Below are 518454 nucleotides of genomic sequence, written 5' to 3' on the forward strand. Positions count from 1 at the left end.
TCTTATAATAGCCTGCAGAGAACCCATCAGGCCCCAGAGTTTTCCCAGTTTTTGCTTCTTTAATAGCATTTTGGACTTCATAGATTGTTATTGGTGCTTCCAACATTTCCTTCTGATCTTTGAGGATTTTGGGGAGACAATGTTTTTCCAAATATTTTTGGTGGCACAGATTTAAATGAAGCTTTGATTCAAATAGCATCCCAATGTTGTGGTTGAAGTCTAGTTTGAATATCTTGTTCCCAAGATGATTTAAAATCCTCATATGTACCTGCTTTTCCTCTGCTAATATATTATAAAATATAGACAGTAGTCCTTTACAGTTATGACCTGTTGTTCTTACTGTATTAGGTTCTCAATATTAGTGGGTGGTTTAGTAGCTTGTGAAATTACTTCTGACATCATAATAAAGTCATATTCTAAATTAACCAGGCACCAAGAACATTTTGCACCCGGCTATTGGCAACTTGCGACCAAGTGAAGATGCCTGGGCGCCAGGATGGCACCTGACATCTCCATCATCTGGAGATGCTTGTCTGGAGATCATTGGATCTGTACTGTTCTCACACACTAATAGTCCATCCTGTAGAATTCTATCAGTTACATTTTATCTGCACAATCAGAATTAATTTCAGGAATCAAAATGCTTTTTCTGTGCAACCTGAGAAGGAGCAGTGAATAACATTATAGTTAATCATTGTAGCTTCTCTTCGCTTACCCCACCTCACTGCCCTCACAGTTGGGAAAAATATCCCTATGTCATGAATGGTCCATGTCACCATTAAGAAAAAGAGATAGCAATAGGCCAATATACTGTATTGGTCCGAATATAAGCTGCACCTGAATATAAGCTGCACCTTTAAAATTGGAGGGGGGGGGATACCTGAATATAAGCCACTCCCTCGCTGCTCCTGGCTGGATACTGGGAGGGCGGGGGAGCCGCGCTGCGTTGCCAGCAGCCTTTTCCCTTCCTTGCTCTCTCCCTTCCCAGCCTTGACGGAGGGGATGGAGGATTATGCGCGGGGCGGGCGCTGCTTTGCTGTGCTCCTGGCACTGTTTGCCCCTCGCTCCTGGCTGCAAACTGTATGGTTGCGAATATAAGCCGCACTTTAACTTTTCATGGTTGGAATTTGGGGGGGGGGGGAGTGAGGCTTACAAGTTCTTAAAGGTAAAGGAAAAGGTACCCCTGACCGTTGGTCCGGTTGTGGATGACTCTGGGGTTGAGGCGCTCATCTCGCTCTATAGGCTGAGGGAGCCAGCGTTTCTCCGCAAACAGCTTCCGGGTCATGACTCATGTGGCCAGCATGACTAAGCCACCAGAGCAGTGCACGGAATAAAGCAGAACCAGAGCAGTGCACGGAAACACTGTTTACCTTCCCGCCGCCGGAGCAGTACCTATTTATCTACTTGCACTTGACGTGCTTTCGAACTGCTAGGTGGGCAGGAGCTGGGACCAAACCACGGGAGCTCACCCCGTCACAGGGATTCAAACCGCCAACCTTCTGATCGGCAAGCCCTAGGCTCTGTGGTTTAACCCACAGCGCCACCCACGTCCCATTATAAGTTCTTCTTAGCCTAGTTCAAAGTTGTCATCTGAAGTAGCCAGAAGTTCACAGTTCACATAATCAATCACAGTCAGCCCATCATTTGAAAAGTAAGACAGAGCTCAGGTGGTGTGCCCCCCCCCCAGGTACCGGCAGCGGTTGCTACGCAGGTGGCCATTTGGGCTATGTGGCCTCAGACTTCTTCCCAATGGTTTGTTGATAATAGAACCACTTATCACTTTGGATAAGGGTGCTGAAGGATTCAGATTAAAAGAAGACAAAGAAGACCTATGATCTTGCTTTAAATCATAAATTAATAGAGGACATTTTCAAGAAGGGGTAAATTATTTAAGGGGCAACTAGAGAGAATCAGTCAGAATGCAAGAAATGTTTTGGACTATGATTAGTTGTTCTTGCATTGGTGAGAAGATAACTTTTATGGAGAGACACTTAAGGAAAGGAATTATTTGCTTCCAAGTACTTTTTCACACACTCTCTGACACTCAATGTTTCCCTGTTTGTTGGAAGTTCTGATGTTGACCAATGTCGTCTTTGATTTTCCATCCAAGATCTTCACGCTTTTCTTAATTTTGCAGCTTTTCTGTTTTCATGGCCAAGAATCTGTCACAAACTACTTCCTTCAAATGACCATTTTCACAGATCTTGCCCCAAACTCTGACTAGACTCATGGATGTAGCCAAAGTTGGGAGACACAGATCCGAGCTATCTGTGACCCAGTTGGTCAGTTAGATATGTGTTTTTATTTATTTACTTGATTTAAGGGTGGCAGTGCCAAAGTTGTTGAACTTGGGGATGGGGCACCAAAAACATGCGCCACATCCGGCTACCTTAAAAAGCACCAAAAACATGTGCCGTGCCAACTCCCATCCAGGGTCTGCCAGTGTGTTCTGGCTGGGGAAAAAAGCCCTGGAAAAAACCCATGACTAGACTTCTATTACTTATATCCTTTCTAATTTAAAATTTTCTTTTGCCCCTTGGTAATACTAATTTTACTTATAGACTTTTGTTTGAAAGTGTTGGACTTTTTGTTTCTTATCTGGAATTCTACTTGAGAATTCTGGACTTTCCACTGTAGATATAATATATTTTATGCTGGGAATTAAATGTAGCTAATAACTAACTGAATTGCTTTCTCTGGAATAATTCATTTAATTCTTTATAGTCTATTAATACATTTTCACTGCTTTTGCTTTTAACGTTAGCTGAGCAGAAGTAAAGCTGCACTGATTGCTCTCATATTAGGATCTCTTAATATACCGGTACCTGTATTAGTTAATACAACTACGGTAGCTTTATATTTCATTAACTCTTTTATCATGTACTTGTAACCATATTGTAGGTGCTTCAGTTATTATACTTTAATACAACAGTAACAAAATTTATTAAATGGTCACAGACTTGGTCTTTAATGCAACATGTCTTTGTTTGTCAATTATTAAATTGATTTTGTCTGGTGTGGTTCTGACTCTTCAGACACCATCTCCTGTTCTCATTCAAGCAAATTAATATAGAGGGAATAAAGATCCAATTTTTCACACTCAACACTAGCTTCCTAGGTACTCTTGTTGTTGGCATTTGTCTTTCTCAAGAGACAATGGAGTGTGCTCTGAGGGTGAAGTCAAACTGCTGTGTTAGCAGCATTGAAGTGACCTCCCCAGGACAGAAGCCTGGGCAGTGTGCATGGATGTCCAGGGCTGTCCAGATGACAAGACCCACCTCTTGGCCTTGCAGAAATAAAGAGAGAATAATTTCCAAAATAAAGAGAGTGGACTGTATTTGAAGAGTTCCCAAATAGATTGTGTTCTAGTGTGCCCCCCTTCTCACCTTCCCATCCAGCCCTATAATCTCCTCTGTCCATCTCTTCACCAGAGTTTTCCAGATAGATGCCAGCACCAAAACTTTGCTATCCTCATCTTTGCTGGATTTCTGAGTAACTCCTTTTGTCCCACCCCCTTCACATGTCAAGTTAGCAAGCTTCCCCATCTGGACAACATTGTGTAGTCAGAGCGAGAGGGAGAAGGAGTGATTAAAAGCTTTTCCTCTCTCATCCTTCTCCAGTGCTGGGCTGGATTTCCACAAGAAACAAGTTATCTGAGCTGGGCCAAACTAGCAGTACCCTCTTACCTGGACAAGTGAACAAGCGGGAAAACCAAATGAGCAGCAAAGCCAATCACACTACACAGTTGTTGCTACACTGTTTGGCATTCTCTTTCTTCCTGCCAGAGCTCCGTCCAATTCCACAGGCCGTGGGAAGTAGTGTGAAAGCCTCATTTTCAATGGAGGAGACAGTCAAGGTGGTAACATTGGAAGAGGAGCTGTCTGGGTCTTGGTGGAGCTCAACAGCCTGCCAGTTTGAAAAGATGCCCTTCTATTGGGTGACTAACAGAGTAACTTTACACGGAATAACAAAATATGTTTTATTTTCCTATAATTCACATCAAATGCTCTAATACATATACTGAATTGGAAACTTGCCAAAATACTGAAAAACCAAATGAGTGTGGCGCTTCCCATGAGTAACAGAACTGGAAATGCTGCAAATCCAGAGCTTGGGACAGAGAAATCACTGCTCATAAAAGCACTGCATTTTTTTCAATAAACATATCAAACTGGATGGTAGGCAATCAGTGGCAGTACATCTTCATAAACGTGAGTAGTACTGCTTTGCAGAAGGTCTCATGCCTCGGCAAATGAACAAGCAGGGCAGGCACAGGCACTGTCAGAGCAGAAGAAAAGACAGCCAGTGCTTAAAGATTTGTTTAGCCTACCCCAGACCCAGACCCAGATCCACCACTCCCCGCTCCAAAAAGACCAATGTTATCTTTGTATTCATCAAACAACTTATGGACTCTTCCACGTAAAGATACTAAAATACTGGAAATCAGGACAATGATCGAAAGGAACAATAAGAGACCCAGAATTATTGCAACGGCATTCAGAATCTTGGCTTTCTTGCCATATCTAGTTGCATCTTCAGCATTTCCAGCGACTTTACAATCCCTTGCCTGTAGCGGAGAGAATATTTTCAAACAAACAAACAAGAATTAATATTGGAAACATTTGGACATGCTTACAACACCTAACGCTCAAATGGACTTTCCATGGCTGTTGTGTAATTATAATCAAATCTAGAGTTTCCTGATCAGTGCTATTAGCGACCAAAGGATTGTGCAAAATGAAAGTTCCTGCTTCCCAAAAGGTTGCGCCCTATTCTAGCCTCAGCTTCATTCATATTCTTTTAATGAGAGCCCACCAACCCTTCTAGGCCCAAGGAAGTATCTGGAATGTTGAGACTGTAGTAAGAACCAACTCCTGTTTTCTTCTTCTCTCCCAATACAGACAGAAGCACATGTGCCCACCTGCACATTCACTTTACTTTTCCATGAGCAAAAATCTTGGAAAGCGGACAGGGATGAACTTTGAGAGTTTAACACATTTCAGTTAGGGGTTTATACCTGTGTAACTGGCAGAAATCCAACAGGTGATGCTTTTCCCACCACAAAGGGAACCAGGGAGCCACAGCTGTTGGATTTCTACTTTCCCAGAGTTGCTGAGAAAAGTACAAAGGCTGCTTGGAAAGGGCAACGCTAGGATCTGAGTCAAGGGTGGAGGAAAGCGAGGGGGTTGTCCTAGAAAGGGCAGGAAACGAAGCAAGAACCGGGGTGTACAATATATTCTGGCCCAGGCAAAAATATTGCCCAGCCATTTTGAGGGGGGGGGGCGTCGGCGGAAACTAAAGTGAGGGGTGAGGAGGGCCCACGGCCGGAGGATTTACTGGCGGAGCTTTCCCGCCTTTTCTTGGCGCCTTCACCTTGATGGAGTAGTATAGGGCCGCGAAGCCGAGGCAGCAGGCGTTCATGAAGGACAAGTTGAACAGCGAAAAGAGCACGTAGTCCTTGGGCTGCTCGACAACGAACGGGTAAGGGCAGATCGTGATGGTGTCGGCGCCGATCATCTCGACGCTGTAGGGCCTCAGGTTGACGTCTATGGCACTTTCCACCTGCATGGTGGCCGAGAGCTGCTAGTGCTGGCGGGAGGCTGCTGAGGAAGAGGAGGAGGAGGAGGGAGGAGGAGGAGAGGATCCCGCCACCCGTGAGGGTGAGGGAGGGTCTCCTCGGCCTCTGATTAGTCAGGAGCGGCCTCTGGCGCACGAAGCTGGGGCCTTGAAAACGGGAGAGGAGCAGGGCGAACAGGGCAATGGATATACTGTATATCCCTGGAGGGCGCGGGAGGGAAGGCGGGTTTGTTCCCGGAGCCGCAGGGGAAGCTCAGCGGCCGTCCTGGGGCCACGCGGCCTGGGGAGGCGAGTTCTTATCCCCCCCCCCGCTGTCTAGCAGCAGCCTAAAGAAAAGGAACCACCACAGTGTATCTCACACACTGGTAATTCGCCAGCAAGCTTTTAGCGTAGTTTTTTTTTAAAAAAAAAAAAGGGGGGGGGTTTTGAGAACTACCGTCAAAAAGTAAAGGGGGAATTACGTATATTCCTATTAGACAGGCAATGCCGGATTTACGTATAAGCGAAACAATCTATAGCTTAGGGTCCCACTCTCTTGGGGTCTCCCAAAAAAATTAAGGGGAAAAAACCTGGATGTACATTTCCAAAATATAAGATAAAAAACAAATAAAATAAAACCTACATGCAGCAACAGTGGTTTGTGTTGTGTTGTAGGCTAATGGGCCCCGCCTGCTAGCCTGCTCCCTAAAATTACCATATAGCATACTGTATATTCAACACAAAAAACAGCAATTTGTTGTTGACAATGGACAACTGGACATTTAAAGGGCCCCATTACCCTCAGTAGATTAGGAACTCATCAAACCTACAGTATATTCCTGCGTATAAGACTACTTTTTAACCCAGGAAAATCTTCTCAAAAGTCAGGGGTCGTCTTATACGCTGGGTCGTATTTCTTATACAGTGAGTATATCTCAAACTCTATATTTTAACTGGAAAAATTGGGGGTCGTCTTATACACCCAGTCGCCTTATATACGGTAAATCTGGTCCTGGAGACAGGCCTTTCACTGCATTGTTTTATTTCAACCCTTGTACCCTGCTTCTACTTTCAAAAAGAGGGGCTAAAGGGTCTGACATATGGGTGTACTCCGGGGGGGGGGTCTAAATTAAGTAAGTAAATAAAAATACTTAACTAACTGGCCAATTGCCTTGCAAATAACTTGGTTCTGCCCCCCCCCCCCAAAGCCTGCCCCGCTCAAATCCTGGGTATGCCCATGGTCTGACAAATGAACAAGTATGTGAGAAAGGCAGCTTGTCTAACTTCTTAAAAAACAAAACACTAAAATAATCTGTCAACAAAATTTTTGTTCACTACCAAAAGTGGACTGGAGAACAGTTCATTTAGTAAAGAGTTGTATTCAGCTAACTTTTACTCCTAGTATACCCTTTGAAATGGCCATGACCAACTTAGGTCTATTCATTTCCACGAATCTCCTCTGAGTAAAAGTTAACAGAAGTATTTGTATACTTTGGCACACATAGTCTTACTTATGTTCCTCTAGGTCTAGAAAATATATTGTGTATTTTCCCTGCCTGATACATAGCAACCCAAAAACCTGACCTGTTGAACTCCAGCTTCTTACAGAGATGCAGTTGCCTGGTCCAGGTAACAGGTTGTATGCAGTGCTTTTTTCTGGGGGACACAGGGGTACACATACCCCTAAACATTTTGTGAATCTAAGTTTGGCCTCATTGAGGGGCAGTATTACAATATGAGTAGGAAAATGAGAGTACCCCTAAACATTTTTTTTAAAGCACTGGTTGTATGACACTTTCCCTGCTTTGTCCAGCTCTAATTATCTAGTTAAAAGTCCCTTTCTCTTGCCCTATTGATTTATCTATATCCACTTGGCGGTTGACAAACTTTTGCCAATAATAATAATAATAATTTATTTATACCCCAGATATTCTGGACAGCTCCCAACAGAATTAAAAGCACAATAAAACGTCAAACATTAAAAACTTCCTTAAATAGATGTCTTCTAAAAGTCAGATGTCTTCTAAAAGTCAGAAAGTTATACTGATAATTTCGTCTTGTTGTAACATGTGCATGGGGTACTCAGATTTCAGATCTAATTTGGAACGTCTTGACATTTGTCACAATTAAACATATTTCCTTTTTCCTGCTTCTTTGTCCTGGGCTAAAGCAGGCTCATATTTTATAGAGGTTACTTGACTCCCAGTGTTGAGAACTCTGTTAGAAAATAAACACCTAGAAACTAGCTATCCAAGCCTGCATAGGCTTGCTCCTTTCTACAATCTGAGTACACATGAAAATGTTTTTTAGCCTGATTCAAGAAAGAACATTTAATTGGCTCGGAGTTCAGTTCTTTACTTCCTTAGGTAATCATGTTGTTGTTTAGTCGTTTAGTCGTGTCCGACTCTTCGTGACCCCATGGACCATAGCACGCCAGGCACTCCTGTCTTCCACTGCCTCCCGCAGTTTGGTCAAACTCATGTTGGTAGCTTCGAGAACACTGTCCAACCATCTTGTCCTCTGACGTCCCCTTCTCCTAGTGCCCTCAATCTTTCCCAACATCAGGGTCTTTTCCAATGATTCTTCTCTTCTCATGAGGTGGCCAAAGTATTGGAGCCTCAGCTTCACGATCTGTCCTTCCAGGGAGCACTCAGGGCTGATTTCCTTAAGAATGGATAGGTTTGATCTTCTTGCAGTCCATGGGACTCTCAAGAGTCTCCTCCAGCACCATAATTCAAAAGCATCAATTCTTCGGCGATCAGCCTTCTTTATGGTCCAGCTCTCACTTCCATACATCACTACTGGGAAAACCATAGCTTTAACTATACGGACCTTTGTCGGCAAGGTGATGTCTCTGCTTTTTAAGATGCTGTCTAGGTTTGTCATTGCTTTTCTCCCAAGAAGCAGGCGTCTTTTAATTTCGTGACTGCTGTCACCATCTGCAGTGATCAAGGAGCCCAAGAAGGTAAAATCTCTCGCTGCCTCCATTTCTTCCCCTTCTATTTGCCAGGAGGTGATGGGACCAGTGGCCATGATCTTGGTTTTTTTGATGTTGAGCTTCAGACCATAATTTGCGCTCTCCTCTTTCACCCTCATTAAAAGGTTCTTTAATTTAGGTAATCATATAAACTGATAAATGTTTATAAAGCAGAATGTTTCCCAACAGCAGCTGAAAAGCTACAAAGCAAAACACCAGGGCAGGACTAAGTGAAGAATTCTCCTGATGACCAAACCACACAAGACATGGTAGATTCATGATCATGAACTCAACTGATGTGAGGATGTGATCTTAAGACTATTATTGAGGTGTGTGGGACTGATTTTCCTCAAAGCACCATATTTAGAGAAGACCCATCTGAATCACCCTGAAGAAAGTGCTATTAGTTTTGCAGTAGAAGAAATTAGGGTATCCCACTGCAAAAGAAACAGGGTGTCTGTACCTTTAATAGTTGTATAAAAGAGAGTGTTTCAACTGACATTACAAACTGAGATTCCCTCTTCTGCACAACAGTAAAAAGTGTGTGTGTGTCTTACTGTCTTTTTGCACCACCACCCCACAAGAATGTCAGATACACATATTGTGCCTGTGCTTTTCCCCACCCCACCCCACTTCCACTGCAGTTATAAAACAAGTTTGGGGAAATTGCATGGGAGAAAAGAGACTACATCTCCTACAACGGCTGTGGTCAGCCCAGTACTGTACTAGTCTTGCAGGAAAAGTACAATGGGAGCAAAAGAAAGCTGTTTCCTGAGATTATAATAGTGGGAAGATTAATAATGTCTTGAGAGACTCCTGCAGAGGTGAAGTCAAACTATTGCATTGGCAGAAGAACACCCTTGGTTTTTGTAGTTTTTTCTATTCCTGGAATAATTATATATGACACATTGAGTCCTAAACTAAATAATGTGCGTGTTTGTGATTACAGATGATCTGAAAAACATAATAAATGCTGCTTTCAAATAGACTCTGAATCTTAGCAGGATGTAGTCAGTTAGCAAATATGTGGGCATGAATGTGAAATGAAGGGGTAATGTGTTAGTATAAGCGAGCTCCACCCCCATCCCATCCCATTTGCTTTCACTTCTGGTGGAAGTTCCAACACTTCCTACAGCTCCTCAACCAGCAGATCCTGAGTACAGGATTGCACCCTTATTCTAGGAGACTAAGTAGAAACTAATGAAACATAATCTTTCAAAAGCCCAGGCAAAAAGCAGAGCTACGGTATTTAGGTTGAACTTTGGCTACTATAATAAATGTGTTGCAGTCTGTGAAACTGACAGAATTTCTGCCATCAAAGCTGTTCTTGTTTTGTGAGCTATGGGGAAAGAAGAGAAACCCAGAGATTTCATTTTTGAGAAAGCAGATAGACTGATCTTTTCCATCTGAACTTATGACAACACTCTGTGGTATGCTTTTTTCAGTTTCAAGGGGCTGGACAGTGAAGTCCTTTGTTCATCTGTTAAATTCAGCTCCACACTGGCAGCAGCTGTGGTTGTTGTTTAGTCGTTTAGTCGTGCCCGACTCTTCGTGACCCCATGGACCAGAGCACGCCAGGCACTCCTGTCTTCCACTGCCTCCCGCAGTTTGGTCAAACTCATGTTCGTAGCTTCGAGAACACTGTCCAACCATCTTGTCCTCTGTCGTCCCCTTCTCCTAGTGCCCTCAATCTTTCCCAACATCACGGTCTTTTCCAAGGATTCTTCTCTTCTCATGAGGTGGCCAAAGTATTGGAGCCTCAGCTTCACGATCTGTCCTTCCAGTGAGCACTCAGGGCTGATTTCCTTAAGAATTGATAGGTTTGATCTTCTTGCAGTCCATGGGACTCTCAAGAGTCTCCTCCAGCACCATAATTCAAAAGCATCAATTCTTCGGCGATCAGCCTTCTTTATGGTCCAGCTCTCACTTCCATACATCACTACTGGGAAAACCATAGCTTTAACTATACGGACCTTTGTAGGCAAGGTGATGTCTCTGCTTTTTAAGATGCTGTCTAGGTTTGTCATTGCTTTTCTCCCAAGAAGCAGGCGTCTTTCAATTTCATGACTGCTGTCACCATCTGCAGTGATCAAGGAGCCCAAGAAAGTAAAATCTCTCACTGCCTCCATTTCTCCCCCTTCTATTTGCCAGGAGGTGATGGGACCAGTGGCCATGATCTTGGTTTTTTTGATGTTGAGCTTCAGACCATATTTTGTGCTCTCCTGTGGTAGCTTCTTCAAAACTTCCTGTCATTGTTTGGTACTCTGGTTTCATGATAAATATCTAAAAGGAATATAAATGGGAGAGAGTAATTGCCATTTGATAGATCTTAAAAGCTGAAACCAACAAAGTTTCTAATATATCATTTATTCCAGTTTTATGGTATCAAGCAGGAAGGGAATATCAAACATGGTTTATGTGGGCTTTATCCTATAAGAAAATGTGGAAGTGGACTGCTTTAGAGAATCTGGATTAATTGTGATGTTCTTTTGCACTGTTCAGATGGTGTTCTGTTTCATTGTGGGTAATCTAGTCCTGAGGGCCATCTAGTTCAACCCCATGCAATGCAGAAATCTCAACTAAATCGTACATGACAGATGGCCATCCAACCTCTGCTTAAAAACCAGCAAAGTATTCCATGCTCCCTTAGAACCCCAGACCCTGATCAAGCATACCTATTTCTCCTCCCACTGCCAAATACATCCCCCCCCCGACCCCACTTCCACTCTCCAGAGAGGAGCCACCAATATTTCTAATATGTAGGAAATAATTTTGGAACACAGAGGAACTTTTCCTGACAAATCACACGAAGTTCTCAATGTTACAATAAAGACTGAGACACCAGAAATAGCCCATATGACATTCTTAATGCAGACCTTAATGGGCCAAAGAAGCTACATGAAACATTTGTGCCTAAGAGTTATCATCACAGCATTTCAATTTGAGCTTCAAAAAGAGAGAAACCTATCTTGATTAATCCTGTGTTAGCCATGTATTCACCTCAAAGAGGCACTTTGAAACTATGAGTTCTCAACTCTACAGAGATTCCACTCTAGAGGAAAACAAGCTTTCATTGCCAGTTGAAGGTCTGCTAAGTCCCAGACTGGCCTTCACCCACCCACAGTTATTTCTCTTTTAAAAAGAAAGAAAGAAAGCTTTTAGAAATCCAAACCAATCTTCTTTAACAAAACAGCATTCTGTTCAACATAAACTCAACAGCTTTGTTTTAACACTCAATGCATACAGAGTATATATTAACAGACCCCTCTGTAAAACTTCTTTTTGCCATGAGGTGATGGGATCAGTGGTCATGATCTTAGTTGGGGTTTTTTTATATTGAGCTTCAGACCATATTTTGCGCTCTCCTCTTTCACCCTCATTAAAAGGTTCTTTAATTCCTCCTCACTTTCTGCCATCAAGGTTGTGTCATCAGCATATCTGAGGTTGTTGATGTTTCTTCCGGCAGTCTTAATTCCGGTTTGGGATTCATCCAGTTCAGCCTTTTACATGATGAATTCTGCATATAAGTTAAATAAGCAGGGAGACAATATACAGCCTTGTTGTACTCCTTTCCCAATTTTGAACCAATCGGTTATTCCATATCCAGTTCTAACTGTAGCTTCTTGTCCCACATAGAGATTTCTCAGGAGACAGATGAGGTGATCAGGCACTCCCATTCTTGAAAAAACAGAGACATCACCTTGCCTACAAAGGTCCGTATAGTTAAAGCTATGGTTTTCCCAGTAGTAATGTATGGAAGTGAGAGTTGGACCATAAAGAAGGCTGATCGCCGAAGAATTGATGCTTTTGAATTATGGTGCTGGAGGAGACTCTTGAGAATCCCATGGACTGCAAGAAGATCAAACCTATCCATTCTTAAGGAAATCAGCCCTGAGTGCTCACTGGAAGGACAGATCGTGAAGCTGAGGCTCCAATACTTTGGCTACCTCATGAGAAGAGAAGACTCCCTGGAAGAGACTGTGATGTTGGGAAAGATGGAGGGCACAAGGAGAAGGGGACGACAGAGGACAAGATGGTTGGACAGTGTTCTCGAAGCGACTAACATAAGTTTGACCAAACTGCGGGAGGCAGTGGAAGACAGGAGTGCCTGGCGTGCTATGGTCCATGGGGTCACGAAGAGTTGGACACGACTAAATGACTAAACAACAAATAAAACTTCTCGTTTTAAAGTGGGCATCTCTTTGTTGATAAATTCCACTTCTGTTTAGACAAATCTTAATTGGAAGACTCCTTTGAAATGTGCTTCTTTGGCAGCAAGCATTTACCAAGGAGAGAGAAAACAGTAAGAGAGGAAGATTTGAAAACTCTGCAGCAGACTAGGTGGCAGGAGTCTGAATAAACAAACTTAAGAGATGAGCAGAGTCCTGACCTTAAAAGGGGGTGGGCTCTCCAAGTAGCTCTGAAGATACTCCCCCTTTGGGAGAACTCTTAGCGGGACAGTCCCCTGGCAAGGCACTTTTCCCATGCTCTGTGGCCTGTCGCCTGGTGTGTTCCCTCTCTCATGCTAAAGCTGGGGGACAACCAATGAAATAGAATGTTGGAAGAGTCAGCAGAGAGAAGAAAACTTATTTCACGCAGTGCATGGTTAAACTATGGAAGTCAACTCCTACAGGAGCTAGTGATGGCCATCAACTTGGATAGCTGTAAAAGAGGATTAGAGACAGCTTTGTAAAGGATAAGGTTATCAATGGCTACTAGCCACATTGGTTATGCTCTGCCACCACTGTGGAGGTGGCATGTCCCTGGATGCCAATTGCTGGGAGCTGCAGGTGGGAAGAGTGCTGCTGCCTATGGGAAGCAGGACCTGCGTGCATCTGGTAGGCCACTGTGAGAACAGGATGCTGGACTAGATGGGCCACTGGGCTGATCAGCAAGGCTTTTTATAGTCTCATGACCATGAGAAGTTGCTCATGCGGATCCTGTCTGCAGTTTGAGGGGCCCTGGTGCTATTGTATCTAATTCAGTGGATTTCTGCCTGCCACCCCTGATCTGGTCTGGCTCCTTAGTTGGTGAAACTGTGGCCTCACAGTCAGCATCCTGGTCGGTGCTGGACTTGAGGGTCAAGAGAAGCAGAAAGCGCTCAGCAGGTGGTAATGAATTCCTTACATAATGCATTCAAACTTCCATGAACAGCCTATTGAATAGAACAAGGAAGGGAGGTGAAACAGTTCAGCCTGACTCACTCAGGTAACTTCCTGGTCTCTATGTCAGGGGTGTGGGTGTGTGGAGGGGGGGAGGAATAGCCTCTGGACTCTAGCCAGGTTTAATTAGGCCTTGGGCGGGAGGGTCCTCCCAGCTAAATTAGTGAAAAGAAGGCTAGAGTGAAACACCTAGAAGAAGAAGGAATCTTTTACTGTAGTTCATTTTAAAGCCTTTTAGGTTGATCTTTCCTGGTGAAGAGGTGATTGCCACACCTCATAAAATCAATTCAGGTATCCAGAATTTTAGTGCAGCTGTGATTAGAGAATAGTATATCAACTCGGAAGCAACAGGTAGCAGCAAAAGCAGCAGTTCAATTTCTTTCTAACTCTGGCCTTAAACCCCTGAATTTGTAAACATTTTAGAAATTCCTCCGCTAATGCAGACGCTAATGCAGATAAAAGACCACCATGGTATCCATATTGGAGGAGGCAGAGCTGTGGCTGAGTGGGATATGCCACCCCTGCAGAGAAACCCAATATTGTTATACCCATTTTGTTGGGGGTGGGAGAAGTAAGTTAGAGTAGTGTAAGACAGCTCTGCATGTAATCCAGTGTTGGTATCCTGGTGTGTTGGGGGTTTCCCCCAGGAAATGTGTGGGTGATTATGAGATTGAGTGTAGCTGCAATTAAGAGTTGCAGGAGGTGAAGGGGACCCAGGAAAAACGGAGGGTCTCAGCAGTGAATGGGAGGTGTTGTCTGGATGAAAAACAGGAGGGCTATAGCTGGATGGAGTACAAGTTTTTCAGAGGCTGGGTGTTCCCATGCCTCTCCCCTGGTCAGGAATTAATTATGTTTATTTTTGTTTGAAACATTACTTTGCTTTCTTCTGGAAAAAAAATCCTATGGATCCCCATGATGATAGTTACGGTAAGTTAGACAGTTTGCCAGAATCCCAAGCTTCAGGTACCAGGTAGCCAAAAGAAAATATTTCTGCAAATATAAACATGAATTTAAACATATGTTGACCTGCTTCCTTCCTTCCCTTCAGGGTGGATTTGATTTAAATCTAGCTGATTTTAATCACGATTTAAATCACTAGTCAGTAAGGCTTGATTTAAATCATAGTTTTCTACATAAAGACTAATTCTTGCTGGTATTACTTTAATATGCTAGTAGATGAAGATTTTTAGAATAAAAACTTTTCATATTAGTTTTTTTATCCCCAGTTTAATAGGTTAATCATTCATATTTGGACAACTTTTCTGTTGTACTTAGGAAGGAGAAAAATAATCATTACCTTAATAATAACAATTTAAATAGATTTATTCAACTGAAACAATAACATTACAGCATATGTTATTTGCTTAAACAAACATTCATGTTTGTTAACTAATTTGGCTAAACAAAAACAATATATATATATTTTAAGAAACTTAGACTGTCAGCCCAGCCTACACATGAAAAACTTAAATACTGTCCACTCCAAACAATCAGAAAAATATTGTTTCTATTCTGTTCACTGAACTTCTTGAAACTTAGCACTGAAGGGGTTGATTCTGTATTCACAGGTTTGTAGAACCATAGGATTAAGGTCTTTTTCTCAACTCTGTTCATGTTATAACATTTTTGCTGTGAAGAAGAGGCATGTGATCTCTGCTGAGTCAAATTCAATTTTGAGAACTGGAAAAGTAAACCAAGCATCTGTGATAATATCTTGTAGGCAGAGAAACTGCCCAATAATCTTACAAAAGCCTTTGGAAGAGCATGACATTGTGAATGGATTAATGGAATTTATTTACATACACACACACATATATATATATATATATATATATATATATATATATATATATACACACACACACACACACACACACACACAACCTTATTCTACATAATTAAAAAACTAATATTTATTTCATGATGGAATAACCTTTTGATGGTAATATATTTTCCTCAAAAAGCATTTTATTTTTTAAAAATCCGATTTTTTAAAATAAATAAATAAAAAAACATTGATTTTTATCCACCCTGCTTCCCTTATTTGGGAGGGGAGGTCAGGAGCAGTTGGAACCAAGGCTAACATGTGGTGAATTGCAGTGTTGCTCAGTAAATAAGAATTACCGGTAATAGTTTCCAAGAATTGCCAGTTTATCTGCAGAGGCAGTCACAGGGTATGCTTTGCCCAACTGCAGTGGATTATGGTGCTGAGAATTCTCATGCAATCCATTCTGAATATGCACAGGGACAATGCCTAAGCCTTTGTGACACACTCCAAGACCTGGAGCAGACAAGGAGGTTGGCAATATTGCAGCCCACAATAGTAGAAAGGGGAAGCCCCAACAGTCTTCCAGCGTGTTTTTGGCTTCTCACTTGGTCCAAGGTTTCCAGTGTGTTTACAGGTGTAAAGATACTGGCATCCTCTCATTGCACCAGAAACCTCACAGCAGAAAGGAGGAGGACTAGTAAACTTGGGTCTGTTCCAGGTTCTCTTCTTCTGCTTCGAGTTCTCCTTTCTATGGACTCAAGTAGAGACTAGCATGAAATGGGTAGACATTTCCTAGGAACACCATGACAGGGAAGCTGTTCTGCCCCAACTGTGAATCCATAGCAATTGAAGATTGGGGAGTCAAAGTGCAGCTGAGCTATCTACACAGGGTCCTTGTGTATCATTGCAGTGTGTGTGTGTGTGTGTTTGTGTGTTTTCATGTTCCCCACTGCCCTGCATTTAAATGGCAGCAACAGGAGAGGCAGATGAAACCCTGCTCACAAAGCAAATGGAGAGCAATGGGGATAGGGACCTGAAAAGACCAGGGCATTAGGCTTCTTAGAAGAGGGGGGGGGCAGTTCGTCAGTCATGAATGAGAACTCCTCTCATCTCCAACCAGGAACAAGCCATATATAATCCTAACAATCCCGTGTCTTTTCTTGGGATGTCAACGTTTTGGTTAGGCAATGTATTGTTACACGCTACTCAATTCTCAAGCAGTGTGAGATTCCAGGGGTACCAAGAAGGTCATTCCATATCAAGTGGTCCAATTTTCTTTAAATTTTGTACATTTGTTGAATGATCAGAACTAAGTTTAAATCTGAAAATGTATTTTTTTATTGTATTTTGTTTTTGAGTTATGAGGGTTTGAATTTTTTTGAAAAATAGACAATTTTGGCCTTGACAGACTGCACTAAAACCTTAAAAGCTCAGCCCAGAATTGAGATATTTCAAAACTAAAAATACCAAACTCTTCAGAACTTCATGAGCTTTCACATGATATGGCACGTGATGGATTTGCTTTAAATTTAATTTGCATAATTTAAAGTTTTAAAGTGAATAAAAATTAACATGATTAAAATTTTCCCCAAAAATGTATTGATTATTTCATATTTCTAAGAGCTTCCTGCAAAATTTAATCTTGGGATCTCAAAGGGATCACATTCTAAAAAAATATTTTCTATACTGTATACATGTTGGTCTTATTGGGTTCTATTTAGGATAAATGAGTCTTCCTGGAGTAAAATATAACAGAATATACAAGACTCCACTTTGGAACACATTTCTAAAAGGAAAGCCTAGCTTTTCAGATACCTTTTAATTGGATAATTTTTAAAGAAATGCCTGAAGTTACTAGTGTTATGGTTTGAAGTCCAAGCAAACATTCATACTTTCTTCATACACCATGCAGCATTGTCACTTTGGCCATCATCACTTCACTTAACCAGATGAGGGCATAGGTGGCAAATACCCAAATCTTACAGATAGCTAGGGTTGCCCTATTTCAAACAGAGCAGAGAAAATCCAGACAGAAAAGTTGTTGATCAAAAATTTGGCCGTCTGATGACTCCTGCAACTCAAAAGCTCAAAAGTAAAGGAACCAGCCATGACTATACACATAAGGATTTAATTAACTCCAGCTTTTCTCTGAAAAATTGGCTGTTCACCCAGCCTCTCCCTCTCCCTCAGTTATTCATTTGTTCAGTGGTTACTGCAAATAAGTTTAACCCATGCCTGTACAAGTTATGGTGCACCAAGCAAACAAAGTCAGATTGTGGCGTGCCAGGTGTTCAACACCCAACAACAACAACAGTTTATTATTTATACCCTGCTCATCTGGCTGGGTTTCCCCAGCCACTCTGGGCGGCTTCCAACAGAACATTAAAATCAAATAATCTATTAAACATTAAAAGCTTCCCTAAACAGGGCTGCCTTCAGATGTCTCCTAAAAGTCTGGTAGTTGTTTTTCTCTTTGAAATCTGGTGAGAAGGCGTTCCACAGGGCAGGTGCCACTACCGAGAAGTCCCTCTGCCTGGTTCCCTGTAACTTCGCTTCTTGCTGCGAGGGAACCGCCAGAAGGCCCTCAGTACTGGACCTCAGTGTCCAGGCAGAATGATGGAGATGAAGACACTCCTTCAGGTATACTGGACCGAGGCCGTTTAGGGTTTTAAAGGTCAGCACCAACACTTTGAATTGTGCTCGAAAACATACTGGGAGACAATGTAGGTCTTTCAAGACCGGTGTTACTTGGTCTCGGCGGCCACTTCCAGTCACCAGTCTAGCTGCCACATTCTGGATTAGTTGTAGTTTACAGGTCACCTTCAAAGGTAGCCCCACATAGAGCGCATTGCAGTAGTCCAAGTGATAGATAACTAGAGCATGCATCACTCTGGCGAGGCAGTCTGCAGGCAGGTAAGGTCTCAGCCTACGTACCAGATGGAGCTGATAGACAATTGTCCTGGACACAGAATTGACCTGCGCCTCCATGGACAGCTGTGAGTCCAAAATGACTCCCAGGCTGTGCACCTGGTCCTTCAGGGGCACAGTTACCCCGTTCACGACCAGGGAGTCCTCCACACCTGCCCGCCTCCTGTCTCCCAAAAACAGTACTTCTGTCTTGTCGAGATTCAACCTCAATCTGTTAGCCGCCATCCATCCCCCAACCGCCTCCAGACACACAGGACCTTCACTGCCTTTGATTTGAAAGAGAGGTAGAGCTGGGTATCATCCGCATACTGATGAACACCCAGCCCAAACCCCCTGATGATCTCTCCCAGCGGCTGCATGTAGATGTTGAAAAGCATGGGGGAGGACAGAACCCCGAGGCACCCCACAAGTGAGAGCCCAGGGGTCTGAACACTCATCCCCCCCCCACCACTTTCTGAACACGGTCCAGGAGGAAGGAGTGGAACCACTGTATAACAGTGCCCCCAGCTCCCAACCCCTCTAGACGTCCAGAAGGATGTTATGGTCGATGGTGTGAAAAGCCGCTGAGAGATCCAGCAGGACTAGGATACAGCTCTCACCTTTGTCCCTAGCCCGCCGGAGATCGGCCAGTGCGACCAAGGCAGTTTCAGTCCCATGATGAGGCCTGAATCCCGACTGGAAGGGATCCAAATGGTCCGCTTCTTCCAGGCGTGCCTGGAGTTGTTCAGCAACCACTCGCTCAATCACCTTGCCCAAGAATGGAAGATTTGAGACTGGGAGATAGTTGGCCATATTGGCCGCATCTAAAAATGTTTTTTAAAGAAGCGGTTTAATAACCGCCTCTTTCAATGGGTCTGGGAAGGCTCTCACAGAGAGAAGCATTCATCACCCCACAAAGCCCATAGTCCAGCCCTTCCCAGCTAGCTTTTATAAGCCAGGATGGGCAAGGATCAAAGAGACAGGTGGTTGGTTTCACTCATCCAAGCAGCCTGTCCACATCCTCGGAGATAAGAGATTGGAATTGATCCCACGCAACTTGACTAGATAGGACTCTAGCACTCCCCTGCTCCCACGGCGGAGTCTACCTTTTCCCGAATCTGAGCGATTTTATCTGCAGAAGCAAGGTCCCACACCCCGTCCCACACTGCAAAGGCCATCCATCAGTACACAAAATAAAAAAATTCTTTCCAGTAGCACCTTAGAGACCAACTAAGTTTGTCATTGGTATGAGCTTTTGTGTGCATGCACACTTCTTCATGCACACGAAAGCTCATACCAATGACAAACTTAGTTGGTCTCCAAGGTGCTACTCAAAGGAATTTTTTTTATTTTGTTTCGCCTGAGGTGATGTGTATTTTCTTTTCTCTTATCTGCAATGACTTATTCACAGACCCAACTGACTACTTCATGCTGCAGTCATCAGGTAATGAGCAGCATGTAGGAACCATGTAGGGTGTCGCAGTATGTCCTCCCAACCCCTATTTAGGTGCCAAAATCTCTTGCACTGTCAGATCAAGTCCCTTGCCTGATGCAGGGAATGCAGAGCTAGATCTCCTCCCCCTCCCAACAGTCTGTCCAGCCTCTATCTGGAAGACTTCCAGTGAGAGACCCTCCCCAGTAATTGGTTTCATATACTGGTAGTATCATGAAACCTACAACACATCACTGAATCTCCTTTACGTCTTTACTCAGTCCAGTCTCCCACTCTCTTACAAGGACTCTAGATGCTGTGCTTTTTCCAAGTGAAGAATACTTCCATTTTTTAAATTGTGCAAGCCACAAATGGGCATCTATTGCCACATGGATGAGAAGAGGGCTAGTCCTGCCTCTCAGTGATAGCTAAAGTTTGTTTTTAATGGTAATTAGAAGCAGGTAGCCAAGCACCGGTAAGATGAATACAGCCTTTGTGTTTGGGGGTGAAAATGGCACAGATAACTGCAGCAAGAATTGTACCTCTGCTTGCACTGATGTCACAGGCACCATTTAATTGTTTTGCCATAACATAACACCAGCACAGCCATAGTCACCATGGCAAAAGAACATTAGTTGGATGGCTTTGGAGTGTAAACACATCCTAGGAAACTATTGTCCTTACAACTGGAACTCATTTCGTAACCCCTCTGGGGTGTGCATAGCTTCTTTTGTTAATACGGTAAATATGTACAAGAAGAAAAACTTCACAAAGCTTGTTTTTAAAAATATTTTTAAACAAATGTATTACAGTGATAACGTTGCAAAAACCAAACTCTGCAAGCATCTCTTATTACAAAGAAGTGGGGGGAGGGGGAGAGAGAGAATGTAAGAACTGGATAATTTGTCTTCCTTGCATCAGGAGCAGGAGATGAATCTTCATGTCACTTGGTCCCCATGTGCACCAGCAAGAGAGAAAACTGGATGCTTATACTCCATAGGAAAATAACTTGAGAGCAGAAGAGGCACTAGAGCCATGTGGATTTTTTTTTTTGGGGGGGGGGGAGATCCCTCTAATGCACAATTCACAGCATGACAACTCTTGAAATGGATGCTTATCCAGCTCCATCTTGGCAAGCTCTAGAGAGACATCAACTGGAAGTACCATACTCTCAATATTAGGGCTGCTCTTTGACAAACTACAGACCCGTGTCATTGGAAAGCAAATCATCACCATTACCCACAAACAAAGTGACTTGAGTGGAAACCTTGGCAGCAAGGGAAAAGGCAGTGAGTGGTTTTACAAGGGAAATCCATCTGTGACATGGTTCTCCATAGGCTTCCTAATATCTATTAGGAGTGAAAACCCCTGTTGCTAGCAGGATGATGACAATGACAATGGGCACAATGCACATGATCACGGCTGTGATGTTGAGGCACTTGGCAGTAGAACCATAGCTGCGAGCTCCACTGTGGTCACCAACCACTTTGCGATCTCTTGCCTGTTCAGAGAGAAGAAACAAACAAAAGTCAGCTATTGAAAACAAACTAGAAGATAAGCTGCTTGTGCATCAGTAGCAGAGCTGCTCCCACACTTCTGGGTTCGCGCTAGACCACCAAAAATTCATCTACACCAAAAGACAGACAGACAGACAAAAAAAACAAAAAAACAAGGGAGAATGTAGTGTGCAAGAATCCTATGCTCATATCCCTGTGCAGACTCTGCAGGAAATTTGTATGACTCTGCAGATGCATATATTTTCCCTACACATTAAACAACTGGTTTCAAAAAATATAAAAATGTCAACACCTCTACATACCAGTTCGTGCATTTCATCAGCAGTTTTGTATGGATTTTAATCAAGCTGCATATTTGTTGGCTTCTTAAAAATCCTTTAATGCTAGAAAAAGTGGCAATATTGTTGGAGAGGTGCTGTAAGTTCATACGTTAAAGAAAGTGCAAAGATGGATCTGATCTTTTCTCCAAGCTTCTATTTTGATACTGATCTGTTTTAAGAAGAGCTCTACAGGGCAATCCAAAGCAGGTTTACTCTTTGTAAGTGTGTATTGGGCTGCAACCTTAAGGCACAGCCTGCACAACTTCAGAACTGACCTTCCTCTGCCAAAATAATAATAATAACTGGGGTGCCTCTTTTTGGGTTATTTATAGCAGTCTAAGATAATGAGGGGGAACCAAAGGGTGCTATTATAGCACCCTTTGGTTCCCCCTCATTATCTTAGACACACATGCACTCCTTGTTTAAAGTTAATAGATAATAGAACTTACTCCCACAGGAGGCAGTGATGGCCACCAGCTTGGATAGCTTTAAGAGATGGGACAAAACCATAGAGAAGGCTATGATCTGCCTCCATTGTCAAGGGGATTATGCCTCAGAATACCTTTTGCCATAGCTGCCAAGTTTTCCCTTTTCTCGCGAGGAAGCCTATTCAGCATAAGGGAAAATCCCTTTAAAAAGGGATAACTTGGCAGCTATGCCTTTTGCTGGGAATTGCAGGTGGGCAGAATGATGTTGTATTCATGTCCAGTTTATGGGTTTCGCAAAAGCCATTGTGAGAACAGGATGCTGGACTACATGGGGCATTGGCCTGATCCAGCAGTTTAAGTTAAGTTATTTTAAGTTCTTAAAATTGGTCTGCTGTTGCCCTTGCAGATCAATATTTTTGCATATTAAAGTTAAGATGAGAGGGGGGAAATCCCAGATGTTGCAATCACACCACGGAGTCTAAAAGAAAAATCAGTGTTGTAGATGATAAATGGACTTGTTTTTTGGTCATTGACTCTTCTGTGTTAAGCTACATGCACATCAACGAAGAAGTTTTCTACTATTGAAGTGTAGAAAACACCTATCTCAGGGGGTTAGATAGTCTTAGATACTTGTTTTTCAGTGCTAAGCTTTGGAGAAAGAGGCTGTCCAAACAATCAGAGCAAGTGACCAGCAAATTTAAAAATTGAATTCCAAGTTTCCTAGAGACCAGCTAGCTTTTGCCCTGCCCTAACAACTTTCCTCCACATTTCATAGAATCACAGAATTTACCTGAGGGTCATCTAGTCCAATAACTTAACTTTTGCCCAACAATGGGCTTGAATTTGTCACCCTGAGATTAAGAGTCTCATGCTCTACTGAGAGAAGTCACACGGTGCTCTACTGACTGAGGCTTCCTACCACTAGTGGAAGGCAAGAGCACAGACACTGAGTGTTAAGGTTGCCCACTTTTTTATATCCATGATGAAGCCAGATGGATGGGTGTCCCCCTCCCCCCACTTGTTGCACATGCAGACACACACAAGATGATGCAGAGGAGGGGGGGGATGCTGTTTTTCCTCACTGTGCTCCCTTGTTTTAAAACCTTTCCTCCCAGGCAATTTCAATGCTGGAAGTGAGCCAACTGGGGGAAAGGTTTCCCTCCCCTCCCATGCCCCTTTCCTTGCAGGAAATAAGACACGGCCCCCAGCTTTATACTGTACATCGACACATGGCTGACAAGTGGACGTGTCACAGCCTATTTTGATCTGCCAGACTTTGCAGCCAGGGCTGAGTTTTGGTTCAAAGGCATAAGTGTGCCCAGATTAAAGCTATACTTTACCCCATGGGTTAAATCTAAACCCAAAACTCGGCTCTGAAACTTGGGAAAGAAGAAACAATGCCGTCATTCCCCTGCCTCTTGCCAGTGAGAGGCCATGGTGATTAATGGCCTCCCCTCCTCCTAGCAAGCGAAGCGAAGCAACGACCCTACAGATACTGTACTGTACTTTTAAAAGTTCAATCGAAGTCAACGGGGATCATTTCCGAGTAAATACGGATAGGAGGGCTCCTAGAATGGCTGGAGTGACTTCTGAGTAACCCAAACTTTTTTTTAAAAAAAAAAGTCCTGATCACGTCCCGTCCCCCACCCACGAGGGGGCAAATGGAGCGTGGAGCCGGAAGGGGTGGGAGCGTCCCATGGACGGCGGAGCTCTCGTCCATCCTGCCCTTCTCACCTTAACCGAGAAGACCAGGGCCATGAACCCGAGGCAGCAGATGTTGCAGTACAGCATGGTGCAGATCGACCACAAGATGTGGTCGCGGGGAGGCGCCACGCAGACTTGGTGCTGGTTGTGCATATGGATCACGGTGGAGCCAGGCGACGCGCCCGCGGGGTCGAGGATGGCCATGTCGTGCTCGTCCTTCAGCTCCTCGTAGCGCGGCAGCCCGCCGCTGACCTGGCCGGGCAAAGGGAAGTGGGCGCCGCTTGCGCTTGCCATCTTCGCGCCTGCAACCGGGTCTCTCAAGAAGAACTGCTTCGTGGGGCAACGATCCGGCGAGTGAAAGGCAGGCGGGAGAGGAGGCGGAGCTGCCCGGCTTCTGTCCCGGGGAGGCGTGGATGCGCTCCCTGTTTCCTAGCATGGAATGGTGGGCAAACTGAAGGAATCGAAACTGAAGGCAGGCACCTCCAAATTTGGGAAACTTGCTCAGGCGGATGTGTGAACTGCTTGCCCTCTATGTGCCCCAGCATGCCCCGCTGTTTAGTTGAGGAGTGGTCCTCCCATCCCCGCCCCCGCGTTATGCGCGAGCTCTCCTTTTTGCAAGTGTTTACTTTAAAATATGTCAGCATTGCATAAAAAAGTTATTAATACAGTATGGCTGTTGTAGCTTAATGACCATATACACATACAAACATAATGCACTGGTGTTCTGATACATCTCTAATTTATCGAAGTTGCAACCCAGCTATTTTTTTAAAATTGCAAATTATACAATTGTTCACTCATATATGTTATTTATTTTAAAAATGTATAGCCACCCTCCAGCAGAGCTTCTAGGACAGTTTAAGAAAACAATACCAGATAGATAGATAGATAGATACTTTATTGTCATTGTACTTTAAATAGTAGAACGAAATTGAATGCCCTTCCTTAAAAACAAAACAAAAACACAATTACAGTCAGGGCCGTCTTGAGCAGATCGCGCGCCCTGGTGCTGAGGGGCGGAGATCGCTCCGCCACCCACCCCGCCCTTGCAGGGCGCAATTGGTTTCCACGCGGCTTTGCGGCCCCGCGCCATGGTGCACTGCGCCACCGGGGGTCTACGACGAGCTGGGCCTGATTACAGTCATACACATACATACACACACCCCTATTCTGTTACACTGTCTTTGTTTAAAGTTGTGGCTTCCACACAATAGAGCCAAAGTGCGGCGGTGTGGGGGCGTTTTGCCGCCTGCCTTCCCCAAGCCAAGGGGAAGGCAGGCGGCAAAAAGCCCTAGCAATTTCTTGCTACACGGCAGACTTTGCAGTTGGAGGTTCATTTTTCTATGGCCACGCTTCGCAAGATGAAGCAGTAGCCATAGAAAACCTCCTCGTCTTACGAGGCAACCTCCGATCGCAAAATCCATTCGTCTAGCGAGAAATCCGTCTTACAGGGCATTCGTTAAGCGAGGCACCACTGTAATTCAGAGGAAACCAAAACTGAAACTTTTACCTACTTTGTGACTTTTTAATGCAAGGGAGTGGGAGGGTGTCCTCTGGCTTCTGAAGGTCTAGTTATCCATGTAATTATTGTTGTAGACTTAGGATAAACATAGAAATGAATAAATTCTAGGATTCTGATTATTTGGGGTGGGAAGGGAGAAATGTAAGCTGCAAAGGAATTCTTGGGTAGCCCGGTCAAGCTAGGGCTATTAAGGGAACAACAGGGAGCCATTGAGGGCCCACTGAGGGCTGTTAATAAGGCAAAGGCCCTAGGTATGACCAGAGACTGGGAATTTGGAAGGTTGTCAGGGTAACTGTTCAGTGGGAGGGCAAGGGGTTTCTGGGAAGAAGATGAAGGAAGTAAGGCTGAGAGCCATCTTGGAGGAAGAGATGAAAGTTTCCCTGCACTGCTGTGAGCCATGCTGTAAGATCTGGACAGCCTCCACGCAGACTGAAGGTGCAAATAGGCAAATAAACCCTATTTCTGAAAGGCACAACAGTCCTTGCCGTGTCTTCTATTCTCCAAAGGGACACAGACCCAGTGTGTGTGCCCCGTGACCCCATGCTCTGGCCACTGTTTGGAGGACAGAGGAACAGGCACCGGGCTTTTGTAACAAAAATCTTCTTGATTAATTGTTACCTCTTCTCCTTCCATCAGCCCGTTCCCTCCTCTCATTTTTTTTATTCCTCCTTTGATTATCCCTACCTCTTCCATTTACAAAGTGACAGCCAGGTAATACATGTGTTATATGAAAAAACTGTTCCCTTTCCCTTATGGGGTATTCTAGAGCCTGTATAGGATCCTTCAGTGGGTTCCCTATCGGTAGAAGAAAAATAACAGAGGCTAACCAGAGTATATAGAGAAGCAAAGCAGCTACCGTAGTAAGCCGGATCTTTAATCAAAGAAATAAACTGTTGAAACAGGGTCTCCACTCAACACACGCAGGAAGGAGGAGAACCCTAAACAATGGTGCACAAGCCTTAAAAGACTTTTGAAATTGCCCGCCCTGTAGCCCAAGACCACCATCCAAAAACATCATACATATATCACAGAAGGAGACAGTCTACAGCAGAAATTTGAGAGTGTTGCTTCTCTCTTGTCTGCCAGGATACCTGATAATGCCTTAAGGTAAAGGGTAAAGGGACCCCTGACCATTAGGTCCAGTTGCGGACGACTCTGGGGTTGCGGCGCTCATCTCACTTTACAGCTTCCAGGTAATGTGGCCAGCATGACAAAGCCGCTTCTGGCGAACCAGAGCAGCACACGGAAACGCCATTTACCTTCCCGCTGTAGTGGTACCTATTTAGTATCTACTTGCACTTTCATAGTTCTAGTTACAGGTAGGTAGCCGTGTTGGTCTGAGTCGAAGCAAAATTAAAAAATTCCTTCAGTAGCACCTTAAAGACCAACTAAGTTTATATTTTGGTATGAGCTTTTTTTTTTTTAAAACATAATTTTTATTGATTTTTACAAATTACAAAAGATGGTACATACATAAACACCTTTTCCACCTTCTTCCCACCCCCCTCCATGGGTCCTCCCCTGCCACAGAAGTATCCCACGCAGGTGATCAGTCAGAAGTGGTCCATTTTATGATTGGGTTTCTGTCCTCCTCCCCCTCCCCTGCCCCCCAAGCCCCCCCCTGCCACCAGGGAGCTCCAGTGAACCAGGGCAGTACGCAGGAGTTCATCCATCCAACCATCTATTGTCATACCAAAAAAAAAGAAAATACAAAAAGAGAAAAAGAGAAAAAAGAGAAGAAGAAAAAAAAAAGACAAAAAGGAAAAAAGACAAAAAAAAAATTCATCATAATTGTTAAATTCATAATTGTTAAACCATATTTTGTGGGCTTCCCCACCCTCCCACCCTTCCCCGGTTTTCCTCCCTTATTTATCATCTTCAACAGTTTCATAGTTCATATTTTATAACATACACCTTTATATCTTGTACCACTTTTAAACTAACTATTATCATTTTCGCCTATTGTCCAATCACTGAGAAATCAAACTCCCATTTTTTCTTCCCGTGCCTAATTTTTACCCCTCTATAGGCCTCCATATTTTCACCTTTTTCCAGAATCAATTCACTTTTTAAACCTATAACTATTCCCAAACTAACCTTACACCCCCCAAGTACCGGCTCCACCCCACCAATCCAGCAAGTTCCATAGTCAGCAGTCCAGTTATAGTCCTATTAACCCATCCTTACAATCACCACTTCACTTTCCCTTCACCCCACCCCCTGTTTGCAGTCTTTTGCCATCCAGGCCTCCATATCAGACCCCTGAGCTTCTTCTCTTCTCTGCTTAATTTTTCCTTCTTCCCTGTGGTCATTCTGGAGTTCCAGTAAGTCCAGTCGTGCCCCCCTCGAAGGGGAGGCACTCCATCCAACTTTTTGTAGAGTAAAATCATCATTTTTTTCGTGATGGGCTTCATTTTGTGTTAAATCATCACAGTCCTCATCATTGTCATTCTCACATTCATCTTCTTCAGTTTCAAAAGCTTCATTTTCTAGGAAATCATATTCTGTCATCACAATCTGGAATTGTTGCTGTAACACTTGCCGTTGTGTCTCCTCTTGACATAGTTCTATTCTTGCTTCCCACATTAAGGTCAAAACAGTCCGCTGAAACTCAGGCGGGTACCTTTTTGTTGACATAGTTCAGTCCTGTCAAGGTCAAAACTTGTCACATGGGGTGGAATATGATCGCAGTCTATTTTCTCGACTCCATTTTAACAAGCTGGCTGCATTCTTAAAAATAAAGTTCGAACTCACATTTCAAAAGCATATAAACCAAAAAAGAATTTCCAAAAAGTCCAAAGATAAAGATAGAAATAAAATTTAACTATAAATCCTGGTCAGCTCACTGGGTTTTCTGGGCTGCCGGCTCCCGAGAAAAAGAAAGGTCTTTCTTAGTCTTAACTTCATTCTGCAGGGCAATCACAACCACAGTCTCTCTCCCCTTTTACCCTGCATTTAGGGGAGATTCTCTTTGATGCCTTTGAGGAATCCTTTTAAGTTAAAATCTTCTGTTTACGGCTTCGGGTTTCTGTTTACTGTCTCTTATGTTACCGTGGGGGGGGGTGGCTTCCTCTTTTCCCCTCTCTCCCAGGTCCAAATTGTTGCCTTAATTTACATTCCAAAGAATCCAAATTACTCACAGTCTATTCATTTGCTGAATGTTCTTTGAAGAATTGGCCACCTCCACTTCCCAGACTCGCAGCTTCGCACTCTCAGAGCAGCAATGTCAGCCTGTCCGCCGCGGTTCACCTCCTCGCTCTCGGGGGCTTAAACAAAGCCGATCCGGGGAGGAGAGAGCCCGCTTTTGGCGCCGCCAGGCAAAATCTGTCCCCAAAAAGCTCGATTTGGGGCTTTTAAGGAGGTTTCGTTTCGCTGGAACGATTCCCTCCACCTCTGAAGCGCCGAGGTCCGCTCCGCTGTGCGGACCCCCATCTGAGCAAGATGGCGTGGTCAACCGGAAGCCCCTATATTTTGGTATGAGCTTTCGTGTGCATGCACACTTCTTCAGATACCTGAAGAAGTGTGCATGCACACGAAAGCTCATACCAAAATATAAACTTAGTTGGTCTTTAAGGTGCTACTGAAGGAATTTTTTTTATTTTACTTGCACTTTGACATGCTTTCAATAATGCCTTACTTGATTGCATTTTCTGGGTAGCCTGGCCATTCTTTTGAGATGGTAAATACTTAGTTCCTGACTCTCTTACGCATATTGATAGTGTGCTCAGTTTAACAGATACTTGCCAGAGTGCATTTGAAAAGGGAGGTGTAAGCCCCTACAGTCCAAAGACAATTAGAAATATTTGCAGAGAAATATTTAAGTCAATTTGGGAGTAAGAATGGCTTCAGAATTGTTCTCCTGTACTATTTCAGACACGTGGTTTTTATACTTATGTATGTTTTTGCCTTGTACATTTATGAACATTAATTTTATATTTGAGACCTTAGAATTCATATTACCAACAGCTTTGTTTCTTCTGGAGGGCCAAAGATCCCCATTCCTTATTTAGAGCAAAGGTCCATAATGTGTACCTGGGGGTATATTTAGAAATTTCAGAAACTGTCATGGGCATTACAAAATACCTGTTTCACTTAAGAAAAAATTGGCAATGCTCAAAAATCCTATCCTAGAAAAACAGGCAAAACTCCCACACAAGTAAAACACTGATAAAAGAAGTAGCAGCCAATACTCCCCCCAAAATATGGTAGCAGTACTATATCATCGAATGTAACCGCAGCATTTACTGTGCACTTAATGCCGGGTTTTGAAATCCCTGTTTCACAAACTTATCCAAAATGTACATGTATCCTTTACTTTGTTTAAAAATGCTGCTCATCTTGCATTATTGGCCGAGGGAGCCTGCATACAGCTTCCAGGTCATGTGGCCAGCATGACAAAGCCAATTCTGGCGAACCAGAACAGCGCACGGAAACGCCGCTTACCTTCTCGCTGTAGCAGTTCCTATTTATCTACTTGCACTTTGATGTGCCTTCGAACTGCTAGGTTGGCAGGAGCTGGGACCGAGCAACGGGAGCGCAACCCGTCGCAGGGATTCAAACTACTGACCTTCTGATCGGCAAGCCCTAGCAAACATTTACTTCCGGGTTTTTGGCATTCAGGAGCCAAACTATTCCAAAACGGAGGCATTCGGGATCTGAGGTTTGACAGTAACTGACACAAATGGCACAAAACCAGCATACCACTTTGGCACTAGTTTGAAGTCAAATAGGACGAGGTTGAGTTTTTTGGCCCTTGTGACCCCGGTTTGAGTGTCGGTTGCTCATTTTAGGGGGTGACAGAAAATGTGTGGTTTGCAGCACAAAACTAGCACAACACGTTGGCCCCTGTTTGGAGTCAATCAGACAAGATTGTATGTTTTTTTGGCAGTAACGTGTGTCCCTGATTTGCTTTGACAATTACTCAGTTTGGGGGCAGCACAAAATGCAGGATTTGCAGCACAAAACAGCAGAAAAGTAGCAGAAAACTTTGGCCTCAGTTTGGGGGAGTCTGGAATTTCAGGGTCACGTGTTAATGAAGCTCTGACTCTCCCTTTGGCAAAAGAATCATTCTCTCCCTGGGTGAATCATGGGCCCTTGTTCCAGGAGGTCTTTGTGTGTTCCCTGCAGGCATCCTGTGGGTGTTTTCCTTCCTTTATTTGTGTGTATTAGATGAAATTTAAGGATTAGGCTGTCTCATTCCAAGAAAATTAGATACTGAGTTGGGGATGGGACGGGACTAAGACACAATTTTTTTTTTCTTCCAAAAAATAGTCACTGGGATTTTTTTTTTCTGCTTAAATGGGTATACGTATAGCTCAAGATCTGAGGGCCTTGCAATATTCTGTAGGGTTTACAATATGCAGAGATTTTGCACAGCTATCTCTGATTTAAAAAAAAAAAAGATTTCTCTAGAATCTGCTTCTATTGTGAAACAACTGCTCGTAATCACCCTTTGAACCCAGTAAACCATGCTGGAAGGACAGATCGTGAAGCTGAGGCTCCAATACTTTGGCCACCTCATGAGAAGAGAAGAATCCTTGGAAAAGACCCTGATGTTGGGAAAGATTGAGGGCACTAGGAGAAGGGGACGTCAGAGGACGAGATGGTTGGACAGTGTTCTCGAAGCTACGAACATGAGTTTGACCAAACTGCGGGAGGCAGTGGAAGACAGGAGTGCCTGGCGTGCTCTGGTTCATGGGGTCATGAAGAGTCGGACACGACTAAACGACTAAACAACAACAAACCATGCTAGTTGTGACTCATCCTCCAGTAACCACAATCAGTAAGTGTAGTTATGTTTTGAGTCTCTATTGAGGTCATTTTCATATTTTGTGTCACTAAAATCACTGAAAGGCAGGGACAGATTCCTCCTCCCCGTTTGCCATACTGTGCTTTCTTGAATGTTCCACTGTCTAACTTTGTTTCGCCTGTTTGTTTTCCAGAAGCTGTGTATTTATTTCCTCCAGCACTTGAGTACAACTTTTTTAAAAGGATAATGATTTTTTAAAAATGGTTTTTTATGTAATAGGGCGACAATCTTTTCTTATACATGAATAGAACAACTGACTCCTGTAGTTTCTCTTTAAGCTGCAGTTTGATCTATAGAAATGAACAGGTGATGCAAGTTTAGCTCCATATTGTTATAGCTCACATGCTAATTCCTGCAGATAAACCTTACTACCATTGCCTTTTAGCAGCCTTGTGCCCCAGTGTTGCTCAGGAATTATAAGAAACCCAAAAAAATCAGTGCAGCTTCGAAATCAATGGTTCAAATTGGTGCCGTTCCTTTCCACTTCTGAAACAAAGGGTTTAACAGGAAGCAGTGATAGCCACCTACTTGAATGGTTTGAAAAGAGGATTAAACAAATTCATAGAGGACCAGCTGGCCCGGCCACGTGTTGCTGTGACCCCACCCTGTCCCAATCCTTGGCGTATCCCGCCCCTCCTCCCTCCAACCCCCTGGCTCATCCCTGTGTTTCGGTAGGATACCCTTCCCTCTGTTTTCCCCGGGGAGTGTTGGCCCCTCCCCCTGTATCTCCATACATTGGCCCCTGCACACGCATCGCGAACATTTATATATATATTTAGATTAAATTTTTTTGAAATAAGAACATGAGAAGCAGAAGTTATTATTGTTTAATTTTATTTTGGGGGTTGTCATTTATTTTGGTGGGTATTGTATGATTTGGGCGTTGTTGCGTGTTTTGGGGTGTTTGTGTGTGTGTGTTTTGTTATTTGGATTCTCTAATTTTGGAGTAGGTGACCCAGAGAACTACTTTAATAATCCCGACCGGGGGGGGGGGGGTGTCAAATAAAGAAGACCCACAGCCCCGTAGCAACAGAAGGCGTTTACTCAGACATGAGTAAACGACTAAACAACTACAAACATGGATAGGATTGGATGATAAATGTGCCTTTTGGCAACCAACCTCTCCAATTGATCTAATGGTTTGTGTTTATACAGGTCTCAACCACAAAAGTAAGAAATTGTTTATTTAAGCAGATCTTCATTTTCAACTCCCTTATGTTTGCAAAGATACATCCGTCTGGGAGGGCACACACTGCAAGTGAAAGGGCACACCTTCCACTCAGTTGTTCCAGGAATCCTCACCCACCCTCCTCCACTTCTACTCAGCAGCTCAAGAGGCCCAGGACCGCAATACACATTGCCCAGGCTTGTGTCTTGGGAGGGTCACTTTGGTGCTGCTACCTCAGTGATTTGACTTCACCCCTGGAGGTGCACTCCATTGTCTCTTGAGATAGATGGATGCCAATAACTATGTTTGCTGAATGAGTAACTGGATGTGTTTCCAGGTGCTGTGCTTGTGGGCCCCCTCCCAATACAACAGTTGGACTGTCAGGCAGCATACAGCCCTTAAAATGGTGGGTGGGGAAGCTGCTCTTTGACCAAGGGAGGCAGATTTAGCCCCGCCCTTTGCCTGTTTTCTATTCCCTGCCAAATTGCTGATCAGGGAGGTTTTATTTTATTTTTAATTTAAAGGGATACGAGCTGCTTGAGTGTTCTCTCTTGTATAGGGACACAAACCTGTGGAATCTGTTTCCAATGGAGACAACCATCCACACACATTTTGCATAGATCGTTTCCCCCTCCCACAGCTCAGGTTGTATTTCACTGCTTTCACAAAGGAGAGCTCCTTTTCTCTTTTGTGCATTTCATTGGATGCAGCAGATGGAACACAATTGGCTACAATGCATTAATGAAGCTGAAACTCATTCATGATATTATGGCTCCACCTAGTGTTGCTAAGCTTGCATTATGCATATAAAGCTCCACAACTGACATTACTGTACTGTATTTGGTTTTATCCACACCTTGAGCTCCTTCATTTTTTTCTCAACCACCATGTTTCTAGTGACTGGGTGATATTGAAGGAGAAAACTGCAAATAAAGGAGAAAACTCAATTTTCTTGTTTCATTTGAATCTATTTTGCAGCTTAGCAATTGTGCTGTACTTTAATTAGTTATTCAGCAGGAGAATGCTCATATAGAAGGCGGCAGTATACAACAAGAATGGAATGCAAGGAATCAGTAAGGTAGAATGACCTCATTCAATCATAAGTCTATTTAGAAGAATGGAATCAACCATGGAGAACCACTATACTTAATCATTAGTTAATGATTAAGGATATTAGAGAACAGCTAATGAATAGGACGCTTGATCAAAAATTAATAAAGAAGGATGTTGTTGAATTGCTATTTTTAATCATAAGGAATTAATGAGAAAGTTGGGGAGGGCTGTGCAGAGGAGTTACGATATTCCTAATTGGCTTAGATTTAAGGCGCTGGGTTGTGATTGCTTTAGAATGTTTTGTTGCAACCATAGGATTGGCTAATGGTAATCACATCTGTGGCACAGAACTGCATAAGAATGCTGTTCCATCATGCCACGTTGCAGTCTGTCTCTGACTCTTCAAAGAGACTGTCGCTGCGTACGCTTGTACCAATAAAGGTCTAGTTTTCACGTAAAGCCCTTGTCTGTTTGGTGTTTCTTTGGGGACCCCTGGCCAATAGATCCCTTAAAAATTTCTCCATCAATAAATCAGCCTATCTGAAGATAAAGCCCACTTTTCTACGAACCGATTGTGATGTGAAAAGGTTTTCAAAACGGGTTGCATAGCACTTTTGCAGGTTGATATTCAGCCACTTATGCCAACTTTTTGGATCATCCCATTCCCCCCTATCTCTTAACTCTTCCTTTGTGCCACTGCCCACACTCCACTGCCACACTCTGCTGTGCCTGCCACCTCCGCACCACCTGGTGCCATCTCCACACGGCCCACCTCCACCCACCACCACGAGATCTTGCCAGAAATCAGTGCTGATGCAAGTGTCGCTTCTCCACCCGGGGGGGGGGGGGAGAGGCAGGGTGCTTGTGGGGGCAACTCCCTTCTTATGGCCATTCTGTGTTTTCTGTTGAAGCTTTGGCTATTAAATTCTAGTTCCACACACGTGTCGATAACTGATTTATTTACAAGATTCTAGGCTGCTCTCAGCCATAGCTGCCAAATTATCCCTTTTTAAAGGGATTTTCCCTTATGCTGAATAGGCTTCCTCGCAAGAAAAGGGAAAACTTGGCAGCTATGCTCTCAGCACATGGCATCCTCAGGTAGTTGCTATAACCCCAACCAAGCCTTCAGTCCCCCACCGGACTTCCTTTTTTTTTTTTGCAGGGGTGGCTTGGAGTGGTGCAGAGCACCCTGAAATAGCATTGCTCCGGAGCCACCATTTACATTTCCCACAATGCCCTGGAGTAATGCAGGAGTAATATGAGAGTGGTGCTCTGGGGCATTGTGGGAAATGAAATTATGACTCCAGGCTAGTTTCCTGGGAGAGCTGCCCACTACCAAAGTAAGGCTCATTTGTGGCCCCTGATGTAAGAAGTCCCACCAGAAGGCCTTATGCCCAAGTCCCAACTGACCTGGAGCTAACCGTGAGAAGGTTATCTACAACTCCTTAATAGAGCTCCTATCACAAGCCTGCAGTGGATCGTCTTGATTGAGGTAGTCTGGGTTAACCTTAATGGGACAGTAAATAGCTTCCCCTTTCCACTCCCTTCACTATTTGGCTCCCTAAGCTTGTACTACTAAATTCTGTTAATTATAAGTATCATATTTACTCGAATCTAATGCTTACCTTTTTTTTTTTACCAAATTACTTTGCGGAAATTAAGGTGCACATTAGATTCGATGGGACATTTACATTCACCAGCAAATACTTTTTTTGGCTTCAAAGTTCTGAAAATTGAGGTGCTCGTTAGATTCGGTGGCACATTGTTGTTGTTTAGTCGTTTAGTCGTGTCCGACTCTTCGTGACCCCATGGACCATAGCACGCCAGGCACTACTGTCTTCCACTGCCTCCCGCAGTTTGGTCAGACTCATGTTGGTAGCTTTGAGAACACTGTCCAACCATCTCGTCCTCTGTCATCCCCTTCTCCTTGTGCCCTCAATCTTTCCCAACATCAGGGTCTTTTCCAGGGAGTCCTCTCTTCTCAAGAGGTAGCCTCAGTATTGGAGCCTCAGCTTCAGGATCTGTCCTTCCAGTGAGCACTCAGGGCTGATTTTCTTCAGAATGGATAGGTTTGATCTTCTTGCAGTCCATCGGACTCTCAAGAGTCTCCTTCAGCACCATAATTCAATTCGGTGGCACATTAGACTTCAGTAAATATGGTAATTTTAGCAGTAGTTAAGAGGAAAAAAGCTATGGCTATTCAATACAGAACTCAAAATATGACTGTGTTTGAGAGAATATCAGAGAGGTGAGGGCAGATTTGTTACTATTTTAGTTTTGTGCAATGTTGTAGTTGTACCAACCTTTACATCTGACAAAACCACAAAAGGTTAATGGGTGAAGACTTTCATGAAATGGGCTGAATGTTCAAAGCACGTGCAAAATACTCCTAATGTCCAGCAGATGGCACTATTGCTCTGTAACTGAGTAGCAGGAGCAGTCCCCCAGTCCCCTGCAAAAAAACACACACAAAAACTCATAGAGGAGATCTCAGGTAGCTTTACCCCAACTAAAACTGAGAGAAGAGTCAAAAGGTGACTCCAGACTGTCAGTATTTTGTGGTAGAGATTCATGTTCCTACTATAACTGCACAGTCAAAGAGGATTAATGTTGCACATTGAATAAACTTCTAGAAAATGCTGGACTTTTTCAGCTTGGAAAATGTTAGGTAATGCACTGAAAAGTGAGGAATGGACAGACGATTAATATGAAAATGTGTAAACAGCCTGCAAGCAAATCGACATGAATGCACAATGAATGTTCCTTGCCTTATAACTGCCCTGTAAACATATTGGGCTTGTAAGTGCTCTCAGCTTTTCCATCTAATCAGGAAGCCTGCAACAAAAAAATCATACCCAAGATGAAGAGTCACCCACATTGCAAGGGAGGGTTAGGGTGCTATTCTGTTCATGAATAACTGTGGGGCACATATGGTCTTGGCTTTGAAATGGGTGTGGCCCCAGGAGTGCCAAGAATGCCACATTTCCATCTTCTAAACACACTGCAGCATTTTAACCCATATCACCTGTGCTTTTAAAACAAACAAACAAACAAACTTTCCTATAGCATTTTAAACCAGCTATCTGCGAATCCCTGTACAATAAAAATCTGACTTAGTAGAAATGTAACATAAAGGTAAAGGTAAAGGGACCCCTGACCATTAGGTCCAATCGTGACTGACTCTGGGGTTGCGGCACTCATCTCGCATTATTGGCTGAGGGAGCCTGCGTACAGCTTCCAGGTCATGTGGCCAGCATGACAAAGCCGCTTCTGGCAAACCAGAGCTCAGCAAAACATAGGCAAACAAACCATTTCTTTGTTTTGTTTGATTTTGCATTTGTGTGTATCTCACTCTAATTGCATTGCTTCTATTTTTGGAGCTGAATAAAGCAATGAGCTAAAGTCTCAGCAATTACCCCTAACCACAGATTATCTGTGAGAGCAATGGAGTTCCTTTGACAGAAGTGGGAAACACCCTGCTTCATCACAATAGCTGGCATAGCCAATCATTGTGAGATCAAAGACAAGACAAAAAAAGGGGGGGATCTCCTTCACATTGGAACCTTTCTCATTTGAATGGCAAGAAGAGGGCCTGAATTTAAAGGTGACAGCAAAAGTAAAATGAATCTGGCAAAGCTCCACTCTGCAAAGCCATCACCATCGCAATCTCCATCTCCTTTCATTCTAAGGCTGATCTTCTCTCCTCCTGCTCATCTTAGCTGGTGGGGAGGTGTCTTTTTTGTGGTTTGCCTCAGGTGCCAAAATGTCTTGGGCTGGATCCTGGTGGCAGTAGAACTTACTTGCCACAGCTGAGGCTTGCCTTGTGTCTCTTTCCTGTGGGGTTCCTTGGTGGCCTTTTCACTGCTTTCTACAGCAGAGACAGCACAAAGATGCTATAAGCAGTCTTCACCCACACTGATGTTAAAAGAGCCCCTTGGTTCAGGAGGAGGCCAACAATCTTAATATTTAATGTAATATTAAAAGTTATTCACTCGCAGCCCACTTAAAAAAAAAAACAACCCAAACAAGTCATAGTACTGAGATTCCCTTCCTCCCATTTAATTCAGAGAGGGTGTAAGTGCAAGTCAGGACAGAAGGCGTGTGGGGGGTGGGGGTGGTGGAGGGAACCCTACAACAGGATTTTATGGAAGAGGAAAAAATACACTCAGGCTGCTGGCTGCTTGCCAGCTCCTGATTCTACCCTTGAAATCAATAGAAAGGCTGTTAAAAAGAGAGAAATCCCCCACTTCCCCAGCAAAATCTCCAGAATGACTGAAAGCAAAAGACGAATTGCTCTTCTAGATTGACTGATAAGCAGTCTCAGCATTCCATCCTTCTGCCTTGCTCTGGTCAGTGGCATTCTAGATGTCCCAGCTGCCTCATTGATTTTGTTCAGACATCAATACAAAATAAGCTGAAACATGCCCTGGGCCAAAAGAAGGGTTGGAGAGAAAAGGTCTTGCATTAAGCAGTAAGAAGGCTTTGCTGTGATTAGCCTCAGCCTAGTGGGAAGGTGGCTGGCTGGGGCAGAAACAGTTATAGCAGACAGTCTTCCTCACCTTGCAAGAGAGGTCATGAAACAGGTGGGGAGCCTCTTCAAACTTTCTCTACTGCTGTTGTAACTAAGATGATGTTTGTGCAAAGGATGCCCCAGGAATTAATCAGGCTCCACTTTTCCACTTACAACCCCCACCCCCTCGCATTGTGGTTTCAAAGACAAATGGCCTACAAACATAATATCCCTTTGGCTGAACTTCAGCTTCCCTCACATCATCAAATGCTGCTTCTGTAGCAGCAAAAGCCATTTATGACCAAGGAAGAATTTATCTTGCACAGCCTGCTAGCTGTTGGCAACAATGGTCCCAATCTGGCTGAGGTTAGTAATAACTAAGGCAGCGATCTTGAATGCATTTGCTAAGGTGTAAGTGCCACTGATCATAATGGAAGTCATTTCTGAGGAGACATGCTTACAGTTGCAGTGTAATTTTGCTATCCTAAAATTTAAGGTGCTAAGCCTCATTGAACACAACAGGGCTGGCTTCTCTGAGGGTGTGTTCACCTTACCCCCTTAGAGCGCAGTGTAGTTTGTTCTATTTTCCAGTACGGTTAACAGCTTCCCTACCCCAGCTGTTCACATCAACATAGTGTCAGATTTGTTTCTGTTTGTGTACACATCAGGAGGTGATGACGGGCAGGGATGTCTTTACCTTCACGCATTGGCTGGAGACCAATTACCGGTAGGAAGGCTTGAGGATTCCAACTGGTGTGAAGCTGGTTTGAGAAACAACACATCAGATAGTAATATTTCACTACAAAGTACAGGATACATAAGCATTTGGGATGAGGTGTTGTGAACATGGATGAAAAATCCAGCACTGGAAACATAGTGAGTGTGCTTTAGATGCAAATAAGTTTATGTTTAGTCCCATCAAAATCAACAGAACAATGGAATTAGGGCTATACACTTACCTGGGAGTATGTTCCATTGAATACAACAGGGCTTATTTCTAAGCAGGTGTGAAATTTTATGCATGCTTATCCTTAAATACAAAAGGCTTTACTCCTGAGTAAATATAGATGACTCAGTCACAACTAAACTGTGGTTGGTACTGGCTCTTATCCAACCAAAGTTTAGTTGTGACTAACTGCACTCCTTAAGCATTTTTACTCAAAAGTAAATTACTCTGTGTTCAATGATAAGCCTACTCCTATGCATGTATAATTGGGGGCAAGTCCTATCATTTTGAGTGATTCAGTGTACATAGTGTTATACTGGTGACTGCACACCCCAGCTGCATGTTAGGCTTTGCAAAATAAAGTTCACATTCAAATTATAGTTGCTAAGGATGGAGAGATGGATATTCTTGTGATGTGTACCTGTCGACAATCAGGGTGCAGGGCAGGTTAGAGCTACGGTATAACACTGGTCCTACCGTTAGGCAGAGTGAAGATGCCACCTCAGGCAGTGGGTGCTGGGGGGTACTGGTGAGCAATGGGAAGGTACTGGAAGGCAGAGCTGTGTGTGGCACATGGCCCCTAAGCTACACCTCTTGCCCACAGGTGTAGTGGAGGACATTGTCCCATCACCATTGTAGAAGTCAGACTCATCTCCCAGTCGGGTTGGTTTCATCTCAAGCAGCAGAATGTGTTGGGTTGGTTGTGGGGAAGAGAGTTGATCTCATCCCACAATGGCACAAGGCAATGACCAACAGATGTTTGTGATCATTATCACATTCCACATAGCAGCAGATATGCAGCCTGGAAGAATTCCCCCCCCCCCATGAACAAATTTGTTGTTGTTTAGTCGTTTAGTCGTGTCCGACTCTTCGTGACCCCATGGACCATAGCACGCCAGGCACTCCTGTCTTGCACTGCCTCCCGCAGTTTGGTCAAACTCATGTTCGTAGCTTCGAGAACACTGTCCAACCATCTCGTCCTCTGTCGTCCCCTTCTCCTAGTGCCCTCAATCTTTCCCAACATCAGGGTCTTTTCCAAGGATTCTTCTCTTCTCATGAGGTGGCCAAAGTATTGGAGCCTCAGCTTCACGATCTGTCCTTCCAGGGAGCACTCAGGGCTGATTTCCTGAAGAATGGATAGGTTTGATCTTCTTGCAGTCCACGGGACTCTCAAGAGTCTCCTCCAGCACCATAATTCAAAAGCATCAATTCTTCGGCGATCAGCCTTCTTTATGGTCCAGCTCTCACTTCCATACATCACTACTGGGAAAACCATAGCTTTAACTATACGGACCTTTGTCGGCAAGGTGATGTCTCTGCTTTTTAAGATGCTGTCTAGGTTTGTCATTGCTTTTCTCCCAAGAAGCAGGCGTCTTTTAATTTTGTGACTGCTGTCACCATCTGCAGTGATCAAGGAGCCCAAGAAGGTGAAATCTCTCACTGCCTCCATTTCTTCCCCAACTATAATGAACAAATTATAGTTGCACAATTCAAAAGAAAGGCATCCATGCTGTGTGCACAGCACAGAGGCGGCAACTGAGAATGGTGCATTTATTGCTTTTTGTATGCAGGGTTGCTATTTGAGATTTCAGCAGAAGTAATCAGCAAAGAAAGGACGGTTATGGGGGCATCCTCTTCACCAGCTACTAGTATTGTGAAAACTTTAGCATACTATTTTGGGACAGGAGGAAGGATATAAAGCAATGTTGTCTGCATACTCACACTGGCTTCTGAAAACATCCCACATATTTCCTCTGCTGACGGGGGAGTGATGCTGCACACCTGAACTCAGCAAGATCTATCTCCCTTTGTAACAGCTGCGGTGAAGGGAAGCGATCCTACTTAGCACTGAGTCCCTGCTTTGTGCAGTGATTCAAAGGCTCCTGACACATTGGCTGCTATGGAATTACTCTATATTTCTTTTGATCCTTCAGATTTCCACAAAAACCAGAAAACTTGCACAAGCAAATCACGTTTAAAATGGTGTGGTAAGAATTTACAGTTGTCTGTGTGCTTTTACGCATTTCCTGGACAGTAAATTTTAAAAAACAAAACAAGGTGCACATGCAGCTAATTAACTGGCATAACAGAATCAACAAATTAGACAAATACAAAAGGGACCACCTACTGGTATGAATGTATTAACAGCTAATTAATGCTCAAATGTTAACAAAGTCTGCAACTCCATCAGCTCCAGCCTGCATGGCCACTGGGAGTTGCAAGCTCTGGAGAGCCACACATTACCCACGCCTGACTTTACAGTATGGTAAAAATCAAATAAAGCCAAGGAAAATGTTTTGTGATCATCTCCACATACGGGGCTTTCCCCCCAGATCGAATTCTCTGGAACTCAGTTCCGGCACCTCTCGGGTGGGTGCCATTGCCGTTCTAAGAGAACAAGGGAGGTGTTCATGGTGAGTTCTGACACCTCTTTTTAAAAAAAGCACTGCCCACATATGTTTTGGGTTAATATATCACAACATCTTGAACATCCATGAGGCCCAGTTTTTACGGAGCCTTAATCCACAGTGGTTATCCTGCAGTCACCACCTTCCCTCTCTCATGAGGGGCCTCTCTGGGAGCCTGTTACAGGGAGGCTACGAGGTAAGAGGACCTGCCAATGATACAGGGTGGGGCAACAGGGAGCCTCCTTTGCACTGACACTTGAGAAGCAACTTATCTAGCCACCATGAGCCACCAGTGCCACAAAGTAAGCCCACTCATTCGTATGCACAAGGGGGAGCCTAATGATCGCAGAGGCACTAGTGTTGGGGAGCCCAAGTGGCAGCAGGGGCTGCTGGTGTGTGTATGTGTGTGTCAAGCAAGGCCTAAGCCCAGTGGACCAGTGAGAGTACATGGGTTTTGGCAAACGCCTCCATCAGCTGGGTGCTGATGCTGGACCTGCATCCAACCAACAATCTGTCCATCCATCTCAATCAGAAAGGTAGCAGACAGTGGTACAATGTCCCCCAGATTTCTGAATAGTTCACCATGTGTTCAGATCTTGAAGGAGTTTGAGAAAACATTTTAAAACTCCCACCTGCTCCCCAAACCACTTAGAAACACTTATCTACTGCAGAATGACTTGTGGGCAGGTGGGAGGTATGTGTGGTTGGGGGGGGGTCACCTCACAGTGGAAACAAAAATATCAGATTTGACTATTTGAATCTGTCCAAAGTAATGGCAATCCATGGTGCTATTCTAGGTTAGATCCCATACATTTGCTTCAAGCACTCTCAGAGTCAAGGAAAGGTCACAGAAACCTGCATCCCTTTTGCTGTTCATGGCTGCAAGGCAGAGAGGCAGACATACACACAATACACACACACACACACACACAGAGAGAGAGAGAGAGAGAGAGAGAGAGAGAGAGAGAGAGAGAGAGAGAGAGAGAGATGGAATCAAGGCCAAGCAGTTTATACATGGAACAGACTCTAGAGAAATGGCTGTTCGATCAATTAAGCAGCTTAAAATGTCAACAGAAAAGAAAAGCAACTGAAAAAGGAGGCAGAAAACAGTTCTCAGCATCTATACAGCACATTGATTTCTAGAGGCAGAGGAATGCCAATTGAGAGTTGTTCCACCTGACCAGGGAGACCAGTTTTCTCTTGGGTTAAAGGAGATCTCTGCAGGCAATGACTGGGATGCTGCAAAAGAGGCAGTTGGTTGATGGCAGGAATAGGTAGAGGCCCAATTTGAGGACGTGTGGCGCTGTCCATGCACAGTATGGTAGGTTAAGGGAGGTATCATCATTTGCGCTGAGGGAATAGCTTGCTAGCACAGCCCCTGCTTTTGCACACAGGAAGCCCCAGGCTCTATTCTTGCCTAGGAAGGTACCATGGAGAGCTGCAGCAAGCCAGTGTCTACACTACTGAGCTAGACTGGCTAGCTGTTTGGCTCAGCATAAGGCAGCTTCCTGTGTTGTTATTCTACCATATCTGCATGAACATCACCTCCAACATGATGTTGGTGTTCTTTACCAAAAACAGGCTCAGCCATGCAAGCTGCTGAGCTCACCCACTCCTTCAATCTGCACCAGTCAAAAGCTAGTAACAAGCTCAGGCCACTCAGGATCCTGCTATTGAGAAGTCATCTGATGATTTAAGAGTAAACGTTCATTATCCATATCCTGATCATATAGGATATGTTCTCTCTTTAATATTTTTGGCAAAGTTTTGTACGGGGCCTTTCCCCTCACACACCTGATAATGAAATGTTCATGTAGGTAGCAAAACTGGGGAGGAGTGAGGAGGTCCTATCTTGTTAAAAATAACTCCTGGTTTAATAGCTCCCTTCACAGAAAACACAAGAAATGATAATCTACAACAGAACAAGCCTTTACTATATTGTCACAGCCTTTGCTTTTAATAGAATATTTTGCACTGTTTTAATAGGGGACGCCTATTATGTAAATGCCTTGAGGTCAAGAGATAATGCAAAGTTATTTTTACTTGTCATTTGTGCTTTTTACGTTCCTCCATTCAGAGAGCTGTCCATTTATTCCTACTTTCTGCTTCTTGCTACCCATCCAGCTTCTGATCCTGTTCTCATACAGATCCCGTAAATATGGTTTCATACTGAGCATATCCTTTCAGGTGGCATTAAAGGGAAGCCTCTGTAAAGCAAATCCCCGACCCCATCCAGGTCTTTCAGTGTGAGCAAGCTAGTGTGGCATAGTGGTTAGAGTGGTCAACTAGAACCTGGAAGGGCAGGGTTCACATCCTGACCCAGTCCTGAAGTTTACTAGGTGACTTGGGGCCAGTCACATGCACTCAGCCTAACAGGGTTGTTGCCAGGATAAAATGGGGAAGAAATGTGTGTGTCACCTTGTACTCCTTGAAGAAAAAGTAGGAGATAAATGCAATAAATATAAATAAGAAAAGGGGCAGAACACACTAAGTGCTACCTATTGCCTCCATATTGCCTACAAAAACCTGAGTGGTTTTCTCTAGCCACCTGAGATCTTGGAAGAGATGAGAGTCAACCCAGAGGCCCCTTTGGTCCACAGTTCAGTCTCTTTGGACAATGAAGGAGAGCAGATCTAGTGTAATGGCTAAGAAACAGTCCTGCTCCTATTCATATCCTGCCCAACATTTGCCAAACTAATACATAGCCTAAAAATCCAGCCAAGCTGCTTATCATGAACCAAAAGTCAAAAGTTAACATGTAAGCTACTTAGTATTTGACAACAATTCTGCTGTTTGGTCCCAGAGATGATGTTGGGTTACTGTCTGGTTTTTGTTTGTGGATTTTCTTACTGAAATGTCACAAAATAGTGATCTTGAAATATTGCACACTATTTTTGAACATTTTGATTGTCTTAATAAAGATACTGTCCTACTATACTTAATAAAGATACTGTCCTAACTTCACTGTATCTGAAGAAGTGTGCATGCACACGAAAGCTCATACCAAAATAAAAACTTAGTTGGTCTTTAAGGTGCTACTGAAGGAATTTTTTTATTTTACTTCGATCCAGACCAACACGGCTACCTACCTGTAACCTGTCCTACTATGGATATTGGAGTTTTCCCTCTACTTTTTCTTTCTATGTTATCAAGTTCTGGGAGGAACCTTTCCCAGGCCTAATCAAGATAATACAATGATGGCTTGAAAGGAAAGGACTCATAATTCTTGGTATTTGTATGCTGTAATCTTGATAAACTAAACTGCACTTTAAAATGCTTGTAGATAACCCATCAATCATGAGTCCATCAGATTGAAAGGCAGAGTAAAACATGCCATGTGCTATATCTGGAATACAGTGCTATTGTTAATTTAAACATAGTGTTTTCATTCTCATCTTTGCATCAGTTTATTATAGTGCAGGCATGTCCAACATGTCAATTGCGACCTACTGGTCGATCATGGGATGTTCCTGGTCAATCCTGGTCGTTCTTATGACCCCTTGTGATCTCCACTCTAAAAAAAGCTCATCAACTTTGGCTCTGTAAAAGCTCAACAGCTCTGGGTAGATCACTGCCAGTTTTTTAATACTGTGAGTAGATCACAGTCTCTTGGAGGTTGGACATGCCTGTTATAGTGTAATGAATGATGTAACTTTTCCTTTCTTAAGCCCATTGTCAGCTGATTCCAGCATGTCTGTCTACCATGTTTTCTTAGCCTAGCCGCATCCTGCTTGCATTGCTTTTTGGTAGGATATACTATGATATTCCAGAGAGCAGGATTAGGTAGATAGGAGAAAAGCTTAAGATATAGACAGAACTTAGCTATTGAAAAGAGCAAGCTGAGAATGTGCCCTACAGACTAAGACAATGCATATTCATTCATTCAGGAACAAGTTTACAGAAGATTGTTCATGCGCATAGCCTCTAGTCCAGTCCAAGTGCAAAATTTTATGTTTGCCCAAATGAAGTGGATTAAAGGGCTCTGCTACCCTAGTTCAGTTCATAAGTTTACTGTTTTAGCCAAAGTCCACGACAAACCTGTATTAAACAATAGCATTAATAAAATAATACAAAACATACATCCATAATATAAAAAGCTGCACAGTCTTTGTCAAGTTCTTAAGTATTCAAACAGTTTCCTTTGTGCAACTCTGACAGCTCAAATTTCTAAAATCCACAACATCCATGTTGTAAGAGAGAGGTTATCAGAGACACTAACAAACCCAAATCCATCTTGATTTCAGATTAAACCTCCAAATCCCCACAACAATTTATAGTGATTTTGCCTTCCTTTTCTGTTTCCATTCTCCCCCCTCCCAGCTAGGGCATACAGGACCATTCTTTGTGCTGTGTCACTCAAAAGAAATGGGGTGGTTACTCTAGTCTAGTGCAACAAATTCACTTGAAAATAAAAAATAAATAAACCAACATTTAGAAGTTAGGAAAGTGATCGGGAAACGCACTGAAGATTGTGGGATTAATGAATGACTAAGGAGAAGATCAAGAGAGGTGCTCAGTAAAGACAGGATATAACTTAACCTGGTAAAATACCCCCAAATAGCATGCAAATGTTTGAGTTCTCCCAAGCTCTTATCGTCTGTCTTTGTGAACTGTCAGAGGCAAAGAAAACAGGCTTTAAGTTGTAATATTGTTATATTGTGAGCAATATAAAAGGAAAGCCTTGCAACAGTGAGCATATTTGGACACATCTTCAGTATCTGAACATCATAACACTATAAGAACACCTAGAGGAAACTGAATTAAACAAACAAACAAACCCAGAAGTGCAAAGTTTGAGAACCTGCCCCCACTCCTGATTTGCAGATGGGGCAACAATGTTGAATTGCTAGTTTGGCTGAGTAGACATTGGGTTTTTTAGGCAAGGGTTGGATGGCCATCTGTCATGGATGCTTAAGTTGAGATTCCCGCATTGCAGTGGGTTGGACTAGGTCAAGCTTCCTCAACCTCAGCCCTCCAGATGTTTTTGGCCTACAATTCCCATGATCCCTAGCCAGCAGGACCAGTCTTCAGGGATGATGGGGATTGTAGTCTCAAAACATGTGGATGGCCGAGGTTGAGGAAGCCCGGACTAGATGACTCCTGGGGATGCCTTCCAACTCTACAATTCCATGATTCTATGACAGCCTTCTCCAAGGTGTTTTGGAGGGGCAAGGTGTTTGGTGACCTCGGGTGTTTTGGAGGGGCAAGATAGCCAATGCACAGGGACAATAGGGTTTGGACACACACAAAAACAAGATGGAGGGCACCACGTTGGGGAAGGTTGTCAGTGTGTGCTCTCTGGTCATTTACAGCAAGCAATAATAAACGTTTGAGACAAAAGCAAAGATGTTCACATATAAGGTGCACAGCGTTTGGATTTGTTGCTGTTTGTGCACACGCGAGAATAAAACGCCTGCATCCTTCCACAAGTGCACACGGTTTTGCACTTCTCTACCTGTGGCTGCCTCTGACTACGCCGGCATCCCTCCTCAGCCTTGGAGCATCCTTTGCTGCCTCCTCATTAGAGTATCGGCTTGCATCTGTTGGGAAGGTACCAACCCTCGCCAAGGGGAGGCCGCAATACCATTGCAATTCGCCTTGCAACAAAACGAGCCCCAACACGCAGGAAACGGGAGATTTTCCTTCCTGAAGCTAGAACAGCCACAGTTCTCTTCCATAAGCTGCACTCAAAGCCTACGATGTTTGCAGGAGGTGAAAGGACATTTGCCTTCCTTTTTCGCTTCCCCCCTCCGCCTCGCCGCTGCATCCACCGGATCCGCGCCCCAGGTGGATGTTTGCACGTTGGCGTGGAGATGAACGCCGCTCACAGCCGAGCCTCGCCTTTGCCGCCGCCCCTTGAAGCTGAGGATTGGACGAAAGGAGAAGTGCTGGGCTCCGATTGGGCCCGGCGGGTCTGTCTGTCTGGCTGCCCCGTTTCAGCCTCGGTTGCATCACAGCGTGGGGATGCTGCTCTCTTCGAGCCGAGCCAGAGCAGCGGCAGTGGCGGAGAGGCAATGGTGGTGCCGCCAGAGCATCGCTGCAAGCCGCGCGCGCAGGACGGGCGTAGTAATAGTAGCAGCAGCAGCCGCTGCTTTGCAGCCGTGAGGAGGACAATGTAAAGCGCGGGCCGAGGAGCCAGTGCAATGCAATAGCAGCCCCGGAGCCAGGAGGCGGCGGGGAGAAGGAGACGGAGGGGGAGAAACTCCGCGCTGCTGCTGCTGCTCCCTCCCTCCCTCCCTCCATTCATTGCCTGCCGTGGACGGATTATCACATTGGGGAGAGGATTCTGGGCAGCTGGGCATCCCGGCGGGAAGGAGGGAGGTCTCGGCGAGCGAGCGAGCGACCCGCCAGCCCCGCGGCTCAGGGCGACGTCGACTCGCCGCCTCCCCTCACGGTCGCCGGGAGCCTCCCCGATGCCACCCCGCCGCTGCCTGGATGCCTTTGTCCCTCGCCGCCGGGACCTGGCGGGAGGCGGCTGGGATCCGCTCCGGGGAGAGCGCTAGGAGCCTACTCCCCGCATCTCCACCGGGCTCCTCTCAGCGCCGTCGCTTCGCGCGCCGTGCACGGTCAGCGTCACAGCGAAGTTTTCGCGCCAGCTGCGAGGCGCCGAAGTTGCTGCCGCCGCCGCTGCTGCAGGTGAGGGGCGGGCGCCCCACGGGGAGCGGGCGTAGCTCTGAGGGGAGCGGCGCTGGGGGCGAAATGAGCGGCGAGGGGCCGAGCCGGCGGCCGGGTTAGGCGCGCACTCCTCGCGCCCGCCCGGCAACACCCCCTGCGCCGCCGCCGCCGCTTTCCCTTCGCGGACAGGGCGGCCCGGGCGCCCCTCGCTCACCCCCCGGGGGCAGGCAGCCCCCCCCGGGAATGCTGCCTGGAGGATGCTGTGGTTCCCGGTGAAGAAGATCCGGAAGCAGTTCAAGCTGCTGCTGCTCCTGGTGCTCCTTACCTTCGCCGTGTGGTTCACCTACCTGCACATCAGCCTGGTGCGCCAAGGCAAGGCGCTGCGCCTGCACTTCGCCTACGGCAGAGGTAAGCAAGCGGCGGGCCCCCATTTTTTGCCCCTTACCTACCCCGGAATGAGGGCCTTCCCCACCTCTAAGGGGAATCGTCTTTAGCCTTCGTTCAGTTACTCACAAATCAATCGTTGCATTTCCTTTCCTTCTCTCCCCTCCCCATACTTAGTTTTGAATCAAAGCAAAGTATAATAACCTCACCCGTGCAGTCCTCCGGAGACAGCAACTCTTGTGCCCTGGAATACTTTATCTGGAATAGTTACCACCACGACCCACTTTAAATACTGACACTTGCTGGTAAGTTAGGATTCCTGCTCCACTGGTCTGGAGAGGAGGAAAGACTGTGATATAGGACTGGGTTTTAAGTGATTTTTGATATGTACTCTTTGCTCATTAGGAGCAAGGCCATTGTCTAATTTTTGCACTTTGTGCAAGTAGAGTGCCAACTCTCAAAAGTCCTTTCATATATTTGCTATATATTTCGCCTTCCAGTGTCTTCTCCAACCCTGGTGCTGGTCATAACTTTTAAAGGAGTGCATGTGAACACACTAGTGTTTGTAATAAATAAAAATCTGTGGCTATTTGAATTGATCCCCGTTCAAGGAGGACAGCCAAGCTATTGCCTTTGCCAAACCCTTGATCTCTTAAGGTGCTTACATTCTCCCAGTTTGCAGAATACTCCCTCTTTGGCTGGAGAATTGGTATTGGAAACTCTGTAGTTCTATGCATGTTTACTCTGAAATAAGCCCCACTGTGTCCAAGGAGACTTACTTCTAAGTAAATGTACCAAGGATTGCCAAGACAAAGGCAATCTTGATTCAGAGAGGCATACAGAAGAGCCTCTGTGTGGTTAGCTGGGTTTCAAAACTCAGGTCAGGCACTTGGCTATAATTGCCAACAAACTGTCCAAACCCTCCAGGTCTTTAGTCTTTGTGGCAGAGTGTTTGTAGCAGCAACTCAATATTTCTTTAGAGCAAGACTCTGTGATCATTTCTGAATCCAGAGCACAGAGCTCCACTGTATATGTTGTGGGGGAAAGAATTCCAAAGCACATGGAAAATCCAGCTCTCTAACCAGGTCAGTTGCTGAGTTTTGTGCAGGCTTGTTAAAAGAGAGCCCTCTACCAACCTAGCAACAGCTTTATCTTTATGCCACTGGTGTGTTGTGAATGACCAAGGGGGCTGTGCTCTTGTAGGTATTGGAGAGGGAGGAGGGTAGAGCCCCTCCTGCAGTGATGGTTGTTCACTAGCACATGTGTTTAAGATGAAAATTAAGGGAATGGGTTGGAGGGACTCCCCAGATTCAATTTTTAAAAGTTATTATTTAAATGTAGCTTTTGGTTCTTGACTGGGCCAGGACCCTCAGACTTGTGTATTTCCAGCTACAGGTATGAGCATAATATGCACATATCTTGCACAAACAGGAAATGATGCGGAGCCACAGCTGGCAGATATGAAGTTTCTAAAGTCTGGAATTGATAAAAACAAGAAATTGACAGCTTTCCACTGTCCTTTGATTTGGTTAGATATTTAGAACCATTCTTTGGAAATATGCCTTAAAAATATAAGTTTTTTTTTACTGTGAAATGGCATTTTTAAGCTAAGATATGAAACCAAGAGGACCAGAAATATGCATTAATTTCTATAGTGAAAGCTAAGATAGTGATTTTTGTAGAGTCCCAGAGATGTAATCAAAAACTTTGTGTTGCCTTACTGCATACCTTTGTGTGCTGATTTCAGTAGCAGAACATGTTAAAAATCTTAACTGGCATTTAGTTGGTTTTGCAATGGGAAAATTTGTGTACTGTAATCATGAAACCTGCTTCCAAAACAGAGGCTACAAAAGGGTTGGGTGTGGGCTATTGTCTGGATTCCAAGAGCAAAATAATTGCCACAGAAGAGAGTGGAACTAAATTTCAGCATATTTAAGGGAATCTGGTTCTAGTTTACAATTCCATTCAGTTCTATATTTAATTTTAAAAGCCAACTTTATACAAGAATGTGGGGTGTCTTCAAACTATGAATTTTGTTTTATTTTATTTCACAAAGGGGAAATGTGACTTAATAGTACAGTATTGAATTTGGTTATCCTTCCCGTTTCATTAGTGATCGCTTCTGATTTTGGTAGTTACTTCATATTTACACCTCTGTGATAAAAAATGTGAATTAGGCATCAGTATCTGATCTTCCTGTTTCTAAAGGATCTTTTCAAGAACTACTAAAGGGCACTAATCTCTATCCCTAAAAAGGGTCACTACTGGTACAATTACAAGCATCATAAATGTGTTTGAAACAATCAAGGGATAATTCCTTGTATAAAGCTGTGTTAGTAATAAGTCAAACTTGTTATTTTCTCAGTCCTAATATGAAGTGAGGATGTGTGAATATTTCACAAAATTGCTTTACTTTTAGATGTTTGAGAATGATTATACAGCAAAACTCCACATATATGATTGATGGGATGGTGCTTACTAACATCTGAATCAATGGAAAGGAGGATGTTGGCTACACAGGCCCACATTCAAAGGAGCAAAAATATGGTATAACAAAAAAAAGGCTAAACATCCCATGGAGGTGATAAACCTGTGTCTGGGTCAATATCACAGGTGGAGGGCTTGTGAATCTGAATGTACCTTTCCACAATACCATATCACTCTTGGCTTTCTCCATAGAAGAAATTGTTTGCATAGGAAAACATTAGATCATCTGAGCCAGTGGTGCCACTACAACCCAACTAGCAAGCAGAGCTCCGAGGCCCTGGACCACCCCGGGGTTCCTTCATGACCCCCCCACCACCACCAAAGACTCCCTGTTCATTGGCAGCAAGTGGCTCCAACCTTGATTTTCAAAATTTCTGATCCTGGGGATGAAAGAAGCAGATAGCAGCAGATAGCTATGTCAATCAGATGCTAGCTTTGAGATTGCAGGGTCAATGAGAGTACTGAGGGTGCTTGGCCCAACCCCATGCTATTCCAGTACTCTCACTGATCCTGCAACCATGAAGGTGGTGTCTGATTGGTAGAGCTCACTGCCATTCTCACTATGGCATCAGCAACTTTTAAAAGTAATGTGTAAGGCAGCCAGAGCCTTGGAGAAGTCAACTGATGCAGCATTCCACAGCACATGCTGGCCAGCAGCCTTACCTTCAACTACCTATGCTCAATACTATACTAGCCACTATGGATGTGGGAAATCTGTATACCAACATCCCACACAACGATGGTTTACATGCCATAAGGAACACTATTTCAGATAAAATCACAGTGGACTTTGTTATCGAACTCTGCCATTTTGTCCTTACCCACAACCACTTCAAATTTAGTGATGACCTGTTCCTCCAGATCAGCGGCACAGCAATGGCACCCGCATGACCCCACAGTATGCCAACATCTTCATGGCAGATTTAGAATGTTTCCTAAACTCCTACCCACTCAAACCTCTCTTGTACCTGCGATACATTGACAATATTTTTATTATCTGGACACATGGTCAACAGACCCCAGAAACCTTCCACCAGACATTCAATGACTTTCACCCCACCATCAACCTAACAATGAACCAATCTATGCAAGAAATACATTTTTTGGATACTACTATAAAAATACAGGGACCCAGGTGGCGCTGTGGTTAAACCACTGAGCCTAGGGCTTGCCGATCAGAAGGTCGGCAGTTCGAATCCCTGTGATGGGGTGAGCTCCCGTTGCTTGGTCCCAGCTCCTGCCAACCTAGCAGTTCGAAAGCACGTCAAAATGCAAGTAGATAAATAGGAACCGCTACAGCGGGAAGGTAAACGGTGTTTCCATGTGCTGCTCTGGTTTGCCAGAAGCAGCTTTGTCATGCTGGCCACATGACCTGGAAGCTATACGCCGGCTCCCTCGGCCAATAATGCGAGATGAGCGCGCAACCCCAGAGTCGGTCACGACTGGACATAATGGTCAGGGGTCCCTTTACCTTTACCTATAAAAATACAGGATGGGCGTATAGACACCACCTTATACCATAAACCAACTGACATATTCTAGCTACCATCCCAAACATACCAAACAATCCATTGTATATAGCCAGGCCCTATGTTACAACCGCATCTGTTCCAACTCTCACCTAAGAGATCTACAGCAAACCTTTTTAGAACTAAAATATCCACCCGATGAAGTTAAACAACAGATCAACAGAGAGAACTTGCTGCAAGACAGACCCAAAAAAGAAAATAACGGAACACCACTAGTAATCACATACAGCTCCCAAGTTAATTGCTCATCTTCTAACGTGTATGCCATCAAATGCCAATAGTGCCCTTTAGCTCCCTATATTGCACAAACAGGCCAAACCCTACGCCAAAGGATAAATGGACTTAAATCTGACATCAGGAATAACAAGACAGAGAAACCAGGAGAACACTTCAATCTCTCAGGACATTCTATACAAGATTTCAAAGTAGCTGTCTTATTACAAAAGAATTTCAGAAATAGACTGGAAAGAGAAGTTGCTGAACTGCAACTTATCACCAAGCTTAAAACAATGGAGAGACCTGGTCTGAATAAAGACATTGGATTCTTATCTCATTATACATGATAAAGCCATCTCACCCCCTGCTTTTTCCTGCAAGACCAATTGCAGTCGTTAACAGCTATCTGTCAGTCAATCACCCTTTCCCACCACCCTTCTGAGTAACACCCCTCCTCACCCTCCCATTATATAAGCGTCTGGTGACTTCTGTCTCAGTGTATCTGAAGAAATGTGCATGCACACGAAAGCTCATACTTATGACAAACTTAGTTGGTCTCTAAGGTGCTGCTGGAAGGAATTTTTTAATTTTGTTTCAACTACCTTGCCTGTGAACTAGTTCTCAGTGGCATCTGCAGCAAGCAAAGTTATCTCCTGGATACCATAACGAGAAGGCATGGGAAGACAGTAAATGTCAGCTTCTGTATCTTCCACTGGTGAAACATGTGCATTCAGAAACTTGCATCATTATTCACTCAAAATCATTTGTTAAAAGGGTGGGGGAGAAGAGAAAAATGTGAGCCTCTTAGCAACTGACAATCTCCTCTGTAGGCTTTGAGAATCATGGCTTAGACAAGAACCTGCAGTACTCCAGATATTGTTGGACTACAACTCCCATCATCCACAACCACTGGCTATGCCAGTCGAATCCAATTGGAGTTGGAGTCCCAACAATGTCTGGAAGACCACAGATTCCTCACTCCTGGTTTAGACCAACCTGGTGCCCTCCAGCCACAGCCAGCATGGCCAATGATCAGGGATGATGGGATTTGTAGTCCAACAACATCTCGAGGGCACCAAGCTGCAGATGCCTAGTTTAAACCCCTATTTATATTTTGCTAATCTGAAGGCTATAAAGCACACATATAAGGTTACTAGCTCCAACAATCAGACTTTGACTCCAGGCAGGGTTGCACTGGTCTATCATTTACACTTGATCCAGAAGTTGAGAAGAGAGTTATCCTACAACAGTGAAAAAATGTGCCCTTAATCTTTATTGGCTCAGAGCAGAGACAGTGACATAAGATTTAGAGTTACTTACTAGTGGCCGGCGAAAGTATTGCCTTTGGCTGAGTGATGGCCCTTTAACATGTGTGGAAGAGACTCAAATGCTGTTAGAGAATCATAGAGGTGGGAGGGTCATTGGCTGTGGCAATTTAAATGTATCAGTACCACTTATGGAGACTTGCCTGTGCAATGAAGTGGTGTGTCTATTGGAAGTAATTGGGAGACATATGTGATTTGAGCCATTGACACCAATGGATCTGAATTCAGCTGCTGTTGTGGTTTTCTTGCTGACTAGATATGCTGATACAGAGGAGGATGTGGATAATTAAACACTCGCTATAGACACACTCCCATCACATCCTGCTCTCATGCGTGCAAGCATTTAGAGAAAACCACTGACGGTGTTTCTCATCATGAACCTTATGAGGGGTATCTCCCCAATCTGGCAGCTGATGTGCTCTTTTACTCAAAGTGGCATGTACAGTGGTAAGGAAACACCTCCTCCTGCAGCCTGATTCAGCTTGCTAACAGTGCAACTGGATGAGCAATAATTTCCTACAGATGAACGCTGCTGTAAACTCTGTTATTAGAAAAGCAAATGTGCACACCATGAATCTGTGCCCAGTGATCTAATATAGGGAGGCTTTCTTTGAAGCTGAATTTGTGACATATGAAATCAATAAAGGTGCAGGGTGGGGTGACCAAAGGCTAAGTTCATTCCTATTTTACCAGACCTGTTTGCCATCTGACTAATCTGATGACTGCCTTCTATGGTGATTGCTCATGGGCCAATTGTTATTTTTAAAAACATTCATATCGAACTGATCTGATGGCCCGTCTCACCATAACCCTTGAAAGTGTGCAAAGGATGGTGGCATCTCAGTCTGTAGGCAGAGTTGTGACTTGGTAGCCAGTGGGTTGTGTATCCCCTGCAGAGTTTGTAAGGTGCAGAAGGGAGAAAGTGGGGAATGATGATGTAGGATGTTTCATTGCTATTTCTCTATAGTGGGCTTCTCTGAAGGCCCGGTGCAAATTATAGATCCTATTAAAAAAGAAACTAGCAAATTATTTGATGAGGAAGTGAGGACTTTCTTACTCCAACAGACTTTTGGGAACTGATTGCTTTTAATGAAACGGCTTGTACTGTGCTGTTTATATTGTACTTAGGTGTAGGCTTTTGATAGATTTTATAGTTTTTAATTCTATCAATGTTTAATTGCTTTTTATGATTTAAAAAAATGTTTTAGCTGTTTTTTATCTGTAAGCCATCTTGAATCCTTGTCAAGGATAAAGGCGAGACATAAATACCGTAAATAGATGATGATGATATTTATTTAAGATAAAGCTCTGATAAAAAGACACTGTTCCTATTTTCATGTTATTGAGAGAACACCGATGATGTACCAACAAAGTTCCGAGAGCTGGTTCATATGCTACCTATAAGCTTGGCGGGGGCACTTCCTTTTCTTTTTTCCTTGTTAAATAGATGAAGGACTGAAGGTGAAATCCAGGAGTCCTGCTTTGCATGTTACACCAGAACTAGTTGAAGAATATGTAGGCATTGTTTTTGCTTCTTTCCTACATCTCTTAAAAGCAAGCAGAGTTGGGATGATGAACTGGACAGAGGCAATAGAGACTTTCATCTTCCATAAAAATGGAATTCAGGAATTGAAGGGTAGTACAGGGAAATTGTTTGATTGAGACCCACCCCCTAAAAGAACGCCCCCAAAACGACTGAATTGAGGAGGTTTGCAGCGCCTCTTCCACTGCTACACAAGAGTTGAATGAGCCTCTCTGCAAGAGTCTTTTTCTTCAGCTTTGCAGACTAACAGAAATTCAAAGATCCTTGATGGAGGGAGGGATAAGTATGGGGAGGGGACAAAGAGCTTTAGATAAAATGCACTTTAAGGTAGGGGGTGGAAAGTATGAAACTGCAGCAGAGACAAAGTTGTAAACTGAAGGGGCCCCTTGGGATTCTGATTTATGCAAGTATAAATACTTTGCTGCAGTGATGGCTGTCATGTGGATTCTATAGGCAGGTCAGAGTGGCATCTATTGAAGCTCCCTTGGGGGGGTATTGCTGTTGAAATTGCTTGTGCTTTCCTTTCCATCCAGATGACAGAGGCTTAAGCTGGAATTAAATGAGCTGTTAAAATTAAAAATTGGAGGGAAATCTTAACCTGTAACTGATGTAATGTGCTACTGAACCAAGTTTGAAACCTGCTTCTGTTTGGAGCCAAAATCTGACTCAATTCCAGTTTGAAGAAGCTAAATCCAATTTGCAACAGCCTAGAGACACCTGTATGGCTGTTAACATCTCCTTAGCTGAGAGACAGCTGCTTGCATGCCTACCCTTTGCCTGGGGCAAGTAGCAGTTGGCCAAGAATAGCAGTCTAGTAAGCAACTGCCCCTCCTCACCCTCCCAGCAAGCAAGCAGAAGAGTTTATTTATTGCATAATCCCACCTTGTTCTCTAAAGAGTACATGGTTCACCCCTCCTCCTCAGTTAATCCCTACATAACCCTGCAAGGTAGGTTAGGAGGCTGCAACTGACTCCAAGGTCACCCAGTGAGTTTCAAGACTGAGTGGAGATTTGAACCCTGGTTTCCCAGGTCCTAGTCCAACACTCTTAACCATTCAGTGATTAGCTTATATGTCTGAGTTTCTAACACTGACTGAGCATGAAGCAGTGGTGGCGAGCAAGAGGCTGCTGGAGGGGTTGCAGCTGGCAGGTGGACCCAGAGATGGCCTTCTCCTACATGCTTGCAAGTCTGTTTAAATATGGGAACTGGTCTTCTTTCCAAACTGAGATTTCCTGTCTTGTGAGCAGCCTGGAACCTTGCTGTATTTGGAATGCTGCGTGCTCAGGTGGGAGTGCAGTTCCTGGGCTGCTCTCTTGGTTTGCTTTATAGCTGACCTTGTGCCAATACCAGATGCTGAAAGGCTAACCTTCCTCTGACCTCCATTTCTGGAGGAAGATGCTGATGACCATCTGGTGCACCAACTGGGTAGCTTAGTTGTACAATTGTGGCTGGCAGAGAGATCAGCTGTCAGCTGACTGGAGCAGCACGGGGGAAGATCTTTAGATCTGACATCCATTTAATTTAGCACTAATAGACTGGAACAAGGAGGTGATCTCAAGAGGAGAGAGCCAGTGGGTTAAAAAGCTGTTCACAGCTTGTCTTCTGTAGACATTGCAATGAAGGTACTCAGGCCAGATAGTCACTGTTTGACTCCTATTTACATTGTCTCTCCAGCAGCCTCTTGCCTCCCATCATGTACATTTAGGTTGCTGTCAATGCATATTTCTAATCAGGGTGCCAACTTGAATAAAATATTGGGGGGGGGCAGATAAGCCCTGCCCTGCATAATCGATCAAAAGACATGGCACACACCCCCATTTGAATAGCAATGCCCATCAACTATGGGGGCCCTGGCCTCCTCAAATATTTTATTGAGGGGGCTGAAGGGACCTTGGTCCCTAGGAGTTGGCTCCCATGTTTCGAATGCTTAAAAATTAGGTTGATTGGGTGCCCATAAGCCTGGTTTTTTAAATATATCCCTCCAGCAGTTCCTTGATCAAAAATCTGTGTGGTTGGCAACACTTACCTGATCTTTCCTATTTGCAATTTCCCTTTTTGTTCAGGGATTTATGGTAGAGAGAGAGGATACTTGGTGTAGGATATGGCAAGGAATAGGGAGCAGAAATGTGGATAGAAAACACAAGTGGCACCAGAAGCATAGCAACGTCTGTCTCACCAGTTCTTAACTTCCACTCAACGCGAACACCTGATGATAATCAAATGCCTCCTGAGCCACAAGCAAAACATTTATGGGATACCCTAACCTTGGGGCGGTGCACGTGCCCTGCACCTGCGGGCAGGGCGAGCCAGGGCAGGGTGCACTGCACAAAGCCTCTCTGCTGCCTCCCCCTCAGCTGTAGGGCGGCTGAGGGAGAGGCGGTGGGCAGTCTCAAGCACCACACTGCCGTTTCAGGCAGTGTGGAGCCTGCAGGCGCCCAAGCCACAACGTCGTTGCGTTTGTTGACTGAACTAAAAAGTTTCGTGAGCCCAATTTTTTTATTTTAAAAACTCATATTTTTGCCATTTTGTCACCCCCCCCCAGTGATGACACCTGGCGCAAACCGCACCCACCACACCCCTCTTCCTTTGGCACTGCCTCAGGTGCAGGGTGTTTTTAAATGTCATACAAGCAAGGGGAATATGGGTTCTCCAAGAAGTGCTGGATTTTTTTTGAGAGCCATTGATACTCTTTCAAGGTTCCTCCAGCAGCTTTTGAGGGGATGCAGGAGAGAGGAAGTCCGCTGTGTGAGTGGAAGCCTTTTCTGCTTACGCACAGACAGCATTGGCTACATTCTACAGTATCATTGTTAAATGGCTGGAGCATCGTTTTGTTGTTTTTGCTAGAACCTGCTTGATTCCTCTTTGCCATGTACCACTTTTTAAAGGAATTGGGGGGAGAAATCTGGGATTTTATACTCAAGACAGGGTATAAGCAGTTTACCACAGCTGTCCTCTGCTGCTACTGCAAGAGGGAGAAGGAGCTGCCTAAATGTAGAATGGCCCCCAGAGGTCTACACCCCTTACCCAGATCCCTGTGGGGACCACATGTCCCTAATTAAGGATCACTGGTCTGTCAGCCTCAAAAAGGAATTAAAAGGCTAATGCAGTTCATGCCTTGCTTTATTTTAAGATCCTCAAACCACTCCTTGCAAGTAAGACCCTGCAAGGGTTACCAGAGAACACCGCTTTCCTAGCCCGCTTACTCCATATATAGCCTGCATTAGCCATTTGTGCCCTGTAAGAATAAGGAATCCATTTTGTGTAAAGCATTTATGCCTGCTTGCCTGGGGAGGATTCTTACTTGAGTCAAGTGAGTGGCTGCTTGCAAGTCTGTTTTAAACCATTGTTTGGATTAAGGGAGTTGATGACAGTGTCACTCTGGCAGCCCCCCTCCCAAATTTGCTGCTATGGTGGTTTATCCAAGCAATAGTGAGAAGTTGCTTTAACTGCCTGGCCCAGTGCTCCTCTCATCACTGGGCTTCTGCAAGAAAGACAGAAGCCATGATAGATGCAATCCTGACCCCAGGCCTTAATAAGCTTCTGACGGGAGCCCAGGTGAGTGTGCTCTTCTTCTTTTCCTTATATATCCCTGCAGTGTATCCCAGAGGCATGGTGGGGGAGGGGAGGAAGATGGCAGCCACTGGCATTTGCCTAGCCCACTGCTTCCCCTTTTCAGCACGGGGCACTTAAAATATATTTAATTATGCTGTTGTCAGTTGTGTTGGGCCCTCCTGTTACAACTGACAAGTGGGTGCTGACAGATTGTTGGACTCCAGGAAGGGTGCCAGAGAACGGGCACTGGTTTTTGGCAAGCGATGGACACTGCCTCTGGGGAGTGTGATGTGCACACTTGCATGTACCTTACAGGACTGATGGGCTTCTGCCACGGTGAGGCACAGTCCAATTTGTTCTCTGGTTATGGCCCACTTTGCTGATTCTCAGATCAGCCAAGGGGAGGATGTGCAGAAAGGTTAATTGCTTGTTAAATTAGCCAGTTCTAAGCAGATGCACTTTGCATAGGCTGAGGGCTGGGTGTGTGTAGTAGTATCTCCTGCTGTCTACTGAATTGTTTCTGCAGTGTCGACATGCAAAAGGTTATGATAACTGGCAAATAAGCTGCTGCCTTCAGGGCTGGGCTGGGGAAAGGTGCCGTGGAGTTTTGGCATTTCTTGATTTTTAAGCTCATAGCTTATGTTCTCTGCAGGGCTGCTTGTGCATCAAGGTGGCTACCGGTAGTTGTTTGCATTTCGCTACACACTACTCACAGGGGAAATGCTGGTCTCCCACCTGTATTCAGCATTGTACAATTTGGAGAGTTGGATCCCGACCAGAATAGCATTATGTCGCTGATAAAATAAACCTCTTTCTTATCTCCTACAAGTAGATAATTACCCTTCTCTGCCTAATTTAACACAGAGATTCCTCAGCTGAAATAATGAGGCCATTACGGTACTCTCCAGGCTGCAAAGCACACCAAGTCAATGGGGTGGAAACTGTAGCACACACCAGGTAAAAAATACAATTAAAATAAAATAAAATGACTCTTAATGGGGTTGCCAGCACTTCAGTAGCTGGAGATTTCCCTGGCAGGCGTTTCGCTGAAGGGAGTGATTTAGCACTTTAGGTTATTGCAGGAGTCAAACAGGAGACGGGTTTTATTTGTGAGGAGCTGTAAACAGCAGCTTTAATAGGTTCCCTTCCAGAATACTGATGTCCTGGCTGTCAGCAGTGGGGTGAAGGGGCATGGATTTAGGGAGGGGAGACCTGCCAATGTATGAATGAGAGGTTTTAGAGAGGTACTTGTTGGAATGCAGGGAAGCACAATGAGAGTTTGGTCTGTCAACTACAGATGAGGCAGCAGTCTGCCTACAGATGCATTCTGGGTTGGTAGAAAACTGAGGAGCAATCGGATATGCTCAGAGCTGCACTTTTCCCATGCAATTTGTGGTTTGTTTTCACACAAGGAGGGGACAGGGTCCGCAGTGAATCCAATGAACGTATTGCTATCAGTACACCATTTCCTGGCACTTTCTCTCTCTCTCTCTCTCTCTCTCTCTCTCTCTCTCTCTCTCTCTCTCTGTGTGTGTGTGTGTGTGTGTGTGTGTTTCATCACTTGTGAACATATGAAGATGCCTAATGCATAGTCCAGACTGTTGGTACTTTTTAGTCCATTCATAAATGCTCTCTGGCAGCAGCAGACACAGGTCTTTCTGAAACCTGCTATCCAACATCCTTTAGCTCATGGTGACTAATCTGCTGACTATATATGGCTCTCCAAGTATTTTTTTTTCTAGCTCCCTGCCACAAAACTCACAGAAATTTAGCAAAGGTGAATTTCAAATATATATATATTTACAAATCAATAACATCATTCTCCGGTCATGTTCTTCTTGCTCCTCTTGCTCCCCCCCCCCCAAGTTTTGGAAACTTCATTGGCAGTACCAGTAGCTGCAATACCACCCTTGGTCTGTAGCCTGCTCTTTCCTCATTTGTACAGCACTTCCCCTAGTATTCTTGTTTGCCCTGCTTCTTGGAAGGCTTCTGTGCTCTTCAGAGGACAATGAAACTCATCTATTTGCTTCCATTGTTTCAGCAAACCCGCCCACTGCTGCTGCTGCTGCTTATGATAAAAACTGCTGTAAGGAAAGGTGAGGAGGGAAGGAGACCGTAAACTTTAGCCAAATATGCCATGGAACAAGGCTGCATTCAGAGCATGTGCTCTGCCACTGGACTGTGGCTGTTCTGCTGAGCTAATCTGCCTTGTTAAAGAGGCACAGATACATTTGCAAAACTAGTGTAGACTGAATCTAACGTTGTGGCTCTTCCTAGCCATTGCTACCGTATGTGTTTCATTTCCCTTGTTGTGGGTTGTTCAGAGGCAGTGGGGCTGCCCATAAAGATGTGTTCATGTGGCCTGGTTTCTGTTGTTTTTCTAGACTTCATCTCCCTCCTCAACCTTAATGAAATGGCTCTAGTGAGAATCATGCGCTGGAAGTTGTTCCTACTTATCTTTTGTATTTTCCATTTATTTCTCCTCGTGGAGACCATTGGCTAAACTTGAACAATGATACAAAAGCGTAATTGTCTGCATTTCTCTAGATATGAAGGGGTAAGTATATGGGGTAAGATTGCTTGCTCCTCCCCAGAGTCCTTTGTGTGTATGCTTACTTCATAACTGCCAACAGTGTCTGCCTCAACTAATGCTAGATGCCTCCTTCAGTAAGAAATTGGCATTATTTTTGACAGTTTCTCTACTGCCCACTGGGCATTGAATAGCAGCTGAGTGCTGACTGTCAATCTTGTTAATGTGTCTCTTTGCTCTTGCTGGGCAAAAATATGAGCTGTATCGACCGTTGCTGTTGCCTGCCCAGTTGCTTGTGCTGCAGAAGAGTGTTGCTATGTTGGGGGGCCCTGCTTTCATTGTATCTTAAGTTTGGGGTGGGCCGAGGGGTGCTTTGACACCACATTTTTAAAGGGCTTTATGATTTGTCTCCCCGAGCTTGTGGGGGAAGGGGAAAACTGATGGCTGATCCTCTCATTGTAAAACATAGCAATCAAATACTGTACGTTACTGGTTTCCCGTGGTGAATAGATCCTTTGGCCTCTGAGAAGAAGTCTCGTCCATTAGCTCTCAAAGTACAAGTGTAAATAGGTAAATTGTGATCAGGGCCTGTGATACACAGGCTGTACAAGCAGCGTACTCTGCTGACTGTTACTTTGTGGAATGACTAAGGCACCTTTCCCAGAAGAAAACCCTCCTTGTGCCATCATAAATCTCCATAAGATAAAGTGCTTCATCTTTTGGATCGGTTCCCTGCCTGCTCAGGGTTTTGCATAATTCAGAATCCATTGTATCTTGTTAAAAGAGTAGGATGAATTAAGTTTGCTTGCATGTGTATAGGGAAGGACAAAAAGGATAGTGATGACTACTGCAGTACTGCATTCCTTGCTTACTTCTCATGGAAGACTTGCCTCTGAAATGTATTGAAGCCCCTACTTGCAGAGCATCAGTCCCATCCTATTCCCTGTAAATAACCTGATGCTTTAGTGGCTGTTTATCTTAACCTAGGGAATTCCTGTACTACAAAGAGTAAAATTGCATGGCTATTTCTCCCTCCTTAGCCCACTTATCATACCACATAAGTGGAAGAACTTATTGTAATGCTTTTTAGCCCCAAAGTCTGACCGTTTCACCTTATGGCAATTAAACACCTAAAGCTAACTTGCCCTTCTGTGGCTTTACTTAATCTCTTTAAAGTGAGAAAAGCATTATTGAAACACCTGGGCTATTTACCAGTGAGAAGCTTGCTGATGGGGTTCCTTCTGTTCTGATATAGGATACCAGCAATTTGCTGATCTTCACCATACATGCAATTTTTTGGGGGTGGGGATGGACAACTTTTATTTAAGCTGCTTGGGGTCCCCCGTGTCATTTCAGTGCATGTTGCTATCAGGGTTTGTCATACCACAGAATCAAGCAGCAATACCAACTTCAGTTGCGCCACGCTCCCAGCCCTACTCCTGCCTGCTCTCCGCCCCAGGTGCCGGAGAATGAAGTTACGCCAGTGCGCATGCACGCAGTTATAAATTCTCTTTTTGGGTCTTCATAAACTGTCTGCAAAATCTTCAGCCTGCCTGGCAACCATACAGTTAGGAGCTTATATAAAAACATTTGAGCAGGTTAAGACAGGGACTTAACACGGGGTGGAAAACCTGTGGCTTAAGAGCTTCATAGAAACGTGAAGAGGATAGCACACCCACTTTTGGCTCTGGCCCTACCCATCAGTGGCCACAACCTCATCCACTCCCAGGGAAGTCATCTATCTGTCTGTTTTGTCTATTCTACATTATTCTCAACCTCATGCCAAAAGAAGTATACTGTACAATATACCTGCATGCTCAGGAATCTGTACATCCTAAAGTTATGGGTGAGGCTGCAGATCCACAAACATATATTGTAATAACTCTGGTAGTAGAATGGCATTTCTGACAGCACTGAGAGCTCTGAAGCAGAGCAAATTATCCCGGCAGTTGGCAGGCTTTCTGGCATGTTGGAGAGTTGGTGGACTGCCTGAAGCTATCCCTTGCTTCCAGATGCCGGTTGTATTTTGTGAACTCACAACCCTTTTCTCTGCCAGTCAAGGATACCTGCACAATCACTCCACATGACTTCTCTCTCAGCTCTTTACCACTTCTTCACTGCTGTGACCCACTTAGTTCCTGCCTCATTGGCTGGTTTCTACTTTTCTGCTGATACCTAAGTCTTTAGCTTGGGTTTTTCAGGTGAGCTGCTCCTGAATTGGCCCCCTGTAACAAGCCCTAGGCTATATATCTTGACATTAAAGATGGAGGAAATGCAGCAGATTAGGAAAGGCCAGGGGAGGAGAGCACCATTCCTTTGATGAAAGCGCAAGGAGGTTAAAGAGAACTCCCACCTGTGCTTGTAACATGGGGACTTCAATAGTTTGTGTCAGTCAGCAGGTGGGATGGGAGCAGTTAAATTTCAGGAAGCAGTATTGTATTTGCATTGTCTGTCTCCTTCTAGTCTCCAGCATTTGCTCCACATATGAGGCCCATGCAATATATGCAATATATGAGACCCATGCAATATATGCTTGTGTATTTAAAAAACCTAAAAGGATGCATTCACTTCATTCAGATTTTATAAAATCAGACATTACCAAACCCTACCACTCTTCCAATTTAGAATACTTCAAAGGGCACCCATCTCAGTAACAAATCCTTCCCAGTGTGGATTCCTTTTGCTAATTTGCCCATTTCCGCAACAGACAGTGCAAATCCGCACTACAGAAAGGATAACTAGATTTTCCAACTCTATGTCATTATAATCTTTTAACTACAACCATCAGGTTTTTTTTTAAAAAAGTAACAATATTACTAGTTAAAGGTAACAATATTACTAACACTTGGACTTAATACCAGTTAGCAAAAGAAAATTTAATACCCCCAGTCTTTAACATGGGGACCCTATCACCACATCTGCAAAAAAATTAGTGCCATATGTTGTATCTAACACTGGAACTACATTATTTTATGAATGACATTATTTAACTGACTAGGTTTCTAGTGCTGAGGTATCATCTGTATAGAACTATATTTCTCTCAAATTTTAAGGACTGGGAGAACAATCTGATAGATTCATGTATTGAGTTGATTCATTTATTGAGTTCTAATGCTTTTCTATTATTGGAATGTCTATAACTAGAACTCATTTATTTTTATACCTGTCTTCCTTTAAGCTAGATCTCAGAGGCTGCTTATAAATCTTAGATAGCAACCCCCCACTTGAAATGTTATTTTCAATAATCTGATCCATTTATTGGGTTGGAGTTTGGAAACTGCTTAAAAGAGGGCTTGTGAATCAAATGAAACTGTTGTGGAAATGTTAACTAAATTCACCGTGAAGAGCTCCTTAACTGTATCCCCATTCCTCCACATGCAGCTGCTGGGTGACCTTGGGCTAGTCACACTTCTCTGAAGTCTCTCAGCCTCACTCACCTTACAGAGTGTTTGTTGTGGGGGAGGAAGGGAAAGGAGATTGTTAGCCGCTTTGAGACTCCTTAGGGTAGTGATAAAATGGGATATCAAATCCAAACTCCTCCTCCTCCTCCTCCTCCTCCTCCTCCTCCTCCTCCTCCTCCTCCTCCTCCTCCTCCTCCTCCTCTTCTATCAGGGAGTGATGGCTATCTGTTCTAGGAAAGCAGTCTGAGAGAGGAAGTTAGCCTGATAAGATCAATATTATCTCTGGCCCTAAACAAACCCTCCTGGGAGAAATTGTCCTGACAATGTTTTTTTTTTTTAAAAAAAAATAATTAATAGCAATTTTCCTGTACATTTCCCAAAGGGTTAGACTTGAGTCAGGTGATTCCATCCCCACCCCCTTTTCTTCAACTTCAGGAAGAGTTGAAAAGGGGCTTCTGTTGGAAGCCACTCAGAGTGGCTTGGGCAACCCAATCAGATGGGCGGGGTACAAAAAATGAATTATCAAAAATTATATGATTGTGTACAATCATCCCACTTTCACTTCTGGTAACCTAACCTCTCTGGCCATAGGTGACAGTGAGAGAAAAATGTGTGTGTGCAGGTATGCATCGGGGTAACTGGTGCTCTCCAGATGTTGTTGGACCAGCTCCTGCCAGGATGGCTGATGGACATGGATGGTGGAAGTTTTAGTCCCTACATCTTCTGGAGAGCAGCATTTTGGATACCCCTAGGCATACATCTTGTGAAATCAGGCCTCTGCAAAAGCCCTTGCAACTTTTCTTTCTCCAGCCTTGAAAATAGATCAGGTGTTTGCTCTTGTACCACAGACAATAAATAATTTTTCTTTTTCAAGGTTTTTGAATGTTAGCAAATAGTTTTCATTGATCTCTAGTAAGGCCATCATAAACATGTTGTCAGTTGCACAGAATTGTAGGCTGTAGTCCTGCACTCATTTAATGTTTACTTTGTTCCATTGACATCAGTGGATGCAAGTGTTTGTAATGGGATATAGGATGGCAGCTGTGGAATGAAAAATGAACTAATTGGTCTTTTGCTCCGAGGTTCTCTAGAGGTGTCCTAATTAGAACACGTACTATAAGTAGTGGTATTCATTGAATGTGTGCTTATTATAGGAGCATACTAACTTTTCTTGGAACCACATCTAATAAATTCTTGGAACCACATCTAATAAATTGGATAGCATTATCAGAAGTGTAGTATAGTATTTAATTGCTGCATATGTGTAGCAGATAGGTAGATGTCACAACACACATGTATGGCAACGGAAAAATGTGTTTCTGGGTGATAAAGTGATAAAGAGGGGAGCATTTTTAAGATTTCTGGAATTCTTTGATATGTGCAATACCAGATTCCATAAAAGTGAATTGTACATGGAAAGCATATTGTATGCTGTTTCTTCAGCTGCTCTTAGGTAGGTTTTAATTGTATTTGTTAATTTAGATCAGGCTTCCTCAAACTCAGCCTTCCAGATGTTTTTGGCCTACAACTCCCATGATCCCTAGCTAGCAGGATCAGTGGTCAGGGATGATGGGAATTGTAGTCCCGAATCATCTGGAAGGCCGAGTTTGAGGAAGCCTGATTTAGATGCTTTGATTGTATTTGGGTGTTCCATTGGGCAAACCATTTGGGATTTATTTATTTTTAAATGAAGAGCAGTCTTATCAAATAAAAACATATTCATAAACAATGCATCTTGCTTGCTTTCCTCAACCATTATGAGGCACTGAGGTCTCATGCAAACGAACAGGGAGAGTACGCTTTCAAGAGCCACCACAATGTTGGTCTGGCAGCAATGACAAATTTCTAGCTTTTGTCATATTATGCACATATGGCATGAGCTTGAGGATACTCTACAATATTATGGTTCTGTGACTTCCCTGAGACATATTTTGGCTCTTTAGCATATTTGCAGTGTATACTCAAGATGAGAAAGGTTTGGGTTAAAGTAGCTACCTTGCTGTTGATCAGGCATAGGCAAACTTGGCCCTCCAGATGTTTTTTGGCCTACAACTCCTATCATCCCTAGGTAACAGGACCAGTGGTCAGGGATGATGGGAGTTGTAGTCCCAAAACATCTGGAGGGCCGAGTTTGCCTATGCCTGCTATTGATAAACAGGTACCAATAAGACAGGGGAAATGTGACCTAGCTACTCAGTTGATCTTTGGTATGGGAGAAGGTTCCTCCCAAGTTTTGGGTTTTATAAACAAACATCATAATTTTGAATGTGGCCTGGTGGTAAACAGTGACCAATGCTACTCCATTAGGACTGGTGTTATATGGACCCTAACAGCTGATCTGTCACATTTTGCAGAAGCTTCAGCTTCCATATGTCCTCGCACAAAAAGTGCATTACAGTAGTCTATCTGGGAGATTTACCAACACATGGATTGCTGGGAGGAGGCTGTCTGGGAATGGCCTAAGCTGGTAAAAGGTGCTCCTAGCCATCAAAGCTGAATCCAGGAGTCTGTGAAGCTGCTCCTTCAAGAGGAATGCAACCCCGTCCAAAACAGGTCTTCTTCCTAATTCCTATTCACCAACTGTTGGAAGTTGGAAAATGAAGATGCAGGAAAAATTGAAATACAGTAAAGAGCTGTCTTCTATAGAGTGCTTCATAGGAACTTAGGAAGCTGCCTTATACAGAGTCAGATCATTAGTCCACCTAGCTCAGTACTGTCTACACTGACTGGCAGCGGATCTCCGGGCTTTCAGTCAGGGAGTCTCTACCTGGAGACGCAAGGGATTGAACCTGGGACCTTCTGCATGCAAAGCAGATGTTGTACCACTGAGCCATTGCCCCATCTATGTGTGTATTGCCTGTCAGCAGCTCTTAAACCTAGCTTTCAGGCATCTCTGCCATATATCAAAGCACGTACAGGTATGCACCCACCCACCACTAACATGCCAGCCTTATTGTGCAGCTCTGTCTCATGGGTTACTTGCTCCCCCTTCCTATGGCTTCTCATCATTCTGTCCAAGTGGGGAAGCTTTTCACAAGCACAAGTGAAGACATTTTTATATAATCCAAATAAATTGTTGTGCTCTGCAGTGATAGCATGCTGTGCAACAATGGTAGCAATTTTGAAAATAGCAGATACAATTGCAAAGGGAAAAAAATCTTTTTTGTTAAGTTGTTTCCTTGTCCCTACTTTCCCACTTCCAATGCAATTAAGATTAAAAATCACACACTAGGGAGGTGTTGTGAAGCTCTGCTCATGGACTCTCTTCTGCCCTAAGGTGCCAAATCCTTGGCTCTAGCAACAGGAAGTTTGTGCCATACAAGATGTGCATGCGAAGGCAGTGCAGGCGAAATCTTGACATGAATAAATGTCCCCTCTCTTCTGATGTCTTTGTAACTGCCTTTAATTTGATATCTTTTTTTAGACATGCTTCTACATACATGCTGAAGGTGAGAATGTGTTTATTGCCTTCTAACACTTTTCTTGTTGCGCATGTACCTAATTGTGTGTGCGTGCGCGCACATACATAAACTAAGAATGTTTAAAATCAGAAACGGAAAAGCAATGATAATAATTCACACACACACAGATGCACAATAGTGGGTGGTGCAAACATCCATATGGCACTTTGGATATTGCAGTAAGTAGGCAATGTATAAATCCAGATGTCTGTGCAAAGTAGCATTTTCCAATTTCTGAATGTAATACATTTTGGTCTGAATATAGACCACACTCCCCCCCTTTAAATCTGGCCTGTATAAAACCCAATCATGGACTGTAATTGCACTATTAAAGGAGGAGAAGCTATGATTTAAGGCAGGCATCCCCAAACTTCGGCCCTCCAGATGTTTTGGACTACAATTCCCATCTTCCCTGACCATTGGTCCTGCTAGCTAGGGATCATGGGAGTTGTAGGCCAAAACATCTGGAGGGCCGCAGTTTGGGGATGCCTGATTTAAGGTATTTCATTTTAGGGGTGTGGCCTATATTCTGGGTTGGCTTGTATTCAGATCAATAGGATATTTAAAGCTTTCCCATAATTACTGCCTTACATCTGAACTACCGGTAGTAGTTTTCTGCTCTGTATTTGGAGAGCACCATCCACATCCTGGGGTGGAATTCAGTATGCAGCTGTTACAATCGTTCCATCAACATAAGCTTTACTTCTAGCCCAGTGGAACAATCTCCCCTCTGCTCCCCCAGCACACTGTTCTGGGGGTTCTGCTGACCCTCTACAGTGGATTTGGGGGAGGTGTGGGAGGGCTCTGTTGCACCAGGGGAGTCCTTGTGCTGGCTTCCACTAGCAGAATCTGGTACTGTGGTTGAATCTGGACCTATTGGGTTGCCCACTACTTGTCCAATAGCAATTCCCCCCTTTACACAAGTGATACATGCATAGAAGGAAGGGGTGATTTCCTAATATGCAAAGCATGCATTCAAAGCTATGATGTTATAAGGACTGGTAATAAGACAAGCATAAGGCACTTTAATGGCAGGCACAGCCCTCAGATTTGCCTCAGGCAGTCAATCCTGGATTGTCTTGGGGTCTCTGGGTGATTTCTCTGCTTAATTTATCTCTGTGCAAGCTGCTATTTGGGAATCTATCTTAGATGTGCCTCCTTGTCAGCCTCTTTATGTCAGTCACTAAACTTGAGAAATCTGGGTGGGACCTGGAAAGTAAAAAATCTGTGTGTCAGCTTTGCAATGGGTTGACACCCTTCTGACTTTGGAATGGCTGACCTACATTAGCTGTCTAGCAAATGCTGCAAAGCAAGATTAGAAGAGAATAGAAGAGTTCGCAGGTTTGAACGAAAAAGGACCTTGGCTGCTGTAGCACAAACGATGTGTGTGTAAAGTGTGTGTGTGTGTGTGTGTGTGTGTGTGTGTGTGTGTGTATGAAAATCCACTTTCCGCTCCTATCATATCATATATCCATTTGTTGCAAATAAGGTTGTTGGAGCAGCTGGAGGGATTGTGTGCAAGAGAAACAATCAGCAGATATTCTCTGTGTTTGAAAATTAGATTGAGATACAATAGTCAGTTTGTGCATCCTGCTAAGCTAAACCATAACTTAATGCAAATGAGCAAATATGTAGGTATACAAACTGGACTCCTGGTTAAAGTTGCTGCAATCTCCTCTTAGTGAGCTCACACACCTGCTTATTTACTATGGGGGCCGAATACAGCCCTCCACACCTCACTGTCTGACTGCTGGAACTGTCCCCAGACTGCTCCATGCCCTCCTCAATTACTTCTGCTTGCCTGGCATGTGTCCTCAAACTGTGACAATGCTTCTTCCTTTGCCTATATAGAGAAACCTCTTGTCTTTTGCATGGCTGGAATGTACAAGGGCCAGAGTGGCACAATTTCCCTGTCCACTACTAGTACGTGGCCCCTGGAAGGTATTCCATGAGGGAATGTGGTCCTCACCACTGAATAAAGTTGCCCAGGTGGCTCTTTTGCCACTTCCCACTCTACCTTTTCCACATCTCAAGCAAGACCCACCCCCACCCAAAAAGAATTGAAAAAGGTTCCCTACTAATCCATGTTTTGGTTTAGCGTTATATGAGAAGGAGGGTGATCTCTTGTTGCAGAAGTGTAGCTAGTAGGCATGTTAATCCATAGCATGGCCTTCTAACTCACCGTATCCCTTAGAATACTCCCTTGAGGGGGGCCAGGCATTAAAGCATGCAGATTAGGGCAGAAAGTATTAATAATAATTGCAGAATAATAATGAATAAATGTGTCAGTCCCATGTGAGAAGGTGCTCAGTTCAAATGCCATTTCCCCAACAGTCTGTATGCACCCCAAGAAATGTATTTAAGTTAACTTTGCATACAACATATGGATTTTTAGTTATTTCTTGATTAATATATATAGTTATCTTGATGGTGTATTCTCAGAATATTACTTGTATTAAGCTGGCATAATATTTATTTTAATTGGTTGATTTAGCTGGCTAAGTGCTAATCAATTGGCTAAAAACACTTCATCAGTTACTATGGCTGCTTTTTAGTGCAGGGTAAACAGATAGGCATGCAAGCCTTTACTTCCACAAACACACATTCCAGCTGGGACTGACCAAACCATATTCCAGAGCAGATTTACTGGTGCTCATTTTAGTTAAACCAGCAAAATGATGGGCCTGCAAAAATAAAAATAGAAATGGTTCCGGTTCCATGTTATTAATCGAACTAAGGAAACTTGTTTTAGATACATAAATTCATGAAAATTAACTAATTTGCTGTGGTTGACAAGGGTCTGTCTTATGGCTGTACTTTCTAGTTCCTACCTGGAAGTAGGAAATAATGGGAAATCTCCTTTGAATGAAGCATATCTCATAAGGTACCTGCACAATTAAACAAGCCTCAGCAACCAAGGAAGCTTCATTGCACCACGAGCCTAGATCAGGAATTGGGTGATTCTTCCTGGCCCTTTAAGAGCTTCATAATTCACCTTGCGTACAGGTTTCAGCAACAGAGAGACAGGCTCTGCCTTAGCTTTGGCTGTATAGGCGTTAGGTCTGGTGCGTTGGTCATTCTTTTCACCTCTTGCTTTTTACAATGGGATATTGGTATATTAATATTCCTCTCTTGTTTCCCTATTGGATGGGTTTAGTCTGCAGTCTCTCTTGGTTAGAGAGCAATGGATTACCAGCTTCTACCCCAGTTACTCTTTAATGGAGTGGAACCTATAGGCTCATTGTCCCGTCTCTCATCTTAATGCAGTACTTTGGGGGCAAACTGTATAGCTTTTCTCTGTTCTCTGTTTAGTGCATTTATATTTGAATCTCCTGCATAGTAAATGTGCCCATCACATCAGATGGACAGCTTGAGTAAACAATAGAAATTAAAACACAAATTAATATTCTGTACTGGAACACTTTCCACCTTTTCTCTTATTTTCTTCCCGAAATGCACCTGAATGACCAGCAAAAAGAATACCGGTAATCATTGTCATCATCCAAGCTAGTGGTTACTCCATCTTGTGTCACTGAATTCTGAGAGAGCACTTACCCCTTCTCACCGAGAGAGCACTTACCCCTTCTCCAGATACCTAGCATGAGTGGAGACCCCTCTCTCCCCAAGTTCTCCACATATTGCAAAGAACTTGGAGGGTTCCTGTCCGTTCATGCTTTGGTGTGAGGCAACCTCCTCCTACCCTGTTCAGAGTCCTCTAGCATGCTTTGAAGCAGTGAAATAGATTCACACGGCTTTTGCCTTTCTCAAAAGCCTGGGACAGAGTGAGTGCCAAGCCCTTCTCCTGAGACCTTGATGAATGCCTGAATATTCAGCGTTGGTCTTCTTTCAGATGCCCCATACTTCTATAAGCAGGAGTTGATTATGGTTAGCTACCAAAATTTCTGGACCACTGGTTTATACACAGAGAAATAACTTCAGGTTGTTTATCCTACATATGGATTCAGATAATACATAGGCAAGAGAAATTTTGAGTGCCTTAGTATTAAAGGAATGTTTATATTGTCTGCTTATGTAAATCAGCAAGGAGGTTTCATCCAAAACATGGACTGATTGGGCATTAAAACTTGAGGGGGGGGGGTCACTGTCAATAGACAGAACATTCAGCTTGGATGATCATGCTGTCTAACCCCGCATGACAGTTCTTAAGATGCCTTGAGCCTTGTTGGGCTCTGAGCTTTTAAGCTTCATCCCATATGTTAGTGGGTCTGTAAGTTCTGTTTTCTGTTTTTGTGCCATTTGTCCCACAGCATCTCCGTTTTCCTTCTCTTTCCCACTCCTCCCTTTTTGTAGGAGAACTGTCTTCAAGAACTTCTCTTGTGACTTATGGAATCTTTAAAAGGGAATTCCCCCCCTTCCCTATGCTAACAGTTGTCATCCATATTGCTTTCCCCTTCCTTTGTAGCCAGGAAGCTCTGCTAATTGCAGGCCTGAAGTTGCACTATGTGGTGTTCAGGTAGTAGCTTATGCTGTTTAATGTTATACACAGGGGAAGGGTAACCACAAGTAGGTGAACTCATAAGCAGCAGCAGCCCTGTGGTCTGACCTCTCTTGTAATAAAAGAAACATGGGGATACATGTTGAGACAAAGGTTGGCTGTGATCTTTCAGCATGTGAAATTAATATTAATTGAAATGCACTTGTTTATCCTTTGGACTCATTAATTCTCTGGAACTCTTTCCGAATGCTTTTAAAGGCAAAATTTTGCTTGCAAGGTTGAGAAGTGCTGTCTGGCTTGTAGGCAGGCAAACGAAAGCTCTGATCAGTTAACCCTCTAAGTGCTTGAAATTTTGCATTTGTTCTAGTGGTACTGGCAGCCTAATCATAAGCATCTGTGCTGGTAAAACTGAGTGATGCCACCGTAATGTCATGTGTTGAGAACACTGAAGTGGCAGAGCTTTAAGGTCAGGGATGGGGAGCCTGTGGACTCCAGCTCCTGTCAGCCCAGGCCAGTATATCTAATGGTCAAGGTTGGTGGATACTGTAGTCCAAAAACAGCCAGAGGGCCACATGTTTGTTATCCTAGCATCTGGGTGCACCTCTTTGGAACTACTTGATAGTTTAGCAGGTTAACTTCAAACAGTTGACTACAATTGATATGTGAGGAGAGTGGTAAATTGAGGAAAGGAGATGTACTTGGAAAGTCTCCATGCCTCAGCCATGGTGGGGGAAAACTGTGTCTCTGTTCTGATGCTTTTTTCTTATGTGATGTAATAGAAGAAGGGGATAGACTTAGGCATAAGCTGGGAAGGAGGAATGTTGTTTTCATTAGCTTAATGTTGCACTTCTAAGGCATATAGACCCCATACATCTGGAAGTACTTGAGGAAGGGGCAAACACTTTCCAGAACACAAAGTATACAGTGTTCTGCATTCCAGCACTCTCTGAGTCTTTGCATTAAAGCTCAGAGTTAGGTCATGGCAGAGGAGGAGAAATTCATATGCATGATTAAAGTTGCTGCTCTTAGAAAGTACATTGTTTACGTTTGTTTTTCTCAGTACTAAACAGATACACTGTGGGCCAACAGATCATGTTGAAACCAGGATTAAATTTATTCTCAGGTGCACACTGACTTGTAACCACAGAGTATGACATTGGTCATGTTTAGAATCATAGAATTATAGAGTTGGAAGAGACTACAAGGGCCATCCAGTCCAACCCCCTGCCAAGCAGGAAACACCATCAAAGCATTCCTGACATATGGTCGTCAAGCCTCCGCTTAAAGACCTCCAAAGAAGGAGACTCCACCACACTCATTGGTAGCAAATTCCACTGCCAAACAGCTCTTACTGTCAGGAAGTTCTTCCTAATGTTTAGGTGGAATCTTCTTTCTTGTAGTTTGAATCCATTGCTCCGTGTCCGCTTCTCTGGAGCAGCAGAAAACAACCTTTCTCCCTCATCTATATGACATCCTTTTATATATTTGAACATGGCTATCATATCACCCCTTAACCTTCTCTTCTCCAGGCTAAACATACCCAGCTCCCTAAGCCGTTCCTCATAAGGTATCGTTTCCAGGCCTCTGACCATTTTGGTTGCCCTCCTCTGGACACGTTCCAGCTTGTCAGTATCCTTCTTGAACTGTGGTGCCCAGAACTAGACACAGTACTCCAGGTGAGGTCTGACCAGAGCCAAATACAGTGGTACTATTACTTCCCTTGATCTAGATGCTATACTCCTATTGATGCAGCCCACAATTGCATTGGCTTTTTTAGCTGCTGCATCACACTGTTGACTCATGTCAAGTTTGTGGTCTACCAAGACTCCTAGATCCTTTTCACATGTACTGCTCTCAAGCCAGGTGTCACCCATCCTGTATTTGTGCCTTTCATTCCCCCCCCCCAAGTGTAGTACTTTACATTTCTCCCTGTTAAAATTCATCTTGTTTGCTTTGGCCCAGTTGTCTAATCTGTTAAGGTCATTTTGAAGTGTGATCCTGTCCTCTGTGGGATTAGCCACCCCTTCCAATTTGGTGTTTTCTGCAAACTTGATCAGGATGCCCTCAAGCCCATCATCCAAGTCATTGATAAAGATGTTGAATAAGACTGGGCCCAAGACAGAACTCTGTGGCACCCCACTAGTCCCTTCTCTCCAGGATGAAGAGGAGCCATTGATGAGCACCCTTTGGGTTCGGTCAGCCAGCCAGTTACAAATCCACTGAATGGTAGCATTGTCTAGCCCGCACTTTACCAGCTTCTTTACTAGAATATCATGGGGCACCTTATCAAAGCCTTGCTGAAATCAAGATAGGCTACATCCACAGCATTCCCTTCATCTACCAGGCATGTAATTCTGCCAAAAAATGAGATCATATTAGTCTGGCATGACCTATTTTTCAGAAACCCATGCTGACTTTTAGTGATCACAGCATTCCTTTCTAGGTGCTCACAGACCGTTTCTTAATGATTTGCTCTATAATCTTTCCTGGTGTTGATGTTAGGCTGACTGGGCAGTAATTGTTTGGGTCCTCTCTTTCCCCCTTTTTGAAAATAGGGACAACATTTGCACTCCTCCAGTCTGCTGGGACTTCGCCTGTTCTCCAGGAATTCTCAAAGAGTACGCCCAGTGGTTCTGAAATCACCTCTGCCAGTTCTTTTAATACTCTTGGATGTAGTTCATCTGGCCCTGGAGACTTGAATGCATCTAAACTAGCCAAGTATTCTTGTACTACCTCCTTACTTGTTCTGGGCTGTGTTTCCCCTGCTGAATCATTGCTCCATATTCTGCAGGTCGGGCATTGTTTTCTTTTTTGAAGAAGACTGAGGCAAAGAAGGTATTGAGGAGTTCTGCCCTTTCTCTGTCCCCTGTTCGCATTTCACCATCTTCTCCTCTAAGTGACCCCACTGTTTCCTTGTTCTTCCTTTTGCTATGGACATACCCATAAAAGCCCTTTTTGTTGTTTAGACAATGATCCAAAGATTCATAAACCATGGTTTATAAACTTCACAAAGACATAAGCTATGGTTTATAAAGATATGAAGGTGCATCATGGCTGCACTCATCTTCCTTGTTTTTTCTACCATCCTATCAAGTTTGCGCAAACAACAACAACAGGTTTGTATTAATCCACTGGTCCTCATTATATATGATGGGGAATTCAGATTTAACAAACCAGGAAAATAAATATACTGGGAACTCCAGCTATATGCAGGTCAGAATCTTTATGCTGAATCCATCATGTGATGTTGGGAGAGAAGAACACATGGCCACATAGTTTATTCATGACTTCATAAATCATGGTTTACAAAGGTTTGGGTGATCACCTGAATGTGACCAGCATTTTCTCTCTCTGTAAAATAGAATGCAACCTAATTTACAGAATTGTTGACTGGGTGAAAAGCATTTACATACTTCAAAGTACAATATTAATGCCCAGTGATTATAACAATACTAATGTATGCCAGAATTCATCCCATCTGATCAAAACAGTCTGTCTCTCGAAGATCTTTGCATGCAACAGCTTGGATCGCCTGCTTCTGTCCTCCACCGTGCTTGCTTTATGTGTAAAAATGACTTTGACAGGCTGTGTGGTGGAGAGTGAAAGAAGGGTATGGATTGTTGGCAGATGGACATTTTCATGCATGTTATACCACAGATGTCTACGCTGAAAAAGTTCAGGGTTCTGTACAATTCCTTAGGATGAAATGTCCCCCCCTTTTTTTTCTTTTTACATTCCTTCTGAAGGAAAGGTGCTGGATTGAATTCTGGTCCCATTTTTTATAGGGATTTCCTTATAGAGAAGAGGATCTCACAATTTCTACCCCTGGGGTCCATTTGAGATGGCTTAAAATTACTGAGTCCTGCCTAAATGGAGGCAGAATTTGACAATGTCAGCTGGGTGTTACTGACATCATTTTCTGCTAATACCTAAATTACTATATATATATTGCTATATATATTGCTATACACACACACACACACACACACACACACACATATATATATATATATATATATATATATATATATATATATATATATATATATTGCAGCAGTGTTTTCCTTATGGCTATCAGTTCCAAAGTTCAGCTTTCTTAAAGTTAAGTATAGATATTTGCTTTGGAAGTATTGTGACAGCCTCCCCACTTCAGGAAGAGATTCCTGATCCAAAAGCTCTACATGGAGAAGAAAAAATTAACCCCTTCCCCTCCAGGTGTGGGCAGATTTTCCCCTCCCCCAATTCCCCCCTTCCTTACCCTCACATGCCTTGCAAAAATATTTTCCCCAGCTCCTGTAATTGTTTTTCCTACTTTTCTTTCACACTCAACTTGTAGCTTATTTGTATCTCTGTCTCACCCACCCACACTCCCACATACCAGTTTTTTGGGGCCTCGACCCTCTTTTTACATTCATTTCTTCCACTCATACGTTTTTTTCTTTCCTAGTTTATTTTGCTATTGATAATGATGGTGATGATCATACTATAATACCTTTAATTCACTTTCTAACTTCTTTCAACACCTGCTCTGACCCTTTCCCCTCCTCCGCTTCCTCCCACCAGGAACTTTCGTGACTCCTGGGCATATTTAATCAGCATGCAAGATGCTGATGGAGCTGGCATCAGTCCTACCAAAAGGCTATGGCATGGCTGGGATTTGGGGCAAGCAAGTGAGGAATCACTGGGCAGGATGTGGCAGTGAGACCCACTGTTTGAGAAACAATAATCTGGACCAAAAAAACCCCCAACACCTGCAGTCCTTTTGACACTTACTACTTTTGAGTAAGAAAACACCTTCTGAGTGAGTAAGCATTCTTATTTGAGCTGCGGTCTCAGATGGAAAGCAAGCTTCATTGAAAATAATGGGATTTAAGGTAGGTATGGTCAGTGGGCTTTATTTAATCTGGACTGATTTTAGTTGAATCAGGGTCTGTAATGATTAAATATCAAACATATTTATTTCTTCCTCCTTCTGATTTATAAATGCCCATTTCAGATTCTTAAGTGTGAAGCTCAGGCAGGAAAAGTGGTTTAAGCCATTTTAAAAGCTGCTTGGAAAACGCAGGTGGCTTGACATGCCTTGCTCTTGAGATGTTATGCTAAACTAAATCCTGTATCTCTTCAGGGGTCTGGAGCCCTTTTCAGCCAGAAGGCCACATTCTGTCATGGGCAACCTGCCAGGAGTCTCAAAGAGGTGGTGGATGGAGGGCAGAGGCAAAAAGTGGGTGAGGCAATGGTTGTGACTCTATTCATACAGTAGGGTATGTTCCAGCCACCCAAGAGCAGTGCAGAGCAGGACCAGCATAGGAGCCGACTCCTAGGGGCCGAGGCACCTTTGACACCCCAATAAAATATTTCAGGTGTTTGCCACGCCCGGCTGATGGGCATTGCCATTCAAATGGTATGCATGCACCATGTCATGCGATCAGTTATGTGGGCTGGGGCTTACCTGCCCCACCCCCAATATTTTATTCAAGTTGGCACCCCTGAGGACCATCAAGGGATATGGTCTGGAGAGAATCTCAAGAGTCAGACAGGGCAGACTAGAAGGTCTCATTCAGCTCCTGCCTTGGGCTTCATGCTCTCAACCCCTGCTGTACTTAAATAGGCTTCCAGTTTTACATTTAAGCTCAAAAAGGGGGTTATGTAACCTCAATGTTGTGTATGTGGTCTAATACATAAAGCAGATAAATCTCATCTGTTTTTTTATTCTTCAAAGACTTCATTTTGAGAACTCTATAACTTTTGAAATAAAAATCAATAAATTCCTATAACTAAATACCAATAGCAAACAGAGACATGGGAGAGAAGACTCAATAAATAAATGAATAAATAAATAAATATATTTTAGAGGATGTGTCTCTAAGATACCTTAAGTTGTATTTGGTGTTGCTTCTGTGGACATGCTAATGCCAAATAAAGTGGGCTTCATTTAAAACACATGCTTTTAATGGAATTTGCTTCTGGGTAAATGTCTTTAGTATCAGGGTACTGATTATGAACTCCCTATCTTTTAACTGCAGGCACAGGAAAAGGTTAAATGCCATCTGAGATGGTTCAGAGACCAGGGATATTGAGTTTGTACATGGGAAATTGAGTTTTTAAATCCTACGTCAGCCATGAAATTGCCACAGAGTGGCTCCGAGCAACTCACGATCTCGGTTTTACCCACTTCTGCAAAGTTATATCATGAGAACTAATAAGATGGGAACAGAAAAAAAAATCTGTTCAACACTGAATAGTATTTTTGTCCAAGAAACCTGGGAGAGTGCTATTGTGCTCAGGTCCTGCTTTTGGTTTTTCCCAGGGTGAGAACAGGATGTTGGGCTACATGAGTCATTGGCCTGATCCAGTATGCCCTCCTTGGGTGCCCAGCTTAAAAAGAGTTCCTGGTTTGCTGATCCAGAGGTTACTATGACATCTGAACCAAGGCGTTACGTTTTAAGCGCTGGCAATGAACCAGGGCCAAACCTTTGTTTGCCATTCTGATTTGTAGACAGGGCTCAAATCATAGTTTGGACATCATGGGAAACTGATTGAACCGTGCCCTTTCAAGACCGGCATATTAGAGGAGAGGGAGGAGGACGAACACTTAAGCCAATTCTCTACCCCAACTCTAACAAACAATGCTTTGTGAAGCAACAATGTTATGCCTGAACTGGAACACTGAATTAGTCTTATGTTCCCCCTACAACATTTAATTCATTTTCAAAGTTAAATTCAGTTATACAAGGAGATGTTGAAATAAAGACCAGACTTTATCTTATTGCTATCAAATTGAAAGGCCTCTGCTCTGTCTCATTGTCCCCTCTCCATGCAGAGCAGAAGCAGCAGAGTAATGCCAGTTTTTTCACTCATCTCTGACACGAATTGGGGGTGGGGGCGGACCACATTACATGCAGGCTGGTGTTAAAGAGAGGACTTTACAGGAGTCAGTTCTTCCCATACATAAACACCTGAAGATGCTGTAACCAGAGTGAGCACTCAAATTGAATGGGGAAGAGAGTCTGCAGGCCCTTCATATAATGGGAAGAAAAAGAAACACAGGAAACTTACCCTGCAAAGTAGAGACTGGTAGTATGCAAGGAGATTCCCAAGGGAAATCTTCCCAGTGGGAATTTTCCTCCTACGCCTCAAAAGGCAAGTCTGCAATACTAGGTTGTACAGTTTTCTAGATTTTACTGTTTTATCTTTCGTAAACCACATTGAGCTTTTTTTTAAAAAAACAAAAGTCAAGCGGCGTGCAAATTTGATGAGAAATAAATAATAAAATGAATATTGCACACAGCAATCCACTATTGATTTTGGATGAGACTGCAGGTGTTGTGACTTGAAGCTCAGGTTGGGAATCAAAGGAAGGGCAACTTCAGCAGCCACTAAGCCCCGTTCAGTGTTTTAACCCTGACGTACAAAGCACTAAGTGGTTAGGTACCCAGGTAACTGAAAAGACCAGCTCTTTCAGTGCCATCCTGTCTGGGACCTTAGGTTGGTCAGAGAGGCTCCATTGCTTGCTCCATCATTGAGGGAGATCCAAGTTGCTGCAACTTGGAACAGGTCTTTCTTGGTGGTGGTGCCCTGGCTCTGGAAGGCTCAGGCATCCCTTCTATGTTATATGAGTTTTGACAACTGTTGAAAACATTGTTATTTTGTCAAGCCTTTGGGTAGTGGCAGATGAAGAAATGTGTTGTTGGGATTAAGATATGCATAGTGTGTATTTCATACTGTGTTATGAGCTGCTCTTATTTCCTTTGATGTGACCTACCGATAAATCCCAATAACAAATAAGTAAAGTTAGTTTGCCCTGGAGCACTTGATTAAAAACAACAATGAATAGCTGGCGCAGGGCCCCCTGAACTGGACCAGGAACATGGCATGACCAGCTGGGGAACTTTAACTCTCCTCCACCACCACTACAATCTCAGTTGGAATCACACTCCCTGTTGGATTGTCAGGCATGGAGGGGGCCAATTCCACCCAGGATTGCAGCGAGGGTAAAGTACTCAAGTCATGCCTAGGTAAAGGTAAAGGGACCCCTGACCATTAGGTCCAGTCGTTGACTGACTCTGGGGTTGCGACGCTCATCTCGCCTTATTGGCCGAGGGAGCCGGCGTAAAACTTCCAGGTCATGTGGCCAGCATGACAAAGCCGCTTTTGGCGAACCAGAGCAGCACACCTACCCTGATGCTATTGTCCCTGTTGGTCTGAGCAAGCTACCTGACAAATGTCATGTATAGTTTGTTCTTCAGTAAGATGCTTGTTTGCTTGCTCCTTCATTTGTCCCTTTATTTGTTTGTTTGTTCGCTCCTCCCCCCTGCTCAGCCTGGACTAAAGCTGCACTGAAGATTTTATGCTGCGGTGCAGTGGTTATGCAGAGCCCCACCCCCTCTTGCACCTTGGGATGTCACCTGGTTACGGTGTGTCATCTGCAAAGGACTACCAGGAGCAGGTGGTGAAAGGGCAGCCGCTGAGCCTGGTCACTTCTGTTGTCTCTCTTTGAGGGTTTCCCCCCCTCGCGTAGTCTTTCCTCTTATGTTAGCTTATTTTATTGGAAGGCTTCCTATGGTGCGTGTCACTAGTTATCTGCTGCGCTTGGCTGTCACTCTTTGAGACAGCTGGAATAAGAGCGGCTGGAAACGCCTCATTGACATGTTTGCGTGAGAGTCGCTTGTCAGAGGCGTCACTGCTCTAGAAAGAGCCTCCCAGCACATCCCAGGCGGGGCAGCCGCCGAGTCTCCTTAAGGGAGAAACACTTTGTGGTTTTCAGCAGGCACTGCATTTCTTGATGTTTCAAAGCTGTTTGGCTGTCACTCTGCTCTTTCCCCGGCTTGCTCATTAGAGGGAGTTCCAAATTCACACTCCTGTGGGCCAGCAGAGGCAGGAGCCTGTGGGGCTATGAGGAATGAATGACTGGGAGGGGACTTCTTAACACCCTTTCATTTTGCTCTGCATTTTTGATGGTATAGAATTACCATAATCTATTGTGAAAGCAAATTTCTGGCTGGGCACTGCTCTAGTTTGAGCTCTGATCTGTAAAGTGCCACTGATTTTTCCCTCCTTTTTATCATAGGCCTTGGAAATCTGAGGCCCAGGAGCCAAATGTGGCTCTCCAGGCCTCTCTACCTGGCCCCTAGAATTCTCCCCAGGCCACACTCCTCACTGGTGCTGCTTTGCACCCTGGGTATTTTTGCTTGCTTGGAATCTGATAAGGGCTCTTACTTGATTGGATGGAGACAGAGAAAGGTGTTTGTCTGTGTGTGTGTGTGCAGAAACTAACCTACTGAACAAAGGTAAAATTCACTTTTGTTTCTCTGCCCACTTTTGACTCTGGCGCCACACATGCCCCACAAAAGGATGACTGGAAGGGAATGCAGCCCTTAGGCTGGAAAATATTCCCCTCTCCTGGCTTACCACTTTTCCTATTGCCTGTAGAGGTCAGTCCTCTTTGTTCACTTTTGTCACAGTTGCCTGTTCCACAAATCCTGTCCCAAACCATTGCATTTTCTTGCTGCTCAACCGTAGCTCATCACTGCTAAAATATCCTCTTGTATTCTCTCACTCAGTCTTACACCACTTTACCTTGGTAAATTGGTGTGGAACACGGTTATTTTTATGTTCTGCATAGCACCTACCACAGAGATGGTGCTAATTTGTTTTTAACATCTCTCATCACATGGAAGGTAGTAGCAGCCCAACGCTGCTGATGTTGCTACGTGTCGGGCACTGATGGGACTGGCATCCTGGTCTTCAAGGCTTCAGAGTACAGCCCTCACACCCCTGCACCATGAAATATTAATAAATGTTGTTGTGTTTGTTTCGAATTAGTTGGGTGTTTCTGTTTTGATGTTTGGTAAAGAATTATTGAAAAGGGCAGAAACCTAAGCTGAAATTCTGATTAGTCACCAAGAAACATCAGTTTAATTGCTTTTGGTGGGATCTGTAAATAGCATCTCACAGCAGACTCAACATCTATGCTTGTGCTAAAAAAACCCACGGGGCTAGTTTACACTGTATCATCACATGATCGTGAATGCAGCTGTATGGGAAAAGGTTAGGCTGCTTCCACACTAGGTTTTTAATGTGGAATTGCCACACTACTAACCCACATTTTATGGGGCAACCACATAACAGCACCTTCTTCTACTATTTCTTCTTCACCCCTTATTTTCCCTGTGACTTTTCTGTCTGACTGCAAAACATCCATCTTTTTCTTCAGATGAGTGGAGAAGTAGCACCATCTACACAGGTGTAGGTGCCAATAGTGTTACCTTCTCTGACCACAATCTCTGGTCTGGCTCAGTGGCAGACTTGGAGGCGGTGGGGAGAGGAGATATCTTGCCTGGGGAACCATTGCCCATACTATTCAAGCTGGAGGTATCACAAAAAAATGCCGTTGTGGTATTATAGCACTATACCACTCTTTCATAATATATATAAAAAAATTCCTTCAGTAGCACCTTAAAGACCAACTAAGTTTATATTTTGGTATGAGCTTTCGTGTGCATGCACACTTCTTCAGATACACTAGAAACAGAAGTGTCAGACCCTATATATATACAGAGGGTGGTGGGGGTGGGTGGGAATGGGAGATGGGCTGATGGGAGTGGTAAACCTGTAGATGGGTGTTAATGGCTGCTGATGGCTGCAATTAGTCCTGGGCTGAGGTGCTAAAGAAAGCTTGATCATGCATAATGAGATAAGAATCCGATATCTCTATTCATCCCAGGTGCTTCCATGGTTTTAAGCTTGGTAATGATTTCCAATTCAGCAACTTCCCTTTGGAAGTTGCTGAATATCGGATTCTTATCTCAGTATGCATGATATCGGATTCTTATCTCATTATGCATGATATCGGATTCTTATCTCATTATGCATGATCAAGCTTTCTTTAGCACCTCAGCCCAGGACTAATTGCAGCCATCAGCAGCCATTAACACCCATCTACAGGTTTACCACTCCCATCAGCCCATCTCCCATTCCCACCCACCACCCTCTGTATATATATATAGGGTCTGACACTTCTGTTTCTAGTGTATCTGAAGAAGTGTGCATGCACACGAAAGCTCATACCAAAATATAAACTTAGTTGGTCTTTAAGGTGCTACTGAAGGAATTTTTTTTTTTTTTGCTTCGACTCAGACCAACACGGCTACCTACCTGTAACTAGAATAATATATATAGTCAGAGAAGCATTTTAGCATGAATTAGAAGATCAATGGAAGAACTTAAGCTGGGTCATAAAACAGTGCCCACTGCAAGGGTTGTAGTGAATGCATGCAGAGCTTTAAATGACCCCACTTATAGCAGCTATATCATGCCCACTGGTGTAGATGGGACATAGCATGATGTATACATACCGGTAGAAGGTTCGTAGCTTACAATGGAAAAGTAATGATTAGGTGACATTGGAGATGCTGGTAGGGAAGCAGCCTTAGTGTGAATTGGATTGTACACCCAGTGAGCCATCATTGCAGTTGTTGGCTCACTGTCTGAACAGCCTGTCTTATATTGACATTTTCCTCTATGTGATTGTATCCCTGGAAGCTTGATGGCAGATGGAACTGAGCTCTGTGAGCTGAAGTGCAGCATTGATTATTTATTTATTTATTTACCGACCAACCACCCTGAGATTCCAGGGCAGAAATATGTAAAGGAGCTCCCACTCTGATTTATTTTTTTACCTCATGTCTACTCATGCTGCTTTACTCAGGATGATGCCAGCAGAAGCAGGTGGTGGTGGTTGGTAGACACTCTATTTCAGGGGTAGGCAACCTAAGGCCCATGGGCCACAAATAGCCCACGGGGGTCGTTTAACCAGCTCCCGAGCCGCTCCTGAACCAAGCTGCCCGTTTGGCGAGTCCCTGCACACTGCGCTAAACTGGCGCAGCGCAGCGTGGGGACTTGCTTCCGCGGCGCCAGAAATAATGTCGACGCAGACACCGGAAATCGCATCTGCCGGATGTGACGCATCTGCTGCCGACGCAGACACCAGAAATCACGGGCACGCGCATGTGTGCAATCCGGCCCATAGAATCCACCTCTGCTGGAGTGAACCGGCCCAGGCGAGGTAAACCTTGCTGACCCCTGCAGTCTATTCCATGGTCCCTATGCCTCTTTCTATTATTAACCAACCACTGGAAGGGTAGATTTAGATTTGCTGCAGCAATTCAAACTATCATAATTGATCAGGTTAAGTCTTATTAATGTAAACAATATAACTGTAAGTTCATGGACTGAATTAATATATAGCCTATGCTGTATTAACTCTAGAGTGTGGGAGCCTCTGGCCCTCCCACCATTCCAGCTTATTGGCCATTCTTGCTGGGGCTGATGGGAGTTGTAGTTCACCAACATCTGGAGGGTCAAAGTTTTCCCACACCTACTCTTGTATAATATGGATAATGGGAAGGAATCAGCTTAATTCTTGCAGGTGTGCTTGTGCAATGGGACTCTTCTGCCTCCTCCCTGCTCCCCAGCCTCCTAAATCTGCTTTGGGGGGTTGATTGTATCCCTGGGGTTGAGGGGTTAGGTTTAGGGAGCATGTGGGGGGGAGGGTGGGGGTCTTGTTGCATGAGCAGACCTCGTTACTTGCATGTATACCTTGCTTAGCACTACGTTGAATTCCACCCAATAGTCTCTGCAGTCTGTTAAGTGCAGAGAATTCCGGGAACTCCAGTAAGTCTTTTTTCCCCTGTCCATAGCTGCCAAGTTATCCCCTTTTTTAAGGGATTTTCCCTTATGCTGAATAGGCTTCCTCGTGAGAAAAGGGAAAACTTGGCAGCTATGCCCCTGTCACTGCTTCACATTTATGAATTGTCTTTTTCTGCTGTGATCCCTGTGTTGCTTTATGTGGCTGAAGATGTTCTATTCACTCCAGTTTGGCAGGTGAAGGGCTTCTCTGTAGCAAGAAGTTACAGCTGACCCAACATACTTCAGGGTAAAGGATCAGGGGACCTATCTAGTTCTGCTCTGTGGAGTTTTGTCAGAGAGCAGAATGAAGGCATTTGGCTTTTCAGTAACTCTACAGTGCATCTTGGAAAGTGGAATGGCTGCTGCAATTCAGGCCCCCCCCCCCAATCTTTTGCTGTACGGACTTTGAGAGCTCTTAAGATGGGAGGTGATGTTCTAACTAAATACTCTTTCCTCTTATCTTGATGGCCCTGCTGCACAACAGCCAAAAGGGTGCTTTGCTGTCTTTACCAGACCCTCTTCTGGCACCTTTACAGACAAATACATTTATTGTGGCTCCACTAAAATAAGAGGGGGGACTATATAAATAAAACCTCATTGCACTCCAAGGTTAAAAGCAGGGGGTCCTACTACACCACACAAACCAGGTTTACTTGAAGGGCAGTCCAAAATGTGTGTGTGTGTGTGTGTGTGTGTGTGTTGTAGATTCTTTCCCCTTTGAATGGAACTTGCATACATTTCCTTAGAAGAAAGATTGCTGGAAGTAAGTTCCAGTGGGGTATTCAAAAAATGTGTTCAGGATCAAATTCTTGAATAGTCAGCTGAGCCTGTGGTGTTGTAGATATCCTTACGGTTAAGGTAATGGTAACTGGAAACAATAAATCCTTAAAAAATTAACTATTATTTCAGTTTCTGTTAAACCCTTCTGACAGAGATACAATAGAACAAGTGGCTTCTCTTGCTTTTGAGGTAGCAAGCAAGGCAGTGCCAAAATTATTTTGTCACTAGGATGATTAAAACTCTTATTTTTACATTTCATTCTGTAGTTATAGCTGACTTTCATGTTTCTGGTGGTCTGTATCTCTTGACCAAAATGGTCCAATATTTATGTATTTATATTTAATTGCCTTTTAGCCAAAATGTGACATGTTTTACACAAACTCTTTAACACTTCTGCAAATGGATAACTAGAAGTGCGAGAATCTTCAGGTTTGGATTATAGTTCCTTCTCTTACCACTGATAACCTTAGAGAGGTCACCTGCATTTCTGACCTTGGATGATACTCTTGATATTCCATTGTGATGCTTCCTTTGGCTGTGAGGATAAAATGAGGTCTGGATATATTGTAATCTGTCCTTGGAATAGGTTGTGAAAGGAATCACTTTTTCTTTCTCTCTGTGACGCTATTCCCAGCTGTGCAAACCTGCAGAGAGGCTGAATATTCTGTAAACGTGACAGGCACTGGAGATCTTCAGTGACTAAGGCAGAGATCATAATAGCTGCCTGCTGTTGTATTTGCATAATATGTGGAAACACAAAGGCTAGAGCTGTAATGAACAGTGGTGCAAAGGAGGCAGCGAGTCCTGGAGCCACGTGTGCAATTAAGCAGACGTGCTTTGTGCTGTCAACTATGCACTTAGGATATTGTGACCCCCCCCGCCTGTGTTTAAATTTTAAATTATGCCTGTACCTTAAATTATGCCTCTGCATGCTAATCTCGCCCCCTGGGCCTTCAGTGTAATGGTGACTGAGGCACCCCAAGGTGTCCCAATCTGGGGTAAGGTTGCCCAGAACCTACACTGTCTTTTAAGTGTGGCACAAAACTTTAATCTAGTATGCTTTTTCCTACCACAGAAACACTGTGTCACCAGAAGCTGGCATCTTCCTTTCTGGGAATCTCTTAAAGGTACAGGACTGGGAATGGTCAGCTCTTGGGATCAGGAGAAGGAGAAATAATTGTCTGTCTGGAACAATACACAGCTGCCACTCACAGGCAGATGATGGCCTAGCTGTCTTGCCATACACACAGCTGGCAGGTGGAAGCACTTCAGCTCCATCCTATGGGTATTTAAGTGGATAGCAAGCAGCTATACCAACCTGACAACAGTGCTAGAGGCATCTGACAGTGATGTTATCTAGTTCCATGACGCAGCACTGAGCTGGAGACCCAAAAGTGATTTAGCTGTTAGAAGGTGTGGGCATTCCTCTGTAGAGAGAAGTTGCTGGGACTTGAAACTGCTGGTAAAGAGAGAAGCTGGATCTCTTGCTTGAGAGAGAGGTCCAGCTACAGTATTAGGGGAAATAGCTCTCATGGACCTTTCCATAGGGCAGGAAGATGAATGAAGATGAAAGACACAGAAGTATTGATGAGGGTTTTTTGTCTGGGATGGTGAAGTGTAGACTGCCTAACCCCAACCCCTCTGGGCGTCATGTATGATCTAGTTGAGATTCCTGCATTGCAGGGGGTTGGACTCAATCCCTTCCAGCTCTCCATTTCTATGAGGATCAGTCTCCAGGACTGGGGGCCCCTGCGTCTGCTGCTTGGATTTCTGGCTGGCTCTCAGATCTTTCCCCGCTCCACAATTTTCCCCAGGGAGTGGAGAGGACAGTGAGCTAGGAACTTCAGAGCTGTCACCCAAGTGCCTGGCTAGCTGCATATGGGGCTACTGAGGAGGAGAGGGAAGCACCTGCTCCAATCAGGAGCACCAGGAAAGGGTGCTCCTAGTTCCTATGTAAGATCCCAGCCTGAGCTGCTTCATTGCTGATGCACTGGCTCTCATCCAAACTCTCGCCTTCCTGACCTGGGGAAATGGACAAGCTTCTGTGCTGTTGAGAAAATATAAGAACCTGCTCCTAGAAACATCTTTATTAGTCTTGTTATGCTGACAGAAATGGGCTCCCTTCCTGCTAAGGGGTGGCGAAAGTGAAGTGCACTCTGGCCCCAGAACGCAAGTGCCAGACTTTTGACACTCACTTTATCATGCCTTCGTGGATGAAGCTGCTGAGGCTCTGGGGCTATCTAGTAAGGACTCGGATTAATTGGCGTCTCTGCTAAATGTCTAGAAAAGTATTTGATGTCTGCCAGCCAGCGAGATGCAGAGGTAATTATCCCTCCAACCCCCATGGCCTGCATTAGCCATACATCACTGTGCTGTCACAATACTCTCAGGACTGTTTTTCATACATTGAAAGTGTGAGCCAAGAGGACAAAAGCTTAGGATTTTTTTTTTCAATAAGCAAAATTGGTAGGGGGAGGGGGATATGGTTCTGAGCTTCTCAGAACATATGTAATCCTGCCCCTGCCGGCCTTTCGAGGATCCTTGCTTTGGCTGGGGAGCTGGAAAATTTGAGATGCTTTCTTTGTATGGTGTATAAGGAAATTGATGCTGTGTGTAAAAGTCGATCTGCACAACTGTTACTGTGCTGGTAAAAGATAAAGCGCTGGATTTGGACCTGGGTTAAGATGAATTGCAGAGCCATGAAGTTTCTTGTGCATTTTGGAAGGAAATCTTGCTCTCCCATTAGTTGGCATGATAGGGGGGTGGAAGGGTAGCTGTGCGAATTGATGAGACAAAATGCAAACTATTCTATATGCTCAGAAAGCGCTGGGGAAACAGCTGTCCCATACTGAGCGCCCTCCACCCCCAATCTGTGTAGTTACAGAAATGTGTGAGCTGATGTCATCACATCATGTAAGTTCTCCCCCCACAAAGAAAAAAGCATGGTGCATTTTGTTTGGGGATATGCACAAAGTGTGGCTCTCACACACACCACACATTTCCATATCTACAGTATGTGGAAAAGGGAGAAATCAGAAGCAGGGCTGCTGTTTTAAGCTGTAAACCTAAGTTTGTCATTACACCTATCCTTCTCTTAACAGTGCTGTGTAAACGGGAAACATACATTGTAAATATTTTAGTTCCTAGTATGTGCTGTACAATTACACAAGATCAAATAATGTCAGTAAAAATCCCTTATGCAGCTAAAAGTTCCCACTAGGGAACAGCCCAATAGGTTGGAAGCAAGATTGTCTCAACATGTGATTTTGAATCCTACAAACCTGACAAAAAGAAACTTAATTTAAACTCAAAAAGATTAAAGCTATAGACTTGTACATAGTTACCTGGTAGTAAGCTGCATTTCACACCATTGGGCTTACTTCTAATATGCGAAAGATTGCTTTATGTTGCTAATTGAAAACATATGGGAAAATCATAACTGTGCCAGAAGCTACAAAGCAAAGGTTTAATAATTGGGGGGGGGAGTGTTCCATAGCGTTGGCACCACAACTGAAGTCTTTTCATGGAACTCTTGAAAATTTGATCTTCCATGGATTAGGAATTCAATTTATGGGAATGTGTTTTGATTCTTGAACACATAAACCTGTGTCATGTTTGGTGATAAGAGGCCAGGATGGAGCTTGGCCACAAATTCGGAATTATCTTTGGGCTAAACTAGATGAGCTGATGAAGAATCTATTTGGATTTCACATCTCTCTCTTTAATTTCTCTTAATAGCAAAAGAGGTTGCCATGAATTGTATTGGAGCTAAAGCACAAGGGGGTGGTTTTTAAAATTCCGTCACTTCCTCCATTAGGGAGAACATACACATACCCCACGTTTATCCCAAAGGTCATATAGTAATGTGGGTGGATTTAGATCAGGAAAGCAGTGCTGCTTAAGTCCTCCTTCCCCAGTGCTACAGCCCTCATTTAATTCAGGATTGTTTTGCATCTGCTTTCAAAATAAAGTAAAAGAAAGGAGGTTCTGTGCACAATCTCCAGTGTCTTATTTGCCATGGTGAGCAAATAAGAATGTAGCAAGGCTGTTTTAGGCAAGAAGACCATTCATAATCTCTGCTGGATGAGACAAGGGGCTTTGGATGTCTGTTACTGAGCAGGGTGGTCCTCAGGCACACCAATGGACTGTAACCAGCCCTCAGTTTCCAGGGGAACCTTTGTCCAGGATCTAAAACTGTTTCCATATGTGTGCTTACTGATTACCTGAAGTGTGAATACCCCTATTGCATCAGGGAATCTGGGGAGCATTTTATGAAGAACCACCCACGCCATGTTCTTTAGAATAATTGCTGGTGGCCACCTTCATAGAATCGTAGAGTTGGAAGGGACCTGGTATGTGGTTCAATGATGATCCACGATGGGCAGGTATTTTAATGTTTCGTCCATGGGAGCCTCTTTTCTGCTTCTGTTTAGAATTTTTAATGGCACATTTAATGTAGAAAGTCTCCTACAGTCTTAATTACATGGTGTGCCTTGAACTGCTCTGTGAGGTGGCCATTGCCAGTGGCTCTTTTGGCAGAGAGGGTCCATGGACCCCAGGCTGTTCATTACACTCTAGACGGTGGGCTATGATGGCTTTTCACACTGGCTCATTCAGTGAGAAAGAACTGGCCAAAATTTCCCAGTCATAACCAAGACATAGCATAGGTGGCTGAGGGGCTGAGTCTAGTCACCCACACAGGAGAAACAAGCACAGCTGCCAAGTTATCCCTTTTTTTAAGGGATTTTCCCTTATGCTGAATAGGCTTCCTCGCGAGAAAAGGGAAAAGTTGGCAGCTATGGAAACAAGCCTCCTCCTTCCTCATGGCTCTCTCCCTCTCATATATTTTCCCTCAGAGACTCATAAGGATGTCCCATAAGGAAGGAGGCGGCTTATGTCTCCTGAGTGGATGAAAGAGAAAAAAACACAACCTCCTGAAAAAAATTCAATCCGTTTTTCCGAACAGTGAACAAATATTTTGCGGATGGGCGTGGGAGGATTGGAGCTCAATTAGCTGGTGCACTAGGAGTGGGGTGACAGAGTTGCGCTGGCAGGCCCACCTTTGAGATTTGGGGGGCCTAATTAGGCCCATGGACCAGATGTTGCCCACCCCTGGGCTCGGAAATAGTGAGCACGTTGTACTTGCCGCTTCTTAAAACAACCAAAATACACCCCTCTCCCCCTTCTCTTCAGAAACACCTGCTTCAGTGTTTCAGAGCGTGAGCTATTCTCATATTCACTATCTATCATTTTTACTGCCCATCACATTAGAGGGCGGGGAATAAATGGACGCACTTTCTTTTTCTTTTTACAGCAAAGGAGGAATGGGAGATTAAATGGTGAGAGTTTGTATTTCCTTCCCTATGAGCCAGGCTGAGTCTCAGGTGAGGTTTCGTCATTGGAGTCCATGAATATTTAGCAGGCCTGTGAAGACCTCTTTTTCTCACCCGAACGTACTGAGAGCCTGACAGTGCAGCAAAAATAGCACACTAGCCTTCAGTCGTGGTTATTAGCTGCTGCTTCCCTTCTGTGATGGAGACATTTTGCTGAGAACCCCCAGAGACCTGCTGCCTCTTAGTCTTGTTGGTATGAGGAGGCAAACACGCATAAAATACAGTTTATGTGGTGTAAAAATGTTTTATTAAGCCTGCTCTTTCCATTGCCATCACCACCAATGCAGTGTATCAAATGAGTTTGCCAGGGGTGTTAACCTTCATTTATTTACTTTCCCGCTATGGTAGATGAGAGAGCCTGTTCACTGGGCCATACATAATTGGCCTGAGTTGTATGAGAGAAGTTATTGGGTATAAGACGTTTGCCTCCTTTTGGACCCTGGTGCATAGCTAGTCGAGTGCTGATGATAGGATTGGTTCAGGTGCGGCTCTGATATTTCACAGTGCACCTCAGGCCAGACTTAATGTCCAGAGTTAAATGTCAGGAGATCCATCCCTTCAGTCAAGTGAAGCTATCCCAGACCTCAGGCAAGCTGTAGAAAATGTGGAGCATTTGATTTCCGAGCCTATGGGGAGTCACAAGTTCCAAATCTGTACGTACTGCATGGGTGAGCCCATGTTGTCATCTTATTTAGTTGGTATCTGATATCAAGTTGCAACACTATTGTCATTTTTGTTTTGTCCTTTAGTCAGTCATACTTTTTGTGTTAAGTTCTCTGCCATCACAAAAAATGCAAACAAACTGGGCTTTTGCATTTGCCTTATTTCAATCTTTTGCAACTTTTAAGGCTTTCTGCTGTTAACTGTTTTGGTTTCTTTGTTGTTTTTAGCTCCTTACTAGCCCAGTTTTTATTTTTTCATTTAAAAATATTTAAGAATGCTAACTGGGAAATTCTTGCACTCTACTGTTTTCTAATGGCCTGCATCTCTTAAAACACTACCTCCAAAAATCCAGATACATATGCAGGTTGAGTTCTGAGGTAAGCAAGTTTTTCAGCATATCCTTGCACAGCACGAACAGGTGTGAGTCTTTACAGATACTGGAAAGTTTGAGAGGTATGCTGTATTACCTATGAATTACTTTTAAAGAAATTTCTCTCATGTGTAGAAACTGTCTCTTTTTATCCACACCTGTTTCTTGGTACAAATTACACTAACTGTCTTACTGCTTGTGTTACAATGTTCTTATTTGCTTTCAATCAGTTGTTTTATTTGTATTTGTGTTTTCCAAAGATAAAACCATGGTCAAGATGGTTTACAACATTAAAAAAAAATTACATAACTGCAAACAAAGCAAAGGTGCTCACAAACAATAAACAAAACGTGAAAAAGTATACAACCAAATTACCCTGCCAGGGAGTATTTTGTGTTCCTTTTTTTGAACTTAGAGATACAGTACCTCTGAGGTATCTCTAGTTGGTAGGCATGTGTGGGTGTTTGTGTGTTGCATGTGTGTTTAGGGAAGTTTTTAATGTTTGATGTTTTATTGTGCTTTTAATTATGTTGGAAGCCACCCAGAGTGGCTGGGGAAACCCTGTCAGATGGGCGGGTATAAATAATAAATTATTATTATTATTATTATTATTATTATTATTATTATAAGCGACAGGCTTGGCAAAGTGCTCTTCCTTTTCAAGTTCATCCACGACATGAGTGTCATTCTGCTCTAATCTCCTGTGCAGGCATAGGTGGTGATGGAGTAGAATTAGCAGTGAATGAAGGCCGTCTTTATATGGGGAATTATTACTGGAACATGCTTGCTAACCAGAATTTGCCCAGCTCTACTATTAATTACTGCTGCACATAATGCAGACACAGCTAGCTTAATTTTAAGTCCTCTGACACTTTTGGGGAGAGGCTGAGTTTTTCCCCTTCTCTTGCAAGGAGGCTACACAGAAGAAAGTTCCAGAGTTCTCTGCTGCTTGTCCCCTCTTGCTTGGGGCTAGCCCACAACATTAGATGAGATGGAGGCAGGGAATCCTTCTTTCTCTCTCCTTGCATTTCTCTTTGCTTGGTATCTCAAGGCAAACACGACTGAAAATTTGACAGCACGTCTCTTTGTTTGCTGCCACAAGCTTGCTCTGTTACCTCTTGCTCTGCTTGTAATGCTCAGTCCTGACATAAACTTTGAAGGTGTACAACTTTAATTTCCTTCTCCCAGTTTAAGCTGTCACATGTAGAAAAGGGAGAAAGCAAGCTCTCCCAGTAAAGGAATTCAAAGAGCAAAATACAGGAAAGTTACAGAAGAAATCACCTCCTTTGTACACACCTCACAGTCATGCCCACTGCCCTAGACATTGGCGCACGCTCCATCAATATGGCAAGTCAGTCACAAGCTGTGCAGCCTTGTCTTGAGAAGGCAAAGCAACACTGACCCACCGCCCACAAACCACAAGTGTGGAAGGCTATATGTACAGGAATTACACATAGGTGAGCACTGGGATAATAAGAGACTAGCTGAAAGGAAGCAGGCAGACATATCCTTGGGCTTTTAGTTGCCGTGCTGTGCCGCCACCACTCTGGAGCTGCACAGCCCTAGGCTTGTTACTGAACAAAGCGGCAGCACCTCTCCTTTGTACCCTTCTTCAGACTGAGTACTTCTGATGGCTGCTTCTTTTAGCCATGTCTGAGGGTGCTCTGGAAAAGGAGAGCCCTTTGGAGGTTAGAGGTAAGGATCAGACACGGCACTGAGACTGGTACATGCTCTATTCTATCAAAAGCACACATGAGCGAGGGACTGGAGGGTTCGATGAGAGGGTGACATTGTACAAGCTGTTCAGTTCCTGTCTTGGAACTCAAGTGAACTAAGCTGAAACGGATTCTTGCATCTGATTTTTAAATTCAGAAGTGTGGAGGCTGAGTCTTGTTGCCTTTGGAGCAGGGAGTTCCAGGTCCATGAAGGCTTTCAGTGGTGCCTCTAGGCAGGAGCATCAGACTCCCAGTTTTTATTTCTTTTTCAATAATAAAGCATTTTTTAATCGCTTCTAGAAAGTTATGTGGTAAAATGTGCAGTTACCTTTGAAGTGATTTCCTTGAAATGTGCGTGTTGTGGCTACCTTGTATATTTTTTTCTGTCCTGAGGAATGCTTGCTATTGGACAGCATCAGTGTGTGATCTCCATAATCAAGGCATAGTGATGGCAAGCATAAAGTTGTGGGGAGTGGTTGTGTCTCTCAAACTTGTGCTATACTATGCTACCCTTGGCAGCCATTTTCTGTTATGTCACATCCCACGGCAGCCATTTTGTGACGGATTCCCTCAGCACTTTCTTAAAATGTGAAGTGTATCCACTAGTCAAAAACAGTTGGCAACCCCCTAGTTTATGTATTTATTCCCCACCACCACCAAGCTGGATTCCCTATACTGTATCCTCTGTTCCCTGTTAGCTACAAGTTAGAATTTGCATTTATATTGCATTATTGGCTATTGAACATCACACATTAGATCAAGTGCTGTGCAGTTTTATGGCCAACAGCCTACAAGAATAAACAGATTAGTCCCAAAGGTGTCATGCCAGCTTTTGCCTTTGTACTGCTGCTGCAGACTAATAAGATTGCTGTTCTGGGATGACTCTTCATAGAAAAGGAGGCCCTTGGTAGTGGAATGATTCAGAGTTAAGAAGGGTTTGCGTCAACAAAGGGTGCTGATTTTGAAGACAGCAGCCCATAAAACACCTGTGTTTGGAGCTTAAAGCAAAAAGAAAGCCAGTGCTTTCTGTCCATTGTTTTCTGGTTACCCCCCCCCCCCCACTTCCTGCTCTCAAGAAACTAAAAGCTTGGTACCTGTCTGCCAATAATGTTTTCCTATTAAAAGCTTAGCAGCCTGGCAAGATAGGTTATCGGGCAAAAGTATATGGGCATTTTGCCAGTATTGAGTGGGGCTGAATTTGGTCCCTTTAGTGCAGAGCACATTGGAAGTGCTGGCTTCTCTATGAGACAGCCCCCTTCCTCCCAAAAAAGTCAGTACTTGCTGACATTGGAAGTAATTGCGTCTTTGTAAACAACCCATTGCTGCTTTGGCTCATTTGCTCCCACCTTTTCTTCATGCCTTAGCAAGGGAGCCTCTCTGCCCAGCCAATCATTCCAGCATCTTTCCTGCTATTATTCATCTGGACAGTGACTTGGTACCTAACATCTCTGAATTTTTACAGGGTCTATTGTGAAAGCTGACTTTTGTTCCCAGGGCCAGGGCAATTTTGGGGGTCACTCTTCTGATGCCTGCGCTTGCCCTGAAGTTTTGTGTGGGTTTGCAGTTGCAATTTGCCATGTTCTCCAGCGGAGAATGCCATAATACGAGGCACTCAAAGATCACTAATGAGTTTAATTTTATGGCCCTTCATCGGCCTGTTGCTCACTGTTTGATTGCCCTGTTTTATTGCTCTAATTATATTGTTAATCGAGTTTATTACTTGTTTTCCCCTCTCTCTCCTTTTTTGATTAAATGTAGATTTATGTCCTTCTCGCCATCCACCATACGGTGTTCTCACTCTTTCCATAGTCTGACCATGAAACTAGGACTCTGGATACTTCCAGAGTGTCACTGTTTTTGGGTGGGATAATTCAGGCTGTGCAATTAAAACTGACTTGGAGCTCTTGCGCAACAAACCCGCTTCCCCAAAAGGTCAGACTTTTTATGATAAGGAAAGTGATGGGGAAATGTGGGATTAACCCTTGCTTGATGTAACACTGTTTAAATCTCCCTACAAACAAATCAGGATAAATGTTTATTAAATAGGCAACAACCTCTTAATATTGCCACCAAACAAATTGGGTTGAATGCTCATTAAATGGTAAATTATTGGTTCCCAAATGAACTTTTTGGAAAATAAGGTTATCTTTGGAGATATCCAGTAGGTTTTGTGCTATTAGTAGAAAAGATAAGAATAGGCAAAGATTCCAAGGCAATTGATTGTTTGCGTAGAAGTGGGGCGGGGGAAGGAAAGTCGATTCAAATTGTATTTTCAAATATGGATATCAATATATTTGTTGCAAAATTGAAAAATGATTTTTTTTTAAAAAAAGATTCTTTGCATCTTAGGTTAGGCATAACCAGCTGAATGTGTGAGTTCCTAGTTTCAACAACAGTTTTCAAAAGCTTCCTCTAGGTCCTTGTTTTCCTCTCTGCTTACAGTCAAGAGTCTTACAACAGAAAAAAAATAACAACCCTGCATTATGACCAGTCTAACATGTTGGCCTATATTCACTAAATTTGAAAATAGGGATTGTCAGTGTGTGAAATTCCAATACTGTTGAGATCTTCAGGAAGGGGGGGAAATCTTCCACATCCTCATTGTCTGTTAATGACAGTAGTTCTTGACTATGCTAGTTATTTACTGTATATCCATATATTTGTAATGCCCATCTGCACTAGTTATATCTGGTATTTGGTGTTGAAAATGTTCTGATTCTGGGGAGGTTCAAATTTGCCTGCTTCAGCTTGGCACCTAGCAAAAATGAACGTGGGGCACATACTTCATGAATGAGTAATGGTGACTAGCACAACTAACTCTGGCTACCATGGCCGGCCCCAACGTGAGACAAGGTGAGGCAACTGCCTTGGGCAACAGGATCCACAGGGGCATTAGATCCTGATGCAGATCTTATTTGGCCCCTTGCTCCTGATATAGATCTTCACTCACCCCTTCTTCTGTACTGAGGAGGGAGACATCATTTTGTGGTTTGCTTCAAATACCAAAATGTATTGGGCTGGCCCTGCCAGCCACTTGTGAATTTCATTGCCCTTTGTGTGCCTGTGTAATTGCCCTGCTCCAATCTCACTTTCAACTCTTTTTGAAAGGCCAGTAGATAGTTGCACTTGCTATTCTTGCAATTCCACAGATTTATTTTGGATTGGATGTGCACGAATATACAATATGTTCATGAAATCAATATTGCAAATGGGTGCAACTGCAGTTTTAGTGTCTTGCACAGAAGTTAGACTTCTGACTATCCCTATTGCTGCAGCAGTTACTAGGAGAAGCTGCTAAATATTTTCTTTTCCTTACCTGCTGAAGATATGGAAATTCCATGTTGTGTTGTATCTAGCAATAGAAACAACTGAGAAGGGGGGGAAGGTAATTTTTTTTTGCATAAATGTGTTATCAGATGTGTGTGTGTGTGTGTGTGTGTGTGTGTGTGTGTGTTTTAGATTACATTGAGAAAGGCATCAGGACACACATTAACCTCTCCCTTTTGCACAGGACTGGCCTTCACAAACCCCAATGAGCAGCTACAAACCCCAGTTTGTATATAGTCTTGTAATGACTCCCATTTCCTACTTGCTGAGCGGAGGCATTTGCTAGTTTTGTCACACAACTGTAACATTTCGTTCCCTCTACCTTCTTGGACCAAGCAGGGCTCAGGGTTCTCCACCTCCCCTTCCTCAGAGCTTTGTCCTGCATGGTTCAGGGAGAATGAGTTTTATTTCCCAGTGGGGTCAGTGGGATGTCAAGATGCATCCAAGAGGTCACTTTGGTCCCTGTGTCTTTGCACCTCTCTCTCTTTCTCTCATATGTCTTTACGCAGGTGGTCAGCTGGCTCCTTGTGTTGGCTTCATTCTCCCCAGTGATCTGGTGCTTAAAATAGCACCAAACCTCAAGCCATTCTCCTCCTTGGGGGTTCCCACCTGGCTTTGCCTTTGGGTAGAGCTGTCTTTAGACTGGTCGGTCTTTTCCCTTCCGGTCTGATGAGAACGAGACTGGCACTCCCTTTAGAGAGGATTGGAGGATTGGAGTGTGTAGGCAGCTGCAGGAACTTGGCAAATTCCCCCCCAAAAAACAACCTTTCACAAAAGTATACAAATCTTATTTGACCACTAAAAAAAATGTTTGTCACAAGAAACTTTCTTAAAGTTTCTCTTCAGGGGGGCAATCCCCCCCCTGCTTTAAAGAAGCAGCTAGGAAAGCAGGAACTCGCAGTCTGAGCTTAATAATTGTTTCTATCCACTGCACTTCAGAGAGATGCCAGTCTCTGAAGGATCCAGCCTAGCGCAGGCTCTACTTCGCATCTTGGTTGAGTGTTCTGTTTTGTTTTTCCTGGCTGAAATGTGTCCTTCATTATGCCTTTTGTTTGCCTCGATGGAGAACAGAGAAGTGTGTGTATGTGATGCCACCGCATGGAGTTTAAAATGCTTTGCGATCTTCCCGCTTTTCCATCCAGCCTAGCTTTTATCCTATTCGCTTTCCAAGTCCCAGAATTGGGAATCTTGTTCTTAGCAGTAATGGACAAAACTGCAGTCCGTGCCTTGGGAAAAGAGAGCAGCAGCAACAACAACAACAACAACAACAACAGCTGGTGTGCTGTGATTGACAGGATGATAAGGTGACTGACTGGGCAGGCTGAAAGAGGATGGGAATAATTCTTGGCAATTCATTTTCTTCCAAGAGGAAGAAGGTGTGACTTGAGAGCAGTATACAGTAGCAGCTGGAAAGTGACCATGTGCCTAAATGTCCTGAAGGGAAAAGGGGCTTATAATGGGAGAAGACAGGTGCAACACCATATTGAAAGTGGCCTCACCACACTGAGGCCACACCTGTCCCATACATTTAAAGCACTATTGTACCACTTTAACAGTTACAGCTTCCTGCAAAAAATCCTGGGAACTGTAGTTTGTTAAGGATGCTAAGAGTTGTTAGGAAACCCCCTTGCAGAGCTGCAGTTCCCAGAGTTCTCTGGGCAAAGGGATTGATTGCTAAACCACTGTGGGCATTGTAGCTCTGAGGGGAAGGGCATCTCTTAATGACATTCCGATTCTGGAAAGTGAAAACCTTACCTGTATCACCCCTGTTCAACTCATAATTTGCGAAACAGACAAAGCTGATGCCCTTCCTTAATAGACATAGAATCCTACAGAATAATACAAATATTCCGCTTCTTCTGATTATCGTCTTTCTGTCCTTAGCATTATTCAGAAAACTTTCAAGGCCATACAGTAAGTAATAGGTCCTAGCTGGGAAACTTATATGTACCTTTTGAATCTCTTGCAGCAGGTATATCCATGGCTTTTTGAACATAGTCTTCCTTCACTTTAGTTGTGTAGGTAACCCAAACTTCTAGGGTAAAGATCTCTTATACAGTGGTACCTCTGGTTAAGAACTTAATTCATTCTGGAGGTCCACTTTAGCTAATGAGGGCTCCTGCTGCCGCTGCACCGTTAGAGCACGATTTCTGTTCTCATCCTGAAGCAAAGTTCTTAACCTGAGGTACTATTTCTGGGTTAGTGGAGTTTGTAACCTGAAGCGTTTGTAACCTGAAGCGTTTGTAACCTGAGGTACCACTGTAGTTAGATGCTATTGCTGACATTTGTCATAAGAAAAAGAGTGCCTTATTCGTATAAAATAGTTTCTGTTCGCTTCAAAATTAAAATTTCTGGAGCCCAACTGTGGGAAGGCAGAATAGGGCAGGGAATAGCATTACAGGGTTGAAGTGTTTGTACTTGCCTCATAATGTGTAATTCTGCCTTATTGCAAAGCTTTCAGAAAGAAGGGCTATACCTTTGTCTTCAGGATAATGTCTTGCTCCTTAATATCAAGGCCATGGGATATGAGTGTATGTGAAGAAAACAAAGGATTTGTATCTGAATCATGTGGTTGAAATTGCTTGGTTTCATTTCTTCAAGCATTAAGGAATATGATAAATGATGTTATTTGAACGTGTGTAATAACCTATTAATGAATGGAATTTCATTTAGAGCTATCAAAATGGGAAACCCCATAATCATGTGGTTTCAGTGAGGGAAAAACACCAAATTGTCAGTTCTGAAAATACTCTATGGGGAATCCAGCTCAAAAAAAAAAATCCAATCAAAGGAAGAGGTTGTTATGAAGTGAGAGTGCTGCATCATTAGCAAGCAAAAAAGAAAAGCCAGGGTCAGAAGTAGGTAGAAAATTTTCTGTGGAGAGAGGAGAAACCGTTTTCTCTGCATTTTGCAAGGGAGTGTGTGTGTGTGTATATATATATATATATATATATATATATATATATATATATATATATGATGCTGGATTGCTTTGATGTATTACCCTCCTCATGGGGGTGATCATGGCAATGGAAAATAACTCATTGCAATGTTAGCATGTGTATTTCTTGCAGCCTTGTCTATGGAAACATGGGCATGTTCATTAAAACCAGAAGTTTAGGGGCAAGATTCTGTCTGTGATATCACGCTGAGCTTCAAAAATATTACAGTGCATTTCTTAAGGCCCCCCCCATAACTGTAGGAGCAAAGTCCCCATCCTTGTCCTCCACCTTTGAGTTAGTTGTACGTATGTGCAAGGGTGTGATCTTTTGAACATTCTGCTGTTTTTCAAGCCTATCCATATCTCAGTGTGAGCAGGAGAGATTCCTGCTCCCCCCCCTCCTGCTTGACTTGGAATAAAGGCAGTTGGTCTTCCCAAACCTTGTCTAGAGCATTGAAAGGGTGGAATGAGCAAGGTTTCACACTCATTCGCAGTCCTCTCCACAGCACAAGGGTGTGTGCGTGTGTGTGTGTGTGTGGTCAGAGAGAGAGAAAATGCAGTTGCCGGTTGCAACCTGTTGAATGCATTTGTGGACCTGTAATTAAAAGGAAACAGTTGCAGTCCTTTTAAAGTTGTCTCAATTCACCCTCTTCACTTCTACCTTCACTTGCTGGGAAACAAAAGGCAGAAAAAAGTAGAGATGAAAATATTCTCATTATCATTATTATTCCATTGTTAATTGGAATTCTGAAAAATGCCCAACACTTGCAACAGTATGCTGAACTACTGAGAAGCAGCCAGTTGCAAAAAGTGCTTATTTTATTCATTATTAATGCAAATGTTGCATTGTCATGTGAACAAACAATACAAAATATATTCCAGTGCTGATACTCAAAGTGCGAGGCATGTTTTCTCTGCAGGATGCCTGGATGATTGCCAGAAACTAACCTCCTTCCAAATGTTTTCCTTTATTGGACTGAGAAATAAAAAGACAACCAAACCTATTTAGTTCTGGCCAGTGTGCTATGAATGGCTGTGTGCTCTTAACTTGGCTGTCCGTGCTGAATGCCACTGAGGCAACCCTGCATCTTAGACGGGCAGGGAGAGGGGAGGAAGGGTGGATTCCATATACAGTACAGTCATACCTCGTGTTACGTTTGCTTCATGTTGCTGATTTTCAGGTTATGAACGGGGCAAACCCGGAAATGTTTACTTTCGGGCTTGCCACGCGCGCAAAAGTGATCTGTGCACTTCACGCATGTGCAGAAGTGCTCTATCGTGCTTCACGCACGTGCAGTAGTGGCGCTTTACTTACAGACTTTTCGGGGTGCGAACGGCACCCCGAAACAGATCACGTTCATAAGTAGAGTTACCACTGTAGTTAATCACACAGAGTCTTAAATAATTCTGTACTGTTGTGTGTGCTGCAGATGGGGAACCTCTGTACTTTCATAAGTTGTTGGACTGCAACTTCCATCTTCTCTGGCTGCTGGCCATGCTGGTTAGGGCTGATGGGAGCTGGAGTCCAACAACATCTGGATGGGCACAGATCTTCCATCCCTGAGGTATGCTCTCCCACCTTCTTCTGGTGATGATCTACTCTTCTGCAGAATGAACATTGCGAGACAAACTGCCACCTTAGCTACTCTTGGGAATGCTGCTGCTACTGTTGTTACTGACTATGGCATAGATTGAGAAGCCTGAGTTAGCGAGACCTTCTGTAAACTTACCACATCTTCTTTGCACTGGCAGCTATAGCACTCCTGTAGTTCACATGGGAAACAAAAGGCATAAGAAAGAAGGACCTAATAATTTTATAGTTGGGAGCTTTAAATACACCTGTACTTTTTCCCTAAAAAAGTGTTTAGGGATACTCTTATTTTCCTACTCATATTGAAACACTGCCCCTCAATGAGGTCAAACTTAGATTCACAAAATTTTTAGGGTATGCATACCCCTGCGTACCCCCAGAAAAAGCACTGCCTCTACCTAGTTCTGGTTACAGGTAGGTAGCCGTGTTGGTCTGGATCGAAGTAAAATAAAAAAAATTCCTTCAGTAGCACCTTAAAGACCAACTAAGTTTTTATTTTGGTATGAGCTTTCGTGTGCATGCACACTTCTTCAGATACAGTGAAATGGAAGTTTCCAGGCACTTATGTAGAGAAGGGGTGGGGAGGGGTGGGGATGGGGAGGGGGGATCACTCAGAAGGGTGGTGGAAATGGGTGATTGACTGACTGATAGCTGTTGATGACCGCAAACGACTGCAAATGGTTTTGCATGAAAAAGCAAGGGTTGAGATGGCTGAAGATCGCTTCTGAGTGATCCCCCCTCCCCATCCCCACCCCTCCCCACCCCTTCTCTACATAAGTGCCTGGAAACTTCCATTTCACTGTATCTGAAGAAGTGTGCATGCACACGAAAGCTCATACCAAAATAAAAACTTAGTTGGTCTTTAAGGTGCTACTGAAGGAATTTTTTTTATTTTGCCTCTACCTAATTTCTGTTCTCGCATTTCTTTTTTTTAAGAAGTAACTTCTGCATTGTGTATCCTTAGTTATTTTTTTGCTGGTATGACAGCTGAATTATTTGAAACTCTCATTGGCAAGTCATGATATTTGCATTTAATGTAAGCAACAGGCTTATCTGATATATATTTTTGGAAATTTCTCAATTGCCTGATTTATTTGAACTTGCTGTAGTTTCTCTGATGGGTTACCCTTTTGGTTTCCATTGTATCCAGCTAGTTCTACATTGTGAGAAATCACAAACTAAGAAGCTATAGATCAGGTGTTGGCAGCCTAAGGCCCATGGGCACCCGCCGCCCACTCGGTCAGCTCCCGTGCACCGCGCTAAACCAGCGCAGAGCAGAGCGGGGACCACCTTCCGGAACACTGGCCAGCTTCCCATTGGCTGCAGGAAGCTGCACACGCCTCCTCCGCGCCTGAAGGAGCGCCGGAAATAGTGCTTGCGCATGCGTGCATGCTCGTGCACACACTCTGGCCCACTGAGGCGTCCACAGGACTGTGAACTGGCCCAAGCCACAAAAACTTTGCCGACCCTGCTATGGATAGATATAGATTTTTTTTTTTAAAAAAACAAAACCCACATTTTCCTGTTGGTATGCTCAAAGTCATTTACAACCCAAAACAAAATGATATAATGGGCGTGACAAAAAAAAGGAAAAGCAGGCAAAAATAAAATAAGCAGAAGCAGGTACCAGTTGTACAAACTGTTCTACAGTGGTACCTCCGGTTACGAAGAGTTTGCAGATCTTCTCCATAAGCAGATGCTCATGCTTATGTGACATTGTCACCTAAATTACCCATATAAAAATTGTTAGAGCTCGGTGAACAGTGTTCATTGATCTCGGTCAAGAAAACTTAACTTCCTTTGTCATGCGTAGGCTTAACCACAGCTGGTTTCCCATCCCCTGTATCTGTAGTTGTGTCTCAGTTTTCAGACAGGTTCGAAATGACTCATGGATTTCCACAAAGCAGCCATCGTCACCATCTCAACCTGGATTGCATTGCACTTCTATTTACTCTTCACTTCAGATGCAGGTTGACTGTGTTTTATGTGGTTAGGGTATCCTGGGTTGAGGCATTGGGGAGGACATTTAAAGGGAGTGGGCTATAGTTCTGAGTCAACTGAAACTGGATGGGTTGGGGAAGGAAAGGGTGAAATTCATCATGGACCTAATGGTTTTGAATACAGATTCTTTTACTGCACAGTTCAAAATGCAAAATAAGCAACTGTGGTTTAAAAAATAATAATAATGAAAGACGTCTGATCAAAGGCAAAGTATCAGTTACACAGTCATCAACTCCTTTAACGCCATGTTCAGACTTTCCACTGAGATCACATGACTTCAGAATCTCTGCAGACTAAGTAGTCCAGACCTTTCAGATTCCATACAATTTTGTAAGAACAGAGCTTCCAGATAGGAAGAGACTATTGGATCATGCTTCTGGCCCTGCCCACAAGGCCTCATAGCTTCCCCACCTTATGCTCCAACATACAAGTTGAGTGTAAGCCCCTCAGGAGGGGAGATCTGTGCATGGAGACCTCTCCCTGTTGGATGGGGCTGATGGAAATTGTAGTTCGAAACATAAAACCATAGTTCTAAGCAGAGAGCAAATGTTGGGCCTTACCCACCCCTCCTCCCTCCCAGTTTCAGTGCTCCAATCCTGGGCTCTTTAGACCACTGTTGTTCGTTAGCAGGCAACTCTGCCCCTCTAGATTTTACTGGACTACAACTCCCATCCATCCCAGCCAGCATGGGCAGTGGCCAGGGATGATGGAAGTTGTAGTTCAGCAACATCTGGTGGTCACCACGTTAGCTATGTATCAACAAGGATATTAAAATTGGGATCAAAGTGTGGTTTGAGATGGAAAAGGGGAAGTGTGATTTAAAGACATCTAGCTCACAGTGTAACAGTTGGATTGATCTCTTGGAGCCATTCTGTGCCCTCAGTTCCTTGCCAGCCCTCACTCTCTCTCATAAAGGGCCAAGAGGGCTGCAATTCTGCCTGACAAGGAGCTGCTAATTAAGATCCTGGGTCACATTTTTTTTATTTTGCCCCTTCTCAGTTCATTTGCCAGAGCTTGACAGCTAAATAGTTTCCTTCCTGGGGCCCCTCCTGTCTGAGCTTCATAATTACTGCCTAATGAGGGCACAGATTGCATCTGTGATGGGGAAGAAACATGACCGGAGGTAAATAGATTTATCTCCCCGCCCCTGCAATGGACAATTTAGGGGGCAGACATCAGGCTATTTGGTGAAATGTTCAGCAATGAAGAAACATATGGCCAGGAGCCTGCTGTGCATAAACTGTAATTAGTGTTTAGTTTCCCATTCTCTGCTTATCACGACAGTTTATGGACATAGATTAGGACTGAATGCATATAATAAAAATATTTCTGTTAAGAGCATATAGTTATATTAGTGGGGCTTCTCAGATTGGATATAGATACGCAGTTCTCAGAGAGAACATAGTTATGCCATTCTCAGGAGGGAGGTCTCTTTCCTGCAATACAGTATTGAAGTGGGTCAGCTAGTTCCTGTCTGAAACGTAAGGCTACATTTTTTGTCACTTGTGGTAACGAAGAGGCAGAGGCTGTTCCCACACCAGAGTGTAGATGTGTACATAGCTCACTGTTTTCATATGTGCATTTGTATGCCTCGGTCCACACATGAGCACTTTCAGCTTGATGCATCTGAAATCTGTCTTGAGGTTTTCCCATCCAGACTAGTGGGTGGTGCTTGAGGGTTGTACTGCCACTGTTTGTTGTTGCCTCGTCTGCTCAGTTAGTGCTTCCTTACCCACCAGAAACATGAAGTCATTTGGGAGTAAGACTGCAGGTATTTAACTGTGTGTTTGTGTGTGCAAGCACCTTTTTCTTTTTTAAGGATTTTTTTTTAAAAAAATATAAGTTTCATGACATACCAGATTTGTGCAAAATAACAGTCATTTTTAAAAATTACAATAGTAATCATGCATGTGTCGCTCCAACTCAGGAAAGGACTTGAAGTTGCTTGAATGAAAGGCTGCTTCTTCCTTTCTTCCCCCTTTCCTTTCCTATCTACTGTAACTGCAAGGGTGTTTTTTTCTCTTTGTAATAGAGATACTTTGTGTAAGAGCAGTTCTGCACAAAAGAGCTTTTTTAACAATGAAAATACAGTATGTGAATGTCCCTTCATCAATGACTGGTGGAAAAGGGCAGGCTACATCCTTTCCTTTGGGCCTATAGAGACAAAATGGAAGTAGGGAGTGCGGCAATAGATGACACCCAACGAAATTTCACCACACATGTAAAATAATCCCCCTCACACTCTTGCCATGTGTCTACAGTTAGGTAACATGTGGTTTCGTATTGGATTTTCTTCCCTTATTGGATTATAAATGGATCAGGAAAATTCAAATTTAGTGCAGGGGCGGGGATGTGGGCTTCTACCCTACTGATTAGCAGCCAGACCTATATGAATGTTAAAAGGCTTCTTAGGATCTAGTGGGAGTCTGGTATTTGATGGTTGATATTGTGCCTTTCCAATGCAAATCCCTAGTCCTGTCTGTTTCTGGAAGCTATCTCTTAGATGTCCCCGGGGCAACTGTTGATAAATCTGAAGCCTTTGTTGTGAATTTTGGTTTCCTGTCTGTGGCACTTTCATGTTAGAATTAATATTTGCTCAGGCATCTCCTTAGTGGAATATGTTCAGAGAGCCAGGAAAGCTGGATTAGTCCCCCACTGTGTAACCAATCCTTTCTCCCACCCTTCCACACCAACTGAGTTAGCTCATTACCATTTCTCACAACCTTTCATGGCAAAAATGATCAGTTTGAGAGAGTCTTGGTGGGGTGGCAGGTGGGGGAGAGCACATGGTTCCAGGTCCCTAGAAATGGGGAAGCCAGGTTCTAGAGTGAGAGCATAATTTTGTGGATTAGAGGACTGTTGTCGTAACACAAGGCAGAACATTTGTTTTTCAACTTTACTTAATTTGCTAGAAGTAATGAATATATTTCCTCTTTCAGATAGCAACCACCCTCTTTAAGAGACCCCTAACTACTTGGTTTTAAATGAGTTTCAGGCTCACCAGTGCAGGTTTTTTTTGGGGGGGGGGCTAGAGAGCTCTAGGCTAGAAAAGATGTTGGAATGTCTGTAGATTCAGATACATTCTGCCAGCTGTGTAGAGAGTATCCAGATTCACCTGGTTGCTTCAGTCGGGTGACAGCATAACCGGCAGATTGACGCTTCCTACAGGAGGCATGAGCATGGCTCCTGTGAGGTATGGCAACTGCTTTGTAAAAAGAGTGCTGGGAATTGCGCATGAGTCACAATTAGGCACCTCAGGCACTTTTTGTTTTGTTTTGTTTTGAAGACAGAAAGTTAGTTGGGGGAAGGGTCCCAGGTTTAATCCTCAGCATCTCCAGGTAGAGCTGGGAGAGACTCTCATCTGAAGATCAGAGAGACCCTCTGCCAGTCAGTGCTTCTAGTCCTAAGCTAAACGGACCTGTGCTTTGACCTTGGTATAATGCAGCTTCCTATGTTCTTCTGTCTGCTCTTCATGGGGAAAGAAATAACTAAGTCCTACTGTTTCAGTCTGTGACCTCTTCTACTCTTAATGGATGGAGAAGTGTTTTTATGCCACACTGGATGCCAACTTAATGCGATCAGTGTCACGGGCTTTGGCAGTTACTTAAACATCACTGCTTGTGCGCCTTAATTGAGATACAAAACTGTGCAATTAACTCTGTCCTAATAGCTTTGCAAAATTTCCCTAGCCTGTTATGGTGTGCAGGATACCAGGGCACAGCAGGTGTCCTATAGCCCAGTTAGTCAAAGTGGGGTGTCAAATCACCTGAACTTCCTGGTAGGTTATCTCCCTTGAAGAGGAAGTGTCATTGGGGTCCATGTCCATCACTGCTAATCTCCTACCGTTTGTAGCTAAAGGGCAGCATTCAACATCAGTCATGACCTGCTTCAGCATTGCCACTTCTGTAGCTTGACAGCTGTCCTGCTGGGTTAACAACAGTTTCATTAGTGCCCTGCCAGCCTGCAGAATGACGTGGCCTCATGCCCTTTCAGATTGTTCCCTTCTTCGCCTGTCCCCCTCCATTATTGCAGCCTTGCAAATAACTGCTCAGGATATGGTGGCCCACCCGCTGGAGCGATCACCCGTGCCACTTCTTCTCCCCTTTTACCATGTGCTGCTGCCAAAACCAGTTACCTCCTTTTGTGAGGCTGTCACAGTTGCTTGTGGGGCCCAGGACTGGCACTAGGGATAGTTTAACAGAAGACAGCATCTTGGATGTTCCATGTTCATTTATTCTTCTTCTCTCTCTTAGTTTAGTGACAAGTAGTTTTAAGATTGGAAGGGAGACTGAAATCATAATGCATGCAGTCGCCATAGTGTAGCCTTGTGTTAAACAGGGCAGCGCTATGGAGGCCATGCATCATTTGCCCCTTCCCTTCTAACTTTAATGAGGAGGTAGATTGTGAAGGCCTGAAAAGAGAACTGCACATGCAGGTGTCACAGTGCTACCAGACAGCACTGTGGTGGCAGCATGTGTGTCCCACTCTCCATGGCAGGTAGTGGGCATTTCTTAGGCGTAACCAAGGGGCTCTGAACCCCTGTCCGTACAATGCTGGGCACTGTATCTCCTGTCCTTCCCTCCCTGGGATATGTCTCATTGCTAGGAATAGATTGTTGCTACTCTCTACGGGTAACCAGGCAAGAGTTAAAATTATATGACTGGCTCAATAGCTGCAATAGAAGTGCATGGTTTTTTCTTGTTGCTTTTTGATAGATAAGAACTTAGTGTGTCGTTGCTTGTCGTTTAGTCGTGTCTGACTCTTCGTGACCCCATGGACCAGAGCACGCCAGAGCATGCCAGAACTTAGTATGGCAGTGACAAGCTTTTTAATTTGCTGTTCCAAACCAGAAGCTTTTGCCTCTATCCTTCTGTTGCTTAGGGGTGTGAGTAACTTAAACCCACCACCCAGTCCTGTTAGCTATGTGGAAGTGTGTGTGTGTGTTTGAGGAGGAAGTGGTAATGTATTCCTCCTTGTAATTAATTATTTGAGTTGGTTCACACATTAGTTCGCTTGTTCACAAGGCTTGTCAGGTACACAACTTCTCACATGCTTCCCTTGCCTTCCAGAAGGAGGCCAACCCAGGGAACCAATGCTTGATAGCAGTGCTTTCAGATCTTCCTTTGCCCACACTTAGAGAGCTGCTGCAGCGCCATGGTCTGCTGCAACTTCTAGGCAGGTTGAACCCAAATGAAGCATTACAGAGCTGAGCTCATGGGATCACTTCATCATCAGAGTGGCTTCGGGCAATTCTAGTACTGTTAGGCTACCAGGGACTCCGGAATGCATGAATATTGGAGGTGTTTGATGCAATCAAGAAATCCAACTGGATATCATCATGTTTTAAAAAACAAAAGCATCAAGATCTTGCCCATTTTTTACTGGGATGAAAGTGCAACATATTACAGTCGTACCTTGGTTCTCAAATGGAATCCGTTCAAAAACCAAGGCGCAGCTTCCGAGTGGCTGCAGGAGCTTCCTGCGCTCAATTGGAAGCTGTGGAAGCAGCGTCGGATGATGGGTTCCAAAGAATGTTTGCAAACTGGAACAGTCACTTCCGGGTTTGCGGCGTTCAGGAGCCAAAACATTCGAATCACAAGGCATTCCACAACTAAGGTATGACTGTGTATAAAAATTGGTGTCCCAGAGCTTGCATGTAGCTTATATGATGGTGTGGTGATGTGTCCTATTCTCCTCCTCATGCTGGTCCAGGCTTTTCTAAAGAATTCCTGCACAGCACCCCAAATATTGTGACTTATCACACTCCACTCCTACCCGCTCCATCATGCCATACAGTGGTGCCTTCAGCATGACATCTTAATTACTTAGAGTTGTTTCTGACATAATGTTTGGAGCTTACAGAGAGACTTGCAAAAGGAATCATGGGAGTGCCTCTTCAGGGAGATGTTATATAGCGGCTGTGTTTCCCAGATGTATGCATGAAAACGATTTTGCAGCTCTGGAAAAGTTGCATGGATGACTAATCCCCACAAAATAGGGAAGTGATTGTTTTTCTAAAGTTCTGCAAGCATCTTACAGGCTAACATATTTAGGGCTGCATAAACTTTTGTTGATGCATGATGTGCTGTCCTCATTTGGGCAGGTGTACACATACACACAGAGAGAGGGGGGGCAGGCACTGGGGAGGGGGAACAGCAGCAGAATAAACCCTGAGGCCAATAAACCATGAAATGCAAGAGGTTCAACCTGAGACATTTCTAGGCAAAGCTGTCTGTATAAAAAAAGAGACCATCCGCAGCAGTGGTAATTGGTGATCACACATTTCCCCTAGCTTTGCTGTTTAACATTTTTGATGGGAGAGAGGCCTTTGCATTTGAGTCCCTCTTGAATAGAATCAAACTTTCTGATAACATCTGGTTCAGCAATTTCACAGTAGAGCTTCCTTAGAAGAATGTTTTCCCCTGAATGGTGACTTCTAGCAGATTGCCCTTGGGCAGTGAAATGTTCTCCCACTGGTTTCTAAACACGCAAGTGCACACACAGTTGAGGATGCTGCTTCATGCATTGGTTGAAGTGGTCCATGGATCCTTATGCCACAATAAATTAGTTTAGTCTTCTAATGTAGCAAGATTTTTTGTGTTTTGCTATCACACACCAACACAGCTGCTCCTCTGGAATTCTTAAGTATATCCATGAGTTCTGGGCATGTTGCTGGAAACTATCTTTGGGCTGGTATGGGAGTGATTGGAGCTGCTGAGCACTGCCCGCTGCAAACCACTGGGTGCATATATTGTTGGCAAGGAGTTAAATTCTGCTAGATAAATCTTAATCTAAACTGAATTGCTAAATGAGTGGCTAGAAAGAAAACAGCAGATGTGATGCATTAGGGTGCTTGAGCACACACAGGATGGTGCGTCTCACTGAACAATGCAATTCCATTAATCTTGATAGCAACGCTTATGATGCAGGCTAGGAATGGAATGACAGACATAAAAGAGGGCAAGTGGAATCGGCAGGGCTTGTGTGCCTTGTGCTCATAATGTGAAGTTCTTCTGCAAGGAGACACAGGTTCTGTGCCTAGAATGAATTACGCATATCTGTCTGCTTTCAAGACTAGAATGGTCAAACTTGTAAATGACATGGGTCAGGGCTCCATCCCTGATAACTTTGAGGTAGGCAGCAAAAAAACCACCAGTTTTTTCCATTTGTCTTTTAATGGTTTTTAATTTGAGATTGACAATTTAATTGTCCTTTGTTTACTTCTGTCACTATTTAATCTAGTTTGTGGTTTTTCTTGTAAACTTATTAGAGCTGGAAAGCACCCTAAAAATGTTTTTTTTAAAAAATAAAATAAAGGATAAGATAGGGACAAATGTAATGTTCTGCACACTTAGGTAAGGAATGACCAGCTGCACAAATATAATGTGGGGGACACATGGCTTGCCAGCAGTACATCTGTAAATGATCCAGGGGCCTTAGTATGATTAACATGAGTCAACAGTGTGATGCAGCCGCAACAAAAGCTAATGCTATACTAGGCTGCATCCACAGGAGTACAGTGTCCAGATCAAGGGGAGTAATAGTATTTCTCTATTCGGCCTTGGTCAGACCACTGGGAGTATTGTGTCCAGTTCTGGGTGCCACAATTTAAGAAGCGTTTTGACAAGCTGGAATATGCGCAGAGGAGGTGACCAAGATGATCAAGGGTCTGGAAACTGAGCCTTATGAGGAACAGTTGAGGGAGCTGGGTATGTTTAGCCTGGAAAAGAGGAGACTGAGAAAAGACATGATAGCCATCTTCAGATATCTAAAGGGCTGTCATATGGAATATGCAGCAAGCTTGTTTTCTCCTGCTCTGAATGGTAGGACTTGAACCAATTGATCAGTTTACAGGAAAGGAGATTCTGGTGAAACATCAGGAAGAACTTTCTGATGGTAAGAGTTGTTCCACAGTGGAATGAACTCCTTCAGGTGGTTGTGGATACTCCTTCATTGGAGGTTTTTAAGCAGAGGTTGGATGGCCATCTGTCATTGATACTTCAGTTGAGATTCCTACATTGCAGGGGATTGGACTAGATGGCCCTCAAGGTCCCTTCCACCTCTACAATTCTTTGATTCTATAAAGGTTGGAGTTAGGAAGCCAACAGAGGACAGGAATAGTAACTATGGTAAAAGATAGTTACTATGGTAAAAGATAGTTACTGTGTATCTGAAGAAGTGTGCATGCACACGAAAGCTCATACCAAAATATAAACTTAGTTGGTCTTTAAGGTGCTACTGAAGGAATTTTTTTATTTTGCTTCGACTCAGACCAACACGGCTACCTACCTGTAACTATGGTAAAAGATGGTATGGAGGTAGTGGTGGCTGCAGAATTTAGTGGTGCTACAGGGCTACTCAACATATGTTATATATAATATAGGGTGGCTGGATAGTTTAGTACCTGGAGTGGGGATGGGGCATTGTTCTCTAGGCTTGTTCTCTGTTACTCCAGAGGGCAGAAGTAGGTGGAAATTTCAAAGAAGTGGATTTCAGCATACCTTGGGAGCTTATGAACTTTCCTGTGCTGGAGGTATTAAGACAGAGGCTGGACACTCATCTGTCAGAGAAGCTGTTCATGCAAGATTCCTTCATTGTACAGTGACTTCAGTTGGGGTGGTGTTGGGGGATTTGGCTCCTGTGCCTAATTTATAGCAGGTCAGCAGGCAAAGTACTTCCAATCACTGCATCTCCATGCTGGGTGAAACGTCGCCTATTGGATTAATATCTATCATGCAGCTACTAGAAGGGACTGTAGGTATGCCAGGAAAAGCCACAAGGAAAATAAATATAGGTAAAGGCTCTGCACCTTGACTACTGAAGCATTGTTGGGGCATAGCTGGCAGATTTCTAAATGTAAACTCCACAATAATTAGGACTAAGGTAAAGGGACCCCGACCATTAAATCCAGTCGCGGACGACTCTGGGGTTGCGGCGCTCATCTCGCTTTAGTGGCTGAGGGAGCCAGCGTTTGTCTGCAGACAGGTTCCAGGTCATGTGACCAGCATGACAAAGCCGCTTCTGGTGAACCAGAGCAGCGCACGGAAACGCCGTTTACCTTCCAGAGTGGTACCTATTTATCTACTTGCACTTTGACATGCTTTCGAACTGCTAGGTTGGCAGGAAATGAAGACTAGATGCTTGCTTTTTCAAGGGCACATACTCGAGAATCTGTTGTGAATCTGTTGTGAGGAACAAATTACGGGCAAAGCTGCATGCATGCAAATTCACAGCCAGCAAATCATCCAGATTATAACTCCCAGGAGATTTTGGACCCCGTAATGTACAATAATGCAAGCAGCTGAACTGGTTTTGCTCTGCTTTGTGCTGCAGTAACTTCCTACCCCCCCCCCCCCGAGGAAGGCAGCACAAGATAGAGCTAATCGGCTGCCTTCGAGGCACTTAGGTTATACTTGACATTTTGAGCAGTGGATGAGCTGCAAAATCCTGCAGGAATGGTGGGTCGAAGACAAATTTGCTTCTTCATCAGGCATGCTCTGTCTGCTTCATTACTGATTGGCAAAGCGCAACCTGGGAGAAAGAGCCAACAAAGCAGTCAATCACTGACACCGTGGTGGCAGGGCTGTCGTGTGTGCATAAATCCAAGCGAGCCCGGCATGCAAGACAATCACTGCCTCTGATCCGCAGGAGTAAAATGTCAGGTGGCCCCAGTGGGAACTAGTTTCATTTTCCTTATAAACCAGGCAGTGCTGCTGATGGAGGAGGGGCACTCTCTGCCTTTTGTGCTGAACTGAATACTGTAGTTGTGGAGAGAATACTACACATGCTGAAAAACTGAGATCTGGTACTTGCAATTCCAAGGAAAAGGTGTGGAGTGGGGGTAGTTTCTCCTGGGAGCTGGGAACCAACCTCATGTGTACCTTAATGATTTTGTGTGAGATTTGTTTTTTTGGGGGGCGGGCAGGGGAGGTTGTTCTAAAATGAAAACTTAACATGATGACTGTGAATTATCAAGCAAAATATAAAGCTCCTCCTGTAGGGAGGGAAATATGATCCTGTGTGGGTTGTCACTGCCCATCTCACCACTGGCAGGATCGAACTAGTAAGACAATTGACGCTCTTGGGCTTGATGCACTCTTTTGTTCAGTGTTCCCAGTGAAATGTCTAAAATGTATTCTTGTTGTTTGGTTCAGTTGTATTTTGTTTTCGTTTGTATTTGTATACCTAAAAATCAATGAAAATAAAAAGGGGAAATAAATAAATAAATAGGATTTATGGCCTACTTGAAATGAGGCTGCACTTTAAATTTTAATACTGTATTTTAATCTGTATTTTAATTAATTGTTTTTATGTTTTATTGTGGTTCTGTTGGTGTCAGCCGCCCTGAGCCCGGTTTTTGACTGGGGAGGGCGGGGTATAAATAAAAATTTATTATTATTATTATTATTTCAAAATGTTATTATCAGAAGTAGGTAATAGAGGCTTTGTCAGAGAATTTGGATTAATCTTGCTTTTCCACAGTATACCGTATGTACCCCTAGAAAGACGTCTTGACACTTCTGCATTTGTGTAAATACTATAACTGATTTATGTGTGCTTTGCAGTCTTTATTTCATTCATTTTCATCACATCTGAGGTAGCTACTCTTTTAACAGATGTGAGAAATGTGAAGCTGAGAAAATGGCATGTCTAATGCCTCCCAGGGAGTTCATGGATGAATTGAGATTTTAACCCACATCTCCCAGGTCCAACACCTATTCATTGAACCTGGCTGGCTTGCAACACTCTGAGAAAGTAGTACATTTTTGCCTACAGTAAGGTAAAGGGACCCCTAACCATTAGGTCCAGTCATGACCGATTCTGAGTCACAGCTTCCGGGTCATGTGGCCAGCATGACAAAGCCGCTTCTGGCGAACCAGAGCAGCACGCGGAAACGCCGTTTACCTTCCCGCTATAGCGGTACCTTTTTATCGACAGGAGCTGGGACCGAGCAACGGGAGCTCACCCTGTTGCGGGGATTCGAACCACTGACCTTCTGATCTGCAAGCCCTAGGCTCTGTGGTTTAACCCACAGCACCACCCGCGTCCCACTTTGCCTACAGTAGTGAAGATCAAATGGGTATTGAACTGGATTAGTCTGTTGTGACTGGCAAGCCCTGAAGTCCAGCCTTTGATGTTTAAGGGGTGCGGGGGGGGGGCACAGCAGTCTGGGATGGATTGCTTATCACATACTTCCAGGCTGGGGGAAAGGAAGTTCCTCTTGTCTGTCATGTTAATGTAAAAACTATTGGTGGCACTGGTGCAATTTTTTAAAAAAATCCTCTTAAAAGATATGTGGATTTAAGAGCTCCCCTGGCAATGCTAGGGATTGCTGGTTGTCTTGTGTCTGCCTTTGAGTGGGAGGCTGAAGTATCTTGAACTTGTGCTTTTAAAAACAGCATAAATCAGAACATGCACATCTAGATACAGCTTCGTGCTTCCCTTGCCTTTAGACCAAATCACTGTCTATCCCCGGAGATTTACACTTCACTTGGGTGAACTGCAGCAGCTGCTGTGCTACTAGAGACTACAGCTTTGCTTTGTGTGTTTGTTTGTTTTTAGTGTGTGGTATTAAAGGCTCTTTCTGACAAAATGTTGCTCATGTTTACTGTGTGATACATTTCTAGGTTTGGGTTCCATAGTGACATGAAGTGACCATAGATGAAATCTTGGAGGGTAGAAATGTTGGTGGCTGAAGCATTGGGCACTTTCTAAGCCAAAGAGTGAGTTTATGCAGGGCAGCAGGTAGGTCCAAGACTGGCAGCCTGGAAGAATGTGCATATCCTGGAATATACTATGGAATATTTTCCAGTGTGCTGGGATTCCTTGACATGTGCAAGGAGATTCTTAAGATGACTTTTGAGAAGTTTGAAACCCATTATGGTAGGGTTAAACTCTGGATTTTTCCACTTAATCTTTGGCAAATAAAATGGAGCTAAACTTACAGCTACTGTACATAGAGCTAAATATATCAGCTACCTCTTGGTAGAACGGACGTGGCTGAGGAATGTCGTGTTTATACACTACATCAGATCTGACAGAATGCAGAATACTCGCATTATATCCTTGTCCTATTGCTCAATTCCTTGTGAGCTTCTGGTTCTGGCTGTGGTCCAAGAATGTACCTTGGATAAGACAGGGCGTTAACTATGATCAAAGAAAAATGCCTCTGCTGTTCATACATGGAAGTCCATCTCTTAAGTGTCCCTGCTCAAGAGTGATGGGGTGAACTAAGGATAGCAGGCATTGGTGTAAGGTAGATAGTTGCTTCAGCCTCTGAGTTCCCCAGAGATGCATTGGATGCCGTGTTATACTTCCCAGACCTGCTTCACAGGGGCTGAGTTGCATTATTAATTAATAACTCTAATGCAGAATAACCACAGTGACTCAGGCAAAGCAGGGATCTAATAGTAGGCAACCCACCTTCTTGCTTCCCAGTGGTGGGTGTAAGAAGGAAATAAGTGCTTCAGCATTAATCTGGTCAGCCTTTCTCCTAACAACACACTACCATCTCTTGTCTAGGGAAGGGATGGAGATTATTATGGCACCAACTAAAATAGTATTTATGTTTGCTTGCTTGCTTAATTCTAGAGAAATTCTGAAGCGCCCGATTGCCTTGACACGTAAGAAATACAGAGCTGTGATAAAGTACTCAAAGCAAGAAATTTTTTTATAGTCTCCTCCTTGGATATCTGAAAGCCATTTCCTAGGCTGCACATGTTTGTCACACCTAGCATGACCAAGAAACTGAGTGGAGCCTATGCAGATTGATTTGGGCTTGGTTTCCAATGAGTTTTGTAGATTAGGATCAGACTAGTTGTTTTGTCCTCCAGACCCTATGACTTCCCGTAATATGCATGCTGACACATGGAATCCTTTGTTTTTGTTTAGTCATTTAGTCATGTCCGACTCTTCGTGACCCCATGGACCAGAGCACGCCAGGCACTCCTGTCTTCCACTGCCTCCTGCAGTTTGGTCAGACTCATGTTTGTAGCTTCGAGAACACTGTCCAACCATCTTGTCCTCTGTCGTCCCCTTCTCCTTGTGCCCTCCATCTTTCCCAGCATCAGGGTCTTTTCCAGGGAGTCTTCTCTTCTCATGAGGTGGCCAAAGTATTGGAGCCTCAGCTTCACGATCTGTCCTTCCATTGAGCATTCAGGGCTGATTTCCTTAAGAATCCTATTTGTTTTCTCCTGTAATATTTGAGGGCTCTCATTGACTGACACTGGACATTGCCTCACCCCACCCCAGGTGCTGAAATACCCTGGGGGCAATATTAATCATGCCCCCCCTTTCTCTTGTGAAACTGGCTGACTTCCATGCACTGGAACTGTAGCTGTCATTCACTCCTTGGCATAGCTGTCAATTTTCAAGCATAGCTGTTGGAAATTCCCTTATTCCATCACCGTTTCCTGCTGCTATCCTGGATTGTTAGATATACCGTACGTAGACCAGGCATAGGCAACCTTGGCTCTCCGGATGTTTTGGAACTACAACTCCCATGATCCCTAGCTAACAGGGCCTGTGGTCAGGGATCATGGAAGTTGCAGTTCCAAAACATCTGGAGAGCCAAGGTTGCCTATGCCTGCTGTAGACTGCTGATCCCTTATTTTCGAATCCAAAAGTTGACAGCTATGCTCCTGAGGGGGGCAAAGAGAAGTGCACTTGGAAACATTACGGTGGTGGAAGCGAAGCCTTTGACCTTGGGTTGCCCTGTCTCTCTTGTCAGGTGGCATAGGGTGGGATCAGGTCCACAGCTTATGCATATGTATGATTATATATAATCTCAAGGTCAAAGCATGGCTGTGTGTGAAAGATAGATTTATATAATTGGTCTTTGAGGTTACTCAGAATGTTCCCCCCTCCCCAACCAGAACAATCCCTCCACTCCATTCTAGAATTAAGAAGATTTATGGGTCAGTAATTTGACTTTTCAGCAAACTGGAGAGCCACATCCCTCTTTTTAGAAACTTAAGCACTGCTGGCCTTCCTCATACAAGCTAAGTAAGCATTGCAGAAACATATGGATATTTGCACTGGGCTTGTATTAGTGAGCCCCCTGGCCACTCTTTCTGTTCCCCTCACTGCCAAAGCTTTATCCCAAGCGGGTAATCGCTTTTCAAGTGGGTGTGAGAAGGAAATAAGTGCTTAAAACTACTTTTGCCTTGTGGTTATCAATAATCACTGTTAAGGGAATGAAGAATGAGAGGGCGGGGAGAGAAATAGAAGAGAAGGGCAGAAGGGTTGTTGGTCCCAGTATAGGCAAGTGAATCCTCTAGATTTGCTGTGTTTGGAGACCTTCCTGCTTACTTTGCTGGATGGTGTCCTGGATTTCTGTCCCAAACAACTTGCACCACCGCCAATGAGTACAGTAGATGGTTTACTGCCTTTTACTTGTTTCATTTTAATTGTGGAAGCCACTGGTGGATCTCTCTCTCTCTCTCTCTCTCTCTCTCTCTCTCTCTCTCTCTCTCTCTCTCTCTCTCTCTGTGTGTGTGTGTGTTTTACTTCCTGTTACAAGGCAACCGTTTGCAGTGAAATCCAAGAACAAATCAGGGCCATAATTGCCTTGCCCTCTCCTTTTTAACCACAGTGCACCAGTCACCTTTTAAAGCCCTGTAACTTTCTGTACCCACCCTACCTCTAGCAGATTCATAGCATATTTTTAAAGGAGAGGGATGAGATAAGTTAGTGGGGAATTGAGCGGTATAGACAGTTGCCAAAAAGCGGGAGAAGAAATCGGATTGTCAAGGCTCGGTAATGGTTAGGAACAGGATAAAGGGAATTTTAAGACTTAATTTCCTGTTCCTGTTATGCAGGTCTTGGGTGGATGATAGTTCTGCTCCTGTCTCCTAGGAGATGGGGCTGGGGGTTGGGGAAAAGGGGGAGGCAGTGGGTTGCTTCTAGAATACTAATGGCATCAACGCCATGGAGGCAGGCATGTACAGAGAACAAAGTGGGGCTGGGGCTTCCGTAATGAGGATCATTCGCCTCTCTTAAAATTTGTGCAGAGGGGAGATTAGTCTCACCAAGTCCCAGGAACTGAAGCAAGTTCTGGATGTCTCTCTCCCCTTGCAGTTACTCAACCTGGAGCAGTTGCTCCTAGTTAAACCAACCACAAACTTAAATGGGGACCCACTCCAGATGAGGATGGTGTTGTTGTTGTTGTTGTCGTCAATTAATTAATTAATTAATTAATTATCTACCTGATTAATAACCATGCCTTTCACCAATTAGTCCCAGGGTTAGTTACACACAAGAACAACAACATTAGCAAGTACAGTTGTACCTCGGGTTGCGAACACCTCGGGTTACGAACAACCCGGGTTACGAACTTCGCAAACCCGGAAGTATTCTCGGCGTGCGCAGAAGCACCGCGCGCCTTTGTGCATGCGCAAAACGGCGGTTCGGGCCCTTTTCGGGTTACGAACTTTTCGGGTTACGAACTGCGACCCGGAACGGATCGCGTTCGTAACCCGAGGTACCACTGTATAAACAGTACCTTGCGTACAAAAACAAGTGTTAAATACAGGGTATAAAAACAGCAGCTAACACTTAACAAAAGACAAACAGTTCGAATCCCTGCGATGGGGTGAGCTCCCATTGCTCGGTCCCAGCTCCTGCCAACCTAGCAGTTCGAAAGGTAAACGGCATTTCCGTGTGCTGCTCTGGTTCGCCAGAAGCGGCTTTGTCATGCTGGCCACATGACCTGGAAGCTGTATGCCGGCTCCCTCAGCCAATAATGCGAGACGAACGCTGCAACCCCAGAGTCGGTCACGACTGGACCTAATGGTCAGGGGTCCCTTTACCTTTACCTTTACAGTCTTTTGAGGGAAATGGCTAAAGCATTCTTAATCATAGATGTGTAGTGTTGATAGATGGACTATGGATAGATGCCTAAAAGGTAGTTAGGCAGGAAGTTCCCTGTGCAGAGAGAGGAAAGAAAATCAGAAGGAGAGACAGGAGCGAATCTCTTGGGATGAATCTTGGCAGAAGATTGGCTTCCTGAATGTCTCCTGGGAAGCTTTATTGCTTCCTATGGGAAATAGACCTGCCTGACACTTACAAAATATAACACTAGGCCAACATATACTGTCTTCTACTTTCTCCCTCTGTCAGGAGGAATCACTGTTAACATAAATCCATCTGTCCTGCATAGCCTCCCTGCCCCCAATTCTGGAAGAGATGTTTTTGCAGCTGTTTGCCAAATAAGAGGAAAACAAATGGAAGGAAATTGCCCCCCCCCCAGCTTGAGAAGTACCAGAGAAATGCAATAGAGGGGAGAAGTTCTTTGTTTGAAAAGTATGCATGTTGGGGCATGAGAAATACCAGACATTTGGGCACCTGAAGAAATTTTATGCTCACTTCCAGCCCACCACAGGACTGATGCCTGAACACGTAGTGCTGGCACTTAGGAATATGAAACACTTTTCAGTTGGGTAGATGGATATTTTAGCATCATAAAAAATGAATAAATAATAACCGAACATAGTGGGCTGTAAAAAGAAGAAGAAGTGAGCGAGCCTTATGCACTTGCAAAAGCAGATAAAATGGGGGGTGGGGAGGTCCTTCTTCCTGTTTTTACCAAGTAGCGTTTTCTTCCAAGTACCATCAATCTTGGATGGTTAATTTTCACTTCCCAGCAGAAGTCTTGTTTAGCACACTTACTGCACTTATTTTTTTCTGTATAAAGTGATCTTGTTTAGTACATTCACAAAAGTGCCTGGCTCAATTTTACATTGGCAATTGTAAATTTTAAGCTATGCTTTCTCTTCGCACAGTGTCCAAATGGTCAGTCATGCTCTTGATGTCTGCTCCTCTTTTCACAGAGTGAAACATAGCTTCATTGTTCCATCTTTTCTCTTCTGATCAGCTGAAAATAGGGAGGGCGTTTGATGAATGGGAGCTGAATTCCTTGCCCTTCTCCCAAAGCTTCTCTCATAGCCTTACTGCTCATTTGAATGGATTTTTAGTGTGACTTTCATAAAGAAGCAGCTAATACATCTTAAAAGCCCTGTCGGTATTGTTTAGGGGGAGAAGATAATTTTTAATACTGCAAGTACTCTTTTTATATATAAACCTCCCTTGCTTTAGCAGAGTAGAAGGATCAGTGTAGGCTTTGGGAGAAATACTTGGATCAGGAATTACTGTTATGGTAAATTCTAATTAGAGTAGCCTCAGGACCCCACTGTTAGAACAGCAAGTAGATACCTGGAATTAGGCTTGTTAACAACCACTAATGATTTTGCACCTTCTTTTCTTTTTTACATCAATTTTCATTCTTTAACTGATGTTAGCCTGAACTCATGAGGGATGAGCTAGCTTCATTGGAAGTTAAAAAGAAGCTGCAAATATCTCTGGGTCAGATAATAACATCCATGATTTCTAACAAGGAGATTCAGAGATGTGCATAATGGGTCACTGCAGAATCTATTTATTCAATTCTTTATTGTGGTCCAAAGACCCAACAGGCACAATCTAGTAGTCCTTAGTTCATAACATGAGGGCAAAGTCTAAAATAAAATAACTTTTATGTTTAATAAAATATTTTTTCTGTATTTAAACAAAAGTACCGTATGTCGCTAACTGCAAGAGGAGTTACTGATAAGCTTTAAAAATGGGGAAGGCAGCTTAGAGGTGATGACGTAGCTCCTGGATCTTCTGGGTTCCACAGATTATCTTGATCCATATTAGTCTGAATTCTGGCCTGCTTTTGGAATTTACACTGCCTTGATTGTCCTGGTGGGTGAAGTGTGGGAGGGGATTGAGGGAGTGTGACGCTCTTAATTCTCTGGGCACTTCAGCATCTTTTGATACCATCAACCATGCTTTACTTCTGCATCACCTGAATAGATTAGGAGCTGGAGTCACTAATGGCCAGAGATGGAAAAGGACAGAGTTTCTACATCTCCAGCCACTGAAATTCCCATTTCTGCACAAGTGTTAATGGTGCAGAACCCCAGTCCTCTTCTCCTTTTGGCCACCTTAATTACTAAATTCTGGTGGCTCCATTCCTGTGTGTCAGGTTGACCTGAGGAAGTAGTGTTTGGGAATTGCTGTTGTGTCTCATGGGGTTTAACCTATAAGGTTCTGTCTTGCATCCTGTGCTCTTTAATATTTACATATTACATCCCAACTGCTGGGATAAGTTGTTCAGACATTTTGGGGTGAGGCGTCATCAGTGCGCTCATCTCTCCTTTTCACCAAAAACTGTGAAGAAAGAAAATGCCTTAAATAGGTGACTGGGATCAGTAATGGACTGGATGAGAGTGGATGAACTGAAGGTGGGAATCCTGCCAAATCACAGGTGCTGATGGCGGTGGGTCCAGCTGATCAGGGAGTTAGAACATCCTTTTTTGAATGAGGTCACACTCTCTATGAAGGATTTTGAGAACATAAGAAGAGACTTACTGGATCAGGCCAGTGGCCCATCTAGTCCAGCATCCTTTTTCTGACAGTGGCCAAGCAGAGGCCTATGAGAAGACTACAAGTAGGACCTGAGCACAACAGCACTCAGCTCTTCTGTGGGTTTTAGCAATTGGTATGCAGAAGCATACTGTTTCCAACCAAGGGATACCACAGTTTGGTATTTCTGGGCCAGGAGTGCCCCTAGAACCTCAGGCACTGTCAGGTAGCAGCTGTGGCTAGAGTACAGTGGTACCTCGGTTTAAGTACACAATTGGTCCGCGGAGTACTTAAACTGAAACATACTTAACCCAAAGTATGAGTGTAATTGGTTCTGGAATTCCGTACTTAACCTGAAGCGAACTTTCCCATTGAAAGTAATGGAAAGTGGATTAATCCATTCCAGACGGGTCCGTGGAGTACTTAAACTGAAGTGTACTTAACCTGAAGCGAACTTTCCCATTGAAATAATGGAAAGTGAATTAATCCGTTCCAGACGGTCCGTGGAGTACTTAAACTGAAGCGTACTTAACCTGAAGCGAACTTTCCCATTGAAAGTAATGGAAAGTGCATTAATCTGTCCGCGGAGTACTCAACCTGAAGCGTACTTAACCCGAGATATGAGTGTAATTGGTTCTGGAAGTCCGTACTTAACCTGAAGCGTACTTAACCTGAAGCGAACTTTCCCATTGAAAGTAATGGAAAGTGGATTAATCCATTCCAGACGGTCCGCGGAGTACTTAAACTGAAACATACTTAACCCAAAGTATGAGTGTAATTGGTTCTGGAATTCCGTACTTAACCTGAAGCGAACTTTCCCATTGAAAGTAATGGAAAGTGGATTAATCCATTCCAGACGGGTCCGTGGAGTACTTAAACTGAAGTGTACTTAACCTGAAGCGAACTTTCCCATTGAAATAATGGAAAGTGAATTAATCCGTTCCAGACGGTCCGTGGAGTACTTAAACTGAAGCGTACTTAACCTGAAGCGAACTTTCCCATTGAAAGTAATGGAAAGTGCATTAATCTGTCCGCGGAGTACTCAACCTGAAGCGTACTTAACCCGAGATATGAGTGTAATTGGTTCTGGAAGTCCGTACTTAACCTGAAGCGTACTTAACCTGAAGCGAACTTTCCCATTGAAAGTAATGGAAAGTGGATTAATCCATTCCAGATGGGTCCGCGGAGTACTTAAACTGAAGCATAGTACTTAAACTGAGGTATGACTGTACTATTTTTTAGCTGGTTGGTTCACCAATTACAGCCACTCCTTTAAATGGTGATTTGGCTATCTATCATGAGGCATACTCTGGTACCTGGATTTTAGACTACTGGGGTAGCCTTTGAAGACTGTTTGGAAACTTTAATTAGCCAAAATGCAGCAGTGGGTTTTTAGGAGCATGTAATAACAGTGCTAAGATATCTTTGGCTTTTTCTTGGTTTCTGGGCAAAATTCAAAATACTGAATTTAATATTTTGCCCTAAATTGCCTTTGCCTAGCTTGCATTATACAACATCATCTCCTACACAGACCCTGGTACACTGAGGTCATCTCAAGAGGCCTTGCTCTGTGTTCCATCTATGTCAGAGTTTTCATTACTGACAACTAGGAGCAGGGCCTTTTCAGTAGTGGCATCTTCATTGCAAAACGTCTTCCCCAAAGAAGCACACTAAGCTAGCTCTATTTTCACTCTTAAAGGTTTGTATGAACTTTCCCCCTTCCCGGCAGGTCTCTTTGGGTGAAGCCTGGTTGGTTGTATGAGCTATCATTGCTGTTTGTCTCGGTTCTGCCAGCTTGTGTGTCGTTTTTACATTTATACAGTATGTGTAATTTATATGTTGCTTGGTTAAGTTTAATCTCTTTTTTGATACATTGTTGCTCTGAGGGTTTTCAGTAGCCATGTTCTATGGGTAACTGATGTGAAATCAAACAATTAAGAATCCATAATGGAGCTGCAGTCCAGTAGAACTTGGACCCTCTTTCTTAGGTCTGAAAAATATGAACGCCTTGTGTACATCCTTGATAAAACCTGATACAGATTTCAGAACCAGTTGTATATCTTTTGTGACTGAAAGAGAGTGACTCGGATGCTTGGGTGTGTATCTGTCTGGGGTGTACCTGCCACCCAAGACTTTCCTGGATCAGCAGTACCAGGCTGTAGGCCCCCAGTTGTGTTCAGTCCCTTCAACGCCAGAGGTGTCTTGTCTGTGCCAAATCGTAGGCAGAGATCAATACATGGAGTGGATAGGCCTTTTCAATCCACTTAGTGTGAGTGAGGGCTCTGTTTGCAGTGTCTTCCTCCCAGAAGCAATTTATTGAGTCCTTCCCGCCCTTCAAGTGTGGTAAATGTGAGTTTGAGCGATGGGAGCTCTCTGGTGAAGAGATTCGTATTACACAGGAGAGCAGTCTCCTGCCAATATACAATTAGGATCCGTCTGTGATGCCTGTAGCCCAGCCAAGTCCAGGTGTCCTAAGAAACCTCCTGGCTGCGTCCATCTGAGTCTAATCTGCTGCTGTGATTCGTCCTACCCTTTTGGGGAAACTCCTTAACATGAGTGTGCTCACAGTGCAATTTCTAAAAAAAAGTTTCATGGCTACATGGACACAGAGTTGACCTTGCCTTCGGCAAAGGTTAGGGGTGAGCAAGGGTCGTGCACTTATATCCATCATCCAAATTGTGCAGTGGATGTGTCAAGGGCATTCTACAGAGCACGCTGAAATGGATTCTGAATTCTACCTCTGATATTGACCTAGGAAAAATCCACCACAGGGAAAATATGTGTTTGAGCTTTGCAGGAGAATCTGCTGGGTTCATCCATATCTGGAGCTGGAGTCTCTGTGTCCAGGCAGCCGTTTTCTACACCGTTCCACACTGTGTGACTCAGCAGTAAGACAAAAATAGAACACAGAAAAAAGGTGTAAATCTGCAAGCTGTTGGGCATGACAGTCACTCTCTGCAGAGCTGTTCATTTGGGCAGAGAGTGCCATGCTGGTCCATGTCTGGGTTCTTTGGACAGATTGGGAGAGTCTGCTGAGGCTCTGCTATAATTCTCAGAGCCTGCAGTTACTGCATACTCTGAACTGAACACACAAACTTCAGGAAGACCTTTGGGGAAAACATCTTTTCAGTATGATCCTAAGCACGTTTACTCAGAAGCAATTCCCACTGAGCTCAATGGTATTTCCTAATACAGTGCTGATAATTGCAGCCTTGGAGGTCAGATCATTTTTTACATCCCTCTTTGTCTCCTCAGTTTATAGGAGTAAACCTGGTTTCTGAAGTTCAAGCTTTAACTGTCTTGGAATGAGCCATGGGATGATGTTCGTTTGGACAATAGTTGTTTTCCCTGTCTTTCTTCAGTTCCTATAATTTAATGACGTTCACTTTGCACCCTTGGCAATTCCCTTCTGTGGCTCTTCTTGAAACCTGAAACTTTATAGGATCGAGGACAGTGGTGGTGCCTGTGGCACAAGGAGAAAAATAATAACCTAACCAAGTTGCGAATATGCTACCTGTTATGTTTCAGGGCCCATGGATACAATATTTGTGCTCTTGTATTCGTTTAAAACTTCAAATCATATGCATTGGAAAATACCTTTAGTGGTCATCTACACACATATACCCTGCTCAGTGCTGCAATCTTGAAAATACAACACCCCAGTTTCTGCTAAAATATCTCCCATGAAGGTGAGGCCATATCTATAAACAGCTCTTACATTTCTCCAAATCTTCCTCTGAAATGAGCTTCATTGTGGTTTCCACCCACCCACTAGTTGTACTGCCCTCTGGAGCTATAGAAAAAGCCCATCTTCTACATGACACCACTTCATATACTTGTAGGCAGCTGTTACATCTCCCTGAAATCTTGTCTTCTTCAGGATAAAGGTAAAGGTAAAGGTACCCCTGACCGTTAGGTCCAGGCATGGACAACTCTGGGGTTGCACACTCATCTTGCTCTATTGCCGAGGGAGCCAGCGTTTGTCCGCAGACAGCTTCAGAGAGCCAGTGTGGTGTAGTGGTTAAGAGCGGTAGACTCGTAATCTGGGGAACCAGTCTCGTGTCTCCGCTCCTCCACATGCAGCTGCTGGGTGACCTTGGGCTAGTTATACTTCTTTGAAGTCTCTCAGCCCCACTCACCTCACAGAGTGTTTGTTGTGGAGGAGAAAGGGAAAGGAGAATGTTAGTGGCTTTGAGACTCCTTTGGGTAGTGATAAAGCGGGATATCAAATCCAAAATCTTCTTCTTCTTCCGGGTCATGTGGCCGGCATGACAAAGCCGCTTCTGGCGAACCAGAGCAACGCATGGAAGCGCCGTTTACCTTCCCCAAATGGGTTTTAAAGCTAATGACAGTCCCAGTTGTGATCTGTTGCATCGTGCTTTATAACTCAATGGAAATAATTTTCCTTCATCTATAAAAATGTGGGAGCGATAGGCATTGCAAAAGCATCCCGAAGTAATTGGGAGTTTTGCGTTTAAGAAACTCTTTATGGCCATGTGCCCTGAGAACATTGTGACTGAATCCCATTCCAGAAAAGCACATTGCTCCAGTGCTATATTAAGTGTAAACAATTAAGAAAAACCCTCTCCTAATAAGTGGTAATGCCCCTTCCTGCCTCAGCTGCCTTTGGTAGGAATAATTCAGACTAGGAACCAGTCTCTTTCAAAACTAAATTCCCATTTTGTTGGGCCCAAATTAACAAGTGTCATTAAGCTTTGAGTCCCATGCTTGATTAGCTGAGGTGCCCAAAGGAAAAAAAATCACCCACCAAAGTGTCATTTTGAGATATACAGGCTTTTTTGTGTTTATCTCAGATCACCCATCCAGAAAAAGGCTGCCCATCAATTTGATAATGAGTTGATATTATGCTGCCTTTTATCCCAGCATTTAAGTCTTTAATGCTGAGCTATAGTACAGAAGTTGACATTGTTTTGATTTATTTTCTGAATTGACCATTTGCTAACCCCGCCCCCCCTCTCACCTATGAAATAACATTCTTTGGTCAAATGTTCTATAGTCTGGTGCAACTGAAGAAGAGTTGATACTGATTTGAGGAAGAAAAGACCACACAGTGTCCCTATGAAAAAGATCTGTATCTTGGTAGAAGAAATAGGTGTTTGGGGTTTTTGTGATATGTATGTCTATTCCTGTGCATAGGCCCTTGCCAAACACACACACACACACACACACCACAGACACCACTTTCAGAGAAACTATAAGATTCTGTATTAAAGACGTACTCAACCTACCTGGGGTGAGTAGGGGACATATGCATCTCACATCAAGCTTTATTTGAGTACAATGCCCCCCCCCGGAATACAATTGTCTAGTATAATTGACATCAGTTTATCATTGTGTAAACAAAGACAACAAAACTCTAAACGCTCCCTCACTCTTCTGAAGCTTTGATCTCACGACTCCACCTAATATTTCAGCCCTTTTTTAATTGCACCCCAATCTGTGCCATGAAGGCCTAAGAAAGACACGTTACTCCTAAGAGACAGGTCATGTACAAGAGACTACTGTATATTGTGGAGCATCAGCCAAAGGAAAGGTAAAGGGCTGCTAGAGGATGTGAGGCTCTGCCAGTGTTGCACGGTGTTCGTGCTCTCTCTGTCACTGAGCACATGGCCATGTGTTGGAAAGGAGTTTGTAGCAGTCTGTGCTCTGGCTGGAGTTTATCCTTGCTCTTATGTAACAGTTGCTTTAGATATAATTAAACATGACACTGATGAGCCAAGCAAGCTGCTTAGCATAATGTAATGAAGGAGCCTTTTGCAAAAACAGTGCCTCCCCGCCCCCCGCCCCCCGAGTCAGGGCAAGTTCGCCTAACTGCAAGCTATCTGCTTCTGAGATCTGGTGCCAGGGCAACCCCTTCCTGCGGACTTGCACCCAACCTCTGAACGAGACATTCCCCTCTTCTCCATGCACCTTGAATCTCAGACAACTTGTAGTGCTGGGCCTCCGATTCAAAATGGCTCCTTGCAAAAAGGGGCACAGAGGTGGGCAGCAGCATCTTCCATTCAAATGGGCACCAGGGAATCCTGACTAAACTTGCCAGGATGAGGGTGGGGGTGAGGAGTACTACACCAGAGGGGTAATATAGATAGTGCACGAGGGACTTGGTGGGGTGGTGGGGTCGCTGCAGAATGAAGCTTTCGTTCCTTTGTGCTCTTCAGCCTCTTGTTCTGCTAGAATTGTAGTGGAAGGTAGGAGTGATTATCCACTGTCTGCATTATGATTGGGCAAACAAATGATATCAGCTAGGAAGTGTTTTGGTAGTTTTAATTGGTCAGTAAATGCCTATAAGCGCTGTTCCTCTTTCATGTCCCATTACTCTGGCGCCAGTCTCTTTGTAAAGAAAGCCTGGTGCGATGAATGAGATCTCCTAATTTGTACAGGTGTTTTTACTGATCTGTTCTGGCATTTCACAAATGCCCGTGGGGAGCAGGGAGCTGGTTTCCGCCCGGAAGGGGCTGCTTGTGTAGCTAGCACATAGCAGCTTAGGCACATATGTTGTTGCACCGACATAGTCTGGTATGGAAGATTGGAATACCACTACTCAGTGCACTAAGCAGCAGATGTTTACATGAAGTTGATGATGGTATCATGATTTCTCATTAATAATTGCAGTGTCTGTAATCCCTCCAGATGGGCTCGTTTAGCTGCTAGGATTCAGGGCTTCATATCCCTGTACCTAGGAATGCAAGAAAGCTTATGAGAAAATGAAGCCAGGAATGTTAATTGGGGCAATATACTAATGAAAATGTTACAACAAGGGTTTGATGCTTGCTACCCTGTTTCTCATATTTTAAGACATACCCATAAAATAAGCCATAGCAGGATTTTTTAGCATTCAAGGAATATAAGCCATACCCCGAAAATAAGACATAGTGATAGGCGCAGCAGCAATGCCGGCCGCGGCAGGAGGAGGAGGAAAAAAAATAAGACATCCCTTGAAAATAAGCCATAGTGTGTTTTTTTGAGGGAAAAATAAATATAAGACATGTCTTATAATATGAGAAACACGGTATCTGAGTGAATAGCACTTTATTTCGTATGATAGGAAAACTTTCTCCCTATTTTCTGCTGCTAGTGGCCTTCCAAAGCTGTCACTGGGGCTTTCCCAGTCTTATTACTGTACTCACACAATATTCCAGCTGCCCCCCAGTTGGAGACTGGGAAGCTTTGCTGCAGGGAATCTGGGCTCACTATGCATCTCTCTCAATCTTTCCCTGCCCTTTTGTAATCAGGAGAGATGTGCCCTCCTGCGCTGGAAATGCACAACCTTCAGATAATTTTTTTAAAAACCCTCAAAATAAAATTTAAGTAGATTAATGCAGTGGTGGTGCATTGTTGAGTAAGAAAAATAAGCATGTTTATAACCTGCTTTCTAAAAAAACAGTATATTATGGGGAACACTGAACCACTGAACAACTGGCTTCATGCTCCGGCACTGGGGGCGGGGCTGGCGCACGTTCTGGGGGCGGGGTGGGCAGCGACCATGGCGCCCTCAGGATCGCGCTGCCTGGGGCGGAGCGCCCCCATCACCCCTCCCTTCCTACGCCCCTGCACTGAACCTTTCAGAAATTTGGGGAGAAACAAACAACCATATGAGAGAGAGAGTGTATGCGTTAAAGGTCACAAGATTGTGTAAGCTTTGAGGGTGAGGGTCACTAATGAAGTTTATAGGCAGTAGGCAAAATAAGGAGCCATGGCATTTGTTCAAGAGCACTGTACACAGACCTTGGAATAACCTTCTCTACCTGAGGAGAAATAATAATAATAAAAAAACAGTTTCCCAGTGAGAAACTGGTATAGTTGGAGTACTGAAGAAAATGTGAAATCCCCATAACAAAGGTTCTGCTTTGAGGAAGAAGATACCAAAACTCAAAATACCAAATGGTGGCACTTTACTGCAATATAAATTGACCACCTGGAAAGGTATTGAGATAGCCGAAGGTGATTAGTGACCCAAGTACTGGAGGCATTTTCAAGAATTGTCAGGTTTAAAACAAAAGAACCCCAACAACTCCAAAACCTGTTTAGTCCTGTATCTGTTTATGTCAGAAACAGAGGGCATAAATGTGGGCTGCTAGATCATGACCTGGTTACTTTCAGAATCCTCCCTTGAGCATAGCTGCCAAGTTATCCCTTATTTTAAGGGATTTTCCCTTATGCTGAATAGGCTTCCTCGCGAGAAAAGGGAAAACTTGGCAGCTATGTCCCTTGAGACATGAGGCACACGAGCTCTTCTAACTTCTGAACCTGAAGTATAGAGCTGCTGCCTTTTGATGGCTGTGGGGTATGGGTTGGTAGGGGCCATGGCTTCTCTGCTGTCCTCTCATGCCCTACGGTGCATCGGCTTTTTCTTTTGCAGATGGTGAGCGACTGGGCGAGGTGACAGACCCTGGCAGGCATGCGGCGGGGGCCCATGCATCCTCTCCTCAGAGGAAGGCTGAGGACTCCAGCGAGAGCCAGGAGGACGAGCAGATGGTAATCTCACTTGTGCCGGGCTTCTTGCTTTCTGTGTTTTGTGTGCTAATTAGAAAATAAGTTTCCTAACAGTTTTTGTTTGGGAGATGGAGATATCTCTGCCACATCACTGTGATTACTCTGCATACTAGAAGGGCAGTGGAGGAAATGCAGTGGTTCCTAATCCTAGGTACTTAGAGCATATTATGTCACACAACCAATAGGTGAGCAGGGCAGTCTTGAGCAGGTCGTGCGCCCTGGTGCTGAGGGGCGGAGGTCACTCGCAGGGCGCAGCATGGTTTCCACGTGGTTTTGCCGCGCAGCGCCCTGCCTACTGGCCCGGCGCCCTGGCGCACCGCGCCACCAGATGTCTACCTATAGCCGGCCCTGCAGGTGAGGGTGGTTTGCACAGAGGCCTGGTGGACCTAATTAGGCCTTTGAGCTGGAGGTCTACCACCACTGCAGTAGAGGAAGGGGCAAGGTGTTGTCTCTGATGTCATGCTGAGTTTCTCTGAAGTTCTGTGTCACTGTGTGGATGAGACCCCCACCTGTCCTCTCCTCTTCTGAGCTTGGCGGTAGTGGGGGCTTCTCTTTCATGGTATTGGGAGCAACTTCATAGATGAGGTCTCTCACACACACACCCCGCCAAGCTTTAAGCTGTAAGGACCTCACAGGCATGCCTAGGACAAGGTCAGTGAGAGACTCCTTGTTTTTCTCTGGAGCCTGAAGGGGCTCTCCCTGACCTCATATTGTCCTTGAAGATGGTAGAAAGTCTTTGAGGTATTTATCTACTTCCTAAGCATCTCCAAAGCCCATGCAACAGGGAGGAACAGCCCGCCCACCCTGGCACACCTCTAGTCTCGGGAAAAGGCCACAGGTTGTTACTAGGTTAAAACATGCACTTACCATTGGTGAGCTGCCACACACACTTGCAGGCACTTGTCAGTTTCTTACCTGGGGATTATAGACTAGATGCAAACATACCTTTGGATGTGAGGCACTGATCTGTTCTTTGAAGGCCTGGGACAGGGTGTTTGCTCTATTGATTAGACTGTTATTCTAACCCAAAGGCAGGGGGTGGCTTAGATATATTTTTCAGTCTGTTACATATAATTCAATACACCCGGACATTAAACATTAAACATTAAAATTAAAACATTAAAAATCTCTCTAGGAAACCACCTTAACGTTATCGTTTTTTCCAGCGTGCTATGTCACACCCCATTTTCACCGTTTCCCATATTGTTCCCTTGCCTTTCTCCCATGGAATTTCCTCCATTGCTGCAACCCATATTTTCTCCTGGCTTGGGGATCTAGGGGCAGGAACAAAAACCTATTGAAGACGGATCAATGGGGCAGGGGTCTGCTGTCACTGACAGTTAACATAAGGTAGGGTCAAGATAAATAGTGACACTAGCTATACATATATATATATATAAAGCAGTCCCTGCTGCGTAGGGCCTCGGTGATGCTCAGTATTGTGGCCACAGAATGTGTCCTTTGGTAAATATCACTGTGAATGTAAAGGGCCTAGATTGCCACACATAGAGCATTGTTATGAGTCTCTTTTTGCTTGAGCGTGATTGCCCTTTGAGCAGTGATTCATTGGAGCTGGCATTTCTTCGTAGGGTAAAAGGGAGATATTGGCAGAGCTGCTATGTTAGCTCCCCTGTAATGTTGGTTATTATGCATTCATTGTCCCTTTAGGGCAATATATTGCTTTATGATTCAGACATTGGCTGTTCCCAGCATTGGGCCAGTTTCCCCAGGCAGGTTGTGTACGACAAGAGGTTCATGTATGTGGAAGGGAAACGGCATGTGTCACCACCTGCCCTTTGTGCTCCCCTCATTTCGGTAGTGGTGAATATGGGAGGTCTTAGCACCTTCAGAACAGAGGAGGAAATAACGACAACACTGGACTCAAAATAATGCAGAACAATTAGCGTAAGCTGAGGAGATTGCGTTATGTTACACACCCACGTACATGACACAAATGCTAATTGAGTCCTGTGCAGAGGCAATAAATCATAACATTTAACAATATGTTGATTATATAGAGACTGGGGAAGAGTAGGACTTAAAGAGAATATATGTGTTCATGCAGAGGCAAACACATTTTACTGTTGCAGCCTAATTTTCTGGAGATCGGTATGAGGCACTTCAGGCAAAGGCAGAGTCTTCTCTCTTGCTAGAAACACAACCATTTTTGTTGACCCTATTTGTGGCCCCCACACTTTGGTAGAAGTCTTGAAGAACAAGGCTTTAAAATATGAATCTGCTTAGGTATTCCAACATATGTATACCTTATATATTGGCTTTTCATAACACCTGGAATTTTATTTTCATTCTGGGTGGTGGTATTTTTTTTTAAAAAAAGAACTGGGATAGTGGTGAAATCAATGCTTTCCAGGTTTTCCTCCCCATTGTTCCTCTGTTTTATTTTTTCTATTTCTATATGCATTTTTATTTGTTACACTTATCACTTTTACTGTATTTTCTATGTGTTCATGTTAATAAAAATAAATAAGAAAGAAAGAAATCAATGAGGGGGTGGATGATAGGAAGAGAGCACAGTAAGTGTGTTTCCAGAATTCATAACCATAAAGGGTAAATTCATTTACTTATACAAATTTTCCTCTCTAACAATAGTCCCAACCCTTTAACCACCCACCCTGAAAACCCTCCCATTCATCTAATTAAAAGCCTGATGGAACAAAAACTCCTGATTCTTGTTTCACATTTTTACAGTGGCGACTTCCCATATCATGCCTGTAGACCAAATGCAGTCATGCAAAGCATGAGAAGTGAACTACACATCCAGAAGTTTCACACTGCACAGCCCTCCTTGGACTGTACTAATTCAAGTTGCAGATGGAGTGATTGCATGTTCAAGTGCTTTTCCATGTAAAAACAGCAACAAGAACAACAAACTGACAACCAAAATGAAATAAACAAAACACTTCCTCCATGAAGAAAACCTGTATGTCGGAGAAGGATGGTTTGGCATAGCCTCACTTCTTCATCAAATGCTCGTTTTCTATGTGCCAGAGAGAGCTTTTATGTGGGTAGCATTCCAATATGCAGTACCCTCCCTCTCTGCATTCTGAATTTGTGCAAATTTAAGGAAGTCATATTTCAGGATATTTCTGAACATGTTGGCTGAGAGGTTCTCTTAATACTTCACGCTTGTTTAGATGTATACAAAAACCATTTTTATTTTCCAATTACATTGCATTTTGCTACACAAGGGAGAGTAATTGTTAGAGAGAATAGCAGCCATATGGATCGTTTGAGGCCCATTTTAAAGCCATTGTGCTGAACAAAATTCAAGGAGATAATTCAATGTTAATTTGTTTTCGTCCCTTCTTCCTGGGTGTAAGTAACACATTGTGCTACAGGACACCCTTCTGTTGTAATTTGGCTTGTCTGCCCTTCCTTACAGCCCTTGTTCATTACAAAACACAAGCTTTGCAATGTTTATGCTCCTCTGTGGGTTCTGGGAGAACAGTGGGGAGGGGAGTTGGTCACAGCAGGAGGGGGAGACTCCTTGGCTTCTTCAGCAGCCTGCCTAATCTCGGCCTCTCAGCTTCCCTCCTCTCCAGCCTCTGCTTCTGTGTCTGTTTCTGGAGTGCTCTCTGCCATAGATCTTCCTGCTCACTAAACCCTGTTGCCTCTTCAGCTTCTGATACCTCCTTGGGGTTCGCTAGCTGGTGCCTCCCGCCACTCCTCTGCATCCAGCTAGCCCATGACATTTCCTTGGCGAAAGATTGCTCTAGAGCTGCAAACCAAGGGGAAGCTTGCTGGACTCCAGTTCCCTAAGCATGGCTGCTTCACCCAAAGATCATAAAAGGAAAATGAAGGACAATACATTTGTTTTTTCGCTAAAAGGTTAGGAACTGGCCTGTTGAAAGTATAGCAAGTAGCTAATAAGTGAAAGAGAAATAATCCACGAATTGTTCTCTTCATTGTTTAGTAACAATTATTTATGCTTTCAGTGTCTCACATTCCTCTGTGCTCAGGAGCTAAGAGTCTCTTATCCAGCACTGCTAACTGGAACATTTTCAAAACTACTGTCACATTAATAAAATAAATAATTTTTTACCGGCACCAGTGCTTCTGTAGCATACAAAGCAAATGAGAAATAAGGTTGCTAAATGCTGGATAGGCCCTTGTGAAACCCTTCGCTGCCTGCTTGGGTTTTTGCCACCCCAAATACTACTTTGGTGATGTTCCCAGACTTAGCTGCTTTATTGCTGACTCCAGATCATGTAGGTTAGATAGCACTGGTCTGCAATACAGATCTCAGTATTTCACTCCATTGCAGGAATTATTTATATCACCACTTACATAGCTGCACTCATACTGTGGGTGAGGGATTGCTCCAAAATTACTGTGCCTATCTTTCACCCACAGGTAGAATGAACTGCATGCAGCCATTTACACAGCCCTGATGCCTGGCTACAGAGGGCTAGTTTTTTTGTTTAGAAGTTTGAGGTAATGAATATATCTGAATCCCAACGAGAGTAAGAAAAGCTGTTCCAAGGCAGCCAGATAGAGAAATGAGGCTGGGGAGAACCAAGGCAGTGGCTGATAATAAATGCTGTAAACAAAAGGGAGCCCATTAGGATGCACAGTGTTAAAGAAATAATTAGCCAACTTTGTCGAAGTGAGCTAATTAAAGCCCCAGAGGAAAGGAACACAATGCCCTCTGAAGGCATTATTAGGGAGACAACATAATAGCGCTGTGATTGTTTTAAAAAGGAAGAATTTCTTCCGCTGCTGCTTTGGCATCTTAGCTGTTAACTATGTACAAAGTTTGTCTCAAGAAGCTGCTGAGTTTGAAGATGTGGGGGGGGGGACTTGCCACTGGGAGCCACATTTGTGCTTCTTGAAAGGAGGGGTGTCTTGTTTCCCTCTTCCAGACATGGCATATTTTAACAGCTCCTCCCACTAGCATTGTGGGGAGGGGGGAGATGGCTGCACACATGCATGGCTTTCTGTGGTACCAATCCCACAGGGCCAATCCTGACTCCTCACCAAGGGACCAGAGCAGCAACCTCAGGCTAGCAGTTTAAAAACCCTTTTTTCTCACAATCTTCTTGGTACGCAGTTTGCAGCTGGGTCTCAAAATGTGAAGGACAGCACAGATTTGATAGAAGCTGAATAAATCAACTTTTTCACACACACACACACACCCTTTTCTTAGTGTGCCTGAAGCAGTGGCAGATTAAAGGGCCTCTGTGTTCTTCAGCAGAAAAGACCAAAAGGTTCTTCTCTTACAGCTGCAAAGAGAAATTTGGGGGTTGGGGGTGGGAGAAAGAGAGCACTCTGTTGAAGGAGCTATGGCCAGTCCAGGCAGTTTCTCCGTGCCACAGCTATTATAAATGTGTTTCTCACAAAGGCCCCCGCAAATTAATGCTTCACAGAATTTTGTAATGGTAGGGTAAAAGTTTCCATCTCTCTCTCTCTGATGTTGTATTTGTTTTGGACCCATGGAAAAAATTTCAAGGTTTGCTTCTTGAAGCAGAGTGCACTTTCCCCACTTCCTGAATATATAGAGGAAGCTATTCAGAGCTAGGCTACTCTGATCCAAGTAAATTCTCAGGTTTTGTGGGAATCCAGCTTTGTTTGTTTAAGAGGGAGGGGCAAAGGCAAGGGGAGCAGCTGCCGTTTGCTCTTGAAGGCTGAGGTTTTCTGTTTTGGAACATAGTGTAGCTTTCCCTGACCTGGTGCCCTCTAGAGGTTTGGAACTACAATTCCCAGCAGTCTTACCTAGCTCAACACTGCTGGCTGGACTGATGAAGCCATAGCCCCAACCATTTGGAGGACATCAGGTTGGCATTAACAGGTTTGCTTGGCCCAGCTCAGTCTTCTCTTGTAGAGCTTGTCAATTCTGGCCTCGACTTTCCAGATATTGAGTGATAAATACACAGTTGTTATTCATTTGTTGCCAGAGATCCAAAGTTTCCCCCCTTCCTTCTCAGCTTGTCCATCTGTTATGTGGATGCTGCAGTATTTTGTCCTTAAAACAGTACAAGGCGCTCTCTCTCTCTCTCTCTCTCTTCTCTATCTCCAGCTAGTATTTCCATACCTTATGGGTTCAGCTAGCGCATAGCATGTGTCATCTGTACAGTGATTATGCAAATACTATGGGCACCTATTTGCAGATCTGATGAGTCACACGCACACCGCCACAACTTTGAAGGTGTGTGTGTGTGTGTGTGTGTGTGTGTGTGTGTGTGTGTTTTTATTCTTACAAGGATTCCCAATCAGAAGAGAAAACCAAGCGAACATCAGCAGAACCACATCCCTGCAATGCATTCCCATTTTTAAAAGACAATATCAGCTTATCCTGTTTAAACACACACACACACACACACACACACACACACACACACACATTCCTGGTGGTCTTCTTTGCACGAAGGCAACCCCCCCCCCCCCGCTTTGTTTCATGGAAACAGGATACCTAGTTACGCCAGTGCTGAATCCATGATGGCACTATTCCCCCACCCCCACCCTATTGTCTCTTGTGCCAATAGCAAATGGGTTTCACAGGCATACTATAAGGCAGGAAAAGAGAAGGGATGCACAGATAGTTCGATTACTGGAACTTCTCTGGCCTCCGGGAAGTGCCAGACAATTCACCCAGGCTTCACACTTTGTTCTTTGCCTGTGTGGTCTATAATTAAATGTGCTCCATAGGCCAATGGCTCAAGTCCCTGTCCCCACCGCAGACTATGAGGTGGACTGGAGAGAGCTGCTGTTGCTTTCAAACATTTCCTCCAGTTGGCCTTCTTCATAGCTCTAAAAGCCACCCTTGCAGCAACCAGTGTAAACAGTTGATGGTCCTACAGCCCACACCCAGTGAGCAAGGGCATGAAGTCAGTTGTTCTTATTAACTGAATAACCTGCAGCTGTAGGCTTGGTATGTGTGTTAAAGGGATGGCATGAGTGGTTCCAGCACAGTTCTCTCTCTCTCTCTCTCTCTCTCTCTCTCTCTCTCTCTGTTAATTTGCTCCATGGCAGAATTGTAGCCCACTTTCCACTGGAACAACAGGGGCAGTAAGGGCTTCCTTGACACAACTGGATTAGTTAATGGTACAAATGGCATCCTGGCAGTGTCTGCTGAAAGCCGATGTAGGAGTTCATAAAGCTTTTTTGCTTAGAGGTAGCCGTGTGTGGGAATCTACAATTGTGCTCCTTCCACTCCAGAGCATTTCTAAAGTCATCTAATGTACAGAGTGTCTCTGAAATAAAAATCAATAGAAACTTTTGCATCCAAAAATGGGGTTACTTTGTTCCCTGGAGGGTTTATTTCTACACACTGCTCAAAAATGACAGGGCCTTCAACAAAAGAACCATTTCTGCTTCTCTTAACATTTCTGCTTATCGAACGACATGCTTTTAAGCTGGACCTACTTCTGCCTTGATATAATATCAAAGACACCTTCTATCTAGGCCTCTGTGTTTCTTCTGCCAGCAGGCCACTGAAATCAGGGGCACCGAAAGCTCACGAGGAGCAGAGGTCAAAGACAAGGTGTCAGTGCAAAGGACCCAGCCTGCGACCTTAACCACCAGTGGCTTCTTGCTGAGAGTTCAAAAGGTTTCAACATTAAGGGCAGGCCCATGGCTAATTTCAGTCACAAAGCATTTCTCTTAGCAGGAAGAGCTCATTGGTATTCACCTGTGGTGTAAGGAATAAGGATGGGCCATTGCTAGAAACTTGCTAGAACATACACCCTGAGGATACGGCCCGCAACTGAGAGACACAGTCAGGATTAGAACAGCTCCTTGCAACATGAATGATGCATTGATTCGGAATGCCTTGCCTGGCAACCCCTTTATGCTGACTGTGAGTTCCTTGGCAGGAGAATAGAATACAGCTTTAAGAAATAGAACTGTTGATATTAGCATGAAAATTACCTGATCTGTGTCATGTTGAGTTTGGTCTCAGTAATGTCTCAGAAAACTAAATTCTGTAGACTTCCAGGTCTATTTTTATCTTATTTTGAAAAGATACCAAGTTAACCAGGGTTTTCCATATAGTCCTTTTGTGATTTTTGTACTACCGGTACAGTTAATTCTAAACCAGGCATCCCCAAACTTCGGCCCTCCAGATGTTTTGGACTACAATTCCCATCTTCCCCGACCATTGGTCCTGTTAGCCAGGGATCATGGGAGTTGTAGGCCAAAACATCTGGAGGGCCGCAGTTTGGGGATGCCTGTAATCTAAACCGACCTTCCCCAACATGGTAATGTTTTGGACTACAGCTCCCATCAGTCATAGCCAGCATGGCCATGGTACTTTGGGCTGATGGGCATTGTAGTCAAAAACTTCTGGAAAGTGGTAGATATGGGTAAATATGGTTGACAAGGTCAAATGAGATATGCTCTAGTTGCAGAGAAATGAACTGCAAACATTTGAATTGGGCTGAATCTAACCACCAGAGGGCAGTAGTTTGCTCATGCTAGACTAAAAAAAGCAATCATTTTGTTTGTTTTTTAATTTTTTTTAATAAGAAAAACACCATTTAATTTTAAAAAGAAAATTCTTTCCAGCCAGTTTTATCAATGAGATGAGATTTGTAAAGAACCTGACACATTAAGGCTGCCGTTCTAAACATACTTTTTAGGGAGCCAGACCTTACTGAGCACAGTGGCACTTGCTCTGAGTAAGATTGCCCTGCAAGTATTAAAAAATACATACTAATTCCAGTCCCACCTCGTTTGAATACCAGATGCCCTGCGTACCACATGGTGCATACTTGTTGAGGAAGGGAAAGGTGCTCAATGTATAGTGTAGGAGCAGCCAGAGAGATACTGAGCTGTATTCACAATAGCACTAAAGAGAGCATTCTATCAGTGCAAGGATTTCTCCTTGTATGACCAAACATTTTCCGCTCCCCCCCCTCGTTTGCCCCCTAAACCTGTGGGCATTTCCCCAACCTTCTGGAGCAGATCTGGAGATGGCACAGGGCACACACAGTGGGGGGAGAAGAAAGGGAGACACCCTATTGTGCTAGTGCTCATCCTTGTACTAATGCAACTGTTTAGCTTCATCCTGCCAAAATCCCACCCACATGAGCAGTGCCAGTTGCCATAAGAGCTGTTACCTGCTGAAGCAAATGGCAAGGGGGTATATCTTCCACCAAGCTTTTTAATGTGTACACACATCAGTGTTTGGGTATATGAGCTTCCCTCCTATCTCAAAGTGACACAGAAAGCCACAGTCTTTTTGGTGAGTGGCAATGCTTGCTTTGCGTTTGCAGGTGCTCCACAGTGTGTGTTTCCTTGACTATTTTCCTAGCAACTTTTGCATGCATCTGGGACAGGTCTGCTAAAAGCTTCACTGCCTCCGTCGTAGGTGAAACATCCACTTGTCTGACCTCATTGATAGCCTTGCACAGAATAGTTTTATTGAGAGAAAAAGCTACCTGCAAGGCTTCCTTTCTGCTGAGGGGAAATCTGGTTAGTTTTATAATCTGTTGGAGAAAGGGCCTGCAACTGCTTGGAGGCTGAACCGTCTCTTTAAGCCCTTCTGAGGAAACAGGACTGGTTTTGCCACAAGAAGCCCCACAGACCCCGCATACTAATCTTGGCTGTTAATAAGCTTTTACTGTTTCATTTTTATTATTTCCCAGAGAGAGGCTTAGGAATTACTTCAGCCTACTCCACAAGCAGCACAGTGAAATAATGTGTGTATTTCCCTCTTTCCTTATTTATTACATAAAGGTGAGCTGCAGACTAATCCATCTCTATTGTGAGAGACAAACCCAGAATTGGATTAATATAGAATCCTTTAAAAAAAAGAAGGGAGACCCAGGAGGGCATTTTGCCTCCCTGCATGTGCCAATCTCTTTTAGTAAGCGGAGGTTGGGGGGGGAGGGGAATTGCCCAAGGAGTTTGTAGAGTAGGTGGGGCTCGGGAGGCAGCAAGCGCTTACTGTGTCCATTCAATGAAGGGAGCTCACTTTTGATCACATTCCGCTATCTTTTTGCTACCAGATGATTAATGTTATTACAGCTTCATTTCTTCGTCCTCGCTAGAGCTGATTGCTGGATTCGTGAGGAAATGTCACATTCTTACTTCACCTTAACTCCTGTGAACTGCGGTTGTGTTGAATTCCCCTTGTTGAATTTCTTAATAATAATAATAAATTTTTTATTATTATTTATACCCCGCCTATCTGGCTGGGTTTCCCCAGCTACTCTGGGTGGCTCCCAACAGAACGCTAAAAACAGAATAAAACTTCAAACATTAAAAACTCCCCTAAACAGGGCTGCCTTCAGATGTCTTCTAAAAGTCAGATAGTTGTTGATGGGAGGGCATTCCATGTTAATAGCCATCACCAACCACATTCTGTCTATACTGTGGCATTGTAGGCCTCATGACTGCAAATTGCATGAATTTGTGTTGGCCAAAATTTCCAGTTTCGGTTTCAGCAACGAACAAGTTGCTCAGCCTGCAAAATAGGAAGCCTTTTTATTTTAGAAATCTATGTCCATTTTTTTTGTTTGTAAACCCCCCCAGTGGCTCACAATAAAACATATTAATAGCAGGCATTCGGTGTGTGACCTTGCAGTGAATCTCGGTGTGCAAGCCATGTTTCTCCTCATTCATAAAGTAGGGTTATCAATATTTACTTGACGTATAAGTTTTATAACAAACTGCTTAGAATTCTATTGGCACAGAAAAATCCATAGAATGAAGACTCTGAAAATTGAGCCCCCTGTGCCCAGAGTGAATGATGCATCTCTTGAGTACCCACCCACTCAAGAAAGCAGCGATGCTGCTAGTGACACAACAAAGTGGAATTCCACAAAGGACGTTTATGTGATTAGACAACTGCTGTGTGAGTGGGTAGAGGAAGCGCTGAATGGAAGGGAAGTGTTACCAGGGCCCTTTACAAGCTGCTATCAATTATCACCCAGCCAATCAATAAGCCACTCTTCAGAGCCCAATGGTTACTGAGCAAATCTGTTTTAAATGCAAAGCTGAAAGGGGGAGATGGTGAAAGTGAACAAAGTATCGAACACTATCCTGCTCTCCGGTTTGTTTTTTTAAAGCTAGAATGAATGTCTGTAACACAGTTGGCTTCATTATGGCAGATCTCCAGGTGTCACAATCAGACGGCAGTGTTCTTGCTAATTCTAAGCAGGGTATATCCACCCACCTTTTATTCTCTTCCTACTTGTGTGGAGTCAAGGTGGGCTGCAACTTGCTCTACATTTTTACGTTATCTCAGCTGCGCGGCAGGAACTGCAATAGCCTTGCTCTCCTCCTTGTGCCACTGAGGTTGTGTGAGAAGTCCTGGATTATGCTGGAGGAGCCAAGTAGCTAGTGCCAGCTCTGGGTTTGAGTGTACCCTGGACACACTCTTATATTGATGAGCTGTTGCATAAAAGAGCAGCAAACCTAACTCTTTAAAAATTACTTATTTTTGTGTTGTGTGTGTGGGAGGGGTGCTTATGTGATTCTTTGCCTCAGGTACCAGAATAACTTGTCAAAAGAACCTTGGTTTGTGTGTGGGAGGGGGCACTTAACTGCACCACCTCGGGCAGAATAATGGATCGGACCATCCTTGCAAATAGACCCAGGTAAGTTGGACCAGCATGAGTTGTGAAGGGCTTTGCTGTGTGTATTATGAAGTAATGGGCCTGCTCAGCATTGCTAAGTGAAGATCTATGACTAACTGGAGCCTCAAGTGTCTGACTGGCACTTTTGTGTATAATAAAAACATTAGGCACTAATTCTCCTCAGCATTTCCTCTGAGCTTCTGGGGAGAAGCTGTGGCAAGAGATCTCAGTAATCACGAATTCTGATATTGTTTTGAGCCATTGAGACCAAGATCTATATTACTTTGGGGGATCCCAGTGACTATGTCGTCTTGATGGGCTCCTGCGCAAGGGTCCATGAGCTACAGTGTTCCAACTGCAGCTGTGTGTGAATGGGCATTTGTGTCACAGTCAGCCACAGCCTCAGCACTCGAGAGGGGCAACTTGAGGTGCCCATTTCCTCATAGCCCGTCTTTCATACCAGGTCACTTTTCCTTCCTGCCCTTTTTCATTTCCCCCAAATGTATAAATATTCAGGAGCATTTGTGTAACTGCCATGCATGTATTGTCCTCAGACCTGTGGTGGTATTCAGAATGCCGTTTTATTAAAGGCAAAGGGTTTTGTTGCCCTGGAACCAGGCCTGTCTCAGTGCCAAAGTGGAAATTGCAAAATGGGGCATTTCCATATTAATCCCCATCCCTACCCAAGACCTTTTGTCATATCTGTTCCCAGGCAGCATGTATTTGGCCTGCACATAAGAGGCAGGCAGTCCCTTGCTTGCTTCTGAAGAGATGTCTGAACTAAGTGGAAGTCGGCTCAGAAATAATAGTATTAGATGTGGCTGCCATCAAAGGCTTTTTGTTCCTTGTCCTCGCTGGATGATGCTATAATAATCTCTGCTGCCTGCGTGTGTGAAGATTTCTCTCTTAGAGGTTTGATCACACACTTGAGACAGAGAGGGAGGACACAGAGCAATATTTGGGAGAAGGCTCACGGCGTGTAGCCAAGAGCCATGCTGAGAAGCAGAGACTATAGGAGCCATTTTGCTACCAGATAACTGCAGGGATGTGTTGTGTATCAAGAGACCTTGAGCTTGTGACAAAGGGCATGGCAATAGTACCACTACTCCACCAGCATATGGCAACTGTCTCAGGGTGAGCTCATCATCTTCACTAAACGGGGAGTGGGGCATTGTCCCTGTTCTTCAGATGTCAAGTCTAGGGGAAACTGAGTAAGATGCTTGATCAACATCGTGCCACATGTTGGCATAAATTGGGTGGCAGCCACTGAGAATCTTGGTTCTGGCAGGCCCTTGATCAGTCCAGTCTCTGGCTCTTCCTAAGTCAATAACATTCTTGTGCAGTTTATCCTCAGAAACAGCTCCTTTTATGTGGAATGCAGAAAAGTGCCCTACACTAGGTCAGACCATTGGTCCATCTGGTTCTCCAGGGTTTCAAACAGGAGTCTTTCCCAGATTTACCTAGAAATGTCAGAGATTGAACCCATGGCCTACTGTATGCAGTATATATGCTTCCACCTTGGAGCTAGCACTCCTCACCTCAGAGTTCTTCCACGTTTTTTGTGAGCAGCAGACCGCCACCCTGCACACCCCATCTTCCCATGTTAGTAATACAGATCACCAGCTCTTTTACAATATGTGCTCAAGGCTAAGAGGAAGGTAGGAAGGTTTTGACAGAGATCTATTCCAGGCTTAGTGGGTAAGTATGGTCCAACAGCTGCCAGATGGTTGTAACTGCAGGTCTACCAGGAAACATTGCTGACTTTGGGACGTGCTCAACTTTTCTGGGAAAGTGAGAGAAGGCTCTTCTTTGTAATCCTTCAATGGAGGGACAGAAGAAATTGCATCTTTGCACGGGCTCACCACCCAAGCCCACAAAGCTCAAAATGCAGACTTGGGGTGAAATCAAGTAGCCACTACTATGTGCTGGCTATGTCGAAACTTCCTGTGCTACCGTTCTGTTCGTGTGGATATCCTGCTACCTTTAGCCTCTGACTGCATGATAAGCCGAACATCTCTACGTACACTCACACCCAGATTTTTTTAGTAGTTTAGGGACCATTCTCATGTTTGGGATGGAGATGAATGGCTGGCTAGTCAGAGCCAGTTGTAAAGTGCCCGGAATACAGATAAGTATTAATGTGCTTCCATTCTTAAGCTGGTGTGGGCTGCCCACAGGGAGGGTCTGGGGAAGAGGTGAGAAATACCCTGCTGATCTCAAGCCCCAGATGTGGTTTATGCTTCCTCTACTCTTCACTAGTTGCAGCTGGCCAAGAATTAATTCTGCCAGACTAGGAGTTTGACAAGGAGTCATTTATCACAGGCTAAGGCTTTTGTTTCCTCCTTTGAGTACCCTAATCGGCTGAGTAATTCGTCTCTTTATAATGAGGACTGGATGGCACAAACTGACTGGGGCAGGCCTGAGTCGTTTCCTTTCTGCCTCCGCATGCAAATAGGGCCCAAAGAGTCAGAGGGCACCCCATAATATCTCCTATTCTCTTGCACACTTTCCACATACATTCTCCAAGTCTTTCTTCCTGAATTTTCATTATTTTTTTTAATGGTGTCTTTTATGTATCAGTGCTACATGTGTGCACCTGTATGTTGTCTCTTGTCTTCAGAATGGATATTGTTACTTTTTCCATGGCGAATCACATTCTGCCGTGTTATATTCTCTTTGCTCTTGTCCTGAAGCCACCCTGGGCAGGGCAGTCTTGAGCAGGTCGCGCGCCCTGGCGCTGAGGGGCGGAGATTGCTCCGGCGCCCCCGCCCTCGCAGGGCGCAGCATGGCTTCCACGTGGCTTTGCCGCGCAGTGCCCTGCCTACCGGCCCGGCGCCCTGACGCCCCGCACCACCAGGACTCTACCTAGAGCCGGCCCTGACCCTGGGATCTCTTCACGTTTTGAAGCACCTCTGCTCTGTTTTTCCCTGAAGTTCAGAAACTAGACTTTAGATGCTTTGTGAGATAGGATCGGGTATGAGCTGTGTCCTGGTGAGAAAGTGGAGACATTCTTGGAAGACAGGAAGCGGCGCCAGTCAGTTAACACCATCCTGCTTGTAACACATCACTTGGGAGTGTTATTGCATGCACTCAGTAAAGCGGAAGAGATCTGGGTTTTTTTAATCAAGGGTATATCCTAGCCAGCAATAGTCTACTCACTGGAAATGTAAGAACTGCATAAGAAATAGCTTTAAAATCCAACTATAAACATTTGGAAGTAAATTCTGTTCCATTGTTTCAAGGAGAAATTTACTTCCAAATAATTAAACTTGGGATCACAGATTTTGCATGTTCATTCAAAAGCAAGTCCCATTGATTTTATGGAAATACTCTGTGTTGACTCTAAACATACCTTGCTTCTCCATGTTATTATAATAATAGTAATAGTAGTAGTAGTAGTAATAATAACAATTATTATACAGAGATGAAAAAGAAAACAATGCCCGACCTGAAGAATATGGAGCAGATGATTCAGCAGGGAAAACATAGCCCAGAACAAGTAAGGAGGTTGTTGTTGTTTAGTCGTTTAGTCGTGTCCGACTCTTCGTGACCCCATGGACCATAGCACGCCAGGCACTCCTGTCTTGCACCGCCTCCCGCAGTTTGGTCAAACTCATGCTCGTAGCTTCGAGAACACTGTCCAACCATCTTGTCCTCTGTCGTCCCCTTCTCCTAGTGCCCTCAATCTTTCCCAACATCAGGGTCTTTTCCAATGATTCTTCTCTTCTCATGAGGTGGCCAAAGTATTGGAGCCTCAGCTTCACGATCTGTCCTTCCAGGGAGCACTCAGGGCTGATTTCCTTAAGAATTGATAGGTTTGATCTTCTAGCAGTCCATGGGACTCTCAAGAGTCTCCTCCAGCACCATAATTCAAAAGCATCAATTCTTCGGCGATCAGCCTTCTTTATGGTCCAGCTCTCACTTCCATACATCACTACTGGGAAAACCATAGCTTTAACTATACGGACCTTTGTCGGCAAGGTGATGTCTCTGCTTTTTAAGATGCTGTCTAGGTTTGTCATTGCTTTTCTCCCAAGAAGCATGCGTCTTTTAATTTCGTGACTGCTGTCACCATCTGCAGTGATCAAGGAGCCCAAGAAAGTAAAATCTCTCACTGCCTCCATTTCTTCCCCTTCTATTTGCCAGGAGGTGATGGGACCAGTGGCCATGATCTTGGTTTTTTTGATGTTGAGCTTCAGACCATATTTTGCGCTCTCCTCTTTCACCCTCATTAAAAGGTTCTTTAATTCCTCCTCGCTTTCTGCCATCAAGGTTGTGTCATCTGCATATCTGAGGTTGTTGATATTTCTTCCGGCAATCTTAATTCCGGCTTGGGATTCATCTAGTCCAGCCTTTCGCATGATGAATTCTGCATATAAGTTAAATAAGCAGGGAGACAATATACAACCTTGTCGTACTCCTTTCCCAATTTTGAACCACTCAGTTGTTCCATATCCAGTTCTAACTGTAGCTTCTTGTCCCACATAGAGATTTCTCAGGAGACAGATGAGGTGATCAGGCACTCCCATTTCTTTAAGAACTTGCCATAGTTTGCTGTGGTCGACACAGTCAAAGGCTTTTGCATAGTCAATGAAGCAGAAGTAGACGTTTTTCTGGAACTCTCTAGCTTTCTCCATAATCCAGCGCATGTTTGCTATTTGGTCTCTGGTTCCTCTGCCCTTTCGAAATCCAGCTTGCACTTCTGGGAGTTCTCGGTCCACATACTGCCTAAGCCTGCCTTGTAGAATTTTAAGCATAACCTTGCTAGCGTGTGAAATGAGCGCAATTGTGCGGTAGTTGGAGCATTCTTTGGCACTGCCCTTCTTTGGAATTGGGATGTAGACTGATCTTCTCCAATCCTCTGGCCATTGCTGAGTTTTCCAAACTTGCTGGCATATTGGGTGTAGCACCTTAACAGCATCATCTTTTAAAATTTTAAATAGTTCAGCTGGAATATCATCACTTCCACTGGCCTTGTTATTAGCAGTGCTTTCTAAGGCCCATTTGACTTCACTCTCCAAGATGTCTGGCTCAAGGTCAGCAACCACACTACCTGGGGTGTACGAGACCTCCATATCTTTCTGGTATAATTCCTCTGTGTATTCTTGCCACCTCTTCTTGATGCCTTCTGCTTCTGTTAGGTCCTTACCACTTTTGTCCTTGATTATGGTAATCTTTGTACGAAATGTTCCTTTCATATCTCCAATTTTCTTGAACAGATCTCTGGTTTTCCCCATTCTATTGTTTTCCTCTATTTCTTTGCATTGCTCATTTAAGAAGACCCTCTTGTCTCTCCTTGCTGTTTTTTGGAAATCTGCATTTAGTTTCCTGTATCTTTCCCTATCTCCCTTGCATTTTGCTTGCCTCCTCTCCTCTGCTATTTGTAAGGCCTCGTTGGACAGCCATTTTGCTTTCTTGCATTTCCTTTTCCTTGGGATGGTTTTCGTTGCTGCCTCCTGTATAATGTTACGAGCCTCCATCCATAGTTCTTCAGGCACTCTGTCCACCAAATCTAAATAGTACAAGAATATTTGGCTAGTTTAGATGTATTCAAGTCTCCAGGGCCAGATGAACTACATCCAAGAGTATTAAAAGAACTGGCAGAAGTGATTTCAGAACCACTGGCAGTTATCTTTGAGAATTCCTGGAGAACAGGCCAAGTCCCAGCAGACTGGAGGAGGGCAAATGTCCCTATATTCAAAAGGGGGAAAAGGGAGGACCCAAACAATTACCGCCCAGTCAGCCTGACATCAATACCAGGAAAGATTCTAGAGCAGACCATTAAGCAAACGGTCTGTGAGTACCTAGAAAGAAACGCTTTGATCACTAAAAGTCAGCATGGGTCATGTCAGACTAATCTGATCTCATTTTTTGACAGAGTCCAAAGCCTGGTAGACGAAGGGAATGCTGTGGGTGTAGCATATATTGTTTTAAGCAAGGCCTTTGACAAGGTGCCCCATGATATTCTTGTAAAGAAGCTGGTAAAATGTGGGCTAGACAATGCTACCATTCAGTGGATTTGTAACTGGCTGACTGACCGAACAAACAAACCCAAAGGGTGCTCATCAATGGCTCCTCTTCATCCTGGAGAGAAGTGACTAGTGGGGTGCCACAGGGTTCTGTCTTAGGCCCAGTCTTATTCAACATCTTTATCAATAACTTGGATGATGGGCTTGAGGGCATCCTGATCAAGTTTGCAGATGACACCAAATTGGGAGGGGTGGCTAATACCCCAGAGGACAGGATCACACTTCAAAATGACCATAACAGATTAGAGAACTGGGCCAAAGCAAACAAGATGAATTTTAACAGGGAGAAATGTAAAGTACTACACTTGGGCAAAAAAAAAAATGAAAGGCACAAATACGGATGGGTGACACCTGGCTTGAGAGCAGTACATGTGAAAAGGATCTAGAAGTCTTCGTAGACCACAAACTTGACATGAGTCAACAGTGTGATGTAGCAGCTAAAATAGCCAATGCAATTCTGGGCTGCATCTAGATCAAGGGAAGTAATAGTACCACTGTATTCTGCTCTGGTCAGACCTCACCTGGAGTACCGGTACTGTTTCCAGTTCTGGGCACCACAGTTCAAGAAGGATACTGACAAGCTGGAACGTGTCCAGAGGAGGGCAACCAAAATGGTCAAAGGCCTGGAAACAATGCCTTATGAGGAACGGCTTAGGGAGCTGGGCATGTTTAGCCTGGAGAAGACAATTTTAAGGGGTGATATGATAGCCATGTTCAAATATATTAAAGGATGCCATATAGAGGAGGAAGAAAGGTTGTTTTCTGCTGCTCCAGAGAAGCGGACACGGAGCAATGGATTCAAACTACAAGAAAGAAGATTCCACCTAAACATTAGGAAGAACCTCCTGACAGTAAGAGCTGTTTGGCAGTGGAATTTGCTGCCAAGGAGTGTGGTGGAGTCTCCTTCTTTGGAGGTCTTTAAGCAGAGGCTTGACAGCCATCTGTCAGGAATGCTTTGATGGTGTTTCCTGCTTGGCAGGGGGTTGGACTGGATGGCCCTTGTGGTCTCTTCCAACTCTATGATTCTATTCTTACTCTTATTCTTATTATGTTATACCGTGCCCATCTGGCTGGGTTTCCCCTGCCACTTTGGGCAGCCTCCAACAAAATATTAAAAATACAATCAAACATCAAACATCAAAAACTTCCCTAAACAGGGCTGTTGAATTTGGAGTGGGGAGGTGAGGTCAGTTTAATGTCACAGGCATAAAAAAGAAACTGCAAATACTGCTTATCCCTTTGACTAGTGTGCAGTTCCATTTGTTGTATCTCACTCATCCTCCCAAGAAATTCCTTTGATGCAGAATCTGTGGGTGGTCCTGATAGGGTTCTAACCAAATGCACATTAGGTACTACTAACCTGGGTGGGCTACTAGCCACAATGGCTATGCTCCACCTCTACTGCTAGAGGCAGTATGCCTCTTAAATACCACTTGCTGGGAATTATAGGGGGCAGAGTGCTGCTTGGGTACTTCCCACAGGCAGCTTTGTTGACCTCTGTGAGATCAGGTTGCTGGACTAGATGGATGTCTTCCTATATGTTCTTACGGTAAATGTGTTCAAAATGATTTTTTTCCTCCTCTTCCTCTTTGTTTCTGGATATAATTACCCACCCACCCCGCAGCTTCCCTGTCCCTACACTGTGGACTGAGGTGGTTTCAATTAATTGCAAGATTCTAGTTTGGAGGAGAATGATGTATTCCGTATGACATTAATGCATGAACTCCTACACCGGGTGCTGAGGTGACTTCCATGAAGCCAAACAATTTAGTGCTGCAGATAATTGATCCTGTCAAGCAGAGAGCATGTTGCGCTGGCAATAGCTAATAATAGAAATGACATTAGTACTTTCTGTTTTGTTCTCTCACCTTGGCCCTTTATGGGATTCATTCCACTTGGTGCTGAATTTGCTGTTGTTGCTTCTCCTCCTCCTCCTCCCTTCTTAACAGACTGAAGAGCAAGGCATTGATGGTTGGTTTTCAAAAAGACGTGGCCTTGACAGAGCTGGAAGACCCCCAAAGCCAAACGTAACCAGACATGTTCTGCCCTGGAGTGAGCAGGTAAGCTGGACAAAACACATTTTCAAGGAAGGGAGGCAATCTGGAGGGACAGGGTGGTTTGCAGAGGGGAAGTTTGGAAAATGATACTAATTGTGCAGTTATCAGCTGTGTGCAAAGGTGAAATCATTGGGCACAATTCTGATTAATAACCTTAATTAAGTCCCAGTGAAATGAATAACTGTGTAAGATCAGTACTGACCCTCTTTCCCAATTCCTGTTCATAAAGCTTGAGATACCAGCAGCAATTCCCCTCTTACAGTATTTGAACCCTTCTTGAACTGCACACTAATAACAACTGGATGCAGTTTTTAGATATTGATGCAGAGAAAATTACAGACACACATAATTAGACCAGGCGTCCAAGGCAGATCAGAGGCCAGTGTGCAATCGCTCCATCCTGCTCCATCACATTTGGTCCAGCCCATTTCACACTGATCTCCCAGCACTGTTTTACTTTTATCAGTTCAGGGTAAAGCCCAGCCTAGATTGACTGACACCTGCGCCTGGGCATCTGCCTGCTTAATGCACTCATGCATTATTCAGCCAGCATTCTGCCTGCCACCATGAAAAGCATCAGGAAGGTCCCGAAGAACTGTGGCAGGAAAGCTGTTGTTAGTGGGATGCATTGAGATACCCGAGAGGGTAGGTGCTGAGTGATACTTATGGGAAGAGGGTGCAGTTTGATCACAGAGCCAGACCTGGGAGTTGAATCGCAAATGAGCAAATCCCACAGATCAGTAAGCACCATCAGCAGCCAGGCAAAAGAAGTCTGGGACATGCTGTGGCACATAATGGGCTTTGTTCGTTGATTTGTCAAGTGGTTAGGTCTCATTATCTGCGAGGTTTCACGGGAGGCTGGTCAGCATCCTCAGTAGCTTTGTGCAAAATGGCAACCTTGATATACATGACACCTATTGAGTAGTCAATCTTAAAACGTTTAGCCTCTCTTTCCAGAGAAGGTTCCCTGATGGCTGTGGGGAAGATCGTTTACTACAGACTGGTGGTGCAATGCATACCAGTTGGGGGGCTCCATGGTGCTTTCTTCAGCTGCCCCATTGGAAGGGAAATCCCTCCCCCTCTCATGATATCCTTCCCAGCAGCTTCTGTTTTCCTCAGCTCCTATGAATTAGTTAAGCACCATCGACTTCACTAAAGCGGCACATCTGCACCAGCTGATGATCCAGCCCTCCATTTGAAGTGCACAACAATGCCTAGAGGGAGCAGCAGCTGAGATGTGCCAGATTTTGATCCACAGACTTGAATCCAGGAAGCGGGGATGGTCATTAATCACTGTTTGAATGAGGACTCTGTTGTGATTATGGAGAGGAAGATTAAGAGTGTATTGCTATTAAGAGAGGAGCGGGCCCTTGTTAGCATCTCAGAAGGCTGTAGGCTCAAAAGTTACCATAGAGAAGTTTGCACATTATCCTCATAATGCTGAACTGTTTACTGTAGCCCTCCTTGTACCTCTCTGGTGTTGACAGTGCATGAGATGCCAGAATTTTTGGAGTCCAGTGTTAGCAGTCCCATGCTGTATAGGGAAAGTTTGTGGTTGCCACAGAATTTCTTTGCCAGGAGTATAGAACAAGGTTGGAAAAGGGCTCTCCGGCCATAGCTAGCTCTGTATACTGATTGGGCTTAGAATACCCGAGAAACTCCTGTCCCGTATGATGTTCCACGTTCACCACAGTCATGTAAAGAGACCACACTTTTGTTACCTTTGATTGCTACAAGAAGCAGGGCTTTCTCTACGTTGACACCAAACCTCTGAAACTTCTTCATTTACAGACCATAAGTAATACTAGGATATTTTTTTTTAGTTCAACCCCAGGCTTCCCCATCCAGGTGCCCTCCAGATGCTGTTGGACTACATTCTTGACCATTGGATGTGCTGGCTGGGGCTGATGGGCATTGTAGTCTTAACAACATCTAGAGAGCACCAGGTTGGGGAAGGCTGATCAAGACATTTGTACTCCACCAGGCACATACTTGAGGAAACTGATTCATTTAAGTTGACTTGATTTGATTGTATTGTTCCATAAGTTAGAAATTTAAATGTTTTAGTTGTTGTGGGGTTATGTATGCTTTATTGTTGTTGATTTCCATGGAAGGTTATTATGGGATAGGATAGAAACCTACAACTTTATAATGGTAGAACTATAGGCCTGTTATAGGAACTGAAGAGTTTTGGCTCACATGGTCCCCTCCTTAAGAGGCTGGTGTATGACCTTGCTCTGTATCTCTCAGGTGGATATCTGTAAATGGATGCCTAAACCAGGCATCCCCAAACTTCGGCCCTCCAGATGTTTTGGACTACAATTCCCATCTTCCCCGACCACTGGTCCTGTTAGCTAGGGATCATGGGAGTTGTAGGCCAAAACATCTGGAGGGCTGCAGATTGGGGATGCCTGGCCTAAACAGTTACTGCTGTGTTACTGATACCTGCAGATGGTGCTGTGAAGTAGCCCATACCAAAACTGTGGCTTGTCTGTGCCACCACAATTGTGCTAGATGGTTTGAAACATAGTCCACATAGCAAGGAGCCATTCCTGATCTCAGCATTTGCTATTCATGTCAGGCTTGAAACATCAAATGACACATACATATGTGACTGCCTAGTCCTACTGGTAGAAAGGACTGTACCACCTCAGAAGGCACACAAGAGATCATTTATTTGACAATGCCCCCATATTAAATTCTCCTTGTGTTTGTAAAAACAGAGAAGGTTTCTAGCATTAGCCTTCCCCCTGACATATTATTTATTATTTATTATTATATTTATTGAATTTATATATTGCCCTATACCTAGAGGTCTCAGGACAGTTCACAGAACAAAATCAAAATATAAAACCACAAAATAGATAATCAAAATAAAAACAACCCAATACTACGCCTCCGTTGAATGCACACAAACATGTGTACCAACCTTGCATTTCCACAGGTAAATTAGTTTGCCCACAATTACCGTACACTTTACTCATAAGGGCTCCAGCCTACAGTTTCAAGCAGCAGGATGGCACAGCTACTCAGTAGTAGACCTGTTCATGAATAAAGGCCCCAACTTGCCTTTTACCCTTCTTTGTATCGTGTGTTCCCCTAATTATTCCTGCATTGTACTTTGCACATGAGTATTGTAAATGTGCATGGAATGTGCACAGAATATTTTGCTTGACCAGAGGCAAAGGAAAGTTTGGAGGAAGGGCCACAGCTCAATGGAAGAACAACTGTTTTGAGTGCAGAAGGTCTTAGGTTCCATTTCTGGCATCTCCAGGTAGAGCTGGGAACTGTCTGAAACCCAGGAAGAGCACCTGCCTGTTGGTGTAAACACTCCTGAGCTAGATGGACCAATGTTCTGACTCTGTATAAGATAGCTTCCACTCAGAGCAGTCTAGAAAGCCTGGCATCCAAGAGAGAATCTTTTCATTAAGAAATGGCTGCATTGCAAGTGTATTTCTATATATTCATTACACTACCATATTCTGTGAACCAGTCCCATATTATGCTTTGTCCTGCTGAAAGGGTAGCCAATAGTAATAATGGGGGGGGGAGTATATTGAGCATATGAAGTCAATTAATTAGATGATTGTGCTTAACCACTAAAATAAGCCTCAGAGGGCTGGAAAAAAATAATGAGAAAGAAATTAAGAAATAATGAGAGAGAGAAATGGGCAAAAGAAGAGCAGCCTGCCAGAACTGGGGCATCTCTTCATTACAAAATCAAACCAATTAAAATGCCACAGATCTCCACCCCCAAGAAATCCTGGGAATCATAGATCTGTGGGTGGGTGGGTGGGGCTAAGAGTCTAACAGTAAATTCTCAACATTCTAACAAAGCTACGGTTCTCACAAGTCTTTGAGAATGCCATAAGAAAGAACTTTAAAACCAGCTTATGTTTATACTGGCCTCCTTCACCCATGACACATGAGCCTTCTGAGGTGGCACAGCCCTTTGTAGCACTCCCATAAATGCATGCATCATGTGTGGGTGCACATAATATAATAATGTCCCCCCCCCCGCCACAGAGTGAAAATGGCAGTTGCTTTGCTACAGCACTACCCAGAGCAAAGCCATGGTTTGGGTTAGCATTAGGTACAGACCTAGGTTCATAGTTTGTCTCGCTCCAAACAAACCATGAGCTGTAGCCAATGTTTGTCCTTAACTTACGGTTTCAGGGCCGTCTTAAGCACATCCAGCGCCGTGGCACAAAGGTCCCTCCGGCGCCCCCTCCCTTTCCCAAAATTTAGCCTGGGGTGGAGGGCGCTGTTGGGGCTGCCTAACTACAGCCCACTGTCCAGCGGCCCAAGGAGCAGGAGGCAGTTGTCACGCCACTGCCTGAGGGAAAGCATCCCGCGCGTCCCTTGGGAAGAGCTCCGCCGCCTCAGTGTGCACGTTTCAACCAAATCCGCATTCCGCACCAAGCCTTCCAGCCCCACTGGTAGGAGCAGGTGCAGCCGTGGCTGCCTTAGCAAGGGAATTGGAGCAACGGCAAGCAGGCAGGCAGCTTGCGCCGAGGGTCCATGGTGTCACGCGCATCTCCCCCCACACTCCTTACCTTGGTCATCTGCATCGTGGGGGCCGGGACCCTCAGCCCGGCCAGGCGTGCAAGGTCATCCACATCCCAGACGGTGGCCGCGTGGACTGGATGGACCTCAGCTGCTCTTTGGGGACATCCTGGTAAGGGAGGGAGGGATCTGTGCCTCCGTCAGCGGCGGGGGGAGAGGAACGACTGACGAGAAAGCTCACTGCTGCCGGCGCCCTCCCACCCCCCCATGGCGGCAGTAGCGCGCGGCCATGCAAGGCGGCAAAAGCTTCCTCTTCTTGCAGAACCAGCGAGACTACTGCCTAGAGTGGCAGCAGACGCATGGTGCCACTCTAGGCAAGGAGTCTTGCTGGTTCTGCAAGAAGAGGAGGAGAGCTCCATGCGAGGCGGCAAATGCTTCCTCTCCTCCTCTTCTTGCAGAATCAGAACCATGCACCTGCTGCCACTCTAGGCAGGAGTCTCGCTGGTTCTGCAAGAGGAGGAGGAGAGGAAGCTTTTGCCGCCTCGCATGGAGCTCCTGGCTGCCACGCTCAGCTGGACACCAGCCGTTCAGCGCCCCTTCGGTGCCTCTGGTGGCCAAGTGCCCTGGCACATTGCGCCACCCAGCCCATGCCTAGAGCCGGCCCTGTATGGTTTATTGGGTAGAGACAGACCACAAGCCTGGGTTTGCCCATGGCTTGGCTGCAGGTAGCAAAGCAGCCAAAGAACTTGAAGAGAAGTGGCTGTGGTTTTCACTCTGCACACATGTAGCTTGCTCGTTCATACTTAGCCATGTTCTGGCTAGCGTTGCATGCAAAATGAGCCAGTGTGATATGGCAATATGTGGTGCATGCTGTTTTAAGTACAGAGGCTTGGGGTGGGGGCCATTGGGGGATGGGCATCATCCCTGGAACAGTTATGTGAGCTGGATACTGTATAGCTAAATCTGGGAAAGCGTTTTCATAATAAGGGGATATGGACTAATTAGCAATCATCGTTAAAAGAGCCGCAGCTGATACATTTGATATGACATGGTCATAAAGTAAGTTTTAGTACCTGTATTGTATTCCTAACACATATATGGACAAGGCAAGGCTACTGTCAGAGTGTGGATGTTGTTTGTAGAAGGAAGCAGTTATTGTTCCAAATTCTGGCTGGTACCTTGCCTGTGAGGAATTAATAACCTGAGTGGTTCGAAACAGGAGAGAAGTAATTATGGAAAGGAGTTTTAACCTTCTGAAATTTCATCCCGATTATGCCTACCCAGGAAACGCCTCCCTAGCTTTTTAATTCAGTTAAGGTCCTCTGCATTGATCAGTGTGACCATCATTGACCTGGCTTCTGTTGTGCTGATTATGCCACAAGTATATGTACACAACACAGGATGTTTAAGGAGTAATCAGTAACATCACTCCATGCTTGAATGGGAGTAGAGTCCTTGATGCCCTTAATTGCACTGGGCCAGATCTCCATACTGGCCCTAAATAAACAGCTGGTTCAATAGATGCTGCATATACTGCTCTACCAAACAGGAGGCTCTGCATCCAGTTCCAGCTTGTTTGAGTTGCCTAGTCTGAGCCCAAAATGATAGCTGTAATTGAAGAGCTTGGGCTCATACTGCATGCGTAGGGCCTCTGGTTTTTCTTGAGGGTGGGGGTGGGCGTAGGTGGGATGGCAATTAAAGTTGCTACTGAGGTATGTGACGTAAATCAGTATCAGAACCCGCCATACACCACCTCCAGCTATGTTAAAAAGGGATGTGTTAACTGCAGTGGGACAGCTCTGTACAAAAATTGGAAGGCAACAACCAAACCCAAGGAAAGTAATGACTCAGAAAAGTAATGGAATTTGCTAAGCTAGCCAGTACATTAACTGCATAACAGGATTCTCTTGCGTCTTACATTTCAGTGCTTGAAGAATAGAGATCTGTTGCTCATTATGTGTCAAATGTCTTCTCTGTTGCTAAAGCAGATCACAAGTATCTGAATGTCTTTTGAAAATGTTTTATTTTTATTTTTGATTACATGTTAGTGTTGTTAGCCCATATTATTTTACTTTAAATTTTCTGATAGCTATGTTTTGCTATATACATGTTATATATATTTTTAATGCTGGAGAGCTACAAATAGGGAAGAAGAAGAGAATCGAGTAGCTTGAGCTCAGAGTTTATGATTTTGGGGTGAAGCAAAGATAACTTTATATTTTCACAAAGGCTTTGTGTATTCTTCCTATTCCTCTTGTTTAAGACATGAGGTTAAAATATTTTTGCTCCTGGCACATCGCTTATGACGCTGGTGTTCACTGCAGTAAACACATACCGTGTGGATGATATATCCACATCTTTAGACAAGTTTGCATCATGGACCTGTTAGGGTTCCCAAGCTCTTGTACACAAATGTTGAAAGATGAAGATACATCTTTGCTGTGAGGAACACTGGTGTGCCTGCAGCAGTCAGCAGAGAAAGGACCAAAAGTCAGTGGCAGAGCAGGAGGTCCCATGCAAGAAGTCCCAGATTCAATCCCTGGCATCTCTAGGTAGGATTGGAAAGACTTCTGGCCTAGGGGTGCCATCTAGGGGGCTGAGGACCCCCCTAAAAATTTCAAAGAGGGGGTTGGTCCCCTTCAATATTCCACAGGCTCAGCTGGCCTACCCATGTCTGCAGCAGGCCTTAGGTGTACACCTGGCACCACCAGGAGAAGGAGGTATTGCAATACTGTGATAGTCTTTTAGGGCTCCTGTCACCGTTCAGGATTGTGTTGCACTATGTAATTTTTATATTCTCTCTCTGTCACACATGTACACACACACACAGACATACATACACCCACTCACACAGAATTGCCTCAAAGAGCTTGTATATAGCCTAAATGTTGTTCTTCTGCAGTACAAAGGGAAAGCAAACCTTCATGTATTTGAAGACTGGTGTGGAGGAGCTGTTGGGCACCTAAGGAAGAACCTGCATTTCCCCCTCTATCCGCATGTAAGTACAAGTGATTCTGCAAGATGAAGAGGCCAGTTCCCGCATAACTTCCAGGAGGGAGGTTTCTGTTAATCTCTTTGTGTGCAGTAAATATCCATAGCCACTGTTGCAGTAAATTTTCATTCTGCTAGTAACTAGGGCATTTAACTTGATCTAAATGCTAATGAAATCCACAAGTGTAGTTCTTTTGATTTCAGCAGGCCAGTATCAGGATAAGGTTTATCCAATGAGGTGTGTTCCTTATGTTGCTGGACTGCAACTCCCATCATCCCTGACCATTGGCCATGCTGGGTGGGCTGATGGGAATTGGAGTCCCAGCAAGATTTGGAGGGCACCACATTGACTGCTTCTGGGCTATGGTATCCCATTCCCATGTTCACATCCTTGTGCCTGTCCCAGCTTTAAGACAAACAAAATCAAGGAGGCTGACTTACTTCCATGCAAGACACTGGCAATGTATTACTCTTACGATGATACATCTGCTAAGGGCTCATGCTACACATGGAACTTCTGAATGAATCTCCCTAAAAGACACTTGAGTGGAAGGAGGAATTTGAAGAGGAGGCTTGGCGAATATAAATCATTCTCTGTTTTCCAGTGTGTAAGCATGTTCCCAAGATATCTTCTGAGCAAGGCTTTTGCAGGGAGCTGAGTAAATGCTGACTAGTGATGGGTATACCAGCTTGTTATTGTATTGCTGTTTGATATATTTTAGCCGACGCTTTAGTTATTTAAACTTTTATTGTAGACAAGAAGAATCCACTGACAGCATACAAATCAATATGGCTAACTTGACCCAACAATCCCCCCTTTCACACATGAAAAACAAATCTCACTGTAGCCACTAAAGATAACCAACCATGCCCTAGCCCCCCCCACCTCCCTCTCTTTCCCCCTTCTTCCCTAACCTTATACTGTATACAACAATAATGTCCCACAAGAAATGTAATTGATCTATAGGAAAAAAACAACCTGAAAAAAGAGACAATGCCTGTACTTTTGTAAATCATGAAAACCTTCAATAAAAATTATTTTTTATATTAGAAAACCCGTCTTTTATTGTATGGTTTGGTAGTGTGTTGAGGTGTAACCTGCACTGGGAGCAATAGAACTGATGAAGGGTATGATAAATATTGAACAAATTAATATAATATACATTTACTCAAGGCCTGTGTTGTGTAATATTACATTCAAACACTCTCTTCCTCTTTTCTTCTTGTTCTTAGACCCGCACAACAGTGAAAAAGTTGGCTGTGTCACCCAAGTGGAAGAATTATGGCCTCCGTATATTTGGATACATCCATCCCTTCAAAGATGGTGAGCTGAATTAACAACCCTTAACTCTGTCTGCAAAGCTGCGCTTCATTGCTGAGATCTCACCTTCTTCCCACTCAAAGATACCTTTGCCTTAAAGAAAATCATATGCAAATTGTTGCCCCTGCTCCTCATCTCTCACAGTGGGACCCGCTCCTTTCTAGGTCAAGAGGCTTCATGCCATCAGGACACTTCCAAATGTATCCCAGACTAGAGAAGTTAAGAAACTACCATCTCTCTGTCCCCCTTCTCCCACCCACTCACCAGTGACCAAGCATCATTCCAGGGGCTCTTGAGTCCCAGACCATGGCATTCAGTAGACATTTGACACATTGACTTGAAAAGGCTTGTCTCTGTCAGCCGCAACATACCCAGCCCACCAGCATATGAAATCTTTATTGCTCAAGCCTCCTGCTCTCACCTTCTCCTGTAGTCCACCCTGCAGCTCAGATTTTCTTCTTTGCCTTGTAGGGGACTTCCAGTTTTCTGTAGCTTCGGATGACAACTCTGAATTTTGGCTCAGCCCTGATGAGACTCCAGCCAATGCCCGTCTGGTGGCATTTGTGGGCAAGGTGGGAATCCATTTTTCACTTTCTCTTAGCTTCTCACATTGTAATAGGAAGGCCGATAGATACACGTTAGTGGCATTGTAGCATCTTTCCATGGATAGATGTGCTTCTTGCTGTCTTCTTACAAGCAATGCCATCTGGCGTCATCTCCCTGGTTCCTTGCTGGGATAGTTAAATGTAAATGTAGCCAGTAGTATTGCCACTGGGAGCCATATAAACCTCGAGCCAACTCAGCTGTGATTCTTACATCTGGAAGCCGCATAATTAAAACCTGGACCTATTATAACACAAAACACAAATATGTGTGTATATGAGTCTGTTCTAAATGCCGTTGTGTTTCGACAGTAATGTTTTTCTGCAGCTGTGGCTCACAACCTGAGCCTTACACCTGGTTTGCTCAGTAACACTGATTTCAAGGTTAAGCCTGTGCACAGATGGGGCAGATATTTCTCTGCTTTGTTCTGACTGGGAAGGTAAAGCTCTTATTTCCATGGTGGCTACAGAGAGAGCCTGTTTCACAGCCACGTTAGCAAATAGAGAAATTATGGAAATAAGGAGTCCTTTTCTCTATGTAAGGGGTGAGAAATGCACTTTGCCATTTCATAGCTGGCAAAATGGTTTGGATTTAAAACATTAAACTTGGCTCATACCGTGAAAGCTTTGCTATGTTGGGAAGAAACAAGCTAAGGAGCACAGCTAGGAACTAATGAAAGTATTGTCAGGTGGAGAGATCGGCAGTATTTCAAATTTCTATTTAAGTCTTCTGTCTGGTGCAATGCCTTAAAAATGCTCAAAAGCAACTTAGCAAGTGTTTCTTTGTCCATGTTGCCAGCATTTCCCTCTGGTTTTGCTCCAGAGCTTGAGATTTCCTGAGCCCAGGGAGAGACTGAATCCCTGTGCCATATATAAGCAGAGAAATAGAGACCATGGGTACAGAGATGATGCAGATACTCAGGCCAGTCCCATTTCTAAGGCCATTCAGCAAAATCAATTTCTTTGACAGAGATAGCAAAGTATGATTGTGGCCTCAGGGCATCACTTGCTTAGTGTTCCTGTTGCCCTTGTGTTCAATGCTAACAGCATGCAGGAGGTGATAAGGAATTAGCGCAGGTTTCAGATTTGCAGGGTTAGACCTTTGACTAGGGTGGTTGCGGTTGTATATATTGTATATGTCTCTGTGTGCCATGCAAGCAACGAATCCGATAGTAATGAATCTGTCCATTCTGCTAGTTTCCCAGACTCTGCCCCTAGTTTCACTCCATCACAAACAGGATTGTTTTCATCACTGAAGTGTTGGAGGATATCATTTTAGGGGTTTATAGCTAATAACTACTGGAAGAATTGTGTTCCATATTGTGTTTTAAAGGTATATCACCACTCCAACAGGTCTGTCAGTGTTTTGAACCCAAGACATCTCATACACAACTTGAAAATTGTGGTCCCATGACCTATAGGTCTTAGGCCCAACCAGTGCGCTGTGGGTTAAACCACAGAGTCTAGGGCTTGCTGATCAGAAGGTCGGCAGTTCGAATCCCCGCAATAGGGTGAGCTCCCATTGTTCGGTCCCAGTTCCTGCCCACCTAGCAGTTCAAAAGCACGTCAAGTGCAAGTAGATAAATAGGTACCACAGCCCATAGAGCGAGATGAGCGCTGCAATCCCAGAGTCATCCGCAACTGGACCTAATGGTCAGGGGTACCTTTACCTTTACCTAATGCATGACAGTGGCAGACCTGTGTCTGCTCTGAAGCCTAGGGGTGGAATGCTAATTAAGTCTCAAAGTGGATATCTGTGCTAAATGCTGTTCTCACAACTGCCACTTTCCCCTCTTTTCAACAAGTGTTTATATCCTAGCCAAGTTCATTTCCAGCATCAGAACACGGCTGGGGGCAGGGAGGAGAAAATCCTGTCAGATGAACTGTAAGAATGAAGTGAGGAGAGAAGGAACCAATACCTTCCACTCCTACGTGCCCCTTTGGGAGTTTAAATCTCTCTTCCCCCTGCTCTCTCTCTCACACACACACTCACACATTTGAAGGCATGGGCCTGCTGCCCTGATCTGTCAACTGACCCATATGACTCCTTACTTTCATCACTGCCCCACTGCTATTGCCACTTTCCCCTTCCCCCTTAAAAATGCTTTTCTTCATATAAGTTAAACAACGCATATGCAACAAAAGAAAACCTCCTCCATAGAAATTATGATGCAGCACAGAATATAGTCATGTTACATACCACTTCAAAGAGAAGAAAAAAATCCAGATTATCCAATGCAATAAAATAAAAAATAGCACAGTATCAGAAATCAAACCAGCCAAAAGATTTTATTTGTTGTGTCTTCAAGATTATGAGTGTCTAACCTTCCATTTGAAATTCTACAAGTTTCACAACTGCTCCCCTTTTCTCCGAACATTTCAGCAGTGCCTTTCCCAGTATACTTCAAAGGCTGCCTGGGTATTTCTGAAAGGTTTGGCACTGTCAGGCTATTCTAAATAGATCTATAGTCCGCAGTGAGTCTCTCAAGCCACTGGTGGGTAAAGCTATTGCCAAGCAAAGACTGGAAATTTGTTTCACCATTTGATTGTTCTGCTAACAAATAAATGTAAACAAAATTAAATCTTCAGCATGCACAGTCAAGAAATTCAATGCTGCAGGTCCCAGGACAGCTGTAGCTCACTCCCTTTCGTGCATTTTAAATGAAAGCTTAAAGGCCAATGCTGAATCTTGTACATTTGCAATAGAAATGTACAAGCCCTGCAGGATTGTGGCAACGCCTTTTAACCTACCCATTACGGAGCTGTCTAGTCATGCAGACCACACTGTGAGACAAAGCTTGATTTTTCTTATATCAATTAACTCAGAGGTGACCTGATGGAAGGGATTATCATTTGATCTAGTGGCTTGGGTTTTGTGTGGCTGATATTAATTGCCAATAAGACAGTTTAGAAAAACCTTAGAGATTTGATTTTTTATAAGCGCTTTGTAGCACTAGGTATATAAAGCAGACCAGATCAGACACAAACTAGAAGATTGGAAATAAGATATCACAGTAACAGGAAGAAAAGTCTACCAGTTGAATTATGACAGCATTATATGAAGGGCTTTCCCCATATTCCTCTTAGTATAATTTATTTGCTTAGGAAATTAGGCATAGTTGCTGTGAATCAGCTTCAAGCTATTCCCCTGAAAGGTACTCAAAAACCATGTGGATTGTGATGTTCTAATCAACTTTGGCCAGTGCCATTCCTAATTTTCTTCTAGTTTTTTGGTATTGGTTTTGGCCTTTGATCAAAGATTGAATTTGGCCCCATATTCACATTCTTTCTCCTCTTCTTCTTTAGCTGGGCTCTGAGTGGACTGCCCCAGGAGAGTTCACAAAATTCAGCTCACAAGTTTCCAAGCCAATCCGGTAGGTGTTGCTACCCTGTCCTCCTTCTCATTCTAGACAGCTAAGGCTGTGCACACACATGAAGGTACTTTGAATGTGCTTAAAAGGTATAGTGTGTACACAACCCACACATGTCTACACCCTGTCCAGATTTTGTTGTAGGCCTGTGTGTGTGTGTGTGTGTGTGTGTGTGTGTGTGTCCCATCCGTCTGACCAGCCACTCTGGGCTGTGAGCATGTGAGATGTAATGCTAGCAAACACTTGCCCATATCCCCCAGCATCTGATGTTAAATGTGGTGTGAGAATGCTCCCTCCAGAGCCATCCACCATATACAGCTGAAGCCATAGGTCACACACAACTCACATACGGAACTCACAGCCACAAGATGGGATGGTGGCCGCTAGCTTAGATCACTTTTTTAAAAAAAATAATTTGACAAATTCATAGAGGATAGATCTCTCAGTGGTTTTTAGCTATGAAATTCCATGTTCACAAATAGTATACCAGCTTCTGGGGAGGCCTGTTGCCAGTTTGCTCCCAGAAGCATCTGGCTAACCCATGCTGGAAACAGAATGCTGAACCATATCTAGTAGGTATGATTATATATTTAAACAAAGAGGCGTTACTAATATTTTTATAAAATTGAAAGTGTATCTTATGAAATTGTGCATGTCTTTAGAAAGCCCCCCCCCCCCATTTTAGCAAGTGAGCATATGTTACTTAGATCTCAACATCTTGTATATGCTTCATTGTTGGAGAGATATAAAAGAAGGGAAGCTTATGTTCTGCTGGTGAAGCATGCAGGGTTACCTTACTACACAGGGCGCTTTGTCAAAACCTTGGTACAATTAACGCCAATTGAAACTGTATATTTTGTGTCTCATTCACTACAATGGTGCAGAAGCAAGACATCCAGATAGTATTGAAGGGCATGGAACAGCCAAGTCAGAAACCACCATTCTTCTTTTCTTTATCCTTTATATCGGGGTGGCTAACCTTCTGTGGCTCAAGGGTCCCTTTGAGCGTTTTCCACTCCCTCAAGATCTGCATGCCCACCAAGCCCATTTCACACACATGCATACACTCAGTGTTTATGTTCTCTAGGGCAGTGCCTGCCCTGGGATAATCTTTTGCCCTTGGGAGGAGGAACAAAGCCCCTTCTCTCTGTGGTATGGCACTATTGGTAGAAGGTCCTTAGACAGGAAACTGGAAAGAATGCTTCTTCCTGTTTCTTTTGCCTCTCTAAAGCCTTCCAACAATGGCACCGACTTTGTAAGAATGGTGCAGTACTGGACGTAGAAAGGGCCCTCTTGTAAAGGTAAAAAGAGGTACCGGTAACACCTCCCATCCTTGCATATCAGCAGAGACCTCTCCCAATAGTGCCACCTGCTGCCCCAAAACATTAAGTTTAAAATAGTGGAGGCAAATTATTGGTGTGTGTGTGCGTGCTTTGCAGGCCACCAGAAATCACAGGTTAGCTACTCCTGCTTCATATAGCGCTTGTTTCTGATCTCTTTGCATCTTTCTTTTCCCATTGCAACACTCCTATCCATTCCTCCTCCTCTTTGTCCTATTTCCAGGCTTCTTGGTCTGAAGGTACTTCCTGTCTAGATTTGGTGCCTGTCAGCTCCCCCTTCCCGTTTCTTTGCCTCTTTCTTTTTGACACAGCCCTGGATGGAGCTGGCAGCTCTCGTCTGGGCCTCTCTTTGTCTGTGCTATCAGTCTGCTGCTGAGCAGGAACTTCCTTGGCATTCTGCAGCCTTTCCTTGTCCACTCTGCATACCTCTTACATGTTCTTACGAATGGCTGCAGAGGCAGAGATCCTTTTGCCCTACACTGGGAAACGGGCTTTATTCAGCAGGCAGCTCCAGTGTTGTGAGCAGAGCTTGCGATGGTGGTGCTGAAAGAGGCCGCTGGGAAAGGCTGCTCAAGGTTATGAACTGCTCCCTTGCCAGTGGTGGCCCAAGGGCTGTCGTCATGTGCCCTGTATAAATATATTTGCAAACATTTTGGCATCGCCTCTTGTTTCTCTGCGATGTATCCTGTGTGCCATGCCCTCAGATTGGCAGAAGGACAAATGTGAAGAGCAGGGCATGCAGAGTTTTCTTGCTAGGGTCAGGACATGAAGAGCTGTGGAATAATAGTGGAGATGTGTGCTGAATGCTTATTGCTTCCCCCAGCTGCTGGAAGAAAGAAATGAGGGAAGCTGTCCAAATGCAAAATAGGGGGTGGGAGGAATATGAATGGACAAGCACCTGCTCTCTGAGAACAGAGGGGCCCAAACCAAGCCTCAGTACTGGGCACATTGGCAGATTTTTCCAGCTTAAGTCCCATGTCTGCCTCTCAGCAGAACTAATCAATGTGATCTCTGTCACTACCGATCATTGTGATAGTACTGCTTCGTGGGAGAAATTCAGTATAGCGCTAAGGAGATCACTCCATCAATGCAAGCATTTTGATTGCACCGATGCAACAATCTCCCCTTCCCTCCCCCCCATGTGCTGTTCTAGGGATTCTCCCCACCCCCACCACCGGCCACAAGCCAATTCCAGGGGCACAGGAGAAGGTGGGAAGGAAGCATCATTGATTTAGCAGAATCCTTGCATGGGATTCTGCCAACAGGACCAGTTAGTTGAAGCCTGCCCAGTATTAGGGTCCAGTGAATGATGGGAAATGTGTCTTCTTAACCAGACATAAATAAATAAAACCAGGGATCTCTTGTGTCTTGTACCTCTGTGGGAGACACATGATGAATCTGCAGGTAGTTTCCCCATTTCAGCTTTAAAAGGCATTGGACTGAACTATTTTCCTCACTGATCTCTTTGAAATAGTCAGTATATGGTGCAGTGGATTTGCCATAAGAAAATACTCCCAATAGCAGCCCAGTAACATCTGGAGGACCACAGGTTCCCTGTTACTGCTCTTAACAATCAAGATGGGGAGAGCCCAAGTTTCCATGTAACCGCTGTCATAGATGGTTGCCTGCAAGGGTTGTGGTTGGCTCATGAATAAGACATGAATAGGCCTTGCGAGATTTCTGGCACCCCTGTGGGGCTACCATTTAAAAGCACTCAGTGTGGGGTGTGAATATACTTCAGATTCCCTTGCAGATGATTAGCTGGGAACAATTCAGTGCTGTAATCTAATTAGGGAGCCGATGAAAGGAAGTAGGAGGGAAGGGCGGGGACTGTTGGTGGCGGCAAGAATAGTTTGGGCACATTTGCCACACACAGTTCCTTGAAGCGGCTGGTTGGAGTTTGGCCAGCTTGGAGAGCAAGAGGCTGCCTGGTGTATGTCCTGGAGTTCCCAAGGGAAATTTTGAGATATTTTATTCTCCTCTCCTCCTCTTCCTTCTCCTCCAATTGAACCACAGTTGTGGTGAGCTGGGCTTGGTGTTCTTGGTTTACACACCCTGGTTACACAGAGCAGTGCTCTAACGCACATGGCAAAAGAGACTGATTTTATTCTCTTTGCATTACCTGATGGATGATGGGACATAATAGGATATGAAAGGGGTGACACAGACAGGATTGATTGATTGATTTTTAAAAGCGTTCCACAGCACGACGGCATCTGTCACACCTCATTCCTGTCCTGCAGCATATTTGCTGTTTTGGTATCAAGTCTTCACACAGCTCTGCTACTGCACTCAGCAGGCCAAAGAAAAGACTTCTCCTGCAGTCCAAACAATCATTTGGGTGATTTCATCTCATATTGTAAATCCAAAGCCTAGGCATCCTGATGAAAAAAGGATGAATGCATTTCTCATTATTTCACTTGAGCAAACTCTGTGATCTGAAATCCAAACAACAGCAAGACCTGCTCACATCGGGCTAGGAAGGAGTTTAATCACCCCCACACCTCCCCATTGCCAGATCCAAACTGAGCAATATTGTCTCTGCATACGCAGAACTGAACCCTGTTTTTGGCTGAAGAGTTGGGCATGGCTTGTGGGTTTTGTTGTAATCGTCATTCTAGACCAGGCTTCCTCAACCTTGGCCCTCCAAATGTTTTGAGACTACAATTCCCATCATCCCTGACCACTGGTCCTGCTAGCTAGACAGAACTAGCCTGCTCATGAACTAGCCTGGACTGAAGCAGCTGCTTTGAGCTGTGGAATCCCTCAGGGTGGCACTCTTCCCACTACCAGTGCCAGGGTTGCATGGTGGTGATGGCTTCTGGTGAGATTTTTTCCAGAAGCCACCATGCGACAGGTAAGCAAGCCAGGGGAGCCACCTTCCCATTCATGTCAGGTGGCAAAATGGGACTGGCCACCCCTGGAAGAAGAGTGAAGAAACTAAACCTGATGATAACAAGAGATCCCAAAGCAAGTTGGCAGCAAATACAAAGGGGACAGGTAATTCAGAACAGTAACACTAGAAGTAAGAAGTGAGAGTTGAAGAAGAAACACAATCAAACTGCGACATAACACAAAGACTCTAAATGGCAGCAATATTACCAGAAATTAGTGGTTTACGATGGGGGAGAGATAGTAACCAAGACGAGCGAATTCAAACCTGGAAATGTTCAGAAAGCAAAACTATGAAGAAAACCATCACAGTCAATTTTATGCTTTCTACCCTTCAGTGCCTTCCCAAACATGGGCACCCTGCTTTCAGAAGCAATAGAAGTGTTTAGTTTTTCTAGGAAACTCGCTTCAGGCGCCATGCCTAATAATCTTCGGTGTGTCTGGAAGCACGTGCCTCTCCATTTGAAGCCAGTGGCTGAATTCCAGAGGTAGTGTGAAGCGACTGTCTCTTGTTTCTGTTCTTACTTACAGTTCCTGAAGACATGTGAGGCTACTGCCTGGAGAACATAGGAAACAGTCCATCCAGCCCAGTACTGTACTCTGGAACATGCTCTTCCAGTCCACTCTAGTCTAGTCCCTCCCACTCTCCAGCACATGCTCTTCCAGTCCACTCTAGTCCCTCCCATTTTGGTGGCTGCTTGATATTAGGGCAGTCCCTCTCCTTGCTATTTGTGTTTGAGGTGTACTGTACGAGCCCATGTTCCCAGGAAGATTCCACCTGGCCCATTGCCTTTGCCACCAGCTCTATGGATCAGCTATTCTCTCCGCCAGGCTTCTGAAACACCATATCTCTGCTGAACCACGGCTGCAGCTGAGTTAGCAGGCACCAGCTGAAGTTGGCAGCCACCACCCCTTCATTCTCCCTGTGGGGTTGGCCTGCATTTTCTTCACAGCACTTGACAATCCCTTGCATGAAAAGTACCAAAGGTCTGTCAGCCCAGGGTGTTTGTGTGTGCTGCGAAATGAAGCTAGCATCCCAAGTATCTGGTGTCTTGGGCAGCTTAAGGCAGAGAAGAGAGTCCTGTCTCCTGGTTACCATGGCAGCAGTGGCATGCAGCACACCAAGCCAGCGAGAGCCTGTGTGAGAAGGATTTTAGGAGCCCTCTGCTCTCACTGATCAGGACTGACAGGCAGCAGTGATTGAACAGCGGGATCTCAGCTGCAACTGCTCCTGCAATGCCTTTCCTCTGTCAACTGGGTGTGGGCATCTATCGCCTCCAGAACTGCTGACAGCATTCTCTTCCTATCTGTTCTTTAGTTCTATTCCTAAACCTTTTGCTCCACTCCTTTTCAATGTAGATGGTTGTTTCCTGAATGCTTCCTGAATTCTTCCTAGTTTGCTTTGTTCCTGTGCTGAGGCTCTGTGTTTGTATCACATATGCAATCTTGCTGCATGGTTTGGAATTTGGCTCACATCTGAAGGTATCCAGATTTCAGTTGGGAGGAAGAAGGAATGCCTTGAGTCTAGCCTAGTTGTACAGAAAAGAACCGAACTTAAATGGGCCAAAAAACTGAACCTATGTGGACAATGCGTGATGCAGATTGTATTGCCAAATGAGACTGCAGGTGGGGCTTCCAGTAATCAGAAAGCAGAATTTATTTGTGCTACACATGCCTGTGTCCCATTCTCTCTCTGTCTGGTACCTCTTCTCTGTCCCCATATCTATCTCTCTTCCCCATCCTGACTCTGCTGTCTGTAATGATAACACTATTATGGGTGAGGAGAGCTGTAACTTCTCAATAATCCATTGCATCAGGCACTTTTCTTTTATCCCAGTTCACTCCTAGTATCAGAGTTGATGTTGAAAGCAGATTTTCCCCAACCCTATGCTTTATACATAAACAGGACAGGCAAGTGATTTAAAGACCATGGCTTTGACTCTTAGCATTCAGTGATCCTTACAACCATGCTGCAAAACAGATTGTTGTTGTTGCCCTTATATTTCAGAAGGAAAGCAGGGAGAGAGGGGAGGTTGAGGGACCAAGGGGAGGTAGGGCTGGAATGTTTGTGGCTGAGATGATGTTTGAACCACTGACTTTTCAGATTACAGCTCAAGCGCTTGGCCACTGCAACACCATCTTCTTCCTCTTTCCCTCACACCAGCCACTGCTAAATTGTTCCTAATTATGTGAAAATGTGATTGATGCCATGATAAATACATTGTGGAACATTGAGTGATTTTGCACACTCCTGTGCAATTCTTTCCTGTGTTTGGAGCATTGATATGTGGAGGGTGAGCACACTTCTGTACCAGATTCAGCTAAGTTATTGGGCTATAAGGAGCTAGCATAAAAAGTCCTGCAATGGGACTTTCTCCCCTCCCTCTGTGTCTTCCCCAGATCTGCTCAGGTGGGTTGGGAGAACCCCTAGGACATCCCATGGGGAAAGGAGAGGGGAGATCATTCCATCAGGCAAACAGAAATGCTTGTGGAGACAGAACAATCACCCTAGTGTGATGTTGAATTCCACTCTGGTATGGAGTGCATTTTCCAGCCAGATCATGGTGTTTGAGAGATCCTGGAAAGAGGAGGAAATTGGCTAAGGAAATGGCAACTGAACAGTAAATAGAACCACAACCCTACCTTCCCCTTCCCTTATCTCGGGGCACACACAATATTTATTGCCGAAGAGTCAGTGTGGAAGAGTGTGGGTGGAAACTGGCTTCATTCCCCAGCTTCATTCACCTAAGATTTCTGTTCCCTGGCCCTCCAGCATCTGCTGTAGCTGAGAGTTCCTCAGGGACAAGAGCATGGTAGTCCTAGAATTCATGTAACCTTGGAAGTACGCTTGCTGTTTTCTAATGATCTCCTTTGCTTCCCACACAGTGTCCTTTCCTCCAGGCGCTATTACTTCGAGCTCCTCCACAAGCAGGATGACCGTGGCTCAGACCATGTGGAAGTTGGTGTGAGTAAATAAATCCCTCTCAAGCCTCCCCCCCCCACTTTAAGGTACAGAGCACCTGGTAGGAATATTAAACTTGTTTTGAAAAACAGAAACAGACCTACACTTGATCTTAGCAAAAAAAAAAGGCCAAGAAGCCTTCTGTTTCGTGCTCTCTTGACTAAAAATCTTGACAGTAAATAAACCTTCCATCCCCATCAAAGAAGCCTTTATAGTCAAAAAGACATCTTTAGCACAGCTTTCACTGGTCAATTTTGAAACAGCTCTTATTAACTCAGGACTAGTTTGCAGATTACCAGTTGAGGAAAAAGCCTCTGGCCATGAGGCACCCAAAGGTCCATATTTGCCCCCAAAAGCAAACAGAATGAAACATGTTTTCCACCATTTAAACTTCCTGAATCTGCTTTACAGTAAAGCAGAGGGTGGGAGGAAGATTATTCCTTAGACCATTTTTCTCATTTTCCTCAGAGCTTGAGGAGAAAAGTCTTTTCTCCTTAAAATTAATTGTGTCCTTCTCTGGGGAAAGAGCCAGAAGGGAGTATTAGAGGGACTTCCTAGCTGGTAATTTCTTAAACTCTTTTATTCTCAAGATAAAATGTCGCCCATCTCCTAGAAACTTTAAAATAGCCTCATTTTCATGCCTCTCAGAGGAGCTGTGTTCCCTTTACAGAAGCCTTTGCTGCACAGCAGGCTGCTGGAGGTGAAATATTAGTCTTTTTTAAAGAGGCTCCATTCATCCCACATCTAAATTAAAAGGAAGAAGAGCCACTCAGTGCAAATGCTCTTCCTTCCCAATGGCTGCCTCTCTCTGCTGTGAAGTCTCTGCCAAAAGGATTCTAGGTCACCCTGGCAGGTGTAACACCCAGAGTGCAGGGAATATGAAAAAAATTACCAGATGGGGTTTATCTTTGCTTTAAAATAATATGCACCAATCGTCTGGTTGCTTTGATGGATAAGAAGCACATACGCATGCAAGGTTGTTCTTCCTGCTCATCAGCTATTTAGCATGTCTACGTAAGTACTAAATGTGCAGAATAAACAGCATATGGGCCTGTCTAAAAGCAAGTGTGTAAACTAGACAGATGAACATTGACACATTGCCGCTTTTGCCATTTTACACAATGTTGGAAAGCTTGTCAGTCATTACAGAGGCCTTCCAGGCACCCCGATTAACAATAATAAATCTCCAGCCTGCTGCAGGAGAAAAGGAAGTAGCCTTTATTAAAACTACTTCGTGTTTCGACATTACAAACTGTTACATAGCAAAACAGTATGTCTGCTCAGCTACAGAAATATTAGCAGTGAGCCCAGATAGCAGCTGTTTGACTCTCCTCTGCTAAAATCCTGGGCTGTGTTCCTTATAATGATGGTACAGAAGCACTCCCTCTCTCTCAGGGACATGCAAAATTTGAATGGTGAGCCTGCTACGGAAGCATGCACACACTCTTTGGATTTGTTAAAAAAATAACATCTTCCCTCCCAGTCCTCTGTGTGTTCACAGTAGAAGCTGGGTATGCACAGTTCTGATTGGCTGGTGCCAGTGACATTACGAAACTACTTGGCTTACCCAGAACAGCTTTCCAGCTTTTTAAAATTAAAATTGTGTTTTGCTTTTAAAATAACCAAATGCACATGGGCAAGTGGGGGAAGGGCAGTTCAGTCAACTGAATCCGTATTTGGTTCACTGATCCCATTGCTCCTACTCTGAATGAGAGAAGAGCTGGGTTCAGCCTATTGGTGGAGTTGCCCTCCAACGTCTTTTCTTTTCTTTCTTTTTTACTACTTGTGTGGGTACCCTTTGCTTACCCTTTTAATAGAAAGCCACAGCATGTTACAGTTCCTCACTCAAAAGAATGAACAAGGGTTCAGCTGAATGTCAGAGAGCTCAGAAGCATCTCCCGAACAGTTTGTAATTGTGCTTCATTGCTGGAGAGGGGAAGTATACCTCCCTGTGATGCTAAGACGAAGGGCAGTATAGAAATAAAATAAATAAGCATATGGCCTGCAAATAATTTTTTAACACACAAACATGCTTGTGGAGGAGGTTCATTTTGTGGTGAGGCTAAGAGGGTCCTTTTGTGTTGATGTTTTAAATGGCTGCATGTGTATCCTGCATGAGGACTGCTGGTTTTTTTAAAATAATTGTTTTAAGGAAGAGTTAAAATATAATAGAACTTATTGAAAAAGTTCACCAAATGGCACATATTGGGCAGTGGAGGAGGCACCCATCATATTGATGACCCAGGCACTATCCAGACACTGTGACACTTGGGCAACTTCATTCCACACAGCACTCATTTCTCACTTTCCCAGCAAAAAGAAAAAGAAAAGAAAGAAGTTGGCTGAGTGCTCAGAAAATACAATGTTCCTGTAAAAAGAAAAAGTGCTAATTTGTTTTAAGATCACCGTGTTACTGGCAGTTGTTGAGTAACATCTGCCCAACTTGTCTGCAGGTTAGAGAACAACCAAAAATAACACTGGGTGTTATTCAACCAAGTTTAACTAACTTAGTCATTTTCAGTCACTTCATTGGGCCTGTTCCAAGTAAAATATAGTTGACTGTTGCCCATTATCCAGAAAAGGATCAGAACGATTCAGCAGAATTGCATGTTCTTGACCCAATTGCAGGGTGTGGCCAGGCCAGACTAGCTAGTAACACTAAAACGCTGTTATTGGATCAGTGCAGTGACTCAGTTTGTTACCTCTGTAGTTGATTCACACCTGTGTTCTGAAGGCCAGAAGCTGCACCAGATGAACTACAGCCAGGGAATAGCCTGCATCTTTCTTCCTTTTTTACTCCCAAACACAGAGCAAACTTTCCTAGTTAAGCTACTGGCTATGGTGGGTAGTGCCACCTGATTCTTGGGCTCAGCCCCAAAGTGCCTACATGCCCAAGGAACAGCAGGCTGCTGGCTGGGCATGGAGCACACACTGCCTCCCTGCAACATGTTCTCCCAAGGAGTTGTGCTGGAGAGCAGATGAAGAGCCACATGGGGCAGAAACAGTCGCCAGCCAGTGTGAAATAGGCATTGAATGGGAACTTTAGCAGCCAGCTCTCCTGAATTCCTCCCCATTCACATTCCTACCAGCTGGCCTTCTGCAAACTTCCTTTCCCCCACATGCAGGAGCACACAAAATGCATGCATATATAGATTGACCTTTCTTTACCACTATCTTGTCTCTTTCAGTGGCGTGTTTTTCTGCCCAGCTTCAAGTTTGAGGTCATCGATTCACCCTACATTTCACTCTATACAGGTAAAGTGCCCCTCCCCCCTGAGACTTTGTAGCCTTACCTTTGATACAGGATTCCTCCTGCAACCTGCAATGTGTGTAGTTGGTGCACGCATAAAGAAAGGAGCATGCCAACACAATCCTGTAGAGTTCAGTGGTTGTCCATGTATTGAGACCTCCCATTGTCATGCCAAAAAACACCATTGTACTATGAGGGGCCCACCTTTCTAACAGCCCCTGTCTCCAGGCCACACTTTGCAAAAGGTAGAGTCCCGGTGGCACGCTGCGCGGTGAAGCCGCACGGAAACCATGCTGCGCCCTGCGAGGGCGGGGGCACAAGAGCGATCTCCGCCCCTCAGTGCCAGGGCACCCAACCTGCTCGAGACTGCCCTGGTCCTGGCTTTGCACTTCAAGTGTTTTTGCTTGGCTGGAATGTGTCATTGAACTCTGCTAAGGCTCCTTGCTTCTTGGTATGGAGGATAGAGAATTAGTGTGCACACCTTCCTGGGAATAAATCCCATTGAATTGAGCTTTGGGTGTACTTTTGAGTAAAAGTCTATATGATTGCACTGTAGGGCAGAAAACCTCAGCATGCTCACTTGGGAGTAGGTCCATCTAAACGCGGGGGATTTTTTTCTGAGTAGATACATCAGAGGTCTAAATGTGTGAGTTTTTTCTTCCCAAAAAAAGAGGGCAGAAATTGTAATGTGCAGGGCTGAAAATTCTCTTTGAAGTCATTTAGTCCAATGCCCTTTCACTAGACCTGTGGTTCTCAAAGGGTGTGGTGTGCCACATTGCTGTGGCAGGAGAGAATGGCAAGTGTAGCAAGAAAATTCAAGGACAATCAAAGAAGCATTTGAACATTTAAGTATAGTATAGTATAGTATAGTATAAAAATATTATATATACATACATGCAACCAGAAACAATATGCATGCCTCTCTTCAAGAGCATTGGCTATTCTTCTGCAGTTCTCCACGACATATTGTTGTGAATAGAGATTTTCATATGAAAAGATCAGAAAAGGGAAAGGCTTCTTTGTATTGATGAGTAGATGAGAGTGTGTTTGTCTCAAATTGGACCTAATATAAATGAGATTACCTGGCATAAGCAAGCTCACATCTCATTGAGTTTGTATACAGATTTAAGGTACAGTGGGACCTCGACTTACGAATTTAATCCGTTCCAAATGCACACTCGTAGGTCGAAAACTTCTTAAGTTGAATAGCTCGTAAGTCGAGGTCCCACTGTACATACGTAAGAGGTTCATTTATAATTATATTTTGGGAATAAATAATGTTCTTATATAGCTGCATTGTTTTATACTTTCTGGATGTCCCACGATCATATTATAGAGTAGTTGTGGTTTATGTTATAAATCAAGCACTGCTAGGAGTTGCTTCTTTTTGTTTTCTGATGTATTTCTTATCGGTGAAAAAAATCTGAAAATGTGGCTCAGAGAAAAAGAGTTTGAGAACCAGTCCACTAGACCTTTGGTATATGACCACCTGCAACTGCTTAGCTCTCAGTATTCACTTTTTTTTTAGTGCACAAGCCAAGAGCTGGCCCATTGCTCCATGTCTGTGGGGTGATAAATACACTTAGAGAAATAGTCCCAGATGAATCAAGCAACTGAGCCAGGAAAGAACTGTAATCATGTCATGTATGTGTGTGTGTATGTATGTGTGTTGCAGGAAGGAAAAGCTAAAAAGATAGCAGGCAGCTGTGATCCTTCATGAAAAGGCAAAGGGGGCTTGGGAGTGTGTATAGACTTTACTGGGCATGTGCATGCTGGGCATATGTATTGTTGGCAGTCTATATAAGCAGTTGTCCCCTTGCTCTTCTTTTCCCAGGGCTCTTGCTGCCCTTTCCCCCTTGTGTCTTGCTCCATCTCAGAGTGAAAAGCAAGAGGCCAGCAGAAGAGCACCCTTGGCAAATACCCGTCAGCTGGTGCTTCCAGAGCTGAATTATGAGCACCTGTCTAGTAAGCAGGGATGGATAGTACCGAGTTTAATTAAATCCATAGATCTTCTGCTTCCCTCCTCATAACCTGGCCCGGCAGCAGGAGGCGCTTGATGAATAGATCCCTGCCTGGCACTCAATACACAAGGCGCCTGTAATTAAGTATCCCGTGGAAGGTGGAGATAAGGTGGAGGGGTTGGGCAAGTCAGCCTCCTTTGGTACAGAAGCACGAGGGCTCGATTGGCACGAGAGGAATAGTGGCAATTGGGCTATTGACAGAAGTGCCTGCAAGATGGATGTGCTGTGGGGGGGATATTTCCTTCCAGATACATCAGTCACTGTGAGTTTTCTCCTCTACCCTCTGATCTGCAGCTTTGTGCCCCATGAGGAGTGATTTTCTTGTTTTCTCGCTCTCTGGCTGCAAACTCCTTCCTTGGCTGCAGGACAGTTATTAAGAAGAAGTGATTGCACGTGGAGTTGGAAGAGACGGTGTCATCTTTTGGGGGAAAGGCTAAAATGTGATCTCTTCGTAGTGTATTTTTAGCCGCTGAAATAGTCAACAATAATCTCTGCATATTCTTAGATGTCAGAAGGGGCTCCTAAGACGTGCCCATAAATGCACATAGCAGTTTCATTTTGGTGCATGCAGCTGACCCAGAGTGCCGTGTAGATGTCCTTGGACTCCCAAATCCCATCAGTCCCAGCCTGCATGGCCAATGGTCAGAGATGATGATGGGAGCTGCAACCCAGCAACTACATTGGAGGGCACTACATTGGCTAGACCCAAGCTAAGTCATAGTGATAGTACAGTCTAATCTGGAAGTCACCATGGCATGAATGGCAGAGGCTAAATCTTACCATGTGATTATGCTGCATCTTTCAGACTAGCAGACGGTGACACTGCTGGTGCTACAATAGTCATAGGTACTATACAGCTTCAGGATGCTGTCTGCATGGGTTTGTAGGAGTAACTAAAATCTCTTCCACTGATGGAAGTGATCCATCCCCAGCCCTGGCCAGAGCTATCCAGCCTCTCCTACTTTTCCTTACCCCAACTTTACCTTTCTATACTCTGTGTGAAGAGACTCTGAACAGCTGGCCTACACTCACTCACCTAACAGTCTGCCATTTCTGTGTATAGTATACTTTTCCCAAAAGGGATGTTTGAAAGCTGTGGTGAAGAATTTTTGACTGAGACAGGCCTTTAATGGTGGATGCAAAGAGCTCTCCTGGATCCAAATGGCTTGTGTATTTGACAAAAGAGGTGCCCATCCAGTCTCCCCCCACAAAGAGTGAATGGCCTGCCCCATTTCTTTGTTAATATCAAAAATGTATTGTGTTTTCTTTTAAGAATATGCACACATGCAGGCAGCATAAAACATCATGATCATCAGCAATGATCAGAAGAGTATATTACAACATTAGTTTCATTCATGTATTTATACTCTATATAATTAAATGTATCCACAGTTCTCCCGAGTCAAATTAATTCACTTAGCATACATATATCATGCCCTTTTCTTTATCTTATATATTGTTGTTATTTCTTGCCTGATATTTCCCTAGTCTTACCCTGTTCTAAGATCTAGTAAAGGACTGTCATTCTTCTAGTAATGAGCTGGTTCTGCAAACACTACCTTCTGATACCCATTGAAAATAAGTTACTTTATGGCTTTTTCACACTTACCTTTTGGCCTGCTCTTTAGCTAAGCAGCTGGGTTTTTTGTTTGCCCCAAACTTTCTCCACAAAAGCCCACTCTTTAAAGCTGAATCAGAGCAAACATCAACTTGGGTTTTCCACAGATTGATGCTTGGTCCAATTGAGCTTTAAAGAGCAGGTTTTCACAAGGAAAGCTCTGGAGCAAAAAGCAAAAAAGGACATGAAAATTTAAATGGTGGAACATGCCTGCAAAGTGCAGAGGAAAGGTAAGTATGGCTAAGCCCTTATTCAATAATGCTTGCCAAGTCCTTTGCCTGTCCCCTGTTCTGACATGTTCTCTCAGGCAACGTCAAATAATTTCATCTTGAATTTCCACCGGCTTGGGTCCATTTTCTACCTTGTGTCATGTTGGGAAATGCCTCCAGAGTCTGGATTTGAGCATTGACCAATTGAGTAAGTTCTTGTTTTTCTGCTGCTTCTTACATTCCTGCAGCTGTATCAGCTCCAGTCAGGTGGCATGAGTGGAAATCCTGCCCTGTCAGTGAGCTAAACAGATGTGACTTGAAAATCCAGGAGGCATATTTTTTTGTAAATAAGAGTGAGGCGACTTTTATAATAGCCTTTTGAGTGCTTCAGAGCATGAAGGCTTGGTTGGCTCTTGTGTTACAGCACGAAAGTTCTTATATCATGCTTCTTATTTTTGTGTCATTAAGTGCTTGTGTGCTACTGTCTAGTAAATTTTAGGGCAAATGCTCAAAAGGGGGAAATCAAAATAAGTATGTTTTATATTCGTGTCTTATTTATTCTCGGCTGCCTGGGAAAAGGAATGGAAGCTGGAAATATATATTAAGCATTGTTGAAAGCATCAATTTTAGCATTCAACCTGGGGGATTAGAGACTGAGGTTGCTTTCATTGTGTCAAAAGCATCTTTTCTCTCACCATAGGCAGGAAAACTTTAATCACAGCATAGGTCGAAAGCTTTCAGAATTGTTGCTCTGGATTATTAGGTTGCTTATTTTATTTTTTGTTTTTTGCTACCAAGGCTTGCCTTGAAGGAGTCTTGTTATTAGCATTATAGGAACAATACTGAGGGAGGAAACATTTGCCAAATCAAGCAGAGATGGTTTATCCAGATAATTTGGGTTTATACAAGGACTTGCTTGAAGTTGCTCATTTGTTAGCTCTTGTGTCTCTGACATCCACTATTAGTAACCAAGCCTTCCATATTTCCTGTCTGTGTCACTTAATGAATGTATCCACCCAGATGTTTGTTCTGGCCCTGTTTCTGTATTAAACTCTCTCTCTCTGTGTGTGTGTGTGTGTGTGTGTGTGTGTGTGTGTGTGTGTGAGAGAGAGAGAGAGAGAGAGAGAGAGAGAGAGAGAGAGAGAGAGAGAGAGATGGAAGAAAATTCACATTTAAATATGCATTTTAAACATATTTTCCCCTCAAAATATTCTAAGCATATTTTGTATCAAAATATGCATTTTATATGTGTTTTGGTTTGAGCCAAAAACTGCACCAGACCATTCAGAAAGTGCAAAAGCTGTTGGCTAGCTTAACTTCCACCCTGTACATTAGCCTGGGAGGAGTGGATCAAGCCAGTTCATATTGGGCTTTGCAAATATTGAATTCCTCAAGTTTCAGCTCATCATTTTGGAATATCTGGTCAACATCATAAGCTAGTTTCACATGAGCAGAATCCTTTTGTCTGCAGTTAACCTAGGCAACAGGCAACTTTCCAGGCTTTTGTCAGCTGAGGGTCGCATTGAAATTCCTCACTCTACCCTCTTCTGCTGTTCATCCGGTTGGGAGGAGGTGTTCTTTACTTTTTCTCTAGTCTCAGTGGGACCACAGGATACAAAAACACGCCAGTATAGCAACCCCCACAAGTGCCTGGAGTGGTGGTGGGGTGTGTGCGCGTACGTGCGCCATGCCATGGGACGGGGCATCCCAAGTGGGCGGGGCAAGCAGCACAGAGCATGCCGCCCAAGCAAATGTATCCCTCCCAGGAGGGACACAGCTGGCATGTGCCAGGCCAGCGCTGCCTGAAAAAATGTGGAGCGCGCCGCTGGGAGGGCACCTGGGAGGGAAACCCGAGAGGACCATTGTGAGCACTATGTAGAAAGCACAGCTCAGTCTCTGAATGTAGTGTACCTGCCTTGAGAGCACTAGGTAGGTAAATTATGTACAAAAAGGGAATGGCCACAATAATAAAATCATTAATGTTTGTTTCCCATTCTTCAGGGGACAATCAGAAATGTCTGATGTAGTCCTGATTTTACCCTACCCAGTTCCCAAGCACAAGTTACCTTGGCAGCAAAAAAATTGCAAGCAAGTGAGAACCACCTGTCCTTAGTGATGGGTACATCTGCCTTTCTTCCAGCAGACCATGCACAGACTGTGCTGACACAAGAAAGGAGAGTTAATGTTGCCATTCCTCTCCCTTGTCCCAGGCAACCGGGCTGTGTGAGCAAGCCATTGCTCTTTTCAATAGAATGATACACAGTGCAATTAACTTCTCCAGTATGTGCTACATAGTTCTTCCCTTTTATATTTTCCTCCCCTTCCCTTTCTGTTTTAAAAGAGGCCTGTCTTATTGATTGATTGAACAAACGACTCAAAGAGTTGAGTGCGAATGTCTGCTGCTTTGGTGTTGCAGTGTGAAGCCACAATTTGAGCCTGCCCCGCCCTCCCTCCCCCCACAGTTGAACCCTCCAGTCTTCGCCACGTGAAGAGAGTCAACCTGATTGCTAAGCTGACTTTTTGCTGTGCTAAGCACTTTGGCTGAAACCTGCACCCCTTGCTTAAAAGGATAAAGGGACCCCTGACACATTAGGTCCAGTCATGACCGACTCTGGGGTTGCGGAGCTCATCTCGCGTTATATTGGCTGAGGGAGCTGGCGTACAGCTTCCAGGTCATGTGGCCAGCATGACAAAGGCGTTTCTGGCGAACCAGAGCAGCACACGGAAACGCCATTTACCTTCCCACTGTAGAGGTACCTATTTATCCACTTGCACTTTGGCGTGCTTTCGAAATGCTAGGTGGGCAGGAGTTGGGACCAAGCAGCGGGAGCTCACCCCGTCGTGGGGATTCGAACCGCCGACCTGATTGGCAAGCCCTAGGCCAGGGGTCCCCAGACTACGGCCCGGGGGCCACATACGGCCCCCAAGGCTCTTTTATGCGGCCCCTGGGGACCCCCGCTGCCGCCGCCCGCTCTTACCGGCGCGGTGCAGCGCGGCTGCTGACTTCTGACCCAGAAAAGTGACGGAAATAGCTTGTGCACATGCGCAAGCGTCATTTCCGGTGTACTTCCGGATCGGAGGAGGCTTCTGCACATGTGCACAAACTATTTCCAGCACTTTCCAGGTCGGGAGTGTGCCAGAAATAGTGTTTGCATATGGGCGCGCGCTCCCCCACCCTCCGGCCCACTATGCAATCGGCGTGGTGGGCATCTGGCCCAAAGCTGGGTAAGTTTGGGGACCCCTGCCCTAGGCTCTGTGGTTTAACCCACAGCGCCACCCGTGTCCCATACCCAGGGGCGCAGCTTGATGCTCCGCCACCAGGGGGCAGAGAGCAGGCGCGCTGCCCCCAGGGGCGTGACACACATTTTGGGGCGGGGCGGGTAGCCACGGCGCCCCTGGAATTGCGCTGCCCAGGGCGCCCCGCCCCCACCGCCCCTATCTTCCTACACCCCTGCCCATACCCCTTGCTTAGGAGGAATCAAAATGGCATTAGGTGCTGCCAGTTGCTATCAGGGCAGGCAGTTTTCTGCTTGATCGCCTTTAGAGCAGCACACAAGGAAATGGTGTTGTCTGCTGTGACTTCACGTTCTAATAGTGTTTAGCACTCTGCTTCTGAGGGTTGTTGTTTTTTCACACCGAAGGTTATGCCTCATTCAAAAGGCACAAACTGGTCTTGACAGAAACCCCCTTGCTAAGGAGAGGGAAGGGAAGTTCTGTCGCACAAGCAGAAGCCCTTGTGTGAACAGGATGACTTCGCTGGATACAATCCTAAAGCCTTTGATCCTCCTCAGATAAATGATCAAGGAACTTAATGGAAGGGAAAGTGCCCATCCCTTTTTCTCTCTGTTGTTTTCTCTGTGCCTCCTCAAAAAGCTTCTCTGGGAGGTTGGGAGGCCCTGCTGAACAATTTGGGATGGGGCTGCTGGAGGAGAGAGGAATTGCCGCACAAGTTAACTTAAGGGAGGCAACTTTACCATCTCTAGCCTCTCTCCACCAGAGTCCCCACTCCCACCCCTGCCATCCCATCCCATCCCATCCCATCCCACATGGATCAGGAGGCTTTGCAGAGGGGTAAGGGGAGAAGAGAGGCAGGAAACTCCTTCCATGAACTTGCTTAACTTAGGATCTACATCAAAGTCTCTCTTTTTTTCCTTTTTCCTTTCCTTTTAAAATTAATTGGTGCTATTTTATGCAGTCTTCACAGGTTCGTTTCTACTAATGTCTTCTGCTTAAGGCTAATAGCAGAAACTAGCCCTGGCTGTTGGACAATCCCAGCTGATGGTGTGTGTCCCTGCCCCCATCGTTTTTTCCAAGCTGCATTGCGAGTGAAGTGTGTCTGGGCGCAGTGGCGCAATTCAGAGTTTATTACGTAAAAAGAGCATGCCATTGCAGAAGAGAGCACAGTGCTAGAATACTGGAGGTGGTGGCAGAGTTAAATAAAAGGAATTGCCATAAAATTTTATCAAAAGAGCCGCCCTTTGGAAATTAATTCCTTGATAATTAGCCTAATAGCCCTCTTAGGAAAATTCTGCGTGATTTTTGTTTTTGTGAGCACAGCATGCATTCTGGCCTTATTCACCAGCCCAGTTTAACAGATTATTTAGTCTGTCAGTCGATGTGTGAGTTCTGAGGTGCCTTTAGCTCTCTTGGTTTACAAGTTCTGAAAGTTTATCCAGGAAGGCTTTGGCTAGAACTGAGAACAACCACCCCGTGTTACAGCTGTGAACCATAGAGCCACAAAATGTAACCGCAGCACTGATGTTTTCCCCATGAGTGCCATGAGTGTCATAGCTAGGCTTGTGGAGTCTTTGGCCAGCTCTGTTTTTCTGTACTGTGACTCTGCCATATCAGGTGACTGTGTTTTCCCCTCTGCTTACTAGGATTGAGTGGGAAGACAGATGAAGAGATAGCGGCGGAGGGCAGCCCTTCTAATTTCTTGCACTTCTGTGCTCGCCTTGCTTCAGTTACCTAGTACGGATATGTGCAAACAGACAGCCTCATCTAATAAACATGACATTAGAGGCAGCCAGCACTTAATTGATATGGCATTTCGTTCCTCCCAGACACCGATGATGTCATTCCTGGCAGTCTTGTCGTTTCTTGCAGGAGGCGGGGCTGCGCTTTGCCTTTCTGAGCCCTTGTATCCCTGGAGAAATTATTCCTTGCTTTGCTTTCTGTTTGTTCAGAGGCTCAAATATTTTCAAATTAACCCTGGTGGCGTATTTAGAAGTGAGTAAATGAGAGGCATCAGGAGATTTGTGAGCTGCCAGGCCTGGGATGGCATGAGCTGCTTTTGACCTTTGCTCGGTTGAGATTAGGTGGTTGTCTAAGTGACACAGTTGGCACAGGGTTCTCTTTAAGGAAACGGAGGGTGCTAACTCCCTATGGAGCAGAGGCAAGATTGGGAGGCTAGATAGAGATTTTATGCTGCTTCCGACAGTTGGCGCCTATGATGGAAGGTCTCTGTGTGGAGCATATAATGGCCTTGATGTGGCCGCTACACATTAGATGTAGCTTTCCATCTCAGAAGCCTTATAACTGTTCTGCTCCAGACTTGGCTCTCGAGAGAAGCCATATCGGTACCTAATCCAAAACACAGTCATGAATGATCATGCTCCAAAAAAGCCATGCATTCCTCTTGAAGAATTGAGATATTTAAAGCAGCGTTCTTCCTTCTTCCTTCCTTCTTCCTTCTCAGGTTTAATAGCATAGCAAGGCCTGCAGGGGTTTTGGGCATACATATATCTTGCACCCAGAAACACAACCAACTACACACACACCCTAATTCACCCAAGATGTGCTTGCTTCCTTCCTTGATAGCTACACCTGACATTTGTGGGAAATTCTGGAGACAACAACCCAGTGCTGCTGCTATAGCTATAGACGTGAGTTTGCCCTTCACGAGTCACCCACCCTCTCTTACCCCTCTCTTCCTCCTCCTCTCCTCCCCTCCAGATGAATCCAGCCTGAAAATGAATGAGGTGGCGCATGTGCCTCAGTCCCTCGCCAGCCACTCTGGCAGCTACCTCTGGGGTGCGCAGAGAGATGAGCATGGAGCAGATATGCTGAAGCCTGACCCTCGGGACACTTTCTTCCTCAGTAAGTGAGAAAGGGTCTTCCAGTGAAGTCTGTTTGCTTGCCATTGCAGTAGAGGAAGAGGAATAGAGGTGGGCAGGGAGGGAAGAATGAAGGGGCACTTGAGGCGTGGCCTGTATTAGCAGGGGCGTGGGTGTTTTTGCTTAGGCATGCATAAGTGGTCTCAGTTTGGACAAGAGCTTTGGCGTTGGGTCAGGATGCCTCCTTCTAGCTTTTGCTAACGTTTCCCTCCCCTCCCACACTCGATGACAACATGGTGCCCTCCAGATGTTGTTGGACTACAATGCCCCCCCCCCAGCCTAAGCCAAAAGGGCCAGTGATCATTCATTCATTCATTCATTCATTCATTTGATTTGTCTGCCGCTTTCCCACTCAAAGCAGGTTGCAACAAAGAAACAGGGATGCATTTCAAAGAAATGCTACAAAAACCATGTTATAATATTGTTGCAAAGCAATTACTTAGTAACAATTTCATAATAACATAGGAAAGCCAAAATATAACAACATACTGTACCAGAAAAATCACATTTCTATAAACAGAAAAAAATTACTTAAACAACCTGCAGCACCAACCAGTAGCAGAAATAACAAGGGAGCTTCACAGTTTCACCTTACTCCTAGAAACACCTCTGCCATGATGTTGCTCACAATCCTTCTCCTGCAACAGCATCTTATAAAGCTTCCAAGAACAAAGGGTGGAGTAGCTGGAAAAGCCATGACGTTAGGGAACATGTTGAGGAGTTGTAGTCCAACAACATCTTCAGCATATTGTCATAGAATCATAGAACTGTAGAGTTGCAAGGGACCCCAAGAGTCATCTAGTCCAACCCCCTGTGTTGGCTCCCTTCGCTGTAAAGAGAGGGAATTGGTGGAGCTCAAGAAAGAGCATATTTGTTTGGAAGCAACCTACCCATGAAAGAAACACGTTTGGGAGCATTGTATCCCTCTTACTGTGTTTTGATGCAGGATAGAAAGAGCAGGCATTCAGTGGAGAGCTAGCTAAATATCAGTGTCTGCAGCAATAGGATGAAGGAGGCATTCAAACAGGATATTTATTGATCTGAAACTATGAGACGAGATGATCACCTTTGCATTTGCCAAAAGTGAGACTTTTGTGATGGGGAAGGGAGTCGATTTTTCCAGCAAGACTGGATTAATCCTGGTCTCAAAAGAAGGTATGTTGACAGAAGATGGTTCTCAGTCTCCAGGAATGTTGAGTGACACTATAATGACCTCTTGGGGAGATGGGGGTTTACAGTTTAGATCAGGCATCCCCAAACTGCAGCACTCCAGATGTTTTGGCCTACAACTCCCATGATCCCTAGCTAACAGGACCAGTGGTCAGGGATGATGGGAATTGTAGTCCAAAACATCTGGCGGGCCGAAGTTTGGGGTTGCCTGGTTTAGATCAAAAGCAGAAGACCTCCTAGATATAACCATAGCTGCCAAGTTATCCCTTTTTTACAGGGATTTTCCCTTATGCTGAATAGGCTTCCTCGTGAGAAAAGGGAAAACTTGGCAGCTATGGATATAACAGTCAATGTGGATTAATTCTACAGTGGGTCTATCTACAGTTTCTGTGCCTAACAACATAAAATTCTGTGCTTGTGCCGAGAGTGAATACTTTAACAAGTATAAAATTAGCATTTAAAAAAATCATGCAAATTATCTTATTTTTACTACTTAACATTAATTCTGATTTTCTAGCAGTGATGAGAATTGAGCTATGCAGGACACTGAACCTCCTCACACTCACACACACTCCTAGCAGAAATCTTAGGCCTATCTGCCTCATCCTTAAGCTTGTTCTGGACTCTTCCACTAAAAAACAAAAACCAGGAGATCACATGAATGAGTGCTACAAAAAACAACAACAAAAACAAAACAAAACAAACCCTCCTCATGGAATACTAGATGCCAGGGAGAAGAATGTCTGCTATTTATCCATGGTGTGTAGCAGTCAAGTGAGCAACAGTCTAGGCAGGTGGACTCAGGAACCTTTGGGTTTGATCCTGTGGCTTCTTCCTCTTGCTTAACTGCCTTTATCTCAGCTCCCCAGATCGAGCCGTCCCACGTGGAGAATGTGCTGGTGCCCTGTGCTTACAGCCCCACGTACGTGGTGAAGGATTTCCCTATTGCCCGCTATCAGGGCCTGCAGTTTGTAAGTGTCCCCATTTGGGCTTTATAGCCTAGCTTTCTCTCTGTCCATGGAGAAGTATCTCCACTATTTTTGCCATCGCTCATTCCTATGCACCTGTACCACAGCACATTGCCCTACAGTGGGGGGTGGGGGGCAGGCTATGCCTGCACTGCTCTGGGAACCAAATTCAAAAGACATTATTGCTGGGTCATTTTGGCCAGCAGCATTAGCAGATTTTTTTAAAAAAATAACAGGGACTGAACTGAAGCTAGTGCACCAGAAAAGATGGGGAGTTGGGGGCAGGATAGAAGGATCGGGCAGGGACAAAGAAGGGAAGGGGTAAATAACTGTACTGGCTGCCACCTGAGCACTTGTAACCCGACCCAAAGCTTATTTGATTCCTATCAGGCACAGAATGCAGTGGTGGGAGCTTGATTCTGAATAAATAAAAAACCACAAAGGCAGATTTCAGAATCTGCGTCACAATGTACAGGCGTGTGCAATTCTCACTGCTCCTGGGTCCAGCTGGTAGTGTTTGCGCCCACGGCCTGCTGCCATGTGTTCTCTGGGATGGGCCCCAGGAGCAGCTTCTCCTTCCTGCCCAGTATAATTCACCCCTTTCCTCCTCCACCTGTAGGAAGTGGAAACATACCTACTTTGCTGTGACTCTTCTCACCAGGTTGCCCCTCCCACAGGTCTACCTCTCATTTGTTTACCCCAATGATTTCACCCGGCTTACGCACATGGAGACAGAGAACAAATGCTTCTACAGGGAGTCTCCGCTCTACTTGGAAAAGTAAGTGTGAACCAGGAAGGGCAGTAAGGAAGCTGACTGCCAAGAGCTATCAGAAACCCATCAGATGTACTTTGTTGGGGGTGGAGAGATTGCAAGTGTAAAATGTGAAATCTAAGGTGCAGCAAACATGAATGTGGACCATAGGACCATAGAAGGGTTGGTGGTGAACCTGATCCTCTCTGATTTGGTCACTGTTGTTTGCCATTGGGGCTGAGAAATTTTACAGGAACTACAAAGTAATCAACCTAGGGAAGGAATTTTCCATTGCGGCTCGATTGGAATTGGCAAGAGGGGAAGAGAACTTGGTTCACATTCACTGGCCCTCTTTCCCTGACATCCATAACTGCTCTGAGTCATAATGGCAGAATCCATTGATCTTGATGCTGTTCGGGATATTTCAAAGTCAAGTCTCTGGCTTTAGTGTTACCTCCCACCTTCCATTTTGTAATCTGTTTCAACTACATGCAACTCTGTGGCAAACACAACCAATTTATGGTCTCTTCTACAAAGGGGCTCTGAAGCTCAACTTCAAGAAGAGACTCTTGCCATCAATATTATGTATGTCTGCCTCTGTCTACCTCCATAAGAGACTACTTCACGCATCCAACAGGGCCCCCAAAAGCTTATACTACAATGCATTGGTAGTCTTCAAGGTTCCACCAGACTCTGTTGTTTTTACCACAACTATGTCCCTCTGGAATCTGCCTCTGTGAAAAAGTAGGCTGGGTGCCTATTACAAGGATTCCCTGCTAAGCAAAAGCCCTCAGGCTTATCCTTGAGCAACACAGGTGTGTGTGTTTGTGTGTGTGTGTGTGTGTGTGTGTGTGTGTGTGTGTGTGTTATCTGAGACTTTTTGCTTGGCCCTCCAGATTTGGCTTTTACAAATACATGAAGATGGACGAAGAGGAAGAGGAGGAGGAGGAGGATCCACACCAGAGAGCCTTTCTCTTCCTGAATCCTGAGAGTAAGTAGTATTTGGGAAATACAGCTTCCTCCAATCAGGCAGGAACCACACTCTGATCTCTGTCCATTTTATGAGCAGCTTCTGAAGTGTGTGTGTATTTATGTAAACAGAGGCTGGAATCCATCAGGGATTCTCTAGCTATGATTCCTGCATTGCAGGGGGTTAGACTAGATGACCCCTGGGGTCCCTTGCAACTCTACAATTCTGTGATTCTGTGTGTTTCTCTGGTGTTAGAACAAGCAAGTCTGTTGTGCCATCCGCTTGCAGGGATTGCATTCCCATGCAGGTTGTGTCACAGCAACAGATTGCCTGGTGAGGGTGGGAGAATAACTGCAGGCAGCAATTCACCAGCCTGGCTCCTGAATGCATTTACAGTGATTCTTTATTTTTTGTCGCTTTGATTTCCCTTCTGGCTCCCACGCAAGAAAGCTGCCATGAGATATACCGTATTTTTCATGTAAAAGACTATATTCCCCCCCCTATTTTTTCAAGTTTAAAATTGGGGGTCATCTTATACACGGATAGTGCATATGGGGGATTTCTTTATTTGGAGTCCCCAAAAATAGGGGTCATGTTATACACAGAAAAATACGGTACCTATTGCCAAAGACTGGAATTCTTTGGGTTTATGCCGACTACCTCCATTAAAGGGGGCATGGACAAAGTCACTGCCACCACTGAACACCTGGGACGAAGAGTATCTGGTTCTTGCCATGTTCTGTGGGGAGTTTTCTGGTATCTTCAGCAGCTTCCTATTCTCGGCTGACAAAATGCCCCTCTCCCACCTCGACCTCTGCAATCCACCTCTGCAATCCAGAGGCCCATCTGTGCTGAGACCAAGCTTGTGAATACCTTGAAATGCAATCAGTACTCCCCCCCCACTCCAAATCTTGTTTGTAGCAAGAATATTAGACTTTCGCCATCCCTTTGATATGCAGCCTTGACTCTCCTCAGTTAATTTATGTGATTTTTACTACTTAGTATGGAGGAAATTCTCTCTCGATTCATCTGGTTGAAATGTACAAAGGAAGAGGGCAAGGCTATGCCATCCAAATGCCTTGTTAAGTCCCAAAGAGACCAAAATTATGCGTTTAAATTAATTATTCAAATCCGCACAGTGTGTACACATTTTCCCATTTTGCATGAAGTCATTTAGTTAATTTTGATCCTACAGACTGTGCTGACCAGCACCAGGGGTAGGGAAAGAAAGGTCATTAGGGATGTGTAGGTCAGAGAACATAACAGGAGGCCCTGAGGAAAGGGCAGCTAGACATGGAGGAACCATGCATGCTCAGACAAAGCATCGCTCCCTCAGTACTAGAGACATTCACAGACACAGCCTGCACTTTTTCAAAAATTTTCAGGGTCTGACCTCATGCCATGGTGGTACACAGAGACTTTGCTTACCAGTACAGTACCCAATACTCACCCTTCCCCTGCTTTCTGTTCCAGGCCTTCCCCCAACCCCTTCCTTCCTCAGCTGCCTCTTGCCTTAGAGTCCTCCAAACCCCTCTTGCCTTCAAGTTTCCCTTGCACTTGGGCATGTTACCCCTGAGACATTATCTGCTCTGCTGCTGGTTATTTTATAGATTTTCTTGAAGAGGAGGAAGAAGGAGCTGACAGTCCTGAGCCCACCGACCCACCCCCTGAGGACAAGGACAAGAGCCCGGGCGTTCTGGATCCAAATGTGTTCACAGGGCTTCAGAGGAAAGAGAGGCCCCTTGTCACAAAGGATTATGGGAATGATGTGGACTACTATACCTTCAACCAGAAGCAAAAGAGGTTTAATGAAGAGGGGACCCTGACCGGGCAGCCTGTTTCCACAGGTGCAAACACTGGACTGAGCCAGAGTCCTGTGACTCCGTCAAAGGCATCCCAGGCCTACGAGAAGGCAGCCCCTCTCGGGGAGCAGGGGGTTCTCTATGGCCGGTCCCTCAGCTGGGCGCAGAATGAGGAGGACAAAGAGGCTGGAAGGAAGGAGGGCGAGTTGGGGCTGCTGTTGCCACCTAAGCGAGGCAGCTCCCTCGGCCTCCAGCCTCGCCTCTCTGTGCCTTTCTTTGCTGGGAAGGCCAAACAGCAGAGCCCGAAGGAGGAGGGGCAGCCCAAGAAAGACACCAAGAAACCCCCAGACAAGGTGTATGTGACGCGGCTGCAGCCCAGCAAGAAGAAGGCCCCGTCCCAAAAGGAGGCTTTCCCCGGAGTCTTCCTCTACCCCAAACTGCCCAGGAAGGTGCACTTGAACTCCAGGCTCCCTCAGCGGCGGCCTGCTCCCTCCAGCAAGCTGCACACCATCCCTGGCCATAGGACCCCTTGGCTCACCGGCAATGCCTCCAAAGAAACAGACCCTTCTAAAAGGAAAAGCCAGCGGGCCAGCAGGAAATGGGAGCAGCTGTATGACCGAGAGGCCCCCAAGGCCCGAAGGAAGCAGAGGGTGCGGCCCAGTGCCTTGAGCCTGCCTGCAGAAGGGCTCTTCAGCCAAGAAACCTTTGAGGTCACCACTGTGGCAAGGACCACCCTGGATTACAATTCCTCCGAGGTGGTGCTGCCTGAAGGTGTGCGAGTGACGTCCTTCCTGCGGATGTCTGAGATGACGGAGTCCCAGCAGGAGGAGGGCCCAGAGAAGGCCCTGGGGGAGGAAGCCGAGGAGGAGCTGTCCGATTACAGCTACGAGAACTCTGAGCTGCAGCAGAGCTGGCTGGAGGACTCCATCAACTGGCAGAGGACATTCAGTGTCAGCCCTGTGGATTTCGAGCTGCTGCGCTCGGACTGGAACGACCTCCGGTGCAACGTCTCGGGAAACCTGCAGCTGAGCGAGAGCGAGGTGGTGGACGTGGTGGCTCAATATATGGAGAAGCTCAACGAGAAGAATGGCGGGTAGGAAGGGAGAACTGGGGTGTGGAGGGATAGTGTTCTATACAATAGGCAGGGGCTGAAATGAGGAGCCCACGCCCACCCCTTCCACTCAGGAGACAGACAGACAGTAAAAGAGCTTACCCTTTGGGAAGATGTTGTGTTCACTTAGGACAGCTGGAAGCTCTCCTCTGATCAGTGGGCAAGGGGGTAAATCAGCAGATATAACTGAATTGAATCTGCCACGGTAACTGAGGCCTACCACTACCCCTGGGAAATGGAGGGGCAGATGAACTCTTGGGGTAACTGTGGCAAAACAGATGTTTGCACAGAAGGACTCTGAGAAATCAGGCTTCTACTTAAGTCTTTCTGCTTGCTGTAAAGCAGAAATCGGCCTCTAGTTTGATCCAGCCAGAACTACGACTTCTGAACTACCAGCAGATTCCCACTTCTCACAAACCTATGCCCTTGTTCCTCCTACCTCTGTTAAGTTGTGAGGCACACAAACATCCTGCTGCTTTATTGCAGGCCTCCCCATTTATGGAAATGCCTAAAGAATCCCACTGTGTGAGAGCTGTGGAACTCCTGCTTTCATAGACCCTGTTTCTGCTGATTAGGCCTGTTTGGAGCAGGGCTAGCCTACGCAAAAAGATTATTGTCCCTAATATTCCCTATAGCTGCTAGGGGACCATTCTGTGTGCATCAGGGTCTCTCCTAATCTGCCCCTACAGATCCTAAAACAAGGAGAGGCATTTCTGGAGTGGGGAAGGGCCCCAGTGAGAGCACATACAGTATCTCAGGTTCGATCCCTTGTGTCTCCCATTCAAAGTGGCAGTTCAGGGAGCAGGTGATGGGAAAAGACCCTTCCCTGCCTGAAGCCCTAGATAGCCACAGCCAGTCAAGACTAGACAGTTGGCGTGCACATAACCTGACCAGGCTCATATCACCACATTCAAACCACATGGCTTCCCCCCAAAGAATCCTGGGAACTGTAGTTTGCTAAGGGTAGCTCTGTGAGGCCCAGAGTGGCTGGGGAAACCCAGGCAGATGGGTGGAGTATAAATAATGAAATTATTATTGTGGCATGGGGGATCCCCATGTACTTTAAATGTACGGTCTGAATGTGATCCTGGTGCAAGATAGCTTCTTACGATGATTTGGTCTAGGCCGGGACTGCATCAGCTTTCCATTCCCCCACTCACAGCATCTACACCCTCTTGAGGATCATCAATGTGGAGAAGAGGCGAGACACGGCCCGGGGCAACCGTTACCTGATGGAGCTGGAGCTGATGGAGAGAGGCCAAAGGACTGTGCGGCTCTCAGAGTACATCTATGTCCTGCTGCACCAGGGAAAATCAGAGGACAGCACTGAAGTGAACCCCGAGGGGCCTGCGACGGTGTCCACTGAATCTCAGCCATCACCTAGTGCCTGGAGCCTGCTCTATGGGAAGCCCATCCTGTGCCGACCTCTGCGGCTTAGCTGGAGGCACAATGTTATGGTGCATTTTGTGGTCCCAGGTAAGGGACTGTCCACTTCATCCAATAAAGGAATGGCTGCTTTTTTAGGGACTAGTGGAATGAAGGGCGGGGGGAGGGAACCAAAACTGGCAACCACCAACAGTGGCTTTTTTTTAAAAAAGTGTGCTGAAAGTGGTTTGAGAGATGCCTTCCTTTCCCCTGCTGTATACATATATTTCTTTTGTTTTACTGTCACCCCTGCTCAGACATGTTTTGCAATCTCTTTATAACAATGCAGCTGCATGCAAAACTTGTTTTACCAGAGGGGAAATTGGGTTGAGTCTGCATATCGCAGGCAGCGATCCTTCATTCATTCTGCCTTCATTTCTCAGGGCAAGGGGTAAGGGCATGTCTGTAGAGCAAGAAAGGTTTGCTTGGGACCTTGGCCCAATTCATGGGTTACTCAAGGGACAGCGTTGCTGCCTCTCCACTGTTGTTCCTTGGGGCACTCTGGTGATAGAGGAAATGAGAAGGGGTGTGTGTGTGTGTGTGTTTACAATATATCTGAGCTTCTGAGCTGCCATTCATCCTGTTGATTCTGTGTATCATACACATTTCTATAAAAATCATACAAAATATAACAAAAACAACTTCCTTTATGACAGCAGACAAATGGACAGGCTATAAGACTATAGAAACTAAAAGCAGGGTGAGGCAATGTAACCCTTTAGAATCCCTTGACAAATAAAAACATCTTAACCTGAAACCACAAAGACAGTATTATCAGCACCAGGTGTACCTCTTTGGGAAAATCACATGGGAAATATCTTTCTCCACACCCCATTTGGGAAGCTAGTGCATGAACTGAAGAACTTCCCATAAGATCCCTCCCTCCCACAATATTTCCTCATTTTGTAAATTATAGGACTACTACAGAATACAGATGTGAGGAAATCTGGCTTTCCCCCATGAAAAGGCAGTGAGGAGGCCATGGTGTCTCTTACTTATAGTCAGACAGCTCTGTGTAACATGTCGTCGCCCCCCCCCCCAAAAGCAACAAGCCAAGTCCTGTACCCCTGGGGAAAAGATAAAACCTGTGGCAAATTAATTAAAACTTTTGTCTGTTTACACATACAAAAACCATATTCTGTGATGAGAATGTGGATGTGCCAAATATATGCCATGATCTGGAGTTAAAGGTGAGCAGCGAGGTGGCTAAGTTTGGGGGTAATACCCAATGTTTCAGGATGCTAAAGACAAAAAGGAATTGCAAAGAGCTCCTAGAGATGCTCTCCAAACTAGGGGGGTGGCAAATTCTGTTCAGTGTAAGTGTTGGGAGGCTATCATGATGGATATATACAGTACTACATCCGAGTCCGGGATCAGAGACAGCATGTCTCCGAGAACCAGTTGCTGGGGAACAGCTGTGGGAGAATGCTCATGTACTCTGGTCCTGCTTGTGGACTTTGCAGAGGCATCTGGTTAGCCCCTGTGGGAAACAGCAGGTTGCTGGACTGGCTGGGCCTTTGGTCTGACCCAGCAGGGCTGCTCTTAACTCTATATTTGTATTCACTCAGTCTGTAATTATTCCCTTCTTCTGCTCGCCGAATGCTGAATTGCCACAGGCTGAATGCCACTGAAGTCTTGGCTATGCTTGAAACACATGCTGAGAGTGTTATTCTCTTGCCACTGTTGATATGTGTCCACATAGATCATACGAGCCTTTTGTCATGAAGATGCTCCCCCATCAACATTGACGTGAGTGTGCTTACAAATGCTAACAGCCTGTTTTCATAACTTGCAGTTAAAAACCAAGCACGCTGGGTACAGCAGTTCATCTCAGACATGTCTAACCTATACTTGAACACCAAGGATGCCAACTTCAACGTTATCCTGGTAGACTTTGATAGTGACGACATGGATGTGGAGAAGGCACTTCAGGAAGCTCACCTGCCCAGGTAATGCAAGGAACATTGGAAGCTCTGGAGCCTGTCTCATTAGGTTTCTGTGCCTGCACAATGCAAGTCTTGAAGCCACCGCTGCTTGATTTCTGAGCTGGACCAATAATGATATCCAAGTGCATTACTTTGGATTATACAGTGGGTACAGCTAGGTAGATAAATAAATAAATAAAGCCATTTAAATTATCTACAGCTTTATTTCTTCTCCAGACTTTTCAGTATTGTGCATGACTAGCCTGCTATTTAGCTGTCTGTAAACATGAGGCTTGAATAGCAAATAGCAATAGCAGAAATGCCCTAGATCATGTGTGTATGGAAAGAGAGGGCAACACTAGGACCATGCCTGCTGAAATCAGACGCCTTATTAAGCATGCTGTGTCTATGTGCACAGTGCCCTTGCTACATCCATTTCTCCATTCAGTCCTTGCTTTATGAGTTGTGACCAAATACCAACCTGATGACTTAATCTGCAAATAATATCCTTATGGCTTCAAATTTCAATCAGTTTAATTGGTACATTAAGACTGCAACTCTTAGCACACTAGAGAGTGCACCCCACTGAAAAGAATGGCATTACTTCTGAATTGGCATACATAGATTTGTACTGTAATGGACTTTAAACTTTGCAACAAGATCCTTTGCATGTTTGCTTGTAAGTAATCCCTCTGAATTTCATGGTACTTCTTCCCAATTAGGTGTGCAACCATAGTTGATTAATCAGTGACAGACCACTTTAACTAGTGGGTCTCAAAGTTAAAGGACAGCTATTCATTTGCTGAGTCTCTTTTCATTCAAGCATGTTACTAATAAAGAACAAGAAAACATTCATGTTCCCTTCTAAAAAGAAGTTCCCCCCATTAAATTGCAAAGTATTGCAACCCTTTCAACAGCTCTAAAAAGTATCCATGTTGAGGCTAGGGTAGCATGCAAATTTATTTAAAAATACTTAATTCAGTTGAGTTAAAGGTATATCATTTAATCAACTAAAAAATATGTAACCGTCTCTAGCCTGCCTTGATTGTAGTTTGGTGTTTTCCTTCAGCTGGTGGTACTCATATCTTTTTCCACCTTCCTGGTATTTGGAAGTCCCTGGTGGTTAGAACCAGGTTACAAAATATGCAAAAACAACCCCACAACTTCTGGTCTCCACTAGGCATTACACACACAAAGAGAGAGACAGAGAGACACACAGAGAGAGAATCTCTGCACCCTTTTTCACTGGTGTGCATCTTCTTTACAGATACCAATACTTGAAGCGCACAGGAAACTTTGAGCGCTCAGCAGGACTGCAGGCCGGGGTAGATGCCATAGAGGTGAGGACCGAGGGCAAAGGGGATACCGTGTTTCCCACATTTTAAGACACCGTCTTATATTTATTTTACCCAAGAAAACAAGCCTATGGCTTATTTTCGGGGGGTGTCTTTTTTTAAAAAAAAAAAATACTGTACACGTTGCTGCTGCTGGGTCCCACGGACTCAGGGCTCAGGACGTGCAGCAAGCCTCCTTCTCCTTCTGCCACGTTGCTGCTGCTGGAGGCGGCGTGCCGGGTTGGCGCCCAGCTGCGCTGGCACTGGGCATGGGAGAGAGCAGGAGACTGATCAGCCACTGCGGCATTGCACTGCCAGAGACTTGCAGCCACTGAGGAGCTTGCGGCACTGGGGCTTGAGGGCGGCTCTCGCCTTGCCGCCCTTTCTCCCGCTCCAGGGGGAGACACGGCTTCCATCCCCCGTTGCCAAGGAAATGGCCCAGGGGAGAGATGCCAGAGCGGAGGGGCCGCCCGGCTGTTGCCACCGCCGAAAACGGCAATGCTTAGGGCCGCCTCCTCCTCGCGCGAGATGAAGTAAGGCCCCTCGAGCGGTCCAGGGCTCGCTTCCGAATGCGCAGGGATAGGGCTGCGCCATTAAACTGCTTGCAAACTCCTTGGAAAAAAGAAGGCCTGCCGGGTCGGCGCCCAGAAGCACCGCCCAGAGCACCGGATCGAGGAGCCGGTCTGCAGGGTCGGTGCCCAGCAGCTCCGCACGAAGCACCGCCTCCCCAATCCAGCGCCGCGCTGCTGGGCGCCGACTCTGCAGACCGGCTCCTCAATCCGGCGCTCTGCGCGGTGCTGAGCGGTGACAACCCCGCAGGCCACCTCCTTGATCTGGCGCTCTGCAGGACACGTTTCTTTTTTCCAAGGAGTTTGCAAGCAGTTTAATGGCGCAGCCCTATCCCTGCGCATTTGGAAGCGAGCCCTGGACCGCTCGAGGGGCCTTACTTCATCTCGCGCGAGGAGGAGGCGGCCCTAAGCATTGCCGTTTTCGGCGGTGGCAACAGCCAGGCGGCCCCTCCGCTCTGGCGTCTCTCCCCTGGGCCATTTCCTTGGCAACGGGGGATGGAAGCCGCGTCTCCCCCGGGAGCGGGAGAAAGGGCGGCAAGGCGAGAGCCACCCTCAAGCCCCAGTGCTGCGAGCTCCTCAGTGGCTGCGAGTCTCTGGCAGCGCGATGCCGCAGTGGCTGATCAGTCTCCTGCTCTCTCCCATGCCCAGCGCTGGCAGGCGGCGGCATGGCTTATTTTCGGGGTATGGCTTAAATTTTACAAAAGCTTTCAAATCCTGCCATGGCTTATATTATGACTACGTCTTAAAAAGGGGGAAACACGGTAGCTGTTCCCAAGACTGCTTTGCACCTGATTGTCATGGCTTGTCTGTGCCACTCTTTGATCCCTCAGGATAGCAGCAGTATTGTGTTCCTGTGTGACCTGCACATCCACTTCCCCCTCAACATTCTCGACAGCATCCGGAAGCACTGCGTGGAGGGAAAGCTGGCTTATGCGCCCATTGTCATGCGGCTGAGCTGCGGGAGCTCTCCGCGAGAGCCCAATGGTAAGTGAAACACGTCTGGCTGCTGAGGAAGTGGAGGAGGCTGGACTGAATGACTGTCTGAATGAGGCTGCTTGCATGAGAATGAGGCAGCATGGCTACATTCCTCACACAGCCAGCTTAGTGTTGGGCAGCAAAAGTTAGTTAAATAGCCAAGCTGCTGGCACAATAATTGTGCCCTTGTTCACATCTAGCCCTCTTACAGGTAGCCTACAGACACAACAGTGATCACTGAGATCACCTGCATGAGTGCTGTTAATTGTCCCCCAATTGGCCTCAACTAGACGTTGGTCATTTAGTGTCGCCCGTCCAATGCTGTGGAGCCCTCTTCCAGCACAGATTTGGCAAGCCACCCTCACTTTTAATTTTCTTGGAAGTCTCCCGAAGAACTGTTATGCCAACAGGCCTATGCAGCTGCTTAAAACTTTCTTGTGTAGCCAGTTGTTTTAATGATTGTTCTGTACCGCTTTCGGTGTTTTTTTAAAAAATATTTTAAAACATGTTTTTATATTGCTGTGCACCACCCTGTGTGAGAGCGGGATGTACGTTTCATAAATAAATAGTAATAAATAAAAACCTCTTATCTGAAACCGTCCTTAAAACTTCACTCTCGTTGCTCTTAAGCAAGAGCAGAAATAACATGCAGCTTGACAGCTGCTCTGTAGGCTTCAACTCAAACTTCTTGTGGCTCCATCAGGGAAGTTTTGTATCCCCTTTGGAACCCAGCAGAGAAAGGCCAGACCATTTGCCTGAGGGGTGTACCACAAATTCAGAAAAGAATCCAGGAGCCTTGGGCTCTGACTCTCCTGCTGGGAAACCTGACTTGGCTGCTCTTCTCTAAATGGTTTTGACAAGAAAAGCCCTGAATAGTAACATTGCCAAAAGAGACTGTGGAGAGAGATTCAGCATGTGTGTGGATGTTTCAGCAGTAGAAAACAGCAGGGGTGTGTGTGTGTGAGAGAGAGCGTGCGCATACAACAAAGTTATGATTTTCAATACCTGGTGTTATTAAATTATTTATTATTGTGTCAATGGGTCCATATGTTTTATCTGAAATCTTCAGGCTATCTGGACTTCGTGTAGTAGGCGTTCCCTTATTTGCCAAGTACTTGTCACTTGAAATCTGTTTCATATTTTTGACCACTGTGTTGAAAATCTGGGGCAGAAGAACCCTGGAAAAGATTGGGCAGCAGAGTGAATACACTTGACTTCTCCCAGGGCTGTGACTTTGCTAAGCACTGCTGCCAGTCAGCACGGACAAGGTTGTCTGGGTCAAGTGAAGATGGGCAGGTACTGGAACAATGTGTGGAGGCACTAATGGGTCGGATGAGGGACAGTAAATGGAAGCTAAACCATGGTGAGATCGAGCTGCTATGGATTGGAAATAGGAAGGCCTACAGGGTTGCACTGCATCACAGGGACAGGTGCATAGTCTGTGGTGGGGAGACGGGACTCCTGGATTTTACTTTACCTGGACAGGAATAATCCAGCTGCAGCAATCCTGGTACTGTACTAGTAAAGTCCTGCAAGCAGCTCTATGTGAAACTGCCCTTGCGGATGGTCTGGAAACTGCATTTGGGGCAAAATAACAATAGTCAGAGTGTTAATGGACATGCCTGCACAAGGCCATATAACACTGGTTCTCAAAGATCTGCACTGGCTGACTGTATGTCACTGGGCCCTGTTTAAAGTTTTAGATGTAAGTCCTAAATGGTTCAGGACCTGGAGATCTGAAGGAACTCTTGGGTTTGGCTGTGGAAGGTTCTTCTGCAGTCCCCTCGTTGACTGCAATCAGGCAATCTGGGACTTGCCAGAGGGCCTTCTTGGCAATTCGCACCCCAGTGGTGGAATCATCTCCCCACTGAACATGTTGTTCATGGGGGCAACATGGCCCTGTTGTTTGTAACAATAGATAGATCAATGATTTTTTTCCACTGTATTTTCCTTTTTTGTTTTAATTGGTGCTTGTATTTTAAATTGTTGTACCTTGCCCTGAAATCACTACTGAAGGGAGGGACACAATATAATTTCTATAAAAAATGAATAAAGAAGACTAGAAACAAGTCCTGGTTTTGCAGAAGTTCGTTTTGAATCCACATGAGATAATATTTGCTGCCAGCAGAGGACAGAGTGGCTTCTTTGGGTAGCAAAATGAATGGGAGACCAGAACTCTCTAGGCTCTTAAGCATAGCCTTGCTTCCATATCAAGATCCTGGCAACATTCTCGGTTCATTTTTCTCAGGCTACTGGGAGGTGAATGGCTTTGGCCTCTTTGGGATCTACAAATCTGACTTTGACCGTATTGGTGGGATGAACACAGAAGAGTTCCGGGACCGCTGGGGTGGAGAGGACTGGGAGCTGTTGGACAGGTGAGATTTCTGGGATGGCCCAGAGCCCCAAAATCCTCCAGTGCTGGGTAAAGACCTGGTGCAGGACAAGGCAGGCTTATTGACTCTGGGTAGATAGCTGGCAACATTTGGTGTAGAGATGAGGATCTTGAGGTCTACTGCACTTTGCAGAGGCAATGATGTCATATGTGCAGGCCTCAACATATGTAGCATGGTTCAAGATCCCTGTTGCCATCCCTCAGCAGGGTGGGCATAATCAGCACCATGAAGACAAATTTAATGCCCTAAAATACTATTACGTTTATGTCAAGGGAGAAGGTGGTATTCTCCAGCATTCTAGCCTCTCCCCCCACTTTTGTTCCTTCCTCTCTCTTTTTTGAAGGACAACAAAATTAACCCTTTCTTTTCCCAACAGCAATGTTCTACCCTTTTTTAATGAAATTCTTTGGAGGGTGTGTTTTCTGCTGCTGCACACACACCTACCTACATTTTTAATTGAGAAGGGGCAAACTGCAGCACAGCCTCTCTCCCACCTCTCAACGCAAACCTGTACCACCCCTCCATCTATTGAATGTTGTTCAATTTGACTTTGAAAAGGGCCTGGGGCTTTCATGCCAAATCTGAAATGTGATTGGAGCCTCTGCTGTGACTTTGCAGAAATGCCCCGAGGCTGTTGGTCTACTTGAAGATTTTTTTTCATTTCAAGATGTGTCACCAATTCCCAGTTCCTTGTTGCAGTGTTCAGAAGGCCAGGATGCTGCATTCACCCTTGATTTTAACCTCTGCTTAGTAAAGGGGAAGCCATTCACCCCAAGGTTTGCACTGGAGACCTGCAAGGTCTCCCTGTCCCTGACGTACACGGGGAAAAGTGAAACCCTTTCCCCTTAGTTGTTAGATGAGTGATCCTGCCATATATACTTCCTTCAGAATAATGAACCAAAACTGAGATTTCCTCATACTTATCATTTATTACTTACATTTATAGGCTTCCTTTCAATCAATCTGGTAGAGCTACCAAATTATCAAAATGTCTTTAGAAACTTAACTATGCAGATTAAATTGATTTTAAAACTTGCATGCCAACATTGCAGAGTCACATAACTCAACCGAGGGCCCTTCGATTGCTGCAGTCTTAGAACAACAACCTCCAATTTTTTGGGGGGGGGGGGCGCTGCTAGCACACAACAGAGGAAGGGGCCTTTGCTCCCACCAGTGAATTTTGGCCCCTTCTGCTCTGCCACCCAGAGAGTCCTAAAAGAAAAAGCATTGTTGTCAGTTCCCCCCACCCCTTCTCCTTCTGCTCTCGTTTACTGCGTTGTCTATCTGTCCTGCAGAACTGGCCCCAGGAAACTGTTTACTTGTCCTGTGGTAGTCTCCCCCTAGCACAAGGGAGTGATAGAAAAGCATAAAAGCAACACTTTCAAGGCTTGTCTGTATGACCATGTCCTTCATGAGTGGCTCAGCCTGGAAACATGGTGAGAAATGTACCACCATGCCATAGTTGCAGTTTTGGATTTGGCCACCCACAGCAATCTTGTTTCTCGATAGCCTCTTGATTAATACGGACCAGCACAGTAACTTTCATGTCACTGTGAGATCTGTCACTGTGAGGTTACTTTTGAGATCTGGTGCAGACGGCACTGCAAGTGGCTGGCTCCCCACAAACTTACCATTCACATGAGTGGTCTGCTCATGTAATCATGATGCCAGAAGAGATCACCTTTTTTCCTTCTGTGACCAGAAAAAACTGCAGGGTCCCAATTCACAAAAGAGCCATGATATTGTATGTTTGTTCTTCTAACATTATGCTGCTTGTGGATATGGAGCACTTACTTGGCATTTACTTTCAAGGAGTAACAAGCAGCAATACCAGTTTTATCCTCTCTTATGTCAGTCAGCATGTTTGACACCCAAAAAGGTCGCCATCTGGAAGCAGTCAGATCCTAGCAATGAAGGATGAAGAAGACAAGAATTACTTGTCAATCTGAGGCTTTTATTTTTGCAGTCGGTGGACAAAGCAATTTATATATACTCACAATAATAAACAGAATATAAATAAAATATGCAACTAACAACAAATCCCTGCAAGCATATCCTTAGGGACTAAGTGTTTGCCCACATCAAAAGATCTTACTTTACCCTTTGGAAGTTCAAGCTTTGGCAAAGCTTAAGAGAGAAATTTCAGAAATCTGGATTAGCTGATGATAATCTCTCCCTAAATGCCATGCAGCCCAGCAGGTTTGTTCAGGTTTGCTGTATGGGTTTACTCAGGAGTAAGTCACAGGGAGATGGATAAGGGTGTTACAGCTTTGGTTTGCAAATTACACACTGAACATGCTCTCAAATGAGTATGCTAAAGAGGTGTGAAGGGGGAATAGTTTAGGAGGCAGTCTCTAAAAGGTGTTTTTACACATGACATTTAAAAGTAGTTTGTTCTTCAGTTACCACACAATGATAACTTTAAAATCTCAATTGGCAAAATGTACATTCCGTTTCTTTCCCACATTATACCCTGTGTTAGCAAGGGTGAGGGAGTCTCAGCATGCGTTTTAGTGGCATAGTATTTTTCTTTTTATTAAAGATTTTCTTGATTTACAAAAATATGTGCAATGTCTCTCGTAACACGGGGACAAATAGAAGAAGATGGCTTCACCCCGGTATGGCTCCCCTTTATCACATACACAGCCCAACAAGACAATGACAAAAATCCACCAACAGCATACAAATCAATATGGCTAACCTGATCCAAAACACCCACTCACACATGAAACAAAGACCACCACAGCCAACCACAAATGAACAATCATACCCTAGGCCAGGCATGTCAAACCTGCGGCCCTCCAGATGTTTTGGCCTACAACTCCCATGATCCCTAGCTAGCAGGACCAGTGGTTGGGGAAGATGGGAATTGTAGTCCAAAACATCTGGAGGGCCGCAGGTTTGACATGCCTGCCCTAGGCCAACTCCAACATCTCTCACCACCAAAGGAACACAAGCAAACAGCAGAGAACCTGCACAAGCGATGCTGACAAAAAACCCCACATATATTAAGTAAAATAGAAACATCATCACCCGACCCCACCCATCTTTCCCCCATCTACCTCTTTTCCCCCTTTCTTCCCAATGTCTCAACAAATGAAACTGATTTGTAAAAATGTTACGAGAGACAGGTGTTTAGTTGGAGGACTAAATGACCTTTCTTTCTCTTGATTTCCTTCTGTTTGGCTTGCTCACACCCATTGCTCCAGGGTGCTTCAGAGCGGGCTGGAGGTGGAACGTTTGCGACTCAGGAACTTTTACCATTACTACCATTCCAAACGTGGCATGTGGAATTCACGCAGCAAGAAGACACCCAAAGACTAAACACCAGCCCTGCCCTCAGCTGATCCTCACTCCTGGTCCTCTTCGGGAGGCAAAGAGGAAGCAGCAGCTGCCATCTTGGCTTTGCTACCTGTGACTCGGCACACTTTCCACACGGCAGCAGGTGCCCTTCTGGATGCAGCATCAGTCACAGGCCCTGCGCAAGGGCTCTCGGGAGTCGAGGGTTTCTACTGAACTATTTAAAGCAAACCATGTTTACTTTGGGATTTTTTTGTGACTTTTCTTAAAGGATCTAATTTCTTAGTCAGAAATTGCATTTATTAACTCAGTAGTACTGAAAGGTCAGGATTCCTGCTGAAAGGGAGAATGGGATGTGCCTTCCAGTATTACTACAGCCAGGAAGGAAGGTGCTGGGACCGCTGCACAAAGCTCATGCAGCTGCCAGGGGAGGATCACGGTTGTTACTTGGCTCATAGTTTTGGCACCTGAAAGCAAAGGAAGAATCTTCATTGTGACAAGTGCTGTTCACTCCTGAGGTGACTGGGCCTCAGCACTATATCATGGTCAAAGTGGGCCCTCAGGAGAGCTCAATGTCCTAAGAGGATTTTTGAGGGAGAGGCTCATGTCAGGTTTGGGAGCGGGGAAGGGTTCCAGTCTTTCTAATTGAATTTTGGATTTCTGGCCCATCTGCATATTTTCTGGATCTGTCTTAGGTAGAGGCAGCCCCAAATCTAGCCCCCTGTGATCTTCCTACACGTACCTGCTGCTTCTGTGACTGATGAAGATCATGCTAGGATGGAGATTAGGGGAAAGAGTTTCAAGAGAAGAGAGGGCACGATCATGAGAGTGCCATTCACTACTCTCTCAGAGCCACTTCAGATGCAATAATCTTGCTAAGGGGACCTTGTGCTTCCTGTTCTTCCACATCTCAGTCTTATCAGAAAGAGAACTTTCACATCTCCCCTGCGCTGGAGTTGCAGAGACTCCCAATGTGAGGACATACTCCAGATAGGAACAGTACAGTTCTCTTTCACACTTCAATGAAATGGCAAAGGGACAGAAAAGTATTGAGGCTCTTCCACTTTCTTTCCCCATCACAACACATTCACATCAGAATTGGCTTGCACCCTTCTCATTCTTCCCTTTCATCCTTCCATCTATTGTTTGAATGTACAAGGAAAGTATTGAGTAGCTCTCTGTGCCATTTGAAGTGGCCACGGAGAGAGTAGGTGAGTTTCTGTATAACCATCATCACTGGAGCAGCCAGGAATTAAGGAGAAACCCTGGGAACCTCTGAGTGCTGTGTTGCTCAGTGAGCCTAAGCTTCCTGTTACTGCCCACTCTTCTCCAGTCACCCAACCAAGCTAATGAGAGAAAGCTGGGTACAAACGTCAAGCTATGAGGTGTGAACACCCACCACCATAAAAGCCCTCATTTGGGGGAGGGGATTGGCTTGCTAGGATGGGCTGAAAGAGTGGACTGGAGGCCCATGCTTTCCTCTAGTCATCATTACTTCCAGAGGAACCCCCCTCCTTTGCCACAAATAGTTGGAGAAGGTTTCACTATCCTCAGGTTCATCTTCACAGGCTGCTGTGGCTGGGTAACAGAAAGGGACTGTGCAGGAATCAAAGGAGGGGAGGGCACAACAATATTTCCAAGCTAATTTCTGTGAAATTATGAGGTAGAAAGCTGTTTTCAGAAAGTTATGTCTGGTTTTGTTTTATTTTTTATTTTTATTGATATTGTTATTAAAAATAAAGTAAATGTCTTGGTTCTGATTATCTCCCAGGTTTCAGTTTTGGTGCTTTGCAAATGCCATCTGGAAAAGGGTTGATTTCCACTGCAAAGATCCTTCCCCTCCCAGCCACGCAATAGTATAGGAAGAGTATTGTGTTGTGACACTACTGGTGCACTCAACCTTTACCTCACCTAGACTATCCCCAGGACGGTCTGACCCTGCAATTGGTGCTGTGCTGAAAACTTCTCCCACTTTGCCCCAAGCATTTTCTATCAGAAATGAAAAAAGAAATTGCATTATGAAATTATCAAAGTCATCTCCCTGGTGTTCTGCATTCTGCAGCCCTTCCAAGTCTGAAAAGCCTGTGACATCCCAGGCTGGGCTTTTCTGTAAGCACAGGAAGATGGGAGGGTTGTCTACCATGCTCCCAGCTTTTAAGTTATTTTTACTTTTAAAGAATTCAGTACATTTTAAAAAATGTATTAGAAACAATGTATTAGAAAAAATGTATTAGAAACAAAGGGAAGAGCGCTTAAATCTAGGAGCTAGGTTGCCAGTCACCCCAGCTTCACGTAACTCCAGGAGAAGAGACCATGGGGAAAATTCATCCCATGGGCCTTTTCAGATCAGGAAGGCTGCAGAGTGTTAGGGAAATACTTAATAGAAAGAAAAACACACCATATTCTTTTCTTCTTTGCAAAGTTATAAATGCATTTTAAAGCACAGTGTGAATGAGGCAGAAAAACAGAAGTCTCTTTTTACAAGGGAAGAAATCTAAAGAAACTGGAGGACATGTTTGAGCAAGCACTACCCAAAACACCTTTACGCTTCAGCCTGGATTTGCCAGCATGGTCACAATGGCATCCATGAGAACTTCTGCTGGCGCCCTCTCCCTTTGCCACGCTGTGTGTGGCATAGCTGCCAAGTTTTCCCTTTTCTCGCGAGGAAGCCTATTCAGCATAATGGAATTTCCCTTTAAAAAGGGATAACTTGGCAGCTATGGTGGGTGGTGAACTGCCCCCACCCCACCTGTGGAAAGTGCAGTGGGGAAAAAGAACGCCACTCATGCGGAGCGTCTGGTTGCGTTAAATGGGGGCAAGAGAAAGGCACATTGTATTCATTCAGTATCTGTAAGAGAAAAACAACTTTCTGAATTTTAGAAAAGGCACTAAGGATGAGAAAGAAATGCCTGAATGCCAAACTGACACTCGCATCCAGATTTCATCAATGCTGCTCTGCCCTGCCACACAGGTTTCACCCTGGTCGGCCACAGCTTGGTGTGGTCACACTGACATGCTTTGGGGCTATATTTAGCTCTAAAGAGAAGGGGGGGGAAGAGGGAAGGCGAGCAGTGCCACTGAGAAAAGGACACGAGAGGCAGGAGGAACTCTGCAGGTACTAGGAAATTTGTTCATTAAGAAAATGTGGCTAAATGCATTTTGGGTTTCTGAACAAAACACACTTGGGGGGTAGGGGGCAACACTATTAGTTTGATTCTGCCATGAGAGAATGTTCCTTTTTGCTAGCTCTAGAGATTCAGCTAAGGCTGTTTGCAATGCAGGCTCTTTCAAGCGTCAAATACATGGATACAGAGCTGATGGCAACTAACTACAGCCTGCTAATCCCTGCAAAGGCATAAGCAGAAGAACAAACTCATGAAAGATGGCACCTCATCTTCTCTGAATAATCATGTCCCTGATTAGTGCTCCCTTTGCATTTTGTTCCAGGAAAGCCAGGCTCTCATTATAGAGGAGCTGACTTCCCTGCATTAATCTTTTCCCATTCTGGCTGGACCTCATAAGGAACGCTGTCTCTGCCACAATAGCCTCACTTAAGGCAAGCCATGAACAAGCAAACCTGCTGGTGCACAGAACTGATTAAGCACAAAGTGCAAGTAGATAAATAGACACTGCTCCGGCGGGAAGGTAAACAGCGTTTCCGTGCACTGCTCTGGTTCGCCGGAAGCAGCTTAGTCATGCTGGCCACATGACTCGGAAGCTGTACGCTGGCTCCCTCGGCTGGTAAAGCGAGATGAGCACCACAACCCCAGAGTCGTCCGCAACTGGAACTAATGGTCAGGGGTCCCTTTACCTTTATGTATGTATTAAAAAGGGGGGGAATCACAGCACTTTTGCTCCTTACTCACAGGTAAGTCATCTTTTTCAGAAGCTGGGTCTCAACCTCATCACCCCTTGGAGAGGATCTGGTCCAGTTTATACACAAGTTAGCAGGCCTCAAGACTTCCCTCTTGTAATTCATTAGGTCTACAACTATAACAGGAAGAAACTTCCACCTTTCACATATCACTCAAGGCACCACATTTATGCAGTCTCCATGAATCCATTCTTAGTCTCTGGGCAAGGAGGAGTCATAGAGCCCATGCAGTAAATATCATCTTGATAACTCTTCAGTATGTACCTAGCCCTGCAAGGTTAGAGCCACATCTAGAGGCCCATTACACACTGACCCATGCAATTGCATAATACCGATGGCCAGCTGTGCATCAGACAAACTGGAGTGGGTGCTTATGGTGCTGGTTCCAGATTTTGCATAGTATTGGGATCAGGCTGTTTCACCCGATACTATTCCTGACTGCAGTGGTACAATTAAGTATCTCAAACCTTCCATATCCACTCCATTGGACTGATAGGTGCCCACAGCTGAGTTGGGCTAAGCTGAAAAGCCCATGAAACCTGATGGTTTTTGTTCTGTCATTAAAGCTCCATGGGTATGGGCCCAGGGTAGTGGAAGCATGTCTCGTCTCATATGTTCCTCTGAAGACTCTTAAATAATCAGAAGAAGGCATGATATGAGAACCCCACCCTCCTAGGCTAGACAAAGGCATCAATGAACAAGGGCTTCTTGACAGGAGCATCTTCCCTGTGGAAATTCCTTACCTAAAGAGGTCCATCAGACCCACTCACTTGTTATTTTTCATAGGCTGGCATTTTAAAGCTGTCACTTTTACTCCTGGTTTTATCTTGGCTGTTTGAATACAGGGATAGTTGCTTATATTGTTTTAATATAACTATATATTAATTTCTATTTTTGTTGTAAACCTTGGCATGGCTACTAAGTGTGGTCTATATTTTTTTACACAAAAAACAACAACAGGAGTAGTCTGTCACCTGGACTTCTCTAGCTGAGCACCTTCCACTGCAGCACAAAAACAGCTCACCACCACCTTGCTTTGCTTACAAAACACAACAGGTGGATGACCCAGAAGGAAATGAGGAGAGATGCAAAGAAGATATCAGCACTGCCAATATGTGTTGTCATATACAGTACAAAACATTTTCCCATGCAATCAAGATCAGAGGTGGGGCAGAAGATAGATGGGCATCCACCCCTTGATATTTGGGACACCAAGGATTTCTCATTCCCAACTGTTCAACAATAGCAACACCAACAACAAAAGCTTTCCCTACCTCCTCCTAAATCAGGCTGCTGAGATAGCTTGGGAGCTGGGGACAATCAGTTCTGATAGGTAAATGAAATTAGGAATGATTTAATCAACTGCTACGGTACCTACAAATTCCTGGGTTGAAGCAATCCCTAAAGGTAAGGGAGCAGCTAAGCGAGAGCTACGTATGGAGTTTCTTTCCCACCTATCAACTCCACAAGCTGGAGGCATCAGCATAACAGAAGGTGAACTTTTTTCTTTTTTAAAAAAAGTATTTGGCTCTCATTGGTTGTGCTTATTTTCCAAATAAAAATATTAAGCTTCCAATGTCAGTTAGCAAGTCACTGCTAGCTTGCACAGCCTCAACAGGCAGATGATAATAATAATAATAATAATAATAATAATAATAATAATAATAATAATAGAACCAGGTGGCGCTGTGGTTAAACCACTGAGCCTAGGGCTTGCTGATCAGAAGGTCGGCGGTTCGAATCCTTGTGACGGGGTGAGCTCCCGTTGCTTGGTCCAAGCTCCTGCCAACCTAGCAGTTCGAAAGCACGTCAAAATGCAAGTAGATAAATAGGAACCGCTACAGCAGGAAGGTAAACGGCGTTTCCATGTGCTGCTCTGGTTTGCCAGAAGCGGTTTTGTCATGCTGGCCACATGACCTGGAAGCTATACGCCGGCTCCCTCGGCCAATAATGTGAGATGAACGCACAACCCCAGAGTCGGTCATGACTGGACCTAATGGTCAGGGGTCCCTTTACCTTTACCTTAATAATAATAATAATAATAATAATAATAAAAATTTTATGTATACCCCGCCCTTCCCAGTTCAGAAACCGGGCTTAGGGCAGCTAACAACAAATTTAAAACACTTAATTATGATACAACATAAAAACGGCATAAAATACAGTATGCATGAATAACAATAAATTCAAAGTTCAAAAATCAATTGGGGGGGGGGGAACCCATCTAATAAACATTAAATGGTAACCAGGGCTAGCTGGCTAAATTAGTCCTACTTGGGCCAGCAAGGAGGCCAGGGGAGAGTTAGTTGTGGGGTCCCAGAGCAGGTAATCTTCATAAAAAGGGGAGGGGGAGGGAAGAGAAGGGGAATAAAAGATCAGGCTAAATTTAAATTGAAGGCCAGGTGGAATAACTCTGTCTTACAGGCCCTGCGGAAGGAGGTTAAATCCTGTAGGGCCCTAGTCTCAGGGGAAAGAGCATTCCACCAGGTCGGAGCCATAACTGAAAAGGCCCTGGTGGAGGATAGTCTGACTTCCTTAGGGCCCGGGACCTCTAAACTATGGTTATTCATGGACCTCCTTAAGGTCCTCTGCTGGGGATACCAGGAGAGGCAGACCCGTAAATAGGAGGGCCCTAAGCCACAAAGGGCTTTAAAGGTCAAAACCAGCACCTTAAACCTGACCCTATACTCCACTGGGAGCCAGTGCAACTGATAAAGCACTGGGTGAATATGCTCCCATGGCAGGGACCCTGTGAGGAGCCGAGCTGCAGCATTCTGCACCTGCTGGAGTTTCTGGGACAGCTTCGAGGGCAGCCCCGCATAGAGCGAATTACAGTAGTCAAGCCTGGAGGTGACCGTTGCATGGATCACTGGGACCAGATCGGGATGGGAAAGGTAAGGGATCAACTGCTTGATGCGGCGAAGGTGGAAAAATGTTGCCTTGGCTGTTGCTGTAACCTGCGCCTCCATGGAAAGGGAGGTGTCAAGGATTACACCCAAACTCTTAACGGAAGGCACTAGCACTAATTGGGCCCCCAGAAGAGAACAGAGTTGGTCCCTCATCCCCATGCCATCCTGACCCAGACAGAGGACCTCTGTCTTCGAAGGATTTGGTTTCAATCGGCTCCCACAAAACCATCCAGCCACAGCTTCCAAGCAACTGGTCAGTGTGTCCAGAGCCAAGTCAGTGTGGCCATCCATCAGCAGATAGAGCTGAGTGCCATCAGCATATTGGTGACAACCCAGCCCAAAGCTCCTGGGCAAGGGGTCGCATAAAGTTGTTAAAAAGCATTGGGGAGAGGATTGCGCCCTGCGGCACTCCACACACCAAGGAGAGGCGCGACCACATCTCCCTCCCTAGCACCACCCTCTGTCCCCGACCAGAGATAAAAGAGCACAGCCATTGTTGGGCTATGCCCTGTATCCCTATGTTGGCGAGGCGGTGGTCCAGAAGATCATGATCGACCATGTCAAAGGCTGCTGACAAATCTAAGAAAATTAGCAGTCCTGACCTGCCTCGATCCAGTTGTCTATGGAGATCATCCATTAGGCGACCAGAGCCGTCTCGGACCCGAAACCAGGATGGAAACCGGACTGAAATGGATCTAAAGCCAATGTTTCCTCCAGAAACCTGCCAAGCTGTTCAGCAACCGCTCTCTCAATTACCTTGCCCAGATACGGAAAATTCAAAACTGGATTCATTTTCTTCCCCTTTCATTGCACAAACACTTCTTCTATGTTCTGCCTCACCCACCAACCCATCACTGCCATAGGTGACTTAGAAAATGATCCCAAAGTCAAAGCATTTCTTTGTTCAAAAACCAACCTAGTACAGAAATTCACCCAAACCTACCCAGTCACACAAACCTTTTCCGTAAAACCTTGGACCCTGCACATTTTCCTGATAATTGAGTTCTCCCTCAAAAAGGTGCTCTGCAGTCACATAGCAGGACATGCGGACAACATGAGCAACATAGCTTGCACATCACGGTAAGTCAAACCACGGCTGATGAGGACCACACAAATATGCTGGTTCCCTTTGAGCTCATGGAAGCTAAAGCAAGCCTAGACTTGCTACAAAACTAGACTATTTAAATTACAGAGTTACAAAATTATTTCAAACAGGCAAGCCCAAAATAAACAGAACTGGTAGTATCTCCACAGTAAAGCATTTGCTTTGAATGCAGAAGGTCCCTTGTTCAGCCCCGGGGCTGCCAGCTTGGTGCTGACCCATGGCATTGTTTCAGCTCCTGCCATTGGGACGGAGATATAGAACTATGCAGGCAAGAACGAGCCGTCTCAGGAATAGTTTCTTATCTAGAGCGATTTTGGCCTTAAATGGAAAGCCTGGACTTTGAAGTCATCTTATTTTACTTGTTATTTGTATTATATTTACTGTTTTTAATTAGGTTTTGTAATTTTGGATTATGCGGAAAGCTTTATCTGAGTGGATGTAGCAACTGAGTAATTTCGTTGTTCCCGCAAGGGGACAATGACAATAAAGATATCTTATCTATATCTTATCTTATCTTGTTCATAGGTGCTTCTCCAGCTGTGGAATGCCCTCGCTAGCGAGGTGCACCTGTCGCCACCATTAATAACTTCTAGGAGGAATTTGAAAATGTTCCTGTTTACCTAGGCATTTGGTGGTTGAAGAATATTGTTCCTGGCAAGCGCAAGAACACTGGCTGGAACAGTGCTTTGAACTGTACCTGCTTTTAGAATGCTTTTAACTGTACAGTAATTGCTTCCAGAATGGTTTAACTGTTTTGGGTGTGTGGTGTGTGTGTTTGTGTTTTAAGAAATGTGGACCTCTTTGCTGCGCTAGGCTCTATCAGGAGGTAGGGCAGGATATAAATTCAATAAATAGCAATAAAATCCCTGATATCTCTAGGTAGGGCAGAGAAGACTCCCGTCCGAAATCCTGGAGAGCTGCTGCCAGAAAGTGAACAAATGATCTGATTCAATATAAGGCACCGTTTCCTATGCTAAAAAGCAAAAATTAGATATTTGGAGGCCATGGACAACTATACCTTCTCTTTAATTTGGTCTTTGGTTTCCCCACCTCTGTTAAAAATAGTAATACGTAGGGTGTTGCTGAGTTACAGCTTTAATTTTTGGGGGTACTACTGTTCTTTTCATCTTTTGTTGTTTTTAACTGCTGTTTTGGAAGGGCATTTGCCTAAGAATTTTTAAAAAATCATTTTCTTTCTGGGGAAGCCAGAGTGAAACACCCCCCTCAAATATACACATACATATTTGCCTGCTGATGAACAAGCACAGGCCCTAGCTTGACTAAGAGAATCTGAGCATCCCCCTGGGGCCATGAACACCACCCAGTCAGCCACACCCAGCCAGCACACTCTTTCTGGCACACCCAGCCAGCAGTTTCACCATCAAGAACACCTTTCTGAGGTTGTCCAACTCACCACCAGCACATTTAGTTAGGATCCAGTTCTGATAAAGAACCTGGAATCAGAGCCAGTCCTGAGCGATGGGGCAGGATCCACAGCCTGAGAGTAAGCATCCTATGCATGTCTGCTTTGAAGTTAAATCCCACTGAGTTCTCCTTACCCCCAGGTAAGTATCCATTACAGCTTTAGATCCCTAACTGAGAGGGGTGGTCTGCAGTAGATTTTTAGTTTGGGTCAGGAGCTTTCCATTCCCTAATACTATACTGTACTTGTTCACTCTCCACTCACTCTAAGATGTGTTCCCCATCTTTTCAGTCAGGTATTTAAGGTAGCTTGCCTTAACAATAACGATACAGTAAATTCACATAGTTTAAAATCAGAAAACCCATGAACATAGGTAACAGTAAAGCAGCAAACAAGAGAAACAACAGCCAGCACCAACCCTAACACCAATTAAACACAGCTGTTTTTAATTGCTGTTTTGGAGGACCATGTTAGTATGTTTCATGCATTTCCTCTGTGTGTGTGTGTGTGTGTGTGTGTGTGTGTGTGTGTTTAATTCATCTTTTATGGTTAACCTCTTTAGGAACTTGGATCCAAATGACAAGCCGTACAGGAAGAAAACTAAATGAATAATTGGTGAAACATAAAGGGTTTTAATGCCCAAGAGGGATTTTACCTTTTGTGTGGAGGACACAGGAAGCAGTGCTACATTACATAACCTCAGAGGACAGAGAAGCTCACATGCTGAAAGGTGTTTCTTCAAGACAGGCTGCTAGATTATGCACCTAGTTGCTAAGAGCAGTCCCATGTAAAATAAATTTCAGTAATCTAGCCAAAAGTTTACCAAGGCATGAATAATGGATGCAACATTCCTCCTGCGGTGAGCCTATATTTGAGGTATCAGATGTAAGTGGTACAAATCTGTCATAGATCTGGTCCAGTGATATCTGGACTTTATTTGAGCCAGTGTGTTCACCAACAGAGAAGCTGCTTTAAAAGCCAGGGTTCGTCCTAGAATGGGGGGGGGGAGGGGAGAACCTTGGAGCACTTTTAATTAACTCTTTTATCAGTTAATGTATCACCACTGGAGTCTGATAAAGTATGCTTTGCCCTCAACATCAACTTCATTGGACTGGTCATGTTGTGCGGGTGCCTGATTATCGTCTTCCAAAGCAACTACTCTATTCCGAACTTAAAAACGGAAAGCGTAATGCTGGTGGTCAACAAGAGAGGTTTAAAGACTGTCTCAAGGCAAATCTAAAAAAAATTGTAGTATAAACACCGACAACTGGGAAACACTGGCCTGCGAGCGCTCCAGTTGGAGAACAGCCTTTACCAAAGGTGTCATGGACTTTGAAGACACTCGAACTCAGAATGCAAGGGAGAAACGTGCTAAAGGGAAGGTGCGCTTGGCAAATCCACACCGTGATCAACTCCCGCACGGGACCAATGTCCCCACTGTGGAAGGACATGTGGATTCAGAATTGGCCTCCACAGTCACTTACGGACACATTGTTAAAACCGTGTTTATGGAAGACAATCTTTCTTGGCTACGAGTGATTGAAGAAGAAGGAAGTTAAATAAAACATTAAATGCTCGGTTCCTAAATTAAAATGTACCAGGGCTCAAGCCTACCAATGAATCACAGTATCTGTTTTGGCAGATCTCCCCACTAAACCCAAATGTGTGAGAACTATGTCATAATCCAATGGGAAAAGAAAAGCACTCTGTACATGGTCAGAGGCAGTACTCCCTCCCAAGTGCCAAGTCTGGGTTGTAGAAAACAAACAAGCCTTGTGGTTAAATTCTATTTCTCTGGGCAGAAACGAGAGTACTGACAGATATAATGACTTGCCTAAAACTGCTGTATGGGGGAAATGGGATGTGGAGAATCAAATTCATGACTCCTAAATCCATATACTTCCCATTCTCTTTTGCTGCCACACGGCAGGTTTATTCTTGCTTTCAATCCTGCGCTTTGCATTACAGCTAGGCTAATCTCATCTCTACAAATTGCTGTAAACCTGATTTATGGCAAGCTGACCTGCAATCCGCTCCTGCCCCCTTCTGCACATACAACTGATTCCATGTTCTTCTACTTGGCCTTTTCCACCTCTTTGTAACACAGAGCCAAGGGAGACACTGGAGTCCTCCCATTAGACAATGAACAAACATTTCCGAAGGAGCACTCCTGACCTCCATCTCTCTTTCATGCCAGGACATCAATAAAGTATTAGAAGACACACACACACCCCAGGATTGGCCCTATTGAGTATTTTTCAAGACAACAGCACACACTCACACTACAAAGAACTCATAAGTCACCTACTCTCAGCAGCCAGAAGCATCGTAACTAGAGACTGGAGGGACCTGTCAGGAGTGAACATGGACCACGGGTACCAAACCATATGGAAAACAGCTCTGCTAGAAAAACTTACCAACAAATTGAAATTAGCACAGAGACAAACAAAAGAGGACGTCTTCATCCCGGTGTGTCTCCCCTCTCCCCTTCATTACATACACAGTCCATAACATTAGTGTCTCACATCAAATATAACTGATCTGTAGAAAGGATTCTATTAAAGGATTCTATGGAAAACAGAGATGTTGTATGTACTTTCATAAGCAAATACTTTTTTATATAAAAGCAATTAAAAAAAAAGGTTGCAGTGCTTTAGCCAGGCCACTGGGTGCCAATGGACAAGTGAGGTGACGATTGTAGCTGGAAAAAATAATAACGAACTCCCTCAGGCTCTCTGTGAGAGTATGAAACAAGACTCAATGTGAGCTTGTTTCCTAGCCCACTTGAGATACAGGCAGGGAGCCTGGGGAAAGATTTGATTAGCCGTCTTCTCCAGAGTCTTCACAGCCATTTCCTAAAGCCAACTTTTAGCCTTTGGAAATGCTGTGGATCCATGGGGCCAACTTTTCAGTGCTATCATTGCTGACCAGGGGTCCCACGAGATTGGCTGCTTTTCTGTGAGTGCATTCTGTAACATGTCATTTATGCAGTAATAGAGCATTAGTAGAGGATTTATACTGGACCGCCACAGTTCTTTTGTTTGTGATACTACCTCGATGTTACTGCATTATTGCCCTTCCGAAAGGCAACTCTTGCAAAATCACTGTGCAACAACCCTTAACAGCGGTCAGAAATTCATGTTAGTAGTATGCAAGAGGTTCAAAGGCAATTTCAGCTCTACTTATGAAAAGGCTTTCCCCAAACCCCTTGCTAATCATGCAATAAGAACTGTGAGGGGAGAGACTCCATCAGGCAAGGCCTCTTTCCACCTGCCTTGCCCCATCCCCTCCAGCCCTGGGACTCCTCATAAGGAAGCTGTGCCTGGAGGAAGAACTGTGAGGGGAGAGACTCCATCAGGCAAGGCCTCTTTCCACCTGCCTTGCCCCATCCCCTCCAGCCCTGGGACTCCTCATAAGGAAGCTGTGCCTGGAGGAAGAACTGTGAGGGGAGAGACTCCATCAGGCAAGGCCTCTTTCCACCTGCCTTGCCTTGCCCCCTCCAGCCCTGGGACTCCTCATAAGGAAGCTGTGCCTGGAGGAAGAACTGTGAGGGGAGAGACTCCATCAGGCAAGGCCTCTTTCCACCTGCCTTGCCCCATCCCCTCCAGCCCTGGGACTCCTCATAAGGAAGCTGTGCCTGGAGGAAGAACTGTGAGGGGAGAGACTCCATCAGGCAAGGCCTCCTTCCACCTGCCTTGCCTCACCCTCCAGTCTCTATTTTTCAATTTGTATTGTTTTGTTTTATGCACTGTGGCTTGCTATTGTTTTATTGATTATTGTTTTGAAATTATTGTAAATTTTAAGAGTGGGTTTCTGTTTAATTTTCATATGCTGATATTATTCTATACTATTGTAATGATTGTTGAACGTTACATTATTTGATTGCTTATTTTAAAGCTATGTTTTATTATCATATTTTTGTATTGCATTAGATAGTTATAAGGTTGTTTTGTATTTCATGAGATTCTGTTTCTTCAGCTTGTAAACCGCTTTGAGTATTGTATGATAGAAAGGCGGTATACAAATTAAAAGTGATGGTGATGATAATAATAACAGGGCTAAACAGCAAGCCTCCACACTCAAGGTCCTCCTTGTGTTAGAATTAGCCAAGAGCGTCTCTGTCTGGAGAAGGTATTTGTCCTTCTTCCAGCATGTGGAGTGGGGCTATTTCTGCATCTCCAAGCACAGTACCACTCTGTCAACGTCGGAGGAGCAAGCAGAGGAAGGATTAGAATATCAAGCACTAGACTTGGCCTGGAAGCTTGAAGTTGGTCAGGGAGTTATGACCTAAACAACAGTATAATCACAATGAAAGGCGAGGGCCAAACTAGGGGTGTTTGGAGAGAAAGAGGTTTAGGATGGATTGATTCCCCTCCCTCCCAGCTACAAGATAGGATCCTGAGGTGCTTTAAGTTGAAGTTGGATGTCAGTTGTAGAAGGCTGGGAGAGAAGAATGATCTTAATTTACAGAAAGCTACACACACACAGCACCAAGAATCCCCAATTTGCTGTTATTATGACAGATCTTGTACAATTCTATTAAACCATAAAACTAGCAAAAGAAAGAAAGAACAACTGAACTACAATTTAATCCTGTAAATTAACAGGGTGTGTGTATGCACACAGAGGAGTGATTGGGGGACAAAAACAAACAAACTACCTACACCAAATATATTTTCTGCCAAGCTTATGTCATGAGGTGGACAACAAGCAGCAGAATAGTCATTCATATGGTGAGTGAAAAAATGGGAGTGTGTTAAAAATAAAAAGACATTTTAAAAAAACGGCCATGTGTTGACCCTCATGTGCCAACTGAGTACACGGGGGGGGGGGGATCTGATCTTAACAACCCATTTGTGAGATAATGCCCCTGTCTGGACATAGCCTAGACAATATATTGGTGTTCTTTGATCAAATCTCCTGTCTAATTAAATTTCATTAAAAATCAGGCATGGGATGAGGATGGCAAAATGAGTTGGGACTCCAGAGAGGTCTATCACTTCCACCCCATGCCACTGGGAAGGGGGGAGCAGTTGTCACCCAAAGAGCCGGGTTAGGTTAGGTAGACTGCGCATCAGACTAATGGCAATTGGAGAGGGGGGAAACAAGCATAGCTCTATCTGTATGGAATATGTGTTACCATCTGTTATAGTAACCATATCTATAGTGTACTCCTCCCACAGCAGAGAATTCCTGTTTCTGTGTACATTTGTTTATTTTAGTTTTGGATTTATATCCCACCATTCGCCTCCAAAGGGCCCTAAGAGAAGCTGCCAACATATTGTAACTTATCAGCCCATAAGGCAACCATAAAAGCATAATAAAATTAATCATCCTAAAATACAACAGTTAAAGCAAAATCCTAAAATATCTTCCAAACTTATGAACAGCAGCCATTGCAACAGTTAAAATGAGTCACTACCCACAAAACGCTTGCTGAAATTTAAACAAAAATTTTACAGTTTTTCTGGACATCCGTGGTAAGGAGTTTCTTGGGGAGTTTTATATTGTAAGGTGACACTGTTGAGAAGACCCCGTTCCTCAGGTCCATGCTTCAAACTCCAGACAACGTAATTTGAAGCAAGGGCTGTGGGTTAAACCACAGAGCCTAGGGCTTGCCGATCTGAAGGTCAGCGGTTTGAATCCCCGCGACGGGGTGAGCTCCCGTTGCTTTTTCCCTGCTCCTACCAACCTAGCAGTTCGAAAGCACGCCATAGTGCAAGTAGATAAATAGGTACCGCTCTGGCGGGAAGGTAAACAGCATTTCCGCACGCTGCTCTGGTTCGCTTGCGCGAAGTCCATTGCACTGTTACTACAGGCTAGAAATCGGATCGGTAGGAGCACTTGAGATGTGGTCTGAAGGGAAAGAGAAATAAAAAATACCAGCCGCCAGGAAAACCAGTTATACTATGAGCAAGAGAGTGGAAGTAACTAACCCATTAACCAGAGGCCTTGGAAAAAGTGAGAAAGTGGTGATGGAGAGTAGAATGGTCCTGACCTAACAACCAGAGGCCTTGGAAAAAGTGAGAAAGTGGTGCAACCTCAAGTTATGGACGTGATACTAGGGAGAGGGGCCTTACAGACAGGGGTTGATGATTCTCACGTGAGAAGCCAGATCAATAAATAACCAGGTATAAAATACACTTCCGTGTTGAAGAGAAATATTTCAGGTAATGTCTGAATGTAAGATAAAGAAGGGTAGTGATTAATGGATATCCATGAGGTTATACATATATGCACAATATATAATAAACGTTCTAGAATCAAATAAATAGGGTTAAAGTACTTAAATAATACTCGTATGGTGAATAATAATATGTACAGAAAGCAATTATGACCCGGAAGCTGTATGCCGGCTCCCTTGACCAGTAAAGCAAGATGAGCACTGCAAACCCAGAGTCGTCTGTGACTGGACCTAACGGTCAGGGGTCCCTTTACCTTTACTACAGTATCACCTTCTTTTGCCTCTTGTGCATGTATCAAAACCTCTACATCTGCCCTGTGTTTAGCTCAGAATTCACCAGATTAAACTTAACCAACCATGCACCATCATAATTGTTAATACCGACTTCTGCCACCTAATACCATGGATAATACCAGTGATAAAACACAGACAGCATGTACCCAACCATGTAACACCAGTGGTGGTGTTATTTGACCTTGCACAGCTTTGAAGGATGCTGGTTTTGTCACAGCCAAGTCATCAGCAGAACAATACATTTGCAGGCAGACAGTATGATGGATACAGTAACAGGAGAATGAGGATCATTCAACACAAAGGCAACTTCCTTCAAGTATAGCAGGCCTTCCAAACTCTTGGTACTCTCCCTGCATCACATTCATCAACAGCTTTGCTCTGCATCCTCCTTAGGGCTTTTGCCTGGCTATAATCTGAGTTCCGATATGTTTTTTGCTTGTCTGTACAGAGGGTAGAAAGGAGTGTGTGTGTGTGTAGATACTAGCCTACACTACCAAGATAAAATTCACACTTGCTGCTATACCCACTTGTCTCTGGCCCTACCCACCACTGGTATTTGACGTTCAGAAGGTTGCCCAGAAAAGAATGCAACCCTCAGGCTAAAAAGGGGGTTCCCTATCCCAACCCTAAGGAAATTAATGGAAAAGGAGTAACAAAGGAGGAATTGCAGAAAATGCATATTAAGGGAATTCTCATCAGACACTCCATTGTTCCCAAAAAGAGTAACTATTACTAAATTAAAGTCTGGTTTGTAACCTAGAACCGTCCCAAACCTTCAACCAAGGACTTGGTTCCCTGGGTAGGCAGAGAGCAGAAGTAAAAAAAGAAACATGGCAGTCTTTCATTTAGCAAAGCCAGGGATTAATTAAGGATGGTGCCTTAGGTAAAGAGGGTTAATTGTATCGTATTACAGTCATACCTCGGGTTACAGGTGCTTCAGGTTGCGTCCCGCTCCTAACCTGGAAGTACTCAAATGGGTTACTTCTGAGTTTTGGCACTCGTGCATGCGCAGAAGCGCTAAATCGTGCTTTGCGCATGCACAGAAGCGCCAAATCGTGCAGCGCTGCAGGTTGCGAATGCTGCAGGTTGCAAACGTGCCTCCCGCACGGATCACGTTCGCAACCCGAGCGTCCACTGTACTTAGTTGCTGGAGGGGAATGTAACCCTTAAAATGCAAAGCCAATCTTCAGGTAATGGAAAATCATCATTCCCTGGTTGTAGATTCCACCAGCCTTTGGGTTTCAAATGCTTGAATACCACCAAATCTTGCCATTCAAGACAGATGTGAACTGAACCAAATTTCTCCTACATCCCTATTAGAGCAACTTTAATTATCCCTGGTCACTCCACTCAGTACAGGATGCAAAGTGCCTTTTCCACTGAATATCAAGTCTATGGAACTCCCAGCCAGTGTGTTTGTAGACATTTGTTAAGTTTTTGAGAGGGGACAGGGTTGTTGTTCCACTTTGCTTCGAGACTGGTTTTAAATGTGTTGGTTACAGGTAGGTAGCCGTGTTGGTCTGGGTCGAAAGAAAAAAATTCCTTCAGTAGCACCTTAAAGACCAACAATACCAAAATAAAAACTTAGTTGGTCTTTAAGGTGCTACTGAAGGAATTTTTTTATTTTAAATGTGTTGTCTTTGAACTCTTATCACTCTGCTTATATTGGTCCGCTTTTACTGCCCGATTTGTATTTTTGTTTTATTGCCTCATGAAGAAATTAAAGAAAACCAAACCAAACTAAAACTGACTCAGATAAAGCCCTGGTGCCAGTGTCCCATCTCTACAAAGGCTTATTTCTTAATCCCCACTTCAGAGTTGCCAGATTATCAGTTTGCAGTGGTTATCTCAGAATCTCAACATTATAAGGTTTAGCTCAGACTTCTTGCAGCAAGGTGAGGATAGACAAGGCCTACCTTATTCTCCTTGAATACCATTGCCTGTCTTTCACTCCCAGCAGCACCATCCAGCTTCTGAGGAAATTATGCAGTCCCTATTGCTCCTAATGGCCTCTTCCCCAAACTTGAAACTGTTTCTCCCAATTCATTCACATAGCCTGCAGCTGCTGAAGCTTTCTGGGCCTCACTCTTAAAGAGACAATACAAAAGGTGAGAGGTGACCAGAACTTCCCCTTTACACAGCGTATCATCCCTGGTTCCAGCAGCAAGGCACTGAAAAATCCACTCTTTTTCCATCCAGCACTTTCTCCCACTTCCATGTTCTTGCTTGAGGCCACAAGAGAAGCTTCTATGTACTAATTAAACTGAAGATTGTGCATCACAAGTAGCCCTTGAATTCTTGGACATGTGGCAACTGTACATGCAATGCTGGGGCCAGTGCAACATCACTCCTAGAAATGTCTGTGGTTCAACCACAGTGCAGGCTTCTAAATTACTGAAACTGTGAAGAAACAGATAGACTTCTCTCAGGGTGGAATTAAAGTATGTCTTAGTTCAAAAAGGAAGCCTTGGGGTCTACAAGCCAAGATGGGGATCCTCAAAGTATCCAGTTCTTCATTAGTATATCCAGTGGCAGCTGGTGAAGTGGTGAACTTGGAAGTCATGGTGGCTGTGCAGCATGTCTTTGAATAACAGTTGCTCTGAGGAGCATTAGCAGGAGAAAGGTTGTTGCACTCCTGTAGGCTTCCCACAGGCATCTGGTCAGTGACTAAAAGGGCATTTGTCTGATCCAGCAGAGCTATTCTCAGTGCTTTTTTCCCCTGGGGGGATGCAGGGGGGTGCATACCCCTTAATATTTTGTGAGTCTTTGTACTTGTGTCCATTTATTGTATTCCCTCCCCCATTTGAACTATTAAACACTGATTTTCTTGAGTCAAAATGAGAGTACCCCTAAACATTTTTTTAAAGAAAAAAAGCACTGGCTATTCTCATATTCTTATTGGTGGCCACTGCTGGGCCACCATACTCAGCACCATTACCAGTGGGTTTGAGAGGTGATGATGACAGAGGCCAGATCAATCCTGCGCAGCCACACTGGCATCATGGAGACTGCAAGTCAGCCAGCAGCAGCTAAGAACCCACACAGTGTGACTCTAACAGTTTCCATGTGTTTGCCTTGTCAAGTCCTCTGGCAAGATTACAGGGTTTCCTCCTCCCTCAGTTGCTGCACAGTGGCAGCACAGCACAACACCTCACCCTGCTGAATAGGCTATAAACCTTTTGTGCATTTAACTCATTGCTGGCCCTTTTCCAGAGGTGCTTCAGCATATAGTGATAGGTTATTTACAAAGAAAACAGAAATGTTTCACCTGTACCTGTGCCTTTCTTTCTTTTTCTCATTAAACCAACATGAGCAGCAGGTGCCAGGTTGACAGCCCTGAGGCAGAAGTCTTCTTATTTCAGTTGCAAAACAAAGAGAAAAAACTACCAGCCCTCTCACCTACCCAGAATGCTGTGCTAACGGACCTCCACCAGCAGGACTTGGGAGGCTCTGCCTGGGAAAAATGAGTTCAAGCACATGCTTAGCCTAGTGAAGGGTTTTTGTGCTGCAAACCCCCCAGCTGAAGAGATCGGCACTCTGATTTCACAAAAGCATGTGTTGGAGTTTGGTGAATACGCTGCAGCAGAGTGCAGAAACAAAGAGCCTGGCAAGACTGATGGTTGAAAGGATAAAGAAAGATTAAGGATTATTATTCCTGGCAAAGAATGCCATTCTAAGTGTAGGTTATGCGTGGACAATATGCAGCCAATAAGTTAACACTATCACATGCTTTAAATGGAGGCAGTGAGAGATTTTACTTTCTTGGGCTCCTTGATCACTGCAGATGGTGACAGCAGTCATGAAATTAAAAGATGCCTGCTTCTTGGGAGAAAAGCAATGACAAACCTAGACAGCATCTTAAAAAGCAGAGACATCACCTTGCTGACAAAGGTCCGTATAGTTAAAGCTATGGTTTTCCCAGTAGTGATGTATGGAAGTGAGAGCTGGACCATAAAGAAGGCTGATCGCCGAAGAATTGATGCTTTTGAATTATGGTGCTGGAGGAGACTCTTGAGAGTCCCATGGACTGCAAGAAGATCAAACCTATCCATTCTTAAGGAAATCAGCCCTGTGTGCTCACTGGAAGGACAGATCGTGAAGCTGAGGTTCCAATACTTTGGCCACCTCATGAGAAGAGAAGACTCCCTGGAAAAGAGCCTGATGCTGGGAAAGATTGAGGGCACTAGGAGAAGGGGATGAGATGGTTGGACAGTGTTCTCGAAGCTACGAACATGAGTTTGACCAAACTGCGGGAGGCAGTGCAAGACAGGAGTGCCTGGCGTGCTATGGTCCATGGGGTCACGAAGAGTCAGACACGACTAAACGACTAAACAACAACAACAGGTTGCCCGTATGATTTTTTTTTCTACAGCAGCTCCCAAACAACAACAATCACATGCTTTTAAACATTCTTCCTTTGCTGAGCACCCTGCAAAGAGCAGCACTGGAGAGACCCCACCCCAACCCCAGTGATATATTTTGTTTGAATAAATGCTTGAATGTGAATGTCAACTGCTCTTTTACTGCTCATTTACTCCAGTTCTTTAACTCGGCAGCCAATGGAGGGTAACACCATGCCTTCACATTCTCTAGCTTTTACTTAAAATTACCAAGAAAGTTTGAACCCAGCCTTGGATTCAGGAGGAAGTAAGGCATGTGTAGGCAAGCTAAGGCCCCAAGGCCGGATCCAGCCCAATCACCTTCTAAATCCAGCCTACAGATGGTCAAGGAATCAGCATGTTTTTACATGAGTAGAATGTGTCCTTTTATCTAAAATGCATCTCTGGGCTATTTGTGGGGCATAGAAATTTTTTCATTATTTTTTTCAAAATATAGTCTGGCCGCCCACAAGGTCTGAGGGACAGTGGACCGGCTCCCTGCTGAAAAAGTTTGCTGACCCCTGAATTAGGGTGATAGCAATAGCCTAGGGTAGGCTGTCTATCCAGATGTTGTTGGACTACAACTCCCATCACCACTAACCATTGGCCATGCTAGCTGGGGGTTGATGGCAGTTGGGAGTCCAACAACATCGGGAGAGCACCACATTGGCTACCCCGCCATATCTTGTATTATATGGAGTGTCAGGTTTTGTGACGACCTTCCATGTTTCAGAAGTTATGGGAGGAAATAGTAGTGTCAGAGAAAAGGGTTTTCTGTATCAATGACCCTCTCTCTTAGGCTACTTCAGGAATACCTATTCCTGATCCTTTAATAGTTCAGTGGCAGGAAGGAATTCAGCCCCCTCACCTATCCTATAGCTAAAGCCATTTCCCTCATTCTTGCTGAACCTCAACCTGACATCCAGCTGATTAAAGGCGCCCTTCAAAGCCATGAGATGGCAAGCCCAGATGAAGGAGACAACTATTGTCTCATGAGGCAATTTTTGTGTGCCTGGATGGTAAACGTTATAAATAGCAACACAGAACGAAAGGTGGGCCTCCAGCTGGTACCCATAAGATGATTTATTTCTGAAGTATAGAAGATATAAAAAGCCCAAAGTGTTTTGATAAGAATCTTCCTTAGGGGCAAAAGAAGAAGAATGTATCAGATGTAATTTTTCTTATAAAGGGAAGTCTTACAAAGAGAGACAACATTCTAGAAAAAAGATAAATGAATTGATTTTGTTTGTTTCTTCTACCGTTCAGGAACATACCTCCTAATGTGGTATTAGCTTGATGAGGCCTGCTACTCTGTTTCACTTTTTTTGCCTCTGGGTACCTCACAACACTCCCACCCTTCACTTACCGGTAGGTTATTTTTAATAAGGTATTTTTAAGCTGCCACCCACAATGTTACCAACCCCTGGTCTCAGAGCACATTCCTGTGTCTACATCCTTCCTCATGCCAAGGGCAAATGGATAGTATGAGCTATGGCAAACAAGGCTTTCCCTTCAGTTTAATGATCCTGGCTTGTGTCAATTAATCTCATATTCTCTGATTTCAAACTGTGGCTACAATCACACCATACATTAAAGCACTATAATACATTTTAAACATCCACGGCTTTCCCAGAGTGGCTAGTTTACTCCTCCTCACCTTGGGAGAAAGGTAATCAAGGCCTTTGTTCACCTTCAGTCTACCTGAGAAGCTCAACGTGTGAGGTCTGAGCTGGTTGCTGTAGCTCAGACCACATGGCTTTTACAAGGCATTCTTGTATCCCTATACCAACAATTTAGAAACTTTCACTGAAGTAATTAAGCCAAGATGTATTGCCTGTGTTTTATGACTAATTTATGGAAATGCACATAAATCTGACCTTTGGAGAGTTTGTAAGTAAAACATTTTTTAACTTGTCAAACCATGGTCTTTTCCTGTGCTGTGGAAAGAGGAGACTATTTTGGAAGAAACTTAGACGAGCATATTGTAAAGGTCTAACAGCATATATTTCAACACTTAACTTCGCTGCATTTTTTTAAAAAATAAATCTCACCAAAGAGTAGTTGCCCCTAATTTGGATCTTGGCATCCAGGAATTCTCATTTTATATATCTATTTTTTCCTGGCCACCAAATAATGTATGGTGTGAATGTGGTCTGTTTCTGCCCTAAAAGAACACATACTTCCCTCAGCTAAAAAGTCAACAGCAACAACAAAACGTCAATAGAAAGCAACACAACAGCAATAACACAATATATGGGAACCAAGGAACATTATGTGGTGTTGGTAAAAGATAAGATGGGAAGCCATCACCAATTGCACTGTAGGGTGCAACACAGCTGCAAGCATAGGCCATGGTTATACCATATAAGAGAAATAGTTCTGAAGCAAAACAACACCTGAAGCATTGAGCATGGCATCTAAGTGCTCGACTCTTGAAGTCAGACAGAAAGAGTACAGCTGCTGAACTGGTGTTGACCCGGTTACTAACACCTAAATAGTCAGCCATAGGTAATTATTCAGATAAAGAGCAGATCTCAGTGGTGTGCCACTTTAGCATTTGATTATCCTCCCTAAACACAGCTCTCCTCTCCATCATAGGGCCTTTACACCTGCCAGTGTATGACAAATAGCTCCAGAGTAATACACATGCCTTAATTTTTCCTGACCTATGTTTCACTCCAATTCACAGAAAATAGCATTTTGTAAAACAGAACACTGGAGAGTATTTCCTCATAGTGCAGAGGTAATTCACAAATATGCTATAGGAGAGAGAAGTCGGAGAGGCTTCCAAAGAGAAGGGTGGGGGAAGAATTCTTTCCAATGTCCTTTTGTCTATATTAATTAATGCAAATGTATGCAAATAGAATCGGTCCATTGGCTAACGGTGATGCTAAACTTGCATTAAAAACAGAAACTGGCTGAGAGCATGAATATTTGTGAAGAGAGAGAGACAAACTGAAAATGGCAGAATTTACATGCTAAGTAAAAGTCAAGGAATATAGAGGAGGTCACTTGTGGCGAACTACCAGACAAGGCAGCATTGTAACAAAGGTTGTGAAGGGGCTATGTTGGCACTGAAATAAGAAAGCTGGATAGGGTCTAAAAGACTCCTTCTGCAGTGCCACACACACACACCACCACCCATGGATGTGTCAGGTGTCATACATGTGACTTGCACACCAATGTATAACTATTAAGAGAAAAAGAACACTGAATTCTATGCTCAAATAACCTTCACCAGAGCAGCAGCATTCACATCACCTGCTAGGGGGCCAGGATAATTGGTGGACCCTCCTTACCCTAGCACAGAGCTGGGGAACCTTTGGGCCCTTCAGGCATTGCTGGACTACAATTCCCATCATCTCTAATCATTGACCACCACTTTGCCCCCATGACTGAGCGGGCTCAGGAGCCACATGACAACAGTGCACCATGCACACATGCCCCATGGCATGCTGATGTCGCACACACATGCCTCAGGGTGTAAGCACACTGCTGCTACAGAAGTTGGGGGGGGGGCAGCTCTCTGATTTAGAATTTTGTATGGGACCCCCCATACTTGGCGTCCTGATTGACCATGCTCTCTGGAGCTTATGGGAGTTGAGGTCCAACAGCATCTGGAGGGCCAAAGGTCCCCCCACTCCTGCTCTAGCAAGTCAACGAGGTGGTAACAAGTTCTTTCTTTCTTTCTTTCTTTCTTTCTTTCTTTCTTTCTTTCTTTCTTTCTTTACTATAGGATGTTAATTTAAACTTCAAATTCCACTTAGATTTCCGCTTAAAGGTAAAGGTAAAGGGACCCCTGACCATTAGGTCCAGTCGTGACCGACTCTGGGGTTGCGCGCTCATCTCGCATTATTGGCCGAGGGAGCCGGCGTATAGCTTCCAGGTCATGTGGCCAGCATGACAAAGCCGCTTCTGGCAAACCAGAGCAGCACATGGAAACGCCGTTTACCTTCCCGCTGTAGCGGTTCCTATTTATCTACTTGCATTTTGACGTGCTTTCGAACTGCTAGGTTGGCAGGAGCTGGGACCAAGCAACGGGAGCTCACCCCGTCACAGGGATTCGAACCGCCGACCTTCTGATCAGCAAGCCCTAGGCTCAGTGGTTTAACCACAGCGCCACCTCTAGCAAGTCAACGAGGTGGTAACAAGTTCTTTCTTTCTTTCTTTCTTTCTTTCTTTCTTTCTTTCATTACTATAGGATGTTAATTTAAACTTCAAATTCCACTTAGATTTCCGCTTAGCCAAGATCAAATAATATTACTGTATATTCCTGCGTATAAGACTACTTTCTAACCCAGGAAAATCTTCTCAAAAGTTGGGGGTCGTCTTATACACCGGGTTGTATTTCTTATACGGCAAGTATATCCCAAACTCTTTATTTTAACTGGAAAAGTTGGGGGTCGTCTTATACACCTAGTCGTCTTATGCGCCAGAATATACGGTACATAAAATAAAATAACATAACATATATCAAAGTAAAATAAAATGGACTTCCCATCATTTCCTGATATAGTTGATATTTATGATTTTGAATGTACTTATAATTATTACCTTTTTTTAAACGTACTTTCTAATACTTTCTTACAACATATCGTACTGATTTTTCTTTGTTTCTTAATATTTTGCTTACACAAGGGTCATTCAACCACTGCTATAGATAGTATGTCACTGTTATTTTTTTTGTAGGCATCTCTTAAACATTTCCCACTTTTGAGAAAATGATTTCTTTGTTACATCTTAACCTATTTGTTAACTGAGCCAATTCCACATAGTTTAATAATTTATTTTGCCATTCTGTTAACGTTGGTATCTTTTCCCCTTTCCAATTAGATGCTATTAATAGACCGTTGCATAAAGAAAGATTTCTCTTAAAATTTCCGGATAATCTCTGCCCAAGATTCCCAACAGAAAAGCTTCTGGTTTCTTTAGGAATGTTACTTTACTTTAAAGTTTTTTTATCTCATCATAAATAATATTCCCAAACTCCTTGATTTTACTGCATGTCCACCACATGTGATAAAAATCTCCTACTTTTTCTCCACACTTCCCAAACTTATTCAAATTGCTTTTTTGCATTTTGGAGAGTTTGATGGTGTAAAGTACCACCAAAACTGCATATTCACCATCTTTTCTTTAATGGTGTAACATGCAGTAAAGTTCATGTTTTTCAATGTGCTTTGCAAACTGAATTTCCACTTTAGACATCTATTCTAGCTGGGTGTTGCTGCCATTTGGGATTGTGCTGCGCATATACCCAGCTCTCATTGCTGCCGTACTTCTTACATTGCACCATTTTCAGGGACAGCTGAATGTGTGAAGACAACGGAATCCCCAAGGCTCCAGTAACATTCAGTGGAGGCAATAGCATGAGATGCAGATACTTGGTGGAACAAGGTCAATGTGTAGGATAGAGAGGAAGAAGAGGAAGAAGAAGAAGAGTTTGGATTTGATATCCTGCTTTATCACTACCCTAAGGAGTCTCAAAGCGGCTAACATTCTCCTTTCCCTTCCTCCCCCACAACAAACACTCTGTGAGGTGAGTGGGGCTGAGAGACTTCAAAGAAGTGTGACTAGCCCAAGGTCACCCAGCAGCTGCATGTGGAGGAGCGGAGACGCGAACCCAGTTCCCCAGATTACGAGTCTCCGGCTCTTAACCACTACACCACACTGGCTCACTGCATAGAGACAGGTTTTCCTATGACTATTTACTTGTTTATTTTCAATATTTATTCCTTTATTTTAAGGGCAACATCCTCACACAAGGTAGCTTCTAGCAATAAATAGAGATAATGCAAACAAAAAGAATAAATGAAATTTAAACCAACCACCAAGTATTAGTGCCCAGGGTGCAGGCGGGTAGAATTTTGCTTTCAAAACTGTCATCATGTGTCTCTGGAAAATCAGGCTTTAGTCAGGAGTTGTCACCACAGTTATCTGCAATATTAATAATGAACCTTTATTGTCACTACACCACCTGTGTGCAGTGAAATTAAACAAGCCCCCCCCCCACACACATACACTCAGTCTTGTTTGTACTCTGTGTACTTGTTGGAAATCAATTGCACCACTATTTTTTTCCATTCAGCAGCCCAACAGCCCACGGATAAAAACTGTTATTTAACCTGTTGGTGCAGCTGCCTATACTTCTGTATCTCCTGCCCGAAGGTAGGAGATTAATGAGGTGCTGGCCAGGGCGTGTGAGTAGTCCCAGAGAATTTTCTTCGCTCTTCTGAGGCACTGGTCTCCTGCGAAGTCATCTAGTGAACTCAGGGGAGAGCCCATGATATCATGTGCTGTATTCACCACCCTCTGTAGGGACTGCCTGTCTGTGGCTGTCAAACCAGCGTACCACACTGTAATACAGTATGAAAGGACACTTTCTATTGTGGACCGGTAGGAGGAGATCATCAATTTTTGTTTGACATTGTTCTTACGCAAGGCCCTAAGGAAATGGAGTCTCTGTTGGACCTTCCTAACCACCTGGGTTGTATTGATTTTCCAAGTGATATTGCCTGCTTTCCATTTTCCTCCAAAAATTAAATGCAAGTTACACATTCACTTTCTCGCTATCGTTTCAGCCTTTTTGTGTTGCTTTAGAAGTGCTTTCTTGTATATCACCTAAGTATATTTTCACATAATATATGAGTGCTGTTTCCCAGACAGACATCAGATTGCATGTTTTTTCAACAATGGTTGGACAGTACATACACTGTGATTCTGCAGAAGCACGAAAAATGCATGCATTATTCTCCTAGGTGAAGAATTCAGCTTCCTCATAATCTCAGTGTTAATGTTTAAAAAGAAAAAGTTTCTGGAGCCTATAGCTTGAATACTTGAAGGACGATAACTATATAAGGTTTAGAGATTGGGGCTGGTCTTCTCAGTACCTTGTGTAATCCTTTCCCTTCCCATGACCAGCAAAACCAGAATAAATCATGCAAAGTACTAAACACTGCAGAAACAATACTGGAAAATATTGGGAGTTGTGTTCAATTTGCATAATCTATACAGATTGCAGAATTCATCTTTTATTGGTTCAAGATATGAATATCTTGAGAAAATTAGATTTGCTTGTTGTTATGGTGAGCAAGACACTCAGCAAGACAGCTGGGAGTGGACACACGGACAAATGTCCTCTATTACAAATATCCAGACTTCTCTACACACAATTACAGTCAGGCCTAGGTTACACTCATAACTTGTATAGTGGCTATCAGTCTCCGCAGGCAGACCAATAAATGGCTTGGTTTTCAAAACAACATCATACCTTATTAGAGAATCATTCTGCAAGAGTAACTTTTGAAAGGCGAGCAATTGCCCTAAAGCACTTTTGGAAATCTTGCCTCACTGGTTTGATGCAAGTTTTAATACGCCTGTTGCTTAAAGCCCCGCCCTCATCACAAGCAACAAGAAGCAATGACTCCCCAGCTCCTACTTCCCAAGGCACCTATGAGGAATCTCGCCCAGCAGAACATACTCTCACTTTGTCACACGTTGTGAAGCTGTGTCATCTTTTTCTGACCCTGTGTGACAGCAGCGATAAGCCTAAGAGCTATCATAGAGAGATGAAAGAAGTGTCATCACATCAAGTGTGGTGGCTGGAGCGTTTGGGTTTCGATGTTGGGGAAAACCCAGGCTCTAATCCCCACTTCAGACACAAAGCTAGTGCTGCTGATGAAAAGTTAAATATATTCATCCCCAGCCCATATGCAAACCTCACTTCAGCCTCTCCCCATCAACAGACTGCACTCTCAGGGAGCCCCACCTGGTAATAGATTGCGTCTGGGCTCGCTCCACCTATCCACCAGGATAGCTTATGATAACAAGGGCCCATCTACATGGCACCAACACCAGCTGGTTTGCCCAGGGCCTCAGGCTGCTTCGTCTCCTGCTTCTTCCTTGAGTTCCCTCCTCTCTTGGGCAGCTCAGGAGATTTTGTATCGGAAGTCCTTATGCATCTGGGAGTCCTGCATGTCTCAAGGCCATTCATTCCTAAGCCCTGCCGTTTGGCCGCATTGCCCAGTGTGAGCCATGTAAAGGTTCTGATAGCAGCAATCCACAATGGAGCCTTGAGGGAAGCTAAAGGAGAAAGTTCCTCCACTCTCAATATGCAAGAGAAAGTGGCATAAATTCAGTGAGTAATTCACTTTTACTTGGCCTATATTTATTTACAGTGGTACCTCTGGTTAAGAACTTAATTCGTTCCGGAGATCCGTTCATAACCTGAAACTGTTCTTAACCTGAGGTAGCACTTTAGCTAATGGGGCCTCCTGCTGCCGCCGCACGATTTCTGTTCTCATCCTGAAGCAAAGTTCTTAACCCAAGGTACTATTCCTGGGTTAGCGGAGCTTGTAACCTGAAGCGTTTGTAACCTGAAGCATTTGTAACCCGAGGTACCACTGTATTTATTTGAAAATCTTCCTATGCCATCTTTCATAAGGAAAATCACAAAGGCAATTTGTAATAATAGAGAAAATTAAAATTACAACCAACAAATATTATTTATTTATAAAAATATTTCTATATCCGCTGTTTCTTTAAAATATATCACAGTGGTTTACAATGATATAAAAACATAAAACCAAACAATAAAATAAAAACAAGTCAAAAGAAAGTTAAGGTGAAAAGAAATTAAAAACAAACATCAATATATAGAATAACTCTTGCAAAACACATATAAAACTAACACAATAATAAGCATAACAGGTATCAGCGACTGCCACCATAAGACCAAACCTGACCATGATAACAGAGTTGTCTTAATCTCGCTTGTCTCCAGACTAGCCCTCTCATATCCTAAGGCAAGGATGAAATTGAGGGATGTGTGCTGCTCTGTGCACTGAGCAGATGACATACTGAGACATCCCCATGGTTTTCATGGAGGTCATGAAGACCCACTGAGGGCAGCTTCAGAATTTTGAAGTTCATCAGCATCACATTTGAGATTGCCAGAGAGGCTGCTAAACAGCAGGTGGGCAGCAAACTAGCAGTATCTCTAGTTTGTTTGGCCCAAAGTCAGGCACAGACAGTGTTCCAGGGCAGAAATGTCTCTGAAAAGAAATATGGCATTATTCTGGACCATAGCAAACCACCTCCAAACCCTCAAGTCTATGTTGGTGCTGCTGTGCTGCAAGACAGACATAGCTGGGTCAGACTAACCCCAACCAGTCTCAATTATACATGCTAGTCTGGCTCCCAGCAGACAAAACTCCTTAGCAGAGCATCCAGAATAGGAAATGGCCCTGTAAATATCCACAGTCACCTGCCTGCTCCATTGCATCATATCTCCCCTTGCCCATAATAATTATGCTGAGGTTCCCCTATCATCTCACCCTTTGCCAAATTCATCCAGATACACACTGAATCAAATGTAGCCTAATTATTAACATGCACCATACAAAAATGCAAACATAGACAACCGGGTAGCAGCATAAACTAGTAAAATGCTTACAATTGCGCAACACTATTTAAAGCACTGATATATTGCAGCTACTGCTACTATGCAGATGCTTCCAGCTAGTGTTGTGTTGGGCTTCTGAGATGAAGAAAAGGCAGAGGGAGACAGCTAGGCAGTGTGAAGGAGTTCCACATGTCAAAACTCCATTTGTTAATAGTGTCATGAGACACCATTTGAGAAATACATGAGCTCAATGCTTCTGCCTAGGCAAGCCCATTGGCACTCTGCCACACCTCATCCCAGGTAAACCAGGAGAGGCACATTGTCCTTTAACAAAAAGTGCAGCTTGTCTTATACCAGGTCAAGCTGTTGGTCTGCTCTGTGTTGTCTACTCTGACTGGCAGCTGCTGTCCAGGGTCTCTAGCAGAGAAAGGTCTTTCCCATCACTTGCTACCTGATTCTTTAAGCTGGGCTGCAATCCACACCAAGGCCCCTTTTTATTGTGAGGCACTACTTTATGATATTTCGGGCAAACACATTTGCTGCTCGTTTGGGGCGCACTGTGAAGAATACAATGCCACTTCTCTCTCTAGTTTTTAACATCCTGTGCTATAGGCTGCTGTGAAAAACTTTAAAAAGAGGGTGTGTCAAGTCATTTGCGCTGCATCCTTGTTCTTCATCTTACAATGTGGGTGTTGCCTAAAAGGTGACCTATTTTTTAAGAAACCTCAAGTACATGCACAGACTGTATCTGCAACCGTGCAAACAGTTAATACAAGCTACACAGCTGAGAGGGAGAAAGAATGTCGCCACCCTCAGCAAGGATTCTGGTGACCTTTCTTCTCCCTCATCCCCCCCCCCCCCGGCTGCCTTTTCTGGACATTCGCACTCTTCTTTCCACCCATGCAATTTATTGCAGGTATTGCTCTCATAATTAACTTGTACAAGTAGAATTTGTACAACTGGAGGTTGGGTAAGCTGCTCCCACAAACACATTTAAAAGGACATAGGTTGCTCATATGATTTTTTTTTTCTACAGCAGCTCTCAAATCTTTCAGAAGCTGAGTCCCTAGCTCACTGGAAAAGCAGTGAGATACAAAGGAAATGTAGTATCTCACCCTAGTTGCAGTGTTTTACAAGATGTCAATAAAAAATTACTAACCAAATGCAATTAAGTGTTAATTGTATGGCTGAGTGAGAATCAAACAGATTGCTGTTGTCAACTCCCTCCCTTCCCTGTCAGTTTGACCATGTGTTTCATCAATGACTCGCACCTCTTTGCCCACATATCAGGCATTTAATACTGGCTCCTGTGATCCCCGAGAGCATCTATCTGATGCTACCTCAGCCCTTATCCCCTTCCACATCATTTTTACTCAGAGTAGATATATTGAATTAATGAGCCTTACTTAGTTGTGTTGATTAATCTCAAGGATCTACTCTGAGTAAAACTTTGTCGAATACCACTTCATCTTTTTTTTACACCTGGTGTCTGCCCAGTGGTGGGGTTGATATTTGGTGCCATTTCCACACATTGTTGACTCATGTTAAGCTTGTGGTCCATTTAGACTCCAAGATCCTTTTCACATGTACTACTGGCAATCCAGGTGTCCCCCATCTGGTTCTTCCTGCCTAAGTACGGAACCTTACATTTGTCCCTATTGAAATCCATTTTGCTAGTTTGGGTCCAGTTCTCCAATCTGTTAAGGTCATCTTGAATCCCGGTTCTGTCGTCTGCAGAATTGGCTACCCATCCCAGTTTGGTGTCTTCTGCTAATTTGATGAGCATCACTTCAATTGCTTCAACCAAGTCATTTTTAAAGAAGTTGAACAACAATGGGCCCAGTATAGAACCCTGTGGCACCCCACTTGCCACTTTTTCCAGGATAATGAGGAACCATCAGTGAGCACTCTTTGGGTTGGGTCCGTCAATCAGCTACAAATCCACCTAATAGTAGTCTCATCCAGCCCACATTTTACCATTTCTCTGCAAGAATATTATGGGGGATATTGTAACTCTCTCTTCAACTCTCTCTCTCTCTCTCTCTCTCTGTGTGTGTGTGTGTGTGTGTGTGTGTGTGTGTGAGAGAGAGAGAGAGAGAGAGAGAGAGAGAGAGTTTATAAAGAAATGAGATTCATTTGGCATGGCTTGCTTTTGAGAAACCCATGCTAGGCCTAAGTAACCACAGCATCCTTTTTTAAGTGCTCAAGACCAACTGTTTAATTATCTGTTCTAGGACCTTTGCTGGTATTGACATCAAGCTGACAGGTCCTCTCCCCTCCAACATTTTGAAGATGGGGACAATATTTGCATGCCTCTAGTTTGCAGGGATCTCACCTGTTCTCCAATAATTTTTCAAGATTATAGACAGAGGCTCTGAGATAACATCTGCAAGCTCCCCTGCAACTGTTGGTTATTTGTGTATACTCCTCCTTTGCTGTTTCCCCGGTCTTCCATTTCTTATACATGGCCTTCTTAAATCTCAGCTCATCTGTAAGCTCCTTATGCAGCCACACTGATTTCCTTAGATACATCCCACTCTTCTTTCTTCAATATTTCACCTTTAAGAAACTCCCAGGGACTTTGGACTCCTGTCTCTTTGAGTATTTCTGACCATGATATCTTATCCAGTAGTTCCTTAAGCTTTGTCAAATCAGCCTTCTTAAAGTTCAACTACATGTAGCTTTCCTTTGTCTCTGAATAATGAAATCCAAGAGGACACGATCACTTCCTCCCAAGGTTCCCAGTAAAGAAAGAAGGGGCACAGACCCAGAGGAAGCTTTCATACAACCTGTTTGTTGCGGATTCATACTCATTTGTTTGCAAGGAAATTAGATGACCTTGTGTCAAAGCCAGTATTATCTTGCACTTTCCAGTCACTTTCCTTATCGTGAAAAGGCTGGGTTTTTGGGAAAGCAGATTTGTTGCAAAAGAACTCCCAATCAGTTTGAATTGTGCAACCTGGATGTGTTTGTGTGTGACAGAAGCCCACCTGAATATAGCAACTGGAAGCGTCCTCAAAGGTATGGGAAGAAGGCCAGGCAGGCACCCAGCCCAGCAAGGGGAATGAATGGGAAAAGTAGAAAGGAACAAAAGCAAGGTTCTGATGATGTGGTAATGATTCATCTCCTTTTTAATCCAGTACTGTATGGTGTTTGTTTATCTGAACCTCAGCCCTGCCCTGCCCAAGTGCCAAGAGATTACTGAAACTTGAGCTGTAGGTCAAGGTAGCTTTAAATGAAAGGCTGGGATAGGTTGAAGAGGGCTTCTGATTCTTCCTTCTGCCAGGAGCTCTGACCATAGCAGTCTCACCCAACAGCCAGCTGTTGTTGCTGATCTGCAAGATGAGCACCACTGCCACAGAGAGAACAAACTTGTCTTAGGGCATTTTAAACGTGTGTGTGTGTGTGTGCTTAAAGCAGCAACAAAAGAAAATTAACTGGTTGGGCAACATCAGTGGGTGGGACTAATTTTTTTGCTTTCAGCCTGACACTGCACTGATGGTTACGGTTAAAGAGTGAGAGTTTAATTTACCCAAGTGTTTGCAGAAGGAAGTATCTGCCCAGTCGGCAGCCTCTGGGACCTCAAAAGCCCTGGGCCAAGAAGGCACGTGGGGAAATTGTCTCCATCGTCACTGAGAGGATGCTGCAGCAGGGGAACAAACTGCCTAGGATGCCAAACACTGTAGGTCTCCAGCTTTCTCTTTCTGATTTCATGCTTTCATTCGGTCTACACAGGTAGAGAGGTGGATGAGCAGAACTCGGAGAAGATAGTGTTGGGATATTGTGCAAGCAAGTGCTGGGCTGCTGGGTGTAAAATCTCAGACTCTGGCACAGTGTGTAGTAGGATGTTGGTGGGTCATGCAAAAATATGGTGAAATGGCACCAGAGCTGCAATCCAGCTTCACTGGGACCAAACCACCTTGAACTTAGTGGTATTTGCATTCGTGTAAAATTGCCTAGGACTGAGCTGCACAGGACTCTGTCATGAGCAAGTCATCCTTTGGATCCTGAAATGGCTTACATCCTGCAAACCAGAGAGAGAGAGGGACTTGTGATCTGTCATTGTGATTTTCTCTACAGATAGACAGAATAGGCACAATGAGAGGGTCATCCCACTAGAAAGGATAGCATTTCCATGTCCTCTGGGATCCTTCTGGATGATATTGTTTAGAGGCTCTGTGATCTGTCGATTTTTAAAATCCCACATCAGCTATAAATGTAATGAGTGGTTGCATGTGAATCTCCACTTCCAAGCCCCAATTCCTCTCCTGTCAAAAAGGGGGGTGCCTCTTCTTCAAACAATGGCTAATTAACTTATTATGGAATTCAGCATCATGAAATGTGTTGAAGGCCTTAAAAAAGATTAGCCAACTTAATGGAAGAGAGGACTATCAATGGCTATTAGCTGTGAGAGCTAAATGGAACCTATATAACCAGAAGCCACACACCTCTAAGCGCTGAGAGCAAATAAGAGAGAATGCCATCACCACCTCTTACATGCTCTGCTTGTGAGTTAACCAGAGGTGGATATTAGAATTTGGGACTAGAAGGGCCTGTGATTTGATCCAGCATGCCAATTCTTACACTCTTAACAGTAAGCCTCATATGGGATGTTGAGTGACTGTTTGAAATGGGAATAACAATGTATTTTGTACATCTAGAAATGTTGAGTAAGTGAATAATAGCTTCTGCCACAGAGCTATAGTGGAACATAAAGGGTCATGCTTATAGATTTTAGCAAAACCATTTCACTTGATCTTAAAGGATGTTACTGTAAACCCCTTACTTGGTCAAGTAAGCCATTTCTACAAAATACATGTCATGCTTAAATTTGTAAATTGATGCAGGGCATGAAAAAGTCGGTATCTCCAGCAGATAACCTGTGTAGATAAAAATGCTTTAAAACTTGGCTCAGGAGGTTAGAATTTTATTTAAAAAAAGAAAAAGTAGAGTAGGAGCATACACCTAACTTGTCTGATCTAAGAAGACAGACATGGGCTTGTCTCACTCCTTGACTTCAAACCTTCTCAGCAGCCCGTGTGGTCTCAGTTCCCCACCTATAAAATGGGAATGTTAGCAAAATATTTCACAAGTCTGTTGTGAGGATGAATAAAAAAATTACCATAAAATCAAACGAAGAGGAGCAAGAAGGAAGAGAGAGCAGAGGTGTAGCATGTGGGAGTTTCATGAACATGGTTGCCAACATGTCTATTCAATAGCTATGCAAGAAGGACAACTTTATTAGGAGCAGTTGATCCAAGATCACACATCACATTCACTCTCAATGAGCAAGGGTGGAGGAAAAATGATCCAAGAAGAAAGGGAACTCCTGCCTGCAAAATGAGTGATAATGCCAGGCACAGCTTATACTCAGCTACAGACTGAATATTCATTAGGGAGAAACTATTTCATTACAAGTTGGTGCTCATCAATTTGGTTTGCTGTTGCATATTCTGCAACTTACATGTGCCAGAGGCAGTGGTGGTGGGTGTGGGACTGAAGGAATTGCTCACTCTGTGCATTCCTTCCACACCCTGGCAGCATAGCCCTCCTCTGGGGAAGAGCAGATTTAGTGGAATCAGGAGAGGGTGGGATGAAATGCAGGTCTTGATGTAGCAGAGAGATGGCAATTTATGCAAGCTGAAGATGTTTATCAACCCTACTTGAGAGCCTGTCCAAGAGACTCAGAATCTTCTCTTAGGAATTCTTCTGTTCATGCTAAAACATGTGTGTAGGCATCTGCGAGGACCACCCCTCCCTATAATTTTGCAAATACATGTCCAGCATCCTTTGTATTGGCTTCTGTTTGCAGGCAACCCCCACTTGTACCCTGGGATCCTGAAGGTGCAGGCCATGTGGCAGAGTTTACACTGTTCAGGAATCTGGGTAGGATCCAGAATCCATTTTTTTCTGCCTGGTGCTCTGGTACTTCATCAATTGATTCAGATTGTAAATCTTTCATTAAAAAAAGAAGAGGTGTGTGTCTAATCCTCATCATAGCAGTAGTAGTACAGAAAGAAAACAGGAATGTGTACAAAAAAAATGTGCAACTCGGTGAAACGTAATGCTCTGCTCACACGCTGTTGTTGTTCTGGCCTCTGAACAGGGAATGCCTCTGGCCAAAGGAAGTGGTGAAGAAGCAAGAATGCCTCTTGGTTGTGTCACAACCTCCAAATGTCAGATACCCCACAAATGAGGCATGCTAATTTAGTTAATCTCATTTGCATATTCATAATTTGCACAACTATCTCCAGATCGCTTTCCCTTAGTGTTGCCTTTTATTCTGAACATCCCCCAGTTGTAACTCTGTTAGTTAATTTCCAACATTTGTAGACTGCTTTTTCTCCATAAATGGCCTCAAAGCGGTTTATAGAACAGTCAATAAGACATCCATCAAATAATATCCCGATTGAAACAATAAAAAGGTCAAAACATGAAATAGGTCTAATGGAACTTATTGAAGATGCCTGCTGGAATAGAAAGGTATTTGTAAAGTGCTTGAAGTTCAGCAGGAAAGGGGCCTATCTGATCTCAAGTCGCACGGCTCTTGGTGAACATCTGAGCCATGGGGGACCACTAACAGAGACAGTATTTTTCAAAGGAAATATTGCTCCCAGAAGAAAAGAATAACAAGAAAGTTTAAAGCAGAGGTGGTCATGTAAATGTTGTTGGACTCCAACTCCTGTCAGCTCCAGCCAGCATGGCCACTGGTCAGGGACGATGGGAGTTGTAGTCCAACAACATCTGATTCACCACAGGTTTAAAAGGTCCAAGGCAGGGGCCTAACCAAATCCCTCTTGGCCTCTGATCTGCTGTCCAGTACTGTGGAACATGGCTAGTTCAAACAGTATGAAAGGCTGGAATTCTGCAGTGAAATTGTGGTTCTGGAACCGCTCTAGAATGGTCTTGAGCACATATCAGAACCTGTTGGATCCTGCCAAGGTTTTGGGGAGACTACTGGATGAAGACGATCAACCATTTGCGAGGTGGCAACTTACAACACTGCACATAGAACTACCGGTACTTGGTAAACTGGTAATCTGTTGCCCTGCCAAGTAGTATGGAAACTCTTGCCACTCTCTGCGCCTCTTCAGAAATCCAGGGAAGCAGGGGGAGGCTGATAAAATTCTACTCAATACAATACAGATGACCTGTTTACCAGATCTGTAGTCACCCAAAGTCAAATCTCCAGGCCTGTGTTGTCCATTCAAAGTAAACTACTACATTCAGGACCCACACAGGAAATAGTAACCTAACAGGTTTATTAAGAGGCTTATGTATAACTGCAGAATTTCTTCTCCATATTTGGCTCAACAGGTTGTTGGGACCTAGCCATGCCTACCTCCTTTACACCTGAAGGGGGGTAAAAACATGGCCAGGCCAATGGGGGTTTTATGGTTTGTACAATGGTACGTTGGTTTAATAACAGCCCTGTTTACGAACTATTCAGTATACGAACTCCGCAAAACCGAAAGTAGTGTTCCGGTTAGCGAACTTTACCTCAGTCTACCATCGGAAGCCGAACGGCGGAAGGGCACCGGCGGTGGGAGGCCTCATTAGGGAAAGTGCGCCTCGGTTTAAGAATGGCTTTGGTTTCAGAATGGACTTCCAGAATGGATTCAGTTTGTAAACCGAGGTACCACTGTACTGGCAAAAATGTTATGAAGTCAGATGGGTGGGTAGCTAACTCATAAAACTACCATGCCCAGAGTTCCTTGGTAAGGTAAGGTAATCCAGTTCATTTTTGTGGAATAGCAAGCACTGGAGTATATTACTTAGTAAGTGATTGCTTGAATTGATGAGGTAATAATTTGTAACAGCAGTTGCACCTATACAAAATTATCATGAGATAGCTGCAGTGATTGCATGGGAAATCTACCTTGTAAACCTCACCCTGAGGTGCATTGTCAGAGGAGCAGCGCTGAGTGGAATAACTGAAGATCGTCTTGCTCTGGAAACAAAACTAACCCAACAGTAGGCTTGACCAAGTAATCTGCATTCCTCTCCACACACCTCTTTGCCAGGGCACACAAGCAGTAGCTTTTATGAGCTCTATACATCTTCTGCAAATTTAAACTGTAACATAAAAATGTCTCTAATTGGCCTTTTACCCTCATGTGGTAACAGTTCTAGTGCTCTCCCATTGCCTCCATTGTGACACATGCATTTTCCCCTCACCCCTGGGCTCGGTTGCCTCTGGACATTCTAAATGTGATTTCATAACCTCAAATTATGCATACATCAAACTGCCCTTCAATGACTGCCCTTGCCCTTCAAACATTAAAAACGATATATGGGAAGGTTGTATTGATCCCCTATTTGCATTTTGACTACTACTACTAGAATACTTCACGATGTTGCTGTTTCAATGGACAGGGTTGTTGTTTTTAACCAACTAACCTTTCATTGGGTTTTACAAGCAGGGATCATAGGAATAACAAATTATACAAATAATCAGACCAAGCCTTCTCATGCCACATCACAAAAATAGCACAATAAATTTGCAGTGATATATACAACATATGGTTCATTATTAGTGGTCAATGTACAAGTTCTAGGTTCATAGAGTGGTTTAAATAGAAACAAAAATGAAAAAGCGGAAGCAGGATAGAACAGAGCTAACATTCATTGCATAACTAAAACGCTTAATCAGGAGCTCTGGGGGTTGTGCTTAGATTAAGTATGAGTAATACTCATTTCTCCTCTTATGTTACCAGTGAAACAATATAAAGTGTTGGTATATTGATGAAAGTGGTAGGTGGGGGTTCAAAGTGAAGATGATAATTTATGTTTAAATTTAAATTTAGATCAACCAGATTGAGCCAAATGCTGATGGTGGGAATTGTTCATTTTCTGGAATACTGGCATATGTTATGAAATTAAACCATACCGGGGTAAAAACCATCTTTCTTGATCTGTCCACATGCCAACCAATACTTTGTTAATCTCTCAAGGAGAGCTGCTTCCCAAACTGTTCGGTATCCATTGTCTATTGTTGTGCTGGAAAGGTACAGTGTCTGGTTATGTTGTGCCTCTCCACTTGTGATAAATTGCTTATTAATTCTTTCTCTATTTTCTAAATCCAGTTATGTTTATGAGCCCACCATTGTTTTGGAGGGAGAGGCTGCACTTTATATTGGTTGGAAAACACTTAGGCTATTGTGCAATTGTGTGTGTGTGTGTGTGTGTGTGTGTGTGTGTTTATTAAGTTTTCAATTTTACATCTCAAAATAATCATCTTTCATTATACCATACATTCAATGACTTCCCTCCTTCCCCCTCCATGGTTCATTTAGTTTATCCACCATTCCTGCATATTTTGCTATAACCATCTAATTCAGTCCTCCTAACTTACACCACTCTAATATTTATTATAATGTTGAATTTACCTTAATGTTGCCAGCATTTTCAGCTGTGCACAACTGTTTTTCATATACTCAGCTAATTTTTTCCACTCCTCTTTAAATACCTGTTCTTCTTGCTCTCATTCTTAGACCAGCTAGTTCCACACATTCTATCATCTTAAATTGTCAATCCTCCTTACTGGGGACTACTTTCACTTTCCATTTTGGGGCTAACAAAATCCAAGCCACCATTGTTGCACATATAAATAAGTTTTTCTGGCAACTGGAGACCTCTGAACAATTCCTAGCAGAAATGCCTCTGGTCTTTTTGGGAAGGTTGTTTTAAACATTTTTTTCATCTCATAAATCATTTCCCAATATTCTTTAAACTTTTTACATGCCCACCATGCAATAAATTCTAATGTGTAATGTTTCATTTGAGGCTTCCTTAGCTCTTAAATAATTTACATCTTCTCCCTTTATTCCTTCCTTCCCGTCCCTCTTTTCCCTTCCTAGTGAGGCCTCAGAGGGAGCTCAGTCAAAGAGAGAGAATAAGATGAGTTAGTTAGACCTATGGAAATCTTATCATGGGAACTTCGAGTTTGTCACTATTTGGGGTGTGATTCAATCATATACTGTACTGGCAAATTCAGGTTGTGCAATTACAGCTTATTGGGAGCTTCTGTGCAACAAACCCACTTCCTTTTTTAAAAAAGAGGACTTTTCTGATGAGGAAAGTGATGGGGCAATGCGGGAGAATGTGTGAGATAACACTTGCTTTGATACAATGAATGCTCATTCAACAATCAAAGTAATCTAATCCCCCTGCAAACAAATCAGGATGAAGGCTCTATAAACATTGCCATTTGACATGGTTGGCGCTTTTTGCTCAATGCGTCCTCTAGGAGGCAACTGCGCTTCCTGTTTCCCTCTCTGTAGTTTATAAAAATGATTGTCACTTGCCTTATAAAATGATGTTGTTAGGCAGTACAGTCAATCCCCCTCAAAACCCCCATGATATGCTACTTCTAGCTTTGTGTAGATGATCCTGTTTAGAACTGTGCAGAAATGCACCTACCCCACATACACTATATCAATATACAATAATGTGATATTTTACATTTCTGAGCATGCAAGCAGTATGCATGGGCAGTTGATGAACATATTTGTTGTTTACAAGAGGCCATTTTCCAAACTCTGATTTAGTGCATACACCAAACAGGGCATTTTACACATGAAGCTTAAAGCGGCTTTTGCCTTAGTTAGCTTTGTAATTGAATTGAATCACAAAAGCTTCTATTCTCATGAGCAATAACCAGCCATTAACAGAACTAGCACAAGAGAGGCTCAAAGGCAATTTAAGTCGCATGTGCTGCTAACATCATTAGCATTTATTTCTATATAGCACATTTAAATTCTTCCCAGTAGTTTTTACAACAGCCTTGTTGTTTTTGCAAGTCTAACACAACTATCCATCTGGAAAGGTACACACACTTTACACAGTAGAAGAGGACATCTCCCTGTTCTGTGTGGCTTACAATCTAAAATTCGTCACAGTGGAAACAACACACGAAAGGGAGGAACATAGAGGCTGGATCAACATACTGTAGAAGCAGTATGCAATTGCATGCACCTAGGCAAAGGCTGACCTACAGCAGGGCATGAGAACTGGGAGATGGAACCAAAGGTGCCAAAGAAAGGGATTTGAAGGAATCAAGAGAAGTGGCATCCTGCAGCAGTTCTGGGAGGTAATTTCAAGCATGTGGGGCAGAGAGAGAGAGAAAGGGTGGAGTTTTTTCAGGGAACAGAACTTCACACGGCACAGGACAGAGGGGGGGGGCGGAGATCACAAATGGACAGGGCATACGTGAGAGATAGGGGACGGAGGGTTTCAAAAGTAAGGGTAATAATTTGTGCTGAACTGATAGCACTGGAAGCTGCCTTATACCGAATCAGATAATTGGTCCATCTAGATTATTATTGTTATTATTAGTAAAAGTACCCCACCCTTCCTCACAAAGGAGCCCAGTATTATGCACACTGACTGGCAGAAGCTCTCCAAGGTTTCTCACAGGGTCCCTCCCAGTTGTACCTGGAGATTTTCAGGACTGAATCTGGAACCATGCAAAACAGATGCTCAACCACTGAGCTATGGGTTTTTTTCCCTAGGATGGGAAGTCAAAGGAGGGATTTAGGGAGGCATTTCATGTGATCAGAATGATTAAAAGGTGTATTATTTTGGCAGAAGAATGCCAGGTAGATGCAAGGGGATTATGGGGAAGCAATGGAAGAACAGGGAGAATAAGAATGTAGCTGCCTAGCAAGAGATGATCAGGGCATGGATCAGAAACTTTGCTCAGAGGACAAAGAGGACGGGCCACATTTTTATAATGATATAAAGGGAGAAGTGGCATGACTTGACCACAGACTGGATATGGGGAATAAGGGAGAGAGAGAAGTCCATAATAAAGCTACATGACTGATCAATGGAGGGTGGGGTGATTACATTGCCAATGGATAAGGAAAGCTTAAGTGGAAAGGAGGGATTGGAAGGATGAGGTGGTCAGTCTTGGACATAATGAGTTTGAGATGTTGGCAAGCAGAGATATTGGAGAGGAAGTTGGAGATGTGGAACTAAATTACAGGGGAGGCAGAGATGGGTGTCATCTGAGTGCAAGTGGTGCTAAAAACAATGGCTATGATGAGGTCACCCAGGGATAGTGTGTATGAGAAAGAAGATCAGGGGGCTGAGGATAGATGGTACTGAGGAGCTGGTATAGATCAAGGCAGAACTACCTGGTCTGGTGCTAACAGTGGTAGGAGATTTAAATCAGAAGCAGCTTCTGCCAGAATCTTTCCTGTACTGGAAAAAAAGAGGAGGAGCTGCTGCAGACACAGCATTAAAGAAATAGGAATGACAAGGAAAAGGGGAGTCAACCGCCCTAGTTGTGGAATAAGCACTGCGAAAGGTACTTGGATATGGCAGGTGTGCTGTATGTATTCATAAGGTTCAGTGGTAGAGTGAAAGTACCGCAATAAGCTATAAACTTTGAACATTCAACTTTTATTTACTGGATGTGTTGTGAATGTTGATGTAATCTTCTATCAGAGATGGGCCGGGAGCAGGAAGAATGAAAGCAGCAGAGTGCATATCCCCTTTGGTGATGGAAGCAGACCTCTCTCACACTCTTGCACACACCATAGCTCTGTGGGGGCATGACAGACCCATTTTTAGATCTCCTGTGGACAGAATCTTCCTCTGCACTCACATCCTGAGTGTGCTGCTACTGCTGCTCCTGCTCCTGCACAATTTAATACTTGGTCCTGGAGCTCATAAGTTTGGATGTTGTGTTAGTGACACAGGGTTTATAATAAGGGTTTTATTACATTTTTATGTTTTATATTGCACACAGCTTTGAGATTTATTATCATGGTAATTAGTTTATAAGTGTTCCTCAATAAAATAAATGAAATAGTTGCTATCATTACCACATTGACCTCTCCCATCCCCTATGGGGAAATTTGGTCAATGGTACAATGAGCACAATTTTCTCTGTAGTCTGGGCAAAGTATGGGATTGTTTTCTTTCTGGAGTTCTTCATAGAACAGTACTAGTGTCAAGTGCCCAACATTGCTCATGAAATCTAAGAAATGAAACCAAAGAAAACCCCAGTGAAGTTTTGAAATTGGTGGTTGAAAGGTTTAGTGTAATTTTGAAAGGCATCTATTTTTTCCAAACAGACAAAAACCTGCTTCTTGATTTCAAGAACCATAATGCAAAATTTGGTTACAATATCTTAAGAGGTATCCAAGTGCATAGAGAACAGACAAACCATTTTCCAAAATATATACCGTAGTAGTTCTATATTAATGTTAAAGGTGAGGCACAAATAAACTCAGAAAGGAGAGCTCTAAATGGACGTGGTTAATGGAGGTTGGACAAGGCTACAAGCCTAACAGTAGTAGAAAGAGAATTATACTCTTACCACTGGTTGTGAACATGATCAGTGTGGGAGGCACGTTCGCAACCCGCAGCGTTCGCAGCCTGAAGTGCCACATCTGCGCACGCGCGTTATGCGATTTGGTGCTTCTGCGCATGCGTGTGACGTCATTTTGTGTTTCTGCGCATGCACGAGCGCCAAAACCCAGAAGTAACCCATTCCAGTACTTCCAGGTTCGGCACGGTCCACAACCCAAAAATGAGCAACCTGCAGCGTTCGTAACCCGAGGTACTCACACCACGAAGAAAACTGGTCAGTGTTTCCTAGGCAGCCACGTGCTGCTTTTCAGCTATGAGTTTTCTTAGGCTGTGTACACATTATTGACTAGAAAAGCATCTAAGTTGTTCTTTTTCTCAATTCAGTTTGAAGCTTGGGGGGGGGGGGGGAGAGAATGCATCAGAACATAGAATTGGCCAAGAAACAACAGGACAGATATGGATTGTGGAGAACATTGTATGTACAGTACACCCAAACCAGCAGTGGGAGCACACTGAATGCAGAGCAATTAGGAGTTTATACACAGATATTGGGATGGTTAGAGGGGGGTTCCCAGGCCTGTGGTGGGGTGTGGTCAACCACAGGCTTTGTACGCAAGACCTAACTTGTACATGGAAAGGTAGCATACTTTAGTAATTGCCGAAGTTGGCTGCATTTCACATTGGAGGGCACGTTCCCGGAGCAGAGCTGGCATTTTAATTCAGTCCTACCTGTTTTATTAGTCAATCTGCTGCTGCCTCCAAGCCACACTGGAGAAGAATGGTTTAGGGAATCATTGCACTTGACATACACGCTGTGTGTCTCCTGCAAAGAAAAACATGGGCAGGTAGTGCTGGAAGAGATCCCTGAGCAGCGGGGAGCCAGTGATCCAAATCAGGGCCAAGCTCAGATGCAGGGTGTTTGCTAAATACGTGCTTTTCTTTTTGGCTATAAAGTGAAAGTGGAGGCTCTGCCTTTACAGTATCACTAAACTGAGCTCGCAGCAGGAGGGAAACCGCCCTCTCCTCTATCTTCCTTCCCTGTGCTTTGTTGCTTTAATTCCACCCCTAGCCTGGCTGCAATACCAAGGAAATTACTGGGGTATTATTGGGGTAGGACGGGGGTGATCTTCCAGCTGGTGAATGTAGGACACCAAAGCTGGGGAGGAGGCAGTTTTTGCTTCCATTTCCCCCCATGGTCCATTTAATAATAAAAGTAGATTCCTCCCTGCTCTATAGCCAAACCAGCAAGTGCGCATTTCAAAACATACACATCTGGTTCGGCCCTTGCTTTTTTCACCTGAGGAGGAATCCAGTTGATTACCAAACAGTCAAGGCAGCTGGGATAGTAATGTCTGTTTCCAGCAGCAGCAGCAGCAAGCAATACCGGGCAAGTACTGACTTGTGCTGTGACGGTTTTCCTCTGCCAGGCCAACTCACGTCACCACCCTCTCCTGAGGGGGAGGCTGAGACTAGAGTTACACACACACACACACCATCACAAGCCTTGTAAGAGCTAGGCCAGGATACGAGACACTTATGTGTTGCCTGCTTTCTACTAAAACTGGCAAACTCATCCTTTATTTGGCAAGCGGCCGCTTTTCCCTCAGCACAAGCTTTTTTTTTTTGTTCACCTGGAGCACAGAACTGTGTGTGAAAGGGTGAGTCTTTCAAACAAAGTGAGAACTAGAAAAGATGTACAGAACACAGAGCTCCTCCTTTCCTTACAACCTCACTACTGCTTTATTCCACCATCTCTCCCTGAAAAAAAGCCAGATTCCTTTCATTCCTCTCTCTCTCTCTCTCTCTCTCTCTCTCTCTCTCTCTCTCTCTCTCTCTCTCTCTCTCTCTCACACACACACACACACACACACACACACACAAGAGTTTGTGTGACTTGCCTAGGTATGGAGAATAGGTGATGGGCTTGGCCCATAGTTGTCAAGTTCTCCCTTTTTTAAAGGGAAATTCCCTTATGCTGAATAGGCTTCCTCGCGATAAAAGGGAAAACTTGACAGCTATGGCTTGGCCCTACCTACTGCTGACCCTTCTGGCTTTGTCCTTCTAACTATCCCTGAGTTGAGGGAGTGGAACCACCCATTTGCCATCTCACACAGAGCCCCTTTCATTTGTTTCCCATAATAGCCCATCACCCAGGCTATCACCTCAACACAGAAAGCTAGCCTAATATTTTAACACTAGAAGAATCTTACATACAACCTACTTCCTCCCCTCCAAACTCATAACAATGTTTCTACATGCCAGAAGAAGATGACTTTTAATTTGTAAGTTATGCAATGACTTCAAAATGGCTGCCGTCATATGAGAAAATATGGTAGACCTCAAAAAAGAAGCAAACCAGAATGGTGGCTCTCAGTTTAGCATTTCAAGAAGTGTTTCAGTAGGAGGCATAGCTGCCAAGTTATCCCTTTTTTAAAGGGATTTTCCCTTATGCTGAATAGGCTTCCTCGCGAGAAAAGGGAAAACTTGGCAGCTATGGTAGGAGGAGCTCTGGGATATCCCAGAGGCAGCCTTGTCAATTATTTTCCTTGAGGATTAACCACCTGCTCAAGGATGTGTGCAGCTGTTGGCATTTATTTAGGGATTAATCTGAAGAATAAAAGCACATTTTTGTCCAAGGATTTTTGTGGAGTAAACATATACTGCACAATTTGAACAGAGGCATGTAACTTCCTGTGTGAGGCTTTCTATCCTGCAGAGGAAGGCATTTGACCATAGGGCCTCCTTTATTCCCTCACTATCAAAATTTCTGAGTGGTTCCATGATAGCAATGGAGGAAAAATAAATAAATGCTTTACTTATTTCATTTGTTTTGTAACCTATGACAACAACTATTGCTGGTCAGTTAAGACAGTTTTAGTTGCTACCATCTAACCCAGTGGTTCTCAAACTTTTTTTCTCTGGGCCAAACTTTCAGAATAAAAATTTGCTTGCACCATACTGAATTTGTTATTGATGAGAAATACATTGGGGGGAGGTGAGAAACAACTCATAGCAGTGCTTGATTTATTACACAGAAACACTACTACTTTATAATATGATCATGAGACATTCGAAAAGTATAAAACAATGCAGCTACATAAGTCCACGAATCATTCCCAAAATATAAACGAGCCTCTTATATATATAGTATGTATACAAACTCAGTAAAAGGTATGGGCTTACTTTTGTCAGGTAATCTAATTTATATTAGGTCTAATTTGAGACAGACAAACTCATATTCTCATCAACACAAAAAAGCGTTTCTCTTTTCTGGTCTTTCACATTTGGCAGAGTTGAAGATTCCTGTTCCATATACCGGTACATATCTATCCGTAAAAATATTATATTGATACCCTACGCTACACTACTCAACTGTACTACATTGAAATATTTAAATGTTTCTTTGATTGTTCTTGAATCTTCCCAGCACACTTGTCATCCTCTCCTCTCCACTGTGGCATGCCACACTGTTTGAGAGCAACTGATCTAACCAATAAAACTGAGAGCTTTTGGGGGGATTAGTTCCTTAAGACTTGAGTGTACCTGAAGATCCAGGTAAACACCCCATAAGGTTACTCATACATCTACTCTCTAACAAAGTAATGCGTAATCTGATGAGGTGCTGGAGTTTTGTTGCACAAATTTGCTGGGAAACTGATGCACAATATATACTTCCCTACAAAATGATAGGTTGTATCTTATGTGGTAAGAGTAAAAATCTTCCGTGTCTTTTAAAAATAATGTTGGAAGCAGGCCTATATCATTTCAAGTATCTACTAAACCATCTGTTCAGGCAAAATTAAGAAATGGAAGGAACTTTTCAAAGTAAAGAGCATATGATTACATGACATGTTCTAGTGTTTTATAAAGTTGTTGTCTATATTTCCCCCCACAAGTCTAAATACAGGAGTAACTGCAAAAGATTTGCTGCTAAGGACAACTTACTTGTGATGCTGCCTGATGATCACATAAAGAAATCTGGGGGTGGGGAGGACGAGCAGTAGTTCCTGAAATGTGAAGAAAGCATTATGTGCAAAGCTGCTGTATTCTGGAACAAAACATAAAGGAGATCTGCTTATCATAGCTGCCAAGTTATCCCTTTTTTTAAGGGATTTTCCCTTATGCTGAATAGGCTTCCTCGCAAGAAAAGGGAAAACTTGGCAGCTATGCTGCTTATTATAAGCAACATTGCATTCACCTGGCAACCAGGATGATATGAAAATACTATTTGGGCTTGCAGAACTCATTTTCCGCCCCTGATTTCTCTGGGCATGAGTGGCGATTTATGAAGTAAGGGGAGATGTTGTGCTCCTGGGACACAGTACAGAGATCTACATTCACTACCTGATGGGTATAAGCCCTGGGAACACCTCAGTAGCTGCAGTTCCTCCACCTCTAGGAGGCTACCTATAAACCTCAGGCAATCATCACTGAATCAAGTTACAATTTTTGGGGGTTGTTTTTTGTTTTTTTTTCTAGTTATCACTGTCCCTGCAGCTTGACGCCATCATATAACCCTGGGAAGCATGGGTCTCAGAACAGTACACCTTTGTCTCATATCCATGCCTTAAGCCAGTCGCAAGGATAAATTCAGTCAAAAGCATCTTCTTAATGGCATATTGGGTAGATGTCAATAGCATAGTATGCACTTGATTAACTGTGCAAGGTCGTTAAGATTCATGCTCCAAAGAGCTTATGACAGAAGAAATCAATGTGTAAGGAAGGTTTGATTAAAATTCTTCTCTGGAAGGATTTGAAGTGGTTGGGTAGTCAGCATACATTGTTTATGGGGAAATGAAGCAGTGATAATCAGAGTGATGGATGAATGGAATAGAGTCAGACAGCAGAGTTAGGCTAGAAGCTGAGGTGGAGTAAAGTGCACAGAGCAGGATAGGGAGAAATAACAAAACTAATAACTCTCTCCCTGTATCTGGCAACTTTCATCTGCAGGTCTCAAAGCAGTTTGCAGAGGTGGGTCAACACCATTCCTTTAATTTACACATGTGATTGAGAGATTAGGGCTTGCTTATTACAGCTGCATATTAGATAGTTGATGGGATGGGGCTACATTAACTTGCCAGGCAGCTTGATCCTACAGACATCATACCTCTGGCAGTAAAGCAATTGGCTCACGCTGCTTCAGCTATTACATCATCCTGCACTTAATGAGCGAAGAAGAACCTTTGGAGGTTCCACTGGTCTTCCAGCAAGTGTTGGAGCTCTTAGTATGCCACAGAGAATGGGCCCATCACCTCAAATTCAGCATTGCTGAGGTAGGGGGTGAGTGGTAGTATGTGGCTACTGGTTTTGTAGGTAGCAAATAATTGTGCGGACCCTGTAGACTGCCCTTACAGCTCACCCCATCATTATGATGTGAATCTTTATTTGAAAGGACATGCATTGGCACTACATGGAGCTATGCACATCTTTTTGATGTTGTAGCCCAAGCTGCAGATGTTGCTGGACTACAACACCTATCATCCCTGACCACTGACCATTCTGGTCGGGGCTGGTGGGAGTTGTGACCTTCCAGATCCTGGCCAGCATGGCGATGAGAGTTGAGTTGAACAGTTTCTTCAGGGTCAAAGGTTCTCTGTCCCTCATCTATGTTCTCTCCTTCCACTCCTTCTCTGGTTTCCTCTCTATTCCCAACCTATCTCATCTTCTTTTTCTTCCAAATTTTCCTCTCTCCTTCTCTTTATCTCATGTTATAACTTACGCTGCTGAATTATGCTCATCCTGCTAGGTTGTCTTATTATAATAATTTTTCATATATTCTATATATAACACCAATCCTTTTAAAGTTCTTTTTCATCTCTGATTCTTATTCTATTAGCCATACCCACTAGTTCCACGTATTCCAGCAGTTTATGATGCCACTCCTCTTTTGGTGGAACTGCGTCTGTTCTCCACTTTCGTGCAAGTAAAATCCGCACAGCCGTGGTCGCATACATCAATAGACTCACTTGTTTTTTGAAAAGCTTCGGGGTTTTTAGAAAAGGATCTTTTATACCTAGATGCATTTTAAGCTGGTAATGTGTACACAGTCAAAGCATCTCATTCATTATTTACTTTCCTAATTCCTTGTGAACATGATCTAGCTAAAACTTACAACATACTTTATATGTTGTAAGTGCTATAAAAACATTTAACAACCAGTCCTCAACATGCATAATATTTGTTCAAAACGTCTTCCACCTGCAGCTTCAGTTACCTTCTGGTAATTTTTATTTTTTGGCGCTTATGCATTAAGCCTTCTCTGTTGCTGATGGTTCACAGCTTTTCATTGGAAGCAGCTCTCATACTTCCCCTCCTTCTCTTTCCCTTTCATGACAAGGCTGATTTGGTCCTTAGGTGGGGACAAAAGTTTATTGATTGCTCTGCAAGAGTAGATTTCAATGCTTTTGTGACTGACTGTGGGAGAGAAATTTGAGTCAAGAGGGAACTTAAACCACAGCAGCTGGAAAGGCTGGCAGGTGGGTTTCAAGAAGTTGCCATTGACTTATGGTGGCATGGGCACTTTTATGTGGAGGGTCTGGCTGCTTGTCTCAATGTTTCCAGTTTAACCAGTTGTCTGGGGCTGCCCTGCTCTGTATAAGACTGACAAGTGAGACAATAACCTTAGCAAAGTTCTCTTTCATCAGCTAAGAGCAAGATACAGGTTGATTTATTTTGCATGTACCTTTGCTACACAGATGTCAGTGTTGTATGGTATGTTTGATGCTATCTGCGCATGGACATATTGAAAGAGGTCATTTCTGGGCCATCCCACTGAAAAGCAGAGAGCAGTGCATTTTGGGGAGCGCAATGTATATAAAAATATGGAATTCTCCATGACAACAGCTTGTGCAAATCCATCATCAACATACTGGGCAGCAGAGATGCAATTTCTACAGTAAGCTAGCTTCCACACACACACACACACACACACACACACACACACACACTCCTCCATCCAACAGTAATTACCACAAGTCACATTCAGATGACCTGTATATTGAACATTCATCTAATTAGTTTGCAGGAAGTATGCAGGGAGGTCAGCTTTCCTTATTGCAAAATGTCTGGGTTTTGTTGCGGGGGCGGGGAAGTTTGTTGCACAAGAGCTTTGATCCACTTTAATTGTGAAACCTGAATTTGTTGAAATGTGATGGAATGCTGCCTGAAATTAATGACCTTCCAGCCAGGCAGAAACACTCAAGGAGGGTATTAAGCAAGGCTGGTGAGAGCTGTGACCTAGGGAGAAGGTATATGGCTGGCGAGTGGGTGTGGTTGAAGGGCGAGATGGGCTGGAGGGCGACATTTGGCCGCTTGGCCTGATGCTCTGGCATTTCTGCTCCAGAACACACAAGATCCCATAGCAGATATGCAGAAAAGTCAATGTGGAAATGGTTTCTTGCAGGCAGAAACTAGGATGGTACAATTAATTATCTGAGAATACCCATGCCCGGCTCTTTAAATTCACAGCTCAAACTGTGGGAACAGTTTCCAATTATATGAGAACTTTGCCATCTTCTCTTATTGTAGAGATATGTAAAATATTGGTGGCCTCCCTTGTGCATGGGCTAACGGTCATGCAATCTCTGTCCGATACCAAAGTCAGGTAAGGGATTATTCGGCTAGGAATGGAGCACCTTCTCTGTGAATGGGCCAGTTCACATGAGAGTTTTACTTTGGGTGAGTGAATGCAAAGGACAACAGGTGAAGTGGACTCCTCTCCCTTTATGGTTGCACAGGAGAGGGAATATTGGCAATCTTTCAGTCATAGGTGAAAAATAATCAAAACCAAAACCTATCAGAATTAATTCCCCTGCAAAACTGCCCAAGGAACAGGAGCCCTGCCCTCCTATCATGTGGTTACCCATGTCTCACCCCAATGCAGCTGTGGTTTTCAGTGAACCAGCACTGTCAGTCAGCTACATCAGTGCTGTAGAGGGGGTTCTGTGTGTACTGTGAGTTCAGTAAGTTGAACTCACACCTGGCACCATTGCAGGTGTAGTTTTCAAACATTTTCAGTGTGTGGGTGGGTGTGGTATATTCTCTTGAGATTGCAGGATTTTCTAAAATAATGCTGTGTTGTGCAATACAATACAACATGTGAAGCTTCCGAGAAAACAGATTTTTGCTGTGCTGTGCAAAATATTTAAAAAATGGAAGGGGGGAGAGAACTTGTGACGAGACTATTCAACAGCCATGGTAGCACACAAAGTCAGAAATTACATTTTCCAGAAGAAATTAGTGAGGTAGATAGACGGGCTAGACCAAATCAGTATATGAGTGAGGGGTGGGGTGGAGCAGTAACCAGGAAGATGGACATTGTGAAGCACTTGCGCAGATTAATTGTGGGAAAGGTGTCTTTCGCTTACTAAGGGCACTCTCAGATCAAGTGCTTCATGAGTTTCAGGTGCAATGATTCCAGGACTGATGGTGATCCCTGTGCTGATTGTTGCTAACCCAAATGGACTAGCAGGATCAGTGCCAGTGGCACAAACCAAATTAGTGCTTATACCACTATGCCCTCACACTAATTAGCACAGACTCTAATTAGTTTGGCTGAGCTACATTTCCCAGGATTTCTGGTAGGTTTGGCATTACAACCAGGAAGAGGAAAAACAACAACACCTCCTCATGTTATTTTCAATGATAGATCACACAAAATGGCCTTGCACACAGTGTCTTAATTCATGCGTCTGATAAAGTGAACTGACTCCTTGAAAGCTTATGCCATAGTGTTAGTCTTTAAGGTGCTGCAAGATTTTTTTGTTTCAACCTTCTCCAGCTTGATGCCCTTCAGAAGTGTTGGGCTACAGCTCCCATTATCCCTGAGCAATGGCTATCCTGACTGGGGCAGATGGGAGTTGTAGTCCAGTAATATCTGGAGAGGACACCAAGTTGAGGAAGACTGTCTGGTTTTATACTTCATTTAAAGGCTGGCAGACTCACATTTCCTAATGTCAAGAGCCTCAGTAGATAAAGGAAAGTTCATACTGAAGTATTCACACAATGGGAACCAGGGAGATGATAGATAGATAGATAGATAGATAGATAGATAGATGATAGATGATAGATGATAGATGATAGATGATAGATGATAGATGATAGACAGACAGACAATACAATGCCATTCTTGTATTTCCTTTGTGCCCAAAATCACATCCAGAAGTATCTTTAGTCTTGTAGCCAGCTGATATGGGAAGGATAAGTCCAGGCCCATCTTTATCCTGATGACCCACCCTTGACCCCCACACCTCCTGCTTCCTGATGCTATCTTGGAGATTTCACCAGAGAAGGAAAAGAGCAAAGGCCACAATATAGATGGCAGAAGGGGAAAGGATTTTATGCCACTTTACTAAAATCCACTGCTTCAGGTTGGGCCCATTCTGCTCTGTCTCCCCATCACCTCTAAAGGAAATAAAAGGTGTTGGAAAAATGTCCTCAAAGCACCTTCCCTGGTGGCTTGTTCAGTGCTACAGTGTTAAGTCAGAAGTGTGGACAAAGGTGGCCCAATACATGTTGGACTGTGATGCCTCCACTGATCCAGTGAGACCCTGGTCCACCAATTGATCACGGGAAAACCATCACAAGGATGATCACAATCTTTGTGTAGCTTGGATTTGTAAGGTACCCTGAATCGGGACATGACGACACCCCAAATGGGTTTTGTTTGGAAACAGCCTGACATGAGTCGCAGATGAAATTTATACTCTGAGATGAATGCTTGATATATGCAAGGGTAAGCAACCTGCAGCCCTTCAGATGTTACTGGAGTCCAACTCCCATCAGTCTCAGTCAGTGGTCAGTGATGATGGGAATTGTAGATCAGCAGTATCTGGAGGGCCACAGGTTGCCCACTCAGGCAAGTTCATGCAGTGGTCCCCATAGGATGACCTTCTATGAGAAACGACTTCTCCCTATGTCAATTTTTTGTGACTGGTCAAAAGCAAATTACTTCACAGGATTCCTTTACTCCAGGTCAGTGAGGCAGGTACACTGTTTGCCCTCAGGCTGTTAAAGAGCATTGTATCACTAGTTCCCCCAAAATCTGACAACTGCCAGGAATTTTGAATTTCTAGCATGAATAATCTTATTGACCAAACATCATAAGAAATAATAAAAAGACACACTCCTGCCCCTCCCCCAGATTCCTCTACCTGGGGCATTGTTGTTGCTGAACATCAATGGGGATATCAGTGGCAATTAATGTTCCCGTGAAAGTGCATAAGAGGGGAAATGCCCAATTAGCCTTTAGCACAGTCCTGGGAACTGCTGAGTATTAATCCTTGCTCCACTTCCGACTGATGAATTGCTCCACGTTGCGTGCCTCAGTTTCCCACTAGTTAACAGAGGGACACTTCTTCTTAATGAGGTCTCCTTAATTTGGGAGTGCTTTTTTAACTCAGAGGATTATTCATACTTTAGTCACAGAGCATTTATTAGCTGGAAACTGAGCACCGCCTGTGCTGGGCTGTGCAGAATTTTAAAAGCTAAGCTGGGCTGGGCTGGGCTATTAGAATGATTAACGCTACACACGTCCAGAGAGTCTTTCATCTGGACATCTGACAGAGCTTCACAAATGCTAGTTAATTATTATTTGGTGAGAGACCACCTAAGGGAAAACCATCATATGGAACACTGTGTGTCTTGATTATTGTCCCCTGCAAGCCTCAAGGCAGGCATACTTACAAGAGGAATATGCTGCTTCCCCGAGAGATAAATAAGCCAGTTGAGGACTGTGCAAGAGGAGAGTGAATGGTTTGTTTCTATTAACTGGTAGTCAGATAGTATTGTTAGCATTTGGGCCATCCTCATGTCAGAATGTCTCACTGCACTTGCTGTCATTCATATGCAAAATAAAGGCAGTCTCTTGAATTCCTGGTGCATCTGGCCCATTAAAAGGCTGTAATAATAAGCCAAAAGTCTTTTTCAAGTCTACCAAGCCTATTTGGATCCCCTTCATGGATCAATGCCTTGTCGTGGCGAAGGGGCTTGAATAACTCAGAGAAGCTATGAGCTATGCCATGCAGGGCCACCCAAGATGGACAGGTCATAGTGGAGAGTTTTGACTAAACGTGATCCACCTGGAGAAGGAACTGGCAAGCCACTCCAGTATCCCTGCCAAGAAAACTCCATGGACAAAGACAACAGGCATATAAAAGTTATGACGCTGGAAGATGAGCCCCTCAGGTCAGAAGGCGTCCAACATGCTACTGAGGAAGAGCGGAGGACAAGTACAAGTAGATTCAGAGCTGATGAAGCGGCTGGGCCAAAGCCGAAAGGACACTCAGTTGCGGATATGCCTGGAAGCGAAAGGAAAGTCCGATGCTGTAAAGAAAAATATTGCATAGGAACCTGGAATGTAAGAACCATGAGTGGAGGTAAGCTGGATGTGGTCAAAAATGAGATGACAAGAATAAATATCGACATCCTGGGCATCAGTGAACTAAAATGGAAGGGAATGGGCGAATTCAGTTCGGGTGACTATCATATCTACTACTGTGGGCAAGAATCCTGTAGCAGAAATGGAGTGGCCCTCATAGTCAACAAAAGAGTGGCAAAAGCTGTAATGGGATGCAATCTCAAAAATGACAGAATGATCTCGATACGAATCCAAGGCAGACCTTTTAACATCACAGTAATCCAAGTTTATGCACCAACTACCGGTGCTGAAGAAAATGAAATTAACCAATTCTATGAAGACCTACAACACCTTCTAGAAATGACACCAAAGAAGGATGTTCTTCTCATTACAGGGGACTGGAATGCTAAAGTAGGGAATCGAGATAAAAGGAACAACTGGCAAGTTTGGCCTTGGAATTCAAAATGAAGCAGGGCAAAGGCTAATAGAGTTCTGTCAAGAGAACAAGCTGGTCATCACAAACACTCTATTCCAACAACACAAGAGACGACTCTACACATGGATATCACCAAATGGACAGCATCGAAATCAGATTGATTATATTCTCTGCAGCCAAAGATGGAGAAGCTCTATGCAGTCAGCAAAAACAAGACCTGGAGCTGACTGTAACTCAGATCATCAGCTTCTTATAGCAAAATTCCAGCTTAAACTGAAGAAAGTAGGAAAAACCACTGGGCCAGTAAGATACAATCTGAATCAAATCCCTTATGAATACACAGTGGAAGTGAGGAACAGGTTTAAGGATTTAGATTTGGTGGACAGAGTGCCTGAAGAACTATGGATGGAGGCTCGTAACATTATACAGGAGGCAGCAATGAAAACCATCCCAAGGAAAAGGAAATGCAAGAAAGCAAAATGGCTGTCCAACGAGGCCTTACAAATAGCGGAGGAGAGGAGGCAAGCAAAATGCAAGGGAGATAGGGAAAGATACAGGAAACTGAATGCAGATTTCCAAAAAACAGCAAGGAGAGACAAGAGGGTCTTCTTAAATGAGCAATGCAAAGAAATAGAGGAAAACAATAGAATGGGGAAAACCAGAGATCTGTTCAAGAAAATTAGAGATATGAAAGGAACATTTCGTACAAAGATTACCATAATCAAGGACAAAAGTGGTAAGGACCTAACAGAAGCAGAAGACATCAAGAAGAGGTGGCAAGAATACACAGAGGAATTATACCAGAAAGATATGGAGGTCTCGTACACCTCAGGTAGTGTGGTTGCTGGCCTTGAGCCAGACATCTTGGAGAGTGAAGTCAAATGGGCCTTAGAAAGCATTGCTAATAACAAGGCCAGTTGAAGTGATGATATTCCAGCTGAACTGTTTAAAATTTTAAAAGATGATGCTGTTAAGGTGCTACACCCAATATGCCAGCAAGTTTGGAAAACTCAGCAATGGCCAGAGGATTGGAGAAGATCAGTCTACATCCCGATTCCAAAGAAGGGCAGTGCCAAAGAATGCTCCAACTACCGCACAATTGCGCTCATTTCACACGCTAGCAAGGTTATGCTTAAAATTCTACAAGGCAGGCTTAGGCAGTATGTGGACCGAGAACTCCCAGAAGTGCAAGCTGGATTTCGAAGGGGCAGAGGAACCAGAGACCAAATAGCAAACATGCGCTGGATTATGGAGAAAGCTAGAGAGTTCCAGAAAAACGTCTACTTCTGCTTCATTGACTATGCAAAAGCCTTTGACTGTGTCGACCACAGCAAACTATGGCAAGTTCTTAAAGAAATGGGAGTGCCTGATCACCTCATCTGTCTCCTGAGAAATCTCTATGTGGGACAAGAAGCTACAGTTAGAACTGGATATGGAACAACTGATTGGTTCAAAATTGGGAAAGGAGTACGACAAGGTTGTATATTGTCTCCCTGCTTATTTAACTTATATGCAGAATTCATCATGCGAAAGGCTGGACTAGATGAATCCCAAGCCGGAATTAAGATTGCTGGAAGAAATATCAACAACCTCAGATATGCAGATGACACAACCTTGATGGCAGAAAGCGAGGAGGAATTAAAGAACCTTTTAATGAGGGTGAAAGAGGAGAGCGCAAAATATGGTCTGAAGCTCAACATCAAAAAAACCAAGATCATGGCCACTGGTCCCATCACCTCCTGGCAAATAGAAGGGGAAGAAATGGAGGCAGTGAGAGATTTTACTTTCTTGGGCTCCTTGATCACTGCAGATGGTGACAGCAGTCACGAAATTAAAAGACGCCTGCTTCTTGGGAGAAAAGCAATGACAAACCTAGACAGCATCTTAAAAAGCAGAGACATCACCTTGCCGACAAAGGTCCGTATAGTTAAAGCTATGGTTTTCCCAGTAGTGATGTATGGAAGTGAGAGTTGGACCATAAAGAAGGCTGATCGCCGAAGAATTGATGCTTTTGAATTATGGTGCTGGAGAAGACTCTTGAGAGTCCCATGGACTGCAAGAAGATCAAACCTATCCATTCTTAAGGAAATCAGCCCTGAGTGCTCCCTGGAAGGACAGATCGTGAAGCTGAGGCTCCAATACTTTGGCCACCTCATGAGAAGAGAAGAATCCTTGGAAAAGGCCCTGATGTTGGGAAAGATTGAGGGCACTAGGAGAAGGGGACGACAGAGGACAAGATGGTTGGACAGTGTTCTCGAAGCTACGAACATGAGTTTGACCAAACTGCGGGAGGCAGTGCGAGACAGGAGTGCCTGGCGTGCTATGGTCCATGGGGTCACGAAGAGTCGGACACGACTAAACGACTAAACAACAACAACCAAGCCTATAGCAGTGCTGATGCTACCGGTAGCAATGACTGATTACCTTGATTGATTGGCATATGCAGAGAGGAAATGTATGGGCTATACTTAGGCCCATTTGCTCTCACATGGCCCATTTGCTCTCACATGGTATATTCTATGTACTGTTAAGGTCTATAGCAGGCATCCCCAACCTGCAGCCCTCCATATGTTTCGGCCTACAACTCCTATGATCCCTAGCTAACAGGACCAGTGGTCAGGGATGATGGGAATTGTAGTCCAAAACATCTGGAGGGCCAAAGGTTGGGGGTGCCTGGTCTATAGAGTATTCATTTTTAAAGAGTTTGGCATCTTTTTTCTTAAGGGTTTAACAGTTTTGAGGAATGGACAAGACTTTCCCTTGTGAGCATGGTCACAGTCTGCATCTATTTTACTTGCCATCCCGTTAAAGTAGAAGGGAACAGACATAATACTATACAGATGGTAGACAGGGGAGAACAGGTCCAGTAACAGTCAAAGAATCCCCCCAACAGTAGTATAGGGGTAAGCAAAGAGTCTAGTGGGCTTGGAGTTGTAGAGCAAGAAGTAGTAACCTAATGGTGGGATGAACAGGAATCAATAACCCATTATGGGGTGGTTATGGAAAGGTACATAGATCTGTATGAAGGACATACTGGGATTTGGCAGATGGCAAGGCCACAATGGAACGGTGATGAGAGCAGCGTGTGTGCAGTTTTAGGATTCTGCCCAGTGTAGAAGACCATTTCTATTACAATGGCATTGTTTCTCTCTACACTTGCTTCCACCCAAAGTCTTCCAACACTGAGCAAGTGCTGTATACCCTCCTAAGAAGCAAGGAAATGGCTCTTCCCCCTTCATTAGTATTGCAGTCTACAAGGCTAGCCCAAATGTATTTTGCAGCAAATGGTGTCTCCCCCCCCAAAGGTACACAGCATCCAAGGCTGACTACATTGTTTTGCACCTGAGACATAAAATCACCAAATGCCTCTCCCTGAGAGTAAAAATATTATACTAGTAATAATTTAAGGAACTGGCGATTTGCTGCCTTTTGACAACACCTAAAATTAGCTGCCTGAAGCAGGTGCCACACCCTGCCTAATGGTAGGGCAAGAAGCCCTGGAACTGTATGATTCAGAAGTGATCTATGACCCTGAGTTGTAATGGGGAACCCCTGTCACATTCCTTCCAGCCCAGCCACCACCTCCGTCAGTCAGCAATGTCTGTTGCTTCTAACATCCAGGAGATAATTGGGGAAGGATCGAAAGCTCAGTAGTACATCATCTGCCTTACACAAAGAAGGTCCTAGTTTTGATCTCCAGTCAGATAGGACTGGGAAGACTTGCCCCAAACCCTGGAGAGCTGCTGCCAGTCAGTGTAGACAATACTGAGCTAGATGGTCCAGTGGTCTGACTCTGTATAAGGCAGCTACCTATATACTCTGGTAGAATAAAATGACGGGGGAGGAAAGGCCACAGCTGACATGACTCATTCACCCACCATCTCTCCCTGGCTGCAGCCATGGCACAGAACGTGCCTGTGTAGCTGAGCCTCACACTCTGGATGCTCTGAGGTGCCTCCTGGGACTCTGGGTGAGGAGGAGGAGGAGCCTGGATTGAGCTCCTGGACTTTGGCCTGCCTCTGTCCCTTCTCCCGCTCAGCTCCCAAGGCTCAGTGTTTGGAATGTACAGGCTATTAAGTTATTTCACAAGCTGGGAGGGAACAAAGCTGGGTGCGTTCGAATCGAGGCGTGTTCGCTCCTTGTTTTGCTGCACTTTTGTTGACACGGGGCTCCTCTGCCAGAACCAGGGGAGCTTTGTTTCGCGGAATGGAGAAGGTGTAACAAAAAGAGAGGAGCGCGGAATGGCACCACGGCCTACAGCCCTCTATCTCTAGGCACACAAAAGGTACACCCTTCAAGAACCCTGGAGGCACCGCACCCATAACCGCTTTTGCCAGTTTACACAGCTGAGGGCGAGGTGTGGGGCAGGGCAGGGCCAAGGCCAGGCCAGTTCTTGCATCTTTGGAATTCCACCTTAAAGGCACCGCTTTGCCCAGCGCCTCACCTGCTTAAGGTGGAAGCGGCCGACCTGCTGCTCTGCCTCCCGGCTGATGTCAGTTGCTAGGGAGAGAGAGGGGTGGAAACACGTAGGTGTGTCACCACCAGCGCAGAGAAGGAAAGTCCCAGGAAACCAAACGACGCTTGAAAGAAGACCGGGGGTGGCGTGGAGGAGGAGGGTGTATTTGTGTGCGTGGGCGCGCGCGCGCTCCCTGAATGAAGAAACTTTTTTTTGGTAGACTAACTAAGGAAGTCAGAGGGGGGGCCGGACAGACTCACCTGTGAATAAGCGCGCAACTTACCTGGCGTGTCAACGCGCCGCTTGGGCGCAGAGAAGAGGAAGGGCTGCCCCAAGCCCTCGCGAGGAACTTCCCCTCGGCCCACACAGAGTTCCTGGCAGGCGCGGGGAAGGGGCGGGTTGACCCGGGGAAAGAGCCGGGCTGTTTTTCACGTGCGCGCCTGGCCCACCAGCCAGCATGCAGGAGAATAACTTCTTCTTGTCGGCTCTGCAGCCAGAGGATGGCGTGTGCTCCTTGGCGCTGCCCTCGGACAAGCAGCTGGACAGGAAGAGCGAGGCTCCCGACGCCGCCGAGGGGTTCAAGAGCGCCCGGGTGCAAGAGCAGGTCCGCATGAGGATGCTGCAGAAGAGCCACTCGGCCCCCAGGACCAACGGAGCAATGCAGGACTACGCCGAGCTGAAAGGTAGGCGAGGGGAGAAATGAAACTGGGCACAGGTTGTTCGTTGCAGAGGGGCGTCAGGTGGTAGAAAGAAACCTTTGGGTCGATCGTGTGAGAATTGTGAAGAGTCGGTATTGAACTACGTTTGACTCAGAGTAGACCCACAGAAATGAATGCACGTGACTCAGGCCCATTGATTCCAGTCGTCTGCCTTGAGTAAAAGTTAGTTTCCCATTATCTAGGAAATTGTTGCAATGTTCTGGCGAGGTAAGTCAGCGTTGCTACTCCCATTAGGCTGAGAAAACAGTTGGTTGGTGGAGGCCACCCCTGGGGAGTTCAAGGGTGAGGTGAGATGGGAACTTCAGGGCCTCCCAGCTCAAAGCTCGCCACTCCTAACCCTCTCTCCTGTTTGTTGTGCGAACTCTCTCCTGTTTGTTGTGCGAACTCTTCTAACTCTCGGCTATGCGGTGCAGCTGCATTAATCAAACCTTGTGATAAAATGGCACCCGGCAAAAAAGTGCAGTGGAGGAGTTAGCCCAGCTGTGTTGTTGATTCAGATGCTTCAACCAGGAAATATGCCCTTGTTGGGGTGGTTGCAGGCTTAGTCAACCAGCCAGTGTCATAGGTTTATATGCCAACTGTCGCAGACAGAAGGAGAAACTGTCGTCAATAGTTTTTATGATAATAATAGGGCTGTGTTACCAAGACAGCTTCCTCTCTGGGAAGGTGGCGTGGACCTTCTCAAAGGTTTAATCTGGGTCACACTCAAGATACGCAGGCCAGACAAAGGTTAGTCAGAACTGAGAATGACTAAGTGAGATAGCAGAAGAATTCTCCTCTCCAGCAATTTGCCTTGCCCCATAGATTTAATCAAACATGAGATTCAGTCAAATATCCCCCATACCTCACACTTAAACTGCTCTCAGTTTCTCCAGCTATGCAAGTAATTTCTACTACTGTAGTTCTTTGCCTCCTTCTTCTGTCTGCAAAACAATCATTCTTCCTGGAGCCACTGTGCCTATGGTAACATTATGCTAACCTTACCAACCTAGTTTGGACTACTATTTCGCAGCTTTTATGTTATTTGTTTATTTTACATTTATATTCCAGCCAAGGATCTCAAGGTGGATGGTGTGGTCCTCACCTTCCCTATTTTACCTCGCAACAACCCTGTGGGGTAGGTTAGGCTGAGAGATAGTGACTGGCTTATGGTTACACAGTGAGCTTCATGGCTGAGTGGGGATTTGAACTCTGGCCTCCCAGGTCCTCGTCCAACACTCTAACCACTGCACCACACGGGGAAGCAACCTTGGTTCTGTGGACAATTGTCTCGCCCTCACCTCTCCCAAGCTGCCCCTTAGGGCTTAATACTATAGTATTAGTAGTGTGCACTTTCTTAATTCTCCCATCCACACAATTTATGTACAGCAGGGCTAGGGAATCTGTGGCCCAGCAGACTCCCAACTCCCATCTGCCCCAGTAAGCATGACCAATGATCAGGTATGATGACAGTTGGAGTCCAGCAGCATCTAGGGCAGGCATCCCCAAACTTCGGCCCTCCAGATGTTTTGGACTACAATTCCCATCTTCCCCGACCACTGGTCCTGTTACCTAGGGATCATGGGAGTTGCAGGCCAAAACATCTGGAGGGCCGCAGTTTGGGGGTGCCTGATCTAGGGGGCCACAGGTTTCTCAGCCCTGATCAAAACCTAGCACTATGTTGAGGAAGCAGTAGGGATTGCTTAAATGTCAACACTGTCAGTTTTATTTGCCACTCTACCCTAGCTACTCAGTTATTATGGGACAAAATGAAGTTGTGGACGAGTCCTCAGTGTCATGGGAGGCATCCCAGGTGCATAGGAGTAGCTCACTGGCAGCCCCAGTGGGCTTGATGGCTGAGCAGGATATGGATTTGAACTTGAGCTTTCCATGCTCTACTGATAACTATCCATTTCCCCACATTGAGTTAGAGGAGAGATGGAGCAAGCGTCCTTCAACAGTAGGGTTCACACTCTGCACTTCCTGAGTCATCCTGAGAAAGGTGCTGCGCCTATAACAGCTGTGTGACAGGCAAAAATTCATCTGATGGCATTTTCACCACCCACAGTACCACTAAACTGAAGACGCTTTCACTGCTGGAATGCCTGCCAGTCAAGCAGCTAACAGAAGGCCTCTGTTGGAGATGGGGAGATGTCACCTCTCTTCAGTAGAATTATAGTCTTGAAATCCTTCCAGTTTCCTTGATGGCACCAGTGACAATTATGCTGCATTTAATTACTAGGCTCTCCTCTGCCACACCCACAAAAGTGTTTTGGAAGGAACCAAGTGGGTCTCTTTACATGGAAGTTGGACATATTTTAGTGCTGCTCCCACTGCTTGTTTTTCACCTCTGCATTTGGAGACCTAGATTGCAATCCAGAGATTAGGAGAGGTCTCTTGTAATTTATGACCCCCTATCAGGTTGATGTATTCCATTCATGTAAACGCCCTGCCACAAACGCCAGGGCAGGATTCCAGTACGGTACAAAGTTTCCTTTGCTTGCAGAGTCAGACTGTTTCCTCTTTCAGGTGCTGGCTAAACAATAGAGGTAGAAAGTTTCTCACAAGAACCTGAGACTAGTTTGGGATTTTCTTCCTTACGTTTCTTGTGATTCTGCCTCAACGGCCTCGGTGTATTTTACCAGTTGGAAATAATTCTCAGTTCATTACCTATATCAGGCATCCCCCAACTTCGGCCCTCCAGATGTTTTGGACTACAATTCCCATCATCCCTGACCACTGGTCCTCTTAGCTAGGGATCATGAAAATTGCAGGCCAAAACATCTGGAGGGCCACAGTTTTGGGATGCCTGGCCTATATCAAAACACAGCTAAATGCAACTGGGAGGCCAGAGTTTAAACCTCCACTCAGTCATAAAGCTCACTGGGCGGCTTAAGGCCAATCACTGTCTCTTAGCCTAATCTAACTCATAGGGATGCTGTGAGGATTAAATTGTGCAGAGTAGAACCATGTACACCAACAGTAATAATTTAACTTCTCAGTATATAGTGCATCTATGCATTGTATACACCTGGAGAACCTGTGGCCTTCCAGGTGTTGCTGGACTACAACTCCCATCACCCCTGACCATTGACCATGTTGATGGGGTTAGAGTCCAACAATGCCTGGAGGGTCACAGGTTAGGGTGTGATGGTGGATCCCGTATGTAAAGTCAAAGGCACTGTTTACTGTTCTCCAACCTTGGCAGTGCTGCAGTGAAGAGCGGGATGAAAGTGTTCAGTTAAGTGTTCAGTTACAATTGGTGATGGTCTCAATGGTTTCTCCCTCATGAGCTAGTTTCAGTCTCTTATTTGTCATTGTTTGCCAACCTGTGAAATGGGAACAAGAACGTTCCTGGAATCAAAGGCGCAATTAGCAGCTAACCTGCTTAACTCTATCTCTGCAATACTCGGAGATTACTATCTCTGCAATATGAGATTGCTGTATAGTGGCAGATCCACAACACTGGATTGTGTTACCATATACAGCTTTTGAACTACACTGGGATTAATGATAGAACACCAGAGGGTAGGAAGCTCTTGGACACACCTGGAGCTCACTTTCTTGATGACTGCACCCACCCTTTGATCTGTCACTCTAGTTCTAATTGTGGAGTCTAGTCCCACACCCTGCACTGGTATGTCTATCGTGTCCTATGCAATGCTGTCCTTTGGGCTGACAGGGGAAGGATGGGCCTACCTGAAAGGAGATCCCAGTTCCTGCCTGTATTCCCACAATCCTACATGTCTCAGTGCAAACCATTGATCCTAAACAGGTTTGAAACCTTGTTAATTCAAAGAAGGTATGAGACACTTTTATTTTGAGTTTGGGGATTGTACTGCTAAAGTCCTCCATTCCACCCTCCCTATGTTAGGATTCTGTTGGACCTAAAATAGAGATTCAAGGTGGCAGACACTGGTTCCTGCATCCAGACAAGGCCTGATCTTCATCATGTGCTTTTAGTCACTACCCTGAGCCTGACAGAGCGGTGTCTTTAAGAGCTACAGAACAGGCAGAAATCCAATAGGCGCGGCTTTATTTTGTGTGGTGGGGAGTTAATTTAGGTCAACAATGTAACTTCCTAATGGTTGGAATATTGTGCTGAGGCTTCTGAAAACTTGCTTTTCACTGCTTGAATGACACACTTGCTTTATCGTGTGATGTGGTCTTATATCCAAGAGAAGGAAAGCCGCCATTCAGAGCTTACACACCTGCAGGTGAATCCCATTCAAATCATTGGGACTTCCTTCTGAGTAAACCTGGTTAAACTTGTGCTGTAAGGGTGTGTTCACATTAAAAGGTGCTCACACCTTGGCTAGAGACAAATTAGGGACAGCTTAAGGACCCCAATCAGTGTGGAGCAGGTTTGAGAAACAACAGCATGAAACGGAAGTACCTTAAAACAAGGTACAGGGTGCATATGCATTTCTTGTGGTCACTGTAAACTGAAGTGATCTTAGACATCTGTAAGGGGAAGAGAATATAGGGATCCTCTTCCCCTCATCAGAAGCAGCCCCTCCCCAAGCAGCGATAACAGCGAGGACACCCAGGAGTCCAGTCAGGAAGTGGAGAGAGAGGGCCAAGGCTCTCTCAGCACGGGAGAGCCCCCGCGACACAGGAGGGAGGAAGAGGGGGGGAAAGGGGGGAGAAGGAAAACATGGAGCGCAGACCCTTTCCTCCGGTTCCGGAATTACGCAGGAGAAGGAGGGGAAAGAGATTTGCTGTCCCCAGGCTCTTATGCTGGAGGAGGCCCAGGGGCGGTCCAGTACCGGATTCTGCGTCAGACTGAGTAGACATGTTGTACATACCCAGCTCACTGTAAATAGCCTGCACAAAATAAAGACTGCTGAAAGACAAGCATGCGGAGCGTCGTTACTCCGCAACAATCCCCTGACAACATCCAATCTGGGTATGGTGAAATTTGTAGTGTCTCATCCAGATCTATAGGATCTATGTAACTTGAGTGCACATGTGCACTCAGTTACACCAATCCTACAGGTCTGAATGAGCTATTGCAAATTTCACCATACCCAGAATGGAAAGTCGAAGTCCTGCAAAACATCCTATTTCCTCCTCTCATCAGTGATGGAGTTGAGGTGCCCTGATTCTTGTGCAGAAGATGAGGGGTAACACGGGGGGGGAGGTTCTCTCCCCTCCCCTCCCCTCCTCTGCTCTTTCCCAGTCTAGGGTTGCCAGACTCAATAGAGGACAGGACTTCTGTGCCTTTAATTGCCCTGCTCTCTTTTGAGTTTGGAAACCTTAAAGAGAAACCAGCATACCCTTTGCTTGGAAATTAAACAAATGGTCTGCTGGTTTCTCTTTAAGGTTTCCAGACTCAAAAGAGAGCAGGGCAATTAAAGGCACAGAAGTCCTGTCCTCTATTTAGAGTCTGGCAACCCTAATCTCTTCCCCTCCTTCAGATAGAAGGTGGCACTGGCATTCTCTAGAGCTGATCCAATCTATTTAGGGAGATGCACAGTCTAACCATGGTGTGCCTTCCCTAGGGAAGTGAGAGCAGATGTTGTATGCATCTGTAGAAACCTTGAAGCCTGGCGGTGGTGGCAACAGTGATAGAGACAGGAGAAGGGGTTAAGAAAAGTGGGGTAGAAGCTGCTGCAGGGGAGATGATGAGAGGTGCAGTAGAAGAAGCATGGCTGTAATCAGAGCTGGAGCATCCTGGCAGCACTCCCAACCATGCCCATCAAATTTCACAGGCAAGAAGCTACTTGTCTCATCCTAGGACAGCCAGTGCCAATCTGCCACCCTCCAGATTTTGTCAGACTCCAACTCCCAGCTGTGCCGGCTGGAGCTGATGGGAGTTGTGGTCCCAACATTATATGAAGGACACCAGGTTGGCAAAAAGCTACCCTAGGGGGCTCATATGGGCAAAGTGAAGTGAATTCTCCTGGTCTTCTCCCTTTGTTCAAAGATGACACCTTGTTATTCATGGTGGCATTTTTCTTCTTCAGCACATATGCCCTGGTTACTTCATAATCTAGCACAATTTTAGAGATGTGGAATATATAAAAGTTAATAATAGGCACTTACATTTTTACCACATAAGTCTTTCCTCAGCAATCTTCAGATCTTTGCAATGGCAAAATAAAATTGGCAGTCTCTTTTTAAAAAATTGCTTTTAGGACAGATTATGATCGTCACTCCTGCTGTGACTCTTTTCATTGTGTGCTGTCTCATGTGCGTGCTGCCGCCTCTCCTCCTGCAACAGCGGGGCCTCGCCCTGGTCATAGCGATCATTATTCTGAGTCTGCTACTTCTTTTTTCCAGTGTCTGCCTCTTGGGCTGATTGGCTTTGTTGCCGTCTTCCCTTAGCCTTTATAGACTGAATGCTCCCTTGCTTTGCAATGACTGTACAAAGGCACACCTCTAGTCAGTTTTTTTTATAAAAAAACCCCAGATAATAAGTGGCAAACAGCTCATTGTTTTCACATCAAAGCCATGCCCTTTTATATGAAGCTTTTGCTTTATTATTGAGTTTTTAAAAATGTTTGGAAGCTCTGCAGATGAACACATAGCCAAACCTCTGGGTTTTTTTAAACTGAGAAATATAACCAATTTGGTGCGCATAACATCCAGAAATTCATTTCTATCTGTAGTATTAACACATGTAGGTTGATAATTGACTTACCAATGCTAGCATGTTTGTATATCATTAACACTACTTCTTGAATTGTCACTGTTGTTATTTTAGATTCATTTAAAACAGGCCTAGGCAAACTCAGCCCTCCAGATGTTTTGAGACTACAATTCCCATCATCCCTGACCACTGGTCCTGTTAGCTAGGGATGATGGGAGTTGTAGTCCCAAAACAGCTGGAGGGCCGAGTTTGCCTATGCCTGATTTAAAACTTTAATGCAGTTCTCACAGTCTGTATATATTGCATTTCATTTTCACGTGATCTCATTTTCCTCCCTCTTTTCAGTGTAACAAAACAATGTATTTCCAACTCTTTGTTTCTTTCCTGAGGCATTTGTTACTTTCCAGGAGGATTTAGTGGGCATCATTAAATGGCCAAAAAATGTTTTGGACCTGGAACAAAATGTTGCAGTATGGAGTGTTCCTCCTTCAGTGCTCTAGGCAGCCAGCCATGCTCTTTGAAATACTTGACTTAATTCCCCACCCACGGGCTTTCCCATCCTGTCCCCCAGCGCCATCCAACAGCATTCCATGCCCAATGAAAAACAATCAGAGAGTCTTGTGGTTGTGGCAGAGGCTTCCACTGACCCAAGGCCACTTCATTAAATGCATCTGATGATGCAAGCTTAAGTCTACGAAAGCCATTATAAATGTTACTCATCTTTAAGGTGCCTCAAGATTTTTTGATTGTTTTCAGTGCAAGAGACTTAAACCTTTGACTTTTATATAATAAGAAAAACAATATCCCATTGGTGCCAATTCTTTTTCCAATGCAAATAGCCTGAGCAAGAAGTGGCACCTTCGCCTCTCTTTCCCCATGGCAACAACCACCTTTGTGAGTGGAGGTTCCATTGGTGGCTCTTGGGACGGGTTATTATACAATTCACTGAATGTTACAAATTTAAACTTGGGAAGAAAACTTTGGGTTTTTTTTTTTTCTGTGCTGGTGGCCTGCAACGGTGTCGTAAACTGTAGGCAAGTGACAGAGAGGCCCCTACCTCTTACTTTTGCGTACCTCTCTCCACCCATGTGCAACATTCCAAAGCTCCCTTTTCATGCATTCAGGAGTTCAAATGTAGCCCTGCCAGTGTGCAGTTGCTGGATTGCAGTGGTGGTTAAGGCATTGGAGGCTATAAGAGGGTATGTCAGGTGAAGGTCCAAGCGCTGTTTGCTTGGAAAGTCAACCACTCAAGCTTGTTGAGAACTGCTTCAGCCTGTTTTTGAGCTGGAGAAACTAGGAGGGGCAATGGTGGGATGCATTCCAGACAGAGGAAGAGTGACAGCTGTACATAATTCATACTTCCTTTTTAGTCAGACACCATACATGATAAAGAAAGCAGTGGAATAGGAAAGGGAGGGAGAGAACTGCATACAGATAGGCGTCATTACGGTTGCTGGAATGCTCATAAAAATGTCTGCTGTAGCCAGAGGCAGGTATAACACAGATTTGTATTTCTCCTATGTACATCTCAGCCTCTCTGACTTACAACATGCATGTTCTGTTAGCTCTAGGCTTCCCCCTGCCAACACATTTGACAATGCATCTGAGTACCGTCTTGGCCAAACTTCCATGTAAGTGTCCAATTGACTGGGAGAATGGGGACCACAATGTACAAGGCTGAACTGAAACTGGTTGTGGAGACATCAGCACCCAAGTTCCTGATTTGCAGGACTGTGTGTACACACAGATATGAGAGCTGGGGTAGCATAGCAGACTGAGGAAGTCTACATTGTAGACTCTCCAGTTACCGGTAAATCTAATCTTTGCCTCAACCTCATTAGGTGACCTTGGACAAGCCACTGCTCTTAGCCTGAGCACCCTCATCCCAAACATCTACAATTTATGATTGGAGGCCTCTTCTTCATTACTTCTTAACACCTGACATTTTATTTTTCAAAGTGATAGCATGCATGGTGGCATAGTAGCTACTACAAGGAGGGGGGCAGTAGTGGCATCTGAATGTTTACACCTGCTTTATTTAACAGCTGAGATCAGAAGAAGTCTAGTTTTGTGCTGCCTCGGGTCTCCCTTGAAACAATGAGGAGAACCCTAGCAGGAGATTCATCCAGGCTTAATTATCTGAGTCTACCAATGACTCCTCCCCGAGGGGAAAAGGGGCTTGGCAAACTAGCACAGCTTTTGCTAGTGCTGCTATTGTTTGTTAGCCTTACAAATGTATAAATTATGTAATGCTTCTACATCCTGATCCAACGCATCATTCAAAAACTAAGCTGCGTTGATTTCAGTACAGTTTACCGCTTAAGAGACATAGCTTGGCTTTCGAAGTGCATAATAAATAAATAAAACATCTGGGGGTGGTTACATGTGTAAGAACCCTTGGCTCCTGTCCTTGTACTCCCAACACAGAAGAACTCTTTTTGCATTAAAGCACAAGTAGCTCTAGAAGTCTAAAAAGGAATATGAAAGAGAGGGATGTACAGCAAAGCAACCACTTTTCACTGGAAGCCATTATAATCTGTGCCAATTTTAGCTCTGCTGTTTCTTTGCCCTCACAACGGTCCTAAAGGGTAGGTTCTTATTGTGGCCTTTTTGCAGATGGGGGAACTGAAGCTTGAAAAACAGTGATTTGCTCAAGTATATGCTGAGCAGAGATTTTTGGCTGTGTAAATACCTCCTTTTGCTCTGCATTCAGTGTGCTCCCAACGCTGGTTTGAGAAACAGTGGACACACAATATTAGCCACAATCCAGATCTCTCCTTTATCTCTCTTATGAAATATTCCATGTATTCCCCCCCCCCCGCGCGCCCCCTGGAACTAGCTTCAATCTTAATTGAGGGAAAAGAACACCCTAGCTGTGTTTTAAGCCTGTAATATGTGCACAGTCTTAGATTCAATTCCAAATTAAGAATTCTATCCATAGTTAGCAATAAGTGGTGAGAGAGTTCAAACCTGGCAGATGAAAAACTTGCAAGCTCCACACACACACACGAATAAGTGCTCTCTGGGTGGCGCTGTGAGTTAAATCACAGAGTCTAGGGCTTGCTGATCAGAAGGTCGGCGGTTCGAATCCCTGCAACGGGGTGAGCTCCTGTTGCTCGGTCCCAGCTCCTGCCCACCTAGCAGTTCGAAAGCACATCAAAGTGCAAGTAGATAAATAGGGACCGCTCTGGCGGGAAGGTAAACGGCGTTTCCGTGCGCTGCTCTGGTTCGCCAGAAGCAGCTTTGTCATGCTGGCCACATGACCCGGAAGCTGTCTGCGGACAAACGCCGGCTCCCTCGGCCTATAGAGCGAGATGAGCGCCGCAACCCCAGAGTCGGACACGACTGGACCTGATGGTCAGGGGCCCCTTTACCTTTACCTCTCCTCTGCAACAGATTAAGTCTGCAGATCAAAGGCAGACACTTCAAGAACAATTTACCTCTGTTATCTGAATCTTTGGCTGGCTGAGAGAAGGGGGGGAATGAACATAAGACAATATCCAAATGTGTCCAATTGCTTAACATGTGGGTCAGTTTAAAACTCATATAGCTGCAACTCCTGGGGGATTTGGAGCTAGGGCTGTATATTCTTAAGGTATATTAAATAAAGCAGCTTATTTAATTGTTCAATAACTACGTCATAGTCATTCATTCTGGAACGGCTGTCCAGTCTGTGAAAGCAATGCAGCAGGCTCTCACTTCAGTTGGAGTGGGGTACTTTACCCAGTAAAGCTGATTTTTACGCCACTGTTACAGGGCAAAGGAAGTGCAGGGCATCATATATAGACTCCAGGGTAACTTAAAGGCTGACACAGAAGTGGAAGGTGGGTGCTTTATTAAAACAGGTTTCACAGCAGATCACATGGGCAGGTTCCTCTGCCAAAGGACGAGTCCATTGCCTCCTGGCTTTGTTACTGAAATGGCTGGTGGGTAAACTTACAACATCAAGTGCTGTCTTAGTTGTCAGTTTTGTCCCTTCCCTCCTCTGTGTGTCATCTGGACTCTCCCCCTTTTTCTAATTTTCAAAGCATCATAAATGTATGTCTATGCATTAATCTTTGATGTATTCATTAAAAGAAGAAAGGAAAAATTAAAAGAAGAAGCTTAATGCTGCTCTGGGGACTGGGTTTTGTTTTGCTTTCGGTGTTGTCATGGGTGCTGTCCACTGAACACTGACTGCCTCGCTTCTGCTGCAAACTGGCAGAACTGCATTTTTTAAAAAATAGCTTGACCTTGGAAAGGAGAGAGATGGGGCTGAGTACAGTGAAGGCATTTCCAAACTAACCCAACCGCTCTAAAAATGTTTCTCCTATTTCCACTCCTAGTTAATTTAGCATGTGTGTGCTTTGTGTGAGGCATTAAGGATGAGGCAATGCCTAGGCTTTGTTGTGCGGTGCTAAAATTAAAATCTCTGGGGACTTGGACTCAGCAGATGGAAGGATAGAGTTTATTTACTTATTTAAAAAATATTAATATACCCACCCACACATATAAAATGTCAAGGCGGCATGCAACATTATATGCAAATACAGTGAAACATATGATAAATAAAGACAATTCAAAATAATAATAAATTACTGGCTCGTTTATCACATTGCCACAGAATTCCTTGCATCCTGCCAAATTCTACTAACAACAATACTGGTCATGTGCTGGTGATGTGGTACATTTTGGGGTGATGATAATTTTAAGTGCATGACACAAGTATTTGTTGGCAGCTAGAGCTATTCTTTGCCTGAGGGTTGGCAGAGGAATATTTGTGTTTTTGTCTTGACACTGGTAAAGGTACCCCTGACCATTAGGGGGGTTGCAGCACTCATCTCGCTGTATAGGCCAAGGGAGCCGGCGTTTGTGGCCAGCATGACTAAGCCGCTTCTGGTGAACCAGAGCAGCACACGGAAACGCCATTTACCTTCCCGCCAGAGCGGTACCTATTTATCTACTTACACTTTGATGTACTTTCGAACTGCTAGGTGTGCAGAAGGTGGGACCGAAAAACGGGAGCTCACCCTGTCACGGGGATTCGAACCTCCGACCTTCTGATCGGCAAGCCCTAGGCTCTGTGGTTTAGACCACAGCGCCACCCGTGTAATTGACCATAATAAAATGACTTGTACTTGGTGAAGTAAACAAAGAATTGCAAAGGCACTCAGAATTCTGCACCACCCCACGACTATACCTCCGCTGCAAGGCAGTCACAAACCAGCCTTGCTCTCCATTCATGCTTAGTGAAAGGCATGGAAAAGTTGCAGGTGATGGGTGCTATCATCCAACAAATGCTATAAACTCACAAGGGGCTTTTCAGTGGCTGTGGAATGACTTGTTTGGATGGATTCAACCTTCCACATCCTTTACTTCATGGCAGCTGATTTAATTTCAAGGTCACTTGTCTGAGCAATAAAAATGACCACGAGAGCTGGGGGAAATAACGTACATGAATGGCCTCTAAGGGAAATGCAGCTTCTGTGTCGGGATTTGCTCTCTTGGTCTCTTCAGGCAGCTGGACACACCAAATAGCACTAGCAAGAGTGGACTGAAACTCAAACTCTCCCTCTGAGGGCTGTGTAAATTATACTTTGCCCCTGATGTTATCATTTGTGTGACAGTGTGTACTTACTGTTGATAAGTGGGAATTCCACCTGTTTGGGCCTGAATGAATTATCTCCTCACCTCTCCACATTAACCTTTCATTAGGAAGTCACTTACAACAAGGGTGACAGGATTGTAAAAGATTCCTGAGTGCCTGGGACACAGTGTTGCTAAATACTTGTTGTCATTGTTATTTTTATGAGTATGCTACGGAAGTAAATAAATGTATAAAAACAAAATCTGTGAAAGCAGCTGCCCCACTGTCCTGTACAGGATTTCAGAATGCAAATTTGTAGCACATCCCCCACCTGCCACCAGCTCAAATAATTCTGTGCACTGTAGTTTTTTAAGGGCTGCTTGGAATTGTCATTCTGTGATTTTGTGATGGGTAGACTACAGTGCCCAGAATTGTTTGAAAGAATGTGCTTTAAAGGTATCATGTATGTTCCAGAATAATAGGTAATACTTTTACTGGAAACTGAGTCAAATACATCTGCCGGATTGTTTTTTCAGCCACCCTGCTTGTGGGACCCACAAACACACCATGCAGTGAAGCCATAATATGATACACACAACATCTGCCCTTCTTCCCACCTCCCACAAGGACCCCGCAAGCTAGGAGACTCTCTTCCATATAGTAGTTTCTGACCTGTCATCCCATGCTGCTTCTCCTTTGTCAGCCGAAAATTTCACAACATGTTGAATCCTGCTTGGGCCTGCAAGTGTACCTGATTCCACCCCCCTGTTGTACTAAATTCCCTTTAGTTTATGGTAGCACAAATTGTTGGCTTATCCAAATGGCGCTCAGCCTGCTCTAATCGATCATATAGTGAGTTCTACACTGACTTGTAGGTGAAATATTGGCTTACATAATTAGTTTGCCCTCCCCACTGCCAAGCTTACATAGGCTCACAAGGGCTCTTTTGTCTGTTTGTTTGTTTATTAACTTTCCCCCTATCTATTCCCTACCTTTATATAAGTTATACAGAGTGGTTTATAAACAAAAATATTGTGTTGAAACAAATCCTTTAAAAATCATAACATAAAAAATAGTAAACATACTCCATGATTTCTTACAGATTTCTAAAAATAAAAAATCAGATTTGCGGGGAAACACTAGCCAGCATTGTGCCATTTCAGTTCTAGGCTCCTTCATAACTTTGTAAATCTGCCCCCGTGTTGATCCATAGCACTCTCTACTACCTCCATCTCTGCTGTATCTGTATCTTGTATATTAGGCATAAGACAACTTCTTCAGTACAGAAGGTTGCTTTGGAAATGATGTTCAATGGGAAGAAGAAAAGCTGTTAACACCAGTCAGAACCAGTGTGGTGTAGTGTGGCTAGTTCCATCTCTAGGCTTGGAACCAGCTATCATGATCTCCCCATTTTTAAAATGGGGGCGCAGGAACTAGGGGTGTAGGTGGGGAAGGCTGCCTATTTCTTTGGAGCAGTACATGAGATGTGTATGTTTTATATGTCCCTCCTTGCACTGTTTTCCTGATCAAAATCTTTCACACAGCTGCATTTGCCCTGCATGGGGAAAAATATAGGCACTTTCCCTCTTGCTTGGGGAGATAATTTCAGGAAAACAATGCAGGAGGAAAGTCGTATGCATATACTCTGCTTCAAATAAATTGACAGCCCTCCCCCAGCTACATTTTGTCTTTTAAATAACCAGTGATCCAATAGCAGATTATGCACATAATATGTAGCTGACCTTTGTGACTGGGGAGATCTGGGTTCACATCGCTGCTTAGCCATTATCCATGGACTTAACCTTCCTCACAGTGGTGATGCAAGGATAAACTAGACAACCTCCCAAGTATACTTCCTTGAGCAGCTTGGAGGAAGAATGAGACGCAGACATAACAAATAAAAATATTCATGTAAAACAAGAAAGATATGGTCGTTACTGAGGAACATGCCATTCCATTTTCCTGCAACTGGAAAACTACATTTCTGATTGGCATATTGGGCAGAATTTATTGGTCTCTTATTGGATGGGGAAAGTGGACTGATGAGGAGGGAGGGATTTAATGAATCAAATCTGATCCATTGAGGAATAGGCTGGCTGGGGCATAAATAGGTCTATTTTACTACTGTTGAAGCAGACAAACAATGAGGGGTGAAGAACAGGGGGCAAAGATGTGGAGAGGGGAGAGAGAGAGGAGTTGAAGCAGGTGGAAGACAGGCTAGAGGCTATCCAAGCTGGGAACACAGTCTGCTCCCAAAGAGCTGGATCACTGAATAAGCTGAAGATCGGCAATGAGCCCATATAAGGGCATTAAGGAATGAGGGGAATTCAGCAAGAAGCTTCTGGAGCTGTCCAGAGTGAGAACTGCCTGCAAGCCTGTCTCAAAGGACTTGGTAGTGAGATTGACTGGGAAGACAGACTAAGCGGCATTAAGTTAAATAGGGTTAGGAACTAAGTTTTACCAGTCAGCCTTATGTAAACCTTTATAACTGTCATTTAAAGATACAGGAACCTTATTAGAGCAAATATAAGTATGTATTAAAGCAATAGTAACAAACTGAAGTATATAACTCACCTTATCATACCTCTATATTTATAATAGGTAAAGGTAAAGGGACCCCTGACCATTAGGTCCAGTCGTGACCGACTCTGGGGTTGCGCGCTCATCTCGCATTATTGGCCGAGGGAGCCGGTGTATAGCTTCCAGGTCATGTGGCCAGCATGACAAAGCCGCTTCTGGCAAACCAGAGCAGCACATGGAAACACCGTTTACCTTCCCGCTGTAGCGGTCCCTATTTATCTACTTGCATTTTGACGTGCTTTCGAACTGCTAGGTTGGCAGGAGCTGGGACCAAGCAACGGGAGCTCACCCCATCACAGGGATTTGAACCGCCGACCTTCTGATCAGCAAGCCCTAGGCTCAGTGATTTAAATATTATTTAATTATAAAAGAGTGTCTAGATGGTTTCGTACCACATCTATAATGCCATAGTTTCTGGGCTATAGTTATTAGCATTAGTAAACTATAGTTCTGATATTTGGTGGTTAGAAAGTGAATAAGTGAGAAATAAAATCTGGTCCTCCACATATAAAGTATACAGTGGGGTGTCTTGCTACACAGTCAAACAATATCTGGAGGGCCACAGGTTTCCCATCCTGCTCTAAGACAGCCCCATGAGCTAAAAAGTACTGTAGCTGCAAAACAAAGAATGCCACAGAGAAGGAAGGAGATACAGGTGTACCTTGGAGATATTATGGATTTGGTTCTAGACCAGCACAATAAAGCACATATTGCATTAAAGCAAGTCGCATTTCGTGAAAAGTTAAGTTTTGTCTATGCTGTAGGCTACTAAGCCAGTCCCCTCACCCTGTCACCAGGGGCATGAGGGGGAAAGCCCAGCTCCAGCACTAGCCAGCCCCACTCCTGTAGCCAGAAGAAGGATGGTGGCAGGGCACTTCCTTCCCTTGGATGTGGCTGGGCTCCCTGCAGCTGCACCTGCATCCTTGTAAGGAGCAATATCTGTGAAGCACAATAAAGCAAAGCACAATAAATGAGGTGTGCCTGCATTAATGAGAAATACTCAGATTTTATCTGCGGTTTTGAGCCTGGTCTGTGTCTCCTCCACTGCTGGAAAATCAGCCTCATCTGTCATTGGATTTATTTGGCAAACAGCTCCTAAATGATTATTCTTTTAACTTAGGGTCATGTTTGATAACTACACATGCAGCTGTTCAGTAAAATGGGAGGAATTTTCACTTCCTCTATAAAGCTTATCTTGTTTAGCTTAATAAGTTGAAAGCCTCTGCAGAAACAGACCTAGTTTCCTAATCTTCTGGTATGAAGAGAGATTCCCCCACTTTACTTACATTTTACGGTAAGAGGGCAATTTCTTTCAGAGGAGGAAAAACTGAGGGTGTCTTTATTGTGGTGCAACACTTGGGAAGGTTCACACATTCTTTAAGTGCTGACCTTATGTGTTTCTAAGTAATGAATTAATTGGCATAACATGGAGACATGCAAGGTTAGTTTGCACAACCCTTTTTTTCACTCCCATAGCAACTCCTTTGGTTTGGTTTCGTCTTTGCACATAATAATTAGTTTTGATTTGTATAAGCATTGCTCTAAATAGATTTGTTATCACATGCCATGGAAGGCTTAGAGGGCATCCCAGTCAGGCAGCTAGATAAGAACATCATTGTCTCCAACAAGAACAGAACCAGCAAAGCAAACTCTTGAAGCCGTTTAGATTTAACTAAGTCCAATGCCATCTATTGACCAAACCAGAGAATGGCACTATCCACACAACATCCCTTCCTTATTTAAATAAACAACCAGTAAATCAATGCTGTTGAACTACTTGATAGTTCAAGTCTTCAAGTTCACAGCTTGCAAATAGCTCTGAGTAAGTAGTAGTCTTGACAGTAACATTGCTTCTTAGTCCTGCTATGCAAGCCCCAGAGTTTGCCTTTGGTGATTGCACCTTCTCAGTGATAGGAAGAAGATATCATCAGTTTCTGTTAAGTATTCCATGTTCACTCTCAGCAGAATATAATCAAGCTCTTGTGGGACTTTGTGACAAGGTGTCTGCTATGATCAATTGTTTTCTTGTAATATATTCTGCTACATGTTTTTTTCTTTAATCAAGGTCACAAAGGGATTATGGTCTGCAAATCTGAAAGAAGACAAGTTGCATAGGTATCTGTAAAAGTTTTTGCATGCCAAACACTAGCAAAAATTTCTCAATTTTTTCATAATAGTTTTTCTGCTCTGGTTAGAGTTCTAGAGTAGAATGTGACTGGCATCCATTGTGAACCATGCAATTGTAATAGCACTCCTTCTAAGTCTGTAGTTTATTGCATCAGTGCTACCCATTGTAGGCTTGTGGCATCCTAAAACTAAGATTGGAGATCATCTCATTTATATTTTTAAAGGCAGCCCACAGAACTGATCCACAAAACCAGGAAGTAGTGGATTTCAATAATTGGTGTAGTGGTTGTTTCTCTTTTCAAGTGTTGTACAAATAGCATCCTAGAAAGATAGTTCAGCATTCCCAGAAATTGTCTCAGTTCTGTAGCCTTCAGTGCTTCCAGTTCTTTGATGGCATTTACCATCTCTAGGCATGGCTTTGTCCCATGTGTGATTAGTTGTCCAAATAATTCAACTTCACCTTGATGAAAAATGCATTTCTCCTTGTTTATATTGAGTCCAGATTAATAGATCTTATTCCTGACAGTGACCAGTGTTTTGTCATGGTGTTTCTTCCACTGATGTACTCTGTATTAGAATGTCATTTAGGAAGACAATTACTCCTTTTATCTCTCTCAGGACTTCTGTCATCTTTGTTTAAAAAATCTAGGAGGCACTCACAATTCCAAATGGTAAGCGCTGAAAACAAAATCTCCCAAAGGGTGTGATAAATCTAGTCACTTTAGCAGTCTAGTTTGTCAAAGGTATTTGCTAGAAACTGAAGTATCCTATTTGGAAAATACTTTGGTTCCTGTCTCTTTCAGGAGAAGGTCATCTAGTGTTGCAGGTACATATTTTTCTCTCACTACAGCTTCATTAAGCTTTTACAAAATCTACACCTTTAATCATTGGTGCAATACACAAGATAGGTGTGGTAGTTTCCTTAATTATGCAGTGTTTCTTTATCTTTTCCAGCTCCATTTTCCCTTTGTAGCGTAAATAAATGGTGATTCTTTGTGGTGTTTTTTATGCTATATGATTTACACCAGGCTTTAAAACATTATCCACACCATTTTAATGGACCTGAATTCTAAACACCCCTTTTGTTTCTCCCACTGGTTTTAGGAGTCCCATTCTAGCAGCTGTTCCTTGATTGAGGAAATTGTGCATATTATGATCTCATATCACATACACTAAACTTAAACATAATCGTGTGTGTGTGTGTGTGTGTGTGTGTGTGTCAGAGTTGGAGAACACACAGAGAGGGAAAGGAAAGAGTAATAAGGGATTAATGTATGAAAATGGTATTCTTTAAAAAGAACAAAGGGTTTAAGGCTGTGGGTGCCAATCACAAAATGGCTGCCATGGGGGTGTGACAGAACATAAAATGGCTCCTGTGGGAGAATATAGGACAAACCAAGCTGGTGCAAACAGGAAGTGATCAATAAGAGCAAATAGTCCAGACACCCCCAAATTGCGGCCCTCCAGATGTTTCGGCCTACAACTCCCATGATCCCTAGCTAACAGGACCAGTGGTCGGGGAAGATGGGAATTTTAGTCTGAAACATCTGGAGGGCGGAAGTTTGGGGGTGCCTGAAATAGTCCCTCATACATTGTGGGTTTTTGAGGGGATATTTACTGATACCTTTCGAGGGTGTCATAGAAGGAACTGGTGGGCACATTGGTTCTCATGGGCATTGTGTTTGTGACCCCTGAGTTAAGTGACAGGCTTCACATAAATGGTGTTTCTTGTTTTTCCTCCCTCTTCTGGAGCTCTGCATTGTGACCATTTGTATAGGTTTTCTTTTGATGTTTTGAACTACCATAGATCTTTTAAACCAGTCCATGGTGCTGTTTTTAAGCATTAAATGATACTACTTCTCTAAGCTTGTGCACTACGGTAGCATATTTGCTGTGTCAGTATAACTTGATGTTGCAATAGTATAGTTAGCTAGTTAGCATGTTCTGTGCCAAGCAGTTAAGAGTACAGCATGTCCTAGGAGCAAAAACTGTTCCCCAGCTTTAAAACACACACACACACACACACACACACACACACACCAATAGTGTGCTGTCTCTGGGGAATACACAATATTTCCAGTCTTAGGGGTGCATCTCATATGGTATCATCCAAAAAACTGCTAGTGTAAACTTGCCCATAGGGGTTAAGACTTGTGTCTTGGTCTGGTTCAAACATCAGTCAAAATAAGGTTTTGTTCATTCAAGTTTAGTGGTAAACCATGTTTTACACTTCTTCTGAGTTAAGTTGTTATCTTCTACAGATTCTTGTAAAATGGATATGGGATAGGCTTACTGCTGTGTGTATCTCCTCCCTCACAGCCACAAAAGCAGTCAGATGGTTCTGAGAAAAAACATTGGCTCAGAACAAAAACTGAGCCCACCAAAAACATTCTACTTGCTGGATTTTGGCTCAGGTCTCTCCCGATGACTCTGCAGCTTCTGAAATACAATCACTCAGTAGCATTATGGCTGCGCTGATAGCTGGTCAACTCCCTTCAGCTATCCAGGAACTGTGCCAGGTTACAGCTTTCTAAAAAGGGCCTTTGTTAAGCAACCATTTAAAAAGTGTTTTAATATTTATACAAAATGAAAGAATGCCTGGGAAAGAAGGAGTGGAGAAAGTTAATGGAGAGGGAACACAAGGAGCTGAAGCCTATTAGCAAGCCCCTCTGTGGGATTGTCTTGCATTTCTGTTTGTCGGAAAGGAGAACCAGTGCAGCCAAGTAAGAAGAAAACCAAGCATTTTGCAGATAAGAAAGTGAGAGGACAGCTCCAAAGCCATTTCCCACACCGTTCTTTGGCACCTGACTTGTAAACTACGACTATAGGGTCCTTTTTGTGAAGGGCACAGGAAGCAAGTGCCTTTGCTTTGGAGGTTTCCTCTACTAAAACTGCAGGTGCAAGCTTGTTCAGTGCAGATAGCGGTGCTAATGTCCTGGTCTTTCCTTCTCTCTCACCCACAATATGACCTATGATCAAGGATTGTGTGTGACACAGCTGGGAGAACATCCAGCACTGTGCCGTGATTTCGCTTAGTGTTGTGTCCAAACCTGGGCTCATGGTTTATCTTGCTCCATACAAACTGTGAGCTGTAGCCAAAGTTTGTTCTATGGTTTGCCTTGCTCAGCTCACAGCAACATGGCAGCAGCAGGACCAAAGAAGAAGCAAAATGGCCAGTCTTCTCTCTGGGAACATGCACGTTTGCTTATTCACTCTAAGCCATGGTTTGGCTTAGTGTTATGTCCCAACTGGGCCTCTGACAAGTGCAAAGCCAGTACAATTCCCTGCCATTTTCATTTTTGCCTTCTACCTTGCAGTTGCCCTAGGAGGCATGCACCTCTGAACAAAGGCACCTTTAATAATCATCACACTAATGATTTTAAATCATAATGGATGAATAGACCATCTTTCCAAAATGTGTAGCCATTTCCACTTTCTTCCCAAAAAGTGAGTGGAGGTGTCATTATCCAGAAGGCACTGTGCCAGATCCCAGTACAGTGTGTTCTGGGATATTATCCAGGAATTCATGCGTAGGTGAAATGTGAACCACCATGCTATTACAATCTGATTAAAGGTGCATCAGAAAACCACCACAAATAAATGGATGACAGGAAAGGGAAGAGCCAAATGCAGTAAGATGGAGGATAACTCATATCTCAGCAAAGACAAAACAACCTGACATAAGAGAGATAATTGGGGAAGTGAAGATTCCTATAAAAATGAAATAAGAGTTTACTTGGCTTAGAAAATAGACAACTCAGAGGGCACAAGCTAAAGTTTATACAATCATGAATGATGTGAAGTGAACGGAGAGAGAGAAATTGTCCATCTTCTCCCATAAGAACAGAACACAAAGTTGCTCCAAGAAGTATTTGATCTAGGATGAAGAAAAAGTACTTATTCATAGTGTGGTTCATTAACTAATGGCATGACACCACAAGTATGGTGATGAGTTCAAGCTTAGCTTACTTTTGATAGCTGTTACCCATGATAGCAAAACACATTCCCATGTTTTGAGGCTACATCCCTAGTTTAAGTGAATACCAGCTGTTTGAAAACGAACTGAAGGGTATGACTGTTGCCATTTTTTGTCTAGTGAGTTTGTCAGAGACACCTGGCTGCCCACATTCTGAGGCAGAATGATGGACTGGCTAGGTAGACCTTTGATCTGAACCAGCAAGGTACTTATTATGCCCTTGTGTTCTTTGTGAAAAGCTTTGAGCCTTTGTAGAGGATGAAGGTGTCTTTGGAAGAGTTGACAAGCTCAAAGAGTGGGAGCTAGACAGTTGTCTTGTGGAAAACAAGGAGGTTCTGAAATAAAGGACATGTTTGTAACAGTAATTTACGCTCCAGAAAGTGTGGGACACCTCGATGTGTTTGCGAGCTTTTTGCTATGGTTTTGGCAGGCGCTACAATGGCCTCTCCGAGCTATATAAGGCTTAGCTGCAGGCAAATCCAAATGACTAGGAACATATGGTGGACAACAGGGACATTGCAAGGGCAATGAGGGATAGCTTTGAAAATTAGGTTCAGGTCAGAGACCCTTGACAAGATATTGGATAATTGGCTATGCAGTCATGATGCCAACAAGCATTTAAGGGTGATAATAGATAACCAACTGAGTCAACAGTTTTATGCAGTGGAGTGAAATGGAGGCCAGTGTAATTTTAGACTGAATTAACAGAAGCTTTCATATCCAGGAATCTATCAAGCAGTAAATAGCCCTGTGCTACTCAGCATTTATTAATGCTCAAGTTAGTGCTAGGACTTAATTTCCTCCAGGGTTCATTCCTAGGATCTGTTTCCAATGACAGGGTTCATCCCTGAGATATACAAAGTTAGGTTGGGCCAAAGTTCCTCTGTGTAACTGCAGAGAACATCTTCCACACTTCTGAGTAACTGTAGTGTCCCCGTAAATGAGTTATCAGAAGGAATGAAATATAGATTATAGTGAGAGCAAGGCACTTAAAGGACAGTGGTTAGATAAACCAAGGATGCCATCCCCAAAAGCACCCAGAAAACAACAATTTGGTACATAGGCTATAACGTCACTTGGCAAAGGCCTGGGTAGGTGAGAAAAAAAGATAAGGTAACCCAGACACATAAGCAACTGTTTCCCAACCAGAATGCCTAGGACTAAAGAGGTGACATTGCTTAAGAAGTTAGTACAGGGTTCTGAAGGTACCTGTAAATCCCGAGTAAGGCCAGTTCCCGTGTGGTGGAGGATTCATAAGGTCGAAGGTCTGGTGGCTTCCACTTCTCTGAATTCCCTGGGCTGCCATAAGGTATAGAACTGTGTCATAGACAGCCACTATGGTCTTTCATCACATAGGCTGCTTGGTCTAAGATATATATTGCAGGAAGCCATGACGGTGAAATTGAATCTCCCAAGTATAGATGGAGGATAGTGGTTTCTGGTGGACAAATAGCATAGACATCATGCTACGGCTTACAAGTTTCCAGCTAGAAAAAAGAATGCTGGATTAGGTGGATTCTTTTTGATGTACCTCTGTCTTTGTCCTCTTCTGGTCCCATGGAGGAGCCCATGTAGCAAGAAAAGCTCTTAGTTGAGGAGCTTGCTCAAACCAGAGCTGGAATTGAAATTTTGAGCCTCTGCCTTCAGTCACCTCTTCTAGGCTCCTCCTGCTAGAGTCTCTTGCTCCTCCTGCTAGAGTCTCCTGCACTCTATAGCTTCCTACCTAGCACACACTCTTTGCCATTAGACTGGCAAGCTAGTATGGGAGACACTCAGTTCCATGGGCCCTGGGGAAGATTCCATTTGTGGCTCCATCTCATGTTGTATGAGATGGACTTCAGTGGTTCCCTGATCACCAGCATTGGAGACAGAGTCAGGAACCTGATGTGGCTCCTAGGCCGGTGATGCTATAGTCTCTGTTTTGGTGTCCTGGTCACTCTGGAATCATGACACTTAGGGTCAGCTTGTGGCATCTCCAGTTAACAGGATCTCTCATTGCAGGGCTGAGAAGGACCTGTGCCTGGGACCCTGGAGAACTGTTTCCAGTCTGAGGGGACAATATTAGGCTAGAACAACCAACCGTGTAACAGTATAAACTAGTTCCCAGGATTAACTGGGAAACATAACATGGGAGTAATTGAAGCCAAGACACTTGTTTTGATTAACATAGAAACTGAGGTCAGCCATGGACCCAGAATCCAGACCTCTAGAATTTGAAGGATAAAGTCTGATATTTTCATGCATATTGTATTTCTCCTTCCAAGTTTAGTCACTTCCAGCCTGTTGCTGTCCTCCTGCCCCAACTGTTGGACTGTTTGCCAAACAAAGCAATACTGTCCTTGCTAAGTGAGCTCAATGTATTCTTGTCCTGCAGGCGGAAACTCCACCAATGGCCAATGCAGCACTCTGCAGCAGCACTACAGCTCCAGATCCCAGACAAATGGCACAGCCCCCAAAAGCTCTGTAAGTTCAAAAACCTAGCTCTTTCTACTGCCTATTGATTGCTAATGAACTGCGATTGTGGGTGATGATGACTGTCGGGATGATTACCACCAGCGTTAAAGGAATCTAATTCCCACTTTTGCTCTCCCTGCTTTTGTAAAACTGGTCCCCATGGTACTATGCAATCTTGCAGTGATTGTTTCAGTAAATATCCCAGTGATGGTGTCAGAGCCAGCTCTGCCAGCTTTTAAGATTCTGTGCAGAGCAGCATGGCTGTTAACTAAGAGCAGAATGTGGCCTGCCAGTTCACTAAGGATGGTGCCCATCAAGGGCAAATAAATGGGTGGTATGGAAAGATCCCACTTGACCTTGCAGCTGGGGTGTGGCATTTGCAGGACAAACCAAATACTGTACAGTATTTCATTTGATAGAAGAGTCTATCTCCTTTTGAAAATAAACATTGCACTCCCTTCTTTCCTGCCATTGTAGCTGTACCAACCACCAGCTGGAAAGAAAGGTTACAGCACCGTGAAAACTACTAGCTGGTCCTCGCGCTCAGCGGTGGACCTCAGTCCCAACAAGAGAATGGCCTCCATCAGCAATGGCGTTGGGCCAAAGGGCCTGGCTTATAGCCCAAATTACACGCTGTCTCAGTCTGCCAGCACTGCCCCCCGCCCCAGGTCTTTTCATGAGCGGAACTACCGGGGGCATCAGAACTATGACACCATGTCCCTGCGCTCCCTGCGCCTGGCGGATGGGCCAGGCAGTCCTGGGGGTGTAGATGACCACTACAGCATTGTGTCTGAGCAGCTGGATCCACTGGCCCAGGCAGCTCTCTACAAAAACCGGGCAGGTGGCGGCTTCAGCAGATCCTACACCTTTGAAAGGCAGATGAGCGCCGGCTCCAACGCCGGCATGAAGGGGCCCATCGATTGGATGGATGGTGTGGAGGCACCGCAGAACAGGCCCGTCATCCGTGCACCGGCCATGCGCACCTTGCAGCGCTTCCAGAGCAACAACCGCTCCCGCCTTAGCACGGGCACCTACGGTGCGGTCCAGGCTTCTCAGGTCGGGAGCTCCTATGCAGGAATGATGGAACGCAGTTCCCGTGCCCCCTCTGTGCGCAGCTTGGCTGACTCCAACCACCATTTGCAAGACCTGCGTGCCATTGACATGTACGATGGTCACAACACACTGATGTCCCAGCAGTCCTTCTCTGGAGGGTGAGTGTCCTGCGGTTTACTTGCAGGGTGTGGGGCACTCTGTTCCCAGCGTAGGTGGTCTAAAGAAAGAGGAACAATCAGGGACACAGAGCATCGTGTTCTTCCTGCCTTGGTGATATTTTTTCCTTGAAGTAGTTGATCATCACTTGTTTGATGCTGCTCAGTGAGTCATGTGAATGTTGTCCCTCTCTGGAAATATGCCTTTACTCTAGCAGCAAAGTACAACTGATGGTGCTTCAAGCAAGATGATAGGGCTTCTACTCTTCTTTCCCCCATAATTCCCAAACTTCATGTTAGAGTGCTTTGAATGTAACATCCTGAAGCCAAAGCCAAGGCAATGTGGCAGCCTCTGTCCATCCACTTGTTTATGGCTAGTAGGGTGTTGACTTATGAGTTAATAAGTATACTTCCCTATAAATAATATTCCTTTTTCATTCTGTAATTCCCTTGGTGGGGTGGGGTGGAATACTATGCTTTGCTTTCTGTTTTCAGCATATCCATTGTGGAAGCACAGAATCTGGAATCCATTTTGGTAGCTTTCATTCTGAGACTCTCCAGTCTCATAATTTTGAAGAACAAAGCATGCTTCTACTGTAGCCATTGCAGTTAGGGAAGAAAGGCACAGAACTACAAGAACCAAATAGTAAGGGTTCAGAAAACAGAGTAAGCCTGACCAAAGGTTTGCAGCTGTTACTCAGTGTGCTTTTCTGCTGTGCTGGACCTTCCTGCCCTTTCAGTCTTCTCCTTTGCCATCTAATTCTCAATTCCAAACCCCTCTATCCCCCCCCTTTTTACAAAATACTTTTGGTTTTGCAAAAAAAAGAAAAGAAAGAAAAACCCTTTGTATACCTTCGATCTGCAAACATGATAAAATAAAGATATTAATATTTGCTCTACACACACACACACACACACACACACAGAGAGAGAGAGAGAGAGAGAGAGAGAGAGAGAGAGAGAGAGAGAGAGAGAGAGAGAGAGAGAGAGAGAGAGCATTCAGGGGACATTTATTAAAGCTCTGTGTGAATGAGGTGAAGATGGGAAAATGCACACTATCCCCTCTAACTAGGCCTTGATTTTCAGGTTTGATGACATTGATCTCCCTTCTGCGGTGAAATACCTGATGGCCAGTGACCCCAACTTACAGGTTCTTGGAGCTGCCTACATCCAGCACAAATGCTATAGCGACAATGATGCCAAGAAACAGGTGAGGCAGCAGAGGCATATCCCAAGGCGATACTGGGAATGGGCCTGAGCCCCCAGGGGGGACCAATGTGGATTGCAGGTTTAGTCACTGATACGTCTCATTGAAAAGCCTGCAACAGCACTCATTCTAATGCATTGGGCTCTTGCCTGTGGGGGTGGGTAAGTTATCTGAGAACAGAGCAGGCAGCCTTAGGTGGCATGGCATACTGAAAAGTTCAATGCAGAGACCTGCTTCCTTGTTTCTCTCTGACAAGTGTACTGCTCTTTCTGTCTCTGTCTCTCTGCCTCAACAGGCTCGCAGCCTCCAAGCCGTGCCCAAACTAGTGAAGCTCTTCAACAACTCCAACCATGAGGTGCAGCGCCATGCCACTGGAGCCATGCGTAACCTCATCTATGACAATGCTGAAAACAAGCTGGCCCTGGTGGAAGAAAATGGGATCTATGAGCTGATGCGCACTTTATGCGAGCAAGATGATGAGTTGCGCAAGAATGTCACAGGTGAGAGAACTTTGCATCAGGCAAGTTATGATGAGGCAAGCTCTCTAGTGTTTAGAGCTGAACATTATATTTGCCACAGAGCTGCGGCCCCAAATAGTCTTCCCATGAGTAGCCCCCTGCCCTACTGTCACTCCTAGGAGTTCTTGCTGCAACTTGGATTCTGCCTGCCTGCACTTCATGGGTTTGGCCCAAGTAAAATACAAATGACAATGAAATCAATGCAGTACTGCAAAGCCGCAATAAAGCCAGTAAGTAAAGCCAAATATCTCTCTCTAACTCCTAGAGTCATAGACCACTTGTTCATCAAACTCAGTTTTATCCACACTGACATGGAGTAGCTCTCTGGGGTTTCGGGCAAGTGAGTTATTGGGTTGTTGTTGTTTTTATTTTGATTATGTATTGTGTGGTTTTATATTCCGATTTTATCCTGTGAACCGCCCTGAGACCTGTGGGTATAGGGCAGTATATAAATTCAATAAATAAAAATAATAATTTCCCAGCTCTTCTGGAGGTGCCAGGGATTGAACCTGGGACCTTCTGCATGCAAAGTAAGGGCTTGCCTACATTTGAGCAGTATTTTGCTGTTAATAAATCCCCACCCCGCCTTCAAATAAGACTAGAGTAGCCCACACCTGCATGTATTTGAATTTGTATATGAAGACCAACTTTGGTCTTTTCTCATGCACCTTAATTGTGTTTGGTCCATGAATCACCTTGCATGCACCTGCATCATCTTTTCCACTGCACATGATACATTTGCATCTAGAGCTTTTTTTCTCTATGCTGCTCCCCTCCTTTTTGTCCCAGGTCCCCTTCAGAACTAGCCGCTCTCCTACCCCCCACCCAGCCCCAGCCCCTGACCCTGACCCCCTACACCTCAGCACAAATTTTCCAGGTGTCTCATTTCTCAATTCACAAAAAGCTTGGAAGGCACACTAACCTGTGAACAGAATAAATCAGTAGGATACTAGCAACTCCCAGTTTATTGAAACACTCTCTGAGCTCAGATTGGCACCCCTGCCCATTCACAAAGAGAATGGGATAAGCACCAGCAAATCCTCATAGAGGAAAACACAAAACCTGGCAGAATCTGGAGAGCTACGTAGGCTGGGGGAGGGAGTTCCAAATCCTCAGATTACGCACTCTGGTTGCTCTGTGTGTCATGGTGTGCAAAGGAAGGTGATAAATATAGGTGGTAGGGAGGGCCAGGGTGTGGGTTGGGACCTGACTCCAGCCTGTCTGCAACTGTATTTTCCACTGGGAGAGAGCAAGGGCACTGAATATAGAGGTCCAGCCAACAGAAGAGATTACATTTGCTTCTGTTACAAAAGGACCTTCCTAATCCTGCCCAACAGGCTCTGATTGTCTAATCTAATACCAGGCTAATGGGAAAGTTAGGTCCAGAAGCTATGATGCAATGAGCTTTAATGCTTATTACAAGCATGGTGGAGTCTGTGAAAGTGGCTTTAGCTGAATACAATCGGAGGATGGAAAGAGTAATCCCCAGATATCACAGCCCAGGGCATACCTCGTTCTGTGCATGAGATTAGCCTTTTGCTGCTGGTATATATGGATTGGAGGTGGGGAAGAGACAAGACAACTGCATTCTTGTCTGGCTATAGCTGTGTGTGTGTGTGTGTGTGTGTGTGTGTGTGTGTGCGCGCACACACACACACACACACACACACTGATCTCCCACTTTTTGCCAACCACATGACAAAATTAATAATACGTTTTGTGGGCATGTTTCCTTACCTCTCCTGTATACAGGGAAGCCTACTGAGACATATCGTAGTAGGCAAATCAGTAATCTGAAAACATCTAAAGCAAACATTGCACTGATGCATTTAGTGATTTGTTGTTCCGCTTCTCCCAGTCGGACAGGGTGAATTGCTGTGCTGTGCAAGGCTCACTTTCTAAATCAGACAAACTTGCCCACTTTGCTAGCTTTCATGTAGTAGTTCCCTTCCCTATAATCCAAATCCTTCATCATCACCAGTGCGCAATCTCAGTCTGGATATATCCCATCCAAATCTGCACCATCCCTTTAGTTTTCTCCTGAAGCAGGTTAAAACTCACTCCCTTTATCATGCCTGCCACTCACTCTTTTATGGGAATTTCCTCTCACACGTCTTCTTTATCTTCTCTTGCCCAATTACTTGCCTACCCCTTTCATACTTAAATCTCTGTGTATAACTACAGATTCCTTCCTCCAGAACTCAACATCTTTCCCCCTAGTTCATGTCTTAGTGCTCCCAATCCAATCCCAACATGAGGTGTATACTGTTTCATGTATGAACGAATATTGGCTCTTGGAAGCACTCTTGTGGGCTGAACTCTCATTCCTGCTCTGCTTTCACAGTAACTCGAACTCTGTGAGAACCAAGCACTCACTTTTCCTGATTTATCTCATTTCTCCATTAAATAGAGCTTCCCCAGTAAAATTTTGATTTCTCCCCATAGCCTATTGTGTTACTCTGTTTCTCTCAATGAGTATGCATTTTTTCTCTTGGGCATATTTTAATAGGTGTGTGTGTGTGTTTCCTGCTTTCTTGAAAATTGTATCCAGAATATCTGTTGATCCTGTCAACATAGTGGAACCGGGGGTCCATGCACCCCAGCACTGACACTTTTCTTGCCCTGCCCCTTACCTCAGCAGCACCTTAATGGGCTGGGAGCCTGGTGGCTGCTCTGATTCCAGCCCTTTACAGCCCTCCTCCCAGTGCTGGCATAGATTAACCCGACTCACCTGTGAATTCAAGGGGGGAGCTCATGGTTGCATTTGCCAGTCAGCTTACCCAATCAGAGGAGTGCCTGGTGAGCCCATGTCAGAGCTAGGGGGAGAGGGAGCTCAGTGGTTGCAGCCCAGGGAACTAAGTGGTGGTGGGTATTGGGAGGCTGGTTTGTGCTGGGGGGCACTTAGGGCAGATGGCCCAGCACTCCCCTCCAAAAGATGGTGCTGGGCCTGGCTGAGGATCTGGTCTGTTTGTTGATGTAGAGCAGGCATGTCAAACCTGTGGCCCTCCAGATGTTTTGGCCTACAACTCCCATGATCCCTAGCTAGCAGGACCAGTGGTTGGGGAAGATGGGAATTGTAGTCCAAAACATCTGGAGGGCCGCAGGTTTGACATGCCTGATGTAGAGCATCCCAGTAGAGGTAAAGAAAGAAGAGCAAGCTGGTCTGGACAAAGCTGAGCAAGTCAGACATTATCCTGTCAGTACTGCAGGAAAGATCTCAGGTTTGAGGAACTGCAACAGGGAAGAGGTTAGATGAGTTCCTGGAAGAACAAGGTTGACACATGGCAGAGCCTGCAGGGCTGTCTTGCTCCAACAAGTTCATGTGACTCAACCATTCTTGTCTTTGTAGTAAAGCATCCCAGTAATGCTGACAGTCTTACAGGGCTTGGATCCGTACAAGTTTCTACATGGCGTCTGCCTGCATCTTTCTCTTGTTGTCATTTCTTGGAGGAGTTGCTGGGGCTGCTGTTTGGTCTCATTCTGTCACTCAGGCTGATTTGGGTGGTTAACAGATAACAGCTCAAAATTCTAATATTTTCATCTATGGAGGCCCCACTGAAATTAGCAGTTCTCTCTCTCCCCCCACCCCTCTCTCAACACACACACACATGTTGATATTTGTCCTGGGATGGAACCTTCAAATGATCCATTTGCCACAAGGAATCAACACTTCAAGCACCCATTCCAAAATACCCTTGGAAACCATATGAATAGAATGAAGTGCTGCCACAATGAGATCACAATATGTCCCCCTTTTTGAACGGTGCATTTTTGTTCATTTTGAAATTCTGTAGTTGTGGATTTGAGGTTTGAAACAAATAGATCTATTCTCTTAAAAAAAACCAACTCACACAACATTTTATATATTTAAGCAACCACAGCATCATGTGGTACATCACTTTTGCAATACTAATGTAGATAGAAAACAATCTTAGTTTCATCTGATAAATAGGAAAGTAATGTCTTCTTACTTATCCCAGGGTATCAGTCCAAAGAGTTTCGTGTTTGTATATTGGAATCCTAAGGCCACCTTGCCCATTGAACAAAAGCATACAACTGAGTGGCAAATACAGTATAGCTATTCTTTTGAGATTGCTTCTTGCAAAATTTGCAGAGCAGATACTTGGATTTTCAGTGCTTTGTTATTTTATCCCTTTGGAACTGGTTAATTGCTTTGCAGGGTTTATAAGAAGGTTTTGAACATGGTTGATTGATATTTGCTTTTTTACATTGATTTTCCAATTCACTTCAACTGTACTTTAAATAGCATTGTGTGGGATGCTGCTTGCTAGCTACTCTTAATGTTTAAAGGGATGGCTGTCTGGAGATGTCATGAGCAACTTCAAGGAAACACCCTATACATAGAACCCCAAATCAAACGAAGTACGATGAGTTCCATTAAAACCATTAAGCAAATAGCAAGCCATGTGCTATTCAGAGATTCATAGGAAAGGAATATATAGCAAGCTGCTTTATACAAAGTCAGAACACTGGTCTGTATAGCTCAGTGTTGTCTTCACTGACTGGCAGCAGCTCCCAAGGGTTTCATATGGGGGAGATTTCCAGCCCTACCTGGAGATGCTGGGAATTGAACCCGGGGACCTTTCTGCATGCAAAGCAGATGCTCTGCCACTGAGCTACAGTTCTTCCTTTTATGATCCAGTGAAGAAAATAAGGGCCTGGGTGTGAGGAAATCTTCCTGTAAACTGGGCCTCAGTTGCCTATCTGTGAAGCTAAAGTATGAGTGGCCTAACTTGCAGGCTTATTCTGGCGACAAGTGAGTAAAGATTGTGAAGCATTTTGCACAGTGATGATGATTTAATAAGACATGGGAGCCACCCAGGCATGAAAAAAACACACTACTTACTGCTTACAGTTCCTCAGGAAGCTGTGAGTTTCCCCATCTTGTGGGGAAACAGTGGTTTCTGTAGTGAAGTTTCCTTACACATCCTTGTCTCATTGCTCTGCAGGCATCCTCTGGAATCTGTCTTCCAGCGATAACCTCAAGGACCGCCTGGCACGTGACACGCTGGAGAAGCTCACAGACCTGGTCTTGATTCCCCTGTCTGGGACAGGCAATGCTGCTCTTATCCAGCAAAATGCCTCAGAAGCAGAAATCTTCTACAATGCTACTGGCTTCCTCAGGTATTTCTCCTTACTAAAGGAAATACATATTCCATGGCTATTGGATCCTTATAAGACCAACTCGGGAAAGCTATGCATGATGTGGCAATATTTCAATATCCTCGGTGAAGCAATATTAAAGAAACAGAGGCAGCGCTACTTTTACACTGTAAAAGCTTCCATGGCAGGGCAAAGTGGTCCATAGTGTAAGCTGGCACCAATGTTGTCATTCGCACTCTGCCCTTCTCTTAGTACATTGCTACTAAGACGGCATGAACAATCAGTTGGTGCACCTTCCAGGACAGAATCAAGGGGTTGGGAGGGGACTGTTAAACAATGTCACTTCGGTTTAATCAAAGTCCACAATGAATTGGCACTTTTGATTTTTAAAGCCAAGAATGTCACACTTATTCGCGGTGTCTACGAATAGCTTCTGGGGCTCTGTCGTGGATTGTAAAATGGACCAGTTTGACTGACAATGCAGCCCTGCCCATTTCTCTTTGCATGGGTCTCATTTGGCTGCCCATGACAGTGAGACTCACAGTGCAGTCCTAACTATGTTTACTCAGAGATAATTTCTATTGAATTCAACAGGCCTTGCTCTCAGGTAAATAGGGTTAGGTCTGCAGCCTACTTTTGGGGTTCCATTGTCAAGATCATGTTCGTTCTCTGCCTTATACATATGCAGCTGCCAGGTCAAGCAGAAGAATTTACCCGAGAGATACTGCTTCCCTCGGATATGTACCTGGCAGAATCTCCTGCTTTCTCTATTTAGTATATTAATTAGTTTGACCTTTTAAGATGTGATGGCAGGTCTCAGGTGACAGGAATATTATTCCTTGTGATGACATGCTTTTGTGTTTCCCTCCTAGGAATCTTAGCTCTGCCAGCCAGCAAACTCGTCAGAAGATGCGTGAATGCCATGGGCTGGTAGACTCCATGGTCAATTACATTAACAGTTCACTAGAAGTAGGGAAGTCAGAGGACAAGGTGAGTCCTTCCCTTGTTAGCTGGTTGCCTTGTAATGTGCTGTGGCTGTGGCTGAACCATTATCTACACAAGGCCAATAGATCTTTATTCCAAGGCCAAGTTCTCTGTGGTTGTTCTTGTACATGGAAACAATTGTGATGTGGAATGATTTCTCCCTAAATCATTGAGGGCCATCTTCTTAGGCCAGGGTTGTAGTTTCATTCTTCTGTACCAAGCCAGACGATGCTTTTATTCCTTACAGCCACCAGATCTGTTCTTGTCAGGTGGTGGCAGAGAACCAGCAGACTTCTAGATCCCGGCTCATGTTCTAATCAAGAGTAATTATGTTTTGGAAATTACTCTGTTTTTAAAGAGATCATGCAGAAGGCACCTGTTTCTTAAGCCATCTTAATCATAATACAGGAAGGGCAAAACATGCATCAACTAGCTGGCCCTGCCACGCATTGCTGTGGTATTGTGTGTGAAATTAGTAAGAAAGGAGTAAGATAGTTGATATTAGAAAGTCTGTTCTGTCTTTATGTATTTTGTGGAGGAATCATGGCGTTCACACCAACACCCAGAGGTGTGGGCATTGCGGTTTGGGTTTTCTCTTGGGGTGTGTGCGGCGGTAGTGTGGAGCGGTCTCTATTGGACGTCATTGGTAAAGGTTTTGTCATGGGTGAAGTGTCTCTGAAGTAGTCATTGGATGGTGTTGTGGACAGTTTTGTCGTGGGTGAAGTGTCTCTGGGCGTGGTTTTTTTTCGTGGGGGTTTGGGGTTACTGGGGTATTGCGGAATGGCGTCAAGTTATAGAGGGTGGTTGGTGTTGTATAGTAAGTGTAAAATGGAGGTGGTTAGGGGTCCTAAGGTGGCAGTTATTGGTGTGCGGGTGGGGTTTGGAGGTTAGTGGGGCGAGGTGGGGGAGATGTGGGATGGCGTAAAGTTTTAGAGGGTGGGTGTGGAATGTAGGTAGTCATGGGTCCCTAGGTGGGTTTTTGGGGTGTGGGGGGGTAGTGGTGATGTAGGCGGGGTCCGAGATGTCATCTCTTACCTTTATAGTCCTGTGTGGAGTGGAAGAGGTATAGTTGTCCGAGGAAGGTTGAGGTCTGTGGGGTCCTATTGTTTATTGGGTCCTTGGGTGTATTGATGGTAGCATCTCCCGGGGAGGATTGTGTCCCAGGGAGGTTGAAAGGGTTCCCGGAGTGGACTGGGTCCCTTGGAGATTCAACATCTTTATTTAACATCTTTATCAATGACTTGGATGATGGGCTTGAGGGCATCCTGAGCAAGTTTGCAGATTTCACCAAATTGGGAGGGGTGGCTAATACCCCAGAGGACAGGATCACACTTCAAAATGACCTTAACAGATTAGACAACTGGGCCAAAGCAAACAATATGAATTTTAACAAGGAGAAATGTAAAGTACTACACTTGGGCAAAAAAAATGAAAGGCACAAACACAGGATGGGAGACACCTGGCTTGAGAGCAGTACATGTGAAAAGGATCTAGGAGTCTTGGTAGACCACAAACTTGACATGAGTCAACAGTGTGATGCAGCAGCTAAAAAAGCCAATGCAATTCTGGGCTGCATCAATAGGAGTATAGCATCTAGATCAAGGGAAGTAATAGTACCACTGTATTCTGCTCTGGTCAGACCTCACCTGGAGTACTGTGTCCAGTTCTGGGCACCACAGTTCAAGAAGGATACTGACAAGTTGGAATGTGTCCAGAAGAGGGCAACCAAAATGGTCAAAGGCCTGGAAACGATGCCTTATGAGGAACGGCTTAGGGAGCTGGGTATGTTTAGCCTGGAGAAGAGAAGATTAAGGGGTGATATGATAGCCATGTTCAAATATGTAAAAGCATGTCATATAGAGGAGGGAGAAAGGTTGTTTTCTGCTGCTCCAGAGAAGTGGACACGGAGCAATGGATTCAAACTACAAGAAAGAAGATTCCACCTAAACATTAGGAAGAACTTCCTGACAGTAAGAGCTGTTCGGCAGTGGAATTTGCTACCAAAGAGTGTGGTGGAGTCTCCTTCTTTGGAGGTCTTTAAGCAGAGGCTTGACAGGCATATGTCAAGAATGCTTTGATGGTGTTTCCTGGTTGGACTGGATGGCCCTTGTGGTCTCTTCCAACTCTATGATTCTATGAGATGGCTGCGGGTTTTTCGGGGTGTGATGGTTGGAGGGGAAGCGGTTTATGGAAAGGCGTTGGTCCCAAGGAGGGGGTCACGCTGGTGTTGGGGTTGGAGGGCGGTGGGGCAGCATCTGCGGGAGAGGTCTTCCTCCGGAGGAGGCGGCCGTGGTGGTGGGGCTGTCAGGCCGTTGTGGGAGTGCCTGAGAGAGTGGGTTTGGTCCCGAGGAGGCGTTCACGGTGGTGTCAGGGGCTGTCAGGGGTGCGGCATCGTCTGAGGGAGTGGGTTGAGGGAGTGGCCTTGTTCCCGAGGAGGCAGGCGCGGTGGTGCCGGGGGCTGTCAGGCAGTGAGACAGCATCAGAGGAAGCGGACTTGTTCCGGAGGAGGTGGCCACGGTGGAGTGGGGGTTGTCAGGTGGTGTGGCAGCGCCTGCGGGAGCGGTCTTGCTCCCGAGGAGGCGGCCACGGTGGCGTCGGGCGGTGGGGCAGCATCTGAGGGAGCGACCTTGTTCCCAAGGAGGCGGTTGTGGTGGTGTTGGGGTCTGTTGAATGGTGAGGCAGCGTCAGAGGAAGGGGGCTTGTTCCCAAGGAGGTGGGCACACTGGGGTCGGGGCTGTCTGAGGGAGTGGGATTGCTCCCGAGGAGGCATCGCGTTGGTGTCGGTTGTGTCTGATACCGTCTTCCAGACCTCTGGGACGGCGTGGGGCTGGCCTACCCAGAGGGTTGGCATATGGATCTCCCTGGGTGGTGTAGCGCATGCCAGAGGCAGGGTCTGTGGGGTGTGGGCTAGTCTCCATGGGGAGGGAGGAGGAGGTGTAGGGATTTTGCCACTGGAGGGCGCTGTTTTTGTTTGTGTAAAAACACGTTTTTATCTGTGTACCGTAGGTATGAGGTGTGAACAATCTGAGCTTATGCAAACACTCGGATTGTGACGTGGACTGTTGTGTCCAAATTGTAACACAATCGGTCAAGCGGTTTCGGAGAAAAGTGGAGCCCACAATTCCACCGTTTTTACATTTAAATACCGTATATATTGATTATCCATGGATGCTGCTGGGTTTCAAAGTATTATTCTCTGCTATGACTGCCTCATGCATGTTTTCTCTGAGAGAGCCAAGAGTAGGTTAATAGTTTGCCTCAAGTAAGAGACCTCCCCCTAAGTCGGTGGGAGAACCTTTGCCCCCTCCTCCCATATATTACTGTACAACAGCTGTCATCATCACTGGCCTTGCTTGCTAGGGCTGATGGGAGTTGTAGTTCAGCAACTTCTGGAGGACCCAAGGTTCTCCACCCTTTGTCAAAACTTCCTTTGTTACTTTTCCTGACATGAGCTCTTCAGACAAACTTTGGGAAGCAATCCAAAGACACGGCAAGCCACTTCACACATTACATGTAGACAAAGCAAGGTCTGCCAACAAGTGTATACTCAGATTGTGTTACAGCTAATCACAATCACATGGTGCGTAGGTGGGTGGGTGTTTTAAATGTGTGTTTTTACACTTTTCAGTTTAGACATACACATGGAATTTTTGGTATACACCCAAAAATTGAAAGTGTGAAGCAACCCCTATTTGTGTAGTGTAGTGAACAGAGCATCAGACTGGGGCTCGAATGTCCTTGGTTCAGATTTGCCCTAAGCAATGAAACCCGCAGGATGATCTTCAGCCAAGCACTGATACTTGGCTAACCTACATCACAGAAGACCATGTATGCTATATTGGGCATCTTGGAAGAAACTACAAGGAAGAATAAAAGTCGTATTAGCTTGTAAGTGGTCAGATAAGAGTATATTGAATTCTTCCATTAAAATTCAGGGTGTGTCTCCAGCAACAAGTCAGCCAAAATGTGATTTGTAGATTTAAAAAGACTTGAATTTGACTGCTTCTATACATCTAAGTAAAATAAGTTTTCTGTAGACTGTAAAATAATGCATTTTTCTGTGCCTGGGCTACAATCAAATATGCTTGGTTGCTCCTTGGGTCAGAGCTGCCTGGGAATCTCCATTCCTAGCCTTTCTCATTCTTGGCAGAAGTGTAGTGCAGATGTCTGCCTCCAAGCACAGATGTGGACCATATCCCTTATCCTGACTCCAAAGCCAGTGAGGAGTCTTCTTGTAAGCTGCTTCCAGTAAAAAACTGGAAAGGCAAAATATAAATTGTGTGTGTGTGTGTCTGTGTGCATAATATTTTACATTTGGGGCTTCTCCAAATTTTTGCCTGAGGCAGCTGACGAGAAAAATCAAACACAAACAAAAATACATAAAATACTGAAATCTACACAGAACAGTATCTTATAATACAATCCAGGGCAACCACTTAAAAACATAATTCCTTAAGGGCTTGCCAAAAGGAAAAAAGAAATACTTTGCATTGGAAAATTTGCTGTAAATGGTTCGTTTAAAAGCACACCCCACTTTTTGTTGTCCCTACAGAGTGTAGAGAATGCTGTCTGTGTACTGCGCAACCTCTCCTACCGTCTCTATGATGAGATGCCTCCTTCTGCACTCCAGAGACTGGAAGGCCAAAGGAGGGGCGAGGGGCCAACCATGACTAGCGAGCTGGTTGGATGCTTCAGCCCACAGAGCAGGAGAGCTCGAGAGGTGAGAGGGCAAATGGTGTTATTATGGGGGATAGAAAGAAGGGCCTGGCAGCAAATGTTGCTTAAGGATAATGAAGTGAGCCTATTAAGGGGGTCTGTGCATCTGAAGTCTGCATAGCTTAATTTGTGCCAGGGCTCCACCCAAACATGTGCTATCATGTTGGCGATCATCACTCATCCTCAGAATATGAAGTAAGAGTTTGTTAAAGTATCCCTGAAAATGTGAAGACATTTTCCTTGGTTCTGAGTAACTACAGTGAAACCCCCAATTTCAAAGATGAGTGGGAAGAACTTTCAGATCATTGGTTGTTCCTTTGATCCTCATCATGCCTGTTGCTCGATCTAAGCACTAGAAGTTGCTTTTCAGGGTGTGATGGTGACACTCCCCAAGGAGTTCCAGAGCGTTATTTTCACATTGAATGCTGGGAATTAATGATATAGTGAATTAATGATATAGTGAATCGGACACATGAGAAGCAATTATGAAGCAAGTAAGATCCTGAAAGAGATTGAAGTGGATTTAAGGCGTGGGAAGCTGTGTCCATAGAAATGGATGATAGCCATGATGGAAACAGTGCATGAGCTGAGGTCTGGGCGAGGTATGAAGGGGGTGATATGGTAGAAAACGGTTCTCTAGACCCCCATAGAATGGTCATTGAACATTCTCTCTCTTTCCCTCCCAAGCTCCACATGAACTCAGACATTGTGACTTTCACAGAGGTCTCCAAGGATCCCAAAGGGATGGAGTGGCTGTGGAACCCTCAAATTATAGGAGTGTACAACAGGCTGCTACAGAGATGTGAACTAAACAAGCACACCACGGAGGCAGCCTCTGGGGCTCTTCAGAACATCACAGCAGGGGACCGGAGGGTAAGGTTAACAGCTTAAAACATCCCACCGAGAGTCTTGTTGGGTACACTGGGATAAAATGGTGTGAAATTAAGCAGGGTCAAGGCGGCTCAAGAATGTGTTCTCAGTCTATCACTTAGAGGGTTTCTTTTTTTAAGATTGCAAACTTTGAAGACTAGCAAGAAACTAAAAACTGTTGAACTGATGGGACTTTTCTACCCATTGTGGAATATTGTATATATTCTATTGACTCATACACTCAAGGGGCAGGCTCTGAGCATTTTCCCAGCTTCTGTTCCGTAATACTAACAACTGCCACAGCCTAAAGGTTTCCTAAACAACATGAAGAGAAGGTGCCTGTGATGGAACTTCCCTTGCAGGCTGTGCCTGCCTTACCTTCCTTAGACCTGAACAGGCACTGCAGTGAGAATTCACCCTCCATGTTACAGATGATGAGCAGAAGGGTGGCTTGTGCAAAGTTTGAAAAGAGGTGACAAGGCCTCCCTTACCTGCTTGAATCCAAACATGGCTAGGACAGAAAAGATTAAGAACCAATAGATCATACAGCACTGGGAGTAGATGAAGGGGGAGGGCAGACTGACTTCTCTGTTTGCAGTGTCCCAATACTTGTTGTAGATATATAGGTCAATAATTCTTAACATGTTTGGGCCCACAGACCCTTTCGAGGATTTGATGAAAGCTATAGACTTCCATCCCAGAAAAATGCACATAAACACACACACATGCACACAAACTTTTGTTGCAATGGAGGGGGGATTTTTTTTGCACTTTGTTCACAGACTTCCTGAAGCCCATCCATGGACCTTTGGTTAAGAATCCCTAATGTAGGCCAATGGAAACATTTAAATGTACTTTGAAGGAGAAGGAATAGCCAAATATCAGTACCAGTTCTGTAATTTGCCATAACCAGCTCTCCCCAATTCACAGTTGGGAAGAAAGCTTCCCGTTCTCTTTTCCCCTCACCCCTGAAGAAGAACTTGATGCTTTCTGTGCTGTAGCACTAAGTTGCTGTGGAAACCTTCCATGGAGGCATCTTAAACACAAGGGGTTTTGATAAACAATGTTACAGCAATAACCAGAGGGAGTGTGGGAATCTCTCTCCCCACATCTGCAACTTGAGCTCAGATGGTTTATTGGCTTGGCTGACAACTCATCCTCTTGCTGACTCCCGTTTCATTGCAGTGGGCTGGTGTCCTCAGCAGAGTGGCTTTGGAGCAAGAGAGGATCCTGAACCCAGTGCTGGACAGAGTCCGCACAGCTGACCATCACCAACTTCGTTCGCTGACGGGTCTGATTCGGAATCTCTCCCGGAATGCGCGCAATAAGGATGAGATGTGTGAGTGTCATTCCAATTGGAAAATACAGCAAAAGGTCACCATCCCAGGACCTGGAAGAAAGCTGGGAGGCACTGTCCTCCATGCAGAATGACCTTGCCTACTCCATGCACACAGTGTTTCTGGGGAGTGTCCCATTCCTTGGGGCTTCACCTATAGTCACCTGCATCACTGATCAGTTTTGTTTTTTATTTGCAGCAACCAAGGTGGTGAGTCATTTGATCGAGAAGCTCCCAGGCAGCTCTGGAGAGAAGTGGCCTCCAACAGACGTGGTTGTCAACATTATTGCTGTACTGAACAACCTGGTTGTGGAAAGCCCCGTTGCTGCACGTGACGTTGTCTATTTTGATGGCCTGCGGAAGCTATTCTACATCAAGAAGAAAAGGGACAGGTGGGGAAGACCTGGGGATTCCTGCTCCAATTCCATATGCTGAAACCATCAGTTGAATTCCCAAAACTCAATATTCAGTTATATTTTAGGCCATCTGGCTGCTTTATACCAATTGCAAGGGTGTGAAATTAGCCCACCTGCTGCATAAACAGTATGTCCTCCTGTCCAAATTTCTATTAAGGGTAGTGTTTGCGGATTTGCAAAGCTGTGAGTCTGTTCCTACAGCCCATGCCCATTTGTTAAAACAGACCAATTTTCTTCCAGAAGTGTAGCCCAAGCCTATTGGATGTATCATACATTTAGTAGGGCTTAGTCATACGTACGTGGAATTCAGCTGAGTTGTTGCATGCATGGATCAAGGTCCACCTGCACAAGACTCCCCCCTCTCTTCCTCTATGCCCTTAAATTTGCTCTGGAAGATGGTGGGAGCCCCCCCCCAGAACAGATTTAGGGGGGCACAAGAGGGAAGAAGAGTAGCTAAATCCCACTGCACAAGCAGACACTGTTCCTTGTGTGCATACCCCACTTAGCATTCTGTGGAATTCCTCACTATGTGTCTAAGGGTTGTTACCTTAATTCTCAGTGATTCACTAATAGACATGATGTAACCTAGTATAAAATCCACCAATAGTTTATGAAGGAAGAGAGTCTATGTCAGGCATCCCCAAACTGCAGGCCCTCCAGATGTTTTGGCCTACAACTCCCATGATCCCTAGCTAACAGGACCAGTGGTCGGGGAAGATGGGAATTGTAGTCCAAAACATCTGGAGGGCTGAAGATTGGGGATGCCTGGTCTATGTCTTAAAGTGTGTTTGCAATGTGTTGTGTCTGTCTTTATTCTCCAGCTCAGACAGTGAGAAGTCATCGAGAGCCGCTTCTAGCCTCCTGACCAACATGTGGCAGTACAGCAAGCTTCATCGGGACTATAAGACGGTATGTTCCTTCCTCCCAATTGCTCTCTCTCTCTCTACTCCTCAGTGAGCTTACAGAGAAGTAACTGACTTCCTGCCCAGTCTAGAGGGGGAAGTATGGTTGCCCCTTCAAGTCCTGCAGTGTGAAAGCTTGCACTCCTGGACATCCACATCACAAGAGAAATGACTTCATAGGGTGTCTGTGCTGCAATATGCATGAGTAGATTTCTTATTCTAGAAGAGGTATCTTCTAAATATGATCAGCTACAAAGGCCAGCATGCCTGTATTAGTCGTTTTATGGAAGAAGGGATTTCAGTAAGTATAGTTTGTCATGGAGGGGTAAGAAAACATATACCTGTTCTACACCCCTATTTTGAACCACTATTAACAGTAACTTTAACAAGGGATGCTTGCTGTGCTTTGGGTTTAGCCCTATAGTACTGAATAGGAAACAGAGAGATGTGCTGTTTGTTCAGCTGCCATTTTGGCCTTAGCTGAGGATATTGCCCCAAATAGATCATTAACCTATAGTTTTAGTCCAGGAATCATGGCACTTATCTAAGGTGTAGGGAATGTGTGTCCTCCAAGGGCTTGGTAAGTGCCACTTGTTTTGGGGGCTCCCCCTTATTTTAAATGTTTGAACATTTTAGCACACTATTAGAACATAATACATCACCCTTATTTCTCATGTGTGGGGGGGGGGGTTCCATTTCAGCCATCAGGCACAATAAACTTCTCTTATGAGGGAGGAAGGGGCACCCACTGCTGCAGGTCATTCTCTTCTCCAGTACCAGGGATATGAATTCTAGATTGACAGTTCTTTTGAGAATCTTGGGTCTTATATCAATAGGGCACTGGGTGGGTGGAATGATGTGCCCTTGTGATATTTTTCTTCTTCTGTGTTTTACAGAAGGGCTATCGAAAAGAAGACTTTGTTGGCCTGTAAAGAAAAGGGAATGCAGAAATGGACTGTCCAGCCCTAACCCTTCATGAAATTTGTACGTGGATCACCATTATGGACTGTGGCGCTGCTGCACGAAGCTTGCCCTCTGCAGCTTCCCTCCTTTTTATAGATCTCAGGCCAATTTGGCTGGTGTGCCTTATTTTTGCATTATTCATTAGTGTTTGTTTTTTCAAGCCTGCTGGAAACTCTTCTTCTGCTGGCCATCTTATCTCCATAAAAACAAATCTTAACTGTAAAGCCGTGAGTCAGCATCCAGGCAAATTCTCAGGACTCTCCTTCTCCTTCACGTCTTGTACTGGATGCCCTTGGATCCCCAGTCATTATTTGAAATTCACGAACACATGTCATGGCAGGACTTCCAGTCTTGGGAAGGATGCTGAGGGGCCTTCCTTCTTCCTCCCAAAAGTCTTGCTGTTTGTAGGTCACTCCCCAGTCCCCACCATCCTCTGTGAACCCCCAAAATGATGGGCTTCCTTTTCACTTTTAAAGATCTAGGATATCTTCTTTTCTTGAGGCATGGATCAATTTTAATGAGAACTATAAGCTCTACACATATGACACCAGTTTCTGGTGATACTGAAACTGTTAATGGAATTTTGAGGGATAAATGCAATGTTTAAAGTTCGCACTGGCCAAAAAGTAGGGCAAGAATGCTTTGGCATATAGTTTTATGGTGGAATTGGGTGGCGGATCCTTTCATTTTAATTAGTTTGTATGGTCAATAGCAGGAATCCTGAAGACAGGATTTTTCTGGAGCCACACATACTGTATATGTGTACTGTTTCTGTTTGGGTGATAGTGCTGGTAAAGTAAGAGGTGGGTGGGATTATGCAAAAAGGGTGCTGGCTGGCTTAGAACCTGCTGGGGTAAAAGAGGTCCTTAGGCTGGTCTCTGGCCAGCTTTGCTGTGGTTTGTGCAAAATGTTACTTTGGCTCTATGCTGGCAGGAATGCCTTGGTGGCTATAAAGTGCCAGGTATTGGCCCACTGAACTGTATTTGATTCTAGGGTAAAACCAACAGCCTTGATCTAAAGTGCTAGGCCCTGTCAAATGAGCGAACACTGGCTGGGATAGAATATGTTAAGGCACAAGATGACCGGATTAAAGTTTTAGTAAAATTAAGCTGTCTTTTGTGTGCCAGTATTCTACATGAAGGAAGTTACATAACAACTAACTCACGGTAGCTTTCACTCAGGGTACATCCTTCCTGCAGTCGAATGGCAGATTACTGGAATGTCATCAGAATGTTGGCTAAAGGGGAAATTACTACAGAGGCTCTGATGGCAGACACACAATGGTTATGGCTGTAATCTGGTACTGTACCTGTTTAGTCCAATGGTGAAGCTGGAGGCTGTAGGATCTGGTACTAGTCCCATTACATGCCATGTCCACCAACCTGACAGGCTTTTTTCACTGCCTAGCTGAAAGCCATTGATTGAGAAGGTTTCTCTTACTGGAGTAGTTTGCACTGTTAACTGCACTACCTTTCACATAAATCAGCAGCAGCCCTCGAAAGCTGTCATTATCAAAGTGAGTCATGCAAATACTATGGGTGGTATTCAACTAATTTTTACTCAAGAGTAGACCTATTAAAATACTTGGCCTAATTTAGCCATGTTCATTTACTTTAGAGACAAGCTGCTGTTGGAATGGCAGCTGATTTCAGTATTTGGGAGGAAAATAGCTACCCCAGCATCCTCTCTCTGACGTTCCTGCTGTAATTGTTAAAATTTGTACCCAGCATAGATATGAGACCAGACTCTGCTCAGCCACAACAGGAAGCCAAGATGGACTCGAGGGGCAATAAGAGGGAATAAGTTTCTCCTGTACATACTGTATATAGAATGCTTTTGTTTTTACTCAGTATAGTGGATAGGCTATTATCTTGTAAAATTTCTGCTTTTAACAACTCATTAACTTTGACAGCATTATGTATGCTTCCTTGGAAATCACAACTGTGCAACTGAAAAGCTGAACTCACCTTAAGAAAGTAAATTAAGCAGCTGGCATCTTGTTTTAGTAAAATAGCTACCTTTGCATGGTGCATAGTGATGCACCACTCACCAGTTCTTCCAACATCTGACACTATTCCTATTTTCAGAGGTGATCATCTGTATATAAAAACTGAGGAAACAGCTCCCCTAATTTCCAAGTAAGGATGGATGTTATTGTGGAACTATCCCTTTGGAACATGCACACTCAAGCATCAGATAGGCTGCCTAGAAGTAGAGCTGTTATCTCTTAACAATTGTCTGGGAGAGGGGAGGAGCCAAAAGTATCAACAAATGCACATAGCTCAGCAAGTTAAGCAGGTAATTAAAACTTGCTAATTTGCCAGTCTGCTGCTTCTACTAATGTTGTTTGCCAAAGACCTGCCTCTGCTCTCCACAAAGAGGCACAATCATCAAATGAGTACCCTGGATGCAGGATTGAAAGCCTTAGCCATGAACACAAGGAGAGAAATAGGATGTCAAGTCATTCTGTGAAGATGGCCACAGCCTTTGGCCCATTTGCTGGTAAAATAGACCTGGTTAAAGTTTAAATTGTAATGAACACGGCAAGTAATAACTATGCCCTTGGATTCTCTCTTAGGAACTAAATGAGCTCTTAAGAACATCTCTACCTTTGTTTGTTAGGCTCTTCTCTAACTTCTGAAGTAAAAATACCAGTATTTCAATATTATACAGTGGTACCTCTACTTACGAATAACTCTACTTACGAATGGAGCTCTGTCCGCCATCTTGGATGCAGTTTAGATAGGATTTTTTCTACTTACGATTTTTTAGATAGGGTTGCTTCTACTTACGAATTTTTTCTCCCAATGCATTCCTATGGGATTCGACTTGACAAATTTTTTCGACTTACAAATGTGTGTTCATAACGCATTAAATTCGTAAGTAGAGGTACCACTGTATTTCTGTTTGTTTTATGAGAACCTGAAGCACTGAAAGATAGGCATGTTAAATGCTGCATCAAAGAACATGTGCTTCAGTGCTTCTGCTACAGAGAAATAAACCACAACTGCTAAGACGGCTTACTGACCCATCAGGTGATCAGCCTCAGTGGTGCAGTATAGAAGGAATTCCATCCAGTACAACTTTTCTCACCCCTGTATGACATGTTGCACCTGCAAAAATTCTGTTTCCTGTACAACTATTAAGAACCTTGTCTTCCCCTGAATCTGACAATCTTTTGCACACTTTTGAGCATGCTCAGTGCATGCACTCTAATTCTGAGCAGACTCACTGATGTTGCTAAATAAAGGCTTTGACCATTTATTGCTGTTATTTTTTCTTGTTATGCTATATTCTACATGTCAGTGACATGTACACTTTGAGTTTACCACTCTGGTTTATCACTCTGTCTCCAGAGAACTCCAGGAACTGTGATTCCATGAATTGGGGAAAGGCTCTAGACCAGAATTCTCAACACCATCAGAAAACTACAATTCCCAGGGTTCTTTGAGGGAAGGCACAACAGTAATGAATATCAGGGAAAGAATATGTAACACCTTGAAAAACTGAAAATGCCCAGAGGATTACCTGTATCCACATAGAAAATGGCAGCTGGCATGCTCAAAGTACTACAAGAGGCTTATGATACAGGACTTTTTTGCATTCAGAAACCATGTTGACTGTTCCTCAAAAAGGCTTGTCTTCAGTAGCTGTAACAATTCTCGTAACATCCTTTTAATGCTTTTACTGGAAGATATATATCTTTTAAATGGGCTTCCCTACAAACAAACACACACACACAGAGAGAGAGACTGGCTATCCTTTAGTTAGCCCAGTTATAGTGATAGATTGCATATTTTTATTATTTAATGAATCCTGGGTGCATTTCAACTGGATATAAGGGATTGTTAATTTTAGCCCTCATACCTTATGCTGCATGAACTAAAAAAGTAATTTAGTTCAATGCAAATAATTAATTATACTTTTCTGCAATCTCTCTCTCCCCCTCTTTAGCAATCTTACCACTCCATGGTTGTCTACAGATACAACTGCCTCATTGGCTGGTTTCCTGCTTCTTATGTATTTAATTTTTAGATTTTTAAAATGCTCTTTAGTAAAATGCTCTTCAAATTCTTTTGACACTTGCTTTGTTGTCAACTTACAACTATAAAAACACTATGAAATAGTACCACCTCTTTGCCAGCTTTCACATTGGTAACTAATGCTTTTAACAGCATTAAGTTATCTAATGCATTATTATTATTAGGCAATGTACACCAAAATCCCCAGGCCTCAAAAATACCATATATATTTTTTGCATGCAAATAAAATATGCTTCTGGCATATTTTGGGACTAAATTGGGACTAGCACAAATATAGCAAAATGATAAAACCTTTAAAAAACTAACCTCAGAAAAGCCCTTAAAAATGAAAACAGTATTTCAGAAGTATGTTGATTAGAGTGTAACTGAAGAGGTCTCCTCTCCTGCTAATGATTTTGAAAGGAATAAGGCTGCCTCCTGTCTCCTAGTTACTATACCCATTATTAAAGATCACTAGTGCATATGCCTTCCGTGACAAAACACGTTCATGAATATATCTACTGTAATGCCTTCAGTATATATGCTTATGAGCCTTCAACCTATGTGGGACAGACCTGCACATCTGTGTAGCCTAGGAGCAGTGCAAACAAAGTGTTATCAGCAGCCTTATGGTGCATTGTATTTCTTTTCTCAGGACACAACTACCACTTTCACTGTGACCTAAAGAGCTGAACTGGAAGCAAGAGGAGTCCCCATGCAGACGTTCACTAAACTAGACCTCTTTGTGCCTGGAGGAAAGTGAGGGGCAACAGTCATTAGCCTATTCAGAGGAATTGTATCCAGATAAAGTGAGATTTCCAGTTTGGCCTCGAGATTGAGCACCACATCTCACTGTTCTGGGTGTCCTTACATGCCATTGAGAAACCAATGGACGTCACTAGACAGTGCTAGCGTTCTTGGTGGGAAAGAAATTTTGGTGCGTATAAAGACCATGAGAATGTCAATTCCATTGTGACTTCATTGTTTTTAGCTGCCGGACCAAGTTAGTAGTGCCCATTTAGTCCTGACAAACTCAACCCTGATATGCAGAAGCTCCAGTTTTTCCCAAGTCAGGGCTTAACCCTTACATGCCAGTTAACTTGAAGACATCGGCTTTCTAGAGGCTGAAATTGACAGCCCAGTGACTACTTATGCCACAAAACAGCTAGCTTAAAATATTTATTTATTTAGCCACTTTCTGGTGTGCATACAATTTTTTAAAAGCAAGAACACCTGCCCAGTGAACTGTTTAGGCAGCAAACAACATTAGTAGCTAAACATAGCCTAAGAAACACTTTTTGAGGTGCCATTATTGCAATTAGGCCTTTTGGTGGGTGACTTACTCAGGGCCTTGCCAGAAGAAAACAAAGAAGCAGAGGACAAAGGACCATGTGCCAACCTTTTCTAAGACTTGCTGTGACAATTTTGTTAGCTGGAACGTAAGTAAAACTTGACCTTTTCATTCTGAACTTTCAGTATCATTACTTTTCAAATCCTCCCTCCCCCCAAAACTATGCTTTTCTTGAAGTTCAGGCAGATGTTCCATCAACAATAGCCCTTCTCTTTCCATCCTAGGCATTGATCTGCACTTAGTGGCAACAATGCATTGCTAAGGCTGTACTCACTAACTAACTAACTAACTAACTAAAGGCAAGTTTTCCAAGCAAATGTGGCTAGGATCAGGCTGTAAAACTCTTAGAAAGTGCTACTTACCCAAGGGCTGCAGCTGTCAATCTGATTTTCATTTGGAAACCAAATGGCTAATCTAATCTGTTTTGTCCAATATATTGCCTCCATTACACTGCTTTTGACTGATACGTTTCCAGCCACAACAGGGTCTCAGCAGTGCCACACTAAATTGCTGTTATTTTCCTTTGTTCTATTACCTCCATGTAGGCCAGTCATCAGTGCCCATTTCTGAAATAACAAGGCCTGTCCAGAGATGTTAGCAAAAACATAGGAGTCTGACAGACGTTGTTGGGGTTTCAGCATAGTGACCTAGCGCAAGATCTTCACCCAAGAACCTACAATAGGGTCATTCATTCCTAACAACTTCCCTTGATCCTGAGTAGTTATACAAACTAAAGATAATCAGAGTATAAGGCACTAACAAAGTCTTGCACATTCCAGGATTAACAGAACTCCCCCCCCCCCCGGCAACAATTACAGTGCTGAAGTGATATAAAACCATAGAGTTGGAAAGGATACTGTAGACAAGGAGCGGCTAACATTTTGGGCCCAAAGGCTGCATTCACTCTTGACTAACCTTAATTCATGCATGTATGCATGGATCCATGCACACACATACACGCACACACATACACGCACACTGCATGTACAGGTATGTAGCTGGTCACCTTCAAGCACTATCCATTTTAATTTTGTTTCTTCTTGCTGCTGCCACCAAATTGTTGTGGTGTTGGGGGACAAGACAAAGTTAGGTGGGGGCCCATATCAACTGGAGTTGGATACCCATATTGTGGGCTATATCAATTCAGGTCCAGCTGCTTCATGTAGACTTCCAGCTCAGGAAACCACCTGGCCTCTAGGTGACTGGGTCCACTGCCACAGTTCTACTTCTGGTGACTTGAAAACCATGGTTCTATTAATGCTGCAAAAAATCTTGTTAGTCTTTTTTTGCAGTCATCTGACATCACTGACTCATACATAGTCAGCTTGTGATCAAGCACAATGCTAAAATCCTTCTCACGTATACTACTGCCATGCCAACCTAGGTATTCCCACCACCCAAACCTGTGCATTTGAATTTTGCATTGGTCTCTCTTGAACTTCATGTGTTAATCAGCCTAGTTTCCCATCCCATTGAGATCATGTTGAATTTTATTTCTGTCTTCTGAGGTGTTAGTGATCCCTCCTATTTCCATGTCCTTCATAGATGTGCTAAGGATTCCCCTCCACCCCTTCAGCTAAGGAATTGATTAATATTATGAAGAGTGTGGGGCCCAGGACAGAGCCCTACACCACTCAATTTGGTTGTAATGGATCAAAGAAACTAACCAAGCTGACTGTCATTGTCAAGGCACATCGTGATAATCAGTTTCACCAAGGAAAGTTCCAGGTTCTCTTAGATATCATCCTCTGTCACCAGGCAGTAGAAGTCTGTCCTTGCTCCATAGTTCCGAGATCCCAAATCAGAGATGTCAATCTCACTCCTTTGGTTTTCCCCAAGCTGTATTTCTTCCAAAGCACCAAGTGGAGGACCATCAGGGCCACTCATGGGAGGAGGCGGTGGGCCTTTGAAAATGGACCCCCTGCCACCTGTAGGATGGGAAGGAGAAGGTAGCAGTTAGCAAAGAGGAAGAGATGGCAAGGCAGAGTGGGAAAAGTTGCAGTGCTTTAAAATGACCAGTGCCACTATACTTTCTGCAAGTATTCACAAGGAGGACATATATACAGTTCAAGCTCATTCAAACACCAGTTTAAGTATCATTGCTTCCCACCAACATTACTGCGAATAGTGGCTTCCTGTTTCCGGCAGTGGGAAACGGCTGACTCCCATACGATCGGACCTCAGCCATGCCAGTAATTCAGGGCTGATATGGGGGTAATTAGCCCTGGCAGACTCCCCAGGGTGGGGGAGGACTGTCTCGTAGACCCGCAGATTGTCCGAGATTGTCAGCTTGCATCAAGGTGCAAGTGGCAGGACACTGGGTCCCAGAGCACGACACGGCTGGCACTCTACGAAGCCACTCTCATAGCTAGAAATATCTGTTTGATAAAATAATTAGATTTGGACAATAAACAGACATAGTCTGGATCAAAGAAGACTGAGAAAAAACTTGCAGAATGGCACAGTCCCCGGTGTTTAAGCTCGGACTATGGAGGTGATCGGTACGTTCTTTTTCTCTTCTCAATACCTACATTTGTTTTTCTATGCCAAGCCTCATTAAGAAGCCTAATTTTTTTTTTTGAAAAGTACAGATGGACTTTTATTTATAATTAAGTAGTCAATTGCGCAGCTTTACTTAGACTTGAAAGACTTGATAAAGATAAAAGAAGAAACAAGATGGCACTTGTTAATATGACGCAGCACAGACAAATGAGAGTTCCTCCCTTTTTCAAGGGGAGTGGGAGATGCTTGCTGGCTGACTTTGTAGTGACCTGAGGCAATAATTTGGGATAACATACAGTGCATCTGTTTGCAGAATTTCTTCATTATGGGGGAGAGAGAAGGCTAAATGGATGTCTAGCAGCCCCTCTTCTAGGGCCCAGAAGGGGGGATTGTGTGGTCTCCGAAAGCTGATCAATTGTCAAATGACTTATATCTGTGGAATATAGTTCATTTACATTGCAATATTGCAATGTAATATAAACGAAGTATGTTTGACAGCAAACAACAGGCTTGGACAACAGCCCGGATTGGAATAACTTAACAACATGGGAGTTGCTGCGTCATTAAATTCTAAACGATAAACTTGGACAACAGCCCGGATTGGAAGATTGGATTGCTGCGCTGGCAAATAGACAGTTGGAAAAATATAAATTTACAAATAAAGCTGTATTCAATGGATGAAAGGATATATGATTTCTGACATGATTGAGAATCGCATAGCCAGGGACGGAGAACTTTAAAGTGTTAAGATCAGAAGGTGGAAAATATGAGAACAACAAGAAGAAGGCAGGAACAAAGATATTGGAGATATACTTCAAGAGGTCCAGACTATGGGAAGCAAGGAAAAATTAATAATTAATAATTTGGACTGTAATTTGGTTTTTTAATTTTAGTTTATTGTTTTTAATTATATTATGATTATAGGTATGTTAATTGGCTGTTTTTATTGGAAAATTAATAAAAATGATTTATAAAAAAACAATTTCTGTGAATAGTACTTCAGTGAGATCGCTATCCTTCCTCAATGAAGTAGTTGCTAAGGCTAGCCGGAGAGAAGGAAGAACTATTAAACCAATTTAAGTATCCAGTTGCGTGAGATGCAGGGGATCTATAACTAGGAGACAGTACAGATTGGGGTAATGGCACAGGGGGAAAGAGTTCAAAAAAATTTTCCTCAGGCCTGAGGCTCAGGGTCACTGCTCTAATCAAAGCTGGAGCCCCTGGCTACTTTAAACTAAAAGCAGAAATGTCAGGAGATCTAATTATAGACCTCCTGCATCTCATGCAGCTTGGGAGTCAGTTGGCAGTTTTAAACTTAATTTAAATGTTTTATTTTAGAGCATGCCTTGACATGTCAGACAAGAGTAAGGGGCCTGAACATTTCAACACCTAGGGAATCTGGAGTCCTGCCTTTCACCATTCCCCTGAGAGGAGCTGCTCTTCCCCTTAGTGCTAACTATATATAACAGGCAGCATTTCAAATACCTCAGGAGGGGAGCCGAGAAGAGAAACCGTAACACCTTTGTAAGCCTCATGAAATACGTTTAATGCGCATCACTTTCTCCCAAGCAGGAGTGTGTGTATGTGTGCGTGTAAAAATCAGGCGCTCCTAGTGAGAATGGAATGTCTTCCAAGCAACTATTCCCTTTGCAAGCAAGAGAATGAGGAGCCTCAAGCATCCTGGCATGCTGTTGTATGGAGCAACTAGACTAATGAGGAAAGCTTCCAACAAGGTGCACAGCCGCGCCACACAAGAAACAAGGCCTATTAATGACAGTGAATGCAACACCCTCAGCAAAATAAACCCAATGCTGCTGTCTCAACTAAAAGAAAAGCCCAGCCAAACCCATTATTTTCTCTGTTCTTCTCTTGACAATAAAATCACCATGTACAAGCGAGCTGAGCTTGCTCTTGCCAGTCGCTCGTAAATCTTTTATGACCACTGAACTTATTTTGTTCCTGTTACTAAAATTAAAATATAATGCTTTGCAAGTGCTCAGCCTGTGTTAACAAATCCCCAGGGCCAGAGCCTGTTCTTCACAACCTCTGGAACCGATGCCTCAGGTGTGCTTCCAACTCATTGATCCATTGTACAGCCATAGTCCCACAGGCCTAGGAAAAAGGATGTCAGGACTAAACCACCAAGCTCTCTGTAGTCTCAGGCTCAGAGAATGGAAAACTGCCCTTTGGTGGATATAAAACCCATTGGTATGTTTGCACATAAATGATAGAGGGAGGTAGTAAATTACGTAAATTTCCACTCCTTGGTATTGCTACTCTAAGGAAGCATGTAGCAATAATGACACCATTCTTTCCTTTCTTCCTCTACATACACACAAATGGATTCATAGCCAAAATAACATGTTCTCTATGAAAACTGTTGCCCTGCTCCCTGTCCAGTATCAGCAGTGAATGGGAAAAACGGATGAATTAATTCTTCTGTTACAAAATGTGCCACAGTATGTATGTGTGGATTGCTGCATGACAGGGAAGCTAATTTCATTTGGATGAAAATGGTTGTTTGACTGATGAAGGATCAGCTAATCAGATGGAACTCTGGATTGGGAAAGAAAGAAAGAAAGAAAGAAAGAAAGAAAGAAAGAAAGAAAGAAAGAAAGAAAGAAAGAAAGAAAGAAAGAAAGAAAGAAAGAAAGAAAAAGACCTGTTATGCCATTTGGAAGCCACAGAAACAGCATACAATGGTGACCAAGCCTGGTGATCAACCAAAGTAGACACATTCTGCAAAGTCAGATGGTATATAAAGGCCTTAAATAAATACTACTGCTTGTGATCTGACTACACTACACAGGCTTAAAGTGGAGATTTTTTTTTAAGGAATCTGAAAGTGGGTGCAGAGGCTTCACTTCCATTGGTCTCCACTGTCACCTCTGGCTCAACAAGTTTTGATAATTCTGAAATAAAGAAGAAACCTATTTCCTAGAGGTGAAACTAGGATGAGAGTACATAGCACAATTGATCATATATTCCAAAGCATATTTAATTCGGGGGGGGGGCAATCACTATCTGACTAGCCTTAGCTTTAGTAATCAAAAGTGAGGCCTGATCCTATACATATCCACTCAAAAGGAAGCTCCCTTGAGTTCAATGGAACTTACGTTAAAGTAAGTGTACATAGGGTTTTGGCATACCGTACTAAAATAGCTGTAATAATACAGACAGGAAGCACACAGTTAGCTCATGGCAGGGTGTAGAAAGGCACCTGGCTGACTGATTAATAAAGCTGCTGGGCTATACTTTTGCTAATTTTGGCAATTGCAGTGTTCTTCTATCAAGTGATTTTTAATAGGTTCTTTCTTTCAAACTTAATTGTGAGCCTCACTTGAGAATCTTTCTGGCTAACTGTGGACTAACACTCAAAAAAACCAAAAAACCTCACAGCAAGATCAAAAGCAACTGTGTGTCTCCTGTTGGCATGCTATGGTGGCAGAGTGAAGATTAAACAGTGCTGTTACCAGAGTCTCCTTCAGGGTGCGAATCCCCCCGGAAATCCAAGTAATTGCTGTTGAGGATCAGCATAGGGTCCTTGTCTTCCTGGAAACTGGTTTGGGGGTCTCCTCTGAGGCCTTGATAGGACACTTTTCGTGGCAGGGCGAGGCACAGTTCCTTCCAAAAATCAGATGAAGGCGCCTAGAAACAGCAAAGAGGCAGCATCTTGACACATGCTCATCAGTTATTCACAAAGCCTCATTTGATATATCTGTAGGCAAGTCCCAGCAGCCCTGCCTTGAGGGCAGCGTTCTCACAGGCACTCCTCATCTATGAAGCACAGGCTCCCAAAGGATTGAACAGAGGGAGATAAATGTTCACTACAACAGAGGGATCTACAGCTTCACCAACAGTTTCCCCATTCAGCTTTGTTTCATCTTTGAGATGAAACACACTGCAAAATCTAAGAGGTATTAAGTGGCATTACTTCTGATGGAAGGCTTTCGTGACCAGATAAAGCAACAGATTTCGCCTTTCCATTAACCTAGGATTTCAGTGCAATTTTAAATTGAGTGAATTCTCCCCCCCCCTTTTTTTTTAAAGTAAGGCTTTTGGCTTTGTCCTCATGGATAAAAGGCAAGAGAACATGTGGCTGGTATCCAGCGAAAACTCAGAAACAGATTACAATGCTTCAATGCCTTGCACAGATAGCTTTCCCAAGCTTGCTATTTCCTGACTTCATCTAACCTTAGTAGCCAGGTCTGTACATCACAGTAAACCATAGCTGCAAGCTACAGCTGCATGCAGTAAGCCAGGCTTCCTCAAACTCGGCCCTCCAGATGTTTTGAGACTACAATTACCATCATCCCTGACTACTGGTCCTGCTAGCTAGGGATCATGGGAGTTGTAGGCTAAAAACATCTGGAGGGCTGAGTTTGAGGAAGCCTGCAATAAGCCATAGCCCTAGAGGAGAAAGTGACCTATAGAGGTTACGAGAATTTGAGACAGATACTGGGAGCTGCCTGCACCCTTGGGGTAAAGGGGCTTAGCTGACAGGGACCTCCAGCAATGCTTTACAGCCTTTTCAGGCACAAGAAACCACAATATTTCTACGTAATCCATTCCATGTCCTTGTTGCTACTTCAGCCCAACTGATCTGATAGTGTGCCTCTCTGGGGAACAGCAAGGTGGATAGATAGCCAAATTAAATAGGGAATTATTTATGTTGACCATTGGCCATATCAAGTCAAAATGTTCAGCTACACAGGACCCACACTGTAAATAAAACAGCAGGAATTCAAAAATGAAAACATCATTAAACAAAAAACATTGGCAGGAAATTAACAGCCACCACAAACATTCAGCCTGTAGTCCTATTGCAGAAGCATCCACAAACTTTTAACAGCATTTGGCCACAGCTAAGGAAAAGCTGGCCACTGTGTTGATAATACCCTTTTTTTAACTTGCCAGTAAAAAATAAATTATTTGAAAGCCCGATCAATGGCAACATTCCCCCAGAAACTGATGAAAAAATTACAAGCTTTCTCAGAAATTTAGTATCCAGTAAGTAATGGGTTATATCTTTCACAAAACGTTCTCCACATAAGCAGATTTGGGAAGCAAAAGAAATATTTTTGCATCTCCCGTGACAGGAAGTTGCATACACTGCATTGTGAGCAAAGGGAAAGTCTTATGCTGGTGAAATTTGATAGATCCATCAGATACAATTCAATATGTTTATATTTAAACTTAACTGCCATGATGTGATTTTAGAGTTGGAAACAAAATGTAGGTATTTCTGAATAAAGAGGTCACAAACACTATTCTTTAAATCAAGTTTTGCAACTTTAGAATTCCTGCTGGAAAAATATTCAACGAAAAAAAAACTTTTTGTTACCAAGCATCCGAGTTGAATAAACTATCCTCTGACAATTAATTACAACAACCTTTTGGTTATATTGATTCAATAGAATTGCAGGAATTTAATTCCAATAGTTAAAGCAGGCTAGCATTCACTTTTACATTCAGAGCTAAAATTGCCCATTTTTTATTGGAGAAATGCTGTTAGCATATTTGATGGTGTTCTGAAGCCAGTCAAGTCAGATGAGAAGCAGACACACACACCCTAAACCCCAAGATCTCAAATGCAAAGAGCAACTGCATAGATAATTTGAACCCATTTTAGAATTGGTAATAGGCATGTCAATATTTCGAGGTACTATTCAGCTGTCATTCAACTTTTAGTTTTATGGAATTTCAGGGGAGCTGCAAACCACCAGAGATGGAATATACAGAGCTCTTTCGCTTTGTGTGCCTGTTTCCAGCAGGGCAGCAGGTATGTACAGCCAAACAGAGCACTATCAAACCCTCTGCTCATCAGCTGGTGAGTGGAGAGTGGAGAATGTAATCTTGCTGGCTGAAGGGGTTTGCTTTGCCAGAATGAAGACTGGCTTGTGGGCCAGAGGTTGCCCACTCTGCTGTATAACCTCCTTGCAAACTAATCAGAATGAACAATCTGGAATCCTCCCTAAATATAGGAATATAGTTGGACACAGTCCACTTATGAGATAATTTAGCTTAGTATTTAAGAGCAATACTCCTACCAAAATTAACACATAGCAAGCAATGCTGTTGTTCGAGGTTCTCCCAGAATGTATTTCTACTGATGTAATCAAAGGCAGTTTTAAAATTAACAAAAACTGCGAAGAGCTTATTTTTTCTGTTAACACAGGAATTAAATGAGCAAGCACAGAATGGTTATCAAACATTAACTAGCCAGCTTTAAAGTCAGCTTGTTATTCAGCAATTACATTGTGCAACATAGGCCATTCTTCATACTCAAAACAGGAGGAATTTTGCATGTAATTTTTAATGCTATCTATAAGACTGATTGGTATATAATTTGCGTGTCGCCTTTTTTGAAAACTGGGGCCGCTGTGCTCGGATTCCACCCTGATGGACTACAGTCAATTGGTTTTTTTAAAACCAAATAATTTAGCAATGACAGGACCACTCCACTGGATGTTACTTCAAAACCTCTCTTGATATTAATTCCTCTCCTAATGCCTTGTTTTGGAAAGAGACGTTTTTTTAATCTGACTAAGAAACAAGAAGCCAAAGATCGCACCTACAGATCTCAAAACTGGCAGCCTGTTGCTCATGTACAGCAACAGTCTTATTAAAAATGTTAACGTGCTGTTCCCATTTTGTCTTAGAGATAGGAGTAAACAAAAAAAAAAAGCAGACATATGGTGGCTTTGATCCACTCACTGCCAGAAGGGAACAGTATCCTTACACCTAATGGCATTTTCCAGGCACTGTTAAAGCTGCTTTGAAATATTTTGCCTGTCGTAACTTATTAGCTGGGGCGAGGAGTAGGTAGTTCCTTGAATGCTGTGTCTAAAAGGACTGTTTAACAAAGCTGCTTAGGATTCTTTACATTGCAAGTAAAATCAAGAAGCCCCTTTCTTATGTCTTGAGGGATAGGTTGTGTACACAGCAGAGTGTTAATTGCACAAGTGAGTTGCACAGCTCTGATTTTCCCATGTGGATTTTTGTGCACATCTGTCCACAGACCACCTTCAAAATGAACTCTATTGCAGTGCTTCCTGTCCCCCAAGAGTGGGAGGTGCTTGATGGGATGTCTTTGCACTGTGTGCTGTTGTCCCCTCCCCTCCATTCCTCGCCCTCCCTAAGTTCTGGAAACCTAAGATCTATTGGAAGCATGCTTGCAGTTATTTGTTTACCTGTGTGTGCATCCTGTTTATGTATTTAAATATTTATATGAGGTACAAGTTTTACATTATACCAGACTTACAGAAAACGATGGGTCCAGTTCTTTAAAAATACACACACATGTGTCATGTCACTAGTTTTTCTAATTGTTGTAACCTGACCTGGGACCGTGAGGTGAAGGTTGGGTGAGAAACCTAATAAAATTAATATCCTGATGTGCAACTGCAAGCAGTATTGTGAGTCACGAGCATGCTATTGTTCATTTAGCACAGATAAAGAAACAGCAATAACTGTAAACCAGAAGTCTCTATACTGCTAGAATGCTCCCCTGCAAATGCTCATTTTAGGGACGGGTTTATGCTTTTTTCCTTCTCCAATCTCTAACTTCCCCTCTCTTTTAATTTCTCTTTGCACTGAGAGTACTCTGGGTGAAGCAAAGTACAGTATTTGTTTCCAATTCTTATTTCACAGGTTCTGGTGCCCCCCTGTGGCTCTGTTTGCTTCTTTAAAGCAGGAGTTAAAATATAACTTATCTATATTTTCTGCAGTGCTTACAACACTGCTCATGGCCTCCCTGCATGACCCATGGAACAGTCAAGTCATGTTCATCTTAAAAGGTATCATTTGGCAAATCTCTGGAGCTGATGATTTCCTAGTCAACAGGTAAATAGCTAAAATAATAACAGGAGATCATGATCAAAATAATGGACAGACAAAAATATATTCAGGCTACTTTCATGAAGGTGCTACTCTTTAGTGCCAAGTAAAGCAGGTAACAGTTATTACTCTGGTATACATTACAGCAAGGTCAAGTAATGGAGGATTGGCTCTCAACTCTTCTTGGAAGAGAAGCTACTCTACACTTCTATGCTTCTTGAATAGCTTCAGGTACTGCCTTACCACTGAGAAACATAACCACAGTGATGAAGTTATGGCCTTGCAGCCCACAACTTACCATGGACCCAGCACGCCACATCAGAAGGGTCACTGTGCTCTTCTGCTGCTTCAGCAAAGTTATGGCTGGATGTGCTATTTCTCGGTACTGGCTCTCAAAGACAATGAAGATTGGCCTCCGGGATAGTTCCAGTAGCCTCCAAAGACCTTCCCTGCAAAACCAGACAATCGGTTAGAGTCCTAAACAAATCCACAACCAAATTCTAGAAAAAGCTTTGAACCCAATCTAGTCACCCAAAATATTAATTCTAAGCACGACTAGTTTCAGTAGAATTTAAACAGTTCAATTAAAACTTCAGGAACTCGTTTGAGAGGCATTAACACTAAACTGCCGTACTTCATTTCCAGATATATAAGAGAGATTCTGGGTGTTGTGAATAGGAGGTGTATACAGAAATTGGATAAATTCAGAGGCCCTTCTAATCATAGATAGGAGAGCCAGGAACATACTCCCTACTGCCTTCTTACTCCCTTCTACCTTCCCTCCTCCTCTTACGAGTACAACTTATTGGAACACCTGACTGGCTTGACAAGCCATAGTTTACCAGAACAACCAAATAAGCAAACTGATTTTAGTGATTCCTCCAAATCAGAATTGCACATACAATTTGCCTGTTTAGTCAACTTGGTAAACGTTCTATTAAACAAGGTGGGCAATAGGAGGAAGTGCACACATGAGTCATTCCTGAGCCCCCCAAAATGAAAGGAGGATCAGAGAACTTGTCTCTATTGCAATTACCTGAAATTATTGTTGCACCATTCCTGTTCCAGATATGCATTAGAAAGAACCACAATGAGGCGGCGGCACCGGCTGACATTCATAATCAGATCTGCAGAAGGTTCTGAAAGAGAGGAGAAAAACTAAATCTCTTCTGAGAAGGGCCAGAACCAATCCATTGTTGTTTCAGCATTCATCCTTCACCTGTACAAGAAAGAAACACCCAAGCATCCAAATGCATATCAGCTCTGCTCTACAGAAAGGAGAACCCCTGGGCAATGGAATAAAAACTAACCAGCCTGTTTAGAACTTCCCTGTCCTTCAGACAGCACCATTGGTTTCGGATATGAGTGCCTCTGGTGGAATACTCAGGACATTTTAAGAATAAAATGAAGAGTATACTCAAACATTGCATTTTTTATTATTAGACACACCACAAAGAACACAATACAAATGCTCTTTCCATAGCACTATACTGCTGAGAAATGCTGTTTTGTGGTGTATTCTTGTTTAACCAGCACTGTCCACTGTGGGCAGCATTATAGAATACGGAGGAGCTGCATTTTGTACACAGATTGTTTGCATCCCCATGCATATGGATGCTGCATACTTTTTATAGAAGTTTTATGAAACAAAACAGTTGAAGAACAAATGGTCTGAAGGTACATGATTACAGTGATACTGCTGAAGCCAGAACAGGGGTAGCCCTGTGAAGTGCCTGGATAGGAACTACACTTTATGCTCTTTGGAGGAAGATTAAACAAGCTGTGCCCAAAATAAAGAAACAATACATTGTCAAACATATGCAATAACAGCCTGGAAACATGGAGTCACAGGGAGAGGCAGCGGGCCAACACAAACAACCACCCATTTCTATGAAATGCATATCTGCAAGGTCATGCAAGTTAAGCAATGCATCATGTCACAGACTTTGAACAGGTGTAGAAAGCCCACAAGTTGTGCTGAGCATATACTGGGAGGAGGGGCAGACTGTGAATACATCCTACTTAATATGCAAATGGAACCTAATTGTGGACAACTGGGTGGTTAAGGAGAATACATTTTTCTTTGTATAACAGAGAGCCTGACTATAAAATATTCAGTTCCTTCTTTGCACAACTTTGCCATTATTGGTGTTTAGAATTAAAGGTATTTTAGGTTGCTTCCAACGCACAAAATAGAGTGCCAAAGGACAAAGTAATTTTTCAGAGCCATACTTTTGCATCTATTAAGTAGCAAAGTGCAGCGTTCAACAGGCTTCATTTCAGATACTGCATTGCAATGTTTGTGGCCCTTTTCTTCACTCTGAAAAAGGATACAGATGTCAAGCTCGGGTCATATATGAAATGCAGAATGGTGTCCTGAATGTACACACCAGCCTGTATTCTAATATCTCAGTCAGATATAGCACTGCACTATGTTTTACATCTTTTCAATCTCCCTTGGAAACAGGGACATGGATTAAGCTGTACTTGAAATGCAGAATGTTGCCCTGAAGTTGCATACCAACTTTCATCATAGCTGCCAAGTTTTCCCTTTTCTCGCGAGGAAGCCTATTCAGCATAAGGGAAAATCCCTTTAAAAAGGGATAACTTGGCAGCTATGACTTTCATCCTGCTGTCTCAGTGTCTAATGGAAATAGTGTATTTTGCATTCTCCTCCTCTTGTTTGAAAATGGATGCAAGAGTTAACCTGATATTCAGAATTAGTGTGTGTACCAATTTCAATTGGATATTTTAACACTTAATAAAACTACCATATTAAACATAGGATGCTAAATGAGCAAATTAAACTGAAGGTTTCTCTTCATTTAGCCAACTAATCCATTTTAGAGAAGTTATTTGCAGCCTAAACTCAACAGCAAGTCTGAGTGCCCAGGTACATATTAAATGAGGTGTTGGGCAAGGTTCTATACCTGAATTGGGCAGGATGTCTTTATCATCCAGGAAAATCTTGTAGCCATGACGATTCTCCAGCTGTGGCTTCACTATGAAGTTGACAAACTTTCTATCATCCGTTGAGTTAGAATAAGACACATAGGCATCATACAGCTTTCCATCTGTGGAAAAGTACCAAGAGGAGAAATGTTTTATAATTTTGTAAAAACAACAACAACAACAAAACCTGTGCTGACTAGCTATAACACTGAGGGGATAATTCTTGTAGAAGTTCACACTTTGGGTTGGACTGTCATTGAAACTCGAATCTCACAAGGGGAAAAGTGACAGCCAACTCTCCAGCCCAATATTTACCATTGATCTCCACCTCTCCATGACGGTTCCTGTACCAGAGGAGCACATTCAGACGGCACTTCACATACATCACAGCCATTAGTAACAGCAGTGCCACAGTGACAAGTGCAGCTAGCAGAGCGCCCAAGTGTCCAGCAGTCTCTGCTGTAATAGAAAGACATATTTTAAATAGCATTAAATGAGAAAATATCCTTACAATTGATAGGACGAGAAGAGTTGGGTTCTATGGTCTTTGAATATACCAAATTATAAAGAAAATGAAGTGTTATGTCATTCTTGATTTTTTTTTAGTATCTTGATGACTGTTCTGACTATCAGAACGTGCAACCATGATGAGGAAGAGATGAGCAGAAGCTAAAAGACAGATTTATTCTAGCACCACATTGTTAGACCATCCTCCAAATTTTGTAAGTATCTCCATTCACAAGATGCACATGCAGAAGTAAATCAAAGGTTTTCAGAGTAAAGATGTGCATGAACTAAATTATTCACATTCTCCAGTGCCAATTCAATTTCTTCCTGCAAGTGCCTGGGCATGTTCATTTAGACTTTTTGTAAAACACTCTGGAATATACTGTTAACTGAGCCATTTGCTGAATGTTGCTTTAAAATACACAGAGGCTCTAATCTCAGAATTGCTCCATCAGCCTATGGAAACTTCCAGATGGAGGAATTTGAAAGTGTTCAAGCATGCCAAAACAGCTGAGTTGCTTGGGGGCAGCCTAAAAGCACGTTTGTTTTGGTGTGCAGAACCATTTGAGGCTGTGACTGATTGAAGACCTCAGAAAAGTTTCTATTGTCTGCTGGTGCCATCATGTGGCAATTTTCTGCCATCAGATTCACTGATGACGCCATCATAAAATTGCTCTTGTAAACTGAGCCCCTAAAGCCAGCATGGAGCAATACTGAGGGCACTAAAGGCTGTATTTATATTAAACTCCTCTAGAGACATGGTAAGTCTGGTTCAAAGCCCTTTTTAACTACCCTACTACCAGTTAGAGCAAAAACGTCTTCTAAAGTCTAAGAAGAGGATCAGGCAGGCTCAGCCGAGTCTCTTGAATTCCAAGATAAAACAGGGAAAACTTACTCAAAAGAAAAGGAAGGCATCTATATACAGCATAAAGCAAATACTCTTATCACCACAGATAGACTTCAGTCTATCAGATGGCCATGCATGGGCTAAAGTAAAATATTCTATTTTTAAAATGAGAACAGTTAGTTTCTATATAGAAAATTAAGTCTTGCTTCTTCCTAAAAGAAGGAAAGCCAAGCTGATATACCCAGTTCATAAATTCTCAAGAGGGTCACACAATACTTCAGAATTTTGAAGCCATCTTAGTTCAAAACTATGTTTCTTCCCCCAAAAACACATTTGCCTTTGCACACATGCCAAAAAGTGAGCTGAACAGTGGCACTGCAAAGTGAAAAATGTGGAGAGAATTATAAACTAAATGTATAGTGAAGCTGTCACACCTCTATAAAGTCATTGTGGGTCAAACTCTGACCAGATTCCATGCTACCCACATCCTCAATAGACCATACTGAATCCTGTACATTGGACCTAAGGATGTAGTTTCTCTCTCTCTCTCTCTCTCTCTCTCTCTCTCTCTCTCTCTCTCTCTCTCTCACACACACACACACACACACACACACACACACACACACACACAGAGAGAGAGAGAGTGTTCCATTCCAGGACACACACATAATGTGTGAAATGGCCCGCAGCATCACACATACACCAATGGAGAAATGAAATAATGATGCTGAACCATGGATCACTTCTAGACTGTAATTAGAAAATGTAATCCAAAACACTTAGGCTACTTGAGTCTCAAGAGGAGGCAGACAAGATATAAATCACATTCAATTCCTCAGCTGCTGCGCAATCTCAGATTTATCTAGTTCTGCCATTTTAATGACAAATGTACATTTCAGCAAAGCAAATGCAAGCTTAGTTATCACACTTGCCCCTCCCATCATGCTTCAGATAAGAGTCTGCTCTTCTAAAGATAATTAAATTAAAAAGAGTTTAAAGTATTGCGTTCATGTTTATTTGTCATCTTGTTAACCAAAGTGCATAACTGCTCTGGGGTGGGGTCAAAAAATTGTGTGTGTGTGTGTGTGTGTGTGTGTGTGTGTGTGACTCTTCAAAGGCATCAGCCAATCAATGCTGTACACAGCCATATCCTTACTTATTGGTTTTCAGAGGTCAACCCTGAAAGGGAAATTTCCATTTGGATTGAATGCCGTAAGTGTGTTTTCAGAGTGGTCCGACGACTCTAAAAAAAAGTATCTCCATCTTCAACTCTCATTTCAGAAATACTAATGGGAATTTTACTATGGAATACAGTTACTGAGTAGCAGAATCTTTTTTGAACTTAATAAAGATAACAACCTTCAAATAGAGTGCCGACCCACACCCAAATGCACATGGTATGAAGTTCAAAGAAATGCTACCTGGTTTTTGCAGTGTGAAAACTGCTGCACTGTTTCTAACCAAGCAGGCAAATGCTCCATAATTTTCATCTGTTGTTACATTCATATCCAAAGTGCTGGAGATTATTATCTCTGATGTATTTTCATTGAGCCTGGGGTGCAAATAGAAGAAGATTTAGGTTAGCACTAATTGAAAACAAACACTAGGAAATTTCAGTCAGAACCGGACAGGAAGGAAACTCAGAGGGCTCCACCCTATGAATCTTGGATTATACAAAACATTAAATTTGGACAAGGAATGAACTGTGACTTGGTAACAAGAGTGTCCATGAGTATCTATGATCTAGAAATACTGTCACTATTTTATCATGTTGGCCTTTGACAACCTTTTCTTCCACAAAAACTAGTAGAAACTTTCAAAATCATCTTTTTCTTTGTTCTTTTAAAGCAATGGATTACTTGTGGTTGCTTAGTTGTTGTATGGGATCCCAATGTCTTACATAAAAGTATGGTACTTCTTTTGGGGAACTATAGTAGCAATGTCCTACTGCTTAAAGTGCCTCCCCATTGAAGACTGATACATAGAGCATCGTCTCACTTTATGGAGATCCACTCACCAGGGCTTAAGTGTACAATTTTCTTTTTAAAAGAAACACACTCTCCCACTCTCACTCAATCTCGCCCTACCATAGCAAGGATATTTCCTCCCATTGAACTATATATATTACACTACTGCCCCTATTCCACAAACCTATAAGGCTAATAGTATACATAAGCTCCTAAAGATCCACCATTATCTTCAGAGTTTGGGAGACATTATTTTAATTTGTTTCTCTCTCTTTTGTTTCTAGTTTATACAGCCAATTTAGCTTTAATTTCCATTATACATAAAAGCCTTTTTACCAATGAGTAGAAGCAGCATAGGTCTCATTGTCTAGCAATTGGTCATCTTTCATCCAACGGAGGCCAAAATCACAGCTTTTCATGTAGGGCAGCTGCACAGTGCAGTTCAGTGCAAACTGGCTTCCCAAATCACGTTGCAAAGTCAGATTGCTGGAGGGGGAAAGGAAATGAGGAAGGGCACTGCAAATATCTGTTGGGGCAACAAAAACAATACACCATAAGAGAGCTTTTCAATGAGAGCACTGAACTTCTAGACTGCATATTGGCTATTTAGGTCTGGCTAACATAACAAAGAAAGTCAAGCTACTCTTGTCCCTGTGACCCTGCACCTAAGCACAATCTCCCTTGCACAGTGGGTTCGCTGATGATTCCTGCCTCCATTCACCATGTTTAGGAAACTTAACAAGACAAATTGCTGAGTACAACCTCCCTCTCAAGGCTGGTTCTGCAGTTCTGATCAGACTTGAGAAACAATGAGAAATTCAGTAAGGACTATAGTGGGAAATACAGAATGTTCAGGTTATCTGGAAAGCATGTCATGTCCCATTATAGAGAAATGCCCAGGATAAAGGGGTATGCACATCACAAAAGTGCTGAGTATGAGATAAGGTATTAATTATTAACTTTTGAAGTCCTAGTGCGAGTACTTTAATTATTCTCACAGCCTGTTCAGAGTCCATCAGAGTTCTGTTCTTCCCCCTCTATCTTTCATACTGTCAACTCATTCATCCATGTTAAATATAGTTTGGCCTTCTGCACATTTTCAGCATATGTGAGCGTGTGTGTTTTTTAATGAAGAATTTTCTGAATCCTATTGTGGAAAATAGGGGGTTTAAGGTGCAAATGTCACATTGCATTAAAAACTAGAATATGTCACAGGGACCCCTGACCATTAGGTCCAGTCGTGACCAACTCTGGGGTGGCGGCGCTCATCCCACATTATTGGCCGAGGGAGCTGGTATACAGCTTCCAGGTCATGTGGCCAGCATGACAAAGCCGCTTCTGGCGAACCAGAGCAGCACACAGAAATGCCGTTTACCTTCCCGCTGTATTACCTATTTATCTATTTGCACTGATGTGCTTTCGAACTGCTAGGTTGGCAGGAGCTGGGTCCGAGCAACAGGAGCTCACCCCGTCGCGGGGATTCGAACCGCCGACCTTCTGATCAGCAAGCCCTAGGCTCTGTGGTTTAACCCACAGCACCACCTGCGTCCCAGTCTATGTCACAAGTACTTGTCCCTAATTTTCCTTTCCCTTAAATTCTGAAAAGGAGAACTAGGCCATCATTGCCATCATTTTTAAAAATGTAAAGGCTCTCCCTGCTGTAGGAAATGCTCTGTGTATTGGACTCATTTCCAATATTTACCTTTATTTTAAAGGGATAATAATACAAAAATTACTCTTTACCGATATCCAGTCCTTAGCCAATTCAGGAGAACTTCCTGAGAAACCAGCAACTACCATCCTTATCTTAATGAATAAAAAAAACTGAAGAGTACAATCCTATACAAATCTTCTCAGAAATAAGACCTACAGTGCCTAGCAAGCTTGACTTCCAGGTCTCAGGATGTGTGTGCAGGATTTCAGCTCAAATGATGTAAGATCTCCCTCTCACCATCTTTAGCTAATTTATGTTAGCATAATGAAGTGCTCCAAAATGGTGATCCATCCTAGTTTAAGTGCACTACAAAATATTAAGCAGAGACAAAAACACACTTCTCTGTCCCAACAAGTCTGCTAATTTTTTAAATCTCAGCATATATATTTTTTTAAATCTGTCTTTCCCCATTTCAACTCTGACAATACAACTAGTTCTAACATTATCTAAAAGCAAATGGGGGGCGGAGTGAGCTTATCTTGGTAGCTTCAGGTACCTCTCACATCAGTTTAGATACTTGTTATCACAGCTTCTGAAACCTTGTCTTTTCTCTCTCCTAAATTGTGTCTCCACCACAGTGAAGCCTTCGTCAGGTTTGTTTGTTCACACAGTTCTATATGTCATCTTAGTTAAAACATAAAATGCACAGAGGGCTCAGAAAGAGCTACGTGTCTGCCATTTTCTCCCAGGCAAAAGGAAGCCCTCTTCAACAACAGCCACACATACAGCCACAGACATCAGCCCGCCAACTTCTGGTTGACAATGCATCATTTGGATCATAGCACTTGATAAAGTGGCTCACTTCCCCATGGCTTATCTAGTGCCATAACTTATTTGAGTATGATCAGTACCTTATGTTTTGGTGAAAGGGGACAAAATCATGCCCTACATAATTAGATACTTCGCAGCTGCCCTGTGCCTAACGAGCAACATAGGAGCCAGACTTAGGCAGACAAGTGGCCCGTCTTGAACAGTACCGTAGCAGTACTGCTTCCCCTGGGATGGGCCCAAGAGGAGACGTCAGTGTTAGGTTTGGGATCCAAAGGCATGTTTACAAATTCCCACTTCTTTCACTCACCTGCCATGACCAGTCGGACAGTGAAGGAGCTGTTTCTCTGATCGTTCAAGTAGAGTGTGCAGGTATAGTTGCCTGCATCGCTGGCATTTGCAAGCTCAAAGGTAAGGTATGTTGTGTTCTGCAGTGTGCTGTGCAGGTGGCTTAACGCAGTGAAGTTAAGCAGATGACAGTTTTTGCTCCACTGGATGCTAAAGTTTGAGGTAGACTGAAGAAGCTGGAGGCTCTGGTTATCCAAAGGGCAGAACAAATGATTAACCAATTCTTGCTGGGTCCAAATGGTGTGATCATAGACGTGATCTGGGTCCACACACGATAAATTAGATGAAACTGTCAGCGAAAAGAATTCTAAATAAAACAAAGCAGTTAAATTGCAACTACTTTTATGATGCATAATCCAACCTACATTTCTACAGCAAGCACAGAATATGCAACTCCAACAGCAACCAAGTCATTCATGCCCAACAAGGTCATAGACACTGCCCCCCTAGCTGAATTTACTTTCAATATGCATACCATGTGATTGCTCCTGAAAGACTGTTTACAGTGAATTTACTATAGAGAAGAGAAATATTTATCATCCTGATAACAAGATCCGCTAACTATGCGATTGTAACTAGAACTCTGTCTATGCCATGGATTCCTTATTTATAATGTACAGAGAATAAATTGATAATAATGGCATGAACACAATGATCACATTCTACAACCCCCCTCATAGCACACACACCACAAAAAATGCTAAGAGAGCCAATGCACTGAAGCAAGCACCATAGGAAAAAGGAAAGAACAGGTGGAAAACCTAGCCAACCAAATACTGCTAATGTATTTATAAAAATAGAATTGGTGGTTTTCTCTGGTCATTTGCACACCTGGAAACTTTTTTTTAAAAAAGAAACACTATAATTATCATAAGTGCTTCAGAGCAACAAGTTCAAAGGAAAAGCAATCAACTTAAAAAAAAACACCTGTACAACACACTGAGCAAAAAGTTGCATGTCTGTATACTTCAGTATTTGATATGAACTGGAACTGGAACCATTCTTTGTCATATAATCAAGGGGTCATCATGCAATGATGTACATGAAATGGATGCACTTGTTTGTCCATGACAGTGAACCTCCACCTTATTTGATACCATTGAGAAATAGATAAAGGTTCTGTATCTTTTCCAAAGCTCAGACCTATCCAGTTTAGCTGCTATAAACAAAAGGTGGTAAGTATTTCTAAGAAAAATAATCATTTTCAGAAATGTCCAGAAGTACAAAGCATAAATAATGTCATCATTTATGACTAATCAATACTATTTTGGGGTGCGGTGACTTCCAAGTATTATTCATTTTGCACACATGACCATCATATATGATAGCTAAATGACCTAAGTACCATCTATGTACCAGTTCTAACATAGTCTCCCTCATGTTAGCAGATAAATTTAAATGGGAATCTACTTGCCAAGTGATGTAGCACATGGCACATAATTTTCTCATGCAGTTCTCAATTAAGAGTAACTTATGTATTTGAGAACTTTTTGTGTGTTGTTTGTATGCTATAGAAGCAACCAGAGATTCAAACCCAACTTCAAGGGCTCTGGTTGCCTGTTGATGTACTATGCTGGAGGCACCCAATGGTTCTTGACTACCACTGCTGGTGTAACAGTAGGCATAAATATGCAACTATAGGGAGCAGGTGGCGCTGTGATCTAAACCACTGAGCCCCTTGGGCTTGCCGATCGGAAGGTCAGCAGTTCGAGTCCACGCGATGGGGTGAGCTCCCATTGCTCTGTTCCAGCTCCTGACAACCTAGCAGTTCAAAAGTATACCAGTGCAAGTAGACAATTAGGTACTGCTGTGGCAGGAAGGTAAATGGCGGTTCCGTGTGCTCTGGCACTCGTCATGGTGTCCCATTGTACCAGAAGCTGTTTAGTCATGCTGGCCCTAGGCCTGAAGTGAGATGAGCACCGCCCCCCAAAGTTGCCTTTGACTGGACTTAACCATCCAGGGGTCCTTAACCTTTACCTTACCTAAATATGCAACTCTACTATAGTTAACTCCACTGCTGGCAGAACGTCAAGTGAGAATTCATATTCAAGTGAGCACTTCCATTATCAAAGGTTTTCACTGTTGGTGGGAGAACAGTCCTATATATACAATGAATTGTTCACTATTATGATGTTCTGGCAGAAATGGCAGTAACTTTAGTAGATGCAAACACAGTTGTTAAAGTGCCACTGACTACTGTGATGCTTTGTCATGAAAACACTCCAAATAAGCATTACTGCATTATCATCATTGTTGTTGCTGTTGTTAAACTTATGTGAATGAAATTTACCAGGTGGAAACTGAATGGCTTCTCATATGAATGGCTTCTTTTTCTGCTAACACAAAAGTTACATAGGATTGCAGTTCTATACCTTGCAAGAGAGTAAAGCCCACTGAACTCAGCATCTGAATACATGCAGCCTAATCCTACACATCTTTTATTGCTCTTGTCTGTTCTATCATGACCATAATTATTCTACAAAGAACTGCCAGAGTAGTACTGCCACAGAATTTCATTTCATTATTTCGTCCTTCTATCCATAAACGATGAATAAAACAACAACACCCTACTGTGACTGGGCTGGGTCCCTTCAAGTATGCATAATATGTTGCCTTTGTCTGCTAGACAAACATTCCCATACCTGATCAGGGAGAAACTGAAGAAAGAAATGCTGCTCTTTTTGCTTACACACAGGAGCTGTTAAGCACACACCCAACCATCAGATAGTGGGAGGGAGAAAAGGCAGGTATAGATCCCAGCATTAAGATGCAACCAAAGACTTATCTCAGAGGGTGCTAATTCTCATAGGGTCCTTTCACAAATATTTCAAATACTGAATGCTGATTTATAAATGGATTTTGTCACAACAGGATACACTTACTATGCAACTTAATTCAGGGCCGTTTCCACTATCATCCCTCATGCTTTTTGCACAGGTAGTGCTTTTGGTACAAGAATATCACATTTTCTGAGAAGTTACTCAAGCCAGTGCACTGTTGCACTGGTCAAATACAGCATATTTCTGACCCCTGGTTAACAAAAGAGTGTCTCAAGGCAAATCTTTAAAAATGTAGTATAAACACTGACAACTGGGAAACACTGGCCTGCGAGCACTCCAGTTGGAGAACAGCCTTTACCAAAGGTGTCATGGGCTTTGAAGGCACTCGAACTCAGGACACAAGGGAGAAACGTGGTAAGAGGAAGGCATGCCTGGCAAATCCATACCGTGATCAACTCCCGCCCGGGAACCAATGTCCCCACTGTGGAAGGACGTGTGGATCCAGAATTGGCCTCCACAGTCACCTACGGACTCATTGTTAAAACCGTGTTTATGGAAGACAATCTTACGAGTGATCACCAAAGATTTCTGACTCCACAATGGATTTATAAATGCAACGGAGATTGAATCATTTGTGTCAGGGACACTTTGCGGCTGCAGTTTGCTGCACAATATATCCTTCCTGCTTCAGCTCATGGTCTTATGCTGCATTATTTTGCAAGCAATGTTTGTGTGTTCCCTTCACTCAAACATCCTACAATCTTCATTGTGTTTGCAGGAAGTCTAGAGGAAATGGATGGCATTCACTGGGACTGGAGAGCAAAAACTGGTTTGGAAGTAATACAACTACTCATCCCATTTTGACCTCTGGTAAACAGGTTTCTGTATTGACTAAAAACCTGCCAAACATGTTTGACCAGCAAAACAGAAGAAGCACACACATAAGGAAAACTAATTTCAACTCTCTTCAAAAATTATTATTGTCTCCAGTTTAAATTATCTGAAGTCTCTTTTTTACTTTGGTTTCATTCAGAGGGCAGAGCAGGAGGAGGAGCTCATGCTGGGGCCTGTATGGTATCTGCTTTCACTCATTCCTTGCTGAGAGGACAGCCCTTTATTCTTACTCATGTTACTACTGCCACTACTACTACCACCACTAGTCAGATCTTGGTCCTAGCTTGCTTGGCCTGTGAGAAGGGATCTGTTCTAGAGAAATGTATACTCCAGTCCTCACTACACCATGAAAGCATCCATTTCACGTTGTGTGCCCAGAATGCACATATATTCCTTTAAATTGAGACTACCTGTCCAAGCATATACATGTATAATAGAGCATTGTATGTTCTGCATCCCAAGACTGGGATATTAGACTTAAAAATACAAAGGCAGTTCCTTCTATCTCCTAGTATACAACTATGAGATAAAAAACCTGTCCCTTTTATTTTGTAAATGATTCTCAGATATCTATTAGGTATATCAGACAATGTGAAGAAAGCTATATTCCATGATTCATACTGCTATGAATATCAAAGATCATGGCCACAATCCACTACATAAGTAAGCTCTTGTGCCCCAACTAACAGGAAAGGGTCCTTAAACCCATATTTATTCCTCTGCTCTTATATTTTGCCTATCTCAGCCAACACGCAGATTTCCATTTCTTTTTTGGCATTTACTATTCCTTGTATTTTGCACAAATCAATATTAACTACATCAATCTACATTTCAAAACAAAATGTAATTGTTTCATCCCTTTCATATGTTTATATATAGAACTCCATCAATACCAACCATCCCAAATCCTGGGATCAGTCCAAAGTATTGTACACTTTAGACAGTAGCAGAGAAAAGAACCATAGAGTTGGAAGGGAGCGCAAGGATCATCTACTCCAGGGGTCAGCAACGTGCAGCCCATAGGCCAGATCCAGCCCACGAAGACCGTTTTATCAGCCCAAGAGCCGCCCCCGAACCAAGCTGCCCGCTTGGTGAGTCCCCTGCGCGCTGCACTAAACCGGCGCAGCGTGGCGCAGGGACTTGCCGAGTGGCACTGGAAATTGTGTCTGCAAATGCGCAGATACCGGAAATCACTTCTGCGCATGCCCAGACACCGAAAATCACTTCTGTGCAGGCACAATTTCCGTCATCTGGGCATTCACAGAAGTGATTTCCAGTGCCGCGGACATGCGCAGACGTGATGTCCTGCACTGCGCTGTGCCGGTCCAGCCTTGCTGACCCCTGATCTACTCCATGGGTAGGCAAACAGATCCGGCCCAATCGCCTACTCTATCTGGCACGTGGACAGTCTGGGAATCAGCATGTTCTTACATGAGTAGAATGTGTCCTTTTATTTAAAATGCATCTCTGGATTATTTGTGGGGCATAGGAATTCATTTTTTGTTTTTTCTCTCCAAAATATAGTCTGACCCCACACAAAGTCTGAAGAATAGTAGCTGTCTGTCTGCTGAAAAAGTTTGCTGACCCATGATCTACTCCAAACCACTGCAATGCAAGAATCTTTTTGCCCAATGTAGGGCTTGAATCTATGACACTGAGATTAAAGAGTCTTCTGCTCTATCGACTATCTCCTCACATTTCTGATGAATTAAAGGGCTTAATCATATAATCAATATCCTACTTCAATGTAGTAGATATATTTAATTTAAGGGGTAAGGAAACTTATCTGCTAGAACTGTAGTAATCTGGCACCTCACTTTTATGCATCTTATTACTTGGAAGCAAATCCTACCATTTTTGAAATGTACCTCCAAGAAACTGTGCTTAGGATCCAAGCCACAGGCAGCTAACTAAACAAATAATGGTAGGGACAGCCTTTGCTTTTTGCAGGGGCAACCCTATCATTACAGAATGAGGCAATTGTCTCAGGTGGTAACAACGCCACCCTGGATGTTCCCCCTAAGTCTCTTGGACATTCCTACCCTCCTATGCCAGTGAGCCTGCTTGTTGCTGGCCTAGTATGGCTATCTGTCTCACCTAGTCACTTTCTTTCAACACGTCACAGTACAGGAAAGCCCGACTGAAGAAGTATGCATTGCAAAGAGGCAACCAGCATAAGTCACAAAGTCCAGAAACTTTAGCACATGCTCATGCAACACATGCTGCTGCACAGCAGCATCTATCTGTGTTGGCAATGACCCAATTAGGGCGAGGAGTAACCAAGTGTTGAAAGACAGAACTCTATGTGCCATATGGCCTGTCCTGGGCATGCTGATGCGTTCAGGTGTGATGAAGGATGCTGTCTCATTGCCAGAATCAGATTCTGTACTTGCAAGGGGAGTGGGGAAGTCATCCTTTCCCTCTCAGGCAGCAAAATGCCCTAGGGCAGTTATACCAACCCTAAACATCACCTATTTCATTAACAAATATGGCAAGCTTCAACTTACAAACAACGAAGCGTGCATCCCTGCAAGATGGTAAACTGGTTTCACATCATCATAAAAAGAGTCTGGAAGGGAGAATCAATTATCTCCTTCATTATGTAATTGCCACAATAAACTTAAAACCAGTAACTGCTGTGCAAAATGCTTCTCTGTAAAACTGCACAGAATAATGTGGTTAAAACAAAACTAAGGTGCAGTGTAAATGGCCTCAAAGAATTTTCATTTGTGGTCACACACCTAGGACTGGTTCAGACATAATGCCCAAGCATGGGTTGGCAGCATAAGTATGAGCCACACAGATCCATTTCCTTCCTCCTGTCTTTATTTTAAACAAACCACAATTTGGCATTTTGTCCAAACCAGGCTTGCACTGGAGTACACATTCAGTCCTGTTTCTATAAGTGAATGTCAGCATGGCTATCCCTTTGCAAAGGCCAACACAAATATAGCACTAAATGAGAAGAAAACTGTGTAAATGTGTCTGTAAGTGGTCTGGGAGGCACCCACGGTTCTCCCAGTATACAGAGAAGACACAAAGAAATGTCACAACAAACAGCATACTTTGAAGATACTGACACCTATTACTGGCTGAGCAAACGAACTCCCAAGCTCACTCTCTCACTCCCCCCCACCATGACACACACACTTTCTAGCCAGTTTGCTTCTTTGCAAGGTGTGGTCCATTTATACAAAAGCATTATCAATAAAAGCAGATTAGGTTGGTATGTCGCAACAGCAGTAACTGAAAAGGCACCTGTATGTAAAACTCAAAGATTATGGATTATTTATTGGTCCTACAGACAGGAATGTTATCGTATTGACTTTGCCAGTGCTTTTCCCAGGATCACAGCAGGCACACACAAACCCATAAAACTGGGAGGGGCAGAGAAAGATAAGGATTATCTCAATTTCTAACCAATTAATAGCTTTGAGACTCCTATGAGACAGAAAATTAAAATAGCCATTGTTTTAAGAGGTTAGACCAAGGCAATATTGTATCTTTTATCCTCTTGGGCAACATGTACAAAGATTTCTGCACTACTCATCATGGATACTCAAGTGGGAATTCTAAGAGACAAATCATATTTCAGAAGAAGAAAGCCTCTAAGAAGAAACATCAAAATGTAGCACCCCACATCATCTTATGTTGCTGTTTCAATTAGGCAAGCATAAATTGCCTAAGGGTGCCTCTAGACAGTCACTATTTTGCAAGTGGGATTCAAGAGCACATTGGAAACTTAGGTCTGAGCCATTAAATTGGATTGAAAGGCTCTGTTGCACCAGCTCAACAAAGCCACTTTAAAAAAGAATCAGGCTTTCTGCTGTTTGGAAAGTCATGGGAAAAGGCATTGGAAATGTGGGATAAATGAATGAATAACAGAAGGGGGTATTTTTATTATTATTATGCTGTGTATTTTGTGTTTTTATGTTGTAAGCTGGCCTATGATCTTTGGATGAAGGGTAGTATTCAAGGGAACCCTTTGCAGGCAATCACAGTGTCTGGAGACAGACAGTAACCAGAGGAATGACCACTGGTAGGAGTGCAGAGAGAAGAAACACCATGGTGTAACTCAGGCATCCCCAAATTTCGGCCCTCCAGATGTTTTGGACTACAAATCCCATCTTCCCCAACCACTGGCCCTGTTAGCTAGGGATCATGGGAGTTGTAGGCCAAAACATCTGGATGGCCGCAGTTTGGAGAAGCCTGGTGTAACTGTACCAGCAAAACCAGATGCCTTCTTCTGCTCTACCTGCAAGAAAATGTATCTCTCCTGTATATGTCTCTAGAGCCTGTAACTCTCCAACAGCTTGACTTCACTCCCGAAGGCACACTTGTCTATTGTCTCTCGAGACAGACGGATACCAACACAACCCTACTTAAGCATACAACTTAATAAGAGATGCAGGTTGTTTCCCTATTGTCAATCGATGGAAATAGAGATCTTAGCATCCTTACCTTCATAGTAGACTGTGTTATGAAAGAGTACTTCATCTCTGTACTAACAAAGCTATTTTACCAATACTTAGGGATAGCAAGTTAAATCTGGAAGGAGCACAGAAGAGTTTCTTCATCGTGCACTGCCTGATCATTTCGTGAGCCACATCAAAAATAAAGCATAAGGCAGTAAAAATCTTGTATGCAGATATCTGTGACACGCCAGAGATAAATCTGCTCACTTCCTAGAATGATAGCTCAACTATTTATTTATATGGTCATTTGAAAACACTAATTATGGGAATTTATGCTTTTGAATTATGGTGCTGGAGGAGACTCTTGAGAGTCCCATGGACTGCAAGAAGATCAAACCTATCCATTCTTAAGGAAATCAGCCCTGAGTGCTCACTGGAAGGACAGATCCTGAAGCTGAGGCTCCAATACTTTGGCTACCTCATGAGAAGAGAAGACTCCCTGGAAAAGACCCTGATGTTGGGAACGATTGAGGGCACTAGGAGAAGGGGATGACAGAGGACGAGATGGTTGGACAGTGTTCTCGAAGTTACCAACATGAGTCTGACCAAACTGCGGGAGACAGTGGAAGACAGGGGTGCCTGGCGTGCTCTAGTCCATGGGGTCATGAAGAGTCGGACACGACTAAACAACTACAACAAATTATGAGAATAAATGTGTCAGTTCCATGTATGGCTAACCTAGTGTTTCATTGCCCCACCACATACTAAATTTAACCCCATAGTCTCCAGCTGTGGCACAAACATCACAGTGGCACAGGCAGAATGAGTCTATGGCACTTCTGGACTAGAAGCAGAGGATTTATAGGCCTAAGGCAAAATCAAATGTATATTATTGCCTGTTTCTTCAGCACTGCAATGACACCTACCCCTAGATTAGAAGACTAGAGGGAAAGCCACTGGTAGCCTAACACACACAGGTTTGCACAGGTACTGTAATGTATACTAGAGTAGCATACTCACATATTTTGAAGATCCCTACAAGTTGGCTACTACTAATTAATTTCTTTTAAAAACTGTATTCCGCTTCCTTCTACATATGTCCAAGGCAGCCAACAGCAATGCAAACGAAAAACAGAAAACAAATCAACACCACATAGGTGGTCAGCAGATAAACTTAGGATGTGATCAGCCAATAGCAGGCATCCCCAAACTGCGGCCCTCCAGATGTTTTGGCCTACAACTCCCATGATCCCTAGCTAACAGGTCCAGTGGTCAGGGAAGATGGGAATTGTAGTCCAAAACATCTGGAGGGCCAAAGTTTGGGGATGCCTGGCCAATAGGGTGACTATGTTGCTGTACTAAGCCACCCCTTAGAATGCAACTGACTAGCTAGCATCCTGTGTTCTGAGAGAGGAATAGCCCATTTTTTTTCTCCAAAGTTCCTGTATGCTTTGCCGCTGGCTGCAGAGCCAGCATGGGCAGAGGGCAGAGTAAGACTGGATTGTATAGGTCAGAAGGACAGTGGATGCACTTTTCATTCTCTCCTAAAGCTCCATGCACCCCTACAGCAAATGTTAAGCAGAGAAGGCAAAGAGAATGATGGATAGACAAATGTTGACTACTGCAAAGCCCTCACAGGACAGAAGCCAGCCATATCAAGCATCAGTCAGCTAATTAATGTGAAGCCTGCAGAAACCTGGCAACGTGTGTCATGGGAAAATGGAATTCAATGAGGCCTCCAGAACAAATGGAAAACATAGGACACCCCTATGATCAGATAGCAAGTGTTAAATACAACCGTGAGCACACAAATCTCACTGACCAAAAATAACAATGGAAAAATAATCTCAAATTGGGAAGCAAGGCCTACTGTAGGAAAGCTCACTGTGCCAACCAGAAACAATAATGGAAATAGGCCTGCCATGTAAGAAGTTTCCAATCTTCCCTCAAAATACTCGTATTGTCTGATAAATAAAGTGTGTCTCTTCCAAAAAGAGATATCCAAACACAGAAGAGAGATTAGTGGTTGAAGCACAAGTGACTGCATCAGGTCAAGCAAGAAGGGCACAGAGAAGAAAAAACATTGGGTCAGACTGCCTTTATTGCTAAGCACCACAAGCCTACATATATTCATAAAACACACACAGACCAACACCAGGACAACTTTTTCTTTTAGTCTCACCTTGAAAAGCTGCTGTCCTTTCCTGCTCACTCCTTGTGGCAAGGCAGAAAGCCAAGAGCACAGATGGCACAGGCAGAAGAGAGAGCAATTTCACAGTCATTTTAGCTTATTCACAAGCAGCATCCTACAAAATGGAAAAGCACAGGGGAAATAATTACCTTTATGGACTTCCCTCTTTGAGATTCAGGCAGCCACCTTCAAATCCTGAGACTCCTTGTGTGTCCTTGCTGCTCACTCCCTGATCGTAGCCATGTTAATCACATGACTGGCCAACAGACTGGCTTTGCCAGTTAAGTATCTCTCTCTGCTTTTTTGTTTGTTTGTTCATTCCATGTCCTCCTTAAATGACTTGTTCTATTCTCCACCCCCAATCACAATCTTCCAGGCCTGCACTAGGGACAGCCAGTTCCTCCCACCTGCTATCATTGCTCCACCCACCTTTCCACCTGCATACAAGGAGAAAATGAAACCTGGACTCTTAAAATCAACAAACCCACCCAGCCTGTTGGCAGCAAAACAGCCGACCAAGAGTTTGCTCAGTAAAGAGCCAGGAGCCAGGTTGCTCAAAAGCTCTGCAGCTGTGAGGATTGCCGCTCTATGGCACTAAGCCAGCTGGTTATCCTGGATCCTGGCAAAGACCGCTGTGGACTATAAACAAGAAAATGCCCCAAGGAGTAAACAAGAACCCCCCAAGGAGTAAACAAGGAAAATACACCAAGGAGGCCTGCTTTCATGCAAAGGGGAAATGTGAGATCTCAAGACAAGACCAAACCTGACAGCTACACCATGAGTGTAAGTTGTATTACTGAATTGAAAAACAATACTAGTAGAGCTGAATTCTCTTTTTTAATCTGTAAAAGATGTGCTGCTGTTTTCTTTTTAAATGTAGCATAAAATACACACTCAGGGCTACTAATAATTCTGATCATGAAGTGCAGCTGATATACAGTTCAGTTGTGAAAGAAAATGCATAAAAGAGGAACAACTCTCCGATTACTGTACAGAGCAGCTTTCAGAAACCTAAAAATGAAACATGGAATAACCACTAGCCTCCCCAAAGTTGTATTTAAAATCATTACCTGATCAAAGCTGCTGTCCCATATAAGCAAGTAATCCTTAACCACACTGACTATATGAATGGCAGGAAAGTTTTTAGTTTGTTACGGTAAGGGGTACCTAATCTATGTCAAGTAACTTCCAAAAGAGACAAAAACAGCTTAAGACATTTTCCAAGAACAGAAAATGCAGATGACAAATCCATGCAATGGTGGTAACAATATAATACTAAACTAAATAGCTGACCCATTACAGCTCTTTGTTTATGGTATTTGCATATCATCCGTCACACACAGGGTGACAATGTTCACAAACAGGAAATATATCAAGTATTGCCACAGAAGTCTTGTCTTGCAGACATGTGGATTTTGCTACAAAATTCTACTCATGCACACATTTCTTTCACCATCCTCTCAGATACCGCAGGCACTATCACCTGAGGCACACCAGCTCGCCCTGATAGATGGGGACAGGCCTTGAACAGAATTGCTGTGCTCCAAGTAGGGCAACATTTACAAAGCAGACACCCACTGTTTGGGGTTCCATCCACTGCATTTCCTGTTCCCTTTCCTCTGTCCCATCTGCTCTGTGTTGCCCATGGGCATGAGTACTAGTATGAGATGGAGCGTGTGGCAGTTACCGTACCAGTTTTTTCACTGTACAACTGGTGTCTATGCCCTAGGAAGGTTCTGAATTATGGGCCCTGGCATCCAATATTCATTTTAAAATTAGTTATTTATAATTTACATGGTACTTTCAACATGCAAAGTGCTTTACAGTAATGGTCACATTTGACTAATTTATATGGTTTGTGGTCACAACACTGGTAACAGTACTATGGTGGGAAGTCTCCCGATTCAAGGATTTTGCAGAGTGGCATCATACTCCCCAACACTCCACATATCTAACTTTTGCAAGACCTCACACAGAGCAACTGCAGAGTGCTGTGTTGGCACATCCTGAGTATTTGCTGCACTGCACTGATGCTATAATTGCTGCACAATTATGACCTGGCATGGTACTCCTTGTGATTCCTATTTGCCTTCCACAGGAGACAAGATCAGGTTTTTGCTTTTAATACAGTACTGTGTTTCTCATTTAGTGCAATGGGAATACCAATATTCAGTCTAACTAACCACAGTACATCTGAAAAGCAGCTTGATGGTAGAGTACAGCCTTACAAGTTGGAGCAGAGTGGGGAGATATTTTATTATGGTTTATGCATTTTGGCCCAAATGTTTTGTAACGTAAGTAAAGGTAAAGGTGAAGGGACCCCTGACCATTAGGTCCAGTCGTGACCTACTCTGGGGTTGTGCGCTCATATCACATTATTGGCCGAGGGAGCCGGAGAACAGCTTCCGGGTCACATGGCCAGCATGACAAAGCCGCTTCTGGCGAACCAGAGCAGCACACGGAAACGCCATTTACCTTCCCGCTTGGAGCGATACCTATTTATCTACTTGCACTTTGATGTGCTTTCGAACTGCTAGGTTGGCAGGAGCAGAGACCAAGCAACGGGAGCTCACCCCGTCACAGGGATTCGAACCGCCCCTAGGCTCTGTGGTTTAACCCACAGCGCCACCTGCGTCCCCGCAGGTATACCTAAGTATATTGGCCCATAAAATCTGGTTCTTCAAGTCACAAAAATTGTTTTCATCTGTTCTGTCCATGTGATGCTGTAGCATTGTCCCCAAGAAGCTCAAAATGATGCATTTCAGGGAACATCAGAGATGCATAGCTTATTAGTTATAATGTATATTGAATTCTGAACAAATGTGGCTTTAATTTGCCTGGACAGTCCAAAGCACTCATGAAATTAGGGTAGAATCTTACCAACAGATTATAGACTTCTCCCTTATGCATGGCTTCATTCTTTTCTGAACAGCTGCAGTGAAACCTGTTGCCCTAGAAACCAAGCCGTACAATTTCAGCTCCAGTTTCCCCAGCAATCAATCATCTTCCAAACATATCCACATCCTTCCAATTATTCATTTTGTAACTAATAAATTAAAATTCAGTTTTACAAAAACAGCTTCTGTATAAAATGTCCAAGATATCCAATATGATCTAGTAATCATATTCTATTTTAGGATTTTTTTTAAAAGCTCAGAAGCAACAGTATAGTTGTCTAACAAAAAACTAATCACACCCAGCCAAAGTTGAGCACTTCTCGGTCCCATTAGTTTCACTAAGGAACAAAGGGTTCATGTGGCAAGCCTAAATGTATACTCAGCACTGTCCCACCAAGTACAAGGAGGTCCTAGCTGCAATCATCTGTGCACTTGCCAGGAATTAAGCCCCACTGAGCAAAGTTACTTGCTTCTGGGTATATGTGTAAGTTTGTGCTGTTAAAAATGTCTCAAACATTGGCTAGATTGTGCGCCTACACTTTTTTAATGAACACAAATTAAAATAAGAAAACTGAATCTGTGGCTGTAGTCGTAAATACTGTTGCCTGGATCACTAAAATCAATTTGACTTGCTTAAATGGGTTTAAGACGGAAATGTTAAGTTCCTGTTCCCCACCCTTTACCTCAGTAGATCTTATGCCTGTTTACTCAAAAGCAGCAAGTCCTACTGTGCTCAATACTAAGTATGCATTTTATCCAAAGCCTATTTTCCTATGTTAACTTCCTTATGAGTAAGCCCCATTCAACTTGCACTAATGACTTCCAGGTAAACAAGATCAAGCTATAGGTCTTTTAGTTAGGGGAGTCCATGTTTTATTTAGGTGTCCCAAGCCTTTTTCAAATAAAAATATGGATTATTATCTCAACATAACGCTAGGCAAACCCCCAAACCACACACTTTGCCCCAAGGTAAGATAACAGGGGACTACTTCTACACCAAACAATTTCAAGCTGCAAATTTAACTTCAACCTTAATTCCTAACATGGGCAAACATACGGTAATCACTGCTGAGGAATACCTGCAAAATAATGCTAAAATGGTGTTACAAAAAGGAATAAAGGGTTAATCTTTACTAAAAGCAGCAATCCCATTTTCACTGTATGTCCCAATATACTGCTTTTGTACTCAGGAAGGCACAGCCCAAGGAACCAGAAGCTGCTACCTCTCCCACAGTAATAGTCTCAGGTTACCTAAGCTCCACTCTTGGAGGCCTTAAAAAGAAAAGAAAAGCCTTTTTTCTTATCACCATCACGACACGTGCGTGTTTCTCTCTTCCTGGCCTAGTACAGAGAAGACCCAGCACGCGAGACTCCAATGAATAAAAAAAGCAGCACCAACCTCTAACTCAAGAAGCCATGGCCCAGATGCACCCACCCCCCCCAAAAAAAACCCTCTTGCGCGAAGATAACAATTTTAGCAGCTGAGGGGACAAGGAGGCGTCTTCATAACTAACCCTCTTCCCTGTTGCCATGGGAACCCACAACCTGCGCTCAGGTAGCCAAAGGGCGATGCCTCACACCTCTCTTCGCAGAAGAATTATGGGTAGTGTAGTGCGGCAGCTTCCTCGCTGCTGAGTTCCTTTCGTGAGAAAATACTACATCTCCCAGCATGCAACTGGCTGCCTCGACCTTAGGCCCCACACACCTGTGCAGGCAGAATGCGTTGTTGTTTACACTCTTTAGCGTAGAGCTGCGTAGACGGATCGAAGCAAGAGGATAGATAGGTGGCTTGGAAAATATATAACTTAAACATGCTAACTTTTTGCTTAGTCAGCAGACTTGGAAAAAGTTGTTGTTCAGAGCCTGCACTTCAGGCGGTTTTAGTAGGGCGGAATGGGTCGCTTTGCGGCTGTTCCTTTTCGCAGTCCGTTAGGCGCCAGCTGGGAGTCCCAGGAATGCGGACAAAATGTCTGGCTTAAGTAAGTTTGTGTATCAGGTATGCATATCGGTAATGTTGTTGGCGACTTCCTTTCATAGATCCTTTAAAACTATCGATCTAGATAGATACTGGTGTAAATTGTGCCGCAAACAAGAAACGGAGATAGACCTAACTAATTAATACATGCCTGGTACTCTTAACTTACTGTTTTTAACTATATTACAGAGGAGAAAGGAGAAAAGGACCGGCATCAGCTTCCCTCTGCTGTCACAGAATTTTCAGCCTTTTTTCTCCTAAGATGCTGCTTGGGCTAGGTTTGGATGCTGCTGGTTCTCTTCCTTTTCCAAGAGATGTGCAGGGAGGGCAGGGCTTTCTGGCAACCTTTTCTCTTATTTAATATTATGAAGACTGTGCTTTTTGAATCCTCAGTGTGGGTTACATGAAGCCCCATGAAACAAAGTGGATGTAGTTTGCTAAAAACAATATACCCCCCCCGTTTCAGGGTACATTTAAGGAACATAGTGGGTTTCCAGACAGGGACCTTATATTGCAAATAGGTCATCAAGTCCAATTTTCCTGTGTGTATTTTTGGCATGTTAGCCTCTACACATTTCCTTTATTCATTGCTGTTCTGGTGCTTGCTGAGCTTTGTAGAATGATTTGGTATGTTTCTGTTTCGTTGCCTTTTGTATGTTTTCCTTATTAATGAATTTGAAGGTATTTGGGGTGTTTTTCTGTCCCTTTCCTCAGTTTCCAGGACTTTTCCCCCTGTTCTGGCCACATGTCCAGCTATTTCTATACCTGTTTGTGTACAACTTAAACAAAACAAAACAAAACCCTTTACCCAGGAAATGAACAGGAGTAAATATTACCAGCCCAATAGCGCAATCTAAATTATAGGAATCTGCCATGTTGCATAGCTGCTGCAATCTGCTGGCATAAAAACTCCTGATCCAAATCCCACACAGTGGTGGCTAGGACTACAGAAACTGCCCAAGCTCAGTGAAGATAATGGACACTCATTGCATCCATAGCGACACCACCACCCAATCCTGGCACACTTTCTGCCTCCGCATGCATGGTCAGTCACAGATAATAATTTAATAATTTATTATTTGCACCCTACCCATCTGGCTGAGTTTCCCCAGCCACTCTGGGCGGCTTCCAACAGAGATTAAAAGTACATTAAAACATAAATCATTAAAAACTTCCCTAAACGGCTGCCTTCAGATGTCTTCTAAACAGCAGGTAGTTTATCTCTTTGACATCAGATAGGAGGGCATTTCACAGGGTGGGCGCCACTACTGCGAAGGCCCTTTGCCTGATTCCCTATAACTTGGCTTCTCACAGTGAGGGAACCACCAGAAGGCCCTCGGCACTGGATCTCAGTGTCTGGGTAGAACGATGGAGGTGGAGACGCTCCTTCAGGTACACTGGGCTGAGGCCTTTTAGGGCTTTAAAGCTCAACACCAACACTTTGAATTGTGCTCTGAAATACACACACACACTCACAAATGAGCATGCCCAAATGTGACACTGTAAACAAACGCATGCACACATGGCAGCCCCTCCCCCAACCTGCATACTTGCAGCCAGCACTTCCACAGCATTCATGCCAAGGAACTATGCCAATATATACAAGGCATAGAGTCACAGAATTATAGAGCTGGAAGTTAAAGATTCTGAACTGTGTATTAGGCAAATTGAGAGTGAGGACAATATGCAATCACTTCATATTTGGGAAGAAGAGACCCCATATAGCTAATGACTGAAAGGTAACCTACTTAATGGGATTATTTGTGCTCTCTGGCTGTCTTGAGAGGGAAAACATTGAGCAGCATTAAAGTAGAAAAGGAAGTAATAGCAGACATTAGACAAGCTTTGGAAAGTATTAATGATGTGTGTAATTTCACTTTCCTGCTTCTTCACTCCTGAGCATAAATAAATGACTGTAAGTTACAATAATGAGCCCATCAGACTAATCCTGTGTATGAGAATTTACTGCAACACTAAAAGGCTTGTCTTCTAAAATAAACCCCTTTTTATCATGTAAGCTTCCAGTACTATAAAGAGCATTAAGAGGCACAAAGTAGTGAGTGTCTCTCCATGGCAATTCAGATGCAGGTGCCAGGATGTTCCTTCTGCTGAACGTGCTATAATAAAATTCTGTCTGTAGTAGATGGATCCTTTAATAGGAATTGCCATACTAAACCGGACGTGATTAGGACAAACCTCCGCTCCATTCATTCCACGCAGACTGGATGTCAAACTCTGAATATTAAACAGCACACTGTTTAATGCCAGGGTCTCACCCACTCAGCATAATAGCTTTAATTCAAATGGGAAAGCAAGTGATGTGAAGGCAAAACAACTGAGATCTATTATACCAGGATAGAAAAGAAAACACCTTTGACATATTTTGCTATGATTCTTAACTTTTTTCTTTTTTAAGGAAGAACCTCTGCTCCTGGAATGTGAGTATGAATAATAACACTTCCCAGTTTGAAACATTTTGACTTTTGTGTAATTTACTCCAGTTGATGAGTTTTTATTCTCAATAATAGAACTGAGATCTCATTATGTATTTCCAAATATTTTAAAATATTTGTGCCTATAAAATATAGGAAATTATATATTTTTAAAAAGGACAGCAATAAGATCTAGCCATGTTTATTAGCCTAGTTCCACTACCAGCTGCTTGTACAAGCTACTGAAAATTCAGAGCAGATGCATGTTCCTTACATCTCTGAAATTAGCATTACAAGTTGCTAGGTAGCTAACGTATCCGGTAATAATGGTTTACCCTTCTATAGTGATAGAACAAAGCATTAGCACTGAGTGTTCTATAATATTGAGGTGGTCCACTAAAGTTTAGTGACTCAACAGAGATGTTAAACAACAGGTTCAGCACTCCTTTAGTTATAGGTAATGCATTCCAGGTGGCTTCCAAAGCCTATACCTGTGCCTCCCAGAATATATCACTGAAGCAGCAGTAAGCTTAACCTGGTGTCCAAAAGAAGTTGATGACAGCATCAGGTGAACCTCGCCAGAGAAAGCATTCCCTATATGAGGGGCCACAGCTGAAAAGAATCTTCCCCTTTTTGGCAGCTTTGGAAATTCTCTTAGAGAGGGAGGACCTGGAGAAGGACCTCAAATGATGAACACAAGATGTATGTTCAAATCTGTAGCACTAATATAGGGTTAAGGAAGATAAAAATCAGCAGGATTGATATTAGAAAAGTAGCAGTATGCATTATATTCTGGAATACAACCAACATTATAGACTAGAATATAGGAAATTTGATTTGTAGTATTGAGGGGGGGAAGGTTTCCTTTTGCCTAGATAGATTTTACTTTTAAAATCTATTATTATAAGAAACAAATAGCATTACAACACATATTCATCATAAACACATCTAAACAACATAGTCATATATAACAATGCATTATAGCATCAAATCCCATGTACAGGCAAGAAGAAAGATGTCTACAGTCATACCTCGGTTTAAGTACATTTCGGTTTTAGTACTTTCAGTTTAAGTACTCCGCGGACCCGTCTGGAACAGATTAATCCACTTTCCATTACTTTTAATGGGAAAGTTCGCTTCAGGTTAAGTACAGACTTCCAGAACCAATTGTGTACTTAAATTGAGGTACCACTGTATATTGTATTGTTCGCTTCTCTGACACATCATTGTGGGGACTGTCCATAAAAGTAGTGTCTCCAAACTCTGGAGCACACCAAAGTAGGTATTAAGTCATATCTAGACTCATTCTGAAGGCACCTTGCCAAATTGAAGTTTTCAAGTTTAATACATTGGGGGCAGGGTGGTGAAGGAAAGAAAGAGCAAAATAGGAGTTTATGGGAAAGTTGTGGTCTATACATGCATGCTCTTAGAAAAATAAAAACAATAATGTAACGAGGGGACTTTCAAGGTGTAGTGTCCCACTTCATATTATCACTGTCTATAGTCGCTGAAGAATTGTGTTTAATATCCTTTTTATTTTATTTTTCATAACTCGGTACAACTCAACAAAAACATCACACACATTCTACAAAAAGAGCAGCTCAGGTATAGTTGGCTCCACTTTCAAGATTCAGTGGGAGAGCATCTGTCTTGCATACAGAAGGCCCCAGGTTCAATCTTCATTTAGGCCTGGGAGAAACTCCATGTGTGAAATCCTGGAGAGCTGCTTCCAGTCAGTGTGTAGACTATACTGAGCTACATGGACCAATTGTCTGACTCAATATAAGGCAGCTTGCTATGTTCTTATGTAAGGCAGCAGTGGAGACCAACTATTGCATGTTGCATTAGTGGCCTATCCAGGATTCTGTTTTTGAAACACATTGTTCCTGAAGTTTCCATGTGGAGTGCAAGACTGCCCTGGTTAGTTACACACGGCTACCTACCTGTAACTATGTTTAATAAAGTTATCCTACATCAGTTAGAAGGTGTCCTCATTTTCAGTTTATTTTCAACTCCCCTTATGTCCCGCATTGCACGTTGTTTTTTATACCAGAGCTATACCCAACACCCTTTGATACAAAACCCCAAAAGATATGTCTCTCTCTAAACATAAGATTTCTGACTACTCTGTCCAAACTAAAATAGCCAGTCCAGTCTTTATGCTTAAAAGTTTTAAAAAGTTTATTGTATAAAATTTCATTTCATAAAAATTACACATTGCACAGTATTTCAGAGTAACTGTGTTTTCTTTAAAAGTACAACTTTAAACAGTGTGACACAAGAACAGAAAGCCTAAGGAATTACAAATTGAATTAAGGTCGCTAATTCAATAGGTAAGGATGTTAAAGTAATCTAGAGCCAAAGTATTGCTATAAGGCGCAATTTTAAAGGCACTTCCCTAAGCAAGATGCTTCCAGAATTAGATTATAGAGATTCTCAAACAGATATGTTTCAGCTAGAATCCAAGTCCCATTGGCTTTCAAGGAATGAACTTGTGATTGCTGCTGAAGCTTAACTTGCAATTAAATTTAGAATTTGTCAAAGAAAGAAAGAAAAGAAAAAATACAGGTATTAGGTATGTAATAGGAATTTTAACTTTGCATGATCTTTTCAGTCAAAAGTACGAATTGCAAAAACAACTTCAGGAGCAAGAGAGCATAATTGCAATCACCGATATCCACTAAGGATTTTGCTGAGGATAAAAACAGGATAGAAGTGCCCTTTAGCATGTTACATCTTTACATTCTCAGTGCTGTGATTTAGTTCCAATCATAACTTAACAATGCACGTAAGATGTAACATTTGCAGACAAGAACAAAAGAGAATCCGAATGTCAAGTTGATAAGTTACATATGAATACGAACATTAATTCAGCGGTTCTACCTAATCCATATAATAAAAGGTGAGGGGACACAAGTAATTTGAACTTACATCTAAAAGACATCCTGAAGCCTTAACATTTTTTGGATCAGGATTTTTTAAAAAATGTGCTTTATTTCTGTGTATTATTAGATACAGTACTTGGTTGGAAAGAAGGCACATGTGGTATGAAACAAAACAGTTTTTGTAGAATACATAACTGTCCGATGAAGCACAGCCTTTGTGCCTTTAGTGCTTATGCAGAAAAGTAAAAGTAAATTTCGTCGAGCAGCTTTTCTCACACATGTAGCTCTATGATGCAACAGGCTGAAACTGCTAACCAAAGCCCAGTGTTCTGCTACATCCCAGAATGATGTATATACACAGTTCTATGAACAGCTGACCTCTTTAGGATGAGTGAATTAATAAAGGAACTGCTGTATATAATCTTTGTAAGTGCACACACATTTCTGGATTGGTCAGAAACTGGGTTATAACAGCATCATGAATTAAGAATCCAAGGAAAAATATACCTATTCTTGTGAAGTTTATGTGTGGGTACATCTGACCCCAACTTACATGTAAAAAAGTTGAGTGAGGTAATACACACATTGCCACCTTTGAGGGGTTTCATTCATAGATTCCATGAGGGCAACTATCCCAGTGGCTCGATGGAATGATAGAATCAAGAGTGTTTACAATATAGGCAAAGGCCTTAAAATGCTTTTCAGAACTGAATTAAACTTCCTATCATCTTTATGAGGTAGGCAATTAATTGGGTCTTTTTATAAACCAGCACACAAGAAACTTTTATCAAATGGTGTACCATTAAAAAGCTGAAAGGAGTAATCTCTAAAAGGATGTCAGCGCACATATAGGAATTATGGAAACTCTTCAAAATAACAATTCTTCTGAACTTTAAACAGCAGTTTGGAGGCTTTGATGAAGAAAAAAAACAATGCTAAAAAGCCCCTATAAAAATAACTGTGCACATGTGCTGTTAAATTATACAAAGGAAAAATATTTTATACAAACAATATATTTCTTTCCACTCAAAGAGCACCATCAAGGTAATAAAGGAAATGAAAATATATTAATATATATTCCTATGAGCCATGAGAGTTAAGAGATTTCATGTTGATTTATACTGAAAGTCTGAGACAGCTGTGAGAGTTTCATGGGTGTTAAGTGTCAAATCTGTTATGAGTGGTGGTGGCAGAGCATGGAAGTTTTGGTGTAACCAAAATTATTTTAACTTTATAGCAAGAGAGTTATTTTATAGTCAGTGCAAACACTCCTGCTTACTTCTGCCTCATGCTCTGACATGTGACATTGTTCCTACCCTGTAGTCTCCTAGGAACACTTGAATATTCAAAACAATCTTACCATGCAAACAATGGCAGTTTCCTTTCAGTGAAGAGGTAAAATCCAAGAACAGTAAACAAAAGATCAAGCGACGCCTGCAGAGTTCAGCTGGCATCTTCAAAGTCTTCAGCACCATTCTTCTAGAGGCTTGACTCTAGGATTTCTTCTCTTGATCCCACCACTCTCATATGACGTTTCACTATACTTCTGTGGAGTCATCCATTCTTCTAAAATATATAGAAACAACTATTCTCAATTTCAGTTCAAGATGCAGCATTTTAATTGCAAGGGAAAAAATGGTGAAGCTAAAGATGTGTGGGCTTAACTAATACCTGGAAGGGAAGCCAATGAGGGTCCTTCCTATGCCATTTAAGCATTTAAAATAGAAAGGAGGATACAAGAATATTTCCTATAAGAGAGCATGAAACCATCTCAGCTGTGGGGATAAAACAGAATTCATTGCCACCTGCTGTATGGAACCACCTTACAGAATGATACATCAAGGAGTTATTTGCACATTGAACAAAAATATTCCCACAGGTCACTTCCAGGAGACAAACTGATGTGTGCATGATATACAGCAGGGTATGTTTGTATCTTAAGCAGAAGAATCACGTCAGCTGAAGCCCTGGGAGTGATGGGGCTTGATAACATTCCCTTGCTCTCAGCTATGTGATTTTTAAAAAACCATCTGAAGGCAGCCCTGTTAAGCGAAGTTTTTAGTATTTGAGGTTGTATTGTGTTTTTACTAATTTTTGTTGGGAGCCACCCAGAGTGGCAGGGGCAACCCAATCAGGTGGGTTTATCAGGTATTATATGGTGGTGGTGGTGGTGATGCAAAAAACACAGTAGTCATCAAAAAGCTCCATTGTTCCCAGGGAAACTTGCCCTATTCTGTTGAAGAAGACTCACTGTACCAGACTCTGAATGGCTGGAAAACTACTTCTGAAACTTTTAAAAAGGGATGGAGGGAACCATATGAAACGAACAGAGGAAGCCAGCCCTGGAGCCCTTGGCTCAGTACTGGGTTCTGCAGCACTGTGGGTTCAAAGGAATCTATTGATCTAATCCAGGTCATGATCTGCTCTGATCAGATTAGTCCATTGTGGAATCAGAGTTCTGTGGATTTTTTCTCCATCCCCATTATAAATCATGTGAAATCAATGCCCCAATAGGGCTCAACTTGGAAGTACCGTACATACAGGCTTAAATTAAACTAAATTTAAATGTTAACGGTGCAACAAGAAAAGCAAGTAAAATTAATCTCTGCTGCCATAACATCTGCTGTAGTGTTATCCACTTGGGACTATTCAAGGTACCATCATTTTATTTGTATGCTGCCTTTCCATAGTTAAAATCATGCTAAAGGTGGCTTACAGCATGAAATGATTTACATTACAAACATAAAAAGTAGTCATAAACAATAAATAAAATGCATCAAAAAGTACACAACCAAACCAAACAATCTCCACATAAATCACAATAAGATCTGAAAATAAATATACCAAAAATATATAAATAACATCAACCCCCCTCCCCAAACAATACCCCAGCTGAAGAGCCTACTCCCTGCAGCTTTATTGTCCATTGTTTGCCTCTCAAGAGAATCATACTTGGATAAAACACACACCTGAGTCTTTTCAACAGCCTTTCACGTTTTTGTTTTAGATGCTCGTTCTTAATGCTCCTGGGGACATCAGGCACAAACCAGGCTGCAATCAGTTTAATGCAAAGGGCCACGTGCTGCAAAGAGCAAACAGAATCAGATTTTATTCCTTATAGGAAACATACTGCGATCACCATCAATCAATCAAACATACTGTAAATGTAACTCAACAATACAATTGTTTGTCTAGATAAAGACCAACAGTAAGCAAAACAACCTGCTGTTCTTAACTACTTTACATTGGTTCTTTTGGACATTTGTGTGTTTTACTACATCATGGCAACTAAGCACCATGGATGGACATTAATCTAAGACCCTCCACTGACTGTGAAGGGACTGAACAGTCCATTATAAACCCACTATTAGGCCGTGTCCAGAGGAAATCTCAAGCGATGCCCCAATTATCATTCAACACAGACTTTCTATTTAGTCCTGGAAAAGATAGTCAAGTCCATGTACAGTTGCCCCTTGCTAATTGGCAGAGATTCTGTTCCTGGACTCGGAACACACTGAAAGAGATATTTCATCTCCAAAGCTAAGAGGGCTTGTAATGTCCAGTACCTGGATTGCAAACAACAAAGAAACCTTATGTTCTATGGACATACAGAGCTCTGTGAACAAAGAGTGAAACACAAAACTTACAATAATTTAACAGTTCTACAAAATAAAAAGTTTCTCCATTCCCTATTGCCTGCTGCTTTGCCAAGTCCAATATCCTACAGAATGTGATCTGGTTGTTAGCAAGGGAATCATCTCTAAAAGGAACAGAGTTTATTTATTTCTTCTCATATATGAAAGCTTTTTCAGAGTGCATTACTTTGAGAATGAGAAGTGTGGTTGGGGATACCCTAGTCATACTTGGCTGAATGTGACACAAGATTATTCCATAAATGTTGTCCTAAGCTATGATCAATGAAGTTACACTCTTAAGGAGCCTAAATGTAAATGTTCCTTCACACACACATTTGTGTTCTTCTGAAAACTAACCTTCTAGAGCTTTTACAACAAAAATACTTACTTCAAACAAGATAAGGAAGGAAAGGCGTGCTGCAAAAATATGCCAAAACTCAACAGTATAACTGTAGTCCTCACTGTCCCTGTAATCTCGGTACCTACAGGAAGGGCAAAAGCAACACATAAATGCTACAGTATGTATTGCCTATTACAAAAATCCAGTTATTTTTTTGAAACGTGTTGTTTTTAGTGTCTTATTTTGACAACAAAGGATTTTGGTTGTCATTGCTGCAACAGACTAACAGCCAGTGCTTTTTTCTGGGGATATGCAGGGTTATGCATACCTCTAAACATTTTGTGAATCTTTGTACTTTTGTCCATTTACTGTATTTATTTTTCCTGATTTGAACTATAAAATGGTGGTTTTCTTGAGTCAAAATGAGAGTACCCCTAAACATTTTTTAAGAAAAAAACCCACTGCTAGCAGCTATTTCTCTGGATGCTTGTCTAATGTTTGCTCTTATGGTGAATTTACTGATATTTGTTGTTTTTAACTTTTGTAAGCTGCTTTGGGGGCTTTTTGAAGCAGGAAAGTGAGGTTAAAAATACTGTACAGTTTTCAGAAGCTAAATCAGATGGGAGAACAATAATTAGTACAGTTCAATCATAAACTAGTACTAAGTGAGCACTATCCTCTCTAGCAGATAGTAGGGCATCTAATACTGGACAATACATGCAAGACTTTGAGATGTTAAAAGCAATCAAATGCTTCTTTCCTTGCTTGCCACTCCTTCTTTCTGTCCCTCCTTCAAGAAAGTCTTGCTGCTACTTATATGAATGGTGATGAGGTCTGTCAGCAAGCAGGGCTCCAACATGTCACTTGAAACGGAGCCCCTCCCAGCCAATGTAATGATAAAGGACAGGATCAGAAGTAGAACACTGGCAGGTTGCTTTTCCCAGCTAGCAGGTTCTGTGTTTCTGCCGTGTCTACTCTGACACTGCAGTGAATATTGCAGGCAAGCCATGTTCCTCTCTTAAAGTGGAATTCATTTTCCTGCAACCACATCTGGAATTGGATCAGTAAACTGTGACTCCACACAGGATTTGGTTCAAACAGCACTCACTTTTGAGCATTATGCATCTTGGGAAAATACCGTATTTGTTGCAAACACACCTCAGGTGATCTATGGCTAATACTGTCTTCCACAGATATAAACCAATATAAAGTGTTGACTTTCAGCATTCAAAAATAAGGCTTTAGTGTTATTTCCACAAAAATAACAGATTTTCCATCCCCCACCTCCCCTGATCTTCATACATATACATTTGCAGTGTGATTGCAAATGGAAAAGAATATAATCTCCAGAGTAGCCCAATGCTGGGCTGAGTTTCTCCTCGCACACACACACAAAAGCTCCAACAGATAACGCAAGCTGTGTTGAAGGGATGGAGGACTGCACCAATAACAATTGGGCTGTGGAAGTTTCATTGCTTAAGCTGAGGGCATGGAAACATCACCATACATTTGCCAGTACCTGCAGTGCGTTATCACATTCCCCATGGGATCTTTATGTTCTGGCAGATTCTCATGGTTCCCAAAGTCCTGGACGTTGAACACCGAAAGACTGTAGTTGACGTAACCTGCCAAACAGCTATGGGCAACAACAACAAAATGTGACAATCAGATGGGGTGCAGTAGGGTCCCAGTTAAATTGTGCAGCTTACTAGACTTTAGCAGGAAAATAAAATAACAAAATGTCAGCAATTGCTTGAAATATTTGGATGCTGGGCCTTTTGTTATTTAGCTTGTTAGAAATTATTTATTTGTATATCATTTAGCAAATTTTGTTTGACTAGTAAATGTAAATATGGAGAATCTTTGTATTCTTAGTGCTAAATTTTACATATTAAGTAATAAATTGAGACGTTGGTGTTTTGTTTATGCACCTTAACTATTTTGTTAAGATTTCCAGTTACATGTGAAAATGTCTAGTTTTGATTTGGTGCCTATCGGAAAAGCTTCATTTTATAAAAATAAAATATTTATTGAGTACCTATCCCCATTAAGCTACAAAGCACTTTTAAGGCATTGGATTCTTAGATGTTCTAATGGAGGAGGTACTCTTCTTCAGTGCAATACTTTCTGTCCACAATGCATTCAAGTAATATGATCCAATAAATGGAGTCTAAACATTTATGCAGCCTATAAAGAAAGAAGGGGGGATAAGGTAGGGAAGATGGATACATAATCCCCCAACAACCCCTGGGTACAAACATTTTGAGTTGTACCCAGGATGTTGAATCACTAGCGTAAAAAACTATCCTGCCAGGTAGTATTGCCAGAGCCCCTGTTAATCCCCCAACCCAAGCCAGGAGAAACTCAGGGAGTTTCTGGACATCCTTGGGATTCACAAAAACAAGAGGCAAAAAGTCCATTTTTTGACTTTTGAGTCCTAAGCCCAGAAATTGCTCAGTAGCATAGCACCAAGCAGCCAAGTACCAAATTTAGATCCAAGCTTGCTCCAATAAGGTACACCAGGATAAACACAAAGCTTTATTAAGGAGGTTATAAGCACACACATAAGAACCCATTTCCAATAAAAAAGGACAATTAAGAAAAAGGCTAACAGTGTAAGTACACATTTGAGAATTCAAGCACAGGACAGAAAACAACATAGCTAGCTCGCCTCACCCTAATACCAACCATTGGAGTCATGGACCCCATTGGACCAGCAAGCTGCATCCAGACACATGTGGATGTTGCAATCCATGATTTTCCTCAAAATGGGGCGCCAATTTTTTTAGAAAACTATTTTTATACAAAAAAAAACCCCTGCATACATAACAGCGGATACTGCCTAGCCAAGGAGCATTCTTCTCAGCACTAGATGGTGTACGTGCTGATTGACCATGCAGCCATTTGGTTCATTTCTGAAAAGTCACGGTGACCTTGATGCCATCTTACATTAGACACTCACAGGCAGCAAGATGAAACTAATTAATGAAACTTTCTTCCTCAATGAATACTGTATCCAGAATTTTGAGTAAAAACCCATTTTAAAATGAGCCAAAGAAAGGAGGATTAATTTACACAGCCTATAATTGAATAGTCTTCTATTTTTTTGTAGGGAGGAGTCAAGAAACAGAATAAAATATATTGATTTTCTCTTTCTCACACACAGTATTCTTAATATATGTTACACTTTTAAAATTGCCTCCTCCCTGCTTATCACACTTTGCCTCTTTTTGTCCAAAACTAAATTCCTCCTCTGCCTTAACTTTCCCACCCTTTTCTCCCTCTACAACAATGCATCACATACTTTATGAATGGTCTCGTACACACATACCTTTAGCAACAGAAGCTGCTTGTGTTCCATAACAATAAATTAATCTCTGAAGTAACCCCACAGTGAAAAAATTGTTCTCGAGACATGGTCATATTCAGTAGCCATATCCTGCTAGCCTTAGCAAACTTTGCTGTTTAGCATTTGTCACATATAACAAGTGTACACACAAGAAGAAACTGACTAACTGAATATATGCTATACTAGAAAGCTACCAAAAGGACTCAAATGGCACTCACTCTTTGCCTGTGTAATTCTTCTGTACGCAGGGGCTAGAAGTGTATTTGTACACCTGCATTGGGATGAAGTCTGAGGTGATGGCAATTACCATACCATTGCCAATGACAGCTAAAATACCGATTGCCTCCAGAATCAGCAACCAGATACCTGCAACAGGGGATAAAATAAGAGAAACACATTCCCTCAAGCAAATGGCATTTGTTTCAACTTTAATTAACCCTCCCTCTTCTCCACAATCTAAAATCTTTGTCCAGAGGATTGGTCAACTTCTTGCTTTGGACAGGGTCTCCCCCCCCCCCCCGAAGGAGCAGATTTGTAGTCTGGGGTCGTTCCTGAATTCTTCTCTGTCAGTAGAGGCCTAGGTAACCTCAGTGAGTAGGAGTGCTTTTCATCAGGTTTGGCTGGCAAGACAGTTAGGACCATTTCTGGCCCAGGATAGCATGACCACTGCCATCCATTTGCTTGTAAGTTCCAGAGTGAATTTCTGCAATGCCCTCTAAGTGGGGCTGCCCAGAAGTTGCAGCTAGGGATACAAGAAGGCAATGGTTTCTGTTCCAACTTGTCTTCATCACAATGAACACCATTTCCGTTCCACTGCAGTTCAGTTTCTCCGAATACTATGTTATTCATCTTGCTGTCCGTAATTTAACGTAATTATTTTAAAAAGTTACACAAGTTATAAATTTACCATAATTAGTGATGTAATTATTTCCATACTGTTCATTTCAATGAAAAGGAAACAGAATTTAAATGGACTGGGGAAGAATGGTAAACAATTTTGTATCATTTCTGAACTGAAAACAAAAACAGCGCTATTTGTTAGATTGATTTCCATTTCTAGTTTTTCTTGGGATTTCCTAATTGCTCATTGGAACAGAATACTGCCACCATGTTAGTCCACTGCTGAAAAAAACTGCATTGCTATTCAATTAGCTAAGTTCAAAGTTCTGGTACAGGTATATAAAACCCAATAAGGCATGGGAGTGGGATACCTAGAAGACTGTCTCACCCATTTTATAATCAACTGATGCTGCACTCTGTAGGAGAGGGCCTGCTGCAAGTATCATCTCATCAGGAGCCATACAACGTAGAAATTGGGCCTTTAGTGTGGAGGCACCTAACCTTTGGAACTCCTTACCATTATGTATCAGGACGCGGATGGCGCTGTGGGTTAAACCACAGAGCCTAGGACTTGCCGATCAGAAGGTCGGCGGTTCGAATCCCCATGACGGGGTGAGCTCCCGTTGATCGGTCCCAGCTCCCGCCAACCTAGCAGTTTGAAAGCATGTCAAAGTGCAAGTAGATAAATAGGTACTGCTACAGTGGGAACGTAAACGGCGTTTCCGTGTGCTGCTGTGGTTCGCCAGAAGCGGCTTTGTCATGCTGGCCACATGACCTGGAAGCTGTACGCCAGCTCCCTCGGCCAATAATGCGAGATTAGCGCTGCAACCCCAGAGTAGGTCACGACTGGACCTAATGGTCAGGGGTCCCTTTACCTTTACCTTTTACCATTATGTATCAGAGAAGTACAATCTCTTTTGCTTTTTGGCCCCTATTAAAGACATCCTTTTTTCAACAAGTCTCTTAAGTGAAGATTTTTTGTCCCAGTCTAGATCCAATATGTATTTTTTTCTGTTCTTTTAATTATTAAATCACTTTGGACTAGTTCATAGAAAGTGATTCATAAACAAAATGAAATAAATTAAATTAAATTAAATGGTAGCTCAGTAGGTTAGGTTCCAGCCCCAGGCTCCAAAAATTCCAATTCAAGCCCCAGAGTCCCTTACACTGGGCTTATCTCCTTGGCTCCTTCCCCATTTTCATTGACTGTTGAATCCAACTCACAGAACTCCTATGGAAACTGCCTCCTCTACATTTCTGTCACAGGTTTCTGTACAAGTTACACTGATCCACAGTGACGGTTTCTGAATGCCTTTTCCCCCCTAGAGTTTTGTGGTCCAAGTATACCTTGAGTGGCAGAATGAAGCTCTTAATTCAGTTCCTTCCCTAAGTAATCTACCACTTTGAAAAGAGTTAAGTATGACCATATTGGGGTAAAATGAAAGCCTCTCCTCAGTGGTCTAATCCTCAGCTTACCAATATCATTTGCTGTCCTGGGAACCATACGCCTCTGCAATCTCACCATCTTGATAGCATCTAGTCGAATTTCGATGAGATTGTTGATAAAGGCCAGGAGTGGAGCAAGGGGAAAGGCAGCCACAAAAATAGTGGTGAAGCTGTACTGGATCACTGAGGGTTTAAAAAGAGAACACTGAAAAGAGGCAGCAAACAAAAGGAGAATGTTTAAGTCATTATTACATTTGCTGGACCAGAGTTTGCACATAGCTTCTAAAACAATGTAAGTAGTTAGGAGACGTTTAAGGAAATGGAAATTTCAGAACAGCAAGAATTGGGTGTCCTAAGTATCTTAAAAAGGTAAGAAAAACTACTCAAATCAGCAAAAGTGAATAGAATATATGAAGGATGCTAATAGGCCAATGTGAGGAATCTTTCAGTGTTTGTTTTTAATTGCATAGAGGAAATTGCATAGAGTTCTGTTGCAGGCCCTAACATTCTCTTTGTAATCTAGATAGAACAAGCATATACATATTTCAGTGAGCTGAAGTTTTGATAGAAGCAGTGTTCATTTTTTGTGCACATACATCCAAACTATCATCTCTATTCAAAGATTTCAGAAACCTGTTTGACCCAAGGCAACAGAAGGAAAGGGAAAAAAATGACTGTACAACAATTGTTATAACACTCCACTTTAATCTCTTTGAAAACCATCAGCCAATCTAGTTTGGCCAAATACCTAGCTAGCTGACTAATGTAATGGGAGTTCCAATGACAGAATGTTGAGTCCTGTCCCAATTTAGTCTAGCATTTCACCCTTACCAAAACCATTCAGTTGAATTTCACTTACTCATCTCCAGATATTCATTAAACAAACTGAAGACGTTCACTTCATTAAGGTTATAGTTCCATAGCCATTCCTCCTTGCATGGGTCCCGAGCACTCTCCTCCATATGAACCCTGTTGTTGCTTTTGGGATTTCTGAACAGCAGTTTGTACTTGTAGCGTATCCAGCTGCAGGGGTAAACACAACTTTAAGTGAGATAAAACAAGTTTCTAACTACAAGACCTGCAAGCTATCAAAGACCTATAAGAGGACAATAATGTAGTCCATGCTGGAGCTCCCTTTATAACTGCCCTGGGTCTTCAACTTATTGGCACATATTGCCCAAAGTCAGTGCAACAATGTTTCATATGTAAATATTCCCCCAAGTCTTCATAGGCGAGTCTTGGCCACACGCCACTCTGCCTTACTCTGGTCCCATATCCTGTTCCGACTTCTTAATTCCCCAAAGTACATGACTGAGTGAAAAATTCCTGTTTCCAGCACGGTAAACATCGTTCCCTGGGAAGATGGACTGATTGTTAAGCAGTTCTGGAAACTGTAGCTCTTAAGGGGATAAGAATCTCTTAACAACTTGGCACCCTTAAACTACACTTCCCAGAATTCATTGGGGGAAGACATGACTGTTTAAAGTGTATGAAACATGGTCTAAGAGAAAATTATATGAAAATGATATACCAATGGTCTAACACTGAGTAAATTGGCAAAAATGTATAAATCTAAATCAAATAAGTGTTGGAAATGTAAAAAGAAAGAAGGTTCTTTTTATCATATGTGGTGGTATTGTAGTAAGGTTAAAACTTATCGGGAAATATATATAATGAAATGAAAAGGATGTTTAAAATAACGTTTGTAAAAAAAAAACAACAACCAGGAGCCTTTCTTTTGGGAAATTATAGGGACAGAAATACCTAAACTGTACAGAAACCTATTCATGTATGCTACTACAGTGGCAAGAATGTTACTTGCCCCAAAATAGAAATAAGCAGAAGTTCCAGCAAAGGAAGAATGGATACAAAAACTTATGGAATATGCAGAAATGGCGAAACTTAACGGAAGAATAACAAATCAAGATAACAAACTTTTAATAAAAGAATGGGAATGGTTTATTGAATATTTACAGATAAACTGTAAACAAATAAGAACATTGGCAGGATTATTGTAATAACCTGCATTTTCATAAGAGTATATATTTAAAGAAGATGAATAAATGAGCAAATTTGGATATGCAGAAGATATTAAAAATAAATTTAAGGAACTGCAGAAAGAGGGGGAAGGAAGTCAAGCTTTGAAATGTCAAAATGATTGTAAAATCAGTGAAATGTATAAACTTGAAAATTATAAATAAAAAATAAAATAAATAAAGTGGTATGAAACAGCTTTAAATGTATAGTGCCAATACGGCCTATCTGGCTCTTAGGCCTCTCCCCAAGCCACATACAGGTCATACCCTTCTCTAGTCCTGCTCCACACCTTCTTCAAGTGCTTTTGTGGGTGAGTTTAGAAATCTGTGACTCTTACCATCGCACAGGAGGTTACATTCCACTCAAAGAGCCACAACCACTGCTCTACCACTTTTGTTTCTATAGCCCCTTCACAATACTTGCATGTGGCTCCCTAAAGATTGTCCACAAGAGAATGTGTTCTTTGGACTGAAAAAGGATTCTTCACCATTTCCCTGTCCTAAATCTAGATGATTCAGACAAGAGCCAAGCCACAGCTTGCCAGAAAACAGAATTCCCAACACTCCAAGCCATTAGCCAACCTGATCTGAAGAAACAGAACTGCTCCCTAGTCCCAAGTTCAGCAAGCTCTGACTTTCCACAAGGGCAAAACACAATTCGCCAAATATTTCCCACGAAAGGAATTGTTATATTGGCACACAAGCCAACCCCATACTATATTTTCACTCCAGCTGTGACAGTCTGTGATGCTGCAGGGGGAAAGAGGTCCTGGATCTAACCCCCAAGGACCAGATCATGCTAACTATGCTGACTTACGGCAACATGAACTCCACAAAATTGCTCAGTGTTTGCTTTAATGTCATGATTACGGCCATCTGGATGAAGAGATCTACAAGGCAGCCGCTGGGGTGGCACTGGAAAGAACAAGAGAAAGATGGTTTGCATCTGAAAGTCACTGATTCCAAAGTCATTTTTAGCTACTTGCATTTTTAAAATTCTCATAGAGGAACTGCCAGGAAAGGCTGCTTGCCTGCATCATTGTAATGTGATGCAATGCATCAACAGTAATGCAAAGGGAGTTTCCACTATTTATTTCATGTATCTCAGATTCATACCTCTCTATATGTACAGTGAGATCACACATGCTTGCTACCATTTTTGGATACTTTTTATAATTCTATTTTTTGTAGCAATAAGGCTTTTTAAAACTGAGGTTGTATTTTAAATGGTGGTAACTTGCCCTGGTTCTTTGGGGTAAAGGACAGGAAATAATTTAAATAAAATAATAATAATAAATAATCTGTACAGTATAGGAATTTCTGGATGCAAACAGAATGAAGTGTGAGCTATGAGAACCAGAATGGTTCTTATGGTCTGCTTGCATTGAATATAATAATGCCCCACAAACTTATTAGTCATTATATTTTTTAACTGTCTTCAGCTTGGGGATTCCAGAAAGATGGATTAGAAAACATTTGGGGAAGATGAAAGAGAAGGCCTGAGCAATTATTTTAATGAACAGGAGACTAGGTGGGGAGGTAGGGGAAGACATCACTGCAACAAAGGAACTTACTTCTTCCAGTCTCCACTTGCCGCCCACACGTACATAGTCCCCTGGACGACCATTAATCCTAACAAGAAAGTACAATTGAGATACAGTCAGTTCCTAATGCTATTTATAGTTTTGATAACCACACAGTTTGGAAGATAATAGTCACAATGAGTAATGAAGCTGCAGCAGAGCTAAATAGCAGCACCTCAACCAACAGAAACTAAAGTAGTAAGAATGACAGAGAGCAAGGGTGGCTGTTAGAGTTATGGATAAACACTCTGTGTCTTTTAGAACATAGGTCTTCAGTTTTGTCAGAGATGCACTACAGTAAGCAAAAATGCAGGACTAACGCATTGCATCTTACAGCATAATTCATATAGCATTTTTAAAATAAATAAAATGCCCTATTAGCCCTCACACAAACTATGGGAAGAAATCCACCATTGTTCCCATTTTATAGCTGCATATCTGAAGCAGGAAGAAAGTGGTAAAGCTTTAATTCAAATCCAAATCACCTGATCCAAATTTAGCACCCTCACCAGTGGGATACACTCTCCATTCTTTGCTATTTGCGTTTACCTCCCAAGGAAGAAAGCAACGTAGATCACAGAAGAGAAGTGGGTGAAGAACTGGAAGGTGAAGAGTTTGACACTGACGTTTTTCTCACGCTCAGCGAATGTTCTTGGCTTCTCTGGAAATAAGATCATAGGCACCAAATTTAGTTGTGGCACCTGGCATTCCTATTCTTATTTTTATATATGCCTTATTCTATGCACCAAGTCACAAAATGCATTCATGATAGGGCAACCTTTTACTTATCAAGTCGAACATATTTCATATAGATGAAATAGTGTATATAGCACGGATATTTTCTTACCCATATCACAGAGGTACAGCGCTACATGTCTATTCACCTACAACAGACAAGAGGCAAACAAAGCAATATGATACACCAGAAAATAACTGCAAGACAGATTGCTGGAAAATATCACTATGTTTACTCCATACCTTGCTCATTATGATGATAGTTAAATAATGCAACACAGCCCCTGTCATCACTGCCATGGTACTGGCTCGTTCTCGGAAAAATTCTGAGTCAGACTGAGTAAAGATGACTGTCACCACGACCCTATAGATGACAAGTGCATGGGCAATACCAATAATCACGCAGATCTACAAGGCAAGAATGTATTGTTAGAATTATAAAGCAGCTGGGGCCGTGCAGGAGGCAGTAAACAACAGGTTAACGCCCCCACTGCTCTAGGGCAGGCAGGATCACATGGCATTAAAATGATTGCCACTGCCAGCTCCTGAGTCTTTAGACTCAGCTATACTGCTGCAAATAAAACGTTTTATGTGTTGTAAAGTGCAATATATAAATGTGACACTAGATGGCAATGGTGAGCTATGGCAAATTCAATACATTTTCCAAAACATTTTTTAAAAGCATTTTCACAGTGTTTTTCATGTGTGTAGATTCCACCTTTGTCTCTTTCTCCAGTTCTGACCGCATCCAAGCCAGAGAGAGAACAAGCAGACAACAGATGAACAAAGACAAAGGCAACCTAAGAAAGAAACAAGTTAAAGTAATCCCCCTGACCTAACATGGCACAAACCAGTGGGACTTGCCTAAGCTAAGCCTGATAAGGGATGGACATGGCAAGTGGCTCTCCTGGAGTGGCAGGAGTACCTGTCATGCCAAAGCACACTGGTCAATTTTGTGGGAGATTCAGTCAAACCTAGCAATGCCTATTTTCTAGTTAGTATATGATGGGGTTAAGGACCACAGAGTTCTTATTGCTAAAATAGACACAGTTAGGTCACACCTAACAGGAAGCCTGTTCTTGTTCCTCTTCCTCTTTGCTGCAGGGCAGATGTGCCATAATGTAGCTCCCAGACATGTGTCTGCGTTATACTTGCACTATTTTATTGTTGCTGCATGAAGAAAATGCATGTTGGAGACCAAGAAACTGCAAGTAAACCATTTTAAACTTACTTTGCAGTCTGTGGTCTACTTACTGAAAAAGGCAGTCTACCCTTCACTAAACTGCTTGAGGATGGGAATTAAATTCTGCTAGGGGCTTTCTTCCACTGGAAAGATAGCAAAGCACCACATTTTAAAAGCAGGCACCAGGCATTGTCCTGACCTTGCATCATGTTTTGGAGATGCAGCACAAGATCCTGCCTTTTAGAAAGTGGCAGGATCCTGGTAACTGCAGTTTTATAGGTCATTGATCCTGGAAACTTGCTTAATGATGGTGCTAGGGAATTCTGTTAGAAATGCCCAATACCCCTCAGAAAACTAACTCTCCTGGAGTTCCATGGGGAGAAAGAAGCAATATTAAACAAGTTTTATGCATAGATGTGCAAATAGAACATAATGGCAGGCTTAATATTTGTGGTATGAGGGTTAAATACACCTAAAATCTGTTTGTTACCAACATGTAGTAGTTGTTAGTTATTTTTTAATATTTAGTAGAATTTGTATACAGTGGAACCTCGGTTTATGAACACCTCAGTTTACGAATTTTCGGTTTAAGAACGCTGTGGACCCATCTGAAACGGATTAATTCACTTTCCATTACTTTCAATGGGAAAGTTCGCTTCAGTTTATGAACGCTTCGGTTTATGAACAGACTTCCGGAACCAATTGTGTTCATAAACCGAGGTACCACTGTACTGCTTAATTGCAAATACAACCACTAAGTGGTTTACGAGCATGGCAATATTCCTGCAGATAGCACTAACTAGTACTAGTCAGAAAATAATTTTCTGAGGCTTTAAACTAGGTGTTGGGAACCTTTGGCCCTCCAGATGTTTCTGAACTACAGTTCCCTAGCAAGCAGAACCAATGGCTACAGATGATGGGAGGTGTAGCTATGCAACATCAAAGGTTCCTCTCCCCTAATTAATCTGCTAAAAATGATACTGCTGATTCCTCTTCAATGGGAAAGCTACACAGTATTTAACCATCTGATTTCTGCTCAGATTATATACTCATTCTGGAGGTATTTGTCAAAACTTTATTGCCACATCTTGTCATAGCTGCCAAGTTTTCCCTTTTCTCGCGAGGAAGCCTATTCAGCATAAGGGAAAATCTCTTAAAAAAAGGGATAACTTGGCAGCTATGCATCTTGTAAGAGACAAGGAAAAGAACATATGTAATACTTGCTATGCTGCATTATACAGAGACATGAAATCAAAAAGCACAAGAAGTCTTCTGAAATATCCGCTTTCCTGCAAATGAAAATTTCCAATCTCACCTCAAGGATTTTGCCCCTTGTGCTGTAGGGTAGCTTTAAAATGCTCCATACAAGAGCCAACATTTAAAATGCATACCAAAAGTGCACTACAAAATTAGTAACCACATACCATAAGCCCAACTAAGATGAGTACAACAGTGCTGCGGATGTAAGAATGCTGGTGCAGCGGGGAAGCCATTTCTGGGTTATTGATGAGTTCCATAGCCACTTCCTCCTAGAGACAAAAATACAGCCACACTGACAGGTCCTTAGAATTCATAATTTATTTGGCTCACAAGAGGAGCCATGGGTTAAAATATTTCATGAACACCATCCCTCATGGCTCACCTGCTTTGTGATTCTGCTAGCAACAACAATCACATTTGCTGCTGGTGCTGGGTGCAAGATGCTAGTATGGGGAGGGAAACCATTGCCCTTATTTCAATTTGACTGTGATGACGTGTGCATCCATTGAGATGATGTTGACTGAAACCAGAATTAAAGTGAAGGCAATGTTTCCTCCTTCACACTGGCATTTTGTAGGTTTAAAAAACAAACAAAAGCACAATATCCAACAACAATGTGAAGTCAGATTGCCACTACTGCCAAGTTTGGCCCTGACCTTGCTTGTTTGCAAGACCCCTCACAAAATGGCTGAAATACCCTCAACCCCAAACTCTGAACAAGTTGAGGAGGGGAATACTCCAGATACTACTGAGATCCCCTGGCAGAATTATGACTCTTTGGGACTTTCATATTCATTTTGACCTGGATTTGAAACTACTTTAGACATCTGTGCCAAATTATCTGCAGGGTCTACTGGGAAACCTTTTCTGTCAAAACTGAGATACAACCAGGTTAGGGTTGCCATATTTCAAAAAGTGAAAATCCAGACACAAAAGTTGTTGAGGATTTTTTTTGCAGTTTTTTAAAAGTTTCTGAGCTTTTTTTAAGAAACTGCCAAAATCTACACTCCCAACATGAGTCGCCATACATACGGATTTTCCCAGACACCATGGCCCCTGTTAACATTTTTTAAAAAAAGTAGTCTCCTTGATACCAGTTAGTGACAAACCAAGTTGTCTAACACTGAGTCTAGCCCAGTATTGTCTAAGAGCTCTCCAGGCAGTTGTTCCCAAACCGGATACCCAGGCTCCACAGTGGCTCCCTAAAGATATATCTATGGTAGAAATGCTATTTTGCGAAGATGAAGAAGCTGGAAGGCTTCAGGCATGATTTCTTGGTGATGATGCAGAGGCAGAGGTCTCCCGGGAGCCAAAGTGCAATGGCAAAATGATTGGCAAGTTGGACTCAAGTCAGTGCCACCAAGAATTGGTCGCTGATATAACAAAAGGTACTGATGCCCTGCAGGTGAAGATCATGACCCTTGAAATCATATCAAGTGCAAAGGTCAGGACCCAAACCTGAAGAGATTTTCCTCACACCCACGGGCAGCAGTAAAGACCTTTAGTCCTCTTCAGATCAAGAGTAGGACCGCCACAGTGAACTTATATAAAAAGATGGCTATATGAAAGAGTTAACCTTACCTCTTCTTCATCCCACAGATACAACTTCCAGGCACTGACAACTGCAGCTCTCTTTCTCTTCCACAACTCCAAGAATACAGTGGCTATAAATTTAGAATCAAAACATAGAAATGAATATATACAGGATAACAAAATCAGCCTGTCTGTCTTCTTACAGGGGTGCCTACACTCAACTATAGGCCAGTCAGCTTTTTTAGTGAGCAGGAAATAAGAGAAAGATAAAGGTAAAGGGCCCCCTGACCATCAGCTCCAGTCATGTCCGACTCTGGGGTTGCGGCGCTCATCTCGCTCTATAGGCCGAGGGAGCCAGCGTTTGTCCGCAGACAGCTTCCAGGTCATGTGACCAGCATGACAAAGCTGCTTCTAGCGAACCAGAGCAGCGCACGGAAACGCCGTTTACCTTCCCGCCGGAGCGGTCCCTATTTATCTACTTGCACTTTTGACGTGCTTTCAAACTGCTAGGTTGGCAGGAGCTGGGACCGAGCAACGGGAGCTCACCCCGCCACAGGGATTCGAACCGCCAACCTTCTGATCAGCAAGCCCTAGACTCTGTGGTTTAACTTTAACCCACAGCGCCACCTGGGTCCCTTAAGAGAAAGATAGCTTGAAATAAATCCAGCCATTCCATAGAGAAGATCTAAAGAAAGGGCCTTTCAGAGTATAGGTCATGATGATCTTAATCTCAGAAGGACCCCAAAGGAGCTATATTATATCAACAAACATTTGTGTGTTTTCTAGAATTACATTTCATTCTTAGATGCAAAAATACACTTTAGTCACATCTGTGTTGAATATTGCATACATTTCACCATAGCAAAATAATGGTCTAGCACCCCTCACTGTCCTGGGTTTACAGTTAAGGGGTAACTGGGTTTACAGTTAGGAACGGGGTTTGTCATAAAACTTAGAACAGGTTCTAGATCCAACCTATGCTAAAGCTTACCCCAGACAGCCATGAATATTGCGAAGAGAACTGTCCCTTCATTATCAAGCAAGTGGGTGACCTAAATTGTAAAGGAAAGAAGTAAGAGTCACTGTTGCAGGGAGAGTCCTAATGTCAAAAAAGGTGTGCTGAGGAAAACTCTGTTTGAAACAACCACTTTCCACTGAAAAGCTGCACCCATTGAAAAATTGGGACATAGTGAGAGGTGTATAAGGAATAAAAGTGGGGTGCTCACTACCATTCAGGCACAAGTACAGGGAATATCTAGACTGGCAAAGGAGACAAAGTCTCTAATATCTCTGTGTACTTTGAGAGGTTCTTCTTAATCTTCACAAAGCAATCATAATCAACAGTGAATCTTTTACATCCTTAGGAGTGGGCAACGTTAGAAGACTCCACAACAAGAGACGAATAATATACATTTTATGTAGGTTAATCTTACCTGGGCATATGTGCAAGTTTCTGACAATGGCCAAAAAGGGCACTTCTGGTCACAGAGTGGACACATCATAGTAGTATTGGCTGCACAGATTTCCTTGCTAAATCAGGAAGGGTAGCAGAGGGTATAGAGATTGATTTGCCCAATGTTTATCCTACTTAACAACAGGGCAAAGGCAGAGCCGTACACAGAACTAGTTGTCTTCTTTGCCCACATGCTATCAGAACAGGTTTATTTATTCACTTGGATTTATATACCACCCTTTATCCAAAGATCCTAGGGTGGTGTACAACATTATGAACATAATTTACACAGCATAATAATAAAAACATAATACAGAGCATAAAATACTCAGAATAATAATAAAATCATCATAACAACAGTACCCACCACCACCTTGAACAGGCCATAGGTTATTTAATGGCTGAAGGCCTGGGTAAAGAGGAATGTTTTTGCCTAGTGCCTAAAGACATGTAAAGATGGTGCCAGGCAAGCCTCACTGGGGAGAGCATTCCACAGATGGGGAGCCACCAGAGAAAAGCTCCCTTCTCATGTTGTCACTCTCTGAACCTCTAAGGCAGGCATCCCCAAACTGCGGCCCTCCAGATGTTTTGGCCTACAACTCCCATGATCCCTAGCTAACAGGACCAGTGGTCAGGGATGATGGGAATTGTAGTCCAAAACATCTGGAGGGACGAAGTTTGGGGGTGCCTGCTCTAAGGAAGCAGGGACATAGAGAAGGGCCTCAGATTACAAGTGCAGGGTCTGGGTTGGTTTGCATGGGGAAAGGCAGTCCTTAAGGTCCTGAGCCTTGTAAAGCTTTATAGATCAGCACCAGTACTTTGAATTATGCAGCAGCCTGTCTTAGTCCAATACGATATCACAACCAAAGCAAATGAGGACTGCAGCTACATGTTGTTGTTTGACTTTATCACATTTATATTCTGCCTTTCTTTCATTATGGAATCAAGATGGAATATATGTATTCCCAGATCGTGCCATAGGCAATTGCTGCTTAACTTCAGCAAGATTGTTACAACATTGTCATTTGCCAAAACAATCCTGCCATAATCTCACAAGTAGCAGCCACAGACATGTCAAAGTGTATGGCACAAAATTATATATTATTCTATTAGTGCTTACACGCAGGCCCATGCAGTGGGAAGGGGGAAGCCGGGTACACTTGTCCCAGGCCTCAGACAGCTGAGCTGGCCCTGGGCTTCAGACAAGCTTGCATGGGCCTGTTTACACTCTCTGAGGTGCATACATTCTTTCACAAAGGCATGCAAAGACTCGTGAACATTTGTGCACACAGGCAGCTTGCACATAGTTCACCAGCTTCCCTATGCAAAGCTTGTTTCCTCATAATGTTTACTCACCTGATCTGACTGGAACTGAAGCTAATTAACCCATATATGGCAAGGATAATGCCTGGCACAGCAGCCACGAACAAGATGCAAGTATACCAGCCCAGCCAGGCAAAATAAAGGGCAACTTTTTCCCCAAAATAGGTCCTGGAAAGCAAACACAAAAGTTTGACGCTATTATCAAAAGAGCAATACTTGCCTTAATGTAACTAGGGGTGGGGAACCTGTAGATCTCCAAATGTTGTTGGACTCCAACTCCCGTCAGTCCTAGCCAGTATGGCCGATTGTCAGAGATGTAGTCCAGCGACATGTGGAAGGCATTAGCTGCCTATAAAAAGATCAGCCAGTTTAGCCACCATCCTTCCACATTTATTGCAAATGATTCTAACACCCAATAACTTCTTCCAGTGGGGGTGGGGTGAGAGTAGGGAGGGAGGGATTAAATATTATTCCAGTTCAATTCCCCTCTTGTACATCACATTCAAATTTACTAGTTGGATTAATGTAATTAGACCTTTCTAATAGTGGGTTTCTGCAATTCAGAACATCTTCCCTACCATTAATAGGGTGAGGATTTTTTGCATTATTTTCTCTTACCTGATTTCTTCAATTGGCTGTCTATAGATGATGTCTCTCCATCGGGCCCAATTCATCTTCAGAAATGCACCCAGATTCTCCCTCTGAATTTAATAATGTGGTTATACGTATTAGAGCTCTTGACAGACTATATAAATTTTCCCTGACCTGGTATCCTCCAGATTTTTTGGACTACAACTCCCATCAACCTTAACCAGACTGGACAATGATCACAGAGTTCAATACTGAACAGAAATGCTAATATATCTGCCAGGATTATGCTCTTCTTTTTTTATTATGTTTAACTATTTGATAATTTATTTTCATATATATTTAGTTTAGTCTGGGGAGAATTTCATTGAGACAAAGTCTGGGAAGAAAGGATTAAACTCTCTCCACCCCATGATTCTGCCGTTGTTTCCCCTGCTCCTACGATTTACATTTTTTAAAACATGCACATTAATTGCATTCATATAATTAATGTTAAGTCTGGCTTGGCCTTCAAATTTTCTCACCTCATGTAAAGGAAATGCTGTTTCAAAGACTTTCATCTTTATCAGATCATGAAGGTTCTCTAACAGACCTGCAGGGCAGAAACAAGAGGACGACAAAGACAAAAAAAGGACAGTTTTTACAACATACTTCTGAACCTACAAACCAAGGCTAGACACTGAAGTATTTATGGTTATCTTGAAATGAAGCAGCAAAAGCCAATCAGTTGTATGTCTGAACAGGAACACAGTATTTTTATCACAAGTTGCAGCTGTTCCCCGTACCTAGAAAGCGTCTCCGCAACCTGTGTTCTAAATGCGGCCACAGGGTGGCATCATGAGAATGGGCCTTCTCTGCAGTGGCTCCCCATTTGTGGAATGCTCTCCCCAGGGAGGCTCAATTGGCACTGGGCAAAAAACATTCCTCTTCACCCAGGTCTTGGGCTGATTAAACAATCTATAGACCAGGCATCCCCAAACTTCGGCCCTACAACTCCCATGATCCCTAGCTAACAGGACCAGTGGTCGGGGAAGATGGGAATTGTAGTCCAAAACATATGGAGGGCCGAAGTTTGGGGATGCCTGCTATAGACTTTAGAATGTGCTGGGGGCTATTGGTTGTTGTTCTGGTTGTTGTTATGTTCTGCATTTTGTGCTTTTATACTGTAAATCACCCTATGATCTTCATGTGCAAGGTGATATATAAATTTAATAAATATTAATAGCATATATCTTGTCATGTAGGTACTTTTTGCACCCAGACTGTGAATGTAAAATATTTATTGGGTGGTTCTGAGTGGGAATTTAGACCTGGGTTTCACAGGTAAAAGCATCACACTATGGCCAACTGATTATACCAGCACAAGTCTGTTGCAAAGCAAGCCCTGAGCTGTAAGTGAAAACTGGCGTAATAATATTTTTGCAAGTTAAATCTCTCTCTCTCTCTCTCTCTCTCTCTCTCTCTCTCTCTCTCTCTCTCTCTCTGTGTGTGTGTGTGTGTGTGTGTACTCTCTGCTCATCACAGGTTGCTTAGCAGGCAGATGATTGCTTAAATAATACTCGTGTTAACAGGTAACAACATATCCTTCAGCATGCAAAAATGATTGTATGTATACAAATGCAAGACTGTATAGTAAACAGCACTTATAGACTCAATTTTACTTTTAGAATGGATACAGCAAATGAGAAGGGGGAAATACATTGATTGTATCATATAAACAAAGAGAAAAATCTTCCCATACCTTTGGTGCTTTGAATCTTTATGTTCTGCAGGATAAAGCTGACAATACGTATTCTAAAACACAGAATTGAGAAATAGCAAGAGCAGACTAAATTTACCAATGGACAGCAAATAAGAAGTGTGGGTATCCCTATACACGTTAGGAAAGAAACTTATGCCTGATAATGCAGTTCTTAAAAGTAAAGATCCTTTAAAAAGGCAGCAACTCTAATTTGTCCAGCACATGCCGTGGAAAGAAGAATATGTAGGCCTAGCATGAGATGATCCATACTTAAGTGGTTATCAACCACTATCACTTTCAGCCCCTAATCCTTGACTATAAGGTTTCAGATAAAAGCCTACAATTGGCACAGTATTCTGCTAACACAAACCTTCCTGAATGTTTACAGTGATATGGAAAAAGTAATTGTAACCATGCAGTGAACACCTCCATTCAACTGGAATGTTTCAGAATGGGCTTTGGCTAGTGCTGGAGTAGGTAAACTTTTTCAACCAAAGGGCTGTGTTATCTCATGGAGAATCTTCAGGGGCAGTGGGAGGTTGGCCGAGACAAAAATGGGTAGAGCAACAAGTGCAACTCTTACCTTTATACAGCAGGCTACTCTCTAGCCATGGAAGAATGTACACACAACTCCATCTAGGCCAGCAAGAAGTATTATCACATTTCAAGAGCACATACTAGCCAAGCAAAAACACTGGAGGATGCATAGTGTAGAGTTGGTGAGGGGCACAGCCTGAGGATGCCCAATGCTCTAATAAAAAGCATTGGCCCCTAGGCCTAAAGTTCCTTTCCCTGCGCATAGTAGCTGACATATGTATAGTACTAGAGCAGGCACCCCCAAACTTCGGCCCTCCAGATGTTTTGGACTACAATTCCCATCTCCACCGACCACTGGTCCTGTTAGCTAGGGATCATGGGAGTTGTAGGCCAAAACATCTGGAGGGCCGCAGTTTGGGGGTGCCTGTGGGGTATGGGGATATTTTTTACCTTGTTGTACTGATCACTTCCGAAGAGTCCTCTTGCTGCACTCCAGATATTACTTCTGAATCAGTGTCAATATTCTTCAGAAGCCACTGGTATTTTCTGAACATTACACTTGGGGCCTGAACTCCATAAAAGAGCTTTTCATCTTTAATCATCTAAGCAACAGAGAGAACAGGGGGAATAAAGTGCAGGGAATAATGCATCATGGACTGTGAGAGGGACTGGACAGGTATTTTCCAATTGCTGCTTTATCAATGCAATACATGGGTCTCATTTGAAGAGGTGGTTCAGCATCAAACAGCTGACTTCAAGGCACACTCCCAGAACTGAAGGGGCTTGCTGTAATCATTTGGAGGAAGCTGTTTGGAGTCAAACTGCCTTGTCAAAGCAGAACATTTTCCCCTCAGCAGAGGGAGAAAAAATCCATTTGGAAGAAGCGGTTTTAATCCAAACCTTTTCCTCAAAACAAAGTATATGTGGTAGAGCATGAGACTCTTAATCTCAGTCATGTGTCCGAGCCCCACGTTGAGCAAAAGAGTACTGCACTGCAGGGGGATGGACTAGTTGACCACCAGTGCCCCTTCCAGCTATACATTTCTATGATTCTGTCCCTCTGTTTGGCTTCAAACCACTTCCTCTGCACAGGAGGAAATGCTCCATTTGGGGAAAGAGGAAACAGAGCATTTTTTCCTCTGCAGACAATCTCTATTTGGAGAAAGTGGTTTGAATCCAAACTGCTTGCTCCAAACAGAGAAAGTGAGCCCTGTTCTCCCAGCATTAATTCTATCCTCAGCAGGGTAGGGCTACAGGTCTCTTGCCAGGAAAGAACCCCCCCCCCCCAAAAAAAACAACAACACTGGGATCGGTTCCATAGCTAGAAAGGATCTCAAGAACATGGTGCTGCCTTTGCTTGGGAAAATGTAAGTCTCACCTTGATAATAAACCCTTTCCTGTGCAGTTCATCCAGAAAACTTTTCTTCTTCTTATCTTTCTCACTGTTGAGGCTGTGATCATCACAAACTAGGACAAAATCCCATTTGGTTGGGAACTAGTCAAAGAAAACAACAAATTGAATCAACTTGTAGAATGATGCAAAAGTTTCTCACTCCCACATATATACATGATCTGTAAATATTATTTCCCTTCCAGTAGACACTGAAAGATCACCTTCCCCATTAGTGTACTCTCCATCTAACATACTCATCTCACATACATGACAGTCCTCCTGTCCTGCAGTCACCCTTCCATTAATCTCTGCCATGGGAGAAAACTACAAGTCCCCACAAGCGCTACTGAGATCCAATAGTGAGAGTTGCTTTACACATCTTGCATCAGAAAACCACTGTTTGCCACCAAGCATATACTTGGCAGGGAGCTGTCAGGAACAAGCCCCATCTACTGAGCAACAGAATAATTTAGCTACCATAAGAAAAAAAATTGTCCTTGGTACGATTTTTTCCCCACCTAGTCTTCTCCACACATCCCCATCCTATCTGTGAAGCTTAGCAGTTTAAAAACACAGACGTGCTTTCACCTAGGCAAGATTTAAGATACTGCTGTCAGTCGTACTCAAAGGTCGCTTCCGTCAAATTCCGCTTGAGAAATAATTATGTTCATGTGGAGACGGCAGCATTGAAACAGTAGTGTGTGTACTGCCAACTTGTTCTCTTTATAAAGATCTGCGTATGAGGTTATTACCCCTCTTCTATTATCTATACCAGCTCATTCATTTACTGCTACAGTGTCCTTCCTTCTTGCAGACCAAGATTACCAGGTGACAGCAAACACGGCAAAAACATTAGCCGGGGCAATTACAGTAAGATCTACCATCTGACTAACCTGCTTAATGCCTGGTAAAGAAAGCCCATTCGTTCATATGTTTTATTTTGTGGTCAAGGACAGTTATTAACACTTTTATTTATATAAATTCTTAGAATGTATTTTGTACAGCCAACCATCTAGATATATCTGTATTTTATTGTATTTTATTTATTTGCTATGATTTATGGCTGACGCAAGTCAAGATTTTATCTAGCTACTTAGCAAGTGTACTTAAGGTTAATACATGTATTTGGAAATATACATTTATGTTTCATTCCATCCAACTAATTTAGACTCTAAATTAAATATAACTTATTTTTACTGTAAATGTTGATGAGAGAGGCTCAGACTGTTATAGATTTGTTCAGCTAGGATATACTATACCCTGTATTCATAAACAATACAATTTATTGGCTTGGTAGAATTTTAAAATGGATTTCTACAGCTACAAAGAAGGAAAGTTTCATTATACTGGTAATTTTGTAAGTGAGTGAGCTCACAAGTTGAGAGATTTGATAAAATATTTGTGACAAAACTGAAAATGTCATGTAATCATGATCAGAATTTTTCTTACACCTCAGATATTTGGGCAATTGACACCTATATATTGAGTACACCTTCATTCACACAATTGAGCATGATCAAATTTTATGCCTCCAAAATCTTGTATGTTCTCCTTTGTCTCTCTCTCCCTCCCTCCATTTAGTTTTCTTTTCACATGAAGCTACTGTGAAAAGTGACCAGGATGCGAAAACTCTTCTTCTACAGTTTCAGACATTATTTTATTCTTCTTACTATCTATCTTGTATTGCTATGTCGCTATAATTAATTTTTCATGCTAGTAACTCATTTCTCACACAAACCTAACAAATGTTCTGTAGTTGTCATACCAACTGTCATTTTCAGCTGTAAACAACTGTCTCCCAACTGTCAGTCTCCCTTTTCCCCTTCCCCTCTCCCAATTTCATCACTCACAAGGCTTAAAAGCTGTTTCTATATTTCCAGTCCTATTAGAAGAGGCAAAATATAATTCCATGATAAATTTACAGGGTGAGAGCACTGACAGCTGTTTTAACATCACAGAAAGGTGGCAAATAAATTGGACCAAGGTGACCCTCTCAAAAATTCAAGGAAAATTGTAAGTGAGAATTCAATATGGCCGTCACCAAATAATAATATTAACATAGTTTACCTTGCAGAAGTCTGATGAAGATGCATTTGAGTCTAAATAGGGGTAATATCTTTAGACAAGGAATCATTTTCAGTCAATGTAAAACATCCAGTGAGACTTCTATGCCTCTTAAACAGATTATTGTACATAGATAGTATTGTTAATATGTAAAACAGCCCAGAACAAATTTCAGAAGAAATTTTGTTACAATGGAAAAAAAACCCTGAACATCATCTTTAAAAGATTCTTGAACTTAATTCAAAGCAATATGGATTTCTAACAGTATCAGCACATGTTACATAAAATAAAAATATGAAAGTTAAACATATTATAACTATGTTAATATATAATCATTTCCATCAAACCAGAAAGGAATATTTTTCTGATCTTTAAAAATAATAACCACAAACAGCTGAGAACTTTAGGGGCAAATCAACAGTTATATATATCCAATTGTTATATTCTCTTTGTAAACCTTTGACTCTTTTATAGCTCTTGCTGGGTAGACTTTCTGTGAAAAATCCCATAGCGACAATATTGTCTTCACTGACTGGCAGCAGCTCTCCAGGGTTTTAGGTAGGAGTTTCTACTAGCCCTACCTGAAGATGCTGGGGATTGAACCTGAGACCTGGGACTACAACTTCCACCAGTCCCACTCTTTATGGCCAATTTTAAGAGATGCTGGGAGCTGTACTCTTAACATCTGGAGGGCACCACTTCAGCTACACCTCACCATCTGACCTAGTTCTACCCTCTGGGACAGCAGATAACAAGGCTTTTTGACCTCTTGCATGCAACAGCCCTTTGAAGAATGTCTGCCCTTAAGTCTCCTTTTTTAAAGCTAAACATACCAAGTTCTTCAAGCTTTCCTCATAGGACGTGTTTTCCATACCCAGCCATCTTCACTGCCATCCTCTGAGCTACAGTATTTCAGTTTGTCCTACATCCTTCTTACAGTGCAGGTCCCAGAACTCTCAAGCAAGGAACACTGCCCAAGACATGGTAGTAATCGCTATTGATGCAGCAAATAAAGTTGGGGGAAATCAGAAGAAAGAAACTATGAAGGAAAAGTGCTTTAAGAGAATTTTCATCATATTTTGTTATGAAAGCAATTCTCCAATCAAGATATTACACATATGACAAAACAATCAATGAGAAATTTATTATTATGAGGCATGCAGTTGAAACTTGAGAGAATTTCTGGCTGCCTCAAGGTATGAGCATAATTATTTCCAAATGCCCAGGAACCTACCTTCATGAAGGAGGATACATTGCCATTAAAGTTCCGTATGTTGCTGGTGTTCAGACTGCTGTGAAATTCCAAGTTCTCTTACACAATCACTGCAGCAGGTAATAATGTCTTGACATTCTAATCATTATAAAATCCAGATGATTTAATGTTTTTTGTGGACTCGCAACATATCTCCAGTTTTCAGTTTTGCCAGTTTAGCATCTATCAAAAATTCAGGAAAAGTGCTGCCTTTCTGGTTTGATGAAAATCCATTGTATAGTTGAAATGTTATAAATGATAATCAACTTACAGTCATAATTAACTGTGTATATAGCGCATTGACAGTATCAGAAATTTCATTTTGCTTCAAGTTACATTTGATTTCCATGCAAGCTATAAAGAGAATTTGCTGAATTCTGCTCTGGAGGCGAGGACTCAATGGATTCTAATTACAAGAAAGGAGATTCCAACTAAACATCAGTAAGAACTTTCTGACAGTAAGAGCTGTTTGACATTGGAACGGTCTCCCACGGGAGGTGCTGGACTCTCTTTTCTAGAGGTTTCTAAGCATAAGTTGGATGGCCATCTGTCGTGTATGCTTTATTTTACATTCCTGCATTGCAGGGGGCTAGACTAGATGACTCTGAGGTCCCTTCTAACTCTACAATTCTATGATTCTATGTCAGAATAATTTCTTTTGCAATTTACTTTACAGAGAGCTCCTGCCTTCTGATAGATTCTGAAGAGACCATCAACAATCTGAGAGAACTCTGCTATTCAGTACTTTATAACTTCTATTTGTTTTTAGTATTTTAAAATTGTAAACCACCTGTGATGCATTGGCAGAAATCTCTTCAGGACCACTTTATATTGACATAGCTAATTAAAACATATGTGCAACAATCTGTAAACATTCAAAACAAGTATTTGATTTTCAGACTTCTGCAAGGGAAAATGTTTTTTAAAACATTACTATTTGGTGGTGGCCATCTTGAGCTTTACATCTATCAAATTTTGCAAAGTTTTTGGGAAGGTCACCATTTTACATTTCTCTCTCTACTGTTCCAATGTATTGCAACAGCTGTCAGATATTTGTCCCAGTATAATGGTCCCAAGGGCTTGGCTTTGCTAGGAAGCAGGGGGTCTCCTTTCCATTTGCAGCTTTTACATACCTGGGGAATCCTCAGAGTATGCAGAAACCCCTATTTTGTTTTTAGGTAACCATTTCGCTGCCCTCTTAGACAACCAAGTTTGCAATGAGTAAGAAAAAGTTAGGGTTACTGAAAAAAAGGAATAGAGCAGGCGAGAAATTTTAACTACAGTGTACTCCCTACTACTTCACCCCTCTACCAATAAATCACAACCATCCATTCCCCATGGATTCAGTTTTAAAATATTTTTTTTAAATAAACATTTCTCTGATATTTGATCCATGTAAAAATGATTGTGGAGCAGATGACTGACATCTCAAACACTATTCTAACAGGTAAAGGTAAAGGGACCCCTGACCATTAGGTCCAGTCGTGACCGACTCTGGGGTTGCGCGCTCATCTCACATTATTGGCCGAGGGAGCCAGCGTATAGCTTCCAGGTCATGTGGCCAGCATGACAAAGCCGCTTCTGGCAAACCAGAGCAGCACATGGAAACGCCGTTTACCTTCCCGCTGTAGCGGTTCCTATTTATCTACTTGCATTTTGACATGCTTTCGAACTGCTAGGTTGGCAGGAGCTGGGACCAAGCAACGGGAGCTCACCCCGTCACAGGGATTCGAACCGCCGGCCTTCTGGTCAGCAAGCCCTAGGCTCAGTGGTTTAACCACAGCGCCACCTGGGTCCCAGTCATTCTAACAGATACACAGTACCAAATCAGGATAGATGCCAAGGGGCTCAGAATACCCGAGTATTTTCATATATCCTGTTTGCCCTTTTACTGAAATGGCAGGCTTGGCTGAGGTAATGGGTTTTAAGTACCATTTCCTAACATTAATTCTGCTCAACACATTAAAAAAAGGAGGGGTGATTTGGTAACAAATAATCGGGACTGACCCAATACATTTTGTTGTCTGAGGCAGATCAGCAAATGGCACTCATTCCCCCATCCCAGCACGTCTCTGGCAGGAAATATACAAAATAATAAACTGTATAACAAATAATTTGCTTCCCTTTCATGACACCCAAAATCTACTTCCTGAGGTGGCCATCTCATTCGGGGCTTGGCTATTCACTTATATATCAAAATGAAGAAAGACTGCATTCCACTTCAGTTTCTGTCACAATAGGTTTGTTAGTCTTTAAGGTGCCACAATACTGTTGGCTTTGCTACAAAAGTCTAACATAGTTAGCTGTCTATTCAGGTTACCTATGCAGCAAACTGAACAATATCCTGGCTTCAAATTGTCAAATATTGCTGACTCATTTGAACAATTTATATAAAGCAACCCATAGGTTGCTGCAGAGGTGTGGCATATGCAGGTCTGAAAGTATATTGTTAGTAACTAGTATTATTAGTTTAGGACTGGGGTGAAAAACTTGTAGCCCTCCAGATGAAGTCCGATTGCCTCCCAACTCCCTTTATCCCTAGCCAGCATGCCTGACCTCTAAGCAATATTTAAGACTATGATTAATATTCCTTGTTCTGGATCTCCATTTTTGAAATAAATAAATAAAGGAACCTCAATCTGGGCTTTAAAAGGCTTCTGCTCGAAATGAAGGTCTATAACTTACTGGGTTTAGAGCCTCGTGGTCTTCAAAGGGAGATAAAGGCATCAGCGCAATTTCATCCTAGAGAAAGATATTTTAAAAGTTAAAAGATAGCTTTTCTTTTATGACCACAAAATGTCATTGCACTTATCAAATCTTTGTTTTCCCATAATTCCTGAACATTGTCAACTTTTTTTGCTGGCCTTGTTCCTATAAATGTAATTGTTGCATTGCTAAATTAAACAGCCAGAGCTAACTACAAGCGGTTTCACCTGTTAAGTATCTAGAAGGTTGCTGTTAAAGGTGCAGGAGCAAAACCAGCAAAGTGTTGATCATTCTAATATGAAATAAGTGTCAAAGCATAAGTATCATAAGAAGAATCTGATTGGAGACAGGTACAATATTGATCGCTGCCTCTGTAAAGATAAGGCTTGAAATGAATGCATTAAATTAAACTGCTCAGGCAGAAATCCAAGAAACAAAAAACTAAGGTGATTAATTTTTCCTACATTATATATTGACAACAATAGTTTGATGCATTTATTTGCCCCAGACAAATATAGCATTGCTATTAAGTTATAGTTTTCAGGATCTGAGCTAAATTGGGTTCAGAGTTGCAAGTTAATAAAGTTACAGATTAACTAAGTGAAGGTGATACTGTACTTGTTCACTATCATGTGTTATCAGAGTATAATTATCAGAGTATAAACTATGTTCTATAAAAGTTCATTTCAACCAGCAAAACAAAAGTTCATTTTAACCAGCGAAATGAATCTGGTTCTCTTTAGCATTTCCTGTCTGCCGGGGGGGGAGGGGGAGAGATGATGACTGAATCCTGCCTCTTACTCAGGCATAGGCAAACTTAGTTCTCCATATGTTTTGGAACTACAACTCCCGTGATCCCTGTTAGCTAGGGATCATGGGATTTGTAGTTCCAAAACAGCTGGAGAGTCAAAGTTGCCTATGCCTGCTCTTACTTGTTGAACGTTATAAAGAACACAAGTTAAGTATTGCAAAAACTACTTGTAAGCAATTCAATCTGTACAGATTTCCATCAGACAGACTTAAGGCTAATGAGGCACACAAGAGAGGGCACAGCTAGCTTCATCGAATAGAGAACATAAGCACTTCATTGCAGTACCAATGAGGGGCAATTCTTACATTCCTTCATTGTTAAAAGTGTCCATTTCTGGATTTATTCTAAGCTTCTCCTACTGCACAAGCAGCCAGCACACTGCTTGCCTTTGAACTTTTTTTACCTGAAAGGAACATGAAAGAGGGAAGATAAAAAAAGAAATGACAAAGAGACAGGAAGGAAGAAAAGATGGGAAATTTGAAGAAATAAAAAACACAGGGTGACTTGAAAAGAATAGAGGAGTAAGGGGATGTCTCTCTCAATTATAACTAGGGAGAAGGGGTAGGTAGCCGTGTTGGTCTGAGTCGAAGCAAAATTAAAAAAAATCCTTCAGTAGCACCTTAAAGACCAACTAAGTTTTTATTTTGGTATGAGCTTTTGTGTGCATGCACACTTCTTCAGATACACCGTGTATCTGAAGAAGTGTGCATGCACACGAAAGCTCATACCAAAATAAAAACTTAGTTGGTCTTTAAGGTGCTACTGAAGGAATTTTTTTTATTAGGGAGAAGGGGGTTTATTGGGTTGTTTTTATTTTTATTACCGGTATGTATTTTGTAATTTTATATTGTGATTTTATGTTGTAACCGCCCTGAGACCTGCAGCTATAGGTTGGTATAAATAAAATAAAACAATAAATATTTTATTTATACAAATAAAACATACAATTTTATTTAATAAATAAACCCTCGGTTAGAAATAGCCTATAGCTGAGTACATTACTGAGACTTCCTTTGCTTGCAATATGAAGCTAAGCCCCCACCCCAAATTACAATTTTTAGTATTTCCCCTCTGTTACAAAATGACTATCCTGTAAAATAGGTTATAAAATATGTTTATATTTACTGTTATGATATCCTAAGGATGAACAGAGGCTCTTCACAAAATGGCTCTCCAAAACTGTGTTGTTGCCTCAAACCCATGTATCATTTACTACACTGCTTTTCCTTCAACTTCAACTTGTCTGAGGCTTTCTACTCCTTGGCCTACCCAGTTCAATCTGCAAACCCTCACAGTTTGGTCTCAATCTGAAGCCGCTCTGAGATGTTGCTTTCTATTGAACCAAACTTTCTAGAAGTATAGTCATGGGATATGCGTCTTCTTCAATGATTTGTTCTCCGGGATAGGTGGAGGACAAAACTTAACACAGGCAAATAGAAACAAAGCTCCAGGAGTCCTGGGAACTGTTGTATGACACAGAGACTTGTCCTAGGCCGCAGGTGCTGTTTTAATTGAGAAAAGAAAACAGAAATATTGGAGAAGGAAGGATTAAGGAGCCTGCACAAGGAGCTAAAAGGAGAGTCAGGGGTCTGTGCTACCTGGGCTATCAGGCCTAAGTTCTACTGAAGAGCTGGGCAGGAAGAAGCCACTTCAAGGCCTGTGAAGAACTGTAGCTGCTGGAGGCCACTGGCTGCTGAACACTAAATCACACCTCTTCGCCTTTGGAAAGCTTATTGCTTGCTGGCTAAGACAAGCCCAAAGCTTGTGTCATAAGGATGTTTAGAGGGAGACAGAGGGTAAAATTTGTTTACACCGCTTTCTTTTAACCCCTATGTTTGTTCAGTCACTTCAGTTCTTTTGTATATCGCTTTTTTATCATCTGTTTCCTTTTTTTTGGAAACAAACTCGTTCCTCATTAAATCTCATATGCCCAATTGCACAAAACACTTACTTCACACTGCACAAATATTTTTGACACTGCACAAAATGTGTCCAGTTGCATGCTAGAATAAACGCTGGTCCATTTATTCTCTCTGCTTCCTTTTCTTTAACCAGTCACTGATCTGTAAGAGGACCAGTCTTTTTATCCAATCTATGCAACTATTTTGGTGATGGACATTAAACACTGTCAAAAGCTTTTTGATAGTTTTTATTTGCATATTATTTGCTTACATGAACAAGTGTCACTGTCTTCATTCTGGCCAGACTGAGAACCACCACACTACTGGGAAAGGTTAATGGAGCAGAGACCGGCAGCTGGGAGGAGATGGATAGAGGCAGCAAGTAATTCACAAGCCTCATTCTCACTGTTAGTGAGCCTGTGTCTGGTTTTACATCTTCACACTCACATGGTTTTCTGCCCTATACTCCCCAACACACCCATACAGAAAAACTGAGAGATCTTATGTTTATGGGGAAGGGGGGAACGGACCATTCAACCATGCAAGTTTGAAATGTTATAGCTCTGGCACAGTTATGTTACCTAAGTGAGTACTAAGTTAGGTTCTGTCACACCTGTGGGAGCTTCCAGGAATAGCAGGAATTGCTCCAACAAAGTCCATTGCTCAGCTCGTTGCTTATATATTGAAGCAGGCCTGATGAATGCAAGAACCCCATATTCCTTGTTAAGTTATAACAAAAGTAACATAGTCAACATAGCATCATATCATATATCAAGTGAATTCATACTCCCAATGCCTGGCCTTATGTAGACAAAATTACCGCACACACTAGGAAATATCAGCAGGCTTGGGGAAATTTCAAGGTATACCCAAGTACACACACAAAAAACCACCTTAAGGAAAAACTCTAAGGGATGAACCCCCCTCCCAAAATGCAGGCTAATAAAGATATAGAATGTACATAGAACATTGACTGATGGTTGCAGGCGGAGAGGGAATGGAATAAAGTGGTTGGAACAGCAGTATTCGACGACACTACAGCATTTGGATACATGCAGAAACAACACAAACATATATATATCTAGTTACTTCCTTCTTAGTAGACATCATAACTCTGTGTGGATTTTCAAACACTGATTAGAATCTTGAGTGTTGCCCAACTGTGAAACCAACCATTCAGCTGACAATACCAAAACCAGAAGAACATGTCTGGCCCACTAGATTCATACTGATAACTTCCGAGGAACTGATATCATAGCAACAACATTTTACTTTCAGTAAAGATACTCCTGTCTGTGTACTTATGCAAATGACACTTGATGTGTTTAGTACCTCTCACACAAAAATTATAGCATAGTGTGACGTGTAGCTTACTCCACAGTGTAGTAATGTTGGTTTTATTTTCTAAATTGGGCTACAAACTCTATCCTGGATGTCTCCTCTGTTGTTGTTTCTGATTATATGCAGGCTCTCCATTATCAGAACCAGCCCAAGTACTTGAGGATCTGACAGCCTAGCAAAAGCAAGTAAGTATGGTAAATATCTAACATTTGGGGGGGGGGGGGTGTCAAAAGAAATTATTGTTATCAATGAATAACTGCACTGGGTGTTTCAAAATATAGATTTCTACTGATTTATTTTCTAGTTTCTTCCATCATACAGGGCCAATTAGCATAGAATTTTTATGGTAAGCAGCAGATGTTCAAGATCTGCTCTGGTCCCTAATTCAGGTCCTGTGTTTTTCAGAGCAGAAATGCTCTGCTCAAAAATCATTAAAAAAAAGAATTTTAAGGAAAATTCTGTTACACAATAAGAGGTTGTCGTTAAATCCTCCTGAGCATTTCACTAACCCAGTAATTCAACTGTTTTTTCCCAAGTAGAAAATCTTCACAACCAAAGAGAAGTGTAGAGTTGTAAAAAATCCACTAATGATGTTGTCCTATCTCTTGTTTCAGTCCAGCCAGTTTCATACACTTCACTGAGACCGATATGTGAGGCAGGATGTATGACAATGCTTGTGCATGCTACTCAAGCATGAGCCAAAAATAAAGGCGCCAACTGACATGTAGCTTCATCCTGCTGTATTGAGAGACAATAGAGGCTGTATTTGCACATCACAATAAACCATAGTGAATGTTTAACTATAGTTTAATGTGAACAAGCAGTATGCTACAGTGCATTGCTAAAAATCTCTGCTTTGTAACAGACCACAGTACTCGGCTTGTTGAGGCATCCAAATCTGTCTTTGTGCTGTTTTCCCCAAACAAGCCACAAGTGGCAAGTAGAGATCTCTTGGCTGCTGGTAGTGATTTGTCTGAAGAAAAATAAACCATAAGCCCAGATCTAGACAACATGGCAAGCCAAGGTTTGTGTCAGGCCTAATGAGCACAGCAACTCCTCTCCAGCAGGTCTTGTCCCCTTGAAGCAGTTGCTGAGACTGTAGGTCTCCTCCACAGCTTCCTAAGCACCCCCTTCAGGGTTCTTCCAAAGCAATCTGAGACTGTACCTGTGTGTCTGTCTTTGCTCCCCCCTCTTTATGCCTCTTCTGGTTCAGGGAGACTGGGGGGAGGGGAGCTTGGTGTCCAACCAGTCCCTTACAGGCACTCTTACATTCTTAGTTCATATTTCACTTCAAGTTGAACTTGGATGAGCTGTTAAAAGACTGATGTTATGAAGCCACAAGGGGTTAGGTTGGCAGAGTAGGTTAGGGACAGTTTGTATTAATGCTTAGATAAATTGGCTTTGTGACGCCCACTACTGTACTTGAAAACTTGTTATCACCTTAGCTCTTCATCTGATTCTGTCTTCTTTTGGGGATTAAATAAATATTCCTTTGTAACTCAGATACAAATGTGCTCAAGAGCTGCTCAGGAGCATGAGAACCACCCAAATTCAAAGCATCACACACACAATTAGGGTTCAGTGTAGCTTTGTTTGGGAATATAAACAGAAAATACTGAGAAAGAGACGGGTAGCTCCTTTATCCACATCCAAGTTGCCTCTATTGATTAATCTGAAATTTTATCCTAATTAATTGCTCCAAGTATTATTTAATAGCACTTCAGGACATTTTCAGATAGGGTGTTTGTCATCTGGGAACTGGAAGGATTCAAGTAGTACTCAAAGGAGTAGAACAGAGACAGTGAACAAGTCCAGGGGAAGCTTAAAGGGTAGGTACAGACACTGCTTCTGCATAAAGAAGTTCCACAAACCACTGCATTGTCTAATCAGGTAATCTCTTTCCCTAGTGACGCCTAGTCCATCCTGTAACACATAATGGTGCTTGAGAAAATGTTTCTCAAGGAAAGGTAATGGTTGTTAATCATTGGACTGGAGTGGTTTCCTGGTTCCTTATTTTGTGGTCGGAGCAGCATCAGCATCCAAACTTCAGTGCTACAGGCTGGGTACACACTACCAGCTTAAAAGGCAACTAGTTCTTTCTTTTTCTCAATTCAAATCGAAACTGGTTAGAGGGGGAGCACACTAGTGGATGCAGAGTAAATGGAAGGAGGTGTACATGATGGGAACGGGGAACAAATAATAAGGAAGGAAGAACCAACTACAGTCTTATTCCCCCCCCTCTGCCAGTGCTCAGCGGACTATGCCACCACCCTTGCCTTAGGAGGTATGAAACTCCTGGGAAACTTTGATTGCAGTGGTAGGTAGATAAGCTTATTTAACATAAATTACCCAACTGTCAGTTAGCTACTTAAGCTAAGCAACAAAATAAAACAAGTAGCTGTTTAAATATTGTTGTATCCATCGCAGTTAAGGCTACAATGCCATACCAACTTACTTGAGAGTAAGGACCCCCTCCTGAACCGAATGGCAGTTGCTTCACAGGATCCCGCTGCACACCAATATAAACATAAACCCTTATACTTTCAGCATCGAAGTTAATGTGGGGGGGGGGGAGTGCACTTTGCAAAAATAGATGGGCATGAACTGTTCCCAAATGAAACCCAATTCTTCTACATAGCTCAGTCAGTAAAGCAAGAGATTTTTCTGTCCGGTCACCCTTGGCCACACAACCTTACAGGTGCTCCCGGCAGCCCTCGCTCGATCCGCGCCAGTTTTCTCCTTGCCTCGAAGGCGACTGGGCAGACCAGCAGGGTTCATAAAGGCAAGAGCCGAAGCGGCTGGACCGCATGAAAGCTTCCGAAACAGTTTGAAAAAAGGCGGGCTCTCTAGGGGGCTTTGCATATGCGCTTTTCTTTTTTCTTTTCCCCCTTACCTGCATGATGGAAAAATGCAAGTGCTTCTCTCCCCTTCCCTCGTGCAGCAAGATCAGGACAAGATCTCTCCTTGCTAGAACTCAGCTCGATCCCGCAGCATGAGAGGAACAATCGCTCAGGGACCCCCAGAACGCTTCGTTTAGGTCTCTCCACTCCCGTGTGTTGTCGTCTCCGGTTTCAGAGAGTTCCCGCAGCTCTGGGATTGCGGACTTCCGCGTGAGGTTGCCTGGCTGCGCCGCGATTCTCTCCTTTCCCGATGAGAGGGAGCCGCCTGTCGGGTTTTGCCGTAGCCAGAAAAGAGGAGGAGGAAGCCAGCGTGCCCTTTCCGCCCCCTCCTCCGCCTTACCTGGGCACCACAAGTGGCTGGGGAGGGACAAGGCAGGCACTTCCCGCCATTGATGTGTCAGACTAATACTGCTGATGGCAGCTGAAAAGCCACAATGGTTTTCTTCCGTATGTTTGTGTGTTTAGAGAACCAGAATGACCCAAGTCCCAGCTAATTCACTAGGTAGAATTTCAGAACTGAAGAATAATGGGTGGTGGTGGTATATTATTATTATTATTATTATTAATACTTTATAAGTTGCATTTATATCTCACTTTCTTCTCCAGGAAACTCAAGGTGGTGTCCATGGTTCTCCCCCTGCTCATTTAATCCCCACAATAACCTTATTATTATTAATAATAATTTATACATTGTGAGGTAGGTTAAGCTGAGAGGCAGTGACTGGCCCAAAGTCACCAGAGAAGTTCATGGCTGAGTAGGGATTTGAACCATAGTTCTGCACATCCTAGTGCAGTACTCTCTTACCACCATACCACCACTTGCTCTCAGCATGTGTTTATAGCGGTGAAAGCTACAGTTTCTACTGGACACCCCCCCCCCCCAGTTTTGATCCTGGGTACGCCCCTGTCCCCTTCCTCTTTAATATTATTAGGATTCAGGGTTGTCCCATTAAATCAATCTATAAAATGAGAAATGGGGTAAATGGAGTTAAATTTCCTGTTTCCCAGTCACTGTCCAACTCCTATCAACCCCTGCCCATGTTGGTGGGGCAGAGTGGAGTTTTAGTCTAAAGCAGAGGTTTTAAACCTTTTTGAGTCCATGGCTCCCTTGACCAACTACATTCTTTCTGCGGCACCCCGTGGGGTTCAGGAGCCCGTTTTGTCACTCCTTGCCTGCAGAGCTGGCAGCCTCTCACCCTTTTTCAAATACCCACCCTTGTGGAGTGTTCCCTCAGCCTCCTTTCCTCTTTCCTCTCCCCTCTCTTTGGGAATCCTTTGGGCAGCTACTGAGCTGCCCCACCACCCACCCCAAAGAGAGGTGCCTCCTCAAACTGCCTCACAGGGACCTGGGACTTGTCTGTCCAATCCCAACAGCAAGGGCTGGCAGACTGGCTGGCTGGGCTCCCTTGCCCTCTTCCTTGCTTGCTTATTCCAAGGCTACCTCAGCTCCTGGCAACCAGCACTCCTTGGCAAGCCCCAGAGGCATCATTTGCCTGTGGAGCTTGTAGCCTGGGCTGCTGCAACAAGCAGCTGTGCAAGCCTTTGGGAGGCAGAGACACAAGAGGGAGTCAGAGGAGGGAGGGAAGGAAAGAAAAGAGGGACAGAGGCCCACAGCACCGCTGGCTATCATTCAAGGCACGCCAGGGTGCCACAACACACTGGTTGAAAACCACTGGTCTAAAGTATTTGGGGGATACCAAGTTGGGGAAGGCTGGCATATGACAAGCAGGTCCTGTGTAAGCAGCAGAAAAGCACTGGCAGTAGTAGTGAGTGATGGCATATATTGTTTTTGAAGATGTGCAGATGACCTGAGTTCCCAGGAACAACTGGCATTAGGCCCTATAATAGTCTTACATGTGCAAATATAGGGACAGAGTTGACACTGGGGTTTGTTGCAGCAGGATCCAGTCCTTGTCTTTGAGAAGGTCAGATGGTCTCCTGTTGTGGATCTGCAGCATCCCAGACAATGCTCTCCTAATCCATAGAGGCACAGGAAATGCCAAATCATAAGTAAGCATGTAAAACTGGAAAGTCTTTACTGCTGCTTACTAAGAATTAAATATATGCCTTTTGATTATTACCTTAAATGGAAGTATTTTTTTAAATTCTGGTATTCTTGCTATGTATTAATCTTCCGTGCAACTGGGAGAAAAAGGATTGCATTGTTTGGCTGTAAACCAGAGATGGGAAAACTGCCTGCTGCCACCCAGTGTTGTTGCCCTATAGCTCCCATCAGCCCCAGCCAGCATGGCTAATGGTTAGATAAGATGGGAGTTGAAGTCCAACAGCATCCAGAGGGTCACATATTGTAGGCAATGGATCTTGTGGCATACTCTGGAAGAAAGCTGGAAGCATAAACTGGGTGTGGAGGTCAGCAGATTTTCATAATAAGCTGTGGGTTTTTTTATGAAATAGGCTGTGTATACACACCATACATTTAAAACGCGGGGGGGGGGCAAGAACCAGGGAACTGTAGCTGACCAAGCAACGGGAGCTCACCCCGTCACAGGGATTCGAACCGCCGACCTTCTGATCAGCAAGCCCTAGGCTCAGTGGTTTAGCCCACAGCGCCACCTGGGTCCCTGGTAGCTGACCCCTTACTGAGCTACAATTCACATCACCCTTAACAAAGTGCAGCTCCCAGGATTATTTGCGGGATAATGTACTTCAGATGTATGGTGTATATGCAGTCCCAAAGCTGCACAGTGCTATCCAATAAGTGAACCCGTAGTGCTCAGTTAATAGCAATATAAAAGCATTTTGAGACTGACTTGTCTTACAGCACCATCTACTGTGCTTTTGACAAGACTGCAAGTATTAGTATATACAGTACTGCTTTATTGTACACATGATGGATCACTTTTTATATTTGTTTGGGTTTTATGTTGAAAAACATGTGATACAGTACTGTATATGAAATGTATATGATCAGTGCTTTTTTAATAGAAAAAAGGTGCTGTTACTCACTATGCAATTGTTACAGTAAGTGTAATACTTTTAATATTTGCAGTGAGGGAGGCGGAAAGGTTCTCTTGAGTACCCCCAGAAAAAGCACTGTACTGTATATAATTCTTAAAGTGGTATTGTAAACAAGGCCACAAGAAATGACTAGCCTGCAAAACTCTTTACCAGCCTACTGGGGGCAAGGAGAGAAGGATAAGAGAATTGATTCCATTCCTCTTGCAGCAGTTTGCTGCACATCTGGTTGCTTTCTATGCTGGACACAGAAGACAGAGAGAATACTTTTCCTCTCTGCTCATTTGCCTGAGTGGAATTCCATGAACTCACTTGCATGCAGTTCTTTGTTGCTTCTGGCTAGAGAGCAGAATTCTGACTATCTTGGCCTTGGCAGACTGCCTTTTCATACATAACAGCACTTATTGAAATTTGTTGTGCCCGAGGCATTATAATTCCTAGTCTAGGGCCCAATATCTGCAAAGATATTTTTTTCCAGACTGATGCAGACACATTGTTTGGCACCTGCTGCAATCATATACATTTCTCCATGGTCTCTCCATCCCTTTGTAAAAGGTAAAGGGACCCCTGACCATTAGGTCTAGTCGTGACCGACTCTGGGGTTGCGGTGCTCATCTCGCTTTATTGGCCGAGGGACCCAGCATACAGCTTCCAGGTCATGTGGCCAGCATGTCTAAGCCGCTTCTGGCGAACCAGAGCAGCGCATGGAAACGCCGTTTACCTTCCTGCCAGAGTGGTACCTATTTATCTACTTGCACTTTGATGTGCTTTCGAAACTGCTAGGTTAGCAGGAGCAGGGACCGAGCAACGGGAGCTCACCCCGTTGCGGGGATTCGAACCGCCGACCTTCTGATCGGCAAGCCCTAGGCTCTGTGGTTTAACCCACAGCGTCACCCATGTCCCATCCCTTTGTAGTTTGTTTGTTTTTGGTACAGTATTTATTTATTTATTTATTTATTTATTTATTTATTTATTTATTTTAAAGACCCATAAACCAGCATCTACTCATGAGGCGGCTGCTTTGGTTTGCCTAATGCTAGGTCTGGCCCTGGCTTAGCTACTCTTGTGCAACACACTCATTTTTTTATATATTATTAATATTTATTAGTTGCTTTACTCACAAAAATGGCCCAAACTAACTCACAACAAAATATAAGCATTGAAATCACTTAGAATGAATAAACCAATGAAAACCTAAGAAAATGGATATGAAATTTGATTACATATATCACTTATTTTTGAGATATGTGTTTACTTTAATTATTATTTTCTTTTTCTTTTTTGTTAATATTGTTAATATTGTTTTTTCTGTTTTGTGTATTAACATCCTTTTACTATAATTTTTTCACTCTTTAGGTTTAATTGTTATATGTATGTATGAATGTCAAGTTTGTCTGCCAGCATATAAATAAACTTATAAAAAACCAAAAAAGCAATGAAAACCTTTCAAATTCAGGCACAAAAAGCCAGGTAAAAAGGAAAGCTTTGGCTGGTGCCTAAATGTAGATAAACATGGGCCCAGGGAAACATATCAGGGAAGTGTATTCCACAAGTGGGGAGCCACCACTAAAAACAATTATTCTCATGTTGACACCCTCTGGCCCTTCTGTGGAGGACACAGAGAGAAGGGCCTTAGATGGCAATCACAGGATCTTGCAACTCTTGGCCACAGGCTTGGATTTTTTTGGGGGGGGATATGGTTTTGAATTCTGAGTTCCCATATGATTTGGATTACCCTGCATATGTAAATATTTACCCCCCACACTTTTGAATTTCACCTTTTAGGCCTTGCTGCTCTTTGTAAACCATTATGAGGTTTTCTTTAAACAATGTACTGTATGAATTTTGTAAAACAAATAATTTAACAAACCAAGTGGAATGGAATATGGCCAGATGAAAAGCTGAACTATCTTTTAGGGCTCCAAATTTCTGAGTAACCCTTTCTACCTGGTCAGTGTTCATATATAAAAATGGGACATAGATATATGCAGCCAGGCACGCAGCCTCCTGCAGTTCAAAGAATTCTACTGCTTGTGCCAACCAGGCTCTCAATATTCAATTCCCACCCACTACAGATTTGGCACGCTTTCTTGTGATAAAATAATAGCTATCCTGTTCCAAACCACAGGGAATTTTAAAAGGCTGCAATACAAGCATCAATATGGGTATACTCTCCATATTGGGAAAGCTCCCAGATAATTAGAGCATCACAAGAACCCCCATTTGGCAGGGGGCCTACTTAGCAGAGTACTTAGCATAATGATTAATTCAGGCCATAATTGACTGTGCATAAAAAAATTCCTTCAGTAGCACCTTAAAGACCAACTAAGTTTTTATTTTGGTATGAGCTTTCGTGTGCATGCACACTTCTTCAGATACAGTGAAATGGAAGTTTCCAGGCACTTATGTAGAGAAGGGGTGGGGAGGGGTGGGGATGGGGAGGGGGGATCACTCAGAAGGGTGGTGGAAATGGGTGATTGACTGACTGATAGCTGTTGATGACCGCAAACGACTGCAAATGGTTTTGCATGAAAAAGCAAGGGTTGAGATGGCTGAAGATCGCTTATCATGTATAATGAGATAAGAACCCGATATCTCTGTTCAAACCAGGTCCCTCCATGGTTTTGAGCTTGGTGATAAGTTGCAATTCAGCAACTTCTCTTTCCAGTCTATTTCTGAAATTCTTTTGTAGTAAGACAGCTACTTTGAGATCTTGTATAGAATGTCCTGGGAGATTGAAGTGTTCTCCTACTGGTTTTTCTGTCTTCTGGTTCCTGATGTCAGATTTATGTCCATTTATCCTTTGGCGTAGGGTTTGGCCTGTTTGTCCAATATAGAGAGCTGAAGGGCACTGTTGGCATTTGATGGCATACACAATGTTAGAGGATGAGCAATTAAATAGTCCTGAGATGGTATGTTGGATGTTGTTGGGGCCAGTAATGGTGTTGTCTGGGTGTATGTGGCAGCAAAGTTGGCATCTGGGTTTATTGCAGGCTCTGGTACCAGTGTCCATGTTAAGTCTGGTGGTTGTATTATTGTGGGTGAGGAGTTGTTTAAGATTGGGTGGCTGTCTGTAGGCAATGAAAGGTCTTCCTCCCAGAGCTTGAGAAAGGGAGCGGTCATTGTCCAGGAGAGGCTGTAGATCTCTGATGATGCGTTGTACTGTTTTAGCTTGGGAGCTGTATGTGATGACTAGTGGTGTTCTGTTATTTTCTTTTTTGGGTCTGTCTTGCAGCAGGTTCTCTCTAGGTATCTGTCTGGCTCTGTTGATCTGTTGTTTAACTTCATCAGGTGGATATTTTAGTTCTAAAAAGGTTTGCTGTAGATCTCTTAGGTGAGATTCTCTGTCTGCAGAGTTGGAACAGATGCGGTTGTAACGTAAGGCCTGGCTGTATACGATGGATTGTTTGGTATGTTTGGGATGGTAGCTAGAAGCATGTAGATATGTTTGTCGGTCAGTTGGTTTTCTGTATAAGGTGGTGTCTATACGTCCATCCTGTATTTTTATAGTAGTGTCCAAAAAATGTATTTCTTGCATAGATTGGTTCATTGTTAGGTTGATGGTGGGGTGAAAGTCATTGAATGTCTGGTGGAAGGTTTCCAGGGTCTGTTGTCCATGTGTCCAGATAATAAAAATATCGTCAATGTATCGCAGGTACAGGAGAGGTTTGAGTGGGTAGGAGTTAAGGAAACGTTGTTCTAAATCTGCCATGAAGATGTTGGCATACTGTGGGGCCATGCGGGTGCCCATGGCTGTGCCGCTGATCTGGAGGAACAGGTCATCACCAAATTTGAAGTGGTTGTGGGTAAGGACAAAGTGGCAGAGTTTGGTAGCAAAGTCCGCTGTGGTTTTATCTGAAATGGTGTTCCTTATGGCTTGTAAACCATCATTGTGTGGGATGTTGGTATATAGAGATTCCACATCCATAGTGGCTAGTATAGTATTGTTAGGAAGATTGTTCAAATATTGTATTTTCCTCAGAAAATCTGTGGTGTCACGTACGTAGCTGGGAGCACTGATAGCATATGGTTTCAGAACAGAGTCCATATAGCCGGAAACACCCACTGTAATGGTGCCAATACCTGAGATGATGGGGCGTCCTGGGTTTCCTGGTTTGTGTATTTTGGGTAGAAGATAGAAAGTTCCTGGCCGAGGTTCCGCTGGTGTGTTTGTGAGGATCTGTTCTTGGATGTGTAGGGGTAGCTCCTTAATAATCTTGTTCAGTTCTTTTTTGTATGCTTGTGTGGGGTCTGAGTCCAATTTCATGTAAAAGGCAGTATTGGAAAGTTGTCTGTGGGCCTCTTGGATGTAATCAGTTTTGTTCATGATGACGACAGCTCCACCCTTGTCTGCCTCTTTAATTATAATGTCTGGGTTGTTCCTGAGATTTTCTATGGCTCTCCTTTCAGCATGGTTTAGATTTTGTTGTAAGCGATGGTGTTTTCTGGTCACATCCGTTTGGATTCTGTGGCGGAAGCATTCGATGTACAGATCTAGTGTGGTATTGCGTCCATCAGGAGGGGTCCATGTGGAGTCCCTTTTTGTGTAACTTCTTTTCGGTGGTAGTTGGTGGTCAATGTTCTGTTCATTGATGCGTTTGGAGGGTGATGGTTGTTCCCCAGTAAGTTGAGAGGTGTTGTGTTGTGGGGATGTAGTTTGTTCTACTTTGTCTTGTTCTTGTGTGTGATGAAAATACTCCTTCAGGCGTAAACGGCGGAAAAATGCTTCCAGGTCCCCGCAGAACTGAATCATGTGTTGGGATTTGGCAGGGCAGAATGATAGTCCCCGTGAAAGGACGGATTCCTCAGCTGGGCTGAGTGTTTGCTGTGAAAGATTGACAATGTTGTTGATCTTGTTTTGATTGGTGGCCTGTAGGTTGGAAAGGTTGCAGAGTTTTTTATTTTTCTGGTTCTTCAGTAACTCCAGTTGAGAGTGGTAAATTGTTTGTTTTTCCTTGTGGAACTTCTGCCAGGCCGGGTGATTCCTGATGGAGTTCTCCAGTGCAGAGAGTTCCTCCTTTATTAACTTCTGTTTGGAATACAGAACGCCGATAAGATGTTTCAGCAGTTTCTTAGATAAAGTGTGGCATAGTTTTCTGGCATATTCTGTGGGATAAGTTGATTGAAGAGGGTTCTTAATTCTAAGACCCTTAGGTACAATGTCCAGGTTTTTGCATTTAGATAGAAAGAGGATGTCAGTTTGTACCTGGGCAAGTTTCTTGGTGAGGTTGATGGACTTCCATTTCATGCGGCTCAATGTGGTGCCTTCCATAGTTCTGGTTACAGGTAGGTAGCCGTGTTGGTCTGGATCGAAGTAAAATAAAAAAATTCCTTCAGTAGCACCTTAAAGACCAACTAAGTTTTTATTTTGGTATGAGCTTTCGTGTGCATGCACACTTCTTCAGATACAGTGAAATGGAAGTTTCCAGGCACTTATGTAGAGAAGGGGTGGGGAGGGGTGGGGATGGGGAGGGGGGATCACTCAGAAGGGTGGTGGAAATGGGTGATTGACTGACTGATAGCTGTTGATGACCGCAAACGACTGCAAATGGTTTTGCATGAAAAAGCAAGGGTTGAGATGGCTGAAGATCGCTTATCATGTATAATGAGATAAGAACCCGATATCTCTGTTCAAACCAGGTCCCTCCATGGTTTTGAGCTTGGTGATAAGTTGCAATTCAGCAACTTCTCTTTCCAGTCTATTTCTGAAATTCTTTTGTAGTAAGACAGCTACTTTGAGATCTTGTATAGAATGTCCTGGGAGATTGAAGTGTTCTCCTACTGGTTTTTCTGTCTTCTGGTTCCTGATGTCAGATTTATGTCCATTTATCCTTTGGCGTAGGGTTTGGCCTGTTTGTCCAATATAGAGAGCTGAAGGGCACTGTTGGCATTTGATGGCATACACAATGTTAGAGGATGAGCAATTAAATAGTCCTGAGATGGTATGTTGGATGTTGTTGGGGCCAGTAATGGTGTTGTCTGGGTGTATGTGGCAGCAAAGTTGGCATCTGGGTTTATTGCAGGCTCTGGTACCAGTGTCCATGTTAAGTCTGGTGGTTGTATTATTGTGGGTGAGGAGTTGTTTAAGATTGGGTGGCTGTCTGTAGGCAATGAAAGGTCTTCCTCCCAGAGCTTGAGAAAGGGAGCGGTCATTGTCCAGGAGAGGCTGTAGATCTCTGATGATGCGTTGTACTGTTTTAGCTTGGGAGCTGTATGTGATGACTAGTGGTGTTCTGTTATTTTCTTTTTTGGGTCTGTCTTGCAGCAGGTTCTCTCTAGGTATCTGTCTGGCTCTGTTGATCTGTTGTTTAACTTCATCAGGTGGATATTTTAGTTCTAAAAAGGTTTGCTGTAGATCTCTTAGGTGAGATTCTCTGTCTGTAGAGTTGGAACAGATGCGGTTGTAACGTAAGGCCTGGCTGTATACGATGGATTGTTTGGTATGTTTGGGATGGTAGCTAGAAGCATGTAGATATGTTTGTCGGTCAGTTGGTTTTCTGTATAAGGTGGTGTCTATACGTCCATCCTGTATTTTTATAGTAGTGTCCAAAAAATGTATTTCTTGCATAGATTGGTTCATTGTTAGGTTGATGGTGGGGTGAAAGTCATTGAATGTCTGGTGGAAGGTTTCCAGGGTCTGTTGTCCATGTGTCCAGATAATAAAAATATCGTCAATGTATCGCAGGTACAGGAGAGGTTTGAGTGGGTAGGAGTTAAGGAAACGTTGTTCTAAATCTGCCATGAAGATGTTGGCATACTGTGGGGCCATGCGGGTGCCCATGGCTGTGCCGCTGATCTGGAGGAACAGGTCATCACCAAATTTGAAGTGGTTGTGGGTAAGGACAAAGTGGCAGAGTTTGGTAGCAAAGTCCGCTGTGGTTTTATCTGAAATGGTGTTCCTTATGGCTTGTAAACCATCATTGTGTGGGATGTTGGTATATAGAGATTCCACATCCATAGTGGCTAGTATAGTATTGTTAGGAAGATTGTTCAAATATTGTATTTTCCTCAGAAAATCTGTGGTGTCACGTACGTAGCTGGGAGCACTGATAGCATATGGTTTCAGAACAGAGTCCATATAGCCGGAAACACCCACTGTAATGGTGCCAATACCTGAGATGATGGGGCGTCCTGGGTTTCCTGGTTTGTGTATTTTGGGTAGAAGATAGAAAGTTCCTGGCCGAGGTTCCGCTGGTGTGTTTGTGAGGATCTGTTCTTGGATGTGTAGGGGTAGCTCCTTAATAATCTTGTTCAGTTCTTTTTTGTATGCTTGTGTGGGGTCTGAGTCCAATTTCATGTAAAAGGCAGTATTGGAAAGTTGTCTGTGGGCCTCTTGGATGTAATCAGTTTTGTTCATGATGACGACAGCTCCACCCTTGTCTGCCTCTTTAATTATAATGTCTGGGTTGTTCCTGAGATTTTCTATGGCTCTCCTTTCAGCATGGTTTAGATTTTGTTGTAAGCGATGGTGTTTTCTGGTCACATCCGTTTGGATTCTGTGGCGGAAGCATTCGATGTACAGATCTAGTGTGGTATTGCGTCCATCAGGAGGGGTCCATGTGGAGTCCCTTTTTGTGTAACTTCTTTTCGGTGGTAGTTGGTGGTCAATGTTCTGTTCATTGATGCGTTTGGAGGGTGATGGTTGTTCCCCAGTAAGTTGAGAGGTGTTGTGTTGTGGGGATGTAGTTTGTTCTACTTTGTCTTGTTCTTGTGTGTGATGAAAATACTCCTTCAGGCGTAAACGGCGGAAAAATGCTTCCAGGTCCCCGCAGAACTGAATCATGTGTTGGGATTTGGCAGGGCAGAATGATAGTCCCCGTGAAAGGACGGATTCCTCAGCTGGGCTGAGTGTTTGCTGTGAAAGATTGACAATGTTGTTGATCTTGTTTTGATTGGTGGCCTGTAGGTTGGAAAGGTTGCAGAGTTTTTTATTTTTCTGGTTCTTCAGTAACTCCAGTTGAGAGTGGTAAATTGTTTGTTTTTCCTTGTGGAACTTCTGCCAGGCCGGGTGATTCCTGATGGAGTTCTCCAGTGCAGAGAGTTCCTCCTTTATTAACTTCTGTTTGGAATACAGAACGCCGATAAGATGTTTCAGCAGTTTCTTAGATAAAGTGTGGCATAGTTTTCTGGCATATTCTGTGGGATAAGTTGATTGAAGAGGGTTCTTAATTCTAAGACCCTTAGGTACAATGTCCAGGTTTTTGCATTTAGATAGAAAGAGGATGTCAGTTTGTACCTGGGCAAGTTTCTTGGTGAGGTTGATGGACTTCCATTTCATGCGGCTCAATGTGGTGCCTTCCATAGTTCTGGTTACAGGTAGGTAATGACTGTGCATAATAGTGTTCTCGTATTTGGATGCTAATGCTTTTAAGGGGTAGCTCCAAAAGCAAATTGAAGAAGCTGGAGGCCCCTTTGATTTTAGTGTGCTATAGGTGAGATTGCTGAGTCAGAGGTGAGTGCAAAAAGAAGAACCTGTTCTATCTGACTTGTGTGTGTGTGTGTGTACGCACTGATTCTCATGTTAACTTTTTATACATGGAAACTCGTGCATGTGTATTGAAGAGAATGGCTGGGCAAGTGTGTGTTAGGAAGCTGACGCACATACTGGCCTCTTGAGGTTTGTGATATTTCTAAAACACATCCCAAAGGCACCCATCATGTTATTTTATGCACAGGGGCGTATCTAGGGGTTGGCCAGGTTGGCCCCTGCCAAGGGTGCAGGCCCGCTAAAACCGTGTCTGTCCGCTCTGGCTCGGAGTTGCTAGGAGCCCGCCTACTCCCCAAACTGTTCCTTTGCTGTTATGGGCAGCCAGGTGAAGCATGCAGGCTCCCTTGGGCACCCCAGGGAGGAGCACAAGGGACTGGGGGGGCACCAATACATATTTTTGTCCAGGGTGCAAGGGACCCTAGGTACATCTCTTTTCATGCATGCTTTTATTTTAATTTTAATAAATCTATATATACATAAATGTAGGCATTGCGTGCGTAGATGTCCCAGCCTTTCACCGTAACCGCTGAACCGCATTGCAACAAATTTGGGCACAACGCACCTTGCCCATCAGGGAGGTATCTAGCATTAAAAAATTATTTAAAAACCCACACCTTTCACACCTAAAATAATGATTAAACACAAAAAGTGGTGCACAAATTAGACATCACCAGCAGAAGCTCTGAAGACTCCAGCAGCATCCAACAGAAAGGCAGATAGCACGCTGCTGCCTCCAAAGCCGCACCACCGGATGACATCTCAAAATTCCACAGCAACCAACTGAAAACACGCCTTTTGCAGCAACAAGGCCCAACATTGCCCAGCAGACTGAATAGGCCGCAGCAGACTAGGCCGCTTTCCAGACTACGCCAAGTGGAGGTAGGGGCCTGCCTGGGGGGGATTGGGGGGGCGAAAAGGGGGCAAGGATAGATAATGGGTCAGAACAGGGTGGGGGGGAGACACAGGGATGAAACCTGTAGGGTTGCCAGTCTCAATAGAGGACAGGACTTCTGTGCCTTTAATTGCCTTGCTCTCTTTTGAGTCTGGAAACCTTAAAGAGAAATCAGCAGACCCTGTTTAATTTCCAAGCACCTTATTTCTAAGTTGGCTGCATAAGACTGTGCTATACATGACATAACCTTACTGTATGGTGGGAGACAAATGGTAGTGAAATCTGTGATCCAGGATGGAAGTCGGCAGGTCAGCTTTTGACACTTTAACAGATTTCTATTATGTGTACCCAAAATACTTGATCTCAAAAGTGGCCCTATGCTCCCACCACCTAGTTACAGAAGACCCTTCTCTACTTGCTTAATAAGCTGTTGTTATGGTAACATGAGATTTTCCTCCATTTTGAAATAGGTGGGACTTCCTTCCGTACCAACAAGTTTTAGGATCAGTTTGTTTTCCAAGGACAAAACTCCCATTTCCCAGCGGGGAAGCCGTTTTAGTCCTTCGCGGCAAAATCCACAGAACTTGGTTTAAAGATTCTAATGGTCAGGACCCCTGACCATTAGGTCCAGTCGTGACTGACTCTGGGGTTGCGGCGCTCATCTCGCGTTGGCCGAGGGAGATGGCGTACAGCTACCAGGTCATGTGGCCAGCATGACAAAGCCGCTTCTGGCAAAGCAGAGCAGCACACGGAAACGCCATTTATCTTCCCACTGTAGCGGTACCAGAATACCTGAAGGAGCGTCTCCACCTCCATCGCTCTGCCCGGATACTGAGGTCCAGTGCCGAGGCCGAGGGCCTTCTGGCGGTTCCCTCGCTGCAAGAAGCCAAGTTACAGGGAACCAGGCAGAGGGCCTTCTCGGTAGTGGCACTCGCCCTGTGGAACACCCTCCCACCAGATGTCAAAAAGAAAAATAACTACCAGACTTTTAGAGGACCTCTGAAGGCAGCCCTGTTTAGGGAAGCTTTTAATATTTAAGAAATTAGTGTATTTTAATATTTCTGTGACAAGATGGTTGGACAGTGTTCTCAAAGCTACGAACATGAGTTTGACCAAACTGCGGGAGGCAGCGGAAGACAGGAGTGCCTGGCCTGCTCTGGTCTATGGGGTCACGAAGAGTCGGACACGACTAAACAACAATATTTCTGTTGGAAGCCGCCCAGAGTGGCTGGGGAAACCCAGCCAGATGGGCGGGGTATAAATAAATTATCATTATTATTATTAATCTACCTGCACTTTGACGTGCTTTCGAACTGCTAGGTTGGCAGGAGCTGGGACCACCGAGCAACGGGAGCTGACCCCGTCGCAGGGATTCAACCGCCGACCTTCTGCCTAGGCTCTGTGGTTTAACCCACAGCGCCACCCGCGTCCTTAAAGATTCTAGCCCACCATAATAAAACGTCTTCGCCTTTAGGATACCACGGGGCTCTCTCTCTCTCTCTTTGTAGCTCCCACTGTCCGCCGTGGAACTTGCTTCAAAACATGCAAGCGCACGGCTACAACTTTGACTTTTAACTTATCTAAAAGCTGTAGGGGCGGGACTAGAAGAGCATAACAGACCGCTCTTCGCCCACGAGCAAAAGACACACACAAAAAAAACCACGCCCCATTTTGTCTCCCCCCCCCCGCCCTCGCTTGTGGAGTTCATGCTGCCGCCCCCGACTGCGCACGCGCACCGCCTCGGCAGCGAATCACGCCTTCCGCGAGCGCGGAGCCGCCCCTCGACCCCGGCCTACGTAGGGTCACGAGCAAGCGGTGATGAAACGCCGTATGTGAACTCCGGAGCGCGCTGTTGCTCTTTGGGCTCGCCTCTTCCTCTCAGATGGGGCGCGCGGAGGGGCCCGCCTTATGCGCGCGGGGCGTCGCTTGAGTCGCCGTTCTCTCCCCGCCGCCTTCCTGCCTGCAACCAGCCGTCCTTGTCATGAGGCGCACCGAGCGGAGAGGTCACGGAGGGGGCACTGGAAAAGCAGCCCTGGAGGAAGAGGAGCAGCCGCCGGCGGAGCCCAACGGGGCTTCTCCCCCCGTGGCAGAGGTTTCGCCGGGGCGCTGTAAGGGCGCTGCCGCCCCCACGACCACCACTGGTTCTACCGCGACGCACGGGAGCCGGCGAAGCACGGAGTCCGAGGTGTACGATGACGGGACCAACACGTTCTTCTGGTAAGGGGGCCGGAGCAGGGCGCCCCGTGTCCTTTCCCCCTGGTCGCCTCTCTTCCCCAAGGCCCTTTCCTCCTGACACGTGGAAGGAAACGGCGCAGCCCATAGACACGGGTTGCCCACAGTAAATAGACGCGTGTATGCACAACTAAAGATGCGGGTAGGCAGGCTGTCCGTTTAAAAGGCTAGGGACCAACAAGGAGGAGGGAGTGAGCGGGTTGAACTTGATGCTGGAGCCGAGGATATAAAGAAGGGTGTGCATCTCGTTGGAATTTGGCGGGTCTTCTCTTCCTGGATGTCTCCGTCCCAGGAGCCCTGCTGAACCTGCCTCTTTTCTCAAGTCACTTCTGCTGTGCCTTCTCTTAAGAATTGGCCCTCTTTTGGTTTCTCTCCTCAGCTTTTGCGGTCAGTCGGGGGAAGTCATTAGTGTTACATTCCTAAACACACTTGTTGAGTAAATATCATGTACGACTTACTGCTGAGTAAATATGCTTTATATTTACTGTTGGCTTTTTTCCACCATTCCTGGCTTGATAAGTATTTGATATAGCAAAATCTCTGAGAAATATCTGTAATTTACAGCACCAAGAAGGAACTGAGGCTGCTTTCCCATGCATACTTGGAAATATATCCTGTTTAATTCAGTTAGACTTAATTTCAGAGTAAATACATTTGATCTTGCTTCAATTGCACTCTTGTGGGATAGCTTTCCTAGGCACAACCTACTTGTGGTAGTTGAAAGGCAAAACCACACTTTCATCTCCTTATCTCAAGAGAATACTTGCCTGGGCAGTTTGTAGAGAAGAGGGAGAGCACTTCTCTAAGTGCCCTTGCTTAATGGTTTGTGATAGTATTCCAGATATCATTCTACTACTCCAGCATTTGTACTACAAAAAATATAAGGTTTTGTAGACACAGGTGATGAAAGATAGTGTGACTTTTGTAGTTGAGCAGTCTCGTGAAGAGATGGAGGCGGAATATTTACTAATATTTACATACTAGTAGAAACAAAATATAAAAAATTCCTTCCGGCAGCACCTTAAAGACCAACTAAGTTTTTTATTTTGGTATGAGCTTTCGTGTGCATGCACACTTCTTCAGATACAGACCAACACGGCTACCTACCTGTAACTACATATTAGTAGGTAATTTTTCATCTATAGTAAAAAAGGATTGACAGACCTCAACATTTCCATATCTGATGAAGTAGATGTGCACTTGTGTGCTGTTATTTTTCTCCTTTAGACTTATCATGACTACCTTGTTTAGTTTATTATATTCTCAAACAGAACTGGTTAAAACTTTACTTGTCCTGATGCACACCTAAAAGCAAAGCCATACTGTACTGTACTTTGTTATTGTTGAGACAGTATGAAAAAAGACTGTATCAAAACCATCTTCAAGACAAAAAGAATAATAAATTCTTTTGCCATGAAAAGCCTACACAAGAACAAAAGATATAGCACAATACCTGCCCACGAAGATATAGTAATTGTGGCATCACTAATTCTTGTATATTTTTCCACTTTGTGTCTTTATTTATTCCACTTGCTTTATATCTTTAATGTGCCACAGTATTCTTTCCATTACAGTTGTTAGCCTTGTAATGCAATACCCAGAATGATGGTTCTTTTCTTCCTCCACATTGGGTGTAACTTTTTCTTTTTGTGCAATTCTTGAGAAGGCAAATTATTTTCTAGCAAACAACATGATGTTAGTTGGAAATCTGGTTATTTAATTAAGTATCAACTCAGTGTCCTTAGTTTCACTGGGAGAGACGAAATTTCCTGAAAACTTTGAAAAAATCTCTCAAGCATTTTATCCTCTGCAGTATGTTAAGTAACATGGTTTCTAGCTGCAAAACCCTTTCTTCTTCTTGTGCCACATACATCAATTATGGAAAAGGGAATACAATGATTAGCTTTAGACATCAATTTACCTTCTTCAAAGACAACAGAGAGCATAGATTTTCTGGTTCTGCGAGAGGCTTAGTAAAGAGAGAAGAGCCTGATTTGAAGTGACTCCGACCTGGTTTGGCTTGAGTCTGACTTCTCTGATCTTGGCAGTAATAAAATTTGGAATACCGTATGTTGATCTTGAAAGTTCCGCTGATACTCAGTGAGACTCCTGCAAACATAAGAGTATAGCTATTGAGACTGTAGTGTTTGTTTCATTCCAGCAACATTGTTTTAGGAAACACAATCTTTTATCAGAGTTCAGGAAGGATCACAGAGAACATTCTGGGAAGTTGGCTAAATTAGTGACCAAATAACGATCTTGCAGACATACCGGCACAGTACTGCCCTTTAAATGGAGAATGGGTAAAATTGTAACTTGATTGCTTCTTTAATACTAGTTTAAAGATTGTACATTTTATTGCTGAACTATTTTTCCAACACTGTTGATGATGTTTCTTTATTTTGGGTGATAAGTGTTCTATAGTCAGATGTTCTTTTAGATCTACTTCAATGATTTGACCATTTTTTAACTGCTATTTTGATTATATGTGTCTAAGCTATGAACAGAAGTGCAGTATTTAATGAGTTCTTAACTACTCTTACATTTGATACTTGGATATCCTCGATAACTTTTGAAAAAGGAATCTAAGAACTGACAGAATGTTGATCTTTCATAGTATTTTACCTTGTTATGTTACCTTGATCACCAAACAGATTCTTTCAGAGATTCAATGTACAGTAGTTCATTCTAATACTGAATAACTGAGGAATGTAATTTTCCATTGATCATAATTTAAGGTGGATTAACATACATGCTGCCACAAAGTGCAGCATGTACACATACCTTTTGATATTTTTGGAAGGACAATACCGGTAGTTAGGCATCAGGGGTGGATAACCTCAGGGCCAAGCACAGCTCTATTGCCCTTGGAACTCTTCCAGGCATGTCCCTTGCTGGGTTTGTAGTGTCCTTGAGTGTTTTGTCTGGCTGAGATTTGTTTTTGAAGTAAAATTTTACCTTTTGTTTGTCTGAATGGAGGCTAGAGAGATATGTGTAGAAACTAATCTGTTGTATAAAAGTAATTTTTTTACATTTCATGCTGTCCCCACTTTTGTCTCTGACACGTAGCACTGCCCTGTGGCCCACAAAAGGTTGCCCAAAATGCAGCCCTTGGCCAGAAAAATGTCCCCCCCATACTATACATGTCCACTCAAAAATAAACCCCATTCAGTCATTCAATGTTCTTTATAGTATCTGAAAAAGACAAATAAACAGTTTTTTTAAAAAAACATTGCGTTCCTTTAGGATTTATTCCTAGCCAGTAGTATTACAATTGTAGTCTAAGTAATTTTTCATTCTCTGAGAGTTTGTTACAGCAAAAAGAAGAGAATCTATTGGCAGTTTAAAGATAAACAGATTTAGTGTGGTGTATGTTTTCATGGACAGGAGTCAGTTTCATCAGATATATGAAGTGTTACCCTCAGTTTAAAAGCAAACATGTAAATGGAGCTGAATGCTCATTAAATGTAAAAGAGGAAAAGGGGCTTAGATCTGGTCAGTGGTCTGGATCATAGAGTTTGACCTCTGCAGGCTATGTTTGATAGGGACCACCCACCTATCAATCACTTGACATTCCTGTGATGTTGGGTACCTTGTTTTTCACCCTGTGGGTACATGGCTTTGAAGGTCCTGACCATTCTCCAATTGTTAGCGTTTCAAAGAGCTGCACACAGCTCTGCAATCATTGATAGCCAGCTGATTGTTAGTACTTCCAGAGAGCCTTGTGTTGCACTTTTAAGCCCCAACAATTAGCTTATTGTCAGAACTTCAAAAATCACAAACTGCACTGGGCAAAATTAGGTTGCCCAATGTCATTGTGACATCAGTTGGTTGACTTCCTGCAAGCACTGGTAATCAATCAGCTGATGAGTGGTGCTTAGAGAGAACTGTATGGGGGATGTCTGCAAATCCCCCTTTGCCTGCCCCACAGCCAATATAATATATGATGTCAGGTGTAGGACAGGTGAGCATGGCTCTGCCAAAATGGTCTCGTGAGCTAAGTGGAAAGGCCTGGCAGGCCTGATTGGGCCCCATAGGTCAAAGCTTCTCCACTGCTTGTGTAAGAGGCGTATGAGGACTGTTTGCACACAAGTTTGGCCACCATATGAATACTGTACACTTGGGTTTCAATCCCTAAAATAATGCTTCCAGTGAAATGCTGGAAAGGGCAGCCATATTTATGTAAAGTGGCACATGCATGGTTTTTCTTCCTGGCATTTTTCTTAATGTGTAGGCACATTTCCACATGTGGGTGGAAGCAGAGTGTAGCCAGTACATGCATAGAGAGTGCATGTGCATTTGTGAACAGTGTGACATTTCTATACAAAGTTGAAATATATACAAAGAAGCACTGTGACCATTCACAGCTGTAGCACAAACTTAAACTTCATAACATAGCACACCTGTAGGGGAAGAAAAATATTTGGTCTCAGTTGAACCTTAAAATCACTTGCTGGTTCATTGTAGTTCAGCATGTTCATGCTAGAATTTTTCCTCTGAAATTCATTCAGCATTTAACATCTCAACTGAGGGGCAAAGTAGATGTGACAGCAACACAATTTAGGCTGGATGGTACTGAAATCTGTACTGAAATTGCAGTGGGAGATCATGAAGGGGGGGGAGGGAGGTAAATAACCTTCTGTGCCACCCTCCTAAAATAAAGTCTTTAAAGCTATTTCTCTTAGTGAGGCTTGCTTCAGTCATGGAGCACCACTGATGGAAGGTTCTCTCCCCCCCCCACCTTAAAGCAGGCTTGGAGAGAGAGCATAGCAGGGGATGCTTCTCCTGCCTGTGCTGCCAACCCATCAGTGCTGCCACCCCATTTTGTAGGGGCTTTGCATTATTGTAATTCACTTCTTCTGACATAACTTCTTGTTTGGCCCCAAGTGAACTACTTCAGAAGTACATGAAGGAGAAGTTGGGAGGTTATCTGTGTACTGTTGAGAGTTGCGCCAGAACTTCTGGAGCAACCCTCAAATTCTTTTAGCTCTGCTGTTTTTACAGAATAATCAATTAACCATTGTCAAATGACTTTGTTTTTCATAAGGACTTCTGGAAAGTGCTGGGAAATGGCTTGTTTATCTAGACCAGGGGTTCCCAACAAAATTTTCTCAAGGACCCCACATCGAGCTACTATTGTGACAAGGACCCCCATTAATTTGTTTAGAGATGGTTCCTGCACTGCAGGGGGTTGGACTAGATGACCCTTGTGGTCTCTTCCAACTCTATGATTCTAACCCCAAGGCAGCTGTTTTCAAAATATTTTTGTGCACCTACAAACCTTAGATTTCAGGTAGGTAGCCGTGTTGGTCTGACGTAGTCGAAACAAAATAAAAAAAATTCCTTCCAGCAGCACCTTAAAGACCAACTAAGTTTTTTATTTTGGTATGAGCTGCTGGAAGGAATTTTTTTACTTAGATTCCAGCAAGGCAGCTCATAGCTCTCCTATAGTGGTACAGCTCCCTGAGAATCAGATCGACATTAGTATTTATGATATCATACAGTAAATAGTTTTCATAATTGGTGGAAATGCATGTGCAAATTAACATAAAAACACCCTGTCATAGGAGAACAGCCACAGAAGAAAATATAAACTGCCTGGTTACAAGTAAAAACACAGAATACATTTTTTAAACCTTCTTGGCGTTCAAACTTTTTCTGTACGGCTCAGGAGCAGCAATGGAAGATGGAAGAAGTGCTCACTTTGAAGGCGAACTCATCTTCTTCCATTCCCAGGAAAGTGGGGCGCTGGGCTCCCTTTTGCTCCTCCTGCCCCTTCGGGAGAGTCTCCTGCAGAGGGTTGGGAGCTACCAGGGAAGAGGAGAGTGATGCGGGGCCGGGAAGAGCTTTGCGCTCTGTCTGCTACTGGCGGGAGCTGAGGCACGCAGCTGGCGGGTGGGAGGGAGGCCGCGGAGCCGCCGCCGCCACGCACGCCAGGCCGTGCATTGCAGCCTCTGCGAGGACCAAAGGCAGCCGAACCGGCACGCAGCTCCCGAAGGCCCTGGCGGGGAAGGGCGCTCCCTCGTCCCCATCATCCCCAAGGGAACCAGGACGGAGGCGCGCGCCAGGAAATGTCCTCTCGGGCGCGGCGGGGCGCGGCGCTGTATTCCTCCGCACACTCCCACGCTCCGGTTCGCTCTTCCTGCCGGCCAGCCTTCCCCTCCCTCGCCTGGGCGGAGACTTCTTTCCTGCCCCTTCTGATTGGCTGCCCCTTCTGATTGGCGCTTCCTGCAGCCAATCAGTAGCCGTGCTGAACTACACCCTCCCTGCGGACGCGGGAAGCAGCCCCAGGCAGCGCTGGGCAGCGGTGCGGACCCCTCTGGCATAGCTCGCGGACCCCTGGGGGTCCGCGGACCACCTGTTGGGAAACACTAATCTAGACATAGGTGGCTGTCCTGTTACTGATTCCTTTAAATTGATTCTTGTGTGTTTACTAAAATCTGCCCTCTCCTCTCATTGAGTTTAATTTTATGCTGTACTCTAATATAGATGATTGAAATGAATTAGAAGTTTTTAAAGATAAATGCTACCAAAAGAGCACATGGTTTACCTTTTATTTGTTTTCATCCCAAAGTTGCTGGGACGTCATTGATTTCTGGGAGAAGAATGCCCCAATGCTGAAAATAAGTCATTGGGGGTGATTCTGCCTGTCCTTCGTTTCATACTTAAGAGTTTATCAAGCAGCTGTCATTCTGTGACTTGCAGAAAATGGGATGGAACATAACTTGGGGACCACATTTCCTTATGTAGGAGCCACAAAAGAAAACTAATCTAGTTTTACAAAATTAAACCATAGCTTACTGAACTGGTGGTAATCTCTGCATAGAAGCTAGGTCATGAATGTCCTCTTCCATTCCTTATTGCTGCCATCTCAACAAAGTATACTATTGCTATTGATGATATTTTTTTTGCCTTTTCTGTTCCTTGGTTAAATGATGGTTGAATATTGGACCCTCTGTTTAGTGAAGTGGCCCATGAGAGATAAAGAAAACTATTGAGTGATGATCATCCATCACTCTTTCTGGAATGAATTCCCCTTACACTCTATAATGCCTGTATGCCTTCCAATCTGCTCTGAAGAGTTTGAGGATCCTCTAGAACAGATTCGGGAGCATGCAGAGGGATATAGTGAGCAGGAGAAGAAAGGGAAGTCCCATCATGTGAATTGTGTGACATACATTGCATACTTATTCTCTTAGAATAATACACAAAGTCTTTTTATATTTGAAACTGAGAATGTGGGTGTTTATAAATAGGAGTTTTGAGTTTACTGAAAGCTGGTACATGAAAAGTTGCAGACATGTTTGTATTGGTTACTTAGTGTGGAGAAACAAACCTTTCTGATAACCTTTCGTGTATTGTGTAACTGAAATTCCTTAAAATTGTGCCTCAACATCCAGTCTTCTGAGTTGAAAAATTGTGGTCCTGCACACTGATTATGAATAGTGTGGTTCTGTTGGTTACAGTGCTCATATTATTTATATACAAAGCTTCTGTATAGTTGTGAGAAGGCAATTGTATTTTCAGAAGCTGTTTTATTTACAGGAAAGCTTCCAATGCAGTGTTGTGATCCCTTACTTAGCTAAAGATTGACAGAAGGAATGCTTTTGTGCTAATGCTATCAGAGTAACTTTTACTGCAACCTTTGCCATTCTTTTAGGTCAGTTTGATCACCTTGTTCGGGCATATGGGCTGTTGCTGCAGCAGTGTCTGTCTGACTGTGCTCAGAATTTTGCCATTTGGAAACTAATTCACCCCTTAGAAATTGGTAGAAAGTGTTCCTCAAGGCTTGATGTTACCATCTGTGCTGCTTGGTTTATTACACTTGCAGGCTGTAGATGATCTGTCTGTGGAACAGGTAGGTAGCCGTGTTGGTCTGGTATAGTCAAAACAAAATAAAAGTTTTTCCTCCCAGTAGCACCTTAGAGACCAACTAAATTTGTCATTGGTATGAGCTTTCGTGTGCATGCACACTTCTTCAGATACACTGAAACAGAAGTCACCAGATCCCCAAATATAGTGAGAGGGTGGGAAGGGGCCGGACTGTTTATGGCTGCATTTGGTCTTACAGGAAGAATTTACGACGATTGGTCCCACAGGAGAAGCAAGGGGTGAGATGGTTAAAGATAGCTTTATCATGTATAATGAGATAAGAATCCAATGTCTTTATTTAGACCAGGTTTCGCCATCGTTTTAAGTTTGGTGATGAATTGCAGCTCAGCAACTTCTCTTTCTAGTCTATTTCTGAAATTCTTTTGTAATAAGACAGCTACTTTGAGATCTTGTATAGAATGTCCTGGGAGATTGAAGTGTTCTCCTACTGGTTTCTCTGTCTTGTGATTCCTGATGTCAGATTTATGTCCATTTATCCTTTGGCGTAGGGTTTGGCCTGTTTGTCCGATATAGAGAGTTGAAGGGCACTGTTGGCATTTGATGGCATACACAATGTTAAAAGATGAGCAATTAAATAGTCCTGAGATGGTATGTTGGATGTTGTTGGGGCCAATAATGATGTTGTCTGGGTGTATGTGGCAGCAAAGTTGGCATGTGGGGATCTGGTGACTTCTGTTTCAGTGTATCTGAAGAAGTGTGTATGCACACGAAAGCTCATACCAATGACAAACTTAGTTGGTCTCTAAGGTGCTACTGGAAGGATTTTTTTAATATTCTGTCTGTGGAAGTTAGGACTAGATATTTCTTTATAACCTTCCAAAGGGTCTGCAAGGCTTTGGGTTGTTTGAGGAAACTGTTAAGTATAGGGGTTGTTTGTTTTTCTCTCTGAAACAATTATTTTGTTCAAATTTATTTTTATATTTAGTGTATTCTTATGTGAACTGTTTCTGAAAAGGTGGTCTATAAATAAGTAAATTTAGCTGCCCTGAACTTTAGATTGGAGGAAGGTTAAATCTTTAATAAATGAAATAAAATAAATACATTTTAACCCGCTGAAGATACTGAGCAACAGTAAATAGTCCTGAAAAATATTATTTGTTGTTGACTTTTTCCCCCTTCTCTCCCCCCCCATACAATAGGCAAGCACACACCTTAACAGTCCTGTTCATCCTCACCTGCACCCTGGGATATGTGACACTGCTTGAAGAAACCCCACAGGATACAGCCTACAACACAAAGAGGTAACTAGCTTTCACAGAAGTCTTGCAGTCAGCTTTTATTGCCAGTTTTTTTATTAACTAGCTAGAGTACCCATTTTTTACATTTACTTTTAATTTATTTTGGATTTTGATAAATTTATCAGTCCATTGTATGCATAGCAATGACTCCCCTGTAATTTGTAAAAATAACAACACCAAATATGTAAATATGTTTTCTGTATGAGGTGATTCCACAATTATATCAAACCTTTAACTTTTGTAGTTGTATAAGGAAAAAAACCTTTTGTTTATTGACTGAATTCCTCGACTTATATCATGAGATTTAAAAGACTGCCCAAAAGTAAATAAAAGTAAATAAAAAGGATAAACCAAAAGGCTTCTCCCATGTTGTTGTGTTGTTTAGTCGTTTAGTCGTGTCTGACTCTTCGTGACCCCATGGACCATAGCACGCCAGGCACTCCTGTCTTGCACTGCCTCCCGCAGTTTGGTCAAACTCATGTTCGTAGCTTCGAGAACACTGTCCAACCATCTTGTCCTCTGTCATCCCCTTCTCCTAGTGCCCTCAATCTTTCCCAACATCAGGGTCTTTTCCAAGGATTCTTCTCTTCTCATGAGGTGGCCAAAGTATTCTCCCATAGAGAAGCATTATTAAAATATTCCTATCTGCTGAAAATAAATCAGATGGAGGTTTTCTGTAGAGTAAGTCGTATGTAAAATTTGTTAAATAATACTGGGCAGGATTCACATAATCTGCAGAAGCCCCATGCAGACTTTTTCTTGCATATTGGGGCTTTCTGCCTCTGTGCAGGTGTGTGTCAGGAGGCTCCCCAGAACAGTGTGCAGGGGGAGGAAGGGAGAGGTTGTTCCATCTAGCAGACTGCAATGCTTGTGCAGATAGAACGATGGAAAGAGTATGAAGTTTAATTCTACCACAATTTTAAAAAACAATATTGTGGGAAGTATAGTTCCTGTGTTACAGTTTTCGTATAACTGGTCCATATTGGAACCACTTACTGAATTTTTGTATATATAAAGTTACTGAATGTGTCTGAATATATTGAAACGTGCTTGCTACTTGTGGAGTAGTTGGAAATTACGGTGTTGTAGTAGAATACAAATAATAGGTGACAAGGCTAGTGAGTTTATCCAGCTATGTTGCTGCCACCTCTAGTTTCCCTCCCTGCAATGCCAAATATAGTGGTATCTCGGGTTACAAACACTTCAGGTTACAAACACTTCAGGTTACAAACTCTGCTAACCCAGAAATAGTACCTCAGGTTAAGAACTTTGCTTCAGGATGAGAACAGAAATCGTGCTTTGGCGGTGCGGCGGCAGCAGGAGGCCCCATTAGCTAAAGTGTGCTTCAGGTTAAGAACAGTTTCAGGTTAAGAACAGACCTCCGGAATGAATTAAGTTCTTAACCAGAGGTACCACTGTACTACTTTCTCCCACCCACTTTCAGCACAAAGGCTCACCTATGTTACAGTAAGATTATAGGGCTATAGTCAAGCTAATGCAGTATGGCCAGAGTGAATTGTATAATGGTGAAACAAAGACTTGGAGGAGAATGCTGTAACTTAAAATGCCAGAAACGGAAGCTGGGAATGTATATATGCAAACCATATGCTCTTCAACAGAGCTGCAGTTCTTCATTCCAGATGTGAGTAGAGCTATTGAGGGACTCGCAGGTTTATGTTGGAGGTGCATTGATAATGCTGTAAATGGAATAATTTAAATCTTAAGGCCTCTCAGTCCCGTATATCAGTTCTGACCACACTCTGAAGTGTAGAGTAGCACACCTTTCAATCCTCTTTTGGAAGGGCATCCTATTCTTAGTGGTATCTAATGCGGGGCTTTGTCCTGGGGATTCGTTGAAGAGCTTAGATTTCATGGAACGTAAGACTGCTAGCCATGATGTCTATGTATTATCTCCAGTGTTGGAAGCAGTATGCCTCTGAATGCCAGTTGGTGGTAATTGCAAATGGGGAAAAGTGCTGTTTATACTCAGGTCTCGCCTGTCGATTTCACCTGGGCATCTCATTGGCCACTAGTGAGAACAGGATGTGTCTTTGGTCTGAACCAAAGGCTCTTCTTATGCTCTTACATTGTTAAATAACCTGGGGTCATCATTTGGTGCCTGCAACTCTAATTGACTGCAGATAAAAGAAAGCAACATGATTTGATGGATGTAAAAGTTCTAAAAATAATAGATGACATGTTTCCTAGATTTCACATTGGAAAACCTCTTATCACCACGAGGGGAAGGGAGTGCAGGGACACAAACTTCATACTACTACCTGAATAAAAAAAGCTGAGGCATCTCATAATGTTGATTGGGCAGAAGTGATAACCAGTATTCAGCCAATGACCCGCCTGTGTAGGTAGATACAAATATGCAGTTTATTTCCTAATCACGTTTTAGATGTCTCTGCAACATCCCCCTTAATGCTGCATTGACTAGGTTGAGCTACTGCTGCAAGCATAGCATAACTTATAACTTATAACAGAATTGCACTGGCTCTTTGGTGCTGACCTACAAAGCCCTAAACAACTTGGGCCCAGGTTATGTTTACAGACTACCCAGCCAGTAAGATATTTGAATGAGGCCCTTACGTTTGTGCTACAGCCTGCTGAGATCCATCTTGCAGTAACTAGGTTGGTGGTCTTTTCCATTATGTTACCAAGCCTATAAAACAGCATTGCCTTGTGTGATAAGCAGGCACCAATGGTGCTTTGTTTTGGTGCCTGATAAAAGTTTTCTCCCCAGCCTTCACTGCCCATTAATACCAGCTTACTGTAATTTGTACTGGCTCTGTAGCTGCTGTTGTATTGTCTTAATTATTTTTAATGGGCTGAATTCAGCTACCCAGCTCCATTAGTGAATGCCAGCATGAAGATTCCCACAAGCAGAATGGGGCTCTCTCCTGCACCTCCCCCAAATCTTCCTTGGAGCGTTGGGAGAACCCCCAGAAGGGGGGGGGGAGGGAGAGAGGGAGAGAGAAAGGGGAAATTGTTTCAACAGTTCTGTTGGGCAAGCTAAAATGCTTGCACTTTCTCCTTTGTGCTATATTGAATTCCACCCATTGTATATTGTTAATTGATTGAGTGTTTCATGAAAGGTGATATAGAAGTAATATTTAAAAAATAATAAAACTACTGAGCATATCCTTAATACGTGAGCAGGCAAATTTGTTTTCCAGTGCTCTGTGTAGTTGATGTAAGGTGGTGACTGTAATTACATTTGATAAAGTACTATCAGGCAGCAATTAGAAGATGTATTTCTACCCTGTTGTGATCTTTTTTTCTCTATAAATTAAAAGGAAGCATGCCTAATTCTACAAAAGGGATTAAGAGTTCAAATGGAGGCTGCGCTTCAACTTGCTTGTTAACCTGGTGCACCTTGGCTAGCATTATACTCTGGGTATATATCTATAGTTCCATATTTGAGTGCAGTAGGTCTTGTATAATTGTTGCAGTATTGTTGTTTGCCACTCAAGGCTACTGAGTTGCTTTTTGGTCTGCACACAAATAATTTAGGTTCCTGCAATTTGAATTGATCTTGCTGCTTTGGTTTTATGGAACATAAAACCAAATGAAGGCGTAAACCATTCATTTAGTTGCTTAGATTTTCCATGACGATGTACAGTTTCATAAATAATCTATGTGACTTGGACTCCCTTTATAGAGTTAAAAAACTCTAAACTGTACACAGCCTGAACATTCTCCCCCTGATATGTGTGCCTCAAACTTCAGATTAGCAATTATCTTTTTACTCAAGAAGCAACCTAATTTCAAATTATGGTAAGATAAAAACAGTGATGATTTATAGCAAGATGCATGAATTGAAGCAACATGTTTAATCTAGATTGCCTTCATGTATTAAATAAAGTGAAACTTAAACAGGGTCTATAAATTAGTTCCATGTTGTCTTAACTCATGATAACTTGACCCAGATGTTGATTTTTAGCATTGGTGTAGGGTATAGAGGTCACAAATCTGACTGAATATGAAGACATGGTGTGGCTTCCAATAGTTTAGTAGTTTAAACAGTTCATCCTTAGAACATTAGGTTTCAGTATTATGGTTCAGTAACTTGATTGATTTGAAAATATTTCTATCTAGTTTAGTTATTAAAACTTTTGTGGTAACTTACAGCCAAACTAAATAAGGTGATTTCCAACTAAGGCAAACTCAAAGTAGGCCTGTTGAAATCATAGACTTGAGTTAGTATCATTTATTTCAATTGATCTACTCTGAGTATTACTAATGTTGAATATCGCTCTGTAATTGTGGCTTGTGTACAGGAAATACTTAAATACTGTACTAGGTTGACTTTCTTTAAGGATTAATTCACATGTGCAGAAATAGAATATGTTACAGCCTTTCCCAAACAGTTTTAAAGTGCCAATGAGATCACATGTGCCTATGGAAAACTAGTATGTAATTAGCGAGACCTATTGATCTATGGCTGTGCCTCACTCCCCTTTTAGCTACACATTATGGAAGCGGAATATTACCTGTGCTTCCCCATAACATTTATGAGCCAAGTAACTGTTTATGGTATGAATGACAAATGGAAGCATGTCAGATTGTATAAAAGGGACTTCACATGTTGCAGATGACCAGGCAAGTTAATTATAACTCAACTACAGACTGGTTGATCCATACCCACACATGCACTTAGCTTGGGACTTCCATCCCCTTGCTGCCTTTATCAGCTTTGGCATATTGGGTACGGTAGGGGAAAAACTGCCTGGTAGACTTCTCAGGGGGTCCCTGCTAGGAAGGAATTCAGCTGCTACCAAAGCAGGTAGCAATGACCATAAGGTCTTGATTCTCATCAAGACTTCATTAGTGTCCTTGGGAAATATTTCAATGTTAGAAACTGTGATAAATAAGCTAGGCACCAAATGGCTCCTTAAACCAGGGTTACAGTTGCCAAAATGAAATGTCTAGTGGGCATTTTGGAACCAGACGGCTCAAAAGTTGTATTTTTCAATACAACTTTTTGGTTCCTGAAATTTGTTCTGATTTTGTGGATAGATTTGTTCTGATATTGTGGATAGAATTCTAAAGGATGTGTTGTTAGTGTGCAGAAACAGGCAAGATCTAAAGATCCCTAGACATGCACCTTCTGATGGTGGAGACATCAGGCACCAGGTGCTCAGGCATCTTCACTTGATTGGCCGGTAGCCAGGTGCAAAATGCACCTAGTGCCTGGCGAATTTCAAACGCTGAATGTTGAAAGTAGTAACCTATGTTTCATAGCCTGTATCCCCTAGGTAGAATGTGATTTCTTGATATGGCCACACCAAAAGCAGAAGCTGGGGAAATTGAATTGTGCCAACTGCTTGACTGATCTGAATAAGATTTTTAAAGAATCTACCTGCCTTTCAATTTTAAGAGGATTAGTGTTGTATCTTTTTGTTTTTCTCAAAAGAATTTGCAAACAGCTTTTAATAGGTAATAAGAGTTAAACTATATATTGAGCCAGGCAAAATTAGTTTTCTTCCCTGTTGCATGCTTTTGACTGCTAAAATGTATCTAAAACAACCTACTTATCACAGAGTATGAACTTCATGGTCTTTCAGTCTTCAGGACTAGACTGCCTTCAAATAGTTTTTCTGATTTTAGATGTTCTGTGGGCATTCAAAAGACATATTTGACAAATACCATAATGATTCATGAACAGATGTAAATTGAAAGTGTTTTTTTCCCCCAGAGGTATTGTTGCCAGCATTTTAGTTTTCTTGTGTTTTGGAGTCACTCAAGCAAAAGATGGGCCATTTTCAAGACCTCATCCAGGTAATCAAAATTGCTCATATCATAAAAATTCTCTTGATAATGATACACTTGGTAAAATTGCTCCTAATGGTTATATGTAAATGTTGAAAGTAGTAACCTATGTTTCATAGCCTGTATCCCCTAGGTAGAATGTGATTTCATTAACAGAATCTAGCATAGTTTTCAGAAGTCCTCATCTGACTGTGTACTCATTAGTCACTTAACAGATGACATATTTTACTGTATTTTATTGAATCTAATGCTCACCTTTTTTGGCCAAATTACATTGTGAAAATTAAGGCGTGCATTAGATTTGATGGCACATTTACTTTCACCAGCAAATACTTCTTTTTGGTTTCAGGGTTCTGAAAATTGAGGTGTACATTAGATTCGATGGTGCATTAGATTCAAGTAAATGCAGTATTTGCTATAAAAATATAAGAAGAACTTGCTAGATCAGGCCAATGCTGTATGTGCATGTAGGCTGGAGAACTGCAACTGCAGAGCATTGTGGAACATAAACGAATGTATTCCACTTAGTGAGTGCTTAAGAAAAGGACACACATTTCAGTTATCTGTTTCAGATTTAGATTATACCTGAAGAAGGTTCCCAACCCCCTGCCTCTTCTACCAAAATTAACTTACCTTGAGTAAGGGAGACAGGCAAAGAGAGCACTAAACTCATGCTCCTGTTCCACTGTCTACCGCCTGCCCCCAATTCCACAAGTCCATCTGCCACCAGCCACCCTGTGGAAAAGATTGTGGGATAGAAAGAGACGCAGGCAAAGAATAGCCTGCTCTAGCTGGACTATTGTCTTCCCCACAATAGGGTTGTCTACTATTGAATGCCCTGTGGGAAAGATCCTGATGACTTGTTACATTTTGATATTTTTGTGACTTTATTAATGTATATTGTTGTAACTAATTCTTTCAAGTATCCTTGAAGATGTGACAAAAATAAATATACTGTATTGAAAAGGGAAGTTGATGGAAAATGTATGGTTTGTATTTGGCTAAACACCACTTTGCAGATTTGTAAAATTGAAAATGCTAAAAAAAAAATGAAAGTAATATTGGTGTAAACATTAAGCTATTTAACACCAATGTATTCACCATCCCACACTTGAAGTTTTGCTAAACATGGTAACATGATACGTAAATGTTTTGCATCACAGAGACAGCTTCCTCTGTGGGTCGTTGTACACACAAACACTCTTCTTCAGAGCATTAATATTTTTGTCTGACATACTTTCCATTTCATTAGTCAGAAGTACAATACTGTAGAAATATTGTTGTAGACAAGTATGCTACTGTGATGCAAGAATGCAGCAGTATGGCTCTTATTTGTTTAGATAACACAGTATCCTTGTTTTAAAATTTCTTTCATTTATATAATTGCAGCTTAACAAATGCAATCACTTTTTTTAAAAAAGACATTTTTATTTGCAAATATAACAGAAAAAATAACAAAACAAATATAAATAACAACAAAAATAAGATTGCCAGCTGATATTAACATTAATAATATTCTGACAATTCTGATATAAACGTATGATATAATTCTGATAAAAACATAGGTAGTTCAAATGTCCAAATAGGTATCTAAACAGAATTTACAATTGAGAAGTTGTTCATTCAAACGTAAAGGACAGTGAGATTCAAACCACTGACTGGTAGATGGTAGATATTTGTCCATCCAGCTTCTCAGTATAAGTATTTTAGCTACCATAAGGGTTCTCAACCCCACTTTTGTTGCCTATCTGTTATTCAACACATTACAGAAATACAATTTAAGAGTGTGTGAACATTTGCAAAAAAAATTCTCCATAACAAAGTTGATAAAGAATTGTAATTTATGACCAGTAAGAAACATCACAGAATGTGTCCATTTCATAGGCCTCAAGAAAGCATTTTCTGAGTTGCATCAATTCAGTTCTTATATTACATGCTTGGGATATCCATCACCATAGATTCCCTTGTATAATGCCAATTCCAATAAGAAATAAAAAGAATCAAATGTTTTTTGAAGGATATCTATTGTTGATTATTCCTTTTCATAATAGTTTATATTGTGTCGTTTTGTTGAATATCTTTAAGTCCTGGATTTTCTTCTGATCTAGTGAGGATATTATGTCCATTTTCCATGCCAATGCATTCAGTATCTAGAGATTCATAGAACTGTAGAGTTGGAAGGGAATAACCAAAATGCATTCATTTCTCTGTATCTGTTGTTTTGTGAATTTCCAAAGCATGAGTATTGTATTCAGTATTTTATTATTTCATATTCACTCCCCCCCCCCCAGTTTTAAACAACATTTGTATTGTTGTGCAGAGGGTGGACCCATAGTTTTTTCTGCATATCTAACAAATGACTGATACTGTTAAGTATCCTCATTTTCAAATTAATGTTTATTTTGTTTCTTTCTTTGTTGAAGGAGGATGAATATGCAGACCTTAAAGTGCAATCCTATGCTTGTCAACTCTCAAATCAGGCCTACTTTGGTCAGTGGGTTTATTCCCTGGCAGGCGTGTTCAGAATTGCAGTCTTTGTCACATAATGTGATTCTGTGAGTCACTTGTCAACAAACTGAGTGCTTTAAACACTCATAGTACAGGTTTTGAAGCAAAACATAATGAAAAACAATTTAGAAATTGTAACTCAATGCTGACCTTCACTGTTAGAAATGTTACCTTTTCTATCATATACGTGAGAAGAAAAAGGCAACTTGATAGAATGGAGATGCTTTTGTAATATTGAATGGGTGGATCACCTGAAAATGGTTCAAAAGGAATAAGTGGCCAATTTTCACCCCCCTCCTGAGTTAAGCATTGTTTTCAAACACTGCACACATCTCTGCAGTTACATAAAATGATTTCCAAAACTGCTTGGGAAGCATAAAAAAAAACCTGCTTTCTACAGAGCAACAAAGCTATTAGAGAAAGGACATTTCAGCTAGTCTGTCGTCTGAACTTGAGTAGTGAAGAAGACATAAAGCTGTTAATAAGAGTGCTAGAATAAAAGAATAAATGAGTGATCTGTCACTGAAGAGAAATGAGTGCTAATTAGGGATGCATGAGCATTCCTATGGTTGCCCTGAATGGAGCTTGAACTTTTCAAATGCTCCTTGTGAGCAGCCACAGAACACGCATAGGCCCTACAAAACTACAGACCTTATTTGGGTGAGGCAGTGATCGGTGTTCCTGTTCCTAGCAGGAGACTAGGGCTAGAACTGTCCCTTTCATTCTTCCTTCCCCACCATCCTGGGACTACAATTCCTAGCATTCCTGACAGAAAAATGACCCTGTAAATTAGGGCTTGCATTTGTGAGGCAAATGTGGACCTTTTCACAGCAGGAGCCTGTGTGTGGGCATTTGAACTATATTTACCATATCCTAGTTTTAACAAGTGCATTACAGTGTGTTAGTTGTGGAAGTTTCCTAATTAAATTGCCAAAACAGGAGTAGTTAAAAATAGCAATGCTATGATACACTTTGAAGAAAGCTTAGTAAATGTTTATAATTCAAGGTGTGTCTGAGGAACATTGCCTATGTTGGTTGTTCATTCATGAGATACTTAAATGGAATATCTAAAACTATCATAATAAAATCAGAACTGATATTTTTTGCCAGAGTAGAAAATCTGAGCTATATCCATCTAGCCTTATATTCCTTAACATTTTCATCAACTATGGGCTGAACAAAGAGAGAACTTGTTTAGCAAGGGTATTATCAGATCTCAGGATTTTGAAAGGTCATCTTGTCTTCCTAAATATTACAATGGTAGGCAGCTATTAAATATTTATGTGAATCTTGTCACAAAGGAATAGAACAAGATTATGTTGTGCAAAAACAATTCTTGATTATAAATAAATGTGGAAAATTAATTGAAAAAATGTGGGTTCCTAGCAGCACATTTTAAATCTTGTTCATTGTTCTGTTGAAGACATAACAACTCCATAACTTGAAATACATTCTGCACTAAAGATACCCATTTATGTGTATGTTCTGATTTTCTTGCTTGTTGTTTTAGCCTACTGGAGGTTTTGGCTGTGTGTCAGTGTAGTATATGAGCTTTTCCTCATCTTCATACTTTTTCAGGTAAGGATTAAAAATTACATCTTTTATGCAGTTTATTGGGGATTTTGAAAGAAGTTTTGTAAAAGGTAACAAATATGAACAATAAAATGGGAAGTTTTCTTTAAAAGGAAGCCTGGCAACATAGGAAGCTCTCTTTATACCAGACCAGATCACCAGTCCATCTAGTTCAGTATTATCTACTCTGACTGGCTGCAGTTCTCCAGGGACTTCGTGCCTCGTACTTCTTACTGGACCCATCAGGATTTTAATCAGGCACCTTCTGCCAATAAAGCATGTGCTTTGCCCCTCCCATAATACAATTTGTATAATTTAATTCTTCATGGCATCTCTACGGTCCAATGTAAGAGAATGTACCTGTGGAGAATGTTACTGAGAGCTGTCAGAAGAGGAGGTATCCACTCTTCTCCTCAAGGCAAGAGGATTGTTTCCTCTGCACTCAGTTTCTTTCACACATCCATGCAAACCAGTGTTGGCCAAACTTGGCCCTCCAGCTGTTTTGGGACTACAATTCCCATCATCCCTGACTACTGGTCCTGTTAGCTAGGGATGATGGGAGTTGTAGTCCTCAAACAGCTGGAGGGCCAAGTTTGGCCATGCCTGTCTTACACTATTAGTTCTAGTTACAGGTAGGTAGCCATGTTGGTCTGGCATAGTCGAAACAAAATAAAAAAAAACCCCTTCTAGTAGCACTTTAGAGAACATTGGTATGAGATACTCTTCTTCAGATACTATTAGTTCTAGTCTCCTATAGCCATAGCTGCCAAGTTCCGGATTGAAAAATCCGGGACCAGCAGCGGCATGGCACCGGAAGTCACTTCTACGCGACTTCCGGACATGCGTAGAAGCAACTTCTGGTGCCGCTCTGCCCATTTCCAAAATGGCCGCGGCGCCAGAAGTCGCTTCTACGCATGTCCGGAAGTGCGTAGAAGCAACTTCCGGCACCACTGTGCTCATTTCCAAAATGGCCGCAGTGCCAGAAGTCGCTTCTACGCACTTCCGGACATGCGTAGAAGCGACTTCTGGCGCTGCGGCCATTTTGGAAATGGGCATAGCGGCACCGAAAGTTGCTTCTACGCACTTCCGGACATGCGTAGAAGCGGCCATTTTGGAAATGGGCAGAGCAGCGCCAGAAACATGGCCACCAGCAGGAACTACTTTTCGGGAGACCAGCGGGAAACGGTAAGAAAATAACGGGGGTTTCCCGGGAAAAACGGGGTACTTGGCAGCTATACCTATAGCCAAGTGCCAGTTATTTGAGAGAAGATTTCACTTTCACCTCAAATGCCAAAGGATCTCAGGTCACTTGCTTCTGTCGTTCAGAAAGCAAAGGTGCTTGTTGTTAATGAAGCATTTTCTATGGGTGCCACAATTAGGGGTGGAGTGCAGGGTACACTTAGGAGAGTGCTGCAATAATTATTTTATTTTATTTAATAAAATTTATTAAATAAATTTATTGCTTGATTGTAAAAACATTACAAAAAGATAAAACCATTAAATCAAGAAAACATTACAACAGACAAAAAGTTAAAATACTCAAAACATATTAAAATTCACACCAGCATTTCTAAGCATCTGGATAGGCTTGTTTAAGCAATGATGTTTGTAGAAGGTACTGAAAAGAATACATTGAGGAGACTTTTAGCTGTCTTTAGTCTTGTCTTATGTAAGTTATTAACTTATACGCTTAAGCAGTGAATGGACACAGGGCTTTATCCAATCTCTTATTTAAGGTAATGAAACCAAATGTGCTCGACTTCCACCTATGTTGCAATCTTAGAAAATGTAAAAATTACTTGTTTTAACTGTTTCTTACTAATAGATGTGCTTAATTCTTTAGACTGTACATGATGGAAGACAGTTTATGAAATTCATTGATCCAAATTTAGGAGTCCCCTTACCAGAAAGAGATTATGGTGGAAATTGCCTTATATATGATCCAGACAATGCGACAGATCCCTTTCACAATATTTGGGTAAGAGACTGAAACTGAAATATCTGATTTAGCACTGAAGCTGATCTAAAAATTTGTGTATGTATAATGTATCATTTGGTATTTGTGCCTAATGACAATACATCACCTGCTTCAAAACCACTAATATGTATTCTGTAACTCCATACAAGTGCAGAATTCAGATTTCTGAGAATCTCAGGCTTTACTAAAAAAAAAACCCCCACACAAAACCAAGCTTTCAGAATTTTTAGCTGGTATGATAAAATGTGAGTGTGCAGTGCCTGGATGAAATACCATATAGAAGTTGTTGAGCATTGTTTTCAGGCATCAGTGGGCTGAAGACGGAGGCTGTATAGTCCCCCCCCCCCAAATGACTTGTTAAAAGCAAAACAAATTGTGTAAAATAAGCAAAATTTCACAGATCTATATTTGGGATTCAGCAATTCTATGCATGAAATCCTTTTGTTGTTGTTGTTCTTTTGCTATTGTTGTTGTTGCACAAAATATACACATGCTGCTTATAACTATCAGCTGACCCTTCTATTGACCAGATAGTGCTATCCATTTGCCTGTAACATAACTAGGCACTTTAGAAGTGGGGTTAAATTATTTAATTGCTCTTTGCAATTCAAAGTGTACTGATGTAAAACTATACCCTTTCTCTGTTGCTGTTACATATCTGCCTTAGCATTTCAAAGCTAGAATATTTTATCTGCTCAGACTTAAGACTATCGAAAAAGAATAGGCTACTATCTAAGTCAAGTGTTACTGTGTTCTGGGGTTCAGAAATCTTGTCTGATTTTAGGAGGCATGTGGCAGCGAGAAAGGAAATATAAAAGAGCCTCTGGATCAGCAAATTCTGCTTAAAATGTAGAGGCTATCACAATACCTCCCCTGCAAATGTCTGTACTTAGCTTGAGGCAGCTGCGTTATGGTGCTTCTTGCCACAAGGAAAACAAGCTATCAGTAGAAAATGTAATCTGTTGCCAGCTGATTGTGCCAAATTCTGCCTTCATCCACCACCATTTTCTGCACCACTGTTTTGAAACTGACTGGCTTCAATTTTCAGCCATCTCAAGTAGGTGGGGGTAGAAAATTTGAGAACCTCTGATCTAAGATACAAGGCACTATTCTGTCAAAATTGAAATGTTACAAAAATTTGGGAGGAGAAGAATTAGATTTCCCCAAAATGCAATTAAAACAATGGATTAAAATTTATTTTGGGTTAGCGTTGTTGCCTTCCTGGATGAATATTTGCATATTAGACGTAAGCAATAAAAATATTGCCTTATTAAAATCGACACTATGTATGTATCTAAAATATCTGATAAACTTTATTAGAAATACTCCAAACTACAACCTAGTAATTAGTGAACTAGTTATCTTTTAAACAGGTCTAATCTGTGTAACCCAGTTTTTCTGCTTGAATTAAAGGACAAACTAGATGGATTTGTTCCTGCTCATTTCCTTGGCTGGTATATAAAGGTAAGAATTGGTCCTATTTATGTTCAGCTGTTGTTAGCATTTGCAGCTTGACTCCTTCTCCTTCAGTGTTACTAGTATGCAAAATCAGTTCTGTCAGGCACTCATCTGTGAAAAAGTTTAAATTGTATTTGTTCAACTTAAACTATTTCTTCCTATACTGGGTCATTAATTTCCTTCAAGGCTAGGAATCTTTTTACATGTTGTGTCCTCACATTTTGATACATAAAATCTAGAATAGTTTAAAAAACAAACACACACACCTTTAGATACCGTTAATTCTTATGCAAATAATTTTAATGTGCAACTTATAAAAATAGTTTGTAGGCTTTAATGAATCTAATTCATACAGATGTGATATATACTCTCTCTCTCTCTCTCTCTCTCTCTCTCTCTCTCTCTCTCTCTGTTCTGCAAATAAGAATCAGCTTAATTTTCTGGTGCTGTTGAAGCATCCCCTTGTGATATGTAGTCAGAGCCCTTTCAGTCTGTAAATGTTGCTTAGGGAATATGCCATTTATGTTTTCAATATTGTTTTGCAGCTGTTGAGGCCAGAAATTATTTTAGGTACTCATTTCAAACTGATTCTCCATAGCTAACAAATTTCTTTGTGCCCAAATGTAAAACTTCTGGCCACAAATGACTGTATTTTTGCCTTGGATCTATAAAGAGAATTTATGTTGCTGCCTGTTAGACAACATAATGCAAGCTTAACTACCCTATAATGCAGGCGTAACATTTGAGATATATATATCCCAGACACATGCAGATGCCCCCCAACTTTACCTCCTTCAATATTTGTATAAAATATTTGTATAAAAATGTATATGTACATTATGAATATGAATTATGTAAAATGCATTGTTTTATGGATTACAATAAATGAAACTTAGTTTTGTGTTGGCAAAAGAGGTTTTGGGTTTGTTTTTTTGAGCCAGGTGCAATTACCCCAGGTAAATGCATTTTAAAGTACAGAATTGGAGTACACCTTCTACCTCTAAACCTCTGCATGTTAACAGCAACATATTTTATCTGGATGATAGCCAGTATTTGTCTGGAGTAGACCTATTGAAATCAATGGACATAAGCAACCACTGATTTCATTGAGATTACTCAGAATATGCTTTCCTTGAATATCACCTACTGTCAACAATTGACTTCAGAACTAAGTTTAATGACTGAATTGCAACTATGGGGGAACATTTGCTTAACATGGAATTTTGCATGATGTTCTGATGTTGCTGCATCATCATAATAGTGCTCCATTAGGACAGTGCAACAACATCTGTATTTTTATATAGTTGTCATGGATATTTAGCATTTCTCTTCCAGGTAAAATGCTGATTGTGCTGCTCAGTATTTAATCTCAAAATTAAAGCAGCCCAGCCACCCATTGGTCCCTCGGTGAAAGGCAACTTCTTTCAGTTGAGTAGCTTGTTAAACCTTCTGCTCCATCTGCTCTGTGACTTAACAGATACATGTGTAAGTGGCTAGTTTGGAAATCTTTTCTGCTCTTTTTGATTAAAACTAGAATATTGGATAGTTGATGCAGAGTTTGTCCCTGCAGGATAAACATGAATAGTACTTTCAGATCAAAATGGAAACATCCTTGAGAGTCACCCCAGGTTTTGGAAAGATGTCTGAAAACTTAAAGAATAGTTTTGTCTTCTGATTGAAAATATGTTTAGCAGTCTGTGCTGCTCATGGTTATAAGGTCTTCTGATCCACTTGTCTGGAACTGCTGATCTTCAAAGGAGCACAGAAATATAGTGTGCAGCCTACTATACTGTTATCCACTATGGCTGCAAGCTTTCCCCACTATAATTAAAGACTATTCTGTACCCTTTGTAGAGCACACTATATAATGCTTGTTCCTTTATTTAGTAACTCAAGATTCAGAATAATCTGTAGGATTAACTTTCCTTTTCCTTTTTTAAACCCTTTCAGACCTTAATGATTCGTGATTGGTGGATGTGCATGATTATCAGTGTAATGTTTGAATTTCTGGAGTACAGTCTGGAACATCAGCTCCCAAACTTCAGTGAATGTTGGTGGGACCACGTGAGTACTGTTCTCTAAAGAAATATGCTAATGGCTCAAATTACTATGCCAAGAATCTACTTTAGGTGCTTTTAGTTATTAATGTGAATAGCATTAGGTGGATGGGGGTGTTTCTTTTTCTTTCTATTTTAATCCTTGCTATCTGAAATCCAGGTAGTTCTAAACTGTAATATCTGTATGAATTACCTTTTTGTGTATGCCTATTAAATGTCTGCTATATGGCATGCCTGAAATAGACTTATGTTAGTTTATAGGCTCTTCCCAATAAAGATATTTCCTGTGTTTGGACATAGCAATGAGGTATGGTTTATTGCAAGAAGAATTAACCTAGGACAGCCCCCACCTCCACTGCAGCTGTGAGGAGGGAATTGGAAGCTTTTGTTTCAGCTTTTGCGTAGCTGCAGATTAAAATTACTTTGAACCCTAAAATGTGGTTAGCAGAACTAACCATCTTAGTAAGCAGAGGTTAGAAGTTGGCTTGCTTTTCTAAACCCACAGTTAAGACTTAGCCACGAGAGCAAAAGCTTTTGCTTCTATTGTTTACTAAACACAGCTTGAGAAAAACCATTTCTTGTCCACTTTAGGTTATATAACAATCTTTTGAAATAATTTGTAGCATGTGTAATGTACATATCAGAATTGTGCAAAATTTTGTTGAAAACCTAATTTAATAGAAAGCAGATGTAAAGTATATGGTTGTGAATCCACACTACTGCTAATGCTATGCCACAGAATTTGTAGTGGTGATTTAAGTTAGTTTTTCTTTTCTTTTTAAGTGGATTATGGATGTAGTAGTATGCAATGGACTTGGCATTTATTGTGGCATGAAGACTTTGGGGTGGCTTTCTTTGAAAACGTATAAATGGCAAGGACTTTGGAACATTCCGACATACAAGTACGTTAAATGATAAAATTTCATACCTAAATGAAATAACTTTTAATTCTATGTATGTTAATGTAACCAATTTATTTTCATTTGGGTTGTTATAGTTCTTTCATTCTGATACAGACTAGGACTAATCTAGAGTAAATTATTATTTATTGCATTTCACAGAGGTGTTGCTCAAAAAAAATCTTATCCAATATACAACAAATGTGAAAACATAACAATAGCTAAATGGCTATTTTCAAAACAAAGAATTAAAAAATAATATTAGAAATATGAATTTATGTGACATAAATATTTGACTTTCTGGAAGGTGATAGATTAGGCCAGCTGGCTTCTACAGGAGATGAGGAGGAGGCAGTAGGGTTCTTTTTTGCCATTTTCACTACTAAAGCGATAAAAAGTAACCATGATATGAACTATATTTCCCATGAATGAAATTGTTGCTCTCTAGCTTCTGTAAATACTTCTCAAAATGCAAAGTCAAACTGATCACCAACAATGAACTGTGGTTTGCTAATTACAAGTGTTTTTTATGATATACGAAGGCTTAGGGCGAGCTCTGCTGATGTTAAACCAAACGTTTCTTATGCATCATTCATATTTCTGATATGCTTATTTATTGCATTAGTCTTTAAAGAAGTGTGTTTTAGGCAGTAATGTTCCCAGATACCTTTGTTTCTAGGTCTTCCTTTTTCTTATAACATCAGTCTTTCAAGACAGGAGAATAGCTTCTTGCTTGATTGGCTTCATTCACACAAAACACTAAGCCATGGCTTAGTCTTATTCGTTTGTAGTTCAGCAACAAACCATGAGTCGTCTATCTCACAGCCTAGCAAACAAGTAATGGATTGTTTCTCTAAAGTTTGGTTTGTTTTCCAAACTTCTTGACTCATGCCTTTATAGCTTGACATGCATCTGGAGTGGGATGCCAAACAATCCATGATTAAGCAAGGCTGTTTGGTTCAAACATAGTGTCAAATCATAGTTAAAGCAAACCATGGTTCATAAGCCAACAGCAAACAGTGCCTTTGCATTGTGCTTTGTAGCCAAAGAAAAAGCCCTTGGTTAATCTGTAGGACTTCAAGCCCATACATTCAAACAAACCATAGTTAGGCTGGGCAAATAAAGACCATATTGTAGAAAAGAATTATAGCCAAATTGCTTTTTGTAAAGAAAAATTGTCTAGGAGCCATATGGGAAGTCTCTTAATTTAGGATATTTACCACTTTTTTTCAAATGGTCTATATAAATGTGTATTGACAATTAACCATTTAAATAATGAATCCAGTTTTAACTAGAGGGATAAAGGTAAAGGGGCCCCTGACCATCAGGTCCAGTTGTGTCCGACTCTGGGGTTGTGGCGCTCATCTCACTCTATAGGCCGAGGGAGCCAGCGTTTGTCCGCAGACAGCTTCCGGGTCATGTGCCAGTATGACAAAGCTGCTTCTGGTGAACCAGAGCAGCGCACGGAAATGCTGTATACCTTCCCTATTTATCTACTTGCACTTTGATGTGCTTTCAAACTGCTAGGTGGGCAGGAGCTGGGACCAAGCAACGGGAGCTCACCCCATTGCAGGGATTTGAACCGTCGACATTCTGATCAGCAAGCCCTAGACTCTGTGGTTTAACCCACAGCGCCACCTGGGTCCTTAGAGGGATAGCCAAGCTCAAATCATGTTCACTTCCAAACAAATCCATACTAATTATTGATTAGTATAATTATAGCAATACAGGGAGTAAAACAGTAATCTTGAAATACGAACAAAAATTCACTGATATTTGAAGCAAAGTTGATTTTGTATAACTTAATAAGCAATTTATTCAAACCTTTCTGGATTAGCTCAAGGTCTAATATCTAAACAAAGTTAACAAATCCACCAAATTTATTCCCAGCATCCTTGAGCTTCAGTACTGACTATGGAACAGAGTTTTGGGTATTTGAATAGATAGTGAAATAAAAATTATAATTTAGTAACATGGTTGATGCAACACTTTTCATGAGATACTTGTGATTTTCTCCCTCAGAGGAAAAATGAAGAGAATTGCCTTCCAATTCACGCCATACAGCTGGGTTAAATTTGAGTGGAAGCCAGCATCCAGTCTTCGCAGATGGCTAGCAGTCTGTGGTATTATTTTTATAGTAAGGACCACTACTTTCTTGTAGCTGCACCAAACTGACATAAGTGTTTAGAATTATTCTTGCTTTTTAATATTACAAAGATGGAGTTCTCAAATTCTCCCTATGTCAGAAAAAAGACTAATTGAGTCTGACATAGTTAAGGGTAGGGTTTCTCTAGCAGCATGCCTATATTTATCCCAGGAGCAAGGCAATTGTAAGAAGTAAGGAGAGAAGAAACCATCTGCACCCATAGCATCTACAAGTATCTATAAACTGTGCAGAGTGTGCTAATTTATAGCAGGGATTGCTATTTCATTTTTTTATAAGCCATTTTGGCCCAGTTAGTGTGTAACACTAAGCCTAAACCATAGCTTAACATTAATGAGCAAATGTGTGGGTTTCTGGAGAAAAGATTGCAACCTCCTGTGGTCCTGATGCTGCGAGCTACACCATGATTTGGTTTAATATTGCATCTGAACCTGGGCTTATGGTTTATCTTGCTGCAGACAAACCTGAAGCTGTAAGCCATAGAACAGAGCCTGGCTACAAGTCATTGTTTGTCTGGAATGGGATAAACCACAAGCTTGGAATTGGGCATAACATTAAGCCAAGCTATGACAGCCCACAGAAGCACCAGGACTAGAGGAGCAAAATGGTTGTGATGTTCTCTTGGGGTACCTGTTCAATGTTTGGCTTAACATTGAGTGAAACTAGGTCTTTGGGTATGACAGAAGTGGGGTAAAATTTTATTAAGTTCCCTGTTAATACCTGCCCAGGGAAGCCAAGAACACGCTTCCCCATTGTTCCAGTGTTGTATAGCTAAAGACAGAAAGATGGCCACCTGTGTGGTTCTCTGATTCTGAAGTAAAAGAAAATACCTCCTTTTGGGTGAGGAATACCACTCTTGCAAGGTACTGCAGGTATATTCAAATTCCTATACTTAAGGATTTACAGCATGTTATAGATATGAATAATTGGAAACCACCTGAAATTAAGTGATTGAATGGCACATATCTCTCAGTTTTTATTAGCAGAGTTGAACACTTTTTACTTGAAATTCGTCTTGTGGATGCCTCCAGAACACTACCTGGTCCTGCTGCGGCTTGTATTTTATGTGAATGTGGGAGGTGTAGCCATGAGAGAGATCTATGACTTCATGGATGATCCGTAAGTGGTTACTCTTCTTATTCATGCTTATTTGCTTAATTTTAGAATTTGTGAGAATTGCTGCATTTTAGTGGCAAAATTTTAGGGCAATGGATGGATCAGTCTGCTGCTGCTAAAACATCTGTAGCCTTGAGAAGAGTTGCAGTTTTTTGTTTTCAGACACGAAATATATCATTGTTTGCCAGTTGTATGCTTTGGATTGCAAATGTCACTTTGCTGTGTGCTGTCCTCAAACATTACCACACAACAAGCTGAAAATATGCTCATGACTCATATTAGCTTGGGCACACAGTTAGCTTTTGCATAGAACAGCACTTTGAATGGCCTTTTCTAAGGAACTGAATGATTGAGGAAATAGCTGTGTCTAGCCATAAGACCCTTCTTAAATCTTGTTCCTTGAGATTTTCCAACAGATCTCTTTAATGTCCTATACATCTTTAGAATTTTATAAGAGTGTGCCCTCGCATGGCAGTGCATGCACCAAACACCAGCCTGATTAGAGCTTGTTTCTTCTGCTTCCTTGTTTAGCAAACAGTAGGACCCAGATCCCTTAGGCTGAGTTTGGTTTTGGCTTAGTGGTGATGGAACAAACTGGCTGATCCCACCACTTAAGCTTACTGTTTCTTCACTGACCAACACAAAAAGTGTTTGTTCAGAATCTAGGATTCCAATACTTTATGAAGATCAGTTTCACTTGCAAGTCTTTGACTCCTAGAACTGGGAAGAAGGGCCCAACCTGATTACTTAGTCGGATTTCAGGACATTCAGCAGTGACAGGCCATTCCCTGCCCCCTCGTGTTGGACCTACTGATATGAGATGTACTTCCTGCTTTAAGGTAAGAAGAGGCCTCCGTTTCTCATTAGTGAGCTCCTCTCCTCAGCACCCCGGCCCATCTTCTAGTCCTTGTGTTTGAGTTGGAAAAAACATCTTGTCCTTTGTTCTTCTGCCCTCTGTTCAACTACATGGCATAACATTGTAACAGGGGAGCGTCATAAGTCATCAGTGCCTCATTCACTGTGTTGCCATTCAAGATGCAGAAATTGATGACTACATGCAGCAAAGAGAGCCATCATGAGTTATAGATGAACAATATTCTACTACTTGCTCTTCTTATTGCTAAAGTGATAGCACATCCCGGTTCTGCTGATGTTCCAGATCCACATGAAGTTAAGAAGAATTTCCCCACTCTCACATTTTCCACTGATGAGAATATTGGAAGCAAAAGACCTGTCTCCATAACTGCTTTTTTTCCTCCCTAAAAGGCATCTTTTCAAACACAACGTATATAATTCTCAGAAAAATCTTAGCCTTTTACTTCTTTTCTGATACCTTCTACATCACTTTATGAGGAAGTCAGAATGATTTATCAAACAATTCCTAAATAATAATATTTGGTTAGCGGAACCATTTCCTGCAAAACATCCCAGATTTTACCATGTGTACATGCTGCTGTCATGCAGCAGGAAAGCTGCTCATTTAAGAGTCTATAAGCTTAACATTCATTTGCAAATGTGATGTTTCATCAGTCATAATCAGTCTTTTTCCATCTGCAGCAAAAGATTTGGGGGTGTATAGGCCCAAATGTGGGGGAACGTCTTGAATTCAAGACAGAAGTGAAGGCTCTTATCCCTGCCTTTCTAATTGGCTAACTACATATGTGCCAGATGACAAAGTAATCAGCTTTGTAATCAGTTTTTATTTTATTTTACTGATGCTGCGTTCACAAGAGTCTTTTTGTTCTGAGGCCTTTCTACTTCATATATTCTTGGCAAATATGTTTTGCCTTTCCCTAGGGAGTTTTTTGCATATTTTTTCCTACTTTCTTCAGTTAGTGGGACAGTTGCCTGCAGCTTTCTTCTTTTGTTTCTTGCTCAGGTAGGCAAAACTACTTAAGCTGCCTCCCTTCCAATAATGGGTGCTTGGTTCATGGCATGGGGGAGGGAGGGCTTTAAAATTCCTTTCAATATGGCAAGGAAGCTCCTATTGCAGCCAGCAACAGACTATTTTCTTCCTTGGAGAGGCCACCACCAACAAGACATATGGGGCCTGTGAAACTTCAGAAAGAACAACATGCTGGAACAGCTCCCTATTTGTGAATCTGCTTCTGGAAGGAGGTTCTAGATGCCTCACAACTGTAAGCATAGCCTGTGTGAAGATGGCAACAAACAGGTGTACTTAAAGCAAAATGTTGTAATTGATCTACTGGACTGTATCCACAAAGTCAACCATATACTGTGAGCAGTAAGATGGCAGTGCCACTTAACAACTGAGGAATCTTGACTTAGAGGATTTCTTCGCTGACAAAATGCCAAGGCAGTTTGGACGTTTGAACTTTCTGGGAAATTTTTTAATGGCAAGATACTTTTCCTGAATCCCTGATTTCTCTTTCAAAATCTTTACCACTTGTACCTCTTTCAAAATGGCTGACCATTCCTGGTTATGGTGGTCAAACGTCTCCTTAAAGGTCCCATGCTTCTTTTTTTATCCCTGTTGATTTTTGAGGACTTTGGATTGGTTTTAAGTTTTGATTATTTTAACAATCTTTGGCATAGCCAATATAAAATTATTGATTTAAATACTTAGGTTTGATTCAAAAGGTTCTAAAGTTGTCTTGCAGTGGAGTCCATCCTCAGCACACCATATAAGCATCCTGACAGTTGTCTTGACAGTTATATAATTCTGTGAAATATGAACAATAGCACTGAAGTTCAATACAGCTCTCAAAGGCAGCTCTTAGTCAATAGATGCAATTCTTTGTCATTGAATTCTTCAAGTTTGGTTGAATAAATCTCCCTTGCCTTTCAACACCACATTGTCTGTAAGGCAGGAAACCTTCCACTGTTGCTGCTTCTTAGTGGCTTCCTTATTGATTGCATGCTTTGTAGGAGATGGAGAAGAGTAGCTTCTGTTGCTCTGCCTCTACAATCAGCTTGTCAAATACATGGAGAGAGATGCAGGGGACTATTATCCTGAATTTAGTAAAGTATTTTTATCATGTTGTATTAGAGTGGTACTCAAGTCAGTCCAGAACAATCTTGAGAAATGAAGAAGGAAAGTTAATGTCCATCACAGAACAGAATAACCTGAAGTCTCCAATATGGATCAAGTAAACAACTGGGATTTTAAAGGATCTCATCTTGAGTACACTTTGGCCAGGTGTTGCTGTTTATTATTTATTAAATTTGTATACACCCTTCATCTGAAGATCACAGAGCAGCTCACATCATAAAAATACAAAATGAGAATGCAAAATACAGAATAAAAACAAGAACAAAATAAACCAATAACATCCCTGCCACAAACACATTTAAAAGGCCATGTTAATCAGACCAAGGCTGATTATCAAGAGAAGCATTTTCACCTGGCACATAAAGATATGTAATGCAGGTGCCCAGTGAGCATTCCACAAATGCGGAACCATCGTAGAAAAGGCCCTTATTTGTGTTGTCACCCTCCAGACCTCTCATGGAGGAGGCACACGAAGAAGGGCCTTAGACGATGACTGCAGGGTTTGGGTAAGTTCATATAGAGTTTGATTTGCCCTCTACATGGAAAAAAAGTTGTTGGAATGAGATGCAACAGCCAAACTTCAACAGAAGGCAGCACCCCCCCCCCGGTTCTCTGTAAATTTAGATCTTTTCCCAATAGTAGAGCAGGAAATTGAAAGCCCAAGCACTCATATTGTTGCTATTCAGTACCTTTCTTTTTTCAGGCAGACAATGTTGACATGGTCATCGCCACCCCCCCCCCTTCAATCTTAAATAGCCTTTTAGTTCCTTTTCACTATCATGCTGCTCTTCATCTCTTCCCCAGTTCTGCCATGCACTTACCTATGGCTACCATGATTAAGTGTCACTTTGCAGTTTGTCGTGCTGTGTTTTGAAAAAACATGGAAAACTGGATTGGGAAGACGGGAGGAAAGTATTGGTGTCATTCCCTCTGGATTATATAAATAATGCACTGTTAAGGTTATTTTCAAAGAATAAGGTCAAGAGGATATGGAATCAAAGCAATTTGATGTCAGTGGTGGGTGTGTTAGTCTTAGATAGCTGATGGAAGCAGGTATACCAGTGATGGAGTTTTGGTTGGTCTTATCTCTTGGAAGTATCCATTGGGGTTCCGGACAAGTTTTGTGGAGAAAGGTTCGGACCATAGACGTTTCCCTACCTGATTCAGGCTTAAGATCACACATGGTTTATGATCCTTGATATTAAAAGCATGAAGTGAACTGAGGACAAATCAGGATGATAAGGTGAAACCTAACAACAGTGGGAGTATAAAAAGTCCTATTATTATTATTATTATTATTATTATTATTATTATTATTATTTAATTAATTAAATTTGTATACAGGGCAGTTCAAAGGATAAAATCACAATATAAAAATATATGTTAAATATGAACACAGGCCATCACCACATTTGAACTGAGACCCATTTCTTTTTGTGGTAAGATACTTTATCCAGGTATTTGAGAAATAGTCAAATTACAGTTTGTTAGAGGCTGCAGAGACCTGGGAGTTATTTTCCCCTCTGCTGCATTGCACACCAAGACTAGATGTGAGTGGTATGGACATGTACTGAATAATATTTCATTTTTTAAGAGTAAATGGGTGGGTTTTCTCCCATATGGGTTCTACTTGATCACACTATTCTTGGTTGACGAAGGCTTTCCCCCTTCTTGCCTACGGTGGCTTACTCATCTCAGACTTTTTGGAGTTATCTCCTTTGCAATCTTCAATCCAGTCTAGTTTGTTGCCCCGACATTGCTTGCAACACATTGTAGTTTGGAATCTAGGGGCTGACCTGTATATGACAATCTTGCTTTACAGTATTCTTGTGCAAGGTTCTTGTGCATCTTGAAGGGCTTTTTAGTGCCTTCCAGCTCTATGTCATATCTGACTGCAAACACATAGGTAAGGGCCTTATAGTAAGGCAGACTACTGAACCAGCTAATTTGGTGTTGCCTCATTTGCCTAGCAGAAAGATCTCATGTAGAGGTTTTTCTCAGCGATAATATCTGATATCTTTCATCTGGAGATACCAGGGGTTGAACCTGGGTCCTTATATGTGCAAAGGATGGCTTAGTGATAGAACACATGGCATATTTCTTTTTTCACTCTCTAGAAATGGACATGAAAATGCACTGTTGATCTAGGGTAGAAAAATCTCCAAGTGTTGTCTGGAATACCAACTAGATTTGTATCATTTGTACCTGCAGTCTTTCTTATTGAGATCTGAGATAGCAATGGGAGACCCTGTTTCTCAATTTTCAGTGAATGTTCTCAAAATTTTGAAAACTTATGTTCTATCCTTCCAGTGTTATCTGGATGCTGATACAGTGTCCTTGCTCCATTTCCCTGGTTGAAAACTTGTTCATCACTGTACTATGAAAAACTACCTTTTCCTGAAAAATTGTCAATCCAGTCTGTTTTATTTGTGATTGTTCTTCCATAGTAAATTGTAACCACTTTGGAAATCCTGTATTGGTAGGCAATATTTTAAGAGGCAGTTGAGAGTTGCAAGATTTTGAAAAGATTGCTGAATTCCTTTTTTGCAGACTGCGTTCATGCCTATATAGATATTTTGAAACACCAAATATATATGTTGAAGCCACTTCCTAATGCCCTGTGTGGCCAAGAAACTGAACACAACAAAAGCCAGATGTCATTGTCGGTCCATCAGCTTCCACAAAGTAATGTGGAACAAAGCAAATACTTTGCATTCTGGAACAGTTGAGAGGTCAAAAAACCTCTGTCTCTCATGCTTGATTCTGGTATCACCAGGGACCCAGGGTCCACCCAACCTCACTGGCATTGCTTTGTGTATGCTTTCAGTTTCCTCCATATAAATGAATGGTGTTCATTCCAACAGAGAAAATATATAGTATTGCCAGCAACCCTGACAGGCTGACCTGGCCACCATCAACAGGAACTTCAGCTTAGGGTAGGAGAAACAGAACAGTGCTGCTTCCCACCCTGCTAAAGGTGGTTCCAGTATAGAGAAAGAAGGGAGCAATACATTTCTGGTATATTGCCACCAATATCTGGATTTAATAGGAGGGAAGACAGCACTGTAGAGAACTGCCACTTCTCTGTGTTAAATACAGCTGCAGAGTTGGGGCTATGAAAATAAATAATTCCACTCCACTCTTCCAGGACTGGAGGAAATACTTAGTTTGGAGAAATAAAAGACAGGCCAGATTTGGAAAATCGTGCCCTGTCTGAAGCAATGGTAATCATTGTTTGCGGGAGGGAAATGTCCGCACACACCCATTGGATTGGGCAACATTTTAATGCTAGTAAATAGAATAAGGGCAGTAAGGATTAACTTTTCTTGCTATAGCAGTGGCTATTACCGTATATGCTGGCGTATAAGACGACTGGGCGTATAAGACGACCCCTTACTTTTCAAGTTAAAATATAGAATTTGGGATGTACTCCAGCCCTTTTTTGGCGGGGAGGGGAGGGGAGGCTGTCTTCTCCAGCACTCAAGTCTGAAGCCGGGGAAATGGTGGTTTGTTTGTTTGTTTGTTTGCTTAGTTATTGAGAGGGGGAAAGAAGCCAGAGAGAGGAGAGATAGAGAAGCAGAGACACCGAGCAAAAGGGGGGGGGAAGAAACCATAGAGAGGATAGCGATAGAGAGGCAGAGACATCGGAGGCTCACACAGCCAGCGAAAGACGCTGAGCAGCAGTGAAAGAGAGAGCGGAGAGAGAGACAACGAGGCTGGCTCAGTGAGCAAAAGGGGAGTAGAAGCCAGGGAGAGGGAGAGGCAGAGACATCGATGAAAAGGGGGGAAAGAAACCATAGAGAGGATAGCGATAGAGAGGCAGAGACATCAGAGGCTCACACAGCCAGCGAAAGACGCTGAGCAGAGCAGTGAAAGAGAGAGCGGAGAGAGAGAGACGGAGAGATCCCTTTGCTTTGCGCTGACAAAAAGAGAAGAGGCAGCAGCTTGACACCAATGAAATACACAAAACTGTATCTCTGCGCTGATCCAGGTCACAAAGCCATGAGGGAGCCATTCTCCCTGGCGGGGAGCAGCCCCCTCCCGAGCGCGCTTCTTTGCGTTCATATGGTCACTGCATACAGTGGGGATGCGGCCGTTTTTGAGCTCCCCCCACCGTATGCGGTGACCGCAGATTCTTGGACCCGGTGTATAAGACGGGCCCCCAACTTTTGAAAAAAATTTCCTGGGTTCAAAAGCCGTCTTATACGCCAGTATATACGGTATTTAAAAGTTTCCTTGTGTAGATTTTTCCAGGAAGTGTGTGTTTTAAGGCAACAAATACTGGATGTGACTTTTTATTTCCCACTGTAGAAACAGATAACTTGGGCATGCCTCTTGAAGAATTTTGCTGGAGCTTATTTTGTTAGAGCTTGTCACTTCAAAGTTATTTTGCTCTGTCAAGTTACTGAACAATAAAGTTCTGCTTTGTAAATAAGCGGAAATTGCACACTAGATTGTTTGCTTAACTGTTAAGCCACACAATATTGCTATACTGTATATTTTTCAACCTTCAGTGGTAGAAATTAGAAGGGCAGTTGTTAAACTAAACTGTATCTTCCTTTTTTTAATTGATGAAGAACAAAGCTATTATAGTATTATGTGAAATATGGTCTTGTTATCAGAGAAGTGCCTATTCTGTTTTTGTTTTGGAAATACCATTTTGAATGTATACCTATGCACTAACACTGTTTTATTATTGCAGAAAGTTCTATAAGAAGTTGGGTCAGCAAGCATGGTTGGTTGCTGCTATCACAGCTACAGAGTTCCTGATTGTGGTAAAATATGATCCCTACACCCTGACATTATCACTTCCGTTCTACATTACTCAGTGCTGGATTCTTGGAGTCACACTTGTTCTTATTTGGACAGTGTGGCGCTTCTTTATTCGGTAAGCAAGGGTTGAATTCCTGATTGGACTAGGTGGACTCATGGTCTGATCCACCAGGCGTCTTCCTACAGTGTTTGCCTGGGCATACACTGGAACTGGTTCACTGCATGCATTTTCTCCCTTTCTCCATTGCTGCAGGCTAATTCCTGCTCCTGCCACTTTGCTTAAAGTCATTAGGCCAGAGTCAATTAAACAGTTGAGATAGTGGAAGCCAGTGCAACTAGTGCTGCTGTTGCAATGGGACTTTCCCCCACCCTTCTCTCCCTACACATCTCTACCAAAAAGGCGGGGTGTTTGTATATGTCAGGAGAGTCCCCCAGAACAATGTACAGGGGGGAAGACTGGAGAATTTGTTCTGTCTGGCAGACAGAAATGCATGCACTGATGGAATGGTTGTAATTGTGCAACATTGAATTCCACCCTGTAGCTCTAAATCTGGGGGAGAAAATGGGAGCAGCTGCTTGCACTATGGAGAAACTGAATTGATAGTGGCAATTTGCTCCTTGTCTTTTAGTAGCTGGACAGTTGGAACTGATGGAGTTTATAAAGAAGGGGGAGAGCAAATTTGTGTGCGGGGTGGGAAGGATCATCTCCAAATCCTGAGTATTTACAAGGCTATTGTAATTGCTGTAGAATTATCACTTTAGAACAAGGAAATGCTTAATGTTTAGCTATAGCCAAACTCTGAGTTTGGTCATATAATTGCCTCATTCAGGGAAATGAAAAGAGGCAACAAAAGGACTGAGCTTTTTTTCTAAATTTGTGGTGTTTCTCTTTTTTTCCTAAAATGTATTTGTTTTATTTCTAGAAATATCACCTTACGGTATAAAGAGATAAGAAGGCAAAAGCAAGAACATAAATATGGGAAGGACAATTGTTTAAGGAATGGTGATGGACATCCTGTACTGGCAGATGAGCACAATGGGAATAAACTCAGAGAGAAAGAACTTTGAACTTGAGTAATGAATTAAGGACTGAGAGAGTTATTTTTCTTGCAAGTTTAACCCTCCCTAGTTTTGTAAGTTTTGATGTTTTCTCATGAATGAGAATCCTTTTGGAAAAGGTGCCACCTAATCTCTCTTGAGGAAGGTGTTTACAACTAACGCTAGAAGCAATGCTTCTCCCAAAAGGGGAATTCCACCTAAGTGTGTTATAAATGTCTGTCATCTTACAAAATGGAGGATTAAACAGGTGCAAAGGGAATCTTAGTAGCCTCAGTTCTGGAAAATCATGGCTGTTTGTGGGGTGTCAGGAACACATTTTATGGAATAAATATGTGCACTGTGAAAAACAGTTTGGTATTTTCCGCTGCAACTACCTTGGACTGTGTTACTAATATGTCCTCCTCATCCATTCATTTTCATTCAACTATTAATACAATATCAACAAAATAAATGGAGAGATGCAATTGAAGCTCAAGAACAAACTGCATAACTTTGCACAATATACTATTGCAAACAGCTCTTGGGGGTCCTCGATCTAGTTGCCTTTGTCTCAAAGCAAAGGTGCATTACCTTGAAACAGCCTGCTAGTTTTATACTGCATCCTCTTGATACCAAATACCTCTTCAGTTCATATTTATCCTTGTCGTTCTTCTTAGGCCAGAAAGTTTAACTTTCCTGTCTGTTAGCTAAATAGAGCAAATGAAGGCTATAATGAACGTGAAAAATATTTAATCCACCAAAGCTGTGTGTTCTTTGCCTTATTTTTCTACCACTGAGCTGGTTTCTGCTCTTGCCTTGAGTCTTAGGACCTCCCCCCCCCCCTCAATTGCACATGGCAGAGCATATCATATGATCGTCCAGAACTGTCTTGTTACTTCTAGAGTTTAAGCTGCACTAGATAAGGTGGAGTTATATCGAGGCAACTGCAGTGTGCACAGTCAGCCACTATATGCTAAAAGGCTACTGCTCATGAGAGCCTCCAGTCCAAGAACTCTGGCTGTCTTATTTGTCATTTGCCTCCTAAAACTCCATTGAACAAATGGGAGTTCATGTTACAAATATCTTCTCTACAATTAGAGTTGTCATAGGAACAGGTTTCAAATTCCTAAAACAGTTGTGTGAATTTTCTCCTTAAATGTAACACTAAATTAATATTAACAAAATAACACTGTCTTAAATATGTTGAAACTTCTGGAAATTTGCTTTGAAGTGAATATAAGTTAAAATGTTAGCCCTACCCTTCTCTCTCTCTCTCTCTCTCTCTCTCTCTCTCTCTCTCTCTCTCTCTCTCTCTCTCTCTCCCCCCCCCTCCCCTCCCCCAATAAAATCTCAAAAATGCTGCGGGTTAAAGCACAATGCACAGACCTTGGCTTCATTTCATGTCAATACTTGAATGGGAAAACAAGTCTGCCTTTGCCTTGTTTCTAGAGTGACACTAATGCTCTCTTCTTAAACAATTGACACTTTCAGCAGGGCAAAATTAAAAAAAAATCCATATAAATGAATCTTTGAAAACTCAGCAAATGAAGTAATTTTTTTAGCATATAAAATGAGTGAAGGAACTCTGTTTCATGATGATCAGAATTAAGAAGATCATGTGAAGCTTATTTCTTGATTTGTGCAAGATTTACCACTGATAAGTCACTGAATGGGTGATGTTTATAATTAGGATTTATCTGTTGTTCAGTAATAATAAATACTATGGCTATAGCTAGGCATTAACAGACATCTTAAAAGAGCAGATGCTGAGTTGAGCTGGTACATAAAAACAACCTTCTCCCCACATGGAAGCAGTAGGTTTTTGAAGTTGTTCAGGTTAATTTTGTACCTGTTTCGTGAACTGACTAGAGGTAGTACCAGTGTACCTGTGCTAATGTGGCCCTAGTTTTTCAAGGCTTGCATAGGCATATAGTCCATGTCTGTTTTTGTACTAGTAAACTCTGCCCCCTTGTAATTTTGTATTGTTGTGCCCTCCATGTATTCTGGAGGTAACAAGTGCAATGGGGAGAACGTTAAAGGAATTTTAAGTTTTTGTTTTTTGAGGAACTAATTGTGTAAAATTTGAAGTATAAGAGGGGGGGAAAATGGTTTCCCAGATTGAAGTTGACCTCTTAAAACATTACTTTTGTACTGATCTTTATGTTCATTGAAATATTGAGTCTTACAGTTATAGTCTGGATAACTGAACAAATGTAATAAAAAAGGTTGTTTGCTGGTGTGTCCTGAATTACAAATTTTGTTTTAGAAGGGAGTGGGTTCTCATTGACTACATAGCTGTGATTTTCTAAGAGTGATGAAAAGCCTAACTTGTTGAAGAGTTATTAACGTGGCTACACTAAATCAGGAACATTCTGTTAACTTGCCCAAAGTTAAAATAGGCACATCTAGGTCCTGTTGGTTTTAAGGGAACATGGATCTGTATTGCACCAAATTATTCAGGAATATCTTGGATTTCCTGTGGAAGTAAAACAAAATGGTTACAGATCAAATCACATTGCATGCGCAAGCGTCATTTCCGGCGCACTTCCAGGTGGGAGGAGGCCCGTGCGCATGTGCACAAGCTATTTCCAGTGCTCCTGCAACCCGGAAGTGCACCGGAAATAGTGTGTGCGCACGCATAGGGCACACGCTCCCCCGCCCTCCAGCCCACCGTGGCATCGGCGCTGCAGGCACCGGCCCGAAATTTGGGGACCCCTGATGTAGACTTTCCATTAAGCACGAAAAGAGCTTTCAGATTTTTCTTAAGGCTACATTTGTCACACTTGCAAGATTGTTAGCCGAGAGATATGGCTGTAGTGCTAACATTACACAAGAGGCTCACTGCCAGTTCTCTCCTTGCTGGAATATCCGTTTCATCATCTGTGAGGTTGAGAAAACCGGTTATTGACCCCTCCTTCTGAGTTTCTGAAATCTGACCTTTGGCTGTGGAAGTGCAGTGATGCTTTTTCCCAGTATTCTGTCTTCCAGAATTAAAGGTTCGCCAGGAGCTTGTGTTGCAATGCCATAATGTAAAATAGGTGTCAAGGAGTACAGAATGAACTGCAGCTGTCTTGTTACTAATATTACCTACCATGTATTTTAATTTAGACACTTGTGTAAGCAAAGGTGTATGAGTACCATCTGTCTATAGCTATAATCGTTATAGGTAGCTGTTTTTGCATCAGTGCAGAGGTACTGAGCACGTGGCCAGGTTCTGTTAAAAATGGGTTTTGCTTGAAATGTAAAATAGATTAAATTCCCTATTACATTTTTTAAATGTATACCATACCTTATGTGTTAATTTGCTTATTGGAACTGACTTTAATTTTAGGCCATGTCCAGTAATGCATAGGAGAAAATAAATATAAAAGCTATTGTTTCTATTACTCTAGGCTTTAGGTATGGGAAACTCTGGACTGTGTGACTGATTAACATGTGATAGCTGTGTTTGTACAAAACATAAAATATTCTGGTGTGGACTAGAGTCAAATTAATTACGGAAGGAGAGAGAGGCAGGTCTAGGAGGAAAATAGTATGGTAGTGGGGACTACAATTGATAGGAATTACAGATAAAGATAAACCAAAGAAGCCTCACCTTAAATAGAACCTGTTCTGGCCCATCCTTTGATTTGGAAGCCTTTATCAGACACTGCCTACATATTTCTAACTTTATGAGAGCAGAAAAATTCCAGGAGACCAAATTCCAAGATGCTACATTTCCTTTGTGATTATAAATCCAACACTCATATTGCAAGATGCTGATAACAGCCCTTGCTGCCTTGGCACTATTTCTGGTTAATTTGAGCTCAGAAATACGAAAGTGATGCTTAGTGTGAAAAGGTACATGAGCTGTTTTTCAGAGTCTATCTGAAAAGTCTTTAAAAGAACTTAGCACTTGTCTGAAACCTATGCTGTTAAAAACAATGCAGAGAGAAAACAGCTTCCATTTATGGTGCAGTGCATCTGGGTGCCAGCCTGACATCTTTGCAAAGGAAGTGTTGTTTTCTAAAGTCAGAATTGTAGTGTTGAAAGGGATGATGAGGGTCATCTATTCTAGTCCAGCTACTGCAATCCAGGAATCTCTTGCCCAATACCGGGCTCAAATTTGAAAACATTTATGAGCTGCAGTGAGCTAATGAACAGTTATTAGTGGGTTCAATACGAAGACCTAGGTTCCAGTCATTTAGAAAAAATGGGGGTCAAGGAAGCAGCAAAAGTAGATAGGTTCTCCCCCCGCCACACTAATCTTTGTCCAAAGCCCCTGTATATCTCTGATCTGGCTCAAAAACAAAATCATGCAAGAAGGCATCAGTTGCCACAGGCATTTTGATCTATTGGACCTGTGCTTTTAGTACATCATTGTTTCCCGTAAGGATGTTTTGAACTGAAGGCTGTATATACATATATACAGTATATATGTATACTACACTATACATTTAAAGCATATTGAAAGCATATTTCCCTCGAAGAATTCTGGGCACTGTAGTTTACCCCTCACAGAGTTACATTCACAGCAACCCTTTTATCTGAAAAATTATAATCCACTTTTCCCAAAAATATTGCGAGTCAGTTTACAACATATAAAATTCAATAAAGTCAAGCTTCTGTATATACCTAAAGCATAATTAAAAACCTCAGTAGGTACAGTATAAAAAGGTAAAGGGACCCCTGACCGTTAGGTCCAGTCGTGACCGACTCTGGGGTTGTGCGCTCATCTCGCATTATTGGCCGAGGGAGCCGGCGTATAGCTTCCAGGTCATGTGGCCAGCATGACAAAGCCGCTTCTGGCAAAATCAGAGCAGCACATGGAAATGCCGTTTACCTTCTCGCTGTAGCGGTCCCTATTTATCTACTTGCATTTTGACATGCTTTCGAACTGCTAGGTTGGCAGGAGCTGGGACCAAGCTCACCCCATCACAGTGATTCGAACCGCCGACCTTCTGATCAGCAAGCCCTAGGCCAGGGGTCCCCAAACTACGGCCCCCGGGCCGGATGCGGCCCAATCGGCCTTCCAATCCGGCCCGCGACGACCCCCGCCGCCCGCTGCCGCCGCCCGCTCTCACGGCGCGCGGCGCAGCGGCGATCTGAAAAATCGGCAAAAAATCGCCGAAAATCCTTTGTGCGCATGCGTACGGGCCTCTCCCGACCCGGAAGAGGTCATTTCTGGTGCACTTCCGGGTCGGGGGAGGCCCATACGCATGCGCACAAGCGATTTTCGCCGATTTTTTTTCCGCCCGTGTGCGTGTGCGCATGCGCACGGGCGCGCACTCCCCCGCCCTCCGGCCCGCTGCGCGCGCACTCCCCTGCAGTCCGGCCCACCGCGCGGTCGGCGCGGCGGGCACCGGCCCGCCGCTCGGTAAGTCTGGGGACCCCTGCCCTAGGCTCAGTGGTTTAACCACAGCGCCACCTGGGTCCCTCAGGTACAGTATACAGTTAGGGAATTCCACATGCCCTGCTTGTGCTGGGTTCTGTTTCACAGTCACACAGGATGTTAGAAACTGGTTTCTGTTTATATAATAAGGTGATTCAGAAGTCTATATAGCCACAAATTCAGTGTGCTAAAAGGAATCTTCTAAAAATCTAAAAATCCACATGATTTCCAAGGTGGTGTACACTTTGCTATTTTATTTAAAGTGTACAGTATAATGAAGGTGCCAGCCAAAGCTCGCTGGAGAAAGCATTCCACAAATGGGGAGCCACTACCAAAAAGGCCCATTCTCATGTTGCCATACACTGGACCTCTCGTTGAGGAGACATACGAAGAAGTGCCTCAGATGATGATCCCAGGTTCCAGGTAGGTTCATATGGGGAGAAGCAGTCCTTGAGGTATTGAAGCCCTAAGACTTTTAAGACTTTATTGCTCAAAACCAGCACTTTGACTTGGGCCTGGAAACTAAATTGGCAGCCAGTGTAGTCGGGTCAGGATCAGTGCTAAAACCATTTTGCCTCAGTGAGCAACCTGGCCACCAAATTCTGTAGCAGCTGAACTTTCCGAATCATCTTCAGAGGCAGGCAGAGGGGAAACAGGCAGTAGTTTAATGGGAACAAGCAGATGAATTGAGCAAATGCTCTCATAAGAGCCAGGTTTTAGTTGCTCCCAAAAAAGCAAGGAGCAAGAGAGAGAAATAAACCCACTTGGGGAGCTCTTTCCACAGTCTAGTTGGAAAAGTCATGTCATGGGACCCACCTATGAAATGCCAGGCATTAGGAGGACGATTAAGCAGCTTTGGCTGTTTAGCAGAGCGCTTGGACAGGCTCACATGGAAGGAGGTGGATATTTTCCCCTAGATACTAAGGTGTTAAGAGTATTTTAGACTCTCACATATACTAACTCAGAACTGTCAGGTTCATAGTTCAGTCTGTCAACCGCTATGTGTCACCAGTAAGCCACTTAAATAAATGTTAATTTTGCAAAATGTCCTGCTCCCATGCCCCCAATCCTTTTTAACTGAAGAATACAAGGCTTGGTCATGTTGCATTTAGAGGCAAAATTAGTTCAGACTACCACACTGGAGACTGAGAAATCTGTGCAACTAATTTTCCTCCAGTCCACTAAGCAGCAGTTGGACAGCAAGTTGCATCAACTGACAGTTTGTTTTCCGGATGACCTAGAAACACAGCTGCAATTCTGTTTCCAACTGATTTGGGATTCCCCCCCCCCTTTGTAACTAACAGTCTGAAGATGAGCATAGTTGATGTTTTGTTTGAACAAAATGCCAGTTGCAAAAGCAACAGCATGTGCTAAAATCTGCTCTGCTCTGCTAGCCGCAATGTAATTTATCCCAAAGAGAAAACAAATATTGTACACCCTTTTTGAGCTTATGAGTTGTATTTTATTTATTGAATTTATATACCGCCCTCAGAGCAGTTCACAGAACAAAATCAAAAAATAAAACCACAATATATATATAATCAAAATAAAAACAACAACCTAATGACACCCCTCCCCCCAAAAAGAAACATATTTTAAAAGGGCATAGGATGTCAATCAAATCAACCAAAGGCCTAGTTTAAAAGGAACATTTTTGCCTAGCGCCTAAAGGTGTATAATGAAGGTGCCAGGCGAACTTCCCTGGGAAGAGCATTCCACAGACGGGGAGCACCGCAGAGAAGGCCTGTTCTCATGTTGCTACCCTCTGGACCTCTCAAGGAGGAGGCACATGAAGAAGGGCCTCAGAAGATGATCTCTGGGTCCAGGTTGGCTCATATGGAAAGAGGTGGTCCTTGAGGTATTGTGGGGAGTTTGGGACAAGGTTTAAGATTCTGTTTTTAAAATGTTCTGGTTTGAAAGGTCAACAAGTAATCCATTTTGCTAAAGCACACTTGGCATAGTCTAGGCTCAACAGTCACCAGTTTTTAAGAACTGGCTTCTGAATCCAGATTTCAGATCTGAATGTTTATATTTTATCTGAAAGGTGCCTTTTTATCTGTTTTGCCTTGTTCATCTTAACATTTATAGCCTGCCTTTCCATGATGCATACAGTCCAATTACATGTGTGTAATTGGCTGTTTTTAAATTTTACAGGGTCAACAAGTAAAATCAACTCTGTTCTGAAGTATTCTTTGATAGCCACATTTTAAGCTGCTTGTCAAAAGGTAGCTGTGTTGGCCTTCCTTCGAGTTGATAAGATCCATCTGTTGTTGTTGTTGTTTAGTCGTGTCAGACTCTTCGTGACCCCATGGACCAGAGCACGCCAGGAACTCCTGTCTTCCACTGCCTCCCGCAGTTTGGTCAGACTCATGTTCAGGGCTGTCTTAAGCATGCCCGGCGCCCCCCCCGCCCCGTTTTCCAGCGTGGCGGGCGGGCTGCCACGGGCGCAGCTGCACTGCGCCACCCAGCCTGCCGTAGGGCTGGCCCTAGGCCAGGGGGCACTGCCCGCCCCTGCGCACGGCGGAGGTGGCCCCAGGCCCGCGCACCTCCGAAGAGCGGCCTGAAGCCGCTGAACAGCGGAGCTGCGCCTGGGGCAGCCTCAGCCGCGCCTCTCAGCGGGTGCAGCGGCGCCCCAGTGGCCTGGCGCCTTGGCGCCCCACGCCACCGGGAGCGGGCCTAGAGCTGGCCCTGCTCATGTTGGTAGCTTCGAGAACACTGTCCAACCATCTCGTCCTCTGTTGTCCCCTTCTCCTTGTGCCCTCAATCTTTCCCAACATCAGGGTCTTTTCCAGGGAGTCTTCTCATGAGGTGGCCAAAGTATTAGAGCCTCAGCTTCACGTTCTGTCCTTCCAGTGAGCACTCAGGGATGATTTCCTTCAGAATGGATAGGTTTGATCTTCTTACAGTCCATGGGACTCTCAAGAGTCTCCTCCAGCACCATAATTCAAAAGCATCAATTCTTGGGCGATCAGCCTTCTTTATGATCGGTCCAGCTCTCACTTTCATACATCACTATTGGGAAAACCATAGCTTTAACTATACGGACCTTTGTCGGCAAGGTGATGTCTCTGCTTTTTAAGATGTTGTCTAGGTTTGTCATTCTTTTCTCCCAAGAAGCAGAGGTCTTTGAATTTCGTGACTGCTGTCACCATCTGCAGTGATCATGGGAACCAAGAAAGTAAAATCTCTCACTGCCTCCATTTCTTCCCCTTCTATTTTAGTTTTATTTGATCTTACATTCCAGGTTCCTATGCAATATTTTTCTTTACAGCATTGGACTTTCCTTTCGCTTCCAGACATATCCTCAACTGAGCGACCTTTCAGCTTTGGCCCAGCCACTTCATCAGCTCTGAATCTACTTGTACTTGTCCTCTGCTTTTCCTCAGTAGCATGTCCGACCTGAGGGGCTCATCTTCCAGTGTCATAACTTTTATATGCCTGTTGTCTTTGTCCATGGAGTTTTCTTGGCAGGGATACTGAAGTGGCTTACCAGTTCCTGCTCCAGGTAGATAACGTTTAGTCAAAACTCCACTATGACCTGTCCATCTTGGGTGGCCTTGCACAGCATAGCTCATAGCTTCTCTGAGTTATTCAAGCCCCTTTGGCACAACAAGGCAGTGATCCATGAAGAAGAATCTTCTGTTACCACCCACTGAATTTAAGAAGAGGACATTGGTTCCTGAACAGAGTGGCTAAGTAGGTTTGTGTAGAAGGAGACAGTCCTTAAAATACAAAGGTGGTCTCAGTCCCAAGTCCAGGCTAGAAATCAAACTGATAAGAATCCAGTCCAAATAATCTATATTGTCCAGGAAGATCAGGAGTGCAGCATGATGAAGCTGCCCTTCAAATTAGTTAATTGTTAGCAAACTGACCAGAATTAGTCCTAGCTTTGAGGTAAGTTGAAGGTCTCTTTGCCGTCCTACCCTTGTGCTAAGCAACTGAACCGCCAACCCTGCACTGTGCTACAGCTGCTGAGGAAACACATAGTCTCTTGGGGGGGAAGTGTATTTGACTAGTAGGTGCAGAGTGGGAGGAACTTTGTGTTGGTCGGGCTGAAAAAGATCGCAAATCCCAGCCTGTGTGATTCTGATGCTTTATTATGTCCACAAATGCCAAAAAAAGGACAGAAATAGTTGCTGGAAGAGCAATGCTGTTTTTTGGTGGTGGTGGTTGTTTTTTTAAAAAATACTTTTGTTCTCCATATGCAGTAGGAAAGGAAGAGGGCATTTTGAAATATCATGATAGATGAACAATATTAGTTTTGACAAAAGCAAATGTATCTATCATCCACAAGGTGGCACTAGTGCACAAGGATTCAAGAAGCATGAAATAACTTGAGACATCAGAGAGCCTGATCCTACCAGCCAAATTTAGCATCAGCTATGGCAGCCAATGCTAGTCAAGAATCCAGTTCATCCTTGCTTTTCAGGCAACCTTGTACCCCACTGTGCTTGGCTTATCACTCCCCTGTCCTCAGAGACCAATAAGGTGGCACAGAATGGTGCCTGGGTAGAGATATACCATCCCTGCAGCATGATCCTGCTGCACATGGGAGCCGAATCCAGAGCTTGGTCTGACCATATGTGAAGCATATGCACTGCACCTCTAATCTCACCTTTGTATCTCTGGGGTGGAGATGGAGTACTTACATATCAGGGAAGGGATGTAGCTCAGTGGCAGAGCCTTTACATGTGGAAGGTCCCAGATTCCACCCCCAGCATCTCCAGGTAGGGCTAGGAGAGAAGTCAAGGAATGCAGGACAGCATGTCACTGGTGAGCAAAGAATTCAACCCAGTTCGTATTTAAAGGTGGACCTGTCAAATACGCACTTTCCAAAACAACACGTGAAAGAAAACATGAGAACCAGTCGCCCATTGAAATTCACACTAGTCTGAATTTTTGCTTTAAACCCTGGAATGGTTAGGCAGCTTTGAAAACCTTGTAGCTCATGACTCTTGCCCACTGCAGATCACACTGTTGCCCATTGACAAAGATCCTTTTAAATCTTTTTAGATAAGTGATGATAATTCACTGCCTCTGTTGCTACTATTATACACATGTTCCAGCCCTGCAGGAAAACTGAGAGCAGGAGGTCCCTCCCTGCACAGCAGGTGCACTGCTAGGTACTTGAGAGCATAGGTTGACTCTATGCCACCAATTTGCCTATTTTAATTAATGTCTCTGGGCAAATTAAGATGGCAAATGCCTGGGGACCATAGCTGCCAAGTTTTCCCTTTTCTCGCGAGGAAGCCTATTCAGCATAATGGAAAATCCCTTTAAAAAAGGGATAACTTGGCAGCTATGCTGGGGACTCAACAGTAGTGTGCTTTGCAACATGCCTACTTAGCCTGTAAAGAAAGTTTAAGAAGTTTTTTAAGACGAGGAGAAAAACAGGCAGGGCATCTAGAGCCCAGCACAAAAGACCCAAGGCTCAGGCCTCTTGGCTGTTCAATGTTGTTGTGCTGTTGGTGCCAAATAGAGCAAGATGTCTGTCTGTCTGTCTGTCTGTCTGTCTGTCTGTCTGTCTGTCTGTCTCTCTCTCTCTCTCTCTCTCTCTCTCTCTCTCTCACACACACACACACCATATTGTGAGATTATACTTGTATTTCTGGCTTCACTCAGCTCAGCCTGCAGTTTCAACTGCCAAAGGTGCAATCTCTCTGTAGGGATTTTGTCTCTACTTTGCCTAATGTTTTGTGGCTTGCACAGGCCTTTGTGGGATGTGGAACAGTTCGGGATAAATAACAGCCAAGCAGCATTTCTGCAAGAAATGGGCAGAAAACGATCCTTTCCTCCTGACCACATCAATCAATAATCTTTATTTTGAAAAACCTAAACAGACATTTCTGTTTAATGGCTTTCCATTTTCTATTAAAACTTGCATTAGTCACATTTTCCATTACAATGTTTTGATTGCATGTCGCCGTATTTCATTGTACGTCTGTAGGAAAGCTCCTCTAGGCAACCTGATCATTCACCAATTACCCTGATCTGCTTGCACAACATTTGCACAGTGCTCCCATCGAGCATTTGTTCTGGTTTGTTTATGGGGTGTTAACACACTTTAGCATTGATCATCCGCTCACCCCACACTTTTCAGTGCATTTCCCCATCACTTTTCTAACCACAAAAAGTCCTTTGAAGGGGGGGGGGAGTCTTTGTTGTACTGGGGTGATAAGGCACCTAGATTTGTTTGAGTTGAGCAAACCTAAATTTCCAGTACGTGCCTCAATCCCTCCTGCACAATAGTGAATGCATGGAGGCATCTAAAGTCACACCGTGTTGGGTGTCCAGCAGTCCTTCAGATTACTGGGTTTAGGTGAATGGCTTCCAGGTGAAATATTTGGGGTGGGGCATCAGGTGTGCTGAGTCAGTGAATCTCATGCCCACAAATTGGCAGGGGGTTGTGTAAGGACCCACTAGCCTGAAACAGATTAACAGAATCACCACAGGTAGCAGCACACCCCAAAGAAAGAGATTGCTTGGATGCTGTTGTACAAAAAACTTCAGAACTTTTAAGGGAGAAATCCTATATACATTTACATGGGAATAAGTCCCATTTAACTCAAGGGCACTTACTTCTGAGTAGAGACATGTAAGATTGTGCAGCTAGTCATCTTACGTAGCCAATAATATGACCTGCTCCTTTCTGCTAAGTTTCCTATCTTCCCTCATTGGTTCAGACAAGGCTCTTCCACATACGACTCAATATTATTAGAGATCAGGAAGGACTTTGCCTAATCACAGTGTGAGATGATGAAGATGATAATGCCCCCCGCCATGAACAGCACTCATATATTCTGGTGGCTAAAAACTTGGCATTTTACAGGGCTTGTCTTGGCATGTTGCCATTTACAAATATGGAGTGAAAGCACATGAAAATAAGGTGACATTGACTCCAGTACTCTCTTTCGGAACTTTTACTATGAGAGACTTTTTGAACTTTCTCCTTGTAAGAGTTGTATGACTGAGAAGAGTCTTTGCAACTTTCAGCAGTGTTGCTGTTCCATGGTGCTCAGGAACACACTTCCCATGGCAGGGGACCATATTCCTCTATGACCAATATAGGCCTGATGTTGTGCTGGAATGACCCTGCCTCTACTGCAGGCCTAAAGTTAACAATTTCTGAATTAAGCTGCTCCTGCAGCTATCCCTTTAAAAGCAGTTTGATCTGCAGCAATTAGCAGATGGTTGTGTTCAGTTCCACACCATGAAGAACTTCACCTGCTGATTCTGGTATATTTCAGATAGTTCCTGTTAAAAGGCAGGAGCAAGCTAAGCCACTTTTTCTCCTGGTCAGTTGGCATCACCATCTGCCCCACTGCATCTTCCCAAACTGGACTCTGCTCCCAGGCATCTCACAACTACCAGCAATTTTTATTTCAAGACTCGGTAACCCAAGGCAAGAAAGTTAGTTTCCTTTAGAGTCAGACCCTGTGGGAGCCATTACTTTAAAGAATGCTTATAGACAGAAAAATCAGTGCTCAGGGTTAAGCTTTCAGTCAAGCTGAGCATTTTCTTTTTAAAAGAAGACAGATTTCGAATGTGTGGGACAGTACCTAATAAATGCCTTCATGGTGAATACAGTCAGATGTTCAGAACTTTTTGCTAAGTGACAGCTATAGTTTCTCAAAAATCAAATGCCAAGTGCCATGGAAATCTAATTTAAAGAAACGGCTTGACAAACAAACCTTTCATTTAAACACTTGTGACCATTCAACCAGCTTTATGTTCTTAAATTTAATAAGTTAGCAATATTAGATTTTTTTTTAATGGAGCTAATTGAAACCACTAATTTATTGACGTCCAGATGGTGAGGAAAGATGATGACTGTGTTATAAAGACAGAGGCAAGATAATAGGAGAAAGTGGGAAGCATTAACTGCCCAATCCTGTTCAAGATTAGTCAGAGGTAATTCCAATTTTATACAATGGGGTTTCCTTCCAAGTAAGTGTACACAACAGTAGTCTAAGATCCTTGGCAAATTTTCTTACATCTTTATAAAATACAGTCCTTTTATTAAGCCTTGATCCAGACAAAGTTCATTGTATTTAATTCCTATTCATTTCAGTGTGAACTAAATTATGTCATGGCCAATTTGTTCTATTTATTTCAATGGGACCTCAGCTCAGCTAACAGTCTGGATCCAACCCGTTTTCTTTTTTACCCTCCTCATACCTTGGAGGCAGCCAGAATATCATTGTTCCTAAACTGAGCTCAATAGTTTATGGTTTGTTGTTGTTGATGACAGTGAGGAGGAGGTACAGCTTCCCAATCCAGTTCTCCCTAGCAACATTTATAACGGGGAGATGTAACTGACAGCAATGGTAATAACAAGCTCCTGCTTCACTGTTGCCCTGTCTTCTTGCCCAAGGGCCTTCCAAACCCTTGAGCTGGCACTGCAGGAGAGGATGCAAAGGCTGCGGGTGTGACAAGTCAGGTGGTCTTGTGGCTAAGGGAAGAGGGTCTATCAGTCCTTGGGTCAGGTACATGGTGAAGTTCAGTTTTACCTATGTAAAACAGGAGTGAGCAATCTTTCTTTTTTTCCTGTTGAAGGTCACATTCTCTCAGGTGTTATCTGTTGGAGGGGCCCTTTCATCAGTGGTGGGCTGAGCCAGAGTTGATGATGAGCAAAACTAGAGGTGCTGTATGGAGTTTGATGGGCTTACTCTCAAGTAAGCATACAGAGCACTTTTTGGGGTACCAATACAGCCACTGTTCTCGAAAGCAAGTGATTGTCATTCCTTCTGACTAGTGTTCTTTCTTTCTATCTTATTTTAGGGAGAGATATAGATATTGCTGCACACATCTGACAAGAGCCTGCCAATTTGTCTCAGCATGGGCTGCGAGGGGGGATTTATTTTCCCCAAGCCAAAAGTAATTTAGTATCAAGCATAGAGGACTGGCAAATTAAATCGATCAGATACCAAAATTTAGCGAGAAAATCAGGAGAAATTAAGGGGATACCAGAACAGAAAATTGAAAAAGATTGGAAAATGCTTAAGGAATACTTAGCAAATTTTATGGAGAAAGCTGATCTCTTAGCAGAAAGACGAAGAACTCATGCAAATTAAATAATGGAAAAAATAAAATAAATGGGTATACAAAGGAATTCAGGGGGAAAAAACCACCAATATAGAAAATAGGCTGGAAGTCAGCACAGGGTGGAGGGTTGGGTGGGGTTTTTCTAATTTTTTTTGTATTAAGTAATGTATTTTTTTCCTTTTTTGATGTATAGAATGAATGAATATTTTGATGATATGTAAAAATATTTTTTTTGTAATTTATGAAACGGAAATAAAAAATTGTTCTTTAAAAAAAATATTCCCCAAGCCATACAACCAAGAAACAATTAAGACCAAAAGAACCACCTTCCATCAATTTATTTTTACCAGATAACTACTACCCCTTTGAAATGTCCCAAAAATACATATAAAAAGAGTGGGACTAAAATTCCTGGAAAAATAAGGAGGTAGAAGAATGGGGCAGCTGATCACTGTGACCAGTGGTGTCAAAAGTGCCTGGATACAATTCAAGTCAGGACTAAAAATGATTTATCCACACTCAGTTTGAAGGGCACAATGGACTAGGATCAATGGTGGAGTTACTATAGTCACCGGATAGCTAAGCTGTAAACAAAAACTGGACTGTTATAGCCACGAGAATGCAGTAGCCAACACTCGGGAGGCCTCTTCCAGTCCAAGTGCCTCCCCTAAAGTTACCTTGCTCAGAAGCAATTGGACAGTGACAGTTTAAAACAATAACAGCTAACTTCACATTTCCTTTTATCAAATAGAAAGGATAGAGACAGTAAATAACAACATATATGCTTGTGGGGACAAAGTGGATAAAGTTACTTAAGTCAGGCATTGATGGCCTGCTCAGTAGGAGGCTTTATGTGTTAGAATGCTGGACATTCAAACCCGGTCTCCCTTGGACTGCAAAAAAACCCATTACAGAACGTCTGAGTGAAACCTCCTAACAACCCACCTTTTCCATCAAGCCTTTGGTTGGTTCCTGTGCCCAACTGTAACCTACCCTGTAACTAAACCTAAGCACCCTCCCTCCCTCTTCTCCAGTGCTGAATTTTAGATTTGCAAGATCCTCAGAGAAGGCACTGTCCTCTTATACTATAAGCTTCACAGAAATCTCACACTCCCTCACAGAAATCTTAAGATAAATATATGCCAACAACTGAAGTACAGTACTAAGATGCATGACATAACAATGGGGTCATCCTTATTGGGGGAATGACAGCTATGTTGCCACAGAAACCACTCCACATACTCTACCTAGGCTTGGCCTTTGTTGAGAAGGCACTAGTTGAACCTCTTGCAGGTTGAATACTTTTTATTTCAGTAGACATTTTAATTGTGTTTTTCTTATCTTATGGTTAAGTATGCTGTATCCCTATTTTATGCCACTTAGAAACTCAATATTAAGTAGTATTTTTTTAAAAAAACAAACAAATGAATGAATGAATGCATAAATCTGCCTCATGCCAAAAGAGATGGAAGGATGAGAGAAAGAGGTTGGTTTTTCTAAATGCAGTGTACATCACATCTCCTAAGGAACAGAGTCTTCTGCATTAAAGTCATATTCCCCTCCTATGCTAGGCATTCCTCTACTTCTGTGTCTAGGTGTAGTTATTCCCCCCACTAGAGATTAACGTCCTATTCAGGCACTAGGCTAAGTAGAATATGTGACTAGGAAGAGTTGAGAACAGCAAACCAGCTCTGCTCCGTGTTGCTCTTGAGTTGGAATGTGACATTCTGCACCAGGGAGCTTCCTGTGCTGATGTAAAAGCTCTCTGTGCAATGTAAAACCTTGATTTTCATGTGGAGTATTTACACAAGCAAAGCAGGCTTATTGCCACAGATGAAGGATGACGGGGATGGAGAGAGCACACTCATTTCCACTCTCCCCAGTTGTGTGTTATACTTACTTGTAAATATAATGCCTGAAGAGGGCTGGAGTAGTTTATCTTTTGCAATGAACTTGTAACAGATTGCAGTAGGAGGGAAAAATAAAAAAATCTGCAGCTGTATTCTGTGAATAAGAGATGAGAAGGGAAGAGGAATGCTAGCAGACTCCACTACCACACTGAATGCTTGCCCATGTGAGGGGAAACCCATGCACAGAAAAACAGCATGTCATGACAAAGGCTAGGTTGAACTATGCTACTTTTTTTCTACATACATGGAACTTCTACATACAAGGGAGAACATTCAAGCTCCTCACCACTCCCTGCAATCTGAAGTAGTATAGGACCCCTTTAGACTGTCTACTGGGTGTTCTTCCCCCAGTTGTATTCTATAACATGCCATTGACACAATAATAGTGTGTCAGTGATGGATTTACACTAAGACTATCCACACATCATTCCTCTTTATTGGCTTTTCTGCCATGTTTCCCTCAGTATTACACATTGTTGCCACCTGAAACAGCACTCTTGCACTACAGCACAACAAAAGCAAAAGAAGGTACGAAATCTGTGGTATGAATTTCAGGCGGAAGCTACAGGACATGCAACAACTGGAAATGAAGCAGTATGTCCACCCCGACTACTTTTGCAATCGCAAACAGTATTGAAAATAGGATTGTGTATAACCACCCCAGTTCCATCATGAGCACAAATCATTATGAATGCACAATAAAAAGGACACCTGCAGGGGCTGCCAGTCATGCAGTAAAATGATTCTGGTAATTGCATAAACTGGCATTAAGTGAATCCCAGAAGAGGAAAGGACAAGCAGGAAAGCTTGCCCTTCATATCTCTCCTGTTTGTCCTGTGTAGAGCATCCCTCAAATGCAGGGATGGGCTTAGAAATATTTCTCTTTAGTGCCTCCCTTGCCCCACACTTGCAGTGTTCTAGTGTCACCCACAGCCTTCCCTGCAATCAACAGGGAGCCATTATTTGCTGCACATATGAACTGGGAAGTAGGATGTTCCTCACAGACAAGGCCTGTTGTCAGATGTGGGCCTCAGTACAGAAGTACCATTTGCTTGCAGGTAGGAAATACATTACAGATAAGGTGTCTCTTGAGGTATGTTGGGGTAAATGCTTAGGCTGGGTTTCAATCCTGGCCCCACACTGACCAGCCAAGAGTACCTCAAATTGGTCTGTTAGCAAAATGTAGCAAGAGCAAGCAACAAATCTTTTCCCTAAAAGCCCAATATCCAAGCCCAGAATCTTGTTCTCACCTTCAGACAAGGGATTCCTTTTCCTGGAATTGTGTGCTAGAATCAGAGCAGCTGTGGGTCGTTTGAGGAGGCTTTCAGCCATATGAGAAGTTGCCATCAGGAGGCAGCCTTATTGTTGCATTTATAGTGTGGTTGGTAGTGCTTCACGTACATCACCTCAGCCATCTTTTAAGAAAGGTTAGTGTCATTGATTCCAATACCGTGTTTCTCATATTATAAGACATGTCTTATATTTATTTTTTCCTCAAAAAAACACACTATGGCTTATTTTCAAGGGATGTCTTATTTTTTTCCTCCTCCTCCTGCCGCGGCCGGCATTGCTGCTGCGCCTATCACTATGTCTTATTTTCGGGGTATGGCTTATATTCCTTGAATGCTTAAAAATCCTGCTATGGCTTATTTTATGGGTATGTCTTAAAATATGAGAAACAGGGTATTGCATAAGAGGTTTTGTATTTGAACTTAATGAGACCAGGGGTCTGCCAACATTTGAACTGGGGACCTCCTGGCTTACAAAATTGTTTGGAAAGTCTGAAGTTTGGTCCAGTTTTGGCCATACAACACAGTCAGTATGGGAAAAAAATGTGGTCTGGGTCTGGGTCTCCAATTACAGGTGTGAGAAAAATGGGAATGGAGTGGGCAGGCACATCTCTTTGGCTGTCTCCGGGCAAGACACATTGAATGTTTTATCTTTCTTTGGAAGAGGGGAATTTTGGCAGATAGTTTCCTCAGCCAACCTCGCCTCTTTTGACATAAAGGAAATATAGCCCTACTTCAGTGGTGCAATTTGGTAAGGGACTTAGGAGAGGGCCTTCTAGGCTTTGCGAGTTCCTGCCTCTTTTTAGGCAGGAAAGTGGTAAGGCGGGCCTGCTGCTGCTGCTGCATTTTGGGGCCAACCTGCTCATTCTGCTGCGTGAGGCCCAGCCCAGGACTTCGGGCGCCCGAGACCTGCCCCTCTTCCAGAAGTGACCTTGGAACTCGGCACTCCCCGGTTGGTGAAGGGGCAAGAAAGGCCCTCCCCGTCGCCCACTTCGCAGCCTCTGCAGCTAGCTTCGGAGGAGGCACATGTGCTCTGGCGCGGCGCCAGCCAGAACATCCCCGGCGTGCCCTTGCTGGGGGCCGCCTCTATCGGGGCTGGGGTGGGACTCTTTGCTGCGGGAGGGCCAGGCAGCGTCGGCGTTTCCTTGGGTTGCTCGTCCCTGAGTTCTTCCCTTCCCCCTCTGACCCCGTGGATCTGCCTCCCGAAGGAGAGGGCGCGAGAGGGGTGTGTGTGCGCGCGCTGAGCGACCTCTCCGGGCATTGCAGGGGTGCTTGGCGCTCCCGCAGTCAGGCGAGCAGCGGGCTTCGGTGAATCCTGCCGCCGTTCGCTCAGCTCCCGCCCAAATCCCTCGCGGGTGAGCCGCCAACCCTCAGCTCAATCTCTTTTGGAAAGAAGCCACCGGCTTCTTTTTCCCCCCAGCTGGAGAACGAGAGGGGAGGGCGGGGGTGACTCAGGTTGCTGGCGCCGCCGCCGCTCCTCCATGAAAGGAGCTCAGCAAGAAGAATTGATTCCTTTGCCTCTCATCTCAGCCGCCGGGGCAGAAAGAGAGAAAGGAGCAAGAGCATGCCGGTGATGCGCTGCTGCTGAGGAGCCGGAGCCGATCTGCAGAGTTTGCAGGTCATTAGTGCTGCACCAAACTCCGGGCGAGGTAAGTGGCGCCGCCGCCGCTGCACACAAAGCGCTCGGCAGCGTTTGGGAAGTCAGACCGGGCGGGCCGGGAACTGTGGTTTGTCGGGAGAGAATGGCAAACGCAGCATGCAGTTTTCTCGGCAGGAGCCTCTGTTTTGTGTCTCTGTGCGGGTACAATGCAACGTGGCATGCTGTTTTTCTGCACTTAACGGAGCGCCTTAGTTTGATCCCTAGCAAACCTCGCTCGCTCTGTGCGATCAGCTGGGCTGTGCTGCAGACTGGCATTGTGGCGGCCTCGATCTGTGGTCCGATCCCGGAGAACGAGAGGGACGAAAGTCACCAGGCATCTTTGCAAAGTTTGCGCCTCGGTTGCTTGTGCGTAGCCCCGGGGCTGCTTGGTTGAGCGTGCCTTCCTGCGGCGTAGAGCCGTCCTGGGTTTCAAGAAGGGAGAACTGTCCGGGGGACTCCAGTTTATCCTACGTAGGAAGATGCTTGTCGGCCGGCCATTAAGTCTAGGGTTACGGGGAGCTTCTGGATGGAAAGGGATAGGGTTTGGAAATCGGAATGATGGCAGTGGAAACAATGGGCAGAAAAACTGAGGCTGGGCTGCCAAAGTGTATCCAGGAGGAGCAGAGCTGCTTAGAAAGAGTCTAGGCGTGGGAGGGAAATACATCAAGGGTAAGACGAGACCTAGTTTAAAAAGGAACACGCGCATCTCTATTAAAAGAATGGCCGGGGGCGGGAGGGGAGACCCCCACAAAACCCAGATCTCAATATTGCGACCTGAATTAGTTGTGTTCCTTACAAATGTGAATCTCCAGTTCAGTTTCTACGTGGGTGGCTTTGTGTTTCACATCCGATGCTTCAGTCTATTCAAGCACTCTGAACCCAGGAAAGCTTTCTGTTATTGCAGTTTATTTATTTGTGTGTGTGTAGATGTTCCTGGGAGTTTTCACCTCCTGGCTGGGACCACTGTTGAGAGCTTGCAAAGCTTTGTGATCTAGTTCATGGTGACCTGCCAGTGATCATCTCTTAATGTACATCCGTTTCTTTCTTCACATGGTTGGTGGCAAGAGCAAAAAATGTGGTGCTCACTTGCAAGCCTCCAAAGATACCTTTGACATGGGGATGATTGAAGAGAGGATGACTGACAGGCTGTGGTGACTGTAACCAAACCATCTTGCCTCTACTTGGCCTTTGAAGCAAGGAACTACAGGATTGCTTTATTAAGAGAGTTAGGGTTTAGATGCTTTCACCACTGTTGTCCCTATGTTCTGATTAAAGCTGTCATTTCACACATCTGTCTCTTATGCGTGTGTGCATGCATGCGCACACACAACCTAGGGACATCTGGAGTGCTTTAGTTTTATTTCTTACCTTCCTAAGAAAACTGCCATGTGTCGTAGAAGATAGGCGGTGTAATATGGCATGAATAATGGATTGCTTTGTATGAGGAATGCTTTGCTCACGTGTAAATGAAGAACCTTCGGTGATGACAATTTCAGAAAAGCTGTTAGGTAGAATGTGACACAGTCACTTAAAAAAAAATTCTACAAAATGTGTTTAAACAGAGAAAGGGGATTCCCTTCCATAAGCCTAGTGACAATTTTCTGTTGGGATAGGATTTATTTTAGAGCCCTCATTTTTGGAAAGTTTCAGTGTGGCTTGCAATTTATCCATAGCAGTGTAATATTTAATTCCCGCCCCCCACCTGGTATTCCAAACTTCTTGCTAGGTTATTAGGGCAAGTAGCAGGCACAAAGTTTTCTCTTCTCACTCTGCTAATAACCCTGTGAAAGTGAGAAATACTGCTTAGCCCAAGGTCACCAGAGAACTGCATTGCTGAATACTGTAGTGTCTTAACTAGGTTCTCCCTGGTCCAAGTAAAAAACTTTGTCCATTACTGGCTTTATACTGTAATAATGCATGCACTCGTGTTAAATAATACAACACACGGTCAGAATCAGGTACGGTCACCAAAGTGGCGTCATGCTAATTTTCCCGCTTCACTGAAAGATGCCAGAAGTTTAAATTTATTGCAGTGTAACATACCTTTGACGAGGATGGTAATGACACACTCAACCTTTCCATAGAAAACCAACCTTCTCAAACAAATGTTGGACAACATCCTACCCCAGTGCAGAATTCACACAACAGTAGTCCTTGTTACACATAGTCCTTTAGGTCCAATATTGTTGACCAGCAAACTGTGGTGCTCCATTTGTTGTTGAACTCCACTCGTATCATCCCTAGCCAATATGGCTAATAGGGATGGTGAGAGATGTTGTTACCCCACCTACATCCCATGACATTGCCACACCCACAGTAGTTAAATGCTAGTAGCCGCTGGAAATTTACCATTCACACTCGTCTTTCTGTAATCAAAATGCTCCTGGAACATAAATCCCCCTTCACAAATAAACTCAAAAGTTGCAGTGGGAGTGCCCATCTAATGTAGAGAATTGGAGCTATAAAAAAAAATCAAATAAAAACGAATGTCTGGAAAAAGGAACAGTATTGACTTTTCTTTCTGAAAACAAATGAACCCAGCGCATTAAATATCCTAAAGAAAGCAATTGTTGTTGTTGTTTAGTCGTTTAGTCGTGTCTGCCTCTTCGTGACCCCAAGGACCAGAGCATGCCATGCACTCCTGTCTTCCACTGCCTCCCGCAGTTTGGTCAGACTCATGTTGGTAGCTTCGAGAACACTGTCCAACCATCTCGTCCTCTGTCGTCCCCTTCTCCTAGTGCCCTCAATCTTTCCCAACATCAGGGTCTTTTCCAGGGAGTCTTCTCTTCTCATGAGGTGCCCAAAGTATTGGAGCCTCAGCTTCAGGATCTGTCCTTCCAGTTGAGCACTCAGGGCTGGGGTGATTTCCTTCAGAATGGATAGGTTTGATCTTCTTGCAGTCCATGGGAGTCTCAGGAGTCTACTCCAGCACCATAATTCAAAAGCATCAATTCTTTGGCGATCAACCTTCTTTATGGTCCAGCTCTCACTTCCATACATCACTACTGGGAAAACCATAGCTTTAACTATATGGACCTTTGTTGGCAAGGTGATGTCTCTGCTTTTTAAGATGGTGTCTAGGTTTGTCATTGTTTTTCTCCCAAGAAGCAGGCACCTTTGAATTTTGTGACTGCTGTCACCATATGCAGTGCTCATGGAACCCAAAAAAGTAAAATCTCTCACTGCCTCTATTTCTTCCCCTTCTATTTGCCAGGAGGTGATGGGACCAGTGGCTATGATCTTAGTTTTTTTTTTTTGATGTTGAGCAATTACATTTTGTATTTAGGGGTGCTGTTTTATCCCAGTAAAGGGAAAATGGGGTAAAAATGTATTAAAGGGTTTATTCAAACAAAAAAATGATCTAGAAATGCAGATTTAAGTGCCCTTCTTACACCGCACACATTGATTTTGCTTTGGGACATTTTACTACCCCGAGGCACCCCAACAAATGGAATTTGATTTGGGTTAGTAAAATGCATTTGTCCCTGTTTAGGAGCTTCAATCCAGTGCAAACTTGCCTGGGTGTATTTTATTTATTTATTAAATTTCTATACCACCCTTCATCCAAGGAACATAGGGCAGTTTACAATATAAAAACACAAAAATACATATCATAATAACAAACACAATACTCCCCGTTTGTTTATTTATCTATTTATTACTGTAAATAATGTAAACTCCATTGAACACTGTGGGGCTTATTTTGAGTAAACATAAGATGATAAGATAAGATAATCTTTATTATGCCTTTCAACTCTATGTTCCTTGCTCTTCTGAGTGGAGGAGAGAAGGGTGTGTGATTGTGTGTAAAAACTGTTAGTATTTTCATCCCTCCTTTTCTGTCCATCTCCTGACTCAGTGGAGAGAGAAGGGGGAGGAGCCTTCCTTGGTAACTGTTATTCCTAACTGTCAGTTCTGGAGTGTGTGTTCTGAGGTAAAGATGCGTTCTTATTACTGTTAGATAACTGAAACTCACACAGTCTGTATATTATAGTTATATATGTTTAGATTATTAAAAATAAAAGAAGAATTACTCCAAAATCTGTGAAGCTGAACTTCATCTGTTTATTGGTGCTCACAGCTAGCAGTTGTGAGTCCGGATACACGGTTTAAAAATCCATCAGAAACTAGCCCACTGTATAAAGGTAAATATTACATTTGTTGCTCTTCTCACCTTTGCCTCTGGCTCGCGGGCATGTGGCCCTCAGAAGGTTGCCCAGAAGGGAAAGTGGCCCTTGGGCTGAAAAAATTTCCCTGCCCCATGACTGATATGAAACCCCTGAGGGGTCATCTAGTCTAGCTCCTCACATTGAGTAGAATACCACTGTTCTATAAAATATTCAATTGCCTCCAAATCATGGGTGGCTAACTTCAGGTGGCACCAAGCACATGGGCATGATTTGATCCACATCCATTTTCCTTGCAACGTACTTGTGCAGTTTTGTTTTGTTTTTTACGGACATCAGCTGATGGGTTAGGTGAGCATGTTTTGAGGGAAATGGCCTCATGGGTCATATTACACCCCTGCCTTTCAGGCCACAATTGGCCAGTGGGCTGGATGTCTCAACCCTTGATTTAGAACGTGCATAAGAGGCTCTGAGCAGAGGGGAGGATGTCAGAGAAGCACATCTGCCCTCACTTGAGCTGGTCAGAAGCTGAGGTACTTCTACCCACATATTTCCCCTTCTCTCTGCTCAAAGCCTTGTACAAACTCTGCAGTAGTTCCAGCTCTGGGGCAGCAGCCAGGGAAGGACTTGCTTCTACAGGCTGAGGAGGAGCTCTGTCATTAAGTCAGATGTCTACTGCTACAAGGAAAGAGGTGGAACAAGAAGACTGTCATGCTGGAGGGCAAAGGAAACCCTCAGCATCTTCCATTAGTAAAACAACAATTTCCAGTCCTCTTTCACTGTAGATCAGGAGTTAACAGTTGCAGAGTCAATGAAGCTACAGGCCAATATAAGTGAGTAAAGTGTCTCCCTCTAACAAGTTTATAGCCACTGTGAAATGTTTTCCTGGATGACTCTAAAGAGATAAACCTATATTACAGCTGGGTTTCAACATCCAGTAAGAGGCAGAGCACTTAATCCTGCTGGGTGTTGCTTCACCAGCACGTTCCCTGCAGAGAACATGTTGGCAAAGCAAATTCTTGCAGAGAGCTGATTGAAACCTCTGCTCAGCTGAGGGTTTAACAGTATCACACATGCCCAGTCACCAAGCCTCAGTTGGTAGCAGGACATGGAGAAAAAACTTTCAGTATTGGGAGTAGGAGGTATATTAGTCCATAAGGTGCCCTGGTGTTAGGCGTTTTGCTATTTAAAATGTGGAAGATTCCTTCCATACTCAGACCTCAGGACAGGGATTTTTTTTTGGGGGGGGGGGGAGAGATTGAATAATATGTCTTGAGGTAAGTTAACAATTTAATTAACCAAAGTGAACACATATTGCTAGAAGGAAATGCTGTTCAGTTTTCTTTTCATTTCTTGTTATAACAACACAGCAAAGTCAGAACACCTTAAGAATATGATCCAGCATTGGTCTTCCATCTCAGCCCGCCATTTAAGATTTACCTCTGTTGATTTGTTCCTGTTGAGAAGTTGATTAATCTGCTGATTAATGTATGTTTTGATCAAGGCTGTCCTTCCCATTTCCTCGGCTGCTCCTTTGTTCCAGGAAGTCTTTGTTCTTCCTATGATTGTTTATTCTTGCCATCCCATTTTGCAATATTATTTCTTTTGTGCAAACGGAATGTGATTTCCTTGGCTTCGTTTCGCCCTGCCTGTCACCACTCTCCCGTCTGTAGCAGCTCATAAAGAAAACTAATGAGAATCTGCCTTCAATTACCTTCGTCTTCATTAGATTTTCATCAGCCTTCTGTGACTCCACCGGTGCCTTGGTGAAACTACTGGTGACATACATTGGAAGTATTAAAAATTTTTGCTCCAGGTTATGTACTTCTGTGGCAACTCCATGATCTCCGCAGGGGAGCCAGGAGTGATAGGAAACCACTGAAACAGCAAACTGGGAAACATTTCTTCTTTAGGGGAAAATAGCTACCTGTTATGATACATAAGCATATGAATCTGTCTTACAATGAGTTAGAACATTGGCCAGTCTAACTCAGGACTGTCAGTTCTGGGTGGCACCTCTCCTACTCAGAGTAGACCTAAGTTAGAGTAGAACCTAAGCTAGTTGCCCCATTAATTTCAGTGGGTCTACTCTGAGTAAGATTTAGTTGGATACAATGCTAAACCTTGACACAAAGGGCTGGGAACAATCTTGAGATCTTGAAGATCCCTTTAACTTGAAATGCTTGGTGTTGAAACTAGAGAGTTCAGCATGCAACGCCTGTGCTCTGCTTCTTAACTGTTGAGTGGGATGGGCTGCTCATGGCCCCAAACATAATTATGTGCAGCCATTGGCCTAATTTTAAAAGCTCTCCAAGCAAGTGATCATGTCATACCTCTGGCAAGAGGGATCTGTCCTCCCCCAGAGAAGTAGAGAGGGATAGCAGAAAGAGAGAGAAGGGGACGGCTGTGCCTGTTTTTGGCTCTGGCCCCACCCACACTCAGCATTCCCACCCTCCCAGAGATTACCCCCAAGTGAATGCAGAAAAAGTTAGCTTAGCCCACATAGCCCACTAAAAATGTGGATTTGAGGTATGCAGCAGTGATGTAGACAAGCACAGACCTTTAAAATGTTCAAGGAACTATGCTAGCCTTTCCCCAACTGACTGAAAATCTGTGCTTCTCCAAACTTTAGTCCTTTTGAAAAATCTGACACCCTTTGCATCTGTTTCAAAGAATAGGTCTGTAAAGGTAAACTTGGAAATGCAAGCAGCTGTTCATTGGAAACGAAAGCATAGACTGTTGAAATTTCCTCCAGGTCCTTCCCTGTACTTCCACATTGTAATGTGAAATTATGCTAATATTTTTCAGTTTTGTTTTCATCCCCGGTACTCTGAATAGAACAGGGGTCAGCAACCTTTTCCAGTCATGGGCCGGTCCACCGTCCCTCAGACCATGTGGTGGGCTGGACTATATTTTTTTTGGGGGGGGGAAATGAACGAATTCTTATGCCCCACAAATGCGTTTTAAATAAAAGCACACATTCTACTCATGTAAAAACACGCTGATTCCTGGACCGTCCACGGGCCGGATTGCCCTTAGGTTGCCTACCCCTGGAATAGACTTTTGAAGGCTTTTGTCCTCATAGCAGGCTAGTAGCACAGAGGAATGGGAAAAATTTTCCTAAGCATTTGGGGCATGTTGCAATTGTTGCATAGATCTGAATTACTTCACTGACACCTAAGGGTCATTGCACTACACACACACACAGTAAATTCCAGCAACACAGGGACTTCAAGAGCTGCATGGCTTGGCTGCCCTGTGTCTTCTGTCAATGTTGTGACCAGAAAAAAGGGTTTTTTTTACAGTCCTTGGGTACTCCCACCTTGTCCTGCTCCTCTGTATGTCTCAAGTGATGGGGGTGTTAGATTTGGGAAATCTGCATTCCTTCTCAGCCTCATTTGAGGAAATTTCTTTAGGAATGTTTCCTATCTGTTTTCCAGAACTATGGTTGTGAGCTACTCTGGGGTTTTTTGTTTTTGCTTTTTTTAGGATGAAAAAGAACAAAAGCACTTATCTTTTGAGCCTGGCCAGGCTATAAATCTAATTAAGTACAACATTTTTTTTTAAATTGCCTGTTGTCTTGCATTGAAGTGTAGCTGAAAACCCTCCCAGATACCAACCCTACTCAGGTTACAAATGACGTGTTTGGGTCATTCTCTTGCTGGTGTTTACTCACTGCCTTTATTTATTTTGCTGGATGAAGCATGTCTCAGGCTTATCTTGCAACCATTCTGTGGCAGTGCAGAGTTGTCAGACCATTTGGGATTGGAGTCTCAAAGTACACAATCTTGCGGTTGGGGGAATAGTTTGCATAATTGCATTTATAAACTCGATTCTTGCCTTTTGCTTTCCATTGTGGTTGAAGCGCCAATGTTGCATTTTGCTGAGTAAAATTAGCAAAAGACAGATCCCTGTCTCAAAGAGCTTCCAATATAGAAAAGAGAAAAGTATGGATAATAAGCCAATAGAGAGAGGAGAGGAATGGGTCAGATTAACCAAAGATGAATGTAAGCAGATGGCTGTTACATCCAGCCAGAGATGCAGTGCAATCATATGCATATTTACTTGGAACTAATTATTATATGGTACTTACTCCCAGGAAAGTATAATAGAGCTTCAGGCTTAGTTTCAGTTTGGGGTGATGAATAATGGATTGGCCTAAACTAAAGGCTTCTTGGAAAGGCCAGTACCTAATTATTTCATCAAGTAAGTGGATCTGAAAAAGTCAAATTCTTCATTATCCTTCTTTAGTATTTTTGGACAGCTCAAGCTCAGGCTGGAACACTGTGCAGTACCAAGGACAGTTCTAGTGATTGCTCATGATTTGTCTGGAAGGCTGTCACTATGCATATTCTACCTACAGTACTGTGTTACATATAACGAATGTATTAAATTAAGCTTACCCGCAGAACATGTCAAAGAATGCCTCCACACACACACCCGTGTTACTCTTATGCACCAAAATTAAATATCCACCATATGTTGGGGGGATGTATATAGTGCCCAGTGATTAGAAGGTTTGTTTCTGAATCTACAAACAACTCAAAAATAAAAAAGCATCATCCTAAAGAAGATACAGAATAAGTCAGAGTAGCAAATACAATAAATGGTCCAGGTATTGTCCTCCCTTGAAAAACCCTCATCTCTGAAGATTATGGACTCCTGTCCGATCCGGACAGAGATTGCAAAGGAGGACTATATAATATTTTTGTATGCGACAACCGCGGCTAGGACTTTGTTAGCCCCAAAATGGAAAACTCAGGATTTACCGACGATTGAAGAGTGGCAGACAAAAATGATAGACTATGCGGAACTAGCGAGACTGACTAGCAGGATCCGGAACCAGGGGGAAACAAGGTTCCAAAAAGACTGGAGTAAATTTATGGACTATATGGAAAAGAATTGTAGAAGTTTAAAGACACTTGCAGGACTGAAATAAATCCTACGAATTGATTTTAAATGGATGAAATAAAGGAACTGCGAGATAAGAACTGAATAGAAAACCAAATGAGGGGAGGGAGGGAAGTCAAGCTCGGCAGAGCATTGAGGAGGAGAAATTTGGAAAGAATTGTTAAAAAGATAGTTGTGTGTGTTGTATTTGTTTTTGAATGTTTGTTTGTTTTGTTGTTTTAAATGTGTTTAATTGGAAAATTCAATAAAATGCTTTATAAAAAAAAAATATTATGGACTCCCGTACAGTTAGATTTGTACAGGATGCTGAGATACTTGTAAAGTGAGCTTTTCAGCCAGTTAGGCTCACCAAGAGCACTCTCTAAAATTGTGAATGGTAAATCTAATGGCAGGTGAGTAGTTTCCCCTGCTGCTGAGAGCAACAAAGGCTTTCAGCGGAAGATATCACCCAGTGCCTTGGACTCTCAAAATCTTTGCTACTTGACTTCTTCTGTAGTTTCTTTAGGATTATGTATCTTACCTTCAGGTTTTGCCTTTATTAAGAATGTTCCACTTCCTGGGTAGGTTTTTGGTTTTTTTAAGGTTTCAAATCAGTGCAGATGTATGTTTATCAATTGATGGCTCACTTGCCTTGCATGTGTGAATGCGTTATCACAGATAAAAGAGCAGAGATGCAACTTCGATGTCACTTCACCTCCCACCAATCCTGTGCATCCAGCCACTCCATGACAAAGGCTTTAAAATTAAGGTATTCGTCTGTATCTGGGGATTCTCAGTACAACTAAACATGAATCCACCTTTCTCTGCATTGCGGGGTCTTTTTCAAAAGACCATGAGATGCTGAGTTAGGGGAGACTTTGTAGGACAACCTGCTCCTCATACATCTGAATATTCAGCTTACCCACTAGGAGTTGCAATGAAAAATCTAGATGGAGGTTCTCGATGAAAAACATGGGATCACTCACTGCTCAGATGGATAGAGGGTAAGCAGGAAATTCTCAAGCAAACCCTTACAGAGCCATTCATCAGCTGTACACGGAATGGAACAATGCAGTTATTCTTCCCCAGCAAGCAAAGAAAGAGCCTTCAGGAATGAAAGATAAATCAGACCTCCTCCACTGGCAGGTCGTAGTGTAGTAATTTTGCAAGGTTCCAGCAATCAATGACCTCTAATCTGGGGTGATGTACTTGAGAAGCAGGTTTTAATAACGCATTTCCACAAAACACCATGCACTGGTGACTCATGCAGTGCCAAAAGACAGAGAAGAATCTCTTCTTGCATAAATGTACACTGAGCACACTGGCTGAGACTGTAAACTTGTTTTCTCTTGCAGACCATTGGGACACTGCTGGTTATTGGAAGAGTTTACAATGCAAACTCCAAGGCCTAATTCATATGCCATTGGGAACTCAGCCAGATGGATGCTGCCTTGGTGTTATTGGCTGCTTGTGGCAGCTAGTCCCTCCCAAAATAAAATATGGGTGGGTGATCAAAACTATGTCCCTGCTTCATCCACCAAAGTAACCTGGTATCCTTATCAAAAACAAACTAAAACAACATACACAGTGGTTTTTCCTCTTCTTATTAGGTTGTTAGCTGCTAATTTTGCATACAATAGCCCAGCAGAAAGAGACTGTATTGTTATCCCCATATTTTAGATAAAATTCTACCCATGCTAATATATTTCACGATTGGTTACCATCAGCCTGAGCTGCATGGAGCTGGTTAACATGAGGCTAACTGTGTAAAGGGAAGCCTTTGGGGAGGAGAAGCTCTTGGGAACAACTATGCCACAATGGTGATATATTGCAGCAGGCCTAAACAGAGGATTTCTCCACCCCCATCGTCCAGCCAAGACACTGAGCTCTGGACTTCTGGCCTACCACCAGTGCTGATCGGTGAGGAATCCTCGAGCTCCGAGGTTCCTGGCCCTGTGAGGGAGGGGGAGAGCCGCAAGAGCAATGCAGCCCCCCAGAAGAACCCCAGATTGAGCTTTCTGGGGGCATGAGAGCTTGGCTGCGCCCAAAGGTGACTCCTCTGCTCACCGGTAAGCTCTCTTTGGGAGCTCCGAGTCAGAGCGGAGTTACAGTCGCAGGCGCCATTTTCGAGTAAATCGCTACCCTCACAGAGCGAAGCTCCGAGCCGGCAGCGGAGAGCGGTGGATTAAAAAAAAAAGATTCGAAATACATTGGACACCGTGAGTAATACAAATAATTTTTTTAAAAAAAAATTCAATTGAAAGAATTGGCCATGGGAGGAGATTGAAACAGGGAGCCTGCAGCCAGAGAGTTTGACAGGACTTTGACAGCTTCCAAGTATTAGTTCTAAAACCTTCCCCCTGAGGCAGGGTAAAGGGGAGAAGGATTGATGACTTAAAATCCCTGTAAAATTTCCAATTTGGACTCGGGGAAGCCCCCCTGGAACTGGAGCCGGGTCCCTGGAGGGATCAGCTAGCCGCCATTATGACATCACATAAGGAAGGAATCTGTTTACCTCTTTGAGGCTGAGAATGCTAACCTTGAAAAGAAAGCAAATATTAGGCTGCATATAAGAAGTTTGATAATGTTCTTTTCAGAAATGGACACAAGATTTTAAAAAATATGAACAAGAATTTTAAAAAGAGATTTGAGAACCAGATCAGACATTTGAGGTTTGGAAATATGAACTGTGCCACGTCTGAATTTGCTATCTCTGCAGCTCTCACGGAAAGTGAGATAAACAGGATGTTAGTAGACACAATACCAGATGGCTCTATAGACTCTGTAGATTATCAAAAACTCCTGGAACTGATTTTGGACGTGAGAGATGAACTGCGGCAGAGCAATATAGAGATTCGTAAAATAAGACAATCAAAGCAAGAGGAACAAGCACCATCCGGGGGCATTGTGAATGACTTGGTAAAAGAGGATAAAGACTTATCAGTCCAGGACAATATAACTGAATGCAAAAAAGAGGAGGAAGGTGTATGGAATACTGTTCACCCAGTGGGAGAGGGAGAACAAGATTTGTGTTTGATTCAAGGAGTCCTCAAAGAAGAACCAGCATGGAATAATGTTCTCCCAGTGAGAGAGGGAGGGCAGGATCCATGCTGGGGCCTGAGCTTAACTGGGGGAAAAATTGTGATAGGGCTGAGAAGTGGACACATAGCTGGATGGTACTGTGCTACAGTTAGAAAATTGGGGGGTCAGCAGGGGACAAAGAAAGGAGAGTGGTGGATAGGTGGTGAAAGAGTGGGAATAGGGTGAGGAAAAACAATGGGTTATTTTCTGACTGATTAAGATGGTCCGAAACTGGAACATTTTATGGAGCTGGTTGATACATCTGGGAGATCCGGAGTCCATGGGAAGGGGGGTAGAATTAGACAAATGTGGTTAAAAGTATGATAGAAGAAATAACAATCGAATATATGGGTAATTTTGGGGGTATAAAATATGAGGCTAAAGGAAGAATAAGAGATGGAAGAAAAATAAAGTTAGATTTGGATTAATTAATGAATTATAGGTTGAGGGTATTTGATGGTTTTTTTTGTTTTTTGTTTTGCTTGTTTTGAGTAGATTAGAATTGGTTGGGAAATGATGGAAAAATTGTGCCAGAATGATTTAAGATGATAAAAGAAAACTGCTCAATTTATATTTAATAAATGGACCCAGTTTGGGGGGGGGGGGAATCGAGGAAGTCCACAATGTTATTGTTAATGTAATGAATTGATATGTTTTTCTTTTTTTCCTTTTTTCTATTTTATTTTTTGATTATGTTTTAATTTTGCTCTTTTGTTATTATTTATGTGTTAAAATTTTGAAAACTAATAAATATTATTTTTGGGGGGGGGAAGACACTGAGCTCCTCCTCTGAGGGTCTTCTGCTGGTTCCCTCACTGCAAGAAGCGAAGTTACAGGGAACCAGGCAGAAGGCCTTTTCAGTAGTGGTGCCCTCCCTGTGGAATGCCCTCCCTTTAGATGTCAAGGAGATAGAGAATTACACAAATTTTAGAAGACCTCTGAAGGCAGCCCTGTATCAGGAGGTTTTTAATGCTTGGTGTCTGCCCAGAGTGGCTGGGGAAACCCACTCAAATGGGGGCGGAATAAATATTATTATTATTATTATTATTATTATTATTATTATTATTATTATTATTATTATTATTTCAAGATGCAGATTAACCAAAAAGAAAATTCACCAACAGGGTTCTCAGCTTTTTGCTTGCCATATGCATATAACAACTGCATGACAGATTTAATTTTTTTTAATCCCACGTTTCATCCTTTTCATGTTGGGAAAAGTAGCATTTGTTGAGCTGCCTATCACACAATGGTTAAAGGCACAGTGCCTCTGTTTGGAAATTAGGGGGCAGCCATACCACAGTGGTTTAGATCCAGACTAAGTTAGTGACATTTCTGTCCCATAAAATTAGCCAATGAGTGTGTAAAGTTCTGTTGATTTAAATGGGACTGAAGTGTGACTAGCTTGATCTGAAGATTCTTGGGTGAAACAGAATGAAATGCAAAGCTTAATGCAGAAATATGAAAACACAGAAAGAGCGGAGGGGAAGCTGCCATATAAATGTACTTTCCAAACCATGATGACTGGATCCTTTGCTTTTTTATGCAATGGGGTTGGAGTTTAGGATCTGGGACTCTTGGTCCTGGACCTCAAGCAATGAAACCCTTTTGGCCTGGCGCTGGCCTAGCAGTAGCCATCAACTCTCCTACACCAGCATGGTCTAATTCCAGGGACTACAGGGCTAAGGGGCCTCTTCAGTGATATGGGCAGGCCTGCTGGTGTTAGAGCCATTGGAGCATTGGGCCAACAAGCACATTGGCCCAGTAATATTATAGGAGCATGGAAAGGCACTGCTCCACGTCATAGGGACACAGGATGCTGCAGCGGTTTTGCACCTCTGTAGCCAAAGCAGCCTAAGAGGATTGGGTTTCCCATGACAGTATGCAAAGGGATATTTTATATGTGTAGCAAAGTGTGTAATTTCTGCTATTAGTAGTATCAGTAGTCATAATACTACATACATGTATTAGATGCTGTACACCAAAGTTTCTAGACTGCATACAATAAAAGTAAATAAAGCACCCAATACAATCCAGTAAAACTAAAATAAATGCAAGAGAGCAGACTAAAGAGCAAAAAATGACTAAAAACAGCAGGATCCTTTCGCAATTGTTATGCCAGTCACTGTGGAAACAGAAGAAAGGGGTTTTATTAGCTCTTCATTAATTAGTTATATAATAAATCTGGTCTTGAGTGTCATACAACATTGTCTTGATTTCCTCACTGTTTTTGTTTGTGTGTTCTTCTAGGTAACTGCCCTTACTCGGGATAGTCACCATGGAAAATAACGTTGCTGAGCACCAACTCAGTGGTGAGTATCTTGAATGCTGAACAAACTGTGCTAGGGTTTTGGTTGGAGATGTCAGTCTTGGTAAAAGTCTCCCTGCTCAAACAATAATAATGTGATGTGCCTTCCATTTAGACATTTTCTGCACAGAGCATCCAGAAAACTCTTACAGCCCCAGAGAAGGGAGGATATCCAGACAAATACTGAGGGCTGCATCTCACATATATCATTTGATGAAGTCCTTGCCTTCAATCCAGTAGCTTTCTAACATAAGAACTTATTCTAAGAGCCAAGCTAGGTGAGATGGTGAGAGATTTATGAGAAGCTCAATAGTACCAGGTGCACACAGAGTAGATTCTCTAGTTAAGGTCTGTGGTAAGTAGCTGCTTGGGGAGGCCTACCCCCAGTATAATGTCCTTCAGATGTTTTGGACTACAACAGCCCCAATCAGCACGGTCAAGGATGATGGGTGTTGTAGTTGAAATTTGGAAGGCACCAGGCTAGGGAATGTAGACATGTGTTGTTGCTCAGTATTAACGTCTGACCATTGATTTACCTTTTTCCAAGCAAAGAACCATATATGATTGTCTCAGCTGGTTACTAGAGGTTTTTCAAATGAATTTCTCTGTTGGGAAGAAACACAACAATACTTGGTATGTGAAGAAGTTGTGCATTAAGTTGGTTCAAGTGTGTATCTTATTGCCATTTCTGCAAACTGTAGAATGTTTGTTTGCTTGAAAGCTGTTCCCATTTATCATAATCAGGTGGGAGCAATTTTCTGTGCCAGTATGAAATTCATAGCATGGTTGAACAGTGGCCATCTTTCTACATTGAAAAGATGATTCTCACTGGCAAGAGGAAAAATAGATCAATTTTGAAAAGCTGAAAGAAAGAAAATGCTTCTTTATAAACTAGTAATGGGTAGTATTCACAGATCAGTCAGCAAAAATATTGAACAAGAACTGAATACAGTGGTACCTCAGTTTACAAACACAATTGGTTCCGGAAGTCTGTACTTAACCTGAAGCGTACTTTCCCCATTGAAAGTTGGAAGTAATGAAAAGTGGATTAATCCGTTCCAGACGGTCCACGGAGTACTTAAACTGAAGCGTACTTAACCTGAAGAGGAACTTTCCCATTGAAAGTAATGGAAAGTGGATTAATTTGTTCCAGACGAGTCCACAGAGTACTCAACCTGAAGCATACTTAACCCGAGGTATGAGTGTAATTGGTTCCGGAAGTCCGTACAGTACTTAACCTGAAGCGTACTTAACCTGAAGCGAACTTTCCCATTGAAAGTAATGGAAAGTGGATTAATCCGTTCCAGGCAGGTCCGCGGAGTACTTAAACTGAAAATACTCAAACTGAGGCGTACTTAAACCGAGGTACGACTGTAATGTGAAATCATTTAATGAAAGATTTTTCTAATGAACAGAAAGGTACACAGTGATGATAAAAACAGAGCATTGTAATTTTCCTAAATTTGAGAAGTTATTTCAATGGCTGTAAACAAAAGATCCTGTTATGTTAAGCAATCACATATTTTCTTAGATAGTTCACTGTACAGAGAGACTATAGTTTAGATTTGAAAAGAAAGCTGTGTGGGACTTCCAGCGAGGCAAGATGGCGCGCGGCACGGCGGTGCGAAGCTCCTGAGAGCGATCAACGTGCCCGTGCCGCCTGCCAAGCCTTTGGCTCACCGGAACTGGCGAAATTGCCACCGCCGGTGCGCGGGCGCCAAGCGAGCCCGGTGGATCAACCGGGGAGCCGCTGGAGGCCCCCCCGGCGACCCCACTGGACCGAGGCTGAAAGCGCCCGGCCGGAGGCTCGGCGGAACCCCTGGACCTCGAGGCCCGAAACCGCCTTCCAGGCCGCGGGCTCCACGGCGACTGTGTGGGTGCCAGAGATGCCCAGTGGATCAAGTGGGGAGCTGCTGAGGGCCCCCGCAGGCCTGCCGGGCCGAAGCCAAGGGCACCCAGCCGGCGACCAAGCGGAGCTCCGTGGCCCGAATCCTCCCACCGCGCGACGACCCTAGGGGAGCCTGCCTCGCGGCTGCAGCCACCGCCACTCCAGCTGCCCCAGAGAAGAGAGAAGAAAGGAGAAGGAAGAGGGGGAAGGAGCACCCCCGAAGTGAAGGGCCCTGATCCCACAGCTCCTGCGTCGCTGCACCGGGGAGCCTCGTGGGGAACCGGAGCACCGGGGACCAAGGGGTGCACCGACCTCGCTGGCGTTGCTGCTGCAAATACAATGCCTGACCAACTCAACAACACCCCAAAAACCACCAACGTCACAACCCCTGACCACAACACAACACCCCCCCCCAAAAGAAGCCAAGAAAACATCAGGCCTCAAACCAAAACCAGCAAAGAGACCGAGGCAACATCAACCAAGAAAATGGCAAATCACACCGAAACCGCACCATCCCACCAAGAAACCGACTGCTCAGCACGCTAAACGAAATGAGGGAAGAAATGACAGAAATGGAAAAGAGATTAAAAGCAGCACTGCAAGCCGCAGTAGAAACCGCAGTGACCCCCCTGAAGACACTAATCAGTGAGCTGTTCTCCAAAGTGAAGGACCTAGAGAACAAGAATCAAATGCAAGAGAGAATAATAGAACAGTACCAGGAAGAGAATACACTCATGAAAGATGAACTGAAGAAACTGGAAACAGAAAACGAAGAAATGAGAATCAAACAAGCGGACCTCGAGGATCGAAGCAGACGCTGCAACATCCGCTTCCGCAACTTCCCCGAAAACGCTGAGGGAAAAAGTTCAGCAGATCTAATCGTAAGCTGGTTGAAAAACACAATTCCAGGTCTGACACTCGAGGAAGGCGACCTGGAAAGGGCTCACAGATCCCTAAGAGCTAAGCCAAAAGCCGACGCCCGTCCCAGAGACATCATTGTGTGCTTCGCACGCTATAGAAAGAAAGAAGAGATATGGAACTATCTCAGGAACTTAACCAGCCTCCAATACAAAGGAAATAACATAATGGTCTTCCAATATTTATCTCAGGACACCTTGAATCGGAGGAGAAGCCTAGGCCCATACACCCAGCGCATCCTGCAACACCCACCCACCCACCCACCCACCCACCCCACTCACACAAGAAACCGAAGACCACCACAGCCAAACACACATGAACTAGCACATCCTACACCAACCCCCGACCTCTCTCACCAACAAAGGAGCACAAGCGAATAACAGAGAACCTGCACATTCAATGCTGACACTGAACCCCTACACATACCAAGAAAAAAGAGAAACATCGACACCCCACCCCACCTACCTCCCCCCCCCTTTCTTCCTAATGTCTCAACAATCAAGATTAATGTGTAAAAACGATACATGGGAAAAATATGAGACATTGTACTACCTTTGTAAACCAATGAAATCCTTAATAAAAAAGAAAGAAAAGAAAGTTGTGTTCCATTCTGTCAAGCCATTGTGGTGCTGTTTTGTGTGAAAACAGTGTTGTGTACTGTTGGTGTGGGGTTGGTGGTGGTTATGAATTAAGAATGGTTAGAACCTTAATCCCAGCATCACAGAAGATACCACACAGAAGGCCACTTACTTAATATTCCTATAATGTTTCTATAAGATTTCAATGTGCCATGATAACTCTTTCTCTTTTCCCAGTCATAAGAAGTCCACCTGGATGGGAAATAGGTATCTATATTACTGGAGCACTTGTTCTGCTGGGAATAGCTGGAGTAAACCTGTGGAAGCTATGGAGGTCTGGCAGCTATCCTGCACCATCTCCATTTCCAAACTACGACTACAGATATCTAGAACAAAAATATGGGGCCACATATTCTCAGATCAAGCAAAAGGTAAAGAGCATTGAGAAATCCATCAGTTACCACAATCATCCATTCCCCCCTTTGCGCCATCATAATATCAGATCTGAATAAGAGCTCCCACTTGAGTTCAGCATTTGTATTCAATGGTGGGACTACGAGGGCATGCGAGGAAATTAAACTCTGAGGCTTGCAATAGGTTGATGTTTTACAGTAGTAAATACCTAGTTTGAAGTTAATCTTGAGCTCTGACTAGCTTTCTGTTCTGCTTACTGTCTGTAGAGAGCTGCAAGCAACTTCCGAAAGGCAGGAGAAAGGACCTCTCCTGTTCGCAAGCCCAGCCTGAAAATGGATGACACCTTTGAAAACATTAATGAGTTGGGCACTTTGGAGCTGATGAACAAAGACCTTGAGTTGGCTCCCTACGGGCCACTGAAAAAGTCCATCTCCACCGATTCTCTCTGTTCCATCTCCTCAATTGGAAATAACTTTGGCCATGAGTTCACAGTGGGACAAGTGGAAGTCAATATGGAATACAATGTGAACTCCAACACCTTGCATGTTACACTGCTACAGGGAAAAGATCTAATGGAGAAGGAAGATGTCAACTTTGAATCATGCTTTGTGCGCATCAGTTTGCTTCCGGATGAGCAAATAGTTGGCATTTCAAGGGTAAGTTTCTCCACCATTTTTACTTGTATACAGTGGTGCATTACATAATAGCAAATGCTCTGGATGTTTTTCACCATGTTTTCCAATCAAATGAACATGTGTTTCTTTTTGGAGTTTTTATGCTGTACTGTATTGTTGTTAGCTTCATTGTTCAAGTGGTGAGATCTAGGCACTTTTTTGGTCTTCACTTACGGTTGATTTCAGATTCCTGAGGGAATGTTGAGTTGGTCTGAAGTTTCTCAATCATGCAAAAATGTATTGTGTGTGATCCACATCTGCATTCTAGGAACTGTGTAATGAATTAACTGGCCATGAGCCTGCTAGTATGGCATGCTGTGAGTATCAAACCATCTTGTTCTCCCTGTGCTTCAGTTCAATAGATCACATAAGTGTTGACTTCCTTAGAATAGAGGTGAAAGAATATTTGCTGTAATTACGGTAAGCGCTCATCCACACTTACTCCATTGGATTGGTTTCTCAGATACAGTTTTTTAGACAATCCTTTAAGCAGTGTAAAGCAACACCTTTCCACACCATTTTATGTGGAATGTTTGGGGTTTGGAATCTAGTTAAAGTATAAATGGCCTCCCAAGGGACTGTCCTGATTTGATTGTGCCTTAACTGGTGTAGACTGAGCTTTTTAGAATTGGATTTGCTAGAGTTATGTGTTACAGTGGTGCCTCGACTTATGAATTTAATCTGTTCCGAAGGCACCTTCGTAGGTCGAAAAATTCGTAAGTCGAAAAATGCCATTGGAAATGCAATTTCCCATAGGGATGCATTGGAAACGGAAAAATTCGTAAGTTGAAGCAACCCTATCTAAAAATTCATAAGTCGAAAAATCCCTATCCAAAACCGCCGCGTTTCCTTTTGGATATCGAGACATTAGTAAGCGAGCGGCCATTAGCCCCATTCATAAGTCGAAAAATTTGGTTGTTGAGTCGTTCGTAAGTCGAGGTACCACTGTACCTGTCTTTAAGAGAGCTATTGTTAGAATGTATGGATTTTTTAAATTCTACATTGCTTTATTTGTTCTTTAATCAGAGAAGTAATGTTTTATAAATGAAAATAAATATTTAAAGCAAATAGGATCAGCTGTCTAGCTATTTCAGCCCTCCAGGTTTAATCTTTGTTAGAAATTACCTGACTTGAGATGGACTTATCTGCCTTGATGTTGCAATCTGTGATGGCCCATAGAGTCATGTGTCACACCTTTGCCTGCTTTGATGCAATGGGACAACCTGCATTTCTAGGTTCTATGAGCAGCTATTGCTCAATGAAGCAGCAGCAATTATATAATTAAACCCATGGTTTATGAAAGTATCTTGTGCAGGCATCCCCAAACTGCAGCCCTCCAGATATTTTGGCCTACAACTCCCATGATCCCTAGCTAGCAGGACCAGTGGTCAGGGAAGATGGGAATTGTAGTCCAAAACATCTGGAGGGCTGAAGTTTGGGGATGCCTGATTTTGTGGATGTAGGTTGGCTGGATGCTCTGATAGCTTTCGCCAAAAAGGGACACATCTTCCCTAGCTATTTATGAGTTAAGGGAAGGAAAGTGACACTGTACCGCTGATTCCTCCTTTTCAAGACTCCAGAGATTTCCCATAGTTCAAGAGAGGGATAATGCAAGTCCTCTTCATACGGCATGATTATCTTGCTGAATAGGAATTGGTTGTCAGAAGCAGTGTGATCACAGGGTCACTGAACTGTAAAACTGGCAGTGAATTGAATCTTATTTAGTCAATGTTCCCCTCACCCATTTCCTAGGCAGAATACATCACACTGTGTGGCCACATATTTATCCACCCTGTTGCTTACAATTACATTCAAACACTATGTAAAAGCAGTACTTATGGTGAAGCTAAATTGTTATAACAATTTCTAGAAAGGGGCCCTCTTGAGTCTGTTTCAGCAAAAACAACTACTGTAACACATTTATTATGACATAAGCTTTCATGGACTTGAGTCTACCTTATCACAAGAGAGATCTGGAAGAAGCAATATGCATGATGTCAATGCATTTGCTGAAGATGAACAACTGAAGCAACAGGAAATTTATCAAGAGATGATAGATTGGAGGGATAACATGCTCAGGAGGAGGACTGATTTGTTTTTGATATTTTAGTTTTGATGCCTGCCTTCGAATTTTTTGTTGTAGTTTAGTTCTGGGCTAGGAATGGGTCCTGAGTTGTATTTTAATACTGAGTGATGTTTGAATTTGTTACCTGCCTTGAATTTCTTTTGAAAATTAAGCAGGATTATGTCGAGCAATTAGTAAGCGGTTTTGTTTAAGGCATTAATAACATTTAAATCAATTACTTAATTCAAGGTGCTTTCTTTTCTTGGTGATTTAAATTGTCTTTACTTAAATTACTTCACATAGCATAATATTGAGGACTTTGAAGTCTCTTTTTTTTATAAAGATGGATGCAGCAACTCAGGATTCAGTAACTTGCCAGCACCTGTTTTGTTTCCTGTGAATTAGTCTAATCTAATTCTCAACTCTCATATGTGAATTCCTGCCATTTGAAAACAAAGTTTTCTTAAAGCCTCCATCCCTGATGCCTTATTCATCTTACAGAATACATTTAATTGCTACTGTAAAAGTTAGAAAATTGACAGACATAGCTGCCAAGTTTTCCCTTTTCTCGTGAGGAAGCCTATTCAGCATAAGGGAAAATCCCTTTAAAAAAGGGATAACTTGGCAGCTATGTTGACAGATGGTATTCCAAACAACTTCCACAGAGGAGACTTTGACTGTATCACAAGGCTTATACCCCAAAACTGTTAATCCTTCAGGAAAGGCTCCAGTTGTGAATAAGATTTCCAGTACAGGAAGGCAACCACATATATTGATTTTGCAGGTTCATCTAGGCTGAGGGCCTTGAAGAACTTCTCCAAAAACAATCAATATAGTTGTCTTTCTTCTCTTGGGGTACATATTCATTTAACAGGCAATGTCGGTGAGTTTTCACCTTGCTCTTTGTCTACATTGCAGTCACTAGGTGACAATGCAATGCTAGCAGCACCGCTACCTGCATTTTCTTAGGCTTTGGCTCCACCTTTAGCCGAAACGTGCATTTGGGAACCCACTTTTTCATTCTTTTTACCTTATGTTTGTTAGATGGTAATGCTCCTCTTGGAAGACCAATGCTTTTGCTTAAAGAAAGCAAAGAAACTCCCAAATAGTCACCAGTAGAATTGTCACCTTCTGAGCCAGCCATTTGATGATACGCCAATGCCATCATATGAGAAGATTCTTCTGTTAATTCCTGCATTTGAGGTTGCTATTAAAGAAACAAGAGCAGACCAAGCTGTCTTTCCACCCAGGAAAACATCGACCATGTTTTCCAAACAGATGCCTCAATATAATTTCCATTCAAGGACTGATTCAGTTCCACCTTCTCCACCCCCGGCAGTCTTGCTTAAGAGAATAGTTGTGGAATGTTGTGGCAGAAGTTCAAAATAATTGCTGTGGGTTGGCATCACATTCTTCTTCATGAAAATCATATGGTAATTATTTTAGCTACAGGTCTGCAGATTAGTTTCCAGCAAGAGTTCCATGAGACATTAAATTGCTCCTGTGGGTAGACTGCTTGCAACACAGACTTTTACACACACGAGCAGGCAAAAAGTGCTAATCTGAAGAGGCTGAGCAGTTGGAGGCCATTGGGTCAAATTGGATAGATGTGACAGAAGCATCCCACAAGTTTCCAACTCAGAGGTAAAAAGAGGCCTGTGGAAGGGAAAACATATGTGACAAGAAGCCTAGTCAACAGGCAACTTGTGGCTTTGGTCCAACATCTCTTACTCCCTTTTCACGATGGCCCCGCCAACAAAACGAATGGCTGAACTGAGGCCTTGGTGGTTTATAGACTGCTTACACACAGCTTTTGTATGTGTGGGTTTGTAGAATTTATTTGCTAATAGTTAGGTCGCCGTGGCAAATCTGGAAAACGTCCCATTTCCCTACAAACCGTTGCTTCCTCATGGCCTTCAATATCTGTAAGCTCCATGATGTTGTAACTCACTGAGGGAAGAAAGACTGGTGTTGGTGCCGACCACAATCTGCTTTGTTCTTTTACTACTGCTTTGTCCCCCGGATGAAATCAGCAGTTAACTTCAACTGCAAGTAGACTGGAGAATTACAGGCAGAGCAATTTGTATAAATGGCATTTGTGGACAAGCTCATATGAGCTTGGCAAAAAAGGAGAGCAGCTGGGAGCTTGGATGTGGAAAACATAAGGACAATTACTAGGCTTGGAAAATGTGTGTGTGATTGTTTTTGAAAGGATTGTTTCCCATGCTTCTCATCCTACCAGGGCCATGGGAGGCAACTTGCAAAGCCATTTTGCAGAATCAAGGCCATGAGCCTTGATACATATTGCTATTTCATTGGCTGTGCCAACAAACTGGTTTACCTCTCAATCAATGATCAAGCGATAGAAAGCAACTTTTCTAGTTGGATTAAAATGGCTATTTCCAGGCTGCAATCCTAAATAAGTCTACTAGGAAATAACCCCCCACCCCCCCAAACACAGTAGCATATACTTCCAAGTAAACATGCATGTTGAATCATTGACGGCATTTGGATATAACACTGGTCATTAATCACGGTATTCAAATCGGCACTTGTGGCTTGTCTCTCCCAAACATATCATAGGGTTGCCTTACATCCGGAATTTCCCGAATGCATATGGAATACTGCAGCCACAAGTAGTGTCCGGGCGGAAATCGGCAAAGTGTCTGCAAAATTTGGCAAAACCCTAACATATCACCATTGGGAAGCAAAGCTTTGGGTTCCTTGCAATAACTTCCTCTGATACATACATACAATTCCTCTTGGGATTTGTCTATTCAGTAGGCATGTGTGTGTGTGTGTGTGTGTGTGTGTGTGTGAGAGAGAGAGAGAGAGAGAGAGAGAGAGAGAGAGAGAGAAACAAAAATAGAGAGACAAGCTACTCACTACCCAATTGGATTTTCCAAGAGTACAAAATATTGTCTGACAAATATCTTGGCAGTAGCTTTGGTTAAAAGAAAATTTCATCAAATAAAGACCATTCTCTCTATATTTATGCTTTAGTGATATTTATTATTTATCACCTCTTATCTATAATTCACGGACATTATTGTCTCCTCAGTGTCCTGTGGCAAGTAATAAAGACACATTAGTTCTCCCCCTTTTAATGCTCTCTAGTCTTTTAAGAAAATAAGTAACATTGGTAGATCATCTGTCATCTAATGACTATACAAATTTGCGCAGAGATCAGTCCTTCCCCACTGTTGCTAAAAGCCACAAGAAGAGATGCTTAGTAGTGATAGCATCACATTCTCTCCTGCATAGATTCAAGACAGTGCATGTAAAGCAGTGATGGGAAGCAGAGAACCCCAGACAGTATTCTTTTCTGCTTTGTACCTAACCCAAGGCATGCCTGACCCTTAACCTACTCAATCATTTCCTGGCTGAGCCAAACTCTTCTGTTTTAAATGGCTCTCCCACACAGTAGCTAGCAAGCATCTTTTCAGTGTCATGTTACATCAGCGTTGCCCACATTTCATCTCCTGCATTCCTGCCAAGAGTGGGATATTTGCTCAGCATTACAAGTGCCATCAGAGTGTTTTCCACCACATACTCAAAATATACCTGTGCAGGCATGCAGTCCAGAAGGTTGCATTTGTGAAATTGAAGGTTGAGATTGCCTGGATTTTAATAAGAATGCACAAGCTGCAGTGGCGCATAGGAGGCTAGTGGCTGCATGTTGCCTGCACTGCAGTGCACTCAGTTATAAAAGTCTGCACATCTTTGAGTTTCTGTCCACCTTCTTTTCCTGAGCTCTTTTACTGGTGTGTGTGGGAGAGGCACTGGCGAGGAAGAGGAGTGCGGGAGGAGCGCACTGCCCCGAGCAGCGTGACCCCAGTGGGGTACCATTGCAGTTGCCCCCCACCTGTGCTGGGTGCCACCCCCCCCCCCGCAGACAGCATGCCATGCCCCCAGGACGTGCACCACACCCCCAGGATGCATGTCACGCCCCTGTGGGCAGCGTGCCACACTCCTGGGATGCGCGTCTACCCCGCCCCCACCTGCTCTCCGCGCCCCACCCCTGGTGCCAGAGCATGAAGCTCCACCACTGGGGAGAGGTACAGTCAGAAGGTTGAGAATATGAGGAAGATAATGGTGGAAGGTGTTTGGGCAACCTGGTGGGAGGAAGCCCTTGCAATGCCTCTTCTTGTAGTGAGTAGTGATTTGTAGACATTTTGCTAGGTTATTCTTCAGCTACTTCCCCGTGACTTGTTTACACTTCTTCATCTGTGTTCTGCAGATGTAGTGAAAACCTGCTATACTACTTTTAAAATCATTTCCCATGAGCAAAACACACCCAGTCCCTTACATTTTCTTCATCTGAGCTACCTTTTGAGACATTTTATCTACCCCATACCATTCCCACTAAATCTCTCCAGCTTGTTAGCATCCTCTTTAATGTTGGCACCTTGAAGTGAATGCAGTATTCTAGATGAAGTCTCAGAATGGTGGGGCAGAATAACCCCTTTCAAATTTGGGATCTTTTGCTTATGTTGAAACTGAAACTTCTAATGGTCATGTGCCCTACTTAACCTTGTGGTTCCTTATGAGCAGTTTGCTTCCAGGAAGCTCCCTTCTGCAGAGTCAGACCAATTTACCCATCTGCCTCAGTATTGTCTGCATTGACTGGCAGCAGCTCTCCATGCTTTCAGCCACAGGTATCTTCCAGCCCTACCTGGAGATGTCAGGAATTGACCCTGGGATCTTCATTTAAGGCAGATGCTCTGCCAGTGAGCTACAGCCCTCCCCTGTATGTTCCTCCAACACAGGCACCCCCAAACTTCAGCCCTCCAGATGTTTTGGACTACAATTCCCATTTTCCCTGACCACTGGTCCTGTTAGCTAGGGATCATGGGAGTTGTAGGCCAAAACATCTGGAGGGCAGAAGTTTGGGGATACCTGCTCCAACACCTTGCTTAACCTCGCTGTCTCTTTACTCAGTTACTCTCCAAGTTGTACTTTTTAATGGCAGACGGTTTGGTTCAGGGATGGGAAACCTGTGGTCCCTTCGATGTTGCTGGGCTATAGCTCCAGTCATCCATGAACATTGGCCACACTGACTGGGACTGATGGGATTTGGAGTCCCAACAACATCTTTAGTGTCCACAGGTTCCCTATTCCTAGTTTAGCATGTCGTTTTTCATAACTAGGCTTCAGCTGAACCACTCCCATCAATGAGCTCTCAGGTAACAGAGCACACAGGGTCTAATGGGAGCTTCACCCTCAAAGTGCAAGGTTGGCACACTGGCTTATTTCATTGTGTCAATACGCAACAAACAACAAATCACAATAAGTATGAAGAGCACAATAGTATGAAGAACATACTATAGACATGAATAATGGCATTATCTTTGCCTTTCACCTAGAAGATTGTAGGCTCTGAAGAATTATTTGGCCTTAGAGTGGAATTTAATCCAGTTCCATTGAGTAGATGCATGCCATGGCAATTCACTGGCACCTAGCACTCCTAATGCCATGCCACATTGTTTCCGTCATCTTGCATGCCTTTGGTAGCACATCCAGATCCCCTGCTGCAATGCAGCCTGGTTTTTTGGCAGCCTACAGAATATGTGACATCTTGTGAAACCTGTCAGAGATTTCAGAGGGGGCAGAAGTTGTGTGACTTACAATACATTTGTGTTATCACTGCAGCTGAGAAATGCTAACATTCGTCTACAGGCGAAACAGTCGATCCCAACTCTCTGTATCATATATCAAGCGGAAAGATGTTTTATTTACACACATTCCAGTTTCTTGGAATACTAGAGGTTTTAATTTCCTGAACTATATGCATGCAAGGATTGATGGGGTTACAAGTAACAACCCCAAGGTATTAGTTATGTATATTAATAAAGTTAGTGCATCTTGTTTATTAATCTATCAAGATTCAATCCCTTTGGGAGCCTAACAATGACATTGTAAGAGGGGCAAGGGAGAGAAGGTGCCTGCCTGTAGAAAGATAGTGGAAAGCACGTTTTTCTCTTTACAATTCGCCAGAAAGCAACTGGACATTATGATGTACAATTGCTTCCTGGGAGCATTTTAAAACATATTTTTTTAAAAAAACTGTGCAGCTATTGTGGAGGTATTAGCTGGTCTAAGCAGTTGTAAAATGTTAAAGGAAAGAAGACAAACCACCTTGTATATATACAGTACTACATGCCATTGTGTATATTAATTTATTATTATTATTATTATTATTATTATTATTATTATTATTAGGCTTAATCCACAGATCTATGTTCCGATTCTAGTGTAGGTGCAAAAAGCATTTTTAGTTTCTTCTAATCTCTCTCTTTCTTTTTAAAATTATGTTGTCAGCCAGCTTGGGTATTTTACTTTAAATGAAAATATGCGATGAAATAAACATTTTAATAAATCAAATTTTTTCCTTACCTGCAAAGTGAAATTTATATAAAAAGGGGGGATGAGATGAATATTGTGCCCATGCCTCTGCTGTTCTAAAAATGAATATTTATTTCATCACCTTAAATCTCCTTTTCCTGCCTAGCGTGTCACAACATGGTTCAGGTGGGGTGTTCCCTGTATTGTTCCAATTTTAGTAAATGTGCTGCTGAAACAAGCACTCTGCTGGGGTCTTCCACTAGGCTAAGAAACCTTTTGCTAATGCATCCATTTCATGTTTTAATCATGTCAGAAGCTTTCTAATATGTATGTGGCAGAAGCAACTGGATTTACCTAGAATCCCTAAGAAATCTAAGCAGGGGAGGGGAGGGATAGATAGTATTTAAGAAATAAAATAACATATGTGAGAGAAAAGGATATAATAGATTCTTACAGAATAGCAATACAATGTAACTAGAACAGAAGCTAAATGAGGAAGTGAATATATTCTTATTAATTTGTTTTTTATTATTATTCCTTATTGGAAGAAGGTTATGTTGACTTAGGTTCTCTCCCCCCCCCCTTTTCCCTTTTATAATGTGTTGCTTGTATATGGTGTAATTCTCTGTATGTGCAGAATAAAAAAATGTTGGATGCAAAGGTTCTGTGCAAATCCATTTTCAGTATTCATATACTTTGTATATAAGACATATAAAGCCACATATGTGAAACTTGAATACAGTGGAACCTCGGGTTACGTACCGTCCTCCTTACGAACGCTTTGGGTAACGAGCTCCGCTAACCGGAAGTAGATGCTCCTGGTTGCAAACTTTGCCCTGGGATGCGAGCGGAAGTTGCACGCCGGCAGCGGGAGGCCCCGTTAGTGAAAGCGCGCCTCATGTTAAGAGCAGTTTCGGGTTAAGAACGGACCTCCGGAACGAATTAAGTTTGTAAAAGCTAATTTGTAGAAAGCCTGTTCTGGACTGCATTTGTCCAGCAGTGAAAATTCAGATGAACACATTTATACACATTGCCATGCAAGATTGTTGCTAGAAGCAAAGTGATATATAGTTTAGTTATTAACTTCACTGTTGAAAAATGAGGGGACTTCAGTTTCCTCTCCCGCAGCTGATTCTCCAGCTTCTTTTATTATGATGCTGAAATACTTTCTCTGCCCCAAAGCTATTAGAAAAGGATGCAGAAGGCTTAACTATTTTAGTGAGGCATTGTTGATTACAGGACAAATCCTTGTGAGTTGCAATGGGAGCTTATTCTGCATGGCCAGGTCCCATGAAACACCAATGATACCTGTACAGGAACCAAGAGGTCAGGAGGCTCCCAGGACAGGACAGCATGGGCTTGGCATGGAAAACAGCCACGGCACCTATGCACCCCACATGATTCTCGCATACAAACATTGCTTCTGCAACAGAAGACCTTTAACCACTTGGAAGCGTCTCCCACGCAAGAACGGAAACATGAACCAGCCTGAAGATATTTAAAATGCAAGGAGACCGTATCCTGTTTGTTGATTGTGAAACCTCTGAACTCTTGCTGCGCTTCATATGCTTGCAAACATTCATCTCAAATGGCCTTTAAAAATGAGTGAAAATGAGTTATATCCCCAGAGCATAGACTTGGCAGACAAACTATAAACACTGCTGCTGGGCTGGCTATGAATTGAGCTCATAAGTAGTCTGTGCTAAAGCTGTCTCTTTGCTTTTATACCCTCATCCTTTTTCTTTTTGCCCCCTTGTTTGTGTCATTCGTAGCTGAGGATTCTCTACTTATCCACATATGCAGGCTTTACTACAAGGAGGTGCTTGTATACCGGGGATGAAAATCCTATTGGCCATTTCCCTGGAGTCCTAGTCACTGACGTAGCAGTGTACATGGGAGACAGCTCAGTGGTAGAACACACATGTGATTTGTGTGCAGAAGATGCTGGGTTCAATGCCTGACTTCTCCAGGTGGGACTGAGAAACATGCCTATCTAAAATCCCAGTGAGCGCCTACTAGGCTAGACAATGCTGACCTAGATGGAAAATGGTCTGAGCCTGTGCAAGGCAGCTTTGTGTGTTTGGTATTAAGCGTCTGAGCCAAGTTTTGCACCTTCATGGGCTGTAGAAGAGAAGCGCTCACAAGCACACTATCAGGTGGATTAATGGATTGATCAACCCTTAAAACCTTTTCAGGAGTTCTTGAGTGTCAAGGATAAGGAACTTATGGCTCTCCAGATGTTTCTGGAATACAACATTCCTATCCCCTATCTGTTGGTCATGCTTACTGTGTAGATCAGCAATATATGAGGCGGCTACTTAAAAGGCGGCTTGCTGACCACTGCAATAATCCTTTGCTAATATGCCGCTGCAGGAATGTATTGGGTATGTTTTAGGACATGCTCCCACTATATGTTGAGTGATGGCAAGGCTCAAGATGCCTGACCCTGGTCCCAGCAATTCCAGGGCAAGGACACATCTGTGAGCTGTTTCCAGTCAAGAGCATGGGCTACATGGAGCTATAGTCTGGCTCTTTGTAAGGCAGTTGCATCTGCTTCCTGTGAGTGAACAAAGTATGGAGCCTAGCATTGCCCCCGGAAGCCTTTGCAAAGTTCAAGGATTCATCATTGGATGCCCATATGCATAATCTTCCCTTCAAGTAGAAAGGGTGAAAGCTATCAAGGTAGATAATTACTGTTTTATTTATTAAATTTGCATGTTGTAAATTTTTATGTTGTGTTTCACAACATAAAAATGCAAAATGAGAACACAAAATACATAATAAAACAACAACTCTCCTCCTAACAAACACAAAGGCCATAGAATGTTAATCAGCCTGATGTGGTATGTATATAGTACATGAATCCAAGAGTTGGTGGCTTTAGTAAAATCTTTGTGGAGGACTTTTGCACAGTCTTAAAGCATAGATGGGGAAAACATCCAGATGTTGCTGGACTGCAATTATCACTAACCTTGCTGGATGGACATGAAGGAAGTTGGAATCCAGTGCATCTGGATTCACTGTGATGGTTACAGGTTCCTCATCCCTGGCAGAAATGGTCACCCAGATGATGAAATACTGCAAGTACACATTACGGTTACCATTTTCAACAGCAGCATCTGTCATATAAAGCCATAGTTCACTCCAGGAGGTATATTGATTGTGCAGTGGAGATGATCAAATCCTGGTGTTTCTAATGCCATGGTTTTGCTTCTCTGTATCTATGTATCTACGTAGAGGTGGCAAGAAAACACAGAGGAATTATACCGGAAAGATATGGAGGTCTCGTACACCCCAGGTAGTGTGGTTGCTGACCTTGAGCCAGACATCCTGGAGAGTGAAGTCAAATGGGCCTTAAAAAGCACTGCTAATAACAAGGCCAGTGGAAGTGATGATATTCCAGCTGAACTATTTAAAATTTTAAAAGATGACGCTGTTAAGGTGCTACACTCAATATGCCAGCAAGTTTGGTAAACTCAGCAATGGCCAGAGGATTGGAGAAGATCAGTTTACGTCCCAATCCCAAAGAAGGGCAGTGCCAAAGAATGCTCCAACTACCGCACAATTGCGCTCATTTCACACACTAGCAAGGTTATGCTTAAAATTCTACAAGGCAGGCTTAGGCAGTATGTGGACCGAGAACTCCCAGAAGTGCAAGCTGGATTTTGAAGGGGCAGAGGAACCAGAGACCAAATTGCAAACATGCGCTGGATTATGGAGAAAGCTAGAGAGTTCCAGAAAAACATCTACTTCTGCTTCATTGACTACGCAAAAGCATTTGACTGTGTTGACCACAGCAAACTATGGCAAGCTCTTAAAGAAATGGGAGTGCCTGATCACCTCATCTGTCTCCTGAGAAATCTCTATGTGGGACAAGAAGCTACAGTTAAAACTGGATATGGAACATCTGACTGGTTCAAAATTGGGAAAGGAGTTCGACAAGGCTGTTTATTTAACTTATATGCAGAATTCATCATGCGAAAGGCTGGACTGAATGAATCCCAAGCCGGAATTAAGATTGCCGGAAGAAATATCAACAGCCTCAGATATGCTTGATGGCAGAAAGTGAGGAGGAAATAAAGAACCTTTTAATGAGGGTGAATGAGGAGAGCGCAAAATATGGTCTGAAGCTCAACATCAAAAAAACTTAAGATCATGGCCACTGGTCCCATCACCTCCTGGCAAATAGAAGGGGAAGAAATAGAGGCAGTGAGAGATTTTACTTTCTTGGGTTCCATGATCATTGCAGATGGTGACAGCAGTCATGAAATTCAAAGACATCTGCTTCTTGGGAGAAAAGCAATGACAAACCTAGACAGCATCTTAAAAAGCAGAGACATCACCTTGCCAACAACGGTCCGCATAGTTAAAGCTATGGTTTTCCTAGTAGTGATGTATGGAAGTGAGAGCTGGACCATAAAGAAGGCTGATCGCCAAAGAATTGATGCTTTGTATTATGGTGCTGGAGGAGACTCTTGAGAGTCCCATGGACTGCAAGAAGATCAAACCTATCCATTCTGAAGGAAATCAGCCCTGAGTGCTCACTGGAAGCACAGATCCTGAAGCTGAGGCTCCAATACTTTGGGCACCTCATGAGAAGAGAAGACTCCCTGGAAAAGACCCTGATGTTGGGAAAGATTGAGGGCACAAGGAGAAGGGGACGACAGAGGACGAGATGGTTGGGCAGTGTTCTCGAAACTACCAACATGAGTCTGACCAAACTGCGGGAGGCAGTGGAAGACAGGAGTGCCTGGCATGCTCTGGTCCATGGGGTCACGAAGAGTCAGACACGACTAAACGACTAAACAACAACATCTACGTATCTAGTACCAGTAAGTACATTGGGAACATTTCATTCACAAACCAAACTAAAGATGCCTTAGAAATGTAGCTAAATATCTGCCAAGGCACACTAGCTTAATTGAAAAGTTAACCCAGAGCTTTCCAAACTGTGTGTTGCGTGACACGTTAGTGTGTTGGCTGCAGTGTGTAGGTGTGTCACACGAACACAATCTGCACTCCTCCCGGGGCTGGAAAGGGGTTAGTTTAACCTCTGGTTTGCTAGTAAAACTGAATTACTGTGTCACAAAATGATGCATGTCTAAAAAGTGTGTCACCAACATGAAAAGTTTGGAAAGCTCTGAGCTAACCCATCGTGGTGGAGGTACCCATTACTCGGTGTCCATTGCATTGGGGAAGCTCTGTGCAGCATTGATCTCCTACCTCCTTACAATATATGGGTGGCAGTATCATTCCAAAGGAAGGAGTAAATGCACCCCTAGATTCCTTGATATGATCCTTTCTATAACTGAAAGGCCTGAGGGAATCCTAGAAGGGTCATTGTTGACCAGAAATCACAGTCCCACCCTGAGCCTTGATTGACTGGGCAAAGGGTGCCATTGGTGTGAGAGCTGATTGAGAAAATAGATGCACAACTTTTGGATATGTTAGAGAGCGGTACAGCCCCAAACAACTGTTTGGGAAACACCAAGTTGTACTAGCTACGTGCCAGTTTCCAGTTGCCTGCTTGAGAGTGCCTTCTTCACAGAAGTTATGTTACATTATTCAGGTAATTAACTGCCCAGGGCTGCTTGCGACTCTGCCAAAAAGCTCCAACATTAAGATGCTGCTGAGAGAGTATAAAGTGCCCTAATGGAGGAAACAAAACAATGTTATAGAGAAGAAGGGTGCTTAATTTATTAGGAATTGGAGAAGGGGGGATGTGTATTAGAACAAAGGAGGGAATAAAACAAGACCAGAAGATGTTACCATTGAGAGCATCAAAAGTATGATTGAAGAGCATTTATTTAAAAAAAATTCACATAAAGGTGATAGGTGTGAAAAGGGTCGATACATTTCTTAGGAATGAATTGGCACTTTCAGGTTCCAGAAGCCTACAAAGATAGATGAGAGTAGGTAGGCTGTATGCACACTAACCCATTTGTAAAACAAAACATGTAGTTTTTCTCAACTCTGAATCATTCATACTTGTCTTCAGCCTGTTGTTTTCAGTTTAGATTGATTCTAGATCATGCTGCCCACAAGGGTAATGTGGTTACTTGATACACCTTTGAAAACCCTGCAAATACCTCAGTGAATGAAGAAGTGGTGATTGTGATCTTAGTATACTTGAGCAACCTATTTGGAGCTGGTAGGGGATTTTCCTGCTTCAATTTGTGACAGTCTGAGTCCTGGGACTCAGTGCGGACAGGGAACTTGGCCCTGGCTTCTCAATTTGTTTTTATTTTTAGCCTTCTTCTCAAGGGCTCAGGCAGAGGACACCAGTGATTTATTTTTAAAAAAATAAAGGTATCCCTTGAAGATGAAAATTGCCTCCCACCCGCTTAGCTATGGCTGTTGAGTGTCAGCCCAAAAAGGAAAGTTTTACAGTTCTCATGTAATATGTTGGTTCCATCTGGAGACTGCCATTTCTGATTAGGGCGGTAGAAAAAGAGGCGTCTCTTCCTTTTATAGTTGTGTAGAAGAGGGAAAGTCTGCAAGTATAACCTGCCAGGCAAGCTTTTTCTTATGTAAAGAAAAACAAGCCTGCTCATCCCGTACCAGAATTGAAGGGATTAATTTATTGTGTCATCTTCCAGGGGCTAATTTGCGAGGGATTCCGGGCATGTTTATAGCACTGCATTGTCTCGTTGCGGATGGATGGTGCAGACATGCTTTCTGACCCTTACAGTTATACGAGTCTGTAGCTAGTGACCCAGCTCTAAACATACCGTACTTACTTGGAAGCAAGTGCCATTGATTTGCAATAGATTTTGCTCTCAGATGAGGTGTTGTTTTGTCCGTCCGCCACCCCAAATGAGGAGCAGAACATGTTTACCGGTAGTTATTTTGTTCTTGCCATTTGAAAAGCTTCTAGCTTAGTTTGGGGAGCCGAGAGCGAGTTTGCTCTTCCTGCCCTGGTGCCTTGTGACAGCTAAGCTAGGCACACACAGCAAACATCCTCCCTCCTCAACCTGCCCTACTACTGAGAAACGATGAAAAGTTAATGCTTGCTTCGCTTGCTGTGTTCTCAGGGCTAATTCTCTCTTTTCCAAGCACCAGAGGGGCTTGTGCCAGGCAAGCAGTGATGCTAGAGGGAGGATAATGGAAGAAACTCAGCAGCGTATCAGGCAGAGCAGCTCGAGCCCCAAAGGCTTCATTAGGGAGGTGCTCCTTGGCAAAAGGGGGCCTGGGAAACAGCAGGAAGACAATTTCTCAATCACACAGTGTCCAAGAGTGGGAGAGAGAATGCCAAAGTGGTCAGGAGCTGTTGCCAGACAGAGTGGCAGACAGTCTGCCCTCACTCATCCAGCAAATGTCAGAAGTGTGTGAATAAGTGCTATCAAGAGGCAGGAGATTGGCAAACTTGAAAGAAGCCCACAAACGCCTGTCTGCCCACATGTAATTTTAGAGAAAAGTACCATGTTTTGTCGTCAAGCTTTCCTGCTTGGTTTCCTGGAGAAGATTCGTGCTTGCCACGGGAGACCAGGTATGTGGCTGTTTACAAGCCTGAAGACTGGTTTCCCTTTATCAGGTGGCACCAATACATTCATATAGCTTGCATTCTTGAATGTTGGCATAAGCCAGTCTTGTAAATCAGTGAACTAAAGTTACCAGCCTGCAGAACTGTTTACTAGTCATCTGGGGCTAGTAGAGGAGGGACAGAGAGTTCCAGCCCTCTTTCAATAGCCTCCTCCATTCGTATGCTGGGCACACTTTGTCCCCTATCTTCCTCCCCACTTCATTCTGCTCACTCATCTGTATACCATTCATTGTCTCCTATGAGTACCAGGTGAGTGCTTAAATACAGGGCTGTCATAAACCTCTCAGTTTCACTGTTTCCTTGTGGGCAACATGGTGGCTGTGCTTAACTTCACAAGATTCTGCAAATGGCAGATTCTCAAATTCATTGTGATAGTTGTCAATGTCTCTGAGCGCTGTGATCCTTAGAAAATATAAGGCACTGGGGACTTTATGACCATAAAGGACAACACAAGTTGAATTGATGCATGTCTGTCTAGTCCTATACATGCATGCAGCCAATCATCCTTGTTGTGCAGAGATGCAAGGTTTCCCCCAAGTTCAATCTCATAGAATCATAGAGTTGGAAGAGACCACGAGGGCCATCCAGTCCAACCCCCTGCCAAGCAGGAAACACCATCAAAGCATTCTTGACATATGGCTGTCAAGCCTCTGCTTAAAGACCCCCAAAGAAGGAGACTCCCCCACACTCCTTGGTAGCAAATTCCACTGCCGAACAGCTCTTACTGTCAGGAAGTTCTTCCTAATGTTTAGGTGGAATCTTCTTTCTTGTAGTTTGAATCCATTGCTCCATGTCCACTTCTCTGGAGCAGGAGAAAACAACATTTCTCCCTCCTCTACATGACATCCTTTTATATATTTGAACATGGCTGTCATATCACCCCTTAACCTTCTCTTCTCCAGGCTAAACATATCCAGCTCCCTAAGCCGTTCCTCATAAGGCATTGTTTCCAGGCCTTTGACCATTTTGGTTGCCCTCCTCTGGACACGTTCCAGCTTGTCAGTATCCTTCTTGAACTGTGGTGCCCAGAACTGGACACAGTACTCCAGGTGAGGTCTGACCAGAGCAGAATACAGTGGTACTATTACTTCCCTTGATCTAGATGCTATACTCCTATTGATGCAGCCCAGAATTGCATTGGCTTTTTTAGCTGCTGCATCACACTGTTGACTCATGTCAAATTTGTGGTCTACCAAGACTCCTAGATCCTTTTCACATGTACTGCTCTCAAGCCAGGTGTCACCCATCCTGCATTTGTGCCTTTCATTTTTCATTTTTGCCCAAGTGTAGTACTTTACATTTCTCCTTGAGGACCCCCAGATCGAGCGTTCTGGGGTCGTGAGAGCTCAGCAGTGCCCCGAAGCAGAGTGGAAGTTGTGGGAGCCATTTTGAGCACACCGCTACCACCACGGAGCGAAGCTCCAAGCCGACAGTTTGCAAGTGGCAGATTTTTCCTTCAAAAAGAAGATTTGAATGAATTGGACACCGTGAGTAAAAGAAAGATTTAAAAATTTGAACTTTGAAAATTGGCCATGGGAGGAGATTTAAAAAGGAAGTCGATCTCTCCCACTGAGTGCTTCATGACGCAGTTAACTTGTCTAAAGCCGCAAAATGACAGGAAGCTTCAAATTGCCTAAAAATTGACTCTAAAAGCTTTCCCTAAGGCAGGGTAAAAGGGAAAGTTGAACTGTAAATAGATCTATGCAAAAGACTGTTTTTTGACAAGGGGAAGCCCCCCTGGAAGTTGGAGTTGGGTCAAAGGAAGGATCAGCTAGCCACCATTATGACGTCACAATAGAAAGGAATTTGTTTGTCTGCTGGAGGCTGAGAGCTATTAACATTGAAAAGAGGCTATAACTAAGGTTAAAAAATTATTTAAAGGCTGCTCAGTGTTTGACTTAAGATTTTAAAATATGAAGAAGATTAAAATTAATGGAAGTTGGAACCAGTTTGGACGTGACTGTGTGTTTTAAGGCTTGGAAAGGAGAAATTGCACCATTTCCTGCTCTGTTATGCCCATGGAATCTGAGAAGACCAGCATGATGGAGGAGAAGGCACTGGATTTTGAAGACTTTGAAGATACTGAAAAATTATTTTGGGAATTAATTTTGGAAAAAACTTTAGAACTTAAAGATGAGATGTGCAATTCTAATGGAAAAACACCAACCCTAAAGGAGAAGATAACAGAATCAACAGACTTGAACCTCGAATTATTAGACTTGAACTTTGAAAAATCCAAGGAAGAAGGAGAAAGGGATCATTGTTCCACCGGTGGGAGGGTGGGAGCAGGATCCGTGCTTGATCCAAAAGTCTCTTAAAGAAGAACCAGCATGGAATGCTGCCTGTCCCGGGGGGGGGGCAGGATGCATGTTGGGGACAAAATGTGATGAGTATAAAAAAGGGAAGAGGAGTTAATTGGGGAAGTAAAAATGGAAAGAATGGGAGTACAGTTAAAGAATTGGGAAAGCAACAGGTGAGGAAGAGGGTAGAGCAAGGGTTGGATTGGGTCAGAGTAGGAGTGGGGTGAAGGAGGGTAATTTTTAAGATTTCTCAGGACGGATAAAGATGGTCTGAATCTGGAATGTTCTAAGGAGCTACCGGAAATTTCTGGAGACACTGATTCCAAGGGAGGGGGGGAATGAATTAGTTTTAAATGTTTGATTATAAATAGAAGAAATAGAAATTGTCTATATGGATATTTTTGGGGATGAAATATTGGCTTTGGAGAGAAATTAAAGTTAAGAGAATAAGTTTGTTAGAATTTTATTAGAACTAGGTTTTGAGTATAAGTGATAAGGATTTATGCAATGTTAAATGTTTAGGAAATAAGGTATGATGTATGAGTTAAGAGATATGGAAATATTGTTGGAAATATATGAAAACTGCATGATTTAGCTATAAAATGGATCTCAAGGAGGGAGATGTGAGGAAGTCTATAATGTTCAGAAATAAGATTCAAAATGATATTTTGGGGTTTTTTCTTCTCTCTTTTTTCTTCATTTTTCTTATTCTTTCTTCTTTTTAAATTCTTTTTCTATATTGTTCTTTTTTGTGTTTATGTTGTTTTAAAATGAGTAAAATGGGAACTTTAGCCTGATTCAAAGACGGGGCAGGCTGGTTAAGGGCTTTTATAACTAGTACAATATCGTTTATATAAAAATTGAACAAAAAGGGATCCAAAAGGCAGCCTTGTTTGACACCTCTGGCTAGTGGAAAGGGGCGTGATAGAGCGCCGTGTGATCCAAATTTCACTCTGGCCGATATTTTGGAATGAATTTCCATTAGCAGGCATAAGAGCCTTTTGTCTATAGTAGTTGAGCTAAGCTTCTGCCAGAGTCTGGATCTGTCAATGGAATCAAAGGCGGAGGACAAATCAATGAAGGCTACATATAATTTGGAATTATACTTGGTTTGGTATTTATCAATCAATGATTGAAGGACCAGACAGTGACCTGAGGTGTTATGGCCTTTGCGAAAACCCGCTTGTTCTGGGTGGAATAGCCCTATTTCATCAGCCCAGCTGGACAGAAGCTGGACAGAAACTGGACAGCTTCTTGAGAAGGAATCTAGAGTAGATCTTGTAGGTTATATCCAGTAGGCTGATAGGCCTATAATTAGAAGGATCTCAGTTAAAAACTGGTAGTGATTTACCCCCTTTTTGGGGTTCAGTTGTTGAGCTTTTTTTAGGAAGGAAAACCCTGGGGGTTCAGGTCAAATCCCTGTTAGACATGCCTGCCATATCAGAACTCTTGGCTGGTAAAGGAAGTGTCCTGCCTAGCCATGTCCTTTCTTCTACAGGAGACACACAGGCTGCATTCATGCGTAAGGCCAGCTTCCTGGCTTGCTGTGATATATTGTGAACAAGCAGTGGTGTCTGATCACTCCCAATTTGGTCCTCTGTTGGTTCGAGCAGGATAAACAGACCTGGAAGCCACAATGAAGCTTGGCTTCCCATTACAATCCCAACCAGGGTTTGTGGATTGCTGCTCCCTGATGAGCCACACAAGCCAACAACCAAAGTCATGGCTTGTTGCTGGCTGGCTGAGGAACAACAAACCACTAACCCCTGGTTTAATATAATGGGAAGCCAGCCTTAGTTGCAGCTCCTTTTTTACCAGTTACACCAGGAGAGGAATGATTGGGCAACGTGCACTAGCTCGTTCACAGGAAACAATAAGCTGGAAATCTAACTTATTGCATCGAGTCCTGATTCCACATATTTCATAAGTGGTTCAAACTTGTTTTTTTCTTGTCCAGCTTGGTCCAGGGGTATAATGCAATTTCTGTGCTTCTCTGTAATCCAGTTGGAGTAATCCACCTTTCCCAACCCAAAGTTCCTTTTTCAACTGGCCATTTTCAGATTTCAAATACTGATTATCATCTATCTATCTATCTATCTATCTATCTATCTATCTATCTATCTATGACATTTTGTGGCTATTGAGTTCTACTGCAATGTCATTGGGCCACTCATTTATTCTTTCTGGACCACCTCGGCTGATCCTACAATCACAGAATCACAGAAGTCTCCGCTTAAAGACCTCCAAAGAAGGAAACTCCACCACATTCCTTGGCAGCAAATTCCACTGCAAATTCCTGATTTGATCTCAGTTCTTCTGCCTGGTTGGCTTTTTTCTGTACTTTATTTTCTTCCCGTTTCCACATTGTTACACTCTCTCCAGGATTCCTGTTTGCTTGCCAGATCCACTTTTACTTCTTTTTGTTGAAAAGGCTCTTTGTTCTTCTGCCTTATCCTTCTCTTCTTCTTTATTTGTATTCTTGTCATCTTAGTTGTGCCCATCAGTCTATGGATGGATGATTTTGTTTTCCACCTCCTTCCTTCCCTTCTCTCTTGCTGTCCCCTTTCCCTGGAACTCTTTGCACCAGGCTGTCTGTACCTCTCCCTCTGTTTTAGCATGTGGAAAGCCATGAAAACTTATCCTGAGCTGATATCATCAGAACTCTGCATACTCTTTCTCATTCTTGAAACTTTTCTCTATTCCTAATTGACTGGGGGGGGGGTTGCGTGTTGTAAAGGTGGGTTTTTTAAAAAAAAAATCTGTGGGATTTTGTTTCTTTTTTTAGCAGATGGGAGGGGAATTGGTTAGGTTTTAACCCTGCGGCAGAATTTGTGCTTTTTAATACAAATATGATGGCAATATTGATGACTAAAACACCCATAAGTGACTCTGCTTCTAAAAGCTAACAACAGCTAGCTTCTCTGTGGCAATGGCTGACTCGACAAATGTGTTGCAACACTTTCCCTAGCAGCAGGTTTGCCCAGAAAGGTGACTAGTAATGTACTACCGAGCAAGGTGAAGAATTGAATAAGAACTAGAAAGGACAGAGAATGAGGGCAAACTGATGTGCAAATCCTGGTTCCTCAGGTGTTCTTAAGGATGAGAAAAAGCACCAGGGAGGGCAAAATGTCACGAGTGTGCAGAAACAATGGCATCTGAGGAGGAATGAAGGCAAAGGCAGGAAATTGGTGGCTGCTTTGCCATTCCCAAGGTTTGAAGAGGCTGTTTTGCATGGAGCGGCACATGCTTCATCTAGGAAGCTTTGAAGGTTCTCCATCAAATCACGACGCCTTTTTCCTGCTTCTGACATTCATGATTGCACACTAAAAGTAGGAATGTAGGGTGAAAGTAGAGCATGGAAAGTAGGGTGACTCCAGAAGTGGGAGAAGAAGACAGCACACCCATATATTTCAGTTTGGGCAGCATATTTAAGAGCAGCGTGGAATATTTTTATTTTGCAGTACATAAGGATGAAATGCAGGGACTTCCAAGGAACAGGATGGTAGAGTGTGGTCACAATAGCCTGAGGGCAGGGTTTAGCTAACTAGCCCTACTTGCAGAAGCCCATGCAATGACTTCCACTAGTGCAAAGGGGCATTTCCCCTCTCCTCTCCCTACCCACCCCCAAATTAGCTCTGGGGGCAGGTCAAATGAACCCTCAGAACAGACCCTGGAAGGGAGGAAAGCGGTGTAGGTTCCATATGGCAAGCGGAAAAGCTTGCGCAGATGGAGCAATGGCCACATATTTGTAGACCAGGCTTCCTGAACTCGGTGCCCTCCAGGTTTTTTTTTGAACTGCAGTCCCCCCATCTGGCTGGGTCTGATGAGGGGCCATAGAGTCCAACAACGCCTGGAGGGAGGTGAACTTGGGGAGGCTGGTGTCGATTAGAAGAAGATTTTGTCCATGATTGGTTCCAAATCACAAGGCTTGGAACATGGCAGTACAAAAGGGGTCGCTGTTTCTAGCATGCATTCTTGTCACGCTGGTGGCCCTACTGTAGAAAATAGCTGCAGAAAATGCCCCCCCCCAAGTTTTGACTGAAAATGCAGCTCTTGCTTCAGTGAGGTGGAAGCTGATGCAATGAGCAGCCCAGCATTGATAAGTTCACCAGTGAGGGGTGGGAGGAAATGGGGGAAGGGGTAGGTGGGTTGGTGGGGAGGAAGATTCTCTTATGAATGGACATTGTTTGCAGTATTTCCTTTCAAATACCAAAGCGTCTGCCTCTTTGTGTTGCATGCTTGATCATTTATTTAGCAAACCTCCCACGCACCCTCAGAATGGGAGACAGAAGCGGGCGAGGAGGAGGTGGTTCACTTTGTAAATATACACTCTCAGAAGATTTTTTTCCCTTGGCCTGCCTCTAATTTGTATCTGAGATCTTTCCTCAGTATGATGTGTCTCCTTTGTTAATTGCAGTGTGAAGCGAGGAATGGGAGTTAAATGCTCTTTTCCTACTGGTGATCAAAATATAAGCCTGAGGGGGAGGGTGGCTGAGTGTGATTTGCTCAGTGCCCAGTGTTTGGTCCCGATTCTGATTAAAGCCCTTACTTTATAACATTTAATTCCCATCTTCCCTCCCATGAGCTGATCTTCGCAACAATTCCTCTCTGAGGTAAGTTGGCCTGAGAGTAATTGGCCCTAACAGTAATTGGCCCTAGATCACACAGTGGGCTTCATGCCTGAGCACAGATTTGAATCCACAGCCTTAGTCTTGACACTCTGATCTCTATTCCATGCTGGCTCTGAGCCAGGGTTAAGCACCAGAGCAGAAAGACTAATAACAAAGGGTGCCTTTAGGCATGTGCATAGTCCCTTTTGCTTACATCAAATTATGTGAGTGGGGGTTGGTATCCTGGATGAAAAATGGGCTCGGCTGTCAAGTGACCTTGAGCTATGATGCTTTCCCAGGACTTTTAAAATATGCAGTGGGTAAGTCCTAACACTAGTGGAATGCAAATAGGCATCATTTGCTTGTTAGGTTTAACCTAACAAATTTATGTCCTTGTCTTTCCCTTCGCTGCAGCAGTTGGAAAGGGGTTATTCAAATAGGGGAAATGGTGCAGGGGGGGAAGGGGTTAACCCCCTTCCCTATAGTTGTGGACACAATCCAAGTCAGCCTTTTCCCATAGCTCTTCCTTTAAGCAAAGGAAAAGAAGTGAGGGATCTGATCACAGATCTCTCTCTCTCTCTCTCTCTCTCTCTCTCTCTCTCTCTCTCTCTCTCTCTCACACACACACACACACACACACACACACACAGAGAGAGAGAGAGAGAGAGAGAGAGAGAGATTTTTCTTACTTTATTTTAAAATGCGTATATCCTGTCTTTCTTTTTCTGAAGCAAAACGATATTCAAGGCAGCTGACAGTATTTAAACACCAAATACATATTCATACAACTGAAGCACAAGGAGCAGCCAACCAGCAACTAATTAATCAATTAGGCAGTGGCAGTAAACGAAAATCGAAAGTCATAAGAACGAAAAGAGAGCAGTCAGGAAGGGGGATCCCTTTAAACTCGAGGATTTTTAATGCCCTCGGGAACAGCACAGCCTTTTTCCTGTAGGGCTGACAGATGGGGTGGAATAATAGCCTTCTCCTGGGAGGGAGTTTGAAGACCTCAGTGCAAATATGGAGGAGGCACTGTTCTAAATGTGTGAAGCAGTGGAGATGTCTGTGTTCCTGCCCTTTGTCCTGCATCTATATTGCTACTAATCAGTTCATCTGGCACAGCTCTTCTCACACTTGCCAAGCTCCCAGAGATTGTAAGTGGTGCCTACAAAAACTCCCCTTCTGCAGAAATATTGAAGATGGAAGGAAGCTCTTGTTCCTGGCCAGCCTGGAGAGGCTGCTGCTTCTCCTTGCACCCAGCGGCGTTCCTAGCCTTCTGGCTGCCCGGGGCAGCAAACCAGAAGGCACCCCGCCGGGAGGGGGGATCCATCGCGTGCATGCGTCGCGCGTCACGACGCACTACGGAGCAGGTTGCCAGGGGCGCTGGAGCACCGCCGCTGCCAACCCACTCCGTAGCACGATGTGTGCTTCTTCCTACTCAGGCAGAGTGGCACGGGGCATCTCCGCTGACGCCCCTCGCCGCTCCGCCTCCGCCTGAGTAGGAAGAAGACAAAGCGCGCTATGGACCGGCTTGCCGCGCGCTTTGTCTTCTTCCTACTCAGGTGGAGCGGCAAGGGGCATCAGCGACCGCCGCTGATGCTGCTCTCTGGCCCACCCAGCATGGGGCAGGGGAGCAGCTGCCCCCCCTAGAAGCAGGGCAGCTGGAGAGGACAGGCAGGGACGCTGCCTGCTGTGTTCCGCCTCAGCCTGCTTGGCTGAAGCGAAATGGCAGCAGCGGCAGCGAAGCTGCTTCCGTTGAAAAAAACCTGGACCTGGACCTGGGCTAACTTCAGCCCACATACATGCAAATGAAGTGCCGTGGAGCATTGTGGGGCAGCACTTTCTGTGCTGTGCTCGCTGTGACTTGAAAGAGTATGGGCTGAAGTTAGCCCAGCTCCAGGTTTCCTTCAACGGAAGCAGCTTCACTGCTGCTGCCTCGTTTTAGTCACCGCTGCCATTAAAGGAGCGGGCGAGGCAGGAGTGCGGGTGGCTCCGTGTGCTGCCTTGCAAACGGCCCCCTTTCCTCTTAGGGGCGATCCTAGCCACGTCATTGCCAGCTAGCCAATCAGGTGGCTGGGGGTGTGGCTGGTGTGCCCCCTAGCTTTGATCCTGGGTACGCCCATGGGCCCACCCCTTGCCTCCGCCCCACCAGGAAGAGGCGAGGGGCAAGGCCAGAAACATCGGGGCCTCCGCAATGGCGGTCGCGCCGCCGCCACAGTAGCGAGGGGGCGCCATGCTGCCCGCTGCAGAGCAGAGCGCGGGGCGCCCCGCCCCCTATTGAGATGCCCCTGCTTGCACTTTCCTTCCTCTGTCCTAAGACACATGAAAAAAAGTGTTTATAGGGCAATCCCCACCACCACCACTCTTAAGCCAGCTCAAAGCTTCCATGTCTTCCATGTCTTCTACCGGGCATGAAAATTATCCTTTCATTGCTCATTTCCTGTTCCCTGCTCATGTGCACTAAAAAGTCATTTGGGATGCAGCCTGGAAAAAGACAGTCCAAAAGCCCCAAATGGGTGAAATCCAGAGGTGCTGCCTTTATGTATCTAACGGCTGGCTCACACAAGCAATTGCTGCCTGCTTTTTAAAACAGATACTATTCTCTTTGGGGGCAAGACTGTGTGGAAAAACTTACATGAGCTGGCTGCTTGGGGTGGGGGTGGAGAGAGGGCAACAGCCATTTTCATTCCCGCAAGATCACAAAATGTGCCGCCTCTTTGTCTGTGTAAGCAGCAAATGTCTTCTTACTGCTTTGTCTCCGAGTCTGAAGTCATGTAGAGAAATAAGGGCTATTGGTTACTTCAAACGGGGTGCAATATTTCTTCATAGGAAGGTTTTCCACAGGGTCCTTCTCGCCCTAAACACACTATGCCTTTAAAACGTTGCTGGGAATTGTAATTCTGTGGGGGGCAAACTGCCCATAATTCTTTGAGGGAAATATTGTGCTTCAAATGTACTTGAAAGGTCTAGGGTGTACACAGCAGTATCATTTTTGTTTGGCTTGTTCTGTTTCCAACTAATCATAACTCTTTTGGTGGCAATTCATACCAGGAAAATCTGGCAATGCTTCATAGGCATTGCCCACACAGAACTCTCCGTTTCTGTATAATGTCCTTCAACCCCAAATGGCAGATTTCAAGTGGAAACAGGAAGTGAGGGCTGTGTTACTTTTACCCACTATCTAAGGCATTCCCCCCGCCCCCGTTTTTTTGGGACAGTATAACTAGCATGGAGAGGCACTCAGAGCATGAGAAAACCTGACCCATTCCTATTTTGCATTGGATGTCTTCAAGTTGCAAGGCCCCCGTGAGAAAGGGGTCAAGGCTCCTGCACTCTTAACGGTTTTGTTGAAGAGGGGATTTCTGCATGAAGAAAGTGTCATCCACCCATCTCCTGTCTTTGCCACCTCCGACAATGACAGGGTTTAGCTGGGGAGGCCCAGCCGGATGGGCGGGGTACAAATAATAAATTATTATAATTTATTATTAGCTTTTCATGGACTCTGAACAGAGGTTTGTGGTTTGTTTGAAGAGAAACAAAATGTGTTCCTCAGTACAGACAGTAAAGCCAAACCTTGCTGTTTGTTGCTCCCAGGGTGGCAGCTAAGAGCGAAGTGGGGACTTTAAAGCAGCAGGGACCAGCTGTCTGTTTATTCACATTTAAACCACGCAAACATGGCCAATGTGGCTGAGGCCACCCCTCAGAAGTATGTTAACCCAGCCAGCATCTCCTGGCCAGTGTCTACCTTATGACAATGTGTGTCCGCCTGCATGTAACGATTGGCTGTGCCTTAGGGAGCTATTCTGGGCACAAGATTCTTTATTTCAGAAACTGTATTATTGCTTAAGCAGCTAAATCATGTATTGTTCAGTGCAAATGCTCTGGAAAGTGGGCACAAGGAAAATGCTCTAATCAGCAAAGTGCACGAAACACATTATTCAGAGAGGAATCACCAACGGAAGCCAATGTTATGGATTTTGCACAGAGAGCAAGCTAGTTGCTTGGGAGTTCCCTTCTACCTGAGTGTAGAAGGTGTCCCTTCTACACAGCAGTGGTGCTGCTGGCAGCAGCAGCAGCAGGTGTTATGTATAAAAGGAGACCTGACAGCATGGAACCAGAAGATCAAGATGTAGTTGGAAAGTCATCAGTGCAGATCAAGAGCATGTGGGAAATCCCAAGAGGCAGAAACAGAGGAAGTGCATCCTAGGCAAATAGTTGAAGGGCGCAGGTCCTTAGGTGGCACAGATTGACACTGGCACCAAAATAACTGCTTGTTTGTCTTCTAGGATAGATGTCTGTATTTCTAGAACAGAGCTGGGGGAAAGATCCAAATCTTGCAACTTGAATAAATTAAGCACATTTGCACATGTGGTATAGTGCTTAGAGGAGACCCAAGGGAAACCTGAGTTTAAATCTTTGCTGAACCATAAATCTCACTGCATTTGCCAAGTCCAAAGTCCAAGTCGTGAGGTTATTGTGAGGATAAAATGAGGACGGAAGTGGAAGAAAACAGTTGCTTTTATTTTGTGCGTTCATTCTGCTTCACCTAGGTGTGGAGTGGAGTGGAAATCCTATTCAGCTACCCTCTTGCTTTAGACATTTCACTGCCATAAAGGTGAAAAATGAGGGGGAAGGGAAAAGAAAACTGAAAAACTCGATTGTTGATTCTGCACCAGTTACCAAATCCGTCCATTTGTGATATTATGACCAAACTGCGGGAGGCAGTGGAAGACAGGTGTGCCTGGCGTGCTCTGGTCCATGGGGTCACAAAGAGTCGGACACAACTAAAGAACTAAACAAAATGTGTGGTGTATGAATGTGTCGTTCCAGTGTTCCTTTCCATTTGCTGGGCTTTGAAACAGTGAATCTTCAGAGATGCTGATCTGTTGAAAGTGTGTTAGGCTGTGTACACACTACACCTTTAAAGCACATTCTTTCCCTCAAAAAATTCTAGGCACTATAGTTTACCCCCCCCCCCCCCACGGAGTTCCCAGCAGTTCTTAACAGAATTCCCAGCAGTTCTTAACAGAATTCTTTGAGGGAAAGAATGTGCTTTGAATATCCTCTGAAGGTATAACAAAAAAAACATTCCAGTAGCACCTTAGAGACCAACTAAGTTTGTCATTGGTATGAGCTTTCGTGTGCATGCACACTTCTTCAGATACCCTCAACATTTGAGGGCCAATTGTCAACTTCGGCAGCTGGTATCGTGCATGCACACGAAAGCTCATACCAATGACAAACTTAGTTGGCTTCTAAGGTGCTACTGGAAGGGACGCGGGTGGCACTGTGGGTTAAACCACAGAGCCTAGGGCTTGCCGATCAGGAGGTCGGTGGTTTAAATCCCCGTGGCGGGGTGAGCTCCCATTGCTCGGTCCCAGCTCCTACCAACCTAGCAGTTCGAAAGCACGTCAAAGTGCAAGTACCGTAGATACCTTACAGCGGGAAGGTAAACGGTGTTTTCGTGCGCTGCTCTGGTTAGCCAGAAGCAGCTTTGTCATGTTGGCCACATGACCTGGAAGCTGTATGCTGGCTTCCTCGGCCAATAACGCGAGATGAGCGCTGCAACCCCAGAGTCGGTCACGTCTGGACCTAATGGTCAGGGGTCCCTTTACCTTTTAATGTGCTACTGGAATGAATTTTTTTTATTTTGTTTCGACTACGGCAGACCAACATGGCTACCTACCTGTAACTAGAACGTTGAAGGGATAGTGTGTGCACAGCCTCTGTGTTTCCAGGAGCAGAAGTTTTCTCAAGAATGTATTTTGCTGGCCTTCTGTCAACTGATATCCCTGTGCCATTCACATCTGCACATATAGCAGCTTCCTATGTTCCTGTGTAAGATGTTTTTTCCTCACCTGGTGTTTCAACCCTCTCCTGTGCTTCTTATCTGTGCAGATCCAAAGGAGTGCCTACTCAGTCTTCTTCGATGAGAGGTTTTCAATCCCCTTGGACCCTTCCTCACTGGAGGAAAACAGCTTGAGGTTTTCCGTCTTTGGCATAGATGAAGACGAAAGGAACATCAGCACAGGAGTCGCTGAGCTGAAGTTGTCAGACTTGGATCTCTCCATCAGGCCCTTCAATGCGTGGCTGTACCTACAGGACATGAACAAGGTAGCCTATTGTAGCAGGGCAGAGGGCAATAGAGTTCTGGAGAATGGGTGGGGCAAGGATATGGGGCAAGGGAGAATCTTCAGCCCCTTAAGATAGTGGGACCCTTGGCAGCTGCCGGAGTTCACAATTGGCCCTCAAATGTTACCTTTTTATATAGCTCAGTTGCTTTCTAATGTTGACCACTGCCTTGAGCTAGAGTAGTAATCATCATCATCATTCTTTATTCGACCGTCAGTCAGAAAAGATACAATTCTCCTCAGTACAATGTTAAAACATCTAAGACATCTAAAAACTAAAATAAAACATGGGCAGCACTAATAAAGGCTATACAGATAAACCCGAAGTAGTAATCTCTACCATTCATTTTGTTATATGACTATTTAATGAGCAGTCACCTGTCTCCTTCTTATTCCCTGCAGGCAACTGATTCAGTGGGTGAAATTCTGCTTTCTCTTAGCTATCTCCCAACGGCAGAGCGGTTGACGGTAGTTGTGGTTAAGGCCAAGAATCTTGTGTGGACCAATGGGAAAATGACTGCAGGTTAGTAAACAGTCTTGCAAAACTCCTCCGCCCTGCCCTACAGCTGTGACTGGATAGTGTGTGAAGACGTTGCCTTACTCCACAGTGGGTAAATTAGTCGTGCCTGTGATCACAATTTTTATTGTAAAAACTGTGAGGAGAAATGGTTAGCCCACCCCGTGGTCCCAGTCCCAATTGCTCCTTACAATTGGGCCATTTGAAAGAAATGTAGAGAGATATAAATGTATTCATTATGCATTGTCTCCCCCATGGTATTGTTTGGACCTCATTGTCTTCCTTAGTGCTTTCCTAGAGACTGCTGTTAAGCTCTGGGCATTCCTTGTTCTTAGTGGTTAGTTGTTAGGAGACGACAAACTGGGAATCAAATCTGTCTTGGTGCCACATCTGCGATTCTAGGGGGCCTGCCCTATAGTTTCAGCTGCATGTGGTGAGGTTACGCCACTCAGAGAGGAAAATAAGGCACCTTAAGGTGCAGAGACTCAGACATACTCACCTTTAAGCTGACTTCATCATAGCATCCAAGGCACACCCGCAGAAAAACCCGCAGAAAATGAATTTCATCTAATATTTTAAAACTTCTGAGTTGCCACAGCAGGGCAATAATCAACCGTTCCACAATGTCTCCCTCTTAGGCATCCTGTTTGGGCTTCTTGAATAACCATCAGCAGAAGCTGAATATCTGTAGGGGGTGATTCTCTTTGAAGAGCCTTAGAAGTGATCAATTAGCTTCCAGTTTTAATTAAGTGGATTTCTCTTGGTTATCAAAAGTGAAGAGCACATGGCCAGTCCTTCTAACTTGTATGTTTTTCCTGTGGATGTTATCTTGCTCTCAAAAATGTTGTGAGTGGATTATAGCCCTTTAAAACTAAACTAAGCTTAAAAAAAAAGTTAAGTCTCATATATGAAGGTCCTGCCTGTACACACACCTGCTTGTATGTTCCAGTTTGGCAAGATCTAGCCCCGCTGTTAAATAATATAGCAGTGCATTTTAGTGAAAGTAGCACCAGCTTCAGATACTACATATTTTCAGAGGTTAAGTCTGCACACAAGAAACAATTTCCCCTGGGGACCCAGTAAAAACAATCTGCTTCTTACCATCCTATCAGATCCTTTTGTCAAAGTGTACTTGCTGCAAGATGGGAGAAAGATCAGTAAGAAGAAGACTGCGACAAAGAGAGATGAGACAAACCCAGTGTTTAATGAAGCCATGATTTTCTCAGTGCCAGCAATTGTTCTACAGGTAAGAGCCTCCAGGTTCACAGGGACGATTACAGCCACATCCATTGAGCTACTGCATCGCTAAGAGCACAGTCTATAGCGTCAGGCATACAGTTCACACCAAGAGCTCACGGGAAACTTACCCTCTCCTACCAGTTCATAGGATCAGCCTGCCCGGCTGTGAAATGCAACAAAAAATGTTGAAGGGCTCATCAAATTCAGTCCAACTATTCATTGGTTAATCCTAGAATCTTACTGTCAAGGTCTGCCTACTTGAAAAGGCTATAAGCAATTCCATCTCAAGCCCAGTTCATACAGTCATTTTGGTGTGCTACAGCTATGCCCATAATGACTCCATCTGCTTTGTCTCATGCCGGTCCACTTGTGTGCACACATGTCACTGGTCAAATCCAGTTTTTTTTGTCAGCCATTAAAAGTGGACAGACAAGGTGCTTCTTCACACAACATGTAGTTACACTGTGGAATTCCCTCCCACAAGAGGCAATGATGGCCACTGACTCCAGTGGCTTCCTTCCACTATGTTCCACTTATAAATAAAGCAAACCTATGAAGTCTCCAGGGCACTCTCATCCAAAATAACATAGACCTGGCAGTTTTGCTCCTGGAACCTCTCACCACTCACGGTCATAGGAATCCTCTGAATAGCAGGCATGGTGGGGGAGAGGGCAATTCCAACTGGGCCCATGGCTGGGGCAAAGGGTTAAAGCTCCTTCCCTTCACAAGCCATGCTCCTGAAAATACAAACCTGTTTCAAATGGTTCAATTCATAAATGTTAATAACAAAGTCTTAGGTAATGCAGATGCTTCTTTTTGGAATGAAGTTCTAGGAAAACAGTAGAGAGAGAGATTCTCTTCATCGTCAACTTATGTTAGCTCTGTTCATCTTAGAAACTCACCCAAGTGATGGAGGGCTGGAGAAGGGACTGGCTGTGGCTGAGGACATCCTAATGAACATGAAATTAAATGGGATATAAACTGGCATGCCCAGGGCAAGAGCCTTCTTCAAGGGTCAGACACTGACCTTTTGCCAATACTGGTGATCTGAATGGTGAGGGTTAATTTGTTTGTTTAGTCCAGAGGAAACAAACCAAACATGTATTTGTGATGGAGAAATCGCTTAACTAACCATGTCATGTATCGTCCTGCATTTTCTTTGTTCCTGTTAACTTGCTATGTTGTCTTTTACTGAGCAGCGCAGGTGGCCTTCAGATTAACCCAGACAAAATCATTAGTAGACAACACCATCCAGCTAAGTAATAATAAGAATGTAGCACTCATTTCTTCCTCACTGCTGCTGACATCTATAATTTTAATGAATCTTTCTCTGTTCAGAAGCTTTTCTTGATTGGCGATAGATTCCGCCCACAAGGTTTTTGGCATGCAAGGCTTTCAAATTAAACCCTGAGAAAGAAAAGCCAGTACGCAAGATGTAAACACAATCATTGCATCACCTGCAAGGCCGAATATATAATTTCATTTGCTTATCAGTCATTCAGAAGCTTCGGTGCTGAAAATATAATATAACATATCTAACGAAATCATCTTCAAAGGAGAGATAAAAAGGAGGAAGCTTTCTTCAGCAATGGCGTGGAGACAAGAAAAAGGATGGGTTACCATAACGACCAAGCAAAGGCTGACTGCTGTGGCTTAACCTGTCCCTTCTTGAGGATGATGCAAATTCATGGGGGTTAGGGCAAAGGTTCTCGAAGTTGTATTAATATGTAAGGGAAAGAGAAGTAATGTTTCATTGCACACAAATTTTACAGGTGCCTGAAAGGCCCTAGGGGCTTACTTGTCAAACAGGATACTTCCAATCCCTGGGTTGATTTTGAGATCAAGTTGGGCAATTCTGCATTGTTGCCAGATCTCATTGTGCTGCATTGTTATTTTTCTGAATGGAATGAGGACATGAATTCAGAATGTGAATTCTGTATATAATCAGTAGTGGAAAATTAAGAGTACTTTTCAAGGGTACCTCCAGCCACTTCTCAAACTACATCTGATGGTGGTAAAAACTGGGTCAATGGAATTTTGCTAATATCCGCTTGTTTCCTTGCAGGAACTGTCTCTCCGGGTTACTGTTGCAGAGTGTTGTGACGATGGGAGAGCTGAAAACATTGGCCATGTTGTCATAGGCCCAGCTGCAGGTGGAATGGGCATCACGCATTGGAACCAGATGCTGGCCACCTTGAGGAAGCCTGTGTCCATGTGGCACCCACTTCGACGAAGCTAAGGCATGCTTGCACCTTGGTGTGAATAATCCAACTTGGTGCCTAAACTCTATCAGTAGGCAGATACAGCCGGCAAATGAAGTTCACTATAGCTAGAAACGAAAACTTATTTTTTTCTCCAAATATTTTTCACAAAATGGAGTTGCAGCAACAGGGAAGGGGGGGGTGTTCAGTTGCCAAATGGGACCACAAGCCTTGGAAAAGCTTCAGACAACTGAAATCCATAAGAGAGGAACCCATTCATGTACAAAGGACTGCCCTGAAGTAGAATCTCATAGATCTCATAGAATCATAGAGTTGGAAGAGACCACAAGCTTGCTGACAAATAGGGTGGCCTTTTGCCTCCATCACTCTAAAATCACCAGCCTGGAGAACCGGTCATTTAGTAAATTTTGGTTTTTTTTACTAGGAATTAAGAGTCCCATGTGGGTTTCCTCCAGCCCCGAGGGTCAAGGGGGAAAGCTGTGTGTGTGTGTGTGCGCGTGCCCATTTGATTCCACTTAGATCTTAAATGCATCTACTTTGAGGTTAGAGCCACTGAATTTAATAGATCTTGCTTTGAAATAGGCATGATTGAGATCACAGTTTTATATTTGTCACATTTTTGGCAGGAAAATCCCATTTGATGGTAGCATCAGAGAAACTGAACTGAATTTCTGGAAAATTACTTCCAGGGTAAATGAGCTTAAGATCATAACCTCATAGAACCATCGTCAAATGCATCTCCATCCATGGTTCCAATTCTAGAAGAGTAGTCATGTTTGCCTATTGCCACAAAGAGCAGCAGGAAGCCAACTGTTGTAGCCTATTACAGGAATAGGGATCCTGTGGCCCTCCAGACGTTGTTCAGACTCCACCTCCCAGCAGCCCCACCAGCATAGTCCATAGGTGATGAGAATTGCAGTCCAGCAACATTTGGAGGACACCAGGTTCCCTGTCCCTAGCCTCTTTTGTCAGATGCCTAAAGCGAACCTACTTCTTGCACCTCATGCTACCATAAATTAGACCTTAGAGTATGACCATCAAAGTATGATCTAGACTACTATGTAATGCTGTTTAATCCTGATGCCCCCCCCTTCCCAGCAGCATCACTTAGATGCTTTCTCACCAGAGCAGCTGTTCCATCCATTCAGGGGGATGCAGGGTTGCTGGGAAAGGGAAAAATCAAGAAACAAAAACAAAAACGTTTTGTTTTTAATGACAAAGTTTCGTGAAAATCAGTCACTGAGCTGGCTTAAAGTAAGCGAGTATGTGATTTCAGTAAAATTTTGAGGAAAGGAATATCAGTAAAATGGGTCCCCTAACACTACTCCATTCTCCCAAGCCATTCTGCCACCCAATTTAAAGGCACATGGCTTTGCTTCTAGAGCTCTTTCACTGTTGAAGAACTTGCTGCTTGGCTTGGCTGTACACACTTCATAAAGCAAAATGGAAAACACAAGCCCTAATGATCTGAAAAGCATTAGAGGCCACTTTGACCTCAAGCTTTAACTCTTTTTCTTTCTTTTTTAAAGCAATTCTCTGAGGATGTCAGGCCTGGTCAACTTTAACCATGAAAGAGCAGAAATGCTGATATTAAAAGGGTAACTTTTATGTTGAACATAAGCCCATTTGACATTTGGAGTTTTTCAAGAAAGCACTTTCCTTTTCTGCCTCTTGAACCTTGGCAAACTCCATCAAGAGTGAACATTTATTGCTTTGCTAGGGCCTCAGCAATTCTGTTGTTAATACGTTTTACATAGATTTGATGGGAGATTATTCTCCACCCCATTTGATAAAGCTAGACAGCTGCTTAATTTGCCTTCTGTGCAACCAAATACCACAGTAGAGCTGGCTTTAGCATATGGACAGAACCATCAAAAAGAGAGGCATCTGGATTCATCCAGTTCAGGTGTCCCAAGAACTCTTTTAAGAAAAGTGTGACAAGTTTCTTTCAAGTGGAAGCTTTGCTATGTGCCAAGGAGGACTGTGATGGTAGGAAAGTAGTCCTTTGTCCATATGAATCCCATGATGCTTTGCTTATTAAAATAATGACATCGTCAGAATGAAACAATAAGAAATCAATTAAGAAAGCTGCAGAAATGATCAAGCATGAGCATCACAACAGTTGAAAGCAATAGCAGATTAAAACCAAATGCAACTGATGTTTGAAAGAATCTTAAGAAAATAAATAGGCCATCCCAGAATTTAAAAATGTCCCTGCCTCTTTAATCCTAACATAAAAAACAGCCCACATAATATGTCTATCCCTGGAAAATATCCAAGCTTGGAATTGCTGGGAAAAGAGAAGAGAGAATTTTAAGGTGACCCTCCATAATTACCTCTCTTATTGCCCTTATTGCATAAACTTTGCTACGGAAATTATAACCAGCTGATCTCAAAGATTAGGGTGGAATTCGAAATATCATACCAAGGTACATGGGAAGGACAAACAGGAAGGCACCAATTTCAGGGAGGCAGGGAGGGAATCTCTGGTTGCTGCAGGGGGAAAAGTTTTTTTAAAAAAAATTGGGGTCAAATGATTTGAACAGGGTTCTTTCTCAGGGACACTCTTCAACAAATTTTCAATCTGGAATTCAGATTAGGTGCCAGGGGATGTACATATGGTCTACTTCATGTGGGGGCAGGTCAAAACCAGCATGTTAAAATGCATTTATTCATCTTTAACATTTTTCTCCTGCCATCCCGGCCCTAGGCCTCCATGGCAGCTTACAATAGTTGTGCTTGTGAAACACAGAGATGCTGTGTGGATGATAGAGACCTGGCATAATGTGCTCCTGGCAACTCCTGACTCTCAGCAAGTAGACTGCAAAGCTTGAGCAGTCACTAAAGGTGTCCCCCTTTGCATCTTCCATTTCCAATAACCAGCCCTTGAGATGACAAAGGGACACCTGAACAAGACAAAAATGGTAATAAATAAATAAAATAAAATAAACCTTTATTGTCACTACACCACCTGTGTGCAGTGAAATTAAACGAGGCCCTCCCCACACACTCAGTCTTGTTCACACTCTGTGTGCTTGTCGGAAGTCAATTGCACCACTATTTTTTTGCATTCAGCAACCCAACAGCCCACGGATAAAAATTGTTCTTTAACCTGTTGGTGCGGCTGACTATACTTCTGTATCTCCTGCCCGAAGGTAGGAGATTAAAGAGGTGCCGGCCAGGGTGTGAGTCGTCCCTGAGAATTTTCCTTGCTCTCCTGACAACCTTCTTGCAAGGAGAAGCAGTGGCAAAGCACTCCTTGCCATCTTCAGTCATTAAGCAATTGGCTGAAGAGCACCCCAAGGTGTCAGCAGTGAAGAACAGGGGTTCCTGCTCATTCTAGCTCCAGGCCACACTACCTGCGCTGTCCATTATCATCTTGATCTTGTATAGGATTGGCCTGCCTCATCCAGTCCCTCTACCATGGCCAGACTTGATGTATTTCAAGACTTGGATAGGATGAAATTCCAATTTATCTGCCATCAGCATATTATGTTCATGCTGGCCATAAAACACAAACTTGTCTTTCCTGTAACTTTTCTATGAGGATACACTTCTTGTTGTAGGATACATTCACTTTTGGGATAAATAAAGACTGGTCTTTAAAAGCTGCTCATACTGCAGGACTAAGAGATATACTGCTATGATGATTGTAATTACATTTGTACCTCGAATGTTTGATATTCTCACCTGTTCCCTCCTACCCACCCTTCAATTCTAGAAGAGTAGCAGACTTTTGGGAAAGGGTGGGGATTGTCGGTGATTTTGTAATGTAAAGTGTATCATCGCACCATTCCTGTATTATGTGCATCATTTCTGCTGTGGCAAAGCAGCAGCTGTGCTCGTGTAATATATTTTCATAAGCTTTGTACATAATCTTTTCCCCACTGCACATGCACATTGTTGACAGCATCTTATGCATTTGACTCCCCCTGCCCCATTGCAGTTACCTAGGCTCTAGCTTTTATGTGAGGGAGGAATTCTTAAAGCCCAGATAGTGCACACAGCTGATTCTGATTCTCTTGCCAAGGTGTACAGAATCTAACCAGAAACTTCAGTAGTCATGGTTGGGGTTACTCTTGAAAACACATTTCTAAATTGGCTGCCTAACATAGGCAGCCATGTTTAAAGCCAGCCAAGGGCACTGCCAAGATGCAGTTCTGTAACATTAGACTCTGGATTTAATGGTCTTCTGGTCTTCTTGCAGGTGGGTGCCCCCCCCCTTCACTTGATGGTAATGTGTGCAATCTTAATGTGCTAAATCAACACTACAGCTATTGAGGGTTGAGTAGAGACTCGGGATGTCTGCCTCAAAGTCCTGCTCTGACAGCACTGCTACTCAGATATTTTTCTGGACAGACACCCTAGGATAAGAAGTGCATGTATGTTTTTGACTGTAAAAATGGCTACATGGGGTATATTTCTTACCCTCAATAACCTCTCATTTTCTTTGGCAATTTTAAATGATACACACACATGAGAAAATATGCCAAAGTTACAAAAGGAGCTTCAGCATCTCTTTCAGGTGTATTTTCAAGGCAACTCCCCTCCCTTTTTTGTATCTTTGATCTTTTGCGAAGAGCTGTGATCAGGTGGGTTCCTCAGGTCAACAACAACAAATTAAATCCTGAGAATGGTGTGCCCCGGGGGTGGAAATGTCTCATTAAAGTAATACATATTTCTGTTGATCCAAAGATGTACTTTACAAACAATATAAGCTACATATTGTTGTAGCATTGGAATCTCACAAAGACAATATTAGTGTAGCGCTACAGTAACATGCACTGAATAGCACCAAATATCTATCACACACAACACTATCTCCATTTCAACACACAAGAAAGGGTGCTGTGCAGCTGAAGCTGCCTCTCCCCTCCCTTTTTATTCTGCATATCCCACTTCCAAAAGAGACAAACCTACCCACAAGAGCAACTAGTCTCGGGCTGTGGGCACTGCTGTAACAAAAAAACAAATGCGCTAGGTGCATAATCACTCACAACTGACTTATTGGGAGTACAGTACAAACAAAAATAGTGCTTGTAACATCACAAATAGCACCCAAACCAGACAAGAACATTACATGTGCATTGCGGGATCTTTTAGTTTTGCTGGATCATAGTACGTGAAAAACGAGCTGCTGTGGACATACACTTGAAACATTCTGTTGTCACTTTCAAGGCTATCATCTGCTGTACAATGCATCAGAGCAACAATCATACTGGGACATATTTGAAAAGCAAATAAATAATTTGAGGTAATTGGGCAGCTTGACTTTTTTTTTTACCTCCCTCCAAAGGAATGGATCTGAATCAGTGTCTATGAGTGCATACTTGTAATGTCTGAACCCTTGGCATACTGCTTCAATATATCTAGATATCGTGCTGCTGCTGGGATTTAGTCATGGTTCCTTAGTCCTCAATTGTATCTGATATTTTCGTCACACAAATGGACTCACTACAAAATGATAGCGCCGTTTCTAGAAGACTAACATTGTTAAGTCTCCTGAGGACAAAACAAGCAGAATTATGGTATCCTAAAGACTAACCAATGTCTCCTCAAATGAGTCTCTTGGCAACAGCATATTTTTTTCCGTTGCAGGTGATAAGGCAGGCTGCTTATACCAAAAATGCAATTTTTGTAATTGTGTGTTAGTCCTTAAGATGCCACAGAGCTCTTTGCTGCAATTGCAAAACAAACACACTAACATTTGAACATGGTCTAATGTGAGCTGGTGTGACATCGCCATGGAAACCTGGGAAATTGAAAAGGTAATTGAACCGACTCTTGTGCAAAGTGCCCAGGGAATGGCTCCTATCAGTGCTATGCCTCAAAAGTGGGAAGGTACTGACAGCTCAAAGATTATCTCAAGGATTAGCTTTGGGAATGTGGATAATGAATCTATTTGGTTATGGGCTTTAAGCATCGCCTGATTCATTATCAGATTCAAGATACAATCAGTCTTTCATTAAAACAGAAAACACCAATATTTCACTACTAAGGGCATTGGTCCCATGAAAAAGATGGCTGCTGAAAGCAGCAACCTGCAACATCACTGTATGACTGAGCACTCCCCCATATAAAAACTCCCCAGCACAGAGCAGACTCAGTCTAGCCTGAGTCTGCTCTGTGCTGGGGAGTTTTTATATGGGGGAGTGCTCAGTCATGCAACCTTATCACTTGTGGTCTGAATAGGTCATGTTCTAACAGGGTTGTGTCATTCTTAATCTCATTGTGCAAAATGGCTCTAAACCAGTGCATGAAGGGCATATGATTCCATTGATTCAACGCATACAAATGAAATTCAAACAGTTTGAGAGGAAAGGTAATGGAATAATTTGTCAAAAAATAGGATAGGTACAAGAAATATGTAAAAAAATACAGCGAGAACAAAATTTCTATGATAACATTTGAGTAAAACGGGAAGGAAACAGATTGGACCAGTAGGTATTGGGATGTCTAAAGCATTATGAATGTGAAAGGACAGTTAAAAGCAGAGATAGCATTGATTGTATATACATTTGATAACAAAAGAAAAAAGGGTATGCTGATGGAGATAACAGGAAGTCCAAAGTTAAAGTATTTATTTAGTTTATGTACTTGTATATATAATTTTTTTAATTTTACGTTTTCCTTTTTTGTACTTTTATTTATTTCTTTTTCTTTTTCTCTTCCCCTCCCTTTCTCCTTTTTGTTGGGAAAGGATGGCCTGAGATATTGTATGGAAAGTGTAAATAATATATTTGTTTGGTGAAGAGAAAATAAATAAATATTATTTTAAAAAAGCAGTTTAAACAACGTAAAATATTTTTAAACAATTAGGACAAGGTCATCCCCAGAGAAAATGATGTCATGGGGGTGGCCCTTGTCCTTGCCTCTCAAAGCTGCTCCTTCCAAAGGGGCAACCCCCACCCCCACTCGGCCTGATGTAGCCTCCACTCCCCTGGTAGATTGACTCTCAATCTGTCAGTGAGGTGGGGCAGGCTTCAGTCTGCCAGCCACGGGTGGAAAAAGACCAACTTCCTCAAGAGGAGGAGGCATTCCAGCAGCTGTGAAGGTCCAGGTGAACAGCTTACCTTCACTGATGGTCTCCAGCTGCTGCTCCTACCTCTGAGAGCAAAGCATCAGTTCTCCAGTGGTCAGGGATAATGGGGATTGTAGTACACCACCACCTGGGGGCCCACAGGAAAGGCTGGACTCCCAGACAACCCTAGACTGGGTAGGAACAGAAACAGGAGGCTGTCTTACCAGGTCTGTCCATTTCTCCATCTAATCCAGTATTGTCTATTTGGACCAGTAGGGGCCACCAGGATCTCAGGCAGATATAGAATAATAGAGTTGGAACAGACCACAAGGGCCACCCAGTCCAACCCCCTGCCAAGCAGGAAACACCATCAAAGCATTGTAGACATGTATTCTTGACATATATTGACAAAGCATTTTGAGATATATTTGGCATCATTTGCTGCCTGGTTCTCTTTTAATTTGTCAGGGATTGGAGCTGGGATCTTCTGTATGTCAATGAAAGTGCGCTATCACTGACCTATGATCCCGCACCAATATTAGTGGCTGTTCTCCACCCTGATATTTTTCTCTTTGTTACAACCTCATAAATGCTACAAAGGGCTTGGTGGGGAGGAAGCAAAGTATGCTGAACAAAAAAATATTCTTAGATGAGCAGCGATCTGATCCTACATGTTTACTTAGCAATTGGTCCCTCCGCACCTGTTGCATGCATAGGATTGCACCAGTAGCCCAATTCATTCCCACCTCCCTCACATACTGCCACACAGAGGCTCTCACCTTACCACTCATTCTTTTTGCCTTCTGCCATCTTCTTAAAAAGCTGTACCAGACCAAGGCCCATTTAGTCTAGTATCCTGTTCTCACAATGGCCAAGCCTGATTATGAGTTAGCAACATCTGTGGATATCATTTGCACTGTTTAGTTAAGGAGGGAATTGCCTTTCCTTGGTGCTGTTAGTCATCGTGACATCTGGTGACCACCACACACCCACACCCAATTCTGAGCTGCCGTGGCGTGGTATTTCAGGGTCCATCCCACTCAGTCA

The 518454-nt window shown here is 43.3% G+C and overlaps 7 protein-coding genes and 2 long non-coding RNA genes across 31 annotated transcripts; 5 read left to right on the top strand and 4 right to left on the bottom strand.

Moving 5' to 3' along the window:
• Positions 1-20577: 20577 nt before the first annotated feature.
• LOC118088814 (dispanin subfamily A member 2b) lies at positions 20578-24119 on the bottom strand. Its single transcript, XM_035122914.3, has 2 exons — positions 23802-24119; positions 20578-21303 (listed from the first exon to the last, which is right to left on the bottom strand). The coding sequence occupies exons 1-2, from the start codon at positions 24063-24065 to the stop codon at positions 21145-21147; spliced, it is 423 nt and encodes a 140-aa protein (XP_034978805.1). The 5' UTR covers positions 24066-24119; the 3' UTR covers positions 20578-21144.
• A 21710-nt stretch (positions 24120-45829) lies between these two features.
• Positions 45830-204354, top strand: B4GALNT4 (beta-1,4-N-acetyl-galactosaminyltransferase 4). 2 transcript variants are annotated; one of them, XM_035122823.3, is made up of 20 exons: positions 45830-48210; positions 130940-131055; positions 150592-150702; positions 158108-158203; positions 159430-159520; positions 159989-160089; positions 163426-163493; positions 170609-170687; positions 173873-173939; positions 183738-183881; positions 185930-186039; positions 186714-186814; positions 187684-187778; positions 189368-190652; positions 191833-192146; positions 193891-194044; positions 195288-195360; positions 196754-196907; positions 199147-199273; positions 202501-204354. In XM_035122823.3, the coding sequence occupies exons 1-20, from the start codon at positions 48060-48062 to the stop codon at positions 202613-202615; spliced, it is 3552 nt and encodes a 1183-aa protein (XP_034978714.3). In that variant the 5' UTR covers positions 45830-48059; the 3' UTR covers positions 202616-204354. The 2 variants fall into 2 exon arrangements, with proteins under 2 accessions (XP_034978714.3, XP_088521548.1); XM_088665422.1 differs by lacking the exon at positions 45830-48210 and adding an exon at positions 48350-48491.
• LOC118088796 (uncharacterized) lies at positions 192725-262233 on the bottom strand. Of its 3 annotated transcripts, XR_015948810.1 has the most exons (6): positions 262017-262233; positions 249431-249492; positions 246215-246308; positions 201086-201195; positions 198376-198473; positions 197908-198076 (listed from the first exon to the last, which is right to left on the bottom strand). It is a non-coding gene; the product is annotated as an uncharacterized LOC118088796 (long non-coding RNA). The 3 variants fall into 3 exon arrangements; XR_015948812.1 differs by lacking the exons at positions 197908-198076; positions 246215-246308 and adding an exon at positions 192725-194195; XR_015948809.1 differs by lacking the exon at positions 246215-246308.
• Positions 235690-307235, top strand: PKP3 (plakophilin 3). The gene is made up of 14 exons (XM_035122844.3): positions 235690-235844; positions 262227-262416; positions 285650-285738; positions 286207-286940; positions 288024-288147; positions 288440-288644; positions 293633-293807; positions 294659-294776; positions 299323-299490; positions 300174-300359; positions 301542-301695; positions 301892-302084; positions 302930-303017; positions 303907-307235. The coding sequence occupies exons 1-14, from the start codon at positions 235803-235805 to the stop codon at positions 303940-303942; spliced, it is 2502 nt and encodes an 833-aa protein (XP_034978735.1). The 5' UTR covers positions 235690-235802; the 3' UTR covers positions 303943-307235.
• Positions 307236-309161: 1926 nt separating this feature from the next.
• Positions 309162-343592, bottom strand: SIGIRR (single Ig and TIR domain containing). 14 transcript variants are annotated; one of them, XM_088665446.1, is made up of 12 exons: positions 343367-343547; positions 341951-342022; positions 339062-339185; positions 328753-329097; positions 326297-326486; positions 325415-325545; positions 322955-323098; positions 322618-322761; positions 320724-320826; positions 319986-320136; positions 315322-315496; positions 309162-311274 (listed from the first exon to the last, which is right to left on the bottom strand). In XM_088665446.1, exons 3-12 carry the CDS (start codon positions 339159-339161, stop codon positions 311081-311083), a joined length of 1677 nt encoding a protein of 558 aa, XP_088521572.1. In that variant the 5' UTR covers positions 339162-339185; positions 341951-342022; positions 343367-343547; the 3' UTR covers positions 309162-311080. The 14 variants fall into 14 exon arrangements, with proteins under 14 accessions (XP_088521572.1, XP_034978754.1, XP_060132733.1 ...); XM_035122863.3 differs by lacking the exon at positions 341951-342022 and having other exon boundaries at positions 343482-343592; XM_060276750.2 differs by lacking the exon at positions 341951-342022 and having other exon boundaries at positions 328753-329049; positions 343482-343575.
• An 81-nt stretch (positions 343593-343673) lies between these two features.
• LOC132592428 (uncharacterized) lies at positions 343674-348351 on the top strand. 2 transcript variants are annotated; one of them, XR_009557877.2, is made up of 3 exons: positions 343674-343946; positions 346359-346380; positions 347975-348351. It is a non-coding gene; the product is annotated as an uncharacterized LOC132592428 (long non-coding RNA). The 2 variants fall into 2 exon arrangements; XR_015948808.1 differs by having other exon boundaries at positions 343675-343946; positions 347970-348351.
• A 179-nt stretch (positions 348352-348530) lies between these two features.
• ANO9 (anoctamin 9) lies at positions 348531-387488 on the bottom strand. Of its 6 annotated transcripts, none has more exons than XM_088665437.1 (25): positions 387203-387487; positions 380236-380292; positions 377132-377292; positions 374220-374336; positions 373292-373443; positions 372305-372357; positions 371088-371155; positions 370594-370676; positions 370009-370143; positions 368633-368729; positions 368191-368251; positions 367248-367330; positions 365831-365935; positions 363467-363631; positions 363336-363372; positions 363038-363149; positions 362480-362537; positions 361723-361820; positions 359729-359892; positions 358900-359052; positions 356802-356949; positions 354754-354870; positions 353283-353376; positions 352229-352341; positions 348531-350825 (listed from the first exon to the last, which is right to left on the bottom strand). In XM_088665437.1, exons 3-25 carry the CDS (start codon positions 377168-377170, stop codon positions 350798-350800), a joined length of 2280 nt encoding a protein of 759 aa, XP_088521563.1. In that variant the 5' UTR covers positions 377171-377292; positions 380236-380292; positions 387203-387487; the 3' UTR covers positions 348531-350797. The 6 variants fall into 6 exon arrangements, with proteins under 6 accessions (XP_088521563.1, XP_060132708.1, XP_034978691.2 ...); XM_060276725.2 differs by lacking the exon at positions 377132-377292 and adding an exon at positions 381373-381470; XM_035122800.3 differs by lacking the exon at positions 377132-377292 and having other exon boundaries at positions 371088-371146; positions 387203-387488.
• Positions 387489-400561: 13073 nt separating this feature from the next.
• On the top strand, positions 400562-441521 carry PTDSS2 (phosphatidylserine synthase 2). The gene is made up of 12 exons (XM_035122778.3): positions 400562-401782; positions 410830-410931; positions 416633-416715; positions 420725-420792; positions 422630-422764; positions 424178-424228; positions 426173-426286; positions 427063-427181; positions 429201-429315; positions 430316-430461; positions 438174-438359; positions 439168-441521. The coding sequence occupies exons 1-12, from the start codon at positions 401547-401549 to the stop codon at positions 439310-439312; spliced, it is 1500 nt and encodes a 499-aa protein (XP_034978669.2). The 5' UTR covers positions 400562-401546; the 3' UTR covers positions 439313-441521.
• Positions 441522-457993: 16472 nt separating this feature from the next.
• SYT12 (synaptotagmin 12) lies at positions 457994-513312 on the top strand. Its single transcript, XM_035124739.3, has 8 exons — positions 457994-458546; positions 472885-472946; positions 476564-476757; positions 477007-477396; positions 506176-506391; positions 506811-506931; positions 508038-508171; positions 510230-513312. Exons 2-8 carry the CDS (start codon positions 472913-472915, stop codon positions 510401-510403), a joined length of 1263 nt encoding a protein of 420 aa, XP_034980630.1. The 5' UTR covers positions 457994-458546; positions 472885-472912; the 3' UTR covers positions 510404-513312.
• The last annotated feature ends 5142 nt before the right edge of the window (positions 513313-518454 follow it).

The sequence above is a fragment of the Zootoca vivipara genome, chromosome 1 (genome assembly GCF_965207765.1).
Source record: "Zootoca vivipara chromosome 1, rZooViv2.hap1.1, whole genome shotgun sequence".
NCBI lineage: Eukaryota > Metazoa > Chordata > Lepidosauria > Squamata > Lacertidae > Zootoca > Zootoca vivipara.

Excerpts from the sequence above, each read along its gene's own strand:
- LOC118088814 (XM_035122914.3), bottom strand. The coding sequence starts at position 24,065 with ATGGCAAGCGCAAGCGGCGCCCACTTCCCTTTGCCCGGCCAGGTCAGC. Across the intron at positions 21,304-23,801 it reads CCCTGGTCTTCTCGGTTAAG|GCAAGAGATCGCAAAGTGGT; the intron begins GTGAGAAGGGCA and ends CTCTCTGAACAG.
- SYT12 (XM_035124739.3), top strand. The coding sequence starts at position 472,913 with ATGGAAAATAACGTTGCTGAGCACCAACTCAGTG. Across the intron at positions 506,392-506,810 it reads ACCTACAGGACATGAACAAG|GCAACTGATTCAGTGGGTGA; the intron begins GTAGCCTATTGT and ends TATTCCCTGCAG. Across the intron at positions 508,172-510,229 it reads TGCCAGCAATTGTTCTACAG|GAACTGTCTCTCCGGGTTAC; the intron begins GTAAGAGCCTCC and ends GTTTCCTTGCAG.
- PKP3 (XM_035122844.3), top strand. The coding sequence starts at position 235,803 with ATGCTGCAGCAGGGGAACAAACTGCCTAGGATGCCAAACACT. Across the intron at positions 293,808-294,658 it reads AATGCTACTGGCTTCCTCAG|GAATCTTAGCTCTGCCAGCC; the intron begins GTATTTCTCCTT and ends TTTCCCTCCTAG. Across the intron at positions 301,696-301,891 it reads GCGCAATAAGGATGAGATGT|CAACCAAGGTGGTGAGTCAT; the intron begins GTGAGTGTCATT and ends TTTTATTTGCAG.
- PTDSS2 (XM_035122778.3), top strand. The coding sequence starts at position 401,547 with ATGAGGCGCACCGAGCGGAGAGGTCACGGAGGGGGCACTGGAAAAGCA. Across the intron at positions 420,793-422,629 it reads TCATCTTCATACTTTTTCAG|ACTGTACATGATGGAAGACA; the intron begins GTAAGGATTAAA and ends TTAATTCTTTAG. Across the intron at positions 422,765-424,177 it reads ATCCCTTTCACAATATTTGG|GACAAACTAGATGGATTTGT; the intron begins GTAAGAGACTGA and ends CTTGAATTAAAG.
- ANO9 (XM_060276717.2), bottom strand. Across the intron at positions 368,730-370,008 it reads TTCAGTTCCAGTCAGATCAG|CAAGGAAATCTGTGCAGCCA; the intron begins GTGAGTAAACAT and ends TTCCTGATTTAG. Across the intron at positions 356,950-358,899 it reads CAGGACAGCAAATGATATTG|GTATCTGGTTGCTGATTCTG; the intron begins GTAAGCTGAGGA and ends CCCCTGTTGCAG.
- SIGIRR (XM_035122863.3), bottom strand. The coding sequence starts at position 339,161 with ATGACTGTGAAATTGCTCTCTCTTCTGCCTGTGCCATCTGTGCTCTTG. Across the intron at positions 325,546-326,296 it reads TATGCTGCTTCTACTCATTG|GCTCAATGAAAATACATCAG; the intron begins GTAAAAAGGCTT and ends TTTGCACCCCAG. Across the intron at positions 320,827-322,617 it reads AGACATCCTGCCCAATTCAG|AACCTTCTGCAGATCTGATT; the intron begins GTATAGAACCTT and ends CCTCTCTTTCAG.
- B4GALNT4 (XM_035122823.3), top strand. The coding sequence starts at position 48,060 with ATGCTGTGGTTCCCGGTGAAGAAGATCCGGAAGCAGTTCAAGCTGCTG. Across the intron at positions 159,521-159,988 it reads CATCCATCCCTTCAAAGATG|GGGACTTCCAGTTTTCTGTA; the intron begins GTGAGCTGAATT and ends TTTGCCTTGTAG. Across the intron at positions 190,653-191,832 it reads CTCAACGAGAAGAATGGCGG|CATCTACACCCTCTTGAGGA; the intron begins GTAGGAAGGGAG and ends CCCCACTCACAG.